At 40.5% G+C, this 539,088-nt stretch overlaps 2 protein-coding genes across 2 annotated transcripts; one reads left to right on the top strand and one right to left on the bottom strand.

Annotated features, from left to right (window-relative positions):
- Positions 1-129,625: 129,625 nt before the first annotated feature.
- On the top strand, positions 129,626-156,005 carry LOC124595226 (golgin subfamily A member 3-like; the record flags this gene model as incomplete). The annotated part of the gene is given in 9 exon segments (XM_047133885.1): positions 129,626-129,649; positions 131,884-131,976; positions 132,061-132,091; positions 132,171-132,328; positions 133,652-133,793; positions 133,877-137,514; positions 145,449-145,727; positions 154,520-154,762; positions 154,840-156,005. Coding segments are annotated over 9 exon segments (4,905 nt in total), but the record flags the coding sequence as incomplete, so codon positions are not given.
- A 69,299-nt stretch (positions 156,006-225,304) lies between these two features.
- LOC124615378 (eIF-2-alpha kinase activator GCN1) lies at positions 225,305-508,666 on the bottom strand. The gene is made up of 41 exons (XM_047143206.1): positions 508,511-508,666; positions 508,331-508,433; positions 471,990-472,185; positions 465,355-465,697; positions 458,778-459,030; positions 447,116-447,294; positions 434,419-434,518; positions 434,229-434,326; positions 418,114-418,269; positions 401,773-401,938; positions 401,273-401,680; positions 379,010-379,134; positions 378,745-378,923; positions 376,936-377,155; positions 370,033-370,231; positions 355,010-355,411; positions 352,529-352,695; positions 346,346-346,458; positions 346,062-346,266; positions 335,240-335,473; positions 334,812-335,006; positions 334,478-334,724; positions 331,920-332,156; positions 321,124-321,303; positions 307,159-307,448; positions 292,608-292,803; positions 292,391-292,530; positions 292,166-292,314; positions 282,106-282,217; positions 281,659-281,874; positions 280,298-280,624; positions 279,031-279,276; positions 271,525-271,794; positions 269,523-269,636; positions 269,205-269,435; positions 268,917-269,110; positions 258,541-258,752; positions 257,462-257,610; positions 256,079-256,183; positions 248,563-248,784; positions 225,305-225,627 (listed from the first exon to the last, which is right to left on the bottom strand). The coding sequence occupies exons 1-41, from the start codon at positions 508,523-508,525 to the stop codon at positions 225,499-225,501; spliced, it is 8,022 nt and encodes a 2,673-aa protein (XP_046999162.1). The 5' UTR covers positions 508,526-508,666; the 3' UTR covers positions 225,305-225,498.
- Between the last annotated feature and the right edge of the window lie 30,422 nt (positions 508,667-539,088).

Genomic DNA, 539,088 nt, shown 5'->3' with positions numbered 1-539,088 from the left:
TTATAAGAAGCAGTCAGCGACCCCAGAGCAAATGCTACTCTCAGACAGTGAAGCATGCATAGGTCAGCAAGTGGCCTCCTGTCACCCACATGCGTCACTGCCGTGTCCAGCAGGCAGATGGTGGTCAGCACTCCAGTAGTATAGTACCTCACCAGCCTGTGAAGGGTATTGGTGTGGGGAGGACATACCAAATATTCGTACATGAGCTCCTGTACCACTTTCGACATTCATAGTGATAAACTCCTTGAACGCTATAGTTAAACCAAAACTATTTATTGCACAGAAACTTATTCTTGATCACAAATGAATAAGAGCATATACATTTTTCATCTCCTTTGCTCTTAGTGTTCTGGCTAATGTCTTTAACTTCCAAACATAGACCATTTTGGCTGAAAAATTAGCCGCAGTAACCACTTGCTAACTGCCTGCACTTGTCTCCAGATGAAGCCAAAGACCCCCAGAAAGACAAAGATACCTTACATTCTCCCCACTCAATCCTTTTTTGAATTTGGAAAATACAAAGTAGAAAAATGCACTTCAGGTCACGAAAACTGAAATCACACAAACTAACATGATATTACTGATATAACCTGCAATTATGCACTATTATTATAATATTATTGGCAATCGCATATATGCATGCATCAAATAGATCCAATCTATGAGCAAAATTCAGTGTCCCGTCATTTAAGCATAGCAGTGTCGAATAACAAGATTAACCACTACACAAGGCGACCTGACATGAAACTTCAGTCCAATAATTCAATTCTACAAATATTCAGTTCATTGTATTGAAAGTATTAAAGTACTATATTTTTGCAGTTGCATCATATTGAATCTGAGTCACCATTAGGTTTTCATTTTCACATGCTCTACATTCTAATTGTCTGCTGAAAAAAATAGAAGTGATATCAACAAAACATGAAATTAAATGCACACACACACACAGAAGCACTCTGATATGTTGGTGTGATGATATATATCTCGTGGGCTGTTGTGGCAAGGCAGGTTGCAGATTTCATATCCTTGTTACAGCATGTGTGGTTTTGTTCACAAACATCAGCAGCTGGCTTAGTGTAAACAGTCAGAGGCCAGTGTTCTCTACCTAGCCAGGTGTAGTCACGGTGCCTGGATGATTCCAGCTGTGTGACTGGGGGTGAGACCTCAGGTATATGCACAGAGTCAAGCCCAGATGCCTCCACATTGCTGCTGTGTGGGATGAACAGAGTCATCCTGCACCTGTGCAGTGTTGGTGTTTGGACTGGGCTCAGCTCTCTGTTTTGTAGAAGGGAAGCTTTACCTGGTGCAGACTGTTACTTGTCATTGCCACCACTGTTGCCATTCGCTCTTGTCATGTTGAATACATGAAGTAAAATCAAATTGTGCCTAAGCATCTGCTAGAAGTTTAACCACTTAACCTACACTTTGACATAAACCCTAAATTTCTCTTGTCGGTCCCTATTCACCCGATTTCCTTCACAAGCAATACCTTTTGTATTAACTTTGCTGCTTGATTCAGTCCAAAAGGGTGGTATGGAATTTCTTTCTGTAACTTTGGATATGTTGCTCTCATTTCCATCCTGTGCTATTTCATTTGCTTCTCTGGGATAGTATTTCGTGATATTTTTGTCATGCTCCTTCCCACTTCCTTGAAGCGATTAATATGTCATTGTCACATACTGTGATTATGCTAAGCAATTTGTCCTCTAAAACATTCTCCAGTGTCCGGATAATAGTAGCCACAGGTTTATTCAGTTGGAAAGGTTGCATCCTACATTGGTAGCACCAACCACAATAGAGGATTGCAGAGTGCCAAGATTCTTCATGCCGTTGGATTTGATGATAACCCATCATTAGGTCTAGATTGCTAAATATTGTAGTCTCATTAAATTTGTGCACAGAGTCTCTCTAGATTTTCTAGGTGGTCCTAATCTGGTTCAAAAATATGATTTGCTTTCCTTGTGTCTAACATGATTCATACTTCCTCGTTCCGTTTTTCCACTACAGACAATTGACTATTATAATGGCTAGTAGACCTTTGTATCACAACCAGTTTAAGTTTCCTCTGTATTTCTTTGTGCACTGCATATTTCTTGATTCATGACATGGGTTGAAATGTTTCCAGGTTTGAAGGGAACATACCAGTACTTGACTTGGTATCTGTCACTGAAACAAAGACTCCTGTTACTTCTGATTTTATAGTTTCTCCATTAAAGATGTTGCCTGAGGTCCATCTTCTTGCATAGTTGGGCAATTTTTGATGTGGTAACTATGAAATTATGTATGCAAAACTGGGAATTTAACTTCAAAACATTTATTGGAAAATTTTTGCATCATGTAACAGTCTTGACACCACAAAATCTGTTACATCCCTGAGACGCACAGCTACCACCGTGCTGGTTTTATCATTTTACAATAATGAATGTTGAACATACACTCTGTTTTTTAATACATTTCATAAATTGCAATAGAGTTTTTACAATTCTGAATAGCTGATTTGTTTTTGTATGAACTTTAATGTGTGATAGTAATTTAACAGAAATATATCCCCTAAGTCACAAAAATATGTGGTTTTATTTATCTAAACAATGGTTTGTATAAAAATCTTAATTACTTAAATATGTAAAAACAAACAATGGGAACTCCAGATTCTTAATTGTGCATGGCTGAAACTTAGCATGTCATCATAATGGTAAATAGTAATCGATCTTTTCCTATATTGTCAATATGTAAAAAAAAGTATTTTATAGGATGGTTATTAAGGTAGTGTCATTGGCTGAGAGCCTCCCTTGTTCATAATTGTGTCTGATGTACTACCATGAATGAATAAAAATTTGTCAAGACTCCATTGTGAGCCTAAAAGGACATAAATTCTGCATTGCAACAATAAGCATTAGAAACAGTTCTGCCCATGCAGGCAGCCAGTGATGTGACATGACTACTGTGTGTGTGTGTGGCAGTGTCCTGCAGCCAGTTTATACTGATATGCAGTTTGTCAGCTTTCCAAGATACCACCAGATCACACTCGTACTCGCCCGAGGCAGCTGCTTCAAGTCTGTGACCCTTACATTACACTGCCCAAGGAAGATGAGCTACCAAATGTTGCTCAGGATGACCACTTGGGCGCCATGAATCTGTTTCGCCCGTTGTGGCATCAGAAGGCATTGCAACTCTTATTCTTTTGCAGACACTGTGACGACTGGTACTGATGAGCAGGCTTTTAAAATCACAACTTGCTATGTGACACATGCTGTAGACACAAGACAAATTAATAAAAGTAAGAACAACGCAGTACTGACTGTTAAGTATGGATTAACATTACTTGAAGATTCACAACACTTAATCTTATTTGCTGCTTGAATGAAATTAACTCACTGTTAGTAGCCAATACATTTTCTTGGATATCCGTAATTAAATCATTATTCTTGGGAAAACAGGGACCTGTTTGCATATATAATTATATACAATTTGTTAAAGTTAACTGGTAATATTCTATTAATGGGAGCTTTCGAGCTGCAGAAAAGTAGTTGGCAATACATAAGGTATATCAAACAGATCACATGATAAATCTCAGTGGCTGGCATTTAAAATTAAGCCACTGTTGTTTAATTTGAGTGTTAAATGTTGATCTGGTGTACCAGAAGTTGTAGGTGTAAATGTGACATCAAGAGTTGAATTGACGGTGTAAATTATACCTTCAGAACATCTTTTAAGAAATGGCTGATACAGTTTCATTAAATTCCTAAGGCAATCATTGCTTGGAGAATTATTCATAAACAGTTCTTTCTCACAGCTGTATACTTTTCTATCTAAAAATACTGCTGATTCTGGGCAAATTAACTTATGTCTTCATATAAGCAGATCATGCTCATTCAGAGATAAAAAATGCCTTCAGTCCTTTTCAGTCAGTAAATAATCCTTTGACTGATAAATGACATGCCACATAACAGGGTAAGTGTAAGTCTTATACATTTCAAAATTATGTTTTGATGTAGCAATGAGTATAGAAACAATAATGGGTAATTCATCTTCAATCATTAAAGAGTGTGTTGTAGTTAACTTGTAGCAAGCATACAAATTATAAGAATTAACAGGGTAAATCATAGTAGAATTTGAATATAACTTGCTTTCAATTGACAGTAGCAATCAATAAGAATTTGTCTGGATGCAATAGTATACTGCTTAAGCGATCATTTGAACTATGTTCTAGAACTGTTGACTGAGCGTGGTGGCACAGTGGTTAGCACACTGTACACGCATTTGGGAAGACGGCAGTTCAAACCCTCATCCAGTCATCCTGATTTAGATTTTCTGTGATTTCCCTAAATTGCTTGAGGCAAATGCCGGGATGGTTCCTTTGAAAGGGCACGGCCGACTTCCTTCCCCATACTTCCCTAATCTGATGGGACCGATGACCTCAGTGTTTTGTCCATTCCCCCAAATCAATCAACCAACCAACCAACCTAGAACTGATTGTAGAATGAAGGCTTTCACGGCAGGCATTGACATCAACTAAGATCTTCCATTCTAGCGTTCAATAGACTGTCAGTAAATTTTAAAAGCAGAGTGTTTAAATATAAACGAGCACCCAATGCATTTAATTTTTCAGACAACTCACAAATCATTGCATTCATCTCACCATGAATTATGTTGGAATTTGTAATAAATTGCTTCACAATTTGTTCAATAAAAACATATTGCATATTCCTTAATAAAATTATTTCATTAGAGATGTTAATTGAATTCATAGTAGACTATTGTTCATTGGCTAGAATTTTGTCTTTAACATACAATAGATCTCTGGTGGTTAAATCACCAAATACAGTAAGAAGGAAACTTCCTCCAAAATCAAACCAGGCACATTTGCACCTAATCGAGTTTTTGTGTGGCAAGAGGTTTAAGAAACAGTTACTCTCTTTTTTATAATTAGCAAATATGGACTCTCCCTGCATTTTAGAGCTAATCCAGTTGTTATAACAAGAAGTTTCCATTGCCAAAACTGTGTTATTATCTTGCAGTAGTTTACTTTAAAATTAAATCTTTTACAAAAACTTTAGCCACAGTCTCACCACTCTGATCAGGTACTGGTATCTTCAGACAATATCTGGAGAAATGATCTAATATGGTCAATATGTATTTATACCCATTTTTGGTCTTAGGCAAAGATTCAATGACATCAAGTCCTACCCTTTTAAATGTTTCACTGGTCTCTGTCAGTTCTTGTAATGGTGCTTTAGTTTTTCCCATATTATTCCATCTGTTACAGGAAACACATTGTGAAAAAACTCAAACACATCAGCTTTATGGCTTGGGCACAAGTATATTTCAGCTATTTTATTTATTTACTTTTTGCTTTTTTTACCAGAATGTCCATATAAAAAAGATTAGCATCATTCTCTCATGCTTTCTGGAATAACTAGGCAGTGTCCTTTACTAGTGATTTTGTGCAGTAGTCCATAGATTTCAACAAAATGTTGATTGATTTCCCATATTTTTGCACTAAGGATCCACCTCTTGATTTGGTTTTAACTCTTCCTCACAACTTATTGTACCACAAACGTGTTTCTTTTGGCCCATCGAGTCAGCATGTATATGTAGTTTGACAGAGCGACAAACAACTTTAAACTGAAACTTTCTCAGTCTTCAAGCCCACCTTGTTAGTCTGGAACTTGGGTCCTGTAAGCTCAATAGCCATTCAAGCATGGCACTGTCTGTAATCACTGTGAATTCTCTATCTGTCAAAAAGATCTGTTATGTGTTATACCAAAAACCAAAGCACAAAGCTCCTGTTCTGCTGTAGTATAATCACATTCTGCTCTGTTTAACTGTCTGGAAGCGAATGATATTTCGTGTTCATGGCCATGAATTTCTTGAGGCAAAATAAGACCGACAGCAAAATTTGAAGCATGTATTGAAAGAATGAATGGTTTGCTGAAATGTAATTTTAAGTTCTTCCACTGCCTTTGTGCACTGTGTTGACCAATTGAATGTAGTTCCCTTTTTCACTAGGTGTTGCTGGACATCCTGTATTTGCATAACCAGCTATGAACCCCTTTTAGAAATTTACTAGTCCCAAAAATGATTATAATTCATTTAAATTCTGTGGTTCAGGGAAGTTCTTGACAGCTTCAATTAATTTTTGATTTGGACGGACACCCTCACTATTTATAGCATGTCCAAGGCAGCTCACTTAACTTCATACAAGGTGACATTTATCCTTTGGCAAATACAGATTTGCACTTCTTATACACCAGAAAACAGCTTGAAGTCACTCAGTATGCTGCTTCATATTTTCACGAAAATTATTATGTTGTCGAGGGATGCAAGAGCTTGTGTCAGTGTGAATCCTCATAAAACTGAATCCATCAGGCACTTAAAGGTGCTGGTGCATTGCAAGGGGCATGGATGTGTGTGATGTCCTTAGGTTAGTTGGTTTAAGTAGTTCAAAAGTTCTAGGGGACTGATGACCTTAGAAGTTAAGTCCCATAGTGCTCAGAGCCATTTGAACCATTTTGCATTGTGAGGTCCAGATAGCATCCAAAAAAAATATATGCCCCTGTTGAAACTTCCTGGCAGATTAAAACTGTGTGCCCGACCGAGACTCGAACTCGGGACCTTTGCCTTTCGCGGGCAAGTGCTCTACCAACTGAGCTACCGAAGCACGACTCACGCCCAGTACTCACAGCTTTACTTCTGCCAGTACCTCGTCTCCTACCTTCCAAACTTTACAGAAGCTCTCGCAGGAGAGCTTCTGTAAAGTTTGGAAGGTAGGAGACGAGGTACTGGCAGAAGTAAAGCTGTGAGTACTGGGCGCGAGTCGTGCTTCGGTAGCTCAGTTGGTAGAGCACTTGCCCGCGAAAGGCAAAGGTCCCGAGTTCGAGTCTCGGTCGGGCACACAGTTTTAATCTGCCAGGAAGTTTCATATCAGCGCACACTCCGCTGCAGAGTGAAAATCTCATTCTATGCCCCTGTTGTTATAATAAATTATGTTTTTGCTCAACCAATCTGGATCCATTGTCAGCTAATGATATTCGACATCCGCCAAAGTAATCAATGGTTTCTACCAGGTCTGGTAAAGGATAAATGGCTGGTGTGGTTACTGCATTCAGAACTCAGTAGTGTATGCAGAAATGGAACTATTGTTCTCCAGAAACAAATTTCTTTTTAACAATCACAACTGGTGAACACCATGTTGTTTAACCATTTCTTCTGCCAGTTCTCCTTGATTGAGTGGTATTTTGTAAGGCTTCTGATTGATCTATGGTGCATTTCCAGAATGTATATTATGCTGAACCAAATGAGTGACAAGTAAATTTTGAACGTTATCAGAAAAGATCCGCTTACTCCAAAAATACAGGCGCTAAAATCTTCTGCTCTTCAGCTGTCAAATGTTTTATCTTCTGCTACATCTTCTTTATTTCATTATTAATTTTGACTCCTGCTTGCAATTTTTTGGTATCACTACAAAAATTTCGGATTTTTTTTATTTTTTTATTTTTATTTATTTATTTATTTTTTTTTTTTTTTAATGCAGCATTTGAAACTTCATTTGGAATCTGTATGACATCACTTTTACTTATGCTCAACACTTCAGCAACTGTCATTTGACATATTCATTACTCATGTTCATTTGGGACTCTAGCTACATTCTTTCTCACCTTTGTACCCACACCTACACTTCTGCCAACATAACAATGCATTTTGTCAAGTAACTCACATTTATCCGACCGTTTGGTCACTAACAGAGCTCCTTCTTTGCATCAGGGTGAGTTGCCTTTGACATAGACTCTTTTTCCTGCTCCCTGGGGAATTTGCTAAAAATGATCAATCTTTAAATTGACTCTGAGGGTTTGTACTGATGCACCACTCACAATGATCAATCCAATGCTATCAGTGTTGCTGCTCCTTTGAGAATGATACCCAAGACTGTAGTTTCTACAGCCTAGCCTGAGCCTTCTATCTGTGACAAATATCTCTGCCCTTTTAGGGGACAAGAAATCAAATCCAAGGACAGCATCATAGTGCATTTCATTGTTTGAAACTATCTGCACCCTAACTGCATATTTTTCTTGGCCTGGACATAATTCTACATCAACCTCTCCATAGTAACATAACTTCTCCAGTTTAGATGGAGGGCAAGGGAGAGAGTAGGGGGGGGGGGGGGGAGGGGAGAGAGCAGAGGGGGTTTTGGCAGAAAAGGAGAGAAGTAGAAAGACTGGGTACGTTGGTGGAATAGAGGGCTGTGTAGTACTAGAATGGGAATAGGGAAGGGGCTAGATGAGTGAGGACAATGACTAATGAAGGTTGAGATGAGGAGGGTTACAGGAACATAGGATGTACTACAGGGCAAGTTCCCACCTGCGCAATTCAGAAAAGCTGGTGTTGGTGGGAGTGATTCATATGGCACAGGCTGTGAAGCAGTAACTGAAATGAAGAACGCCGTGTTGGACAGCGTGCTCAGCAATGGGGTGATCCAGTTGTTTCTTGGCCACAGTTAGTCACTGACCATAAAGGTAGCCAGACAGTTTGTTGGTTGTCATGCCCACATCATATTGGTTGCATCTTAGCTTGTAGACCACATGACTGGTTTCCCAGGTCGTCCTGCCTTTGATGAGATAGGCGATGTTTGTGACCAGACTGGAGTAGGTGGTGGTGGGAGGCTGTATAGGACAGGTCTTTCATCTAGGTATATTACAGGGATATGAGCCATGAGGTAAGGGGTTGGGAGCAGGGGCTGTGTAGGGATGGGTGTGTATATTGTGTAGATTTGATGGATGTTGGAATACCACTATCCTTAGAGGGCAGGACATTTCCCATTTCAGGGCACGACGAGAGGTAGTCGAAATCCTGGCAGAGAATGTAATTCAGTTGCTTCAGTCCTGGGTAATACTGAGTTATGAGGGGAATGCTCCCCTATGGCTGTACGGTGAGACTTTGGGAGGTAGTGGGTGACTGGAAAGGTAAGTCATGGAAGAGTTGTTTTTGTACAAGGTTGGGACTTCTGGTATGGAACGAGGGGCAGCTGTCAAACTGGATGTATTGCTGGTGGTTAGTAGGTTTGATATGGACAGAGATACAGATGTAGCTATCCTTGAGGTAGTGGTCAACATCTAGGAAGTTTGCTTGTTGGGTCCTCCCAACCTTGTACAAGAACAAATCTCCCATGCCTTATTTTTCAAGTCACTCACCACCTCCCAAAGACTCACTGTCTGTCCACGGAGGAGCATTCTCCTTGTAACTCGGAATCATCCAGGACTGGAGCAACTGAATTCCATTCTCTGCCAGGGCTCTGACTGTCTCTTATTGTGCCCTGAAATAAGAAATGTCCTGCCCACTATCCTTCCCACCTCTCCCACAGTGGTATTCCAATGTCCACCAAATCTACACAATATACTCATCCATCCCTACACAACCCCTACTCCCAACCCATTATGTCATGGCTCACATCCCTGTAATAGACCTAGATACAAGACATGTCCCATTCATCGTCCCCTACCACCTGCTCCAGTCTGGTCACAAACATCACCTATCCCATCAAAGGTAGTGATGTGATCTAAAAGATAAGCTGCAACTACTGTGCTGCATTATATGTGGGTATGACAACCCAGCTTGTATGTTTGAGCATTAATGTTTTGAATTCTGTTGACAAACTGCTCAATAGATTCTTCCCATCACATCTGCAGACAATGGAGTTGATCTCTCAAAAATGTGATAGTATTTTTGCCTTTGATTCTCTAAACAACTGTCACTTTGAATTCATCGTAACCTTCTGATTTCCTACAAGTGGGCTCCATGCTGAGGAAATCTTGTGTGGCTCCATGAATTCTTAATTTGGCAACTGCCAATCTATCTGAATCAGTCCATGGACTCGATAAGGCAGCTCATTCAACTTTATGGAAGAATACTTTCATGTCTTCTTTGGGTTTACTGCAAAATTCTGGTACTGAAGGCAATAATGAAAAATTCCTTATGGGGCCAGCACTGCAAGAGCTATCATTTGACATGTCATGGGGAAGGTTGCACTCGCTTAAGACTGTTTTTAACTGCTGAATCTCTTTTTGCAAATCATTTATAATGGTTTGGAGATTGGCCATGTTACTCATTCTGCCGTATCGTTTTATGTATGCCAACAAAATCACTCCATTGTAGCAAAAGTTTTACAATCCATCACTGCCTTTCATACTTTAGCAAAATTTGAGTAGACTAACCTGAATTACAGCATTGGGTGTCCCCATATTGTTAGATTATGTCCAGGCTGCTGCTGCTGCTGCTGATGATGATGATGGTGATACTGCTGGTGCTACTAATTCACCACGGAGATGTGGCAGAGACTCAGAAATTCTCAGAAGCTCCTACTTTCGCAGTACCTCCGCAAGACTGTAGGATTTCCATAATTAGTCCCCATGCTGACACTACTTCTATAATGTGGTTACAAGATTTGTCTCCTTGACTGAGAACCTCCCTTGCTATTTGTCAGGTTTATTGCAAGCATATATGTGAACTAAGAGTTATTAAATCAAGACCTTAAGCTGTCGACAGGCGTTGGTATGCATCAATGGGGACAGTTGAAAATATGTGCCCCGACTGGGACTCGAACCCGGGATCTCCTGCTTACATGGCAGACTCTCTATCCATCTGAGCCACCGAGGGCACAGAAGACAGTGCGACTGCAGGGATTTATCCCCTGCATGCTCCCTGTGAGACCCACATTCTCAACTTACTGTCCACACACTACATTTGTAGTGCCCCTGCCCATTACCGTACACTCGTTACTCATGGCTGACAATCTTACTGAGACCCATAAGAGTTAGGGCAATGCATGTGCATCCACACAGAAAAAGGAGGTCAGTGGCCGGTTAGCCTTATTTATATGAAGATGGTATCTGTTCTTTCGGACATGTCCGAAAGAACAGATACCATCTTCATATACGACTTATTAACCATCACCACATTATTTCTATAGGGACATTTATAATAACGTGCTCAGTGCTCATGAACCTGTCATAACTGTTTCTGACATCCTACCATGAATAAATATGGATTTGTCAAGACTCCATTGTGAGCCAAAAAGGACACATCAAAACCATGTGCTTTGGAAACAGTTCTGTATGTCCAGGAAGCCAGCGACATGACAAGACTATTGCGTGGCGACACTCTGCAGCCAGTGTTTGCTTATACGGCAGTTACTCAGCGTTTCAAGATAGTACCAGCTCACACTCGTGCTCTCATGAGGCAGCTGTGTCCATGCCTGTAATCCTCTTAATCTATTCCTGAAATTTTTACATTTGTTATGTAATACATTTCGAATACCAGTACAAAAATAATAAATATAGCAGTAACTTTGTTTGATTACCTCACATGGCAAGAACAAAGATCTTTACTTATTTGTTCTAGTTCATTGAAAATATGTAATAGGTTTACTAATTACATCCTAATCTGCCTGCTTTATGTGAATAACGTTATTACAAAGTGTAGGAAACTGAGTTCACTTCACATATGCAGGGAGTTATATGAGTATTGGAATCCCTGAAATACCTGGGATCAATCTTTTCATCAAGTACTGTCCCATTCTGATACATTATATACTCCCTTCCCAGAGCAGCGCATGTTTAAATTATGAGTGAGAGTCTGCCAGGGCATGCATGTACCATGATAGGAAGTGTATTATACAAAGTAATTATTGTGTCTGTATGAGTTTGTGAGATAGTCGTGACTGTGTGAAAGTGCCTGTGTCTGTTTTGTATTTTAGAAGAAAGGCTTTTGGTTTAAAAGCTCAAACGTATAGCAGTCTTTTTGTTGTTCCTGTCTGTGACTCGTCGTCTCCTCTACATGGTGACTAGCAATCTACCCTTTTCATATATTGTCCTCATTCCAGTCTATGTTTTTTAGTGTTTGCTCATAAAGTTACTCATAACACTTGAAAATTACGCATTCTACTTCATAGTCACTTCTCATTTTATGAAGAACCATTCTTCACAATATATGAATTGGAATGAACACTCCCTCTTTGGCATTTTGAGTTCACTTGAAACAATCAAACACTTTAATAGAAAATTAATTGTGATACGACTCAGACAGAGAAACAGAGAACCATACTGCTGTAAAGCTTAAACTGAACTGCGATAAGGGCAAAAATGGAAACTCAACATCGTTAGTGCCCAATAATACTCCTTAAGGGACTCGATCAACTGCAATAGGAAAAGCTTTCATATTTAACCTATCAGCTGGAGTTAAAATATAGATCACCCAAGAATTTGGAGAAAAGTAGAAAGTATGAGAATATTTCTCTGAAATTTGAAACCCTGCAACAAATTGAAAACAGGACTGTTCTGAAAAACTGGGAAAGCTTGCAACCATAGCCTGTCATCTGTTACAGTACAGAGAATTCATTTGTCTGCATTCAGTCGCTCAAATCTAAGCATTTTCAGAATCTCCCCAAATTCTTCATTCCAACAGCATGGTGATCAATTTCTATAAAGACTATTCTTCAATTTGCAAACAATATTTGTGTCCTCCAAAATAAAACTGTTTCAGTTGTGACATGTACACTACTGCTTTCAAATTCCCATTAGGAATCAAGTCGTAACATCAAACTGTCTGATTTCCATATCATGTGAAGCTGCTAATTCTCTGATAATTCTTGACCTAAAAACGAGCAGATTACATCTCTTCAGATTCCTCTTGAATATCTTCTGCAGCATGGTTCCCCAGACAAAATTCAGCACATATACAGGATGTAAATTTTAAGTTGACAAACCAGAATAACTCGAAAAATAAGCTTCAGAGGAAAAAAGTGTGTAGAATCCAAAGTTGATTATTTCGGCTGGTGCTAAAATTAGCCCACCACCCCAGCCCCCTGTGAGTGGGGTGGGAGGCAACTTTAAAATTTCAAATGGGAACCTCCATTTTTTATTGCAGAATCAGATACTATATAACAAAAACTATATAAATTTTGTCTTAAACATTTGTTTTGATTCTTGGTAGTTGGTGCTGTAATTCAAGAAACTTCATATTCTCATTTTTGCGTGGAAAATGGTTACGGATAAATAAAAAATACTTATTTACTTCGTAAATTTTGATTCGCTAAAACTAAAACTCTCTCTATTTTTTTAAATATAGTGTGTAGTGTGGACTGAAGAGATCATCCCTGATGACTTATTCTTCTAGGATGGGATGTAAGGATAAAAGGAAAACACTTTATTTATTACACATTCAGTTAGGCTTGGGCACGCAATGGGTCCTTTAGCCTGCTGTCTTTGGTGATGTCTATCTCCTGTAGGCTTGGGCACGCAATGGGTCCTTTAGCCTGCTGTCTTTGGTGATGTCTATCTCCTGTGGAGGGTGAAATGTGTCAAGGCTGTTATGTGTGAATGCTTCCTCGTGTTATGACAGATTGCCTAAGGGGGGTGAAACGTTATTGACTTCGGTACTCAATACTTGTGCCATCTTGCAGGGTTTACCGTTCCTACCGATTGTAATTGTCGAACTTCGTCCCTAAGGGCAGCGATCTTGTTAAAAACTCGTAGAGCCTTGTCATGGACCTTCTCTTGTATAGTGGTCTTGTGGAGTGTGGTGCGGATGTCAACGTTTCTTGTCCACCATGGAGCTCCTGTGATCCATCGATAGCAAATGTTTTGCAGCATTGGAGTTTGTTGTATTAGGAGATGCACGTAGTTCCCCACGAGGTGGAGCCATACAAAATTGTGGGTTCCACTGTTGCCTTATACAATTGGAGTTTATACTTAGAGTTGAGATCCTTACTTTTCAGGAACGGAATCAATGACCTGACCATCTTCTGGGCTGCCATCTTCTTGTCGTCGATATGCTGCATAAAGAGTAATTTTTTGTCAAGGTAGACACCGAGATACTTCACTCCCGGCGACCATGGGATAAATTGGTCAGCTATTTGGAGTCTGTCGTTCAGAACTGGTTTCCTCCGTGTGAACAGAACGGCTGCAGTCTTCGTCGGGTTGATCGTTATCTTATTTTGCAGTGTCCAGCGTTCCATTACAGCAAGTTGCCGTTGCATCCTAGCAATTAGCTGATCAAAGTGTCTTCCAGTTGTCAGAAAGGCCATATCGTCCGCGTAAAAACTCGCTGTAACAAGGGGGACTGTTGGGATGTCATTTATGTATAAGTTGAAAAGTAGAGGCGAAATGACAGAGCCCTGCGGAATTCCTGAGGAGATCAGTTTCATTTCGGAGTTTTTATCATCGACTCGGACATACAGTTTCCTGTCCTGCAGAAAGCTGTTTATGAGTCTAATGTAACAATCCGCAATAGGGGTAGTGCGATGCAGTTTGACGATAAGGTTGGGCCGCCACACCTTATCATAAGCTTTTTCGATGTCAAGGAAGACACCAATCGTGAAGTGCTGCTTGTTGTATCCTTCTTGTATCCATTCAGTGATCCGTAGAAGTTGAAGTTCGGCAGATAACTTGTCCTTGAAACCGAATTGTTCGGGTCATATAACATCATACGCTGTAAGCGTGTCATGGAGCCTCTGCAACAGCACTCTCTCAAGCACCTTGCCAAGGGTCGGCAAGAGGGTAATTGGCCAGTAACTGTTGGGTTCTGCTGGGTCTTTACCTGGCTTGGGTACTGGAACTACTCGAGCCGTCTTCCATGCCATAGGAAAATAATCCCTGCAGAAGACAGCTGTTGAGAATTTGGGTAAGGAGCACAGTTGGCTTCCTGGACAACTGTTTCAAATCGGTGTTGCTTATGGAGTCGTTGCCCGGCGCATTATTCCGAGTCTTCCGGATAATTTTACGGATCTCTGCTAGTGTGGTGAGTTGTGGGCGGCTCTGCACAGGCGCATTACGAAAAGCAGTCCATTCTGCTGTAATGACGCCTTCCTGTTCTTGCAGGTGGACGTCGTTCACGGGGGTCGCTGGTGTAGACATCTGTTCTTGGTTAAGTCGTAGCATACAGCTCTGCCTGGGCGAGTTCGTCATAGAGGAGACCATCTGGTCCTCTGATGGCTCGTTTAGGTGGTCACTGGTGTCGTATGTTCTTGACTACCTGCCATTCGTTCTTGGTTCGAAGTAAGAATTCATCCATCTTATCTTCCCAGACCTGCTGTCGCCACTCAGCCACTCTCCTGTGCAGTTCTCGTGTTAAGACGTGTGTTTCTCGTCGATCAATCGGGTTTCTATAGTGGAGCCAACGTCGCCTGCTCCTGTTTCTCTGTGTCTTCAGTTCTTGGAGTAGAGGCGGGAACTCGTCGAAAGCTACTACAGAGTAGACCGTGTAAGTAGTTGCCCTCCGTTTGGCTACCTTTATCTTCTGCGTCAAAGTTTGTACCGCGATGTCGATGGCTTCCGGTGTTGAAACGTCCTGTGTGGGGCAGATATTGTTGCCAAGATAGGTCCGAAATTGACCCCAGTTCAGAGTTTGTGAGGTTGGGGGCGGAAGGTTGGCTGTTGCGTTTTCCACTATGCTGATAACAGGTCGGTGGTCAGACGAAAGATCGTCGACGGTGCGGAGCTGGAGGTTCGTCTCAATATTTTTGATGACAGCAATATCTAGGACGTCTGCTTCTTGCCGATCGACGTAAGGAATCCGTGTGGGCTCTCGTGGGCCATGGACTGTGATGCCCAGTTCTTCTTCCATGGCAATCAAAGTTCGTCCACGAGGGTTCGTACGCTGGGAATTCCACACGACGTACTTGCTGTTATGGTCACCTCCTAGGAAGATTTTGTCAAAATTGGTAAAGATACTCCGTAGGTCGTCTAGCACCAGGTTTTTACCAGGGCTGCTGTACGCCGCAATGAAAGTGATGTTGCCTGCCGCCGATCGAACCGTTACTGCTGTTGCCTCCAGATGTTGGAGGTGTGGTAGCATTTCATGATGGTGCCGCAGTTCCCTTTTAAGCAGAACTGCGGTCCCTCCACCTCGTTGGCCTTGTCTGTCCGTTCTATAGACGTACATGTTACGAAATCTGAGCTCAGTTGTTGGACGAAGGTGCGTCTCTGATACACGTGCGATGTCGATTTTGTGACGTTGTAAAAATTCAGTGAATTCTGTTTTCTTGTGTTTCATTCGCTTGGCATTCCAAATACAGATTTTCAGGTTTCTCGTGGCCCCAGGGCGATCCATCTTAAGGTGTTCCAAAGGTCTTCAATACACTTTCGATTAAAGAAAGTATCCCCACTAGTTGTTGCTGCACGGCGGTGAGAAGTTTCGCGACATCAGAGAGCGCTGGAGCTATAGATTCCATCAAATGAGCTGGTGAGACGTAGGTTTCCGGTTCCGGTCGGCGTGGTGATGCTGCGTGGGCGTATGAATAATGCTGGCGGTGCTGTCGAGGTGGAAGTGCTTCAGGAGGAGGCTGTGTTACTGGCTGCCGTGTCACCGCCGGCTGTTCTTGTGGCGTTTGCTGACGGTGGGGCGGAGGGTGTGGCGTCAGGTTGGAGTTCCGTATTACATGAGTCCTCCGTTGAGAGGGCTGCGGAGAAAGACCGTTGTCTGTATTTCCTGAGAAGTTCGTGGTACTTCTGGCAGCCACGCCATGTAGCAGGATGGTCCTTTTCACAGTTAGCACATTTCAGCGGAGCCCCTCGGGGATGAGTACACGCTGAAGATCGGTGTTGCCCTCCACATCGAACGCCGCGAGCAGGCAAGCTGCAATAATTAGCTGTATGTTCGAAGCGCTGGCAGTGGCGACATTGAACAGGTCCTTCTTGTCTGTTGTAGGTTTCAATAACGACTTTAGTATATAGAAGGTATTTGATGTCGTAAATCTTGTAGTTTTCCTTTTGGGCTGGCAATGTGACACAGTAAGCATCTTGAGGTCATAATTCCTTCATGTTGTCGTCTCGATTTTTAAACTGGTGGACGTTGATGACAGGGAAACCCTTCTCTATCAGTGCGTCTTTCAGATCTTCCTCCGTAACTTCAGCAGGTAGAAGTTTGACAACCACTTTGAGGTCCTTGTCCTTCGCGGCCTGATGTGTAAAAAAGTGGATGTCATTCGACACAAAGAAATTGATGGCCCGCCGTTGATCTTCATAGGAGTCAAAGTGATATTTGATCCCGTCTCGTTGGTAGATGGCCTTAAGACTGCCGTCAGTATTCGCTTTCAGCGCCTTGTTGAGTTCCATGTAGTTCTTGGTATGATAAATAGTAACGGGCGGGACTTTGCGTAGTAAGTTCCGGCCAGAGGCATCTGTCCCCTCTTTATCTGCTACGAGATTGACATCACTCGTCTGGGCCATACGTTCTGGAGCATCTGTAGTATCTTGCGTCGCAATAGCCGCATAACGGTTGGAAGTTTTCAGTTCTTCTGGACGTTGTCGCTTCCGAGAGTTGTTCTGCTTAGGAGAAGCGTTGAGTCGTTTTCTTTGGCGAACTAGTGTAAAAGCGCCCTCTCCGTCGGTGGGCTGCATGGTCCAAACTTTTCAGAGGAGACTCCCTCCATTTCGTCGTATTGCACGTCTTAGTTCCCATTGTTGCCGGTTGTTCTGTGTTAGCTGATGCCTCTCGTCATAGGTGTTCGACGTACGTTGTCCTCCGCTCTGCATTCGCGTATCGCTCGTCGTGGTCCTGTACTCATTATCTTGCCTGTCAGAATCCGTTGTCGTTGCAGGGGTCGTCGCCGTGGTATCCGTCCTGTTGGGAGCGGCCGACGGGGCAGGGCCCACCGACGGGCGCGACCGAGCCGGCTGGCTCGGACGCGCGCGTTCCGTTGTCCGCACTCATCGGCATCGGGCGCTCAACTGAACTCTCTCTATAGGGTGGAGTTTGAGAGAGAGTGAGGAATCAGAGTTTTACAAATGTTTTCCGCAATTTCGGATAAGTTTTGTTTCTTTCGTAGTCATGAAGCCACACAAGTTTTATTTATCAAACAAATCATGTAACTAGCTAACTAACCAACCAAACATCCTACTTACTAACGAGTGAACTCATTAACTAAAACACTAACTGACTCACGAACCTCATTTTTTATTAGATTCGGAATAATCACTCTTCTTCATGGAGGTACCTCCATGCTCTTGTTTGTCGAGAAGTCTCTCAACTGCGGTGCTTGCGTAATTTGAGTCTTTTGGTCTCAGCTGGAAAAAAGGAAGAAAACGACAATCATAAATTTATTGGCTTCAAGCACATTGTTCAGAACTTTATTTTATTTCGGAATATCGCGGCTGCTACGTCTTCTACATTTTTAGAATTAAGTACGATAATCGATATCCCACAGAACTGATCAATATTCGATGCTCTTATCCAGCCCTTGCTGATGAGCGGCGTAATGTTTCGGAGTGCCGCCGATAGGTAGAGCAGGGATGAGAAATTCGCCCTTTCTAGTAATAAAACTGGGCTTTAGAAATTATAAGTACTAATGTAATAAACGCACTGTATCTTTTACCCATCTGAGCAGTCAGACAGCAATACATCGTTTATAACGATTGTCTTTCGGGCGACTTATGTTTTATTATCTTGTGTGACTGCGTTCGAGGCTTTTGCTCGCTACCAGTCGCGTTTGACACGGAGTTAGTATTTCTAGGCGGAATTATGCCGAGCGGGCAGCTTATCGCTCATAGAAATTCTAACCCTGCCTTTCTCGACGCCCCTTATCTTTCCTCTCCTGAGATTAATAGGTGGCATATGTCATTATGAATTATCTTTCTGTGGAAGAAAAAATTGAGATGGTGTACATTTATGGAGAAAGTGGGAGAACTTTAGACGATGCAGTTGCGCTATATGCTCAGCGTTTTTGTGGCTAACAAGGGGAGGCCGCCAATTATGAAATTCAGATTCCATTCATACTGCACATAATAAAAGCTCTTGGTCAGAGGTGTAATGTGGCAAAGCACCAAGATGCACTTCTCAGCTGTTGTCGAGAAAATCAACAGTTAAAAGAAACCGTTGCGATGAAATACTCTCTACGATTAATAATTTTCTACAGCGTTGTGGTGCAGCGGTAAGCGCTCGGGTTCGTAATCCGATGGTCGCCGGTTCGAATCTCGCGCCATGCGAATTTTTTTTTTTTAGTATTTGCTTTTTGTAATTCATATATATATATATATGTTGAAAGTCGTTTGTCGCGGAAAAACTGGCGACTTCGAACATCATTATGTTTTCCGCAAACAAAGTTGTATTTCACAAATATTATTAATTGTCTTCATAATGTTAACCACGTATAGTTAATGGAAGACTTAGAAACGATATTCCGAAACGAATACGTATAGCGTAAGTCAAACGTTCGAATTAGAATAGAAACGCCACGAACACAAATTTGCTGTGCCAGGTATAAAATATAAACTCCGTTACTCGCTCGTTACACTTGAAGGACAGATGTTGAATGGGCCGAAACGAGCCGCCGCATAACAGCGTAGTTGCCTGCTAACTTCGAAAGAAGGTAGATGCGGTCCCTAGCGCAACTTATAAAATCGTCGAAAATCAGTGCGGACGGGAGAGCCTTGGTACACCCTGTTAAACAAACGGAAAATGGAAAACCCGAGCGCTTACCGCTGCGCCAGGACGCTCTGGAAAATCATTAATCGTAGAGAGTATTTCACCACAACGGTTTCTTTTAAGGGGATACGGAATCACCTATCCCCGCAATGTTAATATATGCCTACTATAGGGAACATTTTCTCACAAACTACTGGAGACAGAGAGGTAAAAATTTTACTGTATGTGCATTCATATGTTACAACAATACTGAAACAACAGTTTATTGTCAAAGTATTTTCTTACAGAGATATTGTACATTTATTTTTAAGTAAATTTTTTCCATCGCTTTTTACTAGACTATCACCCCTAAGTCTTTTGTAAATCAAGTAATTAAAAAATCGTTGTTTCAGTATGTAATAGGGACCTATGTCACTACGTCATAAAAATTTCAGACTTCTAGGTTGACCAGTACCTGAGATAATGTTCCTAGATGAAGTAAAAAGTAAACTTACGGGAAACGGAGAAAGAAGATTAAAACATTCCTGATCCGTAGCTAATACCCCCTTCACAGTCTTCATAATCATCTTCAAGTCTTCTTTTGGCACCCCTCTGCACCTGTCTTGCTTTTTTCACTAATGTCTTGATTATATTATCAGCATGCCTTAGTCTGTGCTGATCTAAAAAGAACATAGCACGTACCGTACGGGAACCAACACACATACCCAACTTTTGAAGGACCTGGCATTTAGTTATATTTCCAAGATTGAAGGTTGCCACAGCATCATACACACCAAAATGTAGTGTATTAATTCCGACAAACACTGTTTTTGGGAGACGATGCCATATCACACTATTCAAGCACTCATTGGGGTTCTGCGTTTTTCCGTGAAGACATTTCATCAGAAGACTTCTGTCAGCCAGATCTCTGAAAATGGGCTTTATTTCTGCCATGATGGCTGATGGTAGACTGTGGTGGTGAATGTATTTCTCTCCTGTTGTTAGTCCCCTATTGTATTTACACCAGCTGTTTTCACCTTTGGGGCACAAACCATGTTGTGGATGCTCATCCGTGGATGCGGTGTGGAAATATAAAGCCCATATAGCTCTCCTCATTTCTTCAAGATTGCCTGTATTTTGCCTGATTGCAAGGCCATAGCAGTTCTGAATGTGGTCTATTATGGAATCAGTCAATCTTCCTCTGCCATCCAAGGTTTTCCCATCATCTAGTTTTTTCCCTTTCATAACTGATTTTAACCTTCTCAGCCTGGCACCCATTCTCTTCTGCACATGTCCTATACATTCAAGTTTGCTTATATTTACACTGTTCCCATATGGTTTGCTTTCCAAAACTTCTTTGAATGCTTTAGAGTCACCATCTCCCAGATATTTGACATAGCGAACATTATACCACTGTGAAGAGCGATGAAAAATTTTCTTCACCCCAGCAACCTCCATGCCACCACTACTACCATAATAATTAGCAATACAGTCATCACTGTGTTCATTTTTCAGCCTGCCTGTGCACCTACAGTATTTAGACATTATTGCAACATCAATAACCTTGCCAGTATCAACACTAGTTGCTGTTACAACACCATTGTTGGAGGTGTGGCCCCTTTTCTGCCACGTGCCATCAAACGCCACTGTGAGGTCACGACTGCCGTCATTTTCTTCCACTGCTTCTTCCACAGCAACCTGCATTGACTTCTGTGCTACATCTTCAACTGTAGATCCTAGTACATAATTGTAAGCTTCAAACTTTGAAGGTGCACTTGGAAGATTTAGAACACCACATAGCATATCACCAGCTGCTTTGCCCTTACCAATTGCTCGCAATCCATAAACTAACCTAATATTTACACTATAAAGTTCAGTTTTCTTGTATCCATTATTTACAGTTACTGAAACCGAACTTGGAAACTTACAGCTGTATTTACAAACACTGCATATTAAATTAAACTGGGAAGCCAGGCCAACATGGGATTCTACTTTCAGAGAAACGTTTCCATGACATTTTTTGCAGCACAAACTGTTTTCAAGAGCTTCACACAATATATTCGTATCAATGAGTTCAAAAACTTCATTCCCTCTATCAAGTAAATTATATTTCTCTTCCAAATCTCTTAGTTTTTTATGAGAAGCACTGTTTTCATTTGGTGTAAGTTCGTTCGGCAAATCAGTAATAAGTGGATTCACATTTTCCAACAGTGATGATGATGAACTGCTTTGCTTTGCTAATGAATCATTATTTCTTTTCTTTTGCCAGTTCACACGCTTTTTAAATACTTTTGCTTTAGCTCTAGGCATTTTCACTGCGAAAAATGAAGCACTAAATACGAAATAACTCAACAACAACTACTTTCTTATATCACACTGTTTACAAAACAGTAGAGGTGGCAAAAAATAACGTAACTGATAGAAATAACCGGTTACTGAGAAGTAACGGTTACTGCGATAACCGTTCCTCTGATTCTGGCAGTTATTTCAATAACTGTTTAGTGTCAACAATGCCTCGCGCCATCTGTTGACCGAAGATCGTACTGCGCATTTGGAAGGCGTTCTATAGACCATGGGAATAACTGTGAGACTGCGCGCCATCTGTTGATAAGAACTGTGTACTATTTCGTGGGCCTTCGTTACTTTTAGAATAAACAATTAAATAAAGTTAATGTCCGAGCCGTGGCTGATAGGAGCTGCAGTACAGGCATTAACAAGTACGGTCGTTCCCTTAAGCCACCGCCTTACGTGTTAATTTAGCTTGGACGGGTAGTACAAGGAAAGTTACTAAGGAATTCGAGCGACTATGGAAATAACTGTCAGAGCCGGTATTCTCCTCTGGCAGTTATCGTTATTGGCTCGTAGTTCTAGTTCTCTGGTAGTTATCGGGCTACCACCACAGATAACCTGGAAGCTGGTAACGGAATAACTGTGTGTCTAGACGTTCCTGACTCGGTGACTCCAGTTAAAGGTCGTAGTTCCAGGTGATATTTCCAGAGAGGATAGTAACTGGAGCGAACAAATATTTTCGTACTGCTACGGAAATAGCCGCTGGCCATCGCGAATGACAAATAACATGTCAGAAAGTATAACATAATACAGTGGAATATAATAATTATTATCCTCATCATTTGTCAGGAGATTGTCAAAATACGTGAATATATCATAGTAACTGCTAATATTTACAGAATTGGTACACTGACAGAATAAAACACAGTTACGTACTTTTAATAAATTTATCGTACACAGAATACCCGATCTTGACTGTTGCAACCAAGTGCTGTCAAAACTGAAATATAGCAGAATTTTTACCTGAGCTGGTCTATCAGTCTCTGTTACGATATTCATCTACAGAGTAGAAGGAGGGGTCACTGGAAGCGTCTGATTCCACCCGTCTGCTTCGACGTAAAGGTGTTGTGGTGTGTGAATGTCATTACGGCACGGTGTTTATGAGTTGGTTTTTGTGTGTGTGTGGGGGGGGGGGGGGGGGGGGGCTGTCGATCTAGGTTGCAGTGCCGGAATTTGCTGGTGGTAATCAATTTTTTTTTTTTCTAGCTGTGATGTTTTGTGTATTTATGAAGTATTGAATGTGATTTAATTTATGTAGGGATGATTGATTTGTGGACTTTTGGGATTGTGGTTTTATTTTTCGCAGTTGTAGGTGTTGGTTTTTTGGCATCAGTAGCTGTGGTGGACCTATATAGGTCACCGGATAATGACCGATTCCCATTTTCATAATTGTGTGTGTTGATGTTTTAGTATCGTCGTCTGAGGTTGACCTATGTAGGTCAAGGGAAATGTCTGATTCCAATTTTCGTACTTTTAGTTATGGGTATTGGTGTTTTGGTATGGTCACCTATAGTTGACCTATATTGTTCAAAGGAAGTGTCCGATTCCTGCAGATTTTTGTTGGTGTAGCAGAATGCTGTATTTTTTTTCTTTTTGTTCTTCATTTTGTGTTTTGGGATCATGGTGTGTTTTTTTTACTAGCTTGTCCTCACCCTAAAACCCCCAACTTCCCGCAGTTGTCCCATTGGTTTGATTGTATTTTTGGTGGGAAATGTTATTGTATTATTTATATGTATCTTCGTGTTTGTTGCCATGTGTATGTAGTGACGTCATAGACACACTTAAAATAGACATTTCCGGCATATTGATGATGGGTGGAATCAGACACTTATGTATCAAATAGTCATTCAAACACACTGTAAACCGTGCCTTATCTGAAACCAAGTTTTTAATGGTTGCTGACTTGCTGGCAGCTTATTGAAAATGCATGTTCCTGAATATTAGACCCCTTTTGGACCAAGGTAACTAATTTTAGGTCTTTATGTAGATTGCTGTTCCCATTTCTAGTACTGATATTATGTATTGGTTGGAAATACTCGTAACAAATTTCATTAAGGAATAAATATACTAGGAAGCAGTGGTTAGAATACAAAGTTCCTTGAACAGGTTCCTACATGATGTTCTTGAATTGATACCACAAACGATTTTTATTACACGCTTTTACATGCGAAAAACTTTTGCTACGTTTGATGACTTACCACAGAATATGTTCCCTTATGAAATAATAGAATGAAAAAATGTGGTATGCCCTTCCCAACTGAATTTATTATCGAGTTGTAATCCCAGAAATGTAACACTGTCAACCTTTTCGATCTGCATGTCTTCATATGTTATAAACATGCTGTCGCTGGAGAAATCGAGCAGTTTGCAAATCTGACATAAAACTTGGATTAGCGTACTCACACTTTCCCCAATAGGACTAGCTTTTACAGCACAGGAGTAAACGAATCTGTCACATTACGTATATTTTGTTGTATTACAAGGCTGTACACTTTATTCTATTATGTGAGCAGCACAAGAAATTAAGCTTCGAATTTAACCTACAGTACTCAGTTTACATATTACTTAAAAACGCACGTTGTTAACATTTTACTTAAACAGTGCTTTGGCGAAGTTCCGCGTACTTTCTGTCGCAGCTGCGAAGATAATATTTCTAATAGCGACCGATAACCTACAAACATATAATCTGAAACACTAATAATCGTTCTAACATCAACTAAAATGTACCCGGAGTTAATAAGCTGAGGTTATGACACGATTCATACGACATTCCTGCTATTTCACACTACTCGCAGTTATACTGATAACTAAACTGATGGATTCCCACTACGTCGTTATTTAACTGTCGGAGTTATCGGTATTCGCTAGCGAAAAATAACTTGGCAGTTATTAATAACCGTTAACGATAACGGTTATCAAAGAATAACTGGAACTGTGATAACGGTTACTCCAGAATAACCGTTTGGCCCACCTCTACAAAACAGTCCCGCCACAAAGTCAAAGAGTAACTTGAGGAAACCAGAGAGAAACATTTTCGGGCAACTAGTGTATAAATAGTCGCTGGAAACCGGGATATTTGAATTCATGTCACTTTAAAGGTACTGCCAAAAAGTTCATGGTCAGCCACGAGAGACGTGTATAACTAAAGCGCAATACCCGATCTCACAAATATATAAAAATAAAATAGTTATAATTGTAGTAGAGCTATGTATGATACGTCATTTTAAAGAGGAAACATGGCAGAATATAATACGCCAATAAAAAAAAAATTCGATTTTTTAACCCAAAATCCGATTCCGTATCCCCTTAACTGTCGATTTTCTCGATAACGGCTGAGAAGTGCATCTTGGTGCTTTGCCATATTACTCCTCTGGCCATGAGCTTTTATTATGCGCAGTATGAATCGAATCTGAATTTCACAATTGGCGGCCTCCCCTTGTAAGTACAATCACGGTCCTCTTTTGTTCGAGTTATTAAACAAATTACTACGGAAGGTAGGGTGAACCAGAAAAAAAGAATCCGTGCAGCTACTGTTTGTGGAGAAAACAATCAAGTGGCAGTCATAGTTTCTGTGGCTCATAATCCACATGCGAGCACAAGAGAAATGTCAAGGCAATCAGGAATTTCACACGTGAGTGTTTGGAAAATCCCGAAGCTCGATAAATTTCATCCATACCATGCATCGGGAACTACATGGCGATGACTTCCAAAACCGTCTAACGTTTTGTCACTGGGAAGTTCAGCAGATGCAAATAAACCAAAACTTCTTTGCCAGAGTACTTTTCTCTGAGGAGGCAACATTCACAAACCATGGTGAAGTTAATCGCCATAACATGCATTATCGTAGTGAACAGAACTCTCGCTGGATTCGAGAAGTCAACCATCAGCGACCTTGGTCAGTTAATATTTGGTGTGGTATAACTGGCGATAAACTGATGGGTCCATATTTTATTGGCGGTAATTTGAATGGCAACAAATATAGAAACCTACTTGAAAATGAACTGCCAGATCTACTTGAAGACCTGAGCATCGAACTTCGACAAAACATGTGGTTTGAACATGGTGGTTGTCCAGAGCATTATTCGTTAGTAGCGCGCGATGTACTAGATGGTCGCTGGATCGGCAGGTCCTGTGAATTGGCCAGCTAGATTGCCTGACCTTACCTTACCTCGCCATATTTGTTCTTATGGGGTTATCTAAAAGAAATCATTTATCAGGAAACGCCTATCACTCGCGAAATATGATGCAGAGAATAAGAGATGCCTGCGCTGCAATTACACCAGACATGTTATCAAGATGTGTGCAGGGATTTACAGCATGAGTCAATAATGCATTGATGTATATGGCCATTTGGCTGCAATTTCATTAAATAAAAAAATAATACATGCATCGAAGTTGGAGGTCATCACCTTGAACATTTGGTTTCATGGACAACAAGCAGGCCGAAAGTGAGAGGCGAGGGGCCTCACTGGAAACAATCACACTGAAATTCATTTACTTGCAAGTATTTGCAAATAATCAACAATAAAACGTAACCAATCGTGCCTTTTATGGACCACCAAATCTTAAACGAGAATATGTTCACCTTTAGTTAGCGTGTGGGTTACTGTGTGGCCTCATGACCACGAAACAAACAAAACTTATCCGAATCTGTGGAAAAATTAATATTTGGTTCAACATTTGTAAAACTCTAATTCCTCTCTCTTAATCCCCAACCTATGGGGAAAGAGGAAGACTTTTAGTTTTAGCGAATCAAAATTTATGAAGTAAATAAGTATGTTTTATTTATTCGTAACCATTTTCCATGAAAAATTAAAACATGGATTTTCTTGAATTACAGTGCCAACTACCAAGAATCAAAACAAATGTTTAAGACAAAATTTATATAGTTTTTGTTATGTAGAATCTGATTCTGCAATAAAAAATGGAGGTTCCCATTTGAAATTTTAAAGTTGCCTCCCGCCCCACCCCCTGGGGGTGCGCTAATTTTAGCACCAGCCGAAATAAACAACTTTGGATTCTACACATTTTTTCGTGTGAACCTTATTTTTCGAGTTATTCTGGATTGTCAACTTAAAATTGGGGGTTTTTAATTTCCTTCTAATCAAAAATGTATAGGCAATAATTGGAATTCTATCTATTATAGATAACTGTGGTCAATTTTATTGATTTCATATCCTTTTTTGATCTAAATTGATGTGGAACATATACATATGCTGCTGATCCCAACTTTCTCACGTGTTTTAAAGATGGAGATTTTCCAAACCATTTTTCATACACTGTAACACTATTGTTTACTTTACATGGTCGTTGTTTTGAGAAATGTGCTGAGTAATTTACTGGCTCAGCCCACAATTTGTGAGATAAGAATGTACTCGGTTACATATTGTGTCCATATTCAACAATGGGCCTGTTTTCTGGCTCAATTCTGCCTTTCTGCTATGGTTTATAGGGAGCTGTTTATGTATATATTGCTGCATTTTTATTGAAATAATCTTTAAATTTTTTATTTATGATTTCAGTCCCAGTGTCACTTCTCAGAACTCTGATTTTGTTTCCAGTTTGTCTTTCAATGAGCCTCTGGAAACCCAAAGCGATAGGGAAAGTACCTTGTTTACTTTTAAGAAAGTACACAAAACTATATGAAGTGCAGTCCTCCTTGAAAACTATGAACAAATGTGCACCTCCAAGACATGCTTTTCAAATCCATCCACTCAAATCTGCATGAATAAATTCGACAGGAGCTTTTGATTTTGATTCCAAATATGAATTAAACAATTTTACCTTCATTTTGCCATACTGACAGGATTTACAAAGAAGATATTAATGTTTTCTCATTTTTAAACTAGGAATTAAATTCAAATAATCTGTATTCGTCACACTTTCAAAATCAATGTTCCAAATCTCTCGTGGCAGACCATTCTGTAATTCAAGAACACAGGGTTCATCTGTTGCACATCTGGACATCTAAATGACATTTGATAATGGTACATGTCCATCTTCATTCTAGCTGAAGTCACACCTAAATTGCAAACTTTCATTCTCTTGCTGTCAAAAATACATTTCATTTCCCTTTTTGTCATTCCCCAAACCAAAAATAAGTTTTTTTAGCTTTCGAATATATAATGCGTTTCCAAAGTGCAAGGTTCCCATTTTACCTTAATGATCATACTTTTATGAATCCAATGTCTTCTGTGTTAACATCCAAGTTGCCTCTAATTTGATCATAGGAGTCAGCAGATTGAAATGGCTTAAAAGAGTTAAACCAACGTTCACTTGATGTTATGTGTTGGAGCAGTGCTATCAGCTAACCAAATATTTTCGAAACCTGGAACAGAAGCATTCACTTGTTTTGCACTCAAAGTCTGGTGCTCAGAACTATAATTCATATTGTTGAATTCTGCTGAAAGTTTTCTGTTCACAGATTTCAGATATCTCCTTTTGTGATCGTAATATCATTCAACATATTTTCTACTGACACTGTTAGATGTTTTGTTATTCTTTGAATTGAAATTACTTGTTTTCTCCACATTAATTGCTGCAAATGCTGTTGATTTTTTCATCACGTGCTTAAGGTTTATGCCTGTTTTTCAATAAACTTGAAGACAAATTATCGAACATCTATTGTCTTCAACACACAAATACAATGTAGTCAGAAAAGTTCAAAATTTAAATCCCAGACTAGCCCAACTTTTAGCCATTTTGTCAATATCTGTAACAGGTGTACATGTATCAGATAATACTTATAACAAAGACCCAACTTGACTGAGGAATTTTGTGATTGTGCCTGTTGATGACGTACTATAATCAAAAACCTTTTGCTTCAGTGTCATTTTATCAACTTCAGATCATCGTTTGTGAACAGCATTTAGTCTGGCTCATATTTCACCTGCACACATGTTGTCATGTTATCATACGAGCACATTGTAGCTGATCATTTCATTGAAGCAGGTATAATGAGCATTGCTTTCACATTTAAGTTGTCCCATACAGTTTGATTGTCACCAACTTCATTTGGTTTGCCCCTCCTCCTCCCTACCCCCACCCATTTGCATGATATCAAGAATTTTTTCAGCATGAATTTGCAACTGATATTCCTACAACTGGAAATTCTTACAGTCAAATTTATCCATATTCATGTAAATTTGACCATAAATCAGCCTTATTTTGCATTTAAGGGCTCAATTACATTTGAAACAATATCATTATAACGTATACTATGTTTCATTAATCCTTATCTTCTAGGAGCTCCAGATATTTTTGAACTAGGAAGTTCTCTTGTAGCACTAGTACATGTTCGACCAGAATGATGCTTCTTATTCAGTTACACTATGTTATGATCAGTTAAGGCTGTTATTCCTTAATTTCTTTTAATTATAATTCTAATAGTTTTAACATTTTTTAATAAAATGCCATTCTGAGGTTATCAATCTTATCCTATTTATCAAATCATCTTTTGGATTTTAGTAGTTGTCATATGTTTATTAACATAATTCGAGAAGGATCAATTGAAGAACCTTACATTATAACAGGAGAAATTCTAACAACCTTTTTTATGTACCTATTTCCTAATTAATGTTCATGTTGCAAATGTGTGAGATAAATTAATTAAGGAGAAATATTAAAATTAGCCAATTATCTTAGGAAAAGCATACATTTGGGAAACATAAAACTAGTTTAACATTCCAAACAACATTTTAAACTTAAAAAAAAGAACACCCAAGAAACTTAATTAAAAACACCTTTAAAGCAACAAAGCAGATAAAAAATTAAAGATAGAGATAAAAATGTCTTACTTGCTATATACAGCAACTCAATAGAAGTAAACTTAGGTGAAGTTCCTTTAACTGGCATAAAACCAAAAGAGAAAACAGGAAGCTTCATTAAAAGGCATGAAAGAATAATCACCATGTAAAAAATCGAAGCTTAAAGTACAAACACCTATAAAAATAGTTCAGATATACTCTGCCAAAAAAAAGTAAAACCACCTGCATCATATTTAATATTATAGCCTGAGTCTAATTCAGTTTCTCGTTCTTTTCAACAAAATCAAAAGGCATGTGATTAGATCTGGCTAAACATGGATCAAAGCACACTAAAGCTTAGGGGAATGAATAGCAATAGATCAACAATATAATTGATAATTTGGAAAATCAAATATGTTAAAACCACCTATTAAAATTATTGAATACACTAAAGTCACAGATAATCTAATTTAATATGAAACAGTTCAAGCAACAGAATGTAAAGAACCTAATGAACAACAATATAAATTTGACGACAAACCACCATTATTACTGTATAAACTTATTCTAATACAAAATAAAAAAGTAAGAAAACCTAAGAAAAAACCCACAAGTCAAAGAAGGAAAAATTTCCCAAGGTACTAAAGAAATTTTCAAATTCAAAACAGTGGGAAATTAATAAGGCAAACAATTTGTTGTGGTAGGAATAGTTCCCCCCTCACAAACGAATTAACTTCATCACTAAAACGTTTTGTAATACCATCAAACTCTACCTTATTAGGACCTTTTCAAATGTGAATGTAACCTAAGACCTTTCACTCTAACAGTTTTAAAAAAGTTTCATTAGTTAAAGCAAAGCCATTGGCCTTGCCGCAGTGGTAACATCAGTTCCCGTCAGATCACTGAAGTTAAGTGCTGTTGGGCTGGGATAGCACTTGAACAGGTGACCATCTGGTCTGTCGAGTGCTGCTGGCAAGTGGGGTGCACTCAGCCCTTGTGAGGCAAACTGAGGAGCTACTTGAATGAGAAGTAGTGGCTCCAGTCTCGTAAACTGACATACGGCTGGGAGAGCAATGTGCTTACCATATGCCCCGCTATATCAGCACCCAGTGACGCCTGTGGGGTGAGGATGACACGACGGCCAGTCGGAAACATTGGGCCTTCCAAGGCCTGTTCAGACGGTGTTTAGTTTTTTAAATTTTTAGTTTAAACAAAAATATCTGCAAGAAGAAACGTCAAAATAATCATAAATAAATCATCTACATAAAAAATTATCTATTTAATACATTAATCTGTAAAGGTAATATTTAATCAGCTTTAATGAAAAATATAAAAAGTATTTTACCCACCTTGACCTTTTATAGTAACGTGATAGGAGCAAACCTGACTCACACCAGTCTGAAGTCAGATGATGTAAGTATTTAAGCATCCAACAGACCTAAGTATTGGGCTCCAGCACCAAGAATTTTTCTTAATCCAACACTGAGACTGGAATCTTCTTAGTCAATATGAAATGTTGAAAACAATCACACTGTTATCACTAAGGTAATTTAATCTGATGATGATAAATTATGGTTTACAATAAACATTAATTACTGATTATTAATTAAGAGTTCAGTTATTCATCCCCAAAAAAGTAATTTCAATTAATATAAAAATACTAAAAAATACTATAAAAAACTACATAAAAAGAAACTGTCAACCTACATAGGCTCTTCCAGCCATAAACGAACATTTAAGCCTGTTGACTTATAGTCAAACTCTAAAATTTTCCAAGGAGCAGTTGATTTCTCATCAAGTAATTCATTACAGTCCCTAATTAATAGAGTACTGATTATGCTACTAAAACATCTTCAAAATGCCATGGCATCTTAGAACTTCATCATTTGGATCGCAAAGTATCATCAAGTGGGCATGTTTTTCATAAACAGGCAGAAAAGTAATTTTTGTAACCCATTACAATGAATTATCAATAACTACCATTAAAATAAAACGAAACACTAATTATAGTCCTGCATATTTTTCTGGCAGTAATTGGACATTAAAAATTGGCAATCTGCCAACACTGTAATCACATGCACATTAACTACCTCTGTCAGCATATAGGAGTAAAGTTGTGCATTTGGTGCAGTGGATAACACTTTGGGTTAGCATACAGGACGTCAAGGGTTTGATTCTGGCTCAAGGTGTATTTGTTTTTATTTGCCAATTTTATTCTGCCATATAACACTATTGTATGAAACATTTATTATCCCACATGTATCTGATATTTACATAGCTGTGTGTCTTGTGATGGTGAAAATAACGAAAATATGGTCAGACAAGTCGGAAACAGACATTTGAAACAAGTGGCCTGTCATAGGACAGAATAACTATGAAAACAATATCAATTTTGAGGTTCTAAAGATGATAGCACAGTTATATAACTCAAAATCTGTTATTCATTTATACTACATGCAGCATGTTTGGTCAGATGTAACACTTCGACAAATAGTGACAATAATAATTTCTGTATTAATGACCAAATGATGTTTACAAAACAGTACATTGTCCTCAGAGCAGATGCTCAAAGCAACGCCCTCTGCATGTCTAAACATTGTGTGATTCTCTGGATCATACAGCTCTGAACTCCTTGCAACATGGCTGCATCCACAGATACAAGTGTAGCATGAGCGCGCACTGTCATTTCTTCTGCATGCGTCAGCAGAGTAGAATACACATAATTAAGGTCACCTGAAAATGGAGGCCATACAACTGTATCTCCCTGTCCGAACCATTGCCCTGGAAATATTATGTCCAAATACCATCACAAATTAATTCCAAAATGTGGAGATGCACGATTATGTTGGAGTCACAGCCTCTGCTGCATGAAGTGGAACATCTTCCATTGCACCAGGCAAATATTTTGAGAGGAATGCATGTTACCTTTGTGCAGTCAACCGGTCAGGCAACAAGCAGGGACCCAAACTCCTGCCTCCCAATATTCTAGCCAGACACTGATACCAAAGCAAAATTGATATCCATGATCTAGGGTGATGTGAGGACTAATGTCACACCAATGTTGGGCATCATGCATATTGAAGACCCCTTCACAAGTGAACACTACTTCATCTGACCATATTACAGTGTTAATAAAATCATTGTTTGCTTCCTTTTATTATTGGAACCATTAACAGAATTGGATCTGCAGATGGCAGTGCGCAAGATGTAAGTGTTGCATGAAAAAATAATGATAGGAGTGAAGCCTATGCTCATGAAGCACATCAATGTTTGTGCTTTGTGAGGCCTGCAGCTGCCTTGCTACGCTATGCATACTTCTCTGGGGTTCTTGATATGTGACGTCCAGAATAGCTTCCTCAGTAGCAGGAGTACGGTGAGTCCATTGATGATCTCTGTCATGCAGTGGTGGAAGGAGAGAACCTGTCTCCCAAAGGTGAAGCTCCAGATGCCGAAATACATGTTTACCTGCATGACATCAACAAGGATATCTAGCAGTATATTCACAAACAAAATATCACCCCAATTATCACATGCATCAAGAACTAGAAGCATATCTACATATTCATTGTTTGTGCATGCAATATAGCTGCCACACTGTTTTAGCATAGAATGGTGTCTGTCGTGTGCATTACTCCGCTAGCAACTAGCCCCTGTCTGGTGAACAGTGCATATTACATTAACATGCCATTAGTCACAGAGGGCCATTTCACCTAATGCACATCACCACCATCTTTTGTTCTGCATGATGCATCCCCACACTGATAACTGTGAAATGTTCATTTACAAATTACACTGTTTCCCTAATGGTAATAGACATGGTGTTTCCAGATTTCCATTGATAATAATAGTAATAATAGTAACATATGGAGATACTTACTAAACAGCATGTGTTTATCAGATCCCATGTTGAAAGGCACATCTAGTGGTGCCACAGTGGTAATATGCACAAATGGTAACTGAATTTGGAAATTATTTGCAGAGCGCTTTGCCAGACCTACTGGTGATGTAAGGCCATCATAAAATGTAAAGAACCTAAAAGTGACAAGAATAATAGCTTGAATTACTGGGGACTATTGGGAGAGGATACACAGCAACCAGATTTGGAATCGAGTAAACACAGGGGTGCAAAACATTTCACATACATGATACGCAAAAGACTTCTTTGTAAACTGACCAATCAAAATGATTGTACTTACATTTCAGTTCATGATACATATATACAGATGTTCTAACGTTCTGACAACTGAAAATGTGAGTGTGGGTCTGGGTTATATCAGGTTATTCCCCTAAACCACCTTCCATCTCTTTACGAGGTGACTTACTTGGAATTCGCAGGAACTCTTCTTTTCATCAACTAATGATGTATTTGACCCTCATACACAGTAAAAAACTCACTTTCCATATGAATATGTAACTTCCTGCAAATATCTCATACAGTCAGATGTTAAAAACAAATTGAGATACAGTCGAAAGAAAGTTGGCTCGGATACCATGAGCTTTCTTAACATTAATCATAAATTGAGTCTTGCCTCTAACAAGGTTGCGTCAAAAGTCTACAAGAGTATTTTTTCAAATGTTCTTGTTTTAATAACAGTAGTCATGACACAATAAGCGCAGAGCAGCATATAAACTCCATGGTTCTTTCTTACACACACACTAAAACGCCTGTGGATTGCCTGACAGGTACTTGTTGGTGCCATCAGACCCACGAATCAACTTTCTTCCCATGATTGATTTCAAACCTGCCACACACAAACATGTGACGTGCAGTAGGTAGGATTCTACTATCCCACACTCATATCCAGATTATCGTGTGTTCAAGACGGTAGAAGGCTGAGTGGTTCTAGAATTTACGAAGAAATTCTCGAATCACTACAATATGCTTTCACTGATCAAATATTAAATGCTCTCAATAACTGAACATCACCCAGTGGGACTTTTTGTGATCTATCAAAAGCATTTGACAGTGTGAATTGTGAAATTCTTCCAGATAAGCTTAAATATTGTGCTATGTGTGGGACAGTGCACAAATGGTTTAATTCATATTTAATTGGAAGATTGCAGAAGGTTGAAATTAACAGCACAGATAGTCTACAAAAATCATCAGAGACCTCTAACTGGAAAGGTAGGACAGCATCCCACAGGGTTCAGTCTTGGGACCCATATTGTTCTAAATATATATTAATGTCTTGCCACTCTATATTCATGAAGATGCAAAGCTAATTCTCTTTGCTGATAATACAAGTATAGTAATCACATCCAACATACAAGAATTCGCTGAAAAAACGTAAATAAAGTCTTTCAGAAAATTATTAAGTGGTTATCTGCAAATGGACTCTCACCACATTTTGAGGAAATACAATATATATAAGCAAATGGGATAACACCATTGATAAACATGGCCTTTCAACAGAAGGCTGTTACTACGGTAGAATATTCAAAATTTATGGGAGTGTGCATTAATGAGAAATTGATTTGGAATAATCACTTTGATGATCTGCTGAAATGATTAGGTTGAGCTACTTACGTTATTGGATTTATTGCAAATTTTGGTTAGAAAAATACCAGTAAATTAGTGTACTATGCCTATTTTCATTCACTGCTTTCGTATTGCATCATATTTCGGGGTAATTCATCATTGAGGGAAAAAGTATTCATTGCACAAAAGTGTGTAATCACAATAATACCTGCAGCCCACACAAGATTACGTTGCAGACATTTATTTAAGGGACTCAGGATATTCACAGTACCTTTGCAATACATATATTAACTTATGGACTTTGTTATCAATAACCCATCCCAGTTCACAATTAATAGCAAAGTGCATAGCTACAACACTAGAAGAAAGAATGATGTTCACTATTTTGGGTTAAATCTGACTTTCGCACAGAAAGGGGTGAATTGTTCTGCCACAAACGTCTTTGATCTTCTACCAAATAGCATTAGAAGTCTGGCAGAGAGCCAAGCAGCATTTAAAAACAAATTAAAAGAATTTCTGCAAAAAAATTATGTCATGTAAAGAAAAATATATGTTAATCTGACATTACCCACATCATTACGAAATGCCATATTCATGACCAATGGAACAAGCTTTAATGTAATGCAATACAAAATATGTAATTCCTGTACTGTTTTATATCATTATGTCTTCATTTTCGATAAAAAGCAGGTAGCTACACCTTTTTACAAGTATGGTAATTAAAATATTCAGTTAATATTAAGTAATGGCTCTGAGCACTATGGGACTTAACTTCTGAGGTCATCAGTCCCCTAGAACTTAGAACTACTTAAACCTAACTATCCTAAGGACACCACACCCACCCATGCCCGAGGCAGGATTCGAACCTGTGACCGCAGCGGTCGCGCGTTTCCAGACTGTAGCACCTAGAACTGCTCGGCCACTCCGGCCGGCAATATTAAGTAATAACATATATTAACATGCATAACTAAATGGAATAAATTAAATTAATTACATTGAAAAAATAAGAAAGAACTGTTGACATACAAAAATTAAGTCATTTCATAAAAAAATTTGGAAAAACAAACTTTGTAAAAAAGTTTTAATTTATTTATTAATTAACAAAACATAATTGAGTGATTAAAGCATTACTTCACAGGGTAAATAAAGCAAATAACGATACTTCAGCTAATATTACATAGTACAGAATTAAATTACCTTCATTTGTATTAAAAACTACCTTGTAATATAAAAATGTAAGCTAATGTGTTCACATCCCATTCATAAAAACATCCATTCTCTCCTTTTAATGACCAGCAACTCCACACATTTCTCCTTCTACCAACATTAATAATACAAATGCTCCCCATTTTCAATTTGAATAGGATTAGGTATCAAATTAGTATCATTGTCCACTTTTTAGCAAATAATTTAAACATTTTAATAAATAAAGTATCAGTTAATTATTTTATTGTTCAAGGAATTATTTTCAACTTTATTGATTTATTCAGATGAAATAGCCAGCAGGATGTGAAAGAGAATTTATTTCATACATAATAATATTCTATGTAAACAGCTATTTTCATTCTTGTCTTCCAGAAGTTTATATATAGTGCACCAGTCTGCCATATGGTACGAGACTCTTGAAATTAATGATAATTATCATTAGCTGTGTCCTCCTGAAGGATTATTTTGTAATCGTTGTGCTGACCTACTTACGTTACCTCTCCAGATAATTTAATAGCTTGTATTTGTTCTTCCTTGTGTAATGACAATGCAACAAATCTTTCCAACAATTGAGGTAATAGATCCAACACTTGATAATTCATTTAATTATTTATACATATATATACACACACACATCAGGATAATCAGAATGTCCTGATCACATACCCGCTAATCCTAGAAGATGTTATCGAAACAAAGTTGGATTAACTCCACTAAATACGATAGAAAATTGAATTTTTAATCATGTATTACTTATAGTTACTCCTGTAAATAAATGGTATCATTGAATAACAATTATCATATTGAAACTAGTGCGCCTACAGATAATAGATGAGGGCAATTTCAATAACATAGCAAGTGTCATGGAGGTCAATATTAAATGATGAATTTCGAAATATATTCCCCTAATCCATCAGTTTTGAATATGAAACTAGATCCAAGTACTCATAATAAAGGAGAATTAAACATGAAGAAAGTCGTTTATACAATGTTACTAATCATCTACATAATGTAACTCTTGTTGGTAAAGCAATAACCATTGTTGCTTATCTAAAACATACGATGTTACATCTACATCTAATATAAATACATTGTGTGGACACAAATTAATCCTACTACTCCGATTTATAATCAGATAATACGTAATGTTCGAAATTATTCAGTTTTCCTCTTCCTAGATAAACAATATGTGAGAAAATGCAAATCCAAATTAAATTAAATTTTTTACTTGTGGGTGACGAATAGCCAGAATTGGTGTTTGTATAGAAGGCCTCACAGATTATTCTTTTAACGGTAATTTTGCAGGTAAGTAAATCATTTAATTTGATTCTTTATTATAATGGTAATAGAGGTAATGTGGAAATTAATCCTACTCTTGAGATTAAGTGATTGATACAGAAAACATTTCTTGACCTTTGAGATTTAATTATTATTGATGATGAACTTTCTGTTTGATATGTAACAAACAGAGAAAATCCAATTCATACAAAATAACATAATGTAATGATTGTTAACACTACAATAATTAGTAAAAAAAACAATATTATTTTCTATAAGTGATTAGATAACAATTCATTTTTGTAAACATCTGAGATAAAGAGATTATCTGCCTGAAAATGGTAGTGTAAAAAAATTTCGAATTAACTTGCTGAATAAGTTTGATTCATGATGAATAAATGTCGTTGCTTCAGTAATAAAAGTATAATTAATCATAGTAGTCAGTAAATACTGAAGGGCAACAATAAAACATGTCCTCTACCTATTACTCATCTTACAGTGTATCAAAATATCGAATTAATAATATGCCAAATGTTATTGTAGTGATGTTTGGTTTATACCTCCTAAAGCTCCAGAAACAATTCTTAGACTAGTAATAGTAAAGATAAATGTTCTTAACTGAATACAGTATGATAGGACAATTATTGGAGCAATGTTATTAATGATAGGCAATTAACTCATCTTCATACTGCTATATTTGGGAAACCAAACTAATAATAATAATTATTATTATAATTATAATCTAAAATCTCTTCCTCATTGTAATGAATGGTTTATCTGAGTCAATAAAAGCGAAAAAATAATACTGTTAATTTTATTGCTTGAACAATAAAATGTTAAATAGACGAGTTATTTATGATTATGTTTCTATTGTTTGTTTATAGGGAAACAAATCAGAGAAAGCTGTGATCCTGTCCTGCTCAAACTCCAATTCAGGAATTGATGAAATGGACACTATAACTCCCATCGCTAATGTTGGTATGGAGAGAAGTTTTGTGGAGTTGTATGTCATTGAAATGGAGATGTTTGATATCTAATTATATGTGGTAGCAACGCATTAGTTTAATTTGCGATTTATTTCATTAAATTTACTGTATTTCTTTTAATTGAAAGTATTAGTATAAGTTTTTAAAGCTAATATTAATTGGTTATTTTAATTTACATATTTATCAGTGGTTGTAGGTCCCCATTTACTTACAGAACTTGTAATTCCTATGTAATGTATTATGTACCTATAAGAAAAAAATTAAATATTTTATATTATGTATAATTGATACTATGAATTCAGATATTAACTTAATATTATTGTATAAAAATAATTTATTATATTAATTATAATAACATAATCAATATTTTAAATAGATGATTTTGTTAATATGTATATGTGTTATTCCTTAAAATACATTTAATTATCTATTATTCCAATCTCTGTATTCCGCTACGGTTTTTACCCTCTAGAACTCCGTCAGTTATCGTGGAACTTATTCCCTGATATCTTAACACGTAGCCGGCCGCGGTGGTCTCGCGATTCTAGGTGCAAAGTCCGGAACAGCGCGACTGCTACGGTCGCAGGTTCGAATCCTGCCTCGGGCATGGATGTGTGTGATGTCCTTAGGTTAGTTAGGTTTAAGTAGTTCTAAGTTCTAGGGGACTGATGACCACAGTAGTTGAGTCCCATAGTGCTCAGAGCCATTTGAACCATTTATTACGTCTAGTATTAAAATAGCAATTATATGAATGAAACAAGTTGTATTATTTGATCTTCCATTATGGATAATATAAAAAAAGTTAAGTGACAAAAGACAATAATATAATACATTTATCAGGCTAGTAGTTCCATATTTATCTTTATGAAATACAGAAGTTTGTTGTGGACATGAAGTGACTATATTTTTTTCCTTGTTTCTTTTTTCCCTTCCCCATCATTAAAATATTTATTCATCTGTAAACTAATTATGTTTGACTATGAATATTTTATATTATATTTCTAAACTTTAATCCTTGCTTTGTTACTCATGTATAAACCTACAGTTCTGCTTTGTTGTAATTTGATTTAATTATCATGTATGTTTTGAAATGGCAATTGATTTAGTGCCAAAACAATTTGTGCTACCAGCCATGGTCATACGAAAATTACAAGGGAACATTATTAATCAAATCTATTATTTCTAACTTTAGAATTTAATTATATATTTATAAGTTGAAATCAAATTTTTTATTCACTCTTTTTTATATTAAATTTTATTTACTTTATTTATCCCTGTTCTACAGTACTGGTCGTACTTACCAGGTTACTATTAGCTAAGTTCTTTAAACCTATAGTATCTCATCCTATTCGAAGAAACTTACCCCATGATTGATAATAGACGATGGAATGACTGACTTTACTTTATTTCTTCATACATCTTCATTATCGGAAACACCTTTTTAGAGTTTTAATTTTTTTATTTCAAAGATACAATATTTCACATCTGTGTGCAGCTTATAATGACAAAATGCAGAGTTTCTACAAAAGGGCAGTGAAATATGATGGTTTCAAAATTTTAAAAATAAAGTTGAATGCAGACTTCACTGGAATACAGCTTCAATCAGATGCTGTGAATGTGTACCATATGTACATGCTGGTGTGGACCCACAACCTGATGTAATTATGTTTTGCAGAAAATCACAGGGTGAAAGAAACTCAGAGCTACACAGGTAACTGTTTTTTTCTATAAACAAAATGTGATGCAGTGACCATGATGATAAAGAAATTCAAAGATATATGTGTTATAATGTCAGAGAGTGAACACATGTAATTGTGTCTAACAAGCTGACATTATGAATATTAAAATCAGGGAATCAGTAACTACAACACAACAGCAACAAGCACAATTTTGTCAATAATACTTAACAAGAAATACAGTTAGAAATTATTATACATGTTGAGGCAATGTAATTCATGATCTACAAAGCCCCTGAATGCATTCACCCAGTATTTGAGAGTACCAAGCGATTTGCAACAAATATTACATGTAATTTCAAACCTTTACAAAAGTTTTTCTCACTGATACTCTCCAGAAAATGATCAAAGAAAAAAAGTTTATTAATTTTTCCATTTTACTGTTCAAGCAAAAGCCTGTCCATCTGGCATTATCGTTAAATTTACTATTTGTTTACTACTAACTATATTCATAACGCTTTTTGCACACAATATTTGCTCATATTGCAAACTATACCTGCAAAATTATATTACTCTATGAAATATACGAAGATACAAATTTTGTGACTTGTGAAAAACTAGCTTTTATGCAGAACTGAATACAAATTAACCAGACTTTAGGCTCACTCATTCACTCATGAAATCCTTCAGTGAATTTAAAGAGACACTAAGTTTAATTTCAAACCTCTTCTGAAATTTTTCTCTCTCATATGCTTAACATCCAATACCTAATAGATTAACCCATTTTTAAAGTAGTTAGATGTTTGAAGCTGATTTATAACTAGTGATTCTAGGGTAAATGAAAAAGTAATCCTCCTCTAGATGGAGCTGCAGCATCAGCATAGGATATTCATTATTTTTGCGCTTTTCGAAGTCGATATTGTTGCAGTGATGTGTCTCTATGTACTTGCGGTTCATGAGAGTAGCGTGTGGAACATGTGAACTCCGTGACATGATTTGTTTTGTTATCTTTGAGCGGTATAGAAGAATATAGAATATTTCATTGAATTGTTTACTATTGGACAAGAAGTAACTTCTGTATGTTAGAGAATTAGTGCAATTATTTATGTGGATAAATTGTGAGGTCACATAAATTGAGGCCCTATCTAACAATTTTCATGTCTTTCTGCGAACATGTGGTCGCAAGTAGCTAAAGATGCATGCAGAAAATGAATATTGATGGTAAATCGTTCCACGACGTTACTGATGAAATTAACAAACTGCCGAATGACAAAGGATTTGGTGCTTGCATTTCCGGTATATTTGGGCATGAAGCATATACGGGACAAAACACAGTGGATACTTTGGCCCAGGCATAGGAAGATATCAGACTTAAAGAATCTGCAAGATCGGATAAATCCTCTCATGTGTAATGAAGATTTTTGTAGCAGAGCCATGATCACAGTTAAAAGCAACACGATATCTGCCCGCCAGTTTCAGCGGATCCCTTGTCGCGACTGCAATTAAGAGCACCTCCATTTACACTTTCCTAATCACAAAAGTGATATGTAGTAATGAAGAACGTATTGTGAAAGCCGAAAGTGGCCAATGGCCATGAACAGTTCATCTTTGTGTTAGACAGTTTGGACGAAAATATAACAACATTATTGTTGGGCAATATTGTGCATCCGCCACCAGACAGAGCTTACAATAAGCTGAAACAGGAGGTGATGCCTTGCTGCACAAAGTCCATTGACCTCACAATCAGACAGGTACTATATCAGGAGGAATACAGTGACAACACTCCATTAGAATTCTGGCGATATCCGCGCAACTTAGTAACAAGCTCTACAGTGGCTGAAAATAATACTTTTTCTGTACTTGTGGGTAATAAGAGTCACATGACCTCTCTGATGTGCTTTGTGCTGTTATCTTTGCCACAATATGGAGGTCTCCACGCTATAGCACGGGCCAGTGATCTCAATACAATATGAAACTCAATGGTACAGTCACAATACTTTTTGGTGTAGAAGTCATTACCGTTTGACAACTGGAGCGACGCTACGGCTCCAAACGGTGAGAAGGTACACAATCACATGCGTTGTAAACAAAATGTTATTTTTAATTATTTTGTATTTAATTAACAAAATAGCTGTTATTTTTGGTTTCTGTAAGTTAGAAAATTTGCAAGAAAAATGAATTATCGTAAAATACATATAAAAACAGCCAAACTACAGTGGTTGAATGACATAAGTTATAAATTATTCAAATATATTCTAGTGACAGATTCCACTCCTTAGCTTTGAGCATTGACGTCATACTTGTGGGAAAGACGCATGGAGGTAAGAATAAGGGGAGATGGTGCTACGTATCCCAGCCGTACTACGTTTTGAAGCCATGGGGGCGTGGCTCGCTGCCATGACACTCTGACCAAAACATTGCCAGTGTGCTATAGCGCTGCGTGTATTACAGTCGCTAATTGCACCATATACGCATGTAACGTCATCAGATTGGTTGTTTCAAAGATTTTGTTTAAAATAAAATCTCGTAAAGGCGAAATTCCGCGTTTCTTCTGATTAAAAATAGTTTTTAATGTAATATTACAAATAGCTAGCCTTCAATGTAAACGATACAATTTTGTTAATTCAGTAATAAACGTGTATCACAAATTAAATAATAGAAACTGAAGGAAATACGGAAGCGTCCGATCTAACCCGTCGGCTTTGACCCATGACGTCACAAATATAGCGGAAACGACAATTCCAATATGGCGGATATAGAAACGTTGCATACGTATCACAAAGACGAAAACACATAGAAAAACAACACACACAAAGGTTTCACAAGAACAATCTGCTAACATTGATAGCAAACAAAGATAATAATAAACAAGTGGTACTCAAGGCCAGGCAGGGGGGGGGGGGGCTGCGCCCCCCACTGACCCCCCCCCCCCCCCGCCAAAAAAAAAACTCCCAACCTAACCTCGTATTCAGGGCTACGCTACAGATCAATGTGTAGGTCAATCAAAAGATAAAAAAAAGAAACAAATAAAAAAAAAGAAAAAACAATATTGATTCATTAGACATAACGAGTAGCGACAAAACTCCGCGCCGTAATGACGTCACACACCACAACACCCTTACGTCACGGGTCAAAGCCGACGTGTGAGATCGGATGTTTCTGTTGACCCAAACTGAAAACTAAGTTAGCTATACCCTCCCTCCAAAGCCCCATAAATACATCTTGTTTGTAATACGTACTGGGACATTTCAGTTACGTTACACTACTGGGAAACACTGTTCATTACCACCAATATTTACTGAAATACGGTACATAGAATGGCAAATCTACACAGTGTCCTGTTTAGGCCTATACTTTACGCCAGTTAATGTAGTGTTAGCTTTTAATTTGGTACATGATGAAGACAAAGTGAGTTACTCAACACTTCGATTATCGACGATACGTACATATTATACTGTAACGTGAACTTGAAAACTAAGAATTTAATTCTTTGAATTAACATACCTTTTGCAAATGTTTTGGGTGTGTAGGGAAAACTGATGGTACAGCATTTTCTCGGAGCCTTACTGTTGAAAGGGAAGTTTGGTCTATGTCCTCTTCTCGGAAATGCTCAGAACATACAGTGCTCTATTTAGAAGCATGCCAATTATTCCCCCTCAGGGCATTCTCCCACAGAGCTTTCCGACTTTCATTTTTAGGAATCTAAAATCATACAGGAGAAAAGCACGCTATAGTACAAGTACCGATGTAGCACACGTTCATTCACAATGAAGTTGTAAAATCACACTTAACGAGACGACTTACACATGAAATGTTAATCCCTTCGATTTCGCATCACAATCAGAACGATTTGTACATCCGAACACCACACAAGTCACCATAATAGCGCAAAATCCTTCCAAAAGCGAGCGACAAGCCTGTGCACACAAGCTTACAGCAGCAATGTTTTGGTCGGATTGAGATGGCTACCCTCCGCTTCACATAGCTTCACAGCTGTGACGTCACGGCATCTCCCTCTATTCTTACATCCATGGAAAGACGCTACATAAAGGCTATCTATGAATGGAAGGGATAATACTCATAAAGAAACAAATGTTGTTTATGATAAAATTACACTAACTTTTAATGCAATTATTTACTTGCACACAATTTATATCCAGATTCATTGAAGGTAACGAAAATAAATAAGAACAAGAATGACACAACAATTTGATATCTTATTAGAATTACTACTGTAATTTGTGAGAGTACAGGAGCACAGGGAACTATTAAACTGCATTCAGTACATGGTGAAGCCGCACAATTATACAGTTGTGTTAATTTTAATATTAATTACATATTCGAATGGGAGAAGTGCAGCGATGTTAGGGGTTTTGGGTGGAGTGAAACTGAATTACAAAGGAGTAAAGAAAAATAAAGTGAATGATAACACATACAAAACAGTAACACGAAATATGGAAAAACCAACACACTAAATTCTTTAAAAAAGCAAGAACTCAAGCAACAAAAATGAATACAAAGTAATGAATATTGGAGCTGATAACTAGACTTAACCTATATTGGTGAATTTCAGTTACAGATTCCAGCTCTTTCGTGACTCATATATGAGTGGTTTATGTGGGAGTTGTATGCACTGCAATCTATTAGAATATCTGCATTTGTAATTACTCTCTAAATAACTGTGGTGAAAAGGTAACTTTCACTGACCCTTATAGGAGATGAATTCTAGTTACCAATACAATATTAGTAACTGTTTTGCAGTGGTTCAGAGAGCAATTACAAGTGGAGAAATCGTACTACATCTTACACATCTGCTGAGAAAACGATTCAGTAAATGAACCATCGAATCGATGGAATTGGTAATTAGAACTGACGTATATAGGAGGTCAGATCTAGTTACCCATGCCAATCTTAATAACTTCTTCATAGTAGTTCATGGACCAATTAGTACTGCCGAAATTCTGCCACATTTCAGTGCACGAACCTGCCGAAAAACGTCCTACATTATGAAGGATAGAATGGTTGGAATTAGTAACTAGAATTCACCTACATAGGAGGAGAGTTCTAGTTACCAATTCAATCTATTCAATCATAGAAAGGTTAGAATCAGTAACTAGAAGTGACTTGTACAGGAGATAAGTTTTCAATTCCAAATATTCAACTATAGAATGATTGGAATTCATAATTTTCTACATCTACATCTATACCTACATTTAAGTGATTACTCTGCTGTTCATAGTAAAGTGACTGGCAGAGGGTTCAACGAATCACTTCCAAACTGTCTCTCAACCATTCCACTCTCGAATGTCATGTGGGAAAAACGAGTACTTAAATTTTTCTGTATGAGCCCTGATTTCTCTTATTTTATCGTGATGATCATTTCTCCCTATGTGGGTGGGTGCCAACAGTATATTTTGCCCAATCGGAGGAGATGGTTGGTGATTTAGATTTCATGAGAAGATACCATCGCAGCGAAAAACACCTTTGTTTTAATTGGTGTGACTTGAGCAACTTTCCGTTCTTTACGAACAGATCTTTCTGTGAGCGAGCGGTTGTATATAATTCCTAAAGATGAAGCTATTGTATCAGCATACTCTGAAAGGAACCTGACTTTTATACAATCTGGACTGGAGGCCTTTCCTATATTTAGTGATTTAAGCTTCTTTGCTACACTAAGGATATATACTTCTATGTTTCTCATCATGGTAGCTTTTCTTGATTGGAATTTAGGAACGTTTACTTCGTCATCTTTGGTGAACGAGTTTCGGAAAACCACGTTTAATAACTCTGCTTTAGTGGCATTGTCATCAGTGACTACACCGTGGTTATTGTGCAGTGATGGGGTTGATTTCGTCTTGCCACAGGCGTGCTTTATGTATGACCAGAATATCTTTGAGCTTTCTGCCAGATTCTGAGACAAGAGTTTCGTTGTAGAAATTATCACAAGCATCTCACATTGAAGTACACACTATCTTTCGAACTTCTGCAAAACTCTGCCAATCTTCAGGATTTTGTGTTCTTTTAAATTTGGCATGCATTTTTCGTTGCTTCTGCAACAGCAATCTGACCCATTTTGAATACCATGGGGGGTCAGTACCATCACTTATTAATTAATGTGATATATATCTCTCAATTGCCGTCGATACTACCTCTTTGAAATCATTGTATATCTTTTCTACACTTACATGGTCAGATAGGAAGAAGTGAAGACCGTCTCTTAAAACGGCGTTAAGAGCATTTTTATCAGCTTCTTTAAATAGACAGACTTTGCATTTCTTTTCGATGATTATGGGTGTTACGGTATTCAGCCTAGCAGCAACTGCCTTGTGGTCGCTTATCCCTGTATCCATCACGATACTCCCTATTTGTCCAGGATTATTTGTTGCTAAGAGGTCAAGTATGCTTTCGCAGCGACTTACGCTTCGAGAGGGCTCATGAACTAATTGTTCAAAATAATTTTCTCAGGAAGCATTCAGTACAATTTTGGATGACGTTTTACGCCCGCTGCCAACTTTAAACGTATACTTTTTCCAGCATATCGAAGATAGATTGAAGTCACCACTGACTATAATTGTATAAGTGGAGCTCCTATTTGACATGAGACTCAAGTTGTAACCTCCCCACAAAAATTAATAAATAATAATATGAATAATGAATGTGATTCTAATTTAGTGTAACCTCCCTACAGAAATTCATTCACATTTAATCTCCACACAAAATTTGTTTCCCATTTAATGTACCCACAAAATTCTTTTCTCATTTAATATAAGCTCGAAACAGAAAAATTCCTAAACCTCGTAATAAAAAAAAAAATTCAGTAACCTGGTAAATTTTGGACGACAGCAGTGCTGCGTCATGGCCCTGTAAGATCATTCTGAATAAAAAGCAAAAATTCTTACCTCAATAAAGTCGCCGACGATCTGCTCTTACAATAGCTTTTTCCGGCACAGCTCTGTGCAGTGCTGGCCCATACATTTGTCATTTATGAAAGGAAGCAACAGATTTTTTTCTTTTGCAACAATCGGAATGATCATGGATTGGAGAAATTAGTAAATTCTTTAAATTGAAATGAATGCTTGTTAGAAATTACTTTATATGACAAAGATTATTATTAGGACATTTTTTTAAAAAAATTTACATGGGAGTTCACATAACATTACTAGATATGCGCGATGCTGCTTTTACCTTATACTATAACGCTCAGGCTCCGCCATCGCTGCACCACGACCGGCCCAGCCAACACGTTACATCAGACTGCCCACTAGCAACAACTTACTGCTACACAGTTCCTACTGCATACAACACTGCTGTTTGGTCTCAGATTCTCTTATAGCTTACATATCGCAGGCAGCACATACCTCTTACATAACCCTCCACTGGGGGGGCAAAAATTTGGCAGTGATGGTGAGTCAATTGGACTTGCCATGAGCAACAAATTTTTCTAAAATCTACTTAATTAACTAAGTTGACAGTCACAGAGTATATACATATACATACATACATATATATATATATATATATATATATATATATATATATATATATATACAAGTGCAGAACATGAAATGAAATAGAGTGCACATAAACTGAGTACAGAACATACCAAGAAATGGCACTGTAGAAGTCTTTAGGATTTTTACATAACATATCATGGAGTGAAATAAAGTGCACACGCACTGTAGAAGTCTTTAGCATTTTTACAAGATCTAGGAAAGGAATGGGAAGGATTGCATCATGGTTGTAGCACAGTAGGTTGCACGTAGCTGCACTGAAAGTCCATATCTTTCTACATAAGCACAATACCAAGTGAGACAATCTGAAATTCTCTTCCCTGAAATATTAATCAGTGTAGCCAAGACACTGAATTGTCGTATTAATATTCAATGTTATCATTTTGGTAGTACATTAGGTACACCAAACAGTGGGACCATAATAACATCTCCATATTTCAAGGTGGTGGACAGCATGATGTGTCAACATTACACTCTTTCACCAACGTAGAATTAGTGCAGAAACCAAATATAGAGCTCCATGATCACACGGATGGACAGGACAAACGGATATTGCAGTAATTTCTGGTAATTAGGTCAGAAGGTGAAGGATATTAAGTCTTATGCTAGTCATCATTGAGAATTACACTAGTCTATCAACCGATTTGAGTAATTGGTGGCACTCATTGCCTAGTTACTAAACATTTTTGTACTATGTAGGAAGTATTACAGAATAATGTTCATAAATTATCTGAATATAGTAGTTATTGGCACTCATTGGCCAGTTACAGACCATCAGAAGTCATCATTCAAAACAGGAGCTAATGAGTGTAGCATCAAGCTACTGGTATTCATATATAATAGCATGTAAGTGACATAATACAAATTTAAAATATAAGAAACAGTGGCATTCATTGGCCAGTTACTAAACATATAGCAAGTATTGAATATTACAAGACATTTTTCATCATCCAAGTGACAAACGACATATTCAAAATAATTATTGGCACTCATTGGCCAGTTACAAAGTATTCTTATATTTTTATAAAACATTATTCAGAAGTCATCATTCAAAATGAGAGTTAATTATTGGCATAGCATTTATAGAGTATAACAAAAATATTATTTACAGAAATTATTGGCATAGTATTTATGCATTATTACAAAACATCATTCAGTGTTACTCAGAACTTATCATTCAAGTGACATAGGACATACTTAAAATGCAACACACTATAAGTATTACTCAAGGTCTGTGGTTAGAAAACATCATTCAGTGTTACTCAGAACTCATCATTCAAGTGACATAGGACATATTTAAAATGTAACACACTGTAACTATTACTCAAGATCTGTGGTTAGAAAACATCATTCAGTATTACTCAGAACTCTCTTAAGCTGGTAGCATTATTTGGGACTGGTAATACATTTTTCTTTGTGCTAGCAGTGCATTTCGTTGGGATCGATAATTAATTGCTGGGGCATGAAAATATTTGCTTTTGACTTATTGCTGCAAATAACGATTAGTAACGTCATTCGTCATGAGTCAGCTGTAGCAAGGTTATGAAACAAGTGGAGTATATGTGATCACATTCATCAATGATAGACACAACTGGGTGAAAAAATGCAATTACTGGAACAGGTTTCATAACAAAGTGTTTACAGCATATTAATAGCATGAAAAGCTTCATCTGGAAAAAAATACAAAATGGATTATTAAGAAGAAACGCATATTATGCTGAAAAGTAGTGAACTTCGAATTAACAGGTAATGAAATGTGTACTCAACATGTATGTACTCTAGCTGTCCTTTCCAAAACATTCAGTCATTATACCATGCGACATAAGACATACTGTCAAAACGAACTGCAACAAATACTTAAGTAACTACATAGCATTTCTTAACTAATAATAAATATATAAACTTCATCATTATTCTCATCTGCAAAGAAAAACTTCATTATTCATATTACCATAACTTCATTACTATCATCACCTGCAAAGAAAAACTTCATTATTCATATTAGCATATTCTTCATATAACTATTCATCACCATTCATTATCATCTGCAAAAAAGACACTTCATTATTCATTATTCATATTACCATTTACTTCATACAACTATTCATACTATAGAGTTTCTTATTTCTAGCATATTTCATCACTAAAAACTAAGATGTGTAGTTCTGTCTGACAGCCTGCACCAATCGCCTCGTATTGTGAAGGAAAAATTAGTTAAGACCGCTATCATACGATGTGTATAGTATATTCTTGTTAGTGTTTGCTAATTCTGATCCATTTACTCTTCATGACGAGGTATTGCATCTTCTTTCGTTCATTCCAAAGGTGAAATTCCCATTTCATAGTAATCCACTGTGGTTTGTTTAATTTATTTCTTTTACGCGTTATTGCTTTCTGAAAATGATGAATAGGCATTAATATCTTGCATTTAAATCATATACCCATTAAATAAAAACTCGTTTCTAGTGATATAACTAAGCATACAGCATAGCATGACAGAAAACGTATTATGTCAAAAACATAGACAGTGTTGAGGTGCAAAAATGCACACAGAGTATCATAATGTAGTAGCAAAAAAAAAAAGTAAAATAGTCACGATGTTGAGATATCATAAAGCAAAATGTCAAAGTCAACTGGTGTTTGTTACATCTTAAACATTTCATAGTGCATACAAACAAACAGGAAAACAATCATACATACATGAAAAATGGAAAATGTGCACGGTTGATATATAACAACAAGAAATGATTTTCTTTGTGTTCAGCTTGTATCTTATGTAGTTGATAGAGGCGAGAGTTGAAGACTTCAATGGAGAAGGAATTTGATAAAATTAATATGTCAGTAGATAGAATTGCATAATTGGTCATAAAATACGTAAGTTTATCTGGAAAAAAACGTGCACGGTCTGATGTGTAACGACAAGAAAGGCGACCTGCTAACCTTACCTTGTCGGGCACTTGCCAAGAAAAAATATGATAATCGTCAGTAAGTAGTCACATAAATACACTCCTGGAAATTGAAATAAGAACACCGTGAATTCATTGTCCCAGGAAGGGGAAACTTTATTGACACATTCCTGATGTCAGATACATCACATGATCACACTGACAGAACCACAGGCACATAGACACAGGCAACAGAGCATGCACAATGTCGGCACTAGTACAGTGTATATCCACCTTTCGCAGCAATGCAGGCTGCTGTTCTCCCATGGAGACGATCATAGAGATGCTGGATGTAGTCCTGTGGAACGGCTTGCCATGCCATTTCCACCTGGCGCCTCAGTTGGACCAGCGTTCATGCTGGACGTGCAGACCGCGTGAGACGACGCTTCATCCAGTCCCAAACATGCTCAATGGGGGACAGATCCGGAGATCTTGCTGGCCAGGGTAGTTGACTTACACCTTCTAGAGCACGTTGGGTGGCACGGGATACATGCGGACGTGCATTGTCCTGTTGGAACAGCAAGTTCCCTTGCCGGTCTAGGAATGGTAGAACGATGGGTTCGATGACGGTTTGGATGTACCGTGCACTATTCAGTGTCCCCTCGACGATCACCAGTGGTGTACGGCCAGTGTAGGAGATCGCTCCCCACACCATGATGCCGGGTGTTGGCCCTGTGTGCCTCGGTCGTATGCAGTCCTGATTGTGGCGCTCACCTGCACGGCGCCAAACACGCATACGACCATCATTGGCACCAAGGCAGAAGCGACTCTCATCGCTGAAGACGACACGTCTCCATTCGTCCCTCCATTCACGCCTGTCGCGACACCACTGGAGGCGGGCTGCACGATGTTGGGGCGTGAGCGGAAGACGGCCTAACGGTGTGCGGGACCGTAGCCCGGCTTCATGGAGACGGTTGCGAATGGTCCTCGCCGATACCCCAGGAGCAACAGTGTCCCTAATTTGCTGGGAAGTGGCGGTGCGGTCCCCTACGGCACTGCGTAGGATCCTACGGTCTTGGCGTGCATCCGTGCGTCGCTGCGGTCCGGTCCTAGGTCGACGGGCATGTGCACCTTCCGCCGACCACTGGCGACAACATCGATGTACTGTGGAGACCTCACGCCCCACGTGTTGAGCAATTCGGCGGTACGCCCACCCGGCCTCCCGCATGGCACTATACGCCCTCGCTCAAAGTCCGTCAACTGCACATACGGTTCACGTCCACGCTGTCGCGGCATGCTACCAGTGTTAAAGACTGCGATGGAGCTCCGTATGCCACGGCAAACTGGCTGACACTGACGGCGGCGGTGCACAAATGCTGCGCAGCTAGCGCCATTCGACGGCCAACACCGCGGTTCCTGGTGTGTCCGCTGTGCCGTGCGTGTGACCATTGCTTGTACAGCCCTCTCGAAGTGTCCGGAGCAAGTATGGTGGGTCTGACACACCGGTGTCAATGTGTTCTTTTTTCCATTTCCAGGAGTGTATAATTGCTTAAGTGGTCATAAAATGTCTAAGTTTATCTGGAAAAATGTGCCCGGTCTGATGTGTAACGACAAGAAAAGCGACTTGCTAACCTTACCTAGCCGGGCAGTTGCAAAGAAAAATTATGATAATCATCAGTAAGTAGTCACATAAATATAACTGCATCATTGGTCATATAAAAATCAGGAAATGGCATTATAGTGTGATAAATCATAAAGTATGTTCATTCAATAAACGGTTTAATATTGGAGACATGATGATTGCCTTTGCTCTTTCTGGTTCTCAAAGTTTCGACGTGTACTACATTGGGGTGAGGAATGCTGCGAATTCCATATAGACCTGCATATAGAAGCTTAAATTTACTACATCTATTCTTTTCTCTGTTGGATAGATAGTGTGTACGCACTAAAATCTTCTGTCCAATGTGAAAGTCACGGCGTGTACAAATCTGTTTTTGCTGTCTTCTCCGGCGCTCTGCGGCACGTTTGATGTTGTTCAGCGCAATGTCAATCATTTCATGGTGTCGTAGTCGACGAGATGTAGGAAAGGATACTAATTCCTTAATTTTGTTAGGTGGTTCAACATTTTTCAGTATAACAGTCGGAGATAGCAAAGTAGATTCATTTGGTATGGAATTAATTACATCCTGGAATGAGAGTATGTGTGTGTCCCAATCAATATGTTTTTTATGGCAGTATATTCTACACAGTAAACCAATTTCTTTCATTAGACGTTCACAAGGGTTCGAGGAAGCGTGATACTTGGATATATAGATCGGAGAAATGTTTCTTGCTCGTAACATATGTGTCCATATAGCAGATCGAAACTATGATCCATTGTCGGAAATTACTTTCAATACATGTCCTACATGAAATAGAAAATGTTTTATAAATGCTTTCGAAACAGATTTAGCAGTAGCTGTGCGTAACGGAGTGAAGGTAACAAATTTCGAAGTGAGTTCAACTGCGACAAAGATGTAGCAAAAACCTCTATTAGTTCTGGGAATCGGACCAAAAATGTCTACAGCGGCCAAGTGTCTCAATTTAACAGGTGCAATGGGATGTAATGGAGGAATATGTGAAGTCGTGTCTGACTTAGCTTTCTGGCAGATTTTACATGACGCTAAAACTCGTCGAATACGTTTCTCCATGTTGGCAAAATAACAGTGCTGTCTCAGTATAAGAAAACATTTTCTGGCTCCGTAACGTGCGTAACTTAAATGAGTATACCAAATTAATTTGTTAACAAGCACGTCAGGAACGCATAGTAACCAGTTGTTGCTGTCAGGGTGAGAGCGGCGAAACAGAATATTATTGCGTACAGTGTAATGGTTTCTAATGGTAACATTATTCCTATTTTGCCAAAGGCGTTTAATTTCTTTCCACACGTTGTCTTTACTCTGTTCTTGTGCTATGTCTCGTAATGACGACGAAATGAAATTTTCAAATGCAACTTGTTGAATATACATGACGCTGAAATTTGCTTGGCAGAAATTGGTTGCGATGTCCTGCTTATTGTTGCTGAGAGAACGCGATAGTGCATCTGCAACAAAATTTTGTGTACCGGGAATGTGAACAATTGTAAAATTAAATTCCTGTAAATAAAGTTTCCATCTGCTTAACCTGTCGTGTGTAAATTTTGCTGAAAGTAAAAACTGTATCGCTCTATGATCTGTGTAAACGGTCGTATGTCTTCCATAAAGAAAATGCCGAAATCTCGTAAATGCCCATACAACACATAATGTTTCAAGTTCTGTGACAGAATAATTGCGTTCAGCAGGCGACAGAATGCGACTCGCAAAGGCGATGTTTTTAATTACTGTAGTACCATCTTCTTCAATTTCCTGAAAAATATGTACGCCTAAAGCGGTGTTAGAACTGTCGGCGGCAATGGAAAAATTTCTAGTAAGATCTGGATGTGATAAAAGTGGTGCATTCAACAAAGCTTGTTTCAGATTGATAAATTCAGAATGTGCTTGGCTATCCCAGGACCAAATAGTGTTTTCACCCGTCAATTGACATAATCTAGGGGTGTCTAAAGCAGAGTAACGAATAAATCTACGATAAAAGTTAATTAAACCCAAAAAGCTGCGTAGTTGTTTCTTCGTCGTAGGTACAGTAATGCCACGTAAAGCTTGAAGTTTTCCCGGATCAGGCGCAATGCCTTCTGCTGAAATTACATGTCCAAGAAATTTTATAGAAGTTTTGCCAAAGTGCGATTTACTGAGATTAACTGTGAGTCCTTGTGCACGAAAAGTTCGTAACACTTGTTCAAGAATCAGATTGTGTTCAGACCAGTTAGCTTCTGCAATAAGAATGTCGTCTACATACGTTGTGATTCTGTCTTTAAGTTCTGTCGGGAGTATAGTATTCCAACCGCGAATAAATGCTGCTGAAGAAATAGTTAAACCGAACGGTAATTTACAAAAATTGATAACAGTCACCAAAACAGAGAAAAGCTGTGTACTTTCTGCAGTCCGGATGAAGCTGAATTTGCCAAAATCCCGATTTTAAATCTAACGTGGAATAAACAGCAGTACCATGAAATTTTTGTAGAAGTTCTTCTAGTGTTTGAGGGCGACCTGTTTCATTAATAATAATGTCATTGATGTGGCGCGAATCAAGTACGAGACGAAGTGAACCATCCTTTTTCTTAAGGGGATACAGAATCGGATTTTGGGTTAAAAAATCGAATTTTTTTTTATTGGCGTATTATATTCTGCCATGTTTCCTCTTTAAAATGACGTATCATACATAGCTCTACTACAATTATAACTATTTTATTTTTATATATTTGTGAGATCGGGTATTGCGCTTTAGTTATACACGTCTCTCGTGGCTGACCATGAACTTTTTGGCAGTACCTTTAAAGTGACATGAATTCAAACATCCCGGTTTCCAGCGACTATTTATACACTAGTTGCCCGAAAATGTTTCTCTCTGGTTTCCTCAAGTTACTCTTTGACTTTGTGGCGGGACTGTTTTGTAAACAGTGTGATATAAGAAAGTAGTTGTTGTTGAGTTATTTCGTATTTAGTGCTTCATTTTTCGCAGTGAAAATGCCTAGAGCTAAAGCAAAAGTATTTAAAAAGCGTGTGAACTGGCAAAAGAAAAGAAATAATGATTCATTAGCAAAGCAAAGCAGTTCATCATCATCACTGTTGGAAAATGTGAATCCACTTATTACTGATTTGCCGAACGAACTTACACCAAATGAAAACAGTGCTTCTCATAAAAAACTAAGAGATTTGGAAGAGAAATATAATTTACTTGATAGAGGGAAAGAATTTTTTGAACTCATTGATACGAATATATTGTGTGAAGCTCTTGAAAACAGTTTGTGCTGCAAAAAATGTCATGGAAACGTTTCTCTGAAAGTAGAATCCCATGTTGGCCTGGCTTCCCAGTTTAATTTAATATGCAGTGTTTGTAAATACAGCTGTAAGTTTCCAAGTTCGGTTTCAGTAACTGTAAATAATGGATACAAGAAAACTGAACTTTGTAGTGTAAATATTAGGTTAGTTTATGGATTGCGAGCAATTGGTAAGGGCAAAGCAGCTGGTGATATGCTATGTGGTGTTCTAAATCTTCCAAGTGCACCTTCAAAGTTTGAAGCTTACAATTATGTACTAGGATCTGCAGTTGAAGATGTAGCACAGAAGTCAATGCAGGTTGCTGTGGAAGAAGCAGTGGAAGAAAATGACGGCAGTCGTGACCTCACAGTGGCGTTTGATGGCACGTGGCAGAAAAGGGGCCACACCTCCAACAATGGTGTTGTAACAGCAACTAGTGTTGATACTGGCAAGGTTATTGATGTTGCAATAATGTCTAAATACTGTAGGTGCACAGGCAGGCTGAAAAATGAACACAGTGATGACTGTATTGCTAATTATTATGGTAGTAGTGGTGGCATGGAGGTTGCTGGGGTGAAGAAAATTTTTCATCGCTCTTCACAGTGGTATAATGTTCGCTATGTCAAATATCTGGGAGATGGTGACTCTAAAGCATTCAAAGAAGTTTTGGAAAGCAAACCATATGGGAACAGTGTAAATATAAGCAAACTTGAATGTATAGGACATGTGCAGAAGAGAATGGGTGCCAGGCTGAGAAGGTTAAAATCAGTTATGAAAGGGAAAAAACTAGATGATGGGAAAACCTTGGATGGCAGAGGAAGATTGACTGATTCCATAATAGACCACATTCAGAACTGCTATGGCCTTGCAATCAGGCAAAATACAGGCAATCTTGAAGAAATGAGGAGAGCTATATGGGCTTTATATTTCCACACCGCATCCACGGATGAGCATCCACAACATGGTTTGTGCCCCAAAGGTGAAAACAGCTGGTGTAAATACAATAGGGGACTAACAACAGGAGAGAAATACATTCACCACCACAGTCTACCATCAGCCATCATGGCAGAAATAAAGCCCATTTTCAGAGATCTGGCTGACAGAAGTCTTCTGATGAAATGTCTTCACGGAAAAACGCAGAACCCCAACGAGTGCTTGAATAGTGTGATATGGCATCGTCTCCCAAAAACAGTGTTTGTCGGAATTAATACACTACATTTTGGTGTGTATGATGCTGTGGCAACCTTCAATCTTGGAAATATAACTAAATGCCAGGTCCTTCAAAAGTTGGGTATGTGTGTTGGTTCCCGTACGGTACGTGCTATGTTCTTTTTAGATCAGCACAGACTAAGGCATGCTGATAATATAATCAAGACATTAGTGAAAAAAGCAAGACAGGTGCAGAGGGGTGCCAAAAGAAGACTTGAAGATGATTATGAAGACTGTGAAGGGGGTATTAGCTACGGATCAGGAATGTTTTAATCTTCTTTCTCCGTTTCCCGTAAGTTTACTTTTTACTTCATCTAGGAACATTATCTCAGGTACTGGTCAACCTAGAAGTCTGAAATTTTTATGACGTAGTGACATAGGTCCCTATTACATACTGAAACAACGATTTTTTAATTACTTGATTTACAAAAGACTTAGGGGTGATAGTCTAGTAAAAAGCGATGGAAAAAATTTACTTAAAAATAAATGTACAATATCTCTGTAAGAAAATACTTTGACAATAAACTGTTGTTTCAGTATTGTTGTAACATATGAATGCACATACAGTAAAATTTTTACCTCTCTGTCTCCAGTAGTTTGTGAGAAAATGTTCCCTATAGTAGGCATATATTAACATTGCGGGGATAGGTGATTCCGTATCCCCTTAACAATATGGAGCGGGTTTATGTACGGACTAACTGCCGGTTCAATAATTCCTTGGTCAAACATAGCTTGCAATTCTTTCTTAACTTGTTCTCTGTGAATATACGGAATGGGATAATGTTTGGCTTTAAACTTTAACTTGAAATTCATACATAAAACCGGACATAGTACCAGGGACGTTGTCAAAAACTGGAGCTTGCTGTAAGACAATTTTGCGTAATTGCGTGCGTTCGTCGTCTGTATTTGCACTGCTCTGTTTAACTTTATCAGAAATCATTTGTATAACGTCATAGTCGGCTTCGTCTGGAGTATTATAGTTGTGTACGTACGTATCTGTGAACAATGTGGAATGACAGTCTATGTTACGTGATGCGGAAATGACCTCTGTACGATTGTTTGTTCTTATGCAGATAAAGAGTGCTGAAATTCTAAAGCCAGTTGTACATTTTCATCCTTTAACATTAAATAGGAGTTTTGAAAGTCAATAATTGCGTCGTGTTGTACCAGAAAATTCGTACCTAAAATAACGTCTGTTGTCAATAACGGAACAATCAAAAAATTTGAATGTATGACCTGCAATACAAAATGATAAATGCGTCTGTAATTTTACATCTACTCCTTTACCAGATACTGCTCCTTTTACTTTGGTTTTGCCTAATGGTAACGTAGGATAGGTATTCTCTTTGTTACATTCGTTGAAAGTTTCCTCATTTATAACTGACATAGGTGATCCAGAATCGATTACTGCTGAAAATTTGTATGATCCAATCTTTACTTCAATGACTTGGTGTGAAATGGTTTTTTGAATAACTGATCTTTCCTGCAAAAGAATGTCTCGGATGTCGTCAAAAGTAATAACATTTTCGTGAACAAGATTCTGCGTGTCAAAAGTATTGCTTGCGTTGCTGGAAGATGCAACCTGTACTGTATCTAGTCAAATTCTTTCTGACGTGCTGTTATTTTCGGAAGGATGCTGTGGCATCTCGACTATTTGTACTGTTCTGTTATTTCTTCCTGACGCATTAGGTTCGGCATGATACCGACTGTCTGGTTCATTCATGATAATCTGTTGTTGCGGATGATTTTGCTGCTGGTAAGACCGACTGTTATTAAACGTACGCTGAAAATTGTGCTCATTACTTTTACGTCTGTCATGATAGTCATTCTATACGGTGCATTGCGATATGAGTTGAAATGGCGTGTTTTCTGTACGTAGTTATTTCTTTGTTGCTGTGCGTTACTATTTGGCGGAGCCGACGCTATACGTGCAGGCGGCGAAACATTAAAGGTTGGTTGACCTTGTATATTACATTGTTGGTTAGGTATGCTAACCGGCTGGCTTTGATGGTGTTACCAAAATGTGGTTCCTGTTGCTAATAATTTTGACGATACTGATAATTAAAATTTTGTCTGTTATTAAAGTTCTGGTGGTTGTCGTTCCTGAAGCGTCTATTAGCTTTGCTACTGAAGTAGCGTGGCTGATCGTAACTGCTGTATCCTTGTTGACCTTGGTTATTATGTGAAAAAATTTTGTTTATGAAGGAATAATCTGATTGCTGAACTTCCAAAAGCTGTAACAGATCTCTGAATGCCGAAATATTTTCTTTCTGCTGACCCGTTAAAAGTGATACTCTTAATGATCGTGGTAATTTAGAAATACATAATTGAATAAGTGCAGATTCACTGTATGGTTCACTTAAGTACTGGTTTTGTTGGACCATGTGTTCAAAAAATTGCGTGACAGTGGAAAAATTTGAGTTCTCATAATTCGGTAAACTAATTAGCTGATCCTTGATTCCGCGCTGTGTCATCTTCGACCAATACGCTGACAGAAAAGCATTCTAAAATTCTTCTACCGAGTAGCATCGGTCTCATACGAGTTGCCGGTTCGCCTTCCAAAAAACTGCAAATAAATTCAAGTTTGTGTGTTACGGGCCAAGTCGGTGGAAAAGCAAAGCTAAATTGCTTTATCAAATCCAAGGGGTGAATCTGTGTTCTGTCATTTTTAAATACTTCAAATTTTCTCACGGATAGAATGTGCTTGTAATCAAAATTATCGTCTCTGTATGTCTGAACAGGTTCAGTATTCTATGAGAATCTATTTGTCTGTGACTGTTCAGAATCTAACTCACATACTCTGTGTAAATTACCTAAATTATACTGGCTGTGTGAGTCTGACAAATGTTCGGAAAGTGGCGTATGCTGTGATGTGTTAAAGGCTGAAATATTTTTCATCTCTGTCACTTCTTGCTGTAAAGTTGACAATTTTCTACGTAATGTATTATTGGACGAACCTATCTCACCGATCGTCTGCTGTAAATTTTGGAATTCGGGTGTTTGATTAAACGAAACTGGTGACGTATCGTATGATTTGGTGTCATTATTACTTTCGATAACATCAATACGACTGGCCAATTCATCATATTTTTCAGTCAGTACTTTTACCTGATCATCGTTTTTAGTATCGCAAGCGTTAATTTGTTTTTGTATTTTACGTGTGGTTTCGTTCAATTTTTTAACGTCTGCTTTGATGGCATCAGGATCCTGTATTAGTTGTAATTGTTCAAGTCTGTCGGTCACTGTCTGAAAGTCTACTGTTTGTGTGTCTGTTTTTGTTTTAAGATCAGATATTTCATCATGTAATTCGGTGTTCAACTGTTTGATAGTATTAATTTCGTCTGATACTGTAGCAATATTGTTGTCTACGTATGTTTTTGCTTTCGTAAACAATTTACACTTATCTTCCTGTCTCTGTGCAGTAATTGTTTCCATGACTTGTCGCTTTACTTTATTCTGTTCCTGTATAAATTTACGGTAACGCGTTTCACTGTTTTGTGGGTGGTGATTAAAACGTTCGTCAATTTGGCTGTTCTGTTGGTCAAATTTCGCGTCTACTTTTGCATCCAGTGTGCGCGAAAGTTCTGCTGACATTAATTTAAACTCGTCGCGTAACTGTGTTGCGTTTTCAGAGCATTGTTTAGCGACTGCACCAATTTCGTCTCTAAGTAATTTAGTTGTGGCTGCATGTGTATTACTTAATTCTTGAGTCACAGATCTAATTTCTTCACTACTGCTCCTAGCACAAACCTTAATTTCCTCACGTAATTGTTCTTTAGTATCATGACATTGCGCGGCAACGGCTGTAATCTGTTCAGTAAGTTGTTTGTTCTGTTCATTAAGTTGTTTGAAATTGTTATCTTGCTTATCATTCGACTGTTTGGAATTGTTGTCTAGTTTTTCATTAAGTTGTAGCAATAATGCCATAACTTGATCCATGCCAATATTACCTACTCTATTCTCTGTGCTGTTTGAAGGCGTACCTGCAATTGTCACGTCTTGTGTAATCATTTGGCATGGAGGTAAGATTCTTACCTCCATGTCATTTGGTCATTCTGTGATTCTCGAAAAGGTTTGCCAATCGGGTGTGCACTGTGGGTCACTACCTCGGAATCAAATAAATCTGACTAATTTGACTACATTGTTCATCATCGTGAGAAAAATTTATCTGCTCACAATTCAAATTTTGCAAACTGGGTGTGTCAAACCGGGCAGCGTTCATTGTTTCGGAACGTGCCACGTCATCAATTGTTGCATTTACTCTGGACATAATTGCATTTGTTCGCTCATCATTAGGATCAAAATCAATACTAGTGATCGGTAGGCACTGACTATCTGTAATTAGAGGACTATCACTATTACACTGTGTGTCGCAATTATTATCGGTCAAATTATTTGAGTCGGCTATTTCACTCATTGCACATCACGATGTACTGTTAAGAGTTTTTCATGGCATTTTCCACAAATCAAAATTAAGCACAAATAAAACAAAGACAAAGTGAATGGAACAAACACATTTACAACAAAGAGCAATAAATTGCTGATTATCTGTGAAAGAAAGAGTGACAAATTAGTAAATGCATTGCGCCAGATGCAAACTACATTTAAGTAAATAGGAGCAGATATATGACAACTTCTCAGAGATTCACAAAGAAATACAATCCTGGCCGGTTGTCGCCTAGTGTAACCTCCCCACAAAAATTAATAAATAATAATATGAATAATGAATGTGATTCTAATTTAGTGTAACCTCCCTACAGAAATTCATTTAATCTCCACACAAAATTTGTTTCCCATTTAATGTACCCACAAAATTCTTTTCTCATTTAATGTAAGCTCGAAACAGAAAAATTCCTAAACCTCGTAATAAAAAAAAAAAATTCAGTAACCTGGTAAATTTTGGACGACAGCAGTGCTGCGTCATGGCCCTGTAAGATCATTCTGAATAAAAAGCAAAAATTCTTACCTCAATAAAGTCGCCAAGTATCTGCTCTTACAATAGCTTTTTCCGGCACAGCTCTGTGCAGTGCTGGCCCATACATTTCTCATTTATGAAAGGAAGCAACTGATTTTTTTCTTTTGCAACAATCGGAATGATCATGGATTGGAGAAATTAGTAAATTCTTTAAATTGAAATGAATGCTTGTTAGAAATTACTTTATATGACAAAGATTATTATTAGGACATTTTTTTAAAAAGATTTACATGGGAGTTCACATAACATTACTAGATATGCGCGAGGCTGCTTTTACCTTATACTATAACGCTCAGGCTCCGCCATCGCTGCACCACGACCGGCCCAGCCAACACGATACACCAGACTGCTCGCTAGCAACAACTTACTGCTACACAGTTCCTACTGCATACAACACTGCTGTTTGGTCTCAGATTCTCTTATAGCTTACATATCGCAGGCAGCGCATACCTCTTACAAAGTGATCTTTGAACTGTTCAGCAACTATATCTTCTGAGTCGGGGGTCCGTAAAACGAAACAATTTGTAGTTATGTCGGATTGTCAAGAATAACCTCTACCCATACTATTTTGTAGGAACTACAGGCATCTACTTCAATTTCACTGCGAGTTAAATTACTTCTGACAAAGACAAGTACTTCACCACCAACTGTATTTAATCCGTCCTTTCAGAACACTGTTAGGTCATTTGAAAAAATTTCGGGTGAACTTATTTCCGGATTTAGCCATCTTTCTGTACCTATAACTATTTAAGCATCAGTGCTTTCTATTTGGGAGCTCTGGTTCTTTCCCAACACAGCTATGACAATTTACAAATACAATACCGATTGTTGCTATAACTACCTTATTGGGTTTTACTTGTGCCCTTTTAGATGGACGCCCTCTCTGTGGTTTCCTGAGACCCTCTAACATAAAAAACCGCCCAGTCCCTTCCACACAGCCTCCGTTACCTGTGTAGCCGTTTCCTGTGTGTAGTTATCTTGTGGTCTATTAAGCGGAACCAGGAAACTCACCACCCGATGGCGCAAGTAAGGAATCTGCAGCCTACACTAAGTCACAGAACCGCCTGAGCCCCCCAGTATGCACACTGAGTGCTTCCTTCCCCTCCTTGGGTGCCATGTTCCTATGGGCCCCCATTACACGCGTAACAGTGGAGCTCTCAACTAGCAGCGAACCCACCTTCTGTGAATGCCCAGACCTTGCGGGCCAAGATGTTTCTTCTGGTACACTGTGGACGACTGCGTCCAGCTTAGAGACTTCGTCCGCTACAGATATCGCCCGAAATCGGTTCGTCAAACGAACTGGGGAGGCCCTACGATGGGACACTTGGAAAGTGTTTTTCTGCCTGCCAAACTTTGGAATGATCTCCCACTCGACCATGGGTGAGGGATTAACCTCAGTGCAGGCAGTATCCGGGGCGGCCACAGCAGTGGACCGATTCGAAGATGTGTGGGACATGCTAGACATCCATCACATCCCCGCATCCAACCTCCACACAGTGATGCCCCTTAGCAGCAGCCTCAAGCTGTGTGGTGGAAGCCAGCACTGCCTGGAGATGTGAGCCAAGGGTCACTAACTCAACTGCATCTGCACACAGCAATCACAGTTTCTATCTATTACTGATGACACTCCTGTTTGTAGCTCATAAAAATATGTAGCAAATGAACAATATATTCAGCTTATTAGCAGCAGGAACTCGATATGCTCTGCCACTAACGATCTAACCGACACTGATTTGTTGTAACCAAAACAAACGAAAGTCTGTAAGATATGTGGGTCGATAACAACGGCGGTACTGTACACTACACTGTTATTAAAATAAAAGGTTATGCCCAGTAATGACTCAAATGCTCAAGAAATTAGAAAAAGAATCTAGTAACTACACATATAACTAAAAATAAGTCCCTCCTCCTTGAAGCTCGTAAAAATATGTAACAAACGATCGGTGTACTCGCGTTATTAGCAACAGGAACTCGAGGTACTCTGTCACTAATGGTCTAACCGACATTTTCAAAGTTTTTGCACTAAATCTGAGAACTAGCTTTTTGTGTGATTTTCAGATTTCTTATTGATCTCTGAACTAATGCAAAAAGGTCTATTCTTTGTCATAGAGTCTACTGAGTAATACCAAATGTAGAAACTCATAACAGTTAGTGCGCCAATTTGCTACCAAAAAGTCTAAATGAAAAACGATGCAACGATTGGAATCGTAACTAGAATCAAGCTGTATAGTTTAATTTTAGCTACCAACGCTAATATTTGTAAGTTTTTCACAATAGTTTGGAGAGCAATTACAAATTCAGTCTTCCTATTACCTTTTAGTGGGCACACCTGCTAAAATCGATGTACATAATGAACCATGAAATGTTTGGAACCGGTAACTACAACTGACCTGCATATCTAAAATCTAATTGTCAGTTCCAATCTTTTCCATGCTATGTTATAAATTTATAAAGGTCAGTTCTAGTTACTGATTTCACAAATTATTATTTCTCACCATCTTTACAGAAAGTACATGCAGTGGTATGTTGTACGATTTCTATTTCACTGTTACTTTCTGCAGTACTGCAATAAATATTTTTTTTATTTGTTGCAGAAGTACGGAGAGGAAGGAACCAATGGAAATTCTGAAAGAAACCAGTGAGAACACACTTTGTAAAAACGCAGGACATGCATACCTTAGAATCGACAAAAGAATTCACATACATAGGGAAAATCTACTGATCCATTTCAAAGAACATCACTTCCCAAAGTAGTAAACATAATATTTCAAAAAAGTAATATCTTTAAAAACCCAAAATGAAAACACAAAGACTACAAACCTTGGAAGTGGTTACCAGACTACACATGACTCACACCAGATAAAATAGCTGGAAAATTACAAACTATAGAATTTGTGCCTCAGAAATGACAATAAAATCGGCAGAAGTATAGCAAAATCATGGAAATTAAAAAAAAGAAAATCAGCCACATATAAAGAAACTTACCACATGAACTTCCACAGGTGTGAAGTTGAAGGATGAGAAGAAGAACAGGGTAAGGACATAACAAGCAATAAGAACGTTAGGAGGTCAAACTATAATAAAATATGGAAAAACCAGAAAAATTTATCAAAAAATTAATAAGAGACACTAAATGCCAAACATGAAAGAGGTACCACCCAAATCAGTTCTTCCCCACCACCCCCTCTCACTCGGCAAAAATTTTAAAATAAAAGACGCAAACCAGTGACAGAAACCCACACACACAAGGCAAAACAACCAACCCCTCGCCCCACCATAGCACCTAAAAAAAATTAAAATGACAGAAAAACCTCCTCCCAAGGAAATAAAAAAATGCCAAATCCACAGGCCACTGTAACAGAAAAAATAGCAGAAAATAAGAGAAAAATGTGAAACCCTCCAACACCTAACTAACAAAACAAGGCTTGTACATTTCACAGGCTATTCTCATAAATGCTATAAATACACAATTACCTTTAGAAATACTCTTCCTCCAACATTATTCATCCCAAAGGCCTTTCAACACTGAAATCCCTCTATTTTACAGCCTAACAAAGAGCTTTGCAGGTCCCCAATTCCCTCAATAGTATCTCTAGATGCCCATGTCTCACAATCTTTAAATTGAATGTTATCATTTACATCCAAACGATGATAACCCTTGTGATACAATCCATTGTATTAAGCAGACCTATATGACATTATTACTGAACCTCCTTCGACACATTCTTCAATAAGAGATATTAACACTTTTTTCGTGTGATTTTGATTGACCCTAGATACAACATCAGCACATTCCCTGCAGAAACTGCTACTCCAAAAACCGGAAGCTCAACAACCTCATGTCCCCTTTCATCTTACCTCTTATCAAAATATGATTCTTCTACTTCAAATATAACCCCTCCCCCCCCCCCCCTCCATGAAAACCAATCGACTACAGTACCACACACAACCCCTGTTTCGTGCAAGACAGATATAGAAGAATGTTCATAGCAAAAATAGTATGTTAACATGACTATTACTTCTAAATTCAGTCTCAGTCTTTCGAACCAGGATCCTCTGGGAATAGACCTCCAAATATTACTTCTTCTACACTACCATGTATATTCATCGGATGTTCTTGAAGCTGGAACTTTTGTCACCACGATGTAACTTCCGCATATACTGCACTTGCAAAATTCTCCAATAATTCCTCCCGAACAGACCGAGAAGGCCCAACGGTACCGACCGGCCGCCACGTCATCCTCAGGCCATAGGCGTCACTGGATGCGGGTATAGAAGGGCATGTGGCCAGCACAGGCTCTCCTGGCCTGATCTCAATTTCCGAGACCGGAGCCACTACTTCTCAATCTAGGAGCTCCTCATTTTGCTTCACAAGGGTTAAGTGCACCCCACTTGCCAACAGCGCTCGGCAGACCGGATGGTCATCCATCGAAGTGCTAGTCCAACCCGACAGCGCTTAACTTCGGTGATATGACAGTAACAGGTGTTACACTGCGGCAAGGCTGTGTTGGCTCTCCAATAACACCTAATGATTATAAAAGTTTTGTAGTAGATTTACGATTAATCATTCCGTCAAGGACCATTTTCATTGTAAAGATAACTATCCAATCCACACTGAAAAGCAAAATGATATACATCAATATATGGAATTTGTGCATAATGAAGAAATTCAGAGAAACAATATTGATTGCAGTCTGTGACATAAAGAAAATAACATCACATGCTAAATCATTGCTCAAAACCGACCATTGGAATCGGACATTAAAACTGATCCAATTATTCATGAAGAAATACTTTCGAATACGTGTACTGTACTTGACACATGAAAAGTTTTTGTGGAGTATAATGATTAACGCTTTCTTGCGCTGCACTCGTCTTCCTAGTACACGAATATTTTTGTAAATGTAAATACTTTTGCTTCAAATGCGAAAGTGTTGAAGATTGCCATTTGTGGCTCAGATTTAGCAGCAATTGTCGAATTGGTTTCTTTTGTGTTGGGTAACGGTTTTATTGCTTTTGACGATTTATTATCATGTCCCTGAGATTTTCCCTTAAGCTACAAGTGTGTTGGCTTATTTGGTACATTAAATAATGTAGGTATTACATTCCACATAGGTTCCCTACGTTCCAGATTCACTGATTTGACTGAAAGGGCAACGAACAAAACTCCGATTTCTTGGGTAGATATACGTCTTTCTGCAAAATGACCGGTCTTCTAGTGTTTACTAGCAATTTTTGTTATTAAAGGAAAGGACATTATTAACTAAATATCTGTATAGTAAAAGAGAATCGTAAATAAGTTGTCCCATAACGTATCTTTTCGTACTAGCTAGGGTCCTTAGGAATCTAAAGAATGACAAACGTGATGTCACTTCTTAGAGCAGCACATACACTCCCTATTGTAGAAGCTATTTTACAGGTCAACATAAACATTAGATTTTGCACTCATCCGATCAGACGACATTATGTTCAGAATTGTCGCTTGCTGGTCGCTTGGGATACTTGGAACTATTATGTTAGACTGTGCTATAGCGTTTAAGTTTGCTTTTATCTAACATCATTGTATATCATACTTTCGCAAATTAAAGTAACTTCTGTGCTTTCCTGAACTACATGTGATTATTTATGCGGATAAATTACGAGGCTGTAATATCATGCACTGATTTCCGTTTTTTGAGGAAACTTCAGTAGTAATTATCAGAATATTTCTGATCTCAGCCCTACTGTTTTCGACATGAATGTTTTCCTCGTCCTCTGCTCATCTTCTTTGACAGCTAATATTAGATGCGCCTCTTCTTCTTCTTCTTCAGACATCAGCATTCGTTCGACTAGTTGGAGAGGACAACGTCACACTGCCGCCGTAGACTTCGCTCTGCTGTGGCCAGTCGACAGAAAACAATTCTCTGCCGCTAATGGCCACCATGGCTAAACTCGCTCTCCGAGAAATCAGATCAGTGTGAATTGTGCTTTACAATATATGATCGGGCAAAGATATGAAACTCACTTTGGCCAATCGTGAGTTTAGTGACTGCACATCTACATCTACGTCTACAGACATACTCCGTAAGCCACATTACGGTGCATGGCGGACGATACCCTGTATCGCTACAACCACTACTATAGTTCGAACCACGAACGATAGTGATCGAGTTTAGGCTTATTTTGCGCATCTGCGTCACGGATTCTCCCATAACCAGTGAACGTTCAGTAGTGTTCTCAGCGGTCTGCTGTGAATCTCGTAACCAATGCGAGTATCAAACGTGATCGTAGCGAGTTACTTAGTCAATTTTTATTCTATTTGTTGCGAGTTGTCATGGCTGATGGTGGTGATAAGCGACAAATTCTGCACAAGCAAGCAAGAGACGTAATTTGCAGTATATACACTTTCTGCAAGTGCAGAGTACGTGTTTGCGGTTACCGCAACCGTTGGTTGGGGCAGGCAACAATGCAACCGCATCCATGTTTCAAGCGAAAATAACCGCCATCGTTCGTGGATCGGACTATAGTCGTTTCGCCTCCAGTTCCACTCACAGATAGAACGATGCAAAAACGACTATCTGTATGGCTCCATATGAGCCCTAATTGGCCGCGCCGAGTGGCCATGCAGTCGAGGTGCCACGTCACGGAGTGCGAGGCCCCTCCCGCAGGAGGTTCGAGTCCTCCCTCAAGCATAGGTGTGTGTGTTGTCCTTAGCATAAGTTAGTTTAAGTCGTGTATAAGTCTAGGGACTGATGACCTTAGCAGTTTGGTCCCTTAGGAATTCACATACATTTGAAAATTTGAGCCCTAATTTCTCATATCATATTTTTGTTTGCTTTTCTTACCCATCCACATTAACTTATATTTTTCTACATGTAGAACCAGCTGCCATTCATCACATCAAGTAGAAATTTTGTCCAAGTTTTCTTATATCATCCTACAGTCCCTCATCTTCGATTTCATCCTGTACCCTACAATGTCATCTGTAAATAACCGCATATTGCCACTAACACTGTCCGCCAGGTCGCTAGCTCATTCCCAGTACAGATAACTATTTGTACAGGCCACAGGACCACATAATAACTTTGCCGTAATTTCGCATTCTTCTCGTTAATGTTTCTTTTAGTGTCCCTGGTATTTGATAAACAATATAAGAGGATGTCCATTATGTGAGCTCAAAATGGAGGCAGTGGGGGTCCAGCAAAATCTCACTAGATTTCATACGAGGAGGGGAGGTAATGAAATCTCGCATCAGCTTTTCATTACAGACAATATACATTATTATAACAGATAACATTTTGTTTCATTAAATTAATCCTGAGCATATACAGTACGAAAGTGCACACCAATCTTTATGGCCTCCACGACTGAACTGGAAGCTTTACACCTGCCGTTGCCTGGAATTCCACAATTTGGAACAAGTGCCGCGAAGTGTCATATTTCTTTTGAGAGTTCCCTGCCGTGCCGATCACAATCACAGTGCATCATATGACCAATGTATTGTGTTCACCTTGAATTTATATGAAAACTTTTACAAGGCGTATGTTAAGTGGCTTGCAGACAGTTCTAAGCAAACATGCAAAGGAACGATTTTGCCTTTCGTTTGTAAGTCAATGTTCCATTGACATTTAACGTTTATTCTACTTGACCGTGATATTACTGCACTTGGCCTCCCTTGGCTATTATCAGAAACATGTGGCAATGTTACAGCAAACAAGTACAATGGTGATTAAGAAAAATGTATCGAACCTTGAATGCTTTCAGGGCAGTTCTGTGTATGCTGCCAAGTGGTTCAGCAAGTCCTCATAAAAAATCATCCCATAAACTCACGATGAGGCAACCAGAACGTCCTCACTCGCAGATCAATAACATTGTGGTCGACTAATAATACATAAACAAAAGATCAACTTTTTTGGGATCCATCAAAATGGTTACTATTATTTCTATGGAGTCTTTTTGTCCACCTGTCCCTGTCTGTCCATCAGAATACTGCTCAGGGTTGGAATACTTAAAATAAAGTGTTTTAATCATATTTTAAAGACACTGTTTAATACACTTTCCAAAGAAAACATGTTTTTATAAAGTGTTTTAGTCAATGTATAAAACAAATATAATTATGGCAAAGCTAATGGACGATTTATTACATGGTTCTAACATCTGTGTATGTAATGTTACCCTATTAAACCCCCTTTTAACTACTTTAATGTTATACTTTTGCCTTAGGAGACATTTGATGTATCACTCTTCATGTCATAGTGTGTATAACATTGTTGTAGTACATTCAATATGGCGGATTTTATAACCTAAATTTCTCATCCATAAAAAACTAAAATGAAGCTAAACACATCATATCCGGTATCAAACGAAAGGTGTGATAATAAGCACATTTCTAATACGCACATCATATATGGGAATACGTTTAATTCTTTCAAATAAAATTGTAACTATTAAGCTGTGGTGTGTCCCATGATCACATGAAAACTACTGAACCTACTGAGATGACATCTTTTAACTTCTTCATAACGGATTGTGCATCAATTTAAACTATATTTAATGATGGTATGATCACAGGAAATTATATAAATATGAATATAAAATAAAAGAGTTTGTGAACAGTGCCCTCTTGTGCAATAAACTGTGTAAACTACATCATTGTATCTTTTACCAAACTGTAGATCTTAATAAAATCTACAAAAAAGTTAGTGAAATGACATTTTTCTCTTTTACAGTTCACCAACAATCACCATTTTCGGGTTTTGCAGTCACTGCGCCGAGTGGCTTCAGAAGTCAAATAAAAATGGCGCTTTTGGGTCAACATGTGCTCTCAGAGACTTTTATGTAGATCTTCTTAATATCTACAATGTGGTGCTACATAATTCGATGTAGCTCATATGGGTTTGACAGTATATTGCAAACGTGTACACCCTGCACATGAAGCTGCCACACTAATTCATGCTGTAGTATGACACTGTTTTAAATAAATGTTTGAAGCATAAAAAAGTTTTAAACACACTTTCTTGCACAGATATGTATTAATATCACTTTATTTAATTTCTGTATAAATCAAGTTTTATTATCTATATATTTTCATTTTATTTTAATTATGTAAGAAGTGGGACCTTGAAAGGTCATTCTATGTGAAAGACCCACCTGCTGCACCACCCTTAATATACACTGAGGTGACAAAAGTAATTTACAGCGATATGCACTATATACATGGTGATAATATCGTATACACAAGGTATTAAAGGGCAGTGCATTGGCAGAGCTGTCATTTGTACTCAGCTTATTGTGGGCAAACGATCAAGACCAGCGATATCTGCATAGAGTCGTCAGTCCGAACAGACAAGCAACAATGCGTGAAATAGCCGCAGGAATCTATGTTGGACATATGACAAATGTGTCCTATAGGACTGTGTGGCGAAATGCGGCGTTAATGGGCTATGGCAGCAGACGACTGACATGAAAGCCTTTGTTAACAGTACAAAATCACCTGGAACGCCTCTTTTGGGCTTGTGCCCATATCGGTTGAACCCTAGATGACTGGAAAACCGTGACCTGGCAAGATGAGTCTCGATTTTAGTTGGTAAGAACTGATTGTATGGTTTGAGTGTGGCGCAGAGCCCATGAAGTCATGGACCCAAGTTGTCAACAAGGGACTGTGTAAGTTAGTGGTGTTCCATGATGGTGTGGGCTGTGTTTACATGGAATGGACTGGATACTCTGATCCAATTGAACCGATCAGTGACTGAAAATGGTTATGTTCAGCTACTTGGAGACCACTTGCAACCATTCATAGACTTCTTGTTCACAAACAACAATGAAGTTTTTATGGATTACAATGCACCAGATCACCATGCCACAACTGCTCCCAGTTCGTTTTAAGAACATTCTGGACAGATTGAGTGAATAATTTGGCAACTCAGTTTGCTTGACATGATTTCCATAGAACATTTATGGGACATAATTAAGAGGTCAGTTTGGGCATGATATCTTGCGCTGGAAACACTTTTGCAATTACGGACAGCTATAGAGGCAGCATGGTTCAATATTTCTCCAGGGGTCTTCAAGCAACTTGCTGAGAAATCCTTTAACAACTGCTCCAGCCTTTCTCATACACACAGATAATGAAATGAAGAGCATTCTTCGTGCATGTCAGCTCTGCTTTTTCATGCATTTCTACATTAATGCTTAATACAGAGTGACCGGTTAGGGTACAAATCTAAAATTTTATGATCAGAGATAAATCTGTGTCTTCAATTTCCATTTTTAAATAAAATTTTAATTTTTCGGATTCAACAAACAGAAAATACAATTTATTCAAATTAGTGAGGACAGAAATGAAATTGGCACCTCTTCAACTACTTCTGAACCCACAATTTATTGTAAGAGACACTCAAATACAAGTTTTCTCAACTTTGTATGAAAATTGATCACAATGTTGCAAAAATTAATTAATTGCTGCTGGCACCAAAAACAAATCAGTGTGAAAAACGCTGAAAATTAAACAAATGCAGACTTTTTTTTAAAAAAAGGGGGAATTTCATAAATCTAACTGCAAGAATTTTGCTCTCAGTATCCAGGAATAGCTAAATCAATGACACTACGATCTGCCCCTGGATGTCCACATGCGGAGGAGCAGCAATCAGATCTCCTTAAGACCATCGTAGATTTGCTGTGTTGGTGCTTCTGCTGAAAAATGCTGATGGTGTGAAGTTGTTCACACCTGCCATATCCTATCTGAAACCATATGTGAAGCTCCTAGACCTTGGATTCACTATATCTAGAATTGGCACATTTGTTTTCTTGCTCCACAGGAAAAGTAACACCTCCAAGCAGAAGAGGTACATTGTGATCATTCTCAGTTAGCTCAGCCATCCACAAGATGATCAACACATTGGATCATTTTTATGTGTCTCAACATTTGTCGTGACTGTCACCTCAGTTCTCAGTCCAGATAAAGATATTTATTTGTCTTAGGATGACAAAAAGTGTATTTCCATGGGATTAACAACATCAAACAAAGAGGCACCATTCCTCTTTTTTTTTTTTTTTAATGTGAACATGACACAAATTTCAACCTACTGCTCACCTACCATCTGTCGGTGTAGAAAAGAGATGTGAATGGCAAACGAGTAAGCTTTTATAACCGCAATGTTTATTTCATTTAATCAGAAATGGAGGAAACTAAATTATGCTCTATTTCCACAACTGATTTTTAAAAAATGTAAAGAAAAATGTGCAAGAAATTGGAAGACAGATCAAAATTGTCTAGACAGTGGATGCATATATGAAGGCAGCTTTTGCAGATAAATTTATTTCACAAGTTGCAGGGGAAACCCAACGACTGGTGAAGATATTTAGGATGGATGTGGAAAGCATAATTATCCTTTGACGCTCATAACTCCTTGTTTAACACCGAAAAATACTTGTATGAGGATAGCAATTTCTCCACATGAGCAGCAGATAGTGACGTTAAGATTCATGGCAATAGGAAGGAACAACAAGGCTCTAGAATTTTCGGCAGTGATTTAGAAATACACATTGCGTGTAATCATACATATTTATGCTGTCCTGAGGAATGATTTCTTGAAATTAAATAAAGTACAATATCAGCACCTCAATTCTGACAAGTTACATATTTGGATGTGTTTGAAACAAAGTATATTCTAAGAAATTATATGCATGGCCAATGAGCTATAGTTTAGTTTCTTTCTAAGTCGGGATTTTCAATTCCCTAGTGAAAGCTTCTTAAAAACCTGTTAAAGGCTTTTGCATCAGAATACAAACTCCATTCTGAATGTGTAGACAGGGTTTCAGTGTTTATCACGAAATTTTTACTTCTAGTATTGTGCTAGTGTATTCTACAGTTCACCTCTAAATCACTCTTGTTCTGAACCACAAACATTAGGAAGTAAAACAAATGATAATATCCCTATGCTCCTGGAGGCACTGCATTAACATCTTTCATTATCATCTTACCACGTTATTCTGACCATACTCACCTTTAGAACAGGTAGGATCTACTTTTTTTACTACACTGTCTCATAAGATTGTGTTATAGGACAGTGTTTTGTGAAAGTATGCTAGCAATCCTCTGGCACAAGATCGAATAGATGTTGTTACTTTGCTTTGCACTTTGCAGTAAACAGTCTCCAATGGTTTTCCATTTGCTAAAGGATCAACAATTGGTAATTTCTCTCTTACAGAATTATAAGCAGCTGCCTTCCTATCTCTATAGCTTTATTCTCTGTTGTTAATTAATCTGCCATTTTAAAACTCACAATGCTCACACGGACAAGAAACATCTATGGAGCGAGCATTCAGATGCGCAGAATGAGAAATCTGTTCGCAACATTTCCTGTAGCTCAAGTCACATGGTTTCGTGATGTTACTGCTTTGCTGCTGTGAAACTTTGTATACTCATTTTACAGACATCTTAACCATTCTATACCAGGAACTGAAGTTGGCTTAAAGAGGTGAAGATCAATGGTATTGTGCATCTCCACCACTGTATCATATCTCATATTCCAGGTTATTTACGTTTCTTCAGTAACAAGGTAAGAAGTGACAGCAAACTATTTTTTACATTTTCTACTGCACATATTCTTATTTATGGATCTCTGTCCTAATTACTTACATTACAATGCATTGTACATGGTAGTGAATTGTCACAAGAAGACAATGCCTTTGAAACTATGAAATTATTACAGAAAATATGGTAAGCAATTTGCACCACCTTCTTGTTCGTTATTATTTTCAGTTTTTCTTAATTACCCTTCTGCTTTTTATGGACAAGTAAAATCTCTATACCAATTTTTTGCCATCTCATCAGAATAGTAAAAACATACACTACACAAATAAAATAAAATAATAGATCAGCGCTTGAACTTGGCAGTAAGAAATTAGTGACAGCCAACAACATTATTTTGGTTTTCTATTACACTGCTTCATATTATCAAATCTGTTCTAATTAATTACATTACAATGACACTGTATAGGAAACTGTCTCATGCAGAAATATTTAGATACACTCACAGGCTTGAGAACTTGCATAAATGGGAGGAAATCAGACTGTCACGTATAAATTTTATCTGCATGTGAATATAGCACCAGTAAATATACACCGACTGGCATTTTCCTCAAACACACTTACAAATTGATCTAGCACTTGTCTCATAGCCGGCCGGCGTGGCTGTGTGGTTCTAGGGGCCACAGTTCGGAAGCGAGTGACCACTATAGTCGCAGGTTCGAATCCTGCCTCAGGCATGGATGTGTGTGATGTCCTTAGGTTAGTTAGGTTTAATTAGCTCTAAGCCCTAGGAAACTGATGACCTCAGAAGTTAAGTCGCATAGTGCTCAGAGCCATTTGAACCATTTTGAACTTGTCTCATAAACACACGACCATACAACTGCAGAAATTATCTCTACAATACAAGACTTTATATTACTCTGTTTCGATATTTTTCTACGTATAAAATGCCTTGTATCAATATGACATTTACAAATATACATTTTATTTTATCCACATTGGTTTCATTTCATATTTGTAAGGGAACTGACAATTCGGTGATGAGTGCCCATAAACCCAAAGCCAACACACACACACATACACTTATACAAGTGTTAAATACACCTATAAAAAGTAACTGGGCAACCTTTTATAAACTGTAAAATTGGATAAGAATTTTTGACTTTAACCCTCTCCAGTTCCTAGATTTCTTTTATTAGCTGGAACTTTCTGCACTTCACTTACAGGTGCCATTTAGTTGATCAGGTTGATGTTCTCCAAAAAAAATTTTGGAATCATTTTATACCAAAAAAGTTCATTTTTCCGTCTGTTTCAAGTTTTACCATGGTAGGGTGTTGCTTGAAACAGAAAGTATTTTGGTAACAAATTTTACCTTAAAAGCATTTTAGAACACATGAGACACAAGGATAGTTATCAAATGTCAGAGAAAGATTATTGTATGTTTTAATAGCACATCATAACAATAATAAATAACATCTAGAGGAAATATTCGATGGAAATTAAAATGAAATCACATTGTCAACTTTCACAATAAGTTCATTTCAAATGACAAACTAATAATTCATACGACGTGCCCCTAAGAGAACTAAGTCATGAAATTAGTACAAATAAATTAGATCCATTATATAAAATATTAAAATAAGTGAGACGACGGAGATAAGTGAAAAATAAGGGTATAGAAAATGAAATCATATTTTCCAGTACATAGCTATTATAAGCTCGAAAACTAAATTATTTAGTTATGTTCGAAAGACCACACTGTCCCAGAAGTTCATTGCAGTTCAACTGGGAAGCAGTATTTTCCCTTTCTTACAAACAATGGTTTCACCTCACACTCAGTATCGTCAACATTCACCATACTTACATCATCTTCAATCGGAAATAAAAATACGTTAAATGCTTTTGTAGACTTCCTCATAAATTTAAGTGTATATGCAATCCCATAAATGTTTAAAACTTGTACAATGAAGTTTTTAATTCCTACTTTCTTTGTTTGTTCATCATCTTCAAGTTATCCCACATTGAACAAGCTATTAAAAAGAATGTTGTATAAAATCAGCATATACTGATAATAAAATATTATTGAAATCATTTGTTTCACCATGAACCAGTTGACCTTCGATTTACTCACTTGCAAATCAAACTTTAGCCGTATGAAAGAAGTTCCCAGAGTGTTCTTTTAATAGAATCGCATTCCTTGTATTCAATAATGATTCACATTCATTGTATTCAACAATTTTTCAAGTTACCCCATTTTACAGTACTTCTATTTACATTCATAGCAACGACTATACTGCACCAAAGCCGTTACTAAAACTCAAACGCCCAGAAGTGTATATAAAACAATGTGAATATATGTAATATTCAAGTTTCACTATTACCATTTTAACAGTGTCAAGATGGCGATGGTAGGATTTTGTGGTGATAGGATGCTCCAAAATCAGTTGAAATTAAATGGGTCCTATTGCACAAAGTGTGAAAAACCTACAGTCAGAGGAATTTGGTGCATTAAGTACAACTTTTGGTTACACAAGAAGTGTGCAAACGCGTGTCTGAAATTTATAAATAATGATGTTCACTGGACATGCCACGACTGTGTAAGTGGCGAAAATACGTGATTAACATCAACATAAAGTTCTAAAAAAGAAATTATTTGTATTCTTCAAAGTGACATTGATGTCCTGACAGCAGAACTGACGTTTTTAAATAGGAAAATATTGCATTGAAACGCGAAAAACGTTGTGTGCACGAAAAAACTCCAGTATTAGATGGACCTACATCGGCAAATACGCGGAATGATATAACTGACATACCATGAAAAAATTCGGGCGCCATTACGAAAGAAAAAGGAACTGAAGATACCGAAGGACCAAATTAATATAAGTGGACCAGCGTAACGTACAAAATAGACAAAAAGAAGCGTTATAGTAAGAAAGTGAGTTCTTTATTATAGGTGACTCACTGTTGAAAAACATAGTGGTTCCAAACTCTGAATCGACGTTCGACCAGGAATCAGGAGGCATCAGTTGCATACATATCTAAACAACATATTAAACTCAAGAGAGAGTGCAGCAGATAAGCGTAACAGAAATCCAAAAGGTGTTTTTATTCAGGTGGGAACAAATTCGCTTCAAAACAGCAATGAAGAAGAAATTGTAAACCACACAAGGGAACTTACCTGAATGGCCAGAAGCCCCTACACGAATACCAGAATAATAGTCAGTGGAATTGTGTACAGGAGATCAGTGAGTGACAGCTATGTGCAGAGAAGAAACGCCAATATTAAAGAACAGTGCAATAAACTAGGAGTCGTCTTCATTGATCCCAAACATTTCTAAGTGCAAGTGTCTTGCCAAGGGTGGTCTACATCTGAATCGGCTGGGCTCAATAATATTCAGTAAGTTGTTCATAGATACTTGCCACATCATAAAAAATAAGGGAAAATGATAAGTAATGATGAGGGTGAAGAAACCTGTGTAGCATTAAAAAATTTGCTAAAGCCTATAAGCAATAGTGAAAGTAGATACGTCATAAAACCTCCAAAAGCGACGAATTGGAACTCACTCTGCCAGAATGTGCAAATATTAGAGTTGTTTGTTTAACTGAGCACTGGTTTACTGAGGACACAATTAAAATTTTAAACAAAATATGGAATTTGAGATTAGAAAGTAGCTTTTGCAGAAGAAACCAGTCATGTGGAGGCTCATATATACTTCTACATAGTGATGCAAATTATGAGACCAGAAATTGTTTTGGAGATATAGTGGACTCACAAGCAAATGTTATAATAATCTCAATATCCAAAATTCCAGGGACATCAACAACAGATCTATTCTCATCTAAGCTTCTAATTATGCTAGAAGATCTTTGCATAGAAAAAGTACAACAGCTGCTGATTTTAATATTGATATCACATATCACAAGATTCACTGTGTTAGTAAAGAAATATGGTTTGAATGGGATTTCTTTGAATCTACCTAGTCCATGCAATAATGAAAAGAGAAATAAAGTTAAGTGGTTTAGCCAGGGTATAAAAATTTGCACTGAAAAGGCAATTGCATAGAGAACTAAAATATAATAAATATATTGATGTCATTGAATATGTTAGACTCTATAAAACCATATTTAAAAGTGTTGTCAAGGCCATACAACAACTGACAAATTACAGGCTAATTTTAAATCATAAAAATAAGACAAAGGCTGTGCGGTCAGTCATTAAATCTGAGTTAGGTGTTAAAGCCCATAAACAAGAGATATCAAAAATTGACATCAAACTCAAATACGAGAGTACTTTAATGAATTCTTTATAAATGTAGCAAAGTCTGAGGTAGGTGCAACAGGTTATCACAACAGAGTAAATCCCTTTGGCCTAAGTGAAAGCTCTGTAAAATTTATAAAATTCTTAAAAGTTTCGGTGGAGGATGTAGAAAATGCTGTTCTAACATTAAGACACAAACAATATGCAGGTTGGGATGGAATACCCACCAAAGTTGTTAAAGCAGTCCACAATAAAATTGCAAACCCACTAGCTCAAATAATAAATCAATGTTTTGAAGAGGGCTGTTTCCCAGAGGCACTGAAATATACTGAAGTCAATCCACTCTTCAAGAAGAGATCAAGAGACATCATGGGAAATTATTGTACTATCACAGTACTCCCAGTATATCTAAAATATTTGAAAAACTTGCTGTTCCCCGAATCCAAAACTTCATTGCAAAATATTCTGTTATTCTAAAGAATCAGTTTGGTATTCATCAGGGGAAGAACAGCGTAGACGCAGTGAACAGTTTCATTGAAAAAAGTAAGTACATCATTAGACAAGAGAAACAAGGTGGCAAGAATTTTCTGCGACCTCTCAAAGGGATTTGATTCTGTTAAGATGCATTGCTTATTTACAAACTTGAAAAGTATGACATTAACGGCAGTGACCTACAATGGCTTAAATCCTACTTATCAAACAGAAAGCAAAGAGTTAGCCTCTCTTTAAATGGTGCATGTTATTTTTCTGACTGGAAAAAAATTTCTCAGAGTGCTCCGCAAGGCTCCATATTAAGCCCAGCCCTATTTCTCTTCAATGTTTATGACTTATCCCTAAATATCACCTGCCCATCACTTCTGTCCACAGATGATACTTCTGTCTTAACTGAAGATCAGGTTCAGAAATAATTCCCAAATCTGTGGTCAGTACCCTCAGCACTTTAGAAAATTGGTTTCAGCTAAGTGGGTTAAATCTAAACATATCTCAGACTCACGTGATGCAATTCATGTCGAAACAGTCAGATTAAAATTGCTCATAACAAGAAAGATATACAAGAAGTTGACTCAGTCAAATTCTTAGATTTAAAAGTAGATAAAAATTTGAGCTGGCAGGCACACATTGATTACTTAGCAAACAAAGTGAGCATCTTTGTCAAGTTCAATTAACATGGGCACATGAAAAGGTGAAGCTTCTTTGAATCCGTTATTAGGTTTGGTACTATTATTGGGGTAACTGGACAAACATAATGCAGATACTAAAAATACAGAAAAAATCATTCTAAATATGTGCACTGCAAACCATAAAGAACCATGTCATCCATTGTTTGGAAAATTTAAAATATTAACTCTGACATCCCTACACATATATGAGAGAATCATATTTTCGTACGCCATATGTGAATTATTTGGGGGAAACCATTTTGTTCATTCACATGATACTAGAAACAAAGAAAATTTTATGCTCCCCACAGGACTGAAAATATGTGTTAAATTAAAAGGGAAGAAGTTAGTGCAGGTGAATTTAGGTCCACTTAAAAGAAAGCTATATGAGGCACTGACATGAAATGTTATTACTCAGTGGATGAATTCATCCAAGACAAACTGGAAATTTGAGCTGGATACAGTGTGTTAAATATTCCAAGAAATATCCTTACGTTGTTGTTATTCATTTTAGTTCTATTATTTATTAGCGTAAAATACATTATAACTGTGTTATAAATTTTTGACATGTGTCCTGTTAGCAAACCAAATGGTTTGGAAATCTACATTATGAGATGAATAAAACACAATTCACAATTCACCGCAAATTGTAGAAAAGGAGCATCGTCCTAAAAATCAAGTGGCTAGATGGATTTGATGTTCATAACATAGTTACTTCATAGATTTACATACCTTGTGGCCCACTTTTCTCAACTTGCCTGCGCAAACGTGATTTGAACCAACTGATTTGAGCAATTTCGCTGCAACCTCCATCTCCAACTTTCGGGTTTGCGCACATCTCATTTCTGCACAATACCAAACACCCAGCACCGTCCAATAATGTGCCAGATCACATCTGTTGTTAAACCCCATAGCGTACCTTTTCGCCGTAGGTACAATTTTAAGAAAGCAGAATGGTCAACCTTTCAAAATCTCATGGAATATTCTGTAAACAACCTACCACCTGAACCAAGATTCTATGACAATTTCGTGAAGGCTGTGCAGTGGTGTTCCAAGCAATCGATCCCTAGAGGATGCAGAAGCAATTATGTTGAAGGCCTTACGTCATAATTAGAGGATCAGTTGCAGCAATACCTGACACTGTTTGACGCAAACCCTCTATCCGCAGAAACTATCACTGCGGGCGAGCAGCTAACCGAGTCACTAGCTAAAACCAGGAGAGAGAAGTGGCTGAGGACAATAGAGGAATTGGACATGAAAAGGAGCAGTCAGAAAGCCTGGACACTCCTTAAACGTCTCAACAATGACCCAACTTTCTCTCCAGGACATGCTCCCGTCACACCCGACCAAATAGCCCACCAGCTTCTCAAGAATGGGAAACCTGACACCAAAATCAGGAAGTCGGAGACCAAAATAGACAGGATTGAACACCAAGAAAATTCAACTCTGGCCACCCCTCTCACAATGGCAGATCTGGACAAAGCCATAGCGAAATGCAAGCTAAGGAAGGCCCCGGGCCTGGACGGGATTTTTGTTGAACAGATTAAACACTTTGGTCCCAACGTTAAACAATGGCTACTGAAACTGTTTAACAATTGCATGGAAACAGGTCAGATTCCCACAATCTGGAGGAAGGCTAAAGTTATTGCCATTTTAAAACCAGGCAAAAACGCTGATGACCCCAGAAATTTCCGACCCGTATCACTTCTCTGCCATATCTTTAAAATCTTTGAAAGAATACTCCAGGATCTCCTCTACAGTGCTATAGAACCCTACCTAATCCCCCAGCAAGCAGGTTTCCGCCCAGGGAAAAGCACTACATCTCAGGTAATTAACCTCATGCAGCTGATTGAAGACAGCTATGAGAACCGGAAAATAACCGGTGTCGCCTTTATAGACTTGACAGCCGCATATGACACCATCAACTTACATCTGCTAATGAAGAAGCTGTATGCCATTACCAGGAACTTTAAATTCACATCCACAGTTAGAAGTCTGTTAGAGAACCGTAGGTTCTCTGTGGAATTCCAAGGGATGCATAGCAGGTGGCGGGCCCAGAAAAATGGTCTCCCTCAGGGCAGCGTACTGGCACCCTTACTTTTTAACGTATACACCAACGATCAACCACTGCCAGCTGGCACGGAAAACTATATCTACGCCGATGACCGTGCTATGGCCGTACAGGGTGACTTCTTTGAGGATGTTGAGACAAAGCTCACGGATGTGCTAGACATGCTCTGTCAGTACTACGCCGACAATCAACTCAAGCCGAACCCTAGCAAAACACAAGTTTGCGCCTTCCATCTCCGCAACAAGCAGGCACCCCGTAAGCTGCGTGTCTTCTGGAAGGACACACTCCTCGAACACTGCGTTAACCCCAAATACCTAGGAGTAACCCTAGACAGGGCTCTGACGTATAAACAGCACTGTATTAACACCAAAATGAAGGTGAGCGGCAGAAATAATATTCTTCGGAAAATAACGAACTCCTCCTAGGGCGCAAAGCCAGAGGTAGTGAGGACCACAGCACTAGCAGTTTGCTTCCCAGCAGGCGAATATGCAAGCAGTGTCTGGTACAACTCTACCCACGCTAAACAGGTCGACATTGCTCTGAACGAGATCTGCAGGCTCGTCACTGGATGTCTGAAACCGACGCCAACAGACAAGCTCTACCATCTTGCCGGGATTGCACCTCCTGCAGTGCGAAGAGAAGCGGCAGCCTATAGTGAAAGAGCGAGGGCTGAGATGGCAGAGAGCCACCCCCTCCACAAAACTCAGCCAGCCACCAAACGCTTGAAATCTAGACGCAGTTTTCTCAGAGCAACCGAAGATTTTAGCGACCAACCTGGATCTAGGGTGGAGAGATGGAAGCGGTCGGGAGAAGGGCGCTGGATGGAACCAAAGGAAGAATTGGTACCAGGTTACGATGAGGATTGGGTGGTCTGGAGATCACTAAACAGGCTGCGCACCAACACTGCACGGTCAAGAGATAACCTTCAGAAGTGGGGATATTCTACTACATCTAATCTCTGCGACTGTGGAGAGGTGCAGACGACCCAGCACATGTATAACTGCCCTGAATGTCCTTCACACTGCACTTTAGAGGATCTGATGTTGGCAACCCCAAATGCTGTCGATGTAGTCCGCTTATGGGCCAAATGCCTATAACATTTTGTTTCTGTGCACACATATCTGTATATATATTTTATATATATTTTCATATGCCTGTAATTAATTTTTTTCTGTCTGCTATTCATTTTTTGTATTCCTGTATCCATGGTGCTTCTGACACGAATAAAAAACAAATTTCTGCACATATCTCCCATTCACGTTCAAATCTTTTCCTTCGATTGGAGTAAACTTCATCTCTCCTATCGATTGTCGTATCGATAGGCAGTAGCAACAAATACACGGTGCTGAGTTGTCATCATATGGCTGTGGCTGTCAACAATTGCCATGGTTTGAACAATGTATGTGAAAGATGCATCCTGTAAAATAATTAACTTACCTTCACCGAAAAAAGTTTGAAATTGATACATTTTGATTGGTTTCGGCATACTAATCCAAATGTTCATTTTTCCGGTGCTTATTTACTACCACGAATGGAAAGTCCAAGAATGGACAGTACACATATGGGAACAGAAATAGTGCACTTACAGAGAACAGTAATTTTTATTAGTAACTTAAAATTAGGTTCATGTTGGCGTTACAAGGAAGATAACGTAATCGGACTGCTGTCATGGGCAGTGTACTTCCCCGAATGGGCATATTGTTCCTGGCACTCTAAATTGATCGTAACTGAGTGAGGCCGAACAGACACCTTCACAATGTCCTGTTTCACGCTCATAAGTTAATCCGGTAGTTCGAATACTTGCTTCACCCAGTTAGTTACACATGAGCTTCCAATAGCTGCGTATGCTGTTGACTTGTGTTCCTCTTACACATGAGCTCCTAGCTGATTACGTAAATAATAGGTTGTTGTAGGTTGTAAGTAGTCTTATGATGTGCAATGTAGAACTTTGATTGAGCAAACTGCAGTATTATTGTGAACAATTTGAGGTTCTACTAATGCCGACCAATTTTTGCTGAAGATTAAAAGGAATGTTTTAGTTTTGACGATGCCATAACACACAAATTGTGGGGCTGTGAACCTGTCTGTTTTTGTAATGACAACAGGTTTATGACTACCATGATACAACGGGAGGATAAAATAAGCCTTGTATTGAGTTTGCATAAAAAATAAGCCGTCTCGACCTATCAAGCCCCTCATTAGTATTATGGTGAATAGAGTGTAATGCATTTTTTTCTTTCTGGGAATAATATGGATGCAGGTCAGTTGGTCAGTTAAGATAATAATTCCAGAATATTGTATATAAAAATATTACAGCAAACATTCATATGTGGAGACAGATGGGATACTTAAAAGCAGCACAAAAATTTTGTTTTGAAGGTGTGCGTGTTAGATTTCTGTCACAGGAATACTGTTACTGAAATAGTGATCATAGACAAAATGTAGTAGTTTATAGTGAATAACTCCAAACACAGACAAGAAATTAAATACATTTCCATTAAAATCATTAATATTTGGGAAGCAGCATAAATATTGTCACTTGCAGCAGGTGGAAATATGAAACAAAATGAATATTTGACAACCCTTATTATCACAGGAACATTAACTGTGATACCACTCTTACTTTCTCATGATGATTTTGTTTATTTATTATTATTTGTTTTATGTAAAAGAATGCCTTAGCTGGAAGTATTATGTGAAATCTTAGACTTTCTACATATGCTGCAGTTATATGTGAGAGAGGCTCATTCAATGAAAAATATAGTAGTATCCAATGCACCATGAAAAAATGCTTATCTGTTGTGAATACTGACCACTGTCTCTCAATGTGCAGAAATATTAAGATCTGCAGTCATGAAACATACAAATGTAGAAGCGTTTGGCTGTATAGTTAATCTAGCTAAAAGAATTCAGCTTGTCACCCTGTGAAATCTTATCACTATATGCAATGCAACAGCATCTTCAGAATGGGGACTAATCACTAAACCGTACCACAGGGATCAGCATTGGGCCTACTCTTGTTCTTGCTTTATGTAAATAAGCTGCCATTGTACATCAAAGAAACAGAAAGAATTCAGCTTGCTAATGATTCAGGCTTAATAATCACAACCAACTGAGGAACCCAGCACTGTAAATTAAAATTTTCTTTAAAATTCATAACTGGTATTCTGCAAACAGACTGTCATTGAACTTAACATAAAACAAAATACTGTATATACAATTCTGTGCTACACCTAACCTGACCACACTGTTAAAAATTATGCATGGCAGAAAAATGAATGAATGAAGAAAATGAATGTTCTAAATTCTTAGGTGTTTACAAAGAGAGAAGATCAGATTTTAATGTGGCCATTACAGCTGGTGCACAGGTTCTAATTGAGGAAGGAAATTGGTGATGCCATTTTTAAAGGAATCATCCCAGTATTTGCTTTTTGACATCAAAAGTTCTAAAAGTTGGCTTACTTTCTCTGTTTTAATTCGCTCATACCATTGTATTCTGGCGCAACTCTTCATTTAGGAAGAAAATTTTCGTTGCTCACAAGTGAGCAATAATGACAATATGCAGTGTATAAAAGGACCTCTTTTAGACTGCTGTTTAAAATGTAGAAACCATTAGCTGCACACTTTACCTAACACAAAACTGCAAAGAGTCGCGCCAAAAGAACCAATGAGTGTGCTCAACAAAACAGCGTCTTCAAAAAGGGGAGTGGCAGTTTTTACTATTAAATGATCTAACAAACACTTCAGCTGCAATCCAAATGTGTCTATTCAGTAGGTTACAGTATGTTATCACTGGAAAATGGTTACACAGCCTAAATATGCACAACAGCTAATAGTGCAAAATAAATTTATAGTTTGACACAACCAGTCCACATTATGGTAATCTAGAAAATTGGCAATGTACCCTATCACAACTAAATGTTACTGGAAGAGCTCTGTAAATAGTTAAGTATATGGACAATAGCCTCATGCTACATGTACTAACGGTCAACCCCAATTTAATCACTACCTAATGTTTGACATGATTCCTGATGCAATTCTTGTCAACATTGAATGAAAAAGTTGGAAATTCTATTCCAGACAGTGTAAACTCTACATCGGAAAATCAACAGTATTAGGGAGAGGATCGGTTGGTACTCACTGTAAACATGACTCGCTGGGTTGCAGACAGACACTGTGAAAAGATTTGTTTTCATTATGGCTGTCTGCAACTCAATAGGACATCTTTGCAGTGAGTAGCAATCTGTCCTTTACCTAATATTGTTTTCCTCTCATGCACTTTGATAACTGATGTGTGTGTCTCTTGGCAGAATTGTATCTGCATAAATACTACTATGAAGTACAGTGCAGAGGGTATTGGCACGGGTTTTGTCCAGCTCCAATTGTGTAATGAGCAGGATGTCTAAAGTGCCTCTGTGCTTGCTGTAGTTAGTCGTCCATAGAGGAGCAATACATAAGGGGAATAAGAATGCATCAATAAATACTGGCTCTCGAAACTTTGTAAGAGCCTTTGTGGGATAATTTGTATCTGCCCTCAGCAGTCTGCCAGTTTGTCTTTAAACATTTCTATGACATTCCTATGAGCCAAACAAACAAATGACCATTCATGTCACCCTTACTTTATACATTCAATGTCCCCCATGTGCCCAATTTGGTATTAAAAAAATGCAACTACAAAAGAATTATCCAAATGGGACAGAAATCAGTAGATGTGGTATACATCTACAGACAAACAAATAAATACAATTCCAGAAAAAATATGTGATTTATTCAAGAGAAAAAGCTTCAAAAATTCAGCAAGTCAGTAATATGTTGGTCCACCGCTGGCCCTTATGCAAGCAGTTATTCAGCTTGGCATTGATTGATAGAGTTGTTGAATGACCTGAGGGATAGTGTGCCAAGTTATGTCCAACTGGTGTGTTAGATCATCAAAATCCTGAGCTGGTTGGAGGGTCCTGCACATAATTCTCCAAAGGTTCTCAATTGGGGAGAGAACTGGCGACCTTGCTGCCCAAAGAAGGATTTAGCAAGCATGAAGACAAACAATAGAAATTCTCGTGATGTGCAATAGGGCTTTATCTTGCTGAAATGTAAGCCCAGGATGTCTTGCCATGAAGGGCAATACAACAGGGCATAGAATATCTTCAGTGTACTGCCATGCTTTAAGGGTGCCGTAATGACAACCAAAGGGGTCCTGCTGTGAAATGAAATGGCGCACCAGATAATCACTCCTGGTTGTTGGGTAATATGGCAGGTGACAGTCAGTTTGGTATCCCACCACTGTCCAGGGCATCTCCAGACACTTCTTCACTGGTCACTGGGGCTCAGTTCAAAGTGGGGCTAATCACTGATGGCAGTTGTACTCCCGTCAATGAAAGTCCAGGCCTCAGAGACCAATGAAGACATGTCTGAAGAGGCTCTGGAGAGTGCTGGGATACCAACTTGACTGTCAGCCACCATAGGGTTCAGCAATCCGGAGTGACGGCCTAGGATGCCATTTCATTTCATAGCAGAACCCCTTTGGTTACCATCCACAACACATCAATGAAGCCCAGCTGAATAACTGCTTGCATAAGGGCCAGGGGTGGACCAACGTGTTATTCACTTGTTCAGTTTGTGAAGCTCTTTCTCTTGAATAAATCATCGATTTTTTCTGAAATTGTAATCAATTGTTTTTCTGCACATGTTCATTATATTTACTGATTTCTGTCCCACTTGGATAATTCCTTCGTGGTGAGGGTTCCATGAAAATGTTTGAAATCAATAGATATTTAAATTAGTTAGACAGTCACAGCTGACAAATTTAACTTGTCTTGTTTTAATCAGCGGTAATTATATTTGCAGTATCTGCCTTAAGTTGTGTTAATTTCAGTGGTAGCTACACCCGAATGCCAACTGTAACAGTTCCCAGCTTTCAAAATTAGAAATATTTTCTTAAGGTGTCCGTAAAAAATGCGCAGAAATTATATGCAGAGAGAAGAATAAATGACAGAATGAGGTAAAGAGATATATAGTTCATGGAAGAAGAGCTGAAAGAAAGAACACAGTTTTGAGATTATGTTAGAAATGAGATAGGAATATTTTTTCCATAAAAGACGTCATCGTTAGGGCTGTGGCTGTTGATAAATACAAATAAAAGTTTTCTGCATGAGTCGTTTATTTTGCCGCTACGCATTTCAGTGGTTCATAGCTTCATCTTCAGGTGGGGAAATGTTTAGTTTTTTAGTGAACAGGACAGACACCTTTCCACAGCAGCAGACCAAGGGCAATGTAGGTTATATTGCATCTTTTGCTGATGACAAAAAATGTGAGGAGATCTTCAAGGATGTAGAACACGTCATAACATAAGAATACATAGTACATATTTACAAAAAGAGGTATGTGCTACTATTCCACCCACAGATCCTAAGGGAAATGGTCCTCATGGATCTCCAATAAGTCAAAACATTTCAAACATATTTTCATTTAGGAGATAATAATAAACCTGACATCTCATAGAAATCAGGTTTTCTGCCGGATATCAGCATCTTCCAAACACGGTATTTCGACGTCATTACTTGACGTCTTCATCAGGTGTTCCCAGTCTCAGGGCATTGCAAATAAAGATTTCTTTAAGTGCTTTATCGGCTCTCTAATATACTTCTTCCAACTGAATTTAGTATCAAATTTCAATTCCAAGAATCTAACACTGTCAGCTCCTCTGTCTGCATGTTATATACATATACTGGGAGGAAACCTCTTACAAGTCCTGAACTGCATCTTCTTCCACTTCTTCTTTGTCTTTTTCCTCTTCCTCCTCCTCCTATTACTACTACTATAGCTTTCTCATTCGAATGGGGTCCACTTTTTGGGTCTTATTTGACAGTGAGATGATTGGCTGAGCTGATGACTGATCTAGGTGGTGCCTCTGTGAGCATCCACACCAACAAAGTATCCAGTCTTGCATATTCTCAGTGACTAAAGCCGCTCCGGCTAGTTGTCAAATCATTGTATTGTTGGTATGGTTGAGAAGAGGAAAACCTAATGATCCTCTCAGTATATCCACATTTCCATGACATGTACCAAGTGCTCAGCACTTCTGAGTGCAGGCCAACACTCAGTACCATATAATGCAATAGCTCTTATCTTTGTGCATTGTAAAGGGTGTCCCAAAAAGAATGGCCATATTTTAACTTGTAATAATATTGAGACAAATGTCACTAGGTAACTGAAACAGCACTAGATGTAATCGGCATGGTCTTAAGTTTCAGAAAAAAATCTGCTAGTTGTCACTATGAGTGCAGTTCCTTCAATGCCAACATGCCTCAATGTTGGATAGGGCCTACATGGCCACGAGACCAGGCTTTACACTCTTGGCCTCCTAGGGCCCCTGACTTAACACCATGTGATTTCTTCCTGTGGGATATGTTAAACAATGTTTTTATGTTCCTCCCTTACCTTGTGACATTGATAAACTAAAAACCAGAATATCAGCTGCTGTATCTTCAGTGACAGGAGACACCTTACGCTCAGTTTGGGGTGAATTCGGCTATCAGCTAGATGTCGTCCATGCAGCCATTGGAGGAAATATTGAACATTTATGATGGATTTTTATAAACTTCTGTCTTTTCTGAGTAATTTAGTATGCAATTTGTTGGCATTAAGCCCTTCTTCTTAATAAACAATTCTATTTAAAATCGGGTCAGTCTTTTTGGGACACCCGGTATATTTGATTTTAGGAGGACGAGCATCTTCTTTTCCCAGGGAACACTTGTGACATCTCCAAATTGCATCCAGGTTAGTTTGATTCTTGTTTGTACATCCTCATTCACATAGCCATCACTTAGTACTCAAGAACCTAGATATCAGAATGCACCCACCTTGTTAAGAGAAGCTTCATTAATTTGTGTAGGTCTCTGAGATGGACTTGTTTGTAGGTACTGAATTCTGAACTGCATATAGTGTGTCTTTTCAAAGTTTATTGAAAAGTATTAGCTAGGAATCATTTATCAATGGGCAGGAAAAATTTCATTAGTTGATCTTCCTAAAACTATACTTTATTTGCTATTTAATGAAATATTTGTATCATCTGCAAAGAAAACAAACTTTGTGGCTAATAAAGCTACTGGTTAAAGGTAATTAATACTAACAATAATGTTGGGGACCCTAAAATGGTATCTTCTGGGACACCAGATGTGATTAGATCCCAGCTAGATGATGACTGATAGCTTAATACAACACACTTTCCTATTGAAATCCTTTTTTCTGTCAAAGAGATATATTTTGAACCATTCTGCAACATTTCTTTTTACACCACAGTATTCTAATTTAGTTAAATGCCTCTGATAGATCATATAGTATACCAGCAGTTCATAATTTATTGTCTAACCAATTAAGTACATTATCTCTGAAATATTAATAGCCTTCTCAATATCAGAACTCTTTAGAAATCCAAACTGTGACTTTGAAAGTATATTACACTACTGGCCATTAAAATTGCTACACCATGAAGATGACATGCTATAGATGCAAAATTTAACCGACAGGAAGAAGATGCTGTGATATGCAAATGATTAGATTTTCAGAGCATTCACACAAGGTTGGCACTGGTGGCGACACCTACAACGTGCTGACATGAGGAAAGTTTCCCACCGATTTCTCACACAAACAGCAGTTGACCTGCGTTGCCCGGTGAAACGTTGTTTTGATGCCTCGTGTAATGAGGAGAAATGTGTACCATCGTGTTTCCGACTTTGATAAAGGTCAAATTGTAGCCTATCGCGATTGTGTTTTATCGTATCGCGACATTGCTGCTCGTGTTGGTCGAGATCCAATGACTATTAGCAGAACATGGAATCGTTGGGTTCAGGAGGGTAATATGGAACACCATGCTGGATCCCAACAGCCTCGTATCACTAGCGGTCGAGATGACAGGCATCTTTTCCGCACTGCTGTAACGGATCGTGCAGCCACGTCTCAATCCCTGAGTCAACAGATGGGGACGTTTGCAAGACAACAACAATCTGCACGAACTGTTCGACAACGTTTGCAGCAGCATGGGCTATTGGCTTGGAGACCATGGCTGCAGTTACTCTTGATGCTGCGATGGTGTACTCAATGACGAACCTGGGTGCACGAATGGCAAAATGTCATTTTTTTGGATGAATCCAGGTTCTGTTTACAGCATCATGATGGTCGCATCCGTGTTTGGCGACATCGCGGTGAACGCAAATTGGAAGCTTGTATTCGTCATCGCCATACTGGCGTATCACCCAGTGTGATGGTATGGGGTGCCATTGGTTACACGTCTCGGTTATCTCTTGTTCGCATTGATGGCACCTTGAACAGTGGATGTTACATTTCTGATGTGTTATGACCCGTGGCTCTACCCTTCATTCGATCCCTGCGAAACCCTACATTTCACCAGGATAATGCATGACCGCATGTTGCAGGTCCTATACAGGCCTTTCTGGATACAGAAAATGTTCGACTGCTGCCCTGGTCAGCACATTCTCCAGATCTCTCACCAACTGAAAACATCTGGTCAATGGTGGCCGAGCAACTGGCTTATCACAATACGCCAGTCACTACTCTTGATGAATTGTGGTATCGTGTTGAAGCTGCATGGGCAGCTGTACCTCTACATGCCATCCAAGCTCTGTTTGACTCAATGTCCAGGCATATCAAGGCCGTTATTATGGCCAGAGGTGGTTGTTCTGGGTACTGATTTCTCAGGATCTATACACCCAAATTGCGTGAAAATGTAATCACATGTCGGTTCTAGTGTAATACCGGGTGATCAAAAAGTCAGTATAAATTTGAAAACTGAATAAATCACGGAATAATGTAGATAGAGAGGTACAAATTGACACACATGCTTGGAATGACGTGGGGTTTTATTAGAACCAAAAAAATTAAAAAATTCAAAAAATGTCCGACAGACGGCGCTTCATCTGATCAGAATAGCAATAATTAGCATAACAAAGTAAGACAAAGCAAAGATGATGTTCTTTACAGGAAATGCCCAATATGTCCACCATCATTCCTCAACAATAGCTATAGTCGAGGAATAATGTTGTTAACAGCACTGTAAAGCATGTCCGGAGTTATGATGAGGCATTGGCGTCGGATGTTGTCTTTCAGCATCCCTAGAGATGTCGGTCGATCACGATACACTTGCGGCTTCAGGTAACCCCAAAGCCAATAACCGCACGGACTGAGGTCTGGGGACCTGGGAGGCCAAGCATGACGAAAGTGGCGGCTGAGCACACGATCATCACCAAATGATGTGCGCAAGAGATCTTTCACACATCTAGCAATATGGGGTGGAGCGCCATCCTGCATAAACATCGTACGTTCCAGCAGGTGTTTATCAGCCAGGCTGGGGATGATGCGATTCTATAACATATTGGCGTACCTCTCACCCATTACGGTAGCAGTTACAAAACCAGAATAACGCATTTCCTCGAAGAAAAAAGGCGCGATAACGGTAGATGTGGTAAATCCAACCCATTCCATGACCTCATTGTGCAATGGAGTTTCCACAACAGTTCTAGGATTTTTGGTAGCCCAAATTCTGCAGTTGTGGGCGTTGACAGACCCTCGGAGCGTGAAATGTGCTTCGTCGATCCACAACATGTTACTCAACCAATCGTCTTCTTCCGCCATCTTTTGAAACGGCCACACTGCAAATGCTCTCCGCTTCACTAAATCGCCAGGTAATGGTTTATGATGCCGATGGATTTTGTACGGATAGCATCGGAGGGTGAGCCTCAGTGCCAACCAAACAGTAGTGCATGGAATGCTGGTGCAATGTGCGACTGCACGAGCACTATCTTCCCCGTGCATAGATTAACCCGCTACAGTCTCCGTTTCTTCCTGAACTGCCTCAGCAGCATTATGCCTTGTGCTCAGTCGGCCACTATGGGGTCTATCGTCTAAACAACGCGTGGCTTCGAACTTCGAAATCATTCTCGCCACAGGTGCATTTGTCAATGGACCTTTACCCATTTGAATCCCCTTCCTGTGGCGATAGGATTGTAATGCTGAACTAGCTCATTCCCCATTCTGATATCAAAACTTCACTAAAAGCGCCTTTTCAGGTAACGTCAACACCCTGCGACTGCTGGTGGATCTGATTCTCTCTCTCATTAAAGCTTCTTTTATACATGATTGTCATGCACAGTCACTGATGTTTTGCTGTCCAGCACCATCTGTCGGACATTTTGTGAATTTTTTTTTGTTCTAATAAAACCCCATGTCATTCCAAGCATGTGCGCCAATTTTTTCCTCTCTATCTACATTATTCTGTGGTTTATTAAGTTTTCAAATTTATGCTAACTTTTTGAACACCCGGTATATTTGTCCAATGAATACTCATTCATCATCTACATTTCTTCTTGGTGTAGCAATTTTAATGACCAGTAGTGTATTTTTGTTAGACTGTTAAGATGCCATTGTGTATTATCTTTTCTGAAACTTTTGAGAGTGCTGAATGAAGTAAAATTAGATGGAAGTTTTTTGGGATTTGTTTACCTCCATTTGTACATAGAAACTTAACTTCATCATACTCCAGCCTATCAGGAACTGTTGCAGTGACAAATGGCAGGTTAGACAAATAACCTAATATATGTCCAAACTGACAAGATCTCTACTTAATTAATTTTTTAACAATAATGGAATTCCCTGGATGAACAAATACATAAAGTAAGGGAAAGGCAGCCAGTCACCTTTAACAGACATGCGTGGAGTAGAGAAACATGTAAAAGGAAACTGCATTCAAACTACCTTTGAAGCTCTAGCTCTTTTTCTAGCAAAAGTAGACATATTCAGACAGACAATCACACAGACATAAAAAACATCACTCCCATGGGCAAGAAGAGATTTATTGTAGATAATTATTTATTGAAAGCAGTTGCCTGAGCTGATGGAGGTGGGGAGGGAGAAAGGGAGGATGCAAAGAGGGCGTAGCATTAAAGAGGCAGGGCTTTGGACAGATAACTCTGCAGTCATGCAGCAAGATGAAAAAACTATGAAAGATAGAGCAAAAGAGCTGTAGGAACAGTGAAAACGGGAGGGGGTGGGGGGGGGGGGGGGGGGGAGGGGAGAGGAAGGGGCAAAAATCCGCTTCAACTGATCACTCTCAACACATCGAGCCAAATTCCTAGATGTCAATCTCCATTCTTTAGATTGCTCCATAAATACATCTGTCCATATCAATTGCACCACTCAAAGTGGTTCAAATAGCTTTGAGCACTATGGGACTTAACATCTGAGGTCATCAGTCCCCTAGAACTTAAAACTACTTAAACCTAACTAACCTAAGGACATCATACACATCCATGCCCGAGGCAGGATTCGAACCTGCGACCGTAGCAGTCACGTGGTTCGGGACTGAAGTCCCTAGAACCGCTTGACCGCCACGGCCAGCTGCACCACTCGCCAACAGTATCTCCACTCTGCGAGCTGTCACTAGTTCCAAGTCGAAAGGTCTCTTCCTTACAGTCTTGCCACCCATGGATGCCACATCTGCTGTGGTAAACAGGAATTACCAAAATATACCGACAACCTTACTAGAGCCTTTACTGACAGACAGTATCCTATACACTTCATCCATAAACAAATCTCATATACCATCTGCTCCTCTGACACCAATAAACCTATTAACCAGCCACCGACCAGCACTCCTCTGATCACGCAATATCACTCTAGCCTTAAAAAGCTCAACCATATCCTCCAACAGGGGATTTGACTACCCTTCCCAGTGCAAAATACATGATAGAGGGCTCTTTGTACTACATATTAATATTTGTGCCCATTCAATTTGTGTATGGAGGGCAGGAAGAATGGCTGCTGAAATGCCCCTATGCACTTATTAATTCACCTAATTACAGTTATGCAGTTCTTACAGGAACTGTATGTAGGAGACTACAGTAGTTCCTATATCCCTCCCTTACTACTGGCTCTTGCATTTTGTATGCAAGCTTTTGTAAGGTGTTTGACATCTTTCTTCAAGTGTCTGGAAATTCAGGTTTTTCAGGATTTCAGTGACACTCTCCCGTCGGTCAAACAAACCTGTTGTAGTGGTCCAGCTCTGCATACTACTTTAGAGCTGTAATTCACAGTTTAGAGAGTTACTTCTTGAGTCGTGTTTTGAACTACATTTCCAAATTAAACTCAACTCAATACCTCCATTCTGGAATCTCACTCCATTACTTGAGCTTCAGTTGTAGACAAATCAAAAATATCTTTTTGTTGTATTGAGGATTTCAATAACAAACTGTATAAATAACATTCATTGCTTATTTATTAACATCAACATGAACCTTACATGAGCTCTGCTTGATACAGGAAGTCATACAAAAATCTAACTGAAGATCCAGCGTATTAAAATTCATTTTAAAAAAGATCATTGTATATCTTCATATTCAAAATCGTTTTTTCTTTGCATATCCAACAAAACTGGCTGGCAGTCCACACCTGTTGTCCAGAGTTAGCAGGTGAGTGCCACCAAATCCTCACTGCTGCCCAGTGATTCAGAAGAAAGTCTGAAACTCCCACAAAATAATGGAATCTGTATTAGTAATAACATATCACGCGTCTGGAGATGGAACACATGTCAACTTACTTTTTTTTATTTAGCAATGAGATCATTACTTGATATATTATTCAGAAGATAAGACTGGTGGTCATTTTGTATAATACTAAAAATTATGAGAAGTCATATATTCCATATGGATGTGGTTCCACGTATCGATCAAAGGATACGCTGACATCAGTGTGGAAAGTGATACTCTCTGTAATTATTTGTTTATGTATACCTATTTTCAGTGTAACAACTCGTCAAACATTAGAGGCAATAACCATTGAAATGCACATCGCACATAAACAGGATTGAGAACTTTGGTAGCTGAACGGCTACATTGTGTCGGCAGAATATGCTGTGCTGGAATTGCAGCTCCACTGGGGTGAGGAGTTGTGTTGGGTGGAGTGACAAAGAGAGATGGGGAGTGAAGCAGAAGAGGGAGGTTTGGAGGAGGGTGACTGGCTTTGGTTTCGATCAAAAAGTGTAAAATAAAACTCAAGTGAACACAAAAGTCTGTTATCTTCTTCCCTCAAAGTATCAGCCTCAATGGACTTATAACTAGTAATAATATACTCTTAAATATCATCTCCTCAGTAAGTAATTACTATTGCTCCTCCTGTATATTTTTTCGTTATTCAATGGATTCATATGTCCATATAGAAACTTCTTCAAATCATGGCCACTATACAAGCCTTGTTCTCTGCCACAAGTAAAACAGCTGCCTTTGGATGAGGCATGGGTTTGGTGAAGAATAGTCCTTCATACAAGGAAGCTTTTTCTTAGTTTGCTTATCTGATGACCATAAACCAACACCATATCACCCACACTGCATGTGGCCAGTATGCCCTGTTCCATTGTTTTTTTTCCTAATTTTCACTACTTTCTTGAATTCACTGTAAGTATTTTTCCTGGTCCCTCTCCCAACATAGTTTCCATTTTTGGCCAAGTCAGCCATCAACCTGCCAACACATTTCTATAAAGTTTACACAGCAGTTGATAGGATATGTAAAAATGTCCTTAATTAAATATATTACCTCTGTGGAGAACCACCGTGGAAAAATATTTTGCAATTCATTATACTGGTGTACCATGCTTGCTTTAATTTTCTGACAGATATTGCACATGTACGGGTAAGTGTCATTATGTGTGATACTTATGTTCCGTAGAATTGTCACACATACCAAATTTGTGTAAATCGAGAGTCATTTTATACTTAAAATATGACATTAGGTTATAATTTACTCACATATTAAGTTTAAAACAGCAGAGTTTCGTAATGTTTTTACCAAAAATAAGCATTACCATCTTTCTGAAATGCATTTTAATGCAAAATGTATACACTTAAAGGTTTAACTCTAAAACACACGATGATACACTGAAATCTTTATCATTAAGTCTGCATCCTAAATAGTGTATGGATCATCTAAATCAGAAGAATTTAATGATGCTACGGTCAGTTTAGGTTCTGTGATGTATTTCTTTACATTAAAATCCTTTGTAGCTGAAGTGTTCTCACTAGGCACTTTACATTCATTCGAAGGGCCACACTATATTGCAAAGAAATATTTAATTGGTAGCTGTGTAATTTCATTTGGCATTTGACTGTACAACTCTTTATAACATTTAAGAGAATGTTCAACATCTCTCTTCACTATTGCACTCTTTGTACTTCTTCAGGATCATGTTCCCCAAAAAATTCTCGTTGCAGCATTGATCATTCTGGAAGACTCAGCCATTTCTTTGTTGTCAGCTTTCCAACAGGCTGAACTTCCTCAATGTATGTTTTAGCTTTATTACTAATCTCACTGAAAACTATCTAATCTTCACTGCTCAGATCGTCTGAATGAGACTTCAGGAGGGCACACACATTCTCTTCACCAATGTCACCCAATCTGGCGTACCACATCCACAGTTTCTTTTGCTGCAGCAGTGATATCAGTGATTACTTCATCTTTTAGCATTGGCACAGCTTCGGAACACAGTTTCCTCCATATAACATTCATATATTTTGGAGTGACATCAATCCAGACATCTCTAATAACATCAACTGCCGTCTTGATAGTAAACTGTTGCCAGAAAATCTTGATGGTAAGTTCGTCACTGGATCACATTCTTCTATGAGTTTGGAGAAAATTGTATGCATATAGTATTTCTTGAATGTAGAAATAACTCCCTGGTCCATTGGTTGCAGGATAGATGTAGTGTTTGGTGGCAGAAACAGAACTTAATGTTTTTATTTGAATCAATAATGGAAAGTGGATGGTTAGGAACATTATCAAGGTAATGTTGGCTGTGGTGCTCAGTCCAGTGGCTTAGCATATTTCTATTCTTTCCATCACCTCCAAGGGAGATTTGATCGCTCTAGTCACACTTAAGTTAACTGAAGATTGAGCAGTTTTTCGAGTTGATTCACTTTGTCACAGATAGTTCTCACAGTGGATTCAGTAAGTACCAGAGCATGCTGAAAGTCTAGCAGTCCAAACCTTCCAGCTTTGTTTCGGCTGAATATAACCTTCGCACATGCTACTTTCCTTCAACAGGCACACATTCTTTTCTTTTAACTGACATTTTAAATCAGACCCTGTCAAGTGCAACTTCACAGCTCTACTGACCTGAACTTTCGATTCACATCTCAACAAACATGACAGAGGATATGCATTGATATGTGCTGATGCATTACTGCTTCTACATACTGTTAACTAGTAGCAGTGCTGGACTTAAAACTAAAATCACATAAATCTGAAAACATGGAAAATGAATCTGCATGTAATGAGTCTACCTATACAAAGTTCTTTTGACAAGATAACTCATTTTCTTGAAATAATAGTATTTACTTATACACTGGAGCACCAAAGAAACTGGCATAGGCATGCGTATTCAAATACAGAGGTATGTAAATAGGCTGAATGGCTGTGGTCGGCAATGCCTATATAAGACAACAAATGTCTGGCACAGTTATTAGATTGGTTACTGCTGCTACAGTGGCAGGTTACCAAGATTTAAGTAAGTTTAAACATAGTGCCATAGTCGGATCACGAGCGGTGGGACACAGCATCTCTGAGGTATCGATGAAGTGGGAATTTTTCGATACAATCATTTCACGAGTGTACTGTGAGTATCAGGAATCTGGTAAAACATCAAATCTCTAACGTTGCCGATGCCGGGAAAAGATCCTGCAAGAATGGGACCAACAACAACTGAAGAGACTTCCAACGTGACATAAGTGTAACGCTTCTGCAAATCACTGCAGATTTCAATGCTGGGCCATTAGCAAGTGGCAGCATGCAAACCATTCAATGAAACATCATTAATAGGAGCCTTTTTGAGCCAAAGGCCCACTCATGTACCCTTGATGACTGCACGGCATAAGGCTTTCCAAATTGTATCAAGTCGATGGACTTGTGCAGATATGGAGACAATCTCATAAATCCATGGACCCTGCATGACAGCAGGGAACTGTTCAAACTGATGGAGGCTCTGTATTGGTGTGGGGTATGTGCCGTTGGAATGATATGGGACCCCTGATACGCCTAGATACGACTCTGACAGGTGGCCCATATGTAAGCATCCTGTCTCATCACCTGCATCCATTCATGTCCAGTGTGCATTTAGATGGACTTGGGCAATTCCAGCAGGACAATGTAATACCCCACATGTCGAGAATTGCTAGAGTGGCTCCAGGAACACTTTTCTGAGTTTAAGCACTTCTGTTGGCCACCAAACTCCCCAGACATGAACATTATTGAGCATATCTGGGATACCTTGTAACCTGCTGTTCAGAAGAGATCTCCCCCCCCCCCCCACCCCCCCCACCCCACACACACACACACATACTGTTGTGGGTTTATAGAGAGCCCTACAGTGTTCATGGTGTCAGTTACCTCCAGCACTACTTTAGACGTTACTCATGTCCATGCCATGTCTTGTTGTGGCACTTCAGCATGCTTATGGGGCCCTATGCGATAATAGATAGGTGTACCAGTTTCTTTGGCTCTTCAGTGTATGTGTGTATGTAACAAGTGCTGCTGCTGCTATAAGGTTTCTTAAACAGAACATTGTCATACGATTTCAAACTAGAGGTGTCAATGTTTGTACAAGACTTATCATGGAGTTGTGTAATTATTCAGTGGAAATATTTATCTCCATTTAATGTTTGACAATATTTTTGAAAAACAGGCAAATCTTCTTAAAGTACTTGTCTGTAAAGTAAACACCAAAACACTCTCTTGCTGGAACATCTGAAGTCATTTGCATACTCAGATGTAATTGAGATAACTTAGCTGACACTAATTTCTCATATCTTTTAATATAGCTTATAAGGAAGTAAAACTGCTGTAATTACAGGTAGCATCTAAAAACTCTCAAATGTAACAATTTACTATGCATTAAAAATGTCAGAGCTTTGTGATCAGAACTATACTTCACTCCCAGCTAGTGGATATATAAATTTCTTAAAACTCCAAACAACACATACAGCTTATTTTTCAGCAATACCAAGGGATGTGTCACAGTGTTTAGCACACTGAATTTACATTTGGAAGAACAATGGTTCAAATCACCACCCAACCATCCAGATTTAGGTTTTGCAAGATTTCCCAAATTATTTTAAGGCAAGTGCCAGGATGGCTCCTTTGAAAGCGCACAGTCAGTTTCCTTTTCCATAGTTTCTTAATATGAGCTTGTGCTCCTTCTATAATGGCCTTGCTATCCACAAGACTTTAAACCCTAACCTTGGTCCCATTTTTCAGTATTACCATAATTCTGTTCATGTTGAGTTAGTGATCTACTGGCGAATACAGATGGGCAATGACCATCCAACACTTGTCCTTGAATAAATTTAAAAACTGTGCACCGTAATCCATAATCTGATGCATCTGTATACCTCTAGAGAGGATACTCAAAATTTGGATGAAGTAATAATAGTGCATTACACAAGCAATTTCGAATTCTCTTATGCTCATCTCTGTGGACACTTGTTCACTTCCAGTCCCATTTAGCTTCAGTTAAATCCCACAACTCAGGAGCATCCATAGTTTGACCTTTTACAAGCTCTTGGTGAAAGTTTATAATATCTAAGCTTTCAGTTGAGTCTTTATTTTGTGGCTCTGAGTTTTTACTTATCAATAATACCACACCTATTGATAACATTACCTAAAAATGTTATCTTCCAGCACCCAAATTGTGATTTGCATAATTTGCTAGTTACTCTTCCACTTCTCAACCACTGGAATTGTCTCTCCATAGTTTCACAGAGATGTTTCCTTGTAGAACTAAGGATAACATATATGCCAAGATCTTGTGCCATAACACCTTACCAATTAATTGGTTTAAGGCTCTAATAAAAACCAAACTGTCACATTGAGACTCTGCTGTGATTGTGTTCATGGACCTCTTTAGTATTCTAAAGTAAAATTCCATTCCTTCAAAGAGGAAAGCAGTATACTGCCTGGATTCATTAGCCAGTGGTACTTGCTAGCACCCTGCTATTAGCCTCATAGTAATAATGTACTGAACTCCTTTACCTTTACTTAAACGTTGTTCAGTGGTGGGTGGTTTATCCCCTTCTTCTTCTGATGTACAGGGTGTTCCAAGAGAATGGTTAATATTCATGGATATTACAGGCATGGTAATTTGAGGCAAAAAGCTTCATATGGACATATGCTGTATTCCGAATGGTTTCCAAGATAGAACACATTTAACGTACATATTACACTCCTGGAAATGGAAAAAAGAACACATTGACACCGGTGTGTCAGACCCACCATACTTGCTCCGGACACTGCGAGAGGGCTGTACAAGCAATGATCACACGCACGGCACAGCGGACACACCAGGAACCGCGGTGTTGGCCGTCGAATGGCGCTAGCTGCGCAGCATTTGTGCACCGCCGCCGTCAGTGTCAGCCAGTTTGCCGTGGCATACGGAGCTCCATCGCAGTCTTTAACACTGGTAGCATGCCGCGACAGCGTGGACGTGAACCGTATGTGCAGTTGACGGACTTTGAGCGAGGGCGTATAGTGGGCATGCGGGAGGCCGGGTGGACGTACCGCCGAATTGCTCAACACGTGGGGTGTGAGGTCTCCACAGTACATCAATGTTGTCGCCAGTGGTCGGCGGAAGGTGCACGTGCCCGTCGACCTGGGACCGGACCGCAGCGATGCACGGATGCACGCCAAGACTGTAGGATCCTACGCAGTGCCGTAGGGGACCGCACCACCACTTCCCAGCAAATTAGGGACACTGTTGCTTCTGGGGTATCGGCGAGGACCATTCGCAACCATCTCCATGAAGCTGGGCTACGGTCCCGCACACCGTTAGGCCATCTTCCGCTCACGCCCCAACATCGTGCAGCCCGCCTCCAGTGGTGTCGCGACAGGCGTGAATGGAGGGACGAATGGAGACGTGTCGTCTTCAGCGATGAGAGTCGCTTCTGCCTTGGTGCCAATGATGGTCGTATGCGTGTTTGGCGCTGTGCAGGTGAGCGCCACAATCAGGACTGCATACAACCGAGGCACACAGGGCCAACACCCGGCATCATGGTGTGGGGAGCGATCTCCTACACTGGCCGTACACCACTGGTGATCGTCGAGGGGACACTGAATAGTGCACGGTACATCCAAACCGTCATCGAACCCATCGTTCTACCATTCCTAGACCGACAAGGGAACTTGCTGTTCCAACAGGACAATGCACGTCCGCATGTATCCCATGCCACCCAACGTGCTCTAGAAGGTGTAAGTCAACTACCCTGGCCAGCAAGATCTCCGGATCTGTCCCCCATTGAGCATGTTTGGGACTGGATGAAGCGTCGTCTCACGCGGTCTGCACGTCCAGCACAAACGCTGGTCCAACTGAGGCGCCAGGTGGAAATGGCATGGCAAGCCGTTCCACAGGACTACATCCAGCATCTCTACGATCGTCTCCATGGGAGAATAGCAGCCTGCATTGCTGCGAAAGGTGGATATACACTGTACTAGTGCCGACATTGTGCATGCTCTGTTGCCTGTGTCTATGTGCCTGTGGTTCTGTCAGTGTGATCATGTGATGTATCTGACCCCAGGAATGTGTCAATAAAGTTTCCCCTTCCTGGGACAATGAATTCACGGTGTTCTTATTTCAATTTCCAGGAGTGTATTTATTTTCTGTTTTATTCAATACATTGCCAGATTTACACATGTATAACAATTAGTAAACATTACAACATGTGTTTTACAAAATATCAGTCTTTCTAACACCTTTAAGCATTATTGTAGATGTCACAGCTCTTGGACAGTTCACACTAAATGTTCGATTATCCGACCTTCAGCTTCACTGCATTTGAACATTCTTGAGAGAACGAGATGTGTTGCCTGTCTGAATGCTTCTTCAGGCCTGGTAATGAGGGCATCAGCATCCATGATGTGATCAAACAATTCATCTCACATATTCCCCCTTCATTCCTACAGCTCAGATTTCATTCAACAGCATAAACAAAAATCTAGTGGTATAAGGTTTGATGATCTCTTTGACCAGTTAATTGTACTACTACAATCAGTACAGCAATTAAGGTAAGTGCAGTTGAGCCCCAAAACAAATGTACATTAATCATGTTCCATCTCAAAAAACCATTCAGAATAGGGCAGATGTACATAAGATGTTTTTTGCTTCAAATGAGTGTTCTGCCATATCCCTGAATATTGACCATTCTGTCTGGGATGCCCTGTATAAGATGAGAGATGTAGCATGTAGGACTACTCTTATCATGCCATCAACATTCTTCACAGCCACTATAGGGTTTTGCCCAGTAGTGGGATAGGAAATGGTTTCACATTGAATGGAGTGTGATCCTCAACCTTTAATGTACACACAAAGTCCGTTATAACTCCAGGACTTGATATGAAGATAACATCGTATCTTTTCAGATGACCAAGAAGTTCTGAATGTTCTTGGTTATTCAATAAAGTTTTATCATTGATTACTTTAGAGAAGCTGTCCCCAGCTGTAAATTTTCTCTTATCATACTGTTTCTTTTTTCGTTTTTAGTCTATACCATTTGCTATTATAAATAAGTCAGCCACTACACTTGTTTTAATATCCTTTAAACTAGAATAAGATAAGAATCTTCACTTACTTAATTCTGTACATTCTCCTCTACACATAAAACCAAAAGTCTCTCTGCTAAAGTCAATGATGGCATTATGAGCTGTCATTCAGTCCATGTTCAAAATTAAAGGTGATTGTTTATAGTTCAGGAGAAGCATAGGTTTCTCGAATTTTATTCCTTCCTGTTTAAAATCAACTAACTTTTCCTCTGTTATTACTTGCTTTTCCAGCAGTCTCAGTGTTTTCATATGTTTTGACACCAGGTACTGGTAAAGTAAGGAAATTTACTTACATTTACTTCATCCTCAAAATAGCTGTTATTTGTAATACTTACATCACTACCAGAATCACATACAGTATTGATACTTTTCAGTCTTATTTGCCCAGAAACTGGTTTAAATAGTTGGGTGTTTTCTACAGTTTTTGTCCATCTTGGAATCAAACCAACCATATCTCTCATTCTTTGATATATTTAATTTAACTAGTGCAACATCCACAACCAAATACATGATTTATAAATAGTTTCATCTTCATTTGATACAGTAACAGAATACTTCCTTCTTCATCAACTGCATCACCTCACACTACAAACCCCTATTCAAGATAAGGTTAGGCTACTTATAGCATGCACAGAGGCATTTAAACAATAATTAATTCTTCCCACACTCCACAGACAAATGGAATGGGAAGAAGCCCTAATAAATGATACAATGGAAAGTACCCTCTGCCATTCAAATTATAGTGGTTTCCTGAGTGTAGATGAAGATGTAAATAGAGCCGTGCTGCCAAGTCACTGATGATGTACATTGTATCAAGAATAATGTCCATCATCTAATCTTCTAATACTGAAATTCATCCCACTCTTTATCACTTTCTATTGTTATTTTCTGTGTCAAGACGCAGGCTGTTTTCCTAACAACAGCTCTGTGGCAGACATTGGTGCAATAGTCACTGAGATCAGAGGAAACATTTTTTCTCTCATTTGCCACACTCGTTGTTTACAAACTCAATGAATATATTAGCCTCATTCAAAAATAAATGAGCCACAGGCCGTAAAATAAAAAACACTGAAGGGACCGGAATGCCATATGATGACAAAGAGAGCACATGCACCATTCACTAACTCTCTAATGCTGAAAACAGAGAAATGGAGCTTTCACAAGGAGAGCAGATGGGTGCAGTGTGTTTCCTTGTGCCAGAAGAAGTGTGGGGAAATGAAATTCATCAAAGAATGCCACAAATGTACAGAGAGTAATGGATGCCCATTGAAATTCTGATATTCAGTTCGACCTTTGGGCCAGTGGATGCCACCATAACTTACCGCTGTTCAATAATGGAGGGCATCCACCAGTTGGACAGTGGTATCGGTAGTGCAGTGTGGCATTCCAGATTGTGCATCATTGGCCAATGACATTTGTCCATCTTTGAATCGCTTGTGCCGCACCTTTACCCAAAGAACATGCACTGATCTTTGTACACCTCTGCCATACTTTGCTGTATTTCCATTCCCCACACTCGTTCCACTCTCAGGAAATGCACTATACCCTTTTGGTCTTCTTTTGAAGCCCCCATTTCTCTGTTTTTGCACGACAGTGTAGTGGATGGTCGACATGTGCGCATTCTCATTCTGTCATCATATGAGTGTGTGCCCATGTCCCTCTAGTGGCAAGTTCAGGGCCTCATTACACTTATAGGAACTACACCTTCTGCCATAGGCAATGGCGTTACAATCCCTTCAGCAGTTTTAATTCTTTTTGAATGACTCTAATACTTTTACAGCAAATCACTTACCTGCATTTTCATAGTTTTTGTATGTGTACCACCAAAGCGAACACATAAACTCAGATATTGTGAATTGTGATGTATTTGTCTCTTAATGTACATAATCTAAATCATTTGATTCTGGTACAGGAGACATGTCAAACTGTGGTAAAATTTCACCATAAACAAAGAACAGCTGATGTTAACAACAGCATCATAATTATAATAATACAATTTTGTTACATATACATACAATAAAATATAACACATACCACCACTAACCCCTTTCATCCTTTTTAAGCAGTTGGTAGAATTTTAAGGTATTGTGCATCATGATTCAGCTTTATCATCTCATGTTTAGTACACTTATTCAAATTACAATTTTAATGCTTTGTCTAATGTTCTCATCTTTCTTTATTAGAAGTAAGTAACATATTGCATCTAAAGTAGTCACATTCCAGCAGCAAATAATTGTTACTGACAAAAGTGTCAAATACAAATAATTATTACTAAAAATGTGTAGTTGAAGATTCAGTTGTATTATAGAGTACTTTTGTGTCTGTAATAAACTTTCGACACAATACCACAAATGTAACTGACCATAGTGCCACTGTTCTTGAGATATATTCACATCCAGGAGAATTGTGGATCATATCCGCATGTAATAAGCATGATTTAATGTCTCTATAGTTTGCCTAAAACAGTTGAGGCCTTCCTAGGACCATGTATTTCTGTGAATAATACTGCTTACTAATTTGGCTCTTATCAGATAACAAGCTTTTTTATTCACATTACTCTACAAATTTTCCTTTCATTTATGCAGTTGGTACATAACTATATACTCTACTACAAAGTGCAATTATTTGGTAGTAAATTCCAGTGGGCTGTGTATTCTACAAATATTGTCAGTTTTGCTACATGGCCCTGACATCTGTGCTGTATCTTAAGGCTTCTTACATTGCCTTACATGTTACATTCCATTGATAATGTTCTATGAATTTCACAGTGAATTATCTGTGGGATTTGGAAAAAATCATGGATGTACATTTAACTTAACAGTGAAATGATATTAAATTACTGTATTACAGTGCAAATTATATAGTAATTACATAAAACATTGAATATAAGAATTTTTGTGGCGATACTCTTCCATTGATTAGAAAGAGTTGCTCAATAAGAAAATTCACTAAAGTATCTGCATGACATGTAATATGCTCTGGTAGGTCGTTGAATAGATGCATACTCATGTCTTTGTAGAGGTTGCTTTTGGTCCTATATTCATGCTTTTCATTATTTTTTGTGAGAAGAGAAGTACTGGTAATGAGGAAATACATTAATGAATGTGTGTAGTGTAAAGTAGTTGTCAAAATACCTAGTTTTTTTCGAAGAGGTCCCTTCAGGATGTTCTTGAATTAACACAAAATATTTCTTATAATGCACTTTCTGTTCTAAAAATACTATCCTTGTAATTTGAATATCTCCAGAAAATTATCCTGTAACTCATTAGTGGATGGAAATATGCAGAATAAACTAGTTTTTTTGCTAAAATAGACATCCTTTCAGGAAAGTGCATGGACTTTCAAGTTTTGTTATGCGTGGTTCGGAAGACTTTATTGTAGAATGATTTATATTAAGCATACTACATTCAAGACTTACCTAGTTTCACAATTATAGTATAATTGGATAGATAACAAGAAATCTTCTCACCAGGTAGAGGCAGGAGAAAACAAATTTAAAGATTATGGAAATGTGCAAGCTTTCAGAACCCATGGCTCCTTCTTCTGGAGAAAGGATGAAGGGAAAGGAAGAGGGATGAAAGAAAATGACTATTAAAACAAAGTTTAGGAAATGGGGAGAGTTACAGAAAAGTTGCCAAATACCCTGAGTCAGGGGAGATTTACCGATTGGGATCAGAAGGAAAGACTAATTGTCGGAGAATGCACCTGATGAGATTGGAAAACCTGAGAGCTTAAAGGTGGAACATTGGGTAAGCAAGACAGAGATTACTAGGGGAAAAAAACCATTGTGTAAGATTTAGTAGGAGCATAAAGCTAAGTGCATTATGTGTGGTAGATAGGTGGGTGGGAGGGGGAATGAATACACAGGTCAGAAAATAGAATATATAGAAAACTAAAAGACAGTGAAGAAAAGGAATATTATTGAAAAGAAATGCTGAAACCAAAGAAATTAACATAAATGTAGGCCGGGTAGATGGCAGAACCAAGCACATGTTCACATGTTGTAACTCTAGTTTCCACCTGCAGAATTCTGAGAAACTAATGCCAGGAGGAGAATCCAGAAGGCACATATGGTGAAACAGGCACCGAGGTCATCACATCTGTCATGTTTCAGAGCATACTCTGCAACAGAATATTGTGTGTTACCAGTACACACCCTCTGTCTATGCCCACTCATCCTAATTGATTACTTGGTTGTAATCGTACGAATGTAGAAGGGTTGAGCAATGTTTACATATCAGCTGGTACCCAATGTGTTGTTTCACAAATGGTTTTCCAATTCACTTTAATGTGACTGTTGCCTATTTTTGACATCAATGTGCAGTAAGCACTCACAGACAGTAGATGGTAGCACTAGCATTGGAGGACATATAAAGTATGTCAGGGGATGCTGAAAATGGTGCAGTCATTGTCATAATATGGAAACAGAGTAGTTTATCTACTGTACAAAAGGGCATGATCATTAGCTTATGGGACAAGGATGGAAGCATTTCTGATATGGCTACATCTGGAAACTTTTCGCATGCCACCGTGGTTAAAGTATACTGTGAACTGCGATATGTGTACAGGTGAACAGGTATGCAGGTGTTGAGCCCAGATGAAACAAGGGGCTACCAACAGTGTTTAGCAAATGTTGCTGTGTATGGATGCCCACAGCAGGCACCTGGTTCATACACCCATACTGACTGCTGTTGATAAACAACATTGCATGCTAATACCGCAACTAGATATACTCAGGTGACCTTTCCAGATGAATCACATTTTATGCATCATCAGACAGGTGGACATTAGCGTGTATGACATGAAACATCTAAAAGCAAGCACCCTGCAACAGGCTGGAGGAGAGAGCTTTATGGTCTGGGGAATGCTTTTGTGGAATTCTCTGGTAGATCTCATCATTGAGGAACGCGCAGTGGATCAACATGAGTATGCATCTATCCTCAGGGACCATGTCCACCTCTTCATAAGGTTTATATATAAAAACAAAGATGAGGTGACTTACCAAACGAAAGCGCTGGCAGGTCTATAGACACACAAACAAACACAAACATACACACAAAATTCAAGCTTTCGCAACAAACTGTTGCCTCATCAGGAAAGAGGGAAGGAGAGGGGAAGACGAAAGGAAGTGGGTTTTAAGGGAGAGGGTAAGGAGTCATTCCAAACCCGGGAGCGGAAAGACTTACCTTAGGGGGAAAAAAGGACAGGTATACACTCACACACACGCACATATCCATCCACACTTACAGACACAAGCAGACATATTTGGTCTTTAAATATGTCTGCTTGTGTCTGTATGTGTGGATGGATATGTGCGTGTGTGCGAGTGTATACCTGTCCTTTTTTCCCCCTAAGGTAAGTCTTTCCGCTCTCGGGATTGGAATGACTCCTTACCCTCTCCCTTAAAACCCACTTCCTTTCGTCTTTCCCTCTCCTTCCCTCTTTCCTGATGAGGCAACAGTTTGTTGCGAAAGCTTGAATTTTGTGTGTATGTTTGTGTGTCTATCGACCTGCCAGCGCTTTCGTTCGGTAAGTCACCTCATCTTTGTTTTTATATATAATTTTTCCCACGTGGAATGTTTCCTTCTATTATATTGTCTTCATAAGGTTTGTTTTTCTTTGGCATGATGGCATCTACTAGCAGAAAAATAAAACATGCACACAACTCTCAGTCTGCATGTGTGGCTCAAATAACATCAGGATGAGTTTACCATACTCCCATAACCACCAAATTCTCCAAATTTAAACCCATGATTGGACTGTTTGTGCCACGGATCATCAGCCGAGAAACCTAGCACAGCTGGCCATGGCACTGGAGTCGGCATGGCCCCACATCCTTATCAGTACCTTCCAGAACCTCACGGACTCTCTTCCTGCATGTCTTGCAGCAATATGTTCTGCAGAGGTGGTTATCCAAGGTTTTGACAGGTGATCATGTTATCGGCCGGACAGTGTATATGTTTTGCCACTTACAGAGCTGGTACAGGTGGTGGTAGGAGCATGCGTGGGGTAACTCTTAGCGTGGTATGGTCACACAGGTAGCAGCCATAGGGTAGGTAAATGGATGCAGAAGGACCATAGGGTCTGATTGGGATATTGCAGAGATTGGGGTGGGAGTGGGAGGAGGAGCAAAAAGCTATTCTAGGTGTGGTGGGCAGAATGTCAGACAGAATGGACCTCATTTCAGGGCATGAATCTAGGCAGTCGTAACATCAGTGAAATAGCTGATAAATTCTTTCAAGAACAGGATAGTGCTGAGTGACAAGAGATGTACTACTATTGTTTTTGGAGGAATTAGCAATATTAGGATTGGATATGATGGCTGGAGAAATATGCTTTTGAACTAGGCTGGTGGGATAATTATATCCAGTGAAGACTGAGGTGGAATGTTGGTGTATTGCTGAAAGGAATATGCATCCAAAAAAATATGTTTACCTCAAACGCCAAGCCTGTATGAGAAGGAACATATGACATGGGAAGGATGGCTACTGTCAAAATGTAAGCACTGTTGTTTGTTAGTAGATTTAATCTGAACAGAAGTGTGCAGCTGTACTTCGGTAAGAATAAGGTCAACATCAAGGAAAGTGGGATGGGATTCGGAATAGGAATGTGAAATTTACTTGGGATACCAGGGTTTGGAATAGGACTTGTCTATCCTGTATAATGTCTCTAGCTTTCCACTCTCGTTTACTCTTGTATGAGTTTTTCAGTAATCTCTGTCTTGCTTATTACCCTATTGTTATAACTAGGGATGACACAATAAATATATTACCGTTCTACAGTATACTGACATGACACTGAGACAAATAATTCTGCTATGAAGCGCCAAGTTGCTGATGAATGCTTTATGGAAAATTATATACACTGATTGTGGTTATACCAATGTCCAGGAAGTACAAGTGAAATGCAGAATTCTGGCAGAAATCACAAGTCTGTTGACATACTAAGCCTAGTGAACATTGAAGTAAAAGTTGAAGTATAGCATTCGGATTCTAAGTCCAGAGTGCAGCCAAATCAACATCGAACAGCAGGTCCACTGCAGCATAGCACTCCTGAGTTGTGGAGTAGAAACACAGAACGATGAGAACTGGCTTCTAAAAATCAGTAGCGACGTTAAATAAGGCTCCATAGTTATGTAGCCGGTGGCTGGGGTTGTGTATTCTGGGCAGCCAATCACTGAGTGTTACAGGTGGCCAATTGCTATAGTTTGAAGTGCATGTGCTCAAAGGTGGCATGTGATGTTAGTAGCAGACCGCGCATGGAGAAGTGTGGCCAATGATGCACTTCTCAGTCGCGCATAATGGAGCGTGCCACTGCTCAGTGCGGAGCTTTAATAATGGTGGATGCAACACCCCCCCCCCCCCCCCCCCCTAGAGATACAGGGATGCATATCCTCTGAATGAATGCTACATCCATGGGGCCTCCTCAAAGTCCTCGGTGATGTTAGTGACTTGGGGCACAGGAACATAAGGACGAAAATGCCCCGGCCAGGGGTGAAAGTTGCCCTTGACAATGGAGCAGGAGGAGCCAGCAGCATGTCTTCATCTTCATCCAGAATTTCTGGTGGTTGGTGACTAGGTGACATCTCATAGTCCAGGAAATGTAGCCTCTGGGGCTGGGTGACGTTTGGGGTAAGTTGCTCTTGTGGGGGGGTGTTGTTGGTCCTCTGGCTGTGGGCAAAAGGTGCGTATAAGTCTGACATTACACAGGCTGGGTGGGTTTGGGTAGGATGGGAACTAGGTGACTGGTAACGGTGTTGCGGGGAGGAAAGCAGAAAATTTTTTTGGGAAACTAGATGGGGTGAAGTGGGCAAAACCTCCTGGTCTGGAAGCTGTACCTGGGAAACCTTCTGGCCCCAGTGCTGGACCACTGTTCCAGGAATGCAGGCTGGTTGCCAGCCAACTCCTTTTATCAACACCAAGGTCCCGGGGTAGAACTTGGAAGCGGGTTGATGCTGAGTGCGGCATTGGCAGAAGCAGGGTCAAGAGGGTCTGGGACTGCCGTCCGATGGGCGTGGACCTGTACCTATTAAAAAACACCTTGGTGATGCATCAGTGGAGTGATCCTGGAGGTATTCCTTCATCTGATTTTGAATGTGCAGATCATCCTCTTGGCTTCTCCAGTAGATTGTGAATGGAAGGCGGTGGGGGGGGGGGAGGGGGGGGGGGAATTGGAATGTGGTGAATGCTGTGCTGGGCACAGAAACTACAGAATTCCTTGCTATGGAATTGTGGACCGTTGTCAGTTACGAGACTGCAGACCTTCAATCGCAATTTTTTTTTTTTTCTAAGGCTGTGATGGTGATTGTATTTGATGTGACATTGCATTGGACAATGTATTGAAATTGGGAGTATGCGTCAACCACTATCAAGAACATGGCATTAAACACTGTCCTGGTGAAATCAATGTTTACCCGCTCAGAGGTGAGCACTTGGTGGCCAATAAGCTAATGAATGTCATGGGGCTGCCTGCTGGTGTTGGCAGGATGGACATGTTTGGGTGAGTCGTTCAATCTCCTGGTTCATTCCCAGCCAGTAACTGGACCTGTGAGCCAGGAGTTTAGTTCAGGATACCCCCCCCCCCCCCCCCCCCCCCCCAACGACATTGGTGCAATAGTTGCAGGATGTGCTGACGTAAAGAATAACCAATGACTACTTGGGGGTGTCTCTCATCAGAAACAAGCAGAATTATTTCACTGATCAACATGAGCTGATGGCAGGCATTAAAGAGCTGATGAAATGCCGTGGAATCGTTGGGTGGTTGTTGTTCAGGTCATCCATGAAGTATGTGACTCCAGGCTTGTTGGAATATCTCATCACTATCAGTAGTGTCTGTGACCCAGGAGCTGGTAATGGGGAAAGAATCTACAGCAGCTTCTGCTTTTTCATCAATCTGAAAACACAGGATTTCTCCTTTGCCGAACTCTGGATTAGGTCCCCATGGAAGGCAGGAGAGGACATCAGCATTGGCATGCTCAGTGATATTGTGGGAGTGGATCTCATATTGACAGCATGCCAAAAATAAAGCCGAGCACTGGAGCTGGGCCTGCCTGGAATCTTCGCTGCTGGATTGAATAAGGAGATCAGCGGCGAAACTTTGTGCCATAAACAAAAACGTGGAATTTCTTTAATGTGAAGATGATCACCAGTGCATCTTTTTCTATTTGGGAGTACTTGCGTTGGGTGTCAGTCAATGTTTTTGTTGCATAGGCCACAGAGTGCTCAGAGCCCTCTGCCTCTCGGTGTGCCAGGACCGTTCTGACGCCTGTATCAGATGCATCCATTGCAATAACTATCTGATTTTTGGATCAAAACGTGTGAGGCATGGTGCCATCAACAACTGGGATTTCAACATGTGGAAGGCACGCTCGCAAGCTAGTGTCCACTGGGAAGGAACCCCTTTTTTGCATATCTGGGACAAGATAGCAGTGTCTGTTGATGCTGTGGGTAAGAATTTTTATTAATACGATATCTTCCCCAGAGAGGAACGAAAAAAAAGTTGCTCAAGCATTGTTGGTCTGGGAAGTTTGATTATGGCTTTGACATGTTTATCCAGAGGACCAATGCTCGAGCTGGAAATGATGTAGCCGAGGTACTCAATCTCAGGCTGGAAAAAACAACATTTTTCTTTTCTGTGTTTTAGGCCAGCCTCCCTTAAGACACTAAATAAAGATTTCATATTGCAAAGGTGTTCCTCCATGGCTATCCCTGTTACAATGACGTCATCTAAATAGTTAATGCATCGGTCCAATTTGAGTATTAATTGTTCCAAAAACCATTGAAGAATGGCGGGGACACTTGCTATACCAAACATTAGGCATTTCAGACGATAAAACCCATTCAGCACGTTAAGTTTAAGAACCTGTTGAGATTCAGCATCAAGGGGAAGTTTGAGGTATGCATCCACTAGGTCTATTTTAGAAAAGAAGTTTCCACCTTTTAATTTTGACAGTAATTCTTCTGGCTTTGGAATAGGATATGTCTCAATCTCTAATTGATGGCTGACAGTTACTTTAAAATCACCCCACAGGTGAATCTTCCGCAATGGCTTTCGCTCTATGATTAATGGGATAGCCCATTGACTAGAAGGAATAGGTTCTAGAACTCCACCTGTAGTTTGGTGATCCAATTCTTCCTTTAGTTGGTCTCTTAGAGCTAACAGAACAGTGCGGGCTTGAAATTACCGAGACCGTGCATTATGTTTCAGCGCAATGTACACCTAAAACTCCTTTGTGATGCCTAGTTCCAGGGTGAACGGATCCTCGTAATCCTGGGAGAGTGTCTCTGGGTTCAAGTACAGAACATTTTTGGATACCAAATTCACAGAATCGTCTATTGAAAATCCAAATTTCTGAAAAGAGTCAAGTACAAACAAGTTCTCAGCAGAATCACTGTTAAAACGACTAAGAAGTTAACGTGGTGGGTGACATTATGATATGTCGTTAGCAGTTCAATCTGCCCATGTACTGGGATGGTATGTTTATTATACACCATTAGACATTTCTTTGTTCATTGCAAGGCAGGAGTTCCAAGTTTCATGTATGTACTGTAATTCAGAATATTCAAGGTTGCGCCGGTGTCTGCTTGTAATTGAACTGGTTTCTCTGCAATTTGCACTTATACGAAAAGCTTATTGGAGGTCACATGATGGTCTATAGTGGCTACCAGATTAACATCCATCTGTTGGTCAGGAGGCTGCCTTGCCTGACAGGGCTTATGATATACAGAAGCTAAATTGCTGTTATTAGAACAGTTTTGGAAATATGCCTATCTATCAGGACAGTCATCACGTTAATGTTGTTTAAAACAATTCAGACATGATGGTAATCGTTTTGGTATCCAAGACTGGTTTGATTACCTCGAGCAAGGTGGAGGATGTTGTTGGTTAATGGTATGGTGTCCCACCTGTACAGGTGCTATGTCCAAATCGCGACTAGTATGGCCATTGGCTGCTGGCTTCAATCCTCGACTGCAGTTTCTTGGCTGCTGCTCAGGTCACTTGAAAGCTTTGTGGTAAGTCCAAAACTTAGTCCAATGACATGTCGTCAAGTTGAAATGCCTCGTGCTGGAAATCCCTGTCTGGAATGGAAACATAATAACATTTTCTCCCTAAACCTTACAACTCTGTGGCCCGTTCTCTATGAGTCTGTTTTTTCTGTGTCTTGCATTGTTGAAATGCTACCTGGGAGGAAATAACATGGGTATGCTGCTGGTAATGAACGAATATTTGAAAAGGTGAGCTCTGAGGACTTACATAAGGGGGCGAATTTGCACAGTAGCCAGCAAATCTCAGGTTTCGACCATGACAAAAACAAAGATTTCATGAGGCTGGCATAAGTTACCTTGAATGTGTGGAAATGCTACAGTAATATTGATTTGTAGGCTTTCCAATCCTCTAAAGCCTCATCGACACTTGTTGTGTTACTTGTGTCTGTGGTAAGCTTTGAAAAAGTGGTTGGAGGGTGTTAGTAGCAGCTTCTGGTTCTTGTCCTGCTGATGAATAAGTTGCTTGACTTCCAATGTAGATGGTTGCTGGCTCGTTGCCATTTTATTGTGTTATAACTAGGAATAACACAATAAATATGTCACCATTCTACAGTTTATTGACATGAAACTGAGACAAATAATTCTTTTACCAAGTGCCAAGTTGAAGATGATCAATTTATGGAAAATTATGTAATACTAAGTGTTACAGGTGGCCAATCGACACACACACTCACACACACACACACACACACACACACACACACACACACACACACACACACAGAAGTATGGCCAATGATGAGTTTCTCGGCCACACGTAATAGAGCGTGCTGCACCTATGTTCCCCCTTTAAGCTCTCAGGTTTTCAATTCTCATCTGATGCAGCCCCCAACAATCAGTCCTTCCTTCTCATGCCATTCGGTAAGTCTCCCTGACCCAGGGTACTTGGCAGCTTTTCTATTACTCTCCCCATTTCCTAAACTTCACTAGTCATATTTTCTTTCATCCCTCTTCCTTTCAACATTTTTGTATGTGTATTCTCTTGTCACCACATGATCTGTAGATTTTTTTATCAGTCCAATTATATTACATTTTCAAAAACTGATTATTTTTGTTTGTTTTGCAATTAGGAATTTCTATAGATTTCATCATTATTTCAAATATTTTTCAGGACATTATTTACTTATATGTTTAAAATATGTCTTTAACTCTTGCATTTTGACATTATTTCCATCCTCATTATAGTCCAGTATTTTATGTGCACGGTGATCCATTCTTTATAGCTTTTCAGACTTCTGTATATCTCTCTTATTTTTATTAATTCTTTACTAACCATCTGTCTGTCCCAGATTTTATTTCAGTTTGATTGCAGTGTCTTTGTAAAACCAGATGTTGATCACAGTTTTACGTTTCAAATTTGTTCTGTGCTACACATGCCACTCCTTTGTAGACAGCCATCTCAGCAGCACTGCCTTTTAGTGTATAATACTATTCAATGTCCATTGAACTACAAGATAGTGTGCTCTTTTAGTGCAGTTTATTAACATAAGCATGGTCTCTGTCTAATAAACATTTAATATTGTGTAATGCACTTTAATAGAGCATCATGGCATCATACTACTGGTGTTGTACATACCTAAGTACTGTGTGTGTGTGTGTGTGTGTGTGTGTGTGTGTAATATGCTGATGTTTCATAAAATGCTCAATACCACATTTTATAGAAATTAAGTTATTCAGAACAATAAAATTTCAAGTAAAGAAAGAAATATAAATATTAGTTGTAAGTGATCATTTTAAATAAAAACAGATGGGTGACGGGGTCAAATATATCATAAAGAAATTGTTGTCCACAACTGAGTTAAATCTGCTTTTGCTACCATGAAATTTCTAAATGAAACCAACAATCATGGGTATACCTTGGCCCTTATTTTAGATGCATGTTGCAACAGAAGATTAAGTCTCATCAGTTGTGCTGTTTGTCACTGCATGCTCACTCTAACTTCAGTTACTGATTGAAATTATTCTGGTGTATTCTTGCGTGCTGAGATATTACTCAAGTGTGAATTATTGATAACAGTGCATCTCACAATCTTCAGGTGACTTTTGATGAACGATCAACTGCTTGAGGAAGATGTCATTTTATCACTTAATCAATATTCCCATCTCCTGGTGGTGACCTCTATGGTGCAGAGTGTGGCTGTGCTCTAATAACTCAGTTGTCACTGCAACATCACGTAGTTTGTAAACCCTTGCTGAGCCCTCAGTATTCAAAGTGCAACATTCTTTTCCTACATACTGTCACACTGAAACCATAATCCAGCCCAAATCTGAAGGCAGGGTAAGAAGTACTTTTTAAAAATTTGTTGGCTTTCAGGACATTCTCGTACAGCAGTTTCAAAATAGTGAAATGTGAATTATGATGATACAAACATGAGGACAACACAACACCCAGCCCTGAGCAGAGAAAATGTCCCGTCCAGCTGGGAATCGAACTCGGGTCCCTTCAGTTAGCAATCCACTATGCTGACCTCACAGCTATTGAGGCAGACATCAATAAAGTACAGTACTTAAAACTGAAAGCTTGTTTATTATTGATACAAATGTACAGCCAGAACAGGATGCCACTCGTGGATGGAGAACGCATCTATTTATACAAACATAAAATATTTAATGATGATGATATTTATAAAAATGTCTAATATTTCGAAATATATAATCATTAGATGTTTCAAGTACCTTTGAGAAATTATAAGTACTAAATAAAAAATAATTGCTGGTAGTAGGATTCAACTGGCAACTTGCACACCAGGCAGTGATGTCAACCACTGCACTACACTGCATGCACCACAGCTCATGTCATTGCTCACTCTCCAGAAGAAACAGCAACCTGCTGTTTCAGAAGTACACGTTTTTTTACATTATAAATATGAGGGTGAATCAGTTTAAGTTAGTGTACAATACTCAGTAGTCACGTTTATTAGTGTCATTTAGACTCGATACATTGAAGGTAGCAGTTTTTATACATTTTATGGTAAACTAGTGTTACACTACAATATCTGAGTAAATCAGTGTTATAATACAACTTTGGTTTAGTTAGCAGAAAGCTAAAACTCACCTCGCCTCCTGCTTAAATTCCTTAGCTTGTTGTGGGCTTTAGTGATCGTGTATTGTAAGCCCATCGGTTCCTATAAAGTAGAGTTTGTATTTGTGCTTTACATTCTGAACTCTTATTGTTAGCTAAAGGTTTTGTTTTGTACCTGCATCTGCCAATGTACAATATTCAGTATTTATGTTTATTAGTGTCATTTAGACTCAATACATTGAAGGTAGCAGTTTTTATGGTTTTATTAGGTCATTTTCAAGTGTACATAAACACTTTTTTACATTATTTGAGTAAATACAAGGGATAATCACTAGGTGTAGCTTACCTTAGGTTACTGTTTAATTCTTTAATAATATTCACTAGATAGCCCCTAGCAGTTTACTGTAGGTCACTGTTTTTTTTCTTTAGTATTCACTAGATAACTCTTAGCAGGAAAATAAGCACCAGATCTAGCTTCTACCATACATTTTCATTGTTTTTCATTGTAAGTGTCGTTTCTGCCAACTAGAGTGTAGCTGTTAACCTTGTGTGGCAGTAGGTTTCCTTAAGTTTCTTATAGTAAATCACATATTAGCTTCATGGATAGGGACTGTATCTGTTGTGTGCAGATGCAAGAGGAGTTGGCCACAGTCCAAACACAGCTGGAAGCTTTGTTGGCCACAGTCAACAGGCTCCAGAGTGCCACCTCGAGGTGTGGTGGGGATGGGGTGCCTGGGGAAGCCTCTGCTGTACTAGATGTGCAGGGGGGATGTCACAGCTCTCTGTCACTGAGCTGACCTCAGGTGCATCTGAGCCAGCCAGCCTACTTTCACCTCAGTGTGGGTGGCAGACTGTGTCGAGGTCTCGAGCTTCAAGGCGGAGGCTGCATGGGGGATGCAGGCTCCTGCCACATCCCATGCACTTTGCTAATAGGTTCAGTGTGCTAGCTGATGCTGGGTGGGAGGCTGAGCCAGATCAGAATGCACCTTCTGCCAGGATAGTGGCTGCTCCTTCAGTAAGATCCAGACAGGCATGTGGGGATAGGCATTTGTTAGTTATTGGGAACTCCAATGTTAGGCGGGTCATGGAGCCCCTCAGGAACATAGCAGCTAGGGTGAGGAAGAAGTCCAACATTCACTCGGAGTGTTTACGTGGGGGCTTTGTCCAGGGTGTGGAAGAGGCTCTTCCAGTGGCTGTTGAACATGTGGGGTGCAGCCAGCTGCAGATTGTAGCACAGGTCAGCACCAATGATGCCAGTCGTTGGGATTCCGAGGAAATCCTTGGGTCCTTTCAATGGCTGGCGAAATTGGCGAAGGCGGCCTCCATCTCTTGAGGAGTGGAAGCCAAGCTGACAATTTGCAGCATTATACCCAGGGTGGACCGGGGTCATCTGGTTTAGAGTCGAGTGGAGAATCTAAACCAGAGGATACTTCAACTCTGTGACGAAAATGGTTGTAGATTCCTCAACCTGTGCTGTGGGGTGGAACGTTGTAGGATGCCCCTCAATAGATCAGGTGTGCACTACACACAGGAAGCAGCTACATGGGTAGCACAGTACTTATGACATGCACATGGGGGTTTTTTAGATTAGGTCCCCACGGGAAACAAACTGTTGGCCTGAAAAATTACCACTTCATGACACTGATGTGGGTGTGCCAACTGTAAAAATTGTTAGTTCATCTAAACAGGTCATTCCTAAGGATTTAAATATGCTAAATATCATGTTAGTAAATTGTTGAAGTGTTTGTAGCAAGATCCCCGAGTTACTCTCTGAAATAAACAGTAGTAATGCCAATACTGTATTAGGTACCGAAAGCTGGTTGAAACCAGACATAAATAGGAGTGAAATTTTGAACTTGGCTTGGACAATGTTAGGAAGGATAGGACTGATGCTGTGGGAGGTGGTGTGCTCATTGCAGTTAAAAGCTGTTGAAACACAGTTGAGATCAATACTGGGTCGGACTGTGAAATAGTCTGGATAAAGCTGTCAATCAGACAAGGAGCGACCATTGTATGGAAGATGTTTTTATACACAACCAGCATTCGCATCAAATGTCGCAGAACATTTCAAGAAAAGTCATGAGTGCGTAGGAAATAAATATCCAAATTATCCATTAGTCATAGGTGTAGACTTTAATCTGGCATCCACTGACTGGAAAAATTACACGTTTATCACTGGGGGCAGAAGCAAAGATTCATGTGAAGTTATTCTAGGAGTGCTCTCAAAATACAACCTTGAGGATTTGGTTAGAAAACCAGCTCATGATGGGAACATATTAGATATCTTGGCGACAAACGGACCTGATCTTTTTGAGGAAGTTAACCTAGAAGAAGGTATTAGTGACCATAATGCCATTGTGGCTTCTATGTCAGTGGGAGTTGCAAAAAAACCAAAGAAACAGCGTAGAGTTTTCTTGTTTGGGAAATCAAAAAAAAGTGTCATTAATGAATATCTTCATAGTCAGCTCCAAGCATTCACTGTGAGACAGAAAGATATTGAGCATTTTTGGTCGAAATTTAAAGGTATTGTCCACCACGTGCTAGAGAAATATGTGCCTAGCAAAAATAAAGGGGAGGGGAAGGATCCACCTTGGTTCAACAAACATTTTAGGAAGTTGCTGAGAAAGCAAAGAATTTTGCACAATCATTTTAAACGTAGTCACTGCCCTGCTGAGAAACAGAAATTATGCAAAATGAAAGTAGCTGTCAAAAAGTCAATGAGAGATTCTTTTAACGAATTTGAAAGCAATATTTTACGTGCAGATTCTAAAAATAACCCCAAAAAATTTTGGTTGTGCATAAAATTGTTGAATGCTACAAATAATTCAATACTTTCTATTGCTGACAGTTAGATGCCAGGAAGGCATCTGGCCCAGATGGTATCCCTGTAAGATTTTATGTTGACTATGCTACAAATGTAGCACCATTCTTATCCATCATCAGTCAGAGATCATTGGAACAACAGAAAGTTCCATGGAACTGGAAGAAGGCCCTAGTCATAGCAATCTATAAAAAGTGTAGAAAATCAGATGCACTTAATTACTGGCCAATTTCGCTGAACATCTATTTGTTGTAGAATCATGGAACATATTTTGTGTTCAGACATAATGACCTTTCTAGACTCTGAGACGTTCATCTGCTGAAACCAGCATGGTTTGACTCAGTTTCGCACTGTTGCTTGCTCCAAAAAGTGCACACTTACAGTCTATCCGATGATGTGTGGTTAGATAGAAAATTTTCTAACTGACAGAGAGCAGTATGTCGTCCTGAATGGGGAGACTTCAACAGAAGCAAGTGTAGCATCAGGTATGCCCCAGGGCAGTATAATAGGTCCACTGCTTTTTACAATTTACAGAAACGATCTGGTTTATGGTATTGACAGTGGCATTAGACTGTTTGCTGATGATGCTGTAGTCTACAGGAAAGTAGTATCACAAGAAAATTGACAACAAACTTGTGAGGATTTGCAGAAAATAAATGTGTGGCATAATGACTGGCAGTTATTTCTCAATATTAGTAAATGTAACCTACTGCGTATAACAAAGCGAAAATCCCCATTAATGTACAAGTACAAAATAAATGCCCAGTCTTTGGAAGCTGTAACATCCATCAAGTATCTGGGTGTGACTATTCAAAATGATCTCAAATGGAACAATCAGATTGCACAAATAACAGGTAAGGTGAACTCTAGATTCCAGTTTCTAGGTAGAATCCTGAAGCGATGCAGTCCTTTAACAAAGGAAATTGCTTACAATACTTTAGTTCGTCCAGTCTTAGAGTATTGTTTGTGTGTATGGGACCCTTAACAGTTGGGGTCTGATTCAAGAGATTGAGAAGGTCCAAAGAACAGCGACAAGATTTGTGACTGGTACATTTAGCCATCATGAGAGCATAAAAAATCTCATAGAAAGTTTGAAGTGGGACACACTTGCAGATAGACAACACACTAAACGGAAGAGGCTGCTCACTAAATTCCAAAATCTGATCTTTGCTAAGGATGTAGAGGATATATTATTACCACCAGCTTTCAGATTGCTCAATGATCACCATTCAAAGATAAGGGAAATTAGAGCTCATACTGAGGTGTTCAGACAGTCGTTTTTCCCTTGCGCGATCCGTGAGTGGAACAGAGGGGGGAAATACAACTTTGGCGTGAATAGTGCCCTCTGCCACACACCGCTTGGTGTCTAGCAGAGTATATATGTAAATGTAGATGTTCTAATTGGAGCTGAATACATCACCTCAATCCAGATGTTGTCAGTTGTCCTCTGTATGGTGTCATTGGAAGATCCTCATTTTCTGGTCATGTTGCTACATTCTCTTCACTATGATGAGCAAAGGTAGCCTCTCAAGTGGAAACTTTGTGATCATTGAGTGAATCTTCAGTTACCTTGAACCTTCCATCACTGATCTCCAACTCTTGACTGCAGTAGGGCTTCATTTAGAGGACATGCTGATGTCTGTTCCTTTGTCTTCTTGATGAAGTGTCATAATCCTTGACTTTGTATGTGATCTCTGACAAGCAGTGAAGGATACAATATGGTCCAAATTAGCACTTTACTAACTTTTCTGACAGTTCCCCTTCCTGCACAGACCAGAAGTCCGTACCAAGCCTCTCCCCAGGTCATATATCACTGTCTGATGTTTGGCGTTAAATTACTCCTCTAGGAATCCATGATATATAGACAAGCCAGCTAACTTGTTTGTCTAGTCTTGGTGATGAGATGTTTCATGTAGTCATTCCAAGTATCGCCTAGTTCATAGAGGAACATCATGGGGCAGGAAAAATGTTGTGAAGCCTCTAGTGTCTTACTTCACTGTGTTGTATGTGAATGTCATGACCGGCAGTTCTGAATCCCAATCTCTCTGTTCAACATCAACATATAACCAAGAGCATTTCTGCCAACATCTTATTAAAGCATTCTGTGAAGTTATTCATCTTTTAGATGGTAGGCAGTTGTCACTCTGTGGGTGAGGTTGCAGTGTGAAATTATCTCTAATACTAATATTGACAGGAAAACTTTGCTGTGGACAGATATCATCACATAGGGTGCTGTGTATTTCGAAGTGATGTCTTCTACAAGGGACTTTGTAATTTTTGTTGCTTCTACAGTCAGAAAAGCTGTAGTGAGAGTTTAGTGGGTGTGGTAGTCAGTGCAGAATATTGTCCTTGAATTCACATTTATTGACTTTGAGAACATCCCAAAGAGGTCAGTTCCAGTACAGTGGTGCTGCTGCAAGTGGGATCAGCATCAGAGGTGATTTTGACATGTGCTTCACTTGTTAGTATTCCTTGCAGTTGCTCACATTGAGTATAATGAATTGCTAGAGAAATGGCCAGTGATACCTATGTCTAAGTCTCCACAAATCCCTGTGATCAGAATTTGGTACATTGTGGAAATACTTCAGAGATCACTGGATGCTGATGAGCTGGGATGATGAGCAGCCATTTCCACCCATCAGATCATAGTTCCTCTCCTACAATATTCCTTGTATTAATTGGAATTCTCCTCTGGTTGGTTCCTCATTCTTCAAGGTTTCTGTTTTTCAGCAATGTAGGATGTTCCCTTTGTTCAGCAGCAATGCATTTAATGCGGCAGTGATGGAGATTTGTCCACACTGCTGTGCTCTGCTAAAGGATTCCTTGAAAGACAGTTGGTGTCCTTGTTTTTGTGTTGATTTTTGTGTACCATTGTGAAGTTGTGCTCCTGAAGCCTCACTGCTTATCTCACCAATCAATCCAACGGATCTTTCAGGCTAGTCATCCAGCATAGAGAGTAGTGATCCACCACAGGACTGAATAGTTTGTCAAATAAATGTGGCCAGAATTTGTTAATTTGTTGATGACCCAAACAACTGCAAGACACTATTTCTCAGTTGTAGAGTAGATCTTCTCAGGTTCAGAGAGTACTCTGGAACTATAAGCTATCACCTTTCCAGCACCTTCCTGAATTTTTACTATAACTGTCTGTATCACAAAACCAGTAGCATCGGTTTGATGTTCTTTCTCAGCATTTTCGTCAACTGGAGAAGATGTAGCATCTCCTTAAGGACAAGGAAAGATCTTTCTTGCTCCTCATTCCAGGAAAACTTGACATCTCCCTGGAGAACTTCTTCCAAGAGACGTACATAGGCACAGAAGTCCTTCATGAATTTCTGGTAGTATGAGCACTTTCTGAGAAAACTTCTTACATTATGAATGTGCCAAGAAGTCAGAAAATCTGTGACTGTTCTTATTTTCTTCAAGGTTCAGTGACATCAACTTGCAACATCTTTTCCACTTCCTTTGTATTATCCATTGTTCAGATGGTGACACTCCATATGAATGTTGGATAATTGGTGGATGGCTCCCAGTGTAGATACGGTGTTTTATCATAGACCACTCGGTCGGTCTTTTCTTCACTCTGGATTTGAAAATGTCCAAATAGTCGATGAAGAATGGCTATCTCTTGCTGGTGTAGTTTGTTGGTCTGGCCAGATACTCATAGCATTTCGATAGTAGCTTCCTCCCATGCATTGTTGGAAGTGGTAGCAGAGCATAATTCTTTGTCAATGAAACAAATTCGCCTTTGCCAAAGATTTGCCCTTCCCACACTGGTTCAGCTGTCCCTACACACATACCTTTATGGATGAGTTGTGGCTGCTTGTAACTGTTAGTGAGTGAAAGTTCTCCATGGTCACTAACAATGCTTATGATCATCACTGGCATATAGATTTCCTTTGTGAGCCCAAATAGCTTTTTGCAGTCAACAAAAGCTCATAGTTTAACTGAGCATTTCAATTGATGATGGCAGGATAACCAGGTCTTCAATGGCAAACAACAGTCAAGAGCAATCTTTGTTATGTGTACTTGTTGGAATGACTTTGGCACTCTGGTTCTCTGATCTTTCACAGTCTATGACTGCTTGTTATGCCTGTAAGAAGTCCCATCTGAGAATAACATCATGACTACATTCTTTACACAAAAAAGGCTGTGTTCTATAATTGATAGTTATTCTTGCAGTACATGTTCCTAACTGCTGGATGTATTGCTCATTTGTGACCTTCAGACAGTCTTCTTTAGATGGTGATGACAAGCATTCAACATTAAAGAAAAAGAAGCCAATGAGTCTACTAGCACCTGGACTGCTTGGTGATCGAAAATGATATCAATGAGATTTTCTGTCATCTTGCTGACTGTCATCCATATATGATTTTCCTCTCATGAGGCCTCACCTTTTATGTGGCTAACTCACTTAGTTTCCCTGAATTCAGTGGCTAGGCGAGTGGTTGGTACCTCTGTATGGTGATGGGGAGTAGCTACAGTGTGTGACCCATCCAAGGTACAGTTGTAATCTTCAGCCCACACATCAAGTAATAACTGCCTGCAGTTGACTAGTGTGAATAGAAGTGTTGTGATAGTAGATGTATTGCAGCATAATAATTGTCAAAAACTCACCTTGTTTCTGTGCAATAGTGCACAATGCGTCCAGGGTACCTACAGTGAAAATAGATCAGCATGTTGTCCTCCACCCTCCAACTTCTGCTGTTCTGCAGGGCGTTTTACTTAGGGGAGGAGTTGGTTGTATCTGTGTTGGTGAGGTGTTGGATTGTCAATCTCTCCTATGTCGTAGTGGATCTCTCCTGTGTGTGAGAGAGGCAAAGTAGTAGAGGTCTTCCACAACTGCCATGGGGACCACATTCGGTAGACAATCATCTCTCTTTTGTCCGAGTGTTTTTGTCTGTTGCATTCCCTCAGTGCACAGGCACTACTTGATGAATTCTTATGTTGTTGTGATATCCTGTACCAGAAGAGTACATGTCTTCTATGACTCCATTTGTCAAATATGAGATTTAGGCAGCTTCTGTCATTCAGATTCGTAATGTGGTGAAGGGGAAAAACATGCTGTATGTATGACTGTGTCATTACACCATGGCATTGGGGCCTGTTCTTCAGTTGTCCTGCTAGGTGACTTTCCTGTTGATTGTCACAAAATGCCATCTCACCTATTGTATTTAGCAATCCTTTCAATCATTTTGTAGGGTACTGATTAGTAGTGTCTCCAGGAAATACTGAAGGACGCCTGATGTGCAGCTGACTTTTTGCTGTTTTGGAACCCATCGATGTCGTAAATATACAGATATTAGGTATGATATACTGCTTGTATTATGGTTCTTGTCTGTGTAGGCAATGGCTTTTATGTTGCCTAATTGGAGCCTTGGTAATATAGATGTATTGAAGTACCCAGCACCTCCACCAAACAATATCATGTTTAAACAACAAACAAGTCCAAATCCAAAGGAAGAGTCATCATTGAAGCATAACACTTAGAACTGAAAACACATTTATTACTGACACCAGTGTACAGCCAGAATAGAACTGACCTCCTGGACAAAGAGTGCAGCTATTTATTCAAACATCAAATATTCCAGAATGTAAGTTTTTGTATCAACATTGAATATTCCAGCTATACAAACAGTACAAACATAAGATATTTTTAAAATCTTCCAGAAATTAAAAATACTAAAAAGCAAATAATTTTGCTGATCAGATGTGAACTGGCAACCCACAGCACACCAGGCAGCAATGCTAGCCACTACACTTCACTGCTTGCACCACAGCTCACAACAATATTTCCAAAATGAAAACCACTATCTTTGTTCAGAAGGTTCCTGTTTAGTTGGGTTGGCACTACTTGTCAAAGTACACTACCTGTATCTCAGAAAGAAAAGGACTGTCTTAGTGTCTTTATTTTTCAAAAATTCAAATGGTTCAAATGGCTCTGAGCACTATGGGACTTAACATCTTAGGTCATCAGTCCCCTAGAACTTAGAACTACTTAAACTTAACTAACCTAAGGACATCACACACATCCATGCCCGAGGCAGGATTCGAACCTGCGACTGTAGCGGTCACGCAGTTCCAGACTGAAGCGCCTAGAACTGCTCGGCCACACCGGCCGGCCTTTATTTTTCCCATAATCCGTGATGCAGCAAGTTTCTAAGTAGTACTTCCTAATGCTAACTCCTCACTGGCTGTCTTGGTAGGTTGCCACAAAGATTTTTGCGATTTTTACATTTGTAACACCCCTCCTCAATCTTGTGTGCTCCCTTTCCAAAATATGGTTTGTTGTGCTGGCTGGTGTTTTGATAGATCCCTAGCTTTTTGAGGCTTAGATCGTCTTTCTCAGATTCTTGTAATGCTGAGATCTTTCTAGATGATAGGAAACATTCTTGATGTTATGTTATTCTAGTATTATGCAGATCCTCCACACAATGTACGTGTACAAGATGTATGTACTTGCATTGAGGGTCTCCAACTCATTCTGTTATATGTGCACTGGCTCCTGTGAAATGGTATGGTGGGTTGAAGTTAGTTTAGGCGACATGGAAACCATTCTAAACTTCCCTTCCATATGGAAGTATTATCTACTTAGCAGCAGTTGAAAAGCAGATGAAAGAGTTGAAAACAAGTAAGTCACCAGGTTCAGATGGAATCCCATTTCAATTTTACAGAGAGTGCTCTTTGGCATTGGCCCCTTATTTTCCATGTTAGCTTGCAACTACAGTGAATCTCTTGCACAGAGGCAAGTTCCAAGTGACTGATTAAATGTGCTCTAGTCTCTTGTATATAAGAAGGGAAAAAGAACTGACCCACAGAATTCCAGATGAATGTCTTTAACATTGATTTGCTGCAGAGTTCTTGAACATATTCTAAGTTAGAATATAATAAATTTTCTTGAGATGTAAAGACTTCCATTCACAAATCAACATGCAAAACTCAACTTGTCCCTTTCTCCTACAACATCTTGTGAACCATGGATGAAGGGCAATAATCAGATTCCATATTCCTAGATTTCTGGAAAGTGTAGGATACTGTGGTACCAAGCATACAGAAAGGTTCTCAGGTATGGGAGTGGCTCAAAGACATTTTGAGTAATATAACTCAATGCATTGTCCTAGAGGGTGAGTGTTCACAGCAGACAAAGGTATCAGCAGGAGTACCTCCAAGGAAGTATAAAAATCTGACAGAAAGGAGGTGCACCAATCTGTGACTGTTTGCTAATGACAGTGTAATGTACGGGAAAGTGTCATTATTGTGTGGTTTTAGGTGGATACAGGGTGACTTGGAGTAGGAAAAACAGTTCTGTTATGTTTGAATACAATATCAGTTGTGTGCTGCTTAATGTATTCACAGTAAATAAATATCTACGTGTAACATTGCAAAGTGACATGAAATGAAACAAACATGTAAGTTTGATTATAGGGAAGGCGGATGGTCAGCTTTGGGTTTCTGGGAGAATTCTGGGAAGTGTGGATCATCTGTAAAGGAGACCACATACAGAACACTTATGTGACCCATTCTTAAGTATTGCTAGAGTGTTTGGGATCCCCTCCAGGTCAGATAGAAGGAAGGTGATGAAGCATGATACTATATTTGTTAAAGGTGGGTTTGATCAATGTATGAGCATTACAGAAATCGTACACAAACTCATATGGGAATCTACAGATGAAACACTATTGAGAAAGTTTAGAGAACAACTTTGCAACAGATCATAGAATAATCTTACTGCTGCCAACAAGTATCTTGCATAAGGACTACAAAGAATAGATACGAGAAATCAGGTCTGGTATGGAAACGTATAGACAGTCATTTTTCCCTCACTCCATTTGCCAGTGGAACAGGAAAGGGAATGACCAACAGTAGCATGAGGTACCCTCCACCAAGCACTGTAATGTGTCTTGAGGAGTATGTATATAGATGTAGACTACAATGTAATACACCGAGAAACATCTACTCAGTACACCTGACACGATACAAAGTTGTGAGTTTTGTTAAGTCTCATAACTTCTGTTCATATTTGTCACTGATTTTGTAATTATGTACAAGCTTATAATTGCTGTAAAACTTAAAAGTGTGTTGTTTTGATTTTTCAGCGCATCTATTTTATGTAAAATTACTGTTTAGAAAATTCCAGAAAAATAACAGGATATATGATAATGTAATGATAAAAGCTAACTGTACTAAAATATTCAACTTCTGTAAAAGAACACATAAAAATGTTAGAAATTAAAATAATAATGTAATTAAAAACTAATTGTCAGTTATTTGCAATTAATTGTTAACAATCTGAATTATGCAAAACTGCACATAGGAATTCAACTTTTGTGAACTCTTAATTTTCCTTTGTAAGTTAATTACTGCCAAGGTTTAAATAATGGATTTATACATCTGTATTTTTATAACTTTATTTATTGTATGGTGGCTGTGTCCCAAATTAGTCTAGTTAGCTCACCTTTTGGTAAGTTAGTTGCAGTTTTACTTTTAAGTCAATACAAAATCATGTGTAATTTTTTTGTGAAAGTTTTTGTCAAGAATTACTTAAGCTCATTAGATTGAAGTTGTGATTACAATTTTGACACCCATCTTTTCAATCAGAATACTACTGTTTCCCAGATCTAAAAAATCCAGGAAATTGAAAGCTGCAGGTAGTAGATACTGACACATTGTCAACAATGCTATGACATGTACATAATTTATGTCATGCTTTGTCATTAATAAAAGCAGTAGACAGATAAAAAATGGTATTTTTTCTAATTCACAGTAAGAGAATGTGGCTCTGGTGAGTAGAGACACCACACTGAAGCTCACCATTACGTTACCTTTTCCTAGGCGTTCTCCTTCACTGCAGAAAGTAGCATGAGTTTCCAAAATCATGTTGGCATTTATCAAAGAGTGGGCTTAACAATGCTGTAAAATGTTTCGATAGCTCTGTGTCACTTACAGTGGATGACTGTGATATGGCCTTCTTGTGTCTTTTTGGCAGGCTGTATAATTGCAGAAACTAATGTGCATAGTCATACCTTGTTGTGAATTTCTCTTGCAAGAAGCTGTGTGGAAGTTTCATTTGTTTCCTTTTAATGTGACTCATTGGAGCCCCTTCATTTTTCTGTGTGTTGAGTTGTTGAGTAACTCATAGAATTTCCACTTGTAATGTGTGAGTGGGAACAGGTCTTTAGTGAGCTTACAGAATGACTACTTCTAGGCCCTCCCACAATTGTTTAATGCTGCTGCTCATTTGATATTGAAACATTTTTGTCTCCAGTATTGTGCCCCAGGTGAACATGAATATATTAATGAAAACGAACAGCAGCACTAATACAATAGCTCTAGAAAATAATAGGGGCAACATTAGATGTGAATATCTGCCCAGATAGTAGTGCGTGTTCAAGTGCCGCTTCTGAGATGCACTGAGGTGCACTGGGCCTGGATTGAATCTCCTTGGCTGAATAATGAGAAGGGTTGGTGTGCCAGCCAGCCTGGATGCGGTCTTTTGTCAGTTTCCCACATCCCACTAGCTGAATACTGAGCTGGTACCCAAGTTTCATCACAGCTACATGATTCAAAAACATTTAAAAAACTTCCACTCACTCTTACACAAATAACACTATACAGAGGCACAATAAAAAGGAGTCCTTTTAGTGAATCTTGTTTACTTTAGGACTGCATGAGCTACAATAAGAGGTTACCAGAAACAGTTTTTGCATCACATGCTGTTTTGTTTGCTCTCTCAAATTCTGACATATTGTTGTCAATGCATATCTTTTCCTCTGCCCCCCCCTCCCCCCCCCCCCCCCCCCCCCCCAGCATCATCACACTTTGTTGTCACTGTTAAAAAGCTTGTCTTCAGGAAGTGTGTGACAGAAGATCTACACATCTTGAAGTACTTGTCACAGAAGCTCTTTCTCCAATACATAAATAGGTCTGCCATGTACTGAAAAATAATGTCCCCTATTTCATGCAGAATTCTGTATATCCTTATTAAAGTCCCTTAAATATTCATAGATTGCTGTCTTCTGCCTGTTTTCCTACACCTCAAAACAGAGAAGCTGCTTATTCTGAATACTAGGTTGTTCCAAACAGAAGACTACTCAGAATAGAAAGGAGAAGATTCTCACCTATTAGCCACAAATTGCCAACAGACTTTACAATTTCCAATATTACGTGCCCTGTACATGATGCCATGTTCATCACCATAAACATCTACTGAATTAGTGAATACTTCCTGTCCAGTAATCTGAATCATCTCATGAAGGAAAAAATGGCACTTTTATTGCAGTCAGGAATGGACTGACCGAAAGGCACAGCTGGTCAGCAACTGTATCATGTAATATGACAAAATGGTTTACTGTAAATGCTCATATTATGATTTGAGTTACTTTTATAAAATAAATGTTTACATTGATTTCCCCTATACCCCTGTATGTGTACTTACAAAAACAGGTTGCATGTTACACTGAGAAATAAATGTCATTTTAAGCGAAGTAGACATCCACTAGAAAGCATTAGTTTTCCACATGTAAAATATAGTATTTCTTGATTAATATATACACTGGCGCATGGAGAGCTGCATCAAACCAGTCTCAGGACTGAAGACCACAACAACAACAACATATACACTGGTATAGGAAACTAAAGGATGAAAGTAACTTTTGCATGTGTGGCACTGCCAAGTAACATAGCTTACTGAAACTTGGACCTTACATAGAAAGAATTGCTACAGTATAGTACAGAAGATAGCTGAAAGTAATGCACAATGAGACCAACAGAAATGACAGTTTTGTTCAAAGACAATAATTATGCAGAATTCACTGTGTTTTATGATGGTCCTTTGGACATTAGAAAAGGTAGAATAAGGGGCGTGATCATCATGGATGGCAGTGCCTGCTCTGCTGGCCACAAGGTAATTATAGAAGGGTTTTCCATTCTATAATCAGCACTGCTGAAAACTACTGGATGGCCATTGGTACATGTGGATTTGCTGCAATACATCTCCTCAACGCATCCCACATATCCTGGAACGGCTTTAAGTTGGGGGAATTGGCAGACCAGTCCATTCGGCAAATATCTTCCCATTCCAAGAGCTCCTCCATATTCACTGTTCGATGCAGTCGCACACTGTCATTTATAAAAATGAAGTCGGGGCCAAATGCACCCCTGAAAAGATGCACATGTGGAAGGAGAACTGTGTCCCAATAACACTGACTGTGGTGTGTATTGTAATCAAAGATTTAGAGGTCAGTAACCCCCATGACATTATGCCTCCCCACACCATAACACCTGGACCACATCACACGATGAGAGGTGGGGACATGTAATGCACACAGGAACATCATCATGATTGTTTTGGTGGTCTGTGTGCTATGATGCAGGGAGGCACAATGTAGCATGGGTGTACTGACCCCAAAATCTTTGAACATAGTAAACTCACTGGTCAACTTTATTGCGACACTGTACTCCTGTACCATGTGCATCTTTTCAGGGGTGTGTTTTGTCCTGAATTCACTTTTATGAATGACACTACTTGACCGCATTGAACAGCACAGTTGGAGGAGCTGTTGGAATGAGACGATATTCAGCAAATGAAATGGTTTGCAAATTCCCCTGATTTAAATCCCATTGAGCACATCACCACATAACGATTTATTATAAATGCATAGACCCAACCTGTCCACTGCATGTGATTAATATAGTGGTATTCACACTTGTCACATTAAATTTATGCAATAATCTTTGTATAAACCTGTTACCCACTAAGAAAAATTAGAAAATTGTACAAAGGCACAGGCAAGCTGCACACAGCCAGAAAGTACTTTTCTTCCAGTTTTTAGAAGGGGAAAAGATACCAACTATGATTTTGGTATGAATATTTTGTTTATGCATTTAATTTTGTGCTTATGTAATTTTCCTTGAATAACATTTATCCAATCATTTGTAATTTCAGATTGTGTGCTCAAAAATCATGAATCTGCAATGTACACTGAATAATGGAGAAACATGATGTATACATTGATGCCAATGGAATTCAACATAATGTTATTATTGCCCCCATAGCAGAGTGGAACAGTGGGTCAAGAGTGGCCTTTGATGTTGTTGTCAATGCTGATACAGAATTTAAGGTAACATTACTAGATTACAACACACAAAATTACATGCAGCATTCTGAACATAAATTTAATCTATCAAAGAGAATACACATTGAGACATACCATGTTAAAATTTTAATAATATTACAGCCCATGCAATGGTTCAAATTCCATATGTGATCTGTAGCAGAAAGTACAATTACAACATTGCTGCTGTACTGGACGGGTATCATCACTTTGTGTTTTGTCCTTGATGTAGTTTTCGTCAAATTGACTCATAAACATGTAAGTTTAAATACCTAACAGTGGAAAGTCCAGGTTAGAACATCAACAATATTATGAAAATGACAGATTTCTACCCTTCATAAAGCTCACACGTTGAGTTGCAGACAGGCATAATGAAAAGACCGTTGTATATTAGCATTTGGCCAATGCCTTCTTCAGAAAACAGACTCTGGCTGGAGTGACCAGAGGTAGTGATCATATGTGTGTGTGTGTGAGATGTATTTGCTTGTGTGAATGTATATGCACTTCTCTCCTGCAACAAAGGCTTTTGCCGAAAGCTAATATGGTTCAGTCTTTTCATCGTGCCTGTCTGCAACTCAGTCTCTGATTTTTACAGTGAGTAGCAATCTGTTCTTTTCATAATTACAAATGCCCTTGTTTAGGCACATAAACAGGAAGGCTAATTTAATCCTATGTGGTACATAATATATACAGGTTAGTTTTCGGTTATAATAAATCAATCCAATTTTAAAAGCAATAGTAATGTTTGTTGGATACACAGTAATTTAGTCCATGTTTCACAGATTTGTATAATCAAGTGAAAGTCCTGAAGGCCATGAGAACAGTTATTAATTGCAGGGAACACAAACAGTGAAGTCAAACAATATTACGTAGTTGTGTTGCAGCGTTGGATAAATGCTGTGGTTTATATAGAAGCATCAAGGAATTTTTCTTAGTAATGTACCATACTTCTTATGAAGCAAACAAGTTAAAAGTGTTATATTAATGATTTTATGTTAGACCCATTTGTTGCAATTGAGTAAGGGAAATATTTATTTTACCAAAGACATCAAGCTAAAAGCAGAAAAAAATCCCAGAGAGAGAGGGAGGGGGGACGGGGAAATCAGCTCCCATGTATGAGTACTAAATCACTGCCCAATAGATAATATAGTCTGTTATAAATGTTTGGGAAACATTCTGCACTTGCATCCAGTTAGCAGAAGCTGACATTGTACACATGAACAGCCTTGTAGAATGCTGCTCCAAAATGGGTGCACAATGATCTACCATGAAACTCTGCAGAGATCCAATCTCCACAAGATACTTCTTCATTAGTGACACTGCATTGTTACACTAATCACTACAGATGTGTGCTTAAAAAATTTAAACCTTATTTTTATTTTAAGCAGAGGCAGTTGCTTTAATAAGCCATTTTTGTTTTAGACTGAATGTAATGAAGCATCTGCAGCTTCAGAGTTGTCATTTGGCACATATTATGCAGAACATGTGGAGGGTATTAGATGTCATGTGAATGAGCACTCAGTTACAGACACATCAGCTGTGAAATGTTCAGAAGAAGAGAAAGGTAACTGACATGGGCAAGTGTTACAATGCTTTGAACTTCAGTAATTCTATTCATGGTTGAAACAGTTTGTGTTTCTGTTTCAGCGACTATTACAACACATCCTCATGATATCATCAAACACACTGTCATTCCAGAAGTTCATGCCTCTGCTGTAAAAAAGATACCCAAAATGGATAAAAATAATCTCAAGGATATGAAATCAATTCAGCACTCTGAATTTTTGCAAGATACTGACACATGCAATGTACGCTCTGTTGAAAAAGATGCACTTTTGACACAAATACATTCGTATGTCAGAAAGAAGGTCGAAGCTGCTGATAAGGATCGTTCTTATAATTCACCTAAAAGTTTTTCATTTTCTGGGTTCAATGAAAACTGTGCCCAGATTCCTGAGCAGTCTCACTATAATTCAAGGGTGAATTGTGGTGTTCAAAATACAGAGAGCAGTGGCAGTATTGCCATGCCACTGCATAATTGTGAACTAAAAAATACTTCAAATATTGGGGTCATGCATAATATTGAAACAAACTCCAATCGTGATGGTAGTGGTGACAATCTTATTGCATGGGAACCAGCTAAAAGGTGCTTTGATAATATATCACTTTCATCATCTCATTTTGATGCTGACTCAAATTGTTCTGATCTAGTAGACACTGTGTCCAGTGTGTCAGATGTAAGTGGCTATGAAGAAGAAATATTTCGCATTAAGCGCTTGCTACTTCAGGACCCTTCAGTACTGCCATTAAAAAAGCAGAATTCAAGAAAGAACTCTAGGGACCATGGAATGAGACTAAACAAGTGTGAATTATTTGTCCCTTCAGAGAGTACAAACAAAGATCCACATAACAGGAATGTATGTGATATTTATCCAAGTAAAGAAAGAAGTGATGTCCTAAAAAAATCGGAAAGTGAATTAGTCATAAAATGGCAAGAAAAGTGCCAAGAGGCACTTAGACAGAAAGCACATGTTGAAGGGCGGCTTGAAAGTCTTCTTAAGGAAATTGAAATATTACGTAAAGAAAAGCAGGATGCTAGTAATAAAGTAAAGCTTTTAGAGAGTGAGGCAAAATCAAGCAGAGCATCAGAACTTACATCCCTCTTCAGAGAGTCTGAAAATTTGTACCTTGAAAATAATCAACTTCAGAAGCTTCTGAGAGAGAAAAACAAAGAGAACTTAGAGTTAAAATCTATTGTAGATTTGTCTGTTGCTGAGAAAAATAAGCTCAAGGACGAAATGAAAAGCATGGAATCTATTAATGAAAAACTGCGTATCGAGTTGCAGGAGCTTCAAGTGGAACTGGAGTCTAAGATTGGATCAGTTACTGGTTTAAAATCAAAGATCACAGATTTGCACATGGAATGTCAGTCACTTCTTCAAGGAAAGCTGAAAGCTGAAAACAGTGTTACAACTCTGAAAAATGATTTGATTTCTTCCCAGAAATTAACTGCTTGGTACCGTGATCAGCTGCACCTTAGCCAGGCTGCAAGAACGAAAGTACAACAGGACCTAATGGCATCTCAAACAAACTTGATGTCTTACTCACAAGCTGTTGAAAAGTTAAGAGCAGAAAAATCCCAGCTGCAAAATTTGGTAGATGATTTGGAGCAGAAGATGGTTAGGGAAAAACAGAACCTGGTCCGGAAACTTGAAGTTATCCAAGCAGAAATGTTCAGTCGAGAAGCAGTCCTTTTGAGTCAGGTTCACCCTGATGGTAATAGTGAAGGAATTGCTTCAAAAGACCCTAAAAGTCTTGAGACTACATCACTTCTAGAAAATCCTGCAGATAAAGTATCTGAACTAGAACAGCAGGTAGATGAGCTCAGGAAAGACATTATACATCGAGACAACAGGATTACGCAGTTAGAAGAGGAAAATGCTGGTCTTTTAATTAAAGCAAATGAGTTACAAATAATCATAAATGAAAAAAATGCGTGTCAACAAAACATAGAAAACAAATATGGCCATCTTGAAATGTCAAACCAACATCTTAAGGATGCTTTAAAAACAACAGAACAACAGTTAATGGATATTAAAAATGAAAAAATTGCCTTAGAGGTCACTCTTTCTGCAGCCTTGAGGGAGAAAGCCGAAATAGATTCATCAATCAAACAACTGCGTGAGGACATTTCATGTATTCAGCACAGTTACACTGCAATGAAAACAAAATTGCTCGAAAAAGAGAATGAAATAATTGACATGAAAGAAAAACTTGAAGAGAGTAAGAGAATTTATACAATGAAAGAACATGTACAAGGTGAACAGACAAACAGTTTAAACTGTAAACAAAATAGCACCACTGAATTTAATAATGTGGAGCAGGAGCTTCATGATTTGAAGAATGAAAACCTCAAACTTAAAGATCACGTTTTTGAGTTGCAGAATTCTTTATCAATAGCTCAGTCTAATGACTCTAAGTTACAAGAACTTCTTAAGTCACGCGAAGAAGAACTGCATACCCTTTCTGCTCACCTTGAAACAATCAGGGAAGAGGTAGACTCTAGGAATAAAGGCATGTTGGAGCTAAAGGAAAGACTACAGGCAGTTGAGGAAACAAATTTTAATATGAAAAAAGAACTGGAAGACAGAAAAAATCAGAATTGTTCACTGTTGAAAGAAGTAGATTTATCTAGATTCCATCTCCTACAGACAGTTTTGATACTAGAGCATATAAATCACAGAGCACATGAAAGAAAGGAAGAGATTAACAGCAAATTTGAAAACATAATTAAATATGTTGAGGGACTTAACTGTGAGCCAGAAATATCTCCTGTTCAAATAACATCAACTCTTACTGATTGGCTGGAGTCAGGACTGCAGATGTTTCTTGAAAAGTGTAATAATTGTGAGCCTGAAGCCTCACATATTGATAATAAGTGTCAAGAGAAAGAATGTAATGAGGAAAACTTCTTAGCTACCTGGGTATTTAAACTGGTAAAAGTGACTGCAGTTCTTAAATTCTTATCAGACTACAGACAAAATTTACTATTAGAAGCAGAAAAATTAATGCCATTGAGGAATTGTGTGGAAGAAGAAATTGGAGAACTAAATATAAATGTTTTTCAGAATTCATTGTGCAGTGCAAAGGAGTTTAAGGTGGTAGGTAAGCCACAAAGTGATGTGCTTAGTACAACAAAAAATAAAAATGTATGCAACTTTTGCAAACAATATGACAGAGAGTGTGTTCAGTATAGGAAAGAGATTGAAACTTTAAGAAGTCAGAAGACAAAACTGGAATCTGAACTTCATGAAAAATACAGGCGTTATGAATTAAACACAAGAATTTTACTGAAGAAAGTGAAAGAACATTTAAGATGTCGCAAAGCAGCGGAGAGACAACTTCAGCTTTTTCAAATGCAGATAGGCATACACAAAGATGAATTATGCAAAGATGAATCTGATGCTGCTACACTTCAGGCAAAAATTAAAAAGCTAGAAATTGAGTTAGAGAGCAGCTACAAACAGTTAGAGCAACAGAAAAATTTAGCAGAAAAATATCAGAATAATTTGTTGGAACTCGAAAGATATAAAGGTAAACTGGAGCAGCAGCAGAGTATGATACAACAAACAATAAATGTCAGTGACATTGAAATTCCTACGGTAATTGGCCAGCTTGATGAAAAAGCTAAGGAAATGAAATATCAACAAGCACTTGCTCGATCACAGGAGGCTGAACAACAAGCTGATCATTATCTGAAAACAATTGAAGAATTAAAAAGAGAGGTAAGTTAATATTTTATTTAATGTTAATGAAAATGAGGCCTATCAGTAAATACATTACTGTTGATTAAAATTGCTGCACCAGGAATAATATCAAATAACAAAATTTTACTTTTTGTGTATACAGAGTATAGTAAGAAACATATATGATTAAATTTGTAAATGATATATAAAAACAAAGATGAGGTGACTTACCGAACAAAAGCGCTGGCAGGTCGATAGATACACAAACAAACACAAACATACACACAAAATTCAAGCTTTCGCAACAAACTGTTGCCTCATCAGGAAAGAGGGAAGGAGAGGGGAAGACGAAAGGAAGTGGGTTTTAAGGGAGAGGGTAAGGAGTCATTCCAATCCCGGGAGCGGAAAGACTTACCTTAGGGGGAAAAAAGGACAGGTATACACTAGCACACACGCACATATCCATCCACACATACAGACTGGTGTCTGTATGTGTGGATGGATATGTGCGTGTGTGCTAGTGTATACCTGTCCTTTTTTCCCCCTAAGGTAAGTCTTTCTGCTCCCGGGATTGGAATGACTCCTTACCCTCTCCCTTAAAACCCACTTCCTTTCGTCTTCCCCTCTCCTTCCCTCTTTCCTGATGAGGCAACAGTTTGTTGCGAAAGCTTGAATTTTGTGTGTATGTTTGTGTTTGTTTGTGTATCTATCGACCTGCCAGCGCTTTTGTTCGGTAAGTCACCTCATCTTTGTTTTTATATATAATTTTTCCCACGTGGAATGTTTCCTTCCATTATATTGATATCATAAATTTGTAAATGGTTTGAGATGTACAGGGTGCAAAATGTAGTTAGCTAATTACATGTTCCATAGATCATTTGACCAATTTTTTATCAAAAGATGTGGAACAAATCATTTTACAGGACACGTATACACCTCCCACCCATGTTTCTTTAAAGAATCAAACTCCCATGTATAAAACAGCTTCTTTGAAAGTCCATATTTTTGGATTTAATCCCACCCTTCACCAGCAATTTCTTGCACTTACCCAGCTCATCTATGATGTGTACATCTTGTCTGCCAATTTCCTCTCCACCAGACTTCTCTCCTTTTATAAAATCCTACAGTTATCTGCTCCTCACGTTTTGTTGGATAGTATCATCTGCCAAGCCAATTATAAAGTGCAACAACAGTCCAGACTTCACTTCAAAAAGCCATCTTACCTTCAACAGTGATGTTCCAATCCATGACCCATAGCAGCTCTTTAAACAGCCACATTATCAACCTCAACACTTCTTCTACAAACTGAGGTTCACCATCCTGCTTAACATCCCTGAGCATTCACCACTGCCTCCCAGAGCAATAAAAATTCACGATCACAATCACAAGCACCAGCCTCAACAGTACAGTATTCTCAATCTTTCGTCTAATACCCTTTCTCATGAATAATCCTTTTTATCAAATGGTCTCACTTTCAGCCCTAAACCTGCACTTAATCATGGCTCTTTGTTTAAGGACTTACTGTCCTTCATACATAATGTCAACTGGAAATATCACTTTGCAACCCAATCTATAAAGCTTTTCAACAGCAAACCAAACACTGAATGTTGTCTTGAACAGTTCTGACTAAGATCCCAACTTGATCTGCCACCACTACCTCAAAATCACCACTTACGAGCATTCCAAGAATTCCTACGATCCAATGTTGCTTCATCATCCTTTCTCAGATCCCTGCAGCATGACCCTAACCTGTCCTCTGGAGACCAAGGCACTTCATTCCCTGAAGCCTCTATCATGCTCTAAAAGCTGATAACTCCATCATTAATTTCCCAGTGGACAAGAGAATTACCACTCTGGTGCCGGATCAACATGAGTATGTGAATGAAGGTCGGTACCAGCTTTCTGACACTTTTGCATACAGAATCTGCCATGAAGATACAAAGTGACCTAGCGTTCATACTGAAAACCTGAGGCCTCTCAGAAGGACTAATACCCCAATGCATAAAATTTCTTTCTCCACCCAAACCATGCACTCTCACCTGTTACCTTCTTCTGCAGACTATAGTCCAAAGACACACCTCTTAAATTAAAGATATGAATCATTTCCTAGCTCATCCGAAATCTGTTCCTGTCCCACTTCCACCACACTTTGCTTGTCACCATTAATGCTACCTTCCCCTACACCAACATTCCCCTGTACATGGAATGTCTGCTACAGAACAATACCTCAACCAGTGCCCATCTGATTCTGAACTTATGATGTACATCCTACTCATGTTAATCAACTTTACACTTCCCAACAACTAATTTACCTTTGAGGGGGAGACATAATAACAAATAAGGAGTATGACCATGGGAACTAAGATGACTCCTTGCTATGCCAATCTTTTCATGGAGGGGGCTATCCTGGGATACATAAGCCATCAACCCCTTGTTTGGTTTAGATACATTGGTGACATTTTTGCCACATGGACTCATGGTGAAATTGGCTTGTTGAAATTTTTGGAGTATATAAATACATTCTTCCAATTAAATTTCACATTATTCTTTTCCAATGTCATGCCACTTTCCTTGATGTTGGTCTCACCCTCATTGAGGGTCATATACACACTTCTATTCATATTAAATCTGCAAACAAACAAACAACAGTACTTACATTTTGACAGTTGCATCTTTCCATTTCAAATTTTTTCTCCCTTATATCCATGGTATTCAAGGCAAATGTATTTGTCCAGATGCAGACTTTTTACAGCAATGTACCAACAGCCTCACCACAGCTTTCACTGTATGTAATTGTCCCAGCCATCCTAGTTCAACACCAGATTCTCTGGGCCATCACGTCCTACTTAGGAATACAACTCTTGTCACAACATAAGCCTAAAATATCTCTCCATTAACCCCCTCCAATCTCTGAAGTATCCTGTCAGACCCTACACTCCTTCTGCCCACATTTCTGTTCTCTAATGGCTCCTACCTATAGTGACTAGAGTCAGACAAATCCAGCAATTATTTCAGAACCAGCAGTTGCTGGCCGGCCGAGAGAGTCAACAGTGAATTGCCAGAGAACAATGGGTAGACAACACAAGAGAATGGCAGACAACGGAGATGGCATGGCAAAATAAGTCCAAGGGGCAAAGCAAGATCAAAAACTAAGATATAGAAAATTGAGAACCAAGGCAACAGTGTGTAACAAGATATCTGTGGCAATGCAGAGAAATCACAACTAACAGGTGGAATGACTGTGCTGCTTCCTTCGAAAGGTGGGCGCGAGCCCTGGTAGGCCAGCTGGATAGACATGGCATACGGTGGTATTTACATCAGTAATTTAATGCAAACAATTGCAGCAGTGCCACTAAGCAGCCATCATCAATGTCCATACCATCTGGTGGGTCTCCAAATGCGCAAGATTGGGATACCAGCCTTTCAGTGTAACTACCACTGCTGTAAGACTTTTCAGATGTACTCACCCTCCTACCACCACCTACACCAGCCCTGTAACTGGCAGAACTTATGTTGTCAAAGGGAGAGCCACCTGTGTACTTGTTGTTATGTAAACACTGATTGTCCTTCTTCATTGGTATGACTACCATCAAGTTGTCAGTAAGAGTGAATTGGCAAAGATCATCAATAAATACAGTAGTTTTATACACATCAACATTTGTGCCCAGATCATTAATATACTGGCAATACACAGTATTTTGTTGCAGTGCATGTTCTATAACAAGACGTTTGTGACATTGAGCCTGTTGTACCGCACATGCCATCAGTTTCTCAGAATTTCACAGGTGGGAACTGACTTCAGAACATGTGCTTGGTTCTCACCACCCACTGGTCCTAAATTTATGTTAATTTCTATGGTCTCAACATTTCTTTTCAATAACTATTCCTTTTCTCCTCTTCTTTTATTTTTTATTGTTTATTTTCTGATCTATCCATTCCCCCATACCCATCTGTCATGCATAATGCACTTAGCTTTCTGCTCCTATTGACCCTTTCACAATGTTTTTTTCGGTAATCTCTATCTTGCTTATCACCCTATCTTCCACCTTTTAAGTTGTCATGTTTTCAAATCTCATCTTGCACGGGTACCAACAGTCAGTATTTTCTTCTCATCCATTCCAGTAAGTCTCTCCTAACCCACAGTTCTGGGTGACTTTTCCATGACTCTTCCCATTTTCTAAACATCACCAGTCCTTTTCCTTGATCTCTCTTTCTAGATTCCTCTTCCTTTTCCTTCAACCCTTCTGCTGGAAGAAGGAGCCAGTGGCTCTGAAAGCTTATTCTTTTCTACATCTTTTATGTTTTCTCCTGCTGTCGTATGGTAAGTAGAATTTTTATCTATCCATGTTATATTTTCAAACATTAATTATTTTCATTGATAAACTGGCATACTCAATATGTTCAATGCACTTCAAGTTATCTTGCAGCCAAAATCCAAGGTATTTTTTTACAGGATTATTTTGAATTTGACCATCCTTAAGTAAAATGCAATGTTTTGTTGCATATGAAAAATAACTGTGGCAGATTTACTGCTATTTATAAATAACTGGCTGTGGTCTGCCCAACTGCTGATGTGCTTCATGGCACAAATTACAGATTGTTTTAGTTCCTCAGTGTTCTCACCTTTTAGTATAACTGTTGTGTCATCAATAAATACAATAGTTTTGTACACATCAACATTTGTGCCCAGATCATTAATACAGAGTAAGAAGGGACTTATAACACACAATGTTTGATTGTGCCTACATTTGACAGTACTTCTGTGACTGTTTTCCACTTTTGACTACATCACATTAGTCAAATGACTTGTTTAATTTGTTTACAATTCTCCAGGAGTGATTCAATCCACAGGTTTAAAAGACCTTATATGCCACAGTGGTCAATCTTAGTAACCTGGTTTTCATGATTAATCATGGCAAATGCTTCTGACAAATTTAAAAATATCCCAGTTATTAATAATTTCTTATGTGATAGATTTAATGTATTATTAAGACATCCACATATTGCTGTCTGTACGTACAGTCTTGCCCTTCTGAGTCCATGCTGATTTTCCATTGAAACATCATTGCGAATAAGGCATTTAGACATAGTCAGTAGTATTTAAATAAATTTTCCACAAAATTGCTGGAAATGATTTATTTCAAAGCAATCTTGATGTGTGAATCATAGTAACTGCAATAGATGATGATTAATTTTCACCAGTATACTGATACTTGCTTGCTCAAAAGTAGATCTGCCAGGAAAAATTTTTCTTCTAATATTGACTAAATCAGTCCTCAGTAATTTCACTTACCATGAAAATTTATACACACAGTAACAATGAAAAATGTTCAAATCATGAGATTCAGGAATAACATTAAAATGTTTGAAATTATCTATATCATGAATGACTTGAAGTCAGTGATACAATTGCAAAAAGTCAGAGTTCAAAATGAGCCCTATACAAGCCTGAACTCAGAGCATTATGGGTCTCAGCTCAATTGAGATGCTAGCTGCCAGTCAGCTTTTTTTTCTCCAATCAGTGAAACATTGATTGAGAAAAATAGTTATCTGTATCTTCTAATATCACATCTAGCAACCTAACATATCTTAGCTAGTGTGTGGTAATTTTTTATTTAAAGTGACTTCTTATAGTGAATCTGAAAGAAAACTCATTATTCTCTTTTAATTTTAAATCCCAAAATATTTCTGAAAATGTGATTATTTCATGTGTGAGGCAGCATGAGTGAATCAATTCAAATTCACTGTGCCTTTACAAGGCTCCAATTTTGTACAGCCTCATTAAATTACCTGCTCTAACTGTATTAAGAAATGAAGTTTGTGCGTGTAATACTTTGGTACTTACAGTAATTGGATAGCTTTTTGTTACATAATTCTCTCTTACTATTTCTTTATTTATCTGTACTCTTTTTGACCATACAAAGTTGCTATTGTATAGCCATCTGTGTGACAGCTTGCGTACACTGTTTGTTTTGTTGAAAGAGGGTCATTTAAAGCTTAAATCGTGCACACATTTGTAGGAATATGAAATGGAATGATCACATAGGCTTAGCCATAGGTTAGTTGGCAGAATGCTGAGTAAATGCAGTAAGTCTATAAAGAAGACCACTTACAAATCACTTGTGAATCCCATAATAAAATACTGCTCAAGTGTATGGGGCCCATACCAAATATGGTCAATAGTGGATATTTAGCATATATAAAGAAGTGCAGCACAGATTTGTTTAGTTCTAGTTCTTGAGAGAGCATCATAGAAATGTTGAAAAACCTGAATTGCCAGACTCTTGAAGATAGACTTAAATTATTCCATAAAAGCGTACTTGGAAAATTTCAAGAACCAGTATTAAGTGATGACCTGTAGGAACCACGAAGAAAAAAATAGACAAATTCCAGCACACACAGATTATTTAATCAGTCATTCTCTCTGTGCCCCATTTAAGACTGGAATGGGAACAAATCCTAAGAAGTGTCAGCATGCAGAGTACCCTCTGGCATGTACTTCACAGTGGTTTGCAGACTATGTATGTGGATGTAGATGTTTGATGTCTCTCATTGCTATTGAGGATAACTTGAGGACTGTGCAGTATTTAGGCAAGATACTACACTTATTGTCAAGCCTTACAGTCAACAATTTGGTGATGGATTTGTCTTTAAAAACGATAATACATGAACTGAAGATAAATAACATCAAGACAGTAAAAATGACCATGAACAAGAAAGTAACAAGTTAGAACTTATTTTTTAAAGTGATGAAATTAGACTCAGTTCCCCATTTCAGATACCTTGGAAGCACAATTTTGAAGACACCATTACTAACCATGAAATAGCAGGTCACAGAAAGCATAATGATGAAGAATATATGAGCACACTGTACCCTCCTTGTGTGCATTTTCCTTCAAGAGACAGGAATACACTGAATGCAATGGAGGATGATATCTACTGACATCAGCCCAATTGAGCATGCTTGGGACCAGTTGAAACTAGAAGTGTGTTTTATAGACATACTCCTCAGACACTGGATGACTTCAGAAGAGCCTCCATCAAAGATTGGTCCAGAATTGATCAACATCTGAACCAACCTGTTGACAGCACACCAAAGGGGATCCAAGCATGTTACATTGCCCAGTGTCAAGAAACAGCATTGAACATTACCAGCAGCCAATTTTGGGTTTATAGTTGAACAAAGATGTGCATTTTTGAACATACTGCCTTTACTCTTTCTATTGTTTTGTTTTATTTCACAGTGAAGTAATTTTTTCAGTTTCATAAGGTTTATGCTTTCATTCCCTGCTTCCCTTGACTTTAAGCCAACATGTGTTTGCAGGTTTTCAGGTGGTGCAAACATTTTTTGGACAGTTTATTAAGATTTTAGCTATACAAGTAAAGATTATTAAATACAGATTGTCTTTGATAATTATGAGAATATTTAAAAATTTTTGTTCAGACTGTATTTCTATTGAAAGTAGACCTAGCAACAAATTTTCAGATTTGGAGCTATTGTTTATGATGCCCTCGAAAACACCAGTAAATTGTTAATTAATGACAATGTAAAAAATAAAAAACTTATTAAATTTTGGATTGCTGATATTTATACCATTTTCTATCAAATGATATGTTAATGCAAGAAAAATTTCTTGAAGAGTGGTGACAGTATTGTGCTTCTACATGCATAGCTATCTCTCCTGGTATTCAGGTGTACACAGCTTGGTAAACTTCCTAGCAGCATGTGGGATGATCCTGTAAACTTGCTAGTCACATAACACAGACGTTAGAGCTTGACTGCGACATTTTGCTGTGTGGAATATAGTCTTCCACAAAACAGATTATTTGTATTTAATGTTGTCATGATGTATATGCAGTGTTCATTTACATGAGATCTGATATGCACCCTCATTTTGATTTGTTCTAAAACATCTGAAATTTCTGAACTAGTACTGAAAGTATTATCATCAGGAATAATTGATTTGTTTCAGATATTTCTCCAGAAAACTGAAAATTCACAGCTGAGGAAAGAGCTGAAGAACTTGGATGTGGATTTAACCAATGCCCATTCCAAATTAGAAAGAAAGTCATCAGAACTAATGCATGTAGAATCCCTATATGATGAATTAACTAACAGCAATTCTTGCCTGCAAGAACAACTGCACGCTGAACAGAAGAGAATTGAGAATTATCAAGAGGAACTGGCTAAAGTGAAAATGGAATTGGAAGAGGCCAGAGCAAAAGATCCAATTTTGGAAGACCAGATAAAGGTATCAAATATTTCATAGATTTATTTTATTTATTTATTTATTCATTCATCCGTGGAACAATATATATTGTATGGATGTCATCAGTTTATAATACATGAGCACACATTTACATTTATAATGAAACAGATTTCTCATATTTTGTGTAGTTTTTATAACTAGTCATACACACATTTATAATTACATCATATTTTGGTGATAATGTCATATGCTGCTAATAATCTACATCTATGTTAAATATTCTTTTACGGTATAACAACTTTTACTTACTGAGAAAGTTTTAAGCTTTTGTCTGAATGTGAGGGGCTCATTTATTTCTTTAATTTCCTGTGGTAATTTGTTATACAGTTTTCTCCCACTACAAAATATACTTTTTTGCGTCTTTGCCTTGTTCTTTCTATCTAGATGGAGGTGGTGACAAGATCTTGTTTCATGGTCATGTATTAGGCTGTTTGTGTTATACATGTTGAGATTTTTTTAATGAACATTACGTTCTGAAAGATATACTCACAAGAAACAGTTAGAATGCCTAGCTTTCTAAATAATTCTAGACAGTGAGCCCTGTTGTTGCTGTTTGTTACTATCCTTATGGCTCTTTTTTGTACTTTGAACACAGTTTGTATGTTACTGGCACTTGTTCCCCAAAACATGATCCCATAGCTGAGGACTGAGTGTAGATATCCGTAATATGTTATTTTAAGACAGTTATTATTGCATACCGGTGCAAGGATTCTAAGAGCATAGCATGCTGTGGATAATTTCTTTGCCAAAATGTTGACATGGTTTGTCCATTTCAGTTGGCTGTCTACATTCATCCCTAAGAATGTTGTACTTGTTACACATTCTAATTCATTATTATTAACTTTTATTCTAGTGGCATTGTGTTTTTTGTTCAATTGGACGTTAATATAGTTAGTTTTCTTTACATTTAGGGTTACTTTATTTTCTAATGACCAGTTGTGGACATCATTGAGAGCCTCGTTTGCTCTTTCTGACAGTTGTGTTTGGATTTTCACCTGTTATTACTATGTTGCTGTCATCAGCAAAAAGTATTTTTTCTTCATGTCTGATACTTTGTGGGAAGTCGTTAATGTATATAAGAAACAATATTGGGCCTAATACACTTCCCTGTGGGACGCCTATATTCACATGTTCTGGGTCAGACAGGTGTTTTACAAGGGAATTGTTTGAAACTTGTGATATCTCAACTTGTTGAACTCTGTTTTCCAAGTACGATTTGAACCACTTCTTTGTCACACCTCTTATTCCTATTTGCCCTAATTTATGAAGTAAGATTTTGTGGTCAACTGTATCAAAGGCCTTTGACAAGTCTAAAAAGATACCACTTACATTTTCACCTTTGTCCAGTGCTCCTAAAATTACTTTAGTGAACTGTGCTATAGCAGATTGTGTGCCTTTTCTGGGCCTAAAACCAAATTGGTCACTGGGAAGAAGGTTATATTTATTCAGGTAATTTAGCAGTCTCTTTTTGACTAGTATTTCTATTATTTTAGGAATGATAGACAGAATAGAAATCGGCCTGTAGTTCTCCACATTTTCCACTTTTCCACATCTCCGTTTTTAAGGATAGGTATAACTTTTGCTTGTTTTAGGTACTCCGGAAAGTATCCAGATTCGAAAGATTCATTAATTGTGTCTGTTAATGGGCCCTTTATGGAGTCTATACATTCTTTAATTATTCAGACTGGGATTTCATCAAGTCCTACTGAAGTTTTATTTTTAAGATGCATCTTACACACTTGCCTAGTGCTTATAATGTGATCCCCTTAAATTTGTGATTAGACACCAGTGTTTCTCTATGAAATCTCATGACTCACATATAGGCTAATGACAGTCTAGTATCTTGTAAGTTCCCAGTCAAGTCAGTAAATGGAAGGGCCTATACTGAAATAAATAATCTATGATTTTGTAAATCTGATTTTCTGAAGCTGCCCATGGTAAGAAGGTGTATAGACTGTTACATAGTATGTTATTCAGAATGTGACAGTTTGCCTTCTTTATTTCTTCATTTGTTGTCCTCAGTTTCGATGTACTGTGTTGTGATACTGGCTGAAAAATGGGGTGTGGAAGTGCAACACTGACTACTTTAAATAATGTAGCCGACAGGTGCACAGTTGCGTTTCACAGTAGTTTACTTTCACTGTTCACAATACCCCAATAATACACAGTTATATATGGCCAGTGCACTATTGTTTTAACTTTCAATAAGGCCCATTAATAGTCTGCAGGCAAACCTCCACATACTGCTACAATAGTTTACTGTTGAACATCTGTGATCAGTAAAAACCTAACCACAAAGTTCACAGTTCTTGAAGAATAGAAAGGTACATATGGAGCAGACTCTGTCATTGTTTTAACACATGGCCTAATTGTGTTACACTTATTTCACGAATGCATTGTTGTTGATCTAACCAATACAGGTTCCTTGTCTGAAACTCAGCTGTGGACTGTCTCGGGACCATATTCGCACAATAATAGGTACTGAAACTACTCATTGTTCAATGTTAAAGTTACATAAATTACTATTAAAACACCACTCATTAAATTAAATGAATACATTGAAAAATTGGTTCTGTTTAACAGTTTCCTCTAGTACAAGGGTTTAGCCGAATTATTTGTTTAAATCATGAAATTAACATATATAGTGATGCGAACAGTACTTTTGACAACACTGTTAATTAATTTGGAATTAATTAAGAGCTGGCTTTGCTAACATGTTTTCAAATAGACCCAAATAGATACTGTACTTTAAGATTACTATTAGTTGTTCCTCCAAATGCTTATACTTAGTACAGAATTTTTATTTGTTTATAATTCAACAATAGAAGTTAAGTTATGAAACAATTACTGATTTCACCCTATAACAAAAGTATTATCTAGTAAAAGTCAAAATAAATTAGAAAATCAAATACATACATAAAACTAAGCACAAAATTAGATCTGGTGTTCTGTTCTTTAAAACTGAGGGCCAACCTTTATCTTTCATGAAAATGCAGATTATATTCACGTATGTTTATCATAATTAGTTCAAAAATGAAAAATAATAATAATAATAATTTTAAGGAGCCAGATGGCAAAACGAGGGGAAGTAAAAATATCCCCGCTTGCTTTGTCACAGGGAGATGACATCAGATATCTTAGAACTTGCTATAAGCAACGCATGAGATTAAGACAATGAAAGAAAGTTTGTTACTAAAGTGCCAGTTTAAGGAGGTGATATGCTAGGTTAACAGAGAGGTGTGATTTGCAGCAAGGAGAGTGAGAGATATAATTAAAGAACAATCCAAATGAATGGAAAAAATGGGAGGTCAATGTTGGTAGCAAATTAATAGGTTGCAAAAATGGTGGAAAGAAGAAATGGAGATTGAATGATGAGAATAAGTTAAGGAGATATAAGAGAACTGTTTGAGTATTCTTCTGTATATCAACATGCAAGTCACCAAAGTGGCATGAACTAAAAAGACTTACACCAGGCAGTTGGTCTCCCCATAGGTGGGGCTCCTGGCTTAGTCACATGCATTATTATCATCATCTTCTGTATCATCTGATAAACAATATTGGAATTTCCCATGCCGCAGTACTTAATGTCATGTCAAAGTGGTGTTTCAAATAAATGATAGTTGTCTGGTCTGGTGATCAAGGGTAAAATACGTGTCTGGAAGTAAATAATGGTGTATGCCCATATACATTACTTTGTTTAGTTTAGTCACTGGTATGTCAGTAAATGGTATGAACTACATCTTTCACTGTGTCACATGATCTAACACTGTGTTGTAAAAGTATGAGAGCTAGGGGTTAGAATCTCAGTAGAGGATACGTTTTAAATGGTTATCAGTTGTGGATTGTTCTTAGAAGTCATGGCTGTTTTTCAAGGAAGCACTACGAGACATCATGCTAATAGCTGAGCATAGGCATTTTATGTGTTGTAGCACTTAAAGTCTATTAAGTGTCCAAACCATTGGTATAGAAGTCTATTGTGAAAATATTAGCAGGAGTGAAGCATCAAAAGGGGGGACAACAGAAGTAAATCTTAAACTTAAAATTTGGCAAAACACTACTCTTGTTATGTAGGCCCTAGAATCTGGCAAAACAGATGGATTGTTTAGTGTTCCTGGATTATGATGAGCTCCTTTCAGCTGGGGCAAGATAATAAACATATTTTAGGCTTTATGAGAATGCTGTGACATCTATGTTTACGGTAGGTTAAATGAGTTAAGAGAAACTCAACATCTTCAGGCGCAGTAGGCTAATCAATCTTCTTTATGATATGCTGTGCATTTCAGAGCTGTAATTCAACTGTCAATAACTGGATGATTTTTGTCTGGTGAGGACACAATCTATTATGTCAACAAATAGGGCAGAGATTCAAGGAAATATAAAGCTGGCAAACTCATCATATGCACAAAATTCTATTAGAGTCCATTGCATGTTCTATGAACATATCTACATTCATACTTTGCAAGCTGCTGTGGATAAATGGCAGAGTACTTACCACTGTGCCATGTATTTGAGTTTCCTCTGTTCAAATTGTGTATGGAGCACAGGAAGAATGATTCATTAAATGCCCTTGGCAATTTGCTTAATCTTGTCTTTGTGGTCTGTACAGGAGAAATATGTACGAGGCTCACTTAATAGTGGCTTTCAAAACTTTGCAAGTAGACTTTTATGGGATATTTTGCACCTATCTTCAGGTGTTAGCCAGTTCAGGTCACTTCACAATTTCCATGGCAATGTCATGTCATTCAAATAGAGCTTTCATGATTCATGTTTTCACTCTTTTTATGTGTTCATTATTGCCTGTTAGACCTTTCTGACTCAGGTCCCTCACACTTGAGCAATATTCTTGGATAGACATATTGCCTGCTGGCTTCTGTCTCAGGATCTTTGGATGACATTTGTTTAACCATTTTGCAGCTGTTTTGTCAGCACAAATGGCTGGCATTGTCTAAGGTTCACCATCTATTGCTGGTGGTGAACTGGAATCGAGTCAGCAGCCAGAGATTGTTTGTACCTCTTGCACCAGTATCTGAGGGCTTTTCATTGGTTCTTCCCTTGCTACCTGCAATGGTCATTCACTGCAACAAGGAAACCCAAGGAAGAAGAAAGCTTTGAGATAAGCGGGTCATGGATTCCTGAATGGCTTTGTGCATAGCAAGGGAAGAACCAAAGTGGTAATGACCAGGAAAAGCCTACAGATGTTGACGTGACAGGTACATATAATCTCTGGCTGTAGGCTCAACTCCAGTCTGCCAGCAGTAGTGGACAGTGAACCGTTGATAATGCCAGCTACTCATGTTAGTGAAATGTCAGGAAAATAATTTAAAAAAAGTTTGCAGTAGATCCCGAGACAGATGCCAATAGGCAATATGTCAACAAGTGACCTCAAAAGCCTCAATAATTTTGCATTCTAGGGTAGGTCAAGTGAGTGTTTTGTAAGTAATCTTCATTGTAGACTGCCTGCATTTTCTCAGTATCTTTACAATGGCCCCTAGTCTCCCAACTGATTTAGCTACAAAAGTGTCTACAAGCTCATTCTACTTCATATCCTCACAAATTGCTATAGCCAAGTATTTTTATGAGTTGATTGATTCCAGTTAAAACTCACTGATGCTGTAGTATAGTATACTGTTCTTTCGCATTGTGTGAGATGTACAATTTTACATTCCTGAACATTTATAGCAAGTTGCCAATTTTTCCACAAATCTGAAATCGTATCAAGATCTGCATGAATATTTGTGCAGCTTTTTTTTTCAGGCAGTGCTTTATTATACAGGATGTTACGCAACAATACTGACAGACCTCAAGGGGTTGTAGAGCATGTCATGAGAAAAAAAATTGAATGTGGGAATCCATGTCAAGCAACACCATCCAACGATGCTACAAAGCTTTGAGGTTATAAGTGCTGGTGCCTGCTGCTGGGCCACCCCTTTGGCAGTAAATGTGACTGTGTACACTGATGGACCATAGGCAGAACATCTCACAGTGTTGTTTGTTGTTCAGTGATTGCTGTTGATTGCCATAATCGACAGTGGAGAGGATGGACGTAGCTGCTGCATAAACTGGCCTTGTTTCTTGAGAATGTGATGCTCTGTTGCCTCAGTGGGATGATGGTTTCAGACACAGATCTGCAGTTTATTTTGCTCCTGGATCCCCTAAAATCTACAGTGTTTTTAGACACACAGGAGAAAAATAAACTGCAGATGGAAACCCATTGGAAACCCATGTCCAAATCCATCATCCACCAAGGCAGTGGAGCACCACATTCATAGGTGACAAGGCCTGTCTATGCAGGAGCTAGCTTCATCTTCTCAGCTGGTGATTGTGGCAATCAGTCATGTTCACTGAAAAACAAACAACATTGTGAGAGATTCTGCCTATGGTCTGTCAGTGTACAAAGTCATGTTTGCTGCCAGAGGGGTGGCTAGGAGATAGGCACCAATGCCTATTGCTTTGATACTCTGTAGCATGATCTTTCCAGTGGTGCAAAAATTTGTTGGTGCAACACCCCTGGATTTTCCTTTCTAAAAGAACATTTGAAAACAGAGTTAAGCATTTCTGCTTTTTTTTTGCTACCCTTAATTTCAAATTCTGTCATACATTAGTGTCTAGACATTAACTTTAGAACCACCAACAGCTTTTAAATATGACCAGAATTTCACTGGTTTGTGAGAAAACCTATATTCTGCTCATTATTTGTTGAAGGCTTCATGCATTGCCTTCTTGACAGCCAAACTTTTTTGATTCAGCACCTCCATTATCTATAGCCCTATGCTTTGTTTTGGACGAGTTGTGCTGTAGTCTCTGTTTATTTAGCAGTTTCTTTACAGTGACTGTTCACCATGGAGAGTCCCTCCTATCATGAACTGTTCCACTAAGTACAAATCTGTCAAGTGCATGGTCAACTGTTCTTCTAATTCTGGGCCACAGTTCTTCTACAGGCATCTTTCCAGAGCAAAATGTTTTGAGTTCCTTATTGAGATATGACACTACTGTCCATCTTAAGTCTGTCTAGAAATTTCAGGACAAAAATGAAAAATTCACTACAGATACACTGCTTCTTGTTTGCAGTTGACTTTATGAATGACAGTTTGGAATAATGCATCCCTATTTCAAATGCATTTATATGTATTACATGAATTTTATAATTAAATTTTCCTTGAGACATTTAAGTCTCATCTTTATCTACAATAGTGATGGAAGCCAAAGAAATTAATTAAAATTTGTGCCATGGCTGGGGCTTGAATCCAGGTCCCAAAGCTTACTAGGTAGGAATGCTAGCCATTACACCACTGCATCACTATAGCTAACATTACTCCATGGACTACCCAATTGCAGTGCCCTCCCCAGCACAAACTTCATTTCATATCTTCAGCTTATTTTCCCCTTCTTAAATCATCCCTATTGCTGAGGCTCTCCAGCATTGGACTAGCATTGGATATAATGGGCAAATCCTATACCTCAGATGTAGCTGATTTATAGATCTTATAATTAAATTTTCATCAAGACATTTGACTCTCATCTTTATCTATGGTAATGATGGAAGCTATTCCAATGTTGGAGAACCTCAGCAATAGTGATGATCTAAGAAGGGGAAAATAAGCTGAAGATGTGAATTGAAGTTTGTTTTGGGGTGGGCATTGGACTTACCTAGTCCATGTTGCAATGTTAACTATAGTGATGCAGTGGTGTATGGCTAGCATTCCTGTCAAGTAAGAATGCGGACCTGGGTTCAAGCTCCACCCATAGCACATATTTTAATTCATTTCTTCGGCTTCCATCATTCTCGTACATGAATTTTGTCTGTATGTTTTATATTATTTTAACCACCAGTATTTTGTCATAAGTATCTCATTGCAGTCACTGTTACTTCTGTCATAGTCACAATGTGCGTTAATAACTTGTGTGTCCTGAATTTCTTTTTAACTGTTTCATGCAGGTAGTACATTTTGTTGTTGTGTTTTATGCTTAATATGTACATTCACCACTGTTGTTGACAGCCTTATATCATTGTGTGAATGTACGTATATTATAAGATTCCTGAGCCTCAATCAACATATCAGATATACAATACAAATAATATTTGATGATATTATCATTTAGTTTATAGATAATTTAAAATTGCTCATGAAATATTCTAACAATAGTTGGTGATACATTTGAAGAGTGTTTCTTGAGTGATACATTTGAAGAGTGTTTCTTGACTGAAGCACAGATTTAATTCCTTCTTCAGTTTTATTTAAATCAAGATCCTTTTGATTACAAGAGCAATGTGTCACTACTATGCTACCTTTCTCATCATATCACATCACTGACCAGATGCAAGCCTAATTCAAGGGCAACACAAATGAAGAGGAGTTAACAGTGATTCACACTAGCTGGACTGGGGAATAATAATAATAATAATAATAATAATAAAGAAGATGAGAATCTTTTGTAACATGTTCGATAATAAAGCTAAATAAGAAGAAAGAGAGAGAGAGAGAGAGAGAGAGAGAGAGGAAGCAAAAGAAAAAAAGCATAAATATATCAAGAGCTGACTGAAGACTAATAAACTCACAAATGTTAGATACAAGTGTTAGTTCAGATGTGGGCCAACAGAATGTAAAATTTTCAAGGGAATCTGCTTCACTCTCAACTATGGCCTTTTTCCAGTAAATGTTATGGGGAGCGGAAATTTTATCATTCTAGGTGTGCGTATTCCATGAAGTGTATCTTTGTTATTTTGAATGTTATGTATATACATTTGTTATTTATATATTTTTTATGAATTTCAGACTTTGAGTTATCATCTGCATCAAAGAACACAAGAAATTTCTGATTTGAAAGAAAGAGCAGCTATTGACAAGGAAAACTGGGAAGCACTTGAGAATGGATTTACAAGAAAAATTGAGGTTCTTTATAATGAGTTATCTGAACTAAGAAAAGAAACAGATATGATACATCGAGATAAGTTACGCCTGCAGACTCACTCATCAGAACTAAAGCTAGCATTGCAGTCAGTCATAAAACAAAATGAAGTAAGTAAGGTTGGATTGTAAGTAAAGGCTGCACTACATTGCACAATTTATTACCTTGAGTTTTGTTTGTTTTCTAGGTTCTGAAAAAGGAGTTTATTTCTTTTCATAGTAAGGCAAAAGACAAGATCCACACCGTGATACCGAGTATCTCACCACCTCCAGCAATTCATAATGAGGCACAAATTCAAGATCTTTTATATCAGAGCTCAATATTACAGGAAAACAAGCCCCTAAATAACTTGCAATGTTGTCTTGAATCACTAAAGCAAGAAATGACAATGTTGCAGGAGCAACTGGCTGCCAGAACATCACAAGATACCAATCAAAATATCACAGCATTGCAGTCAGAACAAACTAGTGTGAAAACTGTTTGAATTATTTTGCAGCTTTCATACTCTAAATTGTTGAACTGCACTGTGCTTTATACCAGTTATGAAATATTTGCTGTGAGTTTCCCATTTAATGGGAATATGTGAACAGTAGATATATTTGTGTCACCATGACAGATAGTGTCAATAACATCAAATACATTAATAAAATATGGGACTGTGATAGGATGGTCTCAGATTTTAGCTATTCATAAAGGCAGTGGCTGTCAAAACTATGGTAGGCTAAGATATTCAGTATTATTTGATAAAACCGTAATTGTAATAATCAAAAAATAAGAAAGATGGGAATAATCAGCAATATTCAAAGTGTTAATTTAAGTATTATTCCTCAGTATTGCAGGAGTAATATTTTATGTATTAATTTAAGTATTATTCCTCAGTATTGTAGGAACAGTTTGGATCATGAAATAGGTTCAAGGGATTCTCAATTAAGACAAGTTTCTATATAACAATTATTCATGAAGTTATCGAATACTATGCAGTGCAAAAAATACAGAATGCAGAAAAAATATTATTAGAGTTTGCAGAATGCTTTCAAAGCAAATCTGGGAAACAGGTGGTATAGAGCAGAAAATGGAACGTGTATAGCTGGAGCTGTCTTACAGAAAAATCAGAATAATTTTAAGCAGAAATAAATATTAAATATGGTTTTTGATTTAAGCATTTAAATTCAAAACCTTGCAGATCAGGATAAGTCTAAACCAAGTTCTGTTTATTGTAATAATTTGACCCTAGTAGATTGGTCAGTCTATGAAAGAAACCATACATTTGGACATAGTCCAGAGGAGTAACAGTGCACTGGTTATACAACTGGGCACCTATGACATTCTAGATCACAATAACATTTTGTTAATGACTAGCTTTAAATGTAGAAGTCATCTTTAGAAAATGAGCACCATCTGGCTACTGCAGGAGGCTCACTGGATGCTCATGTGGCAACCAGATCATGAATCGCATGATCATGCTGCCATGTGAGCATCCAAGGAGTCACCAACAGCAGCCAGATGGTGATCATTTTCTGAAGATGACTTCTACATAAAGTCAAAACTGATACTTAATAAAATATTATTGTGATCTAGACTTGTTTTAACCCAGTATGAAAGAAACCATCAACAAATGGTGACTGTTTCTCTGGTCTACTCATCAGCATAGCTGGCAAGTAACGTGGAAGTCCTGGATTCAACTCCCAATGACCATCTCAGATTTTTCTGTGGTGGGGAGGTCTGGAACAAGGTACTCTAAACATCTTGAGACTGAATGAGAAGCAGTTGGAATACATAAGTTGCAAAACTGACAAGTAGGCCACTGAAGTGATGTCAAATTGAAGGCACATGGCAGGCTTAGATCCACACATCAGTTATTTATTTCATCAATAAAAGATTCCACATATTTTATATTTGATCAACAGGAAAGTGTATAATACCTGTTGAGTAAGATAATAAAATATTTTGAGAAAATTGGGGGGTGGGTGGGGTGGCGGGTTGGGGGGGGGGGGTCATTCAATGACAAATATAGCACGGAATTGTGAATAATAAGTTACAGAAGATATATAAAGTTTACTATCTTTAAAAAAAATATCAGATTCTGAATGTTAGGATTAATAGGAATGTTACAATGAATATATTAAGATTTCATCATAGAAAGTTGAGTACAAATGGACACAAGAATGAAATGTTTCCTCTTGGTTTTGCACAAGGAAGTTTTCGACCTTTACTTATTGTTACATAGGAAAGACATGGGAAATGGAAATATTGATTGTCTATGGATTGTACATGCATGCTATTATTTTCTCCTGATCCAAAATCTATATAAATATATTTGCAGTCTGCTATAGGTGGAGTATGCTTGAACTGCACACTGAGGAGCAGAGTGTAGTAAAACTGATTGTCTATATGTCTCTGTATATACCCAAATCTCTCTTCCTTGTTTTAACCATCCTGATGTGAAATATGTGTTTAAGGCAATAGAATTATTTTATAGTCTGTCCTATAAATGATTCCTTAGACATCTTCAGTGAAATAATGCAATGTCTAACACCTTAGATTTGTATTGAGGGAGGTGGATTTAACTCCTCATCTGGCCATCCTAATTTAAGTTTTCTATGGCTTCCAGAGGTCACTTCAGATGCTGGATTCTTCATTGAGGTCATGACCACTTTCATTCCCCATCCATGTCCAGCCCAAGCTACTGCTCTATTGTAGCAACACTGGTTCAGTGAGTTATTAAGCTCTAACTTTCTCTCCGTCATTCTATAAACTTGACCAGAAATGTTTACGATAAAAATGAAGTCATTGCATCATCTCCATTTTTGACTGAACCAGCTGACTACAACTCTAGCAGCAAATCTCTGAATTACTCTGATGTCTTTCTTTCATCTGACCTAGTGAGGATCCTAAACACTTGACCAGATCTCAAGAATATGCCACACATGTAATTTGTCCATGATCAGCCTTCCTGTTGTATCTTTTTGCTAGTATTTTCAGAATAAATCCATTCTAATTATTTGCCTTCTCTGCAACATATTTTATATACTCATTCCATTTCATACCACTGAGCAGTGTAATGCCTAAGTAGTTAATAGGCAGAATCCAGTACAAGATTATTATACTGCACACAAAAGCTTCTTGATTTGTTCTCTTACTCACATGCATAAGTTTGCATACCTCCGTAGTTGTGGCACACTATCATTCATTACACAGATGGGAAATTTTGTCCACATTTTTCTGAAATTCCTTAAGATTGCTCAGTGATGACACTCTCACTCAAATAAAATTTTCAAGCTACATGACAATATTGTTATTTAGTTATTTATTGATGTGTTTAGACCAACATTACAGCCACTATTGCCAAATGCCTTCATTAGGGTTCTGTGTTGGCTTACAGAATACCTTAATGTCACAGTCACATACCCATAAAAGTTTCGTCGAAGATGACAATGGCCATACAGGTCTATGCTCACATGTGGTAAGCTCTCCTGGGTGCAACTTTGTGTGGTATAATTCTGGTTCCTGAAGAATATTTATTTGGGGGAGTAGTTACTCCAGTTGTGATAAAGCTTTCATACACTCAGGCTGAACTCAGAATAGATTACAAATTAATTTTTGTTGTAATTTTCTTAGATATATTACATTTCTACTACCTGTGTGCCTCATGTGATTATATGACTGGGTTTTAGCTCAGAGATATATGATATTCCTTCGAGGATTGGTTGTAATATAGGTCACCATGTAGGACTAGACTAACATTATTGTGTCCATTGTTCATTTATACTGCCTGCATTCTGGCAGAGATCTTTAGTTGTAGTAGAGAAGGAATTCAGGAATGAATCTATTTTTGTTGATGATTTAGCAGGAAGCTCAGCATTTTCTGTCAGTTTTTCTTAACTGTAAAAATGAGAGTGTATTACCGCTGCAGGATGGAGGTTCTCTCTGACTAAGAGCAGACAGAAAGTTTAAGTGTTTCTATTACAATCCATATGATCTGAAGCTATAAGCCACATTGGGCAATAGCACTCTGCCCCCAGTATGCACCAGCTAGGGCCAGAAGTTCTCTGTGCTGTGCTGATAAGCCTCATGTTATTCTGCCAGAAGTTATTCCTTGTTCTGAGTTTGGCAGCTGTTCCTGACAAGTGTTGTAATAGTAATATTAGTAGTAGTAGTAGTTGCTGTTGCTGTTGCTGTTGTTGTTGTTGTTGTTCGTGGTGGTGGTAGTTTATTCATCTGAGGATCTCTGTTCAAGGATATTAGACATGGATATTTACTGTTGAAGGATGATGTAATTCATATACACAGGCATTTAGATACTTACAGGAATAGTTGGACAAGGACGGGACATGTAGTCAGCTGTGGGCTTTGCTGGAAGTAATGTGGGAAAACCTAAATCAGGATGTCCAGATGGTCGTTGGAGCCACCATCGTCCAAAATGCAAGACCAATCTGTTTAAACCAGTGCAGTGGCAATCAATCTATCCCTGGTGTACAATATTATTGTGCGAAGAAGTTGTTTAATAATGTAAAAAGCCAGTGCAACACTGTTAATTCATTTCTGAATACGAATCATTGCACTTGGGTATGAGCTGACATCAGTGCCATGCAGTGATGTTTGGTTTCCATTTTGTGTACCACAACTTCCCATTTGCTTATGTAAAAAAATTCAAGCAACATCTCTCCATGATGAGTGAGGTGTTGAGTTCAGAAAAAGGGTAAGATGTTAGTATTGACCATTGCAGAGCTTTGTAATAACGCTTATGGAAAAGGAAACAAAAACATTATAGTGTGATGCGAAGTGACAAATATGTTTGTTCTATCTGGTACAGTCCTCAGATAATTTAAACTTTCATTCTATGTTAGCATCTTATCTTCAGAATAGATCCAAATTTCCTTATTCGCCATTTTCTTATTGAGATTGACGATTTGACTGCCACGACACTGGCAGTGGTCATGCCTGACACTGTGTGCGCACTGGCAGTGACAGCAAAACTTCACATCTGATGATGTGGCCTGGCCTGGCAGTGAAACATCTATCACTATGCATGTGACAGTCAGCATCTTAAATGATTTTACTTCTGCCTTGATTGCTACCTCAGGTAATGCAAGTACTTGATGAGAAGATGCAGATCTTTGGTCAGGATAGGTGTCATAACTTCTAGGCTGTTACGGCTTTTAGACTATGCCTAGTCAGCAGTGGATATAAATTTCCTTTAAATAATCCCAGGCATGTCTGCTATGTGTCGAACAGGAGAGGAAGCAGTATAGATCATTGTGGAAGACTATTATTGAGTTTCAGTTGTGAACATGTCATGTTGCTGCAAATTGCTGCTCCATTTTAGCTGGTATTTTACCACACTGGAAAATGCCTGTACAGAATGTCATTAGTCACTTTTTCCCATATTTTCCATTTGTCTCAGGAACCTAGAAGGATTGTCAACAAAACCAGATGCTTTCCCAGCTCTCTCTCTTTTCAGGGCTATCGCCACTTCTTCACTGCCAAATGATCTGGAATATTTCATCTTGGATTTTTATCTTTATCTACTGGCACAGTAACATGTGGTATTTGCAGGTATGCTTTTGCAGTCCTGGTACACACTGAAATTCATGTACCACACTATCATAACACACTAGTAGAGAAGCCAAAACAGAATGGTGCAACACATTGATTACTGTATGGAAATTCGTTATTGGCAGCAACAGACATGTTGCAGCTAGTGAGGCCAGACGTGACAGATGAAGAAGTCACCTGGATATAACTGTCACAGATGCAACATTTTGCCTACCGGTAAAGATGTCAAGTAGATTGGCCTGATACAGCTGTGACATTCTGCCTGCCGTTGAAACTGAATTACCTTGTGATACTTCACTTTATCAATGGGTTGTGCCTTCTCCCTCTCCACCCTTCTCTACCTCTCCCCCTCCACCCCTCTCCCCTTCCCTACCTCACCCCCTCCCTTCCTCTCCCCCCTCCGCCCTTCTCCCCCGCCCCCTTCTCATATAATTCTCCATCTCATTCATTCGTTCATTACCAAGCACTATTTTATTTGGTAAATTGGATAAAACTTCGCATGTTGTGGACATAAGACAGAATAAGAAAGAAAGAACTGTGATTTTTGGATTGCATCAGTGGTAAACATTCTGTAAAGTTCTCGTAATAACAGTCCTCTGCACATGTCATCAATCAGAGCAGTTACACTTCTGTTGAAAAGCACCTTCAGCACAACAGAGAAAGTCTGTGGAAGATGATCAGTAAGGCATAATGGGTTTTAAAAGGGTTCAGACAATATAAATGCTAAGTCTAAACATCTGTCAGATCATTGTACACTTATGATTCATTCAGCACATTTAGAAGTAAAGTATGGTCTCAGTGTGCTGAATGCTTAGTGGAACACTTGTTGAGACAAATATGTATGACACAAATGGATTCAAATTAAGACATTAGCCTCTCACAGGCTGGTATTTGGCAGGAGAGCTTCTAGAGTGCACATTATGACTGCTGTTACCTCTCCCCTGCTGTCAAAAATGTGGCACAGGCTCTTGTACAGTACTGTGAAGTTTACATCTCTAAGAGAAAATACAGTATGCCTATGTTAATGGTCAGGAAACCTCTCAAACCTTCAACCTGCAATAGAATGCTCACTGCAGTGAACATTTGTGATTGTGTAGAAATGATTTGCTAGATTATTTTTATTGTTTCTGAAATAATGTTTCTCATGTGGCTAATGAGGAAATGTAAAACAGTTCAAAGAAAGAGATAGAAAAGGCATTGTGCAATTAGTCTTCATCAGTGACACAGCACATTATATTGTGTACACATGTTTTAATGTTAAATATTATGTACCTGAAAAAAGAAATGTGTATGTCATTTCATTTATTTCAAATTGTTTATGTTATGCCTGAAATTTTATGAAATATTGCGTGTATTATTATGATAATTTTTTTATTTTATTGTCTGCCTTTTGTATTGTTCTTCAGGTGACAAGAAAATACACAGTATTTTTTTATGACTCTGGCTATGACTGCTTAATGAAGTGTTCTTGCAACTACAGTAAAACAATTGTTTTATTCCAATGTTTCACAAAAAAATTGTGTTCACATAATCCATATTTTGATATACATATGGTACTGCAGAAGAGAGCCTGCCTCATGTGCTAATCCTAGGAGCTAATGCCTGTAAAACTATTTAGTTATAGAGTCCAAACACTTGCGTTCAATCACAGGATACAAAGCGGAAAAAATTCCTCAGCTAAAAGTTTTAAAGATTATATAGCATTACAAAGACCTTGTAGAACTACTAGTACAACTCAAAACATTGGTTTTATTTTGCAAAACTTAGTCAACTGACAAAATGTATTTTTATGTGCTGTCCGAGAGGAAAGTGAGATGATTCCAAAATTAATATGTCGTATATTTGTTATATGAAAGCAGTACTTTCGCTTTTTTGGGACATGAAGTGGTTGACTATAAAAGTTCAAAGAATGACTTGGTTTACAACGGTAGTACATACAAGTACCACAGGTTACATAACATACACGTCTGCAGAAAAAATTAGTAGTATTGCACACCTAATGAAGAGCATAATTCTGAAGAAGCTGTGCGTACATAATGCAAGAATCTAGTAGTTAATCAGAATTGTGATAAGGCATTCAGGTTGGAAATGTGAAAGTCAGTCTGGCACCCCTATTATGCTCTGATAAGGATAAGATGAGCTATGAAAAGATGTGTGTCACCAGTCATTGAAAAAGAGAAGAGTTCTTTCATTTAAAATGTATATTGCATCCTTTTGTATGACAGAATACCTCTGAATGAGTTCTGTGATATAAAAGAATCATTCCTCTGTACAAAATTTGTTGCCATTTACAAATTTTGAATGTAAATTAATGCATTGAAAGTCATGTAATCATGCATTATATATATTCTGTTGTTTTAAATACAACTGTTTAGCAGTATGTAAGGTTGTTGCAAGTTCTGGTGCTATATTATGAATTAACATCAATGTTGATATTGAATTGTATTTAAAATAAAGCTTATTATTTTTTTATACTGATGATTTATAACTAAGTGAATTTATCATGCTAAAGTTAAGTCCCATAAATCTCAGAACTTAGTTGCATGCAATTAATATCAGCATTTACATATACACTCTGCAAACCACAGTGAAATGCATGGCATAGAGTACTTTCCATTGTCCTGGTTATTAGCATTTTTTCCCCATTCCACTCATATAAGGAGAGCAGAAAAAATGATTGTTGAAGTGTCTCCATGCTGTAATTTTTTCTAAGTTTGTTCTTATGATTCGTATGAGAGTGATGTGTAGGGGTTTGTAGTATGTTCGGAGAGTCATCATTTAAAGCCACCTCTTGAAACTTTGAAAGAAGATTTTCTCATGATAGTTTATGTCTATCTTAGAGTGTCTGCCAGTTCCATTTCTTCAGCATCTCTGGGACAATCTGCCATTGGTCAAACCTGTGATCATTTGTGCTGTTCAATATCCTCTGTTTGGTATGGGTCCCACATACTCGATTGATAGTTTAGAACGGTCACACAAGTGGTTTGTAAGCAATCTCCTTTGTAAATTGATTGCATATTCCCAGTGTTCTACCAATAAACATAACAGTCTGTAACTCAATGTGTCATCTGCCTTACCTTATATTGTTTATATTCCAACTTGGAGTTTGCAAGTGTCACATCCAGGTACTGTAGAAGCTGATCGATTCTAACTGTGACTCATTGATTTTATAGTCATAGTACACTATGTTTTTTCGTTTTGTGGAGTTTACAGTCTTACATTTCTGAACATTTAAAGCAAGTTTCCAGTCTTTGCACCACTTTGAAATCTTGTCAAGATATGACTAAATATTTATGCAACTTGTTCAAGACAGTGCTTCATTATAGATAACTGCATCATCTGCGAAAGGCCTGAGGCTACTTCTATGTCCACCAAGTCATTAACATATAACACGAATAGCAAGTGTCCCAACACACTTCCCTGGAGCACAATCTCACAATCACCAAACACATATTTAACTGTGGCCTAATGAAAGCAATATCTGATACAGTTGCTACAGAAAAATGATGGGATTGGAAGTGCAAAATGTGTGTGCACACCAGAGAATGTTGCAAGAGTGGAAGCAGGCTTCTACCAAAGCCCCAGTCTTTCTGCATTCAAGCATGCATTTCAGCTTGACATATCAGATCACAGTGTGCAGCTAATACTGCAAAAGTTACTTCAATACCACCAACACAAAATTCAGATAGTGCAAAAACTGAATGCAGACTCTCGCACAGACTACACTTGTGTCAGGAATTGTTGGAACTCATGAATGACAACTCAGGCCTGTGTGACAATTTGAAGTTGAGCAATGAGGCCAATTTTTATGAGCCAGACTTTGTTAACAAGCTAAACTTTAGATACTGGTCGTGTGAAAATCCTGAAATGCTTCATGAAATGTCACTTCACCATCAGAAAGTGGTAGTGTGGAGCAGTGTATCATCATTTGGAATCATAGGGCCTTATTTTTTTTTTTTTTTTTTTTTTTTTGCCATACCTTGCAGGACTCAATTAATGTGTTACAGAACTACTTTTCTGGGCATCTCATCTTCAAGAATGGGGATATTACCTGGCCTTCTGGATCCCATGATCTTTCAGCATGTGATTTATTCCTTTGGAACAATTTTAAATCACATATCTTCCAGTGTTACCCACCACACACCATCTAGGAATTGAAAGGAAGGATCAAATTCGGGAAAAAGTTAATCGAAATTCCAGTACCAGTACTGAAAGATGTGATGTCCAACTTCCATAAAAGATTTGAACTGTGTGTGATGGAAAGTGGTGGGACCTGTGTGATGTCATTTTCAAGCTATGGACATTTTAAATGGCAAGCACTGTAAATTTATATCATATTACTTCTATATAGCTGAGAATAAATTTGTATCACTAGTGGTGGTTTCAAAATCACCTATTTCATTCCTGCACCTGTAATTATAAAAAATTGACCTCTACAAAAAAGTGATAGATTAACATTTCTTGGGGTGTAAGTTTACTAACTAGAGTTTTAACACTACAATAGAAGCATTGAGATAGAGAACACAATAAAATTTAAGACCAATATCCCCACCTGTTCTGTACACAATACAAATAAGGGTCTCATTCATTTAAATGTATAATATCAAGGCTCATGAACTAAACTATTATAGCCATGGTACAATCAGTTGATCTTCAAATGAATAGAGTTAGTTACAATAAATAATGGAAACCTTGAAATGAGATTGTCGACATGATCTATTGTCCACTTCACCTTCACAACATTGCTGATAGACCCTGTGTCATCCTTAAATAACCTTCCCCTTTCCTCATAAATGGGTTGGTGAAATAATATTATAACTTTTATACAAACACTTTCTCAAGTCCATTTTCTAACTTACCTGTAATGAGCTGACATTGTCTTTTATTTTCCTCTTGTGTTATCCCATCTCTGGAAATCTTCTTACCAGGACTATACCACTGATCATCATGGTTTTTCATTGCGTTGATGTACCATTATGTTGAACATTTCAAATTTCCAATGAAGGCTAAATGGTGGTGCCTACATTGTTGATGCATTTGTCACAACAGTCTCAAATGTACTGGGGTATTCTGGAGCAAATGTATTCAAAATCATGGCAGTACACTTAGTTCAAGGAAAGTCTTTGTTTAATAAACACAATAATGGCAGAAAAACTAATCTCGGTTGTCATGTTCTTGTCAATCACAGAAGATACTACCCAAGTTTTCTGCTTGGATAATACCCATTTAGAAGTGAACACAGTCCACTAGCTAGTTTGCTTTGAGTTATGCAACTGTGCAGACTTGCCTCAATAAGTGGTATTTCATTACTCATACAAGTGTTTTAGTGATACTATGTCTAAATTATTGTTTCTGCCCTGTCACCATACTACCATGTTTGATAGAGTCATGGCGGAGGCAAGAACAATAAGCCAGAGTTTCAAATCTCTGCAAACTCATCTATACCATCGCAACAGTCATTGAAAGGGACTCTTTGGAACACTCTAGTAATATATTTAGATGTAACTCTTAGTTAAACAATGAGATAACTGTCTAGGTCACACTTACTTTCTACTTGATCCACATCAACTGCAAATGGCAGACCACAATCATCATATTCAGGGAAAAAATCATACAGAATCTCCTTTTAAATTTGTACTGAATATAAAGTGTTTGGAAATATTTCTTGTGTCGATTACTTAATTTTTCTCGAGTATTATGATGGCAGTCTGCCAAAACACATAATTTATAGTTGATGTGGGTATATATTACATCTGATCTTGGCAGTACTTTCAGTGTATAAGTGCACCGTGATCACTGATTTCTTTCAAGATTCTGTGACTGTCATAATGAAACTCTCCAGGGTTTCAGCCAACTGGAATACAGATGGTTCTGTCATGACTGACCTAACCCAGGAAGACCTTTGCTGAAAACAACAAAGTACAGCATAAAATTAAGGAACTTTGAGGTAATCAGAACTTCATTCAGTAACCATGACATGATGGTGATCAGTGCCCCTAGTCCCACAGCAAGAACCCATCATGTAGAAACATTTCAAAAGCACATACACAGACTTACATTCTCAGAGCTAATTAAAATTTGCATGGAATGAAAACATAAGAGCTAACGAAACTTCACCTTATGGTTGTGGGGAAACCGCTTTATTGCACAAACTCACCATTCATAGATCCCAATGCTAAGGTGCTACAAAGACAGAAGAAGAGGGATGGGGAAAAATATTACTTGAAAAGAAATTCATGAAGATATTATTGATATTGTCAGTGTCTCTAATACATACATAAATTAAAGTCCCCCGCTGTGGTTGCTGTCTGTTTGCTTGCAATAATTTCAGGAACTGCTGTAGGAATTTTGGTACTGTTTTCACTATACTGATTTACAAGAGATGTTTACGTATGTAATTGATAAATATTTTGCAGAAATTGGCTAAACTGTGATGAATGAAAGTCCTGCACCACTGTAAAAATTATGACATTGTCATCTAGCGATGAGTAGCAGAACTCCTTGGAATCGTCTGATAGACGTAAGGCCACTCGACTGCAATATCAGGCCAGCTCAAGCTACTGAAGACTTCGTAAGCAACCTGCAGTGTAGGATTTATCACATATTAAGCTGATAAGAAAAGATTTTTTCTCATATAGTGTTATTGTTTTAAGGGATATGAATGTAGCAGGAAAAGATCACACAGAAAGTTTAGCTTGTGCCAGTCTGATACTGGAGTCACATGGCTGGAATGTTGTTCTCTGTATTCTATTACTTAAGAAGTTTTCAAGCCATTCATATACTAAAGCAGTTATGAGTGTTCCAATTTCTTTCCCATTCTGATTACCACTCCCCCCAGCCAAATCCCAGCAGTCATACCAGATGTAAAATATCCACAACAGTTCCAGGCAATGCAGCCATCATAACCTGCATTCACCCACACTGTAAGTGATGACAGAAACATGCCTTTGGAAGAGCATTGGGCTAAAATTACGAATCAACTGAAGGCGCAGACATCAATGGAGTGCCAGAGTGCAGTGGCCCTTTAACAAAATTACTGCTATGCCAGGCAAGTGTTCTAGCTGTAGATACTTAGTGCTACCCCTGTGAGCCCAGGATGAGCTTCTAGTTTGCAATATCAAAGGATGGAATTCAAATAGAACTGAAAGCACCCACAAGTTCCAAGATTTTAGTGTATTGCAGGGCAGATGTTTGGTTGCCTATATCTCTGCATATAAGTTCCATAGTCAATGGGCCACGTGAAACTTGACAAAATTATATTTCACATACAAACTGCAGTGCACGTAGTTGGCGTCAGTGCCACAGGTAATGAGTGCAATGGGCAGGGGCACTATGAATGTAGTGTGTGGACATTAAGTTGGGAATGTGGATCTCACGGGGAGCGTGCAAGGGATAAGTCACTGCAGTCGCGCTATCCTCTGTGCCCTCAGTGGCTCAGATGGATAGAGCATCTGCCATGTAAGCAGGAGATCCTGGGTTTGAGTCCCGGTCGGGGCACACATTTCAAACTGTCCCCATTGATGTATATCAACACATGTTGGCAGCGTAAGGTCTTGATTTAATTATCATTTCATTCTACAGTGCTGCATGGTCACCGATGGTAGCTGTTCTTTTGGACATGTCCGAAAGAAGAGGTACCATCTTCATATATATTGAAGGCTAACCGGCCATTGACCTTCTTCTTCTGTGCGGATGCACACGTATTTCCCGAACTCTTACAGGACTTGGTAAGATTGTCTGCCGCGAGTAATGAGTGTAATGGGCAGGGGCACTACAAATGTAGTGTGTGGGAATTAAGCTGGCAATGTGGGTCTCACGGGGAGCATGCAAGGGATAAGTCCCTGCAGTCGCACTATCCTCTGTGCCCTCAGTGGCTCAGACAGATAGAGCGTCTGCCATGTAAGCAAAAGATCCCAAGTTCGAGTCCCAGTCGGGGCACACATTTTCTACTGCCCCTGTTGATGTACACTCCTGGAAATGGAAAAAAGAACACATTGACACCGGTGTGTCAGACCCACCATACTTGCTCCGGACACTGCGAGAGGGCTGTACAAGCAATGATCACACGCACGGCACAGCGGACACACCAGGAACCGCGGTGTTGGCCGTCGAATGGCGCTAGCTGCGCAGCATTTGTGCACCGCCGCCGTCAGTGTCAGCCAGTTTGCCGTGGCATACGGAGCTCCATCGCAGTCTTTAACACTGGTAGCATGCCGCGACAGCGTGGACGTGAACCGTATGTGCAGTTGACGGACTTTGAGCGAGGGCGTATAGTGGGCATGCGGGAGGCCGGGTGGATGTACCGCCGAATTGCTCAACACGTGGGGCGTGAGGTCTCCACAGTACATCGATGTTGTCGCCAGTGGTCGGCGGAAGGTGCACGTGCCCGTCGACCTGGGACCGGACCGCAGCGACGCACGGATGCACGCCAAGACCGTAGGATCCTACGCAGTGCCGTAGGGGACCGCACCGCCACTTCCCAGCAAATTAGGGACACTGTTGCTCCTGGGGTATTGGCGAGGACCATCTCCATGAAGCTGGGCTACGGTCCCGCACACCGTTAGGCCGTCTTCCGCTCACGCCCCAACATCGTGCAGCCCGCCTCCAGTGGTGTCGCGACAGGCGTGAATGGAGGGACGAATGGAGACGTGTCGTCTTCAGCGATGAGAGTCGCTTCTGCCTTGGTGCCAATGATGGTCGTATGCGTGTTTGGCGCCGTGCAGGTGAGCGCCACAATCGGGACTGCATACGACCGAGGCACACAGGGCCAACACCCGGCATCATGGTGTGGGGAGCGATCTCCTACACTGGCCGTACACCACTGGTGATTGTCGAGGGGACACTGAATAGTGCACGGTACATCCAAACCGTCATCGAACCCATCGTTCTACCATTCCTAGACCGGCAAGGGAACTTGCTGTTCCAACAGGACAATGCACGTCCGCATGTATCCCGTGCCACCCAACGTGCTCTAGAAGGTGTAAGTCAACTACCCTGGCCAGCAAGATCTCCAGATCTGTCCCCCATTGAGCATGTTTGGGACTGGATGAAGCGTCGTCTCACGCGGTCTGCACGTCCAGCACGAACGCTGGTCCAACTGAGGTGCCAGGTGGAAATGGCATGGCAAGCCGTTCCACAGGACTACATCCAGCATCTCTACGATCGTCTCCATGGGAGAATAGCAGCCTGCATTGCTGCGAAAGGTGGATATACACTGTACTAGTGCCGACATTGTGCATGCTCTGTTGCCTGTGTCTATGTGCCTGTGGTTCTGTCAGTGTGATCATGTGATGTATCTGACCCCAGGAATGTGTCAATAAAGTTTCCCCTTCCTGGGACAATGAATTCACGGTGTTCTTATTTCAATTTCCAGGAGTGTATATCAATGCCTGTTGGCAACGTGGGGTCTTGATTTAATTATCATTTCATTGGTAGATATGATTACTGTCCTTTCATTCAGTGTACTTACTGCCCAGTGTCATAACAAATCATTATCTGGACTGGAGATCTTTCAGCAAGCAACGCGAGAGTCAAACAGTTTGTTATAAATCTAAATGTCACCACCCAGTCCATTCTTGTAGTGTTCTTTATGTTCAGTGAGGCAATTGCAAAGGCAAGGGTTGTAACATAGACAAATAATCTACGCACTATCATGGAAGGAGAATGGATTAGGAGTTGAGTATTGTTCACAAAATCTCATTGCAAGAAGGTACATGTACATGGAATCTCATCTTGCGTGCCTCAGCGATACAGATAGCCGTACCGTAGGTACAACCACAACGGAGGGGTATCTGTTGAGAGGCCAGACAAACGTGTGGTTCCTGAAGAGGGGCAGCAGCCTTTTCAGTAGTTGCAAGGGCAACAGTCTGGATGATTGACTGATCTGGCCTTGTAACAATAACCAAAACGGCCTTGCTGTGCTGGTACTGCGAACGGCTGAAAGCAAGGGGAAACTACGGCCGTAATTTTTCCCGAGGGCATGCAGCTTTACTGTATGATTAAATGATGATGGCATCCTCTTGGGTAAAATATTCCGGAGGTAAAATAGTCCCCCATTCGGATCTCCGGGCGGGGACTACTCAAGAGGATGTCGTTATCAGGAGAAAGAAAACTGGCGTTCTACGGATCGGAGCGTGGAATGTCAGATCCCTTAATCGGGCAGGTAGGTTAGAAAATTTAAAAAGGGAAATGGATAGGTTAAAGTTAGATATAATGGGAATTAGTGAAGTTCGGTGGCAGGAGGAACAAGACTTCTGGTCAGGTAACTACAGGGTTATAAACACAAAGTCAAATAGGGGTAATGCAGGAGTAGGTTTAATAATGAATAGGAAAATAGGAATGCGGGTAAGCTACTACAAACAGCATAGTGAACGCATTATTGTGGCCAAGATAGATACGAAGCCCACACCTACTACAGTAGTACAAGTTTATATGCCAACTAGCTCTGCAGATGACGAAGAAATTGAAGAAATGTATGATGAAATAAAAGAAATTATTCAGATAGTGAAGGGAGACGAAAATTTAATAATCATGGGTGACTGGAATTCGAGTGTAGGAAAAGGGAGAGAAGGAAACGTAGTAGGTGAATATGGATTGGGGCTAAGAAATGAAAGAGGAAGCCGCCTGATAGAATTTTGCACAGAGCACAACTTAATCTTAGCTAAAACTTGGTTTAAGAATCATGATAGAAGGTTGTATACATGGAAGAACCCTGGAGATACTAAAAGGTATCAGATAGATTATATAATGGTAAGACAGAGATTTAGGAACCAGGTTTTAAATTGTAAGACATTTCCAGGGGCAGATGTGGACTCTGACCACAATCTGTTGGTTATGACCTGTAGATTAAAACTGAAGAAACTGCAAAAAGGTGGGAATTTAAGGAGATGGGACCTGGATAAACTGAAAGAACCAGAGGTTGTACAGAGTTTCAGGGAGAGCATAAGGGAACAATTGAAAGGAATGGGGGAAAGAAATACAGTAGAAGAAGAATGGGTAGCTCTGAGGGATGAAGTAGTGAAGGCAGCAGACAATCAAGTAGGTAAAAAGAAGAGGGTTAGTAGAAATCCTTGGGTAACAGAAGAAATATTGAATTTAATTGATGAAAGGAGAAAATATAAAAATGCAGTAAATGAAGCAGGTAAAAAGGAATACAAACGTCTCAAAAATGAGATCGACAGGAAGTGCAAAATGGCTAAGCAGGGATGGCTAGAGGACAAATGTAAGGATGTAGAGGCTTATCTCACTAGGGGTAAGATAGATACTGCCTACAGGAAAATTAAAGAGACCTTTGGAGATAAGAGAACCACAAGTATGAACATCAAGAGCTCAGATGGAAACCCAGTTCTAAGCAAAGAAGGGAAAGCAGAAAGGTGGAAGGAGTATATAGAGGGTCTATACAAGGGCGATGCACTCGAGGACAATATTATGGAAATGGAAGAGGATGTAGATGAAGATGAAATGGGAGATACGATACTGCGTGAAGAGTTTGACAGAGCACTGAAGGACCTGAGTCGAAACAAGGCCCCCGGAGTAGACAAAATTCCATTGGAACTACTGATGGTCTTGGGAGAGCCAGTCCTGACAAAACTCTACCATCTGGTGAGCAAGATGTACGAAACAGGCGAAATACCCTCAGACTTCAAGAAGAATATAATAATTCCAATCCCAAAGAAAGCAGGTGTTGACAGATGTGAAAATTACCGAACCATCAGTTTAATAAGCCACAGCTGCAAAGTACTAACACGAATTCTTTACAGACGAATGGAAAAACTAGTAAAAGCCAACCTCGGGGAAGATCAGTTTGGATTCCGTAGAAATACTGGAACACGTGAGGCAATACTGACCTTACGACTTATCTTAGAAGAAAGATTAAGGAAAGGCAAACCTACGTTTCTAGCATTTGTAGACTTAGAGAAAGCTTTTGACAATGTTGACTGGAATACTCTCTTTCAAATTCTAAAGGTGGCAGGGGTAAAATACAGGGAGCGAAAGGCTATTTACAACTTGTACAGAAACCAGATGGCAGTTATAAGAGTTGAGGGACATGAAAGGGAAGCAGTGGTTGGGAAGGGAGTAAGACAGGGTTGTAGCCTCTCCCCGATGTTATTCAATCTCTATATTGAGCAAGCAGTAAAGGAAACAAAAGAAAAATTCGGAGTAGGTATTAAAATCCATGGAGAAGAAATAAAAACTTTGAGGTTCGCCGATGACATTGTAATTCTGTCAGAGACAGCAAAGGACTTGGAAGAGCAGTTGAACGGAATGGATGGTGTCTTGAAGGGAGGATATAAGATGAACATCAGCAAAAGCAAAACGAGGATAATGGAATGTAGTCGAGTTAAGTCGGGTAATGCTGAGGGTATTAGATTAGGAAATGAGACACTTAAAGTAGTAAAGGAGTTTTGCTATTTGGGGAGCAAAATAAATGATGATGGACGAAGTAGAGAGGATATAAAATGTAGACTGGCAATGGCAAGGAAAGTGTTTCTGAAGAAGAGAAATTTGTTAACATCGAGTATAGATTTAAGTGTCAGGAAGTTATTTCTGAAAGTATTTGTATGGAGTGTAGCCATGTATGGAAGTGAAACATGGACGGTAAATAGTTTGGACAAGAAGAGAATAGAAGCTTTTGAAATGTGGTGCTACAGAAGAATGCTGAAGATTAGATGGGTAGATCACATAACTAATGATGAAGTATTGAATAGGATTGGGGAGAAGAGAAGTTTGTGGCACAACTTGACCAGAAGAAGGGATCGGTTGATAGGACATGTTCTGAGGCATCAAGGGATCACCAATTTAGTATTGGAGGGCAGCGTGGAGGGTAAAAATCATAGGGGGAGACCAAGAGATGAATACACTAAGCAGATTCAGAAGGATGTAGGTTGCAGTAGGTACTGGGAGATGAAGAGGCTTGCACAGGATAGAGTAGCATGGAGAGCTGCATCAAACCAGTCTCAGGACTGAAGACCACAACAACAACAACAACAACATTTACATACAACTCATGAGCCACTGTATAGTGCATGGTAGAGGGTTTCACTATTAATAATTTCCTTTCCTGTTCCAGTCACAAACAGATGATGATGATGATGAGGATGATGATGTTTGGTTTGTGAGACACTCAACTGCACGGTCATCAGTGCCTGTACAAAGTCCATGTTTTACACAGTCCATTTTCTTTGCACAGTCCAATCTAGTCACTCTCACAAATGATGATCAAATGATGAGGACAACACAAACACCTAGTCCCTGGGCAGAGAAAAATCCTTAACCCAGCCGGGAATCGAACCCGGGACCTCATGATCCAGAGACAGCAATGCTAGCCTCGAGCTGCGGACTCACAGAGTGAGGGAAAAATGACTATCTATAAGCCGCCACATGAGCCCTAATTTCTGTCATCATATCTTCATGATCTGTACACAAAATGTATTTTTGCGGCAGTAGAATCGTTCAGCAGTTGAGCTCAAATGTTGGTTCCCTAAATTTCCTCAATAGTGCCTCACAAAAAGAATCTTGTCTTCCCTCCAGGGATTTCCATTTGAGTTCACAATACATTTCCGTAATACTTTTGTGCTGTTCAAATATACAAGTCAAGATCTAGCAGCATGCCTCTGAATTGCTTTTATGTCTCCCCTTAATCTAACTTGATGGAGATCCCAAACCTTGAGCAGTATTCAAGACTGGGTCACACAATTGTTTCGTATGCCATCTCTCTTATAGATAATCTGTAATTTCCCAAATTCTCCCAATAAAACAAAGTCAGCCATTTGCCTTTCCTACTGTTGACCTGACAACCTCATTCCATTTCATATCGTTTTGCAAAGCTACGCATAGATATACGTAATTGATTTGACTGTGTGATGTGGCACACTACTAATGCTGTATTCCAACATTACAGAACTGTTCTTTCTACTCATCTGCATTAACTTATCTTTTTTAACATTTAGAGTAATCTGTCCTTCATCACACCAACTGGAAATTCTGTCTAAGTCATCCTACTGTTGACCTGACAACCTCATTCCATTTCATATCGTTTTGCAAAGCTACGCATAGATATACGTAATTGATTTGACTGTGTGATGTGGCACACTACTAATGCTGTATTCCAACATTACAGAACTGTTCTTTCTACTCATCTGCATTAACTTATCTTTTTTAACATTTAGAGTAATCTGTCCTTCATCACACCAACTGGAAATTCTGTCTAAGTCATCCTGTATCCTTTTACACTCACTCAATGATCACACCTTTCCGTACACCACAACATAATGAACAAACTGCCATAATTGGCTTATTACCCCTGTCTCCATCTAGAGAATAAGAACAATCCTGTCACACTCTCCTCGCACTCCTGGCAATACCCTTGTTTCTGTTGAACACTCTTAGCCATTCATATACTAAGGCACTTTTGAGTGATCCACATTTCTTTCCCACTCGGATCATTGCTACCAGATGTAAAAATCCGCAACAGTTCCTCAAAATGCAGGCATCATAGCCTGTATTCACGAACACTGCAAGTGATGACAGAGGCTTATCTTTGGGAGAGCTGTAGGTTAGAGTTACGAATCAGCAGAAGGAGCAGAGATCAGCAGAGCGTCAGATAATCCCACAGCAACACAATTATTCTGAGACCTATTTTGAAGACTTATTTTGACAATCTCAGTTTTCATTATCTGTGATAATGACTTAACAGACACTGTGACCAATACTCTCACTCAGAATACATCTTTAGACTTGACTGACACCATAAGCATCTTTTTCTTTGCACAAATACATTAATTTTCCCTGGGCAAGCCACGTCCAAATATCACAACGTTCAAATGAGAAAGAATTCTCTGTATTTTTAGCTCTATGAAGAGGATTTAAACACACAGTCAGTGAGATTCGACAGAGGAAGTCCTACTCCCATTTGATGCTACCATTTATTCATCGACCTTGATGCTTCAGAAATGTGGTTCAAGCCTAAGTCCTAAATTAGATGCACCAGGTACAACTTATTCCAAAATGCTAGAATGAGGGGAAGACAGCACTGTCCTATTGATCCATGAAACTACAGCACACCAGTAATTAATAGTACTGCTTATGGTGTTCCCAACAATCTGGCTCATAGCTACATGCATAAAACTGCCAGGAGACTCATTTACAATTGTATTACTTAAGTGTCCACCAAGATCAGATATATCAAACAACTTCCGGCAGTATGAGCATTGAGATCTAACACAGATTAGAAGTGTCATTAATACTGCATGATTATCATAAAACCCCCTTCATTTTCTAAATCCATTTTTGATGCAGGATTGTTGAGTTACAACCAAAATTACAGTCATATTTTAGCAACACTCTTCAGAGTTTACCTGGTGCAGGTACTGGGAAATTGTCCTGTGAGACATGGAATAACTGGGCTATTTTGCCTGCTTCAGTATAAATACAATGATGTGTGAGACTTCCATCATGAGAGAGATTTTATGGCCTACATTTCATTAAGTTTATGCAGCAAGTATTTTAATGCTTCTGGTGGTAAATGTATGAGAACTGTTTAGCAAATGTTGTCCTGCACGCAGTTAGGATATTTGCTGCATTGCCAGTTCAAGTTCCTCCCTAGTAATGGGGATGCATATAAAGTGATTCATCACTGTGAAATGTTGTAGTTTAATGCATGGTGGGGTAAATAGGTCCAGAGAATGTTCTAGAAGGCTTGTCACTGTTTCTCAGATGGGGCATTTTTCCTGTTTTTAAGCTCAAAAATTTGCAGTGTATGTTTATCATGTTAGCACAGTGGTTGAGAGAGACTTACCCAACCAAGTAAATCTTTTGAATTCTTTCTTGGTTTGCTTGACCCTGGTATTAATATTTTTGTGTTTCAGGTTTTATTATGTGCATAGGCTGCCATCTGAACTGAGTTAAGATTGCTCTCTCAAAGGTAATAGCTTTAGAGTATTTCAAGTTCCTCCATGTTTTGGCTGCTTAATACATGTATGGTGATAACTGAATAAATAGCAGAAGCCTCTGTAGGAAACTTTTGATTCTTACACCACAGTGCTGGTACATCTACATACTGAAGGTATTTGTGGTTAGTAACAATGAAGTGTGCCTGTTCATGTAATCTAAAAGTAATTCCTTGTCATGTTAATAATATGAGTAAATTAGCATTAGCCATAACTCATTATACAGAAGTAGCCTGCAGTGTCTACTTCTGTCTGTTAATGATTGACCTGTGATGTGTGAATGAATGATGAATTCATCCAGCTCAACTGACTCACCTATGTCACCTTTCGTATCTCAGCTATGTAAGGCATTGTACAAATTCCTAAATTAATACATAAGCTTTGGACTGTTAGAATCCCAGATACTCTCATCACAGGTATCTAAAGGTTGCTTTATAGACAATGGGGAGAAATTTGCTTGAGAAGTGAGGTCAACTGGCCCAGGCAGATTACCAAAAGGTCTCCCTCATGAGTAGCCCTCAGTCCAATACTACATACCCTATATGCAGCTGACTTTGAAATATTCATGTACTGGTGTATACTCAAGTGTTTACATCAGCTTCTTCTGTGAAAGACGTTGGGAAACCATATGATATCAGTAATGTTCGCTGCATGATTCCTGGGATTCATTGCCATTTAGGATTACTTATTATGCCTATATCAGGCATCTGCTTGCAAGGCTAGAGCAAGTGATAAATATTCCCTATGCAGTAGCCTACACTTGGTGTGGTGCATATCTTGGCCAATGCTCAACATATATTTATTACTGGTGTGATGTTGGTGCAATATTTAATCGCTGTGTCAAAAAGTAACCATTCTGCAAATTATGCACAGTACCACTGTGTCAGGAAGTGTATTTCTCTGCTCTTGGAAGCAGTGAAATCAATTGATATATAAAACCTTCTTTTGACAAATTATCATTCCTTAACACACTGACTGCTGTGTGGCTACTGTTGTTGTCATTGTTGTCTTCATCTTCAGTCCAAGGACTGGTTTGATGCAGCTCTTCACACTGTCCCATTCTGTGTAACTTTCTTCATCTCTGCAGGACTACTGCAACCTACAACCAATAGATTATTCCATAATATCTTAGGATTTTGAATTTTACTTTTTGTTAGACTATTACCATAACACATTAGAAGCACTACTTTGTTCATAATCACAAGTATTAAATAGTCTCCATTTGTCACCAAAATTTATTGTCGCCTCCTTATTTTCACTCAGATAGTTACAAAGTAAAAAGAATTACATTGCTAGCACCACCCCATTTATGTAACAGAGGAAAATGAACCTAGTAGGGCTCATCCATAGTCCCTGCCATAAAACTGAAAGGTAGGTTGGGAGTTCAAATAAAATCCATCCTTCAGCATCAGGTCAAGTGCCCTACTTCTTCGACCACCACCTCTTTGATACTATCAGTGTCAGACAAAAATCATTATATACAGTCAGTAGGTCTCCTAACTAATTCCCCTAAACATTATAGTGTTGTGCAAGTCAACATTTTCTTTCTGATGTAATATCTGTTTGTCAATGAGTATTCAACTTCTGATTGAGCACAGTCTTTTAGACTGCACAGTTATTGCCTTGAAACTAATGCTTGCTTTCATTGGCTTGAAATTTAAAATCTGAAATAAAAACATAGTTGTCATTTCTGTCAGCTGATCTCTCTTGACTATACACAATACAAATATGCTGCCTTTTAATATGAATCATCATTTCTGATAGTCATTGCACATCTTACTGTCATTTCAACAGAGCTGGCAAAAATGCAAACCAATGTAACCTTTCACACATTAATGCATGGCTGCAACTCAATTATGTTACATAAATCAAGTGAAGATAGATCACCTTGTAAGCATGAGGGTACTGCAAGCTCTTTATCATGAATGGTCAGTGGTACACATGGAGAACCTTTTTAGTTTCTGTGGTGATCTTTCTCAATCGTTTTTTATTTTGACTAAAACCAAATCATTCATTTTAAATGTTCCAACTTTTGCCTTTTTGTAACATTGTTTCTTTCGATCTGCAGTTCTTTTTTCATTCTACATGAAGCTTCATGTTCAATTTGTGCCATTGTTAAAGTTTGCAGTAACACAAGATCCAATCCTCCTCAGTGACGTTAAAGGGATTTCAAATGGAGCAAATCCCATTGACTCGTGCCACAAATTATTTACGATTTCTGAAAAGGTTCCTAAGTAATTAGCCTGGGTTTAAATACACTTAAGATACTAGATTCCTCGCAGCCAGTTCAGTTCCTTCATCAACCTTTCACTTAGGTTAAAAAAATGGTTCAAATGGCTCTGAGCACTATGGGACTCAACTGCTGAGGTCATAAGTCCCCTAGAACTTAGAACTACTTAAACCTAACTAACTTAAGGACAACATACACATCCATCACTTAGGTTACCTTGAGGAAAAAACAGTGAAATGTGAACATGTTTAACCTGCCTGATTCAAGCAGAGCGGTATATTTTCTGGCCATGAAATGCAGTCCGTTGTCTAACAAAAGTGCTGATGGTAAGCCCACATGCACAAAATAATCCTTCTGTAGGTTATCTACTAGTACTGATGCTGTATCCCTCCTAAGTGCACACAGTCTCATGCATTTAGAGTGGGTGATCAATGTCCAGTACAACAAAAGTATAAGCACAACCACTATGGGAAACAAGTAAGGGACCAGAGAGATCTACACCAATAAGCTATCTTGGTTCCGCAGCCAGGCACTTTGCATATCCCCTTGAATAGGTATTGATACAGCTCTTATCCTCTGACACTGGTCACAGGCAGTTACTCATTTCTATAATCGTTGTCGAAAGTCACTAAATGTCACTGTTTCCTGTATTTTGATGAGATGTTTCCACAGCCCATAATGCCTGTAACTCTGGTGCACATAATTAATAAGGGCGTTGGCTTGCTGATCAGAAAGACACAACTTTCATTCTCCTACATCAGCCTTCCTTCTCCTAAATAACTCACTCTTATGCAGTTTATAATAGATTTTCACTGTTGGATTTTTTTTTTTTTTTTTTTTTTTTTAATGCAGGATCCGTTCAACCATTCGAATATATTCATCCATATTCTGCTCTCCTGATAATTCCCTACGAATTTTGCATATCTCTGCTTCCACCTTGAAACCCTTTAAGTGGAACATATTTATTCCCTCCTGTTGCTTTCCTGAAAATCACCTTCATCACAAGTAATTGTGATAAGGCATTTGCAATTACAGTGATCTTTACCTTCGCATGCCTCATTTTAATATTAAATCATTGCAAACATATCTCACACCTAGCTAAGCAGGATGCCTCAAGTCTCATCTCTTCAAGAAACCAAGGGCTATGGGCTTAGTTATGATGATAGTGTGACAACCTATCAAATACACCTCACTTTAGTGAAAACCATACGCTTGCTCAGAAACACAGTAATTGTGTTCTGCAGGAGATAGTGTTCTGCTTTAAAGGTCACAGGGCATAGAAGTTCTGTCCCATTCCATTCACTGTTTCTAGCAGGAAAATATGTACCCCGAAACCCACTCGACTTGAGTCTGTCCACACACACTAAAAGGCAGAGAGAAATCTGGATGCCACAATATTCGGCTATGATTAACTCAGGTTTCAATTCCCAAAAGGCCATTCACACTTCATAAGCCATTTCAAGGAACCTACTTTTTCAATAATTTGTTTAAATTTGAATCATTAAAAGCCTGTGTTGAAATGAAGTGATGGTAGAGGTCAAACATGGCTTTTAACTGCTTTTGAGATTTTGGGCTCAGAAATTCTTCGACTGTCCTTAACTTTCCCACTTTAGGAATAATTCCACTAATAACATGCTCTAGGAAGCAAATCTCCTTTCCTCAAAAAGTCAGCTTTTTCCAGGTTCAGTTGCATGCTACCTGCATGTATGGCTGTTATCACCTTCTCTAGCAGATGACAGTCTTCCTTCCAAACAGCACATTATCAATACAAATGGTTATTTGGCTCATTCATTCTGGACCCAACACCTGCTGCGTCACATGGTATTCTTAAATGACATACATTTCCTGGATTCCATCACTTTTAGTGTAGAAGATAACCGAGGAAAACAGTCACATTTTGTTTTTGTTCTCTCTCTCTCTCTCTCTCTCTCTCTCTCTCTCTCTCTCTCTCTCTGTCTGTCTCTCTCTCTCTCTCGCACGCTTTTCTTTCCATCCCATTTTGAAACAACAACCGGCAAATTTATCTAACCACTAGAAGTCTTTTCAATAATGTCCTATTTCAAGATGCAGGCAGTCTCTTTCTAATTGCTTCCTTCTCAGAATGAAGGATCAGGTGCGATTTCACTGCAAAATTCTGGTGAGATGTATTGGATAATTTGTACTCGAGGACAGTCAGAAAACACACTACTGTGATGCAACAATATGTTCAAAGGGTCTAGCTTCTGTTCAAGAGATACATGTCCCAATTAATTAATCCTACTTCTTAATTCCTCCTATGCTGAAAGCTCTTCAACCCTACTACAATTGTCTGATGCCCCAACATCCCTTTGAACAGCTTCAGCGCACAGGCCCTGTAGACCCATAGCATTCAAAATTTAAACCTCTTTGTTATTCTCAAATGGTGATATAAAGTTTTTTTCCTCGACTGACCTCATCTCTGTTTGCTTTATAGCTGAGATTTATTCTATTTTAATTGACTATTCTCTGACCAGTGCACAGAACAAGGCCACTCTGAGTACTCCTTACTCACACAGTTATCAAGTGCCTCGTAGGGCCTTCCTTTGGCATTCACCATCTTGGTCTTCCCTTGGCATTCGGTTAAATGCTTAATTCACTCTAAAAACCTGAAAAATTTGTCATAACTATTCCTTGGTGCAAATATCAAAGCACATCGCCTGACAAACATAATTTTTTGTTCAAGGCTCATTATAGAATCTTTAATATCCATTAACTTGCCTAAATAGTTTAGTTTGGACCACAAATATTTGCAGAAACTTTTCATAGAGCCTTGCTGCAGCTGATACACTTTCCCACTCCAGAAGTCTACCAATAATTCCTGCTGTATTCCTTGAGACCAATACTCTCGCACATTAGAACAAATTTCCAAGACTTCCTATACCTATCTGGTAGCTTCTCCCAGCACATGACCAATAATAAAAGCAGTTTGTTTCCTTTGACTCCACAATTCAGGTAACGTATTGTGAAATTCTTTTATAAATGCTTTTGGGTGAGTCAAACATCATGTTTTGAATCTAGTGCCTTACATTTAATGAAAATATTCTCTGCTGAAATGACAGGTGCCTGCTGTGCAATCCTTTTTGAAATGTGAATACTTGTGCAGTATCTTTAGCAAAGTTACTAATTTTTGTCCACTTCTTTGTTAAATTGGAGCTACCTATTCTGAAATGATTTGCAAGCCTATCACTTAGTGACCAACAAGTGGTCCACAGTTACCTGGCTAGTAATTTTCTCATTCCAATCATGCAAAAGCACATTGTGCAAATTTTTAATAGAACTAGCAACAAATAAATCATAATTAGTTTGGTGAGTTTGTTATGGCTGAAGAAAAAAGTGGTAGTTATTACTGAACGACTCCAGTTTTTTTCACACTTTCTTTTTTAAAGATTGTACTCACAGTGTACACTGTCTCTACAGTATGTTAGTACTTTCAGAAGACTGGTTGAAATCCAAAGCAACAACCTTGTCAGACATCAGACTATCCAACGGCTCTTTATGTTCAGGTCATTGTGCTTATTTTATACACTCTGTTATTTCTGTAATCCACTGCAAATGGGAGGAGGATATTCGTGTTTAACATCCCGTCGACAACGAGGTCATTAGAGACAGAGCACAAGCTCGGATTAGGGAAGGATGGGGAAGGAAGTCGGCCTTGCCCTTTCAAAGGAACCATCCCGGCATTTGCCTGGAGTGATCTAGGGAAATCACGGAAAACCTAAATCAGGATGGCCGGACGCGGGATTGAACCATCGTCCTCCCGAATGCGAGTCCAGTGTGCTAACTACTGCACCACCTCGCTCGGTCCACTGCAAATCTTCAGTTTTGAAAATAGTTACTAATTTGTAAGACTATTCTTTGTGAGGACAAGGGGGTCATCTAATTTTTCTTCAAAAGATTTAGCCACATACCCGATTCTGACATATTCTTTTTTGGTATAATCTTCCTGCATTGACAGTGTTGAGAGTGATTCATCTTGTGTGTCTGCATCTTCTGAAAATGGCAACTCCAGCTCTACTTGACTACCCACTACTGCTAGCTGCTGTGACTGAACTACTTTGCCAACAAGTTTTAGCAGGAAGAGAAAACTTAGTTTTGATGCCTTGCACTGACATGTAGAATGATGCTGGACTGACTCTGTGACACTGCTTTGAGCAATATGGTAGAGCTTTAGAACACCTCAGCTGTTGCAAAGGCCTATAAATGTTTATCCATTATACTACATAGTAAAAATCTCTGGAGACCAGTGACTAAGGAATGTGAGAATGAGAACCCCTCCAAGCCTAGCATGCTTTCTGTGCAAGCACTTCCATTCGGACAGGAAACACTAGCTTCTCGAGACACATCTGGCTGCCTGTGTACTGACTCACCAGACTCCCTTCACAGTCACCTATGCTACACTTCTCAATAGCTAAATTGCTCACTATCATTTATCTCGCCACACTACAACCATTCTCCAGTTCAGTGGTAATAGTGAGTTGATTTACTCACTCATATGATGTGTCCATTCTGACAATAAATATCATATCCAAGTGACATAGAAACATTTATTCACTACAAGCACAAAACATGAAAATAATAAAACCAATATTTCTCAGCTGATACATCAATATATCAAACTGCACCACAGTTTGCTTCACTCTTTGAGTACTCTGTATGAGTGAGGCGTGTCACCCCGCCTTTTTACGGTGCCCAATTCGTGTGCTAATTGCCCCTCCACCTCCCTAAATGTTACGTTGACATTGCATACCACTGTTGACTTAAGAGCTGGAGTACTGGAATATCTGCCTCCCATCATTTACAAAAAGTGCAAGTTTGCAATTCACTCTTTCCATCACACAGATAAAGTAAGGAAAACACTTGCTTTCATCAGAAAAAGTTTTTTATAACTGGTTCCATCAGGATAAATTTCTCTTTTGACTGAAAACACCATTTACTTTGAAGTGTGATGGCTTCTTAAAACAATACAAAGAAAAGAGCACTTCTCCAGTTACAACTATGTCTGACAGAAAAACAAAGAGCGCCAAATTCTAGTCCTGTTACGTGTGCCTTATGTATTATTTTTTGACTCATGAAATATCACCAAATATTACAACACTTTAGAAAGCTATGTCATTCATCGTACCTGGCAGCCTTCGCTAATACAGTCACGTAGACACCACCACAATGCACTATTCTGCCAGAAACTTATCTGTGGGGTGAGGAAAGCTGCATAGCTATGTAGCCATCTTTGACACCAGCTGCTGTCATAACATTAGCTGCTAGAATTCTTCACTGATTCTGAACCTGCTCTTGGCATAATATAGTATGATGGAGCACAGAAGTATCTGGTACCTTCCTGGAACTCTTGCAGTGCTTAACTCCATAGTAACAATATTAGAAAAAGATGGATTGCTACTCTCTGTAAAAATGGCATATTGAGTTGTCATGATGAAAAGACTGTTACATATAAGCTTGCAGCCAAAGCCTTCTTCAGAAAAGAGAAATGAATACACATTCACATAAGCAAGAACACCTCACACACGACCGCTGCCTCTGGTCTGCCCAGAGGTTGTGGACATGTGTTTCGAGATGTACTTGCTGCCTCTGGTCTGCCCGGAGGTTGTGGTCATGTGTTTCAAGATGTGCTTGCTTGTGTGTGTGCGTGTGTGTGTGTGTGTGTGTGTGTGTGTGGTTTTCTCTCTTCTGAAGATGGTTTCAGCTGGAAGCTTATATATAACAGTCTTTTCATCGTACCTATCCGCTACTCACCATGTCACCTTTATGATGAGTAATCTTTTCATCATGCCTGTCTGCAACTCAATGTGTCATCCTTATGGTGGGTAGCAATCTGTCCTTTACTGATAATGTTGATATTCCAACCTGGATTTTGATTTTAGTTCCTTAATGCCTACCTCAGCTACAGCATGGTTTTTATAGAGCTGTCAGACAAACTTTTGTTGTGAGCCCTATCACAATGCTCTCTTCACAAAACCCTAAGGTGCCCCTACTTATAGCCTCTATTTAGAGAGGAACAACTCCTATTTCGACTATACCTTAAAAATAAATTTAAAAAAAGATAACTACCTAGGGAGCTTAATAAACTTAATTCATGCACTTTGCTGTAGCTGCTTCTTTCCAGCTCTAAAAAAAGTGCTTGTGAGATATAAAAAAACATTGAACTATTTTCTGTCTTTCCCCATGCTTGAGTCAATGGATGGTCCCATTACTGCAGGAAAGGAGTGTCCATGCTGGGGATCTGCATTGTTACCTGAAGATTCTGAAAGAATATTACCTTGCCACTGTCTCTGGAAGCTTTGTGACACAGAACCTGATAACCAAAGTCCTTACCATTTACCCCTGTCTGGAGAGAATGTGCCATACAGTTTGCCATGTTGGCACTCAATCCTTTTGTGCATACGCACTCCTCTGGTGCATAATTTGAGCCTCTGTTTGCTCATGAAATCAATTACATACAAACAAAGTATTCAATGAAGGTGTTCTACCACACACAGTTTTTTAATTAAGCACTCAATAATTACTGTCAATGTGGAATGAAGCATGGACTCCTCCTCAGTGCTACGCTAGAGATACCATCTTCTTGTCAGGTTATACCACAAATTTCTTTTTTCCCCAATTTAATTCAGAACCTCATTAGTTATTTGATCTACTTACCTAATCTTCAGAATTCTTCCATAGCACAACATTTTTATTGCCTTGTTGTACAACTTGTGAAAATATTGGTAGGAAGAAACTCAATGCCACAGAGACTGGCAATTCAATAAGTCACAATTTACACTACCCAAAAGATTTTGCTTTACAGAGTGAACATGCAATAGACTGCTGCTGATTAAGGGTTTAAAGAGATTAAACATTTAAGGTCACCAGTCTCATACTCACCCCCAAAGATGGAATGTGTGTGCTCCATCTGCTGTGTCTAGAGTAAATTCTATGTGTAAGTGTGAAAAAGTTTTCTGAAGGTTTGTGTAATATGTACAAGGCTGAGGCAGAATATGGGTACCAGCCTGGTAATCACCTTGTGGGATGGGAAAACCATCTAAAAACCACATCCAGGCTGGCTGGTACACTGGTCCTTGTCATCAGTCCACCAGCAGATTTGAATGAGAGCCGGCATGCCTCCCCATTCTGAAAGCAAGTGCTTTAACATACATGGTTGTCCGGGCACCCAACTTCCATCACAGAATGTACTTCCATCACAGCAACTTTGACAGTGACAGCTACATTATACAGGGTGATTCAAAAAGAATACTACAACTTTAAAAATGTGTATTTAATGAAAGAAACATAATATAACCTTCTGTTATACATCATTACAAAGAGTATTTTCACTCAAAAACAAGTTCAGAGATGTTCAATATGGCTCTCTCCAGACACACGAGCAATATCAACCCGATACTCCAACTCGTTCCACACTCTCTGTAGCATATCAGCTGTAACAGTTTGGATAGCTGCTGTTATTTCTCGTTTCAAATCATCAATGGTGGCTGGGAGAGGTGGCCGAAACACCACATCCTTAACATACCCCCATAAGAAAAAATCGCAGGGGGTAAGATCAGGGCTTCTTGGAGGCCAGTGATGAAGTGCTCTGTCACGGGCTGCCTCGGGTAGTTTGGTTTTCAGCCTAGTCAACAGCGCCTCAAGCGAACAAATGTACAACTAAATGAAACTTTATAGCTTCCTTAATTCGCCGACAGATAGTGCTTAGTTCTGCCTTTTGTCGTTGCAGAGTTTTAAATTCCCAAAGTTGTGGTATTCTTTTTGAATCACCCTGTATTTTTCAGAGATGCAAAAAAATTTTTGTGCAACTTATGTTCAACAGGTGATTCAAACCATATATTCTTTTTGTAAGCGAGTTACATTGCTACCTCCAAGTAATTTTGCAAACTTCACTATTCAAGCTGAAACCTTGATCTCCTACTAGTATTACACCACTATCCTAACATAAAATGAAAGAGCTTACAGAATCATCATGGACTTTTAAAAAGATTGTTGCACTTGGTATAATCAGAACAAGAGGTGCTGTGCAATCATCTTCACAGCCTTGACTTGATGAATCACTGACTGCACTTGTGTTGGTATGTTACATGACTATTTCAGTTTTGAGTTGCCATAAACACAAAATGGTTCCTCAGTCTTGGACAAATTGATTCCTTTAGTGGACTAAATCTGATGACAGTGATGAAAAGTAATGAGTACCAGTTCACACCAAAGTGCGACAGTGCAGTCGCCAGTAGATAAATTGCATCAACAATCTCTCTTCTTGCCTTACTCACAAAGAGTAATTGTAAATGGTGTAAAATGAGGCCATGTTCATTTTACAGGCTTTTCTCTTTCTTTTGGTGTTGACTATTTACTAGTCATGTGGATATCATACATTAATAATCCTTAATTTCATTTGTGTCTTGGTATTGTCTCCCCATCAAGGAGAATATTCGAGTTCTTTCTTTTAGGAAATCTGCCTGGTAACCTTTCTGATCTCACAGTGTATAAGCATGAATTTAGCTTCATGCACACAATAAGGCAATGTTTGGAGAGCTGCTCAGCAGCAGGCAAGATATGTGACAGTTGCAACATATTACTTGCAAGCCAGCAGACACACTTGTTCGGAGGAGCAATCATATGATATTGGTTATAATGGGAGCAGTAGTTTCACTATCATTTGAGTCTGACCCATAGGGATACTGTATCAGGGGGTGAGATCTTAACTGTTAGCAAGGTGAGAGCTGCTGTTTGATAGAATTTCTGTGAACATTTAAGGTATCATGGGCTGAGATGCTTGAATGTAAAGAAGAAATGCTGTTGTCCCAGATGCATGCTCACTGTGTGACAGAATAATCTTAAGAAGGCTGCTGGGGAATTCAAAATGCTTGTTCCATGAACATGTCAGTGAGTGTTTGGCTTACTTAAGAGTTAGAGCTTTTTCAGTGATATCATCTCTTCTCCCAGTAACATAAATGGGACACAATAATTCAAATATTCCTTTCAGGAGGCAGTACATACTGGAGAAGTTTTATTAGAGGAGAATGTGGATGACAGAGGGATCCCATGTTTGATTCAGAAGTGAATCATGATGCACTTCTGGTGTAATTGGCTTTATGGCCTAAAATTTAAACAATTTAGAGATTTGCCACCTGCCTGGGTGCAGGAGAAAAGTTGAAGGTAGTGATCCAATGTGACTGATAAAGATATTTTTCCAGTATGAAAACCTTACAAGTACATTCCCATACACAGGAGTGATGTTCTAATAAAGGTTTTTTCTCTGATTCTTCAGTCAAATGTTGCAACTTCATGCTTATACACAAGTTTGGCGAGCAGAGTCTTGTTTTAGAACATGGCATCATTAACTAACTAGAAGTAGTGTTGATGGAAGATGTAGGTGTGGAAAGGTATAATTAAAGTATATAAGCTATGTTTGTTTCCATGGAAAATGGGATCATTTTGGATTTGGTGTGTCTCCTGACCTATGTAGCTTCTTTTACTCTGTTTTCTCTTTGTAGAGATTTCTGAGGAAGCTGCAAGGAACCAATTGGAGGTGGTGTGTTGACTGTTAGTGATGCGAGTTTCCCAGTGTAGGGGAATGGATTTTTGATTCTTTCTGGATGCAGTTATTGCTGCAGAGAATGTATAATCAGTGTATGACTGGTGACTGTTTTAAACTTGTCTCCCAGGTAAACATGAACCCGACACCCTTTATTAAGGCTGTTTTATGAGTTAGTTGAGTTGAGGATTAATCTGCTGTCTGGTGGCACTTCTGTGCACATTTAAGGCCTCATGGGCTGAGGTGCTTGAACATAAAAAAAAAATGCTGTTGTCCCAGATGCTTGCTCACTATATGACAGAATAATGTCAAGTAGGCTGTCGTCTACTGATCAGTGGTGTATGAGTAATACAAAGCATAATGGGGACAGACTTTTGCACATTGCTAGGAACATATGGAGTCTGGCCACAGCTGAGTGCAATACTTCAGGCTATGTTACAATAAGAAGGAGAGAGGAACATTTCACAATACATTGATTTCTTTTTAAAAACAGAAATTTGCCACACAGAAGTAATAAACTGTGCTGCATGGTCAAATGTGCCAAGAATAAGGAACTGCATTTTTTGTCAAGTGTAACTTTTTCACCTACAACAGTGACAATATTGAAATATCAGGGTTTTTGCAGAGCAAATTTTTGTTTGGTTGCACTGATGCATATAAACACCATGCAAAAAATTACTAGAATCAAAACTACTGTTATCTGAAGATATACTGAGGTTTAGTTAATTACTACAGAACAATGCAGTAATTTGTCCACTGTTATGTTAGCATCATCTCATAACAACACAGTAAATCTATGAATGGACTAATTTTTGTTTATGATATATGAGTCTGTTGATATCTACTGTTGGTGGTTCAGGTTTCAAGGGCTAATATAATTACTGATTTTTTTTTTTTTTTAAGGAAAAAAAAGAAAGGAAGGAAGGAAAACAAGCATGATTAAGAGTCTTCTTGGCTTAAACGGATTTGGTTGTCCAAAAGAAGGGTCCTGATGTGTAGTCACTGTACAATATTTTTACTCTGTGGTAAAAGGCTCTGGCACATCTATATTTACATACATATTCCAAAAGCCACCACTGGTGCATTGTGGAAGATATCTTGTACGTCCCTCATTACCAGACATTAAGAGAATGTGTGTGTTTCAAGCAGCATTTCTAAATAGACGAAAACAAAGATGATGATACTGTATCCATTCTTCAAGTATTTTTCCATCATCATTTCAACAGCAAAGTTTGGATCTGTTATTGTTCTTTTACCTCTAAACCCATACTTTTCATCCTCAAGCTGCGGTTCAATGATGGTTCTCATATGACATTCAATAATTTTCTCCGTGAGGGACAGGAGAGTGCTTCCTTTAAAGTTGCCACATTTCCACCTGCTTCTTATTTTCAAGATGTGTACAGTTATGCCTTGTGTCTACTAGGACTTCCCTTTCTTTCCAAATGGTGTTCCTTAGCTTGTAAAGCTTGTGGAGTCTATTAATTTCAGCAACTTTGATCATGACTGCGCTTACTTCATCTACACCTGGTTATTTGTCTTTGTTCAGGCTCTTCAAGATATTTTCAATTTCAGACCAAGTCTGTGGAATGTCCACTTCTCTCGTTTTCAATGTTTCTGACTTTCCTGGTTCATTATCTGTTAGATAAATTCCAACATACAGCTGTGCAAAATACTGCTTCATCTCTTTTTGTACGTCCTCATACCTCCATGCAATGTTTCCATCTTTCTTCTCCAGAGCTTTTATTGGAACAGATGTATTCCTTTTATTTTCCATGTTTCAGTACAGCAGATTTTTGTTGTTTTTTAGTCTTCTTCCTGGTTCTCAAGGAACTCTGTCCAACATTTTCCTTTTTCTGACTTAACGGACTCTCTTTGGTCTCACTTTTAGGTTACCACATTTTATCTCATTCTCTAAGCCTGGCCAAGTCAGTTTCTGCATCCTTCTTGTTCTCCTTGTCCTTTCCTTTTCCTGCTGTGTTCCATTCTTGTATGGCACACTAAATGGAATCATTCTGCCAAGGTGGTCTTCTTCTCTTTCACTGCTGAACTAGTTTTTCCCATGTGTGCCTTGTGGTACCAACAACCACCTTGAATTTTGTCAATTCCTCTTCTCAAGTTCCTGATTTTCTCTAAAAAATGCTCATAAAAGAAAAGGAAACTGAAGAATTAATAAAACTCGACTAAAATAGTGAGAGAGTGTGTGAATAAATAGCATGTTAAAGGAAAATTTCTCAATTTAAAGTCTTTGGATTTATCACTTAATTTTTTCAGTTCTGCTGAAAGCCTATTGAAAACTAAACCTGCTGAATAATGCTTAAGGAAGTTTCCATGTGGAATATACCTTTCTGCTTTCTGTTCACTGAATGAATGTTGTAATATCTTCTGAACAAGTCAAGATTGTCAACAACAAATCCCATACTATGTGTAAAAGGATGGCATAGTTAGAATTCTGAGAAACCTGGACAATGACAGATGTGAGGTTTGTGACTTGGCACTGCAGATCTGCATAACGCCATTTTCTAGTTAATAATATTCTTGATAAGTGCACAGAGCTGTCTCAAATTATAGCACCATATGAGATAATAGAGCATCTTCAGTGACTGTTTGACCCCCTTGGGACAGTAGGAGGAGATTAGTGTTCAATGTCCCTTCGATGACGTGCTCATTAGGGACGGAACACAAGCTCAGATTAGGGAAGGATTGGGAAGGAAATTGGCCATGCCCTTTCAAAGGAACCATCCCAGCACTTGCTTGGAACAATGTAGGGAAATCATGAAAAAACTAAATCAGGATGGCCGGAGACGAGTTTGAACCATCGTCGTCCTGAATGTGAATCCAGTGTGCTAACCACCGTGCCACATCAATCAGTTTGGGACAGTAAAATTTTGCTTTTACAAGTGCCCTGTCAGAAACTGTATGTGCTGAATTTTGTTGCAGTTAAGCATTAATCTGTTCTCTGACAGCCATGGCAAAGAGAATTTTTTAGAGCCATCTGCCATGTTTAGTGGCAGATCATTAATATACATATCAAGAAAAGAAATGGATCCAGAACAGAAACTTGTGGTACCCCCAACCCCAGCCCAATTCACCACTCTTCCCTGTTTATTGACACTTGAAGGCAACCTTCTGCTTCTTAATTTTCAGATATGAAGTAAACTGTTGTTGATCTTTTTCTCTAATGCCAAATGTCTCAACTTTTGTAAAAGTTGTGCGTAATCCACACAATTCTAATGTTTTTGTTAACCAAATAGGATACCTACTCACATCAATCTATTGTTTAGCAATGCTATTGCCTCTCTCACAAAATAATAAATTGCATTTTCTCTCCTTGCATAGAAATCAGATAACACTTCAATGGCAGCCTTAGTATTTTTTACTGTGTAAATGATATACCGAGACACAAATAATATCATTGTTGAGATATGAGGTACGTCCACAATGTAAGTTCCATTTGGTTATATAAAACAAACATGTACAGATACAAAAAAAATATTTATTGTAAAAAAGTCTACAACTGTTAAACTACTTTTCTACGTAGCTTCCGAAATTTTGTAGGCACTTGTCATAGCGTGGCACAAGTTTCTGTATGCCTTCTTCATAGAAGGTTTCTGCCTGTGTATTCAACCATGTGGTAACATGTTCTTTCAGCTCGTCATCATCGTTGAAGTGCTGACCACCAAGGACAGATTGTAGTTGTAAGAAGAGGTGAAAGTCGCTAGGAGCGAGGCCCGGGCTGTACGGAGGATGATCAAATGTGTCCCAGTGAAATTCCTATTAGAGTTGTTTGGTCACATTCGCCATGTGAAGTCGGGCATTATCATGGGGAGGGGGTGGGGGGGTGGGGGACACCTTTTGATAGTAATCCTCAGTGCTTGTTCTGTATTGTGCAGTGCAATTTCTTAATAGCCTTGCAGTAACCATGTGCATTGATTGTTTGGCCTCATGGTAAGAAATCAATCAGCAAAATGATTTTCTGTCCCAAAAAATGGCGCACATGACTTTTCAAGGTGTCATGATTTGCTTAGGTTTTACCTTCGTTGGGGATGAAGTGTGCCTCCATTCCATTGATTGCCGTTTTGTTTCAGGGGTGTCATACGATACCCAAGTTTCATACCCCGTGAATATCTGAGAAAAAAAAACAAAAAAACATTGCGTTCTTCATTGCACAGTGTCAAAAACTGAAGTGAATTGCCCATCTGTTGTTGTTTGTGTTGTTCAGTAAGAATTTTGGGTACCCAATGTGAGCAAAGTTTTCGATATTTCAGTTTTTCAGTAACAATTTCATGAATTAGTGATCGTGAGATTTGCGGAACTTCCATAGCAAGGGCACTAAGTGTAAACTTATGGCTGTGCTTAATCTTCTCTTCAGTTGTGTGAACCAGTTCATCAGTAGCCACAGATGGGCATCCAATTTGTTCTTCATCGTGCACTTCATCACGTCCTTCATTGAACAGTATGACCCATTTTCTAACCACTGAATCACTCATAGCGCTTTGTCCATAAACCTCGCAGATTTGCTGATGAATTTCCTTTGGTTTAACTTTCTTTGCATTTAGAAAACGAATCACACATCTGATTTCACATGCGCTGGCATTTTCAATTATGGCTGACATTGTAAAGAAGTGCTACAAAGCATTGTCTTCTCCTTGACTCAGAGTAACTGCCGCACATGCTCAGAACTGAGATCGTAGTGCTACCACGGGTAGAAATATAAAGGGAACTTACTTTGTGGACTATCCTCGTATATTAGCAAATCATCTTCATTGCTCTGCAAAACTTGAGGACGGGCTAGCTGAAGTAATATAACTTATGGAACTACTTGGTGGAAATGAATGAAAGTATGGGAGCATGTTGCCAGAAGTATCCCAGTCATGGACGGAAAGTTGGATGTCACACGGCATGAGATCAGCATGACTGTAGTGCCAAATGGGGCTGGCCCTGCAGCCTGCAACAAGGGGCAGTTGAAGGAATGGAAAAAAAGATTTTGTGTGTGTGTGTGCGGGCGTGTGCGTGTGCATGTGCATGTGTGTGTGTGTGTGTGTGTGTGTGTGTGTGAAGCTGCAAACAGCGTGGTGATGTTCATTTCAGTACAGCCCAGAAACAACATTTAGATGATTTACCATGGGTAAGAATCATTGGAAAATGGAAGGAGGACAAAGTGTAGTCCATGTGTTTGGTATTACCCACAGCATTGTTTCATGTGCATGGGGAACTTTCTGAACCACAGGCACTGTTGCCTGAATGGGATGAGCAGGTTGACCACAGTCAACTACAGCAGTAGATGACCACTATATTGTGCAATAGGCAAGAAGGGGCTCACATCAAACAGTGGATGTAATTAGATCCACATTTAACAGGACTACAAGGCACACAATCTCATGCTCCACTGTGGCAACTGCATGGGGATGGTCTCTTTGCTCAACGACCAGTAAACTGTCTTCCGGTGACACCTATCGATGGCACTGTTGGTGACAGTGTGAAGAGCATAGGGACTGCATCAATGAGGAGTGGGGTCGAGTGCTCTTCTCCGATGAGAGCAGATTGTCTGAGTAATGATTTTGGATGTACCCTCATATAGTGAGAAGTGGCAACATGTAATGCACCCAGGAACATTATCAAACATGATTGTTTCAGTGTCCATGTTTTATGGTATGGGAAGGCACAATGTTGCATAGGTATATTGATCTTCAAATGTGTGGGCTGTGTTGGTGATACATACTGCATCATGTCCATATGCACCAACAACCGAGCAGCAGTTGTCACCTATGCTGGTAGAGAGAAATGCCCTACCACAAGGACTCCCTACTAACCTTGTGACCAGCACGGGAGCATGTCACAGAGCATGCACTACTGTTCATGGTGACCACACACCCTATTAAGAACCACATCCCACCTTTTGTAACATCCAAGAAAACATTGTGAATCACAATGACTTCAGTGTAATTATTGTCTTCAGATAAGGTGTCATTTCTGTTTGTTTCATTGTTATTTATTTCAGTTACCTTCTGTACAATACTGTAACAGTTCTTTCTGTGTACTGTCCAAGTTTCATAGAGCTACATTACTTGAGACCAACATCATTCAAAAGTTACTTTCGCTCTTCAGTTTTGCGGACCAGTGAACTTAAGCTCCAATGCTCCTAAAATTTTGATGAAATAAGTTTACTGCACCTTCTGATCTGCATTCTCATTTATTGATCTAACTTCCAGCATTAAAGCAAACTCCCTCAAGCAGGGATGCCTTCTTACTTCACCCTAAAAATGGTCTCTCCCACCAACACTTTATCACTGGGACTTGGCCTTGAGTGAGACTAGATCTACCTACTTCACCATCACTCATAAGATTAACCAAGAATCCTTTCCCAATCTTACATAGGTGTAGGCTGTGTCTAATGAAACCCAGTCTGTGGGTACTTTCAGCTGGCACCACCAAAATGTGCATTTTGTTATCAATCATCAGTGCACTCTCAAGTCCCATATTAACTCTCCTCACAGCAGTTTCATGATGGTGTTTCATCATACTGCTGGAACAGTGTACAAAATAAATATTAGTGGTCTGAGTTTGAGTAGCAATTCTGACCAAGTCACCTGCCTTTATCATACACCCAGTCCCTACCACAACCATTCCCAGCCTCCCCCACTATCACTGCTTGATCCACTTCAGTAGAGTCCTTACAAAAAGCCCCTTATGTCTTTTGTCATCTTACCGAAGCCAGCAATTGGTTTGAAAATCCTTATGACTTGGTACTCCTTACCCTATGTCCCTAGCAACCATGGGCCTACAACACACCCATGACTGCTACCTAGCAGCTGAATCCTCCTCTTCTTGGTTTCTGTCTAACTTAGGCTTCTCAACAACATTGGGTGTCTGCTCCATCTTACCTAGTCCTACAACTGCTGCAAGCTCAACTGCATGTGACTGACAGCTGCCTAAACCTATTTTCAACATTCAAAATAATACTATTGGGATGCGTTCTCTCCATAATGCTCTTACTGCCAATTGCAAGTTCCCATTTCTCCACTCTCTCCAGTTGTCTAGCTTCGTCAACTATACCTGAAATGCCCATATTCTCAACTTCTGCTCAATTATCAATCTATTCACACTACATGTCCTGTAGCTACAGGAGAGGGCCACACTAACCAACAACAATTTGCTCATTTCTCACTCATGGTTAAAGTGTACAATATATTTAAGCAAAGACAGTGACATAAAAAGAAACTTCCTGGCAGATTAAAATTTTATGTAATACTGGGACTCAGACCTGGGACTTTTGCCTTTCATAGGCAAATATTCTAACTGAGGTATCCAAGCACAATTCAAGACTTACCCTCGGAGCATTTCTTCTATCGGTACCTCTCTCCTTGCTTTGAAACTTCACAGAAACTCTGCTGGATACATAATTGCAGAGTAAAAATCTATTCTGGAAACAATCCCCTAGGCTTTGGCTAAGGCATTTCTCCGCAATATCCTTTCTTCCATGAGTGTTGGTGCCGCAAGGTATGCAGAACTTCTGTGAAATTTAGGAAGTAAGAGAGAGATACTGATGAAAGTGAAGCAAGAGGATGGGTGGTGAGTCACGCTGTAATAGCTCAGTTGATAGAAAATTTGCCTGCAGAAGGTAAAGGATCCAGATATGAGTCCTGATCTGGCAGGCACACAGTTTTAATCTGCCAGGAAGCTTCAAATAATTGCCAACTCCATTCAGAGGGAACATTAATTCTAGTACAAGTGACCTAACTATCTCATCTTACCAAAAGCACAAAAGCTTTATAGTAGCTACAGAATGAGAAATGTTAACTATGCGAGCACTAGCTATTCTAGCTATCTACAAAAATTTACACTATGTGATCAAAAGTATCCAGACACCCCCAAAAACATACGTTTTTCATATTAGGTGCATTGTGCTACCACCTACTGCCAGGTATTCCATATCAGCGACCTCAGTAGTCATTAAACATCATGAGAGAGCAGAAGGGGCACTCCGCGCATCTCACGGACTTCAAATGTGGTCAGGTGATTGGGTGTCACTTGTGTCATACATCTGTACGTGAAATTTACACACTCCTAAACATCCCTAGGTCCACTGTTTCCGATGTGATAGTGAAGTGGAAACATGAAGAGACACATACAGCACAAAAGTGTACAGGCTGACTTCGTCTGTTGACTGACAGATACCGCCAACAGTTGAAGAGGGTCGTAATGTGTCATAGGCAGACATCTATCCAGACCATCACACAGGAATTTCAAACTGCATCAGGATCCACTACAAGTACTACGACTGGTGAGAAGTGAGAAAACATGGATTTCATGGTCAAGCAGCTGCTCATAACCCACACATCACGCCAGTAAGTGCTAAACGACGCCTCGCTTGGGGTAAGGAACGTAATCATTAGACGACTGAACAGCGGAAAATTGTTGTGTGGAGTGACAAATCATGGTACACAATGTGGTGATCTGATGGCAGGGTGTGAGTATGGCGAATGCCCAGTGAACGTCATCTGCCAGTATGTGTAGTGCCAGCAGTAAAATTCGGAGGTGGTGTTATGGTGTGGTCGTGTTTTTCATGGAGGGAGCTTGCACCTCTTGTTGTTTTGCATGGCACTATCACAGCACAGGCCTACATTGATGTTTTAACCACTTTCTTGCTTCCCACTGTTGAAGATCAATTCAGGGATGGCGACTGCATCTTTCAACAAGATCGAGCACCTGTTCAAAGTGCACGGCCTGTGGCAGAGTGGTTACACAACAATAACATCCCTGTAATGGACTGGCCTGCACAGAGTTGTGACCTGAATCCTACAGAACACCTTTGGGATGTTTTGGAATGCCGACTTCGTGCCATGTCTCACCAACTGACATCAATACCTCTCCTCTGTGCAGCACTCCATAAAGAATGGGTTGCCATTCCCCAAGAAACTTTCCAGCAACTGACTAAATGTATGCCTGGGAGAGTGAAAGCTGGCATCAAGACTAAGGATGGGTCAACACCATATTGTATTCCAGCATTATCGATGGAGGGCGCCACAAACTTGTAAGTCATTTTCAGCCAGGTGTCCGGATACTTTTGATCACATAGTGTATGTACAGGGTATATCACATAAGGGGTTTCTCCATGTTCCTTACAAAATAATGAATGAAAGAAGTATTTGTTTAGATAGACAAATGTAAGAAATATAACTCTTTCTGCAGAGTTATGAACAGAGTTAGTTTAGTTATTTTACAGAGAGCTGCAACAATGAGTTATAATTTTTAAAATTTTAAATTTTTTCTCTGTCAGGTGGCGGATGTATTTAAACAAATTGTGACTGAATCAATTTCTGTCAGTTTCAGTCAAGCAGCTAAAAATGTTCAAAGTTTTGTAACAAAATGAAATACCTGCAGTCATCCTCCCTATGTTATTTATTATATAGCAACCAGTTTTGATTACTCAATACGCCATGTTCAGGCCTTAACTGATGCTAAGGGGTGAACTCCAATTGTATATACGATCCCTTCAGTGACCAACATCTGTGAACTGACTTCCACAGACTACTGTAACAGTAATGTTGTGTCTGCACCCATCAACTATGAACTACACCCAAAGATGGTGTACTGACTCACTGAAACTGGATGCTACACAATAAATAACATTGAACAGACAGCTGCAGATGTTTCATTTTATTACATTAGTGAACAGCTGAAGCACCCAAACCTTCAGTCAGAAATATGGACATTAAAAGTTTTAGACATGGATGACACATGCTGTATGTAACTGGTTGTGTTCAGATGGATGCTCTGGTGGCAGAATGTTCATTTATATGAGGTGTCCAAATGAGTGCCCTTTTTGCTCAATGCACCTTCAGTATGACCTGCAGAGGTGGTGTAACATTGCTGATGTCATAGAATGACAAGCTTCTTCAACAAATTTTTTCAAGTCATGTTCGGTAAGCTCATAGCATGTATCTTTACACTGATGTATAGAAGGTGGGTCAGGAATCACAAATTAGTTTCAGTTTGCCACTGATATTGACAGGAATAAACATGGCATACACATCCATCGAGTACATTGATGTGTTGCTGATGCTTGGTGAGTAACTACACGACACCAATGAAGTGCACCGAGATGGGCACTCAGGAAAAAGGGCATGTGTTTGAACACTTCACTTAAATGACCATTACACTATCAGAATATCCATCAGAACACAACCAATTATGTACAGCCAGATGCATCCACCTCCAAAATAAAAATGAACTTTTCACTGCGCAGTGGAGAGTGTCTTGGTATGAAACTTCATGGCAGATTAAAAGTGAGTGCCAGAACAGAACTTAACCAGGGATATTTGCCTTTCGCAGACAAGGTCTCAACCAACTAAGCAACCCAAGCATGACTCACAACCCATCCTCACAGCTTTACACAGAGGTGACAAAAGTCATGTGATAGCAATATGCACATATACACATGGAAATAGCATCATGTATGTGAGGTATAAAAGGGCAGTGCGTTGGAGGAGCTGTCATTTGGACTCACGAGATTCATGTGAAAAGGTCTGTGACATGATTTTAGGCGCATGACAGGAATTAACAGACTTTGAACATGGAATGGTAGTTGGAGCTAGATGCGTGGGACAGTCCATTATGGAAATCATTAGGGAATTCAATATTTGAGGATCCACAGAGGATGTGCCAAGAATACCAAATTTCAGGCATTGTCTCTCACCATGGACAACACAGTGGCCAAAGGCCTTCACTTAACAATCAAGAGCAGCAGTATTTGCGTAGAGTTGTCAGTGCTAACAGACAGGCAACATTGTGTCAAATAACCGCAGAAATCAATGTAAGCTGTATGACGAATGTATCTATCAGGGCTGGGGCAGCAAACAACTGACGCGAGTGCCTTTGCTAACAGCATGACATCAACTGCAGTACCTCTCCTGTGCTTGTGACCATATCGGTTGGACCAAAGATGATTGGAAAAGCATGGCCCAGTCAGATTAGTCCCGACTTCAGTTGGTAATAGTTGAGGGTAGGGTTCGAGTGTGGCGGAGACCCCATGAAGCCATGTAACCAAGTTGTCACAAAGCACTGTGCACACAGGTGGCAGCTCCATAATGGTATGGGCTGTGTTTGTATGTAATAGTCTTGGTCCTCTGGTTCAATTTAACCAATCATTGACTGCAAATGGTTATGATCAGCTACTTGGAGACCATTTGCAGCCATTCAGGGACTTCATAGTCCCAAACAATGTGGGAATTTTTATAGATGTTAATGCCCCATGTCACCGGGCCAAAATTTCTCGCGGCTGGTTTGAAGAACATTCTGGGCAATTACAGCATATGATTTGGCCAACCATCAAACATTTATAGGGCATAATTAAAAGGACAATTCGTGCACAAAGTCCTGCACTGACAATACTTTTGCAGTTATGGATGGCTATAGAGGAAGCATGGCTCAATATTTCTGCAGGGGATTTCCAACAACTTGTCGAGTCCATGCCACGTCGAGCTGCTGCACTATGCTGGGCAACAGGAGATCAGACACAGTGTCCCATGACTTTTGCCACCTCAGTATACTTCCACCAGAACCTCATCTCCTGTCTTTCAAACTTCACAGAAGGTCTCCTATATAACTTGAAATACCAGTACTTCTGGATGAAAGAATACTGTGGAATCATGGCTTACCCACAGCATGTTTCCAGAATGCGATTTTCACTCTGCAGATGAGTGTGTGTTCATATGAAATTTTCTGGCAGATTAAAAGTGGTGCATCAAACAGGGCCTTGAACCTGAGACCTCTGCCTTTTGCAGACAAGTGCTCTACCAACTGAATTATCCAAGCACAACTCCCAAGCCATCTGCTACATTCCAAACTTCATTAAGTTCTCCTGCATAACAGGTAGAGCTAGGAGTCCTGGAAGAAAGGATATTGCAAGGACATGACTTAGCCGCAACCTGGGGGATTGTTTCTACAATGCTTTTCGCTATTAAGTGGATCGTGCACTGATATAAAACTTCTTGTTAGATTAAGGATGGCTCATTAGTGGCACTGGCGTAGCTCTGGTGGTAGAGCACTTGCCCGGGAAAGGCAAAGGTGCCAAGTTTGAGTACCGATCCAGCATACAGTTTGACTCTATAGGAAGTTTCATATTACATTACATTTTTATTAGTTCTTTGGATCATTTGTTGTACAAGGTCAAATACGAGAGTATGCCACCTTAGGCACTGTATAACACTTGAAAAACTTGATAATGACACTTTGAAGCCGAAATCATGATTGTGTAAGTGTAAATGTAATACTGCAAATAAACAACAGTCTAATGGCAGTACTGATTTAAAGAAATACACTCCTGGAAATTGAAATAAGAACACCGTGAATTCATTGTCCCAGGAAGGGGAAACTTTATTGACACATTCCTGGGGTCAGATACATCACATGATCACACTGACAGAACCACAGGCACATAGACACAGGCAACAGAGCATGCACAATGTCGGCACTAGTACAGTGTATATCCACCTTTCGCAGCAATGCAGGCTGCTATTCTCCCATGGAGACGATCGTAGAGATGCTGGATGTAGTCCTGTGGAACGGCTTGCCATGCCATTTCCACCTGGCGCCTCAGTTGGACCAGCGTTCGTGCTGGACGTGCAGACCGCGTGAGACGACGCTTCATCCAGTCCCAAACATGCTCAATGGGGGACAGATCCGGAGATCTTGCTGGCCAGGGTAGTTGACTTACACCTTCTAGAGCACGTTGGGTGGCACAGGATACATGCGGACGTGCATTGTCCTGTTGGAACTGCAAGTTCCCTTGCCGGTCTAGGAATGGTAGAACGATGGGTTCGATGACGGTTTGGATGTACCGTGCACTATTCAGTGTCCCCTCGACGATCACCAGTGGTGTACGGCCAGTGTAGGAGATCGCTCCCCACACCATGATGCCGGGTGTTGGCCCTGTGTGCCTCGGTCGTATGCAGTCCTGATTGTGGCGCTCACCTGCACGGCGCCAAACACGCATACGACCATCATTGGCACCAAGGCAGAAGCGACTCTCAACGCTGAAGACGACACGTCTCCATTCGTCCCTCCATTCACGCCTGTCGCGACACCACTGGAGGCGGGCTGCACGATGTTGGGGCGTGAGCGGAAGACGGCCTAACGGTGTGCGGGACCGTAGCCCAGCTTCATGGAGACGGTTGCGAATGGTCCTCGCCGATACCCCAGGAGCAACAGTGTCCCTAATTTGCTGGGAAGTGGCGGTGCGATCCCCTACGGCACTGTGTAGGATCCTACGGTCTTGGCGTGCATCCGTGCGTCGCTGCGGTCCGGTCCCAGGTCGACGGGCACGTGCACCTTCCGCCGACCACTGGCGACTACATCGATGTACTGTGGAGACCTCACACCCCACGTGTTGAGCAATTCGGCGGTACGTCCACCCGGCCTCCCGCATGCCCACTATACGCCCTCACTCAAAGTCCGTCAACTGCACATACGGTTCACGTCCACGCTGTCGCGGCATGCTACCAGTGTTAAAGACTGCGATGGAGCTCCGTATGCCACGACAAACTGGCTGACACTGACGGCGGCAGTGCACAAATGCTGCGCAGCTAGCGCCATTCGACGGCCAACACCGCGGTTCCTGGTGTGTCCGCTGTGCCGTGCGTGTGATCATTGCTTGTACAGCCCTCTCGCAGTGTCCGGAGCAAGTATGGTGGGTCTGACACACCGGTGTCAATGTGTTCTTTTTTCCATTTCCAGGAGTGTATATTATGACTGTGGCCCCGCATTATGAAAAAATTATTAAATATGATATTGGACAAGTCATTGTGATTTACAATACATGTTTTAAATCATACAAGAATATTTACAGCTTCCATACATTATATTTAACTGAGGTAATTCCATGTTTTTTAGTCAATAAATTTTTATGTTTCAAGATATTCATCTATACCATAATAACATTTTTGCAATAAAATTTTGAAGTGTCTTACTGTTTTAATGTCGTGCTTTCTCCTTGTGTTATATAGGTGGATACTCTGGTTAGTTGACACAAGATTGTTGCTATTTTCTAAGATTTTCCTTAAAAATATGATTACTTGTAAAATGTACAGACATGGTAGTGGAAGGATATGTAGTTTCTTGAATAAGGGCTTCTTGATGCAGCATTTTCTATGGCTCTTACAATTCTCTTTTGGCATATAAAACAACTTTTGCAAGCAGATGCGTTTCCCCAAAAGATTATGCCGTATGGCAGTAAGGATTCTGCCTGGGTGAAGTTTATATCTTTTAGTGTCTCTTTCTATGTGCAATCAGAAAGAATTTTGATACTATAGCAAATGGTATTTAATTTATTTGTAATGTATTTTGTATGTTGGACCCATCTTAGATCTTCTTAGATCCATATCCCAAGAAATTTTGTAGGACTTACATTTTCGAGGGTTCTAGTAAACAACTCTATGTCTGGTGCTGGTGGACATTTATTTTGCACTGTGTGTATATGCATTGTAACTGTTTTTTCTGTGTTTATTACTAAGTTGTTTCCAGAAAACCAGTCTCTAATGTGGCTGGAAAAAATTTTAATCTCATGTAGTAATTCTTCTTTGGTCCTTCCTTATATTATCACATTTGTGTCATCCACAAATTTTATTTAATTATGGCATGGGCTAGTCGGTTCCAAGTCATTTACAAATAGTAGAAACAGAACTGGTCCTAGAATGGAGCCTTGTGGTACACCATACTTGATGCTCTTCTTTTCTGAGCAGTAGGACTTCATCTTGTTCCCTTCTTGCATAGTAAGCTCAACTAATTGCTCTGTTTTGGAGATATGATTTTATCCATTTATAGGCCAGGCCCCTAATACCTACAGATTCAAGTTTCTGAAGCAAGATGATGTGATTGATGACACTGAATGCTTTAGAGAGGTCTAGAAATATGGCTGAGATATGTTCTTTAGTGTCTATTGCATTTAAGGCTTCATTTAGGAATGCAAAGATAGCTGTCTCAGTAGAATTAGATTTTCGGAATCCATGTTGAGTATTTGAGAAATAATTATTTTTTTCTATGAAACTGATTAGTCTTTTATAATAGATTTTTTCAAATATTTTGGAAAAGCCAGATAATAGTGAGATTGGCCTGTAGTTTGATACTTCTGTTTTTACCTCTTTCTTGAACAGTGGTTTTACTTTCACTATCTTCAATTTTTCTGGGAATACCCCTTCTGATAGAGACCAGTTACAGATGCTGACAAGTGGACTGGCTATGAGGGGAGCACATTTCTTCAAGATAGACTCAGTGATATTGCCAGTACCAACAGAGAATTTAGGCTTCAGTTCTTTGATTATATTAAGTATTTCCTTTTCATTGGTGGGGTATAGAAAAATAGATTTGTTATCTATAGTACATCTGGATTGATTTATAGGAGTACACTGTAAATTTTGATTTATAAGGTGTTCAGCTATCTGTGTAAATTAGGAATTAAATTTATTTGCAATTTTTGTAGGTTCAGTTATCACAGTTGAGTTCTTCATTAGGCAGTTAATGTTATGGAAGTCTATCTGTTCTGCTGCAGTTTCCTTCCTGACAATATTCCAAATGGCTTTCATCTTATTGGTGGAATTTTTTTATGTATGTGTCATTTGCCATTATTTTTGCTTGTTTTTGGAATATCTTTTTATAGGTTTTGTAATGAGAGTCAAATTCTGGATGATGTGAGTTGTTTGGACAATCTATGCAGTAATCTTTTTTTGTTTGAAGATACTAGAATCCCAGGAGTAATCCATTTATTTTTTGTTTTCCTTGTGTATGTTTTCCTCTGGGTTGGAGGGAAGCATAGTTCAAAATAGTAGGAAAAATTGTTAATAAAGTTATTATATTTTCCATCTGTGTGTTCGCAGTTATAAATCTCTTCCCAGCTTTCTTTGCTCAAGTAATGGAGAAAATGATTTACATTTTCATTACTGTAGTTTCTACTGGTGGTTGTTAAGCAGTGTTTAAGCTGTAGCTCAGTTTCCATACTCAGGGAGAGTTTTTGAGCTGTGTGATCCCCAAAGCCTGCGTTTAGTGTTTCTACACTTACAAAAATTCGATCAATCATGGTATGAGTTTCTTTTTCTATGGTGTATTTCATCTTAAGAGTTTGCAAAAGATTCAGTAATTCATTCTTTTCTTTGGTGTCCTTTGCAAAGTTAATATTAAAATCACACACATAGACTAACTCTTCCGTTTCTTTGTGTTAGTCTGTTAAGCGAATATTCCAAGCTTTTTAGGAGAGTATTTATGTCACCAGTTGGAGCTCTGTATAAACAAATAACAGCTAGTTTAATGTCTACTATCTCAACTCCTTGATAGCTCTACATCTTTATCCTTCATTATTTCAACAGGAAATTTTATATTTACAAAGTTTATATTATTTCTTATGAATATACAACTGTCACCATGTTTAAGACTTTTTCTACAGAAATAACCACCTAGTAGTTAGGTAGGGACACAATATGTAACTTGTCCTCATCAAGCCAATGTTCTGTGAGATACAATAATGAGGTACTTTTTAATTCATTTTCGAATAGGATTTGGATTTCACTTGTTTTACTAGTTAGTGATTGCACATTTCGGTGAAAAAGAATGAAGTTCATATTTTTGTGTTTTAACTGTGAGTGTTTAATTTGTGTCCCCACAGAAAATCCTGGCTGTGAGGTGGAGGTCTGGATTTCATCTGATACATCATTTCTGGTATTTTTTGAATTTTCTTTCCAGGGAGATGTTTTACAATGGGAATCTAACATTTCTCTGGAAAATATTTGCATGCACACACTACAGCGGAGTGAAAAATTCATTCTGGATTTTATTGTTTGCCTGAAGATACTTGTCTACAGTCCTGGTCACACTGAAATTACAACACCACAGTACCTTACTGTTGTACACCACTAGTGGAGAGAAAAAAAAAAAGAGGCACAGATAACTGATAAAGTGGTGTGTACTGCAATAATTTCTCTCTGCAAAAGAGGAAACGTTGCAATTGTGTCATGCCAACAATATGGCTAAAGGAGACGATTGGATCAGCGTGATACACCTGCAATATTTCCAACGCCAATGAAAATAATTGCTGTATGATATACCATTTCAGTGAAGGGTTGTGCCACATTGCTTTGGCTCTTTGTGTGGCATGCTACGATGTTAATGTACAGACATTTCACTATGTACCAGGACTGTAGACATGAACCTGCAAATGAACAATAAATTAATTATGTCACTTGTTCCCAATGCAATACTAAAAACTTTATGACTGTCCTTCATACAAAATCCTTTATTGTTATGAGGAACCCCATGTGAAACTGAAAGTGATAGAGTACTTACATACATTTTATTCCAAAAATGCCTATCTTGGAAGCTATCTAGTGCATAAGATATGAAGCTCTGTGCCTACTAATATAAGTACCAGCAAATTTTGATACACAGATCACAAATTACACATGTAACAATTTCTCATGTATGATACAAATTGAAGATTTTTTAAAGCACATAATATGCAATCACAACTTAAATTTACCTGAAAATTGTAATGGATTACACATTTGTAATTTTGTATGTCAACAATAACTGGAATACAGGTTTAACTGCAGACATGAGCAAATTTATGATTATGCAAGTGCTTTTTACTACAAAACCAACCACAGAGAAATGATATCAAAGAGTCTGTTCTCCAACCTTGTTATCTGCATCCTGTAGCCATTCTTAGGCTGCTGCACAAACTCCCAAATGGGGGAGTATCTCTGGTACTGAAAACCAATTTAAAAAATCTGAAAACAAGGAAGTCATCAAGTGTGGATGGAATTCTAATTAGTTTTACACTGAGTACTCTACGACACTGGTCTCCTCCTTAGTTTGCATTTATTGGGAATCTCCTGTCCAGCACAAAATCCCAAGTGACTGGAAAAAAGCACAGGTGTCTCCCTTATAACAGAAGGCTTACGAATGGACCAACAAAATTACAGGTCAATATCCTTAACTTTGGTTTGTCATAAAATTCTTGAGCATATGGTTAAGTATGAATATAACAAATTTCCTTGAGAGAGAAAAAGCTTCTGTCTGCAAACCAGCATGGATTAGAAAGTGTCACTTGTGCAAACCACAAAAGAAGAGCAACAGGCAGAGTCTATATACCAAGATTTCTACCAAGTGTTTGACACAATGCCCTACCGCAGAATGTTAACAAAGTCCTTAGCATACAGAGTAGGTTCATACATATGCGTGTGGCTCAAATACTTTTTAAGTAATAGAACTCATTGTATTGTATGTTATGTTAACTGGGAGCCTAGAAACGACGGAGAGGCTCTGTCCCTGCCGCAGCCACAGTGGTCCGCAACCCCTCCCCCGCCCCATACCGAACACAGGGTTATTGTGCGGTTCAGCTCCTGGTGGAGGAACATCAAACTATTTATTGACACAGGAGCACAGACTTCATTAATGTGGTGTTGCATAGCTAAACTGGATAAATTGAAACTGCTACTATTAAAAGTATGAGTGTTAAATGGAGGAAAATTACTTAACTATGGAGAAGTTGACGTAGAATTAATTCTTGGCCAAGGCCAAGCTGAAGGTGAAAATACAGATAAAGATAAATACATAACAAGGGTGCAGGTAGTCTCAAATAACGAAACGCATTATGATGGTGTACTTGGATTTGATTTCTTGTCCACTAATGAGGCATAGATATTTGTCGCAGAAAGAAAGATCAGACTAGGCTGTAGCAACAACAACCTAGGAAATTGTTCTTCTGATCATATTCAACGAAGCAGGAATACTGACATTGTGGGGATGGACCGCCCAAACGATGCATCAGTTCAAACCGTCCGAGTTGATGTTCAAATTGATCAGCCTCAGCAAATTCCCAACAGAGCAGGAAAGACAATCTACATTGAAGTTAAGTCTCCCTGATGCAAGGAAGGAACTGTGTTATTAATTGAACGATCCGAGAAAGGTGAACTACTGGATACAATGCATTGTTATGTTGCTAGAAGTGTAGGTGTCACTACAATGGTGAGACAGAATGTCGCAAAAGTCCCGGTTACAATAACAAATATGAGCAATTAGGATGTTGTTTTGGCACGAGGAACGAAAGTTGCTGAAGTGACAAGCGTAAGTAAAAGTAACACAATACAGATAAGGTAACTAACGCTGCAGTTATAAACACAGATTGTGTAACAGTACTGCAAAATTGCAGTGAGGAGGCGAAGTTAATAATGAACTGTAGCACAAGATTTGGAAGAAGGTAAAGAAGAAATCAATTTCTGGAGAACAACAGTTCCGTTTTTGTGTTGATTACCGATCTTTGAATGCTGTGACCACACCCGACATTTACCCCTTACCAAATTTAGTGAAAACCTCGGATTACTTGGGCAGATGCCGAATTTTTTCATTAACTGATTTAACAAGTGGTTATCACCACTTAACAGTGCATCCAGGTGATCAAGCAAAAACTTCATTTGTAGCTGCAACAGGAGTATACAAGTATCTTCGTATGCCATTTGGACTTTGTAATGTTCCAGATACATTTCAACACCTAATGGATTCAGTTTTATGAGGAGTCACCCCAACACAAGCACTTGTTTACCTTGATGATGTAATAATTTTTGGTGAAAACACAAAGCAGCATACTGAGAGACTACAGACTGTTTTTGAGCATATAAATGCAAACCTGTCTTTATCAATAGATAAATGTCATTTTGCACAAAGTAAGGTTAACTACCTTGGTCATATTATAACCAGTGAAGGTGTTTGACCTGATCCAAAATTAATTCAAGATGTAAAGAATTTTTCTGAACCACATAATTTGAAAGAACTACAATCATTCTTGGGATTGTCAAATTTCTACAGACGATTTATAGCCAGTTATGTGAATATAGCACATCCAATGACACAGCTACTGAAGAAAGGAACCACATTTAATTAGCCAACAGAATGCAAAAAGGCAATAGAAGAACTTAAAACTGCTCTAACCACAGCCCCAGTGTTAGCCTATCTGGATTTCAGTAAATCCTTTCTTCAGCAAGCAACACAACATGACTGCCAGGCAGCAGTGCCAAAATATCGAGTTGGAGATCTTGGGTATCTGAGCAACATGGTGTTAAAGAAGAGTCCAGTCGAAAAGTTTAAAAAGTTTTGGAAAGGACCATATCCAATCTTGGAGGTGTTGTCGCCAGTCACTCTTAAGCTCCAACTGCCCTTCTGATTGATTGTCATTCATGTCAGTTGTGTAAATCCATTTCTGGGTAGATTTCCTGTAGCATCACAAGACGAAGAGGACTGACCGAGGGGCAGACCTGCTGTTCTCAAACCCAGGAGAGGAAGAATCGCGAGGTCGAAGTCCAGACTTTGAGGCCAAGGCATCACCATGTTCCGAGCGATCCTGTTCCAGACACCCCTACAATCTGTGTAAATGTGTGTTAGTGTGTGAGAGTGCAATGTGTGTGTTTATTTCAGCCATGTGCTTATGTCAATTTGTTGTGAAAATTTAATATTGAAGCTATTACACGAGTGCACAAGTGAAACTAAACCTTTTATTCCACAGATTACCACAAGAAACTCATTTATTTTATATTCATTATTAACTCTAGTATTTAGAACTAATTAACCATGTTAATTTTTATTGTAATGTTTGCTACGATAGCGTATTCTACCAATGCTGTAGTAATAGTACCACAGAGTACAGGTGTTTTGTTTGAACCATGATCAGATATGATTGTTTCAACAAGTAACGCAAAACTTGTACTCAAATACAATCTGAGCGAAATCCAGCAACAGTTCAATTCTGTAAAGAAGCAAACTGATCTAATTCTAATCTGGTTTGTTAAGGGTAATGATACAATTTTGGAAATGGGTACATCTTGGTATAATAACGGGATAACAGCCAAAATGCAGGTAGAGTCTACATTTGTTAATTATGAACAAGAGATTTACTGTTTTTTAAAGCTAAAACTTCAATTAGGTGTAAACGTGTCTGGTTTGATTTTGGAGGGAGTATCCTTCGTACTGTAGTTGGTACTTTAACTAGTTGAGACCTTCCGGAAGTTCAAGGCAAAATATTAGCTCTTGAACAACGGTCCATTACAAATTAAACTAACCTCTCTAATGAAATTATCATATTAAAGAATATGCAAAGAACCATTACTAACCACACAGTTTTCATTGAACAGATTGTAAAGCAATTTACTCACATTTCTACATAATTAGTAATCCAAGAACTATTCCAAGGATTAAATGCTGTGAGTGCACATTTAGATTTAAACACTCTTTTGTTAAGGATTACTGATAGTTTATCAAATGCTAGAATTGAAGCCCTTAACTTAAGAACAACCTTAGAAAGTAGTTCAAATGATTGATTGAGCAGTATACTACTACATCCGGAACAATTTTTACAGATCCTACTATCAATTGAACAAAAGCTAGATGCAACATATACTATGATTTACCCTGTTAACTCTTACAATTTATATGCTTACTACAAGTTATCCACCATTCACTCTTTAACGACTGAAGATGAACTAACTGTTATTGTTTCTATACCCATTGCAAGATCAAAGCATAGTTTTGAAATGTGTAAGATTTATACTTACCCCGTGAAATGGAGACAGGCACTTATTCATGTAAAGTATGTACTAAATGATTATCTTCTGATCAGCTAGGATCGAAGATATTTCGTGTCCCTAAATGAAAACGATTTGCATATGTGTAAACATAGTCATAAGTTAATTTGCCCTGAATCGGCAGTATTCTTAGATAGTAGAGTGTACAGCTATGAGAAAGAATTGTTTATGAATCGTCCCCCAAGAGATGATTGCCCTAGAATTTTAACAAATCTTTATCATCCATTTCTTAAATGATGTTCTGGAGGTATAATTTTCTCATTTTACTGCACCCTTGATGTCACATTTAAATGTAAAAATTATGATACACCTGAGCTACCCTTTACACTCAAATTGAATAATAGTGGATTAATCTTGAATGTCACACATTGTGATTTATCATGTGAACCATTTGATATGCCTAGTGTATTGCCAACTACATTTCATGCAACTGGACATTTGCCATTAATGAGAATGTTATCTGTTTATTACAATGATTCATACATATTAACATATCTAAAGCATTCCTTATCAAGTTTTTCTGAAGACAATGATTTAATTAAGGACATCCATGAAAATGTAATTTCTTCCAATAATGAGTTAAACTTCATTGAAGCAGCAAATAGAATTAAGTCCTTCGATTCATGCAGTAATGTTAATGCATACTCGATTGTCAGTATCATGTTTTTATTGCTTTTATTAAGTTGTCTTTTATCAACAGCATTTGTCATGCATGAAATTGTCATCCTGAAGGCTCACTTCTCTGCACCGAACGTTACTGTGTCTGCAAATGATATACATGTTGCAATGCCTTCTGACGCCACAAATGGCGAAATAGATTCATAACACCCAGGAGGTCGTTTTGAGCGCCACCTATGGTTGCTCTTTTTCCCTGGGGAGAGTGCTGTAAGGGTCTACGGGTTTGTATGTAGCCGTACAGTACATAACACGCACTCGCCAGCTGACTTATCTTGGAATGCTGACAATTTACTTGGTCAGTAGACGTGCGTACGGCTGCAGTGTGCCACAGGAGAGCAAGCGACTGGCTGCCGTCGGCAACACACCGTATAACTAGCATGGCCTCAGGTGCAAATATGTCTCTTTTCTTAGCACAACATCGAGCCTTTCGATACGACCGTAATTAGCCAGTGTTAGGATGTCAGACACAGTGACGATGGGTGCGCATAGCATGCGTGTTTATAATCGGTCTTTTGTTAATAAACTGTTTTAACTTACTTCTCGGTGTTTGTGTATTTCTGTACCTCAAGGATCCACTGCTTACAAATCCTGACAAATATATAAGAATATACAGCCTACAGTTGCTGGTTAACTTTATTGTTTACCTAGGTTTCAACGTTAGTAATAACGTCTTCTTCAGAACCTGCAAAAAGTTAATATTATAATGTGCTAGTAAATTATATTAGATATGGTCATCCTACAGGATGCATCCTACAGGATGCATAACCATAAGGTTTTGTCACTTGTTTAATAGAAGTGACAAAACCTTATGGTTATGCATCAAGTTTTATAAAGTTGACTTAGGACATGGCTTGTTTTAGGGAAACATTTAAATAATATTTTATGTAAGTACTACACGTTGCATCCTGTAGCATGACCATATCTACTATAATTTACTAGCACATTATAATATTAACATTTTGCAGGTTCTGAAGAAGACATTATTACTAACGTTGAAACCTAGGTAAACGATAAAGTTAACCTGCAACTGTAGGCTGTATATTCTTATATAAACAATATCAGTTACTGTCGCTGCACAAAAATGTTAAAAACCTGACAAATATTTCTTGTAATTATCATCCGGGGGCAACAACACAAACAACCTCCTTATAATGTCATAATTTTTTAATTAAAAAGTCCTTGGTTGCAATTTATTCTTTTATTAACAGTGCATTTCGCCTTCATAGTGTATCTTCAGATTATCTACATCTACATTTATACTCCGCAAGCCACCCAACGGTGTGTGGCAGAGGGCACTTTACGTGCCACTGTCATTACCTCCCTTTTCTGTTGCAGTCGCGTATGGTTCGTGGGAAGAATGACTGGATGAAAGCCTCCATGCGCGCTTGAATCTCTCTAATTTTACATTTGTGATCTCCTCAGGAGGTATAAGTATGAGGAAGCAGTATATTCGATACTTCATCCAGAAACGCACCCTCTCGAAACCTGGCGAGCAAGCTACACCGCGATGCAGAGCGCCTCTCTTGCAGAGTCTGCCACTTGAGTTTGCTAAACATCTCCGTAACGCTATCATGGTTACCCTGTGACGAAACGCGCCGCTCTTCTTTGGCTCTTCTCTATCTCCTCCGTCAATCCGATCTGGTACGGATCCTACAATGATGAGCAATACTCAAGTATAGGTCGAACGAGTGTTTTGTAAGCCACCTCCTTTGTTGATGGACTACATTTTCTAAGGACTCTCCCAATGAATCTTAACCTGGTACCCGCCTTACAAACAATTAATTTTATGTGATCATTCCGCTTCAAATCGTTCCGCACGCATACTCCCAGATATTTTACAGAAGTAACTGCTACCAGTGTTTGTTCCGCTATCATATAATCATACAATAAAGGATCCTTCTTTCTATGTATTCGCAATACATTACATTTGTCTATGTTAAGGGTCAGTTGCCACTCCCTGCACCAAGTGCCTATCCGCTGCAGATCTTCCTGCATTTCGCTACAATTTTCTAATGCTGCAACTTCTCTGTATACTACAGCATCATCCGCGAAAAGCTGCATGGAACTTCCGACACTATCTACTAGGTCATTTATATATATTGTAAAAAGCAATGGTCCCATAACACTCCCCTGTGGCACGCCAGAGGTTACTTTAACGTCTGTAGGCGTCTCTCCATTGATAACAACATGCTGTGTTCTGTTTGCTAAAAACTCTTCAATCCAGCTACACAGCTGGTCTGATATTCCGTAGGCTCTTACTTTGTTTATCAGGCGACAATGCGGAACTGTATCGAATGCCTTCCGGAAGTCAAAGAAAATAGCATATACATGGGAGCCTGTATCTAATATTTTCTGGGTCTCATGAACAAATAAGGTGAGTCGGGTCTCTCACGATCGCTGTTTCCGAAATCCATGGTGATTCCTACAGAGTAGATGCTGGGTTTTCAAAAACGACATGATACGCGAGCAAAACACATGTTCTAAAATTCTACAATAGATCGACATCAGAGATATATGTCTATCGTTTTGCACATCTGCTCGACGACCCTTCTTGAAGACTGAGACTACCTGTGCTCTTTTCCAATCATTTGGAACCTTCCGTTCCTCTAGAGACATGCGGTACACGGCTGTTAGAAGGGGGGGCAAGTTCTTTCACGTACTCTGTGTAGAATCGAATTGGTATCCCGTCAGGTCCAGTGGACTTTCCTCTGTTGAGTGATTCCAGTTGCTTTTCTATTTCTTGGACACTTATTTCGATGTCTATTTGGATAATAAAATAAGCAAAATTTAGAGAACAGTCCTGGCTTGGAGAATTCTAAAGGTGAATAAGATATTGTTACTGACCATTAAATTCCCCTTTAACAACATTTTAAAAATCATAGAATGGCTCTGTGCAAACTGAAGTAGCATCAAATCAGATGACCCCTCAGATATGTGTTTCTTTAACAACATTTAAAAAACTACAAACTGGCTCTCTGGTAGACTGATGCATGTGTTGAATCAGATAATCCCGCAAAGACCTAATCAAAAACAACTAATATAATATTGTGTAACCACAGGATGGAATGCTAAATAAATAATCAAACTGGATGGGACATACCTTAATAAAGTTGTACCAATAAGTCAGAATGATGCAATGGTAGGACAGCACTCACAAAGAAATGTACTCATTTAAACATAATACACAGAGATGGCACCATAACATCACAGCAGGAAGGTCAAGAGGGGAAACAGGTGAGCAGTGGATTGAGGCTTGCATACAATATCTGCAGAGGACACACATAGTTAGCACTCATATCAGTTATGTGACAGTCACTATCGTAAATGCTCACAAAAAAGATCTAAAAATGATCAATTCACTATACTGAAATTAAGCAGTCACAGTTAAACAGAACATAGTCACTCATAAAGCAACCTTTAAATTATTCCATGTAGATAAAATAGTAACATCAGCCTAACTAAATAAAATTGTAAGATAACCACAAAAGATGGGTGTCATCCCAATAACTGGGGACAAAACAACTTCTTAAAATAGTAAATCCTGACTCAACTTTAAAAATACAATGTCTAACAAGTAATTGTGATGGGATGAATTAATAAAACCAAACTGAAACCCATTCGAAGAGCATAAGCAAACTTGTGTAAAAATTTTAAGAAACTGACATCACTGAATCATAAAAGTCTTGGTTCCTACTATGGAGCTGATTGTACACCAATTGTTTGTCGATCGTTCACATATGTTGAAGGATTTCCCACTTTTGCAATAGATCCAGCTTTTTACCTTTCAAAGCACAATCAAGTGTGGGTGCTGCTTCCTTTTCTGGTAGACAAATGCTCGCTAAGTCACATTCTAATCATTCTCTCAGTTTGACTAATATAGAATTTATGGCAGCCATTGCACTGCAATTTGTAAACCCCAGAGAAAGCATACCAATCTTTAGCAGGCCATTCATTATGCATGTAAGAATTGTGAACTTTATTAGGTGATGAAAAAGTTGCATGGACATTAAGATTTTTGAACAACTTAGCTAACTGATACAATAATTTCCCCACGATTGGGAACTTTATAACCTCTGTGGTAGTAACAAAAGATTTGATTGCCTTTTGTTCCTGTTCCCAATAATTTTCTTTTATGTAGTCAATCTACCATTCGTGTATTATAACTATAGCGGATGAGCCACTTTTAGATCCTTTTTGTAAGCATCAAATATGCTGACTGTCACATAATTGCTTTGAGTACCAATCATGTGTGTGCTCTGGAGATGATATATGCAAGCCTCAATCCAACACACGCCTGTGTGCTTGCTTGACGATCCTGCCGTGAAGTTATGGTGACCTCTCTGTGTATTATGTTCAAATATGGACACTTCTCTGTGTGTGTGGTCCTACCATTGCACTGTTCTGACCTAATGGTGCAACTTCATTAAGGTATCTCTCGTCTAATTTGTTTATTTATTTATAATTCTATCCTGTGGTTACACAATATTATATAAACTGCTTTTTCTAGGTCTCTGCGGGTTCAGCTGATTTGATGCGTGCTTCAGTCTAGTTCAGACCTGTTTTATGGTTCTTAATATGGTGCAAAAGGAGAACTTTACGGTTAGTAGCAATTTCTTATTCACATTTACAATTGTGCAAGTTAGGACCATGCCCAAAATTTTGATTATTTTGTCATTCCTATAGATAATCTGAAGATGCCCCATGGAAGCAAAACTTGGTGTTAAAAGAATAATTTACAACCAAGAATGCTCTTCTTTAAAATATTTTACATAAGGTTGCTATACCATATGGCATAAGGGAGTAGAAAGTATTTTACAAAGTCAAAAAGTTCAAATACAGCAGTAGATGTATGCTGCTTGTCACAGTCATTACGGTTAAATCCATCGCACAGACTCACATATGGACGAAATAGTCATGAGCATCCCTGGCATAGAGAAACAGAGAGTTGAAAACAAAGAAGTCACAAGATCTAGGAGGAATCCCACTTGTGTTTTACAAAAAGTACCGCACGGGACTGGCCCTTTACTTAGCTTGCATTTATCATAAATCTCTCACCCTGTGCAAGGTCCCAAGTGACTCAAAAAAGTATAGGCAATGCCTGTATATATGAAGGGTAAAAGAATGGACCTGCAAAATTACAGTAACATTGGTTTGCTGCAGAATTCTTGAACATATTCTCAGTTTGAATACAGTAAAGTTACTCAAAATGAAATAGCTTCTGTCCACAAATCAGAATGGTTTTTACAAAGCATTGCTCATTCAAAACTCAGTTTGCTCTTTTCTCACACGACATGCTGCGAACTGTGGATGAAGTGCAGCAGGCAGATTCCGTATTTTTACATTTCTGAAAAGCATTTGAGACTATGTTCCATTGTAGACTATTAACAAAGGTAGGAGTGTGTGGAATAGTTTCCCAGATATGTGAGTGACTCGAAGTAATAGAACTCAGTATGTTGCCCTCAATGCCAAGTGCTTTTCAGAGACAAGGCTATCAACAGGAGTGCCCCAGGAGAGGGTGGTAGGACTGCTATTATTTTCTATATACATAAATGATCCAGCACAAAGGGTGGGCAGCTGTCTGTGGCTGTTTGCTGATGATTCTGTGGTGTACAGGAAGGTGTCATTGTTGAATGATTGTAGGTGGACACAAGATGACAAAATTTCTAGTTGGTGTGATGAATGGTAGCCTCTGAATGCAGCAAAAATTTAAGTTAATGCAGACGAGTAGGAAAAACAAATCAATAATGTTTGAATATAGCATTAGTAGTGTGCTGCTTGATAGTCACATTGATTAAATATCTAGGTGTAATGTTGTTAAGTGATTTGAAATGGAACGAGCATGTAAGGATTGTAGTAGAGCAGGCGAATGGTTGCCTTTAATTTATTGGGACAATTTTTGGAAAGTGTGGTTCATGTGTAAAGAAGATCACATACATGTCACACTTGTGCGACCTATTCTTGAGAAATGCTCGAGTGTTCGGGGATTTGTAACCGGTAGGTTTAAACAACACACAAATATTATGGAGATGCTTTGGGCTCACAAATGGGACTCCCTGAAGTGTAGGCAATGTTCTTTTAGAGGAGCACTATTGAGAAGATTTACAGAATCAGCAGTTGAAGCTGACAGCAGAACAATTGTACTGCTGTCAACAGACATTTCGCGTAAGGGCCACGAAGATAATTTTCGAGAAATTAGGGCTCATAAAGAGGCATATAGATACTTATTTTCCCTCTGCTTTATATGAGAGTGGAACATAAAAGAATATGAATGGCAGTGGTACAAGGTATTTTGAACCATATGGTGGCTGGTGCAGTATCTATATATATGTACCTTGGTCCCTAACTGATTAACAAAACTCAAATTCCTGTCACTGAGGGTACTTGAGTATCTTCTCATAGACTTTTTAAGAAGTGAAGTAATCTGGTTTTCAAAAGCAGACGTGTCACTGCTCCCGCAAATTCTTTAATTAAGCATTTGTCTTCAGTTCATGGTTAGCTTACACAACACTTGGTGACATTCACCAGGTAGTTGACATTTGGAGCAGTTAAGTCTTTGTTCAGTATTTCATTAGCAGATACTAAAATTAATATTAACATTAGGCACCAGGCTATATTCTGCCACTGATGGGGCACTGTTTAAGCTTGCAGGTTATTTCTAACAATTGTTGTTGTTGTTGTTGTGGTCTTCAGTCCTGAGACTGGTTTGATGCAGCTCTCCATGCTGCTCTATCCTGTGCAAGCTTCTTCATCTCCCAGTACCTACTGCAACCTACATCCTTCTGAATCTGCTTAGTGTATTCATCTCTTGGTGTCCCTCTACGATTTTTACCCTCCACACTGCCCTCCAATGCTAAATTGGTGATCCCTTGATGCCTCAGAACGATGTCCTACCAACCGATCCCTTCTTCTAGTCAAGTTGTGCCACAAACTTCTCTTTTCCCCAATCCTATTCGATACCTACTCATTAGTTATGTGATCAACCCATCTGGCTACACTCCATACAAATACTTTCAGAAATGACTTCCTGACACTTAAATCTATACTCAATGTTAACAAATTTCTCTTCTTCAGAAACGCTTTCCTTGCCATTGCCAGTCTACATTTTATATCCTCTCTACTTTGACCGTCATCAGTTATTTTGCTACCCAAATAGCAAAACTCCTTTACTACTTTAAGTGTCTCATTTCCTAATCTAATTCCCTCAGCATCACCCGACTTAATTCGACTGCATTCCATCATCCTTGTTTTGCTTTTGTTAATGTCCATCTTATATCCTCCTTTCAAGACACTGTCCATTCCGTTCAACTGCTCTTCCAAGTCCTTTGCTGTCTCTGAGGTTCGCCGATGACATTGTAATTCTGTCAAAGTTTTTATTTCTTCTCCATGGATTTTAACACCTACTCTGAATTTTTCTTTTGTTTCCTTTACTGCTTGCTCAATATACTGATTGAATAACATCGGGGAGAGGCTACAACCCTGTTTCACTCCCTTCCCAACCACTGCCTCCCTTTCATGCCCATCGACTCTTATAACTGCCATCTGGTTTCTGCACAAATTGTAAATAGCCTTTCGCACCCTGTATTTTACCCCTGCCACCTTCAGAATTTGAAAGAGAGTATTCCAGTCAACATTGTCAAAAGCTTTCTCCAAGTCTACAAATGATAGAAATGTAGGTTTGCCTTTCCTTAATCTTTCTTCTAAGATAAGTCGTAAGGCCAGTATTGCCTCACGTGTTCCAACATTTCTACGGAATCCAAACTGATCTTCCCCGAGGTCAGCTTCTACCAGTTTTTCCATTCGTCTGTAAAGAATTCGCGTTAGTATTTTGCAGCTGTGACTTATTAAACTGATAGCTCGGTAATTTTCACATCTGTCAACACCTGCTTTCTTTGGGATTGGAATTATTATATTCTTCTTGAAGTCTGAGGGTATTTCGCCTGTCTCATACATCTTGCTCACCAGATGGTAGAGTTTTGTCAGGACTGGCTCTCCCAAGGTCGTCAGTAGTTCTAATGGAATGTTGTCTACTCCCGGGGCCTTGTTTCGACTCAGGTCTTTCAGTGCTCTGTCAAACTCTTCACGCAGTATCGTATCTCCCATTTCATCTTCATCTACATCCTCTTCAATTTCCATAATATTGTCCTCAAGTACATCGCCCTTGTATAGACCCTCTGTATAAACCCTCTATATACTCCCTTCCACCTTTCTGCTTTCCCTTCTTTGCTTAGAACTGGGTTTCCATCTGAGCTCTTGATACTCATACAAGTGGCTCTCTTTTCTCCAAAGTTCTCTTTAATTTTCCTGTAGGCAGTATCTATCTTACCCCTGGTGAGATAAGCCTCTACATCCTTACATTTGTCCTCTAGCCATGAGCCATTTTGCACTTCCTGTCGATCTCATTTTTGAGCCATTTGTATTCCTTTTTGCCTGCTTCATTTACCGCATCCTTATATTTTCTCCTTTCATCAATTAAATTCAATATTTCTTCTGTTACCCAAGGATTTCTACTAGCCCTCGTCTTTCTACCTATTTGATCCTCTGCTGCCTTCACTACTTCATCCCTCAGAGCTTGATAATTCCATAAAAAGTTTCATACCAAGTTGTTGAGTACTAAATTGGAAACAAAACATACGAACTGTGGGGCCCTGCATAGAAATCACATGCTTATCTTAACTAGGTAAACAATCTTATCTTAATTTATGGTGTAGGTTACCAGCACTGCATCTAAACACTTTACCCATTATGCTAGTTACAGAAATGGGAATAAGACCTCTGTCAGGTACTAGTCTTTCAGCTCAGCATTCAAGCCTCATCTCTCTGATGGTTGAATAGCACCTGCTATACGTAGAAATGGGAGATGTTACATAGCCACTCAAGAGACAGGTTGGTTATAGAATCATATTCCCTAATCAGGGTGCATACACAGACAAGAAAAAAAATCCTGGATATTCTGGTTAAAAATTCACTTTTTCCTGGGTGAAAATACAATATACTGCTCATGAAAGTACACTTTTTCTGTATTAAGTGACAATACACTTTCCATTAGAGCTATAAAACTCATAAATCCTTTAAATGGTGAAGATTTTATACCATAGCATAGAACTTTGATGTGTGGCAACATTTACACTGTATATTTTTGTATAATGAAAGTATAAACACCAGAATTCCACCAAGTACACCACAGCACCTTCCGGAGCACTGAAATCAAGATTGCGATGCGCTTTTGTCAGGCAATCATAGCTCATGTCACATGATCTTGCGAGCCAATGACAGCAGATATTCAGAGCATAGGGTATGTGGTGTAGACAACCAACTGCAACATCACTGTTAAGTAGCATGAACACAGAAATAGGAAAAGTTAATGGTTTAAATTAATATACATACAGCACAGCTACAAGGAAAGCTAAGCTTTCACATATAATGTTTGTTAATGCTGGTCTCCAAAAATGGCCTTTTTTTTCTTTCTTTTATGAGGATGTGGTTAGGCAGGATTCTAATAGCACAAATTATAGCAGCTGAATATTTCTCACAAGCACTATTATAAATTTCACTGCTGGCTGAATGTATGTTTCATTGAACATTTTGACTTTTCCATATAAAAGCCAATTATGAATGAAATTGCTCAAGAACTCACTTCACACTTTTTTTAAAGATAATGTAGCTTTTTGTCACTTGTAATGCATAATATATGAAAGAACTAAAATAAATATGAAAAACTAACTTGAAACTGGTCTTTTTTAGCGTTGTTACTCTTTAAGATGTATCACCACAAACGTGCCTGTACTATTTTAAATAATGGTATAAATGGCTGCCCTTCTGGCCCATAATTTTTCTAACTGGCTGGTCCTCAGTGTTAAATTTCGAGTGAGAGTTAACACTCTGTGATTTAAGAAATTCATCTTCCCTAAAAGGAAATTTACTTTGAAAGTAATGCTTCTTAAACCACCACTCTCAATGTTTTCCTGCAACATGTTAGAACTTTAAACAATTGTGATGCCAAGCTCATCAAAATAAGACCCATGAGGAAGATGCATTGAAAACAGTTTGTTGTTATGAAGTTTTACACATTTTGCTGTTGGCAGATGCTTGTGTTGCACTGTGTTTTGTTGTTGTAAATGGTGCAATTTCTTTGCAACTAAAGTTTTATTTTGGTGTTATTTTCTTGTTTATGTTTTATTGCTGCAGTATTATTCTGCAGTAGTCAGCTAAAGTAAAATTCTTTGTTAGAGTATCAGTCAGTTCTTACCAGTCAAAATCACAAAAATTTAACTGAGAACTAAAGTGATGAAAAATTTCTGGAAATCTAAAAAATTACTGGGTTTTTCCCAGATTTCCTGGTTGTCCCAGGGCACACACACACTGCTGATGTTAGTATCACTGAAACTTGGCATCATCACAGGAAAAACTGGCAGCTCTTATTTAACATTCATCAATTTTTGGGTGTGATGGTGAATAATTCAACTTAATTCACTTGATACACTTTTGTGAACACACATAAAAGTTCTGTATAATTATTAGGCAATATCCAAGTTTTGCAGTTTTTTTAATTTACTTTTTTGACACTAGGAAGGTCATTTCAAGCTTCAGTTACAACTGCTCTTTTCTTTCATAGCATCTACTGTCTGCCTTTATCATCAGAGCAATTAGACAATGTTCGCAGCAGAAACCTCTTTTTAGTTCCGTGGCACGGTGCTTGTCTTCTTATATGAAGACTGATGTAATAGCCAATTAAAATACTGTTAACTATTGTTGAAACCTTCTTGGGTTATCAGACAAGTTGTGGTGTCACATTAGGGCAATGTTACAACAAGTTTCCTACTCATCATCTTTTGCGAAAAAAACAACATTCCTTTTAAGGAGATGGTGATTGACATATTGTAGGGCATTATCTTTTTTTTTTTATTCAATCACAACCGGTTTCAGCTTTCAAAGGCCATATTCAGATGCTAAGGGCAGCACCTGATGAACAACTGTTTATGCACTGTCAATCTCAAGATGGCTTTGGGGGGGGAGGGGGGAATCCGCCTTACTGCCCAGTATCTTCAGGAGAAAGGTTGGGTTCATGTCCAATATGTTCTTTTGTAGCCGCTGGATTATGCACTCCTCTGTTGAGAGTCCAATTGTTGGACCAACTGCATGCCTCCAGAAGAGATGTTGCAGCTGGTGGTACCTCCCTCCCCTTCTCTCGGCAGTGAGTGTAGACCATGTGTTGCATATCCATTTCATCCACTACCTATGCTGTTTCCACATTACAGGGCTTTAGGTCAAATATCATGTGGAGCTCGGGCTTTAGGTCAAATATCATGTGGAGCTCAGTTGGAAACCAAAGTCCCAGTTGACAAGATTGTAATGAACACTTATTTCCATTGCTTCTTTAATGAACAAATCCCAGAACTCTTTTTGCGAGGCACACCACCTACGTCTGTTCAAAAACAAACTTGTGCTTCGTTGACATTGTGCTGTGCTATTGCAGATTTGTCAGTTTGGCTGAGGTGACTGCTGCTCACATGCTCCAAAAAGTGATTCAAAATACATCACCGTGTCTGGCCAATGTATCATATGCAACACTCACAATTATGCTTTAGCTGGTTGTATATAAGGACATGAAAAAAAAATTCCAAGAATTTTCCCTGATTTCCCAGTTAAAAATGCTCTACTTTTTCCGATGTGAAAATACCCTTCTTCGAAGATGAAATATACACTTATTTCACGATAAGGGGCACTACACTTGGAGCTGTAAAAATATCAATCTGTGAATGCTACAGGTTTTATATACCAGTGTGGAACTTCAGATAACGAAAAAACTTTCCAAAAGAGTTTTGAAAGATCTGTGATGTGCAGCAACATTTATGCTGCGTATTTTCACATTACGATACACTGCATATTTTTTTATTTGTATTGTGAAAGTATAGATTCAAAACAGCATGTTAGTTTCCAATGAATTGAAATCAAGATTGAAATGTGCTTTTGTAAGCCAGTCATAGCTCATGACGTGTGATCTTGCCAGGCAATGGCAGCAGATATTCAGAGCATGGGACAGGTGATGTAGTCTGCCAATAGCAACATCGCTGTTAAGTATAGTGGACAGACAACTAGGAAAAGTAATTTAAATTAATGTACATAGTGTAACTACAAGAAAAGCTAAGCTTTCACATATAATATTGCTCTTCTTTGTGTGTGTTACACTTTAAGATACATCACACAAATGTGCAAGTAAACTTTTAAATAATGACTTTAATTTGTGGTCTTCTGGACTCGAAATTCTTCTAAGTGGTTAGTCCTCAATGTGTTAAGTTTTAAATGAGAGCCAAACGCTCTGTGATTTAAGAAATTCATTGCACATTTGCACACATAACATAATTCATCTTGCTTAAAAGGAAATTTACTTTGAAACTAATGCCTTTCAAAGCACCATTTGCAATATTTTCTTGCGACCTGTTAAAAATAGCTTCATTTCAACAGTTGCCAGAGAGTGCCAGAAAACAGGCATTACTGCACGTGAGCAGCTACAATGACTTAGGAAGCCCATATGTTCGTACATATACAGTAGTAAGAGATCTTACGTGACGTCATAAAAAAAAAATAGGATACTCCAAGAGCATCAGAATTTTGTACACCCCACAAAAATGCATAATTCGGCTTAAAGTGCACATTCATGTGTCCATATTCACAATGAAGTAGGCCCCAACCTGATATTAAGATTTCAGTGCAGTTTTCGAGATGCAAATTTCTTTGAGTACTAGTACTGTATTATCCCATGTACGGTTCTTTATTATGGCATAATGCTATCTTTGATAGAAGACAAAAATGTGCACTTGAAATTCAATGAACAGTTGAAACTAGCCAATTGTGTGGATGAAACACATCTTTTCTAATAAACTGACTGACTCTGGCAAAAAGATTAATAAAAGCAACATTTATTTAGCAAACCAGCAAAAATAATCATTGTACTGCAAGGCAATTGACTGCCAAAAATATGGAAATAAAATCAAATCAGAAATCTGAAACTAATAACGTATGTTAGCCTTCTGTAATTATGTGAATGTACTTCAATTCACTTAATAGCTCCCAACCACAGAAATCCGCTTTGTTTTCATTTGATGTGAGAAGTGTAAACGAAGAGTAAACAGCATAAACCAGAAAAATTTTCTGGGTAGTGTCTGGCCGCTTGTTGCTACTGCTGATACAGCTAACAGCCACACTTCAAGTAACCTGAAGCGAGAGAAGGTATTGCCCGTATGCAATTCAATTGTGCATGCATGTGAGCCCGTGGGCAACTGCTCATACAAACTTAATATAAAGAGCTGTGACGTCACGCTCATTGGCAGCAGTTTATTGTTATGAGACATTCCATAGTCTTTATCGTAAAGCCTTTGACAAATTTTGCTATTTATCAGTTTTCACCAGTCAAAACGACAAAAATTTAACTGAAGGCTAAAACAATAAAAAATTCCCGGAATTCTAAAAAATTCCCAGGTTTTCACCTGTCTTCTACTGGATGAAAAAATTCCTGCATTTTCCCCAGATTTCTCGTATGTCCCAGAGCATATACACCCTGTGTAGACACTAGGTAACTGCAAACACTAACTGATCTTTCACTGACCCTAGCATATTCTTGATGGTAACCGTGGAGCGGAAAATGGTTTTTATGTCATGGTTCACCATTATCCTGACAATCTTGGCTGTGGGTGGCCCTGCACCAAGCACTTGTTCCTTCTTCTGGATTGTTTTATTTCTTCTCCCTGCTCAGCTGTAAAGCACATCTACATCTACACAGAATTCCACAAGCCACTGTACACCGTGAGACGGCGGGTACCCTATACCACCAATAGTCATTTCCTTTTCTGTTCCACTCGCAAATAGAGTGAGGGAAAAATGACTGCCTATATGCCCCCATATGAGCCCTGATTTCTTATATCTTATCTTTGTGGTCCTTATGTGCAATGCATGTTGACAATAGTAGAATCATTCAGCAGTCAGCTTCAACTGCCGGTTCTATAAACTTTCTTAACAGTGTTTTTTGAAAAGAACTTCACCTTACCTCAAAGGGTTCCCACTTGAGTTCCTTGAGCATCTCCAAAATACTTACATATTGTTTGAACCTATGAGTATCAGTAACAAATCTAGAAGCCTACCTCTGAATATTTTCGATTCCACCTTCAATCCGACCTGGTACAGATCCCAACACTCGAGTAGAATTCAAGAATAGGTTGCACCAGTGTCCTATATGCCATCTTCTTTACAGACGAACCACACTTTCCTAAAATTCTTCCAATAAACTGAAGTCAACCATTCACCTTCCCTACCACACCCTCACATGCTTGTTCCATTTCATAACAGTTTGCAATTTCGCTCTCAGATATTTAAAAGATGTGACTATCAAGCAGTACACTACTAATGCTGCATCTGAATGTTACAGATTTGTTTTTCCTACTCGTTTGCATTACTTACATTACCCCACATTTAGAACATGTTGCCAATCATCACATCAACTAGAAATTTTGTCTAAGTCATCTTGTATCTTGCTACAGTCACTCAACTTCAACACCTAACCGTACAACACAGCATCATCAGCAAACAATCACAGATTGCTGCCCACCCCATCCCGCCAAATCATTTACGTATATAGAGAACAGCAGCAGTCATATCATACTTCCCTGTGGCACTCCTGATGACACCCTTGTCTCCAATGAACACTTGCCATTGAGGACAGCGTACTGGGTTCTATAATTTAAGAAGTCTTCGAGTCACTCGCAGAATTTATTCCACATGTTCATACCCTTGTTAACACCCTGCAATGCAATGCCGCTCTAATGCTTTCCAGAAACATAGAAATATGTAATCTGAGATTAAAACCTTTTCAAATTTATATAGTTATTTAACAGTAGTTATGGGATCTAAACTGAAACTTCTGCACAGGTCTTCAACTTTACAGATGTCTTCAAAATACTTACCATCAATGGAACTTAAATTTTTCCCCCACGTTTAGCTGCACTAGAAACATGTGTGGTTAAGTCCTTAATGGTGTAATACTCAAAAAGACACAAAGGAAAAATTATTACATCTCTAGATACGTTAAGAGTCATCTCTCTTTCATACAGATATTTATGTCACAAATTACATAAATCACTTCACAACATGTACAATCCACTGTCTGCCAGTGATGACACAATGTAATACACATAAAAAACACCTTAGTGCCACAATTAATTTGCAGAGTGACAACTAAATGTTTCAGCACATATCTTCGAGAATGCACACACAATCATGTTATTAAAGTATCATCTAAATCTTCTTCCTTCCCTTCAGGCTGATTGGCAACCTTGCGCAGTACTTTGCTGATGACATCACTGAGTGACTCACGGGCACCAACATCCAGAAGATTCAGGCAACGCTGAAAGTTAAGTGTTGCAATAAAGATTCAATTTAATTTCTTTATGAAAATATATCATACTATGAAGAAGAAAATCATAAAGTGTTTTGACAATAATTACAAAGATACTGGTGTTATCTTTAGCTATACAAAGGCCATTACAGACTTCCTTTGATTTTCCAAATGTGTATTCAATAAGGAAGTTCTCCATTTCAGATGGCCCTTTCTCCATAAAAGCATAAAAATGGAACAGAGTACAGGCAGTGAGTAACTTAACTAGTTGATATTCTGAAAAATGTATATTTAAAGTTTCACCTCATTACAAAAGCATAATTATACAATACACTATAGCCAATGTAATGGAGCACAGTATACACAATTCCATGAAAAACCATAAAAAATACTATACAGCATTCATCATAGGAATAAACCTGATGTTAACATTATATCATGTATCATCCTGTGTTTGCTGGAATATCATTGGATTTCATTTCACATGGAGCAGTCAGCCAAGCTGTTGTAAGTACAGTCAAGTATGATAATAAGGATACATTTTATGCTGATCATTATGTGCACATCAAAACAGGGATAATGTGGGATAACAGGTTTACTAGCAAATTTAACTTTGACAGCAGTGGCCACCCAGCTGATCCAACTAACCTGCAGTGACGTGAAGAGTTCCGATTAATTTGTAAAAAGAGAGGAGTAGAGAAACAATATAGCTTTTGATGTCATTAATTTTTAAATGGAATGAAATAATATACGGCAAAACTTTGGCAACATACTTCGTAGGGGATCAGACGGGAAACATAACACGCTCTCATTCTTAGCTAATTTAGTACTGTAGACAAAAACAAGAGTGATAAAAAATCGTCAGAATTAGATGGCAAACTCACCCATACACACCCACACAAACACAACACACACACACACACACACACACACCTGTAGTCTCCGGCAACTGAGGCCACACTGTGAGCAGCAGCACCAGTGCACAATGGGAATGGTGACTGGGTGGGGGTAGGGAGGAGGCTGGGGCGGGGAGAGGGAGAGATAGTAGGGTAGGTGTGCTGGACAGTGACATGCTGTTGGGGAGCACGGAGGGATGAGGTGGAAAGAGGGTAGCGCAAACAGTTAGACAGAGGGAGTGGAGAGGTGGGGAGGGGATAGTGGAAAAGGAGAGAAGTAAAAAGGCTGGGTGCCATGGAGGAATGAGGGCTGTGTAGTGCTGGAATGGGAACAGAGAAGGCACTGGATGGGGGTGGACAATGTCTAACAAAGGTTGAAGCCTCCTCCTCACCCACACCCAGTCGCCACTCCCATCATGCACCAGTGAAGGTGCTCACAGTGTGGCCTCAGTTGGCCGAGAGTGCAGTCGTGTGTGTGAGTTGGGTTTGCACGAGTGTGTATGTCTGTGTTTGCCGTCTAATTCTGACAATGGCCTTAGAGGCCAAAAGCTATTATTTGAGACAGTGTTTTCGTTGTGCCTATTTGCGACTCAGCATCTCCGCTATATGGTGAGTAGCAACTTTCCTTTTCACAATATTGTCACCGTATAGTTAAATATTTGAGCCACAGAAGCTGCTGTCCATTAGCCTATAAACTCCTTCCATATCTGAATCTGAGGAATACTTTTCACTAGTGGTACTGTCACCTGCAGAATGTATGAAGCCATCCAAGCATCACATTTTCTCCTGTTATTTTATGACGTGCTGTTCTGCACCGGCAGTGTATAGGTTGTTGAAGAAAACAAATGCCCAGACTTTTTCTGGGTTTCCCTCTTAAAAATACACTTCTCACCAGGTGAAAATACATTATCTCCACGTTAACTGCAAGTATATTTCCCTTGGAGCTGTAAAACTGATTAATCCTTTGAATAGTAAAGATTTTATGCACAAGCACAGAATTTCTTGGCACCATAGAAAATGAAACCCAGAAAAAAACATGTTCGGGAAAATCTTTGACGCGCAAGAACGTGGGCGCAGCATAATTTTGAGTTATGAAAATATAACTATGAATTCCACTAAACATACCATGTTAGTTTCTGAAGCACTGAAACTAAGATTGTGATGTGCTTTTGTCAGCCAAGCATAGCTCATATCATCTTATCTCACCATAAAATGACAGCAGGTGAAAGCACATATTCAGAACATAGGACACTTGGTGTAGTCAGCCCATACTGTTAAATAGCGCAAACACACAAATAGGAAAAGTTCATGATTTACATTAATATACATATAATATATAATCTGTCTGTAAACTCAAGAGCGAGCAGCGCTTTTGGTGGGGGAAGTGGTCTATCCCGGAAGAACCCCACCACTGGCCTACAGGGCCACCCAAAATCAGTTGCCCGTTACCTGTCTAGTGGTGTATTTTTTGTTTGTGGTTTTAGGGCGCAAAACTTCTATGGTCATTAGCGCCCAGCCCGTGACGTAGAAAACAGGAAAAAAACGAAATTTAAAATCAGCAGCAATGGGAACAAAGTCATAAAATTTGAGAAACTAAAGGCAGAAGGAATGCTTAAAAATCCACTATAGAAAGGGGTTGGTTGTCCCCCAAAAAAAAGGCTTCAAATGACTGACGTCATTTCACTGTCACTAATAAACTGTAGAACGCGGTCAGCTGAGCGCGTGTCATGTGCTAAAATCGACGATAGATCAGGCGATAGCTGTAGACGGGAGCGTAACGGATTAAAATAGGGGCATTCAATTAAAAGGTGTCTGACCGTCCACGGCTGAGAGCAGTGGGGACAGAGTGGGGGAGGATCACCGCTTAAAAGATGTCGATGACTAAAAAGACAGTGCCCTATCCGGAGTCTAGCTAAAATTACCTCCTCCCGACGACACGTTCGGGAGGAAGAGGTCCATGCGCAAGGAAGGGCTTTCACTTCCCGCAATTTATTATGGGGAAGTGTTGACCAATGCGCATGCCATAAATGAGCAACTTGGCGACATAAACCGCTCCGTAGATCGGTAAACAGAAGAGACTGAATAGCTGGCCGAGGAAGAGAGACTGCAGCCTTGGCCGCTATATCGGCCACCTCATTTCCACAGATACCAGCGTGTCCCGGGAGCCAGAGGAACGCCACTGAGACGCCCCCCAGGTGGAGCAAGCGCAGACAGTCCTGAATGCGGTGGACCAGAGGGTGCACAGGGTAAAGAGCTTGGAGACTTAGGAGAGAGCTGAGAGAATCTGAGCAGATTACGTACTGTATCCGCTGATGGCGGCGGATGTAGTGGACAGCCTGGAGAACAGCGTAAAGCTCCGCAGTATAAACCGAACACTGGTCGGGAAGCCGAAAGTGATTTGGGGTGTCGCCAACAATATAGGCACTCCCTACACCTAACGATGTTTTCGAGCCATCGGTGTAAATAAATGTGGCTTCCGTCATTTGTGCACATAGAGCAGCAAATGCCCGACGGTAAACAAGTGTAGGGGTACCATCCTTGGGAAATTGACATAGGTCTCTGAGCAAGTCGATCCGGGGACGGAGCCAAGGCGGTGCTGTACCCCAAGTTGTCAAGAAGGTTTTAGGAAAGCGGAAGGAAAGAGAATGGAGCAGTTGACGGAAGCGGACTCCCGGGGGTAGTAGGGAGGAGGAGCGGCCTGCATACCCGACATCAAGGGAGGCGTCGAAAAAAAGGTCATGGGCTGGATTAGCAGGCATGGAAGACAGATGGCTAGCATAACGACTCAGAAGGACTGCCCGCCGATTGGATAGCGGAGGTTCAGCAGTCTCAGCATAAAGGCTTTCCACAGGGCTGGTGTAAAAAGCTCCAGACACTAAACATAATACACGGTGGTGGATAGAGTCGAGACGCCGAAGAATAGACGGCCGAGCAGAGGAGTAGACTATGCTTCCATAATCCAATTTCGAGCGCACTAAGGCGCGATAGAGGCGGAGAAGGACCACTCGGTCCGCTCCCCAAGAGGTGCCATTCAGGACACGGAGGGTGTTAAGGGAATGCAGACAGCGAGCCGAAAGATAGGAAACGTGGGAGGACCAGCACAGTTTTCTGTCAAACATAAGACCCAAGAATTTAGCGGCGTCGGAAAACGGAAGGTTGACAGGACCTAGATGTAAGGAGGGCGGAAGAAACTCCTTACGTCGCCAAAAATTAACACAAACGGTCTTACTGGGTGAGAAACGGAAGCCGGTTTCGATGCTCCACGAGTGGAGGCGATCGAGACATCCTTGAAGATGTCTTTCAAGAAGGCTGGTCCGTTGAGAGCTGTAGTAGATCGCAAAATCGTCCACAAAGAGGGAGCCCGAGACATCAGGAAGGAGACAATCCATAATTGGATTTATGGCGATGGCAAACAGTACAACACTCAGCACGGAGCCCTGGGGTACCCCGTTTTCTTGGGAGAAAGTACGGGATAGAGTAGTGTTCACCCGCACCCTAAATGTGCGCTCTGCCATAAATTCGCGAAGAAAAAGGGGTAGCCGGCCTCGAAAGCCCCAAGAGAACAGTGTGCGGAGGATGCCTGTCCTCCAACAGGTATCGTATGCTCTCTCCAGATCAAAAAATATTGCTACCGTTTGGCGTTTCCGGAGGAAATTGTTCATGATATAAGTGGAGAGAGCAACAAGATGGTCAACGGCCGACGATGTTGTCGGAATCCGCATTGGGCTGGTGTTAAAAGACTGCGGGATTCCAGCCACCAAGCTAAACGGTAATTCACCATACGCTCCAAAACCTTACAGACACTACTCGTGAGAGAAATGGGGCGATAGCTAGAGGGGAGATGTTTGTCCTTTCCAGGTTTCGGAACGGGAACGACAATAGCTTCCCGCCATCGCCTGGGAAAGGTACTGTCGGTCCAAATTCGATTATAAGGGCGAAGGAGGTAGCGCAGGCTATGGGTTGATAAATGCAGCAACATTTCGACATGGATACCATTCGGTCCTGGGGCGGAGAAGCGAGAAGAAGAGAGTGCATGTTGGAGTTCGCGCATGGAGAAAACAGTATTGTAGCTTTCGCGATTTTGAGAGGAGAAAGCAAGATGTCGCACTTCCGCTGCACGTTTCTTCGGGAGAAACGCTGGCGGGTAATTTGAAGAGCTCGAAATCTCAGCAAAGTGCTGACCCAATGAGTTAGATATTGCGACGGGGTCCACTAAGGTATCATGCGCGACAGTGAGCCCAGAGACCGGGGAGAAACTAGGCGCGCCTGAGAACCGTCGAAGCCGACTCCAAACTTCCGAGGAGGGAGTGAAGGTGTTAAATGAGCTAATAAAGAATTGCCAGCTTGCCTTCTTGCTATCGCGGATGACGCGACGGCATCGCGCACGGAGCTGCTTATATCGGATACAGTTGGCCAAAGTTGGATGGTGACGGAAAATGCGAAGAGCACGTCGCCGCTCACGTATTGCGTCCCGGCATGCCTCGTTCCACCAAGGAACTGGGGGGCGCCGGGGCAATTCGGAGGTGCGTGGTATTGAACGTTCCGCAGCTGTGAGAATAACGTCGGTAAAATGTGTGACCTCATCGTCGACGCTGGGAAAGCGACGGTCATCGAATGTCGCTAGAGACGAAAAAAGTGTCCAATCGGCTTGGGCAAACTTCCAGCGTCGCGAGCGCGTATATGGCAGTTGAGACTGCAGTCGAAGAACACATGGAAAGTGGTCACTCGAGTGTGTATCATCAAGGGCGAACCATTCGAAGCGCCGAGCTAGGGGAACAGTACCGACCGCAAGGTCCAAATGAGATAAATTTGCCGTGGAGGCAGACAAAAATGTGGGGACCCCAGTGTTGAGGCAGACTAAATCCGCTTGGTGGAAGACGTCTAGCAATAGTGAGCCACGTGGACAAGGATGTGGAGATCCCCAAAGCGGGTGGTGGGCATTGAAGTCCCCAACCAGCAAATAGGGGGGTGGAAGCTGATCAAGAAGATGAAGGAGATCAGCTCGTGCCATTGGTGTAGACGATGGAATGTATACCGTACATAGAGAGAACGTGTATCCAGAAAGGGAAAGACGGACGGCGACAGCTTGGAAGGAACTGTTTAAGGGGATTGGGTGATAATGGAGAGTAGCATGGAGCAGAATCATGAGTCCTCCATGGGCTGGAGTGCCTTCAACAGATGGGAGGTCATATCGGATGGACTGAAAATGAGGGAGAACAAAGCGGTCATGGGGACGCAGCTTTGTTTCCTGAAGACAGAAGATGACCGGCGAGTAGGATCGTAAGAGGATCGACAATTCATCCCGATTGGCGCGAATGCCGCGGATATTCCAGTGGATAATGGACATAGGGTGAACAGAAAATGGAGAAACGTGACCAAGGGTGCTGTCAACTCAACGACTGCTCAGAGCTTGCGACCGACAGCATGGAATGGCATTCAGTCGAAGGCAGAAGATCCTGATCCATAGGTTGGTCAGGAGCAGCTCCTGCCACCAACGATCGGCCAGTTGACCGGCCACCAGCAGTGCGCCTCGGCGACACAGAAGATGGCCGAGGGCGATTTCCGCCAGGTGGTGCTGTAGTTGGGACACGCCTTGGCGGAGAAGGAGAGGAACTGTGTTTCTTCGTAGCCTTCTTGGAGGTATGATGTTTAGATGAAGGAGGAACCGATGGTGGTGAAGTTGCGGTATGTAAAAACTCTTCACGAGAATGCTCTTTTTTCGAAGACTTGGCGTCTGAGTTCTGGGCTCGAGATTTAGCAGAACCCGACGAGGGGTGAGCCATAGAGTGGGCAGGCGAAAGTGGTGAGGTTGAACGGGCGATCTTTGCGCTGGCCGATCTGACGACCGTGGTACTAAATGTGAGGTCGCAAGTCTGCGTGGCCGCCTCCTTTGTTGGCCGAGGAGAAGCAAGGACAGTGCTGTATTTTCCTTTCTGAGGCACAGTGGGCTGTCGACTGGCGAGTAACTTTCGAGCAGCAAAGGTCGACACCTTTTCCTTCACTCTTATTTCCTGGATGAGCTTTTCATCCTTAAAAACGGGGCAATCTCGAGAGGAAGCAGCGTGGTCACCCATACAGTTGATGCAGTGAGGGGATGGAGGTGGACAAGCACCCTCATGGGCATCCTTGCCACACGTAACACATTTGGCCGGATTGGAACAGGACTGGCTGGTGTGATTGAACCGCTGACATCGATAGCAACGCGTAGGGTTTGGGACATAAGGGCGAACGGAAATTATCTCATAGCCTGCTTTGATTTTTAATGGGAGTTGAACTTTGTCAAATGTCAAGAAGACAGTGCGGGTTGGAATGATGTTCGAGTCAACCCTTTTCATAACCCGATGAACAGCGGTGACGCCCTGGTCAGACAGGTAGTGCTGAATTTCTTCGTCAGACAATCCATCGAGGGAGCGTGTATAAACGACTCCACGCGAGGAATTTAAGGTACGGTGCGGTTCCACCCGGACAGGGAAGGTGTGGAGCAGAGAAGTACGCAGCAATTTTTGAGCCTGGAGGGCACTGTGTGTTTCTAACAACAGGGTGCCATTCCGTAATCTGGAACAAGACTTTACAGGACCCGCAATTGCGTCGACACCTTTCTGAATAATGAAAGGGTTGACCGTGGAAAAGTCGTGACCTTCGTCAGACCGAGAAACAACAAGGAACTGTGGCAACGATGGAAGAACCGTCTGTGGCTGAGACTCAGTGAACTTACGTTTGTGAGCAGACATAGTGGAAGGTGAGGAAACCATTGCGGAAGAATCCCCCATGATTACCGGCGTCTCCGATGGCGCGCTCCTCCCTTGTGGGGGCCCTCACCGAGGGCACACCCGCCTTAGGTGATTGTTCACACCTCAGGTCACACCTCCCGACAAACGGACGGAGGGACCAATCGGCATTTTCGGAAGGTATCAGCTCGGGTAATCACCCCTCCCTAGGCCTGGCCGTTACCAGGGGGTACGTACGTGTCCTACCTGTCTACCCGGGGCGGGGAATTACGCGTTACCCCGTCACCGGCTACGCATGGAAGTGCGTGGGTCGGCCTTCAGACACGCACAGGGAGGAAAAAAGAGAAAGGGAAAGGAAAGAAAAGGGGGTCTCAAACGCCGCAGCGGAGAAAAGGGCAAGGAGAAGAGGGAAGGAAAAGAGAAGGACAGAGGAAGGACGAGGACTTGCAAGTGTAAAAGCAAGGAATTTGGAACAGTTTCGAGCGTCCGTCTCCGGACGTAGGCACAAACCATACTCCCAGAGGGGGAGAAAGGGAAGGAAAGAGACAGAGGTGAGGGGGGGGGGGGGGGGGCGAAGATGGGGGACGGGGAGGGATGCGGAAAGGGAAGGGAAGGTATGCAGCCCGGAAAGGAAGGAGGGCCACATTAGCTCGGGGTCCCGTGCTCGCTACGCACGTGTCCACAAAAGAGTTGTGGACCCCCTGGGGGAGTCTAGTGGTGTAGTTCGGCTTGCAGTGATATACGTCATTTCTGTTTGTGGGATCTTAGTTGCCAGTGTCAGTCAGTTGACTTTATGTACTCACTGATGTACTTCAGTATCCGGAAGTGATGGATAATCACCCTGCATTGCAAGAAAATGTGCAGAATACGAAGAAGAGGAGATATTTGTGGAGTAATGAGCGTTTGATCGTCTCTAACGTTATTACAGCGTGTGTTAAGGAGGCGACACAAAAAGAACTGTTGGCTAATATTACCAGTCCCAATCAAAGGGCTGCAGTTTATGCAAACGTCAGCCTCACTACAATAGGACGCTTAAGGAAGGAACGCAAAAACAAGCCGCACGGTTTACAGGAATCGACGAGAAGGAAAAGAAATAACTTAGGGAGGAAACCCGTCTTATAGACAGTTTCACAAAATCGGTCATTCGACAAACACTGGAGGACTTTTACATAAACCAAAAGATAGTGCCCACATTACGAAAATTACTTACTGACGTGAAACAAAAAATACACTTTCCTTGGCAGAAAGATGTTTTACACAAGACACTGCATGAAATAGGATTTACCTGGAAAAGATTTGTAAGAAAACAAAGATTCTGGTAGAAAGAACAGATATAATTGACTGGCGATGTAAGTTCTTGATCCAAGTGAGGAAATTAGGGGAGCTAGGCAGAAAATTCTTTAATATCGATGAAACTTGGGTGGACAACAACATTACTTACAGAAAATGTTGGCAGGGCCCTGGCATTGATGGCATTATGGACAATGTTAGCGAAAGCAGTAGGATTATAGTGGTCAATATCGGATCAAAAGATGGGTTCTTACCCAAGGCACAGTTGATTTATAAAGTGGGATGTGCAACAGGAGACTACCATGGGCAAATGAACTCCAAAAATTTTTCTAATTGGATATCGAATAAAGTAATTCCAAATCTGCCACCGAACTGTGTTATTGTTATGCACAACGCTTCATATCACAACAAGGAGCACAAAATAAGCTCCAACTAGGTCCTCAAATAAAATCGAAATGATTTAATGGTTATTAAAAAATAAGGTGGAAGCTGATTTAACAATGAGAAAAACAAAATTATTTGATTTAATTAAACAACACAAGCCGGAAGACAAAGTACTTGAAATTAATAAAATACTTGAAGCTCATGGACACACTGTGCTGCGACTTCCACCATACAACTGTGACTTAAATCCAACTGAAATGGCATGGGCAAAGCTCACGAATTTCATTAGAGGAAGAAATATTCTTGGAGATATTTGTGTGACAAAGTTGATGCAGTTGGTGAAAGAAGGTATGTAGCCATTTTCTGAGCTTCCATTTTTTATTCCGAACTAAATTTTGCAGTAACCGAAAGAAAGCGTATGAAAACACTTGTCCCAATTGTTAAAGGTTTTGAAACGATAACTCTAGATGGCTGGAGTGCATACTGCCTCCATGTGGAGAACTTGAAAGAGAGTACTGGGTTAAGGATGGGGTTATTGAAGACATAATGGATGCCATAGTTATTAATTTAGAAAGTGACGAAGACAAGGACAACGACAATGGCGTTAATGACAGTGACAATGTTGATGATGACCTCTAAAATACGATGTATGTAAACAGGCAATATGAATATAATAGAGGGAAACATTCCATGTGGGAAAAATATATCTAAAAACAAATATGATGTGACTTACCAAACAAAAGTGCTGGCAGGTCGATAGACACACAAACAAACACAAACATACACACAAAATTCAAGCTTTCACAACCAACGGTTACTTCATCAGGAAAGAGGGAAGGAGAGGGAAAGACGAAAGGATGTGGGTTTTAAGGGAGAGGGTAAGGAGTCATTCCAATCCCATGAGCGGAAAGACTTACCTTAGGGGGGAAAAAGGACAGCTATACACTCGCACACACACACACATATCCATCCGCACATACACAGACACAAGCAGACATTTGCCTAGAACCTTAGGCCCCCTACAAAACCTTTCACCTGACTCCATCAACCTCCTGACCCCACCGACACCCCGCACCCCCACCTTCTACCTTCTTCCTAAAATTCACAAACCCAATCATCTCGGCCACCCCATTGTAGCTGGTTACCAAGCCCCCACAGAACGTATCTCTGGCTACGTAGATCAACACCTTCAACCCATTACATGCAGTCTCCCATCCTTCATCAAAGACACCAACCACTTTCTTGAATGCCTGGAATCCTTACCCAATCCGTTACCCCTAGAAACCATCCTTGTAACCATTGATGCCACTTCCCTATACACAAATATTCCGCATGTCCAGGGCCTCGCTGCGTTGGGGCACTTCCTTTCACGCCAATCGCCTGCCACCCTACCTAAAACCTCTTTCCTTATTACCTTAGCCAGCTTCATCCTGACCCACAACTTCTTCACTTTCCAAGGCCAGACATACCAACAACTAAATGGAACAGCCTTGGGTACCAGGATGGCCCCTCGTACGCCAACCTATTTATGGGCCACTTAGAGGAAGCCTTCTTGGTTACCCAAGCCTGACAACCCAAAGTTTGGTACAGATTTATTGATGACATCTTAATGATCTGGACTCACAGTGAAGAAGAACTCTAGAATTTCCTCTCCAACCTCAACTCTTCTGGTTCCATCAGATTCACCTGATCCTACTCCAAATCCCATGCCACTTTCCTTGATGTTGACCTCCACCTGTCCAATGGCCAGCTTCACAAGTCCGTCCACATCAAACCCACCAACAAAAAACAGTACCTCCATTATGACAGCTGCCACCCATTCCACATCAAACGGCCCCTTCCCTACAGCCTAGGTCTTCGTGGCAAACGAATCTGCTCCAGTCCGGAAGCCCTGAACCATTACACCAACAACCTGAAAACAGCTTTCGCATCCCGCAACTTCCCTCCCGACCCGGTACAGAAGCAAATAACCAGAGCCACTTCCTCATCCCCTCAAACCAAGAACGTCCCACAGAACCACCCCAGAAGTGCCCCACTTATGACAGGATACTTTCCGGGACTGGATCAGACTCTGAATGTGGCTCTCCAGCAGGGGTACGACTTCCTCAAATCCTGCCCTGAAATGAGATCCATCCTTCATGAAATCCTCCCCACTCCACTAAGAGTGTCTTTCCGCCGTCCTCCTAACCTTCGTAACCTCTTAGTTCATCCCTATGAAATTCCCAAACCACCTTCCCTACCCTCTGCCTCCTACCCTTGTAACTGCCCCCGGTGTAAAACCTATCCTATGCACCCTCCCACCACCACCTACTCCACTCCTGTAACCCGGAAGGTGTACATGATCAAAGGCAGAGCCACATGTGAAAGCACCCACGTGATTTACCAACTGACCTGCCTACACTGTGAAGCTTTCTATGTGGGAATGACCAGCAACAAACTGTCCATTCGCATGAATGGACACAGGCAGACAGTGTTTGTTGATATGCCTTGGTGCATGGCCAGCACATCTCGGCACAGTGTTACACCGTCCGGGTTATCTGGATACTTCCCACTAACACCAACATGTCAGAACTCCGGAGATGGGAACTTGCCCTTCAGTATATCCTATCTTCTCGTTACCCGCCAGGCCTCAACCTCTGCTAATTTCAAGTTGTCGCCGCTCATACCTCACCTGTCATTCAGCAACATCTTTGCCTATGTACTTCCGCCTCGACCGACATCTCAGCCCAAACTCTTTGCCTTTACAAATGTCTGCTTGTGTCTGTTTATGTGCGGATGGATATGTGTGTGTATGCGAGTATATACCTGTCCTTTTTTCCCCCCAAGGTAAGTCTTTCCGCTCCTGGGATTGGAATGACTCCTTACCCTCTCCCTTAAAACCCACATCCTTTCGTCTTTCCCTCTCCTTCCCTCTTTCCTGATGAAGCAACCGTTGGTTGCGAAAGCCAGAATTTTGTGTGTATGTTTGTGTTTCTATCAACCTGCCAGATCTTTCGTTTGGTAAGTCACATCATCTTTGTTTTTAGATATATTTTTCCCATGTGGAATGTTTCCCTCTACTATATAAGGAAGGGTATACACTAGCACACACACACATATCCATCCGCACATACACAGACACAAGCAGACATTTGCTTGTGTCTGTGTATGTGCAGATGGATATGTGTGTGTGTGTGTGTGTGTGTGTGCGCTAGTGTATACCTGTCCTTTTTTCCCCCTAAGGTAAGTCTATCCACTCCCGGGATTGGAATGACTCCTTACCCTCTCCCTTAAAACCCACATCCTTTCATCTTTCCCTCTTTCCCGATGAAGCAACCATTGGTTGCGAAAGCTTAAATTTTGTGTGTATGTTTGTGTGTATGTTTGTGTGTCTATCGACCTGCCAGCGCTTTTGTTCGGTAAGTCACCTCATCTTTGTTTTTATATATAATTTTTCCCACGTGGAAAGTTTCCTTACACACACACACACACACACACACACACACACACACACACACTCCTGGAAATTGAAATAAGAACACCGTGAATTCAATGTCCCAAGAAGGGGAAACTTTATTGACACATTCCTGGGGTCAGATACATCACATGATCACACTGACAGAACCACAGGCACATAGACACAGGCAACAGAGCATGCACAATGTCAGCACTAGTACAGTGTATATCCACCTTTCGCAGCAATGCAGGCTGCTATTCTCCCATGGAGATGATCGTAGAGATGCTGGATGTAGTCCTGTGGAACGGCTTGCCATGCCATTTCCACCTGGCGCCTCAGTTGGACCAGCGTTCGTGCTGGACGTGCAGACCGCGTGAGACGACGCTTCATCCAGTCCCAAACATGCTCAATGGGGGACAGATCCGGAGATCTTGCTGGCCAGGGTAGTTGACTTACACCTTCTAGAGCACGTTGGGTGGCACGGGATACATGCGGACGTGCATTGTCCTGTTGGAACAGCAAGTTCCCTTGCCGGTCTAGGAATGGTAGAACGATGGGTTCGATGACGGTTTGGATGTACCGTGCACTATTCAGTGTCCCCTCGACGATCACCAGTGGTGTACGGCCAGTGTAGGAGATCGCTCCCCACACCATGATGCCGGGTGTTGGCCCTGTGTGCCTCGGTCGTATGCAGTCCTGATTGTGGCGCTCACCTGCACGGCGCCAAACACGCATACGACCATCATTGGCACCAAGGCAGAAGCGACTCTCATCGCTGAAGACGACACGTCTCCATTCATCCCTCCATTCACGCCTGTCGCGACACCAGTGGAGGCGGGCTGCACGATGTTGGGGCGTGAGCGGAAGACGGCCTAACGGAGTGCGGGAACGTAGCCCAGCTTCATGGAGACGGTTGCGAATGGTCCTCGCCGATACCCCAGGAGCAACAGTGTCCCTAATTTGCTGGAAAGTGGCGGTGCGGTCCCCTACGGCACTGCGTAGGATCCTACGGTCTTGGCGTGCATCCGTGCGTCGCTGCGGTCCGGTCCCAGGTCGACGGGCACGAGCAACTTCCGCCGACCACTGGCGACAACGTCGATGTACTGTGGAGACCTCACGCCCCACGTGTTAAGCAATTCGGCGGAACGTCCACCCGGCCTCCCGCATGCCCACTATACGCCCTCGCTCAAAGTCCGTCAACTGCACATACGGTTCACGTCCACGCTGTCGTGGCATGCTACCAGTGTTAAAGACTGCGATGGAGCTCCGTATGCCACGGCAAACTGGCTGACACTGACGGCGGCGGTGCACAAATGCTGCGCAGCTAGCGCCATTCGACGGCCAACACCGCGGTTCCTGGTGTGTCCGCTGTGCCGTGCATGTAATCATTGCTTGTACAGCCCTCTCGCAGTGTCCGGAGCAAGTATGGTGGGTCTGACACACCGGTGTCAATGTGTTCTTTTTTCCATTTCCAGGAGTGTATATAAATGAAAGTGCTGGCAGGTCGACAGACACACAAACAAACACAAACATACACACAAAATTCAACAAACTGTTGCCTCATCAGGAAAGAGGGAAGGAGAGGGAAAGACGAAAGGATGTGGGTTTTAAGGGAGAGGGTAAGGAGTCATTCCAATCCCGGGAGCGGAAAGACTTACCTTAGGGGGAAAAAAGGACAGGTATAAACTCGCACACACACACGTATCCATCCACACATACAGACACAAGCAGACATATTTAAAGACAAAGAGTTTGGGCAGAGATGTCAGTCGAGGTGGAAGTGTAGAGGCAAAGAAGTTGTTGAAAGACAGGTGAGGTATGAGTGGCGGCAACTTGAAATTAGCGGAGATTGAGGCCTGGCGGATAACGAGAAGAGAGGATATACTGAAGGGCAAGTTCCCATCTCCGGAGTTCGGATAGGTTGGTGTTGGTGTTGGTGGGAAGTATCCAGATAACCCGGACGGTGTAACACTGTGCCAAGATGTGCTGGCTGTGCACCAAGGCATGTTTAGCCACAGGGTGATCCTCATTACCAACAAACACTGTCTGCCTGTGTCCATTCATGCGAATGGACAGTTTGTTGCTGGTCATTCCCACATAGAATGCATCACAGTGTAGGCAGGCCAGTTGGTAAATCACGTGGGTGCTTTCACACGTAGCTCTGCCTTTGATCGTGTACACCTTCCGGGTTACAGGACTGGAGTAGGTGGTGGTGGGAGGGTGCATGGGACAGGTTTTGCACCGGGGGCAGTTACAAGGATAGGAGCCAGAGGGTAGGGAAGGTGGTTTGGGGATTTCATAGGGATGAACTAGCAGATTACGAAGGTTAGGTGGACGGCGGAAAGACACTCTTGGCGGAGTGGGGAGGATTTCATGAAGGATGGATCTCATTTCAGGGCAGGATTTGAGGAAGTCGTATCCCTGCTGGAGAGCCACATTCAGAGTCTCATCCAGTCCCGGAAAGTATCCTGTCACAAGTGGGGCACTTTTGTGGTTCTTCTGTGGGGGATTCTGGGTTTGAGGGGATGAGGAAGTGGCTCTGGTTATTTGCTTCTGTACCAGGTCGGGAGGGTAGTTGCGGGATGCGAAAACTGTTGTCAGGTTGTTGGTTTAATAATTCAGGGATTCCGGACTGGAGCAGATTCATTTGTCACGAAGACCCAGGCTGTAGGGAAGGGATCGTTTGATGTGGAATGGGTGGCAGCTGTCATAATGGAGGTACTGTTGCTTGTTGGTGGGTTTGATGTGGACGGACGTGTGAAGTTGGCCATTGGACAGGTGGAGGTCAACGTCAAGGAAAGTGGCATGGGATTTGGAGTAGGACCAGGTGAATCTGATGGAACCAAAGGAGTTGAGGTTGGAGAGGAAATTCTAGAGTTCTTCTTCACTGTGAGTCCAGATCATGAAGATGTCATCAATAAATCTGTACCAAACTTTGGGTTGGCAGACCTGGGTAACCAAGAAGGCTTCCTCTAAGCGACCCATGAATAGGTTGGCGTACGAGGGGGCCATCCTGGTACCCATGGCTGTTCCCTTTAATTGTTGGTATGTCTGGCCTTCAAAAGTGAAGAAGTTGTGGGTCAGGATGAAGCTGGCTAAGGTAATGAGGAAGAGGTTTTAGGTAGGGTGGCAGGTGATCGGCGTGAAAGGAAATGCTCCATCGCAGCGAGGCCCTGGACGTGCGGAATATTTGTGTATAAGGAAGTGGCATCAATGGTCACAAGGATGGTTTCCGCGTCCTTTAACGTGTTTTCGCGGCAACACAACCACCTAACCTTTATGCACATCGTTGTCTACCAACCCGAGTCCAACATAGCCCAGCTGTAACCAACACCTTTTCGCCTTTTTTCATTCCAGATCTCCACTTCTTTCCAGTTCACCTTTATCTCTCCCCATATATTTTTATTTTCATTTTCATTTCACCTCATGTTACATTCTCCACCTTCTAATACCATGTCACCCTCACAACACCCCCACAACGACCCCATTAAGTTTTATTTACATTCCCTCCGCAAACATGCCTTCGCCCTAGCCAGATTACGCTCCCATATTCTATTTTCTCAGGCTTGTCTGACATTTGGCATTACCCCCAAAGGCCTCACACTTAAAGTTCCCATCTCTGGCCGCAACCCTTCCTTCCATCAGTCCCTATACCAGTTCCAAACTGAACAATCCATTGCCCTCACCCACCTAATCCTTCACCTACACATCAACTCAGCCAATGAACACACCCGTCAACTCCTATCCTTAATAAAAGTCCTTAATCTTTCCTCTCCCACATCCACACCGGCTGTTCAGAGCATCCTCCTACAGGCCAACCGTAAATTAGAACAGCATGCCACCCTCCACCTCAAAAAACTATCCAATCTCCTGGTTTCCCACCTCCAGAAAGGCAACTCACTCACCCTTCACAACCTTTCCAGCAAACCTCAACCTCCTCTCATTGCACACAAACCCAGTCTCTCCCACCTACTCAATCTCCCACTTCCAGCTCCACTCCCTACAAAACCTCAAAATTCCGATCAACACAATCTGGAACCACAACACCCTAATTCAGTAGTTAACCTTTCCTCCAAACCTCTCTCCCAATCCGAAATCGGCCGTGCCCTTTCAAAGGAACCATCCCGGCATTTGTCTGAAACGATTTAGGGAAATCACCAAGAGTGTCTTTCTGCCGTTCACCTAACCTTCGTAACCTCTTAGTTCATCCCTATGAAATGCCCAAACAACCTTCCCTACCCTCTGGCTCCTACCCTTGTAACCGCCCCCGGTGTAAAACCTGTCCCATGCACCCTCCCACCACCATCTACTCCAGTCCTGTAACCTGGAAGGTGTACACGATCAAAGGCAGAGCCACGTGTGAAAGCACCCACGTGATTTACCAACTGACCTGCCTACACTGTGAAGCTTTCTACGTGGGAATGACCAGAAACAAACTGTCCATTCGCATGAATGGACACAGGCAGACAGTGTTTGTTGGTAATGAGGATCACCCTGTGGCTAAAACCTGCCTTGGTGCACGGCCAGCACATCTTGGCACAGTGTTACACCGTCCGGGTTATCTGGATACTTCCCACTAACACCAACCTGTCAGAACTCCGGAGATGGGAACTTGCCCTTCAGTATATCCTCTCTTCTCGTTACCCGCCAGGCCTCAATCTCCGCTAATTTCAAGTTGCCGCCACTCATACCTCACCTGTCTTTCAACAACTTCTTTGCCTCTACACTTCCACCTCGACTGACATCTCTGCCCAAACTCTTTGTCTTTAAATATGTCTGCTTGTGTCTGTATGTGTGGATGGATACGTGTGTGTGTGCGAGTGTATACCTGTCCTTTTTTCCCCCCTAAGGTAAGTCTTTCCGCTTCCGGGATTGGAATGACTCCTTACCCTCTCCCTTAAAACCCACATCCTTTCATCTTTCCTGATGAGGCAACCATATATATATATATATATATATATATATAAAAAAATCAAAGATGAGGTGACTTACCGAACGAAAGTGCTGGCAGGTCGATAGACACACAAACAAACACAAACATACACACAAAATTCAAGCTTTCGCAACAAACTGTTGCCTCATCAGGAAAGAGGGAAGGAGAGGGGAAGACGAAAGGAAGTGGGTTTTAAGGGAGAGGGTAAGGAGTCATTCCAAAGCTTGAATTTTGTGTGTATGTTTGTGTTTGTTTGTGTGTCTATCGACCTGCCAGCGCTTTCGTTCGGTAAGTCACCTCATCTTTGATTTTATATATAATTTTTCCCACGTGGAATGTTTCCTTCTATTTTCCACGTGGGAAAAATATGAGTATGTCTGCTTGTGTGTGTGTGTGTGTGTGTGTGTGTGTGTGTGTGTGTGTGTGTGTGTGTGCGTGTGTGTGTGCGTGGGCGCGCACGCGCGCCCGAATGCATACCCGTCCTTTTTTCCCCCCTAAGGCGAGTCTTTCCGTTCCCGGGATTGAAATGACTCCTTACCCTCTCCCTTAAAACCCACATCCTTTCGTCTTTCCCTCTCCTTCCCTCTTTCCTGACGAAGCAACCGTTGGTTGCGAAAGCTTGAATTTTGTGTGTATGTTTGTGTGTCTATCGACCTGCCAGCGCTTTCTTTAAACGAAAGCACTGGCAGGTCGATAGACACACAAACATACACACAAATCGATCTGCCAGCGCTTTTGTTTGGTAAGTCACATCATCTTTGTTTTTAGATATATTTTTCCCACGTGGAATGTTTCCCTCTATTGGTAGAAATGTACTACATGGCAGTGAAAGTGTTAAACAGTTTTCCAAGATAAATACAGTCAAATGTGGTCCAAAGCAGTAAATGCCTTTATCACTAGTTGTACACAATCAGGAATAACATGAGAACTTCATGGTAAAATCAGTTAAATTTTCACTAGTAGAACATGATTCAATCACGTAAATCCTTTGATGCTTAGAGAACAGCAGCATTTGAATGTATTCTGTCACTAAAACTCTATCTTGGTTACTATTCACATGATTCTAAGACATATTGCTTAAAACATGTGTGCAATAGCTATTCTAAACACTGCTGAAATTTCTTTCGTAACATGTTTACCGATTCTGGACTTCTATGTAAAAAGCTTGACATACGAGGTGGCTTCACATATTAATTTTTATTTTTTATTAATCTACAACAATGTTACCCTATTCAAAATATTCTCCAGTACATGCTATACACTTATGCCAGTGCTTTTTCCAATTCTCAAAACACTTCAGGAACTGTTTCCTCGGGATAGTTCATAGGTCTCTTAACTGTGAGTTTTTAATCTCATCCATTCTTGTAAAACTGCTGTCCTTTAAGGCCTGCTTTGAAATGTTTATACCACTTGTATGCTCTTGGTTTACTCATAAGAGACTCACCGAAAGCAATATTTAACATTCCTAAAAATTTGATACACTTTATTCCATTCTTGTAACAAAATTTAGTACAGATTCTCTAATCTATTTTTATACAAAACAAATAGTAGCTGATGCCACCAAAACACATATAACCTTTTTGACAGCTGACAACGGGGTAAATATCCAATATGCAAAACATTGCACAGATACGTTTCAGACATGTTTACGAAGACAGTGACAAAAAAAATACAACACACAAAGTTATAAATTTCTGGTTACTTTTTAAACACTCTTAATGTTGCAAGAATTGTTAAGTTTCAATGCAGCCTTTCAAAGAAAACTTCTAACTTTTAGTAGAAACAGAAAGTAAGAACAAGCCTTAAACTCTACAGATTGATTGCACTATATCTGGTTCGTCTTACGAATAGAGGAACATACATTCATGTGAGTAGGCATTCGGTTCTATGTTTGTAGTAGAACCCTCACTTCCGTTCTTAAGTTAATATTATTTACTCTATAATGTTTTGTTTCGAAGAAGCTATCGTCTTTTGTTTTCCTTACACTCTTAACGCATTTATCTAAAAATAAACGCAGCCGGAACGTATCTGTATACGGCGTCGCCACAGATTTAAAGCGCGCACCACGGTAGGGACGGTACTACGTTGTGAAACAGCCTGTAGAAGCACCCTGTGACGTAGCAGGGTAGGCAGAGTGGGAACTCACTTGCTCGCTCTTCAGTTTACCGACAGACTATAGCTACAAGAAAAGCTAACCTTCCACAATGTTTGTCTTTTTTGCATGTGTTACCCTTTAAGTTATGTCAAACGCAAATGTGCTGTTAAAATTTTAAATGATATAAATGTCTGGTCTTCTGGCCCCAAAATGTCTCCTCTGAGCATCTGGTCCTCAAAGTGTTTTCAATGAGAGTCAAATGCTCTGTGATTGAAGAAATTCATCACACATTCTCACAGTTAACATAATTCATCTTTGATAAAAGGAAATCTACTTTGAAAGTAATGCTTCTCAAACCACAATTCACAAAATTTTCCTGTGACCCGTTAGAAATAGATTCATTTGAGCAGTTGCTAGGGAGCACCAGAAGACAAGCTTCATTGCGCACGCACAGTTATGAGGGCGTAGCAAGCCCGCACTTGGTGTTTGCTCTGCTCACACACTTTTCATTGCCTTTCCGTTTGGAGGGGTATATGGAGTTATTGTACTTAGGGCAGATAATAAGGAATGCAAAATTAGAAAGCAGTCCTTGGAACAACATTCATTTCAAAACTAGACTCTACAACTTAAAGTACCCTAATATTTGGCTATGTGGTGACTTCAACATAGATTTTTTTTATTTGTACTCCGAAATACTGTTATTTACCATTTCCAACCAAGTTTAAATCTACACAGCTTGGGGGAAGGGGGTAGGGACTAAGTAAGAAGAAATACAAATTTCTTGCAAAACTAAAAAGAATTAGTTGTTTGTATACTCTACAACTAAGAACAACAATAAAATTTCTATGACTTTTTCAAACTGTGTAAAAATTAATAAGGTTACTTGTGAAACCAAGAAGCTTTACAATTGGGAGTTAATATTCTGCTTCAGGAGTAAATATAAAGCCTTTTGAGGAGTTACAATGATAAAACACGGTGTGATGCGTCTCTAATTTACCAAAGGATGACATTCTTGAAATTTAAGACGTAAACCACACAAATTAAGAAATAATTTCAGGCCTAGAGGAAGAACGAGACAAGTATCAAAACATGTCTTGCAATCAGAAAAGATTCTGTTTCACAGGAGGCAGATATATAAAATTCAGTTAAAGCTTTTCAGTGTGGTTTTCGGGATGCCAATTTTCTTGGAATACCGCTACTGTATTATCTCATGTTCCAACCTTTATTATGGCATAATGCCATATGTGCCAGAACATGAAAATGTATGCTTGAAATTCAGCGAACAGTTGAAACTAGCTAACAGTGTGGAATGAAACACTTTGTTTCAAATAAATTGACTACCTGTGTGGAAAAGATTAATAAAAGCCAAATTTCCTTAGCAAACTGACAAAATAAATTCATTGTTTTGCAAAGTTATTAATGCTTGATCTTCAAAAACTTGGAAATAAAATAAAAGGAGAAAACTGAAACTAACAACATATTTTAGTCTTCCATAATTATGTTAATGTATTTTAATTCATTTGATAGCTCCCAACCACACAAATCCGTTTTGTTTTCATCTGACGAGAGAGAATAGCAAAACCACGAAACATGAAAGCAGGTCACATGGAGACTACTACTCATTACAATTATGATCACTCTGTGCATGCACGAATCTGGCACCTTGGGAACACCAAAAATTTTTTAGAGCAGCTACATGCAAGCATATGAACACACTGGCATCTGCTCCAACAAACCTAATCTAAACAGTTGTGACGCCCCACTCATCGAAAGCAGTTCATTGCTACAAAGTATTGCACAGTCTTCGTCCTAAAGCCACTAACACATTTTGGTTTCGGTGGACGCTTGTGTGCACGCTGTTTTGTTGTTGTAAACGGTGCGTTGTAACTTAAAGTTTTATGCTAGTGTTTTTCTCTCATTTATGTTTTATTGCTGCAGAAATATTCTGTACAAAAATTTAATTTTAAACTAAAACAATGAAAAATCCCCAGAATTCTAAAAAGTTCCCAGGTTTTAACGGTTTTCTCCAGGCTGAAAAAATTCCCAGGTTTTCCCTAGATTTCCCAAGATGTATACACCCTTTGCATCCCAACAATGTGTGGGAGTGACTTGTGACAATGCTTGGTTCCAGTACGTCTGGTAGCTTAAATGCCTTTTTATTTCTTGTGACAAATCCCTTAACTTGACACCAGATCAATTCTATTGGTTTCAGATTACACTGGCACAGTAGCAACCACAGTATTTGTACAGCATGCTCGACGCTGTGAAAGTTATTGTTTTCCATTGTTTTTACTATGCTCATCACTTTGGCTAGTGTGAGACCGTATCTGTGGCTTATAACAGTGGACACAGTCTAAATAAAAAGTACCTGATTTATAATTTTCGTTCCAAAACTTTATTTGTAATGTTTGCTCCATTTAAATAATCTTTATTAACAATCTTTAATAAAACTTCAACAATTATGAATTTATATGTGGAATGAAAACTGGAATTTTATGCTAGATATAATTATACATGAGAAGATGTGCATTGTTCATAAAAATGGTGATTAGATATTTGTTAATTAGCATATATTTGACGAATTTTATATTTAAATGATGTGGGTTTTTAACTGAACGATGGTGTGCATGTTTTTGTGTTTTAACGAAAACACCTTGAGTTTGGAAAACAAAGTTTCTGGGAAAACGTCAAAGATGATAAAACTTGTGAAAAACATTAACAAAAACCTGCTTCTCATCATTTTTCAGTGCTCCACTATGGAGCAGGAAGCAGTATCAGCCATTTTCAAAGTAAGTACTAATGACACAACAATCAAAGCACAACTAGTCTTTACAGAGACTACAACTGTAAACGATTTTTGAAATAAAACTTCACAGCTGCAGTATGAGTACGAAATACATTGGTGGTTTTTAATACATTAGAATGACTTAAAGTTTCATTTATAGTAAGAAAGTAATAAGATACCTAATACATAAGCAGAAAATACTTCCTACAGTGGACCACCACCTCATTGCGTTTGTGTCTGTTTGCATCATGTTTATTCATATGATGAATGGGAATATTGTTCAAATTACGCTAAATATTCTTTAAGAGACTATATCGAAAGAAGTCTAATATGCAAAGAGAGAAAGAAGATAACAACAATCCCAATAAAGTATCTACTATGTAACGTATTGACAAACCTGTTGCATCTCATCCCCATGCCTCAGTCGAAGAACAGAAACTAGGGCAAATTCACTATTGGCTTTCACGTAACTGTTTTTCTCCTTGGTTCCATTGACTAACATAGGTATAATGAGCTTCAGGAACTCTGGCGCCATTTGTTGCGGAGGAACATTCTTAGCTAGTGATGAACAGACCTTGGCAAGAAGTTGTTTAACTTCATTGCTGCTATGATTCATTGTCTGAAAAATTGATACATGTGAATTAATTGTAAATCAATACATTTTTATATCATGCCAGTATCACATACAGGAAGCACAGAATTAATAGTGTTCTTTACACATTAAATGAGAAGAAACAAAACAGCTAAAATATGACAAGCAGATTATACATGGAAGGTCAGAATGAATTGTGACTTTGAAAACAATAGGAATCTTGCTGTGACGTTTAGAGATGGTAGGGGATACTGTTGGCCATGTTTTACACCTATTAACATCTGGTGCAGTGGAACAGTGCCAGTGGGTTGTGGGGTGTTGCATGTAGTGATTTTGTGTGTGTGTGTGTGTGTGTGTGTGTGTGTGTGTGTGTGTGTGTGAACGCGCGCGTGCACGCGCATAGTTAAGTAATTTTTCAGTGACTGGATTGGTAGGAATCGAGCTTGCAATCTTTGGTTGTCAGAATTACCACACAGTAAACTTTATGAGAGTTTGTCTCACAAACGACGGATCAGTACTTTTGTTTTAAAATCCAAATGCCATCTCACACAGCGAAGAGCTCTGGAACAGATTTGGGGCACCTTGTGTACACTTCTGGCGCCAATTCTTCCAGGTTTTAACAGCAGCTGCATAAGAACTCGTGTGGTGACAGGTAATGAAATGTAGGATGAGTATGGCTGAAAGAGTTATTGGGGCATCCCACTGGAGGCCACAAATAAGAAATACCACAGCATCTGGCAGTTACCCACTGCAAATAATTTGAGATAATGCATCCAGTTTTATCACATGTTAGGCAGCTAAGAAGATGAAAATAGTTTAAGATCATTATCGTCCTTCTTCAGGCCTTTTACATTCTCAGCTTCGTCTAGCCTTTCAGCTTACTAAGTTTTAGTACACAAGCAAGGTTTTTATACCTACGTAACTACTCTGCAGTTTTCACACTTAGGTAGTTGGCAGAGGGTTCACAACACCACATTCAGAAATTTTATTGATGCTTCCAATCATGAGTAACATGCGAAAAAAATGAACACCCACATCTTTCCATATGAGCTCGGGCCATTTCTCTCTATGTAGGTGGCTGTCAGAAAAATATTTTTGAATTCTGAGGAGAACCGTAAGGGAGGTGCCGTACACAGCAAATGTCTATCTGTTGGTAATTTCTCATTCAGATTCAGAAGCCCTTCATGTATGCTCACTGTGGAATGTGCTGTCATTTTGCCTCTTTTGTTGGTTACAATCCACACACTCACAAATCTCTGTACTGCACACAAACTATTTTCATTGAGTTAGAAACTGCTACAATAGTATGTGACAAGACTTACTGATTTGCAGTACTGTTATCCTGAGTACGTTAGGCAGAATGTGTTAAACAGAAATATTTTTAGTTGGGTGGTGCTAAAAGAGCAGTTTCAGATATCATTCACTACTGGTGGGTTTCCTGAAGACAGGCTACTGGTGGGTTTCCTGAAGACAGTGCAGAGAACTGCAGCTTGATATTCTATACACTACCGTGTCAGTTATGTATATATGTCCTGTTTATACCAACCATGAAAGCATCTGTTTGTGGCATTAAACAGCTCTTTTTACGATATTTTACAAATGTTACTCTGTGCAATACATATAAATACCCACATCAAAAATTCTCAATTTTCATATAATTTTCGAAGCAAATTTTAATCTGAGTTGCACTATAGGGGGCTTTCTAAACTAATCCATTGGCAGTTTCCTTAGAATGATTGTTTAACTTTTTACTGATAACCTATTTGTGGCATTAACAATATCCCTGAGTGTACCTGTAATGTAGTGGACAAAATGGTGGCTCTTATTTTTCAAATTTGTTTTTTACTTTGTGCTACCTGCTACTTATGTACCACTGCATAGAAAAATGAGCCATGTGCAATTTTGGATTCACAGAAAAAGGGGAAGCCGTGTAAAAGAAACCCGATTACTTGTTGTCTCAGAAAATGTTACACTGACATACCTGATTAACCATTTGCTTTCAACTTAATTATTACATTTGTTGTGTAAACTTCAATAAGTCAAAATATAACACTTTTGGTGACATTAGTATTTCGCTTCAAAGTAGCAGACAAGCAACTGAGAGAAGTACATTGTAGTGTCAAGGAACTAGTATATTTTATGAACAGTCTTATTGTTTATTCTTTTTTTTAGTTTTGTTGTTAGTGAGTGTTGAACAAACTAGCTTACTTGGGTTACCTAGTGTCTGTGTTATTCAGAGCTTAGCATAATTGGAGGAAAGCATCCACCAAAGTGGTGACCCCCTTGTGATTCTTCAGAAATGAAGATATTCTTTTCATGGGACTGACAGACACAATGTCACAAGCAACTGTGATGGAAGTCAAAATGGAACAACTTGCAGCCTTAAGTATGTTGCAACATGCAGACATCGACTTCACTCATCAAGAACCAATTTCAATGAATGATCTTGTGTGAGCAAGCTTCCATCATTCTGGTCCAACTGCCCAATGACCTGGTTTACGCACACTGAGTGTGTTTTTTCAACAGCACAGCGTACTTACAAACGACAGTAAGTACATCATCATGGAGGCATTTTTAGAAGGTGCTGTGATGGAGGAAATAGAAGATTGTTACATCACATTAAAGGAGGCACTTATGCAATGATATACCTTGTCGCCAAATCTCAGACTACAGGGGGCTTGTAGCGATTAACTGATGGGTAACAGATCCTAGTCTAAAGTGATGCAGCCTTACATGCATTGAGAGGACCAGATTTGTTACCAGAACAGTCACTGCGCATGCTATTTCTGCACAAGTTGCCTGTAGGCATTCGTGCAGCAATAGCCACATATCAAGGTTTGTCACTGCGGGAGCTAGCAGAGATGGCAAATGCCATATCGAATAGTCTGGCAGAAGTTTCCGTATGCACCACCTCTGGAAAAAAGAGTAATAATGATCACAGAAAAGGCGCAGAAGCAGTACAAGCTGTCAATGGGTCATGCGGACCCCATATAGAGGCACCAACACAAGAAGAAAGGGTAGAACAGTTGGAGGAACAAACAGCACCCATGAATCTAACATTTTCGACACAGCAGTGCGAGGTATGATGCCTAGATGAGTATACTATTGAGAAGAGGACGGGGTGCAAGAAATATGATCAATGCACAGCCGAGACAGATATGGATCAGTGGTACTGCTGTCACAGGCTTTTCGGCAAAATCACACACTGCTGTATTACACCCTGTGGTGGAAATGCCATGGATGGATGTTAAAGGAGCTGACATCTGCCACTAGCAACTTGTGCATCCTCAAGAAAGGTGCAAAGAAAGTTGGTGGACGTGATGCTTATAGCAAGGCAAAAGTCACAGGGCTTATTTGTATGCGAACACATCTTCGGCAAGAGTTTTTTGGTGGATTGTGGTTCATCCCTGGCTCACAGATAAGCATCTATCTGAAATAGCTAAATGTTACAACTAGCTGCCAATGGAACACAGACTTACATCAGCAAACAAGTTGGCTGTTGTAACCTATGGGGAGCAGAGACATTTATTAGACTGCATCTTTCATTTGAACCTGTGTCTCGCCAATGCCACCAACCCCATACTTTTGTCACATTTTCACTTATTGCCAGATGAAGAAATACCCACTTAACAGGGTAAAAACCAGTAATCACACCACAGGATACGATGTAGGACAGACTGAAGGCTTTACAATCATCAGGAATGGGTATTACAGCGTATAAGGATGAGCCCTTTGGTTGGATAATACAAGAGCATCCATCACTTATCCACAAATTCACTACCAAGGGGAGATGCGGACACACTGCAAACCACCACATCTGCACAATGCTGGGCCAGCCTGTTGCAGCTTGTCCCAAGGAGACTTCCACCTAACAAGTTCGATGTGGTGCAGGCTGGGTTTGAAGAGATCCTGCAACAGGTATTGTAGACAGATCAGACAGTCTTTGGGTGTCTCCCCTTACACATGGTGCGAAATAAAGATGGAGCATAGCGATTATGCGGAGACTACAGAGTGCTCAATGCTCAGACAATACCCAACCAAAACCAGATGCCAAATGTAACAGAATTTAACAGTGCTATCGCTCAAGCTCCATTGTTTAGCACTATTGACTGTGCAAAGGCCTATTTGCAAATTCCAGTAGCGGCTGGTAATACACCAAAAACCATGGTAACAACACCCTTTTGAGTTTTTCAGTACAGATTTATACCCTTCATGTTGAGAAATGCTGCACAGATGTGGCAGCATTTTATACAGAAGGTACTGCAGGGCCTGTCATTTCTATGCTGTTACACGGAAAATATTCTCATATTTTCACTATCAGCTGTCTGAAGAGCATGTGTCTCATTTGTGGCAGCTTTTTCAGTGTATAATAAAGGTGCCCCGCATGGTGATACAAGCATTTGGTGCGACATCATGAGGAGTATAGTAACCTTACATTTTTGCAGAATGTAGATGGATGGTCTTCCAAGCACTTCATAATCTGGCACATCCAGGCATACGTACTACAGTAAAATAATTGGCAAGCAAACTGATTTGAACTGGAGCACAGGACTGCAAAACTTAGCACATTCATGCCTCAAGTGCCAACACAGCACAGATAGCCAGCATACTTTTATACCAATTATGCAGTGGTGTAACTGCATGGTATGATTTTCCCACATACATTTGTACATTGTGGGATTGTTGTCATATTCAGATGGCCATTGTTTTTGGATGACAGACATAGATCAGTTCATGAGATGGGCAAAAGCTACTCTCCTACCAGACATATCAGGAGACACAGTGACGAAGGCATTAGTGAGTGCATTGTTTTCGACATTTGGTATTCCTCACTCAATTACACAGATTGCGGACAATAGTTCGAATCACAGCTTTTTGTGGATATCCTACAGTTATGCAGTTGTAACCATTCATTCACCACCAGCTGTCACCATCACCCTGAGAATAATGGGATGGTGGAAAGGCTGCTTATACACCAAAGGCTGCACTGATGTATTCTTCATCTACATGGATGGAGGCATTACCGCTAGTGTTGTTGGGACTGCACACAGCAATCCAGGATGGTCTACAATGTTCGCCAGTTCAAATGGTTCTGTGAGGAAGTTGAGGGCACCAGGGGAGCTCATAAGCCTGACAAAGAGTTCAGACACCTGCCTCAAAGACAACTGGGTTCTCATGCACATTCTGTAGACTGGTTAAAGCTAGCATATCCAGAAGTGGAGGAACTGGCTCAACATCGCTTTCATCAATTCTACACCAACACACATTGAGAGGGCATCACGGTGACTCCAAAAGACATTGCCACTCACAATTATCAAGCCAGAACTTCTGCAGCCCGTTGTTACGGGGGCTGGACATCAAGTCAAGCACCAGTAACTCAACATTCCGCTAGCACCAGGATTTTGAAAGGGGTCCAGGAGGGCAGAGGGGATCTTAATTTTCATGTCCATGTGAAGGATCTGTCTTAATGAACTTGTCGCTCCACACAAATCAGACCAAAAAATTGTTGTTTTATTATAAACAAATTGTTTGATCCCATTATTGATGACTTCTGGCACTTTATCAATTCCTACTTCAACCCTTTTGCTATTTTCAACTGATGTTTCTGCCTCAAGATTCAATGTGATGACCATCAGAAGACAAAGAACAAAGAATGCAAATGCAACAAATTCTGGAGAGTGGTGCTGTAAATGCTTGCAAAGGAGTATAACACCTATGTGGTGCTTTGCTCTTTTTTACTTGTGGTGAAGGAATTTTTTTTTTCCAAAAGTGTTATCAGTCTATGTTTCTGGAAGTTCCCCAAACTCAGGTCACTCTGGTTCAACCTTGCTTGAAATTGGCGTCACCAATTTGGCAAGTTACTCTGAGAAAAAATCATCAGAAAGATCTGAATGATAACAAATTAAACAACTGAAACTTGAGTAAAATTATCAGCAGATTTCTTTTTTTCCATTTTTAAATGTATTTGTGTTATAAATTGATAAATAAATGAGTTACTGAATTGTTGAATTTCATTTCTGCTCTGCTCTAGCCTCTTCCCAGCTGCCTCTGCTTTTTGCTCTTTCTCAAGTAACTGATGACTGACTGCATGCATGATCCCTGACATTCTTTCAGCCACTGCTTGATCAAAAACTGTTGATCTTCTTTATTGGTAATGATGTTAGCATTTGCTATGTCTACATGTCATGAAGATTTTGAACAAGATTGTTTCTTCTCAGTTCGATGATCTTCCGACATGTTATTACGGTGGCCAACACTGTTGATAAAAGCTTCTAATTTCAATGTGAAGTTTCTGAGCACATGTTGCTCTTTTCCCCAATAGATCCTTTCTGTGCACTTAGTGGGGTGACTTGCAGTTAATTTACACATCTGCAAATGTAAAAGAAATGCTTAAATGTTTGTTTGGATTATGACAATTTGCTTCTAGTTTTTTCATGGGAGTAGAACCAGAGTAAATATATTTTCTCCCATAAATGAAGAGTCCTTGCTACAACTGATATTTTCCTTTCAAAATGAAACACTGCTAGGTTGGACAAGATCGTGAATGGCTCAGTTTGCTCTGCCCTCTTTCTAGCTGCCTTGTGGTCACTGAACTGTCACTTCATCCCCTTGCTCCCTAGAGCTCACAAAATACACATCCGACATCTTTGCAATGTGTGCCACTTTTCTATAGATTTCCACTTCCTTCTCCTTTCTCAAAGTGGTAATTGACTTTTTTCTGCACATCATCTACACAAAATGCTAGTACAAAGGATACTGTAAAACACTATTGCCAACATTCACCATGGAATTTAGTATTTAAAATATGCCATTTATTTTGCTGTCTCAGTTACACTATTTTTATGACCACTTTTGATTAAAGTTGATCATATTCAGATCTTTCATAGTTGCTCAAAAAACCCATCCTGTTCATATGGAAGCAAACATATGAACAATGTCGAAATTCTTAGTTGTATTTCTACATGGACATTATGTGTTGCTTATGTAACTACAATAATCTAAAGATGATCCACTTTGATTGAAGCTAGTTACATCAAGAAAAATACATGTGCAACTGGGATGCCAAAATAAATGATAAATTTTAAGACTATTTAAATGATTGTATAGCTGCAATAAACCAACTGTTCCTCAAAATCGCGCTTCATTTCCTCTGAAAACCATGATTTTTTTATCTATATTATTTTCCCTAGACACACGCAGCCAAGTTTCAGTACAGTCTACTACTAAACCAAAATAGAAAATGCTTCAAATAACTATTAATGGCATTACAAATACACTCTAATACCCAATTCCAGAAACAGTTAGTTACAAGTGTACTTACCCTTACAAATGGTACAAGAAGTTGTTGTGGAAGCTGTTGTCCTGTTGCCATCAAATGCTGGAAGAGATAGCCACAGCCACGGACACCATTCATTGCAATGGGAACCTGTTTTATTTAAGGGGAATAAATGAGAAATGTGTCTTGATTCAGGTAAGGAAAGTACAGCTGCCATCAACTTGGAGATTGGTTTGAAGCCCAAAGTGCTTTGCTAGACATGATAATTCAATATTATTCACATACATTCAGTATTATCAAAAATCCAAACACTGACCTATGATCAAACTTCAACATTTTGATTTTCAATATTTATTTCTGTTCTAGTTAACAAAGAAAGAGGGAGGGTGGGAGGGTGGGGGAGAATATGACTATAGGGAGGGAAGGGGGGGGGGGGGGGGGGGGGAGATAGAGAATATGACTATCACAGGTGTAACAGGATATAAATTCCATTACAATGTTTAAAAATTTGCTAATTATGTGCATGATTGGTCTTTTATAATGCTTGGTTGATGGTTGATACACAAATTACATATGGAAGAAGGTACTGTTTTTGTATATATACTTTTCTTTTCTCAAGCTGGAGGTGGTGTGTAAAAATCTCATAATTTGACTGACGTAAATGTATGACAAATGGAGAAATGTATTTGATATATGCCTGCATTTAACATTTTATCTTGTTTTGCTAGAATACTATTTATAAGTTCTGTACTCACTAGATCTGAAATCTGAAATGAAACAGTAACATTATATTATTGGAAAAAATGGCTGATTTTACAATGCTCTGCTGTAAAATGAAGATATATTTAGGACTGATGTGAGCAGGTAATAATTTCTTAACTACACTGGTATCAATGTTCCCTACTAGGAACTCTTGGAAGCTACAATTTTAAGCACACTGCTCACCCTTAAAACTGCAACACCAAGGACAGCAAACAATGAAATTTTACTTACAATACTGCAAATTTCTTGATGAAGCAACATGTAAAATTAGGGAAAGGAACCATTCACCTATAGTAGATTGATACGTGGTGCACAAAATCACATAACACAAAACAGCATTCACACTAGCTTTCAAGCTAGCATGCTCCACGTGTCAATATGCAACAGGTGAGTGCTTGCCTTCCCTCATTTTATGAAATTTTACTTCCTGTGCATATACAGTATGGTAAGAAGAATGCACGATTAAATTTGCAAGGAACAGGTGTGAAATTTAATACACAGAGCTACTACTGTCAGCAGCAACAATAGCTCTAACCTGGCTGCTCATGACATTGAACTGGGCTTAGACGACAGAAACAGCTACGATTTCTGCTGGCTTTAACGATGGTTACCGATTAAAAAAAAAAAGTGATAACATAACTACAGAAAGAAACTACATAAACTTACTCTATCTGCCATTAGATAACCCAACAATACCCTGCATATCTTTTCCTTATAGTCATCAGTATAAACAACAGGAGCTGCTTCCTTAAGAGCAACAGAAAGGGCTGCACTTCTTCCGTGACGAAGTGTCCAGTCCATAGGAACATCATCATCTGCAAACAGTGAAGAAAGTGAGTGCACATATATCATACAGCTATTTTTTACATAAATAAAATTCAATCCACTCAAATGGTTTTAAGATATTTCTGTGTGGAAGCTAGCCCCAAAGTACAAATCATTGCACTGGGAAAAATCAAGTCATCAAAACACTAACATTATTATTACACATAGCCATTTTAAACTATGAAAATGATTTTATACAGTTTCATTTGTGATACTTCAGCCCAATCATTTGAATTGATGAAACACTCGAATTTTCAAATGCTTGGTAATGGGCATACATTAAGATTTGTGAATAATATGTTCTTTGTCCAAAACTTAATCACAAAATGAGAAGAAGAAGGTGTTAAAGAAAATTAGAAGATGTAGCAACTGGGAAAACATGCATGACAGGAGTAAAACACAACAGAGATTTAATATGTGAACAAGGGAGCAAGATGGAAACAGAACCGATTCAAAATACAAATGTTTTACAACATTCTCTGGGATTGAACATGCAGGTTAGTGACGAAAAAGGCAAGACGTATGGTGTAAGATGGAGAGTTATATCAGAGAAAGTATGAGTGAAATAGCACACTTGAGTCGTCCTCCAGAGCACACGGATATAAACAAATATAATGTCTTGGCGCTCTGGTGTCACAATTTACAAAAAAAGATTTAAGAAAAGTGTTTGTAATTTTAATATACCCAACATTTTTCAGAAAATCACCCAGTACAAAACATATTCAACAAGCAGGGGTGATATATTTCTATTTTGTAAAACAAATAATTAGGTAAGTCAGTACTGTTCAAGAAGGAAAAGGCAAGAAGTTCTGTATTGCTATATTCATTACAAGTGCAATTGCAATAGTGCCAAAATTGAGATATTTATTAAAAAATCACACAGATATGTGCATAAACCATAGAAAAGATGTGATACTTACACAACAAATGGTCTGTAAGGGTAGCATGGAGCTGTTCAGGTGACAACCAGCGGCAAAGAGCTCCTAAACAGCCAGCAACAGCAGCTCGTGTCACATCCTCAGAGTGTCCCAACATGCCTGTCAGGGTCACATAAACAGCTTTCCGAAGAGGTTCTGTCATTTTATCTCCTGCTGGAGTAATGACACCTCGTAGAGCTTGTAGCATTGTTTCTCTAAAAGCAAAGGAAACAATGTGTATCATAAACAGCTATATTTAAAATGTCTTTCAACAGAAAGAGAAATGAAACAGAGATGCCTTTTTAGCATATATTTCAGTAAATTGCAACAGTGATATAAAGTTCTAAAAACAACAGTGGGAGGTGCATGGGGCGAGGGGGCAGGAGAACTTCTGCTGGCCACATCTGAGGTGGGTGAGGTAGGGGGAGCAGGTTGGGGCAGGGGGGTGGGGGGGGGGGGGTGTGGGGGAGGGTGTGGGGGGGGGGTGTAGGATGGCACACACGTCCTTTAAAGGCACTGGGATGACCAGGGAATTTTGTGTATCAGCAACAGTTAGGAATAAAAGAAAAAGAAGAAGACAGGATTTAAGAACATGATATGGGTCACATATCCAGCAAAGAATGGTAAATACACTCCTGGAAATTGAAATAAGAACACTGTGAATTCATTGTCCCAGGAAGGGGAAACTTTATTGACACATTCCTGGGGTCAGATACATCACATGATCACACTGACAGAGCCACAGGCACATAGACACAGCAACAGAGCATGCACAATGTCGGCACTAGTACAGTGTATATCCACCTTTCGCAGCAATGCAGGCTGCTATTCTCCCATGGAGACGATCGTAGAGATGCTGGATGTAGTCCTGTGGAACGGCTTGCCATGCCATTTCCACCTGGCGCCTCAGTTGGACCAGCGTTCGTGCTGGACGTGCAGACCGCGTGAGACGACGCTTCATCCAGTCCCAAACATGCTCAATGGGGGACAGATCCGGAGATCTTGCTGGCCAGGGTAGTTGACTTACACCTTCTAGAGCACGTTGGGTGGCACGGGATACATGCGGACGTGCATTGTCCTGTTGGAATAGCAAGTTCCCTTGCCGGTCTAGGAATGGTAGAACGATGGGTTCGATGACGGTTTGGATGTACCGTGCACTATTCAGTGTCCCCTCGACGATCACCAGTGGTGTACGGCCAGTGTAGGAGATCGCTCCCCACACCATGATGCCGGGTGTTGGCCCTGTGTGCCTCGGTCGTATGCAGTCCTGATTGTGGCGCTCACCTGCACGGCGCCAAACACGCATACGACCATCATTGGCACCAAGGCAGAAGCGACTCTCATCGCTGAAGACGACACGTCTCCATTCGTCCCTCCATTCACGCCTCTCGCGACACCACTGGAGGCGGGCTGCACGATGTTGAGGCGTGAGCGGAAGACGGCCTAACGGTGTGCGGGACCGTAGCCCAGCTTCATGGAGACTGTTGCGAATGGTCCTCGCCGATACCCCAGGAGCAACAGTGTCCCTAATTTGCTGGGAAGTGGCGGTGCGGTCCCCTACGGCACTGCGTAGGATCCTACGGTCTTGGCGTGCATCCGTGCGTCGCTGCGGTCCGGTCCCAGGTCGACGGGCACGTGCACCTTCCGCCGACCACTGGCGACAACATCGATGTACTGTGGAGACCTTACGCCCCACGTGTTGAGCAATTCGGCGGTACGTCCACCCGGCCTCCCGCATGCCCACGATACGCCCTCGCTCAAAGTCCGTCAACTGCACATACGGTTCACGTCCACGCTGTCGCGGCATGCTACCAGTGTTAAAGACTGCGATGGAGCTTCGTATGCCACGGCAAACTGGGTGACACTGACGGCGGCGGTGCACAAATGCTGCGCAGCTAGCGCCATTCGACGGCCAACACCGCGGTTCCTGGTGTGTCCGCTGTGCCGTGCGTGTGATCATTGCTTGTACAGCCCTCTCGCAGTGTCCGGAGCAAGTTTCGTGGGTCTGACACACCGGTGTCAATGTGTTCTTTTTTCCATTTCCAGGAGTGTATGATACAGGCATCAATCATATGCTGGCTGTTTATAAATTAGTGCCCTTAAATGTAGGGGTATGTTCCTGACAATGAAACATTACAAAAGATCCATGTGAAAATGGGCCTGAAAATCCTTCATTAGCACTATTAGAGTTGCCAAAAGTTCTGGAAATCAGATAATTTCATACGTGTCAGGAAAATATCAGGGAAGTTTGGAGGGGGGAAAAAAACTGAAAAAAATCTTGTTTTTGTCTCATGAGATGGTTTGTTTACTGAGAAGTCATGCAATATTGCTGGCTCGGTGGAGCTGAGTATGTGTGCTGCTTCCATACTCCCCCATTCTTACTTCTTCTCCCCTTTCTACTACTCCCCCCAGCTTGTAGTCAGTGCTGCAACCACTCCTTGCCACTAGCCTAGCAGCTGCTGACAAGAGCCAGGGAGGCATGAGGAGTACTTTGTTTGGATTTGATTCTAAGAGACTGTTGACGAAGCAGCTGGAGACAGTGGTCATGTGTGCAAGAAATGTGTGTTGAGTGATTATGTGAATGTGTGAGTGCTCTCGTTTTCTGAGAAAGGCTATGGCCAAAATTGTAGTTGTGAGAGTGCGATTGTCTTTTCTGGGCACCTGCCTGTGGTTCAGCAATCATCTTCATGATGAGTTTCTGCCTATCCTCATTACTACTGATTCTCAGAGTATTCGTGCAAGTTATCTGTTGTGTGGATTTATAATCGCTGTCTCATTTCATCAACATGGTGTCTGTGACACATGAATAGCTGGTTACGCAAACTGACTTGCATGACAGGCCAAAACCGCAGGCCATTTCTGTGGGTATCTCATAATGGATCGGGCCTGCCAATCTGAAGCTCCTCGTTTCCCACTAATGTGCAGGTCCTGCCCATCGGGTCTAGTTTCACCAATCTGCCCGCAGGCTGGGTCTGTTAGTGTGTGGCATAATGCTGCAGATTTGTGTGGTTTATCTGTGGAGCCAAGACTGTGATGCTCCTTCCCAGGCCAGAGGACACGGGTGATGGATTTCAGGAATTGCGACTGTCTCGCCAGAAGTACATTGTACAATGCAGCATTTTATAGTCATTTTATTTATTCTAGCACATTTCTGACACTTTGAAAGTAGTTTATACATTAAAAAGTATGGATCATACGAAGAAGAAAATTGTGGCAGTTTGTAAGCAATGTACTCATGTATTTCTTGAAAGAAAAATCACAATATCTGTAAAATAATAGACATAACACAGTGGGTAATAACAGAAAGTAACAAACATAGTAAAACCAACATTTTATTGGCGGTCACCTGTTGAGAAAGTATTCTAAATCTGTCTTGCGACTCCAAGGAAATGCGTATTTTTGTCATCGAATGTGTTTTGTTTTCTTCTTTTTCTTTTTCTTCTGCTGCTGCATATCCACTAATGGATGTTTGCGATCACATTTGCCCAGTCTTCTCTATCTCTTCAAGCATGGATCAAGTCACCACTGTTTCTGTCCACTGTGTGATGTTGTGGAGGCATGACATTTTTCTCCTGCCAATTCCTCTTCTGCCTTCAATGTTCCCCTTGATTATCAGTTTAAAAAGGTGATACCTTCCATTTCATATCACATGGGCTAAGTAAGCTGTTTTCTTACGTTTGATTGTGGTTAGCAGTTTGCAGGCTCTCTTTACTATTGTCAAGATATCTTCATTTGTTTTCCTTGCTGCCCATTGGATTTTAAGTATTTTCGATATAACCACATTTCAAATGCTTCCAACTTGTTCAAGGTGTTCACTTTCGACGTCAAATTTTCCACGCCATGCAAAAGCACTGACCATACATAGCTCTTCATAAATCTAACTCTTGAGGTTAAGATCAGTCAGTGCTAGTGAGCACTTTGTTCAATTTCATGAATGCACTGCGAGCCTTCCCTATTCTGCATCTTATTTCCATGTCCGATGACCAATTTTTGCACAACCACGTCTCCAAGTAGTTAAATGTATTCACCCTGTCTATGGGTTGATCATTGTGCATTAATTCTGAATTTTGATGTTTCCTTTTATTGAAGTAAAATACCATCAGTGGTCTTAAAGAAACATATATACCATTTGGCTTGCTTTCTTCATCTAAAAACAGTTCAACACAAAAAGTGTTGACATTGTTACTCAAGACTTTTGCTCACACACTTAGAAATACAGAAGTCCTTAATTTTTTTTGTCAATTTATGTCTTGACTTGCCCTTGAGATCTCAAAATTTGTCAGGGAAAAATGCTAAAACTTGTCTGGAAATCAGAGAAATAGCAGAGAATTTCATTTGGGGTAACTTGTGGCAAACCTCATTATGAAATGAATTCCCTGTGGTGACCCCTAATTATGTAACAGGTATCAGATGTGTATTTTTACTTACATTCTTCTTTACAGATGTTTTGTGATTTTGCTTTTAGTTTGTTCACCTTTAGTTACATTTTGTGTAAGCTAGATTAATATTTTTTGACCAATTGTCTTTCGTTCACTTGTATTATTTTCAGAATAACAACTATCACATTGAAAAAATGTATCGTATTTACTCGAATCTGAGCTGCACTCGAATCTAAGCCGCACCTGAAAAATGAGACTCGAAATCAAGGAAAAAAAAAAATTTCCCTCATCTAAGCCGCACCTGAAATTTGAGACTCGAAATTCAAGGGGAGAGAAAAGTTTTAGGCTGCACCTCCAAATCGAAACAAAGTTGGTTCATTTTAATATGAGACACAATTTAGGTCGAATGAATGACGATACAGCTACAGTAGTTTGGTTCGAGTCGTAAGCTTAGCAGTTAAGCTTTACCAAGTAGCCATTGCTATGCGTCAGGCGCTCCGTCGGTGTTTATACGGGTACCCTTCCTTTTTCATGTGCTTCATCTGGTTTGAATCGATTGCTTATTTTTCTTTGATCTGATAAGTGCCGTTCACTTTGTTATAGGTGTTTACGTCACTCTAAGCTGAAAATGCATTACTGTACTGTGTCATGCATTGTTTGTCGCATTCTGATTTCTTCTCATTAGCGAAACAGTGACAAGAGACTGCTATTTGTTGTTACTTACACTGCTGCTTTCTTTCATAATGATCAACAAGAACCAAATAATAGACTGCGTATGATAGAAGATGTTCTGAACGAGAATTTAGCGAAAATTTTTCTCTGTTTGAAAATCTTTGCAGATGCCTCTTTAGTACATTACATTCTGCACAGAGATTTAAAAATCTAGTCAGTTGCCGTGCTTCATTTCTTACTGTATCACTATTAGGTATATGAATAATATGAATATAAACCTGACATGATACGTATATTCTTCCAGGTTGGTTTTTGTCTCTCTCTAGTTTCGTAGTTTATTAGGCAGACAGGATTTAAATGAGTTAGCAGCAAACACTAAAGAATACATGGCAAAATGTTTATATTCGTATTATTCTTGTGGTGAAGAGAATACTGCATGTGATTCACAATTCATAAAAGTTCCTATTAGCAACCATCTCTTCTCACAGGTAGGAAAAAATTCAGAATATAGAGTTGGCCATATTGACAAAAACCCCAAACAGTCTTGGCAGTCGGATTTTCATAGTACATTGAAATGCTGCTACATTCGAAGATGAACAATACGGAATTTGTATTTACTTCGTTGGATAATGTATGAAGACGCAGTGGTCGAAACTCGGGGCCGAGGAAAAAGCTTGTTTTCCATCTTTTTTTTTAAATTTATTTACTGACGCAGCGGGTTTTGGCGCCAGTATTTATCTTTGTGTCTGCACAGTATGTCTGTGTAGCGCTACATATATTCGACGGCAGAAGTTGTGGCGGCACCTACCAACATTTTTCAGAACTTCGCTTACTTTGCACCGATTCTAAGCCGCAGGCGGTTTTTTGGATTACAAAAACCGGAAAAAAAGTGCGGCTTAGATTCGAGTAAATACGGTACCCAGTGAGTGAAATAACATACGTCTAGTGTATGAGGATACTGCAACAGGATGTCAACTTTAGGCAGAAAGGTATGGAGGTAGTGCCTTGTGTAAAAGCATTTAAAAGACTCCACCAACATTTGTGAGAGACAGGTGCCTTTGAGATGAGAGTTTTAGATGTCGGGAGACCAAGAGAAGCACAGAACTGTGTGCATGAAGAACAAGTTCTTCATACTGTGAGGGAGTTTCCATAACAGAAAAAATTTATTGTAAATCCTTTAATCAGACTTGTCACCTACTAATGACTCAACTGCAGAGTGCCCTAAAGATAAAAATCATCATCATCTATAGGAGATAGCATACATTTTTGCTTATTAATGATCTACAAAACTCCACAAAAATCTTGATATTTTAACAATTATGAGGAGAAAAATTCCAAAATAAAAATGTCTCCTGTGGTAACTAAGCCTATGTCAAAACGAAAGATAGGGTTGCAGACAGATGAAAGGATAGTTAGTTTGCTACAGTGCTTCGCTATACATGGTATGCCCCTAGAATTGACTTGCCCAGCCACTTTTGGGGTGGGGACTATCTACAGTTTAATATGGACTCCCTATTAGGATTGTTGATATTTTTATAAATATCGGGAATCCAATATATTGATATTATCATTGGCCCTCAATATACCAAAAGAAAGTATCAGTATATAGTTAGAAAAAATATCAGCATACCAGCCTATAAAAATATCATCTGCACAGTATGCGCTACCAGTTTTAGAGCTGTATACTTAAATAAGTGTACATCAACAAGCTAGCAGCCTGCTTATCCCCCTTAGAGCAAGAATTGGAAAGAAAATGATAACTGCGTGTAAGGGGACACAATAACAGGTGTCCGATGGGTCTGTCGTTCATTTTTGTCACATATCCGATTTGTGCAGTACACTTCTTGCTGACCTTCCTTCCTCCACCCCCCCCCCCCACCCCCCCCCCCCCCCCACCCCCCAATGCCAGTGACCTAGCAATTGTGGTGTCAAAATTGCCTGGTGAATATAAACGCTTCAGTTTCTGTTGGTAGTGCAAAGTGTCAATTATGTAAGCATTTCCCCTCGACATGTCTCCGCCCACCACAAAGACCAATCTCCGTCATTTAGATTTTTGTTTATCATTTTCAGCAATTATTTTTAAAGAGTGCTGACATGAAGAAATAGCACCCTAGTTGCTTAAAAATTGTTTTTTTAACACGACTGGTATTCCACATATATTTGCTTCACACAGTTAAAGAGAGAGACTGGGACATGATGGGAAAGCTCAAAATGTAGTAAGACTTCTTCACATAGTGAAAATAAAATTATGTTCTGCAATAATTAAAAAAAAATTTCAAACGTTTACTGAAATCTGCTAATAATAATAATAATAATAATAATAATAATATCAATACTTTATCAACATACCTACTCTCAACTGTGGTGCAACTTGGAGTTTTTCACATTCATGAATTATTATCATAGGTGAAGGAAGTTATAAACAATCAAAAAATATTCCTGGACCGACTAGAGGTTTCAACCCTGCATGTTCGAATCTGCTGTAGAACACTTGCCTTCATAACTGCTGAGCCATATGACTCTATTATAAGCTACCCAACAACTGCAGAATATATTTGTTCACAGAATGAAGTAAATGTGAATAGGCACACTTTGTCTTTAATACAATCCAAGGTGTCAAAATTCAGAGCAATTTCATTCCAATTTTCAGTTCTGTTTTTGATCCACTTACTGTTGACAAAACAATATTAGGTTTCTGACATTTGGCTGTTACTGTCAGTTGTTACTGCAGGCACTTAACTTACAACTTTAGTGTAGTTTGTCAGGGTGCACAACAAATTTTCCTTCCAAAAAATTATTTGTATGTCTTCTTTTATCTTTGCTATTTCTGTTAACTATTAAGCCACTGACGGTAAAACAGAAGAGAGTGTGGATGTGGGTTGGGTTTGGGTTAAGTATGAGCTGTTGTTTTTGAGAGCCAAATGCACACTGTATTACAACTATTGAGTTTCTCAATGGTTATCTAAACAACTACATTTAACAAATATTGTTTAGAAATCTCAAACAAACTAAACATGCTTAAAAGTAATCTTTCTTATCTCTGTTTGGTATTACTGTTGACTGGAAAACAAAGCACAAAGGTCTGGACTGATTTTCTGTAAGACAAAAATTATGAGTTAATGGTAGAAGCATTTAACGTTGAACCTTCTGAGATTCACAAGACTTTTAATTTGGGACCTTTTGAGGATAAATTTTGTTAAACTAATGCCCTGTGAACTCAGCAGTGCTTTCTGGAATGAGTATTAGCACCTGGATCAGGAAGAACCTGAAGGTTACACGGAATCTGAAGAACTTCAGACAAATAAAAGCAATTTAAATAGCTACCCACCTACAAGAATGCCTAGGGATGAAGAGTTGGAAACGTTTTAATTTTAGGAAATGAGAAGAAACTGTTACCCACATCCACACTCTCTTCTGTTTTACCGTCAGTGGCCCAATAGTTAACAGAAATAGCAAAGATAAAAGAAGACATACAAATAATATATGGAAGGAAAATTTGTTGTGCACCCTGACAAACTACACTAAAGTTGTAAGTTAAGTGCCTGCAGTAACAACTGACAGTAACAGCCAAATGTCAGAAACCTAATATTGTTTTGTCAACAGTAAGTGGATCAAAAACAGAACTGAAAATTGGAATGAAATTGCTCTGAATTTTGAGATCTTGGATTGTATTAAAGACAAAGTGTGCCTATTCACATTTACTTCATTCTGTGAACAAATATATTCTGCAGTTGTTGGGTAGCTTATAATATAGTCATATGGCTCAGCAGCTATATAGGCAAGTGTTCTACAGCAGATTCGAACATGCAGGGTTGAAACCTCTAGTCAGTCCAGGAATATTTTTTGAGTGATTATAACTTCCTTCACCTTCTTCACTTCAAGTAACAGTTTCAAGAAACTTCTGCAAGAAGGAAGTCAGTACCAAGACTAAGTTATCTGTGCACCGTTCAATCTTTCGACCAACTTTGTTGTATGGGAGCGAAAGCTGGGGGATTCAGGTTACCTTATCAATAAGGTTGAGGTTACGGATATGAGAGTAGCTAGGATGATTGCGGGTGAGGAAATCAAGGAAAAACTGGGAATGAACACTATAGATGTAGCAGTCAGGGCGAACAGGCTTAGATGGTGGTGGCATGTTACATGCATGGGAGAAGCAAGGTTACCCAAGAGACTTATGGGTTCAGCAGTAGAGGGTAGGAGGAGACGGGGCAGACCAAGGAGAAGGTACCTGGATTCGGTTAAGAATGATTTTGAAGTAATAGGCTTAACATCAGAAGAGGCATCAATGTTAGTACAGAATAGGGGATCATGGAGGAATTTTATAAGGGGGACTATGCTCCAGACTGAATGCTGAAAGGCATAATCAGTCTTAAATGATGATGATGATGATGATGATGATGATGAGAAGAAACACTACTTAGTTTGATTCTAGAGTGTGTGTAATTCACAAAATATTAGGTGGGAGAAATATTTCTCTCAACTCTGTGAAGATCCTCTTCCAACAGTATGTAGTATGGGTAATATACTAACAGCATAATCATAAAAGATTTTCATATTTAAAAAGTTACATTATGATAGTATATCACTAAGTACAGTTATTTTAATGTTAGTACAAGTCTGTAATTCAGTGAAAGTTGAAACTGGAGTGATGTGCATATAACAAGGTAAAGGAGGAAGAGAGGGTTATGTAGCAGGAGAAATAGAGTACACAGTATGAAGAATCTGACAGTAGACTCATCTAATCCCCCCCTCCGTCTACTGCAAGCACTTCACAATATGCACTAGACATTTAGCGTATTTCATATTTTGTAGTGGCTCTCTGCCTATCACAGTGTTAATTATGGAGAGCAGTATGGAAACATGTCTGGTGTTATATAAGGAATACTATTACTCTCAATCATTTATGTACACATTTTTAAAGAGACATGGTCAATATTTGTGGAAGTGGCAAGGTGGACAAAACAATTGCAACACCGCTAAATGGTGATTAGTAACTTTCTATTTCACAATACTGTTACATTCCATCCTGGATTTTCCATTGTCTAATTACAACAATAAATGTGAATTAACTACTAAGAATCAATGTGGGCAGTTATATCTTAAATTTTCAAATCTGGAAGTAAAAGCTTATGAACAAATTGAAAACAAATTCACCTGTTTCTCTTTATTAAACAGAGAATGCAGATCTACGCAAAAATAAATAGAGCAACACTTTCAAGGAATGTGATGAATTAAAACTGGTCAAAAATGTTTTAACGCATGGATCATCTGGTCCTGTCTCGGATTCAACAAAACTAAACCTTCAAGGAAATAAGTCTAAATTCATACCTTATTGCAGGATCATCTGATGACCGAACACCAGCATGAAGTTCTGTAAACAATGGATCTGCTCTAGTATGGATAACAATTAGATGACTTAAGGCATTCGCGGCTTTTATCCTAACTTGGCGATTAGAATCATTCAGAGCCTTCAGGAAAGTTGTTTGCAGCTGTGGCAGAAACTGCTTCAACATCACTCCAACCTACAGTTTAACATGAAATTAAGTAGATCTGTTAGAAAATCACTTTCAGTACACTGCTTTGCAAATAAATCTTTACATAGGCAGCTTCACTCACCTTCGCAAGCAACAATGCTAATGTTTCTAGCACAGCTGCTTTGACATTCCAGTTGAAACGATCTCCAAGTATTCTAATTAATGGACCTGTAATGTGAACAACAGATGGTTGCAAAGCTTCAGCACTGGTCAGGCGAATAACTTCCCCGAGACCTTGTGCTGCTTGCTCCTTCACTTCTGGTAAACCATTGAGAATTGCTTCACGGAAAATCGGAAGTATGGGTGTGATACCCTATAAGAACAATAAAAATTAATGGTGAGTTTTCACCAAATTATTCTCTGTTTTCATACAAATAACTGTTTATGTTGTAGTACCAACCTTTGGAAGACAAAATCCAGGCAGCAGTTCTTGACCCTTTAAGTCACTTACAGCAAATCTTACAGCTTGCCTTATATCTCCCACATGGGCTGTTTGCTGTGTTGGATCCAAGGTCTATGAAACAAACTTTCATTTTTTAGAACAATATAAAAATATTAATCCTAATTTTTTGTATATCCATAACAGCATTTATCGATTTACACAAAAGTATTGCAATAAGTACTAATTATTACCAATACAACTCTTCATCTATTTTTATTATTTCTTTTGAAGCAAGTCAAGCTGCGATCTGAAAATATGTCAGCCATCTGGAAAAACAATGTACCCCCCATGAGGTAGTAACATCTAAATTACATCTTTATTCAATTAAGTTGAAGTAATGAGATGTAATCATTTCATAGTTTCGTATACACTACTGGCCATTAAAATTGCTACACCAAGAAGAAATGCAGATGATGAACAGGTATTCATTGGATGAATATATTATACTAGAACTGACATGTGATTACATTTTCACGCAATCTGGGTGCATAGATCCTGAGAAATCAGTACCCAGAACAACCACCTCTGGCCATAATAACGGCATTGGTACGCCTGGGCATTGAGTGAAACAGAGCTTGGATGGCGTGTGCAGGTACAGCCGCCCATGCAGCTTCAACACGATACCGCAGTTCATCAAGAGTAGTGACTGGCGTATTGTGACAAGCCAGTTGCTCGGCCACCATTGACCAGACGTTTTCAAGTGGTGAGATATCTGGAGAATGTGCTGGCCAGGGCAGTAGTCGAACATTTTATGTATCCAGAAAGGCCCATACAGGACCTACAACATGCGATCATGCATGATCCTACTGAAATGTAGGGTTTCGCAGGGATCGAATGAAGGGTAGAGCCACAGGTTGTAATACATCTGAAATGTAACGTCCACTGTTCAAAGTGCTGTCAATGCGAACAAGAGGTGACCGAGACGTGTAACCAATAGCACCCCATACCATCACGCTGGGTGATACGCCAGTATGGTGATGACGAATACATGCTTCCAATGTGCGTTCACAGCGATTTCGCCAAACACAGATGAGACCATCATGATGCTGTAAACAGAACCTAGATTCATCCAAAAAAATTACATTTTGCCATTCATGCACCCAGGTTCGTCATTGAGTATACCATCACAGGTGCTCCTGTCTGTGATGCAGCATCAAGGGTAACCGCAGCCATGGTCTCTGAGCTGATAGTCCATGTTGCTGCAAATGTCGTCGAACTGTTCGCGCAGATGGTTGTTGTCTTGCAAACATCCCCATCTGTTGACTCAGGGATCGAGATGTGGCTGCACGATCCGTTACAGTCATGCAGATAAGATGCCTGTCATCTCGACTGCTAGTGATACGGGGCCGCTGAGATCCAGCATGGCATTCCATATTACCCTCCCGAACCCACCGATTCCATATTCTGCTAACAGTCGTTGGATCTTGACCAACGCGAGCAGCAATGTCACGATACGATAAACCGTAATCGCGATAGGCTACAATCCGATCTTTATCCAAGTCAGAAACATGATGGTACGCATTTCTCCTCCTTACACGAGGCATCACAACAACGTTTCACCAGGCCATGCCGCTCAACTGCTGTTTGTGTATGAGAAATCGGTTGGAAACTTTCCTCATTCAGTACGTTGTAGGTCTCGCCACCGGCACCAACCTTGCGTGAATGATCTGAAAAGCTAATCATTTGCATATCACAGCATCTTCTTCCTGTCGGTTAAATTTCGTGTCTGTAGCACATCATCTTCGTGGTGTAGCAATTTCAATGGCCAGTAGTGTAGATCTACAAAAATAATAATGTACTGCTTTCCAATATTTTCAATATAAGGCAAAAGTAAAAACCCAGTGGATGGGTAATAATTTCAACTGTTACAATGTAGGGGGAAGCAGAGGAAGGAAAACAATTACCTATGCGAAATCAAAAAATACTACACGTTAAAACTCATGAGTCCAGTCTTTCTTACCTTTGTAACAGCATTCAGAGCTTCCCATGCCATCTGAAGAACTTCTTTATTGGAATCAGTGAAAAGATGAATAAGGCCACGTAGCAACTGTGGAACATACTGGGAATAATCAGCATGCGTGTGCCTACAAAACGCACACAGTAGTGTCACGGATGAACGGCGTACTTCAACTTTATCTGATCGAGTTGATTCCATCAACTGATCCATTATTGTACGGATACCTACTTCATCAGTTACTGAAAGGACCACGGCCTGACAGTATTCCAATTCCTGAAATATAATTTCATTGGTAGTAGGTTTATAGTCATGTTAAAACTTTGGAAATAACTATTTTAAAATACTAAATAATGGAAAATCCAGGATGGAATGCAACAATATTAGGAAACGGAAAGTTACCACTTAGCATATAGTGGAATGCTGAGTTGTAGATAAGCTCAACAACAAGACTTTGACAAATAAGAAGTTTTTGGCCAGTGAGGCATTTGTCAAAACTAGATCACACACACACACACACACACACACACACACACACACACACACACACGTGCGCAACTTACAGACACATGACTGCAGTCTCTGGCAACTGAACCCACATTGGTTGTCATCTATTTTTAACGAAGGCCTCACTGGCCGAAAGCTTCTTATTTGTGACAGGCTTCTTGCTGTGCCTATCTTCGACTAAGCTTCTCCGCTATATGATGAGTGGCAACTTTCCTTTTCATATAACTTCAATATACTCTTACAGGAAAAAGTGAATCTTACAGCATTTGTTTTAAGCACTTGACATCTTAGACTTCAGTGTGTGTATTGAAAAAAACTTGAGATGAGTGCAGTTAAAATGATAAAAAATGTAGGAGTTTCAAATAAGCTAGCTGGCATGAAAAATGCAATACTTGGATCCCTTAAAAATTTTACTTTAATTCTTTACTTTAAAATCTAGACACATTTATGACACTAATCTAATATTTTATGATTAGATGTTATGATATGGCCCCATCTAAGTGTCTAACAATGAAAAAAAGGCAATTATACACAAATTAAGCAGAGTGTGCAACATGAATAGATTCACACTTCAAGGAAATTTTGAGGAAGCTCTTGAAGGTAATGCACTTTTGTTTTGGTTTTCTATGCTTCACAATTCATTTCACAGATCTTTCTTTGAACCTTCAAAGGTGTGTATTACCTCTTCTTGCACTCATCATGCCATCCAACCTTTCAGGCATGCTCTTGATTAATGCTGAAATGTCCTCTTAAGGAATCATCTCCCAGTTATTTCACGAGTGCCTACTGTTGATTCTGTAGGGTATCAGAACAGTGCTGATGGCTCTTTGCCCCAGCTGGTCCCATACATGTTCAAAAGAATTGAAATCAAGGATTTGAGCAGGCTAAGCCATAGCACACATCTCCATTTCATCCAAGAAATCTTGCACAATACTTGTAACAGGTGGGAATACATCATCATGCATTAGTGTAAAACCACCAAATGCACAACATGCTCCAAAAGGATTTTCTCCACATGTGCTGCAGGGCTCCCATGTTCCACAATGAAAAAACCATCCTTGCAGCCATTCTGATTCCTGCCTACACAACCAGAGAACCATCCTGAAAGGGCATACTGGTTGAGAATGTACAAGGGGAATGCCTTCCTCCAGGCCTTCTCCCGACTCTCTCTCTACCGTCAGCAAATCACAAGCCAAATCACGGCTCTCAGTGAACAACAATAGCTCCCATTGTTGTACTCTCCAGCTGTAATTTTCCCTTGTGAAAATCAAATAATGGAAAATCCAGGATGGAATATAACAATATTAGAGAAGGAATGTTGCTATTCACCATATAGCAGACATGTTGAGTCGCACATAGGCACAACAGAAAGGTTCTCATAATTATAATTATAGCTTTCGGCCATTAAGGCCTTTTTTGTCAACACACACACACACACACACACACACACACACACACACACACACGACTGCCGTCTCAGGTAACTGAAACCACACTGCGAGCAGCAGCACCAGTGCATGATGGGAGAGGCGAGTGGTGGGGATAAGGAGGAGGCTGGGATGAGGAGAGGGAGAGAGAGTATGGTGGGAATGGCGGACAGTGAAGTGCTGCAGTTTAGACGGAGGGCAGGGAAGAGGTGGGGAGGGAGGGGGAGGGCAGGAGGGGGGGAAGTAGTGGAAAAGGAGAGAAATAAAAACACTGTGTGTGGTGATGAAATGACGCCTGTGTAGTGCTGGAATTGGAACAGGGACGGGGCTGGATGGCTGAGGACAGTGACTAATGACGATTGAGGCCAGGAGGGTTGCGAAAAATGGAAATTTGTTGTAAGGACTATGGGACCAAATTGCTGAGGTCATCAGTCCCTAGGCTTACACACTACTTAATCTAACTTAAACTAACTTATGCTAAGGACAACACACACACACACACACACACACACACACACACACACACACACACGCCCGAGGGATGACTCTGAACTCCGACAGGGGCAGCCGCGTAAACAACGACAAGACGCCTCAGACCACATTAGGAATGTTAGTGTACAGTGAGGTGGCATCAATAGTGACAAGCAGGGCACCGTATGGTAAAGGGACAGGAACAATGGAGAGTCATTGTTGTAAATGGTTGCAGTCATTGTTGTAAATGGTTGCTATCTTTTATATAAGACGATAATGCCCATGGCATTACTGCTATTGAACTCTACCTTTCTCAATGCCCTATGGATTCCAAACCAACAACCTTCTTCCAAGTCACCATGACCAACTATATCCTCACCCACAATTACTTCTCCTTTGAAGGCATTACCTACAAACAAACACGGGGTACGGCTATAGGCACACGCATGGCACCATCCTATCCCAACCTATTCATGGGTCATCTAGAGGAATCCTTCCTAAAAACTCAGAATCCTAAACCCCTCATGTGGTTCAGATACATTGATGACACCTTTGCTATTTGGATTGAAGGTGAAGACACCCTATCCACATTCCTCCAGAACCTCAACAAATTCTCCCCCATTTGCTTCACCTGGTCGTACTCAACCCAACAAGCCACCTTCCTAGACGTTGACCTCAATCTCAAAGATGGCTACATTAGTACCTCCGTCTATATCAAACCTACTAACCACCAACAATACCTCCACTTCGATAGCTGTCACCCATTCCATACCAAGAAGTCCCATCTGTAGAGTCTAGCCACCAGCGGTCGTCACATCTACAGTGATGAGCAGTCCCTCTTGGAATATAACGAGGATCTCACTGAAACCTCACTGAGCATTCCAACCTTGTACAAAAACAAACCTCCCATGCCTTATCTTTCCAGTCTCCCACCAACTCCTAAAGTCCCACCATCCGGTCACAGAGGAGCATTCCCCTTGTAACTCAGTGCCACCCAGAACTGGAGCAACTGAATTAAATTCTCTGCCAGAGTTTCGATTACCTCTCATTGTGCCCTGAAATGAGACTTGTCCTGCCTACTATCCTAACCACCCCTCCTACAATGGTATTCTGCCATCCACCGAACCTACACAATATACAGGGTTATTACAAATGATTGAAGCGATTTCACAGCTCTACAATAACTTTATTCTTTGAGATATTTTCACAATGTTTTGCACACACATACAAAAACTCAAAAAGTTTTTTTAGGCATTCACAAATGTTCGATATGTGCCCCTTTAGTGATTCGGCAGACATCAAGCCGATAATCAAGTTCCTCCCACACTCGGCGCAGCATGTCCCCATCAATGAGTTCGAAAGCATCGTTGATGCGAGCTCGCAGTTCTGGCACGTTTCATGGTAGAGGAGGTTTAAACACTGAATCTTTCACATAACCCCACAGAAAGAAATTGCATGGGGTTAAGTCGGGAGAGCATAGAGGCCATGACATGAATTGCTGATCATGATCTCCACCATGACCGATCCATCGGTTTTCCAATCTCCTGTTTAAGAAATGCCGAACATCATGATGGAAATGAAGTGCGGTGGAGCACCATCCTGTTGAAAGATGAAGTCGGCGCTGTCGGTCTCCAGTTGTGGCACGAGCCAATTTTCCAGCATGTCCACGGGCTACGCGTGAAACTTGCACGCATGCGTTCAACCGTTTCTTCGCTCACTGCAGGCCGACCCGTTGATTTCCCCATACAGAGGCATCCAGAAGCTTTAAACTCCGCATACCATCGCCGAATGGAGTTAGCAGTTGGTGGATCTTTGTTGAACTTCGTCCTGAAGTGTCGTTGCACTGTTATGACTGACTGATGTGAGTGCATTTCAAGCACGACATATGCTTTCTCGGCTCCTGTCGCCATTTTGTCTCACTGCGCTCTCGAGCGCTCTGGCGGCAGAAACCCGAAGTGTGGCTTCAGCCGAACAAAACTTTATGAGTTTTTCTACGTATCTGTAGTGTGTCGTGACCATATGTCAATGAATGGAGCTACAGTGAATTTATGAAATCGCTTCAATCATTTGTAATAGCCCTGTACTTGTCCATCCTTACACAACCCCTGCTCCCAATCCCTTACCTCTAGGCTTCTACCCCTCTAACAGACCTATTTGCAAGACCTGTCCCATGCATCCTCCTACCACCACCTACTCCAGTGCTGTCACTACCCTCCTGGCCTCAACCTTTGTTAGTCACTGTGCTCAACCATCCAGCCCCTTCCCTGTTCCCATGTTTCCATTCCAGCACTACACAGCCACTATTTCACCACCACACCCAATCTTTATTTCTCTCCTTTTCCGCTACTTCTCCCCCCCCCCCCTCTCCTCCCTTTCTCTAAACTGCAGCACTTCACTGTCTGCCACCCCCATCATACTACCCTTTCCCCTCCCCACCCCAGCCTCCTCCTTACCCCCACAGTTTCAGTGGTGGCCTGAGACTGCAGTCGTGTGTGAGAGTTTTGTGTGTGTGTGTGTGTGTGTGTGTGTGTGTGTGTGTGTGTGTGTGTGTGTGTTTTCTTGACAAAGGCCTTATAATTGTGAGAATCTTTTTGTTGCGCCTATCTGCAACTCAGCATTTTCCCTTGTGAAATGTAGTTGAGTTTTGTGATGTTTTGTGGTCAGTTCTGGACCTGTAGCAGGTTTTCTGAATTGAAGATGATCTCCTTTCAGTCTACCCCAAATGGTTCTCTCATTAACAGAACCCGTTGAATTTCGTGAATTTGATTTCATGCTTCAATGGTGGTGGTGTGATGGTTGCAAAAAACTCGAGGTCATAAGAAGTGGTCATTTGTTGCCAATTTGCTATTCTCAGGATTGATCCTGATTTCCATGCATAGCCTCCACTTCCGCTGTACCTTCATACAGTTGTGGAAATCGAGTAAGGCATGGCACTCTCAACTACCTCTGTCCAAAATAAAAGCTTTTGCTGTACCTCAGGGCTTAATGGCACATTATTACAGAAAGCTGGTTATGATAATCACAAAGACCCTACAAACATGGACAGCTGAAAGGGGAACAAATGTACGGTACAACAATCAGTGCTACAAGAATGGGGGAAACATTATCGCCTCACATCCAGTGATGTGATTTTCAGGTTGTGTGGGAAAAACAAATATAATCTAGGGTGCCTCTATCTACACATGTCCTTCATAGTGTTTTTCTGTTAGTATGTGAAGGCTACTCTCAGGAGCTACTGTAGCAATTTTGATACACTTTTCACTCAAAGGCAGACTGACTCATGAGAAAGGTTTGTATACATAATTTCTGAGCACTACACCAAACAAGTTGTCTGACCATAGACACTTAATGACACCTGTGCACAGGCAGGGAAGTCACTAGTTAAGAGAGTAAAATGCTAGAGCAGACATGTATGGCAGGCTAAACTAGAACAGGATGATATAACAACTCTGCAGCAAACTAAAATGCACAACCTAAAAAGTATGTTGAATTAATGTAAAAATTGAGTATGTACCACATTTAGACTGTCCACAACTAAAATGGAAGACACATCTCCAAAATATGCTGCTACCATCATGTCAAACTGGAACAATTTGTGATACCATATGTGAATGTAAAGAATGTGACTAATTTTAACAACAGGCACTATGTTGAAATCATGCTCTGTTGAGTAGTATTCTTTTAAGGAATTAACTGTTTAACAATGAAGAGGTGAATGATTGAAATGGGAAGAAAATTTTGTCCTTTGCACAAAGATTGTCTCAAAAATACATAAGCCTAAACAGAAAAATAAACTTAATTACGTTACTTGATGCCTAGGAATACCAGCAATGAGCAGAGAGACAGAGAGAGAGAGAGAGAGAGAGAGAGAGAGAGACAGAGAGAGAGAGAGAGAGAGTATTTGTGTGAACCACAAAAAAATTAAATATTGGATGCTTAGATGGGGATCTGAACTCTGCTCTTTGCGAGTGGACACTGAACACCTCAACCACTGCTCAGTTTCATCAGTGTCTTTAGAAGGATGGTTTCCTATGTTAATTGGACACAAGATAAAACCTAAGTGGCTACATTATTTTGGAAGCCCTACACTAATGAGCACTGTAAGATATTTCTATTAAGTCTGCACTTTTATAGGTAGAATAATTACGGTAAGGGAAAGTAATAAGGTATTGGTTTCTGAAAATCACTAATTCAGATTCTGAACAAGTGAATTTCCATTACAAAGGAATGGTAAGCTATTTGCCTTTTCATGGTATTACATAATTTGACTGAATGTAAAACAGGCAGGTATGATCCATATTTTAAAGATTGTGTTATTTTAATAATGCTAACAGGTGATATGTAACAAATACATATTTTGGTTTCTCGGGAATTTCACTGTCGAATTTAATTGGTAGCTGTTTCACTAAAAGCAAAAGGTCGATAAGAGAATAGAAGAAAATTGCTTTCAATGCAAAGGGACAAGTAACAATACCAAATATATAGTCCTTTATGATGAAATATTAGAAACCTTTGACCATATACACAAATGGAAACAGATTTTAAGAATTTTTTCTTTAAAAGTAAACCAGTCTTTTCTTTTGTAAGCATGTTGTTATAAGAGAAGAGAAATTACATTGGAGAAGTGCTTGCAAAACTGCAATGATTCACAAGCAACTTGAGCTGCAAAATTATGGAAGTTATCAGTTTCTTGTCATTTAGTCTGAATCTTCAGTTGGAAAAAAAATAAATAAATAAATAAATAAATAAAAACATAAAAGCATCGATATGGCCCCCTCCCCTTTCCTCCTCCCACCAAAACAATGTTTCTGAGCTTTGTGTGTATAAGTTCTCTTTTCAGTTCATTTAGCATTCTTACAATCATACAGGATTAGACTACCATCAGCAGTCTATCCACTTCATTTATTAAACTGACCTTTCTTAATCAGTTTATAACAATGTTAAGTAATGCCTTTGCCAGGAATCTGTCATGGCAGCACTTCTTCACCATTTGTTAATAACAATTTTTATAAAGTTATCCTAGATCTTTGACTCTTACAAAAATAATTAGTGTTTACATACTTTGACACACAAATCATATTTACCATTATTTTACAAATGCACTAACCTGAGCTTCCTGTGGTGTACCCTGAGCAGCAGAAAGAGCAGAGAGCAGTGCTGGAAGAATTTTGTTCAGGTACTTTGTAAGAGCTTCACCAGCAACAGAAGCCAATATCGACAAAGCCTTGGTATTCACCCGAGGTGGCGCTATCAGCTGGGGAACCAGATAAGGTAGCACAACTCTTGATTTAATTGCCATAACCTGACGTAATCCATCTAAAGTAGATTCAGCGATCTTTGGATCAGGGCTATTCTGTAGAAAATAAAGAAAAAAACAGCAGTCAAAATCACTGTAGATTAATCTGCTGGAAGGTGGATGACACTGATAAGCACAAAACAAAATAGGTATACCCATGAAATTTCTCATTGGTAACAGATACACCTACCTTTACATACAGCACAAAATTTTGCACATGGCATTTATTTACAAAGCTTGTCAGCTGTAACAAAGAAACACTGATCAACAAACTACAACAGATTTATAATTAAACCACATATCAACTACATAATGAAAAATCTGGCTGGGCATTTAACAGGACATCTCCAATTTCACATACATAGTCTCTCAGTGAATATTTTAAAGTTGAGGGACCTATCTATACCTACGCAATGTTTAAGGTGTTTGTAGCTACAGTTCTGACAATAACACATTTTACAGTATTTACCAATTCACATATCAAACAAAACCTACTTTTGTTACATTGAAGGAGCTAATTTGTACCCCCTCTCTCTCTCTTCATCCTTACTCACCATGCCTTAAATGTTGTTGCTTTCTACTATCCAATACTTCACCCATAACACTTTAAATCATCATATTATACAACAGACTCCTCAGTCTATGACCTACTTGGAATTGAAATGTGTCTACTTAAAATGAGTTGTCAGCTGTTTCCATCATTTAAATTTATGGTGATACTTAACAAATTTATTTGGTTCAAGAGTTTTTTTACATAAAAAATGACAACCACTGTAAAGGAAAGACACCCCACATTAACTTCTCAAATGTCTTTTGTATACCTCATGGACTTGAAAGAATTGGATGGTTAGAATATTTTGTTTTTCTTCTAAATCTGAGACCACAATAAACCCAGTCATTTCTCTGTATCTCAAATGTAAATATCTTTCAATAACAATGAACACAACCACAAAAACAGCTACAATAAGTCGCACATCTGACTGAGTTATTGCTAAATGGTAAACACAATGATATCAAATACTGAAAAGCTATGAAAATACCAAGAATTCAAAAGAATATGCCTCAACAGGAAACTCACCAATTGATTCAACATTGCAGGCAGAATGTCATCCAATGCTCGAACTCCAACAGTTGAATGAAGACTGTCAAATGTTTTTGCAGCTGCCTGCCTTACTTCAGGTAGAGGATCACAAAGAGCCTTACGGACAGTAGGAACAAGACTATTCACAAATGTCAGAACCATGTCTCTACTGGTAGAGGCCATTATTTCAGAAAGACCAATGCACACTCCTTGTCGCTGGTCTGGTTGATCCGACTCGAGGCCTTTTTCTAAAATTGGTATTATTTCCGGAAGTACACGCTCTCCAAGCTTCCGTACCAAATCTCCCAGAGTTCTCGCAGCAACCTGTAAATAGCAGGGATGTCAGTGAAAGCGATTTTTTGAAATAACAAAAGAGTCTTTTTAGATAGCACACACATTAAGGACAGAGGACACACTTCAGTTGTATTATTACTTTTACACTGGTTTTTGAAGTCATTTACAATGTGTGAACGAAGTGTTAAAACAATGAAAAACAATAGAGAAGACTATATTAGTACCTCTACAAATTTTTTACTAATTCCTTGTTATATATAAAAACAAAGATGAGGTGACTTACCGAACAAAAGCGCTGGCAGGTCGATAGATACACAAACAAACACAAACATACACACAAAATTCAAGCTTTCGCAACAAACTGTTGCCTCATCAGGAAAGAGGGAAGGAGAGGGGAAGACGAAAGGAAGTGGGTTTTAAGGGAGAGGGTAAGGAGTCATTCCAATCCCGGGAGCGGAAAGACTTACCTTAGGGGGAAAAAAGGACAGGTATACACTAGCACACACGCACATATCCATCCACACATACAGACACAAGCAGACATATTTAAATATGTCTGCTTGTGTCTGTATGTGTGGATGGATATGTGCGTGTGTGCTAGTGTATACCTGTCCTTTTTTCCCTCTAAGGTAAGTCTTTCCGCTCCCGGGATTGGAATGACTCCTTACCCTCTCCCTTAAAACCCACTTCCTTTCGTCTTCCCCTCTCCTTCCCTCTTTCCTGATGAGGCAACAGTTTGTTGCGAAAGCTTGAATTTTGTGTGTATGTTTGTGTTTGTTTGTGTATCTATCGACCTGCCAGCGCTTTTGTTCGGTAAGTCACCTCATCTTTGTTTTTATATATAATTTTTCCCACGTGGAATGTTTCCTTCCATTATATTACTAATTCCTTGATTTGATACATTTCATGGCAGTTACATAAGTAGATACAATTCCAATAAAACCATTATTTACTTCAAATATCAAATTTGTAACTCGTGCTATCGAGTGGCAATAAAAGTCTTGTATCAACATAACAGAAGCAGTGACATCTGCTTTGAAAAATTAAAAACAGCAGGAAAATACCTGTCTCTTATCGTAGCTTGTACTTGCAAGACATCCAAGCAGCAAGCTGAAAAGGGTTGGCAATATTTCTCGTAGCGTACGGGGTGTGTTTGTCACCACAACTTTCCACACATGCAAGGCAGCTTGTCTTACCATAAGAGCTACATCTGACCTTCCCATGTAAAGGCCAGCCAAAACACGATTACGTCGACCACCACCAAGAGCTTCAATAATTGCCTGATGAAACAGAAAACAGCAGTAAAAAAACTAGTTTTACAAATACATAATTACAAATAACCAAGCCATTTAAAGAGCTTATATATTTCCAGTACTTAATTAAAATACTCACGATGACCAATATATTTAGAGACAATGTAAGTATTACAGATAGCATTCATTATTTGTGGGTCAACCACAGGTATAACTCAGCATTGCTATGAACTGAAAATTAGCTGCATAACAACTTACTTGGTGTGACTGTTCTGTACCAAAATTGTCATCTTCATCTGCAGTTTCTGTACTCATTTTTCCAGAGACTCCTGATATTCTATAAAGCAGGTCCCCCAACAGCTGCACAGAGCTGAAAAATAATTTGCTGTTCAGTTAAAACCAAACAATGGAAACTCCAGGTAGGTATACCAACAATGTAAGAAAAGACAGATTGCTATTTAACATAAAGACAATATTCTAAGTTGCATACAGGCACAATTACAGGACACACACACACACACACACACACACACACACACACACACACACACACACACACACAACCATGGCCTTCAGTGGAAATAGAGAAACAGACACCATTCATACACGCAAGCAAGCACACCTCCGCAGATATGACCGGCAACTCTGGCAACTCGGGCCAGAATGCAACTATCATGTGGGATGGAAGCAGCAATCTGGAGGGAGTGGGGAAGGGAAGGAATAAAAGTGTCCAGGGGGCGGGGGGGGGGGGGGGGGGGGGGGGGACTCTGTATGGCAGAGAGAGCGCAGGGAATAGGATGCCAACAGGTGCAGTGTTAGGAGGTTGGGGCAGGGAGGTGCAGAAAAAGGAGAGGAGCAGGGAAAGATGGGCTAGTGCATTGGCACAGAGTGGCTAACACAGAGGGTGGGAGATGAGATTCTGGAGGAGGTGATAGGACAGAGAGGATGGAAACTGATGGGTGGAGGGTGTGGGAACAGTATGTTACCGTCGGTTGAGGCTGAGATAATTACAGGAGCAGAGAATGTGTTGTAAGGATAACTCCCATCTACACAGGTCAGAAAAGCTGGTGGTGGAGGAGAGGATCCACATAGCTTGGGTAGTGAAGCAGCCACTGAAATCAGGCATGTTATGTTCAGCTGCATGTTGGGCCACAGAGTGGTCCACTTCACTCTTGGTCACAGTTTGGCAGTGGCCGTTCATCCTGCTCGACAGCTGGTGGTAGTCACACCAATATAAAAGTTGAGCAATGATTGCGGCTGAGCTGATAAATGATATGGCTGCTTTCAAAGTGGACCAGTCCCTGACAGGATAGGATAAACCTGCCACAGGACTGGAATGGGAAGTGGTGGGTGGGTAGATTGGGCAGGACCAGCACCTGGATCTTCTACAGGGATATGTTCCTTGTCGAAATGGACTGGGATTGGGAGTGGCATAGGGATGGACTAGGATGTTGTTGAGGATGGGTGGGCAACAGAACAACGCTTTAGGAGGGGTTGGAAGGATCTCAGGTAGGTTGTCCCTCATTTCAGGCATGATGATAGGATATCAAGGCCCTGGCGAAAGATGGGGTTCAGTCCAGGGTGGTAGTGAGTGATGAAGGGGGGCACTCCTTTGTGGCTGGTTCTTGGGGGTGGTGGGAGGATTGGAGCTGTGAGGGGAAATGGCATGGGAGGTCTGATTGCAGACTATGTCTGGGAGATAGTGCACGTCTGTGAAGGCCTTGGTGAGACCCTCAGCATACTGGGCAAAGGCATTCCTGTCACTGCAGATACACCACCCTGGGTGGCCAGGCTGTGTTGATGTCGAAGGGATGTCAGCTGTCAAAATACACTTACTGGTGGTGGTTGGTGGGTTTAATGTGGACAGAGGTACAAATGGACCAATCAGAGGAGGAGGAGGTCAATGTCTAGGAAGGTGGGTTGAGGAGGATGAGAGAGAAGATGTTGAAGTTGTGAAGGAATGAAGGTAGGGTGTCTTGGCCCTGAGTCCAGATCATGAAAATATCATCAGTGGGCCTGAATCAGGCTATGGGTTTGGGATTGTGGGAGGCTAGGAAGGTCTCCTCTGTATGGCTGTTAAACAGTTTGGCATAGAAGGGTGCCATGCAGGGTGTCCATGGCAGTGCTACTGATTTGTTTGTGTATCTTCCTTTAAAGGAAAAGTAGTTGTGGGTAGGGTAAAGTTAGTGAGGTGTATGAGGAATGAGGTAGTGGGTTTGGAGTCTGGGGGACAATGGGAGAGGTAGTGTTAAATGGCAGTAAGACGTTGGGCCTGAGGGATGTTGACGAGTACAGATCCAGGAGGTAAAGGGGTGGGGATGGCGGAGAGTCAGTGAAGGAAGTTTACTGCTTAGTTAGATGATTATAATTGCAGGTTCACACACTTAACATCACAGATTGATGGAGCTCTCATGAAATGACAAATTCATTAAACCAAATTGATAATAAGGTAGTCACTTAAAATCAACTCTCATGTACAGGCTTACATTTATCCCTTCATGCACAAAACAAAGCCACTTTTACATGAGCAACTTTCTTTTCCCAATCTGTTATTCATGACAAGTGAATCTACTGTAGCTACCGACACACTATTCTTTTACAGGTTTTCACCCATTGTGAGTGGCCGATTTCGTTCACGTGTCAGGAACGATACTGCAAGTGCTGTGAGAGTTTTCTGAAGGGCAGACTGGCATCCAAATGGGTAATGTGAGGCTACGAGAGACATCTTTCTTACAAAAAGTATGACCAAAGCAAAATTCGTAGTGGATGTTCTTGACAAAGTGAAATTCTTCACACTGATCAGAACTGGAAGAATAGGAAAACTGTCATCCAAAATTTCCTGACATCAACATTTATTTGCTTGAAAAAATACACACATACAAACGCCTCAAACAATTTTTAGGAGGTAGGAAATACTACCTTTTTACTTTATATCCTGTGAACTCTTATCTTTTTAAGTGCCAAATAACACTGAAAATTACTTCTCTCATTCAATAGATCTGACGTTTTCATTTCTGAATCTGTTTTCATTAAAAAAATTATTTGAATTCTGATTTATACTGAGTACATGCTAATTTTTTGTCGAGATATTGTAAAACCAAAGTACCTTTTCACTTTCAGAATTCAGTAGGAAAAACAAGTCCTCATTCAACCTTTGCAATGTGCGATAAAAAAGAAGCAAACAATAACATGATTACTAAGACAAGACAGCAGTAAATTTATAGAAGTAGATGGTGAAAATACGTTAACTTCTGAGATTAGGAGAAAATGCTCAAGTCCTCTACTACTGAGCATGTACAGTCTACAGTGTACTAGGACACAAGAACTCTATTCTTGGCTCAGTAATTATATATCTCATCGAAGACACTGTCCAACGGTTTGCGGTAGGTTTTCACACATGCATGCAATGTGCAAACCCCCCCCTCCCCCCCCCCCCCCCCCCCCCCCCATAAATAAACAGTCTATTTTGATCACAAAGTTTTTGTTAAAATGGGCTTAAAACTAAGACTATGTCCATGCTCTTTACCATTAAAATACAGCTACATAAACAAGAGTCTACAACAGTTAGGGTACTGTAGATGACTATTCACTCCCATAAAAAAATGAATGAGCCAGCCACCCTGAGAACACATTAAAATTTCCTGCTTAGTAATTTAAATAGGTCATAAAACACAGAATTTTAAATTAAGCTTACATTTGCCTCATTGTTACCTACGAGACAGAGAACATCACTTGGTGGACTGGTTGCTGTCTTTTTCCCTGATACAATACACTTGCAGGTAGTGTGTGGAGTACTGAAACCTGAACACAACAAACAATGGACAATGGTCTACTCGCTGGAGGGGGAATCCTGTGTGACTAGACAGTGAGCTGTGTTATAATTACTCTTCTGATCTCAGTGGCTACGATGAGACACATTATAACTAGATTGTTGAAATGAGTGTCCGGTTTGTTATTGCCTGATTCGAATAACTGTTTCTCCCATACAGGCATAATCTTGAAGATCAACAGGACAATGTCCCAAAATGTGTTCCATGCACACATCCTTAACTGCTCCATCCATAGTCCCATTTCTCTTAATTCCATTGTGATGTGTCTTGCCCAGTGGAAGCACATCATAGAACAAGATATTAACGAGTAAATAAATGAAAGCTGCTTCCTGAAGTAAATTATTTACAAATGAAAATTTGGTTGGTATTTTGAGTTTCAACAAAGAAAGCAACTAATGATTAAGCGATCAAAAGCCAAAATGAGTAAAAAAATGTTCAAGCCCAGGTTCACTTGGAATGTTCTGCACTTAGTAACATAATTAGCAGAAAGGCTTGGCCAGATAGAATGATACATGGATGCGTGGCCTGTGGCCTTGAGCTGCAATGGCCAGGCCATGTTGGTGAAATGCTCGTTACTGCATGGTGTCAGTCACAGAATATGGATTGACATGCCAGCCATCAGCTTGCCAGAGATGAGGTGTTACGAAATACAGATTCCCCACTGGCCAGTGGCTGTGTGCTCCTGCTGGCACAATTGACTGCTGTGTGGTGATAGGTAACACTGTCAAGCTGCACTTCACCTACAAGCTGCTGATGATGATGAGCGTGTGGCGTCATTGGCCGGGAGGCCCCTCGCGGGGCAGGTCCGGCCGCCATAGCGCAGGTCTTATTACATTCGGCGCTACATTGGGCGACCTGCACGCCGGATGGGGATGAAATGATGATGGACACAACACAACACCCAGTCCCTGAGCGGAGAAAATCTCCGACCCAGCCGGGAATCGAACCCAGGCCCAGAGGACGGCAATCCGTCACGCTGACCACTCAGCTACTGGGGCGGACTACAAGCTGCTAATGAGGTTTCAGTCACTTCCAGAGTATGACAGCTGTGACGCAGTCACTATGGCCAGCTGCTCTGCCTTGCTGCTGTGCACCCCAACCATCTGGTCCAACCTGAGCCATACCGCCAGGCCATGTTCTGTCTGTCCAGACCTTCAGTTGGCATAAGGCCAAAGTCTGAAGAACTGAAGTCACTGCCCTAAGCTCGATAGAGATTAGAAGTTAAACAATGCACAGTGACTGTCCGATATTGGTTACTAGAGAGTGCTCCAATGGACGGGCTGCGGATGCAACTGTATTGTCGCTCAGAGACCTAACAGGAATGACTAGTTGGATAACTAAGACGGAACTGGTGCTCGGGGGTTAAACACTGGCCTACATACTGTCACAGTGCGGATTATGGCGTTAGTTGCTGGCGGGTACTTGATATGACGTAGGAAAATAGTGCACATCATTGCAGTGATATGATTGTGGAAGCACGCTCTGCTGGTAGCAGACACACTGCCTCTTATAGTGGCTGCCACAGGTGCCATGGACTACAGATCGGCGTGCTGTTCTTGTCCAGAACATCTACCAACATGTAAGATGGGCATGGACCATTGTTTGGTTTGCAGGTGCTTGTGTCTGGTGTGGCAGACGATGCCTCATGTGCAGCCACTCATGGAATGTGAGTGTGTTGAAGGTTCGGAAGGTCTGGTAGTTGCTGCCTTGTAGGAGGGAGACAGCATTTTGGACCCTGGTATCCAACAGGATGACATCTGCTTCCTGTTTCTCTGCAGGCAGAGAAGAGTATCCCTGAGTGTCTTTACTTGATTGTCAAATAGGTATAATTTCTGTATAGTCTGAAGGGTACTTAGGGAGCATCAGTATCCAGAGAGTTGAATGGTTTGCATGCTGACACTTGTTGATGGCCCAGCACTGAAATCTGCAGCAATTTGCAGAAGGGTTGCACATCTGTCGTGTTGAACAATTCTCTTCAGTCACTGTTGGGCCCGTTGCTGCAGGATCTTTTTCTGGTCACAGTGATGTCGCAGATTTGATGCTTTACTGCATTCCTGATATCCACGGTACACTCGTGAACTGGTTGTACAAGAAAATCTCCACTTTATCGCTACCTCGGAGATGCTGTGTCCGATCGCTTGTGTGCCGACTATAACACCAAATTCAAACTCACTTGAATGTTGATAACCTGCCACTGTAGCAGCAATAACAGACCTAACAACTCCGCCGGACATTTGTTGTCTTATATAAGTGTTGCTGTCCACAGTGCCATATTCTGACTGTTTACATATCTCTGTATTTGAATATGCATGCTATACCAGTTTATTTGGCACTTCAGTGTAAATTACCTTAATTAATTTTAATAATCTATAAAGTTGAGGCACTGTATATTACTCTTTACCATATAGGTTGCACCTGGTGATGTGGCTTTGGCCCATGAAACTGGTTGTGTATCAATAAAACAGCAATCTTACCAGCTGTCAGCAGAATTCTTCTTATCATCATCCCTTCCAACAGCTGCAGATGCCCAGAATATAAAAATACTTTTTATCATAGTGTGTTCAATTCTGTTCTATCAACGTACAGTACAGACCATAATAAATGCACCCCTTACAGATATAATTCATATTTTGACCACTTTGATCATGTCAGACTAAAGCAGCACATCACTGACCGTCTTACATGATCAAAAAGGAATAGGATCACTGTGACCTTGCCATTGCAGCCCAAACTCTACTTCAGTGTGATTCCTAACATCAAGCACAATGAGTGGCAACATCCCATACTGTTGGAACCACATAAGCTGACAAATTCTCAGCAGCACATCTTCTAGGATTGTTCAAATCAAACAATGGAAAATCTAGGACGGAATAATGACAATAATACGAAAAGGATGAACTGCTACTCACCATACTGTGGAGATGCTGAGTAGCAGAGAGGCACAACAACAACAACAACAACAACAAAACACACACACACACACACACACACACACACACACACACACACACACACACACATTCTCATTCTCTCTCTCTCTCTCTCTCTCTCTCTCTCTCTCTCTCTCTCTCTCTCTCATGCAAACATAACACACACATATACGATCACGGTTTCTGGCTGCCTGGGGCAGAGCGCATGATGGAAGAAGCAGCAGCAGGAGGAGGAGATTAGCATTTAACGACCTGTTGACAAAGTGTGCTAAATGCAAGTCCAGCGTGCTAAGCACTGCAGCACCTTGCTTGGTATGGGAGAAGCAATCTAGGGGTTGGTGGTAAGGAGGAGGCTGGGGGGGGGCGGGGGGGGGAGGGGGAGGATAGCAGGGTAGGAGTGGGGGATGGTAAAATGCTGCTTATGAGAGCATATAGGGTCGAGGTGGAGAGAGAGTAGGGCAACTATGTGCAGTTGGGAGGTTGGATTGTGGGTGAAGGAGGTGGGACAGCAGCAAAGGAGAGAAATAAAAAAATTATGGATTTGTTGATGGAACAGAGAGCTGTGTAATGCTGGAATGGGAACAGGGAGGGGGCCAGATGGATGAGGACAGTGACTAACGAGGGATGAGGCCAGGAGGGTTACGGGAACATAGGATGTACTGCAGAGAGAGTTCCCAGCTGCGCAATTCAGAAAATCTGGTGTTGGTGGGAAGGATCCATATGGCACAGGCTGTGAAGCAGTCATTGAAATGAAGGATATCACGTTTGGCACCGTGTTCTGCAACGGGTGGTCCACTTGTTTCTTGGCCACACTTTGTCCGTGGTCATTCATGTGGACAGATAGCTTGTTGGCTGTCATGCCCACATAGAATGCAGCACATTGGTTGCAGCTTAGCTCATAAATCAGATGACTGGTTTCACAGGTAGACCTGCTTTTGATGGGATAGGTGATGTTAGTGACCGCACTGGAATAGGTGGTGGTGGTGGTGGTGGTGGTGGTGGTGGTGGTGGGAGGATGTATGGGACAGGTCTTACACCTAGGTCTATTCAGGGACATGAGCTATGAGGCAAGGGGGTTGGGAGTAGGGGTGACGTAGGGATGGACGAGGATACTGCGTAGGGTCGGCGGGTGGCAGAATACCAAGGTGGGAACAGTGGGAAGGTTGTGTGTAGGACATTCCTCATTTCAGGGCACAATGAGAGGTTGTCAAAACCCAGGCGGATAATGTGCTTCACTTGCTTAAGTCCAGGGTGGTACTGAGTCATGAGGGGAATGCTCCTCTGTTGCCAGATTCCACTCTTAACTCAGTACCACCCGGGACCGGAGCAACTGATTACAATCTCTGCCAGGGTTTTGACCACCTTTCGTCGTGCCCTGAAATGAGAAATGTCCTGCCCACTATCCTTCCCACCCCTCCCACAGTGTTATTCTGCCATCCACTGAACCTGCACAATATACTTGTCCATCCTTATAAAACCCCTGCTCCCAACCTTTTACCTCATAGCTCATACCCCTGTAATTGACCTAAGTGCAAGACCTGTCCCGTATATCATCCCACCACCGCCTACTCCAGTCTGGTCACTATCACCACTTATCCCATAAAAGGCAGGGCTACCTATGAAACCATTCATGTGATTTACAAGCTAAGCTGCAACCACTGTGCTGAATTGTACTTGGGCATGACAACCAACAAGCTTTCTGTCCATATGAATGGCCACCGACAAACTGTGGCCAAGAAACAAGTTGCTGAACATGTTGTCAAACATGATATCCTTCATTTCAATGTCTGCTTCACAGCCTGTGCCATATGGGCCCTTCCCCTGTCCTCAGCCATCCAGCCCCTTCCCTGTTCCCATCATTTCAGTGCTACACAGCCGTCATTTTACCATCACACTCAGTCTTTTTACTTCTCCCTTTTTCCACTACCCCCCCCCCCCCCCCCCCCCACCTCTCCCCTGCACTCCGTCTAACCTGCAGCACTTCACTATCTCTCCCCCTCCCTGTCGCAGCCTCCTCCTTACCACTTACACCCACCCAGTTGCTACTCCCATTATGCACTGGTGCTGCTGCTCACAGTGTGGTTCCAGTTACCTGAGACTGCAGTCGTGTGTGTGAGTTACGTTCATGTGTGTGAGTGTGTGTGTCTACGTCTATTGTTGACAAAGGCCTTAATGACCAAAAGCTTTATTTGTGACAGTCTTTTTGTTGTGCCTATCTGCGACTCAGCATCTCGCTATAAGGTGAGTAGCAACTATCCTATTCATAATATTTTTATACAGTGTCTTTCACTATTTATAACAGTCTGCAAACATTGCAGTAACTTTTCATTATGTTTACTGTAGAAACTGCGCAGTTTTGAAGTGAAGAAGTCATAGAGTCATGTTCGGAGCACATTTTCATACAGAAAGGAAGGTCACTGAAGGCTGTTTGATAGAGAGCAGAAAAGTGAAAATCTGAGGGTGCAATATCAGATGAATATGGTGAGTTCGGAATGACTTCCTGACGCAAATCTTACATTGTATTTTCTGTCAGTCTACAAAAATGCAGGCTGGCATTATTGTGGAGCAGCATCAGTTCATGCACCTTCCTGTTCAAATGTCAGAAGTGATGGTTACAATTCAAGGAAGCTATTAGTAGTACATCATACCATACCTGTTCCACCAGATGCATGCATGTTTTTGTACAGGAGGTTGCTGCTTTGTCTGGGCTCAACCATTCATTTCTTTTCCTTATGTTAGCATAAAGACACCACTTCTCATCACCAGAAATGATACAGGACAGGAATGGTGACAGTTCATCACATCTGCCAGGTATTTCTGTACACTGATTTGGATCACGTGGATTAATCTGTTTAAATGATCTTCATCAAACCCCTGAAGGTCTTCCTGAATGTGGAGAGTCACTAACGTCAAAATAATCCTCATTAAAATGAGAAAATAATTTTCTTGCCATAATCCATCCAGTGACAATATCCCCAATCAAGGCACAAATGTTTCTGGGGGCCTCCGCTATTGTCACTCCTTTACTGAACTTAAAGAGAAGAATGTGTTGGAAATGTTGCAATTTATCCACTTGGCACTCCACTCACTAACTCCAAATAATATGTAACCTCAAATAGTAACAATGAACTACAAATAAAAAAATGACAACCAATACATAAACCCATAGCAACTGGAATACCAACTGCAAAACAAAAATGCTATGAACTTATGCACCAACTTTATAACTGGAAACTTCTTACAAATCTGGATGCTAAGCACTAAGGGCATGGAAGACAATTTGATGTACTTTCAAGGTGTAATACAGATACTGCTTTATTGTCAGCATATAAATACATCCTGATTGTAGAATGAGTCCGTGAAACCCCAATCACTAGATGGAACAGGATTATTCAAAAGGACCAGATTGTGGGTGGAAAGCAAATACTGAGTCAATGACTCATACCACTAAGAACCTATACTACATGTAACAAAAAAATTGAACACTTAACTTTAATTTTCCATTCTTCATTGATAACACTGCATAATAGGAACTATCTCAGTAGGTGAAAAACAAACCTGTAACGAATTCTCCAGTTGTCATCAAACAACCCTTTTTCAAGTTCTGGCAACAGTAGCATTATGGCTGTGTCAGCATACAGATTAACAATTCTTTGCCCTGCCTTTAATGCTGTGTCTCTGACATATTCATTTTCATCTGCCAGAGCCTGAAACAATGTGTGTTCAGTAAAAATGATAAATAGAATAATGACAGCAGCAAGGAGTAATTTAACGGCAACTTACCTTAAGAATAGGATTAATTATTTGCCCTATGTATGGAGTAAATTCATTAGTGAAGACTACAGGCATATAAATAAACATCATTATGTAACCATCTTTCACATGTGGAGCGATATCAGTTCTTTCAGCTGTGCTTATTATTTCTGTAACAGAGTAATAATAATGTAAATAATTCGTAAATGTATACAGGTTGATTTGACAGTGGCTTTATCTGACATACCAGGCATTAATTTATGAAGTTTCTCAACTCCCAGACCACCAACAACTTCACTAAGGCCCTGAGCTGCACCAGAGCGGTCCACTGAACTTGATTCTGATGTTAATGTCTGCATAAGCCATGGGAGCAGATCTTCAAAGCTTGATTCTCCCATACCTCGTACCATGGCACCAAGAGCTCTTGCTGATACACTACGAACCTAAATACAAAAAGAATTAAGCTTGTAATGTATTAGGATACAATTCACCTTCATAATGAAGCAAAAAAATTATAATTATGTGAAATGGTCTGAGTGTGCTTCAAAACAATCTGTGTGATGGACCAGGAAGCAGTTTATGAAGTTCTGATATAAATCAGGTGTCCCTCTAACACTAAGTCCTACATTGATATTAAGAATGTGCTTTCTTTTTAGCACTAAAATTGGGGGAATACCATAGTTAAAACACACAATATACTCAAGAATAAATCCAGTTGGTGGCTAAGTGATATTTGGACTCTTCTCAGAGAGGCAGTCCACTTAAGACACCCTGTTACAATCACAAAGAGACAAAGACAGCCAGCCAGTGCTTTTCATCAAGAGGCACAGCTCCCAGTATTACCAATAAAAAACACTAGTAATTGATAATACTCCTACTTTTGAGGACAATACAGTCTCTCTTCAAGGAGTATCGTGGACTGAAGGTAAAGGAGAATTAGTATATAAGATCTTGTGAACAATGAGGCAATTAGAGACAGAGTATAAACTCAGATCTATGAAAGTTGTGGAAGAAAATTAGCTGTAGCCATTTCAAATGAACCTACCTGACATTTGCCTTAAGCAATTTAAAAAAACTATGGAAATATGGACAGCTGAAAGCACTGCCCTCCTGAATGTGAGTCTAGTGTCTTATAAAGTCTATCACCTACCCTGGCAACAGAGGAACTGATGGAAGAGGGTTTGAAAAGAGGTAGAAGGTGATGGGGGCAGATAACACTTACTTTAAGTTGACAGAGAACTATTTATTATTATGAAGAAGAAGAGAGGCAAAGATAAAGGAAATAATATTGGAGACAGAGTGAGGTATAAGATGGTTCATTAGTAAGTGCAGTGCAACTTTTGAGAATGATCATAGATCATGAGAGGTAAAGATGAATTAAAGAGGAAGATTAATGGACGATGGAAAGAATAAAGCAATTAAGAAATAGGTAATATAAGAAATGAGGGAAGTGAGGTGGGGCAAGACAGAAAGAAGGAAAAATACTATGTCCTTTACGGAGGAAGGGAGGCTTTGCATGATAGGTTGGAGGTACTGGTCCATCAGAACTGCGATAAGTTTTGTTGCAATGATGATTGCTGCAACAGTGGGACCTAACAGGGCAGCGTGACTTAATTTGGATGTGGGAATGAAAGTCAGGGCTTTCAGTGGGTATCTAGAGCAGAGTGGGATATGGATAAGATGTTTCACTAATTGAGTCAAATCCAGGGTATGGAAGGTGTTGGTCTGAGGTCAAGGGTGCATTACATAACCCAGGTGGTTAGCAGTGCAGCTGACTGGGAGTTGAGTACATACCAGTTTGCAATTGTGACTCCAACTGGGCAGGATCAATGTAACTGTGGAGCGCTGTAATATATACAAGCATATGTAATAAAGTGAGAGTTTGGATCTATCAAAAATGCCTGAGGAGTTGACAGTTATGAGAACTTCCAAGAAAATATAAATATTTGCCAAAAGAAATGTCCCGTGGGATGGTGGTGGTGTATTTGTAGCTGTAGAAAAGGATCTTAAATTAAGACAAATCGAATCTGCATGAAAAATGGTGTGGGTACGTGCACTAATCACAAATGGAATAAAAGTTGCATTTAGACCCTTCTATCGGCCAGCAACCTCAGCTGCAGAAGTAACTGATAACTTAGAGGGTAAACACCATTCCCTGTTAATTATGTATCCAAGCTGTGATGTACAGTGCCATTAGAATTTAAGTTTCTGTTTCAAAGTGATGTAAATAAAGAATCACCACTCAGATTGACATCATATTTAAACAGAATATTATTGAAGAAAGGTGAAAAAAAAATTAATGAAAATTTTACCAGTAGACAGAATTGTAAGTGCAGAATATGCAAAACAAAAGAAGTGGAGTACACAGTTGTTTTTCAGTTTGTGGCTGAGACACACAGCATGATTGTCTTAATGCAGAATTGTGTGCTGCTGGTAAAACTCTTTTACAAGAACAGTGATTGTGAACCAGTAGCTCTGTAGGAGTTCCAAACACTCATGGGTACAAAAAAGCAATGGTCCCATATCTGCCAAAGGCATGGAGAAAATGATTACAAAATTAAATACAACAGGTTCTCTTGAAGTGCAATGTGACAAAGGAAGAAAAGCAGCTGATCCAATGTCTGTCAAAGATGCAGCCACAGCGCTTCAGGAGGAGTCAAGTGGTGATGTGCAAACATGCAGTGCACGGGGAATTGCCCCAACTTTAGATATGTCTGTGAGCACAGAGCATAAAATTCAACTACATACCGTGCATTGCTATCCATACAAAACTATCCATTTTCTGGAGTTGCTTCCTGATGACCTGCCAGTAAGACAAACATTTGCTCTATGACTTCTTTCTCGCATGGAAGTAGACAATAAATGGCCATGAAACATTCTGTGGACAAACGAAGTCCATTTCCATCTCGAATGACATGCCAATGTACAGAATTGGTAAATAAGGTCAAGCTCCCATTCTGCAAATGTAGCTGTGTGGTGTGGGTCGATGGTATTATTTATCATAGGGCCATATTTTCTCGAAGAGATGGTCCGGCACGTCGTGTTACCTTTACCATCATTGGTAACCTTATGAGAGTCTTTGGCATACCAATGTCAATCCAATCCTTCAACAGTGTGGATGTGAGCGTAAAATCATTTTTATGCAAGTTGGTACTCCTTCGCTCATGGCACAACCAGTGAAGCAGCTGCTCCAGAGGCATTTTGGAAATGCTGGAGTTATCAGCTGTCATTTCCCTACAGCCTGCTGTCCAGATCACCTGATCTTAATCTGTGTGGCTTTTGGCTTTGGGGTTATCTGAAAGATGCTGTGTTAATGCTCCGACTACAAATGTTGCTGAATTACACTGTGCAACACATTCTGAACGTGACCATTGAGGCACTTCGATCTGTTGTGGAACATGCCATTTCTCAATTTGAACTTGTGGCAGAAAACAGTGGGCAGCATACTGAATCTGTTTTGTACCAGTCTCACAACATTTAAAAAACAATTTCATTGCTGCTCCTTTTATGGTTTTTTGCCTCAGGACAAATAAAAACCTATTCTTCCCATCATGCACACTGCACAGTACTGTCGGTTTAATGTACAACTGGCACTATAGCCACCATATTGTGATTCCTCTGTTATTTGTAGCTGAATCCATTTATGTTATGAAACTTAAAGGCATTATTTGATGGGAAAACGTTCTTGAAGATTCTTTTGTTTCCATAATATTACCTCCTTTTTCAACACTATTCTCTCCAAATTTGATGTCACTCTGTGCAGTGGTTCTTTTTTAAAAGCATTCTGAAACTGGAACTTTAATTATAATCAACCTGTGATAATTGGAAGAGACTTAAATCACTCCACAAATTATCAGAGAAAATTACAATTTGACAAGTAGTGGATGAGACAAACTTTCTTGCTAAACATTTACAAAAACTTTTGCTGAAAATTAACTACGACATGTCGATGGCACCCTACTCCTAATGGAAATACACCATGCTTGTGGGAAAGAAATAGATCAAATCTCTTATACTATTTCCACACAGGGATTGTGATCAGTAATTGTGATGCATTTTACGGCAACAATAACGAAAACAATACAGAGGGCTAGAAAAGTACACAGAGAAGTTTCAATGTTCAATAAAGTGGGTAAGAAGGAGGTAACCTACTTCTCCAACATGATTTAGACACATTTGATACAGACAGTGAACATGTATAGTAACTGTGGGTCAAGCTCAAGCAAATAGTCAAACAAAGAATAAATGCACAGACAGAAAGATGTTATCTGACATATGTTTGTCTGCCACGAGGCAATGCATGAAACTTTCAGTAACTACTATGGCATATCATTATCACCTAATTTGTTAGATAAATAATTACTACTACTACTACTACTACTAATAATAATAATAATAATAATAATAATAATAATAACAATAATAATAATAATAAACCCCGTGGAGGCCCGGGAAAAGAATCGGCCTCCGGTATGTTCTGCCAGTCGTAAAAGGCGACGAAAAGAACAAACCACTAATAGGGCTAACCCCCCCTTTTAGTGTGATTAGTTGGTTCAGGACAGAACTAAAGAAGCCTCGGACAAGCGCCGTCATGGTCGGGGACGACGCTTGAACCCTATGCCCGCCCACAATGGTAACGACACTGCTAGCCAACTGGAAAATGATTTAAATCCATATAGAGGTGTTTTGCAGGATATGCTTCCTGCAACCACCCTAGAAGGAAAACAAAGACAGAGGATGAGATGGTCAGATGAAGTTAATCGACACCTCATGTTCTGTTATTACCAAGCAACAAACCTAGGAACCAACACAACTGGATACAGATCACAAGTATACACAACATTTATTACCAGATACCCAGAATTAAAATTTTTAACAGAACAACGATTAGCTGATCAGATCCGTGTAATAATAAAAAATAACAGGATACCCCAGTCAGAATTAGAAAACATCAAACATCAAGTACAACAAATACTGGAACAAAATTATGTGCAATCAGAAGAAGAAGAAAATACAGAAATGGACTCAAACATCCCAGAGCAAACAAACAAAGAACAACATGCACCAATTAAACAATCAGAGGAAAACGAAATCTTAAGACAGCCACCAGAACAAGCACAAATAGAACACGAAGTGACACAGATGTTAGATATAGAAGAAAAATTTCAGCTAACATATATAGAATACAAAGACACAAATACAGACATTAGACAATTCTTGTGTAGACCACCAAATAACCCACAAGTCGAAACAACAATAAAAACTATCAACACAGTCATACACAACAAAATAAATGAAAATACAACTATGGAAGAGTTACAACTACTGGTTTATATAGGAGGACTCACTACACTAAATATACACACTAGGCAGAGATCAGAACCAACCAACACACAGAAGAAACCCACAAAACCAGCATGGCAACACAGGCTACAGATCAAAATAGAAAAACTGAGAAAAGACATCGGACAGCTAACACAATTTATAAGAAATGAAATCTCGGAAAAAAAACGGAAAAGGTTAGGTAAAATCTCACAACAAGAAGCGACAGAGCAATTAGACGAAAAGAAGCAGAAATTACAAGCGTTGGCCAAACGACTCAGAAGATACAAAAAAAGTGAAAATAGAAGGAAACAAAACCAAACATTCAACACAAACCAAAAGAAATTTTACCAGACAATAGATAACACACACATTAAAATAAACAATCCACCAAACATAACAGACATGGAACACTTCTGGAGCAACATATGGTCAAACCCGGTACAACATAACAGGCATGCACGATGGATACAAGCAGAAACAGACACATACAAGATGATACCACAAATGCCTGAAGTGATAATTTTGCAACATGAAGTCACCCAAGCAATTAATTCTACTCACAATTGGAAAGCCCCTGGAAATGACAAAATAGCAAATTTCTGGTTAAAGAAGTTCACCTCAACACATTGACATCTAACTAAATTATTTAACAGTTACATTGCAGACCCATACACATTCCCTGATACACTTACGCATGGAATAACATATCTGAAACCTAAAGATCAAGCAGACACAGCGAACCCAGCTAAATATCGCCCCATAACATGCCTACCAACAATATACAAAATATTAACTTCAGTCATTAAACAGAAATTAATGACACATACAACACAGAACAAAATTATAAATGAAGAACAAAAAGGCTGTTGCAAAGGAGCACGAGGATGTAAAGAGCAACTGATAATAGATGCAGAGGTGACATATCAAGCTAAAACTAAACAAAGGTCGCTACACTACGCATACATTGATTACCAAAAAGCTTTTGATAGTGTACCCCACTCATGGTTACTACAAATACTGGAAATATACAAAGTAGATCCTAAATTGATACAGTTCCTAAACATAGTAATGAAAAATTGGAAAACCACACTTAATATCCAAACAAATTCAAATAATATCACATCACAGCCAATACAGATTAAGCGTGGAATATACCAAGGAGACTCATTAAGTCCTTTCTGGTTCTGCCTTGCTCTGAACCCACTATCCAACATGCTAAATAATACAAATTATGGATACAATATTACTGGAACATACCCACACAAAATCACACATTTGCTATACATGGATGATCTAAAACTACTGGCAGCAACAAATCAACAACTCAACCAATTACTAAAGATAACAGAAGGATTCAGCAATGATATAAGTATGGCTTTTGGAACAGACAAATGTAAGAAAAATAGCATAGTCAAGGGAAAACATACTAAACAAGAAGATTACATATTGGATAACCACAGCGACTGCATAGAAGCGATGGAAAAAACGGATGCCTATAAATATCTAGGATACAGACAAAAAATAGGAATAGATAATACAAATATCAAAGAAGAACTAAAAGAAAAATATAGACAAAGAATAACAAAAATACTGAAAACAGAATTGACAGCAAGAAACAAGACAAAAGCTATAAATACCTATGCCATACCAATATTGACCTACTCATTTGGAGTAGTGAAATGGAGTAACACAGACCTAGAAGCACTCAATACACTTACACGATCACAGTGCCACAAATATAGAATACATCACATACATTCAGCAACAGAAAGATTCACATTAAGCAGAAAGGAAGGAGGAAGGGGATTTATCGACATAAAAAACCTACATTATGGACAGGTAGACAATTTAAGAAAATTCTTTCTAGAACGAGCAGAAACTAGCAAAATACATAAGGCAATCACTCATATAAATACATCGGCTACACCACTGCAATTTCATAACCACTTCTACAACCCTTTAGATCACATAACATCGACAGACATGAAGAAAGTAAATTGGAAAATGAAAACACTACATGGCAAGCACCCGTATCATCTAACACAGCCACACATCGATCAAGACGCATCCAACACATGGCTAAGAAAAGGCAATATATACAGTGAGACAGAAGGATTCATGATTGCAATACAGGATCAAACAATAAACACCAGGTATTACAGCAAGCATATTATTAAAGATCCCAATACCACAACGGATAAATGCAGACTTTGTAAACAACAAATAGAATCAGTAGATCACATCACAAGCGGATGTACAATACTAGCAAATACAGAATACCCCAGAAGACATGACAATGTAGCAAAAATAATACATCAACAGCTTGCCTTACAACATAAACTTATAAAACAACATGTTCCCACATACAAGTATGCACCACAAAATGTACTGGAGAATGATGAATACAAATTATACTGGAACAGAACCATTATAACAGATAAAACAACACCACATAACAAACCTGACATCATACTCACCAATAAAAAGAAAAAATTAACACAACTAATCGAAATATCCATACCCAATACAACAAATGTACAAAAGAAAACAGGAGAAAAAACTGAAAAATACATCCAACTGGCCGAGGAAGTCAAGGACATGTGGCATCAGGATAAAGTTGACATTATACGGACATTTGGCTAAAGTTGACATTATACGGACATTTGGCATCAGGATAAAGTTGACATTATACCAATTACACTATCAACTACAGGTGTCATACCACACAATACCCACCAGTACATCAATGCAATACAGCTACATCCAAACTTATATATACAACTACAGAAATCCGTAATTATTGATACATGTTCAATTACCCGAAAGTTCCTAAATGCAATATAACATATACCGTACAGTTAAAAGGAAGTGACGCTTGATCAAGGTCCGCATCACTTTCCATTTTTGACCAGACATAACGTCTGAGAAAAGAAAGAAATAATAATAATAATACTCTACTCACCACGTAGCAGCAAGAAAAAACAAATATAAAGGTTAAAGAAGTGTGTAAGCTTTTGGAGCCAGTGGCACCTCCTTCTGGCAGGAGGGCTGAAGGGGAATGAAGAGGGATGAAAGGAAAGGACTGGTTAGGTTTAGGAAATGGGAAATGTTTGGAAAAGGTGCCCAGAACCCCAGGACAGGGGTGGCTTGCCAGACAGGATAAGGTAAGGCTGATTGTTGGGTACTGCACTGGATGAGATTTGAAAACCTCAGAACTTAAAGGTGGAAGATAGGGTAATAAGCAAGACCGAGATTACTGGCAAAACATCGTGCAAGAGTTAGTACAAGTGGAAAGCTAAGTGCATTATATGCGGTAGAGGTTACAGGAAAGCAAAATAGACAAGTCGGAAAACAACAGGTATAGGAAACTAAAAGGGAATGAAGAAAGGAATACTTGCTGATGCTGAGAATATTAAACAAAATAATCAATGTAAATGATGAGCAGGTGGATGGCGAGAACCGAGAACAAGTTGTAACGGCAGTTACCATCTGCGGCGTTCTGGGAAACTGGTGCCTGAGAGAAAAATCGATATGGCACATGTGGCGTAACAGGCACTGAGGTCATGACTGTCATGTCGCGGAGCATTTCTATTCATGGAGATACCATACTCAATTTTCTACGGAACCACAAAATCACTTGAGAATGGCCTAGAAGGATGAAACTAGTTCTGCACAAATAAAAAGTAATACAGCAAAAGTGGAAAATTCCACCTTTTTTGAATACTGCATGAATTATTCTGTAGTTATATTTGCTATTAGATGACAAAAGCATACGAGGGCTATTCAGAAAGTAGGGAACTTTCCGTCTGACACTGCTAGGCGCGCACTGACCGCGTATATTTTTGGTATGTGCGTGCTCGGCAGCTCAGTCGGCATTCATCCGTGATAGCAGGAATGTCTCTGCGCATCTGGTTCTTTTGATATTCGAATTTGAAATGTGCGCTGTAATTGAAAATCCCGCCAATTGTCAGGTGCGGTCTATGATATGATTTTTGTTGGCAAAAAACCTAAATACCTATAGAAATTTATCGTAAACTGTGTGAAGTGTATGGAAACAACGTTATGAGTGAATGTTCCATCTGGAATGGTGCATTCAGTTTAAAAATGGCTGAACCAATGTTCATGATGAAGAGAAGAGTGGACGCCCAAGCATTGTGACTGTCGATCTTGTCACTAAAGTTGATGAAACAATTAGTGAAAACCGTCGCTTCACAACAACGGACCTTGCTCTTTCTTTTCCATAAGTTTCACGGACTTTGTTGTTTGAAATTGTCACTCAAAAGGTAGCCTACCACAAATTTTGTGCACTATGGGTCCCAAAATGCTTACAGATCACCACAAAGAACAGCAAATGGGGGCAACATTGACATTTCTGGAGACCTGCCACAAACATGGCGATTCATTATGGGATCGAATCATAACCAGTGACAAGACTTGGGTGAAGCATGTCAATTGTGAGACAAAATTACTGTCCATGGAGTGGGGGCACCCAAGGTACTCCCAAAAACCAAGAAAATGTTTGCAAACCATGTCAACAAGGAATTTGGTGGCGACAGTGTTTTGGGTAGGCAAGGGGTGAGTTTCTTATTGATTTCCTCGAACGTGCAGCAACCGTAAATTCTGCCCAGTACTGTCAAACTTTGCACAGCCTTAGAAGAGCAGTTCAATACAAAGCCGACGTCCAAAATTTTGTTTTTGCGTGACAACGCCTGACCTCATATGGCAAACTGCACAAAAGAACTTCATAATTCATTCAAATGGGAAATTTTTCCTCATCTGCCCTACAGCCACGATCTTGTACCAAGCGACTTCCACTTGTTTCCCAAGATGAAGAATTGGCTTACAACACGAGGCTTTGATGACAACGTGGAACTCCAGGCCGATGAGAGTCACTGGCTGAAGCCTCAGGCGGCAGAATTTTACGATGAAGGTCTTTCAAAGGTTTTTCACCGCTATGATAAGTGCCTCAATGTGTTACGTTCCCTACTTTCTGAATAGCCCTCATATATCACTGGTTCACACTTGATTCAAATGTTTCTTTGAACAGGAACTGTCCAACAAGACTCACCAATTGGTGCTTGTGTTCAGCACATCTCATGCTACCATATGGGGAGTGATATATGAACATCCCTGCCATCTGCATAAATTCCAGGCAAACTAGTAGAGGACTACACACAAGTACAACTTGTGGTACGTTATTTTATAGTATCGCATACTCCAGCTATAATTCCCAAATTTGGTCTATAAACTGCCAAAGTCCACTCTGCAATCAAGTTTGAGGCCAAGATTTTGAACTGCTTTGTAAAGTATACATTCTAATTGGGTTTCCTGACAATATGTTAAGTGCTGAAATGTTCTCTAACTTGGATGCTTCACAGCATCCTTACTATGAATTTCTGGACATAGGTTCCATTCTGTAAAACTGATTGAGTTTACTGTCCTAATGAACACACAAAGTATTCTGCAAGTGTAGTCCAGGTGTTCATCTTATACTGCTAATGAGTTCCATAACTAATTAAGACTGCAAACAAAATTCAAAGAAGCTTTGAAGATCCGAACTCATACTTACAAGGCCCCACACAACTACGCGTTTCTCTCTTCAAAAATTTCCAGTTTGCCATTCCACGAAGTCAGCATTGTTAGTGTTTTTACATCCACTCTGTATATAGGAATGACCACTGCCGTAATAGACAATTACATGAATGGATATAAATTGCCCATGTTGGTGTGACATCCAGTATGCAACTGCTAAGAATATCCACAACATGATACAAGAAACCCGAGTTGCTGCTATAAAAGACAGACTAGAATCACCATACCAAGCCCAACTTGCCCCACTCTATGCAGAATAGAACTTATTTTCTCTCATCCAACCATCTCCTTTGACTTAACACCTCCCCACCATCCCTTTACTTTCTGGTGGCTAGTAGCATAATTATTCAGTCACTTATTTTGCTTTGTCTCTATTTTCTCTCTCTCTCTCTCTCTCTCTCTCCCCCCCCCCCCCCCCCCCCCCCTTTCTTTCCATTCCTGAATTCCACTATTCTCTCCGCTTTGCATTTTCTCATCCTTTTCCAATCCACTTGTACTTCTCATTCTATCCCTTATATCATCTATGAACTGAAGGTGGTACATTACGTTGAAATATATTAGCTCTGATCCCTCACTCTCTTTCTCCTCATCAATGCTTTCCTTCTTCCTCATACTACCCACTTGACCCAAATTGATCCCTGTAGTCTTCCTTATAATGGGGCTTGTTGTATTTAGAGTTCTAATCTTCCGGTAATGTTCATGTACTACCACATACACATTATAACATAAAGCTAGCCTCAAGCTTATGCTTGTTAGTTTGATATTACAGTACAGATGTAATAACATTAATTTGGTAATTCACAGTTACAGTGGAGTTTCCACAGTGAAAAAACTTTTACTATCCATAGAAATTAAAGATGAAGAGTTAAGAAACACGACTGAATATATGAATTACAGTATATACAGAATATCTAGGTTCTGTCATATGTTTGGAACATTAGTACTTCCCTGGATGATTTCCTCCTGATCACATGGTGTTTACTCTAACATACATGGGCTGGATAGAAAGTAGTGGCAGCACTGTTTTAATTCACATCAGGCTTTATTGACAGACATTCACTATATTACATGTCCTCAATTTAATAGCCCCACATCTCAATTACCTTCCTCCACACAGCTGGAAGGCATCGTACACCATTCAGCACTTCCAGCTCTGTCTATGTCTTGCAAGGACCACCCTATGGCGAAGATATCTTCTCTTAAGTCATAGTATGAGTGACAAAGTGGTTCCTTCATTTTGGAAAACAGGTCATACAGGTCATAATCACATGAACTCATATTAGGTGAATACGGTGGATATTACAGTGTCTCCCACCCTCACCTACACAGGAGCTCCCACACAGGGCGAAGATTTGCCATATGGTATCTAGCGTTGTCAAGAAGTAGCGTTGTCAAGAAGGAACTTGGGATGCAGCACCGGAAGGTGCCATTGCTTACTTTCTCAGTGCAGGACGAAGGTGGTGTCACAAGAAATTGCATTGGTAGGCTGCAATGAACACCTGTCCCAGCAGTACAACGTGATGCAGGATTAACCCAAGAATATCATAAGCCACAATAACAATTACTTTTGTACCAGCTGTTTCACGGCTGCTTCTGTGGGTGAGGAGAAACAGGGCGTTTCCATTCACTGGATTGTTGCTTTAATTGTTATTTATATGAGCGATCCCAGGTTTCATCCTTAGTGATGATCCTTCCAAGAAAGTCATCACTCTCTCTGCGGTAGCAGTTGAGCAATAGTGTATTTGATTGTTTTATGGAAATAGTCTTAAATGGTTAACTACGTAACTTTATACTTATAACATGCTTTTTTCCTTCTTGAATTTCAGTATTCTTTTGCATAAAAGGAAATGAAATTCAAATAATTTGAATGCCTGCTAAAACATTCCATTCGAGTCATGTGATGCCTGTGATGTCACTGGCCAAGCTCGCTGAACCTACTGTCACAAAGTTAATTCACAGTGATGTCTTGTTTCAGAAAATTGATTACAAATGGTGTGTAGTACCACACTGTACAAATACATCCATAAAAACGCTTGAAAAATTGTTTTTGAGTGTTTCAGATAATGAGAAGGTGCAAAAAATTGGTCGCGTTGTACAGGTAAAATGCCACCACGTCAATGGCCAAGTTCCCTTACTTAATTAACAATGTCTTGCCTTCTGAAGTTTACCATTAATTTATGTCTGAGATACGCTTTCCCACTGTTACAAAGAAGGACAGCATCAGACAACGAAATTAAACTCTTCCTAAAAATTATTGCTGCATCCACTTCATTGCACATCATTGGTAGCTCAGTTGGAAGAGCAGTGCTTTATATCTGGTGATATCTTCATTACTAGCAATGCATTCCAAAAACGGTAGTTGTTTGTAAGCAAAGTAGGTGCATTTATCTTCAGCTGCCCACTTCTCACACTACAATTGATGTGGAGCTGTATACAATACAACATACCACTGAAACAACTGCTACAATGCGTTCTTGCTAATGCTGTTTTCATATTTCGTGTAAAACTTTCAAAAATTTATGACCCTTGCACAATTTGAACCAGTGTTACCCTTATCCGTAATTACAAGTGCTACCCACTGCGCCACAGTGTGAGCGCTTTTGGTGCTGTATCTTGTGAGTATCTTGTAGTGGAAATCAAAATTAAGATGTAAGGATAACTTTATTATGCTTTGTGTCTTATTTCATGACTGATAGTCATCAATCTAGATATCACATATGGACCCATTTGCAAAAGTTCCACAATTACTTAGTTAGTTTTGAGCAAGACTAATGATGTTGCAGAGAGCAGGAAAAAGAATATCTGTCCTTGCACATATCGCCACCCTAAATGAGTCGAGCATAAAACTTCCCATTTTCACAAGGTTTCCACTATCAGTGTTCACAAATTTCCTTGCTGTAAATGTGTTTTCCATCACTAAATAGCTAAACTATTTGAAGAAAAAGTACGGAAAAACCTAATAACTTTGGCTAACATTCCTGCAACACACGTGTAGCTTCGTCTTACTCCTAGTCTGTGACATCACCAGAGCTTCAGCCAATAACAGACTGTTTTCGATCATGTGACTAAAACTTTATATTTAATGATTTTTAAGCTTTAATTACATAAAAATAAGAGAGATCTTGTGAGACTATTGACTGTAAATATGATTTGAATGTTATAGTCACTCCGAACAACAACAATCTGAGTTTAAGTGTGTAACGACGTCACTGTTGTACCTTGGTCATTGCATGTGGTACCAAATGCACTGCACTTTTGTGGAACCCATGAACATTGTGCAAAATATGGAGCACTTTGTGGCACATGACTATCTCTGTGGTTAACTCAGGTGCAGCAGGGATTCAACGAGCTCAACTGTCATGACGTTTGTGGGGGGGGGGGGGGGGGGGGGGGCGTACAGAACGAGGCCAATGTTAAATTACATTCCTGCCGTCCTGAAACACTCTCACCCATTCTGCCACCATACAATATGGCAATCCTGCATCACCAAAAGCCAAAAGCCTCATGCAGTCACTGAAACCATTGTTGTGCAAATTGACCATGTGCCACTTCAATCTTGATCTACGCACATTGCTCAGTTTTCCTAAAACTGTTTGGGCACTTGAACTGGCCTCTTGCAATTCCAGACAATAGACACTGAAAGTGCCTCCCACACAACCATCACCACTAACTCTACTACTTCAACTGACCTCGTACAATCAGATACAGACAGTATACATGTCATTTCATGCACGTCCTTCATTTTACAGCATTGGTGCTTCTACTTTTTATCCAATCCTCATATTTCTCTGTGATGTATGTACCATTAAAAAAGAGCAATGAAAATTTATTTATGTATAATCACAGTAACACATACAAAGTGTATATACAAATTTACGCACCTCTGGTACGGGATCCAGTAATGATGTTTTCAGTCCTGGGATGATAGTTGGGAGATATGGTGTTAAATCTTTCTGATCTGTCAAGGAATACATATTTCCTATTATCTGAGCAGCCATTTTACGTGTCTCCGTAGATCTGTCCATAAATGCTCTTTGCACAACTGGCATAATGAGTGCCAACGACGGAGCATCAATGAAGTGAACAAACTGCGTGTCAAGAAGAGTCTGTAAGCATGTGGCGGTCTTATTTGATGGATCCTGTAGAGCCTCCAGTAAAACTGGGACAATTGCTTAAAAAGAAAGAAACCATCATGTAAATACAAAAGACTAAATATATAACTTAGCACAGGAAACGAAAAAAGCAACAAAAGATTAAGGTATGTTCATCTCGCAATTATGTGATGTATAAGTGGAAACTGACTTACAATCTTTGGAAGACAGTGTTGTCCTTGAAAAGTACAAGATTAAACAAAATAAAGCAATAATCTAACAACAAGACTTCAAGATATAGTATTATTGTTATACAGAGCAGTAAAAAAGTTCAAACACAACAAAAGAGAGATGTTATAGACATGTTTCACTGACATTGCATAAAAGGATGTGATACCCATACATTTCAGAGCACCAGCAGCTATGATGAATTTGTGTTGTACATATTACCACTAATAACTCACATTAAATAGCTGAATCTGAAGTCTCCGAATCCATTACTATAGTTAATAACAATTTAATTCACACGTTGAAAGGAAACAATACACATGAAATTTAATCAAAGCAAGTGTCAATTTAGGGGTGAAGTCCTATGTTTTGTATGGGCTGTGGAGGACATAAATGAGACAAGAGTTCATAACTGGAGGTAAATAATTAAACATTTTGTTAATAAATACAGTTTTTAATCTTACAAGTTAGGCTGTTTTTACAGCAGGCGGTGATCCAGGAGAAGTGATTCTGCACAGCTGGGTGAGATCAAGCCATCTCCAAAATTGGGCAGGGAGAATGTTACTTTCTCAATTTTGGACTGTAAAAACATTTTAACAACTATCAGACTAAACCACATCCATTTCTAGAGTCAAGAAAAAACATCTCTATTATAACAAGGAGGTCATTAGATATGGAGCACAAGGTCAGATTGCAGAAAGACGTTGAAGGCAATAGTGATGCCTTAAAGACAGTTGCCGTAAGTAATTTAGTGATATTACAGAAACCATACATCTGGATGGCTGGACAGAGAATGAACCCAGTCCTCCATAGTCTCTCTCTAAATGTCTTACCACGGAGCAATAATTCTCAAAAAATTCTGAAGAAAAATTTAGTTAAATAATATGATTATTTTTAAATTACATGTTGTACTACAATCTCTTATATTTACCACACATTGCAGCCCAACTTGAATGAGATTTGTGTTTACTGGTGTGAATAAGAGAAACCAAATGGATGGGAGGGAGGCCGACAGCTGAGAGGGAGAGGCAGCAAGAAAATTGGGATTGGAATTTGATACCAGTGAGCTCCAACCTGACAAAGGGGAGCAACTTGTGGGTGTAAAGGAAAGTGAAAGTCTTTTCAAAAAATTCTGGAACTTTGTCCACAAAATTTTTCAATGATTACCTTTTACTTATTGTGCAAGGTCTACAAAATACACTCCTTCACAATTGATACACCGGTCCCAACAATGTTTCCACTTCTGGAAGAAGTCTTGGTACGCCTCTTGCTGGATTGCACAAAGCAGCATCTGCAAATTTTCTTTTATCTAGTCTATCATTGTCCATCTTTGCCCTTTCGGAAATTAAAAGTCCACAGCGGCCAGGTCTGGAGAATACGGAGGATGGGGCAGCACAGTGATTTCGTTTTTTGTGCATTAGTCACGACCCAACAGGGGTGAAAGTGCAGGGGCATTTTCATTATGCGAGTGCCACGAATTGGCTCACCACATTTCAGGCTGTTTCCTTCTTACATGTTCTCGCAGGCATTCCAATACGTCTGGATAGTACCATCGATTAAGTTTGTCCCTGTGGCATGAATTCATGATGAACTAATCCTTCAAAGTCAAAGAAAACTGTCAGCATGGCTTTGACATTTGTCCTGACCTGATGAGTTGTTTTTGGTCTTGGAGAACCATTCCAAATTCATTGTGAAGACTGATCCTTGGTTTCAAAATCATAAATGCAGACCTACATCTCATCACCAGTTATGATTCTCTTAAGGAACATCTCATTCTCATCTGTGTGATCCAAAAGTTCTTCAGAGACTGCAAGTTGGGGGTCTTTCTGGTCTTGACTCATGAGCTGTGGGGCAAACTTGGCAGCTACCGAATGCATTCCAAGATGCTGTGTCAGAACTTCATGATCTGATCCAACTGAAACGTTACATTCTTCTGCATTATCTCAAACATTCAGGCTTCGACTGGCACGCACAATTCCATTGACGTTCTCGACATGAGCATCGTCTGTATACATTGAAGACAGTCCTGTACAAAAGCCATCTTTAACTTCTGTCCAACCATTTTTAAACAGCATGAACCATTTGTTACATCGAGCACAGCTTGAGCCTCATCATCACAGGTTTCCTGCATCATCTGATGTGTGTCTGAAGGTTTTTTTGAGTTTCACACAAAATTTAATGCAGATGTGTTGCCCTGCCATATCGAAATTTGCAAACTGTGTGACAACATTCTGCTCAATACAGCACTGAACAATAACTAACAACAAGCAACAATGAAACTTCCGACAGTTACACATTACCCACAGGTATGTGCAGGTATGACAACCGCATTTCCCTCCAAAACACCATTGGCACAAAATTACGAATGTTCCGGAATTCTTTGAACAGAACTCGAATATGTAACCTTTGTACACCAATGTTATGAAAAGTCAAACAATGGAAAATCCAGGATGGAATGTAACAATACGAGAGAAGGAAAGTTGCTAACAATCATAGCTTTCGGCCATTAAGACCTTTGTCAGCAGTAGACACACATACTCACCCAAGCGCGTCTGTAGTCTCAGACGTGTGTGCTATGCTAGTTGCGCTTGCGTGAGTGTGTGTGTGTGTGTGTGTGTGTGTGTGTGTGTGTGTGTGTGTGTGTGTGTGTGTGTGTGTACTGCTGACAAAGGCCTTAATGGCCGAAAACAATGATTGTGTGAATCTTTTTATTGTGCCTATCGCGATATTATGAAAAGGAGAGCTGTGACTCACCATACAGTTGAGATGCTGAGTTGCATATAGACACAACAGAAAGAATATCAGACAAAGCTTTAGGCCAAACAGGCCTTCGTCCGAACACACACACACACACACACACACACACACACACACACACACACACACAAATCCATGATCACAGTCTCTGCCTTGCCAGCCAGAGACTATGGCCGTGTGTGTGTGTGTGTGTGTGTGTGTGTGTGTGTGTGTGTGTGTGTGTGTGTGTGTGTGTGCGCGCGCTGATGAAGGCCTGTTTGGCCGAAAGCTTTGTCTGACAATCCTTTTGTTGTGTCTACCTGCGACCCTCCATCTCAACTATATAGTGAGCAGCAACTATCCTTTTCATAATATTCTTTATTCTACCCAGAATTTTCCTTTGTTTTATCTTTGGACACTCGTTCTTGGTTCATCCGATTGACATGTTTGTTCTTTCAAAGCTGCAGTGTGAAACAGAAGACAAGGTTTATATATATCCTTTGTTCTACTACATTCCAAATGATTTTGATTTTAATAGAACATTCTATAAGATGGATGATAATAATCTGTCAGTTTTCCGGCACAAAATTAAATATTTCTCTTAATAATGCAATGTCCAGAAATGTGTTGTTTTGAGCTAATACAGGGAAGAAAGAAACTGTATTTTATAATAAATGTGTTGGAAGGAAGTCACTGAAAAATAAGTATGAAATTTAGAGTACGATCTTACCACTGGAACTTCACACAAGTGTGCTACAAACAGTTTTCTCTCCAAGAAATAATAATATTTCATTATAATGAAAACTGCAAATATATTTATAAATATTATTTAAATTTGTAGCTACCACAACATATTCTAATTCTGATTGAAAATGTGAGTGGAAATCAGAAATCTGAATGCTGAAATTTCAACTTTCAGTGTCATTTCTGTAATTAAGAAGCCTACCTTTCATGAAAACAAACAATGTTATGTACTTTAACACCCAAATCAAAGTAAACAAATGTAACTGAAGATACTCTGTGACTTATAATAAAAAAACTAACATTGGTAGTTTGTTGTTTCCATGGTAAAAATAACAGCTTAAACAAAAATGATGAGTACTGGTTTTTGTATAGAAAAAGACGCATTTACAGATACTGTATTACTGAAAAGAAATTTTTATGTTAATGTCATCTATGACATTAGAAAATTAGGAACAGTTATTCTGATAAACCTGTACATAAACTTTCTGCTCAGCATCGGAATACTTCGCACAGTTTCAATGGAGGTTGTGACGAAGTAAGCTTGGATATTTTTACTTCCAGTCTTGTTTAGCCATCTGCCTCCTTAAAAATTCATTTTTTCACTTCTGCCTAATTACCATTAACATAAGCGAGTACAATCTGCATTTTCATAATAGTGAAAGGTTGGCCCTCAGTTTTAAAGAATATAACACCAGATCTAATATTGTGCTTAGTTTTATGTACATAATTGATTTTCTAATCTATTTTGACTATTCTTAGTTAGTGTCTTTTGTTATAGGGTGAAATCAGTGATTGTATCATAACTTAAATTCTATTGTTGACTTATAAACAAATATAAATTCTTTAGTAATTATAAACATTTGGAGGAACAACTAACAGTACTCTTAAGGGATCTATTTGGCTCTATTTGAACACATGTTAGCAAAGCCAGCCCTTCATTAATTCCAAAGTAATTAACAGTTTTGTGAAAAGTATTGATTGCATAACTATATATGCTGATTTCATAATTTAAACAAATAATTTGGCTTAAACCTTGTAGTAGAAGAAACTATTAAAAAGAACCAATTTTTTGATGTATTCAGTTAATTTAATGAGTTCAGTTTTAATTGAAATTTCTGTAAATTTAACTTCGAACAATGTGTAGTTTCAGTATCTATTACTGTGAGGATAAATAAGGGCCCAATTTTTGGTCCCGAAACAGACAGTACATGGCCAAGTTTCAGACGAGGAACCTGTATTGCTTAAATCAACAACAAGGCATCAGTGAATAAGTGTAACACAATTAGGTCAGGTGTTAAAACAATGACAGTGTCTGCTCCATTCGTACCTTTCTATTCTTCAAGTACTGTGAGCTTTGTGGTTAGGTTTTTACTGCTTGTAGATGTTAAATTGTAAACTATTGTAGCAGTATGTGGAGATCTGTCTGCAAAATATTAATGAGGCTTATCGAAAGTTAAACAACAGTGCACTGGCCATATAACTATGTATTACTGGGGGGTTGTGAACAGTGAAACTAAAGTACTGTGAAACACAACTGTGCACCTGTTGGCTACATTATTTATAGTAGTCAGTGTCAGATATACAAACTCCACTTTTAAGCCAGCGTAGCAATGAAATACATCAACACCGAAGACAATCAAGGAAGAAGTAAAGAAGGCGAACCGTCACAGCGAGTCTGCTTTCTAAATACAATGTAATGACATGTCACAGTATGTATAATTTCCTTGAATGTTTATAGCCTCCATAATAAAGAACAGCAGTGCATCCAATATGCAACCCAACTTATATCTCTTAATATTGGCTCAACGTTACACATGGATATCCTCATGTGTGCTCTGATCCAGCCTATTCCACCATAAACAATTGTTAGTTTCCTCTAATTTCATCTGCAATATTTGTGCAACATATGGTACCACAGGACAAATTGCACTTGTAGTTGTATATTTACTGTTTAACAAGAAGTCATGTTTATACTATATTTCATCCCACAGAGTATTTTATGTGTATTTGCAATATTACCAGCATTATGTTATATTTAAATCAAACCTCCTTTAAAATAACAATGAAACTGGATTGCCATATTTGGAGATGGGGCTCAATCACATCTCCTGCCCCAGACGCAGTGCTGGTTCTAAGCAGCCCTGTCTGCCAGTACTTTAACTTCCTTCAAACATCAAATGCCTTTAATTGTTTAACCTGTCATTATTTCTGGAGTCTCATTTTTTTCATTTTTATTTGTGTTTATGATTCATCTCTTGAACTATATAAACATTTAATGAATTCTTGGAATGCTTGTAAGGCAAAACAAGTTACTATAACTGATGTAGACCTAGTGTTGGACTCTTGGTTGTCGTACAGCTTCCGACACTGTCACTGCAGCTACCACATTGATCTTAACCATCCAGACTGTGCAGTCTCGCAGAATAAGTTTGTATCTTCATAGCATTGCTTTATAGTGCAGTATCTTGTCAGCTTCTGAAGCACAGAAGAAACAGATTATGTGGATGCCATAAATATATGAACATGATAAGAAGTCCATCGGGCAAGTTACAGATTACCATAAAATTACTAACTGGCAACTAATTCACTGCTGACAATTTATTGAACTCAGGACCCATCAGGAAGTAAAGAGTTCTCAGGTTGTGAGCCATCTTCATGTATCCTTTCAAATAATACTAAGTTCACACACACACACACACACACACACACACACACACACACACACACACACACACACACACACACACACACACCTACTGTCTCCAGCCACAGTCGCTTGAGTGTGGTAGGGCCAAAGTGACCAGAGGCTGTGGCTGTGTGTGTGTGTGTGTGTGTGTGTGTGTGTGTGTGTGTGTTTCTTTTTCTTTTTCTTTTTCTTTTTATTTTCCAGAGAAGGACTTTCTTGTCTGAAAGCTTGCATGCTCAGCGGTCTCTTCACTACGCCCATCTGCGACTCAATGTCTCTATGTGATTAAAAAAGTTGCAATTTAGCCTTTATTTGTCCTTTTCCAGTTGCAGATGTTTTTAATTCCCACTAGCCTTCTTCATCTATTTACAATTTGTACAGAAACCAGATGGCAGTTATAACAGTCGAGGGGCTTGAAAGGGAAGCAGTGGTTGGGAAGGGGGTGAGACAGGGTTGTAGCCTCTCCCCAATGTTTTCAATCTGTATATTGAGCAAGCAGTAAAGGAAACAAAAGAAAAATTCAGAATAGGTGTTAAAATCCATGGATAAGAAATAAAAACTTTGAGGTTCGCCGATGACATTGTCATTCTGTCAGAGACAGCAAAGGACTTGGAAGAGCAGTTGAATGGAATGGACAGTGTCTTGAAAGGAGGATATAAGATGAACATTAACAAAAGCAAAACAAGGATAATGGAATGTAGTCGAATTAAGTCGGGCGATGCTGAGGGAATTAGATTACCGTATTTACTCGACTCTAAGCCGCACTTTTTTTCCGGTTTTTTTTAGTCCAAAAAACCGCCTGCGGCTTAGAATCGAGTGCAAAGTAAGCGGAAGTTCTGAAAAACGTTGGTAGGTGCCGCCACAACTAACTTTTGTTGTCGAATATATGTAGCGCTACGCAGGCATGCTTTGCAGGCACAAAGACAAATACTGGCACCAAAACCTCTGCGTCAGTAAATAAATTAAAAAAAGGTGGAAGACTAGCTTTTTTTTCTCCGCCCCGAGTTTCGACCACTGCATTTTCATACATTATCCAACGAAGTAAATACAAATTCCGTATTGTTCCTCTTCGAATGTAGCAGCATTTCAATGTACTACGAAAATCCGACTGGCAAGACTGTTTGGGATATTTGTCAATATGGCCAACTCTGCTTTCTGAAATTTTTCCTAACTGTGAGAAGAAATGGTTGCTAATGGGAACTTTTATGAATTGTGAATCACATGCAGTATTCTCTTCACCATAAGAATAATACGAATATAAACATTTTGCCATGTATTCTTTCGTGTTTGCTGCTATCTCATTTAAATCCTGTCCGCTTAATAAACTACGAAACTAGAGTGAGACAGCAGCAGACGCGGAAGAATATACATACCATGTCATGTTTATATTCGTATTATTCTTATGCCTAATAGGGATACAGCCAGAAATGAAGCACGGCAATTGACTAGATTTTTAAATCTAAGATGACTCTAATTTCTGTGCACAATGTAATGTACTAAAGAGGCGTCTGCAAAGATTTTCAAACGGAAAAATTTTTCGCTAAATTCTCGTTCAGAACATGTTCTATCATACGCAGTCTATTATTTGATTCTTGTTGATCATTATCAAAGAAAGCAGCAGTGTAAGTAGCAACGAATAGCAGTCTCATGCCATTGTTTCGCTAATGAGACGATTCCTCTCTTTGTTTCTTTTTAATTGTAAGCGGCGGTAGCGTGCACAAAAGCAAGCCATGCCGCGAGCGGCGACAGGCCATAAACCCTCATTTTCAGAATGCGACAAACAATGCATGACACAGTACAGTAATGCATTTTCAGCTTTGAGTGACGTAAACACCTATAACAAAGAGAACTGCACTTGTCAGATCAAAGAAAAATAAGCTATCAATTCAAACCAGACGAAGCACGTGAAAAAGGAAGGGTACCCGTACAAATACGGACGGAGCGCCTGACACATAGCAATGGCTACCTGGTAAAGCTTAACTGCTAAGCTTACGACTCAAACCAAACTACTACAGCTGTATCGTCATTCATTCAACCTAAATTGTGTCTCATATTACAATGGACCAAGTTTGTTTCGATTTGGAAGTGCGGCCTAAAACTTTTCTCTCCCCTTGAATTTCGAGTCTCAGATTTCAGGTGCGGCTTAGATTCGGAAAAATTTTTTTCCTCGATTTCGAGTCTCATTTTTCAGGTGCGGCTTAGATTCGAGTGCGGCTTAAATACGGTAGGAAATGAGACACTTAAAGTAGTAAAGGAGTTTTGCTATTTGGGGAGTAAAATAACTGATGATGGTCGAAGTAGAGAAGATATAAAATGTAGACTGGCAATGGCAAGGAAAGCGTTTCTGAAGAAGAGAAATTTGTTAACATCGAGTATAGATTTAAGTGTCAGGAAGTCGTTTCTGAAAGTATTTGTATGGAGTGTAGCCATGTATGGAAGTCAAACATGGACGATAAATAGTTTGGACAGGAAGAGAATAGAAGCTTTCGAAATGTGGTGCTACAGAAGAATGCTGAAGATTAGATGGGTAGATCACATAACTAATGAGGAAGTATTGAATAGAATTGGGGAGAAGAGGAGTCTGTGACACAACTTGACTATAAGAAGGGACCGGTTGGTACGACATGTTCTGAGACATCAAGGGATCACAAATTTAGCATTGGAGGGCAGCGTGGAGGGTAAAAATCATAGAGGGAGACCAAGAGATGACTACACTAAGCAGATTCAGAAGGATGTGGGTTGCAGTAGGTACTGGGAGATGAAGAAACTTGCACAGGATAGGGTAGCATGGAGAGTTGCATCAAACCAGTCACAGGACTGAAAACAACAACAACAACAACAACAACAACAAGTCTTCTTTTTTTCTTCGTGATGCGACACTTGCAAATCTGTCATTCACGACCAAGCAAATGATTATCTCTCAAACCAATATTCCTCACCTTGCGATATGGGCAAAAAATCCTCAGATAGTTCCATGTGGTTTGCTGATGCTGTTTTTTTCTTTCAATGTATATATTTTTACAAAAAGAAAAAAGAAAAGAGACTTTCTTAAAGTTGCTCAGGTATTCTTGACAAAATGACTACAGTGGCTTAAGATTAGTCAATATTTGATAAAAATAAATAGGTGACATGCGACTATCTTAGTTTCAAAGTGCAAGTACACCCTCTGCCGTCATGTGTGAACTGCTGGCTCATATTCGAAATATTAAATATACTGAATGTCATCAGCTTTGCTGGTCGAAGGGTGGATACATACTGCAGTGCATAACAAATGGTCTGATATGCCGCCTTAGCGTACAATGTGAACATCGTCTTATACCAAACACAATGTAAGCACACTGTCAATATTCCTCTTTGTTTTGTTTACCTTTATGAATATGCACTAGGATCACTTACATACTGGTGGCCATTCTTTTTGCAGTTTTCAGGAGGCAGTTGTTTATGTAGTAAATGACAGTAGTACTGAACAGTATGCAGGTATGTGATAGGAACATAGTACGTCTGCCCTATAGTTTCGATCATTGTTGTTAATCCGGGTTGACCACGCATTCAGAAATGGTTCTATGATTCAAAGAAGGTATCATTTGTAATTAAATGAATCCCTTAACCGAGAAAGTGCATGTTTTCGTAACAGTGACCATACGTTACTTAATGCTCACGTTATTACTGTACCTTAGAATGTGCTTTTCATAGTGAAGGTTATTGTATTGTACAGGATGAACCAGAACTTCACCGACAAAATTTCAGGAATAGTTCAAGAATACTTTCTGGGTACTTAGGTATAAGGGACCAATGGTCTTTGGCTGTTCATTATAGAGTTACTGCATTTAGATCAGTTTCTTGCACCAATTAGCTTTGTATCTGTGTTATATTGAAAATAGTGCACAACATTGCAATTGTTGACAGTATGCAATGTGTGTCTTGCTTCCATTAACACACTGTATCTGCTGCTAACAACAGTAACGCACTTTTTTAACTCATCCTTAAGTCTGCATTCAGTACTGCATGGTACGACCAAGGGTTTTGTTTTCTGACAGTTTTAGTTCTGTGTTAGCAGTACTACGCACAGGTTTACTGATGAAGAGTTGGCCGATACGCGCCTCATGTACGGGTTCACTGAATGCAATGGACAAGTTGCACAATGATGCTACACTGAGCTGTTCCCAAACTGATGGCAAACACATCACAGCACTTTTACAATAGTGTGTTGTTGCATTACTCTGTGTTTTGTGTTGTACATTTTGGTGATTGCTTATTACAGGCTTTTTCACTCCTGTGAAGATATTTTCACAAAAACAAGAGCAATCGTGGTAACAAACAGAATAAATCATAATTATATTATTACTCTGTGATAAGCTGCTGAGGTGAAGGGTCCCTTATACCAGAATACTCAGAAGGTATCCTGAAAAATGTCTGGAAGTTTATATCAGTGGAGCTCCAATTTGCCCAGTACATTGTTTTAAAAACCAATAGTTAGTTCTGTGAAATATTATAAAAGAGCAGTTGGATGTATTAGTGCTCATTTTTGGAGTATAGCTCAGTGGGTTTGAATTAGATCAAGGATTAATTGTTTTTTAGATGTACTCTCTCCACATTAGCACTCAGTGCCAAATGCAGGTGCTGAAATGATATACAAGCGAACTGTGAGCTGGAAACATCATGAAGTGAGTGAAAACTTCTCTGGGTTGTGTTTGTGAGACCCATATCTGTAGAAGTGCTTAGGCCCTGCACAGCATGTCATATAATGGCAACATTGGGGTTTCGAAACATGGAAAAAGACTAAGTGGATACTGAAACGCTTTATTACATTATTGCTGCTTACAACTTGCACACATCTAAAGCAACTAAGAATACACCAGTTGCAACGAAACAACAAAGCTCAACAGACAGCACCAGCATTACATGCATGTTGTCATAATGAAGAATTGTAATAAAAAGTATTGTGGTGACATCAGGTTTTTCTGACATTGAACATTAATGAAAGCAGGCCAGTTGTATGAATGCTGAATGAATACATATAATTAACTTAATTGATCAGGTTCAGATAATGTTAATTGGTCATGGAAGGAGTCACTACAATAATTCATAGAAAACAGATAAGAAAGAAATGTTGTACATAGACTTTTCAGTGTTATGTTTTAAGACCAAAACTCTTACAACTACATTTTCTCCCCCAAATCAATTGAAGGGAAGAGTGAGAATCTTGAGGACTAGGAGAAACTGGCGACTTTTGTTGCCACTGAGATACACGGTCATTGATGAACATACAGTAAAATTTTTATTTCTTTTGCCAGATCAGAAAAGACAAAAGTACATATTCTCAAGTCTAAATTTCTTATTGGCTCTGTATACAGAGACTTAAGTTCGTTAGTTGCTCTATACAGCACACCTACACAGTGGAGAGATGAATTATTATTATTATTATTAAAAATTTTATAGCTGCTGTAATTCTATTTCTTCATGATTTCTGCCCGCACGCGCACACCAACCCACCAACCCACACACACACACACACACACACACACACACACACACACACACACACACACACACACACTTTTTATATCCCATGAAATGAAGAAATGAATCATCATAATATTGAATACAAGGAGCAACCAATAACGACTGCTTTATTTGGCATGCAATACTACCATATTTACTCGAATCTAAGCCGCACTTTTTTTCCGGGTTTTGTAATCCAAAAAACCGCCTGCAGCTTAGAATCGAGTGCAAAGTAAGCGGAAGTTCTGAAAAATGTTGGTAGGTGCCGCCACAACTAACTTCTGCTGTTGAATATATGTAGCGCTACACAGGCATGCTTTGCAGGCACAAAGATAAATACTGGCACCAAAACCTCTGAGTCAGTAAATAAATTAAAAAAAAAAAGTGGAAGACGAGCTTTTTTTCTCCGTCCCGAGTTTCGACCACTCCATTTTCATACATTATCCAACAAAGTAAATACAAATTCCGTATTGTTCATCTTCGAAAGTAGCAGCATTTCAATGTACTACGAAAATCCGACTGGCAAGACTGTTTGGGGTGTTACTCAATATGGCCAACTCTACATTCTGAATTTTTTCCTACCTGTGAGAAGACATGGTTGGTAATAGGAACTTTTATGAATTGTGAATCACATGCAGTATTCTCTTCACCATAAGAATAATACGAATATAAACATTTTGCCATGTATTCTTTCATGTGTGTTGCTATCTCATTTAAATCCTGTCTGCCTAATAAACTACGAAACTAGAGTGAGACAACAGCAAACGCGGAAGAACATACATATCATGTCATGTTTATATTTGTATTATTCTTATGCCTAATAGTGATACAGTCAGAAATGAAGCACGGCAATTGACTAGATTTTTAAATCTAAGATGACTAATTTCTGTGCAGAATGTAACATACTAATGAGGCGTCTGCAAAGATTTTCAAACGGAGAAAATTTTTCACTAAACTCTCGTTCAGAACATCTTCTATCATACGCAGTCTATTATTTGGGGCTTGTTGATTATTATCAAAGAAAGCATCAGTGCAAGTAACAACAAATAGCAGTCTCTTGCCATTGTTTCGCTAATGAGACGATACCTCTCTTTTTTTTATTGTAAGCAGCGGTAGCGCTCACAAAAACAAGCCATGCCGCGAGCGGCGACAGGTCGTAAACACTCATTATCAGAGTGCAACAAACAATGCATGACACAGTACAGTAATGCATTTTCAGCTTAGAGTGACTCAAACACCTATAACAAAGAGAACGACACTTATCAGATCAAAGAAAAATAAGCAATCAATTCAAACCAGACGAAGCACGTGAAAAAGGAAGGGTACCCGTATAAATACGGACGGAGCGCCTGAGCATAGCAATGGCTACCTGGTAAAGCTTAACTGCTAAGCTTACGACTCGAACCAAACTACTGTAGCTGTATCGTCATTCATTCGACCTAAATTGTGTCTCATATTACAGTGGACCAACTTTGTTTCGATTTGGAGGTGCGGCCTAAAACTTTTCTCTCCCCTTGAATTTCGAGCCTCAAATTTCAGGTGCAGCTTAGATTCGGGGAATTTTTTTTTCCTTGATTTCGAGTCTCATTTTTCAGGTGTGGCTTAGATTTGAGCGCGGCTTAGATTCGAGTAAATACGGTAATATCCAGAGAAGGAAAGTTCCACTACTCATTGAACATAGGTGGTGAGAGATTACTATCACGGACAATTAAACTTCAAACTATTTTATTAGTTACACAGTTCTGTCCTCTAATCATTTAGTGTGTATGATTCTCATGTGTGATTTTATTGATTATAGTTAAAAGTTAATTCTTTCTTGAAAAGTGAGTATACAAAAATAATTTAAGTTTGTAACTTACTCTGGATTTCTGGATTACGGATGACTGAACCAATAAGTTTCAGTGCCTGAGCTCCTGCTTTTTGCACTTTTACATGGGAATCACTCAATACTTCTATCAGTTTTGGGACAATGCTGGGCAGACAAGATGAAAGTTGTTTTGGTGCACAATAGGCCATAGCACCCAAGAGTTCAACAGAGCCTGAAACAAACAAATTTACTTAACATGTAAAGTCGTTTTGGTGCACAATAGGCTATAGCACCCCAGAGTTCAACAGAGCCTGTTTCTAACAAATTTACTTAACACGTAATTTTTTTTTTCCATCAACTATTGAGTGCACTTGCACACGTACATCGCCTCCTCTCTCTCCCCCCTCCACCCCTCCCTCCACAGAGATAGTACTCTGAGAGCCAAAATTAAGAATATTTATCTACGCAGAGTCAGCTGACCTTTGCCCACATTATTTTTAAAAAAAATCCCAAACAATTTCTTCCATGAATAAAGTACCTACTAGTTTTTCTCCCTTAATTTAAATCCATTGTAAATAAGATAACACCACCAGTGGCTCAATTGACAGAAATTATCATGTGAAACACAGCTGTTATGCCACAGTGTATCTTTGCTATTATCATAAGCATATATGAGGAAATCACTTTAATAAAGAGCAAAATCATTTTCCAATAACATTACTTTTTTAAGTTTCTGGTGTAACTGTTGACAGTAATCATACGAATATTCCAACACTGCATTACTGAAACAAAAAGTATCTTAATGGCAAAGTGGGTTTATTGTCTTTTTTCAGTCTTTGGGCAAAATGCATTGTGCCTTTAAGTGCAACAGGAACACACAATGTGTGTATGTGTGTGTGTGTGTGTGTGTGTGTGTGTGTGTGTGTGTGTGTGTGTGTGTGTGCACGTGAACACAAACACAAAACACAGAGAAATGCGGTAGACAGCTCGTGCATCATTTGCTAAACCGGCTGATAAATCAGATGGCAAACCTAAGCTGAAACGTAAATTGTTAAAAAAAGGGGCATTCCAGCAGGAAGTGGCAGACAGTTAAAATTTGGGCACAATGCATACAAAGTGGTGGGGCAGCGCCACTGAGTAAATGACAATGGCTGAAAAGGCAGTGTCCAATACGAAGCCGAGTTAAAATAATCTCCTCCCGGAGGAAGGGACAAGAGGAGGTCATCCAAGGTGCCGGGAGAGGCTTAATAAGCTGAAGCTTATTCCCATGAAGGGAGGACCATTGACAATGCCAAAGGGACACCACCTCCTGACAGATGCCAACGCAGAGATCACTGGAGGGAATAGAGGTACTCGCGGGTTGAGATACAAGGACTGCAGCCTTGGCAGCAGCATCAGCAGCCTCAAATCCTAGCAGACTGACATGACCAGGGACCCACAGAAACATGATTGGCTCCACCAAGAGTGAGCAAGTGACAGTTTTCCTGGACCCAATGCACTAAGGGATGAGCAGTGTACAGCACACAAAGACTTTGGAGTGCGCTGAGTGAGTCTGAGCAGAGGACACAATTGGGAAGGCTGTGTCACCGGAAGTACTCCGTGGCCTGATACAAGGTGAAAAGCTCGGCGGTAAATACCGAGGAGTGTGCCAGAAGCCAATATTGAATGACACGGGTGCCAATGAAAAAGCACACCCGACCCCATGGTCAGTCCCAGAGCCATCAGTGTATACAAAGGTACTATCACAAAGTTCCATGCAAAGGTCATGAAACTGAAGGCGATAGACTGAAGCTGGAGTAGAGCCCTTATGAAGCGAATGAAGGCCAAGGTCAACATGGGCCGCTTCACGAAGCCAAGGTGGTGAAGGGTACACACCCACTGCGAAAGTTGCAGGTAGTGAGAAGTGAGGCCACCATAGAAAGTCGTGAAAGCAGACTCCAGGAGGAAACAGAGAAGAGGGACGAGCCCCGTACTGACAATATAAGGAATCATCAAAGGAGGCAGCATAGGAGGGGTGGCCACACATGGCAGACAAACGGCATGTGTACCTGCTGAGGAGAAAGTTTCAGTGGTAGGACAGTGGTAGTTCAGCAGCTTCAGCATACAGACACTCAACCGGGCTAGTGAAAAGGCGCCAGTGGCCAAACGGATGCCACAATGGTGGATAGTGCTGAGATGGCATACGAGGGATGAGCATGCAGATGCATAAACAAAGCACCCATAGTCGAGTTTCAAATGGACAAGGGACCAGTACAAATGGAGGAGGGTGGTTTGATCGGCACCCTAAGAAGTACCATTGAGGACACGTAGGACATGGAGGGACTTCGTACAGTGGGCTGCCAGGTAAGAGACATGGGAGGACCAAGAAAGTTTCCTATTGAGCATGAGCCCCAGGATTATGTAGAGATGGTGGGAGAAACCATTTGCACTGCCAGAAATTCATACAGACGGTTTTGTCAGTGGAAAGGCGAAAGCCACTGGCAATGCTCCAGGAGTGAAGACGATCAAGACAGTGCTGAAGACGCCGCTCAGTGAGATAGGTCTGTGGAGAACTGCAATAGACTGCAAAATCATCAACAAAAAGGGAGCCGGAGACGCCCAGCAGGAGACAGGCCATTATAGGGTTAACGGTGATAGCAAAGAGGATGACACTCAGGACGGAACCCTGAGGCACACCATTTTCCTGAATAAAGGTGTCCGACAATTCAGAACCCACATGCCCTTTGAAATCTCGGTCTTGTAAAGATGCCTGAAGAAAATAGGGCAGGCGCCCATGAAAGCCCCAAGTGTAAAGAGTACGGAGGACACCAGTTCTCCAGCAGGTGTCGTAGGCCCTCTCCAAATCGAAAAACATGGACACAGTCTGGGATTTCTGCAGAAAACCATTCATGACATGGGTGGACAAAGTAACGAGGTGGTCAACTGCAGAATGCCGCACTCGAAATCCACACTGTGCATTCGCGAGTAAATGGCACAACTCGAGCCACCACATCAGATGGGCCTGAGTCATATGTTCCATCCCCTTGCAAACACAGCTGGTATGAGAGATGGGGCAGTAGCTAGAAAGGTTTTTGTCCTTACTGGGCTTACATATGGGTATGACGGTGGCTTCACGCCAGAGTCCTGGAAAAATGCCCTCAGCCCAGATGCGGTTGTATGTGTTAAGCAGAAAGTGCTTGCCTGTTAGAGAGAGGTGCTGCAACATCTGAATGCGAATAGCGTCTGGCCCTGGGGCGGAGTACTGGGGTGAACTGAGAGCATGATCTAGCTCCCTCATAGTGGAGGCAGCAATGTGGCACTCATGATTCGGAGAAGAGAATGTTATCGCTCGAGCTGCCTCCACTCATTTCCGATGGATGAAGGCACAGTGATAGTAGGAAGAGCTCGAAACTTCCGCAAAATGGTGGCCCAAGGTGTTGGAGATAGCAACAGGATCCACAATGACATCGGCACCTACTGCCAGGCCGGAAATGGGGGAATGGATCTTGGTTCCAGAGAGCCATCGGAGGTTGGCCCATACGAAAGAGCAAGGTGTGGAACTGTTAAAAGAACTAGCGAATGAAATTCAACTAGTTCTTTTGCTATCCCGAAGAACTCTACTACACTTTGCATGCATCTATTTATAATGAAAGCAGTTTTCCAGCGTAAGGTGGCGGTTAAAAATGCGGAGATCACATCTCCGTGCTCGAATTGTGTTGTGGCACGACTCAGTCCACCAAGGGACTGGGACACGATGTGGTAAAGAAGAAGTGCAGGGGATGGAACATTCTGCAGAAGTAAGGATAATGTTGGTGAGATAGTCCACCTGGTCATCCATCACAACTGAGGAAATCTTGCTCTGCGAAGGTTACCACGGAGGAGTAAAGCTGCCAGTCAGCCTTAGTAAGCCCCCATTTGGGCATGCATGTGGATGGGGTAGGAGTCAGCGGACAGAGAGCACACGGGAAATGATCGTTCGAGTAGGCGTCAGAAAGAACGGACCACTCAAGACGATGGGTAAGCTGGGTGGTGCAACAGGATAGGTCCAAATGGGAATAGGTGTGCGAGGAGTCAGAAAGGAAAGTGGGTGCTCCAAGGTTAAGGCAGAAGAGGTTGGTTGAGTTTGTTAAGAAGGTCAGCCAAGAGGGCACCTCTCTGACAGGTCTTGGGAGAATCCCAAAGGGGATGATGCGCATTAAAGTCATCGAGCAGCAAAAATGGGGGAAGTAGCTGCCCAATAAGGTGAAGGAAGTCTGCCCTGGTGACATCAAAGGACGGAGGTACATGAATGATACAGAGGGAGAAAGTCAGGTGGGGAAGGAAAAGGTAAACAGCAACAGCTTTAAGACGGGTAGTCAGAGAGATAAGTTGACTATGAAGGTCATCCTGTATGAACACCATAACACCCCCATGAGATGGGATGCCGACCTTAGGGGGAAGGTCAAAACAACTGTTAGTTAATGTGAAAGCTCAAAGTGGTCTTGAGGGCACAATTTTGTTTCCTGAAGGTAGAGTACAAGGGGATGTTGCAATGCTTGAAACGGCCATAAATCCTCTTTGTGGGACCGAAGGCCGAGAATGTTCCATTGGAGGACAGTCACGAGGAGGAAGAGATGTAGGGGTGTCAACTCTGTGGCTGCAGAGGGACAGCCATTGGAGAGTCGCTACTACAGAACACACAAGCAAGAGGCTCCTGCTCCATGGGGTCCACAGAAGCAAGGCGTGCTTGTGTGGTCAGTCTGTGGAGTCCAATGCTGAAAAACGGTTGGTGGTGCGCACTTGAGAGACAGAGGCTGGCGGGGCTAAGTGACCATGTAGCAACACTGCTGAGAAGGATCTTCGAGCTGGTGAAGGAAAAGACTGTCTTCAGCAGACTTTTTCGAGCCCTTGTCGTTAGAGGAAGACTTGGGTGTTGTTTGGCTAGAGAGACGGAGCAAGTCTTCTCGGGAGTACTACTATTGTCCGTTCCTGCCTGCTGGTTATGTAGTGGGTAGCTTCGCCCCTTTAGGTGAAAGTTTGATGGTTTGTTGCACAATGTGACGGGGGGCAGTGGTGCTACCTTGACACTGGGCGACTTCACAACCTCAGAGCCAAATTTGAGGTCACATGTCTGTGTGACCATGTCCTTCATGGAGCAGCTTGTGTAAATTACACCAAGGGAAGAATTCGAAGTTCTATGTGCCTCAACACGAACAGGGTAGCCATGGAGAAGCGAGGCAGCAAGTAGTTGTGCTTGAGAATCAGAAGCCGTCTCCAAAAGCAAAGGGCCATTCCAGAAATGAGAACAGTATTTCACAGGGCCAGCGATGGCATCAACACCTTTCTGAATAATAAACGGATTGACCATGGCGAAGGACTAACCGTCTTCAGTATGGGATACCACACAGAACTGTGGTGCAGTGGGAAGGATCTCCGAATCAGTAGCCTCATTACATTTACGTTTCATTGACATTGATGGAGAGAATGATTGACTCATCACAAGGAAATCCCCCATGATTGTCAGAGTCTCCAATGGCGTGCTCCTTCCAACTGAGGGCCCCCTTCACAAGGGGGGCACACCCTCCTTAGGTGATTGTTCACACCTCAGGTCACACCTCCCTAACATCTGACAGAGAGACCAATGGGCAATTTGGGAAATAAAGAAAGGAAAAGGGGGCCAAAAAGAAAGTTGACACTGTTCACAGCAGGTCAGTGACAGAATGCAGAACATTCCCAATAATACCCCAGACATGTTACCCAAGGGAGGGGAAAAAGAATAGCAAGAGGATAGACACACAGCACAGAAGAGAAAAAGTGCTGCATAGGCTGGGGTCCTGTGGTAGCCAAGCACGAACTTGCCAAAGAGTGGTGAGCCCCCTGGTGTGTGTGTGTGTGTGTGTGTGTGTGTGTGTGTGTGTGTGTGTGTGTGTGTGGCAAGCTCCTTATGGAGGACAATCTTACTTTTTATAACCAAAGGACACACATGGATCACACAGCTCTTCAAACAAAGTGAAGTACAGTGGAAGATTTTGTTAAACTGTGTTATGAAAAAATATAAAATAAACACCAGACAAACTGACTGCACACAGCTTTACAGCAACAGTGCAACCTGCATACCTGCATTTGATACAAGATAAAATTATAATAAACTAAGCTTTTCTGAAAATTATGCATTTATAGTGCAAGCTGCTATTCAAGGATATCATTGGGACAACTGCCAAGCAACTCTCCAACCATTTGTGATTTACTATAGAGATCCATCAGGTGGTGTGTCTGCTATGAACTTGTGTGTTTTCAGTGACTGCTTAATTCATTATGCCACTGCAGTTCATGCTCACATCCACACTCTCGTGGCATATGTTAAAAACAAGCTGCCTCACTTAAATTTGCAAAACACTTCAGTGATGGGGCAGTCAGCCAGTACAAAATTTGTAAAAATCTCAAAAACTTATGCATGCATTACCATGATTTTCAGAATCATGCAAAATGGAATTTTTTTGCAGTAAGTCATGGTAAAAATGTATGCAACGGTATCGGTGCTACCATTAAGTACATGGCAGCACAAGCTAGTCTGTAGCACCCTACAGAATGCCATGTTCCAACACTTCTTCAATTATTTACCTGGGTACAGAACAATATCTCCTGCATACAGTCATTTTGTGTTTCAAAGATGAGGTGAAATCTGCTGAAGAGTTGCTAAATTGCAGACTGGAACACATTAAAACTACTGCAGGCACATTGAGCCAACATCACTTTTCTCCGGTGGACTCTGACAATGCACAGATGAGCAGACTGTCTGATTATCATTATAGGTTCATTCACAACATGTGTCTTCATAGTATGTCTGGCACTGTATTCAGAAGCAAAAGTGTTGCTATTTATGATTACAAATGGTACTTAGGATGTGTCGCAGACTACAGTGAAGCGGAAAGTGAGGTATTAGTGGACTTCATGGCATCAGGGGGACACGCAAGATCATTTCACAGGCCACACTTGAGAGACGTGTTGGATTCCTTTTGAACATATTCTTATGATGGTTACAGTGCCTACTACTGTGTCAGAAAGAGAGTACATATTGCCACTCAAAGAACAGACTGTCTAGTTACAGGATGGGAAAATATTTGCTCTAGTCACTAGCGACTGGTTTTTGTCATTAAACATTAATGACAGTTTGTGTTAATCTACCTATACGTTGTTGCTTAGTGATTATAGTGATTACACCGGGCAGAAGAGTTTATGACCTTTTTTTTTTTTTTTTTTTCTTTCAAAACTGTGTTCTGCAACAGTGGTCACGTCTTAAATATATCTCTGTCAGCTTTCATTGTACACAAGTGTCGTGCAATAACACATTAAAATTTTGAGACACATTACATTGGGGCAGAAAAGATTTCAGCTCGTGGCCATGCTCAGGTACGAGTGCCACAGCACTCAGCACTCATTTCTCCCATTGCCATGCCATGCTCTCTTGGCTTGAAGAGGGGGAAGAGGGGAAAACTTTGAATGCACCACATTTAAATGGCATTGCAGTCACACTGCATACGGGTTGTTTATGTATTTCACATTTCTCAGCAACACTGGTCCTGCACAAAACAGTTTTTCAATATTATTTTATTATTTTTGATTTGCTGAAGACATAATATAATTTTCATCTGTCACAAACTACCGGCATTCAGACAGACGCACACAGTTCACAGATTTTCACACTCAAGTGGCCACGTAATAATGGTGATTTATTTAGTTTCATAATAAGAAAACATCTCTCACACAAATATATTGATTGAAATATTGTAGCACCTTTGCAACCTCATTATGGAGACGTGAACACACTAACTGAAGAACACAATGTAGAAGTCCTGGACAGTTTTAATGCAAACAGATTTATCAGTAAAATGGAAACTATCATGCAGGTCAATCTGTTACATCTGCATATGCACAGGGCGCTTTCAACTGAAACACCAAACGATCTCTCAGATAGGTCGAAAATAGATGTAAGATTGATAGTGTCCTCAAAACACTTTAGAGACTATCCTTGTAATTCTTTCAAGGCCACAATGAATTCTTCAAATCTCGTGTTTTCCTTAACAGTACTGAGTTTAGGGACTGGACCGTGTTTGTCAGTATGTGTCCATTCCTTAATGCTATCTTCTTTTTAACTGTATCCCCATAAAATCAGAAGGAAGCAGTTGTTAATCTGGGAATGTCTTACTGTGTTCAGTGTGCAGTCAAGTCCATTTAGAATGTGAGGTCCGCAATCCATTCCAGATTTTCTACTTGTCATTCCTCCACTTTTTTTTCCTTTATAAATACAACAATTGTGAGTTTTGAACTGAAAAATCATTCTGAGCACATCTCTTGACTTAACCAGCATACTTTGCAGTAATATATAAAGTCTCCACACTCTTCGTTCAGTTACACTGAAAACTGATGGAATTAGCAGTGGAATAATGCACGTGACCTCATAAATTTTACTGTTTATACCAACAATTTCTCCACGTGCAGCATTTTTGCTAATTTAGTACAAAGTGCTTCTTGATGTACTGAACAATGAATCTTATCCGTCGAAGATCGTAATTTTTTGCTTTTTCATTATCAACTTCTTTAAATTCTTTTTCCATGGTATTGCAATATTGTTTCACACTAAATTTATAGCACCCATCATTGACATGACAGCGTAATAGATGTTGATAAGTCTCATCTATATTCATTTTTAAACACTTGTGATGACAAACCGCTATACTGTCTCCTTTTGTGCAAATATATGCTGATTCCTGTGAACATCTTTCATACTACGGAAAAATAGTGAACAGTAAAACCCCGCTGTTACCACAATTCTGAATTGAAGAGCCAAATGAAAAATAACACATCACATAACTAAATGAAATGTCGCACTATACAGGGCCCTTCCCAAAAGTTACGAGTAGAGCTTAGACAGGCCAGGCCATGGCCTGCACGCATGAAGTTTGGCACGCTGTGAATGAGACTGTATTACATTGTTGTCTACTTATGCAGTGTATGAAATATGGCTTGGATATCACTTGTCCCTTTTGTGCCGCCACACTTTGAAAACCCACATTTTCCTAGTGATTTTTCATTTTTTATTTGTTTATTTATTTTTTTTATTTTCCTGTGATTGTGACTCAGTATGTGTGAATGATGTGTCGATTGTGTGTTTAGTACACATCAGGCAGACTATAAAAACATTATTCCTTTGCTGAATGAAATATATCTGGCTTGGCGGTCACTTGCAATATGACTCTCTCATATGTATCTCTTAACATGTTACAATTTTTTTAATCACGTTTTTGACATTTTTTAATTTTCCCTGTGAAACACGTTATTGGTGTTTTGACACATTGAGTGTGTTCCCTAAGTGGATATCACTAGGTAGTAAAAGTTTCACTGGACTGTGAAGAATAATTTCTGAGTTATCAAGTCCTGAACTTGCCTCTGAAGATTGACTGCCAAGTACGCATTGCATTTTCTGGGTCACACCACCTTCTTTCGCAAGCTGTAATTCTGGAAATAATTCTAAGGGAACCTTATGCTTTGTATATGAGTGTTCCACACATGGTAACATTGCCGTGCTAAAATTCAGCCAAATCTTAGATTATGAGCTGAAGCCCTCGGTTGAACTGACATAGAATGACTCAACAGAACTAACCCCATATGACATTATGGAATGAAAGTAAGTGAAGTATGACACACACACACAGACACACACACACACACACACACACACACACACACACACACACACAAGTGAAGTATAACACACACACACACATATATCCATCCGCACATACACAGACACAAGCAGACATTTTTAAAGGCAAAGAGTATCTTGTGTCTGTGTATGTGCGGATGGATATGTGTGTGTGTGCGCGAGTGTATACCCCTTCTTCCCCCCTAAGGTAAGTCTTTCCGCTCCCGGGATTGGAATGACTCCTTACCCTCTTCCTTAAAACCCAGATCCTTTCGTCTTTCCCTCTCCTTCCCTCTTTCCTGATGAGGCAACAGTTTGTTGCGAAAGCTTGAATTTCATGTATATGTTTGTGTTGGTTGTGTGTCTACAAAAAACTAATAATAAAAAAAATTGCATGGCGCGAGATTCGAACCGGCGACCTTCGAATTACGAACCCGAGCGCTTACCGCTGCGCCACGGCGCTGTAGAAAATTGTTATTCGTAGGGAGTATTTCACCGCAACGGTTTCTTTTAACTGTCGATTTTCTCGACAACGGCTGAGAAGTGCATCTTGGTGCTTTGCCACATTACACCTCTGGCCACGAGCTTTTATTATGCGCAGTATGAATCGAATCTGAATTTCACAATTGGCGGCCTCCCCTTGTTAGTATGGACCAAAGCACAGATTACACGAACAAGTGGTCGTTCATTGAGGAAAACTGAAGCTATATATGACAATACTCTTGTTTTGCAAAAGGCTCAGAAATACCCCTGCACTTCATAGTTTTGTGATTTCACAACTGTTCACTTTTTTTATATATATAAATGACTTGCAATGACAGAAACATTATACAATTATTTTTGAATATCAATTACTTTTCAGAAAATAATAAACTCAACGAAAGGTATAACAAATAAATATACATAAAACCCTCAGGAAGGAAACTAAAAGGAATTATACTCCAAGATATTCCTACATGACATATCTTTACTGGATTTCATCACTCACGCTGCAGAACTGAGGGAAACAGTCTTGTACATGGAAAACAAATAGTATCTCATTATTTATTATTTACAATATGCTACATCTCTAAAAATATGTTCATAAATTTTCATTGATAATAATGTTTGATGTATAATGTATTAAAAAAATTTCAAAAGATGAAACTGTATCCAGTAGTAAATCACGAAAAAGACCACCAACACACCTGTCTTTGTTCTCCAAGAATCTTCCTCCAATGCTGCTAGGAGAGATGGAAGCACTAATTTCACACCATGAGCTGACAGTTTACTCATTACAACTCTAGCTGTGTCATCAGTCGCATCACGTACATATTGACTCCCATCGCCAAAACACAGCAAAAGATGGGGCAAGACATGAACAATGTATGGCTCAAATAAGCGCCCAAGCATCTGGCACAGCATTTCAAAAGCAAACAGAGCACCTGAAAGTAACAGATAGATTTAATCTCTACATTCCTTTAAAAAAAAAAACAACTACTCTTCAAAGAGTTTTGTCATGTGAGAGTCTCTACTTTCAAAAATATACAATGGTCCTCTGGTAAAAAAGGTGTAAATACATTTCTGTCCGTGCCATTTTAAAGCAAATTTCCATTGAAAGTGGTAATAAAAACAGATAGTAAGCAAGCAAACAGAAATATACCCATATGGCAAGAGAACAGAAAATATAGATATTCTGACAGGTATCTCATAATTCGCACTTTTAAATTCATATAACTTTCTGTGTTGTTACACTAAAAGATTCTTTATTCATTAAATTACCTTATTCTTTGGTTATCCTCCCTTGCATACCTTTAAACTGAGCTACTGTCACACTACTATGAAATCACAGATATATAAGTTTCTATCAATTCTGTAAAATGACTAATAAATTAAAAAAATCAACAAAGAAAGGAGATTTAGGCTTCCTTGTATAGGGGAAGGGTAAGGAAAGAAGTCAGCTGTGCCCTTCCTTATCCTTCCCCTATCCACGGAAGGCTTATTGGCGGGGCTTTTTTTGAAGGTATCTCTGCAGCATTCATCTTAACCAATTGTAGTGAAATCATAGAAAACCTAAATCAGGATAATCAGTTGGGGATTTGAAGCCCACACCTCCTCTTTGTGAGTCCAGTATGCTAAGTGCTGTACCACCTGTTGTGTTACTAAATTCAGTTTCACAGGGCACATGTACAGTGAAGTAAGCAAATGACAAAGTCAAGATACTAACCACTTCTCACTTTGCTGGTTACTTTGGTTATTTTAAGCAACAACAGAGTAACATTATTTCTTTTAAAATTATTGTAAGTTAATGCAATGTTCCTCCCAGTCATATAAAAAATACATTTGGGAGGTAGTACGAGAGTTACCAATGAAGTTCTGAGAGTATTGTTGCCTACTGCAACGTTTCTTTTTTTTTTTTTAAGAAGAAGAAGACGAAGAAGAAGAAGAAGTAGTCCTCAACAGCATTCTTTGTGATTCAGCCGTGCAAATGCCAACATTACTGGCTTATTGCTATTATTATAAGGGCTTACTATTGTTGTTCTATAGTGAAATTAAAATTAGTTGTGAGTTTTGATGTTTAACATACAGAATGAGGAAACATGCATCAGTAAAGTTTTATCAGGTTTGGTGTTTTACTATGTGAAAGACAAACAGGAACATTTTTGTGATGAGTGATGCAAATAAAAGAGTTTCAGCTCTCAACTGAGACAATTCTAAATCATTTGTAACATTGGAACATGGAATTATCACTTTGATCCAAAGAATAAGTGTGAATCAACAGAGTGAGATATTTTAATGAAAAATAATCAATAAAAGAACCAAAAATACATGGTGGTAAACGAAAAATACATGGTGGTAGTTTTTCGTTTCATGGGAGGATCAAAGGACTGTGAATACTTGGAGTACAGAAAATTATGATCAGGGTTTCTGATATACTGCTAGAAAGTTGATTACAACGGGAATGTTGATCACCTCACTACAGCATGACAGAACATTTCTACAATTCTTGGAATTGATAGAGATCATATTTATTGCACAGTCTTCCTATGGTCCAAAATTAGCTTTGTACGAGGTTTTTCTTTACCGAGCAGTAAAAAGGCACAAATATGGATTTCTATGCCACACGAGGCTGTTTAAGTCAATTGTAACGATCTGGCAAAACATGTGGATGACTACTTACTAGCCATTTATATACACTCTCATATTTCTTAATGTCTTTGTTCCTACATGTAGAATATTCAGTCATCATGCATCATGAACGGAGACTGGAAGTACAAATCAATTTCAATTTTTCAACACAATGAGTCATCTTACTTATGAATAATCTGTTAAGTTAGGTGAGTACTAGCAATGATATGTTAACATCTTTTCTCAGTTCAAGATTCAATCCAGGATTTCTGCATTTAAGTGCTGTGCTCTACCTACCAAAGTATAAAAAGAATTTTTGCAGACTCCCTCAATACTTATCTGATGCTACATCTTTACAAATGAATACTGCTCTTTTTCTCCAAACCACAAACACTAGAACAGTGGGATATAAGATACAACACACAGGACCTGACCACAAACAAGGTGTCATTCCTAGCATCAAATTTCATTTGAATGCCACTAACAAATATATTTCCAAGATAAAAATACATTAAAAACAAAATATAGATTTTGTAATACTTATGAGTACTGAAAACAGTTAACTCATTCATTACATACAAAACATCTGTCTATTCATTTTAAAGACTATTAAAATTTGATGAACAATATCACTTACCTTCTCTGTGGCGGAAATTCTTTTTATTTTGAATTGCTGTTGTAAGAGTGTTCATAATATCCAGCTGCTTCAGTGCAAGGATACCCATTCCCTTCACTAAGCCAGCCAAGCCGTATGCTGCACCTTTCCTTTCACCATAATTTTCTGATTCTAAAAGCTGATGGAGTAATTTTTGAACCAATAATGGTGCATCATCTTTTACAGCAGGGACTAATGGGGGGAGACAATTGGCAACTGCTTCTTGTACCTACAGCCAAAGAGAATAAAGATCACTCATATTCATACTTAAAAATATCAAATACCATTCTGACATAAAACTAACATGAGAACTGACCTGCTGTGATGGGGTGGACAAAGCATCAATAAGTTTCCCAACAATAGGTTTAACTTTCCTATCATCCTTCTCCAAATGTCGTGCTAAGGAACCCATCAAAATCACAACTGACTGGCGTACAGCATCAAAACTGCCAGAATCTGGAGCCTTATCCAAAAAGTCTTCAAAAACTGGCAGAAGACTGTTTACAGTTTCCTGAAAATATAGAGTTCAGCTATTATTACAAATTTAGTTACCAGTATTGATGTTTAGCTTATTTTATCTTCTTGAGTTGCACCATATGTAATAATATTGATATTTTAGTGAAAATAAGTTTTATCTATTGCAGACTAATTGAAATTGAGAACTCTAGAAAAATAACTTGGTGCTAGATACTCAATAAAGAATTGCTTATATTTATTTGTATTTGTTCAATAGCACCGACTCACTTTTCCATGCAAGTCCACTGCTGCCAAAGCTGCAGCAAGCATATTCTTGCGCACTTCTGGGCTTCTGTCACCCAAACCCGTTGACACAAAGAATGTAATAAGACTTGAAACTGATGTAGGTTTCAACAGGGGAGCAATTTGTGCCAGCGCTAAAGCCACTCCACTTCTTGGTTCCCAAGTGTCAACAGGCTGCTCAATGACTCGACCAAAACTATCCAATTTTGGAGGGAGAATCTTGAAAAAACAATAATTTCTGAGTGTTACATTCAGTAATATGAAACATGAAATATGTGACTAGTTTAGCCTAGAAATAGGTGCATTCACAGGCATGGGGAAACAGAATCTTATGCTGCTTAATTTCATCATAAGACCCATTACCAATACAATCACAGTTTCAAGGGAAATGCAGGTATCTGAAAGTAAACTAAAACATACAGTAATTAAAAAGCACTTTAACCCTTTCACTGCTATACATGAGTTTTTTTCCATTCCATGCCAAGGCTGCTTTTGTTACGGCTGGACTGCTCACCAAATGATGGTGACTGCTGAGAGATGGCATTCCGACTGATATACTTATCACCTGATTTTTCGAAAACTATTAGGTGAAAAAACTTTATTTTTGCGAATCTTCCAGTCTGAGATCTGCACTCTATAAAGAAATGAATTTCCTTTTGTTTGCGACATAGCTACCGTGCTGTGTCAAATAAGTAAAACATTGCATGAAATTTTAAAGATTTTATAGAGATAAAAATGCACTGCATGAACTTTGCGTGTGGTTGATTTATACATTACAGTGAATGAAATGTACACAAGATATCAAAATTATAGTTAAAACTGAGAGCAGAATGATATATAATTTTTTTTGTCAAGTTACTGGGTTTTATATCTAAAGATTAATGGTGCGTGACGCGTCCATTCATGTACTTCCGTATTATGAATCAAGTGGTCATAACAATCGTCATATCTCATAAATGATTCAAGACATCAAAATGAGGTTTTCTGGAAATAATAGCACACCACGTATGTTGTATGATAAATAGCTGAAATTTTTTTATTCACCAAGACAGGGAAATAATTCATCCACAGCAGTAAGAGGTAGGGAACTGGGGACACATTCATTTGTCCATAGCAGTGTAGGAAAATCCAAGTGACGCATATACACGTTCACAACACCTGGGGAACAGCATACATGTGTATATATGTCCACAGCAGCAAAAAGCTTAATTTAACAAGACATGAATATACTGTGGTAGATCATTTCTTGCAGTAATATATTGGCATTAATTGTAAAGGAGAAGCAGCATATGATAAAAGAATGGTAACACTTTACAGAAAACAATCACCTCAGTGACACACTACTAGCAGCAATACTGCGTGGCAAATTCTTTACTACTTTACAAAATTGTTGAGCTTTCACAACCCTTGTGGCTGTATTGCTGTTGGCTTTCGTCTTAGGGTCCAATACAAAAACTAACAGACAATACATTTTTAAGGCTTCATTTGATACCACACTAAAAGGGTCACAGGTAATTCAAACATCAGAGTGTTTCTTGCATGACGCAAGTCAAAAACTTTTCTGAACACTTGGATGTACATGACACAATGGAAGCAACACCAAATGAAGGATTGCAGTTAGGAGAAGTGGGATTAGAATCAATGCAAATACCTGTTCTTGAGGTAAAAGCCATTCCATATGTAGTAACAGCATTAAATGCAACATTTAAGTGGTTGTGTCTGTAACTACTCAGACACGATCAAGGAATTGCAGGGTACCTGCCAATGGTGAAAGAGTGGGTATCTAACCTTGTCTCACATGTAAAACAAAGTAGGCAACTTTTACTTAAAGTTTCAGTGGTCTAGAATTGTAGCAAACTGATACATGTTTATGAATACAATGTTCACTTCTCTAATTGCACTGTGATTAAACTGCATAGAAAACTGTGTATCACACATCCCCTGAAATGACAGCAGTTATCATTTTTTTTATAATTTTCAGAAAGGAGAGCAGAGCTAGGATTAGGTCTGACAATGCCTATGAGGATCAAGCTAAAGCCTCAACATCTACAGTCAGAAGCAATGACTGACAGCGCATGGCAAAAAAGCCACTGTCAGGCAAGTTCTGAGTAACCGATTGAAGAGTATGTGACTGTGTGGTTAAATTAAAATTGTTCAGGATATACTGCCACATCATGACACAAAATATGTAGTTCCAATGGCCTACAGCAGCATGTAGACTGCTTTTCCTGGGGGAGGGGGGGTATTTCAATATACAGGAAAATTCAAAATGAATATCATTATCACTAGGTGTTTATGCAGGCAAAGGGAAAAAATTCCAGATTTCCCTGTTAAATGCACACTTCTTCCTGGGTGAAATACACTATACCCCGGGCTAAAGTGTTTTAATGTGTTAAGTGACAAATACTTTCCATCAGAGCTGTAAAACCTATCAACCCCCTGAATGGTGAAGGTTTTATACACCAGCATAGAACTTATCAGCATTTTAGGAAATGAAAACCAGCAAAAAACAGAGTGTTTTGCAAAGACCTTTGATGCTCAGCAACAGGTACACAGCATATTTTCCTATAATGAAAGTATAAATACAAATTCCTCCAAATACAGCACAGCAGCTTCCAAAGCACTGAAATCAAGATTGTGTTGGTGATGCACTTATGTCAGCCAATCATAGCTCACGTCATGGGATCTTGGCAGCCAATGACAGCAGATATTCAGAGAGGACATGGGATGTAGTCAGCTAATAGCAACACCACTGTTAAATAGTGCAAACACACACATATAAAAAATTAATGGTTTAAATTAATATAAACACAGTATAATTACACGAAAACCTAAGCTTTCACACACAATATGGGTCATCAAAATTTTCTTTCTGTTTCCTTCCGGAGGTGCGGTTAGGTAGGATCCTAAGAGCACAGCTTAAAATGCAGTAACTGTATATATCTGACAAGAACAGATTTTACTTCTGTGCACCGATCATTTCGGTGGTTACCCGGATGAATGCATGTTCATCGAGTGCTTCAACTTCATAGAAAAGCCAATTATGTGTGAAACTGCTCAAGAACACACCTGCACTACTTTTACAGATAATTATACTTTTTGCTGTAGTTATTGCATACTTCGTAATCTATGAAAGAACTAAAAAAATTATGGCATTCCACGCCCCACATCCTGTCTAGCACACAACCACGATATAGGCTGCTAATGGCTACAGAAGATGGGACTGGAGGTATCCAATGGTGAGCACAGCACAAAGTTATGGAGCACAGATGAACTGTTTAGTCAAAGATTAACTCACAATAGTGCTGAAGTACTAGTGGTCTTGATACACAGCAGAGCAATGGTAATGACACACAAAGTAAACATTGCACAAAACAACAGTCGTGAAAGTTGCCATTTTATCAGAAAGGAACCCATGGAATTTTGCAGAGTGGGGAAGAAGTGGCAGATGAACTATTAGCATTTCTGCAAGGTGAGTCAATGGAATGTGTGACGTTGGATACGCTTGACTGTGCAGACAATGCACATGATTAGTACAATGATGATGTGCTTAACATGTGAAAGTGATATTGAAACGAGTGTCAAGCTACATTGTTCATCATCGTTGTCAGGCAGTAAACCACCAATCCGGTTTCCAATTGGTTGGTTAGTTGGTTTGTTGGGAGTGAAAGGGATTAAACAGCAAGGTCATCTGTCCCTTCATCCATTAAGTGGCAAACCAGGAGTGGTTGTCATAGGAGGAGGCAAAAGGCAAATCCTGGAATGCCCAAATGCAAATTAAAAAAGCCCACAAAACCAGAAAAAAGACAGCACAGACAAGTCATTAAAAGATCAGTCAAGACAATGCATTAAAACCAAGAAATGAAAAAGAATAAAAAGGTGTGAAGGATAGAGGCCAGGCTGGGCCATCCAGCAAGGGCCGCCAAGGTTCCTGGGGTGGGGGTGGGGAGGGTGGGGGGGAGCAGGGGAGGGGGAGGGGAGGGAGTGAGAGCAAGAGAGGTGTGCCTCACCAACACCTTAAGCAGTTGGTGAGTCCAAAACACCCTACCCTACAGGGATGAAAAGGAACCACCACCATGGGCAAAATATAACGCCAGGGCAGTCGCGTTGCCATCATCTGTTAGCACCAGAGGTAGCGTGTCAGGAGGAAGATTAAGATGTCACCTCAAAGCAGCCAAATTAGGGCAGTCGATGAGTAACTGGGCTACCATCAGGTGGGCTCCGCATCGACAGTGAGGGGGATCCTCACGCTGAAGAATCCGGCCGTGGGTCAGCCGAGTGTTGTCCATGCAGAGTTAACAGAGGATGATGCATTCCTTGTGAGAAGCATGCAGGGAAAACTGCCACGTAGTTGTGGTCTCCTTAATTGTCCTCAGTTTGGGGAGATCAGACAGACCATTCTGAGTTCCAGGCTTTCAGCAATCGACAGCATATAAATGATCAAAGGTCCAGTTATGGACCCCCATTTCCAGAATCAGCAGTCTGGTGGCCAGCTTGGCCAACTATTCAGCTCATTTATTTCCAGAAATCCCAACATGACTGGGGGTCCAAACGAAAATGACTTGTCATCCAGCTTGATGGAAGTCAGAGACAAGATCGTGGATAGCTATACCCACTGAGTGAGGAGAAGGCACTGGTCTATAATCTGAAGGCTGCTAAGGGAGTCATTACAGATTAGGATACTGTTTCCAGTGAAAGAATGAGCATGGCTTTAATGGCCATCAATTCAGCGGTAAAGACACTGTAGCTGTCTGACAAAGTAGAGTTCACTGCACCATGCATGTGTGCGTGCAAAGCTCGTTTGTCCATCGACTGTTGAGACGTCAGCGAATACCAGTTCTGAATCCGAATACTTTTTAAGGATGGCCAGAACAGGTGATGAAAAATCTTGAGGTCAGTGGAATCTTTTGGACCAAAGGATACTTAAGAGACAAAACCGAGGTTGGGGCAATCACAGTCAGCATTATGGAGAAACCATCTGGGCAGACATCCAGGGGAGCAATGCTGAGAGAGGGGCAGGGAGATCGGGAAGTGGTGACTACCACACAGGTCATTGTGGACTCCCCAGTGGATAGATGGTAGAAGACCAGAGCTGAAAAAGGAAATATCAGTGGGGGGGGGGGGGGGGAAAGTTTCGTGTGCCACACTGAAGTATGTGGGAGCACCAAAGTTCAAGAGGCAAAGGTCAAGCTGTGCCAATAAAGTTTCAATATCTTTACTATGGCCATTGATCATCGTTCCACCCCACAAATGGTTATGGGAGTTGAAGTCGCCCAAGACTAGGAAAGGAGATGGGAGCTGACTGAGTAATGCAGACAGTACAGCCTAGGATACGACATCATCGGGAGGGAGAGAAACATTACAGATGGTAAAATCCTGATTTGCTCTTATCTGAACAGCCACAGCCTCCAAATGTGTATCAAGGGGGCACAGGGTAGAGAAAAATTGTGTCACGAAATTTTAACCCTGGATAGCTGATGCCAGTAGCAACCAAAATTACTAATGTTAAGTAGATTGACAATGCACAATTTTTACACTACAGAAACTTGGTGCCATGTGCTCCCATTGGCTGCAGGATTGCTCTGTTGCTGGATGCTCTGGGCAACGCATGACTGCAAATGCTTTGCCTGCTGGGGATTGCTATGTATGCAAGATGGCTCGCACGCTCGGCGATAGCATGCCAGCCTTCCAGTCTGGGGGCGAATCCGCCGGCGTCCCGATACATCAATTGTAGTTTCATGATAAGAAGTACCAGGAACAAGGACATCGTTTACTTAAAGCAGTTGCTTGAACTGGCAACCCTCTGACATGACACAAGCTTGGTAATGTCGAATGGTGATCTGCCGAATTGTTTCTAGAATTCCTGGCATTGCCCTGATGTAATATGCGGCATGTTAAATGCGATCCATTAATTCCTCTTCATTTCTAGGTGGTTTTGCATCTGGGTGGGTGAACTAGGACCTTGAAGAAACCCCACAGGAAAAAGTCTGATGGTGTGAGTTCTGGTGATCCTATGAGCACCTCTGCCAATTACCCATCCGTTGAGTTCACTTAAATATCCGTGCACAGCAGGACTGTTATGTGAGGATGCCCCATCCTGCTGCAACTACATGCGTAGCCGTATGTCCAGGTGAACGTCTTCCAGCAGGCCGGGTAGAGTTTCTTGCAAAAAGTGAAGGTAATTTGCTCTAATAAGTCGATGAGGGACCCTCATGCCACATCCAACTGCTCGAGTACTTATTGTAGGTGCTTCCTCAAAGCGCTCTAGAACTGTCTCTTCAAATCCAGCATTTCATCATGTTTGAGGTCTTCCAGCATCACCATGATATCCCTCTAACAAGCCTGTTTCGCCAAGTCACCGGTGAATTGCTAGAAGCAGTTGCGGGTATGGGTGGCATCTTGCATTACAGCAGGGGGCAGTGCATTACAGCAGGGGACAGTGCATTACAGCAGGGGAGTAACATCCACTGTGGTTCCATAAGATCATCATGCTGAGGGTGCCCTGGTTAGGTGTGTAGGTGCCAGGATTAAAAGTCATGCCCCAGGATCACTGTCTGTCACTGGTGGGGTGGATCACCATTATCTAACACCAGTTTGGAGTGACTGCGTGGGGTAATCTGGTGCCTCAGTGGTCACCGCAGTTGCCTTCAATAAGAATTTCTTCTTCTTCTTCTTCACTTTCACAACTTCTGGCAGTCGATATTCTTGTGAGGATTATCTGCAGTGCATGTAGGAAGAGAAGAAGATCAGGCAGCACTAAGACCCAGAATCTGTGGTTCCTTCAGCCATGGGTTGGTATCATGTGTCTCGTCTGTGAATTTCAAGGAAGGTGGTTCACCAGGAGGGAGCCCTGTCACTGACAGACACTGAAAGAAGGGAGCTGCTTCTTGTCAGGTGGAGAGATTGGTTTCTGAAGATGGTGCCACAGGAAACACAGTTTTGGGCAACTGTTGGTTATGGAACAGAGTTGAGTGACATGGGAGAGCAGGCATCTGACAGATTGTCACTGTGTAATTATCCAGAAGCCACTGTCGTCTAACCCTTAGTGGTGGGACACCAGCTTCCACCAGGAGACTGTCAATAGGGTTCATACAGAAGGCCCCCATTGCCAATTGCATGCCAGTGTGATGAACAGGATGCAGCAAGCTCAGTGCAGACGATGCTGCTGACCCATAGACAACATGTCCATAGTCTAAGCAGGATAAAAATCAGCACTTTGTAAAATTTCAGAAGAGCCATGTGGTCCATGTCCCACAAGGACTTACTAAGAAAATGGAGAGTTTTAGCTTCTTCATGTACGTTGCCTCGAGCCGGCGGCAATGGGGCATTCAAGTTAGTTTGTTGTCAAGTAAAACCAAAGAATTGAAAAGTTTCAATGACTCCAAGTAACTGGTCACCAAAATAAATTTCTGGATGTAGGTGCACAATCTAGAGTTGGCAAAAATGCACAACTCGCGATTTTGCAGGAGAAAATTGACAGCCGTGATTCAGACTGCCCTGTCGTGTACTCTCGAGGTACCCTCTGAGGTTGGTGCTTAGTGGTGCACCCTGATGCGGAGGCATAGTACAGGCAAAGATCATCCACTTACAGTGATGCAGAGACCGTAGCCCACTGCATTTATGATACCATTGATGGCAATAGAGAACAGTGTTATGCTCAGAACTGATCACTGGGCCATTCCAGATTCCTGTATATAGTTGTTGGTGAAAGTCAAACCTATCTGTACCCAAAAAAGTCTGAGAGATAGGAAATTGTGGGTAAAAATGGATAAACTGCCCCAGAAACCCCACTCACGCAGTGCAGATAGTATGTGATGTTGCCAGGTGCTATCGAATGCCTTCTGTAGGTCAAAGACCACAGGAACCAGATGTTAGCGATGCGCAAAAGCATTGTGCACAGCACATTCCAGATAAACCAGATGATCTGTGGTGGACTGGAAAGCCCAAAAGCCTCTTTGAAATCATGATATATGCCCTCCAGCTTCAAGGCACCATACATTCTTATAGCTTACACAGCCATTTGTCAGAGAAACTGGTATCTTGTAACACTTTGTCGATATCCATTGCATGACTGGCTGCATTTTATTTTTTGTGTGCAGCCAGTGGCTGCTGGTCCTTGTCTTGAGACGTGGCTCCTTGACAGGTGTCCTCATCCCTGACGATACCAGAGGATGAGTAGGCATGTCTGATTGCTCCAATAGTGTGGGAACCGTCGGTGCTACATGGGTACAGCGCGTGGCAGCTGACAGTCCCTCCCCCAACTGTGGGGCACACACTGGAATACAACCAAGGCCAGGAGATGTCATGCGAGACTTTGCCATCGTGTGAGGTATGGACTGTGACACAACAGTCGCAAAACTTGATACCATGTCAGACAGATGAAGTCTTTCAAACATTTTCTTTGCATTTTGATAAGACAGGCAGTAACACATTTTATACTCTTGAGGTTCCTCTCCCTCTTAAATGAGAAAAGTGCAGTTCCAGATATGTGACACATTGAGGATGTTGATCACAACGGCTGCCGTCATGGGAAGCCCGTCCACATGTCTGACAGACAGCATCATTAAAACAGCGGCAGGACATGTGTCCAAACCTTTGGCAACTAAAACATCTCATCAGAGGAGGAATTTAAGACCTGACATCACACCTATAAACCATGACCTTAACGTTTCCAGGTACAATATTGGCATCAAAGGCCAGGATAAAAGCTCCAGTGTCTACTCTATTATCTTTGGGTCCCTTATGGATGCAGCAAACAAAATTAACTCCATGCCGCACCAGAAGAGTACACAGCTCTTCATCACTTCGTAGCATTAGGTCCCAATGGATGATAATGCACCAAATTCTACTGAGCTTGTTATGAGGAGAAATGGTGATAAGTATATCTCCTAGCTTTACACAGGCCTCAGGCACCTGTGATTGGTTGGTGTGCAATGTTTAGATCAGCAGAGATCCATTTCTCAGCTCTTCCATTGCTGCAACCTTCCCAAACCGATCTTCAATATTTTTAGTGAAAAACAGTGGGTTTATTGTAGCGAAAGATCTGCCGTCAGTTTGGGAACAAACCAAGAACTTGGCAAACTGTACATTTCTCCTTATCTGGCTCTCTTCTTAAGGCATGGTCAAACACGGAAATGCCATAGGACTGTAAACCTCTCTACTAAAAATCACTGTTTCTGACTGTTGAGACGGCCGTGTTGGCAAGGCCACCATTAAACTGCATCACTTTCATTGCGGAATCAGCAGTGATGTCCCTCCAATTGGAAGTTCTCCCTATGTGTGCCACCTTGCCAAGGCAAAGGCCACCACACACAGTCTGAATAGTGGAACCCTGAAGCTGATGGATACCAACTGCTCGATTGACATGGGGAGGTTACAGTTCAGGTATCAGCAGCGTGAGCATTCTCAGGTGGCTACCACCGAGAGTGTACATGACAATCCCACCACGATGGACTGGCTGCAGAGGTAGATCCAGATACATTTGATTAGTAGGTGCAACAATAACAGTGCACAGTTAATGCACCACAGTAAGACATCCTTCCCCAAATGGCCCACACTTCGGTAAAATTCGGAAAATGGATGTCAAACCTAAAATGGGTACCAGAATTTCAAAAGCCAAAAAATGTGAGGAAAAAAGTATTAAAAATGGTGAAAACCTTCAGAAGTTCAAAGTATAGTCAAAATACCAAGGAAAAACATGACCAAATAAAAAGGCTCCTATTAGTTGCCTCTCACAACAGGCAAGAAAAGGCTGCAGATCTATTCTAGCCCCCGACACTGCAGGGGTGGTCTGGAGTCCTGGTCCTACTTGTCAGCAGATGTAGAAGTTTGCATACAATAGTATGGCTGTAGGTTGCTGTTATGGAGAACATGCTTGACAGGGTAGATGGGCATGGAGAGCTGCAACAAACCAGTCTTTGGACTGAAGATCACAACAGCAACACATTGAAGTACTGACATGCTGCTATGCACACCACCTTATGATACACAGCAACAGCACCAGAGAGTGCAACCATCCAGGCAGTCTTCATACCAGGCACCTCAAACTTCTGAGGAGTCACAGATTAGAAGGCACTCAAAAACAGCAACCTGTTTATGCTTCCACCAAGAGACCTTGAAATAGTCTGTTCCATTCACCTCCAATTATGTCAGCTATCACAGACGATGGTGATACATGGAACTACTTTGCTTTTCTGCAAAATAGAGCACAGATGGATATAATTCTACCAGTCACAAATAGACACAAAGTGCATACACACTGTCAGTTCCAGTTCCACAGTTGCAGTTCATCAGTTCGTCCAGCACAGTTCCAGTCTACCAACATTGTCTGCCAACGCGGATCAATAGTTGCTGTCATTATAGCCAGCCACTATAATAATCGACAGGCAGTAAATGTTGGGTGTCAAGTGATGCAGTCTTATAAACAGTTAGATACAGCAGTCCAAACTCAAAATTCTACAGATTAGGTTGTTCATTTTTTGGGTGTTCAATTAGTATGCCTGTGAGCATACATGCATCTACTGTGCTAGCCAGCTACCTTATAAAGCCATAATTATTCTGTAGAACAGAGCTCACCTTCTGTGCCTTCTTTTAATGAATACAACACACACATTCAGATTAACATTTAAGTTAACAGGGCACACAGTATTTACATTACTAAAACAGCATCTAAGGTGCCTGAAGCATATTTTTGATTTCAAATTGGAAGATATAAAATATTGTCAAAGTTAAAAATATGTACAAATGCCACACACAGAACTGTTTTCAAAACTTTAAAATGCGTAATTTTTAAGTAAATACCACTCACTGCTAGTTTCTCATGGTAGATGGCGAGAAGTTTTTCCAAAACAGGTTCTACAAGCCCCATTTCCTCCCTTAGTAGGGCGGCAAGAGCTTCTGCAGCTGCCCGTTGAATTTCTTCCACTGGATGAATTATGTCTGTCAATAACTCTTCATAAAGGGCTGTAGGGAATCTCATTTGTGATATATCCCAAAGTTTGTCCGCCAAAGCTCTAGAAACCAGTATTGCTTCATCTTTACCACCACATATAAAAAGTACTGCCAATAGTATTTGCATAAATAAATACTCACCTGTTTTCAGGACACACATCAAAACGTGCTACCCATATTCGTTTTATTAATCTTAAGGCTTGATCATAATCCTCTTTAAAAGAAGGCAATGCCTGAACCATTGCAGCTAGTGCCTGGAAAAATAAAATTTGTAAGATAATAATAATAATAATAGAATTTCAAGAACTATAGGATAAAACACAAAGAAAACATAATGTCTTACATAGAACACCGTAAAAAGGTGAAATAAAAACAAGTGAGAGATAACCCGTAACTGTTTATGCGTAAAGCTACTTTGCTTAACACATAGTCACGGAACACATAGTCACGGAACAGCATTCATGCTAAGAACAATCAAGAGCTTTCCATATCCTTTTTAATCAAAATGAAGGCATACACACACTGTCTCTTTCTATTCAATTTGACATTTATACTGAATGCTACCAAAAACACACAGAAGGTATGTGGGTTTGTGTGTTTCATTCACTGTCACACCACAACACCACCTTTAGCTGTGACATAATGTAGTCCATTTAGTTCTGTGGTTTAAAGCAGCACTATATGTTTATTATTCTTTCACTTTCTATCTTTTGCAAATGATTAAGTATTTACGCGCACAAATTATATCTCTGCTGTTGAGTCAGTTTCACTTATCAACCACAAAAGACGGTGGTCACTATCCTGCTACAGTAGTTTAGTAGAGGAGAAACAAATGTAGGAGTGTCCTCATTTCACAACTGATTGAAGACATAAATTAAAATTTTTGTCATATCTGTGTTGCCTACATCACTGAGAAGTCATTCATCATTCAATTTTGTGTATGCTACAGCATAAAGAAGCAGCCAGCAGGAATGATGTGGTGAGGTATTACTGTATTTACCTGAGCGTAAGCTAACACTGAGAATATAAAAAACCCTATTTGTTTAATGAGGCGCCTTTGAAAGTTTTATTTGCGACGTACTCTGACTAATCAAAACTACTAACTGTTCTATTGATATGAAGTATAAGCCTAAAAACCTTAACATTATGCTTACTCTAGACTTATGACATTTATTAACTGTCTACACTTTGATAATACAAGGAGAAATAAAAAGAAACTGTTTAATTTTTATTGTCACGTCCTCTTTTTGCTTACTATCTAAGCCAGTTATCTGTAGTATCACCATCTCTAACCACCACTACTGGTATCACCACCTGGGATGATACTTTCACCTAACCAATGAAAGACAGGAAGAGAGAGAATGTTTTTCTATATATGAGCAGGAACGAAATTTATGATCTCAGTTGTCACAAATATTCCACCATTTCTTCCGAGTATGTTGAGAATTATGAAGTGGTTATGATGGGACCCAAGAACACAGCTTTTTATTCCAAATAAACAGGGGATTTTATATCTAAACTGACATGAGAATGTGATGATATTCCTCTGTCTCTTACTTTCAAACATGTCATCTGCCTGCTGCTCAATCATTGGCTGCATATATTCAGCATCTGACACACCTCCTTTCATTCCCTTCATACCTCCAAGCGAGTGTTGACAATACTGCTGTGTGAAACAAGTACACAACTGGCCCCTATCTAGACTTTTACTATCTCCTGCAGAAATGTACAAGGGCAAGTCAAATGAAAACTTTAAATATTTTTTTAAATATTATTTATTGTGCAGAAGTGGTACAAAGCTGTATCACTTTTCAACATAATCTCCCCCATGCCCAATGCAGCAAGTGGTCCAGCACTTACAAAGTGCATAAATTCCTTTAGAAAAAAATTCTTTTGGTAGTCCGTGCAACCACTCATGCACCGCATAGCGTACCTCTTCATCAGAATGGAACTTCTTTCCTCCCATCGCGTCTCTGAGTGGTCCAAACACATGGAAATCACTTTGAGTGGTCCAAACATATGGAAATCACTTGGAACAAGGTCTGGTGAGTATGATGGATGAGGAAGACACTCAAAATGCAGGTCTGCGATTGTTGCAACTGTTGTACGGGCAGTGTGGGGCCTTGCATTGTCATGTTGCAAAACGACACCTGCTGAGAGCAATCCAAGTCGCTTTGATTTGATTTGCAGGCTGCAGATGAGTTTTTAGGAGATCTGGGTATGATGCATTGGTGACAGTGGTTCCTCTAGGCATGTAATGCTCCAAAATGGCGCCTTTTCCGTCCCAAAAGAGAGTCCGCATGACCTTCCCTGCAGATGGTTCTGATCAAAACTTCTTTGGTTTTGGTGATGAGGAATGGCGCCATTCCTTGCTTGCTCTCTTCATTTACGGTTGGTGGAAGTGAACCCAGGTTCCGTCCCCAGTAATGATTCTTGTAAGGAAGCCATCACCTTCTCATTCAAAGTGCCAAAGAAGTTCTTCACAAGCATCAACACGTCATTCTCTAATTTCAGGAGTCAGCTGCCGTGGCACTCATCTTGTAGACACTTTGTGAAACTGGAGCACATCGTGCACAGTGTGGTGTGCTGACCCATGACTAATCTGTAAACATGCTGCAATGTCATTCAGTGTCACTCGGCGGTTTTCCTTCAACATGGCTTCAACTGCTGCAATGTTCTGTGGTGTCACAACTCGTTGTGCCTGACCTGGAAGAGGAGCATCATTTGTGAACTTCCTATTCCATTCGTAGACTTGCTGCTGTGACAAACATGCATCACCGTACTGAACCTTCATTCATCAATGAATTTCAATAGGTTTCATACCTTCACTACGCAAAACCGAATAACAGAACGCTGTTCTTCCCTGGTGCAAGTCGCAAGTGGGGTGGCCATTTTTATAGTGATACTGTGATGGTATGTGTGCATCTGCACTATGCTCCCACCTACAGGCCATTCTGCACCCTGCTTGTAGCACGCTTACCACCTTACACGATAATGCCGCAAAGTTTCAATTTGTTATTACAAATTTAAGGTTTTCATTTGACTCACCCTCATATATTGTTGAGTATCTGTCCAATTTTAAGGTCAATTCTATTTCAACTACAAACGGATTAAGGAAAACTGCAGTTTGAACACGATGTATGTTCATAAAATGCCACAACAGACGATATACATTTCAATGGCTGGCAGCATGATGAAACTAGCTGCTAACTCACAATTCCCCTCCCCATTATCTTTGTTGTCTCAACCACATTGGTGTTACTGTCCCCTCTCCACATTCTTCAAAATAAAACTGCACAGGACTTCAGTTGACAAAGCTTCTTCTGTAAATGTAAGATGACACTATCATACAATACAAAATGGTTCACCTCAGCATCAATAGCCTAATCTGCAAATTTAAGATGATCCCGCAGTTTTCAAATGGCAAATTTGGGTAAAAACCTCGCCTTATCATCAGGTAAATGGGTATATGTGTGTGCTTTGTTGGAGGATGGGGAGCAAAGCGCATGGCTTCTTGTAGTAGATGAGAATTTTAGTGTGCTGTTTGACCTAAAAAATCCACCTGTGCTCTGCTTGTTGCCTGAGTGTAGGTGTGTTTTGTAGCTTCTTGTGTGTTACTGCATGTGATGTCCTGGCAATAAAGAAACTATGCTGAAGTTCCTGGGGGAAAACAAAGACAGACTAATTTATGCTCATTTAAAATTGTCATTTTAATAATAACTGAAGTTACAATTTCATAACCCGCAAACCAAGAAATGTCATCTAATTAAATGCGGACGCTGGTTATATTACCAGCATTGAACAAAATACAACAGAAAACTATGGTGATAAATACAATGGCTTTGGCTTACTGTTAGTGCTAGCACCCAGATATTGGCAGCAGCTGGCTTCTTGGCATTTCAATGACTGGTTACAGCAGTATGCACAGTCTTGCAGGTGACACCAATAATGTAGGCTAACATGCTTGACAGTGTTACTCTTATCTACATTTACATCCATACTCTGCAAGCCATGTCATGGTGTATTGCAGAGGGTACTTTGTGTACAAGTACCACTTCCTCCTTTTCCTGTTTCAAGCGCATACAGTTTGTGGGAAGAACAATTGCTGGTAACCTCCATGTGGGCTTGAATCTCTCTAATTCTATCTTGATTGCCTTTTCATGAGATATTCTTAGGAGGAAGCAGTACACTTGTTCACTCTTCTAAAAACATACACTCTTGAAACTTCAAGAGTAGACCATAACATGATTAGAACACCTCTTTTGAAGTGTCTGTCCCAGGAGTTGGCTGAACATCTCCATGATGCTTTCATGCTTACTAACTGAACGCGTAATGAAACATGCCGCTCTTCTTTCGATCTTCTCTATTTCTTCTATCAATCCTATCTGGTACAGGTCCCAGGCAGATGAACCAAATTCCAGTAGAACCAAATTCCAGTATTGGTTGAACACGTATTTTGTAAGCCACTTCCATTGTTGACGGACAACATCTGACTTACTCATGATTAATTGAGTGTGGTTGTTCCACTTTAAATCACTCCATGTGCATAATCCCAGATATTTTATGGAAATAACTGCTTGTAGTGATTGTTATGCAAGCATGCAATCTTACAATATAGGGTCCTTCTGTCTGTGTATTAAGAACACATTACAATGGTTTATGTTGAGGCTCAATTGTCACTCCCTGCACCAAGTATCAACCTGCTACATGTCTTCCTGCATTTTGCTACAATTTTATAGCATTGTGACTTTTCTGTATACAACAGTATCTACTGCAAAAAGCCTCATGGAACTTTCAACATTAACTATTAGCTCATTTATATATATTGTGAAAAGTAACAGTCCAACAACACTCCCTTGGGGGTGCTCGAAGTTACTTTTACAGCTGAAGACTTATCTCCATTCAGAATCACATGCTGTGTTCTATTTGTTAGAAACTCCTAATGGTTGAAGTAACATATTACTTCAACTCCCACATCACTGGAACATCTGAACACAATATACGCATACAAATATTCATTGAATGTATTCTGTCAATTTGATTCACATTCTTTCCTTTCCTACTGCCTGCACACACCCACAAGAAAAGAAGCACCATGTGGATATAGATTTCAGATACACCCTCAACAGGGCACATTCTGGCTGTCAACTCCATCTGCTGTCACCACTCCAGACTGTGGACTATACATGAGACTGCGGAAGAAGAATCAGGTAGTGTATCTCTAGACAGCATTCTAGATCCTTTGCAGGGAAATAACCCAATACAATGAGCCATGTATTGCCACAAAAGATAGTTCCAACACCACCTGCTATATGTGACAGGTTACAGTGTATTTCATTGTTTCAATTTTCCAGTTGATGGGAAGGTGTAAGCTAACTGATGGGAAAATTTGAAGTGGCTTACTAGGTGTGGGTCAGTTTTTAAATCCATCAGTTTACTGTTCTTGTATTTTATCTTTGCTCTTGTACAGAGCAGGTAACAAGTGCCTCATTCGAAAAGGTTTGCAAGGACTAAAGGGAGTAAACATCTGACTTATATGGTGTTGATAGAAAAAGAAATGAAACCCACATTTTTTGTTCTTTACTGGGTGCCAGTCACATTTTAAACTAATGTGCAAAGTTAACAAGTTCCCTCATGTCTCATGAGGTTAGATGTGTTTCACATATCAATATGAATTGTTACAAACCACAAATCAGTCAACAATATTATGAGAAGGAAAGTTGCTACTCACAATAGAACAGAGATGCTGAGTTGCAGATAGGCACAACAAAAAGAGTTTCACACTTAAAGCTTTCGACCAATGGCCTTTGTCAAAACACACACACACACACACACACACACACACACACACACACGACTGCAGTCTCTTAAATGATACTATGGTTGCAGCTGTATAATGTTTTTGCAAAGGTTGATAAAAGCTGCAGAAAATATATTATTTGCAGTAAAATGTAGTCCAGTCCATGGTGGTGCAGTGGTATAGTAATCTTGAATTATAATTAATATTAAAAAACAGCCTAGGCTGCATAACCTAGGACTATTTTTAAATTTTATTTGCATAACTTTCTCATCACTTCAATAATGAAAGCTCAGACACAAAGAAAATTTGTGCATACTATACATCAATTTACAAAATGAGGAATTCAGTTGCACACATAGGACCTGCTGTTAAAATTTATGAGACTGCCTTAATGTTCAAACCTGGTAAAGCAAAATAAGTAATTACAATACAGGAAAGTACATGTCACTTTGCCAAGCAAAGATCTGACCTCGTTGCATTAAGTAGCAACACGCTTATAGATATATAACAACAGTGATTATTACCCTTAATGCAGCATCACGAACAACTTCTGAAGGGTTTTGTAATGCAGAAAGCAGACTATCAATTTCTTCGCTGCTCGCGCGAGCACAACCATCTCGAGCAGATCCAGAAGTTGCAACATCAAGCAATGCTGCTCCAGCTTGCTGCTGAACTCTTCCACTTGTACGACCTGCAATTTTCCAAAAGCATGTTAAATAAATATTCTGAATACGACAGTGTCCTGCTTTCAAATAAATCAGTACATGTGTTGCACAAACTGACAGTTTCAATGATATATTTACACTAAACATTTTTCTTCAGAGTATGAAATAAACTGACATACACTCCTGGAAATTGAAATAAGAACACCGTGAATTCATTGTCCCAGGAAGGGGAAACTTTATTGACACATTCCTGGGGTCAGATACATCACATGATCACACTGACAGAACCACAGGCACATAGACACAGGCAACAGAGCATGCACAATGTCGGCACTAGTACAGTGTATATCAACCTTTCGCAGCAATGCAGGCTGCTATTTTCCCATGGAGACGATCGTAGAGATGCTGGATGTAGTCCTGTGGAACGGCTTGCCATGCCATTTCCACCTGGCGCCTCAGTTGGACCAGCGTTCGTGCTGGACGTGCAGACCGCGTGAGACAACGCTTCATCCAGTCCCTAACATGCTCAATGGGGGACAAATCCGGAGATCTTGCTGGCCAGGGTAGTTGACTTACACCTTCTAGAGCACGTTGGGTGGCACGGGATACATGCGGACGTGCATTGTCCTGTTGGAACAGCAAGTTCCCTTGCCGGTCTAGGAATGGTAGAACGATGGGTTCGATGACGGTTTGGATGTACCATGCACTATTCAGTGTCCCCTCGACGATCACCAGTGGTGTACGGCCAGTGTAGGAGATCGCTCCCCACACCATGATGCCGGGTGTTGGCCCTGTGTGCCTCGGTCGTATGCAGTCCTGATTGTGGCGCTCACCTGCACGGCGCCAAACACGCATACGACCATCATTGGCACCAAGGCAGAAGCAACTCTCATCGCTGAAGACGACACGTCTCCATTCGTCCCTCCATTCACGCCTGTCGCGACACCACTGGAGCCGGGCTGCACGATGCTGGGGCGTAAGCGGAAGACGGCCTAACGGTGTGCGGGACCGTAGCCCAGCTTCATGGAGACGGTTGCGAATGGTCCTCGCCGATACCCCAGGAGCAACAGTGTCCCTAATTTGCTGGGAAGTGGCGGTGCGGTCCCCTGCGGCACTGCGTAGGATCCTACGGTCTTGGCGTGCATCCGTGCGTCGCTGCGGTCCGGTCCCAGGTCGACGGGCACGTGCACCTTCCGCCGACCACTGGCGACAACATCGATGTACTGTGGAGACCTCACGCCCCACATGTTGAGCAATTCGGCGGTACGTCCACCCGGCCTCCCGCATGCCCACTATACGCCCTCGCTCAAAGTCCGTCAACTGCACATACGGTTCACGTCCACGCTGTCGCGGCATGCTACCAGTGTTAAAGACTGCGATGGAGCCCCGTATGCCACGGCAAACTGGCTGACACTGACGGCGGCGGTGCACAAATGCTGCGCAGCTAGCGCCATTCGACGGCCAACACCGCGGTTCCTGGTGTGTCCGCTGTGCCGTGCGTGTGATCATTGCTTGTACAGCCCTCTCGCAGTGTCCGGAGCAAGTATGGTGGGTCTGACACACCGGTGTCAATGTGTCCTTTTTTCCATTTCCAGGAGTGTATTTGCTACACATCACACGGGAAAAAGAAGTTATCACAATAGCACACACATGAAGCTCCCATCCATTGAATTGTGTTTTTGTTACACATTATGAAATAATGTTTCTTAGGTGTGAATTTGATCTGTGGACTACTTTTGTGTATATAACTTTTAAAAGTAGTATGTTGTGCAGGTTTTGTTTAGAGGGATAAACTGAAGCACCACGCTGTAGCGAAATTCTTTGTGATTGTCAGTGGAAATTCATAAAAAGTCAGCGAAAGTTTGCAAGGTATCTGTTCCTTCATTTTCAACTTACGGAATGGGCAGATGAATTCAAATACATGTGTGCTTTTCTTGAACATCACTCACATGAATGACATTACAATAACACTGAGAAAATGTACACTATGGTACCGGTCAGTTAAGTGATTAAACATAGAGGGAATAGCTAATACCAAAGGCCTGTCAGAAGAAAACAGCTCATACATATCACACGAAGATTACACTCTGAAAAACCTAAGAAAGATTCTCCCATATTTATCAAAAAGTAGATGCAAAAATTAATTTCTTAGCAATATTCTGTGTGTTGACTCGTTTCTGTGGATAAGATCTGGTTCTGACGTTAATCCTATTTGCCCGTGAGCATAAATTTGACTAAAACGAGAAAAGTTACTGTATTAATGCATATGACTGTCAGGCTAAACTTTGACACAAGGGTAAGAAAAGTGTACTAGGAAACTTAGTAGTTACGATTACTTACTTATCATGTCTATTAACAGTTCAAACATTTGTTTTCGAGGAAGCAGCCGTGGATGATACAGATCACTGTCGCCAATAACTGTCCTTGCAGTACGTTGTCCCCTCATTTGTGCGTGCTCCGAGATTATTTGCAATGTTGACAAAATAACGCCTTCATCAAGTTTAATAGTTGATGACAAAAGTGCAGATCGTAGAAGTGGGAAACAGTAACAGAATGATGGTGCAGGTAAGAGTACTTTTGGTGGGTCACTGCCTGTTATCTTCCTTTTGGGATTTACTGTTAACCTGTGAAGGATTGAGATAGTGCGAGTGACGGCAGCAAGTAGTGCTTCCTCTTCCCAAGCTGGATCTAAATCACATTGTGGTGACTGCAGACGTAAAACAACATGACCCACCAACTGTCCTGCAACAAGAAACAATAAGAACAGCAATGAAAGTAAAGTAACTTTAACTAAAAATGTACATACTTATTTGTAAGAAATTGTAGTAGTAACAGTAGTAGTGCTCCACCACCACCAATACTACTACTACTTCTTACTACTACTACTAGTAATAATAATAATAATAATGTAATAATTATCCTTAATAGAATAAACTGCACTTCCAATTACTCTTTGTCATCCATCAACAAATAAAGATAGATGCCACTGTGTTTAAAAGTGTGGTTTTTCTTCTTCTTCTTCTTCTTCTTCTTACAATGCCTCCATTTATTGGAACCATGATTCTGAATTAGTCTCACAAAAGTGTTGAGACACATGAGTTTTGTTGCATAACATACATGACACTATACTAGTTAGTAGTGATGTTGCTTTTTCCATATTCATTTTCCCAATGTATCCTCTCCTCTGAGGATGCAGTATCCAATTAAAGCCAAATATATATAAAAATAAAAATAAAAAAAATATATATCACTTGATTCATACATCATGCTCCATAAATCCCAGCTATTTCTGAGCAGTACCTAATTATTCACAGCGATAATTATGAAAATTATTCTACATTAAGCAGCTATTTTGGAAAAAATAGCCTTTGCTGTTCCTCTTACACTACCTAACTGCTGCTTTTATCAAACACTTCAAACTAAGTACTTATGTAACTTTAAACAGAATAATATCAGGTATCTACATACTGATACTGTTAAAGCCTGTTAAAAGTGAACATGATTGTTAGTCAAAATTTACATCCCAGAGCCCAAACATTCTGAAGTGGGATGAAGAGCTGTTACAAGCTTTTGCATCACAATAGAAATCATCATCTGACTATAGACAGGGATGCAAAAGTCTATATTAATTTTAGTTCTGTTATTGTAGTTGTGGATTTCACACTTCACTTTGATTTTGCTGTATTATTAGCCAAAAATATATTAATGGAAGATATGTATTATCAGTTAACTGTAAGAATCCCTTGGTCCCTGAAAATGCTGCAGCAAGTTATCACAGTTATCAACTTTGCATAAGAAATTTATTGCACACTTCTGTAGAATAAATACTGTTCGGCCCCTGATGATTATACCACAAAAAGAGTATTGAATTTAAGTATCCTAGCACACTCACAGTAGCTCAATGCAGCAAGAGCATTTTTTAAGTGCAAAGCATGCAGAATTGAGCTTTCTACTTTTCACATGCTCATGTCACTTTAGTTTATTATCTATCTGGGTGCCCAGATAGATGATATCTCTTTTTGGTACCTTTAGGTCACTTGCTTGTTGGGAACTGCATAACACGACTCTCTGTAACATTAAGAGTTAAGCTGCTTGCTGTGAACCAGTTGTAAGCTCTTTATCTATATACTAGTTTCATAAGTAAACATCATATATTTTAAGAGCCCTACAAAGTCTCTGGTAATCGCTTATTGTTACTTCAGCCACTGCTGCTTTTGATCTCGAGGAATGGAGTGGGCAAATTATTGAACCCTATTGGTATCCATATTTAACATTTCCTCACTTTGAATTTTAGTTTTACTCCTGTGATATCATCCATTAATGTGACCCTTTGTTGAGATGATTTGCTCATGCAAAGTGAATGCCTTTAACATCACAGCATTTTCATTTTCTTGATGGAATTTTGTGAAAAACACAATGGAAGGCCTCAGTGAGTTCACAGAAAATGTCAATTGGGCAATTCTTTGCCTTTAGATCTACCAGAACTAAGTTCTTGCGACCATACAGTTCTTTTTCTGTTAACAAATCGTTGTGGAAACCTAACTCAGCAGCTGTTATAAGATTAATGACAATAGTGATTCAATATTATTTTAAAACTCCATCTCAAAAGTTTTGATAACCTGGGAAGGAGAAGAATGAGTCTATAATTAGAGGTCACTTGCTTCTCACAACATTTATAAAAATGTGTTAGTTACTGCTTTTCAGTGATCTAATTAGTTTTGTGAACTCTCTAACAACTAAGTTAGATAACTTTTAGAAATTAAGCTCTAACGTATTCCATAATAATTTACTGTCACTAATGTTGAACATGATTTGTCCAATCTCATCACTAATCATCACTACACCTAGTTTCTGTATCACAAGTCCAAAGTGGATTCTCATGTAAGCCCTGTAAACTACTTTCTTCGGCCCAAAAATGGCTACACGTTGAAACCCACAACTAACATTTCACTCAACAGCTAAATAGGGACCAATTGATGTCTAATTAATTGAAAAGCTGAACAATAACATTCAGCTACTAGTTAGGACAAGTGAGATACAATGACGAAAGTCATAGTAACGACAGAAATCAGACAGTGAGAGGTAAGTGAAATGAGATCTGATACAGCTGGAAACAAGTGCTTCGCCAAATAACGGACCAGGAAGAAAATGTGTTTCAAAAAATTCCCACCCCCCTGCCTGCGAAATTTCTCCCCTGGAATACCCCTCCCCTTTTCTTTGCTGTAGTTAACTTAGTATTAAAGATCCCTGACAGTTGCTGTGCAGCAGTGGGCTGTGCACAACAACTTTGTGCACCTCTCTCAACCAGTCAAATAGCGCAATTTTGTAGATGTCCCTACGACTGTGCCTCAACACTGTCACAGCTATGTAGATGACTACCGTTTTCACCTGAAGCCATTAACACTTCACAGTTGAAGGCTGGCAACAAAGCTGCTTGCTTTCCGAGATCCATTCTGTGGATTTGACTACGATAGCCTCTTCTCCTTTCCCATTCTACTGCTGGACCAACAGCTAGCTTCAAAGGACCTAATCTAAATTAACCTGCTTGGAAGCTTAACATCCACACAGTAAACACTAAAAATGTATGTGCATGAGCCAGTCATAGTGTTACAAAAGTCTAGTAAACGTGAAGTCCTCGCAACTGTGAAACATCTCTTTTACTGAACAAGTGCCCAATGCTGTTAAGGTAAGCATTTTACAGATCAAGATTACTTTTTCTCTTGTTTTGGTCCATACTACTACCACCTCTCAAAATATGGAAAGGAAGGAGCTTGCAGAAGAAGAGATTTATTTCACTATATTAAAGATGAAGAAATGCTCATAGCTCATAAGGTGTGCAGTTTAGAAGCATGTTTACTAGATTTTTTTGATTCAAATGCTCATTCCTGTCATATTCCTGAATAATCATCATTCATCCTAGGACAGTTTGTATTGAATCACAAATAGAATTCAGAAATATTTAATTCATCGAACGCTAGTCATCTGCGACACAATGATTAGATGCACTCTTATAAACAGTATATCAATCCTGAAGTGGTATCCTGTTCTCTGCACCAGATCGTAAAAAGAACCTGCTGTTAATGAGCCCAATATTTAAAAAATAAAAGTGAAGACAATATTACTACAACTTATTTTACATAACTCCTATGATACGTATTCCAATTTGAGGACTTTCTTCAACTTTCTACACAGTCTGAAGCAGTTAAAAACATACAATCTGAAAATCAGCCTAAGAAGGAACGTCATACTGTTCCAAACACAGGTATATGACCTTGTAAACATTATGTGCTTTCCCTATATTCGTTACTGAGAATGCTGAAAATATACTTTAAAACGACCATAACTAATTCCTATTGCGCCACAGTCAATTCCTTTTCCAATTCTTGTGGAAGAGAATAGACAGTCATTGTGATTCATATGAAAAAGGAAGTGAAACTGAGAATCAATGCTATTTGCACTCAGGAAGTGAGTCAATCATGACGATTTTACCTCAGAGTCAAAAGATAATTGGATTTGTCAGGTACACAGCTATGGTATGATTTTCATTTGTTAGCACCTGTTCCAGTACCAACATGTTTTCTGGGCATATGACCTCGAATTTTGGATTGTCATAATATGCCAATGTTCTGTAATTTAATTTTTTCCTGGACAATTATTAGTGAGTACTCCAGTTGAAAAGTTTTACAGATTTGTCATTTAATGTAGATACATTTCCAGAAGAGGGGCAGCCAATCTCAAAATGAAGAAATAAATTTTTTAATACACGCAACAGTGAAGTAAATGGCACTACAGATACACACTACACAATGATTTCCATTCCATTCTTCACCAAAAAAAAGTACTTCCATATATTTAAAGAAATGCAGGGATTCTTGCACTTTTGCAACAATCAAACATATGCTCCAATAAAAAATATGATTATTTTGTACTATAAAGAAGTGCAAACTTCGAAGGTGTTAAATATGACAGAATGGCACTTTGAAACGAATCTTCCTGGCAGATTAAAACTGTGTGCCGGACCGAGACTCGAACTCGGGACCTTTGCCTTTCATGGGCAAGTGCTCTACCGACTGAGCTACCCAAGCACGACTCACGGCCCGTACTCACAGCTTTAAATCCGCCAGTCTCTCGTCTCCTTCCTTCCAAACTTCGAATTCTAGAATGGCACTTCGTTGAATAAATATTTACACATTCAAAAATCTGTTTAGTGTATATTCTTTGGAACCTGCGACATATTTACTGATAGATGTATCTTTTCTGTCTGATTGTTGGAACTGCTGTTCTTACTGCTGTGGTCTTCAGTGTGAAGACAGGTTTGCTGCAGTCCTTCATACTGGTCTGTCCTGAGCAAGCTTCTTTATTTCTGCATAACTACCGCAGTCTACATGCATTTGAACCTTTTACCACAGTCAAGCCTTGGTCTCCCTCTAAATTTTTTTCCTCCCACACTTTTCCCTGTAAACTGACAATTCCTCAAAGTGTCATGACACATCATATCTTTTTGTCAAGTTAAGTCACAAATTTCTTTAGTCCCCACTCTGTCCTATTAACAAAAATTTGAAAAATCAACATCGACATTCCATCTGGAAAGAATGAGCGTGACATTTACGGATACATGTTCTACGGCTTCTTTCATTTAGTTGTTTGAGAATGATGCGAAAGTTAAACAGGAACATACAACATGTGACAAGGTACCTGTAGTACTAAGTGATTAATCCAGGGTTCACAACTAAGTTCCAGTTGCAGGTCGCCAATCTAATGATTTCCAGATGTAACAAAAATTTTATTTTCAATATTTCATATAGTTAGTTATTGATCAAATTTAAAATCCTGTCACAAACCACTCATTAAGAGGTATAATCTTACGTTACATGTTTTGAAACAGTAAGTCAAGTATTATAATTAGCAGTTATGTACATGCAGAGACATGTTGCATGTCATCTACCAAACCAACAAATGATAACCACCACCAGAAAAGTTTTATTTAATGAATGGGTTAATACAAATGCTGTTTGTAAGTTTGTTTTCTTTATGTGCAAGTATTCTGGAGTGGATGAACACAGTGTATCGGCAAGCAAGGACGACACAGCAATTGTCATGGTACCTGCTGTTCAGGCGTTTATTCTGCATGCAAGGAATTGCCTTGGAGACAAAGTGTGTGCCATGGAAGAAGAATGACCTTGACAATCACAATGATGAAATGGGAACAAGAGAGAAACTTACTTGTCAAGTTCAATTCAACTTTGTTATCTGGGACTGCCACTTTTCAACTCTGTGTCCTAACTGAGTATTTGTGATGTTTCAAGTAGTGAGAATTTATTATGAAAGATCATTGTGAAAGAAGAGTGGAATATATGCCACATTACTTCTCGGAAGTGTTGTATTTATTTGACGAATATAGATATTGGACTGTACTCTTGATTTCCAGCGACAACTGCAGTTCTATGAAAAAGTCTGACAGGAGAATTTTGTGAGTGAGGAGAAATAACCAGGTGAGCAAATCAACAACATGGAATTGTAACTCCCAAGCAATACCACGGAACACCTCAATGTCCTGAGGCAGCATAACTCATGGCACACAAATACCCACATTATATTCATCCAGTAATTGACAATGAGAGCACTTGTGAGTTCCAACATACTTAACACACAACTTCAAGCTTTCGCAAAAATACTTATCACTGACAACTTGCACAACATGATGAAAGGAAAAAAGTTATCACTTACTACATTTTCAATGTTCATACAATCAGCCCTAAACATCACACATGACGTTTCAATTTATTATTTCTTTACTATGAACTCTACTCAACACATTTTGCGGAAATATCCACATATACCCATGAATATTTCTGCAAAATTATTTCATTGTGTGACACACAGGTTAACAAGTATGGCAGTGAGTGCGGCCTGAGCTCCCAGTTGGTGCACATCGACAGTGCAGAAAGATACGTATATAGCTTCTTTTCTGTGTTTACTTCGTAGATTCTTACTTAAATTGCGTGTGAGTTTTGTATAGGGGGTGTAATTTCGAGTTTTAGTTACTGTAATCGTAAATTCAGGCAGATTGTAGCGCAGTCGTTAGACATTTGTACAGGTTAGTTCATACATTCTTTGCACGTTTCCCTTACGTTATCTAGGTGCAAACTCGAGTTTCAGTAACTGTTGTTCAACATCGATTAGAATGGACAGGGACTGTGATTGCTGTGTTCGGATGACAGCTGAGTTGGCACCCCTTCGCTCACAGCTGCAGACAGCGCTGACTTCGGTCGTGCAGCTTGAGGCTGTTGCCAATGGGCACCACTGTGGGGAGCCAGACTTTGGTATCACGGGGATGTCAACCTCGTCCCATCTGTCCCCAGATCGGTCTGCCGCTGTGGTTGCCCCAGTTGCTGGTCGCAGTGGGGCTGAGCCCTCGCCTGTGGTTGATTGGGAGGTCGTTCCAAGGCGTGGCAGGCAGCGAAAGACGTCCCCGGAGGCTGATCAGAAAGCCTCCCCGGTGCGTCTGACAAACAGGTTTCAGGTACTGTCTGTGGCTGAGCCAGATGCAGCTGCCTGCCCTGTTTCAGAGGATGATTATCAGCCTTCAAGGTCTGGGCAATCGCAGAGGTTGGGCTTATTGGTAGCTGGGAGCTCCAATGTTAGGTGCGTAATGAGGCCCCTTAGGGATATGGCAGCTAAGGAGGGGAAGAAATCCAGTGTGCACTCCATGTGCATTCCGGGTGGAGTCATTCCTGATGTGGAAAGGGTCCTTCCGGATGCCATAAAGAGCACAGGGTGCAGCCAGCTGCAGGTGGTGGCACATGTCAGCACTAATGACGTGTGTCGCTTTGGATCTAAGGAAATTCTCTCTGGATTCCAGCGGCTATCTGATTTGGTGAAGGCTGCCGGTCTTGCTTATGAGATGAAGGCAGAGCTCACCATCTGCAGCATCGTTGACAGAACCGACTGCGGACCTTTGGTGCAGAGCCGGGTGGAGGGTCTGAATCAGAGGCTCAGACGGTTTTGCGAGCGTGTTGGCTGCAGATTCCTTGACTTTCGCCATAGGGTGGTGGGGTTTCGGGTTCCGCTGAACAGGTCAGGAGTTCACTACACTCAGCTGGCGGCTACACAGGTAGCGGAGGCTGTGTGGCGTGGACCAGGCGTTTTTTTTAGGTTAGAAGGCCTCGGGAAAGTAGGGGGTGGGCTGCAATCTCAAAGGGTGCATGGCAAATACAGGACGTGCTTGGATCAAGGAACAGTCGGAATTGTAGTTGTAAATTGTTGTAGTTGTAAATTGTTGTAGTTGTGCTGGGAAAGTCCCTGAGCTTCAAGTGCTAATAGAAAGCACAGAAGCTGAAATCGTTATAGGTACAGAAAGTTGGCTAAAACCTGAAATAAGTTCTGCAGAAATTTTTACGAAGTCTCAGACGGTGTTCAGGAAAGATAGATTAGGCAGAATTGGTGGTGGAGTGCTTGTGTCTGTCAGTAGCGGTTTATCTTGTAGTGAAGTCGAAGTAGATACTCCGTGCGAATTGGTATGGGTGGAGGTTATACTTAACAGCCAAACTAAGTTAATAATTGGCTCCTGCTACCGACCCCCAGACTCCGATGACATAGTTGCTGAACAGTTCAGAGAAAATTTGAGTCTCATAACAAATAAATACCCCACTTATACGGTTATAGTTGGTGGGGACTTCAACCTTCCCGCAATATGTTGGCAAAAATACTTCTTCAAAAACGGCAGAAAACATCTTCCGAGATTGTCCTAAATGCTTTCTACGAAAATTATTTCGAGCAGTTAGTCCACGAACCCATGCGAATTGTAAATGGTTACAAAAACACATTTGACCTCTTAGCCACAAACAATCGAGAGCTAATAGTGAGCATCATGACTGATACAGGGATTAGTAATCACAAGGTCGTTGTAGCTAGGCTCAATACAGTTTCTTCCAAATCCACCAGAAACAAACGCAAAATAATTTTATTTAAAAAAGCGGATAAAGTGTCACTAGAAGCCTTCCTAAGAGACAATCTCCATTCCTTCTGAACTGACTATGCAAATGTAGCCGAGATGTGGCTCAAATTCAAAGATATAGTAGCAACAGCAATTGAGAGATTCATACCTCATAAATTGGTAAGAGATAGAACTGATCCCCCATGGTACACAAAACAGGTCCGAACACTGTTGCAGAGGCAAAGGAAAAAGCATGCGAAGTTCAGAAGAATGCGAAATCCCGAAGATTGGCTAAAATTTACAGACGCGCGAAATTTGGCACGGACTTCAATGCGAGATGCCTTTAATAGGTTCCACAACGAAACATTGTCTCGAAATTTGGTAGAAAATCCAAAGAAATTCTGGTTGTATGTAAAGTACACAAGCAGCAAGACGCAGTCAATACCCTCGCTGCGCAGTGCCAATGGTACTGTTACCAACGACTGTGCCGCTAAAGCGGAGTTATTGAACACAGTTTTCCGAAATTCCTACACCAGGGAAGATGAATGGAATATCCCAGAATTTGAAACACGAACAGCTGCTAGCATGAGTTTCTCAGAAGTAGATACCTTAGGGGTTGCGAAGTAACTCAAATCGCTTGATACGGGCAAGTCTTCAGGGCCAGATTGTATACCGATTAGGTTGCTTTCAGATTACACTGATACAATAGCTTCCTACTTAGGAATCATAAACAACCGCTCGCTCACCGATAGATCTGTACCTACAGATTGGAAAATTGTGCAGGTCGCACCAGTGTTTAAGAAGGGTAGTAGGAGTAATCCATTGAACTACAGATCTATATCATTGACGTCTGTTTGCAGTAGGGTTTTGGAGCATATACTGTATTCAAACATTATGAATCACCTCGAAGGGACGTAATCAGCATGGTTTCAGAAAACATCGTTCTTGTGCAATGCAGCTAGCTCTTTATTCGCACGAAGTAATGGCCGCTATCGACAGGGGATCTCAAGTTGATTCCGTATTTCTAGATTTCCGGAAAGCTTTTGACACCGTTCCTCCTAAGCGACTTCTAATCAAGCTGCGGGCCTATGGGGTATCGTCTCAGTTGTGCGACTGGATTCGTGATTTCCTGTCAGGAAGGTCGCAGTTCGTAGTAACAGACGGCAAATCATCGAGTAAAACTGAAGTGATATCAGGTGTTCCCCAGGGAAGCGTCCTGGGAGCTCTGCTGTTCCTGATCTGTGTAAATGACCTGGGTGACAATCTGAGCAGTTCTCTTAGGTTGTTTGCAGATGATGCTGTAATTTACCGTCTAGTAAGGTCATCCGAAGACCAGTATCAGTTGCAAAGTGATTTAGAAAAGATTGCTGTATGGTGTGGCAATTCAACAAAGTACCTGGGTGTTAAAATTACGAACAACTTCAGTTGGAAAGACCACATAGATAATATTGTGGGGAAGGTGAGCCAAAGGTTGCATTTCATTGGCAAGACACTTAGAAGATGCAACAAGTCCACTAAAGAGACAGCTTACACTACACTCGTTCGTCCTCTGTTAGAATATTGCTGCGCGGTGTGGGATCCTTACCAGGTGGGATTGACGGAGGACATCAAAAGGATGCAAAAAAGGGCAGCTCATTTTGTATTATCACGTAATAGGGGAGAGAGTGTGGCAGATATGATACGTGAGTTGGGATGGAAGTCATTAAAGCAAAGACGTTTCTCGTCGCGGCGAGATCTATTTAAAAAATTTCAGTCACCAACTTTCTCTTCCGAATGCGAAAATATTTTGTTGAGAACAGCCTACATAGGTAGGAATGATCATCAAAATGAAATAAGAGAAATCAGAGCTCGAACAGAAAGGTTTAGGTGCTCGTTTTTCCCGCGCGCTGTTCGAGAGTGGAATGGTAGAGAGACAGTATGATTGTGGTTCGATGAACCCTCTGCCAAGCACTTAAATGTGAATTGCAGAGTAATCATGTAGATGTAGATGTACACATAAAACAATGAGATGCATGAAAAGTAGCTTTCGCTTAAAACAGAGCAGAAACTACCCAGATTATATTAATCCAGTGTTCGATAATGAAAGCACATACTGACTTCCAACAAACTTTAAAAATAATTTGATATCTTTTTTCTTTTAACTTTCTCTCTTTTACATGCTTCATGTCAAATAATTAACACATTAACTCATTTATAAAATAATCAAAGTTCAAAGCTGTTTTACACTTGTAAGTTTGATTTTTAAAAAACACAAAACAATGGATGGAAATATAGACAATGTTCTAACATGAATGATACCTGTACAGTGGGAATTTTTCAACAATGTGTTACTCAAGTGGTGTCCTACACTATCAGTGCATCATCCTAATGATCATTTCTTGGGGAATAAGACAAATTTTTCCTGTATTGAACTTCTTAGGGCTGGCAAAGCCCTCAGCCAATGTTTAAACAACTCAGCCTTAAGATGCCTCCATAGAAAACATCACAAGGTGTAAGGTCCGCTAATCATTGTTGCCAGGGGATGTCACCACCCAAAGAAATTAATTATTCTGAAAATACTTGTCTCAGGAGAGAAATCTGAGCTGTGTGAGCAGTGGCTCCATCCAGATGAAATCGTACCTGGTCAATCTGCAGCATACTGAGTCATGGTGCAAAACACATGTAGATCGTGTTATTTTATCATTGAGAGTTTAATGTAACAATAGCACCAACCTCTTCAAAAAAGTAATGAACAATTACCCCAACCATTCCTGCCACACACCATACAGTAACACAGTCATTATATAGTGGATTTTCATTAAGTTCACAAGGGTTCTGCCCATTCCAATACTGGATATTTCGATGGTCAGTGCATCCCAATAAATAAAAATGTGCTACATTGCTGCAAAATACCACAGCATCTTCGATAATATTTTCAAGGATGTTTGCTCACGGCCTCACATGATTGTCATAATCATGCTCAAACAATTCCTGAACAATGACCATCTTTTGCAGATGAAGTCTTAAGTCCTGTTGTAAAATTTGACACACCCACCAGCCAGATAACTGAAAAGTTCTAGGTTGTTTTACAAAAGATCTGACTGCTGAAATTTAATGCCTTACTGCATTCATGCTTTCTGGAGTTCGAAAACTAAGTGGCCTTCTTTCTCTTTTTAGGTTTTCATACCCCAATTGGTAAAAACAGAACTCTTATAAGACTGCTCTGATATTTTGATACTTGCAAACTCACTCATTAAAACTTATAGGGCACATTTCATTGACCTAGAATCGTGAAATTTAGCACGACAAGACTACAGTACAAGTACAGCAAAAAAATTCAAAAATTGTTAATCTGTAATTACATTACATGAAAAAAACATTTTTTTATCCACATATCTGTCTGTCAAGACACTTTTCCCTCACGAATAGGTAGGCACATCAAGTTCAAATTTACATCATAAAAAAATTCTATGGTCCCCTGGCAGTACAAAATATTTAAGATCCTACATCAGTGCAATTAAAAGACACAGTCATTTATGTCACATATTTTCATACTCACAAACTCACTTATCAAAACCTATAGGGTACCTCTTGTTGGCCTAGAACTATCAATTTTGGCAAGAAAAGTTTCCACAGAACCAGTAAAGTGAAAAGATAAGAAAATTATTAAATTGTAATTATATCACATAAAAAATACTTCTTTGCCACTAGAGTGTACTATGCATTCATCATCCATCAAAAGCATAGTAGAAAAATATTACTGCATGCAAACATAAAAAGGAAGTTGTAGCCATGCCAGGGGACATCACCACCCAAAGAGATCAAGGGATAAGATAGACAATTTTAGACATATTTCTATACCATGAGTATTTGCTTAAGTTATTGAAGAGGCTGTATATGAAAGGATAATCAATCATTTTTCATTCTGTTTCACATAATTTGCTATCAAATGTACAGTTGATTTCAGAAGTGGTTTAACAACTGAAAATTCTATATTCCCTTTCTTCTGTGAGGGACAGAATGGATTAAACAAAAAGGTTTCGAACACTAGGCATCTTTTTTTGATTTATCTCAGGCATTTGATTCTGCTGATCGCAAAATATTGCTGCAGAAGCTGGACCATTATGGGATGCAGGGAGTAGCATAATGGACAGCAAAAGCTCATGCCCCACAGTGCTAAGAATGGCTATGATGTGGGTCTGAGTGGGGCACGGTTAAATGGATGGTGCCCCAGGGATCAGTGTTGGAGTCACTCATGTTCCTTATTTATATACATGGCATGCACTCTACAGGTGATTCTAAAGTATTTCTGTTTGCATATGACACTTGTTTTGTAGTAAAGGATGTTGTGTGCAATGATGGCACTGTTTTAAATAGTGCACCTTAAGACAAAGATCACTGCTTGTCAAAATTAAATTAATGCTAAATCACAGTAGGTTTTTACAATTTTAAAGACAATTCAACAAAACTTGACTTTTAATTTCACAGAATGGGCATTTGATTAGTGAAACAGAACAGTTCCAATTTCTAGGTGTTCAGATAGATAGTAAACTGTCACGGAAAGTCCATGTTCAGGATCTTGTTCAAAGGCTTAATGCTACCATTTTTACTATTCAAACGGTATCTGAAGTAAGTGATAGTTTGACGTGAAAAGTAGCCTACTTTACTTACTTTCATTCGCTCATGACATATGGGGTAACTCTTCCCATTCTCAAAGGACACCTTTGGCTCAGAAGCGGGTGGTTCGGACAATAAGTGTTGTGTGTTCACGAACTTCTTGTTGACCCTTGTCCATTAGTCTGGGTATTCTGACATTGGCCTCTCAATATATACATTCTTTACTGTCATTTCTTGTTAACAACATCAGCTTATTCCCAAGAAGTAGCAGCTATCTCTTAGTTAATACTAGGCAGAAATCCAATCTGCATTTGGATCACACTTCCTTGACACTCCTGCAGAAAGGCACGCAGCATACTGCTGCATCCATTTTCAATAAGCTATCACAAGAATTCAAAAATCTTAGCAGTAATCCATGCGTGTTCAAATTGAAACTGTAGAGTTTCCTCTTGGGTCAGTCCTCCTATTCTGTCAAGGAGTTCCTTGAAAATTTAGGCTGATTCCTGTGTTATATTGTTGATTGTGTTTACATAAACTTATGGCTTGTCTTTTTTGGGTTCATAATTATTTTATTTTATCTTTTATTACTTTTATGTTGTAATTTCATGTACTGACACGTCCCATAACCTTGGAGGCTTGTTCCTCAATTTGGTCCAACAGAATTAAACGTGTAAAATAACAAAGTAAAATAAAAACAAATCTTCTCTCTCTACATGTTCAAACTGAAGCCCTGCTCCCTTGTTCTTGTATATTGGAGCTAATCTCAGGAACTACCGTAGAGATTTTCATACAGTCTTTCAATTCCTGTGACCAATACCTTACCAGTATCTACATCAATAACAGGAAAAAAATCATTGAGATTCCCGATTCCCAGAATGGAGGAAATATCTATACACATAATTAGGTTTGTACGGAACCCTGAGTTCACAAGTCCTACTCACACTTGGTCAATTTTTCTTTTCTTTTTAACCAGGTCATGTTTTGCTCTAAAGTTTGATACCCACAAACCAATGGATTTCCAATCTGGAACTGCCCCATAAAGGGAGGGTATCTGGAAGAGTCTCCAGAAAGCATGCTGGACGTGTGGAATATCCGTCTTTTCTCACTTTGTTGACATGGCTGAAATTTGTTACAGGTAACAATTTGCACTAAGTGAATGTTAATTCTGTGTATTCGATGTCTTATTCAGTCCTTGTTTTGATATTGTTATGTCAGCCTATCAATGACAGTGCATGTAAACAAAACTTCCCACTCCATAAATATCATTCACGCTAATACAGTTTATATTTTGATCCATCTGTTTCTTTATTTAAAGTTTAAATCAGGGAGGAAGTTTTGACACAGCTTGTACTTAGTATAATTATTGCCACTTAACTAGATACAGTTCTGAATCGAGAGGGCAAAATGCTCCATATTATGCCCCATTTCAGTTGTTTCTCTTTCAGTTGTGGAAAACTAAGATATGGTTAATTTGACACATATATATAAAAATGACTGTCAACTATGAAGTAGTAGTTTAAGTTGACACAGAACACGATTGTGCTAAGTAAACGCCTATAATATTTGTATGAATGTTCGTTCCCTCTGTATTTCATAACTCTGGCACAAACATTTTGGAAAAATAAGAACATTTAAACCTCATTTTGGACACTTTTAAGATGTAAACATCTTGAAATAGGGAGAGGGGGAGAGGGAGAGAGAGAGAGAGAGAGAGAGAGAGAGGGAGAGAGAGAGAGAGAGAGAGTACAAGAAATTAACTTTATTCGACAAATGCAAGTAGTATTTAAATTACCAAAAGACCATCTACCATCTCTTGTTTCCTTTTACTCACCAAGATGATTCAAGTCACCAGAAAAGACACATTTCCTGATATCTAGGAACAGTTTGGTAAGATACGGTGCTGCTAATGGCGATGGAAAATTTCTCAATATCATAGGGATAAGATCTCGGAAATACAGGCTCAGTTCAGTTTGGTTTCCTTCCATTGTAGCTCTTATCATGGAAACCACACGGATTAGATTACTGTTCAGCTATAAAAAAAATATGTATGTCAAATGGAGACATGTTGAAAAGAATGTTTAACATGTGAACAAAGAAAAAACACAAATTTTGTCAGTTTGTTGAGTTATTCTGAAAAACTAAATAGGAACTATAAAACAAATGATATTTTGGCTAACTTCTGAAAAGGAGGAACTGGAGAGTCAGTAAGATAATGGTATCACATACAGCCATGAAAAACGCCAAACATGAGAGAATAATTTAGCTTAATTACATTTATAATGTTAATAAAATTAAAATTTGATCATATTAAAACTGACACATTCCGAAGCAACAAGCTGCCTTCTCCAGATACATACCATCACAAGAACCACAACACCCCAACAAATTAATCACAAAGAAGTATTGCAACCACTCCCACCACAAAAAAAGACATGCTGAAAACCACTGAAGGATGATCTGAAACCCGTTGTATCAATGTATATCAGCTCATAAAGTGAAGGGCTCTAATATTTAATGACCAGGCCTAGCACAGAAGTAGCAGTTCCATTTCTTCCAAAACATCCAATGTTTTTGCCTTTACTTAGGGTACATAGGATCTTGGGATTCATCAGCTCCTACAACTGGATGCCCTGTTGTATAAATGTGCATAGTGACTACCAATTTATTGGAGTCATTCAAGAAAAAGGGCCTTTACGGATGAGCAGGAAAACAAGCTGCTGGAATCTGTGACAAATGCTATTGATTTAAGACATTGCAGAGTTCAACATGGCATGTGGTCACTACAGAGACAGTGGCCAACAAGTGGACTGCCCAGGGAAGTAAATACAGACATCCTGTCTGTAAATTATACCATCTTTTCTACAAACTCATTTATGCTTTTAGGTATTCACTGAGATGTTCTGACTCTTATGATGGTGTGTATCTGAAGGCTGAAGCTTGATATTTTTAATGTCATCACATTGATTAACATTACAATGTGGTTCAGCTGAATTATTCCCTTAAATTGTGAAATTATAATCACGAGTTCACTGTCACAGACGAGTTCACAGTCACTGAGCTATTGATATAGTTAAAAACTCCAAAAAAACTACCGAAAAATTACTATTTCATATTTTCCAAGCCAAATTTCTAAATCTTCTATAGCACAATTTAAATAACCTTGTTCCTAACAATGTAACACAACACACACACACACACACACACACACACACACACACACACACACACACAGCTAGTACAAGACCACACAAGCAGTTCACTGCAGATTATGTTTAGTGATTGGGTAAGTGATGAAAGTACTGCTCAGTATTGGCTGCAAAGCATACATCATAATCAAATGAATTAAAATAAATAACACTTGCAAAAAACTGCACAGCAAATGCAGGTGGAAGGAGGACAGGTTGTGAGGAGGCAGGTGAAAGAGGGAGAGTGTGCGAGAGGCAGGTTGTAATGGTACTTTGACTACCGCGCCTCCGCCAATACAAAGATATTATTTACGATCGTGCATGGGGAAGAGCACTGCGCCAACGACCGATTTTTATACATAATTTTGTCCTTTTTTTTTACTTTTGTGTAGGTGTTTGTTTTTAACAACTAACTGATTACACTCTCTCTCTCTCTCTCTCTCTCTCTCGTCTTCATACGAAAGACGTGAATTTTTCAGTGCTGTGTTGAATGTGCTTTTGGGTGGAAATTAAAATTATATTACAAAGCGAGGTTATTTCAATAGTGATTTGAGGTGGTTATCGCCAAATTTGTAAATTGATCATGACAGTGACAACTTGAAGAAGTTTTCAACAGACGGAGAAAAGTGAAAGACGGGTCGTCCTATATGAGAAACTAAGACAGCCATGAAGACTATATTGTAATTAGTACTGCGTTTCTAACAAGATTATAAGGTAAATTTCAATTAGTTTCTGATGCTATTTCCGTACAGTCGCTTTTTGTAGTGTTGCTGACCCGGTCTGCCATGCACGGTCAAATTACAGCACGATCTCAATCATTAATACGAAGTCTGCCTTATCCATAACTAATTCCATAAAAATTCAAAACCCAATCAGATTTTCCATTTTATATTTTTTCACGGCAGAACCCCGAGGAAAGGAGACACTACAAGGTGAAAGAGGGAGAGTGTGCGAGAGGCAGGTGTGAGGTGGGACAGGGTGTGAGGTGGGACAGGGTGTGAGGTGGGACAGGGTGTGAGGTGGGACAGGGTGTGAGGTGGGACAGGGTGTGAGGTGGGACAGGGTGTGAGGTGGGACAGGGTGTGAGGTGGGACAGGGTGTGAGGAGGCAGGTGGAAGAGGTACAGGGTGAGAGGAAGCCGTTGGAAGAGTGACAGGTTGTGTGGAGACAGCTGGAACAGGGATGGGTGTGAAGAGGCAGGTGGAATAGGGAGGGGGTGTCAGGATACAGGTGTAAGAGGAGCAGGTTGTGAGGAGGCAGGTGACAGAGGGACAGGTTGTGAGGAGGCAGGTGGAAGAGGGACAGGTTGTGAGGAGGCAGGTGGAAGAGGGACAGGTTGTGAGGAGGCAGGTGGAAGAGGGACAGGTTGTGAGGAGGCAGGTGGAAGAGGGACAGGTTGTGAGGAGGCAGGTGGAAGAGGGACAGGTTGTGAGGAGGCAGGTGGAAGAGGGACAGGCTGTGAGGAGGCAGGTGGAAGAGGGACAGGCTGTGAGGAGGCAGGTGAAAGAGGGACAGGTTGTGAGGAGGCAGGTGGAAGAGGGACAGGTTGTGAGGAGGCAGGTGGAAGAGGGACAGGTTGTGAGGAGGCAGGTGGAAGAGGGACAGGTTGTGAGGAGGCAGGTGGAAGAGGGATGAAGAGATAAATTCTTCCTGATTATTTTGATGGAACAATAGCTAACATCTACAATAATGGATTTGATTGCCTTGGAATAGTTAAGAAAGGGGTGTCCAAACTGTGCACCGTGGCTCCCAGGGAAGTCGATCTCATAGTAGGGGCATTGTAGTGGTTTCATAAAAATATTTTGATATATTTGCTTTTTGAGTAAAGGAACAACGTGTGCACTAGTAAAGATATCTAATGAGCTGACAGGTAAGTGCTGTTACTACGGCAGCATGGTAGGTGTCAGTCAAGTTGTACAATTCAAACTTTCTTCTTTCCCTTTCAGTAACAATCCATCTTAAGATAAATTTTCACAAAATTCAAGCTTTCGCAACAAACTGTTGCCTCGTCAGGAAAGAGGGAAGGAGAGGGGAAGACGAAAGGAAGTGGGTTTTAAGGGAGAGGGTAAGGAGTCATTCCAATCCCGGGAGCAGAAAGACTTACCTTAGGGGGAAAAAAGGACAGGTATACACTCGCACACACGCACATATCCATCCACACATACAGACACAAGCTTGTCTGTATGTGTGGATGGATATGTGCGTGTGTGCGAGTGTATACCTGTCCTTTTTTCCCCCTAAGGTAAGTCTTTCCGCTCCCGGGATTGGAATGACTCCTTACCCTCTCCCTTAAAACCCACTTCCTTTCGTCTTCCCCTCTCCTTCCCTCTTTCCTGATGAGGCAACAGTTTGTTGCGAAAGCTTGAATTTTGTGTGTATGTTTGTGTTTGTTTGTGTGTCTATCGACCTGCCAGCGCTTCTGTTCGGTAAGTCACCTCATCTTTGTTTTTTATATATAATTTTTCCCATTGGAATGTTTCCTTCCATTATATTAAGATAAATTTTGTTGAATGCAGATCATTTTAACTGTTGTTTGTCTTTTGTGATTTGTATTTCTTTGTCAGCATGGACACATTTTTATATATAACTACAAAAATGTTGATTCAGATGTATCATGTAGTTCTAAAGACATGAATAGTCCAAAATACTACATGAATTTTGGTTTGGGCAGAGGCGGAAGTACAGAGGCAAAGATGATGTTGAATGACAGGTGAGGTATGAGCGGCAGCAACTTGAAATTAGCGGAGGTTGAGGCCTGGTGGGTAACTCTTTGCCTTTACACATGTCTGCTTGTGTCTGTGTCTGTGTGTGTGTGTGTGTGTGTGTGTGTGTGTGTGTGTGTGTCCTTTTGTCTTTCCCTCTCGTTCCCTCTTTCCTGATGAAGCAACCGTGGGTTGCGAAAGCTTGAATTTTGTGTGTGTGTTTGTGTTTGTTTGTGTATCTATCAACATACCAATGCTTTCGCTTGGTAAGTTACATCATCTTTGTTTTTAGATAAATATTGATTTATTATTAAGTGGCAAAACAAAAGGTGTCCCATGCATCTGTTGTTTGATTTTGTCACATATTGGATTTGGCCAGAACACTTTATACTGTTTTTTTCATTTCTGCAAACGCCAGAACCTAGCAGTTGTAGTGTCAAAATTGCTTGGTGAAGTTAAACGTTGCAGTTTCTGTTAGTAGTGTCGAGTGCCAATTACATCAGCATTTCCCCTAACACATCTCCGCCCACTGCAAAGACCAACCATTCTTGTCATTTTGATTTTTGTTCACGATTTTCAGCAACTGTTATTTGAAGAATGCAGATGTGAAGAAATAGCACACTAGTTGCGTTAAAAACTGTTTTTTAATGCAACTGGTGTGCTATTTATTCACATTGAAAATCTTATTATTCAATTCACACTGCCACCCCTCAGTGCAATCGGATTTGTTTGTGCTACCTATATTTGCTTGACACAGTCAAAGACAAAGATTGGACATTATGAAAGTTCAAAAAGTAGTATGACTCCCTCACAGTAAAAGTAAAATTATCTTGTTCTGCAATTTCAAAAATAAATAAATAAATAAAATAGTTTCAAATATTTATCAAAAGTTACAAAATATATGTACATAAATAAAAATATTGGCACTCGATATCACCATTTCGATGTCGATATATTAGGGCAAAAATATCGGCGGTATATATCAATATTTTTTGGAAGAAAATATCAATATTTTATCAGCAGCCTCCTTTATACAGCAACACTTTTCATTCCACCTAAGTGCAGCTTTCTGCCTGTGATGAGTTGAGGTTGTGGAAGGCATTCCTTGTTCTAGTTTTGTACAAGTATTCTGAGAAAATGAGATCCTGTATTTCATCAGAGACAACTGCCTGCTATGTCCAGTCAACTTCCAGTGTATTTTCTGTCACTGACCTGCTTCACTGTCTGTTCCTGCTCAACAGCAATCAAACTGGAAATTTATCATTATAGTGATTCTCTTCAAGAATTTATGAAAAACTATAACCATTGTGCGCAATTTCACTTCTCCTGTGTTTTAGCTGACTGATTTCATCTCTGCAGAATTTATTTGTGATGTAAGTATTCAAAGCATCTGAAAACACTTCATATCAGTTGAAATGTTCAAGTAATAAATACCTGAGAAGCTTGTAGGTCTTTATAGGTCTCAGTGAGCAATCACACAGTGGTTGATGCAACTCACGGAGTACAATGTAGATTTGTTGGTAGCTCAATACTAAATGGAATGCATTATGGATTAACCTGAAACCACTTACTGGAACTTATTACCCACCACACTATCCTTACCTGAGAAAAACACACATCACTACACTCTGATAGAAGATTTAAAAAGGGATTGCCTCAGAGGGTTTTTGAGGGTCCATATCAGAACTGTATGTCATATATCCTTAATTTGCACTTAAATAAGCACCTAAGTTTTGTCACAACACTACAAATTCTCAACCAGCTCACAGGCAGAATGCAGCCGGATATTAATCATGAGGTAGCTGCCAATGTGGAGACAACAAATAAGGCTAATCAAGAAGACCCTCTATTATATGGGTACTTCCAGCAGCCCCATGGTTGAGGTCCAGAAGAAGTTTTATCAGGATAACTTCAGTGTTGCAAACAGCAGCAGTTACAGCAAGGAAACAACTATGGATTTCTTGACTTAATAACTCAACCTAGTCATCAAACCCACTCACGTGGGTATGAACAGAACTGGATCATGTGGAGGTCACTCTACAACCTTCAATCTGGGGATGGAAGACCCACGAGTAACTTCCAGAAATTACACTTCCCTCTGGATACCACCAATTGTGATTGCAGAGAACAACACACCACTGGAACACATACTGGCCTATCATCGATGTCCTGCACTTCACACAGAAGATATTCTGCTCGTGACTCCGAGCACAATAGATATTGCAAAATTTTGGGCAACAGTAGTGTAACTTAATAATTCTTTATCTTGTTTGTTTCTAGTGGTAATTACCACATATTTGCTTCGGACTGAATTAAAAGATGATGACCAAAAGCAAACAATATGTCTCAATCTGAAACATAGGTGATTAGTTAATTGTCTACTAATGGGCATTATATGTAGTATACACAGCAGTGAAAGAGCACAAGGAAATTTACAAAAATCGATTCCTGAGGGTGAAGAGTGCAGTCAGAACACAGGAATAGACAGACACTGAGAGGTGGGGAAAAAAATTAAAAGTATGTCACACCAAACTAACAGAATGCTGAAGATAACTGAAATGATAATTATGATCATTAGAGTTGTGCCTTTTAATAATACTCTGAATGACACTGTATGCCAATAGTAGCATCATGAGTATATTAAAATGTTTATGAAAAACTTTTATACCATCATTTATACATGGGTGATGATTTATTTAAAAAAAAGAAGAAGAAAATGATGACTTGAGATTGTGTTTCATATTCATGTTACCAGCAATGCAAAATTGCTAGTGATCTTAACTTAGAAGGAAGCTAACAATTGGGATTAACTATCACTAAAACTCGTGTAAATTGTCATGTACATACTTCAGTCAGTCTTGCCCTTATAGCACTTTCTTTTTCCAACTGAAGTCTTAAAATTTCCTTCTGTTTTGGAGTTAGTTCTGGTTCTTTCAGTTTTCCTTCTCTCCTTTTCTTTTCCTCTAGTTCACGTCGCAACTGCAGCTCTTCTAACTGTTCCTTATATGAATAAGCCTTGCTTTCTCTCTTCATATTCTTTATATTTAGATCGTCATCTGCATCTTTTCTGCAACAGTATAACAAATCACACATAGCTGATAAATTCAATTCTTCCATTTTTGATGGAGAATGTCATTCTAATCACACAAAACTTCCAACAGAGAGACAAAAGTTTCAAGGACATTTCATTTCAGGTACTCTGGAGCCTTGACGTGCAGAAAATGGTTAGTGGTGCACATTAAGTCTCTATAATTGAACATAAGGTATTACAGCTGAACTTCGATCAATAAAGATATAGACACTGCTTTGTGTGTCACACCAATGAATGAATGAATGAGTGAATGAATGGATTCAGACTGGAAGTAACCACTTCTCTAATGCAATTAACTCCTACATTTTCAATTAGTCCCTCTTTAATTGACCAATAATATCTTTCTGCTTTCTATCCTGTGTGCCACAAATGTTCTCGCCATATTTCTACTTTGCTTATATATAATGTCTTATGAGTTTTAGGTCCCTAGTAAATGACTTATATCATAAGAAGGGACACAATTACTTTCTACAAGAACTTTAAGGCTGGTTCATCTTTTTTTACTTCACACAAGATTAATAAGTATACAAAACAACTACTGTGAGAATATTTCATTTGATATGTGGAGAGAATCTCACCAATGAGGCAATATTTTAGCGTAAAAAGGGTTCAAGCCATCTATAATGAGAAAAGAAATGCTGCTTCCATTTTACTAAATAAATCTTGTCACAACCCAACCAACAGCCACAGGACAAATACTGCCACAAGACAGTAGTGCTGTCCCCCTCCTTGGTAACTGATCATCATTAATACTATCACACCCACCCATAACTAAGAATCAAGCTTTTATCATTTGTTACAATATTCACAAAAAAAATTTAGCAAATAGCTCAAGAATACACAATACCACATAAAGATTTCTTTATTTGCGTAATTTTTTGTTATGCTATACATGGTACCCCTGGAGGAATGGACAACATTCAGGGATATAACAGAAATTGTCATTCAAAGCAAAAAAAGTCTAGTAAACGGACCCCAAAATGCACACTGTAAGAGGTATGAGCACTTCATCTTCAATACTGTGACACAAATATGTTCTAATGAAAGCTGTTTGCTTTCCATATTTTGGGAGGAGGTAATGTGGACCAAACAAGAAAACACTGTCTACTGACCATGGGCTCTAAAACATGTATGTTAAGAACTACGAATACTTGTTTAGTAGAAGAGATGTGTTTCAAAGCTCATAGCAATAAGATACACACTTTAGAGCCAATGTTTATTAGACATTTGTTTCGTATTTTGGTGCACACTGCCACTTCTCAAAATATGGGAAGCAAAGAGCTTGCAGTAGAAGAGATTTGTTTCACAGTATCTAAGATGATGACATGCTCATACATAGTTCATAAGGTATGCTTTTAGAGCCCATGTATACCAGGCTTTTTGGTTTGAAAGATTGATCCTATCATATCTGTGAATAATGACCATTCCTCCTGGGACAGAATGTATATTAGCATTATTACTTAAAATGTTCTGTTATTATAAGTCAATTTAATGATACGTTTTGATTGTGGGGCCTTATGAAAAAATAAATAAATAAATACACAGAAATCGTAATCTGCACTTACCCAGCAATAACACTTTTATCATAGAGCTCTCCTTCTGGTGTCAGATACGTGAAATATTCATCTTTTGTTACATGCAAGATGTCAGATGAATTGAGATATTCACTAGAAAATTCTATTACAGAAGGTACCATTTCTGCTGGACTCAACCTTGTTACTGTTCTTAGACAATTTTCAAGACTCTGTAAAAATAATAAACATAATAAAAAAACAGAGACAAACTGTGAACAAATTTAACACTTGACACCCAATATAGAACCATACTCACAGGAGATGCAGTATAATCTTGTATCAATAACCTTCTTAATTTATTTTTGTTAAGTAATATAAACTCCTTTGGATCCTGTTTCAAATATTTCAATATCTTCAACCATAGCTCTGGTGAATGTGGAACTGTAAAGAACACACACTTTTCAGTTTTATTTGAACAGGGAATGCAGGTACACTGGAAGGTGGACAATTAAAAACAGTTTTTCTCAATTTGAGAGGCTGCATTACACAAACCTATGTGGCAGCCTTTACAGTACTTAGCATGAATACCTACAAGCAACAGAAGCTACAGCCTAGCAACCTGTCTATTGATGGGTGACAAGTAACATGAAACAAGATATGAAATTGCTGAGTAATAAAATCTACTTGAGACAGACATTTCAAATAGATATACTGACAAGTCACATTTGCAACATACTATTCACCACCTTGATACACAAAAATGATCTCTATGCACACCCTGAACTGCTGGCATTCTACATCTTGTTTGTATCAAGTGGTCACTGCAACAAAATCAATAACCAATCTTTGGCAGACTATAATGTGCAGTGACTGAAAACATCAAATTAGTTCATGTTCATACCGGGAGTTTCAGGCATAATTCATTAATCCCAAATACCGTTACAATGTTATGTAAACTAGCACTGCTTAAAATTTCTTTTCCAAAGTTTTAGCATAGGTATATTGGGTTAGCATTTTGTTAATCATAAGTGTAAAGTACGTGAAGATGTAATTTCACTGAAAATACAAGTCACAAAAATATTTAGACTTAATTTTTATGCTGTTCATAATTACAACTATCCTTTTAAGTCACTAGCATATTTTGTTAGTTAGCCATTTGCAATTATTTATTTGCTTGTATTATCCTGTTTATATGTTGAAATATGTTTAGCATTTTTAAAGCAAAATTATCTCCAAATTAAAACTACTGACTGACAAGACAAACAGACTGACAGACTACAGACAGGTGGCAGCAAACACAACTTTAAGTCATCGGTGACTAAATAACAAATTCACCTATAACATCACTCAAGGAAGCTAGAAAAACAAATTGAAATGGAAATCAACAATTTATGTTTCATCGCAGATCTTTTTCACTCTGTACTGTCACCTTTTATCACTAAAGTTCTGAGTTAACATTCTTATTGAATTGTTGAAAATCCTGTTTCCTCCCAGTCTTTCTTCTGAAGCTCCATACTATTTTACAAAAGTACTAAATAAGTAAGTGTCAGTTCAATTAATGACCGATAAAAAAAAATTCTATAGTAGCATTGTCATCAATGAAAATAGTTGACCAGTGTCATATGCAAAAAAAGTGAAATAGTGAAGTTTCAGTTTATCAAAAAAACTGTAAATATTCTGTTGATGAAAAATTAGGGGGTGAAACATATGATGGTAGATCCTGACTGACAAAATACAGGAGGCACTGAACAGAGGTCAAGTGCAGGGTATGATAAAAAGACCTCCTGTATCTGATAGATCACTGTGTGACTTGAGATGGGGATACTGATGTGCACGTAGGATCTCATTTCATCCAGCATAGTGCAGCACCTCGATGTGGCATGAACTCAACTTGTCACTGAAGGAGCCCCTGCAGAAATACCGAGCCATGCTGCTTCTACAGCTGTCCATAATTGTGAAAGTGTTGCCAGTGCTGGATTTTGTACACAAACTGACCTCTTGATTATGTCCTATAAATGTTCAATGGGATTCATGTCAGGTGATCTTTAGGCCAAATCATTCGCTCACTGCACATAACCATTCCCAGTCACTGATGAGTTTAGTTGGACCAGAGGACCCAGCCCATTCCATGTCAACACAGACCACACAATTATGGAGCCACCACCAGCTTGCACAGTGCCTTGCTGACAACTTGGGTCCATGGCTTCGTGGGGTCTACACCACACTTGAACCCTACCATCAGCATTTACCAACTGAAATCGGGACCCATCTGATAATACTACAGTTCTCCATCTCCAGTTTTGTGTGTGTGTGTGTGTGTGTGTGTGTGTGTGTGTGTGTGTGTGTAGCTTACTGGTGCTTGATGATGAGGTTATCAGTACCCATACACACACTAAAAGAAAAATGTGGATAAAATTACGAAAACGTTATCATGCAGTGAGACATCCTGCATAATAACACTCATGCACTCACTCACTCACTCACTCACTCACACACTATCTCACATGCCATAGACAGTAGAGGAAGAGCAAAGGATGTTATACCTGGGATTAAAACAGAAACAAAACAACAGAGGAGTTAAAAGAAAGGCACAGGGAAATTTGACTGGCTGACCACCACTTACAAAAATATGGGTGAGCCAGTCACCCTGTTAACATGTTAAAAACATCTCCCTAAAATTTTCAGGAACTTGCTGGACAAATCACAAAACTTTTTAGCTCCCACAACATTTACTTGAACATTACTTAAAACAGAGGGCAGATCTGTCAGCAAATCACCCACTGCCCTCTGGTCAGAAAATAAAACACAATCTAATAAAATGTGGTGTACAGTGATCTGCATGTCACAAGCATCACACACTGGATGGTCCTCCTGTGGAGCAAGATGCCGTGTGTCATATGGCTGTGGCCTACCTGAAGACAAGCAAGGGAGGACCTTGTCCCACTGATGTGGCTGGAAGGAGGTACACCACAGCTGCATTGTGGGCTGTATTAGACAGAGCTTACTGTCTGTTACTTTCAGCCACTCATCCTCTCATCAATGCAAGACTCTATACCTCAACAGTGAGGCAATAGCATGCAGGGGGAAGGAACACCAAACTAACTGAGCATCGCACATGCCTCCTTTGCGGCTACATTTTCATCCTTTGCTGCTACATTTTCATTCTCCACAAGAACCATGTACTCTGGCACCCAGCAAAAAATATCTCCTTCCCCAACCATTGTAGTTGGAGGCAGGCATCCTGGATATTCTGGACTACTTTGTTTCTTGCGTGCAAGCATTGTAGAGAATGAAGTGTTTTCAGAGAATCTGAACAAACAAGGAATTTAGTACTCAAATCACATCTCATCTGGCCCAGTGCCTGCAAGTTCACATATAATTCAAGTTCACATATAATTCCACATCGAAGACAGTAAAGTCTTGAGGCAGTCAGACCTTGTAGACATGATGGGGGGAAACAACAGAGCAACCAACAAAGTCCCCCTGTTTCAACCCGTTCATAATAACAGGTGTAAAGATGGGGTGCTGAGTTGAAATGTCCTTAAGTAATGTATTAAAAACATATGTGGGAGTGCAATCTCTCCTGTACTGTACTAAATCTGAAATTACACTGGGCCTCTACAGTAACCAGTGTGGCAGACAGTTAAAACCCTGGATTTGGCATTTTACTCACTCCACATCAAGTGACTCCAGCACATGCCGTACCGCAGATCCCAAATAGCCTCATTGCTCATGGACAAAAGACACCCCAGAGGTGGATGAGGAACCTGCAGAAAGAAAACTGAAAACCCATCTTCGCAGGCCACTCATCTAATCTCTATACTTTTTAGTTTCCACTGGCAAGTCATTGTTGCAACACTGGAGAAGGAACAGAAAACAGCAAAATCGTCCACAGATAAGAAGTACTGTACAGGAACTGTTTATGGCTACACCAAGAGGGTAATACATAAAACACTGCCTGGAGGGACACAACTCTCCTGCTCAAAATGATCTGAAACCATGTCACCAAGACAGGGACTAAAAAACAGCTTGATACAGGAAAGATCACATGAAAATGGGAAGATGGTCTCGAATGCCCACTGATGAAAGAGTGTTGTATGCCTTACTTATATCAACGAAAATACCAAGACCATGATATTTACACAGAAAAGCCTGCTGAACAGCCGCCTCTAGCAGGATCACATTGTTGACAGTGGACCGAAATCTCCAGAGGAGGAGGAGGAGGAGGAGGAGGAGAAGGAGGAGAAGGAGATTAGTGGTTAACATCCTGTCAACAATGAGGTCATTAGAGATGGAGCACAAGCTCAGATTAGGGAAGGATGGAGAAGAAAAGTGGCTGTGTCCTTTTGAAGGAACCATCCCAGCATTTGCCTTAAGCGATTTAAAGAAATCACAGAGAACCTAAATAAAGATGGCTGGATGCTGGTTTGAACCACTGTCCTCTTGAATGTGAGTCCAGTGTGCTAACCACTGTGCTGCCCCACTCAATACGAAATCTCCAAAATCCACTCTGAGAGTGGCTAAGGTGTTACCTGGTCTCTAACAGCCAGACCATACAACTGTTAACCATTCACTCAACAGTCTTCCCAACACAGCTCATTAAGACAATACTCCTGTAACTACTGGGACATGTGCGGTCCTTTCCTGGTTTCATAAGGAGAGGGATCAAAACTATCTCTCTCCAATAATTGAGAAAGTGACCCATCTGCCTTATAAAATTAAAACATTCATTCAAGGAAGATTTTTTTTGACACTGAGGACAAATGCCCCCCCATGAACCATGGACCTTGCCGTTGGTGGGGAGGCTTGCGTGCCTCAGCGATACAGATAGCCGTACCGTAGGTGCAACCACAACGGAGGGGTATCTGTTGAGAGGCCAGACAAACGTGTGGTTCCTGAAGAGGGGCAGCAGCCTTTTCAGTAGTTGCAAGGGCAACAGTCTGGATGATTGACTGATCTGGCCTTGTAACAATAACCAAAACGGCCTTGCTGTGCTGGTACTGCGAACAGCTGAAAGCAAGGGGAAACTACAGCCGTAATTTTTCCCGAGGGCATGCAGCTTTACTGTATGATTACATGATGATGGCGTCCTCTTGGGTAAAATATTCCGGAGGTAAAATAGTCCCCCATTCGGATCTCCGGGCGGGGACTACTCAAGAGGATGTCGTTAGCAGGAGAAAGAAAACTGGCGTTCTACGGATCGGAGCGTGGAATGCCAGATCCCTTAATCGGGCAGGTAGGTTAGAAAATTTAAAAAGGGAAATGGATAGGTTGAAGTTAGATATAGTGGGAATTAGTGAAGTTCGGTGGCAGGAGGAACAAGACTTCTGGTCAGGTGACTACAGGGTTATAAGCACAAAATCAAATAGGGGTAATGCAGGAGTAGGTTTAATAATGAATAGGAAAATAGGAATGCGGGTAAGCTACTACAAACAGCATAGTGAACGCATTATTGTGGCCAAGATAGATACGAAGCCCACACCTACTACAGTAGTACAAGTTTATATGCCAACTAGCTCTGCAGATGACGAAGAAATTGAAGAAATGTATGATGAAATTATCCAGATTGTGAAGGGAGACGAAAATTTAATAGTCATGGGTGACTGGAATTCGAGTGTAGGAAAAGGGAGAGAAGGAAACATAGTAGGTGAATATGGATTGGGGGACAGAAATGAAAGAGGAAGCCGCCTGGTAGAATTTTGCACAGAGCACAACATAAACATAACTAACACTTGGTTTAAGAATCATGAAAGAAGGTTGTATACCTGGAAGAACCCTGGAGATACTAAAAGGTATCAGATAGATTATATAATGGTAAGACAGAGATTTAGGAACCAGGTTTTAAATTATAAGACATTTCCAGGGGCAGATGTGGACTCTGACCACAATCTATTGGTTATGACCTGTAGATTAAAACTGAAGAAACTGCAAAAAGGTGGGAATTTAAGGAGATGGGACCTGGATAAACTGAAAGAACCAGAGGTTGTACAGAGATTCAGGGAGAGCATAAGGGAGCAATTGACAGGAACGGGGGAAATAAATACAGTAGAAGAAGAATGGGTAGCTTTGAGGGATGAAGTAGTGAAGGCAGCAGAGGATCAAGTAGGTAAAAAGACGAGGGCTAGTAGAAATCCTTGGGTAACAGAAGAAATATTGAATTTAATTGATGAAAGGAGAAAATATAAAAATGCAGTAAGTGAAACAGGCAAAAAGGAATACAAACGTCTCAAAAATGAGATCGACAGGAAGCGCAAAATGGCTAAGCAGGTATGGCTAGAGGACAAATGTAAGGATGTAGAGGCCTATCTCACTAGGGGTAAGATAGATACCGCCTACAGGAAAATTAAAGAGACCTTTGGAGATAAGAGAACGACTTGTATGAATATCAAGAGCTCAGATGGAAACCCAGTTCTAAAGGAAAGCAGAAAGGTGGAAGGAGTATATAGAGGGTCTATACAAGGGCGATGTACTTGAGGACAATATTATGGAAATGGAAGAGGATGTAGATGAAGATGAAATGGGAGATACGATACTGCGTGAAGAGTTTGACAGAGCACTGAAAGACCTGAGTCAAAACAAGGCCCCCGGAGTAGACAATATTCCATTGGAACTACTGACGGGCGTGGGAGAGCCAGTCCTGACAAAACTCTACCATCTGGTGAGCAAGATGTACGAAACAGGCGAAATACCCTCAGACTTCAAGAAGAATATAATAATTCCAATCCCAAAGAAAGCAGGTGTTGACAGATGTGAAAATTACCGAACCATCAGTTTAATAAGCCACAGCTGCAAAATACTAACACGAATTCTTTACAGACGAATGGAAAAACTAGTAGAAGCCAACCTCGGGGAAGATCAGTTTGGATTCCGTAGAAACACTGGAACACGTGAGGCAATACTGACCTTACGACTTATCTTAGAAGAAAGATTAAGGAAAGGCAAACCTACGTTTCTAGCATTTGTAGACTTAGAGAAAGCTTTTGACAATGTTGACTGGAATACTCTCTTTCAAATTCTAAAGGTGGCAGGGGTAAAATACAGGGAGCGAAAGGCTATTTACAATTTGTACAGAAACCAGATGGCAGTTATAAGAGTCGAGGGACATGAAAGGGAAGCAGTGGTTGGGAAGGAAGTAAGACAGGGTTGTAGCCTCTCCCCGATGTTGTTCAATCTGTATATTGAGCAAGCAGTAAAGGAAACAAAAGAAAAATTCAGAGTAGGTATTAAAATTCATGGAGAAGAAATAACAACTTTGAGGTTCGCCGATGACATTGTAATTCTGTCAGAGACAGCAAAGGACTTGGAAGAGCAGTTGAGTGGAATGGACAGTGTCTTGAAAGGAGGATATAAGATGAACATCAACAAAAGCAAAACAAGGATAATGGAATGTAGTCTAATTAAGTCGGGTGATGCTGAGGGAATTAGATTAGGAAATGAGGCACTTAAAGTAGTAAAGGAGTTTTGCTATTTGGGGAGCAAAATAACTGAGGCTGGCAATGGCAAGGAAAGCGTTTCTGAAGAAGAGAAATTTGTTAACATCCAGTATTGATTTAAGTGTCAGGAAGTCATTTCTGAAAGTATTCGTATGCAGTGTAGCCATGTATGGAAGTGAAACATGGACGATGAATAGTTTGGACAAGAAGAGAATAGAAGCTTTCGAAATGTGGTGCTACAGAAGAATGCTGAAGATTAGATGGGTAGATCACATAACTAATGATGAAGTATTGAATAGGATTGGGGAGAAGAGAAGTTTGTGGCACAACTTGACCAGAAGAAGGGATCGGTTGGTAGGACATGTTCTGAGGCATCAAGGGATCACCAATTTAGTATTGGAGGGCAGCGTGGAGAGTAAAAATCGTAGAGGGAAACCAAGAGATGAATACACTAAGCAGATTCAGAAGGATATAGGTTGCAGTAGGTACTGGGAGATGAAAAAGCTTGCACAGGATAGAGTAGCATGGAGAGCTGCATCAAACCAGTCTCAGGACTGAAGACCACAACAACAACGAGGACAAATGTCTAAGTATGCAGTAATGGATTTGGTCACAACTGGGTGCAGTATCAGGTGTTTCAGACAGTGCCAATTCCATCTCCTACATAGAGAAAGGAGAGCTTTAGGACTCAGAATTGTGGTATCTGAAGTAAAACTTGCCCCTCTCTACAGTCGCACGGTAGCGGCGAAACATTGGATTCTGGTCGGCATTGGCAGCAGTCTATGCAAAATGCTCTTCTATCATCTGAGCGATGTCTCCAGGCTTTGTTTGGAGACACCTGTTTCAGCACGGCAGTAAATAGTAAAAACTGTGTTTACCAGAAATCCTTCTGATGGCTCCCCATTCTTTTGTGGAACAAGTGAAACAGTTGGTGTTAATTATGTGTTGAGCCTTGGCTCTGCAACGGGAAATGGTCACTGGAATAAAGGCCATCCGTTGCTTCCCACAGGGCTAAGTCTGGAAGGGCAGGAGGGAAGAAAGAGAGGTCTATGGCCGAGGATTATCCAGTAGCAGCCGAGAAATGAGTGGGACTGCCGATATTGAGGATGTAGACATCACGAGGTTCTCCAAGACTTGACCCCTACGGCACGTGTATCTCAAGCACCAGAATACATTATGGGCACCGAGTTCCCCCAGAAAGAGAAATGGTCGAGGGTGTTATTCTGTAAAATCCGTTAGAACCTCAGAGCCTATCGCATCATGCGGAGGTGAGTACAGTGAGTAACAGCGATCCTCCGACACACATGAAGTTTAACTTCAACCGCTTGTAAAACAGTCGCTAGGGGGAGAGCAGAGGAGTGGTGCAGATTGTTGACAAACAAAGTGACCCCTCCCTTGGCCCTTCCCCAGACAGGTCCTCCTTGTGACAGTGTGTATAGCCTTGCTGTACATGGGCATCAGGTGCTTTAAAATTGGTTTTTGCTGCAAACACAAGCAGTGTTCGGCAAGATGTGTACCACTGACTTTCAAGATGAGTGACGAGAAATGTCACAGAGAGGGATGTTGATCATCAGACTGATTGCTTCCTACCTCCATTGGCAACTGATTCTTTATATTAGATGTTGTGTGTGTGTGTGTGTGTGTGTGTGGGGGGGGGGGGGGGGGGGGGTTCTGGAGCCACAACCGTGAAGGCGGTGGTGGCAGTGGCAGTGGCAGTGGCAGTGGCAGTGGCAGTGGCAGTGGCAATGGCAGTGGCAGTGGCAGTGCTGGATGGTGGAGCAGTTGGAACCTGTGGAGGAGCAAAGAGCTCCACAATGTTGGCAACCATGGCCTTGTCTGATATTCTGAGAGGAGGTACAGGCTTCGAAGTAACTGCAGCAGCACAAGTGCATTGAAAGCACAGGTACCAGTGCTAACAACAGCAGTCTCCGTTTGTGTAGCAGCATCAGCCTTGTGAATTGGCTGTTTAAGAAAAGGCGCAAAGGAGGTAGCAAACTTCGGGGGCTGTCTGGCCTCACAACAAGAGATACACTTTGTTGTTTTGATCTCTTGTATTTTCCCTTCTTCAAGGGAAACACAGCAGTCCCATCTCTTGACAGGGTGATCCCCAGAGCAGTTTATACACTACTTCTGGGCAGCCTTACCAAGTGGCTTCTCCCTTACAACATACAGTGGTATGCCCAAAGTGCTGGTATGCAAAACAGGGCACAGGGTTGGTAAAATAAAGTCGCATGTTGAGGTGAAGGAAACAGGCCTTAACGTGCTCAGGAAGTTTCGTGCTGCTGAAAGTCAGTATAAACAAGTCTGATTTCACTAGATCGCCATTTGCCATTTTCATTATGTTTCGCACCTCAACAATGCCTTCCTGGGACCACTCAGCTTTCAATTCTTCCTGGGAATGTCACACAGATCCCTGCAAGTTACAACACCTTTGCTGTAGTTCAAGGTGCCGTGCATTTCACTTTCTACTGCATACTCCTCAAGGCACTGAGCTTTTTGGATGTTCTTCACTCAGGTATTTCTACCAAAAGGGCCCCATTTTGTAAGCATCTGACAGATTTCAGAGTTGCAATGATGACCTCTAAACCTTTTTATACAAGGTGTACAGCTTTGCTTCCGCAGTTTGCCGAAAGGTGGCGACAGCGACAAGTAGCGGTCGAAAGAAACAGGTTGCAGACATCAGGCAGTTAGCTTGGACCTCGGTCAACATAGCATCATTCAAACATTAGTTGATTTGTGTCTGCCTCATGAAGTTGTTCTTGATTGAAAATGTCAGTTTACGAGCCTAAGTCTCATCATTTGCAGGAGATGTTACTGTTTTGTTTCAATATGAAGTCAACAGCGGCTGAGTCTCATTGAATGCTCTCAAGTACATACAATAAGGATGCTATTAGTGAAAGAACATGTTGCGAGTGGTTCCAACACTTCAAGAATGGTCATTTTAACATCGTAGACAGGCATAGTGGAAGAGAGAATGTTTTTGAAGATGCAGAATTGGATACATCGCTGAGTGAAGACTTGTGTCAAACCCAAGAAGAATTGGCACAATTAGTGGGAGTGACACAGCAAGCCATTTCAAATTATCTCAAGGCTATGGGCATGATTCAGAAAGAAGGAACTTAGGTCCCGTGTGAGCTAAAACCAAGAGATGTTCACGGCATTTGTGTATTTGTGAACAGTTGCTTCAGTGCCAAAAATGGAAGGGATTTCTGCATCGCATTACATCTGTGGACGAAAAATGGGTTCATTACGATAACCCTAAATGCAAAAAATCATGGGGATATCCCAGCCATGCTTCCACTTCAACGGCCAAACCGAATATTCACGGCTCCAAGATCATGCTCTGTGTTTGGTGGGACCAGCTCGGCACCGTGTACTATGAGGTGTTACAACCAAGTGAAACAATCACAAGTGCTCGCTATCGAATGCAATTAATGCGTTTGAGCAGAGCATTGAAAGACAAACAGCCGCAATACAGCGAGAGGCATGATTAAGTGATTTTGCAGCACGACAATGCTCGGCCCCACATAGCAAAAGAGGTCAAAACATACTTGGAAACATTAAAATGGGAAGTCCTACCCCACCCACCATATTCTCCAGACATTGATCCCTCTGACTGTCACCTGTTTAGATCAATGGCACATGGCCTGGATGACCAACATTCCGATCTCATGAAGAAGTCACAAATTGGATTGATTCGTGGATCACTTCAAAACATGAACAATTTTTTTCGACGCAGGATTTGTACACTGCCCAAAAAATGGGAGAAAGTAGTGACCAGCTGAGGAAAATACTTTGAATGATACATGTGAAACTGATTTGTTTCATTAAAGTCTCAAATGATGGGAAAAAACCGGCGGAAGCAAAGTTGTACACCTGGTATATAGAAAAGTGAAACTTTCTCAAAGCTGTCCTCTTTCCATTTAACTATAAGAAGCACATTCTGGCCTCCAGCATGTGTTCCATAACCAGAAACTGTAAGACTATGTAATCCCCAAGATAGGAGGTCAGGCAACACAAGCCCTCTTGTTTGATTGGTTGCTGGTATCTACCAGTGGCCCACTATTCATGCCAGAAGGAGGAGCAGTGAATTTCGAGGGTGTCATCTCGGTCTCACGAGTAGCTAGGGAAATAAAAGTCCACCTAGAGGAGCCCCACGTACCTAGGTAAGTCTTATACAACTGAGATTAGGGTGTTTCTACAGATGTTGCCTGCTAACGACTTTTTCACATGCATATTATCAGTGTGCAGCACAGAGGTTGTTTATAGAGGTTTCTACCATCCTTGCTATCTGGGTGGTCAAGATACCCTGGCCCTCTGACACACAATGTTCCAATGCTGTGCTGTACATTTGTCACAGATGCATCCCTAGAGCTTGCGGGGACAGAGGACTGGCAGTACTTACCAGTCCCCAACTCAGGAATCCCAGGATCACCAAGCCTGCACCCAGCACACCAGAGCTTAGTCCCTGGTATTCCAGTCATCTAGGATCTAATCGATATGGTCAAAAGCCCAGCAGAGGCACTGCTGGCAATGTCATGCTGTTAGTAATGGCACTTGCATCGTCTGGCTGTTGCTACAACCCATTTATGCCAAATTTCATTGCACTGTCTTTCTGTAGTGGTTATTTCACGCAGTGCTGCTCGTCTCTTAGCACAGACAACTCTACACAAACACTGTGCCTTTCAGTCATTATGTGAAGGCTGTCGGCCACTGCATTGTCCATGGTGAGAGGTAATGCCTGAAATTTTCACTCTTGACACTGTGGGTCTTGGAATACTGAATTCCCTAATAATTTCTGAACTGAAATGTCATATACATCTAGCTCCAACTACCATTCTGTGTTCAAAATCTGCTAGTTCCTGTCATGCTCCCATAATCATGTCAGAAACCTTTTCACATGAATCACCTGAATACAAATGACAGCTCCGTCAATGCAATGTCATTTTACACCTTGTATATGCGATACTACTACCATCTGTTTATGTGCATTTCGCTATCTCATTACTTTTATCAACTCAGTGTATATTTGTAATGGTGGTTCTGTGATTACTACTCAGTGCACATGTCACATTCAGTTCAAACTTTGCTAACATGATTCTGTTCATGATAGAAAAACTAAATGCCTTTTAGTATCAAACTTTAGAGCATTAGGTTCTGCATTGATAAGAAAATCTATTGTCTGATCTTGGACTGTAACAACGCCAATCAATGTGGCATGTGTGAGAGCACCTGTCCAGCAATCTCCAAGTATTCAATACTTAAACATGCAGCTGCCTTGGGATTGTCTGACAGGAGTGTAAGAAGAATCCCTCACACACCTCTTTGCATGCACCCAAATAAAATGATAGTTATCCAAGAATTAAATGAGAGAGATTTTGAAACTTGCAAAGCTGTATGTGAAGAAATTCTTCACAACATTCCCTCTGGTGCTGTTTTGATTTCTTCTGATGAAGCCCACTTCCATTTGTCAAGTAATATAAATAAACAAATTTTCTGCTACTGGGCCGCAGAAAACTCAGGAGCTTCACTTATGGCCATGCCACAGCTGTTGTGTGTCAGTTTGTTGTGCCGTTGCTGAATATGGGATGTGGGCTGCGTATTTTTTTCAAAGAGATGATGTAACAGTAATGGTTAATCAAATCACTACTGTCACATGAGAGAGACCTTCATTTGACCAAAGTTAAAACAGTTTGTTGGGGACCATGAAGAGTGAGAAGTCCAGTTCCAACAAAATGGAGCCATAGCTTACACTTCTCAGCGTTATCTAGAAATTCTGAGACAGTTGCTTCTTCAAAATCATTTCTTTTCACAACAATACATTGGCTGGCCCCCTACATCTCCCAATTTATCGCCTTGTGGCTTTTTTTCTGGGGGGTGGGGGGGGGGGCACTTAAAGGTTCAATACTACAAACATCACCCGACAACTCTGCCAGCACTTTAGCAGGCAATCACCCAGGAAAAGGCTGCCATTCCACTGGAAATAACAAAAAGAACTATGGATAACTTCTGGAAAATGCTTTGTCAGTGTGTCAACAGTGGAGGATGCCATTTAGTGGACGTAATTTTTAGAACAGACTAATATAAAATGACATTTCTGTATCTTTGTTCAATTGTGACTATATTTTGAAATACGGGAGGTCTTTTTGTCAGATGCTGTATATAGCAAGTATGAAAAATATATCAGCTTTCAAATTTCTTTGCTGCAGCTAACAAACAGTCTTACAACTCACATAGATACTGTTGCTCCTGTGACTCACACCTGATTGAGGCAAGCAGCATTCTTGATCAATGACGTGGAATGTGGAATGGGGGCGGGGGGGGAGGGGGGGAGGGATATGAAGAAGATTGGAAAGTATTTGGAAACATTATCTTGGTTTGGAACAAGTAGGTGCACACGGGGGAAGAGTGGGAGACCTAAGTAAAAGGTAGAGTATTTGTGAAGAGTGGAAGAATGGAATGAAGACTGGGGTTTAATGAGATTATTGGTGATGTAACACGTACTCCGATTGTGTAAGGACAGTGAAAGAAATTGGCCATGTCCTTTTCAAAGGAACAAAGTCAGCATTTGCCTTAAATTATTTATGAAAACCAAGGAAGCCTAAATCTGGATAGCTGGGCAAGGGATTTGAACAGCAGGTCTCCCAAATGCCTTAACCACTGTGCTGTCTCAATTGATTGGAAAGTGGATGACTTTATGCAGTACCAAGTGAGAGGTCGAATAGGTTCCAGCCATTAAGCTAGACCAAACTAAGTGACAAAGGAAATGAGACTAGTTTGGAGGTAACAGAGTGGAAATACTTTGCAGGGTGAGTGAGCAGCTGTGCAATACCAAAAAGCTATACTGCACACCACATAACTTGGCGGGTGGCTGGAGACTTTGCACAGCCGGCAGTTAGTAGTGTTGGAGCAGCCAGACTGTGCGATATCTGCACTCCATTCGGCAGTCGGCTACTGGCAGTTGATGATTAACATTACATTTGCATACAAGAAAGATAACAAGCACAGTAACTTGTGCCTTTGTGGAGAAGAACACATCATCAAACTGTGTGCCTTCAAAATATGGGGTCGTACAAAATGTGTAATGTAAATAACAACACATGGTAACAGCAGGAACAGTGACAACAATAACAGAGAGATTTGCATTGTCTGTCATTTCTGTAAATTGGTGCAAGAAGATATGATGAGCAACTGGGAAAAACTGCGGCACATTGATTTGTCTTTCCCATTCAAATTTGGAAAGTATATTCATCTTGTGATGTCTTGCAAAATAAAATCTGAAAGGAAGAAGAAGAGAAACATTGTGAAAAACATATTTAGTGACACACCATGGACCAGCAGTGGCTCTGGATAATCCTCAAAGAATTTTGATAATGCTCATAAAGGTTTTGCAATACTTGTGATTACTGGGAAAAACTGTGACACATTTATGAGTATTTCTCTCTCCTTTCCTAACCTGAATATTATGTTCACATTGTGACGACTTGCAAACTGAAGTCACAATTATTTATTGGAGTTGCAGAGTAAATTTCTGCACATATGAAATTTATACCTGTATTTTTTTAAGCGATTTAAGCAAATGTCTAAGCCATCTACATGTATGGTACTTTTTCGGCATGCAGCTAAAAGAATCTTATTTCACAAAATATAAAAAATGTCTATCTACAGTAAAAATCATTATTTTAAAAAAATAATTTATAATTGTTGTCTATACTTTTCTATTGTACATAGTTATTTCCGTAGACAATATAAAACAAGTTTCCACTAACTGTTTGTTGGGGATAACCTCAGGAAAATCAGAAGCAGAATAATCTGACCAACACAAATTGTTGAAGAAGATATTAGAATATTCCATCACTGACATATCATGTGGAATTAACAAATAATTACCGTTTCAAAAGTTGAAGACAGCAATCTGTCTAGTATACATACAAAATGAATTTCACATATTTTTATGGCTAGGAGTCAAACTTTAAATAGAGGTTATAACAAAACTGGCTAGTTGTTGAAGATCAAAGAAGAACTTCAAACAATGTCCACACCAGAACTCCATAAGGAATAAAAAATTTTTTATCAGCCAAGCAAACCTAGTCTCAAGTTACATAATACAGGCTTAAGTTGTAGGTATATTTTTAAATGCAGAAACACACAGTACTGACACATTTAGCCCATAACATCGTCTTCACCCTCGGTATCTGATTCAAACAAATCACAGTCATGAAGTTTAATTATGAAGGATTCAATCCCCGAGTATTTGTTGATTTCCTTTTTAAAAACTTCTTCCTACAGTGTTTCTGAATGTTTGATGCAGTTTGCCCATGCAGAGATAGTTACATTGTTCACTGCTTCATTTGTTAGTTTTTCAATGTCAGAAAGCTGGAAGTTGCTATTTCTATCTGTGATATGGACAATCACTTGCACCCATATCAGCTCAATAGGATTGTAGTGACAGTGATATGGTGGTCACTTGATTACTCGGTAACTATTCTGTCTTACAAGTACATCTATTTCATAAGTGCAGTATTTAGGCTTGTACGCACTTAAGAGCATGAGTAACTCTGCCCTTGCCTGTGACGCAGTGTGAGGAATTCCATTAAATGACAATCATGAAATAATTTAGTCCTTCCTGGTGTTTGAAGTAGGAATGTTATCCACTTGTACAGATTGCACGCTTGCATTGTCTATGACAGTAACAGAATTCTTCCCCAGATACAGGAGTAGCTGTTGTGCAAACCGCTGCTTGAAGATAACATTAAGTCATTTCAGAGTATTCGTCATCTGAATGCTTTGACTTTGATATTTTAAATATTAATTTACTTTCTAGTATGAAGCCTGTCTCTGCAGAACCAGTGTGAAGCACAATAAGGCATCTACCTGCAGGAACCTTCAGGCCTCCAACATCCTCACTTCCCTTCTAGCACATAGGTCTCAATGGTTCTCATTCATGCATGTTTCATCGAGGTAACAAAAACATGGTTTTTTACTCCTGCATTGATATCAAAAACACAGTTCTTGCGGCTACAATGTCACTTCTCTCTAACAGGAGTTTTCTTCCATCACTGGTCTTTCTGTATTTGAATCTCATTTTCCTTAAAATTCTGAGCATGTCAGATTTTCTGCCATTGCAACTGTCAGCTTCTTTCATGTATGAACAAAGTTTACCTGCTTTAGGATATTTACCTTTACTATACATGTCAAATATTTTCTTGCTGAAATCATCGAGTTTACTCACAAACTTTTTAAATTTCAGCACATACCAGGCAACTTAAAAATAGGTCATCTGTTCTCTTCAGCAGATGTGTTGGCTTGGCTCGTGATGCAGTGAACAATTCTCAACCTGATACCGCACATCTCAGCACTTTGTTCTTGGCAATTAGCAGAATCAGGAGACAATTTGTGATCATACATGGATGCGGTTTCCAGCTCCCATCTAAGGACCTGATACACGCAAAACACTATTCTCTCATCTGTTTGTGTAATTCTGGTCAAGATTTGTTTTTGCTGTTCATAATGATCAGATTTCCATGAAATAACTTTCAACAAAACGTCATGCACAATGCTAAAACCAGTTGTAAACTCAGTCTGCACAGTACAAAAATTTGAACTCAAGCGCATGCTATGGCTAGCTGACTGCTATTGGTTGGCATATCATGTGACATGTCTGTGCTTCTGCGCATACAGATCTCACCCACCAAGTTACGTTGCATGAGTTCTAGTACAGGAGGTGGAGGACGAGGTAAGATACCAAATTGAATGAGTAGGGAATCAAGCACTGAAGCATTACTGTATTTACCCAAGAGCAGAAGATGACTTTAAACATAAGATGATGATCTTTTTCAAGATGCTCCTTGAGAAATTTTTAATATGAACACATTCTGGCTAATCAAAATTGAAAAACTGATATATTATTACTCCACAATTCACAATTAAGTGCCTGGCAGAGGGTTCATCAAATCACCATCAAGCTATTCCCCTACCATTCCACTCTCTAACAGTGTGCAGGGAAAAACACACACTTAAAGCTTACCATGCGCACTCTGATTTCTCTTATTTTATTGCGATGATCATTTCTCCCTACGCAAGTGGATGCCAACGAAATAATTTTGCATTTGGAGTAGAAAGTTGATGATTGAAAGTTCACATGAACATCTCACCACAACAAAAATGCCTTTGTTTTAATGGTTGCCACCCCAATTTGTGTATTAAGCCATGGCACTCTCTCCCCTATTTCGCGATAATACAAAACAAGCTGCCCTTCTTCGAACTTTGACGTCATCCGTCAATCCTATCTGACGTGGATCCCACACCATGCAACAATAGTACAGGGGAGGATGGACAATCATAGTGTAGGCAGTCTCTTTAGTATGTCTTGGATTTTCTAGGTGTTCTGCCAAGAAATTGCACTCTTTGGCTCACATTCTCTATAAAATGATCTATGTGATTGTTCCAAGTTTAGTTATCCATAACTGTAATACCTAAGTATCTACTTGAATTCACAGTCATTAGATTTGTGAAATTTATCATGTAACAAATTCAGTGGATTCCTTTTCATTGTCATGTGGATGACTTCATACTTTTCATTATTTACAGTCAATTGGCACTTTTCGCACCACACAGATATCTAGTCTAAATCATTTTGCAATTGGTTTTGATCACCTGAGACTCTACAAGATGATTAATGACAGCATCATCCGCAAATAATCTACGAGGGTTGCTCAGATTGTCTCCAAAATTATTTATGCAGACCAGGAACAGCAGGGGGCCTATAACACTTTCTTGGGCAATGCTAAATATTACTTCTGTTTTAATTGATGACTCTCCTTCAGTTACTATGTGCTATGACATTTCTGACAGGAAATCACAAATCCAGTCACACAACTGAGACAATATTCCATAGGCACACAATCTGATTACAAATCGTTTGCAAGGAATGGTATCAAGAGCCTTCTGGGAAACTATAAATATGGAATTGACTTGACATCCCCTAATGGTAGCACTCGCTATTTGATGAGAATAAAGAACTAGCTGTGCTTCTTAAGAACGATATTTTTTGAATCCAATCATATAATTTATTTGGTATATATCCCTCAATTGCCATTGATATTATTTCTTTCAATTTAAATCCCTGTCTGGTCTACACTTACATAGTCAGGCTGGAAGGAGTCGAGACTGCCTCCTAGAAGGGCATTGAGCAAATTTTTATCTGCTTTTTTGAATAGATATACATTGCATTTAGTTTTGGGAGATTTGGACATTACGGTACTTAGTTTTGCTATGTTCTCATGGTCAGTAGTCCCTGTATCCATAATGATGCTCCCTATTTGCTCAGGATTATATTTTGCTAAGAGGTCAAGTACGTTTCAGCAATCATTTACGCTTTGAGCAGGGTCCTGAACTAATTGTCCCAATAATTTTATGAAAAAGCATTCAGTATGATTTTGGATAACGTTTTTTGCCTACCACCAGCTTTAAACACATACTTTCACCAACATAAAGTATCTGCCTAAAAATGTTAACATTGTAATGACAGGCAAGAAAAGAGGTAATGAATTTCTAGCACTGAAATTTAAATCATCCTCCTCTTCGCTGTTGTCATGAATATTTGACTATTTTCCCCAAATATATCACAAATTACAAGGATGTACTTAGGTTGGGACCTAACAGCACAGCTCATATTGCTGCAATTGAAACAAGCAATTATTAACTTTATAACCTTGGTTGTTACAAATATTTGGCTTTTTCTTCCGATTTTCGTGGTTCTGGTTGTGGTGGGACTTAACAAAATAGCTGTTTTTTCCAAGTACATAGAGGATTTTCTATCTATCCTGATGTGAGAATGTAACAATACACTAGGCTTTCACTAATCCGGCCATTCCTGGCACAGATGGGTGCTGGATTAGCGGAAGTGCCTCATTATTGTGTGTCTGAAATTTACTTTATTAATTTATTTTTTTATTTATTTTGAAAACATTGGGGTTATAGTGTACTGTACTTTATTAAACCAAAGAATACAATTTTAAAACATAGAGGATTTACTTTATTAAATCCAAAAATACATTAATTTTCAAAGAAAACTTAATCCTTGAGTGTACAATATACCGTACATAATTATACAGTCATGACACTCACTATGAAACTCCCTAATTTTTAACTGTCACAATGATGATACACAACGGTGGTGTGTTTTATCATGCAACTGCTTTACAAGCATTACATCAGTACTGCATGTATCTGGTTGTTGCATAATGTACTCTACGAAGACCTTGGCAGCTTCAGCACCAGCAGTGTGAGAAATCTTCATGCTCTCTCCTCCTGTGTCCTCTTTTTCATCACTTTCATCATTACTTTCTTGCATGCTTTTGATTATTTCTTCATCTGTTAAAGTTTGGTCTGTATCACAGTTTTCCTCATTTAGCCACTTAGTACCATCTTCATCATCAACTTCTTCTCCTCCTCGAAGGTTGTAGAACATGTCAGTGTACAAAGTAATTGATAATTCCGAATTGACTGGCTCATCGCTATCACTCACTATTGGATCCAATGCGGCATCAATGGATGGCCACAATTTTCTCCAGCTCTTCTTCATGGTAGTGCTCTCCACTTTATCCCATGCTTTGGCTGCTTGAAGGAGGGGGGGGGGAAAAAAAAAAAAAAAAAAAAAAAAAAAAAAAAAACACTTCAAATATGTTAATTGCTTTCCGTGCCTTCAGCATAGCCTCGTTAGAGTTGTTTTCACTTTTGTTCAGCAAGGAGACGAGAAGTGAATGTCAATAATGATGTTCAATTGATTCCAAAATTCCCTGGTTGGGTGGGATAAGGAGTGCGTGTATACCATCCAACTTTAGAGAAACATCTGAAGGATGACTGGGAGTATTGTCAATTATAAAGATAGCTTTCAGTGGAAGCTTTCCCTTCTTTAGCTCTTTTCTCACTGCTGGCACAAACATTTCATGTCTGTCCATCCGGACTTTCTTCTGAGTGCAATACTGCACTGGTAGAGTATTTATGTCAGTGTGTTGAAAACAACGTGGACGTTGGGATTTTCCAATCACCATAAGTTTATGACTCCCATTTGCATTACAACACGCCATTAATGTTACGTGCTGTTTCTGTTGCCTGTAACCATGAGCTTCCTTCTCGTTGTTGGCAGCTAATGTATTTGAAGAAAGCATCTAGTAAAAGACTCCTGTTTCATCATCATTATAAAAGTTATACAAGACAGCAGCAGTTAAATCTTCTTCCTCTATTATCTTCTGTATCTTGCTTACAAACTCATCAGCGTCCTTATCGTTAGCTGAACGACTTTCCCCGGTGACTGTCAGCTGCCGAATGTCACGTAGTTTTTTCCAGTTTGATAGCCAACCTTCGTTCACTGCAAACAAGTTACTATCGCCAAGTTGTTTGTTAATTGCAGCTGCATTTTCATTTATAAATGGGACACTGACTGGAATTTGTTTACTGTGTTGTTGTTTGAACCATCCATAAACAGCTACGTCCAGTTCTTCATTGTCACTCTTTCGCATATCCTTCCGTTTTCCCAACTCACTATCCATTTGTGTTGAGTATTGTCGAATAACATCATCTTTCTTTTTGATGTCATAAATACTTGTTCATCCAACATTGAAATCAGCAGCAATGTCATTCTGCGAAGAACCTCAGTTTAACTTATCTAAAATTTCAAGTTTCTGCTTGAGGTCTAGTGTAAAGTGTTTCCTTTTAGAAGACATGAGTCCAAACTGTAAAAAAGCTACAATTTCAAAGACAATAGATAAAGCATTGTTTAACTAAGCATTATTGCACACGATAATTCATCATGCACATGTTTTTGGATGTGCACCGGATTAATGAGAGGCTGTCCACTGCTCTCTCTCATCCATTTTCATTCCCTTCAGTGTGCACTGACAATATTGCTCCACAAAACATACAAGTATGCTGCTGGAACCTATCTGGACTTTTACCATCTCCTGCATAAATGTATACTGTTGTTGAATATTTATCCAATTTTAACATCAGTTCAATTCTGACTACAAATGGATTCAGGCAAACTGCAGTTTAAATTTAGTAGATATTCATATAAAGACAATGTACATGGTATAGATTACCATGGTTGGCAGCAGGACAAAATTTGCTGCCCACTCACCACTCTCCTTCCCACATTTGTCCTAGTTCTCAGCCAAGCTGGTGTCAGTGCTTCCCCCTCCAGCAATTCTGAATTCTTCAAAAGAGATAGTGCTACTTCAGCATGATCCAAACTGCTCGAGCAGTTTTCTTCACATCTTGAGAAATCTTGGGTTTCATTCAATCTTTATATGGCTCTGCAATCTAGTAACTTTTGTTGGTACTATTTCTACGATGTTTCTTAGCGTTTTAATATATTATGGATTTTAATTAATACAAGTAACTGAGAAGTGCAGACTGCAACTCCTGCTGGGCATATGTCACATTTAACAGTAACAAATAAATAAGGAAAAAAAACTGCAATCACAATTCCGTCCAATTTTGAGTTTTTGCCTGTCCTGTCTAGTTATGTCTGCTGGTACTATCTTCATGATAGGTCTAGCCACTGTAATTTATTCTCAAGATAGTAATTATTGTCAGTTTAAAATTATTTATTTTGTTTATTAGGGATTTTAATTCTTGATTAACTATCTTTCTTGTTTCATTTAAATGTTATTATCTAGTTTTCAAGCTCATTACAAGATGGTAATGTTTTTACCCATTTTTCTAAAATGTGAATAGGGATTAAAATGTTCATTTACAACGCATTTAGTAAATCAACTGGCCTATGCCATAGTAATGCAGAGGCAATCCATCCAAGTCTGCATACAAATGGGTTCACATGTTCCATTATCAACTTTCAGAGTTAGATCAAAAAAGGAATCTTTTCTTTGAGGTATACACTGAAAACAACACCACCTGAAAACTATCATTGCTATTATACAAGTGCAGTACGCAAGCGCAAAAAAATGAATATCAAGGGCATTTTTTCAGATATGGAGGATGGGTGCAGAATAACTTTTTCCTCTGTCTAATCATTGCTTAATTCCTCCACAGAGCTAAAGAATTTATCGGCATTCTCCAACATCAAAACAGATGAACATTTACTTTCAAGGCTTTAAACTAGAATAAATCGAGCTTTTACTTACACACTGATCGATGATGACAGCATATAAGACATTCAAATGCTAAAAGCTGTGCGTCTTCTGGTACCAAATTTGCTCCGGCACAGAATGTAGTTATACAGTTTACTAAAACTTTTGGAGACATGTCCATCCCAGATGTATCACTCCCCTCAATTTCTTTAACTGCTTCCCTCTGAATTCGTGGTGAGTCAAGGAACTTGGTAAATTCTCTCAAAAGTGATACAGCAAGCTGTGTTCCTCCCAAAACAGAAACAAGTTTTTTCACAGAAGCATGGCAATGCTGACGCACTTTGGATGCAGGTGAAGTCATACAAAATATAATGGCTTTATGCAATGGATTTGCTTTGCCATTTAATTTATGAGGGTGGTCAAGTAACAGTCTTTCACATAACTGCATAACATGGCACAAAGCTGAAAAAGACACAAAACATGCCCAATTAGTTTCTCTATACTAAATTTTTCATAATTATTTTTGAAACCATGCAAACAAAGAGTAAATATACCATCATCTGAAGCAATAGTTAGGAATTTATCAGATACAAAAAGCTGTTTGTCCATATCCAGTACTATATTCCATAAATTTCCTAATTTCTTCTCTAATGCAACATCTGCTGAAGCCATTTTCAGAAGCATACATGTTGCACTCAGAGCTTCTGTCACAACAGGAATCTGCAAATAAAAATAATACTTTTAGGAAAAAGAGTCAGTATGTATGGATTCTGTGAACATTTTTAGAACATTCCAATGAATACCCTTAACTTACATACATAGTCAACAATTCATGAATGCTGACAGATTCTGGAACAGAAAATTTTTAATAAGGTTCCAGGTCTCCACAAAGATAACTGCACAATATTTAGCTTACAATGACATATCTCCAAGATGTAATAATCATTGTTTTATGTTAAACAACAGAAAATATAGATATCTGCCATCCAATATGAAAAACGTGTCTGTAGCAGGTTTTAGTAATGGGCTGTCATGTCTGGAATTTTTTTCCAAGACTTTCTTTTTTTACATTACTGATGAGTTTCATGGAATTCAGTGTTGTACAGACAATGTTTGAAGTTCAGTTCAACATTCTACAGAATATACAATATAAAATGATATTCCCTAACGAATTATATCTTTTCTTTCCCAACAGGACAAGAAGCAATTTTATTCCACCAGTCTGTTTATACTAGAATCATTCAGCATATTTTTGTGATTAACTTGTGATATCTTAAGCGTCAACAAACACTGGGTAACAACCGCTGCCCTAATACACCACAAAGAAGAATTAACAAAACTGGTGGAATATCATCACAGACACCAGTGGCTTCCTTTTCCTGTATTCAGATATTCTGATCTTGACATTAGTACTGAATTACAGTCTCTCAGACACTATAAACTAATTACTCAGAATGTAGAGAGATTCTTTGTTGTGTTTTGCTCAAGATTCACAGTAGTCACTGATGATCTGCTTCTGACAGGTAGACTTCTCAGTTGATATTGCAAAGGATAAGCTAAGAAATCAGGCTTCTCAAAAAAAGAAAATAAATAAATAAAAAATAAAAAAAATTAAAACTGGAATCTCCTGGCTGGAATAATGATGTTATTAGTAATATGGTAGACTGCTACCCACGTAAAGATGACCCGCTGAGTTGCAGACAGACACAACGAAAAGACTGTTATATATGTAGCTATCGGCCACCACTGGCAGCTCTAACTGGAATGCGACTGTCACATGAATAGCAATCAGAAGTGGAGTGGGGAAGGGTTGCGATAACATGGTATGGTGGGCAGGGCATGCAGGGACTAGTGGCTGCCAGGAGCACCATCAGGAGGTGGGGTGGGGGGGGGGGGGGGGGGGGGGACAAAAAAAAGGGGTAGCAGGAAAGGACAGGAGCAGGGAAGGGGAAAAGACAAACAGCTACATTGCTAGAGGGCAGCACACAAAGAGGGTGAGGGAATGTGAAAAGGGAGGACGTGATAAGGCGAGGGGTAGAAACTGTAGAGGTAGTGGGGACAATAGGTTACTGCAGGTTGAGGCCGGGATGATTTTGGAAGTGGAGAATGTGTAGCTCCAATGTTAGGTGCAATACGAGAAGACAATGTGCACTCTATGTGCGTAACAGGTGGAGTCATTCCAGACGTGCCCTGATGAGCACAGAGTGCAGCCAACTGCAGTTAGTGGCTCACATCAGTACACATGATGTGTGTCACTTTGGATCAGAAGAGATCCTCTCTGGTCTTGAGCAGCAAACAGAAGTGGTAAAGGCTGCCAGTCTTGCTTGCGAGATGAAAACGGAGCTCACCATTTGTAGCATAGTCGACAGGACCAATTGCAGCCCAGTAGAGCATCCACTGGAGGGTGTGAATCAGAGGCTCAGATAGTACTGCGACCATGGCTGCAGATAACTCTACTTGCGCCGCCGGATGGTTCGGTTTCGAGTTCCGCTGAATAGGTCAGAACTCCACTACATGCAGGAGGTGGCTACACGGGTAGCAGAGGCTGTGTGACATGGACTGGGTGATTTTTTAGGTAGGAGGGTCTCAGGAAAACACAAAAAGGGCTTCAGTCACAAAGGGTGCAGGCTGAACACAGGAAGAATGTAGATACAGGAACCATCGGTATAACAGCTGTAAACAGTCATAGCTGCGTTGGGAAAGTACTAGAGCTCCAAGCGCTGATCGTTATAGGCACTGAAAGCTGACTAAAGCCGGAGACGAAATTTTTGCAATGAACCTAACGGTGTTTCGAAAGGACAGGCTAAACACAGTTGGCGGTGGCGTGTTTGTTGTTGTTAGGAAGTAGTTTATCTTGTCGCAAAACTGAAGTAGATAGTTCCTGTGAGTTAGTATGGCCAGAGGTCATTCTTGGCAACCAGAATAAAATAATACTTGCATCCTTTTAACGAACCCCCAATTCAGATGATACAATTGCTGAAAGGTTCAAAGGAAACTCAAGTTTGATTTCAAACACGTACCTGACTCCCACAAATATAGTTGGTGGTGACTAATTTACCCTCAATATGTTGTCGAAAATACATATTTAAATCTGAAGGCAAGCATGGACATCACCGAAAAATTGTGCTAAATGCATTCTCAGAAAATTATTTTGAGCAGTTAGTTCATGAGCCCATGAGAATAGTAAATGGTAGTGAAAACACACTTGACCTCTTAGCAACACGAAATTCTGAGCTAATAACAGGCATCAAAACAGATACAAGGACTAGTGAACACAGTGTTGCCACAACGAGACTGAATATTGTAACACCCAAATCTTCCTAAAATAAATGAAAGATATAACTACTCAAAAAAATCAGACAAAAATTCACTTAACCTCTTCCTGAACAGACAACCTCCACTCCTTCCAAATGAACAATATAAGCGTAGACCAAATGTGGCTTGAATTCAAAGATACAGTATCAGCGGCAAGTGAGAGATTTATACTAAATAAATTAAGAAACGACAGAGCTGATCCCCTTTGGTGCACAAAACGGTTCTGAATACTGTTGCAGAAACAACGAAAAAACCGTGCCAAATTTAAAAACATGCAAAATCTCCAAGATTTGCAATCTTTTACAGAAGTGCGGACTTCAATGCGAGAAGCTTATAATAGTTTCCACAAGAAAATTTTGGCTTGAAACCTAGCAGAAAATCCAAAGAAATTCTGGTCATACGTGAAGTATGCTAGCGAAAAGCCACAATTAATGCCCTCCTGCACGATAGCAACGGAAATACTATCAACGTCAGTGCTGCCAAGGCAGAATTACTAAACACAGCCTTCAGAAATTCCTCTATCAAAGAAGACAAAATAAATATTCCAGAATTCAAATGAAGATCAGCTTCAGCTGCCAAGACGAGTAACATAGAAGTAGATATCCTCTGAGTAGTGAAGCAACTTAAATCACATAACAAAAGCAAGTCTTCTAGTCCAGACTGTATACCAGTTATGTTCCTTTCAGAGCATGCTGATACAATAGCTCCTTGCTTAACAATCATATACAACCATTCGCTCGATGAAAGTACCGTACCCAAAGACTGGAGAGTTGCACAGGTCACACCAATGTTCAAGAAAGATAATAGGAGTAATTCACTAAATTACAGGCCCATACCATTAACGTTGATATGCAGCAGGATTCTGGAACATTTATTGTGTTTGAACATAATGAAATACCTTGAAGAGAACGGCATATTGACTCACAGTCAACATGGATTTAGAAAAAATCATTCTTGTGAAATACAACTAGCCCTTTACTCACATGAAACGTTGAGTGCTATTGATAAAGGATTTAATATTGATTCCATATATTTAGATTTTCAGAAGGCACTGTACCACATAAGGGATTGTAGTGAAGTTGCATGCTTATGGGATATCATCTCAGTTATGTGACTGGAGTTGTGATTTCCTGTGAGAGAGAACACAGTTTGTATTAACTGATGGACAGTCATCGAGTAAAACAGAAGTGATTTCTGGCATTTCGTAAGGTAGTATTATAGACCCTTTGCTGTTCCTTATCTACGTAAATGATTTAGCAGACAATCTGAGCAGCTGCCTTAGGATGTCTGCAGATGATGCTGTCGTTTAATGACTAGTTAAGCCATCAGAATATCAAAACAAATTGCAAAACGATTTAGAAAAGATGTCTGTATGATGCAAAAATTGGCAATTGACCCTAAATAATGAACAGCACGAGGTCATCTACACGAGTGCTAAAAGAAATCTGTTAAACTTCGGTTACAGAATAAAACAGTCAACTCTAAAGGCCATAAAGTCAACTAAATACCTAGGAACTACAATTACGAACAACTGAAATTGGGAGGACCACATCGACAATGGTGTGAGGAAGGATAACCAAAGTCTGTGTTTTATTGGCAGGACACTTAGAAAATGTAACAAATCTACTAGAGATACTGCCTACACTATGCTTGTCCGTCCTGTTTTAGAATACTGTGGCGCAATGTGGGATCCTTATCAGATAGGATTTACAGAGTACATTGAGAAAGTTCAAAGAAGGGCCACACTTTTGTATTATCACAAAATAGGGGAGAGAGTTTAAATGGTTCAAATGGCTCTGAGCAGTTTGGGACTTAACATCTGAGGTCATCAGTCCCCTAAAACTTATAACTACTTAAACCTAACTAACCTAAGGACATCACACACATCCATGCCTGAGGCACAATTCGAACCTGCGACCGTAGCGGTCGCACAGTTCCAGACTGAAGTGCCTATAACCGCTCGGCCACCACGGCCGGCCGGGGAGAGAGTATCACTGAAATGATACAGGATTTGGGGTGGACATCATTGAAACAAAGCTGTTTTCCTTGTGGCGGAATCTTCTCACAAAATTCAATCATCAACTTTCTCCTCCAAACGTGAAAATATTTTGTTGACATTGCCCTACCCCAGGGAGAAACAATCATCATAATAAAATAAGGAAAATCAGAGTTCACACAGAAAGATATAGGTGTTCGTTTTTTCCGCGTGCTGCACAAGATTGGAATAATAGAGAATTATTGTGAAGGTGGTTCAATGAACCTTCTACCAGGCACTTTAATGTGATTTGCAGAGTATACATGTAGATGTAGATGTACAGATAACTCCTATCTGCGTAGTTCAGAAAAGCTGGGGGTGGAGCTGAGGATCCAGGTGGCCAGATTGTTAAGCAGCCATTGAAATCAAGCGTGTTACATTCAGCAGCATGTTGTGCCATACGGTAGTCTACTTTGCTTTTCGCCACAGTTTGGCAGCGGCCGTTTCTCTTGCTAGACGCCGACCCTCCTTTTCCACTATGCCCCCCCCCTCCCCCCCTCACACTCCACTTCCTGATTCCTGCACCTGGCAGTCTCTAATCCCCGCATGCCCTGCCAGACAGAGTTGTTCTCTCCCCCACCCATACCTTCCTATCCCTCTCCCCTCCCTGCTCCACTTCAGATAGCTATTCACATTATAGTCACATTCCAGTCAGAGTTGCCAGTTGTGGCAGCCAAGTGTGCATGAGGTGCACTTGCCTGTGAGAATGTGTCTATGTTTTCTCTGCTGAGGAAGGTTTTTGTTGATAGCTACATGTTTAAGGCTTTTTGTTGTGCCTGTCTGCAATTCAATGGGTCATCTTTATAGTGAGTAGCAAATCTGTCCTACTCCTAATATTGCTGCTGTTCAGGTTTCTGATATGTGGTCACATTAATGTAACTGGATGATGTATTACTTCCCTGCACACCCATTTCGGTTATAAGCTGGTTGAAAAATGACCCAGAATCTGAGGATACTTTTCTCTACCTTAGTTTTGTAACTAGTACATCAGTCTGACATTTTTCCTTTCTTGTGCTGGATGAGTGAATGCTGAGTTCCCTATCAATTGAGTCATTGTTAAAACCCCTATAACAAAAAACATAAATTGTCACTCAATGGTTAAAAAATAGCCCTATTTAACAAAGGACTACACAGAGTTCAAAACAGAACTCTAAAGATCTTTCTGATTATTCTTTATGTGCTGTAAATATCCTCTCATGAATGCACAGCATTACCCCCAAAAATGGTATGATCAATGGAATGCTTGTCAGAAACAGGTTGGTGACATTAGCAAAACTTTGTCCCCGCATAAGAGCTGAAATATGATAGCATATGAGTTCTTTAACAATAATATAATTCATTACAGTAGTGTGAAATTAATAGATGTATTGTTTTAAAACAAAATAACAATCATTAACACCAGTATTATGGATCTGTACATTTTGGCAGGTTTATATTAGTGTAACCTGCATTCCAACCAAATTACAAAAAGCTTCTCTAACAACCTAAAGCCCACGAAACCTAGGACGGCACTTCCGCGCATGGAGGCAGAGTGGAAAGGAAGCACGGGGGAATGAGAACTGCACATGCGCGGCAGCTGAGAGTGGGCAAACAAAGTCTACGTTGCCAAAATGCATTGTTGCAGACAACAGTCAGGCTCGTTTGACTACAGTACATTGTATTATACGTTCAAATCTATAAGGGGAATAATAAATATTAAAATCAATTCCAATCAATCACCATGAGAGAAATATTAATTCATGTCCACTGCTCCACAGATTTACTCTGTGTGACATTGGAAGGCGAGAACAGCTGACACAGCTTTGTGAAGACGTGAAGTACAATTTTTTTTCAAAATGACATTGAAAATGCTTGCAATGATTACCATTTATTGCAACTTGAACTGCAGTAAAGTAAAAATTTAATACACAACAAAATTAACTTCACACACAAACCGAAATCATTATATTTGCTTGACAACTGCTTCCATGTGTCTGTGTGTCTGTGTGTGTGTGTGTGTGTGTGTGTGTGTGTGTGTGTGTGTGTGATGGTAGTTAAGTGTAATCACTGCATGTAAAAAAGAATTAGTGGTAAGACTTACGCAAAAGTGGTCAGTAAGTCGTCATATTTTTTGTTGTTAATAGGCATTATGAGTGTAAACTAACACGTTCAATACTGCAGTGAGAGACCACATTTATAATCCATTGAACAAGCAAACAATTAACCATCATATGCGAATAACTCCAGGGAATTTGACCAATAACATCGAAAACCACCAATATCTCGACAAGTAACAGTTACTGTCATTTTAGGGCCTTACCAGTTCATGACTTGAAAATGACAGATTTACAACAGGGTGGGAGAAGCTTAACTTCTCCTTGGGCAATATGTTGAACATTATAGGCTGTGTAATTAAAAGGATACAAATTCCTAATCAAAAGGCTTGGAAGTTTTCATTATTATGTATGCAACTGATATGTTGACAAACACTTTTTAAAACAACAAGTCTTTAAAACTAAGAAATATTATTACTTTCTTCCAAAGTCTATATCGTAATACCATCGTCACTTCTATTTGAGTCTGTTTCCGAACAATCTGATTTTAAATTCACGATGATAGGTTCAAGATTTATATCCATCGTCACTTCCCTTTCAAATTCTTCTCTCTGAAGCTTTTCAGCATGCCACACAGAATATGCCTATGCTACAGGTGGGATGTTGTCTGTTGCCTCATTGTCTATTACCTCATGCACAAGTGATTTACAGAAAAGGCAAAGGGAGAGGAATGAAATTGGGGTGGGGGGAGGGGGGCAGGGGGAGTGTTACAAGAAGGCTGCACGGCAGTACACCACCTGGACAGGGAAGCAGTAGTGGGGACAGAAAAGAGAAAAGGAAAGATAAGGTGAGGGAATGGGAAACAGCTTAGCTAAGATTTAGGCCAGGAAGATTGGGGAAGAGCTCAGGACATCCATGAGGGGCAATTCCCAGCTGTACAGCGTAGAGAAACTTTTGTAGGAAAGCAGCATCCAAACAGCACGCATAGTGAAGTAGCTTTTTATGTCATCTGTGGTACGCATATGTATCCAACTGTCTATTCACATAAACAGCCACCACCAAAATGTGGCAAGCCGCCAATTTGACCATTCAGTTGCAGAAGATGCTGCACACAACACTAATGGCTTCACAGCTGCTTCACTACACATGCCGTTTAGACACACACTTCCAGTCCTAGTTTCTCTGAACCACACAGTTTGGAACTGTCTCTGCAGCATATACTATGCTCTCGCAATCCTCTTGGCCTCAACTTCTGCAAAACCTATTTCCCATTGCTTCCCTTTCTCCCTTCTGCCCCCAACACTCCTTTCCCATACAGATCATGAATTGCTTTCTTCTATCAATCTTCCTCCCCCTCTGCTCCCTTTTCTACCATTATCGCTTTGTCTCTTCCTTCCCCGTATCCCCTTTACCTCTACCCTCATTTCCTTTCCTCCCCTCCCTTTTCCCTGCACACTGTATTTACCACATAAATGTCCTATCCTCTGAACACCTTTCATCTTGCTATGCAACCATTAATTCATCTGTCAAAAGACCAGCCTCACACTATCCCACTACCCCTTCCTCACCTTGCGCATTTTCTCCTACCCTTTCATCGCCTCTATCTAATCAGACAGCTGCCCTCGATAAGCATTAATCAACAGTCCATTTCACTGTCAAGGTGAGCATTTGGGTATCTGTGTGGTTGTGTGTGAATGTGTGTGCTTTTCCTAGAGAAAGAGAGAGAGCTCAAAAGTTAGTGTAAATAATGTATTCTATCAATTTCGTCTTTGCGTACACACATCAGTCAGCTATATGCGAGTGTCTGCCTTTCCTTTATTTTATGTATTTTTTCAGTATAACACATCTGATAGAGCAATATTAACATATATCAAGAAACCAGTATATAAATTTGAAAAAAAAAAGTTAAAGAATGGCCATTAAGATGAACCAGTATTAAGAGCTTGAGATTTTCTTTTTTTTACACAACTAGCAGACCAGACAAAAACTACTTAATTAACAAACTCAATCAAATCTTTTTCAAGTTTTTCAAAGATATTAAAGTGGTATCAGTAAACTACAAACAATGTTTGTGAAATCTATCTCTACTTGTAGTTGGACTAAAATATGTGATGCTCTAACATACCCCTACAAATCTATATTTCCATATTCCTGATTTCCATTGTACTTTCATTTTCTTTTAAAAATTAAAGTAATTAAATTCATATTGTTTGAAAATTAGACATCTTGATAATTCCATAACTATAGTGTACCTCAGTTGCTTTAAAGTATCTCTTACCACTGTCCAAAATATCTGTTATACCGGCAAAAATTTTTGCACTGTTAAGACCTGCAAAATATTATTGCAATTTCTGTGCACATATAGTGGGCTATGGCAGCATTCAGCAAGTGTAATGATCAATTAAGTACAGCTTCTGTACACTTTTAGAAATATGTAAAGCACCTTCCAGTGCTGTATATATTGTTAATAATCCTCACTAGTGCAAGAGGACACATGACATTTTTCTCACATTGTATTCTGACATATACAAGATGGTCAGAAATTCCCATTACAGACTTCTGGGACTTGTAAAAAACAGACGATAGTTTGAACAAGACAGATGACAACAAAGACTGACAAGAGGGTTGCATAAGGAGGTGTGATGCCCAAATGGGCTAATATAACAATGAAAATAATCAATTATTGGCAATATAACGTAAATGGATGGATAAAAAAAATCTACTCACCAAGTGGCAGCAGGGGCAAACACACGCAAAAGAATTTTACTTTTAAAAGCTTTCAGAGCCACTTGCTCCTTCTTCTGGCAGAAGAGTTGAAGGGGAAGGAAGAGGGGTGAAGGAAAAGAAGAAACCCAGTATTCAGAGATTCCAGGAATTTCAACAGGTCAGATTCAGCATGGGTACATACAGCAAAGATATCATCAATGTAACTAAACCAAACCAGTTTTCATTACCCTCAGTGACTTTCACTTTCTGTCTGGCAGTTTTGAAAATTTTGTCTTCTTTCACAACTTTCCCTACCTCCTTATTTTCCAATCTATTTTTCAGCCACTCTTGTGGCTAGAAGTTCTTGTCCCTCATTGCTTCTTGTTAACCACTGTCTGTTCTCAAGATTTTTTTTACTAATTTTTCTGATTTTTCCCTTCTTCCCAAATTTTCTTCCATTTTTCTATCTTTTTCCATCCTCTGCCTCTCGTTTTTGTCATTCCCACCATTTCTAACAATCTAAACCGTCCTCTCTTGCCCTGATGAATCCCACCGCATGTTACACCTGTTCTTTTTGAAAAGATCAGACTATGGAAAATCCAGGATGGAACTTAACAATATAATGAAAAGATAAGTTGCCACTCACCATATGGCAAAGATACTGAGACGCAGAGTGGCACAACAAAAAGACTGTCACAAATAAAGCTTCCAGCCTGTAAGGTCTTCATAAAAAATAAGACGACACACACACGCACACACGCGCGTGCACACACACACCTCACAACTGTTGCTGGGGGTGCACAGGGACGAGTTGGAGAGAGGATAGGACAGCTATGTGCAGTTGGGAGGTTAGACAGAGGGCAGGGCAGAGGTGAGGGAGTGGGGGGTGGATGCGGGTGGAAAAGAAGAGAAGTAAAAAGACTAGGTGTGATGGTGGAATGAGGGCTGTATAGTGCTGGAATGGGAACTGGAAGGCTAGATAGGTGAGGAAAATGACTACCGAAGATTAAGGCCAGGAGGATTACAGGAACATATGATATATTACAGGGAAACTTCCCACCTACGCAATTCAGAAAAGCTGGTGTTGGTGGGAATAACCCATATAGCACAGGCTGTGAAGCAGTAACTGAAATGAAGGATGTCATGTTTGGCAGCGTGCTGACCAACCGGGTGGTCTACTTGTTTCTTGGCCACAGTTTATCAGTGGCCAATCATGCCCACAAAGAATGCAGCACAATGGTTGCAGCTTAGCTTGTAGATCACATGGCTGGTTTCATAGGTAGTCCTGCCTTTGATGGGATAGGTGGTGATTGTGACCAGACTGGAGTAGGTGGTGGTGGGAGGCTATATGGGACAGGGCTTGCATCTAGGTACGCTACAGGAGTATGAACCATGTGGTAAGGGGTTGGGAGCAGGGGTTGTGTATGGATGGACGAGTATATTGTGTAGGTTCAGTGGACGGTGAAGTACCACTGTGGGAGGGGTAGGAAGGATAGTGAGCAGGATATTTCTCATTTCGGGGCACGTCGAGATGTAGGCAAAACCCCAGGGGAGAAAGTAATTCAGTGATACTGAATTACAAGTGGAATGCTCCTCTGTGGCCAGAAAGTGAGACTTTGGGGGGTGCTGGGGGACTGGAAAGATCAGGCACAGGAGATTTGTTTTTGTACATGGCTGGGAGGATAAGTACAGTCTGAGAAGGCTTCAGTGAGACACTCGGTATATTTCGACAGAGACTGCTTGTCACTGCAGATGTGACTACCACGGGTGGCTAGGCTGTATGGAAGGGACTTCTTGGTATGGAACAGGTGGCAACTGTCAAAGTAGAGGTATAGCTGGTGGTCTGTAGGTTTGACGAGGACGGAGATACCGATGTAGCCATCTTTGAGGTGGAGGTCAACATCTAGGAAGGTGGCTCGTTGGGTTAAGTAGGAGGAAGTGAAGCAAATGGGGAAGAAGTTGTTGAGGTTCTGGAGGAATGTGGATAGGGTGTCCTCACCCTCAATCCAGATAGCAAAGATGTCATCGGTGAATATGAATGTGGTGAGGGTTTTAGGATTCTGGGTGTATAGAAAGGATTCCTCTAGATGGCCCATGAATAGGTTGGCACAGGATGGTGCCATGTGGGCACCCATAGATGTATCTCGGATTTGTCTGTAGGTAATGCCGTCAAAGGAGAAACAATTGTGGGTAAGGATATAGTTGGTCATGGAGGTTGTTGGTTTGGAATCTTCCGGGCATTGGGAAAGGTAGTGCTCAATAGCGGTAAGGGCATGGGCATTAGGGAAGTTAGTGTAAAGGGGGATGGCATCAACAGGAGGGCACCATGTGGTAAAGGAACAGGAACTGTGGAGAGTCGGTGGAGGAAATGGTTGGTATCTTTTAAAAGATTTTTTAAAAGGTGTGTGTGTCTGTCTTCAATTTTTGAGGAAGGCCTTACAGGCCGAAAGCTTTATTTGTAAAAGTCTTTTTGTTGTGCCTATCTGCGACTCAGCATCTCCGCTGTATGGTGAATGGCAACTTTTCTTTTCACAATATTGTCACTTTTCGAAAACAAGCTTTTACATTATCAAAGCTAAGGTCTCACATTCTGTTTCTCGAAATTTACTTGTCATTTGGTATTGCTCCCAAAGGTCTAACACTGAAAGTCCCTTTTTCAAGATGTAATCCTACTCTACCCCAGTCTCTTTTACAATTTCAAACACAGCAATCTCTTGCACTTACCTTACTGATCTGTGGCCCATATACCTCATCTCCCGGTTTGCACTCTACCAGACTTCTCTCCTCCTACAAAATTCTGCAGTTATCTGCCCCTCATGTTTCCTTGGATGATATCATCTGCCAAGCCAACTTCAGACTGTAACAACATGCCAGGCTTCACCTCAAAAAACTATCCCACCTTCTCCTAAACTACCTGAACAGTGGTGTACCATTTTTGTCCATCTGCAGCTCTCCAAACAGCCACAAAATCAGCCACCACTCCTCACCTGCAAACCAAGCATGGCCAACCTCCTTAACATCCCACAGCCTTCACCACTGTCTCCCAGACCAGTAATAACTCATAATCACAAGAACCAGTCACAACAGTATACTGTTCTCAACCTCTCATCCAAAGCACTCCCCCCCTCCAAATTACCTGTATCATCGATGGGTCTCACTTTCAGCCCTAAACCTGCATTTAACCATGCTGTTTAGGTGAAGGACCTACTTTCCTGTACACGTAATGTCAACTGGAAATATCACTTTGCAATCCAATCCCAAAATCTCCCCAACAGCAAACCTGACATTGAACCTAGCCTTCAACAGCTCAGACCACGATCCCAACTTTATCCACCACCACTACCTCAGATTCATCCCTTACATGCATTCCAAGAATTCTCACATAAAACACTGCTTCACAACATTTCCTCAGGTCCCTACAACATAACACTAACCTGTCCTCTGCATAACTAACCTGTCCTCTGCATAACTAACCTGTCCTCTGCATAACTAACCTGTCCTCTGCATAACTAACCTGTCCTCTGCATAACTAACCTGTCCTCTGCATAACTAACCTGTCCTCTGCATAACTAACCCTGTGATGCAAACTGACCTGCAGTCCCTGCTAAAAACCTAAGGACCCTCACAAGGACTTACACCTCAATCCACAGAACTTCTTACCCATCCAAACCATGCACCCCAACCTTTTACCTTCTTCTTAAAATCTACAAACCCAATCATCCAGGCTGTCCTACTGTTGCCAGCTTCAAAGCACCCAACAAACGTACATCTGCCTTAGTTGACTAACACCTGCAACCTATAGTACTAAGACTTCCCTCCTACATTAAAGATACCAAACATTCCTTAGATGATCTGAAATCCATGTCCATCCCACTCCCACCACACACATGCTTGTCACCATTGATGCTGTGTCTCCCTCTATACCGACAACCCACACATACATGGTATGCCTGCTGCTGAACATTTCCTCAGTGAATGCCCACCTGATTCCAAACCAATGACATACTTTCTTGCTCATCTTAATCAACTTAATACTTACCAACAATTACTTCACGTTTGAGGAGCAGATACATAAACAGATCAGGGGTACGGCCATGGGAACCAGGATGAGTCCTTCCCATGCCAACCTTTTCATGAGTCGCTTGGAGGGGGCTTTTTTCCTGGCGTCCATAAGCCATCAGGCCCTGGTTTGCTTTAGATACATTGATGATATCTTTGCTGTGTGGACTCATGGTGAGGCTGACCTGTTAAAATTCCTGGAATCTCTAAATACCTTTACCAATTATATTTCACATGGTCCAGTTCCGAACCCCATGGCACTTTACTTGATGTTGATCTCATCCTCACCAAGGGACAACTACACACTTCCGTCCACATCAAACCTACTAATAGACAATAGTACTTGCATGTTGATGGTTTCCATCCTTTCCATGTCAAATATTCCCTCCCACAGAGCCTCTGCATTAGAGGCAGATGTATTTGTTTGGATGCAGACACTGCACAGCAATACACCTCCACTCTCACTTCATTCTTCCCTGGATGTAATTATCCAATAGTCTAGTTCAAAAGCAGATTTCCTGGGCCATCACATCCAATCCTGGTACTGCTCATTCCTCCAGAAAAAAACATCGAAGCACACCACTTGTCACCCAGTATTATCCTGTTCTTGAATGTATTGATAAGCTATTTCAAAAAGGCTATGACTTCCTAAAACCATGCCCTGAAATAAGATCCATTCCGTCTGAGATTTTGCCCACCACACCACTTTTAGTCGCACTCCATATCTCCGCAATATCCTCATCAGATCCTATGCTCCTTCTGCACCCGTCTCCCTACCCCTGCGACCGTCCCCGCCTATGCACCCTCCCACCACCACCTATTCCAGCCCTGTAACTGGCGAAACAGATACCATCAAAGGGGGAGCCACCTATGATATGACATGTCACATACCAGCAATTATGTAAAAACTGTTTGCCCTTTTACATTGTCTTGACTACAGTCCAGTTATCAGTCAGGATGAATGGGCATAGGCAGAGGGTGTATACAGGCAACACACAATATCCTGTTGCAGAGCATGCTGCACAACATGACAGTCATGACATCAGTGTCTGTTTCACCACAAGTGCCATGGGAATTCTTCCCCCAGACACCAGCTTCTAAGAAGACCACAGGTGGGAACTACCACTACAACATGTTCTTGGTTCTTGCCACCCACCTGGCCTTAATTTATGTTAATTCCTTCCATCTCAGCTTTTCTTCGCAGTAACTACTTCTTTCTTCACTCCATTTTAGTTTTCTACATCTCTAATTTTCTGACCTGTATATTTATCACTGTCTCCCCTCCAAACCCTCACATAAAATGCATTTAGCTTTTCCTGTTATTAACTCATGCACACTGTTTTAGTAGTAATCTCTGTCTTGCATATTACCCTGTCTTCCACCTTTAAGCATGCTGGTTTTCAAATCTCGTCCGTTGCAGTCCCCAACAATCAGCCTTTCTTTCTCATCTCGTCCGGTAAGTCTTGCTGACCCAGAGTTCTGTGTGACTTTTCTAAACTGTATCCCTTTCCCTAAACCTCTCTAGTCCTTTTCCTTCACCCTCTCCATTCCCCTTCAACTCTTATGCCAGAAGAAGGAGCCACTGGCTCTGAAAGCTTGTAAAAGTTAAATCCTTTTGTGTGTGTGTGTGTGTGTGTGTGTGTGTGTGTGTGTGTGTGTGTGTGTGTGTTCCCCTGCCACTGCTTGGTGAGTAGATTTTTTATGTATCCATTTACCTTATATTGCCAATAACTGATTATTTTCATTGTTATATCATCATATTGTGAGACAGTTTTACTTTTCAATTCTCTGAACATTTCTTGCATTTCTTTCCTTACATTTCTTTTGGCTTCATTCATTTTCTGTTTGTCAATAAGTTTTTCCACAGTGTTCCAGTACTGTGTTTGGACAATATATTTGTAAATGCCATAATTTCCTCTGGTTGTGTTCCATTTGAATACTACCACTTACAAGGATTCTTGCCATTCCATCCATACCACCATCATGTCAACGAGCGCGCGCGCACCCACACTCCCACCCCCCCCCCCCTCCCACACACACACACACGCACGCACACACACACACACACACACACACACACACACACACACACACACACCATTTACGAAACACAATCTTGTGTGACTAACTGGTCTCCAAAATGGAACTGCAATCAACTACCTCCTAGTTTCTATTTTTGACTCATTTCTCAGGTAATTTTTCCACACATTCATTACAGCATACATCCAATTTGTCCACTATCTTCCCCGAAATATTATTTCATCAACATCTGTGTGATTTAAGTTTGCATTTTGAATCTGGCACAGGAATCACATTCCTGGCTGCTACTGATGTTTGTGTCATGATACTTCATTCAGAGCAATTTGCCTCTCATAGAAATACCTTTAATAAATGAAAAGCACTATACTGCTTATGTTCTACAGGATCTTATAGAACAAAGGCAATACAGTGCTTTCCATTGATTGCAATGTTTTTCTACCAATAACCAATGGAAGAATCAGTTAACATGAAAAACAGCTTTAACATCTTTCAATAATTCTGTTTCTTTATTTTGAAACAGCTAGAAATTTCTTAAATTCTGAAATGGAGAATACTATCAGAAAGCAGATTGGTGTAACACAATAGTGTTTGAAACAAAAGTACTTAACTATTATGCAAAGAGCACAGTGCTAAAAATAACAATATCAGTGCTAATATTTAATGCTCTAAGTAATGAATGTGACCAGATACTGAAACCGAAACAATACCTGAGCGGATTGTGATACAGCTTTCTCAACAGTTTTCAACAGAAATGGTATAAAATCCAGGCCTTGCATTAAAGTATTTCCAGAAAAGCAAGCAGACATGCAGCCAATATAAGCTGTGCGAACAGGAGCAGTGGAAGTCTTCAGTCCAGGTCCTTTCTATAAGAAACCACAAGTAAATACAAAAGAGTATGTTAAAATATTTTCAACTTGGTTCAAACATGAACATATCAATAACAATATCTAGAGCTCTCAACTGGGAGGCATCCACTTTCTTATTTGAAGATCTTGGGCAATTTCCCTTCAACGCTGAGTTCTTGTCAGCACAATCAGTTTCATCATTCCTGGAGTTAAAATCAGATACAGGCCAAATGTAAATTTCACTCAGTACTGTCTGGCAATACTACAATGAATGAATGGTCCAACCTCGACACGGTTGGTCACAGTGTCTACAACAGAAGTGCTTGCTCTAGGGCACACCGTATCAGATGACCTAAGGAAAATGAGACAGCACTGTCGAGGTGGCAATACATTCAGCTGCAGTGAGGGTCAGAGTGCCAGAGCACTCTTCTTATTGTTCCCAGGACATCACAGGCTCAACTATTGCACTCATTTAGCACAAGAGCTTCTTAAAGTCTGACTCACATACTAGCAGCATTTCCGTCATCTCATCGGGAGTTGAAACAGTGATGTAAAAACTACCACTACCGCTGCTACTAATGGACAAGGGACTCTTATATGTCTCCACATATTTATAACCTATGATTTCATACATTACTATGCCACTATCAATGCCTATCTATAGAGGTCTGCGCGGATGCGGATATCCGAGGTATTTGTTACTTGGCAGATAAAATCGCGACAGGCACAGATATCCGCGGGCCATCTGCGGATAATGAGCAAGGCATCTGCCCAGTACGTATGTTGCAATGTTAGTTGAAAACTTCAAGTCTGCTGACATTCTTGGAATCTTGCAGGGCCCGGGTAGAGCGGATGTCTGGTCCTCAGCCCCTGGCTACGACCGACGTAGCTGTACCCAAGAGACCTGCGCCTAATCCGTTTCCGTGACCGTGTCTTTTGTGTGGCCTGTGAAGTGCTCTCTGGGTGGCAAACCTGCCCACTGTCTAACCGACAGGTGCCCATTACAACTTTCCGCTGCCTTCAGTTAGCGCTTTGTAGTGACCGAGTGACAACATGCATCGTAGCAAATATCAGTGAGAGTTCTTTCTTCAAATGAACACCATATCGATGGATACAATTTCGTGTAAGGTGAAAAAAGGTAATTTTACATTAGTGAAGGAAAACAAATTGAAATCGCCAATCTGGAAAAAATTCGGATGCGTATTTGATGGCAACGAAAAGATAAAAGATATAGTGGCTTGTTTTGCATGTAAAAAAGTATATTTCTACACTGGACACAAAAGTGGAACTTCAAATGTGCTAAAACATTCGTGTGAGGCTGGACAAAGTAGAATAACTACTTATTTAAATACCAAGAGAGACGTGAAAGTTCCTGAAGTTCCGCCAAATTTGAAGACAGCCGCGACAGAAAAACTTATCAATCTTGTCGGCAAAGACATTTTACCATTTGAAGCTGCGTGTGGATCTGGGTTTCTCGAGACGGCACAGTACGGTGCAGTGAGTGCTAAGGAACTGCTACCTCATCCAGCCACCATATCCAGAAATTTGAAGGAAACGGCCGATCGTCTGCGTGTGACTGTCTCCACAGAAGTGAACAATATAATCAGAGATATAGGTAGAGCACTAACTGGCGATTTATGGACTGATTCATACCATAAAATAAGCTATATGGAAGTGACTTCACATTATGTTAATTATGAAGAAGTGAAACTTGAGGATCGAGTGTTGTGCACCAGAAATTTTGAGAGTGAGATTAAAAAAACAGGAGAAAACATTAAACTTGAATTAATTAAGATACTACGGTCGTTCGATTTATTTAGTGCTGTGAATAACACCGTGTTCGTTACGGATGGAGGCCCAAATATTGTGGCAGCACTTTGCCAATACAAAAGGCTTACAAAAGGCTCTCGTGCTCAGCAACAATACAAGAGGCTCTCGTGCTCAGCACACATTCTTAATACTGTGCTGGAGCACACGACTCGAGGAGACGCGAATGATGAGAAGAGTGACGTGCAGCGGCTAATAAATTCCTGTCGAGCTATCACAACTTTCTTTAAAAGATCTGGTCTTCAGAATCGCCTTCAGAAGTCATTGAAAGGAGATGTAGACACACGATGGAACAGTAAATTGGATATGTTTGAGTCTATTAATTCACAATGGTTTGAAGATCTGTCAATTTTGTCAGAGAAAAATCAAGATAATTTGATTGATTCTATAGACAAGAGGATGCTGGAAGATATAATAACCTTTCTGACGCCATTTAAAATAGCTTCTTGTGATCTCTAAGCCTCCAAAACCCCTACGCTTTATTTGTGTGTGTTGTGGAAGTTAAAACTTCTCTCCTTTCTTGAAAAAAATGATGGCGACAGCCCATTTCTGATAGATTTAAAGAGTACAGCCAAATCTATTTTAATCAGCAAATGAGACATAACAGTAACCCATAAACTTGCAACGTTTTTGAATCCAAAATATAAAAACCTAAAATTTCTTAGCAGTGCCAAAAAAGATGAAGTTGTAAAGGAAGCGAAAAATTACGTTGCAAGAAATTGCCCACAGTTAAAAGATAAAGAGGAAACAACATCTGGAATTCCTGCAAAAAAACAGAAGTCTGACGCACTTTTTAATGAATTTGAAGATTCCTCAGGTGATGAATCGACGAGAGATCTTGACTTTGCGTCAGATGAAATTCTCAGATATACGAGTGATAAAGTCCAATTTTCGGAAGGCATCGACCTGATAGCTTGGTGGCATGGACGTGAAAACGTCTATCCGCATCTTTCCAAACTCGCATACTTCGTGCACTGCATTGCAGCATCCAGCGCGCCATCTAAGAGAAGCTTCTCTACTGCGGGACAAATAATGCAGGAGCGACACACGTCTTTGAAGCCACAGACGATTGATGACATCATGTTCCTGCAGGGTAATCTTCCAAAGTAAAACGGTACTTGTACAGCTTCTCTTACTTCCCTGTATTTTTTGGGCATCTCTGAATTAGTTACAATTTTTTTCATCTGATTCTTTCTTTTACAGAATTTGAATCAGAAGTAAGCAGAAGATGAAAATATTTAATCTGAAGCATGTGAGTTTTTATTGTAATATTTATAGCAAAGAATTTCCTCGACATATTGTTAGTATTTTTACTATTCCCAACAAGAACATTTAAGTAGCATTAGGTAAAAGAAGGAAATATTTAACAATCAATTTGTTTTGTTGTAATTTCCATATTAAAGAGCTCAATTTTAAGTTTTTACTCGTCACAACAAGAACATTCAACAGCTAACACGTCAATATTACTAAACTAGGTAATGATGATCTCATAAGTGCCTACCTAAATTTTAGCGTGCACTACAGTAACATTTGCAGCCACCGAGCATTGTCGCTCTTTGTGAACAGTGAAACAGCCCGGCCGGGGCAGTGGCACGGCGGGCCTTGTAATTAATTACAAGTGGGACTTCAAACTATGGCTCACGACCACCAACAAGCTGTGACTGCGATAGCCCGTGAAAGATTATTCTGATCACATTGAAAACTTACAAAATATTCAAATCATCCAAAATAATAATGTGTCTCTTAATTTACCAGCCAATTAGTAAAGATAAGGGCTGAAATTCTTAACAAAATTGAACATTTTAACTGTAACTCGGTATTGCTTAACAGGGAACAGTGCCTAACATTTGAAGTTATGGGACAGCAGTTTTTATATAGACATCTTTAAATCGTTTGCAGTTCCATTAAACTCTGAAAAAAATTATTTTTTAACATTGAAAGTATTACCTGCGAAACCTACTGCAAATTTTGTCTTAGTAATTTAGACCAATGTTTTAAAGCGTGAAAAACTTTGTTTAGTTGAAAATGAAACAGACATTTCATTTATCGCTAGGTCTTAATACGATATATCAGCCAAAAGGTGAGGTTCGAGATTTCAATCGTATTTTTAGCTAAAGCTAAATGGACTCCTAATTTCTATAACCACTGATTTTGTTGTCACTCTTCGGAAGACGAGTTATTTCTTCCAGACAACGTCAATTATTGCTGACAGTTTAACTTTTTCACAGGTGTGCCAGCGTTTTGCAGTGTAGGCCTAATCCTGTAAATATTTTCACCTGGAAATGACGAGGACTGAACGCGTAAGCTATAATATAATCATCAGCTGACATGAATGGCTTCAAAATTTGACACATCCAAGCAGTGAGTACAAAAGAACTGTCGGTAAATGATGCAATGTGCTAGTAACAGTTTAAAACCATTGTCATTTTCAGCTGCCTTGGCACAAGAGCAGTGAAATATAATTGTTTCTATACACGTATTTTCATCATTTAATACTATTACATTGAATTTTTTTTTTTTTTAAATAGCGTTTCCAATGTCACGAGATCCAAGCCGCTACTGTGTGTGCTCCGGAGCGCCAATGCTTTCCTGTTTGGAATGGTCTGCTTTAGAGTAGGTATAGAGCATTTCCTGTGATTTAAGAAGTCAAAAGTAGTTAAGTTGTCACAGAAATGGCACCCTAGCAATAACTTTGTCATTACATACCATAATTCTAAGTTCTAGTGTCTATTACTATTAATTACTCATTCAAAACTTAAATATATGCGGATGCTGATAAAAAACTTGCGGATGCGGATTAATTGCTGCGTATTAGGACCTTGCGGATGCGGTGCGGATTGCACTTTTCTTATCCGCGCAGACCTCTACCTATCTATTACTATATTCATTTATTAGCCTTCTTGTCCTTCTAGTTATTAGTAACATACCTATTTCCAAGAGAATCTCAGTTTATGATAGTTTGTGCATTTATGTACTATATATCTTTACCATTAATTACAATTAGGAGGAGACATGAATACTGTATATCTTTTCCAGGGAAGTTGCAAACTTGCTTTTGAATAAATCATTTTATTTTATCAGTGCACATAAGCTATTATTTTCTTAAACAGTTTTTCCTGTTGCTGAGCAACAATCATACAATAAGTTTTAAATGAACACACCATCATTTGACTGTATTGTTCTTTATTCAATTATGACCCAGGTTTTGGCCTTTTATGCCATTTTCATGTAATTAAGTTTATGCCATTGCAGGACATCAAGCTAAAAACTGACCATAAATTAAGAAAAACCAAAAGCAAATTATATGATTTCATCTGTATGCTTTGATGGTTTAGTTTCTTGAGTTTCTATCTGTTAATTTAATATCTAATAGCCACAATCCTCGCATTTTCATTTGCGTCGGAAAGTAAACCGATTTTGTGACGTATTACAAGTTCCTAATCAGGGCGAATTATTTAGTCTCACCTGAGTGTTTTGGTAGTTTGGTTTTTGAATCTCTGCATATTAATTTAATTTATTACATACAGTTCCTGCATTTTTGTCAGGGTTTAAAGTAGAGTTCCACAGCACGTGCCAATAGTCCATTTATCTCGGTAGTTCAGTTTTCCACTGTCCTTAGTATGGATAGGGACTGCGATTTTAGTGTGTGGATACAAGCTGAGTCGGTGACACTTCGCTGTAAGTTCCAGGCTGTGGAGGCTTCGGTTACACGGCTTGAAGTTTCAGTGGATGGGCACCACTGTTGTGGGCCGGTCGTGGAGATCTAACTGACGTCCAGCATGTCTGAGTCCTCCGATCGATCCTCACCAGTGGCCTGCCCAGTTACTGCTCACACTGAGGTGACCACACACCTGTGGTCAAGAGGGAAGTCACCCCGCAGTGTGGAAGGTGGCAAAAGACTTCCCAGGGGGCCGCATGTAAGGCGTCCCTGGTTAGGCTGACAAACAGGTTCCAGGTGCTGTCTGTGGCTGACACTGTACCTCAGCCAGATGCAATTGCCTGTCCTGTTTCAGAGGAAACCTCTCAGCCTGCAAGATCTGGGCTATCACAGAGGGTGAAATTACTGACAGTTGGGGTCTCAAACGTTAGGTGCGTTATAGGGCCCCCTTAGGTACATGGGTGGCAAGAAGGGGAAGAAAGTTAATGTGCATTCCATGGTGGAGTCATTCCAGATGTGGAACGGGTCCTTCCAGATGCCATGAAGAGCACAGAGTGCAGCCAAGTGCAGGTGGTGACTCACTTCAGTACCAATGATGTGTGTCGCTTTGGACTGGAAGAGAGCCTCTCTCGTTTTGAATGGCGAACAAAAGTGGTAAAGGCTGCCAGTCTTGCTTGCAAGATGAAAGCAGAGCTGACCATTTGCAGTATAGTCGACAGGACCAATTGCGGACCTCTAGTACAGAGCTGAATGGAGGGTCTGAATCAGAGGCTCAGACGGTTCTACGACTGTGCAGGCAGCAGATTCCTCGACTTGCGCCATAGGGTGGTTGGGTTTCAGGTTTCCGCTGAACAGCTTACAAGTCCACTACATGCAGGAGGTGACTACACAGGTAGCAGGGGTTCTGTGGCATTGACTGGGCGGTTTTTTAAGTTAGAGGATCTCATGAAAATACAAAAAGGGCTTCAGTCACAAAGGGTGCAGGCAGAACACAGGAAGAATGCAGATACAGAAACCATAGGTATAACAGTTGTAAACAGTCATAGCTGTGTTAGGAAAGTACCAGAGCTCCTAGTGCTAACACAAAGCACTTCTGCTCCAATCGTTATAGAAACTGAAAGCTGGCTAAAGACGGAGTTAAGTTCAGCTGAAATTTTTGCAAAGAACCTAACGGTGTTTTGAAAGGATAGGCTAAACACTGTTGGTGGTGGTGTGTTTGTTTCTGTTAGGAAGTAGTTTATCTTGTCACAAAATTGAAGTAGATAGTTCCTGTGAGTTAGTATGGCCAGAGGTCATTCTTGGTAACCAGAATAAAATAATACTTGGATCCTTTTAACGACCTCCCAATTCAGATGATACAATTGCTGAAAGGTTCAAAGAAAACTCAAGTTTGATTTCAAACACGTATCTGGCTAATACAATTATAGTTGATGCTGACTTTTATTTAGCATCGATATGTTGGTGAAATACATATATAAGTCTAGAGGTAAGCATGAAACAACATCCAAAATTGTGCTAAATGCATTCTCTGAAAATTATTTTGAGCAGTTAGTTCGTGAGCCCACGCGAATAGTAAATGGTAGTGGAAACACACTTGACCTCTTAGCAACAAGTAATCCTGAGCTAATAACAAGCATCAAAACAAATACAGGGATTAGTGAACAAAGGGTTGCCATAGCGAGATTGAATATTGTAACCCCCAAATCTCCAAAAATAAATGAAAACAATCAATTACCAACAAAATTATTTAATTGGATAGATCAAAAATCTGCTCACCAAGTGTCGGAAGAACACACACATAAAAGTCTGTCATGACTGGCAAGTGGCTCTGAAAGCTCGCCAATCACAACAGTCTTTTATGTGCATGTTCTGCCGCTGCTTTATGAGTAGATTTTTTATCTATCCAATTAAACTAAATAAATGAAAGATATACCTACTCAAAAAATAAGATAAAAATTCACTTGATGCCTTCCTCCACTCCTTCCAAATTAACAATGAAAGTGTACACCAGATGTGACGAATTCGAAGATACAGTATCGGCAGAACACCGTTGCAGAAACAACAAAAAAACATGCCAAATTCAAACAGGTGCACAATCTCCAAGACTGGCGATCTTTTACAGAAGCACAGACTTCAATGTGAGATGCTTATAATAGTTTCCACAGCGAAATTTTGTCTCAAAACCTGGCAGAAAATCCAAAGAGATACTGGTTGTATGTGAAGTATGCTAGTGGCAATACACAATGAATACCTTAACTGCGCAATAGCGATGGAGATATTGTCGAAGACAGTGCTGCCAAAGCAGAAGTACTGAACACAGCCTTCTGAAATTCCTTCACCAAAGAACACAAAATAAATATTTCAGAATTCAAATCTAGAACAGCTGCCACATGTGTAACATAAAGTAGACATCCACAGAGTAGTGAAGCAACTTAAATCATTTAACAAAAGCAAGTCTTCTGGTCCACACTGTATACTAATTAGGTTCCTTTCAAGGTTCCTTTCAGAGTATGCTGATGCAATAGCCCCATACTTAACAATCACATACAACCATTCGCTTGATGAAAGATGCATACCCAAAGACTGGAAAGATGCACAGGTCACACGAATATTCAAGAACGGTAGTAGGAAAAATTCGCTAAATTATAGGCCCACATCATTAACATCAACATGCAGCTGGATTCTGGAACATATATTGTGTTCGAACATTATGAATTACCTTGAAGAGAATGGTTTATTGACACACAGTCAACACGGATTTAGAAAACAGTGTTCTTTTTAAACACACCAAGTGGCTTGTAGTGAAACGTGTGTGCTTATGGTATATCGTCCCAGTTATGTGACTGGATTCGTGATTTTCTGTCAGACGGGTCACAGTTTGTAGTAAATGATGGAAAATCACTGAGTAAAACAAAGTGATTTCTGGCATTCCCTAAGGTAGTGTTATGGGCCCTTTGCTGTTCCTTATTCATATAAATGATTTGGGAGACAAATCTGAGCAGTCATCTTAGGTTGTTTGCGGATGATGCTGTCGTTTATCGACTAGTAAAGCCATCAGAAAATCAAAACAAATTGCAAAACGATTTAGAACAGATATCGGTAGATAAAATTAAGAAAAATATATAAACACAGTTATTGAAAATGGCATAAAAGGCTGAAACCTGGGCCATAATTAACTAAACAACACAGTCAAATAGTGGTAGTTCACCTAAAAAAAATTATTTTCTTGAGTATTTCTTTCATCTAGTTGCATATCCCAGACATCCCAAAATTGTGACTGTTTCAAGCATTTGAGTATTGTGATGTAGTTAACCAACACTGTGTCAATGTGTTAACTACAAACATTACACCTATGTTGAGAGTCAAGTCAGCTGTCACTTTTTGCACCAAGTGTTAACCATTCACATGTTTTCCTATATTCTGCAACAACTTCCATGTACGTAACTGTGTCAATTATAAACAGCAACAGAGCTAACAAGGTACAAGTTCTGCATGTACACGTACATCACTATCATCAGCCATTGACACCTACTGCTGGGTAAAGGCTGCCTCTAGACTTTTTCATGTGGTCTGGTCTTCACCAATATTCATCCCCTCTATTCCCGCTTATTTTACAAACTAACTTTTTATATCTTGGAATCTGGTAAAGAATTTCCTTGAGCCCATCTACCACCCATTCACCTTGTCCCCAATCAATTTTTACTACATTCATTCATAATTACATCTTGTGGTGCAACGTATCATTTGGTTCAGTGATGTTTTACTCAATATCTGCCTAACTTATGGTTCACAACAAATGAAAGTATTTCTTTTTATTAGTTAAATAATTTAAGATCATCAATTAATTGGAAGTTTTATTACTGTTTGAGCACATAAGCTGGTATGGATTGATGCCACATGTCTTCACGATCGCACCCAGATGGATCTCCGAAATATCGCACAGTGAAGACGATAATGTCTGGCAGCATACCCGTGAAGAGGATACACAGGACGTGTGTTGTTCGCGCTATGACTGAATGATTTAGTGGGTAGTATAAGCTGCAATATCAGGCTTTTTGTACCCGCAGACTTGACAATTATTCCACACTACAGTGTTCCGGTTTGGAGAAGAGGGGCACGCCGTTCAATAAAGGGAATGCCATGACAATGGAGCTTATGTCACAGAAAACATACCATGCTTAGTTATCTGTCAACTGGTAAAGAACTGTCATTTAGCACTCTCAGCATATTACTTATAATGTTATATCAAACACTGACCATTCATTGTACATGCAGAGTTTCCTTATATACATCAGTTGTAACACAGGGGCAATATAACTGTGCTCAAGAAGTGCTTTCTACTATTTAATAGAAAGTTAAAAGTTTATCTAATCATCCAGATTCTAACAAACAACAACAACAGAGAACAGGCCAACATTAATATGATCTATATGATTAATATAAAGATTTATTAAAGATGCAACAGCATAGAATGGATAATTTCAATTGTCACAACCTGAACACACTCATTTGCTGCCAGTCCAGTCTGTTCTCAGAGATACTTTTTTGTTTTACTTTGTCTCCCAGTAATTCTGATCATGTGTGGATGTAGTACAAACATATAAATAAAAATGTGTGTAAAAGTGAGAGCTAAGTTCTGGGTGCACGAATGTAACGACAAAAACCACATTGGAAGCTTAGTTCCAAATACTCTCATTTGGCTTAATAAAAGCACTCCAGTTCAGTTTTAGTAAAACTTCTGTTTGTTCATTTTGCTGTCCATGCTTCAACTACACTAAATTTAAAATTTCATCAACTGCTTTTTGTCTTGTTGATGTGTAGAATTTTCTTCATAATTCGTTAATTATACATTATTTTAGTCTTACTGCAATTGAATTTCAGACCTTCCTTCAAATCTTACTTTATTAAGTTCTTTTCTTTGTTGTTAACATTTATCTGTACTAGTCAATCAGTGTCACATCTTTAGCAAAAAAATTTCACATGTTTCAGCAACATATTTTCTCTCTTCATTTTCGTAGTTGAAGTGTTTCACAAATTCTCCTATGACTATTGAGAATAGGTTTAGTGTTATGGACTCTCCTACACTGACATCTATTAACTTTGAATTTCTCACAATCCTGTTCAGTCTAACGGTAACAGCAGAACTGGCATACATACAATGATGAGCCAAAACATTGTGACCACCTGCTTAATAGCTGTGTTTGTCTGTTTTTGGAACAAAATCACTGACTCTGCATATCATGAATCCAAGAACTTGTTGATAGGTATGTGGATGGTTTATGGCAATAGATGTCTATGCACAGATCATGTAATTTGCATAAATCATGGGCCACTAATTTGCGTACACGGTGATGGCACCTAATAGTGACCCAGATGGGTTCCATAGGATTTACATCGGGTGAAATTTGCCACTGACACATCAATGTGAATTCATTATAATGCTCCTCAAAACAATGTAGCAAGGTTCTGGCTCCAAGACATGAACAATAATACTGCTGAAAGACGACATCGCCGTCGGGGAAGATGTCAATAACGAAGGGGTGCAGGTGGTCCACAGCTGTCAGTGTGTCTTCGATTACTATCATAGGTCCCATGTAAGTGCAAGAGAATGTCTCCCATAGCATAATACTGCTCTCACCAGCACATGTCTGTGGCACACTGCACATTTCAAGCTGCTGTTCACCTCGATGACAGCTTTAGTGCAGACGACCATCAACCTCGTGTACCAAAAATGAGATTGAGCCAACACGTTTCCACTAATTGACAGACAAATCTCAGTTGTCCCATGACCACTGCAATTGTAACTGAGGATGTCATTGGGTCAACATGTGAACATGTAGGGGGTGGTCTGCTGTGGAGCTCTGTATTCAATAATGTACAATGAACGGTGTGCTCCGCAACACTTGTGTGTGCGCCAGCATTGTGCTCTTTTGGCAGAGATGCCACAGATCACCACCTACCCTATTTTACAGAACAGACAAGCCTCCGAGCCACTCGTTCTGTGAAAAGTCATGGACATCCGACCATTTAGCACTTAGTGGTAGTTTCACTGTCCTCCTGCATCTTTGCACAACAGTAGCACATGAACATTTGGCCAGCTTCACTGTTTTCAAGATAATCAGTCACAAGCTCTGTATAATAATAATGTGTCCTTTGTCAAATCCGCCTATCTCAAGCACTCTCTCTATTTGGAATCCATAGCTTTGCTAGGGTGATCCCCTGCCCATGACTGCTCTGTTTGCATACTCTTGTTACCGCGTCACGTGCCTGCAATGCCACAAGACGGCATTCAACATTGCGGCTGGCAGTGGTCATAATGTTTTGGCTTATCCTTGTACATTTACCTGTATGCCAACGTAGGGTAAACAGATGATTTATTTCTTCACAACACTGGCAAAGATTTTTTTGAAACTGAGTCAGAGCCTTTCGTGAACTTATGGATTTTAGATTAAATGTTAATTCAAACTCATCACTTCACTGTTATATGGCAACTTGTTACTTATCTTATTAAAATCTAGCTTAACCCCCCCCCCCCCCTCCCCACCTATTGGGTTTGTGATAATTTTAGTGAATATTTCGCCCATTCAGAGAAGAGGCTGAAAGTTCTGTGATCTTTTATGTTAAGGGATAGTATAACAGTGTCAAAGACTGTAACACAACATTAATCAGGTATCCACTGACAAAAAGTGTCTGGATCATATGAATCAACAAACTAAGCAGTTCTGCTAAATTTGAGCTTGTAAAATTCATGTTAATACCCTCACTCCCCTCCCTCCAAACCTCCCTTTGCAATAAATAATGGAAAAAACCAAAACTTTTACGAAAAACTACTTGCCTTACAAATTTCAGAAGGCATTTTTAAGTATGTATACATTTTCGTGCCAATTTCAGAGGCAGATAACATGGTAGCAACTATGTTATGGACATAGTATGCATATGTCTAAGGAAATCTTGAAAGAAATTCAACAAGTAGATGAAAAGAACCTTACTGAAGGAATGAATACCATAAAGAGAACTGCAGAGAATACCAGTTTTCATTTTGATTGGAAATTTACAGATTTTTGGAATATCCCATTAAATAACTTTAATATCACAAAAGAAAGCAGAAATGTCCAAAGAGACTTATTAGAAATTTATGGTTTATAACCAAGACACAATCAAATGGGACACTGGCTGTGGTGTACATGTATCGGGTGTCCCTTAAGTCTTTTCCTGATTACAAACATTCATAAGGCATTTGACACACAGATAAATACTTTTCATCTTGAATTGGATGGGACACGTTTAAGTTTTTGTGTACATACATACTTACTGCTGCTTTGACAACATCATTATGAGAAGGATAGATTGATACCCATTGAGTCACAAATGGGGGGGGGGGGGTAGGGGGTGAGGGGCAGGGTCAGGGGGGGGGGGGGGGCGGGGGAACCGGACTGCTAAAAAAAAAAGAGAACATTCAGCCAAAAGGCATTCTTCTAAAGTAGAAACACACACACACACACACACACACACAACTACTGCGTCTGGCCGCTGTACTACAAGCAACTGCACATGATAGGAGAAGCAATCTGGATGATAGGGTTCAACAGGTGGCTGGGGCGGCGAGTGGGAATGATGGCAGGGTAGGGGTAGGGGACAGCAAAGTGCCGCTTGTAAGAGCATACAGGAATGTAGTGTGGACAGGTTAGGGCAACTAGGTGCTCTCTGCAGGGGTTCCTTTTTTTTTTTTGGGGGGGGGGGGGGGGGGGGGAGAATTAAAAGGAGAGATGAAAAGGCTGGGAATAAAAGCTAATAGTTTCATTGGTGCAATAGGAAGCTCTGTAACATTATAGTGCAAACAGGGAAGGGTATAGGTGGGTGAAGGACAGGGATTAACAAAGGTTGAGGCCAGGGCATTGTGAAAACCTAGCATATAGTGCACGAAGAGGACCCACCTGCATGAATCAGAAAAGGTGGTTTTGGTAGGAGCGATCCAGATGGTGCAGGCAGTGAAGCAGTCACTGAAGTGAAGAATGTTATGTTGGTCTGTGTACCCACCGACTGGGTGGGCCAGCTAACTCTTGGCCGTAGTTTACCTATATGTAAGACCTGTCCCATACATCCTCCCACCACCACTTACTTCAGTCCTGTCACAAGCATTACCTATCCCATCAAAGGCAGGGCTGCCTGTGAAAGCACACTTGTGATCTGCAAGCTAAGCTGCAGCCTCTGTACTGCATTCTGCGTGGGTATGACAACCAACTACATGTCTGTCTACTTGAATGGCCACCGACAAACTGTGGCCAAGAGACTGATGGCCCAACCGGTTGCTTAGCACACTGACCAACACACCCGGCCGGAGTGGCCGTGCAGTTCTAGGCGCTACAGTCTGGAGCTGAGCAACCGACACGGTCGCAGGTTCGAATCCTGCCCCGGGAATGGGTGTGTGTGATGTCCTTAGATTAGTTAGGTTTAACAAGTTCTAAGTTCTAAGCAACTGATGACCTCAGAAGTTAAGTCGCATAGAGCTCAGAGCCATTTGAACCATTTTTTGACCAACACAACATTCTTCACCTCAATGACTGCTTCACAGTGTGTGCTATCGATTCCTCCTACCAACACTGATTTTTACGAACTGTGCAGGTGGGCACTCTACCTGCACTATATCCTACATTTTCACAACCCCTCTGTCTTCAACCTCTGTTAGTCCCTGTCCTTCAGCCACCTACCCCTTTCTCTGCCCCCATTCCAACATTACACAGCATTCTATTCCACCAATACTCCACTGGTCTTTATTCCCTTTCTTTATAGCTCTCCTTTTCCACTTTTCTGTTCTCACTCCCTACCCCCCTGCTCCCCAAGCTCCCAACTGCACCTAGCTGCCCTGCCCTGTCCCCACCACATCCCTGTGTGTTCCCAAAAGCAGCACTTTACCATTCCTTACTCATACCCTGCCATCCCTCTACCTCCCTGCCCCAGCCTCCTCCTTACCCCCATCACTCAGATTGCTTCTCCCATTATACGCAGATGCTCACAGTCCAGCATCGGTGGTCAGTGACAGTGCTCATGTGTGTGTTTGTTGCACTTGTGCTTTCTTTTATGTGTGTGTGTGTGTGTGTGTGTGTGTGTGTGTGTGTGTGTGTGTGTGTGTGTGTGTGTGTTTTATCAACTTGCTCACTTGTTGGCAGTCTTTTTATTGTACCTGTCTGTGACTTGACATCTCCACTGAGTAGCAATCTATACTTTTCAAAAGATTGTCATTATTCCATCCTGGATTTTCCATTGTTTTGTTTTGCATTACTTTGTTTCCCACACAGTCCAGTGACATAAAATAGTGAAATCAGACACCATTTGCAAACAACATGTACGCAAATCAGGAGGAAGTCCAATGTGTACTCTGGTATCATGAGAGACAGTCACCAATAACAATCCGGAGAAAATTCCAGAAGGCATACCATTAACTGCCACCAGATAGTAAAAGCATCAAAAAGTGGTATGTGAAGTTTAAGGAAGCGGGGAGTGTATGTGATCTCTAAAGAACATGAAAGCCTTGATCTTTAGTGCAGACAATTCAGATAACGAAAGACATCTTCATAGCATGTCACAGGAATTCAGTCCCCCGATCTTCACATGAATTGTGGATTCCAAAGACATTGGTGAATGCCATCCAATGTAAACAACTTCTTTTCCACACATACAAAGGCTAGATCATGCAGTCCTTGCAACTCATGGTTTACAGTGCCCATTATGTCTTTACTGCTGGCATGCTGGCTAAGATTGAGGAAGATGATGACTATCTGAAGCGTGTCCTTTTCTCAGACGAGGCCAAAATTCAAGTGGACTGTTTTTGGTGACTGTTTCTTGTTACCAGAGAGCACATTGGGCTTTCCACTGGCTTGATACATGTTGCTTGTAATTGGTGGCAGGTTCTGCTGTTGTCACAAACAAAGTGACAGTAAGTACGTATGCACACAAAAACTTTAATATGTCATATGCAATTCAAGATAAAAAGTATTTATCTGTGTGTCATATTTTATGCCTTATGAATGTTTGTAATCACAGAAAGATGTCTGGGTCACCCAATTAAAATATGCCTAGATGTGACAGCTGGGTTCTGCATGCGTCAATGTAAAGACAAAACTAAATGTTCCTGGAAGGATGTAATATTTTAAAACGAGATGTTTCACTGATAACTACATATGACACTTAGTGGTTCTATGGTATTTCTTGGCATTACACATTTCTTAAATAGAAAGGAATGTAGTACAAAGTAACCATTCTATATCAACGGAACAGAAAATTTTGCTTTTTTTCCACTTTTAGAAACTTTCTGGAATTTCTCTAATGACAACGAGAGAAATACAAGGAGACAAGATGATGAAGACACACAAGCCATTATCCAATGAATTTTATTGCACACATTACAAAGTAACACTAAAAAAAGTACGGTACTCTAAAAGTACTGAAGTATGCAATGTGAATTAAAAATAAATTATTTAAAATAATTACTCACCTTCAACCAATCTATAACTTTCTGAGGCACTTCATTACTGAACTTTGAGCACCAAAGGGAAAACATATCCAATGCATGAATTAATGTTTTCTCATGGACTGAAAAAAAAAAAGTGAATCATACAGAATTTTCAAAAATCACACAATGATGTTTAATACATAAATAAAATACAATACAGTAATATGCAAACCTTCTACATCCAAAACTTTTATAAAATGATCTGCTGCTTGTGACGCTAAAAGGTGGACACTGCTTCCTGTAACTGCATTGTAACTAAGGTTGCCAGCACCCTGAAAGAAATAATGTACATATTTCTATAAACAGTCATGATTAGAAACAAAATTTTAAAAACTCATTATTACTAGCAAGATAGCTAGTCTAAGATGAAAAGAGCATGGAGGCCATTTGTTAGAACAATGACAGGTAAAGATGAAAGGGGAGGCATATGAAAAAGTAGCTTGTCAAAGATGGTACATTCATGAGCACTATGCCAGCTTCCAGCTCAATCCCAGAGATGACACAACAACACACTGGGAAGTAAAGCTGGATTGAGAGGAAAAGAAATGAAAAGCAGAATAAAGTGATGTGATTAAGAACAGAGGGGAATACTTGGAAGAAACCAACCCAGACATATGTGAGTAGAGCTCGTACACTGAGGGTTCCTTATAAACTTAATTCTGTATATGGATAGTTCACCTACAGGTTTTGATGAGTGAGTTTGCAAATATCAAAATACACTCCTGGAAATTGAAATAAGAACACCGTGAATTCATTGTCCCAGGAAGGGGAAACTTTATTGACACACTCCTGGGGTCAGATACATCACATGATCACACTGACAGAACCACAGGCACATAGACACAGGCAACAGAGCATGCACAATGTCGGCACTAGTACAGTGTATATCCACCTTTCGCAGCAATGCAGGCTGCTATTCTCCCATGGAGACGATCGTAGAGATGCTGGATGTAGTCCTGTGGAACGGCTTGCCATGCCATTTCCACCTGGCGCCTCAGTTGGACCAGCGTTCGTGCTGGACGTGCAGACCGCGTGAGACTACGCTTCATCCAGTCCCAAACATGCTCAATGGGGGACAGATCCGGGGATCTTGCTGGCCAGGGTAGTTGACTTACACCTTCTAGAGCACGTTGGGTGGCACGGGATACATGCGGACGTGCATTGTCCTGTTGGAACAGCAAGTTCCCTTGCCGGTCTAGGAATGGTAGAACGATGGGTGCGATGACGGTTTGGATGTACCGTGCACTATTCACTGTCCCCTCGACGATCACCAGTGGTGTACGGCCAGTGTAGGAGATCGCTCCCCACACCATGATGCCGGGTGTTGGCCCTGTGTGCCTCGGTCGTATGCAGTCCTGATTGTGGCGCTCACCTGCACGGCGCCAAACACGCATACGACCATCATTGGCACCAAGGCAGAAGCGACTCTCATCGCTGAAGACGACACGTCTCCATTCGTCCCCCCATTCACGCCTGTCGCGACACCACTGGAGGCGGGCTGCACGATGTTGGGGCGTGAGCGGAAGACGGCCTAACGGTGTGCGGGACCGTAGCCCAGCTTCATGGAGACGGTTGCGAATGGTCCTCGCCGATACCCCAGGAGCAACAGTGTGTCTAACTTGCTGCGAAGTGGCGGTGCGGTCCCCTACGGCACTGCGTAGGATCCTACGGTCTTGGCGAGCGTCGCTGCGGTCCGGTCCCCGGTTGACGGGCACGTGCACCTTCCGCCGACCACTGGCGACAACATCGATGTACTGTGGAGACCTCACGCCCCACGTGTTGAGCAATTCGGCGGTACGTCCACCCGGCCTCCCGCATGCCCACTATACGCCCTCGCTCAAAGTCCGTCAACTGCACATACGGTTCACGTCCACGCTGTCGCGGCATGCTACCAGTGTTAAAGACTGCGATGGAGCTCCGTATGCCACGGCAAACTGGCTGACACTGACGGCGGCTGTGTACAAATGCTGCACAGCTAGCGCCATTTGACGGCCAACACCGCGGTTCCTGGTGTGTCCGCTGTGCCGTGCGTGTGATCATTGCTTGTACAGCCCTCTCGCAGTGTCCGGAGCAAGTATGGTGGGTCTGACACACTGGTGTCAATGTGTTCTTTTTTCCATTTCCAGGAGTGTATGTGACATAAACGGCCGGCCAAATGTCCCTATTTTTTTATTACATTGACTTAGACAACTAATTTTTTTCAACAACATACATTACAACTTGATACCTCTACCCATTCCTGAGAAAAAGGATCCTTAACAGACAGGCAGAAAGACTGGCAACAAAGTGATCCTATAAAAGTTCCATTTTTAAAACCGTAAAAGGTAAAAAAAGAAAGAGTAAACAAAAAATACAAAATATCAACTGTAAAAAGAGACTAGCTCCAGGTTTTGTGTGTGTGTGTGTGTGTGTGTGTGTGTGTGTGTGTGTGTGTGTGTGTGTGGAGGGAGGGGGGGGGGGGGGGGGGTTGCGAGCATGTTCTCCTCTCCAGAGCTCAGGAAAACTAGTGATGAGTGAGAAGCTCCAAATGGCCCATGTTATGTGGGAGGCACTGGAGTCCTACTGTAGAGTACCAGTGAACAGACTGTGGCCATGGGCTGCATGCGGTCCAACCCTCACCATTTGTTCCCGTGATTTATTTTTTACTCATCTTTCATTCCTTCACAGAAAGCGGAGGGCAGAACTTAGTTTTTTTGAGCTACACCAGGCTAGCTGGCGTTGCAAGGGGGGGATTCCAATTTGAAATAATTGCTTGTCACATGGCACACTATTTTTCAACCTGCACACTTGAGGAACAATTCAGTCACAGCAACAGGAGTTGCAAATGGGCCTGCAGGTAATGACATTGTTAGCTGTCACTGGTTTGTATATTCAACAATACATTAGTGAGCTTTATCAGTCTACTCATTAGTGCACTGAACTTTTCATGGCGAAGGTAAGCAACAATTTTTGGTATTTCTATGAACCTGTAAGCATTTACTTCACCATTATCAGTCAATAACAATATCAGAAAATGTTTTTTCCTCTCTTCATAGGCATTGTTGCATAGATTCACCATCCCCTCTTTAAGAAGGTCTAACGCCTAGAATACATAAAGCAAGGCAAAGTAGAAAGCGCTAATTACAAGACGAGATGTGGCCATTTCAGGAAAGCTCTATATAATTATTATTTTCTATTTTTGTAACTGCTCAATAATATCATTTGCCCTATTTGCAAAAGTATTGTAGCCATCCCAAATGAATACAACTTAAGGAGACACTACAAAAGTCTGCATTTTCAGAATTTCCAGAACATAAGAAGCAAATTTCTTCCTTGATGGTCATAAAACTTGTTAAAAGACTCAGGAGCTGTAACAGAAATAAGTTTTGAATCATCTCATCTTACCGCAAAAACTTGGAAGCCATTTACAGATGGAAATTTTGTCAGGAATTGTTTCAATAGGCGCTAAAAAGGTCGGCCTGGACTCAGTTAAACGTTCTGTGAAAATGCAGTTAAATCTTATTACTCGCACATGAGAATTACTACAATGTTGGCAAATATAAAATACACACACACACACACACACACACACACGCACACACACACACACACACACACAACTGGGTCACACAACTGCAGTCTCAGACAACTGAAACCACACTGCAAGCAGCAGCACTAGTGCATGATGGGAGTGGCGACTGGGTGGCGTTAAGGAGGATGCTGGGGTGGGGTGGGGGAGGGATAATATGGTGCAAGTGGCGGACAGTGAAGTGCTGCCGTTTAGACGGAGGGCAGGGGAGAGATCGGGAACGGAGAGGGTGGAGGGATGTAGCAGAAAGGAGAGAGATAAAAAGAAATAAAAAGACTGGATGTGGTGGTGAAATGGCGGCTGTGTAGCACTGGAATGATGGGAACAGGGTGGGGGCTGGATGAGTGAGGACAGTGAATAATGAAGGCTGAGGCCTGGAGAGTTATGGGAACATAGGATGTATTGCAGGGAAAGTTCCCAGCTGTGCAATTCAGAAAAGCTGATGTTGGTGGGAAGGATCCATATGGCACAGGCTGTGAAGCAATCATTGAAATGAAGGATATCATGTTTGGTAGCGTGTTCAGCAACAGGGTGGTCCACTTGTTTTTTGTCCACAGTTTGTCGGTGGCCATTCATGCAGACAGACAGCTCGTTGGTTGCAAGCCTACATAGAATGCAGCACAGTGGTAACCCTGCCTTTGATGGGATAGGTGATGTTTGTGACCAGACTGGAGTAGGTGGTTGGGGTTGGGGTGGTGGTGGTGGTGGTGGTGGTGGTGGTGGTGGTGGTGGTGGTGGGAGGATGTATGGGACAGGTCTTGCATCTAAGTCTATTAAAGGGGTATGAGCCATGAAGTAAGGGATTGGGAGCAGGGGTTGTGTAGGTTCAGTGGAAAGTACCACAGTGAGTGGGGTAGGATGGATAGTGGGCACGACATTCCTTATTTCAGGGCATGTCAAGAGGTAGCCAAAACCCCAGGGGAGAATGTAATTCAGTTGCTCCAGTCTTGGGTGGTACTGAGTTACGAAGGGAATGTTCCTCTGTGGCCGGACTGGGACTTGGGGAGGGGGCGGAGGGGGGGGGGATGGAAAGATAAGGCACGGCAGATATGTTTTTGTACAAGGTTGGGAGGATAATTACGGTCAGTGAAGGCTTCAGTGAGACCCTTGGCATATTCTGAGGAGGACTGCTTGTCACTGCAGATGTGACAACCAGGCGCGGCTAGGCTGTATGGAAGGGACTTCTTGGTATGGAATGGGTGGCAGCTGTCGAAGTGGAGGTACTGGTGGTGGTTAGTAGGTTTGACATGGACGAAGGTACTGATGTAGCTATCTCTGAGGTCGAGGTCAACATCTATGAAGGTATGCTAAACTGACTGAGAAGAAGAGAACAGACACAAAACAACTGCCCACTTCGGGGATAACCAGTATCCAGTCACCAAACAAGCTCTATACCAGGCTGCTCCAACTGGACACTCATAGATACAGGTCGGCAAACTGTGCCAGGGTGTATACACGGACAAGGAAAAACAAATTCCCAGATTTTTCCTGGATATCCCAGTTAAAAATACACTTTCTCCTGGGTGAGTTAAGTGACATTATACTTTCCCTCGGAACTGTAAAACGTATCAAACCTTTGAATGGTTATGGTTTTATACACCAGCGTAGAATTTCCCGGCACTTTAAAGAACGAAACTCGAGGGAAAAACACGTTTTGGAAAGATCTTTGATGTGCAGCAACACGTGCGCTGCATATTTGCGTATTACAAAATTATAAATTTGAATTCCACCAAACACTGCATGTTACTTTCTGAAGCATTGATATCGAGATTGGGATGTGCTTTTGTAAGCCAGTAATAGCTCATGTCACGTGATCTCACCAGCTGATGACAGCAGATATTCAGAACATAGGACACTATAAACAGCAAAAGTTAATGGTTTAAATTTAAATACATAATGGTGCTCAAGAAAACCAAAGCTTTCACATATAACATTGGTCTCTAAGGTTAACAGGCTGCAAGAGAAGCTAAGCTTTCACATATGATGTTGGCCTTTCATGCATGCATTACACAAGATACGTATATAGCACAAATGGGCCAGTAAAATGTTTAATAACGACATAAATGTCTGATCTTCTGGGGTCGAAATTCTTCTCAATGGCTCGTCATCAAAGAGTTGATTTTTTAAATGAGGGTCAAATGCCTTGTGATTAAGAAATTCATCATACATTCTTGCATATAGTTCACCTTGCGCAAAAGGAAATTTACTTGAAAGTAATGTTTTACAATCTGCCATTCCAAATATTATCCCGCAATCTGTTATCAATAGGTTCATTTCAGCAGTTGCCAGAGAGCGCCAGATAACAGGCGTCACCGCACTTGCGCAGCTATGATAACATAGGAAGGCTGTATGTTCGTACACGAAAAACATTAAAAGATCTTACATTATCTCATAAAAGAAACAAGATATCAGAGGATACTCCAAGAGCGTTGCAGTTTCTTGAACCATACTAAAATGCATAATTCTGCTTAAAGTGCACACCTGTATGTACAGATCCCAATGAAGTAGGCCTCGACCTGATTTTAAGCTTTTCACTGTGGTTTTCAGGATGTAAATTCTCTTGGAGTACCAGTACCATATTATCTCATGTTTGGTTCTTTATAATGGCGTAATGCCATATGTGCTAGACAATGAAAACGTGCACTTTAAATGCAGCAAACAGTTGAAACTAACCAATAGTGTGGAATTAAACACTTCGTTTTAAATAAATTGACTGCCGAAGTGGAAAAAATAAACAAATTTCTTTAGAAAACTGACAAAAATAACTTCATTGTTCTGCAAGGTGATTAATGCTTGACTGTCAAAAAGGTGGAAATAAAATAAAATCTGAAACTAATAACATATTTTAGCCTTTCGTAACCGTGTGATCATCATCATCATTTAAGACTGATTATGCCTTTCAGCATTCAGTCTGGAGCATAGCCCCCTTATAAAATTCCTCCATGATCCCCTATTCAGTGCTAACATTGGTGCCTCTTCTGATGTTAAGCCTATTACTTCAAAATCATTCTTAACCGAATCCAGGTACCTTCTCCTTGGTCTACCCCGACTCCTCCTACCCTCCACTGCTGAACCCATGAGTCTCTTGGGTAACCTTGCTTCTCCCATGCGTGTAACATTCCCCCACCATCTAAGCCTGTTCGACCTGACTGCTACATCTATAGAGTTCATTCCCAGTTTTTCTTTGATTTCCTCATTGTGGACACCCTCCTGCCATTGTTCCCATCTACTAGTACCTGCAATCATCCTAGCTACTTTCATATCCGTAACCTCAACCTTGTTGATAAGGTAACCTGAATCCACCCAGCTTTCGCTCCCATACAACAAAGTTGGTCGAAAGATTGAACGGTGCACAGATAACTTATTCTTGGTACTGACTTCCTTCTTGCAGAAGAGAGTAGATCGTAGCTGAGCGCTCACTGCATTAGCTTTGCTACACCTCGCTTCCATTTCTTTCGCTATGCTGCCATCCTGTAAGAATGTGCATCCTAAGTACTTGAAGCTGTCCACCTGTTCAAACTTTGTTCCTTCTATTTGGCACTCAATCCATTTATATTTCTTTCCCACTGACATTACTTTCGTTTTGGAGATGCTAATCTTCATACCATAGTCCTTACATTTCTGATCTAGCTCCGAAATATTACTTTGCAAACTTTTAATCGAATCTGCCATCACAACTAAGTCATCCACATATGCAAGACTGCTTATTTTGTGTTCACATATCTTAATCTCACCCAGCCAGTCTATTGTTTTCAACATATGATCCATAAATAATATGAACAACAGTGGAGACAGGTTGCAGCCTTGTCTTACCCCTGAAACTACTCTGAACCATGAACTCAATTTACCGTCAACTCTAACTGTTGCCTGACTATCCATGTAAAGACCTTTAATTGCTTGCAAAAGTTTGCCTCCTATTCCATAATTTCGTAGAACAGACAATAACTTCCTCCTAGGAACAGGTCATATGCCTTTTCTAGATCTATAAAGCATAGATACAATTCCCTGTTCCACTCATAACACTTCTCCATTATTTGCCGTAAGCTAAAGATCTGGTCCTGACAACCTCTAAGAGGCCTAATCCCACACTGATTTTCATCCAATTGGTCCTCAACTAATACTCGCACTTTCCTTTCAACAATACCTGAGAAGATTTTACCCACAACGCTGATTAAAGAGACAACTCTGTAGTTGTTACAATCTTTTCTGTTTCCATGTTTAAAGATTGGTGTGATTACTGCTTTTGTCCAGTCTGATGGAACCTGTCCTGACTCCCACGCCATTTCAATTATCCTGTGTAGCCATTTAAGACATGACATTCCACTGTATTTGATGAGTTCCGACTTAATTTCATCCACCCCAGCTGCTTTATTGCACTGCAATCTATTGACCATTTTCTCCACTTCCTTAAATGTGATTCTATTTCCATCATCATTCCTATCCCATTCTATCTCGAAATCTGAAACATTACTGATCATATTTTTACCTACATTGAGCAACTCTTCAAAATATTCCCTCCATCTGCCCAAGGCATCCACAGGATTCACCAGCAGTTTTCCTGACCTGTCCAAAATACTTGTCATTTCCTTCTTACCCCCCTTTCGAAGACTGCTGATTACACTCCAGAATGGTTTTCCAGCAGCTTGACCCATAGTCTCCAACCTGTTTCCAAAGTCTTCCCAAGAGTTCTTCTTGGATGCTGCAATTATCTGTTTGGCTTTGTTTCTTTATTCAACATAACTTTCTCTGTCTACCTGAGTTCTTGTATGTAGCCATTTTTGATACGCCTTCTTTTTCCTTTTACAGGCTGCCTTGACTGTGTCATTCCACCAAGCTGTTTGCTTCATCCTACTTTTACACACTACTGTTCCAAGACATTCTTTAGCCACTTCTAGTACTGTGTCCCTGTACCTTGTCCATTCCTTTTCCAATGACTGTAATTGACTACATTCAACTAACTGGTACCTTTCTGAGATCGCTGTTATGTACTTGTGCCTGATTTCCTTATCCTGAAGTTTCTCCACTCTTATCCTCCTACATATGGGCCTGACCTCCTGCACTTTCGGCCTCACAATCCCAATTTCACTGCAGATTAAATAATGATCAGTGTCATCAAAGAATCCCCTGAATACACGTGTCCCCCTAACAGCCTTCCTGAATTCATGATCTGTTATTATATAGTCAATGACAGATCTGGTTCCCCTGCCTTCCCCAGTATACCGCTGAATGTTCTTATGTTCAAAAAAGGAGTTTGTGATTACTAAGCCCATACTGGCACAGAAATCCAAGAGTTGCTTCCCGTTCCTGTTGGCCTCCATATCCTCTCCAAATTTACCCATAACCTTTTCATACCCTTCTGTTCGATTTCCAATCCTGGCGTTAAAATCACCCATGAGCAGAACACTGCCCTTGCCCTTTACTCTAACAACTACATCACTGAGTGCCTCATAAAAACTACCCATCTTATCTTGATCTGTCCCTTCACAATGCGAATATACTGACACAATCCTAATTTTCTTGCTAGACACTGTCAAATCTATCTAAATCAGTCGTTCGTTTACATTCCTTATTGCAACTACGCTGGGTTCCATTTCTTTCCTGATGTGAAGCCCTACACCTCATTGTGCTATTCCTGCTTTGACTCCCGACAGGTAGACCTTGTATTCTCCCACTTCCTCTTCTTTCTCACCCCTTACCCGAATGTCACTAACAGCTAAAACGTCCAGCCCCATTTTACTTGCAGCCTCTGCCAGCTCTACCTTCTTCCCAGAGTAGCCCCCATTGATATTAATAGCTCCCCATCTCATTACCATTTGTTTGCCAAGTCGTATCTTAGGAGTCCCTGGTTTGTCAGTTAGAGGTGGGACTCCGTCACCTCCAAAGGTCCGAGGCATTTTGCTCTGATTATTGCCAGCATCATATTTAAAGGACCAGGGAAGCAGGTTGCTAGCCTTACTTGCCCCGAGTCCCATTGGGTTTTACCCCTAACGGCTGAGGGACTAACCGGTGGATTTGGTAGTCTTTGCCATATGAGCACAACGGTGACCACAACTCAGAATATGCGAATGTATTTTAATTCAATTGATAGCTCCCGGCCACAGACATCCATTTTGTTTTCATTTGACATGAGAGCTGTACACGAAGAGGTAACAGCAACATCACTAATTGTCAACATGAGTCACGTAGAGACTACCCACTTCCCCACTATAAGTCAGACTGCTCTGCGCATCAGCCCCGGACCTACAACATTTCCAAACCGGAGCGATACTAGATAGTGGCGTTCCCCTCCCTCGAGTGTTTGAGATAGGACATCTAAAATTTACAAAAATCAACTTTTCAAATATATGTTCATTTTGTAGCGCACATCTTCCTGAAGAGTCTGATACATAAAACATATTGTTAGAGGAAATATAAGCCATGTTATTTGGTCTTAAGTGCGCCAAAGTGCAGTGCCATGCTTCTTCACACGCCATTCTTCTACTGCATGTCACTGTATTTTGCTCTGTGGAGCTCATATTCAGGACAGTGGAAATTAAAATGTCCTGTGGTGCCTCTCTGCTCCCGGTCAGCCAGTTTGACATCCTGCCCCCTTAAAAAAATTCGCAATTAATACTGGGTAGGATAATTTGTAACTGGGAGAACAAGAACTCTTCAGAAAATCAGCACTATTTATTGCCTATTAGCTAATAACTTGCTGTTTTGTGAGAGATAAAATTAAATATAGGGTACATAAAACCAGTAAAGATAAGAGACAAGCAAGACAGTAGACATTTCTTCAATCCTTAGGTCCCAGCATTTTTTTCTCTCTAATCTTGCTACAGCTTTACATGGTGTGCTTTCCTTTCTACGAAAGAATCTTTTACCTAATCAAAGTTCGTCAAACGTTTTGCTACATGAAAAATCGAAATGTCGTTGTCTACTACTGAAAAGGCTGTTAATACAAATAGTACCCAAGACTGGTGTGATTTCTCGATCTGATCACGTCTATTTTGTCACTGTCTGCTAGATAAAACAAAATAGGTCTTCCTAATATTGCAGCAGTTGTAACACACACCAAATAAAAAAGACTTTTGGCACAAAAGGTCATTTTTGTAACACTACGGAACATAACTCACAGTACCAATATCAAATGCCTACAAGCAAAAAGCTTTAAGTTAGAAAGGAGTTTCACATTTCGTTCATATGCTCCAGTTTCTCAAGCATGAGATTGAAAAGAAGTAGTATGAAATTTTTATATAAATTTGGAATTGTTATATTCCTCCATAATTTGTGTGATGTCCCCATTTCTTCTCCTTCCTCGTTCTAACAAAGAATCTTGTCATCACTAATTCTGTAACTATTCCTGCCATTGTCAAAACTTATTCTCCAGTTAACTTCACTAACCCTGCCAGAATCACCTGTATAGTTTTCCCGTGATTATTCTCTGGTTAGGCATTATTACATGTTTGTACTACGTGTTTTCCGTGCTATTCTCAGAATGGAACATAACTGGCTGCTAGCCGGGGACTGTACAACTGATGCTTACTAGTGTAGCGATCTGGCCAAAAATTTTCTGTTGAAATTTTATTTTCTTGGATACACCCAGAAGATAATCATAATCTTTCTTACCTGTTATTCCTGTTAGTCGTTTATTTCCACTGTGATAGTCTGAATCTGTGGATTTTGTTAGTAATTATAACAATGCTGATCATTCGCAAACCCAGTCAACCACATAGACAAACATTCTTTATTCTGCAGCAATAAACTGCACTTTATTCTTTCAACATTGGCATTCATCCGTTCAGCTTTATTCCGCTCATCTTGTATAGCCCCATCCCCTTCTGTCAACAGGAAAGTTTATTTATAGATGCGACGAGGATTCCCCTGACAGAGACATCAAGTACACTATGCACGCATTCAAAAATCAACTTAGATTCATTCAGAAATCAGTTTAGAATGCGTTCAAAAATGTTCAAAAACCAACAGGGATGTGTTTAAAATCATATGAATAATTGATAGACCAATGTGCGCCAGATGCTACGCGCTCTGTGAAATAAGGCTTTTTCTTCAAGACTATGGCCCCCAAGGTCCGGGCCCGCTGCTCATTCATGAATCTGGCAGCTTGAGCATACCAGTAAAATTTTTCTGGGTAGCATCTCGCTGCTTGCTACTACTTCTGTGGCCAGAAGTGGGAGAAGGTACTACTCAAACGTGAGTCAACAGCACATACGCAGGATCCCGCTCATAACTGCTAAAATGAATCTACTGTAAACAGTTGTGACATCACACTCATGGAGGCAATTTGTTGTTATGAAGCATTGCATAGTCTTGCTAAATCCTTTGACACATTTTGCTGTTGGCAGAAGCTTGTATGAGCACTGTGTTTTGTTGTTGTATATGGTACATTTCCTTTGCAATTTAACTTCTATTTTGGTTTTTTTCTCTCGTTCATGTTTTATTTCTGCAGTATTATTCTGCAGCAGCAGGATACAGTAATATCCTTTGTTTAAGTATCAGTTCTCACCAGTCAAAATTACAAAAATTGAACTGAAAACTAAAACAATGAAAAATTCCCGGTTTTCTCCCAGATAAAAAAACTCCCGGGTTTTTCCCGGATCTCCCAGTTGTATACACCCTTTATGCTAACGCATGGGTTGCCAGGCAGCCAGGCTATAGCGTAAGCAAACGTACTGCCCTGGTTGAACACACGTATGCAGGGGTGGCCACACAGCTCACACATGCACAGAACACATGCAATAGGGCCACATGCTAAGTAGTTACCCCACCTGTGCTTGCTCCAAAGTGAGCTGAGGGATCCCTATGGGGCAGTTCTGGAATAGCCTGCTCTACATCACTACCCCATGAAGCAAAGGGCCTGCTACACCACACAGACCACTTGGGTCCTCCAATTCTGCAGTAGCTTTCCTGAACTCTGAGGTTAGGAACTTGCTCTCCAAAACGTTCTCAAAACCCACCACCATCTTCCTGGACTAAACACACACACACACACACACACACACACACACACACACACACACACACACACACACAAAATCCTCCCCCAACACACCCAATTAGCAGCAACTTTCAGTTCAGTGATATTTTTTCCATTAATAATAGTTCATTACTTACTCTTTTTTTTCTTTTTCATATTTATGTTTCCTTCATTTCAAAAGCTTGACACTGAGCTCTTTATGCCAAAATGTGGATTTTTCAAAGATATTAACTTTGAGAGCAACAAAAACTGCTAAGTAAATAAGAACTAATTTATATCCAGGTAATCCATAACTTACTGGCTAATGAATCCAATATTTTCATTTACCTGTAACACACTCATCTTGTGTGTTGCAACTGTAAGTTTTCCTTCTGAACCATGGAAAACATTAAACAGATGTTGTAACAGGTCTTCCAATGCTCCAGGGTCACTACACTGCAGGGCCAAATTGCGGCAGGCTGCTGCTGCTTCATCACGAGCCAAATCATCTTTTGAATGTAGATTTGCTACACAGATGTGTAAAATAAAAATTCTTGGTTAAAATTGTTTTACTTAATCTTCTGTCATACATGTTGTGTTCAAAAGTAAAACACAATCATAATTACTGCTACTATTACTACTACTGCTACTATTACTACTACTGCTACTATTACTACTACTGCTACTATTACTATAGATGTGTGCAGCTAGTAAGGTGGGTAGTGAGGGTGATGCACAGTAGCAAGGGATAATGCACCTGGTGAGCCCCTCGAACAATAGTGTCATTCAATCACTTCTGTCCATTTCACGCATTGCTGTGTGCTTTAAACATGTGGTGGTGATTTCTTCTCTAGCGTACATGCGTGGACGATTATATTGTTTGCAGAGTGTTTGTTATGGCTGACAGATGAGAAAAGTAACAAGTGCTACACAAGCAAGCAAGAGCTACAGTGTTCCGAGTGTACAACTTGTTCAGAAGAGAAGCTGAAGCAGATGACTCACCACCACATGGCTGCCGCCCCAATGTTGCCTGCAGCTAGGCGAGAACAATGTGTGCAGTGTGGGACTGCAAACTGTGCAGCACATCTCTAGTAAGCGAACACTTCTATGAAATCCAGCGGGTTGGCATCTTTTAAATTGCCAGGGAGGCAGCAGAATCAAAAAAGGAAGTCAGCAATCTGGACAATTTCTCAAAGAACATTTTACATTGGACAATATACGATATGTATTCGAGAGGCAAATACCACGACTGGAAACAATTTAGTTTCCCAGATGAAAAAGAAATTGAATTTTAATGGCAGTTGATGGACAATGCTACAAATATTAAAGGAGATGGGCTTTCGATATTGTAAGGTGAAGATGGGAGAAAATTCCTTATGAAGATGAGTGATATTGTAGCTGCAAGGGCTGTATTATTAAGAAGAATGCAGGAGATTGAAGACATTGGGACGTCTCGCATTTATTATATGGATGAAACGTAAGTGAACCAACACCATGAAAGGTCAATGTGCTGGAAAATGAGCTACGGCTTTGGTAGTCTTCAAGTGCCTGTAGGTAAAGACAATCTACTTACTATTGTACATGCAGGGTCAGTGGACACAGAGTTTATTCCTGAAAGTAAACTAATATTTCAGACTTCAAAGTCAAAGAGCTCTGAGGATTACCATAGCAAGACAATATACAATGTATTCAAACAATGGTTTACAAAATAATTGTTACTATATCCCCACCCGAATTCAATTATTGTGATGGACAATGCCAGTGTCCACTCAGTGCAACTCAACAAAGTTCCTACTACCCATACCAGGCAGTCAGATGTTATCGCTTGGTTATCGAGAAATGACATCCCTCATGATCCATCATGAACCAGAGCGGAATTCGTACTGCTTGTCGACACAAATAAGCCAGCTTACTGTCCCTAGGAGATTGACGAGATCGCTAAACAACATGGGCAACAAGTAATTAGATTACCACTGTAGCACTGCCATTAAAATCCCATCGAAATGATATGGGCGCAGTTGAAAGCTGACATCACACAAAAGAACAGTGCATTTAAAATTGCAAATGTTGAGTGTCTTACGCATGCAGAAATCGAGAACACCACGATTTTTCCGTGGGCGGACTGTGTAATGCATGCAGAAAAATTACAGGCTGAGGACTACCAACAAGAAATTAGTAGGGACTGTATTACGGAGCTTTTAGTAATAAACATCCACGAGGCAGATTTGTCGCAGTCCAACAGCAAAGTAGATGGCGTCGATTTATTGGCTTGCAGCTGTAAGTACTAAATCCATCATTGGCTTGTCTGTGTGGCAGTTGGATTTGTGCCTGCATTACATGTTATTAGTAGTTGTGAATCCATCTTTGAAATTATGATTATGCAGTTTTATATTCTACTGGTGTAGAAGCAAATAGTGATCACCAGTACCTATTGTATGCACATGGAACTAATGTCTCACATTTCAAAAAATGTCAGTCTATCTTGATCTGACAAACTGGGCAAGTACAAGATTATTCACACAAGAAGTTCATTAGATTGACCTGAATATATAAAGCACAAGTTTATGATCAACAGTTAGAATCATTTTGAAACAGATTACATTAATGTCACTGCTGAGTAAGACATAGTACAACATTTATATTTTCACTCGGACATATTCAGCCTTATTACACACTGACCAAAGGGGCTTTCCTTGCTTAGTTTCACGTATGTTCTCGAGCATCAAGTTTCTATTCAAATTTATTCTCTTTACCACCGTTTTCGCTTGATTTTCACTTCCACAGTTAAAATCATTTCAGTGTATGTCCGTTTCCTTGCTGTCTGTGGTCACTCTGAAATAGTGGCTGACTATTGCATATTCTACATAACTAATAGTATCCTGTCCGCCCCAATAGCTGAATGGTCAGCGTGACAGACTGCCATCCTAAGGGCCCCGGGTTCGATTCCCGGCTGGGTTGGGGATTTTCTCCGCTCAGGGACTGGATGATATGTTGTCTTCATCATCATTTCATCCCCATCTGGTGCGCACGTCGCCCAATGTGGCATTGAATGTAATAAGACCTGCACCAGATCAGCTGGACCTGCCCCGTAAGGGGGCTCCCGGCCAATGATGCCAAACGCTCATTTCCAATAGTATACTGTTCATTTAATAAGACCCGCGCCAAAGCAGCTGGACCTGCCCCGTAAGGGGCCTCCCGCCCAATGACGCCAAACGCTCATTTCCAATAGTATACTGTTCATTTAAGTGGCTATGACGTTGTTTGCTACATACATTAATCTGTGCAGTGTGTTCATGGCAACATAAATGAAAAATTGCAGGCTACCTTGGCAAACATTTCTAACTGGTCTCAGCTGCAAGTTGAACAGAGTGCTTCTTCACTTAGGAAGCGTCACCACTGTCATCGTTTCGCCACAATAAGAAGAATCGTATATAAGGACAAAAAAATGCATTACTTCTGCAGTTGTATAGGCTGTATCAAATCAGTAGATCATAAAGAGATTGGAATCCACAAAATCAGCGATGCAAACTACTCAAAAAGTATGACTGAAATGTGAAATTAAATTATAAGTAGAATATTCTCTACTAGGTGCATAACATATCTGTTGGAATGGTGAAACTCTTACGAATAATATTACTAGGTGCACGACCACAAAACAGCCCACTTAGCTGACACCTGACAGTGCAATGCTGACTGCACTGAAAAGCCGAACTGGCAACGTTGCAAGCATTCTCCTCCTCTCTCTGTACCAAATGCTTCACCCAGCCACTGCCTTATCTGCACCCTATTATACTAAAGGGAGTGGTGATGGTGGTGGTGGTGGTGGTGGTGGTGGTGGTGGTGGTCTTGTTGGGCAGTTGCTATGTGCTTAAACTGAAGGTAAAGAGTTTAAGTTGTTTACGTAAATAAAAAGCTATATATTAATTTCTAACTATTAGTTTTTATCTCAAACTGCTCAATTTAGAATCCTCTACTATATGAATAATTTTGATCCTGAAGGTTTGTAACACCACCACCACCACCACCACCACCACGACCACGACTACTAATGATAACACAACAACAATGCTTCCACAGTTTTCAGTGGATTACTGAATCCAAACATTGAAGGTCCATGATATTTTAGCACACAACTGTTCCCCCATAATCAGGTGATGCACTTCCATCAGCACTAGCTGATAATGGCGGAAAGGTGGTTTGCTGAAATACTGTGGATCTTCGACAGTTGGATCCGACAGTAAACCAGAGAACCTTGGAAGCAGCTTATATGTTGGGAAAGCCTCAGATCAAATAATAATAGCAATAATAATAATAATAATGGTAGTAATATCACAAAAGTAAATTAAAGAAGAGCTAGGAAGTTAAGACTGAATGATTACCGCAGAATGTGACAGCAAAAAGGTGTTCCCCTATAAAGCACTCTCTAGTCGAGAATGTCCAAAAACGAAGAAGGTGGAGAAAAAAATAACTTGAGAAGAAAGAAAGAAAGAAATTTTACGGAAGATTTTAGTACCTGCAAAAGGAAAGTATGGTTCATGGGTGGTCCGTGAAAATGAAGGTTGCTACAAGCAATGGAAAGTTGATAATTGAGGAACAACAATATTATGGAAAGGATAGACTGCTACTGACAATACAGAGGAGACACTGAGTTGCATACAGCCACAATGAAAAGGAGGCTATATACACTCCTGGAAATGGAAAAAAGAACACATTGACACTGGTGTGTCAGACCCACCATACTTACTCCGGACACTGCGAGAGGGCTGTACAAGCAATGATCACACGCACGGCACAGCGGACACACCAGGAACCGCGGTGTTGGCCGTCGAATGGCGCTAGCTGCGCAGCATTTGTGCACCGCCGCCGTCAGTGTCAGCCAGTTTGCCGTGACATACGGACCTCCATCGCAGTCTTTAACACTGGTAGCATGCCGCGACAGCGTGGACGTGAACCGTATGTGCAGTTGACGGACTTTGAGCGAGGGCGTATAGTGGGCATGCGGGAGGCCGGGTGGACGTACCGCCGAATTGCTCAACACGTGGGGCGTGAGGTCTCCACAGTACATCGATGTTGTCGCCAGTGGTCGGCGGAAGGTGCACGTGCCCGTCGACCTGGGACCGGACCGCAGCGACGCACGGATGCACGCCAAGACCGTAGGATCCTACGCAGTGCCGTAGGGGACCGCACCGCCACTTCCCAGCAAGTTAGACACACTGTTGCTCCTGGGGTATCGGCGAGGACCATTCGCAACCGTCTCCATGAAGCTGGGCTACGGTCCCGCACACCGTTAGGCCGTCTTCCGCTCACGCCCCAACATCGTGCAGCCCGCCTCCAGTGGTGTCGCGACAGGCGTGAATGGAGGGACGGATGGAGACGTGTCGTCTTCAGCGATGAGTCGCTTCTGCCTTGGTGCCAATGATGGTCGTATGCGTGTTTGGCGCCGTGCAGGTGAGCGCCACAATCAGGACTGCATACGACCGAGGCACACAGGGCCAACACCCGACATCATGGTGTGGGGAGCGATCTCCTACACTGGCCGTACACCACTGGTGATCGTCGAGGGGACACTGAATAGTGCACGGTACATCCAAACCGTCATCGAACCCATCGTTCTACCATTCCTAGACCGGCAAGGGAACTTGCTGTTCCAACAGGACAATGCACATCCGCATGTATCCCGTGCCACCCAACGTGCTCTAGAAGGTGTAAGTCAACTACCCTGGCCAGCAAGATCTCCGGATCTGTCCCCCATTGAGCATGTTTGGGACTGGATGAAGCGTCGTCTCACGCGGTCTGCACGTCCAGCACGAACGCTGGTCCAACTGAGGTGCCAGGTGGAAATGGCATGGCAAGCCGTTCCACAGGACTACATCCAGCATCTCTACGATCGTCTCCATGGGAGAATAGCAGCCTGCATTGCTGCGAAAGGTGGATATACACTGTACTAGTGCCGACATTGTGCATGCTCTGTTGCCTGTGTCTATGTGCCGGTGGTTCTGTCAGTGTGATCATGTGATGTATCTGACCCCAGGAATGTGTCAATAAAGTTTCCCCTTCCTGGGACAATGAATTCACGGTGTTCTTATTTCAATTTCCAGGAGTGTATTTAAGTTGGGCTGAGTCTGACCACAGCGGCCAGAGATTTTGTGTGTGTGTGTGTGTGTGTGTGTGTGTGTGTGTGTGCGCGCGCGTGTGTGTGCGCGTGTGTGTGTTTTGCTACCTCATACGGTCTTTTTGCCTAAAGCTTAAATGTACAGCAGTCTTTTTGTTGTGCCTGTCTGCAAGTCTCTGCCACCTTTACCAGGTGTACCGGTATGAAATGAGCGTTAAGATACAAATGTGTCGATATGGAACATTTGTCACGAACGAGCCTTAATTTTTTTTTTTGTCTGGTTGGTAAGACATCTGACAAAGACATTTAGTATACATCAAGTCATGGAACAAACAACATAATATGTTTTCATTGTGTTAACAATGTCAAATTTGTACCAGAAAGTCATGATTTGTGGAAAGCATTAATTTTGAAAAAGGTGCTGTAGAGTCGCATCGAATGTTTGTCGAGGCATATGGTGATCATGCTCTATCAGAAGCAACATGCAAATGATGGTTTCAACGGTTCAGAAATAATGATTTTGATGTAAGAAATTAAGTACGTGGAAGACCACCAAAAAAGTTCGAAGACGCCGAATTGCAAGCAATATTGGATGAAGATGATACTTTGAGTCAGAAGCAAATGGCAGCAATGCTAAATGTTGCACAACAAACAATTTCTGACCATTTGAAAGCGATGGGAAAGATCCAGAAGTGTGGAAAATGGGTACCACATGAATTGAATGAAAGACAGATGGAAAACTGAAAAACCATTTGTCAAATTTTGCTTCAAAGACATGAAAGAAAATCAATTTTGCATCGAACTGTTACTGGAAATGAAAAATGGATTTATTTTAAGAATCCTAAACGGGTAAAATCATTGGTTAATCCGGGACAACCATCAACATCGACAGCAAAACCAGATCGATTCGGCAAGAAGACAATGCTCTGTGTTTGGTGGGATCAGAAAGGAGTGGTGTATCATGAGCTTCTAAAACCAGGTGAAACTGTGAATACTAATCACTACAGACAGGAAATTATCAATTTGAACTATGCACTGATCGAAAAAAGACCAGAATGGCCCAGAAGACACGGCAAAGTAATTTTTTTTACACGACAATGCACCTGCACACAAAGCAAAACTGATTCAGGATACAATCAAAACACTCGGCTGGGAGCTGCTACCCCACCCACCGTATTCACCAGACTTCACCGACTACCATTTGTTTTCATCAATGGGACACACATTGGCTGAGGAACATTTTGATTCCTACGAAGAAGTCGAAAATTGGGTGTCTGATTGGTTTGCTTCAAAATACGAACATTTCTATTGGCATGGTGTCCACAAATTGCCAGAAAGGTGGTCACAATAAATAGAAAGAAATGGTCAGCACTTTGAATAAAATGTTTTTACTTTTCAATTCAAAATTAGTGTTTCATTTTCACAAAAAAACACTCATCTCATACTGGTACACCTGGTATATGGTGAGTAGCAATCTACCCTTTTCACAATATTGCCAACTTCTACAAACAGGCATATACACAATACATCACAGCAGACAGGAACTATATTGGTACAGTACACGTATAAGTGGGAATATATTAATGAAGTAAATTTTGAACTGCATCACCAAACTAAAAGCAACCACAAAATGAGACACAGATGAATTTAATTCTTCTGATGCGATTCAGAAGCACATCATATTGCAACATTTTGACATCTACTGCAAGCACCACTGCCAAGGTGACTAAATTTCTTAAATACACTGTAAGTGCACAAATTATCATTGATAAACACACATTTGCCTGCCATGGCTGATCGCAGTTAAATGTAGCTACAGGTAGGGGGAATGGGGCCTACTGAATGTCATATCCTGTACATGGCAGGACAATTCTGAACTAGTAGATGACAGCATTTAATACTGCTGTAGTCATCCTACTGCTTGTTTACTAGCACTATAGCCCAGTTAAAATTACTTGACACTTGACGTCTGTCACTTGCCCCTAGAGTGCTGCCACATCAGCTGCCAGCTACCACTCCATTATAGGTGACATACAACACAGTGCAACACTTCACAAATGCTGTTAATGTGTAACACTGAGCAATGTTGGAAGTAGCCGCCACAAGGTATGTCAGAAATGTGAACTGCTCTGTCGACAGCCAATTTTGAGCAACGTTGGAAGTAGCCGCCACAAGGTATGTCAGAAATGTGAGCTGCTCTGTCGACAGCCAATTTTAAGTGACCAATGACTGAACTGCAGTGGACAACATGTTTCATAGTCCTGAATTTAGTTAGACTAATGTCCTAACCTAACCACAACCTCATGATATGCGATGAATCCAAGAAAACGGCAGTCAACAATCTGCGGCAGACGTAAAATCATGTTTGTTTTAGCCACAGAGATTAAAGCTAACCTCTTCAAGCATCCTAAGACAGAAAAATTTCAGTTATGTATATGTGATGCTGAATCATGTTTTGTGCGGAAGTGTCCAGTACCATTTGGTTAGTGTGGTGTATGAAACATGTCCTTTTTTGGAAGTGAACTGACAAACTGTTGTGCCAGTTTGGCAACAGAGAATGGTTCGAGTGTCACGTTGAACACTCTGATTAGAGGAAACCAGTTCCAACATGTGAAGTGTCAACTATCAAGTAATTTTAATTGGGCTATACTAGACTTGTCCCATGTACAGGGCTGTCTGTTATTGCCAGAAACCACAAAGGTGCAAGTCTGCTACCAATACGCATGTTGTTACACCACTTGATTTACGCTTGTGTATCATTTACAGTCTTTTAAGTTCTCAGCAGACTCAGAATTATTCTGTTGCTCCAGCTGACTGTATCACTAGGGACTTATCTACAACCCACCTAATACTACTTTGTAGACTATACCATAGTCGCTGGTTGGCTCATAAGCTCCTTAGTTGATTGTGACATTTGTTGAGCCCAGAAGGTCTATAACTTGTAGCCACTGTAGCTGACTGCTTTGATGCACATTCACTACGATATTTTATCTGTTCATTAAATCATGCCATTAACAGACACATAATCACATTCTAACCAACTCCCAGTCTACTCTGGGGTAACAATGCTTGGTTTATTGTGTATACCCATATTCATTTGCTTGAAATGTCCATGTGTGTTCCAGTCCTTGTTTCATCCTTATTGTGTCACTAATCTGATGTATCCTCGTGACTACCATATCAATGACAGACTACTACTTGGTCAAATAGTGGTAAAACTGAGAATGTCGATAGTGGTACATATGTGCAGACTGTGTGAAGACTTTGTGGCTTTCAGTGTCTTCTGCTGTCATGCAGACTTAATTACCCAGGAATGATAGTACACATCATGCTCTACTTCCACTGTAAATTGAATTTTTGTGTGTGTGCTGTTGAAGTGTTAGTGAAACTTATGGAAATGTATCTCACCAACAGGCCATGTAATAAAATCATTGTTTATATACCAAAACCTGTACTTGGGGGATTTGGATCACAGAAGTGTGATGACTTCGAAGACTTCTATGGAAATAACCACTGCATCATGTCACTATCTGTGTCCTTATCAGGTTCCACAGTTTGCCTGGTGAATATTTTGCAGAAGATATGGATGAAAAACAATACCATTAACAATTAGTTTTGGAAACTCAATTACCCGCGGAATTTGGACCCTCTATAAATTTTCTAACGAATGGGAGCTTTGAATAAGCTGCTTAGATGTGTCAAAATTTACTCTAGACTCTTTGGGTGAAGCTGGTGTCATTCCAAGTGTCCTGGTCACTAGAGTCACCCACAGTTCCTTAAAGATTGGGTCACGTAACAGATAATTTATCTTCTGTTCATAAATCCCAGTGTCCAATGCTGTAGTGGAAATATCTTTCTCACTGGCACAAAAACAATATCTCCGTTCCTCCTGATTTTGAAAATTGTTCTGAATTCTTCACAAATGATGTTTTACTTTGCAGGATTGGCAAGCTGTAGAACTCCTAGTGTTTCTCACATGGTTTTTCTGCTTTAATTGAAGGCGGCAGGTGGTCAGACACTTTCACACTGTTTCAATTATTTATTCTCTGCTCCTGCTCCTGAGAGCTAGTGTAAGACTTATTACTCCTGTTAATACATTCGAAGTAACTTCAATTCACACTATGATCTTTCAATACAGTACTCCCACATCTCTTTTATTTCCAATCTTTGAGAAGCCTGAATCTTTCACTGCACACAGTTGCGCCCTGTTGATGGCATTATCTGCTACCGATGCTTTAATAACAATCCCAAAAGTTACTGGTCCATATGACAATGTTAGTCTACGCAAATATAACATGTCCATATCTTTTCAATGGTGTTGTACTGGTAGTGATATGGAGAGGGGGTCAATGCCTTATTGTACATTTTTGCTGCTATGCAGTCCAGCTCATTATGGTATTGGAACTGTTTTGGGATTTGAGTTTGTCCACTCTTTGGTTTCATATAATAGCCCAAAGCCATTGTATAATTTCTTTCTTTTATAGTATTCCACTCAGGAATTTTCTCCCTTTCTAAATGATAACTGACATTATCCATGACACTAACACAACATGCCTCTAGATCACAGAATTCTAAACCAGTCGCACAAACAACACTTTTCTGAAAATCACCTAAGTCAGTAATATGTTTTACTTAAACTGCTTTCTTTTCTTGGAGACAAAACTTCCTTTTTTTTAATGGTTTCAATTTCCCTAACTTTTGTACACAGTCACTGGACATTTCAAAGCAGAACATAATTCACCTTTGTTTACAATCACTTCCTTTCATCTGCCCCTGTATATATTGAAACTCACCATAGTAGCTCAGAAACCCAAAAACAACATAGAATAATAACAATAATAATAATAATAATAATAATAATAGTAGTAGTAGAGCAGTAGTAGTAGTAGTAGTAGTAGTAGTAATGGATAAGACAAATCAAAGTTCTCTAAGTGAATGAATAATGCTTGCAAAGGAGAAATGACACTGCAACAACAGTGAATGTTTATAACGCTGGGCAAAAGGAATAGTTTTCCATTGTCAACTACAAATGAAGAGAGCATTAGGGATGGGAGAATGGACAATCCTTTCCAAACTATCACACATGCTACTCCCTCATACAATGCCAAATTATGTGATGTCGATAAATTTTGGGGACTACAACTGTCACACCTCGTTACATAGACACAATGAAAGGTTCACTCTGGTTTGATTATTTTGCTTCATTCTTTACACACTGTGTAAATTTTAGTAAGAATTTCATTTGAATTTTATCAAGACATGTTTATATCAACATTTTTTTATGCTGGGATAATTCACTGTTGGTAGCATAGTAAACTGGATGCTGGGGCAACATTTTCCTCTTCCTTCCACTCTATTCAGAGTTGCATACAAAGTGTACACACAAAGCATCATGTGTATTCAATTGTGACTGGAGTTTCATTTTATTATATAAACCCTGTTCATTAAAAAGAAATTAACCACAAAGCAATGGCTTCAATATTATGTGGCCACATTCAGTGAACTTCAACTTTTTACAACTTCCCTCTGCCCTGATCCTTGGTCTAGAGTGAGAATATGCTTACTTCACTTTATCACAGTCTGCTACATAGGGTCTACTGCATAGAAAGTCTGTCGTGGTTAGTTTAGGTAACACTGAAGAGACTCAATACCAGGTGGCATATACTACAAATGTTTTTTTTATAATCAAAATTCTCCCACTGAGTTCCAAACTTGTTTGTGGTAGTATGGCTCTTCTTGGCATGTCACATAGCTTGGTTTGTCATGTAACTACAATCATTTTATTTAGACAGACAACATTCCGTACAAAACAGAGATCTTACATTACATAAATCTGATGTGTTTCAATACAAAGTAATATAAACTACTAATAAGTAATAATGTTCAAAAATGTTATACCTGCTAGGTTTTTTCCAATGTCTTTTGCATACTGACTCAGGTCAATGGAAAGACCCACCAAAACGTATCCAATACATTCTAAAATTACTTCTGGATTTCTCAGCATTGCTTTCTGCATAGCAGGAAGCAAAGTTTGTTTAAACTCTTCATGAGTAACATGTCTGAGTAACGGTCGTGATTCCTCAATCAGAAATAGTGATGGTTTTGTTTTGCAGCTAATAGCTACTTTAATAAAAATGTCTAACAAGTGTGCCTGCAACATAAGTTGACGATACAGTAAAGTCAATTTACACTTATTCCAAAGTTATGTGCGTAATCCATTACAATTATGATATGCTACTGTAATGCCACATGGATATAAACCACAAAGCAGGGAATCATTAAAGAAACTCAATGTTTTGTCAGCTGCAAGAAGGTTAGAACTGTGCCTTACTTGTTTGAAGAATGTGTTAATGAAAAATAGAGAGTAACAACAACATCCACTTTTCATTTTACATTACGACTAATTTTATTTTAACTGAGCAGATATGGTCTTTCAAGCCAAGCTATGTTTACAATGTAAGTTAGGCATTTAATCTGTATTCTCTATTCTTAAGTATGAAACCATCCCTAATTACATAAAACAACTTCACAGAACAGGTCACCAATGACACTGTGAAATGGTTAGGCAATAAGTTACCAGGTTGGTTGGTTGGTTTAAAAGAGGGAGGGAAAGGGACCAAACTGCGAGATGATCGGTCCCTTGTTCCCGGTGAAATAATTACACAAGGGAAAGAAGTAAGAAAAGGAGATGTACAACACAATAACGGCAGAAAGGAAGAACCAGAAGAATGACGAAGGACAACCAACACTACCACAGACAAAACAGGAAAAGAAAACCCGAGAGAGAAGCAAGAAACAGGTAGAAGGGGTAAAAACAAGAGAGCCACAAGAGAGAGTGGAGAACACAAAGGGACAAAGGACATGGGCGAAAACTTACATAGAATGATAAAACCTACTGTCACATATAATACGTAAAACTAAATTAGCCAATGAGGTATTGTCAGCTAAAATTAATGCCAACGAGTCTAGTAACTGAAGAGTCTGTCGCAGGGCAGCCAAAGGAGGACAGCTCACCAAGATATGGGTCACTGTCAGCCGGGCGCCGCACCGACATTGAGGTGGGTCATCATGGCACAGGAGGTAGCCGTGTGTCACCCAAGTGTGGCCAATGTGGAGCCGACAGATTACCACAGAGTCCCTGCGAGAGGCCCGCGTGGAGGTCTTCCACACATTCATAGTCTCCTTAATGGCACGCAGTTTGTTGTGCGTGCTGAGGTTATGCCATTTCGGCTTCCAAAGCAGCAAAACCTTGCAGCGTAGTACTGAACGCAGGTCAGTTGCAGAGAAGCCAATCTCCACAAGCGGTTTCCACGTAGCCTAATTGGCCAGCCTGTCTGCAAGTTCGTTGCCTGGCATTTCGACATGACCTGGAGTCCAGACAAACACCACTGAATGACTGGACCATTCCAGGGCATAGATGGACTCCTGGATGGTCGCTACCAAAGGATGATGAGGGTAGCACTGGTCGATAGCTTGTAAGCTGCTCAAAGAGTCAGTACACAGAAGAAACAACTCCCCACGGCATGAACGGATGTGCTCAAGAGCACGATATATAGCCACCAGCTCGGCAGTGAAAACACTGCAGTGATCGGGCAAGGAATGCCGTTCAATATGTCCTGCATGGACATACGCAAAGCTGATGTGATCATCAGCCATTGAACCGTCAGTGTAAACCACTTCGTGGCCTCGGTCCATGTCAAGAATCGAGAGGAAGTGGCAGCGGAGAGCCACGGGGTTAAATGAGTCCTTAGGCCATGTGAAAGGTCCAGGTGAAGGCACGACCTAGGTGTACGCCATGGAGGTGCTTGTGAATGTACCTCAAGTGTAGGTGGTAAAGGTAAGGACTCCAGTTCAGAAAGAAGGGATCAGAGACGAACTGCAATTGGAAGCCCTGACCTGGGCTGCCGATGCAGGAGATGAACTGCCATGGGTGCGAAAAGGAGACAGTGATTCAGATGTGCAGGAGTACTGCAAATGTGTGCAACGTAACTGGCCAGCAGTTGTTCATGCATAACCTGCAATGGAGGGACTCCGGCCTCCACAAGGATGCTGGTCACCGGACACGTCCTAAAAGCTCCTGTCACTAGGCTAACACCACAGCGGTGCACTGAGTCAAATAAAGGCACTGCTGAGGGCACCGCCGAACCATAAACCAGACTCCCATAGCCAAGGCCGGATTGAACAAGGGCTCTGTAGAGCTGCAGCACCATAGAGCAATCTGCAACCCAGTTGGTGTTGCTCAGGCAGCAGAGGGCACTGAGGTGCTGCCAGCATTTCCGCTTAAGCTGACAAAGGTGAGGAAGCCAAGCCAATCGGGCATTGAAAACCAGTCTTAAGAATCGATATGTCTCCACTACAGTGAGTGGATTGTCATTAAGGTAAAGTTCTGGTTCCGGATGAACGGTATGACGCCAACAAAAGTTCGTAACACACGACTTCGCGACCGAAAATTGGAAGCTGTGGGCTAGAGCCCATGCTTGTGCCTTGTGGATGGCTTCCTGTAGGTGCTGCTCAGCAACACCAGTACACGCAGACCAGTATGAGCTACAGAAGTTGCCTGCACACAGAGAAGGTGAGACAGACGGGCCTACAGCTGCTGCTAGACCATTAACGACCACTAAAAATAGAGATACACTCAATACAGAGCCCTAGGGGATCCCATTCTTCTGGATATGGGAAGAACTATGGGAGGCACCAACTTGGACACGGAACATACGAAGCAACACGAAATTTTGGATACAAATCAGGAGCAGGCCTCGGAGAACCCACTCGTATAATGTGGCAAGGATATGATGTCGCCACGTCGCGTCATACACTTTTCCTAAATCAAAAAAGACGGCAACCAGGTGTTGGCGTGTGGAAAAGGTTATTCGGACGGCACACTCGAGGGACACAAGATTATCAGTGGTAGGGCGACCCTGGCGGATGCCACCTTGACATGGAGCCAGTACACCACACGACTCCTGGACCTAACCCTACAGTCGACATACCATACCTTCCAGCAGCTTACAAAGAACATTGGTGAGGCTGATGGGCTGATAGCTATCCACATCAATTGGATTTTTACCGGGTTTGAGTACCGGAATATCGGTGCTCTCCCGCCACTGCAATGGTAAGACGCCATCGCACCAGATCCGGTTGAAGATGACGAGGCGATGTCGTTTGTAGTCAGATGAGAAATTTTCAATAATCTGACTGTGGATCTGATTTGGCACAATGTGCAAGAGCATTGAGCAGCTCCCACTCCGTAAATGGGGTGTTATAGGATTCACTGTGGTGTGCAGTGAACAAGACGACTTTCCCTTCCAGCTACCGTTTAAGAGTGCGAAAAGCTGTGGCTTAATTCTCCAACCCACAGGCTTGAGCATAGTGGTCAGTAAAGTGCTCGGCAATTGCGTTTGCGTCGGTAGATAACATGCTATTTATGTTAACACCAGGAACACCTGTTGGGGTCTGGTACCCAAAAACACGTTTGATCTTTGCCCAGGCTTGGGAAGGTGATGTATGGCACCCAATGTTCGAGACATCTCTCTCCTATCACTCCTGCTTCTGTCATTTGATAAGTTGGCAAACCCAGGCATGGAGCCTTTTAAAGGTTATGAGGTGCTCCAGGGAAAGGTGCGGCTTATGTCGCTGTAGAGCTCATCGATGCTCCTTAATTGCTTCAGCAACTCTCGGCGACCGCCAAGGGAGTGTCTTTCACTGGGGGGCAACCTACAGAGCAAGGGATTATGTTTTCTGCCACAGAAATGACAGTGGTAGTCACCTGCTCAACCATGACGTCGATGTTCCCATGTGGGGGAGATTCAACGGTGACAGCTTTCCCAGTCCGCCTTGTTTAAGGCCCATATGGGCAGGCGTCCATGGGCCTGTCATCGGGGCAGTAAAAGGTCATCATGTGCTCCCCAGTGGATAGATGGGAGAAGTCCTGGGCTGCAAATTGATAAATCAATGACCGAGTAACTACCATGAGCCACAATGAAATGTTTGGCGGCCCCAGTATTTAAGATGCAGAGGTCAAACTGAGACAGTGAAGTTTCGACATCTCTGCATCGGCCAGTAAGCACGGTGCCTCTCCCCAAGGGGTAACAGGTGTTAAAATCTCCCGAAAGTAGGAAAGGTTTGGGGAGTTTATCAATAAGTGCAGTTAATACATTCAGGGATACTGCACCATGTAGAGGAAGATATACATTGCAGACAGTTATTTCCTGTGTCGTCCTTGTACTGAGAGCCACAGCTTCAAGAGGGGTTTGAAAGGGCACAGTTTCACTACAGACTGAGTTTAGGACATAAACGCAAACACCAAATGACACTAGATTATAGTCACTATGGTTCCTGTAGTATCCCTTATAGCCGTGGAGGGCAGGGGTCTGCATTGCCAGGAACCAGGTTTCCTGGAGGGCAATGCACAAAGCTAGTGTAAAGCTTAACACTTACTATAGCTCAGTTAGGTGATGGAAAAAACCGCCTCATTTTCACTGGAGGATGATGTCATCTTAAGGCTGGGAAGGCACAGAACATTCAACGAGGTAGTTACACCTCAGGGTCACCTACTGCCACCAACGTTTTGCCTGAGCAATCTATATCCTTTGTGTCTGAGGGTCCAGCGTGATCTAGGTCCTCAATGGACATCAAAATCTCCACCTCATACGCAGACGCAGAGCTCGTAGGCAGCAGAGATGAGGGTGTTACCGCAATTCCCTTGGTCTTGGGGACCTTCTTTTTGGATTTTTCTCGCTCCTCCTTGGGTTTCCTTGGCTGGGAGGACTTCACTGATTCAGTCTCCGGGACTGAGGATGAGTGTAAGGTGCTATAACGAGCTGCTTTTAGGCTCTTCAGCCACCGGAGTATGTCATCTTTCCCACTAGCAGAAACCTGGGAAGGGAGTGACCCAAGAGACCCCCTCCTAGCGAGAGGAGACAAGGAGCACTAGAGGACTTACACTTCTACGGCTCAGAAGTGGGGACTGATACCCCCAATGGTTTGGGGAGTGTTGTTCCCAAAGTAGGTGGTGCAGGAGCAACAGGGAGGAAAGTGCCCCAACCATCAAGGTGGCAGGTGTAGTCTCCTGGTTCTGAGAGGCAACAGGAATGCGAGGAGCTGATGGGGTGACAACTGTACTCGTAGTTGCAGCGTACGAGGTGGTCATAGCCAAAGGATGTAGGCACTCAAATTTCCTCTTAGCCTCAGTGTAGGTCGGTCGGTCCAGGGTCTTGTAGTCCATGATTTTTCTCTCTTTCCGTAAAATCCTGCAGTCTTGCGAGCAAGGTGAATGATGCTCTCTGCAGTTGACACAGATGGGGCGCAGGGCACATGGAGTATTGGGATGTGATTGATAGGCATCCGCAATCTCGACATGTGATGCTGGAAGTACAGCAGGAAGACATATGGCCAAACTTCCAGCACGGCTTGACGTCACAGTGGTAGACCATCACCTTGACCTTCTCGTGCAATGTATCACCATCGAAAGCCAAGATGAAGGCACCGGTGGCAACCTGATTATCCCTCGAACCACGAAGGATGCGCGAGATGAAATGAACATTTCGCCACTCTAAATTGGCGCGCACCTCGTTGTCAGACTGCAGAAGCAGGTCCCTGTGGAATATAATACCCTGGGGCATATTTAAGCTCTTATGAAGAGTGATGGTAACAGAAACATCCCCCAACTTGCCACAAGTGAGTAATGCCTGTGACTGGGCAGAGGATGCTGCTTTCATCAAGACTGACCCAGAGCGCATTTTGGACAAGCTCTCTGTCTCCCCTAACTTGTCCTCCAAATGCTCCACAAAAAACTGAGGCTTCATGGACATGAAAGATTCCCCATCAACTCTCTTACAAATGAGGTACCGGGGTGAATAAGCTTCACTGCCGTCCTTAGCCTGGCGTTCCTCCCACGGTGTGGCCAGCGAGCCCAACACCCTAGGGAGATGGGCATCTACTCCATGACATATGTGGGGAGTTAACAGCGCAGGCATCAGCAGAGTGATCCCTGTGTTGCCAGGGGGCCACAACCAACAGGGTACATGGCAGCCCCACCATAACGGACTGACTACCGTGCAGGATATGAGGTGCAAAGAAGTCCATGGTCATCGTAGGGGCAGAAAGCGACACGACATGGTGCATGGTGGAAAACACACCCAGGAAGGTGTCCTCGCACAAGAGATGGAGAATGAGCGGGACTGCAATGTGACGACGAGACAGTGGGCTAAAGATCCAATGCATGATGGACACAATGCAACATGTAAGGGGCTCTTCCCCAATCGGCTCACTCTTTGGGAAAATTTAGAAAGGTCATACCCGACAGGGGACCATCACATAAAGACCAAAATGTGCGAGACTCCTTTTAGTCATCTCTTACAACAGGCAGGAATGCCTCAGGTCAGTTCTAACCCCCGGACCCACAGGGGGTAAGTTACCAGGAACAAAAATATAATGTAACATATGGATTATAATTTAGACAGAATAGCAATCTTACCTTAAATTTATTAAATAAATCTGTTTTCTTTATACATGTCAAGTACTGTATAAGGCATGATCCAAGAACTAGGACATGAGCTCCAGGATCCAGATTTGTAATTGCATTTACATACAGTTCTTCGCATTCCTTAACAGATTTCCAAGTTGTTGAAAGGAGGTGATACGCCTTATGACTCTTCTTAGGACGCCTTGCAGCTACAACTATATTTAGAAGCATTGCTTGTACTTCAATCAGGCGTCTAAACTCTGCTTTTGTATTATCTGAAGAGTTCTTAAATCCATGCTGCACCAATAAACAAGACCATCCCAAAGCGAATAAACCTGTCTGGGATGTACTGGCACTGTAAACCAAGAAATATCAAGCTTTCTATCACAGAGATAAAACAAACCGAAAGCAATATCAAAATTAACAACATTATGAGAAGGTCACCTCAGCAGGAAGTCACATTTCTTAAAAATCATGCAAAAATGGAATCTATAAACAAATAACAACCCACCTTTAATATGCATACAGTGGTATTAAATAGTAAGATAATGAAACAACAATACTAGGAGAAGTATAGATTGCTAAGTACAGTAAAGATGACCCTTTGAGTTGGATAGGCACAATGAAAAGACTGTTACAAATCATAGCTTTCAACCAAAGCCTTCTTCAGCAAAAAAAAAAAACACACACACACACACACACACACACACACACACACGAAAAGCAAGCACACCTCACGCACACGACTGCTACCACCGGCAACTGGAAGGCATTCCAGTCGGAGCTGTGTATGTCTTGATTGTGCCTGTCATTGGGTCATCTTTACAATGAACAGTAATCTGCCCTTTTCCTAATATCGTTGATATTCCAACCTGCAGTTTCCATTGTTGATATGAAACAAGATCGTACAAGAAGAATAACACTGTACAAACAAGCTCAGATACACATTGTCCAGTATATATGAGACCCTAAGTAATGGGGTAATTCTTTTCCAACATACGTATTTACGAGAATTTATGAAGACCACATAAGTGCAGATCTGACAAACAGTGATGAAGAAATACAAAGAAGTAGAATAAGCAGCAAGTAACTACAAAGCATTCATCAGGCTATGGTACAAATGCATTGTAACTGCCAATAACCTACGGAATCCAGAACAGAGAGAAGCCTGCAAGCTCACAATTATATTTTTAGCCATCGCTGACAAATAACATGTTTGCTTAGAGAAGCAAAAATTAAATAGTAGCAACTACTCAGAAAATAAATTTTATTAACCAGACAGACATTGTCAGTTACACAGTTCTCTTGACAAAAGGAGACTGGACAGATCCCAATTTTACATCAGTGCACAACCTAAAATGAATGAATTCCTTCACAGTATTTCTCACAGCTGATTTAATGTTGAATTGTCTCTGCATCAGGCGAGGCACATGATCATGAAAATATTTATCATTAGGAGCAATATAACAAGTATGAAGGATGTGTAAAAGTTGAAAGCTTGAGCAGTGACGCTTACATTGCCTTGTCACTTGAAGCTCTGTGTTATGCAGTGCCAAAATTCTCATATCACTGGTCACTCTAGGTCATCCATTTCTTAATTTTCAATGCATTTAATCACACAGCACTTGGTACTACTTTGCCAATCACTGTTTCCCTTACTGTGAAGAATTTAATACAAAGCAACATCAGCAGTGCACTGTCACACAATATCTTCCACAGAAGAAAAGTCTGTGTCTGTCAACGCATGGTATTGAATGCCACAATGTAAAGTATATTATTTCTAATGAGTATCATCATAATTAGAAGTAAAAATTGACAAATATAAAGTTACAAGCAGCTATGGGAGAAGACATGTATCCCTCCCAACTTACATTTCCTACATTATCACACAGGCTGCACAACTGCACTGGCACTTTCGATGAAGTGTGACAAAGGCCACTGTTACGCCATTACACATTTTTGTCTACAATCAAACCTGAGTTTCTATGCACCATTTATTCGAACCTTTCACATTAAATGGCTTGAAGAATGTATAAACAATTAGGGGTACCCAGCTGCACATTTCTGTGCCTCAGTCTGGTTAGATGTAAAAGGAAGAAATGAGAAAGCACACTTTCTAATATGTACGAGGATTGGATATACGTCTTAATCTCCTTCTCTCCCTGTCTCTGTACATCCCCCCCCCCCCCCCCCTGTCAATCTCCTCCTCCTCCCACCCTCTCTGTCCATGTTCTCCTCCCCCTTCTCTGTCCATCTCTTCCCTCCCACTCTCTCTGTCCATCTCCACCCCTCCATTTCTCCCCCTTTGGCCTTCAGTCTTTTTTCAATTGTTATTGACAACTCAGATTCTGTAATAGTAAGCTAATCATAAGCCAATGAGGCAGAAATATACAACTTTCCTGTTTTCTGTGAATACTGTATGCGAGGAAGAAAACAAAACAGCACATTACTGTGAATACAATTTATGTTTAAAATACATATACTGAGAAAAAATATATGTGGGAGAAACAATCTGTCAGAATATTTAAATGACCTGCTGTCATAGATAGAATTGACAAAGGAAATGAAACCATACTTTTTACAGCAGATCATTTTCTTACTTGCTGTTTATTTTAACAGAAAATCTGAACACTGTTGTTTAAAAAATATATAGTGTATGTCCCTGTGAACATTCAAAATTTGTATTAAATCATTTCCTTTATATATTTCATATTTATTTATATATTATAGTGTGGATCACTTAATACTTTCACTGCAAACGTTTCGGACATGGAAGGCACTATAGATGTGCGGTTTTCACATAACTGAATTGTAAACAAGGGCATGTATTCGTAGCCAGTACACTGATTTTGAGATGTTTATGAAAGTGCAGTTATTTAAAACAGTTGCAGATTTTTAAAAGAGACACTGCCTATTAGCAGTAAAATCCTAAAAGTAGGGTAAAATGAGAATATCAGTGGCGTTCGTTGCAGGAAGCCAGTGCTAGTAGTTTACGAGTTGTCATATTATGAATGTTGTAAACACCAACAGCTCTATGTTCCATCCTATTGCTTAGATGTTAGGTAACAACATAATGTTTGTTTACATTGTGTTGCGTGTACACTGCAATGGTCCTGTCAGTTATTGAGCGATTGTGTACACATTAGGATATGCTTGGAAGATGGTATTTTGCAATACAGAAAAAGTGGACATGCTCATGGTTACGGTGAATGTAGGAAGAATTCCATTTGTTTGTGTACGATGTACATTGAAAGATATCCCAGTAGACAACAGACATCGTGACAATTATTGTGAACCTCTTCAAACAACTGCATGTAAGTAGTAGCGTAACATCTAAAATACGCAACAGAACAAAACGTGTGACTAGAGACGATGATGAAATTAATGTTCCGGCTGCTGTAGCAGTAGATCTATAAAATAGTTCCTGTACAATTACACCAGAAAGTGGTATGAGTCAGCCAATGTATTATGCCTTCTCCAGCATCACAAGTTCCATCCCTATTACAGCTCTCAACATCAAGTGCTGCATGGAACTGATGTTGCAAATTGTGTGAACTTCTGTACACGGGCATTAAGACATGATACTCTGGACATTTCATGTATCTTGTTTATGGATGAAGCAAAATTTACTAATCATGGTCAAATAAATCTCAGTAACATGCACTACTGGTCTGTTGACAATTTCCATTGGTTTCATCAGCTGGAATATTACTGTCCATAGAGTTTAAGCATGTGGTGTGTAATAGTGCACCAGTCACCTCATAGGCACATTGTTTGTGGACAGAACACAAATCATGGCCAAGCATCTTCAAGGATTATTTCCAAATCAATGGATTGGACAAAGAGGACCTGTACCTTGGTCAGCCCATGCCCCACATCTGAAGTCATTGGATTCTTTTTTATGGTGGAAGCTGAAAGACACTGTCTACACGAACACATCAATGACACAAGATGATATGAAATGTATTACTGCTGCTTGTGCCGCAACTTCTGCTGAAATGCTAGAACATGTCCAGCAATCATTGTATGGCAGACTGCAAGCTTGTATGTGTTAACGCTGATGGTGGTCGACATTCTGAACACAGGCTTTGAGAGTACACTTGTTTTTTGCATGTCAGATCCCACAGAGATATTGTATTCATCTTTGTTTGCCTTTCATTTGTCCTCGGCTCTGTCCCATTTAACAACATGACACCCCTGGAGGCATATTACAATCTATGTAGGGCTGCACATACCCATGTCTAATTAGCATTCGTTTGTGCCACCACACTGAACAGACAATTTTCAGTGTTCACAATGTTCAAACTATGATATCCCACAAAATACTTGTCCTACACTCTTGCAAGAGACACCACTGACATTCTCTGATTAGATTAGATTAATTATTAATTCCATAGACCCATAAAAGAGGGAATCATCCTGGGTGTGGAACATGTCAGATAAACGCATTACAAAAATGTAACTAGAAAAACTTGAGTTTAATTAATTTTAATGATCCTCAGTCAATAAACAGTAAAATTATGTACATGAATTAAATTTAAACGTCTAATATTTACAGGTTTAATACTTACATCTGCTTTTATTAAATCCATCATTCAGACATTGGCTAGTTTCTTGGCTATTACAACTAAGTATTGCCAAAAATTAAAGTAAATTATTCATTTCAGTGATACTCAGTTAAGAACAGTCAGATTATGTACAAGATTTAAAATTAAACTTCCACTATTTACAGACTTAAGACTTGCATCTGCTTTCCATACATCCATCACTCACACAGTAGGTAGTTACTTGGCTGTTACAACCAAGTATTGTCAAAAATTAAAGTATAATAAATTTTCATTAAAATGGTCTACTGCACTTTTTGAAAAACTCATGGATTGAATAGAAGAAGTTGGCCACCAAAAATACTTTTAAATTATGTTTAAATTGTGCCTTGTCTGAAACTAAACTCTTAATGGTTGCTGGTCACTTAGTGAAAATATTCATTGCTGAATACTGGACCCTTTCTGGGCAAGAGGAAGTGATTTTAAATCTTTATGTATATTGTTCTTATTCCTAATATTGATACTGTGTACTAAGCAGTTAGTTGGAAAAAGAGATGTATTATTTACAACAAACTTCATTAAGGAATAAATATACCGAGAAGCTGTGGTTAATATGCCCGATTCTTTGAATAGGTTTCGACATGATGTTCTTAGATTTACATTACTCATTACTCTTATTGTTCACTTTTATTCTCTAAAAATTTTTTCTCTGTTTGTGGAGTTACCCCAAAATATGATACCATATGACAAAATGGAGTGAAAATAAGCAAAATATGCCAGTTTTTTTTATATTTATATCTCCTATGTCTGACATCATGTCTCTACTGTTATTGTGGTACTGCCAACAGGCATTGTTCCATTGAAATGTTTGCACCTTTTGCAAATAAAAACACATTCGAAACTGATAACACTATGTATGGGTTGCAAATTTGGGATGCTGTCAACAATTCCAATTTGTGAATTACACACACAATAGTGTCTTCCATTACCGAAATATTTGTGGTGCAAGTTTTAAGTGATTCATACTGTATATTAAAAGAATAGGTATGTAAAAGCATGTGTATTCACATGCAGCATCATGTCAAGATTTAAAAGTAATTGGCAGTGAACTTTAGACATTTAATAATTTAGACAAACATGAGAATTTTGCTAACAACTTACCCCCTTTATATACCTACTTCCCAAGTTCTGTGAGCACAAACATACACAAGCGTATTTTTTATATACGAAGATAAACTGAAAAGTTAATATTTTTGGCATTTCTTTCATGTAGTATGTCAAAATAATGGAATGTTATGAATAATCTACATTCATCTGTAGAAAGATATCAAATCTATCCTTTCTTTAACAGCAAGAGACAAAATACTAAATGACATCTTAAACTACTTCTCTTATGAAATAATAAACCAATAATGGTGTGCATCCGTGTGTTCCATTGAGTTCTTGTTTCCATTTTATGCACAACATTTTGAAGACCAACCCAGCCATCTTTTACAGATGCTGCAAGTTTTGCTGTTATGCTTATTAACTGCTTGAACTCCAACCTGAATGTGACTGCTGTTAGAATTGCACTGCTATTTATCACTGAGTTTGATTTCCAACACCCACTATGCCCTTTGATGAGATCAACAACAGTTCACAGATGGTTGGAGTCTTGGCAGAGTGTACACATAACAGCAAAACTTCGAGCACCTGACAAACATTGCCAAGTCGGTTGTCGAAAGATTGTGCATTAAATGGAAACAACAACTCAGCACAACATCCATAAGCACACCATCAATGAAGTATGCTGAGAAAACATGATATATCAAATAACATGATGTGTAGAATTCAATTCTGCGAATTTTCCTTAAACATTCTTTAATACAAAATGGGGAATTTGCTTCATATTCATGTACACAATTTGTAATGATGGAAAGTATAAATACGACAGTCCACTGTACTAAGGTGAACTCTTTTTTACTAGACAATTGCACAGTTACATAAATCATTACAGAAAACATAAATTGTATTACTGAGGTAGCGAGGTGCCATTATATAGCAGTAAGACTGCCTTACTCAGCTAATCTTAAAATTATGATGATGAAACAAAAATTAACTTACGTTGGTGAGAGAGTTTTATAAAAGTTGGCTACATCACTGAGGGTTGCAGTCAAATGCTTTACAGTCCAGTCTGTATGCTTTACGGTTAGTTCTGCAATTAACTGTTTGACATACGCTTGTGATGTGCTGTCCCTGTATCTGGGTAAAGTTAACTGTAGAACTTTGCAAATGCCTCGTACAATATTTTCCGTAATACCTGTAAAAGTTCATATAGTATGTGAATATCACTAAAGAACACTAAAATACTTAATGCGAATGTGCTGTAAGCAAGAAAACAGTTTCTCATCTTAAAATTTAGTACTGCATAATACAGTAATAAAGCATTCTGCAAGAGTAACCACAAGAAAATATTAACAAAAATAATTCAATATTCATTCTCAGCTGGCAGTACCTTTAGAATTATAGTCAATTAATGAATCTATAAATAATAAATTCTTTCTTTATAACTCTACAGACTGTAGATAGGGAAGATCCTGCCATCATGAACATGTTGTAGATGATAGAGAGATAATTTTCTATCAGTCCTTTATCCTCAGAACTGAAATAACCAATCTTTAAGCCAAAGAAAGGCTTGTACCAGATACCATTTGTCCTTCCTTCCCCTTCTTTCAAAGACTAGTGGAATATCTTCCTTTGGCAGAAAACTGTTCATACACACACAAAGTCAGTCAGTTAATAAGATGCTCAGTAAACAGTGTCAGCCTTTCTACTCCTAGTTTCGGCAAAGGAGCACCAATTATTTAAGTTAGCTAGCCTGAGCAGTTTTCAAGATGAAGTTTCTGCATTGAGATGTTACTACTGGTGTTATGCTGGGTTCGATATTGATGCCACTACTGTTATAAATATAACTGACCTTTCATCTTACAACTGTCAAGCAGAAATAGTTCCCTTTGCTCAATGAGGGCAAAAAATTAATACAAGAGGCGGTCAATAAGACATGCAACACGTTTTCCTGGAAAAAAAATCGGTTTTATTCAGGATTCCAATACACCCATTCTTTTGGTAACAAAACTCTAGTTTTCCACATAATCTTCGTTCAATGCAATGGCTTTATGCCACCTTACTGGGAGGGCCTGTATGACTACTTGGCATTACTCTACAGGTCAACATCAGAGCCAGCATCTTGCTGCATCAATAACCTCCAAATCATCAATGTACTGCTTCCCATGGAGTGCATCCTTATTGGGCTAAACAGAAGGAAATCTGAAGGTGCAGGATCAGCTCTATAGGATGGATGAGGAAGAACAGTCAAATGAAGTTTTGTGAGCTCCTCTGGCATGTGTAGACTTGTATGAGGCCTTGCACTGTCATAGAAAAGGAGAAGTCTGTTTGCATTTTTTGTGGCGATAAACTTGCTAAAGTCATTTCTTCGATTTCCTGAGGGTAGCACAATACACTTACAAGTCAATTGTTGCACCATGAGAGAGGACATCAAACACAATAACCACTCCAGAGTCCCAAAAGACCATCGTCATGACTTTACCGGCTGAAGCTGTGGCTCCAAACTTTTTCTCCAGAGGAGAGATCATGTGGCACCACTTCATGTGCTGCCATTTTATTTCTGGTTCAAAGTGATGAACCTATATTTCACCACTTGTGACAACATCCAACAAAAAACTGTCATGACCAGCCTCATAGTGTGCAAGCAATGGTGCAAGATGGTCCTTGATTGCTCTTTATGGTCTTCTGTTAGGAGGCAAGGAACCCAGCGGGCACACACCTCTGAGTACCCCCTGAGGTGGACGAATGTGTCAGCAGTACCAACAGAGACATCCAATTGTGCAGCAAGGTGTTTGACTGTGATACATCAGTCAACTCTAATGAGAGTGTCAACATGTTACAACATTACAGAAGTCACATCTGTGTGTGGCCGTCTGGAACGCAGAAGATCGGACACGTTTGCATGACCTTGTTGCGATGACGACAGATGTCTCACTCAACAGCTCACTATGCTTTTGTTCACGTCCAGGTCTCTGTAGACATTCTGCAAGTGCCTATGAATATCTCCAATGCTCAATGACAGCTCTCGGCTTGGAACACGCCTTCGTTACAGATGTGTTGAAGGCTGCGTAGAGATTTCCCCCTATTGGAACTTCATGAAACTATAGGGGCTGAAGCAGAAATGTTCCACAATATGTCACAACAAATTCCTTATTTTTTCAACTGAAACTGGCCAAGAAAAAAATATGTCCCATTACTTCTTGAATGCCCCTCGTATTTGACGAGACACAATCTCTCAATTATACAAACCCAAATCTACCACGTGAGAATAGTTCACCGTAACACTGTCTAAGACGATAGTCCCTGGATGTAAAAAGCAATATGAAATAATCTGAATAACTGTGGCTAGTATTTAGGGAACTAGAACGAATGTGAAGTGGACATCTAACAAATCCAAGTCCCATTATGAAAGAGGTGATGACTGAGGTGATTATGCAACTGTCTTCTTCCCTCACCTTTCCCCGAGTCTCTATGGGAGCAACACTGTTATATGGGTTTTACCAGTGTTAGTACCAGCTGGTGACTGGGTGCCCTTGTCAACACCATTATCCTCCCCATGGATGGAATTTGTGAACCCCATCTGTTTATTTCTAAAGTAAAACATATGCTCAAGTATGAGAAAGTTTTCTATATGATTGCGTAGCATGTATCTGAGGCAGGGCTTTGGTACCAGCCCAGTATTTACCTAGTTGGATATGGGGAAACCACATACCACCCTGTTGTCACAATAGAGCCCACAGTTACATTATTGGTACCTGTGACAAGACCGGACTTTTACTGATTTTTTGGACAATAATGAACTTCTTAATATTGTTATGGTTATTTAAGGATTGTTGAGCATCTGTTCTTTCATACAAGTGGTATTAGCTGTGACAACCTGCCTGTCCACTACTGCAAACAACTGGCAATTAAATTTGAATATATTTTCTACAGCCTGAATCTCACTAACCCACAGATTTAAAATAAATACCAAGACATATTTTATCATTCAGGTTCAAAAACTGTAAACAGTTTCTTCATAAACCAACAACGGCATGTCACTTATTTAATTGTATCTCAGGGAGATATGCTATATTTTCAGCACTGCATAAAAGTAAAGCACTAATGAGAACATTTTAAAAATTTTTACACATTATCCTGTTATACCTATTGCTGTTGTAATTTTGAATTTTTTGCAGGGTACTAAGAGAGAAAATTGTATCCCCCAAATTGTCCCTTCCAAAGATGAAGAAAACTGAGAAAGATTCATCATGTCATACAAAAGGTAAAAAGGTCTGTTTCTGTGTAAATGGCATGACAACTTGGTGTGGAAACAATAATATTGTTACAAAGATGTCTTCAGTGGTCAAGGAAACACATTAAATTTCTTCCTTCAATCCTCTATCCTGACAATACGACAAGCACATGTGTAGAACTAGTCCAATGGATCAAAATGTGAAACAAATTAAACATGAGTGCAAATTACACATTTAAAGCAAAAGTAACTAGTTCAGCTGTCACTGTACACACGGCCTTGATACTCTGCCACAAAAATGGAAAACTCTACAACTTAAATTTCTGATAAAGTGCCTAGGTATAGTTGCGGAGGTATGTGATGCCATTGAAAGGATTTGGACAAACCCCACATGCCAACACTCAAATATCATAGCAGACGACTTCCAGTATGATGAAATGAACCTCCTGATAGTGAAAATACTGAAACTCAAAAGAAGACGATGTGTTGGAATAAACTAAGATGTCAGCACGTACCCAGAGCAAGAAATGTAATGTGGAACTGTGTGTGGAATGTTTTGCAACTTATCATACCAAAAAGTATTAGTTACTTTTGCTTTAAATGTGTAATTTGCACTCATGTTTAATTTGTTTCCTTCAGCATCAAAATAAGTAACCTTTTCATAACATTGGTGTTTTGCTCTCAACAGAGGTTAGCATTACATATACAGGGGTGAGACAAAAATATAGAGGAAGGAAAAAAACACATTATCAAGCCTAATGGAAATGCCATGTGACTACAGCCTCCTGTTGGGTAGACCATTTGCCTGGTGCAAGTCTTTAGAGTTGACACCACTGTGGCGACTTGTGTGTCAATGGAGATGAAATAATGATAAGGTCAACACAACACCCAGTCCCTGAGCAGAGAAAATCTTCTAGCCAGCCGGGAATCAAACCCGTGCCGTTAGGTATGACATTCTGTCGCACTGACCACTCAGCTACCAGGATCATGCCTAATACAATGTAGGAAACCTCCAGGCATTCAAAACAGTTTCCAGTTGCCTCAGACTGGATAAATACAGATCCTGTTTGATTTTCAAGGGAATCTTACATCATTCTTCCTGCAAATTAGTGGCCAAGTTCAAGTTTTTCATCACAATCGTCTTCAACGACCATCTGTCACTATCACTCAACACACACTTTGCCCACATTGTGACTTAGCTGATGATGTTTTTGCACTTTCCCTGTATGCGGTATACATTTGATAAGGTGCCTCTTGAAACACCAAACGCTTTGGCTACCTTGGTCATGGAAGCACCTGATATCAAGCACCTACAATTTACCTGCTTTCTAATTCACTTAGCTCCAAAAGAACACTGTTCTGAACATGACTAACACTTGCAACATATTGAGGACAGTGCACAAATGCCATTTGTGAACAATTACACCACCACAACCAGCAGATATGGCTATTATCTGAATTATGTTCCAGCATGCATTTCTCACAGTGTTTCTACATTTTTGTCCAACATCTGTATGGTGTGGTATACTATATTAAAACTGTACAGGTAAAAACTTCTTTTTCACTTTAATTCTTCTTTTTAAATGTAACAAAGAAGAGGTAAAAGTAATAAACATGAAAAAATTAACAAAAACGTAATACAGGCATTAATGAGTCAACCCGCAAAGCGGATTCCATAGGGGGCAATCTCGCCTCTCCAAACCCTGGAAGCAAAATGTTACACACTTGGGTATCCAGGCAGGTCAATTATATGACCGTATTATATGTTTATTTCAAATCAGGGCTGTTGATGGCAATGACTGGATGTACAGCAGAAGAAATAAAAAGAGCGGAAAAATTGAATAAAGTGCTTTTGGTAACTTAAACGGAATTTTCAAAACTAGTGTTCCAATGTGCCTGAAAAGGAGAGATTTATGAGTGGCGCATATTAATGGTCTTTTAACGTGGAATCTATCAAACACCGCACTTTGTTCAGCAAGCAATGGAGAAATGCATGTGGAGGTGACTGAGGCAGATACGAAAACAAATAATGGATATGGAAACACACTGGAGTAGAAGATCATAATGAAAATTAAGTGGAGGTTCATAGAACATGTAGCCAAACTTAAAGATGTAGATTGTCCACGAAATGTGGTAGATAAGTGATGTTAAGAAAAACACTAAAGATATATGTACTCACAAAACGGAAATTTACGTGCACAGAAAGTCTAATGGGGGCCTTTCTAGCAGTGGATGTGAAATGGATGATGATTAGTTAACAGGGCATGTTTAAGGCCCAAGTGACAAAAGCCACCACATGGGAGCCAAGCTGTGAGGGGTAGCAGAGGTGTCACAACTGTAAGATTTCCATGGAGGATGTATCACAGCTACTAGCCCAAGCGCAAGATTGGTCAACTGTGTATTTCACAATTAGTAGCAAAAACTTACGTGAGTGAGAGTGTATGGAGGAAAGAAGGGAGGGGGGGGGGGGGGGGAGGTCAAATAAGTCACTTGTACAGAAGTATGTTCTCAAACTATCCCTAATAGTTATGGTGAATGATGGTCACTGAATGGTGAAGGTGACAGCCATAGCATACTGACAAGAACCATACCAGCATTCACGTGTAAGTCAATATGGCTTATTCAATTTAATGTGACCACCTCCAAAGCCAAATACTTAGCATCACTGCCTTTGATACGGAAGGATGTGTGTTTAATTTCCAGTAATTCTTTTTTTTTTTCTTTTTCTTTCTTTTCCCCCTGAGTAGGGAGGTCTGGAATGAGACCTACTCTATCTCGTGAGGCCAAATGAGGAGCTGCTTGAATAATGAAGCAGTGGCACAATCAGGATTCATCTAGGCAATGACAGTTGGAGGAACTGGCAGCAAGCTGATATACTGGCAATAACAACAGGAGGGATTGGCAACATGCTGAGCACATCTCATGATCATACAGTGCTCCTTGTGCTGCCTTACAGGCAGAGTCAGCCAGTCAGAACAGGCCTCAGCCCTAATACTCGAGTGGTGTTCAACTTTATTTCAGTAAGATTAGTTCGGGGCTGAAGGGTCAGCAAGGTCATCAGTCCCTAGGTCCAAGGACAGTTCATATGGAACTAGCGGAGCCCACCAGGAACGTGTTCTGATTATTAAAGTACGTAGGAGCAGTAAAATCAAGGCACTGAAGGCACTACCGATGCCACAGATGATAAATAATTTATGGAGAAGTATATAGATCAGGCTGTTAAAAATGTCAGAGCAGAGGGGTCTCCTATGACTCACACATGTTGAGAGAAAGCCCACCTGCATCTGTTTCACAGCAACTTGATTGAAAGAGAGGACAGTAACAAAGCAAAGAAACCCTTCAACTCAGAAGGTTCAGAAGAGTACAAGTAAGAGGTTAAAAATGTATGAGGATAAGTCAATTATTATCTGCAATTTACTTATATTTTTGTTTATTTTGGTAGTACTGTCATTTTACATTGTTTATTTGTCGTTATATCTTTGCAATTTTCAAGCTGCTAAGTTAGTCTTGTTATCGCTGCCATGCTGTTAATCATGGCTGCTCCACTGTCTATTTGCACAAAAAAAGAACAATCTTCACTGATCCGTTTTTTGTGGTCAGAAGGTGTATCAGGGGACGAAATTCATCGAAGACTTTCAGTACAGAATGGGAACAGTGTTTTGCCACAACAGTGTCTACGAATGGATTGAAAAATTTCAAAATGGTCGCACAAGTATTACACATGATGGAGCCAGACGACCGTTTACTGCCACAAATGAAGAAACCATTGAGCATTCACATGAAATGATTCTCTTAGACAGACGATTAACTATTGATGAAGTGGCACATCATCTGCAAATTAGTCACGGTTCTGCCTACGCAATCATCTACTACAGATGTCGGTTTCATAAAGTTCGTGCAAGATGGGTCCCAAAACGACTCACGCAGTTGCATAAACAAACACTCTTAGACATCTGCAAAAAACATTTGGATCGCTATGGTAACGAATGGGACAACTTCTTAGACAGGATCATTACTGGTGACAAAACACAGATCCCATCATTACAAACCAGATAGTAAATGACAGAGTAAGGAATGGAAACATCCAAATTCGCCGTGCAAGAAGTAGTTCAAGACCCAACTGTCCGCAGGAAAACTGATTCTTATGGTTTTTTGGGATGCACAGGGCCCAGTACTGGAACATTATGGGGAAAGGGGCACAACAATAAACAGTGTATGTTACAGTGAGACACTTACTGCCAGGCTAAAGCCTGCAATTCGAATCAAACACCAAAGATTGCTGTCAAAAGGTGTTGTGTTGTTGCACGACAATGCCCATCCGCATACTGCTGCTGCCCACACTGCTTAAACACTCCAGAAACTCAAATTTGAAGTACTGGATCAACCTCCACATAGTCTCAATCTTGCCCCTTCTGACTATCACTTGTTTGATCCAATCAAACAGGCATTAAGGGGCCACTGATTTGCCTCGGACGAAGCAGTGAAAGAAACAGTGCATTCGTGGCTTGCAGCTCAACTGAGAACCTTCTTTTATGAGGGCATCAGGAAGCTTGTACAACGATGGACCAAGTGCGTTGAAACACAAGGATACTACGTCGAAAAATGATGTCCTTGTAAGTTTCTTATTTGATTACAATAAAATTTTATAACTACTTTGTGGATAGTTAATTGATTACCCTCGTAATTAACATCAGCTGGACTGTCAATAATAAAAACAAGATAAGAGAAATTGATAGGGCAGCAGGTGGGTGCCCCTTGGGTCCTGCATCCAATGGGAGACACCCCATCCCACCCCACCCCCTAATACATTATAGACAAGGCACTGAGCACCCACTATCGAACCCAAAACCCAAGAATTAGGCTGTAGTCATATAAGAGATGCATAAAATCTAAAAGCAATTAAAACAAGAGTAAAAGAGGTATGAAAGAGGCAATTGGCAAAGGAGATAGCATTGAGGTTTCCCCAGAGACAGCATGCAACAGGAGATGCCCAAAACACAACCACTCTGCCCCCACACTGAAGGTAGTTTAAAATCACATATCTAGAATAAAAACCACTTTTACAGAGAAAATGAAGAATTAGTTCAACTTTCTCTGAACCATCTGCCAATATTAAGAGACAAAGAATTCAAAAGACAATGTTTAGCATGGAGGGCCAAGAAGGGAAGGGTATTCCATCAGGAAGCGAGGTATGGTACTAACTACAAGGCTCTGCAACCACAATGTGGAGGTGGCTTGGTGCATAAATAAAACTAGTCAAACACTGTGGCCGATGCAGAGGCAGCATAGGACGGAGTCTTCATTCTGGGAGGAATGGAAGGAGGAGCCCAATGTAGCAGTAGTCTCCTTGATAGTGTGTAGGTTATTAGATGGGGCAGGAGCACACTATATGTTGTTCCATCTCTGAGTGAGCAGAGGTCTTATTTACACCCACAAATCTGCACTTGGGATTGTCAATGTGAATGTGAGGTGAGTCATCACTTCTCTAGTCAAACAGGTCATTACCTAGAATATCCACACAATGTGGACCCAGGGAAAGACAACTGAGCAGACAGTACAACATCACAGGGTGACATGAGTAACAGTAATCAATAGCCTGGAGACTGTTCATTGAATCACTGCAAATTAAAAAACATGATCTAGAAAGGCATGCTTAATAAAATATAGGGCTATGTTAATCACAATAAGCTCCATCATAAAACCACTATATGTTGTTGGCAATGAATGTTATTTCTAATCAGCATGAGACGTAAAAGCACACCCCATCCTAGCAATCGTTTTAAAGCCGGCAATGTAAATGGTAATGGAATCCTGATACTCTTGGAGAACTGAAATGAAAATATGCAAACAAGTCCTGGAGCTGGCAAACCTTATGATTATGGAATAGATTGGTCCTAATTTATGGCCTCAGCATCAACCATGGAGGGAGAGGGCGGGGAAAAACACAAGGAGTACATTCTAAGGAGGTTAGGTGAAGGTCTCACCAGAAGGCTGCAAGGCCCATTCCAATGTAAATCCACCTGAGAGTGAGTGTCAGGTGGTTGATGACCTTTGTATGCAAAAAAGTGGTAAGTTGGATGATGAGGAAATTGTTGGACAGTGCAACAGCTGGCATGTTGGTTCAGAAGACAGAAGATTCTCACATTGTCAAGAAGACTGTCTATGGGATCAGTCCAAGAGGTGTCAGTAGCCAGTCAAATGCCACGATCATGGACTGGGCCTACCAAATCCCAAGCTGAAGGTGCCACCTGGCAAACATAGTTCAGTCAAGATAAGACCAGGGCCCAGTAAATGTGGAGAAGAGTGGTATGTTCCATACCCTAACATGTGAACAAGGAAACAAAGTGTCAAGCTCCTGCACTCTCATCTAGTCTTTTACTTGACAAATATGGGACAGCCAAATCAGCTTTTTATCAATGAGGCAGCCCAAAAAATGGGATTGTCTACAACATCCAAGTGCTGGTTAGTTAATCTCCCATCCTACATTCAAGACAGTGGCCACTTCCTTCACCGCCTTTCCAGAGATCCTGCCCCGTTACCACCAGACTCCTTGTTGGTCACTGCAGATGCGACATCCTTACTCACCAACAACCACCACATCCGTGGCCTTGCAACTATGAAACACTGCTTTGCCAATGTCCTCCTGATGCTAAATCCAACATCTCTTTCCTAGTTCTCCTAGCCCACCACATCCATACCGACAATTATTTTACTTTTAAAGGTCAAATCCATAAACAAATCCATGGTACTCACACAGTACCACCCAACACCAACTTATTTATGGGCCATCTGGAGGAAACCTTCCTTACCAATCAACACCTAAAACCCCTTTTCTGGTTCAGATTCCCTGATGGCATTTGCATGATCTGGACTCATGGCAGAGACAACCTTTGCTCCTCCCTTCATAAACTTAACACCTCCATTCAAACACAATACCTGGTCCTCCTCAATTCAATGAGCCACCATCCTAGATGTTAATATCCACCTCTCCGTAAATACTTCTGTTCACGTCAAGCACACCATACACCAACAGTAACTCCACTCTGACAGCTGTCACCAGTTCCTTGTCAAAAAGTCTCTTCCATACAGCCCACCCATGGACACTGCACCTGCCGTTTAAAACAGGAGTTGACGAAATATACCAATAACCTTACCACAGCCTTACCTGCAATCCTGTCACAGGCATCTCCTACTCAACAAAAGGCAGGGCTACATTTGAAAGTAGCAATGTTATTCATCAGCTATGCTACAATTAGTATGCAGCATTATATGTGAGTGCAACAAGTAACCAACAGTCCACCACACGAATGGCCACTAGTAAACTGTGGCAAACCGCGAACTTGTCCATCCAGTTGCCAAACAAGCTATGCATGCCACAGTAATGACTTCAAAAGCTACTTCATTTCATGTGCCATTTGGACACTCCCTTCCAAGACTAGTTTCTCTGAACTACAGAGAATTCTGTCTTTAACATATCCTGCACTCTCGCAATCCCCTTGGCCTAAGTCTCCACTAACTTGTTTCTCACTGCCTCACCTTACCTTCTTCCTTCTCTCTTCTGTCCACACCACTCCCCCAATCCAGATCGGTTCCTCCCCTCTCCCACCAGCCTCCCTCCGTCTATCTCTTTTATGCTCCACCTTGTGAGCTCCTTTTGTATTGTTATGCAGCTGCTGAGTCATCTTGCAAAAACTTGGCTCACACTACCCTGCCACCCACTCCTTGCCTCATGCATCCTTCCCTAACCCCTTCCCACTTCCATCTACCAAGGCAACAGTTTGCAACAATCGATATTGAATAATCAGTCTTGTAATCAGTCTTGCCGCTACCGTGTGTGTGTGTGTGTGTGTGTGTGTGTGTGTACTCTTACTAGAAAAAGAGCAAGATCTCAAAATTAGTGTTAACAGTTCTGTGCGCCATAGTTCAGTCCTCTATAGGCCGCAGCAGCTGCTCAAGTAATCCTGATTTAGGTTTTCCATGATTTCCCTTAAACGCTTCAGGAAAATGCTGGGATGGTTCCTTTGAAAGGGGACGGCCCCCATCCTTCCCTACTCCAATGGGATTGATGACCTCACTGTCCGGTCCCCTCCGCCAAATAACCAACCTGCCAATCAACTGGGTGAGTCCCAAGCAGCAACAGGGAAGCAAACAATTTGTGAAATACTATGAGTTCCTAACCAGGAGCGAATTATATAGTTTCATATGTCTGCTCTGGTACTTTAATTTCTGAGTGTTAATTTAATATCTAATAGCGACAATTCTCACATTTTTGTTTGTGTTGGAAAGTAAACAGATTTTGTGATATAATATGAGTTCCTTAACAGGTGCATATTATATAGTTTCACCTGCATGCTTTGGTAGTTCAGTTCTTGAATCCCTACATGTTACTCTAATTTATTAGACACACTTCTTGTGTTTTTGTCAATGTCTACAGTAAAGTTCCGTAGCACGTATCAATAGTCCCTCGTTTGTTTGTGTCTTCTCCACGGTCTTTGCTATTGATAGGGACTGTGACTGCCATGTGTGGATGCAAGCCAAGTTTTTGACATTTTGCACTCAGCTCCCGGCTATGATGGCTTTGGTTACACAGCTTGATGCTGCGCTGGACAGTTGTCACTGTTATGGGCCAGCTGGGAGGACCCAATAGGCATGCAAGCAAAACCCATGAGTCCACTGATTGGTCCACACCGGTGGCCTGTCCAGTTACTGCTCGCACTGTGGTTGACTCCTCATCCGTGTTCGAGTGGCGAGTGGGAGGTCGCTGCGGGGCATGGCAGGCTGCGAATGACTTCTCAGAGGGCTGAAAGTAAGGCCTCCCTGGTTAGTCTGACAAATAGGTGCCAGATGCTGTCTGTGGCTGACACTATCCCTCAGCCAGATGCAGCTGCTTGACCTGTTTCAAGGGGAACCTCCAGCCTGCATGCTCCAGGCAGTCACTGAGGGTGGGATCACTGGTAGTTGGGAGCTCCAATGTCAGCTGCATTATGGGGACCCTCGGTGATATGGCTGCCAAGGAGGGGAAGAAACTCAATGTGTACTCTGCACGTCCGGTGGATTCATTCCAGAAGTGGAACAGGTCCTTCCAGACGCCATGAAGAGCACAGGGTACAGCCAACTGCGGGTGGTGGCTCATGTCGGTACCAATTATGCTTTGGACCGAAAGAAATTCTCTCTTGTTTCGAGCAGCTATCAGAAATAGTAAAGGCTGCAAGTCTTACTTGTGAGATGAAAGCAGAGCTCACCATTTGCGACACAGTTGACAGGACCAATTGTGGACCTCTGGTACAGAGCCAAGTGGAGGGTCTGAATCAGAGGCTAAGACAGTTCTGCAACAATACAGGCTGCAGATTCCTCAACTTGCATCATAGGGTGGTGGGGTGTTTGGGTTTTGCTACATAAGTGAGCAGCCCAGCCCATTACACACAGGAGGTGACTACATGGGGTAGCAGGAGCTGTGTGGCGTGGACTGGTTAGTTTTTTAGGTTAGAGGATATGAGGGAAGGACTTCAGTTTCAAAAGGTGCAGGTCGAACACAGGAAGAATGTACATCTAGCAACCATCAGTATAACATTTGTAAATTGTCGTATCTGTGTTGGGAGAGTACCAGTGCTCCGAGTCTTAAGAGAAAGCACTGATGCTCAAATTGTTACAGGCACTGAAAGCTGGCTAAAGCCAAAGATAAGATCAGGCTAAATTTGAGAGAAGACCTAATAGTGTTCAGAAAGGATAGGCTAAATCCAGTTAGCAGTGTCATGTTTGTTATAGTAAGAAGTTGTTTATCTTGTAGCGAAACTGAAGTAGATAGTTCCAGTGAGTTGGTATGTGTGGGGGTCATTCTTGGCAACTGGAATAAAATAATAATTGAATCCTTATACATACCTCCCAACTCAGATCATACAATTGCTGAAAGATTCAAAGAAAATTAGAGTCTAATTTCAAAGACGTACCCAACTCATAAACTTATAGTTGACGGTGACTTCAATTTACTCTTGAAATGTTGGCAAAAATACACATTTAAATCCTGAGGTACATATAAAACATCATTCAAAATTGTGCTGAATGCATTCTCTGAAAATTATTTCAAGCAATTAGTTCATGAACCGACTCAAATAGTAAATGGTTGTGAAAACACACTTGATCTTTTAGCAACGATTAATCCTGAGCTAATAACTAGCATCAAAATGGATAAAGGGATTAGTGAACACAGGGTGTCATAGTGGAACTGAACACTGTAACCCCAAAATCCTTCAAAAATAAACAAAAATTATACCTACTCAAAAAGCAGACAAAAATTCGCTTGAATCCTCCATGACAGACTCTCCATTCCTTTCAAATTAACAATTTAATTGTAGACCACGTGTGGCTTGAATTCAAAGCAATAGTATTCACAGCAACTGAGAACTTTATGCCAAAACTGATCCCCCTTGGTACACAGATCAGAACACTACTGCAGGGGGAAAAAAGAAAAAAGGGGACCAAATTTAAATGAGCAGGAAAGGAAATGAATAGTACTGGTACAGTGTACCCTCTGCCACACAACATATGGTGACATGCTGAGTATGCATGTAGAAGTAGATATAAACTATTTTTATCTACTGGGTACAAATGCTGGATCACTAACACAAAGCATTTATGATTTCGCAACTCACTCCTGTATACAAATGTATGATTCTTCCACTGCCAATTCATTGTAAAATCTAGCATGTAGTATGCTTTCATAGGTTAATATCTACTCTGACAATAAATTTGTTTCTGCTTCTCTGAAGTGACAGGCTCCAACAATTCTAGACACTTATAAAAACATCCAACTGAGTTAGATGGCAAAGTGGTTAAGGCACTAACTCCATATTTGGGAGGACCAACTTTAAGTTTTCCATCATTTCCCTTACATGGCACCAGGATGGTTCCCTCGAATGGGTATGGTCAGTATCTTCCCCATTCTCATCCAATGCAGGCTTGTGCAGCACCTAATGACCTCAGCAATGACAGGATGTTAAACTCTAATCATCCTACTTTCCTTTTGTAAGATCACAAATTTCCACTATTTCTGAGTCTGTTAGATAAGTAAGTGAGCATAACATCAACAAAACAACAGTCCCACACCAAAGTTCCAACTGGGAATAATGAAATTTTATCCCTCCTTTTTCTCCTATCATAACAGAATCTTAATTTCTCCAATATTAATCACCACACTTACACCAAAGTTACTGCAAATACTATCCCATCTTGTGTTTCACATGTTATAAGTAGGTCTAAGGTTTTATACAACGGAGGCAGGGAATAAGGAGAACAGGGTACTACACTTATTCCTCTTACCCAAAAGTCTGAGCTCCTGTGTCCAACTGAAACTGAAGCATGTAATATGATACTCTTACCTCTAGGGAATCCTGCTGTGTCCCGTGCCAGATAGAAGCAAACACATGTAAATAATGGAACCTCTTTAAGAAAATTTCAACACAGATAAGAAGGATCACCTTGTGCACTCAGTGTTTAATGCTTCTGAGGACCTCATTCACTGTGATGAAGAAGCATTTCCACAGCCACCACCCCCAGCAACTGGCAGAGCTAGTTGAGAGGATCAGTACTGTTCATAGACTTTCACGATGCTCACAATCAGCAATGTTGGCCCCAGAACTGATTGCAGTCCCACAGTTCTGCATAAGGTGAAAGACTTCAAAGGTTTTGTACCACACTAGGTTGTGACTTTCTGAACTTGCACCACAGGGTTGAGAACTTTAGCATCCCTCTGAGTAACTCAGGAGTTCAAAGCTAAAGCTCTGTCTAGCAGGCCCACCGAGCCACTCAGTACGCCCATCGAGCCACTCAGTAACAGTCTGCCACCGCATTACCTTCTGCCAATGGTGTCATTAGAAGCAGTATGGAGAGGCATGGGGTCAGCACAACACTCTCATCTTCCCAGGCCTTGGAGCTACTAATTCTCTCTCAAGTAGCTCCTCAACTGGCATCACAAGGCTGAGTACACCCGATTCAAGTCCTCTCACCAAGAAAAAGCCCCTGGCAGTACCGTGAATCAAACCCGGGTTCTTCAAATAGCAAGTACAAACTGACCTCTCGGCAACGGAGGCAGACATGACTCAGGAGTGCACTAAATATAAGGAGCTGCTGTCCAGGTAGCTGACTGTGTTCAGGTCCATCCAACACAGAAGATGATAACTCTTCGAGACCCCAATGATTTACAGCAAGATCCAAATAAATGCTTCCAACAGATGAGAATATTATAGTCACACCGATCAACGGCCAAAAAATTCTGAACGAAGTGCTCTTGTGGAAAATCAGTCAGCCTGTATACTGAACGGATAGGCTCCTAGTGAGGAAGGAAATAGTGTATCTACCTTGTTAGAGGGAGAGAAAAAAATTCACTGTGGTAGAAGCTGCAAGAGAGAGAGTTTGAGCAAGACTGTATCAAGGATGAGTACAAACTTCTAATTGCATCCTTCTATTGACCACCAGACTCCAGCACAAATGTAACGGAAAACTTTAGAGAAAACCTCAGTTAATTAATACACCTGCAGAAATTCCTCAATCACACTTCCTGCAATGGAGGAGACTAATCAGTTAATAACTAACTGGGATGTTTTGTAAGTAGCGGGAATGATAAGACATGCTGTGAAAAAATACTAAAAGCTTTCTTTGAAAGCAACAAACATACCTAACTTCTTTCGAATGTCAGCACTGAAATTGGAATTGGTGACATGGAACAGCTGTAGCAACAATGACTGCCACAGTGTGAGGGGAACTAAAATGAATAGAGATATTTACATTTTCAATAAAATAGATAAAAAGGCTGGAGGATATGGATTTTGCAGACGACATAGTTTTATTAGCTCCAAGGCTGACTGATATGCAAGCTAAATTAAACTTGCTGAAAGAAGAAGCAGAGACTGCTGGCCTCAAGATAAATACAGGCAAAACAAAGGAAATGAGAGTAAATTCAGGGAACATGGAGGTGCCACTGTTAATAGGTGAGCAGCGGGTGGAGACTGTCAACTCATTCCTGTACCTGGGTAGTATAGTGGCGGAAGATGGTGGAGCTGGAGATGACGTGAAAAACCACATTAAAAAGGCAAATGCTGCCTTCATACAATTGTATCCAATATGGAAAAATAGAAATATCATGTACAAAATCTGTATTTTTAAAACAAATGTGAAGGCTGTCCTTCTGTACACCAGTGAAAGCTGGAAAATGAATAAAAAGATAACATCCCAGTTACAAAGATTCATAAATAGATGTCTTCGACGCATCATGAATATCTGGTGGCCAGGAAAAATACGTAATGAGGACCTCTGGCGAGTAACAAACCAGATACCTATAGAAGACCAGATACGAGAGAGAAAGTGGGGCTGGATGGGGCACACCTTGAGAAAACCAGATGGAGCCATCGAGAAAAAAAGCATTTGAATGGAATCCCCAGGGAACAAGGAAGAGAGGAAGACCAAGGGGCACATGAAAGAGGACAGTGGAAGGGGAAGCAAAGAGAGTTGGCAACACCTGGGCAGAATTGAGGCAAATCGTCAAAGACAGAGACAGATGGCGAGTTCTCCTGGATGCCCTATGTCCCCATAGGGGCCAAAGGAATTAAGTCAAGTAAGTCACCATATTGCTACTACAAATAAAAAGGAAAATGTGGTTGACTGCCCACGCAATGTTCACTAAAACGGCAAACACAAATGAGAACATCAGTGGTTAAAAAAGGGCATTCCCTCAGGAAACAGCCGATCGTCAAAGGTTGAGCACAATGAGTACAAAGTGGTGGGGGAGCATCACTTAACAAATGGCGATGGCTAAAAAGACAGTGCCTGATATACAACCTAGCTACAACGTTCTTCTCATAGCAAGAGGGCCGAGAGGAGGTAATCCAAGCTGCTGGGAGAGATTTAATGTCCCCAAGTTTGGTTGGTTACTTGGCTGGTTGGCTGGTTTAAGTAGGGGAGGGGGGGCGCCAAGGGACCACACTGTGAGGTCATCAGTCCCTTGTTCCCATTAAAATAATCACACAAGGGAAAGAAGAAAAAAAGGAGACATACAGCACAATAACAGGAGAATGGAAGAACCGGCCTATGTGTACACCATGGAGGTGTACATGAATGGGCCTCAAGTATTGGTGGTAAAAGCGAGGACTCCAGTTCGGATAGAAGGGATCAGACACGAACTGCAACTGGACGCCTTGACATGAACCGCCGATGCGGGAGATTAACCGCCATGGGTGGGAAAAGGAGACAGTGATTCGGATGTGCAGGAGTACGACAAACGTTGGTTGGTTGGTTTGGAGGGATTAAAGGGACCAGACTGCTACGGTCATCGGTCCCTTGTTCCAAATACAAAGAACACCCACAGAGAATAAAAAAGAGGAACAGAAGAGATCACAGACGATACAGAACAAGAGAAACTGAGACAAGGACAAGACAAAACGAACTAAAACCACACAGAGTGTGACGGTGGTTTGCCGACCATAGAAATAAATAAGGAAAAGCCAACCACTTAGAAACACATTAAAAAATCAGTGTAAAATCATAGGCCAAAGGCCAGAATCAACACAAAACGATAAAATAAAACAGAAACACTCAGAGTAAATGATAAAATCCCCCTGCCCGAATAAAACGTAAAACTAAGTCAGCCATAGTGTAGTCGTCTGTTAAAAGGGCAGGGAGCGTGGCAGGCAGCGCAAATGTCTGCCTGACCACAGCTAAAAGGGGGCAGGCCAGCAAAATGTGGGCCACTGTCAAAGCTGCCCCACAGCGACATAGAGGAGGGTCCTCCCGGCGCAGTAAATAACTGTGTGTCAGCCGGGAGTGGCCAATGCGGAGCCGGCAAAGAACTACTGAGTCCCTGCGAGTGGCTCGCAGGGATGACCGCCACACAGCCGTCGTCTCCTTGACAGCACGGAGTTTATTGGACATTGTCAGTGCGCGCCATTCATCGTCCCATAGCGCCAAGATTTTGCGGCGGAAGACTGCCCGCAAATCAGTCTCTGGGAGGCCAAGGTCCAGAGATGGCTTGCTGGTGGCCTCTTTCGCCAGGCGGTCAACATGTTCGTTACCCGGGATACCGACATGACCGGGGCTCCACACAAAGACCACAGAGCGGCCGCAACAGGCAAGAGTATGCAGAGACTCGTGGATAGCCATCACCAGACGAGAACGAGGGAAACACTGGTCGAGAGCTCGTAAACCGCTCAGGGAATCGCTACAGATAACGAAGGACTCACCTGAGCAGGAGCGGATATACTCTAGGGCACGAAAGATGGCGACCAATTCAGCAGTGTAAACGCTGCAGCCATCCTGCAAGGAACGTTGTTCGGAACGGTCCCCTAGAGTGAGCGCATACCCGACACGACCAGCAACCATCGAACCGTCAGTGTAGACAATACCAGAGCCCTGATATGTGGCCAGGATAGAATAAAAGCGGCGGCGGAAGGCCTCTGGAGGGACTGAGTCCTTCGGGCCCTGTGCCAGGTCCAGCCGAAGGCAAGGGCGACGAACACACCATGGGAGTGTATGAAAAGTAGCCCGGAAAGTAGGTGGAACAGTGAAAACCTGAAGCCCAGAGAGAAGCTCTTTGACGCGGACCGCTATTGTACAACCAGACCGGGGCCGACGATCTGGCAGATGGACGACCGATCGCGGGAACAGGAGACGATAATTTGGATGCCCGGGCGAGCTTAGAACATGGGCAGCATAAGCGGCCAGCAAACGTTGGCGTCGGAACCGCAGGGGAGGTACACCTGCCTCCACTAGTACGCTGTCCACAGGGCTGGTGCGGAAAGCACCAGTGGCAAGGCGTATCCCGCTGTGGAGAATTGGGTCCAGCACCTGTAACGCAGATGGGGATGCTGAGCCATAAGCCAGGCTCCCATAATCCAGACGGGACTGGATTAACGCCTGGTAGAGCCGCAACAGGGTAAAGCGGTCGGCGCCCCAGCGGGTGTGGCTCAAGCATCTCAGAGCGTTTAGATGCCGCCAACACGTCTGTTTAAGCTGCCGGATATGAGGCAGCCAAGTCAACCGGGCATCGAAAACCACCCCCAAAAACCTGTGGGTCTCCACCACAGCAAGGAGTTCGTCGGCAAGATAAAGCCGCGGCTCAGGATGGACTGTTCGGCGCCGGCAGAAATGCATAACGCGGGTCTTGGCTGCCGAAAACTGAAACCCATGGGCTACAGCCCAAGACTGCGCCTTTCGGATAGCGCCCTGTAGCTGACGTTCAACAGCTGCAATGCCAGTAGAGCTGTAATAAAGGCAGAAGTCGTCAGCATACAGGGAAGCAGAGACAGAATTACCCACGGCCGCAGCAAGCCCGTTAATGGCTATTAAAAACAGACAGACACTTAAAACAGAGCCCTGTGGCACACCGTTCTCCTGGACGTGGGAGGAACTATACGAGGCCGCGACTTGCACGCGGAAGGTACGACACAACAGAAAATTGCGGATAAAAATCGGCAGAGGACCCCGAAGACCCCATCCATGAAGCGTAGAAAGAATGTGATGACGCCATGTCGTATCGTACGCCTTCCGCATGTCGAAAAAGACAGCGACCAGGTGCTGACGGCGGGCAAAAGCAGTACGGATGGCCGACTCCAGACTCACCAGATTGTCGGTGGCGGAGCGGCCTTTACGGAACCCACCCTGAGACGGAGCCAGAAGGCCCCGAGACTCTAGTACCCAATGCAAGCGCCGGCTCACCATCCGTTCAAGCAACTTACAAAGAACGTTGGTGAGGCTAATGGGACGGTAGCTGTCCACCTCCAGAGGGGTCTTCCCAGGTTTCAAAACGGGGATGACAACGCCTTCCCGCCATTGCGACGGAAACTCCCCCTCGACCCAAAGACAGTTGTAAAGATCGAGAAGGCGCTGCTGCCAGTCCACTGAAAGGTGTTTCAGCATCTGACAGTGGATGCCATCTGGCCCAGGAGCGCTATCAGGGCAAGCAGCTAGGGCACTGCGAAATTCCCACTCACTGAATGGAGCATTGTAAGATTCCGGGTGGTTGGTGCGAAACGAAAGGCTCCGACGTTCCAGCCGCTCTTTAATGGAGCAGAAGGCCTGGGGGTAATTCGCAGAAGCGGAACTCAGAGCAAAATGCTCTGCTAAGCGATTTGCAATGACGTCGGAGTCGGTACAAACGGCTCCATTCAGTGAGAGCGCAGGGACGCTGGCAGGGGTCCGATAGCCGTAGACGCGTCGAATCTTGGCCCAGACCTGCGAGGGAGTGACATGGAGGCCAATGGTGGACACATACCGCTCCCAGCACACCTTCTTGCCTTGGCGGATAAGGAGGCGGGCCCGCGCACGCAGCCGTTTGAAGGCGATAAGGTGGGCTAAGGAGGGATGTCGCTTGTGACGCTGGAGCGCCCGCCGGCGATCTTTAATCGCTTCAGCGATCTCAGGCGACCACCAAGGCACAGCCTTCCGCCGAGCGGACCAGGAAGAACGGGGAATGGCAGATTCGGCGGCAGTAATGATGCCGGTGGTGACAGATTGAACCACCGCATCAATGTCATCAGTAGAGAGAGGCTCAAAAGCGGCAGTGGAGGAGAACAAATCCCAGTCAGCCTTATTCATAGCCCATCTGCTAGGGCGCCCAGAAGAGTGACGCTGTGGTAGTGACAAAAAGAGCGGAAAGTGGTCACTACCACACAGGTCGTCATGCACACTCCATTGGACAGACGGTAAGAGGCTATGGCTACAGATGGAAAGGTCAATGGCGGAGTAGGTGCCATGCGCCACACTGAAGTGTGTGAAGGCGCCATCATTTAACAACGAGAGATCGAGCTGCGACAACAAATGTTCAACGATGGCGCCTCGACCTGTGGCCACTGACCCACCCCACAGAGGGTTATGGGCGTTGAAGTCGCCCAATAGCAAGAAAGGTGGCGGCAATTGGGCGACCAGTGCAGCCAGGACATGCTGCGAGACATCACCATCCGGTGGAATGTAAAGACTGCAGACGGTAACAGCCTGTGGCATCCATACGCGTACAGCGACAGCCTCTAAAGGCGTCTGGAGAGGGACAGACTCGCTGTGCAGAGTGTGAAGGACATATATGCAGACGCCACCAGACACCCTTTCATAAGCTGCTCGGTTCTTGTAATAACCCCGATAGCCACAGAGGGCGGGGGTTCGCATCGCTGGAAACCAAGTTTCCTGGAGAGCAATGCAGAAGAAAGGGCGAAGGCTGAGAAGTTGGCGGAGCTCAGCTAAATGGTGGAAAAAACCGCCGCAGTTCCACTGGAGGATGGTATTGTCCATGGCTGAGAAAGGCGTGAAAGGACTGGGAAGGCAATTTACGCCGCTTGTTCACTCACTGCCACCGATTCAGTACCCGTACGAGAGGCATCCATGGCGTCTGAGGGACCAGCGAGATCAAGGTCCTCAGCGGACGCTAGAATCTCGACTTCATCCTCAGACGCAGAGCGCGAAAGGTGCGGTGGGGTTGGTGCCACCGCAAGTTCTTTGGCCTTAGAGGTCTTTCTCTTGGACTTCTCTCGCTGAACCTTGGGTTTCACCGGCTGGGAAGGCTTCACCGATTCAGTCTCCGGGACAGAGGAGGATCGTGAAGCCCTACGCCCGGCCGCTGGTGAGGACTTATGCCACTGGTGGCAGTCATCCTTCCCGCTGGTGGAACCCTGGGAAGGGAGGGTCCCAAGGGAACTCTTACGGGCGAGAGTAGCCGAAGAAGTGAGACGCTTCTCCGGCTGAGAAGCGGGGACGGACGTCCCCGACGGGTGGGAGGAGGTTGCTCCTGAGGTAGGTGGTGCAGGAGCAACCGGTTGGGTAGAGCCCCCCACGGGCAAGGGGGCAGGAGGAGTCTTACTGCTTATCGAGCTGGCTGGAAGTCTCGAAACTGGTGGAGCTAGCACAGTTGTTGTAGCAGCTGCATAAGTAGATGTCATTCTCACAGGATGGAGTCTATCATATTTCCGTTTGGCCTCAGTATAGGTCAGCCGGTCCAGGGTCTTATATTCCATGATTTTGCGCTCTTTCTGAAAGACTTTGCAGTCAGGCGAGCAAGGTGAATGGTGCTCCCCGCAGTTGACGCAGATGGGAGGCGGGGCACATGGAGTATCGGGATGAGATGGGCATCCGCAATAGCGACATGTGAGGCTGGAAGTGCAGCGGGAAGACATATGGCCGAACTTCCAGCACTTGAAGCACCGCATCGGGGGAGGGATATAGGGCTTGACGTCACATCGGTAGACCATCACCTTGACCTTTTCCGGTAACGTATCACCCTCGAAGGCCAAGATGAAGGCACCGGTAGCAACCTGATTGTCCCTCGGACCCCGATGAACGCGCCGGACGAAATGAACACCTCTACGTTCTAAGTTGGCGCGCAGCTCGTCATCAGACTGCAAAAGGAGATCCCTATGGAAAATAACACCCTGGACCATATTTAAACTCTTATGTGGTGTAATAGAAACGTTAACATCCCCCAACTTGTCACAAGCAAGTAACCTGCGGGACTGGGCGGAGGATGCCGTTTGTATCAGTACTGACCCAGAGCGCATTTTAGACAAGCCCTCCACCTCCCCAAACTTGTCCTCTAAATGCTCGACGAAGAACTGAGGCTTTGTGGAGAGAAAAGACTCCCCATCAGCTCTCGTGCAAACTAAGAATCGGGGCGAATAACTGTTACCTCCATCCTGAGACTTACGCTCTTCCCACGGCGTGGCCAGGGAGGGGAACGTTTTCGGATCGTACTTCTGAGCATTAAATTGAGCCCGAGAACGCTTAGAGACTGCTGGCGGCTGGCCGCCAGCGAGAGATGATGTACCACGCTTCATTGCGGGTCATCCGCCCTGATGCCACCTACTCCGACCAAGGGCCCTCCCCACGGGCGCCACCCAGCCACAGCAATAGCCACCTGGCAGGATGGCCATTGCCGGGAGTCCTGATGCCCCAGGGAGATGGGCATCTACTCCTTGGCATACGTGGGGAGTGAACGGCGCAGGCATCAGTAGAGCGATCCCTGTGTTGTCAGGGGGCTACAACCAAGAGGGTACATGGCGACCCCACCACAACGGACTGGCTACCGTGCTGGATCTTAGGTGCAAAAATGGCCAAGGTCGTCGTCACAGTTAAAAGAAACACTGCAGAGTGCAGCGTGGTAATCGCCCAAGAGATCGAAAACGAGCGCGACACCATGGCAACGACGAGAAAGACGGCTATAGGTCTAATTGCACGAAGGATACAGTGCACCATGTAAGGTGCCCTTCCCCAATTGGCTCGCTCTTCGGAATAATTTAGATAGATGGAGGTCAAACCCGAGAGGGGACCATCACGTAAGGCCGAAACGTTTGAGACTCCTTTTAGTCGCCTCTTACGACAGGCAGGAATACCGCGGGCCTATTCTAACCCCCGAACCCGCAGGGGGTACGACAAACGTGTGCAACGTAACTGGCCAGTAGTTGTGCACACCTAACCTGCAATGGAGGGACTCCGGCCTCCACCAGGACACTGATCACTGGACTCGTTCTGAAAGCTCCTGTCGCTTGGAGAATGCCACAGTGGTGCACTGGGTCAAGTAAATGCAACACTGAGGGCGCCGCTGAACCATAAACCAGAGTCCCATAGCCAAGGCGAGATTGAACAAGGGCTCTGTAGAGCTGCAGCAGCATAGAGCGATCTGCACCCCAGTTGGTGTTGCTCAGGCAGTGGAGGGCATAGAGGTGCCACCAGCAATTCCACTTAAGCTGACAACTTGAGGAAGCCAAGTCAATCAGGTGTTGAAAACCAGTCCTAAGAATCGATATGTCTCCACTACGGTAAGTGGATTATCATTAAGGTAAAGTTCTGGTTCCGGATGAACGGTACGTCGCCTACAGAAGTGCTTCCCCAACACATGACTTTGCTGCCAGAAAATGGAAACTGTGACTGCACCTTGTGGATGGCTCCCTGTAGGTGCCGCTCAGCAACATCAGTATTGGTGGAGCAGTATGAAATGCGGAAGTCATCTGCATACAGAGAAGGTGAGACGGACGGCCCTACAGCTGCTGCTAGACCATTAATGGCCACTAAAAATAGAGATACACTCAATACAGAGCCCTGCGGGACTCCAATATCCTGGATATGGGAATAACTATGGGAGGCATCAACTTGGACATGGAAAGTATGAAGCAAAAGGAAAATTTTGGATAAAAATTAGGAGTGGTCCTCGGAGACCCCACTCGTATAATGTGGCAAGGATATGATGTCACCAGGTCGTGTGATGCGCTTTTCATAAATCAAAAAAGATGGCAACCAGGTGTTGGCATCTGGAAAAGGCAGTTTGGATGGCAGACTCGAGGGACAGAAGATCATCAGTGGTAGAGTGACCCAGGAGGAAGCCGCCTTGACATGGAGCCAGTACACCGTGTGACTCCAGGACCCAAACCAACCGCTGACACACCATATGTTCCAGCAGCTTACAAAGAACATTGGTGAGGCTGATGGGCCGATAGCTATCCACATCAAGCAGGTTTTTAATGGGCTTGAGCACCGGAATGATGGTGCTCTCCCGCCATTGTGATGTAAAGACGCCATCGCATAATATCCAGTTTAAGATGATGAGGAGATATCGCTTGTAGTCAGATGAGAGATGTTTAATCATCTGACTGTGGATCCAATCTAGCCTAGTATCAGTGTCAGGGGAATGTGTAAGGGCACTGAGGAGTTCCCACTCTGTAAATTGGGTGTTATAGGATTCACTGTGGTGTGTAGCGGACTTTCCCTCTCGGCCGCTGTTTGAGAGTGAGAAAGGCTGATGAACACACAGAGCTGTTTAAATGCTATGAGGCGCTACAGGGAAGGGTGCTGCTTATGTCACTGTAGAGATTGCCAATGCTCCTTAATTGCTTCAGCAACTTCCAGCTACCTCCAAGGGACTGCCTTTCGCCAGTGGCACCCTAAAGAGCGAGGGATCACATTTCTGCCACAGAAAGGATTGTTGTAGTCACCTGCTCAACCATCACATTGATGTTCCCGTGTGGGGGAGATTTAATGGAGATAGCAGAGATAAAAGTTTCCCAGTCCGCCTTCTTTAAAGCCCACCTGGGCAGGCATCCATGGGCCTGATACCGGGGCATGACAGGAAGATGGCGAAGTGGTCACTACCACACAGGTCATCATATGTTCTCCAGTGGATAGATGGGAAAAGTCCTGGGCTGCAAATTGATAAATCAATGGCCGAGTAACTATCATGAGCCACAATGAAATGTTTGGCAGCCCCAGTATTTAAGAGGCAGAGGTCGGACTAAGACAGTAAAGTTTCGACAACTCTGCCTCGGCCAGTAAGCATGGTGCCACCCCGCAAGCGGATTATGGGTGTTAAAATCTCCCGTAAGTAGGAAAGGTTTAGGGAGTTGTTCAACCAGTGCAGCTAATACATTCAGGGATTCTGCACCATCTGAAGGAAGATATACATCGCAGACAGTTATTTGCTGTGTCGTCCTTATTGTGACAGCCACAGCTTCAAGATGGTTTGGAAGGGGCACAGTTTCACTACAGACTACCGAGTTTAGGACATAAACACAAACTCCACCCGACACTCGATTATAGTTGCATCAGTTCCTGTAATATCCCTTATAGCTGCAGAGAGCAGGGGTCCGCACTGCCGGGAACCAGGTTTCCTGGAGGGCAATGCAGAAATCAGGTGTCAAGTTTGACAGCTGCCATAGCTCAGCCAGGCAGTGGGAAAAACCACCGCAGTTCCGCTGGAACATTCTATAGGGAAGTTTACGTCTCAGGGTCACATGCTGCCACTGACTTATTGCCTGAGCAGTCTATATCCATTGTGTTTCAGTGTGCGGCGAGATCTAGGTCCTCAGTGGACACCAGAATCTCCACCTCATCCGCAGATGCAGAGCTTGTAGGTAGTGGTGGCGTGGGTGCCACCGCAACTCGCTTGGTCTTGGGAATCTTCTTTTTGGTTTTCTCTTGCTTCTCCTTGGGTTTCCCTGGCTGGGAGAACTTCACTGATTCAGTCTCCGGGACTGAGGATGAGTGCGAAGACCTACAACCAGCTGCTTTTGGGCTCTTCAGCCACTGGCGGGTGTCATCTTTACCACTAGCAGAAACCTGGGAAGGGAGTGACCCAAGGGACCCCTTTGTAGTGAAAGGAGCTGAAGAAGTCTTACGCTTCTCCAGCACAGAAGTGTGGGGACTGATATCCCCAATGGTTGGGGGGGGGGGGGGGGGGGGGGTTTGCTCCTGAAGTAGGTGGCACAGGAGCAACAGTGAGGGAAGTGTCCCCCTCCATCATGGGGGCAGATGTACCCTACCGGCTCTGAGAGGTGACTGGGGTTGGCAGAGCTGATGGGGCTAGAACTGTTGTAACGGCGGCAAAAGACGATGTCATATGTACAAGATGTAGCTGTTCAAATTTCCTCTTAGCCTCAGTGTAGGTCGGTCAGTCCAGAATCCTGCAGTCAGGCGAGCAAGGCACATGGTGGTTTTCGCAATTGACATAGATGGGAGGTGAGGCACATGGATTATTGGGATGTGATGGTCGTCTGCAATCCCGACATGTCTCGCTGGAACTACAGTGGGAAGACATATGGCTGAACTTCCAGCATTTAATGCACCACATTGGGGAGGGATATAGGGCTTTACATCACAGCGGTAGACCACCACCTTGACCTTCTCGGGTGCTGTATCACCCCCGAAGGCCAAGATGAAGGCACCAGTGGCAACCTGATTATCCCTCTGACCCCGGCAGAGACGCCGGTCGAAATATACACCTCGCCGCACTAAACTGGCGCACTGCTCATCGTCAGACTGGAAAAGATGATCCCTGTGAAAGATGATATCCTGGACCATATTTAAGTTCTTAGAGGGTGTGACAGTTACAGAAACATCCCCCAGGTTGTCGCAAGTGAGTAACGTCCGTGACTGGGCAGAGGATGCTGTTTTGATCGAGACTGACACAGATCTCACTTTGGACAAGCCCTCCACCTCCCCAAACTTGTTCTCTAAATGCTCCACAAAAAACTGAGGCTTCATTGTCAAAGATTCCCCATCAGCTCTCGAACATACAAGGTACTCGGGTGAATAAGAGCCACTGCCATCCTTAGCCTGACGTTCCTCCCATGGTGTAGCCAGGGAGGGGAACAATTTGGGGTCGTACTTCTGTGCCTTGAATTGAGCCCACGACACTTGGAGACTGTTGGTGTTTGACCACCAGCAAGAGATGATGTACTACGCTTCATTGCATGTCATCCACCCTGATGCCACCCATTCCGACCATGGGCCCTCCCGACTGGTGCCACCCAGCCACAGCAAAGGCCACCTGGCAGGATGGGCATTGCCAGGAGTCCCAAAGCCCCATGGTGATGGGTATCTACTCCTTGGCATACATGGGGAGTTAACGGATCAGGCACCAGCAGAGCTATCCCTGTGTGGTCAGGGGGCTACAACCAACAGGGTACATGGTGGCCCCACCACAATGGACTGGCTACCGTGCTGGATATGAGATGCAACCAAGCAAACAAGTCCATTATCATCATCAGCGTAGAAAAGGATACTACACAGTTGATGGAAAAATACATGCCCAGGAGGGTGACCTCGCCCAACAGTTGGAGAATGAGCAGAAGTGCAGATCCACGTTGACGAAGGATGCAATAGGTCTCGGCGCATGATGGACATGATGCACCATGTAAGGCACCCTTCCACAATTGGCTCGCTCTTCGGGAAAATTTTGAAAAATTGAGGTCAAACCCTACAGGGCACCATCACAAAGGCCAAAATGTGAGAGACTCCTTTTAGTCACCTCTTATGACAGGCAGGAATACCTCAGGCCTATTCTAACCCCCGGACCTGCAGGGGGTAACACGAAGCTTGTTCCAATCACGGGAGGACCGACAGACAGCAACAAAGTGATCAGAGGGAATGTAAGAACTAGCGGGCTGCGGTACAAGGACTGCAGCCTTGGCAGCAGCTGTCAGACCGATGTGACCAGAAACCCACATAAACATCACAGTGGCTGTATCGAGAGTGAGCAAGTGACAGCTTTCCCGGACCTGTTGCACTAAGGGATAGACGGTGTACAACACACAGAGGCTTTGAAGGGCACTGATAGTTGGAGCAGAGGACACAATTGAAAAGCCTGTGCCACTGGATGTACTGCGTGGCCTGATGCAGAGCAAAGAGCTCTGCTGTAAATACTGAGAAGTGTTCCAGAAGCCAATACTGAAAAACGTTGGTGCCAATGACAAAGGCGCACCCAACACCACGGTCAGTCAGAGAGCCATCAGTGTACACAAAGCTAATACCGTGAAAGCCATAAAACTGTAGGTGACAGAGCAAGGCTGGAGTAGTGTCCTCAGGAAGCAAATGAAGGCCAGGGTGAACACGAGCCGCCGCACGAAGCCAGGGTGGTGAAGGGTTTACACTCACTGGGAAAGTTGCAGGTAGTGTGAAGTTGAGCTGCATGAGGAGGAGCCGAAAGAAAATGCCAGAAAGTAACAGAGAATAGGAACACCACCATACTGGCAATCAAAGGAGTCATAAAAGGAGGTGGCATAGGATGGGTGGCTACGCTTGGCAGCCAAATGGCATGCATATCTGCTGAGGGGGAAGTCACAGTGGTAGGGCCACTGTAGTTTGGCAGTTTCTGAGTACAGACGCTCAACCAGGCTAGTGCAAAAGGTGCCAATGGCCAAACAGATGCCACAATGGTGGATAGTATTGAGGTGGCGTAAAAGGGTAGTACGTGCAGATGCATAAAAGAAACACCCATAGTCTAGTTTCGAACAGACAAGGGACCGATACAGATGGAGGAGGGTGGTTTGGTCTGCTCCCCAGGAAATTCCACAAAGGACTGAAACAACACTGAGGGACTGTATACAGAGGGCGGCCAGGTAAGACATGTGGGAGGACCAAGGAAGTTTCCTGTTGAGCCTGAGTCCCAGAAACTTCGTAGATTCAACGAATGTAAGAGTAATAGGCCCACGATGTAAAGGTGGTGGAAGAAACCAATTGCGCCACCTGTAATTCAAACAAATGGTTTATCAGTGGAAAAACAAAATCAACTGTCTATGCTCCATAAGTAAAGATGATCGAGACATCATTGAAGATGTCACTCAGTAAGACAGGTCCCTGGCGAACTGCAATAGATGGCAAAAAAGGGTGCTGGAGATGTCCAGTGGAAGACAGGCCATAATAGGGTTAATGGCAATAGCAAACAGGCAACGCTCAGGACAGAACCCTGTGGCACACCATTTTCCTGGATTAAGGTGTCCAGCAAGACAGAACCCACACATACCTTGAAAAATCAACCTTATAAAAATTCCTGAAGGAAACGGGGCAGGTTGCCACAGAAGTGCCACGTGTAGAGAGTACAGAGGACACCAGTCCTCCAGCAGGTGTTGTAGGCTTTCTCCAAATCGAAAAACAGGGACACAGTCTGGGATTTTTGCAGAAAACCATTCATGACATGGGAGGACAAAATGACAAGATAGTCAACTGCAGAATGGCACACTCAAGACCCACACTGTGCAGTGGCTAGTAAATTGCGAGACTCATGCTACCACACCAACCAGGCATGAATCATAGGTTCCCTCACCTTGCAAACACAGCTGGTGACAGAAATGGGAAAGTACCGCAAAGGAAGGTGTTTGTCCTTACCGGACTTAGGTATGGGTATGACAGTGGCTTCACATCAGTGCCTGGGAAACATGCCCAGATGCGGTTGTACGTATGAATCAGAAAGTGCTTGCCCACAAGAGAAAGGTGCTGCAACATCTGAGTGCGAACATCGTCTGGCCCTGGGGCAGAGGATCAGGATGAAGGGAGAACTTGATCTCGCTCCCTCACGGTAAAGGCGGCATTGTAGCACTCACAATTCTGACAAGATAAAGGTATCGCCTGAGTCTCTTCTACTCGTTTCCAATGGAGGAGAGGGGGTTGATAATGGGAGGAGCTCAAAATCTCCTCAAAATGGTGGCCCAAGGTGTTGGAGATAGCAACAGGGTCCACGATGACATTGTTTGTTACTGTCAGGCCGGAAATTAGAGAATGGATCTTGGTTCCAGAGAGCCATCAGAGGTTGATCCACACAATGGAAGAGGAAGTGGAACTGTTAGAACAACTAGTGAATGAAATCTAGCCAGGTTTTTTGCTATCCCGAAGAATGTGATGACACTGTGTACATGACCGTGTATAATAAATGCAGTTGACCATTGCAGGATGACTAATAAAAGTGCGGAGAGCACGTCTCCACACACTAATTGCATTGTGGCACACCTCAGGCCACCAAGGGACCAGGACATGGTGTGGTATAGAGGAAGTGTGAGGAATGGAATGTTCTGCGGCAGTAAGGATAACATTTGTAAGATATTCTACCTGGTCATCAGAACTAGGGAAATAATTTTCATCAAAGATTGCCAGGGAGGAGTAAATCCTCCAGTCAGCCTTAGTAAGCTGCCATTTGGGTGGGCAGATAGGTGGGATAAGAGTCAGCATACAGATAGCACATGGGAAATGGTCACTGAAGTATGTGTCAGAGAGAATAGACCACTCGAAACAATTGGCAAGCTGGGCAGTGCAGAAGGATAGGTCCAATCAGGAACGGGTGTGCATGGAGTCTGTAAGGGGCGTGGGTGCTCCTGTGTTAAGGTAGAAGAGGTTAAGTTGATTGAAAAGGCCAGCCAAGAGGGCACTACTTGGACAGGTTCTGGGAGAACCCCAAAGGGGACAGTGCACATTACAGTCACCAAGCAGCAGAAAGGTTGTGAGGTAGCTGCCCAATAAGCTTAAGGAAGTCTGCCATGGTGACATCAAAAGACTGAGGGATACAAAGGGCACAAAGGAAGAAGGTCAAGTGAGGAAGGAAAAGGTGAACTGCAACAGCTTGAAGGTGGGTAGTCAGAGAGATGGGGGTTGACTATTATCATCATCCCGTGTGAGCAGCATGACTCCCGCATGAGATGGAATGATGTCCTTGGCGGAGAGAGGGGGGGGGGGGGGGGGAGGTCAAAATGGACCGGGAAGAAATGTGAGAGCTCAAAGTAGTTGTGAGGACACAATTTTGTTTCCTGAAGGCAGGGAACAAGTGGAGACCGGAATTCTAACAGCAGCTGTAAATCCTCCTTGTTGGAGCGAAGATCACAAACATTCCACTAGAGGAGAGTCAGGATGAGGAAGAAAAGAAGAATGTCACCTCAGTGGCTGCCTAATGCCAGCCTTTGAATACTCGCTGCTACAGGGCACACAGGCTGGAGAAACCTGCTCCATGACGTCTTCAGAAGCATCAGCATTCTCCTTCTGTCGGCCTGCGGAGTCCAGGTCAAAAAAACGGTTGGTGGCGAGCACCGGAGACACGGAAGTCAGCTGAGCAAGGGTGTCATGTGGTGATACCATTGAAGAGGACCGCTGAGTTGGTGAAGGAGAAGACTGTTTGCCTTTGTTTGACTTCTTGGAGCCTTTCCGGTTGGTGGAGGAAGACTCAGATGTTGGTCGGCTGGAGGGACATAGGAACTATTCTACCCCATCAGAGGAGAGCCACTTATGAAAGTGGTCATGTCATATACCAGTTCTGCACTAACTTCTCTACAGCACTTTATGTGGACATGACCATCAGTCATCCGCCAACCGAAACAAATAACCACCGCCAAACTGTGGCCGAAAGCAAACTTTACCACCGAATGGCACTACCTGCTTGAGTTCAGTGGCTTATTCACAACTTGCAGTGCTCGCAAAATGTAGTCAACCAGGACAATGTAGCATACAGGTGTGTGTGGCGTGTGTAAATTATTTAACATTTAAAGACTATATAATACGAACAGAAATCTTCTCACTATGAATTACATAATACTATTGTATAATGCTACTGTAAGCTAGTTATATCTGGTGTTTTCAGAATTGCTACAGCTATGGGTGTGTCACAGTCAGATCAAAGCTACTGGAGACACACACATATCTCAGCTTATAAAAGTTAATTGATGTAACAACACTCTGTAAGCATTTTATAACTGACTGCAATCTCATTAAGCATGGTTCTGACCTAGCTGATTTTACCTTGCTGGTTTATTCACTTTTTTATTGAGAGTGTTTCTCATAAGCACAAGCTCCCAGCTATACAGACACTACAGCGTTTTTGATATACTAGCAACTATTTTACCAAGACTGACCTGAAGGCGGTTGCTTAGCCAACTGTAACTAGTTAGCACATTTTAGTGTCTTAAGATCTTATAGTGTATGCGATCTAGACAATTATAAATGTATGGGGTTGGTTTCTTTTCTTTCTTTTAAAATAAATAAATAAAAAAAGAAAGAGACAGAACAGTTTTATTTACCAAAGTTGGCTCTTGTCAGGGATGACTCATCTTCTATTGATACCTCTCCACACTGTTCTTCCACAAGAAGTGGTAATTTATTTTATAATGGATATACCTTACAGTGACAAATGTATGTGGCATGGGAGGGGTGGCGGGGGGGGGGGGGGGGGGGTGGCAAGGAGAGGAGGGGGAGGTGGTGTTTTGAAGTATGGTTGTGCAAGGTACTTGTAGAGATTGGACTTGAACTACCACGTTGATGACACTACCAACAGCAGCAACCAGTTAAGCAACACATGCTGTAGAATGCTTTTTGTAGTGTGTTGCTCAGTTTTCTTTTCTTATTATGAAATGAGTGGAGACCTGCCAGAATCACCACACTTGTTAAAGTCCTCCTCCTGGAACAGGGAGGTTGTGCACCAGCCCTGAATCGAACACATCGGCTGGATTAACTATGAGGGTCAGTGTGTTGGTCGGCTGGATGTAGTTTTCAGGCTGTTTTCCACATATCATTACGGGAATATAAGGCTCTACCCAAGTTCCACCTCAGTTACACAATTCACAAACAGTTTAAAAAATTTTGCTCACTTTCATGCGAATAGCACTACATGCAGGCAGTTGTGGTACACATATTGCGCCTGGTGGGGGGATTACAATTTAACATCCAGTTGGCATCGAGGTCATTTGAGGACAAGCACAAGCTCGTATTGTTTCAAAGATGAGGAAGGAAAGGAGCTGTGACCTTTCAAAAGAAGCATCCTGGCATTTGCCTGGAGCAATATCCAGGAAGGGGTTTGAACAGCTGTCCCTGGAACATGAACTCTGTGTGCTGCCACTGCACCACCTCACTGAGAGAGAGAGAGAGAGAGAGAGAGAGAGAGAGAGAGAGAGAGAGAGAGAGGGGGCAACAGAAAGGGCATCTGGTCACCTCAAATTAACTTTTACAAATCCATAAATAACCATCCCAACCCTGTGTCAATGTATGACAAAGGAACAAGAAAAATAAGATTTTTGAAATGAGTGAAGAGACTAATAATAGTAACTGATAAGCAGTGTGAGTACTGCCGTCAAAACACCAGAAGGAATTAGCAAGCCTTATGAGCATTGTGTCAGGTCTGCTGTCGCATTAGCACAGAGCAGAGAGACAGGCCGACAAGCAGGAGGGAGTAGGGCTTGTTCCTCTATCTCCTCTGCCCTTGATCATACAAGTTCTTGGGGCTGTTGTTGTTCCCCCCCCCCCCCTCATGGCCAACTGCCACATCATGTAGTACCTACATAGCACTTGCAAGAGTTCCAACATGGAAAAATAATTCACACAGACAGATTCCAACCAAAATCAAGTATATAAATCCATTTCAATTTCAAATTTCATCTGCCCACAATATTCTACCTACCTACTCCCCTCATATGTAACAGATCCATTATTTCTTTTCTTTTTTTTTTACACACTGTTAATATGTTAGCTATCTTCATCCTCACTGTTCATTAGTGCACATGAGCCAAACTTTCTGCTCAAGTGCAGATGCCCATTACAAACTCTGACAGAATTACACTTCTCTGATAATATGCGATAAGATAGTCTACATCTCATTCGTCCAGTACACTTGTGGTTATTAAACCGGCAACTCTTCTTTTGGTAGAATGGGTTCCTGGGTACGACCACGCCACATCACAAATCCCATGTCAGGTTCGTTCACTTGTGGGTGTTTCTGGCAGCCTCACCCACCAGTATTCGGTGGCAATAGATGGTCACTGTCCAGCTGCGAACTCATATTTACATAAGGGAGGAGTAGTTCTTCCCACCATTCTCCGTAGCTCTCAGTGTTCATTAGACCACAAGAGCAAACTTTTCACTCTAGTGCAGCAGTTTATTCCTAACTCTGATAGAATCACATTGTAGGTGGTCCATGCCTTGGAAATGCAAGCAATCTGTGAATTATCTTACAATTTCCTCAAAAGTACTAGCAATTCTATTCATACACGTTAATTCATTTCAAGCAGTTATCACACAATGTAAAACATCCACTCGTCATCTGGTTATAGAAAAACATTCGATATGAGTTGTCGGCTTTAACCAGTGACATGGGAAACACTAAACAAGCACAGTAAACAATATGGCAACTACTGTGTTAGTGGACATTTTCATCAAACGGGCTATGCTACAGATCAGTCTGTGACAGCAATCTTTAACATTATGTCACTGGCCAAAGCCAAACACTTCTATCTAGCATTTATCTAGCATTCCTCTTGACACTGTTGTCCAACCAACAGATCCTTCAGCCCCACTCAACAGTACTAGATCATTCTCATTATTCTTTTCATCCTAAATGTCACTAGGCATTTTACTACACACGAAACAAGAGCAACCAGCAAACAAACTTATTTGATGGTCTCGAGTTCACATGTTACAAATATACCTGCCAGATAAAATGCGACACCACAATACACTAGGCAACAAAGCCACAAACAAAAAGGTATGAATGACATGAACTATTGTCTGCATCATCCAGTAAGAAAACATCATCATCAAAATAAACAGAATTCATGTTGGGTCACAGAACAAATTATCAAAGCTAAGAGTAGACATGTTAAAATATGTTATAACTGTGACTGGATTAAACAATAAAAAGAGAAGTTATTACATTATTTCAAAAGGTGTATCTCTTTCTTTCTGTAGCCTAGATCCAAGAGTCATTCATCAAACAGCCTATTATATTAATCATCAAAACTACCACTCATGAATGGCAAGGAAGGAATTTCTGAAAATGGTAATTTTATCATAAAGTAATACAAATTTAAGTGTTAGGATGTATTTTCTGAAAGTATTGGGCTGGAGGATAGCCTTACATAGAAGTGAACTGTGACTGATAAGCAGTATAACAAGAACGAATAGGTAAAAAAAAAAGAAAAACACTGAAGATTAGAGTGCAGATAGAGTAATTAACGACGTAGTAGTGAAGCGATCTGGAAAAGAAAAACAGATTTATGGCACAACTTAACTAAAGGAAGAGCTCATTTGATGCACACATCCCGCGGCATCAATGAATAATCCATTTCGTTATGGAGAAAAGTGTAGGGCGATAAAATGTTAGGAGACAAGGCCTCACAATATGGAAACGCTTAAACTAAAAGCGGTGAAGAAATACATTAGGAAATAGTTCACATTTATTTCACATAGGCCTACAAAATTATAAGATTCTGAATAACCCAATACAAGGTTGCAACTGAAACGATTATTGGTAAACAATGACATGCAATACTTTTGGGAAAATGCCATATTCCTTCACTATTATAAAATAATGACAGCATAAATTCTTAATATAATAGGCCTACTGTTTGCTGAGGCGAGCTATCAGTAATTTTCCTATTACAAACAACCGGGCAGATCGTGCCTCAACTCCAAGTACAGATTGAATACAAATGAACATTCCAGAAAAATCTGATTTTAATAGAAGATAGTACTTTAAAACAATCCTCTCTCAAATCACTATCTAGCGGGGAAAAAAAAAAAAAAAAAACACCTTAAGCATTGTGCTAAGCAATATCTGAGTTACACCAGGAATGGACCGATTCGCGGTGCACAAGTAGAATAAAATCCACATTTAATTTCTTCTTTATATGTCTGTAAATTAACAGTTCTAGCACAAATAACTTTGTTCAGCGTTGACCAGTTGTTCTGGTTGATTACGAAGGCAAGTTTCCAAATAAACTTATACACACAATCATATGGCTCAAAGCGGAACTTTCTCTCAGTTTTTCCACAACATACGTTGATTAAATGAAGTTTATATCAACACAGTCTATCAGTCAATGTCATATCTGCAAAAACGAAGACATACCTTCGTTTGACAAGACGTCAACTACATCGTCAATGGTTGTTTTCCGTTCTTTCCGGCTTGCTGTTTGTATTCGAATGTGTAGATCTTTCAACGCTTTTGCCAACTGCAAGAGAAATGTGGAACTTGAGACATACCGCTCTTGTTTACAATACAACACAAATCCACGTGACAACACTATACCTCTGTATCAGCCATTTTACTATAAACTGAATGCTTTGTTTTAATCACAAGATGATTTACAAATCGTATCTAAAGGTAAGAACGCCTTTTCTGTCATAGAAGCGAACTTTAATTTGAAAACACTCGCACACGAAACACGACGGAGAAATCACTGTACCAGAGATGTAACGGTATGTTACATTCAATATCTTTGAAACATGTATTCGGGAAAGATGTCTGTCTTCACATCATCAAAGATCACATGATCGAGACCATGCAGTTAACCGCTGGGCATGGACGTCCGCGAAAATTTATGCTCTGGGAGAGGGGAATGGGGGGGGGGGGGGGGGGGGAGGACAAGACTCTGATGTTAATGAGTTGATTAGTTCCAACCTCAATGAATAAAGAGAATTTTATTGTCGTTCAACTGTTACAGCAATACACAACGTCAAATTACAATTGTATGTAAACATACAGTACTGTAGCAAGAGCACACATTAAGAGATTATTTTATAAAAGATAAAACAGTGATAAGTTAATATAAGTTTTCAATGAAGTGTACTATTTAAGGTAAAAACAAATTTGAACAAAATGTCTTAGATTAACAACAAAAATTGCGGTACGCTCTCCAACCAATTACCAGTATGCTGTCACATTTTCACACTCATAAAATTCATTAATAGACTAAAAAAGGATTAATGGTTAACCAACTGCACAATCTGTGCTCAAATAAGTCGAGTGGAGCTTCTACCATTCCTTGTTCGTTGAACATTGCAATACTGACAACTTCATAGCTGTTCAGTCATTTAGGTAATCTACAGTAAGGTATGTTAATATACATATGATTACTAGTGCCATGAGAGTGTTCACTTTTCTACAAAGAATAATTTATCAGAATACCAGCTTTGACAGGATTGTCTAAGCTGGTATTCATTCCTTCAGGTCATTAGTTCAAATCCAGATTGACACTTGCGATGGGCTGTCGATAATCATGGTTTGAAGGTTATCAAAATGTGAAGTGACAGTGAAAAAAGTGGTACCATTAGTGTAGAGTGTGGAAAGAGAATTTATGTAAAATGGCAAATTCTTTATCATTAGAATAAATAACAAAGGTCCCAAAACCAAACCCTACGTCACGCCACGAGAACTAACTTTTGTAGGTTGCTCAAAAGAGAAGTGATGGTTATCCACTCACTTCTAAAGGTGTATGAGAATTCTATAATGAATAAAAACTCTGCAATTCAGATTCGATTGAGTGAAGTGCTCTGTCTTGCTCTTCCTGCCCCCCCCCCCTCACCCCCTGCACCCTCCCTACTCTACACAAGCTAGGGTCGTAAGAAGTGGGAGATGGTCTACTAAATTGATGCAGTCCTCTATTATGAGAACTACAGATCGTGAATGTTTGAGCTTTGGTTACTACAAGGTTTGCTATGTTTGTTAAACTTTTTTTTTTTTGAGACTTCCAAGGAGCTTTGGTCTCTTTATAAAGGTGTTTTTTTTTTACTGCTATGTGGCTATAAAAACAAAGTTTAAATATAACAGAAGAGAGTGAAGTCAGAAAGGATACTATAGAAATTAACTTGTTAGTAATGAGTAGTGTATTATCTACAGTAAATGTGTATTACTATTAATTCAATGAACTTTTTCAAATGCCAGGCAACTGCTGAGTCCAAGAATGTTCAAGGCATTATCGTTCCAATGGCGATGAAAGTTAGATCATGATGCTCCACTTCCCAACCAATACAGACAAGCATGTGAATGCTTCAAGAAAACTCCAAGAGAAGACAGGTTCCATCCAAGAGGATTGTGGTCTTTGATAAGAATTTTGGAGGAGAATGTGTAATGAACTGTGACACAATTCAGTATATGCTAGGAAATGAGCAGATATGTTCACAAGCTCGAGCTACTACACAGTGCAATACAAGAATTACCATCAATCTACCTCATTATTTAAGTGAATCATCTAAATGTGACACTAGGAAAGATCCCAATGAAAGAAGACTGCAGTGACAGGAAGAAAAACACAGTGAGGCTTGACCAAGTAGCCTGGGCCATCAACAACGAACACCAAGTGTAAACAGAAAGAGAAAAACTGAGAAAATGGACAAGTGATGATGGCACTACAGGTACACAAAGTCTAATGAGTAATCCAGAGAGAAAAAACTGGAGACATAGTGAAAGCAGAGACCAAGAACCAAGAGCGGATTTTGATGCAAGAGCAAAGGGAATATACCACTGAGTTCATTGTCACTGTGCGGTGGAACTTATAGTGCAGCCACGAGTTCTGACTGGCTTACCGAATGATGAGTAGCACTGCAACTGACTACACTAGCGCTTGAGATGTGACAGCTCTGTATAACCACCAAGGTCTGATTCCACGCTCCCTGGTGGGGTTTCAAAGATGCCCATCTGGGATACAAGGTCCTTCCCCGTGAAATCATCATGTATGGTCGCCTAGTTAGAAGAACTGGGGACATCCAGCAGTATGCAGAGACATGGCAATGTAAAGGTTGTTGGCTGTGGTGGCAGAGGTAGTGTGGAGAGCTCTGTGGTCCCTAAACACACCACTGCATTTGTATGGTGAAACAACGTGAGTAGTGCTTGTCTGCTCATCACTCGCTTTGTACACTCTTCTGGAAGCATGTATCCTGTATTAACCTTGCTCAATATCATCCATCTTCACTCAGTATTATGCAGCACTCACTCACTGAGTGTGGGGTAACAGGTGCGTGGTCTTGCCACATGGTCAAGGAAATGTGTAGAGCTTCATCACAATGTAGCAGCGCTAATGAACTCGGTAAAAGGTCCAATGCAATTAGAATTAAAATTTCTTTTTGGCTTTCAATTTCCCACGTTTTCTACTGTGAACGTGTATGCTGCATACCCAAGATTCACCAAATATTACCACTGTGAGTAAATATGACGATGTACAAAAAACGTAGAGTGATAATCGAATATTCCGTGTTTCTGAAGGTAATAGATTTATCTGTGGAACTCTAAATATGCTTGAATGAAAGCTGCTGAAATAATGCTTACATTAAATCTGCAGCTTAAATCACACTGACACTGGGACATATTTTGTGCAGAACAAATGGAAAAGATTTAAATAACGAATAATGTAGAGTACCACCTTATTTTCTTTGTTTACATGTTCTATAGAATTCTATAACTAGTTTAAATGGTTCAAATGGCTCTGAGCACTGTGGGACTTAACATCTGAGGTCATCAATCCCTTAGACTTAGAACTAGTTAAACCTAACTGACCTGAGGACATCACACACATCCATGCCCGAGGCAGGACCGTAGTGGTCGCGCGGTTCCAGACTGAAGGGCCTAGAACTGCTCGGCCACATCGGCCGGCTCTATAACTAGTGTTTGTTTCCTTGGCATTTTCTGTTTGATAAATAATGTACTAATGGCTTGTACAGATATCTGCGTCAGTGGCTCTGTTGATTAAGTTCCAGACTACAAAACTGAACGTTTGGGATTTGACCCCGCATTGGACCTACGATTTTCTCTGTTACTTACCACTTCTTTCATCTCTGACAATGAGAAAAATTCCAAGTCAAGTTGTACTGTGTTTCACGATACATGTTGAAATGTACATCTACATCTACATCTACATTGATACTCCGCAAGCCACCCAACGGTGTGTGGCGGAGGGCACTTTACGTGCCACTGTCATTACCTCCCTTTCCTGTTCCAGTCGCGTATGGTTCGCGGGAAGAACGACTGTCTGAAAGCCTCCGTGCGCGCTCTAATCTCTCTAATTTTACATTCGTGATCTCCTCGGGAAGTATAAGTAGGGGGAAGCAATATATTCGATACCTCATCCAGAAACGCACCCTCTCGAAACCTGCCGAGCAAGCTACACCGCGATGCAGAGCGCCTCTCTTGCAGAGTCTGCCACTTGAGTTTATTAAACATCTCCGTAACGCTATCACGGTTACCAAATAACCCAGTGACGAAACGCGCCGCTCTTCTTTGGATCTTCTCTATCTCCTCCGTCAACCCGACCTGGTACGGATCCCACACTGATGAGCAATACTCAAGTATAGGTCGAACGAGTGTTTTGTAAGCCACCTCCTTTGTTGACGGACTACATTTTCTAAGCACTCTCCCAATGAATCTCAACCTGGTACCCGCCTTACCACAATTAGTTTTATATGATCATTCCACTTAAAATCGTTCCGTACGCATACTCCCAGATATTTTACAGAAGTAACTGCTACCAGTGTTTGTTCCGCTATCATATAATCATACAATAAAGGATCCTCTCTAACTGCCTGCAGAAGTCGGTTCAGAAGAGGGAGGAAGTCAAGGGCTCACAACAATGCATTGTAAAGCACTGCAGTGTTCAAACGAACTTTGGACTGAACACAACTTTCTTTGCATTACAGCATAACAAATACTACATAAGAATACTTATAAGCCAACAATCTTAGCAGTTACACTATTGATATAGCCCAATTCAATGGGCTTCTCACCTGCAAGTACTTCCACGACCTCTCCTCCTGATAACACTTGTAAGAACTATGTGTAAATACCCAAACATGAGAAGCAGCCAACAAAAATACTTATTCTGCAACACCCTTCTTAGATTGCTAACACTGTCGAACGTGGGTATCTCCTTGAGATAACTACACAGCTTTGTTCGTCTTTGTAATGCTACAAAATGAGTGGACCAAGCAAGAACATAGAGGTTGCTAACGACTAACATCAGCAGACTTTAAAGTCTCCTAAAACATTTATGAAATGCTCCTGAACGTCTGAAGTCATTCAAAAATGTTTTAGAATTAACTTAGAGTAAACTTAACGCTACAAGATGGAACAGTCTGTCTATGTGATTGTATCAATAAAGTTACATAGAGCTTTTAGACTGAACAATTCTGGAAGGGATATTGTTTTATATTGAATTTCAGTACATAAAAGAGTCATAATATTGTGGGATATGGCAACTTTTTAATCGAAAAATTTTTAAGAGGTAATTGGAAGACTTTTTCGCCTTTCTACACCAACTGCAGTTATTGTGGCATTGTCTTACTCATGATTCAAAAACCAATAGTTCATCTGCACTGTTGTTCACGACCAAGGGAGGCGTACAACAAACTACAGACCTATAAAAGACAAAGAAATGTCACAGAAATTGGGTCACCGTTTCAATGATGTTATATTGTAAACAGATAATTTTATTTTGAACTTGATTTGGAAGGCGAAGCTAAAGTGGAATCACAATAGGCTACTTGCAAAAAAAAAAAAAGACAAAACTACTGAGTAATTGACAATCTCTCAGTTTCTGGAGAAGACGATTGTGATGAGAAGGTCTTCTATCATTATTCTGAAATAAAGGAGATATAAAGCATCAAAAATCAACCAAAACAGCCTTGTGCTGGTACTGCAAACACCTAAAAGCAAGGGGAAATTACAGCCATAATTTTTCTTGAGGGCATAAAGTTCTACTGTATGATTAAATATGATGGCGTCCGCTTGGACAAAATATTCCCGAGGAAAATTTTAAGCCATTGGGGCCTATTGGCAGGGATTACTCAGGAGTCCATCTTCAAAAGGGAAACAAGGCTGGCATTCTGCAGATCAGAGAATTGAATGTTAGATCCCTTCATCAGGCAGATTCGAAAATTTAAAAAAGGAAATGGATAGGTTGATGTTAGATATAATGGTAATGAGTGAAGTCTGGTGGCAGGAGGAACTGGACTTCTGGTCAAGTGAATACAGAAGTGAATACAAGTGAATACAGAATATAAATGCAAAGTCAGACTGGGGTAATGCAGATTTGGCCTTAAAAGTGAAAAACAAAATAGGAATGAAGGAAAGCTACTACAAACAGTATAGTGAGTGCACTATTGCAGACGAGAGAGACATGAACCTCAAGCCCATCGCAGTAGGAGAACATTATATGCCAACTAGCTCCTCAGATTATGAAGAGATTGAAGAAATGTATGATATCATAATAGAAATTATTCACATAGTTATGGTAAATGAAAATTTAACTATGGTGGTGAACTGGAATTCGATACTAGGAAAAGAAAGAGAAGGAAGAATAGTAGTCGATATGGATTGGGGGAAAGAAATGAAAGAGGAAGTAGAATTTTGCACAGAGCGTAATTTAAATATAGCTAACACTTGGTTTAAGAATCTTGAAAGAAGGTTGAATACCTAGAAGAGACCTGGAGATACCAAAAGATTTCAGATTGATTATGTAATGGTTAGACAGAGATATTGAAAAATATTTTAAATTGTAATACATTTCCAGCAGCAGATAAGGACTCCGCAGTGAATTAGTTATGAACTGAAGATTAAAAGTGAAGAAACTGCAAAAAGATAGGAAATCAAGGAGACTGGACCTAGATAAATTAAAAGAACTAAAAGTAACTGAGAGCTTCAGAGAGACCATTAGGCAATAGTTGACTGGAACAGGAAAAATAAATACAGTAGAAGATGAATGGGTACCCTTAAGAGATGAAAGAGTGAAGACAGAAGAGGATCAAATAGGTAAAAAGTCGAGGCCTAGTAGAAATCCAGGGATAACACAGGAGATATTGAATTTAATTGATGAAAGGAGAAAATATAGAGATTCAACAAATAAAGCATGTGGCATGAAATATAGACCTCTAAAAAATGATATTGATGGCAAGTGCAAAATGGATAAGCATGAATCGTTGGAGGGCAACTGTAAGGGTTTAGAAGCGTTTTCCACTAGGGGAATGATAGATACCACCTACAGGAAAATTAAAGAGGTCTTTGGAAATCATAAATTTGTGGTAAGTTCCTATGGGGCCAAACTGCTGAGGTCATCGGTCACTAGGCTTACACACTACTTAGTCTAGTGTAAGATAACTAAGCGCAACACACGTGCCCAAGCCTGAAGGAGAACTTGAACCTCCAACAGGAGGAGCCGCATGAACCATGGCAAGGCACCTAAGACTCCATAGTTCCCCGCACAGCAGAGGTCTTTGGAGAAAAGAGAAGCAGCTGTAGGAATATCAAGAGTTCAGATTGAAAACCAGTCCTAAGTAAAGATTGGAGAGCTGAAAGTTGGAAGGAATATATAGAAGGTCAATACAAAGGAGATGAACTTGAAGGCAATATCATAGAAATGGAAGAGGACGCAGCTGAAGATGAAATGGGAGATATGATACACAGAGAAGAATTTGATAGAGCACTGAAAGAACCAAATCGATATTCTGTCAGAACGACTGATAGCCTTGGTAAAGCAGCCATGACGAAACTCTTATATCTGGTGTGCATGAAGTATGAGACAGGCGACATACACTCAGGCTTCAAGAAGAATGTACTAATTACTATTACAAAGAAAGCAGTTTCTGACAGCTGCAAAAATTACTGAACTATTAGTTTAATAAGTCATGGCTGCAAAACATTAACACAGATTATTTACAGAACAACGGAAAAACTATTAGAAACCATTCTTGGGGAAGAGCAGTTTAGGTTCTGGAGAAGTGTGGTAACACGTGACACAATACTGAATGTATGACTTGTTGTAGAAGATAGGTTGAGGAAAGACAAATTTACTTTTATAGCACTTGCTGACTTAGAGAAATCTTTTGATAATGTTGACTAGAACACACTCTTTAAAATTCTGAAAGTAGTAGAGGTAAAATAGAGGGAGAAAAAGTTAATTTACAACTTGCACAGGCAACAGGTGACAATTATATGAGTCAAGGGATATAAAAAAGAAAGCAATGGTTGAGAATAGAGTGAGACCGATTGTAGCCTATCCCCAACGTTATTCAGTCCGAACATTGAGCAAGCAGTAGAGGAAACCAAAGAAAAATTTAGAGTAGACATTAAAGTTCAGGGTGAAGAAATAAAAAACTTTGAGGTTTGTCGATGAATTTGTAATTCTGACAGAGACAGGACAAAGGACTTGGGAGGAGAAGCTGAATTGAATGGACTTGCGTTGAAAGAAGGGTATAAGATGAACATCAACAATAGCAAAACACAGTGAGGAGAAACAAGTGCTGTATCAATGTAAGAGGTACAGAGGTGAGTGAATGTGCCAGGGCTCACTCCAGTTTACTACTGCCAACACCATATCATCAAGACGCACCTGTGCTTAACATGGAAAGGATTGCACCAAAATCTAATAGTGCAATTAAAAATTAAAATAACTTTTCCAAATTCATGCTTCAGTATATTAATGTTAACAGCATAAGAGCTCAAAACGATCAAATGTATAGGTTACAAAAGATATACAACCGTAAGAAAAAATGAGTGGCGCTTAATAATGAGCCTACAAAGCTATAAACCGGCCAGATAAGCAAATGTAGGTCACAATTAAAAGTTAGAAGTCTCAACTTGATCAGAGCAATATTGTGGTTAAAATCGACGTTTTTATGAAGAGCTGAAGGTGCTAAGCGTTAGAATCAGAAATATGACATTAATTTTGACGATATAGTATATGAAGGCAGCGATCTGATGTTATATTTATGTTGAAATGAAAGATGGCAATTCGTATGTAGCCTCAGTTTCATATTAAAACATTAACTATGTGACAACAATAAGCAACCTCTATTAATTTTCTAGTTATTTCCTAAAAACCAAATTTGAATTAAAAAGTCCTTATTCATGTTAGATTAAACATCATTTGTATTTGTAACAGAAAGTTATAATTACAACAGTCAACTAGAATGTTGTAATAACACTGCTGCACCAAGTTTATTGTTATTTACCAATAATTATGAATACAAGGAATCTTACAGAAGCAGGTCAGAGATCATGTTCTGTTGTTGGTTCCATTACAAAGGTTCTAGCCAGCAGGGTTTAAATGCAGTCAAGCTAAAACTTTTTCTGAAACTACAGCAAACTTACTCCATTTCCACAAAAATTAAGAAGACTGTAAATTGTTAAACGACAGAGGTATTAATTAATATGTGTTTCAGAAAGAGGCCTTTTAGATGCTGCTGCCTGTGCCTAGGGCTGTTGATAGCAGATGTTCCGTTTGGTGGTCCACTGTGCCCATCTATATATACAGTCAGAGACTCATTTGAAAGAGACACTTCACACTGAGATACCAATCTGTCCATGTCAGTCAGACGTCTGAATGTGCTGTACCTCTGATGATGTCAGAGCTATAATCGCACCACACAGAAATAAGGGTAGTAGTAAAGAACTAAAGGATGAAATGACCTCAACAGCAAATGTGTTAAATTATAAGATTGATTTAACCACCATGATCAGCAAGTCAAAGTAGGGAAACCTCTACCTAAAATGCATAGAATTTTCAAAACCGAAATTGGTTAAGTCTGCAGATATTTCAAAGATGCAGATGATCTTATGGAAGAACTGTTGTCAGAAAGAATAGGCAGTGAATCCAAGCTTTCCTCTAACTGCTTTGAGAAAGTAACTAATAAAGTAAACGCTTGTCACAAGGATATTAAGAAACTGAAATCTGATTGTGTGAAATTATGTGAGGATATTGATAAAAACTGTCTGATATAGTGGAGGCAGTAGAACTACAACTATAAGAACTCAATATTAGTATTATTAACATAGAAAGGAGAGTAACCTCTGGTAGCTCTTTGAATACTACTGTACAGCAGGATGCTTCAGCTGACGCCACTTTCATCACATGACGTCAGTTTCTACATTTAGACTCAGGCAAACAAATTCATCTGCTTGAGGATGTTTTAGCAAAGGCATGGTCAGATAGTGAGAAAATTTCTTTTATTAGAAGTTATCTGGCAGGACATGCTTTGTAATGGTCAGCTGACGTAATGACTAAGTGCAAATCACTTTTCGAATTTAAAGCTGTTTCTAAATGAGTACTGGTCACACAATGTCTTGAGAGAATTTTGGAGTGATAAAAAGTTCACTCCAGGTCGTAAATCAATAAAAGAGCTTCCAGAATGAGATTTTCACTCTGCAGCGGAGTGTGCACTGATATGAAACTTCCTGGCAGATTAAAACTGTGTGCCCGACCGAGACTCGAACTCGGGACCTTTGCCTTTCGCGGGCAAGTGCTCTACCAACTGAGCTACCGAAGCACGACTCACGTCCGGTACTTACAGCTTTACTTCTGCCAGTACCTCGTCTCCTACCTTCCAAACTTTACAGAAGCACGCAGGAGAGCTTCTGTAAAGTTTGGAAGGTAGGAGACGAGGTACTGGCAGAAGTAAAGCTGTGAGTACCGGACGTGAGTCGTGCTTCGGTAGCTCAGTTGGTAGAGCACTTTCCCGCGAAAGGCAAAGGTCCCGAGTTCGAGTCTCGGTCGGGCACACAGTTTTAATCTGCCAGGAAGTTTCAGTAAAAGAGCTCTCTAGAAAGTGGATTTGTTGGTGTCGCTGAAGTACTTCTTTCTCTTCTGCTGCTTCGTGCAGATAGCGGTGTGGGAACTGCGGGGGTACGTGGTAGACTCGTCGTAATATCTTGTTCTGCAGCGTCTAGAGTGGCTGTATGTACGTTCTCGCTGCACCACCCCACACTTCACAGGCGTAGTCAAACAGTGGTTTCAGGTACAATCGGTATATCAGCAGGCCGTTTTCGACTGATAGGGCAGAGTGTTCATTGATAATGGGGTAGAGTGCCCCCCATGTGCTGGTTTATCTTCTGCCAGACTTCTTCAATGTGTTGTCTCCGGGTGAGTTTCCTGTCCATCAGGACTCCTAAGTAGCACGCAGTCTCTTGCCACTGGAGTTCCTTGTCGTAGATGCGGAGTCGGCGTTGAGGCATCGTGCGTTTCCATGTGAAGATTACGGCTTTTGTTGTTGCTGGGTTAAAGCTGATGCACCACTTTGCTGCCCAGTCTTGTAGTGCATTGCAGGCACTTTGTAGGCGTGGCACAAGTACTTCTTTCCAGCGGCTGCAGGTAAAGATCATTGTGTCGTCTGCATAAATGGCACGTTCGACTCGTGAAATTGCAGGCAGGTCGGAGGTATAGATGGTATATAACACAGGTCCAAGGACGGATCCCTGTGGTACACCTGCCTTGATTTGTTTTGCAGCAGAGGTTGGGTCTTCAACTCTAACAGCGAAGGTAAGATCTAGGTAGGAGGCAATGAGCTTCACGTACTTGGCTGAGAAGCAGAATCGGTGAAGCTTCCAGATGAGGCCTGAGTGCCAGACACTGTCAAAAGCTTTAGTAACATCGAGCAGCACAACTCCGCAGTATTCTCGATGATTGAATGCAGTGGTGATGTACTGCACTGCCCTGAGTATCTGTTGGGTGGTTGAGTGTCCACTTTTAAAACCAAACTGTTCCGGCAGCTGAATCTCCTCTTGTGCGATGATTCGTTGCAGCTGGCTGAGAAGTAGTCGCACGAAGAGCTTACTAATGTGTGGCAGCAGGCTAATTGGACGATAGCTGGAGGGTTGCTTGCGTTTCTTCCCAGGTTTGGGCACTGCAACTACAATGGAGTGCTTCCAAGGGAATGTAGCTGTTCGATGTATCCAGTTAAAGATGGCCGTCAGGTGAACGATGGCTGACCTTGGTAGTTGCTTTATGATGCGTCTAGGGATAGCATCCACTCCAGGGGCTTTGTTGGCTGGTAACTGCTTAATTTCTTCTTGCACTTCTTCTGGTGTAATGGGTGGAATTGGGTCATCCTCTTCGTCTGCAGCCTGTAGAAGGGTGGCGACGTCCCTCTCAATGGTTTCCACCCTCCGCTGGTCTACACGGTCTTGGAGTGGCTGGAAGTTTGCAGCGAAGGTGTTAGCCAACATGTCAGCTTTCTCCAGTGGTCTTCAGAGGTGAGCGGTGGAATTCGCGATCTTCTATTAGTGAGGAAGCGGACCGATTGCCATCCAAGCGGGTCAGAGGTGAAGGATCGTAATTTATCGGCCCATAGACGGTTCTTCTGCTCAGTGACACCTGCCCGTATGTCGCGTCGTAGCTGGTTGATTCTCCGCTTGCGGGCAGCGTCCCTGGTGATTCTTCATTCACGGCAGAGCCTGTTGCGGGTACGGATAGCGGCGAGAATGTGTGGCGGAAGGTCCGGCGTCCGTAAAGTGGTGGGTGTGGATGGGGGTGTTGTAGCATGAAGTGCTTCAGTGATATTCTCGGTGAAGCGGTCTACGGAGGCTTTGGTGACATTCTTTGCTGCGTCTATGACAGTGACCAAGAAGTCAACGTGAGCCCGGAACCTCTACCAGTTTGTCCTCTTCAGGTTAAGACGTCCGGGGTAGTAGTCCGGGGTGATGTTCAGCCGAAAGAGGACCGGAAGGTGATCAGAATTTAGTTCATGTTGCACTTCTGCATCAATGAATTGTGGGATACCCTTGGTGACGGCGATGTCTATGATGTCTGGTCGGCCGTTGGATGGATAACATGTGGGTTCCTCGCGTCCACAAGCAAAGGCATGAACGTCTTCCATAGCCTGTAGGAGACGTCGTCCGCTCTCATTGGTGGCGAGAGAATTCCACACAGCATGCTTGATCTCCAGCTACAAACAGTTTGCCGGGGTGTTGCAGCAGCATGCGGGCGTCATCCAGTTCCAACACTCTCCGTGGGCTGTGGTACACTGCAACGAAGGTAATAGGTCCAGTCTGGGTTTCAACTAGAATTGCAGTTGCTTCTGTGTAGCGTGTGATTGGCAGTTGAGCTTCGAAGTGACGGATGGAGTTTCGGATGCATATGGCTGTTCCCCCTCCATGTGTTGGCCTGTCTGTCCTGTAGCAGCGGTAATTTGGTATATTACTGCGGACGCTGGGCTTCAGAAAAGTTTCATTGCCCTTGCAAATATCTACATTTCGGTCGATGAGAAACTGCTGCAGCTCTCGTAGATCGTGCGTGACATTGTTGGCATTGTAAACTACAATGCGGAGTTCTTCCAGATGTGGAATTCTTGCCATGTTGGGGTACTGTAGAAACTTCTGTTACTGCCTGGACGGCTCTGCTGACCGCCGATTCGACGGTGGTGGCGATGATTCCTGGAAGTTGTGAGAGTTGTCTTGTGACTTCTGCCAAGGATGATGTAACTTGCTTCAGAAGTTGTACGATGGCTGAGAAGTCCTGTTGTGGTGCGTGTTGAGGAGGTGGAGGCGTCTGTTGTTGTGGTTTCAGTGGTAAGGCTCGCTGACTCACTGCAGGTGGTGGTGTAGGAGGCTGAGATCCTCGTCTCACTGTGTCAGCGACACTGAGTTCCGCTCGAATTCTGGCTGCTCGTCGGTCCATCAGTGTCGGCCATGCTTTTTCTTCGGTGGTCGGTGGGGCTCGTGGCTGTCGGTGGTGATGTCGAGCACTGGTAGCGGTGTTCTTGTGAAGAGGAGGGAGGCCTCGTTGCCGCCTGCTCTCCTGCTTGTGTTTGATGCATGACCGGAAATTTGCCGGATGCGATCCGCCACAAAGTCCACCATAGGCCGTGTGTGGGAAACTATGTACCATTTATGAGGAAACTGGCTCTCACCAGGCGGAAATAGTAACACAGCCAGTAACAAAAAGACAGACCACAGTTAATCAGCACACGCAAACCGATAACAGGGATGATGAAATATATAGGAACAGACATTAACAGTAATGTGCTGAACCATTCTAATTATCTAGTGGACAACATTCTGGACACAGAAAAATGGGACAAGAAGAAGAATGAAAATGCTACAGATAATAGGGAAGAACAAATTAACTGGTTTAAATCAGATGAGAATGAAGATCTACAACTATATGTACGTAGATACTTCCCAAGCTACCGTCGGTGCGCGGCGGAGGGTACCCTGTACCACAAATAGTCATTTCCTTTCCCGTTACACTCGGAAATAGAGTGAGGTAAAAACGACTCTCTATATGCCTCCATAATTGCCCTAATTTCTCGTATTTATCTTCGTGGTCCTTACGCGCAATGTATGTTGGCGGCAGCAGACTCGTTCAGAAGTCAGCTTCAAATGCCGGTTCTCTAAATTTTCTCAACAGAGTTTCTCGAAAAGAATGTCGCCTTCCATCCAGGGATTCCCATTTGAGTTCCTGAAGCTTCTCCGTAACACTTATGTGTTTTTCGAACCAACGGGTAACAAATCTAGCAGCGCACCTCTGAATTGCTTCGATTTCTTCCTTAAACCTGACCTGGTATGGATCCCAATACTAGAACAGTACTCAGCTATAGGTCACACCAGTGCCCTATATGCGGTCTCCTTCGCAGGTGAACCAGACTTTTCTAAAATTCTCCCAATAAACCGAAGTCGACCATTCGCCTTCCCTACCACAATTTTCACATGCTCATACCAGATTAATTAAAGGCTTATGTCTTCGACAATAGTGTCAATCTGAAGGCTGCAGTTTCAGTGGAGTGAATTTTGCAAGGTTTTGAGGAAGAGGATTGTTAGATGAAGGGGGTAGCCATAATAATAATATCAAGCAACCTATTAGCTGTAATAACTTTCCATAAACTGTGAAAGCAGACAACAGTATTAGAGACATCAATGTTGCACAGAGACGCAGTAGCTCAGAGGTAGAGAGTAATATACCTGATGTGTAGGAAACGAAAGTAGAAGAAGCTGGCAAGTTCTTTGATTTAAAATTGGCGGACATGTTGGAAAAGGCAGCTGCAGGTGTAGAGGTTGATGACCCCATGAATCTAAGCGTAAATGTACTTGCAACTGAACGAAATTACTTCAGCTGGAAACAGAATGAAAAAGACTTATTAGAAGGCTTTCATGAGGAACCAGTTCAGACTAGCAAACCTCACCCTATTATAAAAACTAACATCTCAGGAATAACAGTGCATTGCCTTCTTGATAGTGGCAGAGAACAAGTTCTTTGTCCCAAGCATTCTTCGATCTCTTCCCAATAAGAATGAGTTAACTGCCATGAAAGTAATTAGTTTCAGAGTAATAGGTGCTACTGGAAAAGTTTCTAGACTAGCACAGCATGAAGCTTTGATACCAATTGGTATACGTAACGTAATAATAGATCATCCATGTTTAGCCATGTTTGGGTGTTAAGGAAAAATTGAATTTGATTAGTGTTAACTTTACCAGATTCTCGAGTGATCACAGAGCTTTTCGTTGGAAATTATGTGGGCAATTATGATGAAGCCAGGTAACTGCCTATTAGAGTAATAACTGAATTCAAGAATAATCTGCAGGATCCTAATGCAGAAGAGAACCATGTCCCAGAAGAAATAGATCAAGGACCATTCAGGATAATAGGTAAGCCTCATGCAAATGCATACCGACTGGATTACTTGAAAAGTAAGAGAGAACTAGGTCTACAAAACGTTATAGATCTGAAATCTTTCAAAATGTACAGTAATTAGATTTTGTAGGAAGTCTGCCACTCTTTGGCAGACACAAAGTTTTGTATGCTCTGCAATTCCATCTGGATGAAACTTTATTTCCCTTTCAAGTCTCATTCTCTTCTTGTATTCTATCTGTAGAGAATAAGGAACATATGCCTTCATGTTGTACGTTTGATATTAGTTTGTAATATCTTCCTAGTAAGTTAGAATGATTCCCAGAAATGACAATACTCAGTTGATGACTTATAAGAGAATATGAAAGATAGTTTGCAATAGTAAATTCTAAATATTAAAATAACAATGGATAACTTATGAGCACCAATCACAGAAAAAAGTAAACAAATTATAAATAAGATCCACAAGAAGGATTAGTGACAAGAAAGAAAAGTAATTGAAGCTGAAAATTCCTAAAGTCTGAAAGAACAAACTCTGCATAAATTAATAATTTTCCTGTTTGAAGCAAGATTCCTGTAGGTAAGAGACAGTGATAATATGGTGCCAACAGAGGCAAGACAAAGCATTTTGATATTAATTAAAGAAATTGTGTGAAGCTAATGTGAGGATCACACCAAAAAATGTGTAAACAATAAGGTCAGTGGGCTCACAAAACTAAAAGGGAGAAAGAAGTGTCGAAATATGTAGGAAAACGAAATACACGGATAAATGAAAATATGAAGAAGCAGGAGAAATGAGGTCAGTAGGCTGACATGCAAGGTACAATGGAGGAAAACTGGTGTGCAGTCCTCTCATATCTTGCAAAAAAGTACTGAGAAAAGCATAATCTTGCTTAAGGCAGATGGTCAATTAACAGATAAATATTGACACATACTGACATCAATACAGACAAAAGAATGTGTTAAGAAATGCAGACTGTAAGCTACTGGTAGGTTATAATGATAGCAGCTTTTTAATTATGTGTGTAACAAAGCAAAGAAGCTGCTGTCAAACAAATAACTTCTTCAGTATACTAATCTGTATGATAACTGAGGTGTATGAAGATAGAGCTTACAAAGATTACTCAGTTTTCTATATAAAGCAACGTCCAAGGTAGTGAAGTAAATTGCAAACTAGCCCAAAATGTGACTATTTTAAAAACTCATGCTGACATTCAGAGCACAATAGCTATGGTTAAAAAACTGCAACGTTCATGATTCAAGCTTCATAATGAGCTATCTAGTAAAAATTAACTAGAGTAATGAAATGAAATGTCGTGTGGCTAGGGCCTCCTGTCGGGTAGGCCGTTCGCTTGGTGCAGGTCTTTCGATTTGACGCCACTTCGGCGACCTGCGCGTCGATGGGGATGAAATGATGATGATTAGGACAACACAACACCCAGTCCCTGAGCGGAGAAAATCTCCAACCCAGCTGGGAATCGAACCCGGGCCCTTAGGATTGACATTCTGTCACGCTGACCACTCAGCTACCGGGAGCGGACAACTAGAGTAATGTAATGATTATATGAAGTGGCGTATTGCCAATAATCTTTTAGAAAGCAGTAATAGTTTTCCACATAATAAATATGTAAAAGAATAATTCTTTCTGATAACTTTTCAATTGTATACTAAAATTATTGTAAAGAAAACATAGCGCAGAATGTGTTTTGTCCTACCTTAGTTATAAGTTGAGAACAAATGCATAGGCTATGTTATATTCTGTTTCTCAGGGATCTGGAGCCTTCATGAAAGGCAGCCATAAGCTGTATGGAGGAAGAAGTGATTTGTAAAAGTCTTCAATATCATGTTTTTATATAAATAAATTTTTCACAAAGATAAATAGGAGCTGATGAGGTGAAACAAGTGCTGTATCATCGTAAGAGGTACAGCGGCAAGTGAATGTGTGGGTGCTTATCCCAGTTCACGACTACTATCACCACATCATCATAATGTACCTCTCTGCTTAATGTACAAAGGATTGTATTACAATCTAAGAGCGAAATTAAAAATTAAAATAATTTTTCCAAATTTGTAAGCTTCAATATATTAATGTTAATATTGTATGGTCTCAAAATGATTAAATGAATACGTAACACAAAATATACAATCTTAAGAAACATGAGTGGCACTGAATAAAAAGACTACAAAGCTTAAAAATCGATCACAATATGCATATGTAAGTCACAATTAAAAATTACAAGTCTCAACTCCATCAGAGGCAATATTTTGATCAAAATCAGCATTTTTACGAAAAATTAAAGGCGGTCAATATTAGAATCACAAAAATGAAGTTTTGTATGTAGCCTCAGATTCATACTAAAACAGTAACAATGTGACACTAATAAGCTACGTCTATTAGTTTTCAAGTTATTTGCTAGAAACCAAATTTGGATTGAAAATGTCCTTATTAATGATAGATTAAGTATCATTTGTATTTGTAACAGAAAGTTCTAATTACAGCAGTCGATTAGAATAATGTAATAATACAGCTGCACCAAGTTTCAAGACTATATTGTAAATAACTATGAATACAAGAAATCTTAAAGAAGCAGTTCGGAGATCATGTTCTACTGTTGTTTCCATTCTCAAAATTCTAGCCAGCCTGGTTAAATGCAGTCGAGCTAAAACTTTTTCAATAGCTACAGCAAACGTATTCTATTTATACAATAATTAAGAAGATCGTAAATTGTTAAACGATAGAGCAATCAATTAATATGTGTCTGAGAAAGGACCATTTAGATGCTGCTACCTGTGCCTAGGGCAGTTGACAGCAGATGTTCCTTTGGCAGTCCGCTGTGCCCGCATATAAATACAGCCAGAGAGGCAGTTGGAAGACATACTTTGCACTGTGATATCAATCTGTTCGTGTCAGTCAAACCCCTGCATGCACTGAGCCTCGGATGATGTTGGAGATGGCAGCTACCAAAGGCGTTTTGGTAAAAGTTGGAAGTGAACTCATGAGGACTGTACACCATTCTGGATTGCTTAGACTTCCACAGAAGTAACTGTTTGTGTGCCACCCACAAAAACCATGTGGCAAATGGGGAGATTATTTTTCTACTTTTAAGGCGAGAAATTAACTTTTGGTGATTAGAAGCCAGGGCAGTAGACAATTTTACTTGGAACTTACCAAAGAGGTTGCTGCCCAACTGTTAATAGTGCTATTTCCAAAAGGTATGTTATTACTGTTATTAGGGATATTATTATATTTAGTGCATGTCAATTTTTACAGAATATATCGATCAGTTAAGACTCAAAACTATTATTTATAGTCATAATTCCTGATCCTGCTGAATAAATAGCTAGTAGGAACATTTCCTTTCAGTGAGCACAAAGAGTAATGTGGACTTGTAGACTGGAAATTATGCTCAGCATGTTCTCCATCGCTTTCTGGCTGACTACAAAAATAATTTTCAGGCTTTAGTAAACGGCGAAGTTAGGTGTAAGGCACTCACCGGCAATTTAAGTGCCTTTTCATAAGGGAATTGAATTAGAAAATGAGATATTAAAAGCAGAAGATGAATTTTGCTATTTCGGTAGCAAGACAACTGAAGATGGCCGAAGTAGATATGATATAAAATGTAGCTGGCAGTGGCAAGAAAAGTGTTTCTGAAGAAGTTAAATGTGTTAACATCTTTTATAGACTTACATGTTAGGAAGTCTTTTCTGAAGGTATTTGTCTGTAGTATAATCATGTATTGGAAGTAAAACATGGATAATAAACATTTTAAATGAGAAGAGAATATAAGGTTTTGAAATGTGGTGCTACAGTACAATGCTGAAGATTAGGTGTGTAGATCATGTAACTAATGAGGAGGTACTGAATGGAACTGGGGAGAAAAGAAATTTGCGGCACAACCTGACTAGAACAAGTGATTGGTTGATAGTACACATTCTGAGACATCAAGGGTTATCAGTTTGGTATTGGAGGGAAGTGTAGAGACTAAAAATCGTAAAGTGAGACCAAGAGTTGAATACAGAAAGTAGATTCAGAACAATGGAGTTTTCAGTAGTTATGTGGAGAGGAAGAGCCTTAAGCCCGGTCCACACGCAATGATCTGTCCGCGCAGACATCGGCGCAGATGTCTGTACATGCAAAAGATCGCTGCAAATGTGGTGTGTTCACACGACACAAACCCCAATCTACTAATCGTCCGCCATCTGTCGGTGTAGAAGAGAAATATTAGTGGCAAGCGACTACGCTCCCCGTAAACGTCAAAAATTTAATTCAGTTATTTTGAAATATAGAAATGTAGGAAGTTCTGTTGTGGTCTGTGTTCGCAACTTGTGTTGCAAAAAACATTCAGACCAACCGCAGGAAACAGAGAAAGCGGTCAAAATGATGTAGACAGTGGCTGCTAAAGCAAAAGCAGTTTTCTCATGTAAATTTACTGCGAGATTTGCAGGGCGAAGCTTAAGAAAGCCAAGCAGATCAAAATACCATAACGTTGGCTGGTATACTTGATCTACTCCTACACCAGATCTTCTAGATTTCTGAACTTTGGATAACTCTTTTCGTTAAACAGTTCGCAACGAATTTTTTTTTTTTTATTACTGTTTCTCTGTTTGCCGAGACGCCAACTGCCTGCAATTTTTCAATTAGAGCATTGTATGGTGTTGTCTTTTTGTCTCGGTCACTATATTCTTTACTTTTAATCTTCCACAAACATGGGTGGTTTCTATATATTTCAATTAATTCACTAACAAACTCTCGAGAACACTGACGAGTATCAGCCATTTTAATGCCCTGTGCGCACAAATACAAACACTAGACTGAGCAAACAGCTGTTTCGCGACAGATTTGCGGCGATCTCCTGTCCACACGCTCCAACGTGTCTGCGCAGATGTGGTTTGAACCCACAGATTTGAGAGGTTTCGCTCAAACCTCCAACTCCAACTTCCACGTTTGCACACACCTCAGGTTGGTGCAAATCTTCTGTCCACACGCAACGATCTGTCTGCGCAGATGTGATGTGCGCAGACATTTGCGCAGACGGATCGTTTCGTGTGGACGGGCCTTTACACAGGATAAAGTAGCATGGAGAGCTGCAAAAAACCAGCCCTTGGGCTGAAAACCACTGCAACAAAAACAATGCAACAATATCCTTTGTACATGTGTAGGAAGTATTTTCTTCAGTGTGTCAGAGTAGCAAATCTTCACAAATGCGATAAATTTCTGTGAGATATTTGAAAAATGGGTTGCTTGAAAACTAATTTAAGAGCAACAAAAACTTATTTAATAAATGACAGAGAATTGGAGCAGTAAATACCATTGGATTTCGTATTTATCTGTTATTCGGAACTTTTTTATTTACACATAGCGAATAAATGTTTTTATTCGTGTTAATGAATAATATTTCTAATAAATATTTTTATTTGTTATTCACAAATAATTTTTAATCTGTATTTGTCATTCGTCATTTGAATAAACGTAGCTCAATTCAGGTTGTAAGCAAAGTGCATCGTGCATATTGGCAGCCTATCTGCAAGTGAGTGCAAGTGTGTAACATCTGTGCGGCTGTGAATAAGTGCGTAACATCTGCTGAGTTGTGGGCAAACGTTTACTTGCTTGTGTTGCTAGAAGAAGCAACATTGGGAGCCTTTGGCAACTTCTGTGGACGTTCATGAAGTGTATTCGCGCTCTCCCTCATGCACCATAGTTGTGTACAGACCATATGAATGGGTCCTGCACTTGCAAGGCTCTAGTTCACAGGGCTCCAGGACCAGTAGATGGAGGAGAGTTCACAGTTTTCTTCCATGGGGGAGTCCCATCAGGCTATGGTCTTGAATGACAGTGGTCCTGTATGTGCTAAGAAAATTCGTGAGTACTGCTGTTGTGGTTCTGGTTCCCTCCACTTTCAACATTTGTTGCATACAGTCCACACCATATGTTTTGCTTTGCCATTGGAGGATGGATGAAATGGTGGACTAAAATGATGTTTTATGCCATTTGATGCGCAAAATTGTTTGAAAGCCATTGGCGTGAACTGTATATCATTATCCGATATTGTAGTTGAGGGAACCATTCAATGGCTAGAATCAGGACCAACACATTTATTGTGGATGCTGTTGTAGTAGATGCCATTCTTACAACATATAGGTATTTATGTAGGTGTCCACAACTATTAGCCACGTAAAACCAGAAATGAGCCTGGAAAACCCAAATGAATATCGTCCCAAGGACAACAAAGGGTGGGCTGTAGGGTGAAAGATTGGGCTGGTGGTGCCCAATGCTGGATGCAAGCTGAACAGCTGCAAGTCATAGCTTACACATCCTTGCTTAAACCTGGCCAGTAAGCATACCGCTTTGCTACAGTTTTCATCCGTGATATTACCGAGTGCCCATGGTGGAGTAATTGTAAAATCCGAGTTTGCAGGTGGCCAGGACGATGACGGTGTGTATCTGCCTCAGAATCTATTAGCAGATATGATTAATGACTAACAGATGGTAGTATATACTGCACCAGACCTGGAACACTTGATTTCTGTTCTTGAAAATATATGTGGGGCGCCCATGGAACATGTAGTGCATGACTTGTTCTAAGGTCTGAAACTTTCCTGGCAGATTAAAATTGTGTCCCGGTTTCATATCAGCGCACACTCCGCTGCAGAGTGAAAATCTCATTCTGGAAACATCCCCTAGGCTGTGGCTAAGCCATGTCTCCGCAATATCCTTTCTTTCAGAAGTACTAGTCCTGCAAGGTTTCCAGGAGAGCTTCTGTAAAGTTTGGAAGGTAGGAGACGAGGTACTGGCGGAACTAAAGCTGTGAGGACGGGGCGTGAGTCGTGCTTGGGTAGCTCATTTGGTAGAGCACTTGCCCACGAAAGGCAAAGGTCCCGAGTTCGAGTCTCGGTCCGGCACAGTTTTAATCTGCCAGGAAAGTTTCATATCAGCGGACACTCCGCTGCAGAGTGAAAATCTCATTCTTGTTCTAAGGTCATTGCAGCATATAGCGGAAATTATTTGTGTAGCTTTTATGGACAATCCTTCCAATATCTGTCTCCATTATGCATCCATTTGGAAACATGAGATTTCCTGCTGGTCAAAGGCTGGGTCTTGTGCAGAGGGAAGGTGAGATAGAGCATAGGCGTTTGCGAGTAGCAAAAAATGGTTCAAATGGCTCTGAGCACTATGGGACTCAACTGCTGTGGTCATCAGTCCCCTAGAACTTAGAACTACTTAAACCTAACTAACCCAAGGACATCACACACACCCATGCCCAAGGCAGGATTCGAACCTGCGACCGTAGCAGCAGCGCGGCTCCGGACTGGAGCGCCTAGAACCGCACGGCCAGCGCGGCCGGCTGCGAGTTGCACTGTTGGCTTGTGCTTAATGGCACAAGTACACAAGGTGAGGAAAAGTGCCCAATGTTGGAGCCGTTTCACTGTCATTTCTGAGCATATGCTTTTAACCATGCGAAGGCGCGATCGTAAGGAGCTGTCCACCAGTACAGAATGCCTTTCTTTCGCAAATAGCATAACGGACGCATATAAGGGCAGCCTGTGGGAGAATATTTGAATAATATATCATCTTTCCCAAAAAATCTTGTAGTGCCCGTAAGTTTCAGAGGCGTGGTTGAGAGTCAATAGCTGAGACCCTGCGATCAGTAGGCTGCATCCCTTCTTTGTACAGGAAGTGTGCGCTTGGAAAAACTGGCATTTGTTTAACTAGCGCTTTAGCTGTGCATCATACAATATTGTGAGTAGTGCGCAAAGGTTTTACAGGTGTTCCTGATGCATAGCATGACTCTCATTTTAGTTAGTGCAGGCAGGATTGGGCATAGTTCACCATTCCAGGTATCTCTGGAAGATTACAAGAGCAGATGAGATCCGAAATGGCAAACGCTTGTTTTTCTATAAGCCGGAGACAGTCTTGATAACTATGATGTTTTGTAATTGTATATTTGCGTCACAGATCGATCTTAGAAAAAATAATCTCCCCCAACAAACTTTGTGAGGAAGTCTTCTGGACGTAGCACAGGCCAGTTTCCCAACTGTCCCTGGGCACTGACTGTAGATTTAAAATCGCTACTTAGCTGGATATAGCCATTCTACTTCATGACTACTACCAGGGGCGTGGCCCAAGCTCTTGTTTAACTGGTTCTATCACCTAAGCCTCGTGCAGTCGGTCGAGTTTCTGCTTAACAGCTGTCTATAAAGAGGCTAGAATGTGTCACACTCGGCAGAAACGGAGCACAGCGTTTAGTCGCAAGGAGATATGTTCATGGGAATCTGTGGCACACCCCAAGCCAGGTTTCTGCTTAACGGCTGTCTATAAAGAGACTAGAATGTGTCACACCGGGCAGAAACGGAGCACCGCGTTAGTTGCGAGGAGATGTGAGCATGGGAATCTGTGGCACACCCCAAGCCAGTTTCAGATATATGTGCAAATGCAGTGCAAATGTCGTCAAGTTCCTGGAAGAGAACTGTGTCAGAGACGACCTGCACTTCGTCATTATTCGAGAATCCAAAAAATAAGAAGGCACTCATACCGAAAATGTTCCTAGCTGAGCGACTTTCAACAACAAACAGCGTTATGAGCCATGTGACCTCCTAGTAGGCTGTCGCAATTGTGAAGTGAACATGGAGGGGAATGTAGCTGTCACCATGTGATAACAATGTATGAGAGGGCGAGACTAATTCTGAGGAATCTGAACGAGCCTAAATTTTTAGGTTTATCAAGGAAACGGCAGCTCCTGTGTGCACCTGGTAGCGGGTGACTTAGGGTCGCAATTTTGAGGTTTATACATAACTTGTTAGCACAAGGGTCGCCTTTGGGAAGTATTGCCTGAAGTTCACGTACCATTCCTTGACGCATGCAGGGAACTAGATCTGAGTGCTCTGACATTTTACAGCAGACCGAGCGGCGGTGTGCATCATTTCCGTGATGGTTGCGGTGTGCCTAGTGATGTGGACACTTCGTATGCGTGTGTGCTGTGAAATTCTCTGTAAATTACGGCAGGGGTATGAATGGCTGTTCAGATGACATAGATTAATCTGATATTGATTGAACAGCACCTTAGTAGTTGTTTATGGATATTTCGTGTCCCTGGGGTGCGATTTGGCGTCTGGACCGTTGCTACTTACGCTCACATCATAAGGAACTCATTTGCTGACTGCGCGATTTCAAAAGAGTGCACGTTTGTCAAAATACCTCCAAATGATGGATTATCTAGATTGAGGGGTGGACAGTGTACGTTCAGATCAGGAGCCAAATGTACAACCACCTATTTACTTAAAGAGTCAGAAAATGAGGTTTAGTGTGCTAGGTGCATACAAGTGGAATCGTGTCAGTGACTTAATCTATTTAAATCAGTTACCTAGAAGCGCTGCAATTGGCCGGATTGTTTGTCATACTGATGAAATTCTAGCCGCAATGCGTTAACATGGATCAGTAAGAATGATAATTTGTAGGTTACGTGCACTCATCCTCGAATATGAGAACGACTGGATTCTTATGTAAGATAAACGTCTCTGGAGAAGCTCATGACAAAAACAGCAACTGTTGGAAACTGTCACCAATGACTTGAAAGAAGATGAAATGCTGTAAAAGCGTGTCCCAGTCCTCTTTAGCATCATTAATGGCGAAAACGCGAGTGGGCATCTCTCCACCTGTGTTGAGTGGGTACCCTGAGTCTGTAGCTGAGCCTTCACAAGCAGAATTTGTTGGTGGAGCAACTCATTTTGCTGCTGCTGTTGTTGCTGCTGTTCTTGAAACCGCTGATAGAACCGCAACTGCAATTGCTGCTGAAGTAGACGCTGCTACAGTTGTTCTTCCAGGAGTAAGCTTTGCATCTATGATACTTCGTCAACCTTTCACCTAGTAGTCAATTCTTGTGACCAGGGTTCGACTGAATGACCGAATGCAAGGAACAACACAAAAGAAACCTGATGAGGTTGGACCAACTGGCCTGGGCCAAAAATAGAGAATTGTTGAGTGTAAACATAAAGACAAACAAAGAAGAAACGGACAAGTAGAAACGCTACTATAGATACACTATGCCAAATGAATAATTCAGAGAGAGCAAACGAAAGACATAGCAAAAAAGAAGATCAAGAACCAACAGTACATTACAACAAGGTGGTGTCCAGTGCCGCTGCAGAGCGGAACTTAGAGGGTAGTCAAGAGCTCTAACCAGCCTATGGTATGGTGACTGGCGCCAGGGCTAGCTATGCTACCATTTTGAACATAACAACTCGTTGCAGCTCCATGCTCACAGCTATAGAACATTCTGCAGTGGCATCTACCCACTGAAACACTCCCTGAGAGTTCTGAGCATGATTGCATCAGAAAACTAAAAGACTGTGTTGCATATCTTGAGCAAAATTTTATTAAAAACAATGGAAACAGCACTTATGTCAATTTCTTGTGTGAACAAATTATGTTATGCAGTATGAAAAAGGAAAGTTACTCTGGCAATATGCTGCACTCTTTACTAATGTCTGAACAGTCCAGTGCAGGATATGTTCTTCATTCAAACTGTCTTCCATATCTGTTACATCTATAGCTAATATAAAAACTTACTGCTTTCTTATACATTTCAGCAAAAAATAATCCAAGTAGCTGTCATTTTCATGAAACTGTAGCAACCACATTCGCTGAAGAGGAAAGAATATGTACACTCCTGGAAATGGAAAAAAGAACACATTGACACCGGTGTGTCAGACCCACCATACTTGCTCCGGACACTGCGAGAGGGCTGTACAAGCAATGATCACACGCACGGCACAGCGGACACACCAGGAACCGCGGTGTTGGCCGTCGAATGGCGCTAGCTGCGCAGCATTTGTGCACCGCCGCCGTCAGTGTCAGCCAGTTTGCCGTGGCATACGGAGCTCCATCGCAGTCTTTAACACTGGTAGCATGCCGCGACAGCGTGGACGTGAACCGTATGTGCAGTTGACGGACTTTGAGCGAGGGCGTATAGTGGGCATGCGGGAGGCCGGGTGGACGTACCGCCGAATTGCTCAACACGTGGGGCGTGAGGTCTCCACAGTACATCGATGTTGTCGCCAGTGGTCGGCGGAAGGTGCACGTGCCCGTCGACCTGGGACCGGACCGCAGCGACGCACGGATGAGCGCCAAGACCGTAGGATCCTACGCAGTGCCGTAGGGGACCGCACCGCCACTTCCCAGCAAATTGGGGACACTGTTGTTCCTGGGGTATCGGCGAGGACCATTCGCAACCGTCTCCATGAAGCTGGGCTACGGTCCCGCACACCGTTAGGCCGTCTTCCGCTCACGCCCCAACATCGTGCAGCCCACCTCCAGTGGTGTCGCGACAGGCGAGAATGGAGGGACGAATGGAGACGTGTCGTCTTCAGCGATGAGAGTCGCTTCTGCCTTGGTGCCAATGATGGTCGTATGCGTGTTTGGCGCCGTGCAGGTGAGTGCCATAATCAGGACTGCATACGACGGAGGCACACAGGGCCAACACCCGGCATCATGGTGTGAGGAGCGATCTCCTACACTGGCCGTACACCACTGGTGATCGTCGAGGGGACACTGAATAGTGCACGGTACATCCAAACCGTCATCGAACCCATCGTTCTACCATTCTTAGACCGGCAAGGGAACTTGCTGTTCCAACAGGACAATGCACGTCCGCATGTATCCCGTGCCACCCAATGTGCTCTAGAAGGTGTAAGTCAACTACTCTGGCCAGCAAGATCTCCGGATCTGTCCCCCATTGAGCATGTTTGGGACTGGATGAAGCGTCGTCTCACGTGGTCTGCACGTCCAGCACGAACGCTGGTCCAACTGAGGCGCCAGGTGGAAATGGCATGGCAAGCCGTTCCACAGGACTACATCCAGCATCTCTACGATCGTCTCCATGGGAGAATAGCAGCCTGCATTGCTGCGAAAGGTGCATATACACTGTACTAGTGCCGACATTGTGCATGCTCTGTTGCCTGTGTCTATGTGCCTGTGGGTCTGTCAGTGTGATCATGTGATGTATCTGACCCCAGGAATGTGTCAATAAAGTTTCCCCTTCCTGGGACAATGAATTCACGGTGTTCTTATTTCAATTTCCAGGAGTGTATTTTACATTGGGATGAGACATATATTAACCCAAAATTTCAGTTCAAGAGAGGTGTTATAAAACATGTTGTTGAGAGTTCATTAAGAACTGAACATATAACAGCTCTAGCTTTTCTAGTGGCTCCCACATTAGGCAGCATGAAAGAAGTTTTTTATTGCATGTAGCGAAAATATTGTGTGGGCAGCAATTATATGAAAGAAACACTAGCATTTGTAACATTACTAACTAGTAGTGCCACAATAGAAATTATAATATGCAATTTTGTATCTTGCTTCTTTAAAACATGGAAAATGAAGTGTACCATAGATTCGAAGAAAGCACTAGTTGGGTGCTACTAAAATAAAGAATAATACTGATCCACCATCTTCATTATCACATCATCAATGGAGATTGTAATCACTTCTCTGCAGTCCATGTATCTCGGTTTTAAATGTGTGAAATACAATGGTGGAATTCTAAATAAATACAAGAACTCAGCACTTTTGATTGTGATTAAAATTTAATGAAAGACTAAGTACATTTCCAAAAAATAGTGTGAACTTAAATTGTACTCTCTCAAATGAGTTGTCTACATGCACTTCCATGAACTGGTGAATGACAGTCAACTGGTTTGGTGGATGCAGCTGCTGATTTATTAATATATTTTTAAGATTCAAAACTAGACCACTCATTGTTGAATTACAATTTTAATAAACTCATAATTAGTTAAATTAATTCAAAATCAAATAAGTTGCACCATGGTGCCAAATAAAGCACAAATCCTTATAGACAATTCAAGAGAATAAGAAGGTTGAAACATGAAATTGATAGCAGTAGATTTTTGGGAAAAATTTAAGTGTATATCGAAAGGATAGGCAAATGGGAAATGAAGGTGGTGTATTTGTTGCAGTAGACAAGAAATTCAAACCCCCTGTGGTAGAAATTGAAACTGCATTTGCGATCGTTTGGGCAAGATTCAGCATCAGGGGTGGACATAAAAGGATAATTCTGTCACCCACCAGACTCGTTTCCTGATGTAACCAAAAACTTTAGAGAAAAGCTTTGTTCACTCATACATAAGTTCACGAATTATACTGTAATAATTAGTTGTGAGTTTAACCATTGAATGCCTTCTGTGATAACTAACTAGAAGAGATAGTTAGAAACCCCACCATTTATGGAAATTTATTGGACCTAATGGCAACAAATAGACCGCAGCTCTTTGAGAATGTCGACATTGAAGTATCAGTGACCATAACGCATTTGTGGCAACAATGATTACCAAAGTACAAAGGACAACGAAAACAAGCAGATAGATATGTATGTCTAGTAAACTAGATAAAAAATCAGTAGCATCATATCTCAATGAGGAAATAGAAACTTTTGGCACCAGGCAGAAGCATGCAGAGGATCTCCGGCTCAAGTTTAAAAGAATAATTGACCATGCAGTGGATAAATATGCACCCAGCTGAACACTTCATAATGGGAGCGAACCTCTATGGTATACAGTCATTATAAAGAAACAGAGATTACTACATAATAGGTGCAAAACAAAGTGTAGGGCTATAGATAGAGAGAGTGAAACGCATTTGGCTGTCTAGAGAGCAACACGTGAGGCCTTCAGTGGCTTCCATAGCAGAATATTGTCAAGTGATCTTTTACAGAACCCAAATAAATTCATGTTATTTACATAAAGGCTGATAGTGACACCAAAGTTAGTGTCCAGGCCCTGGTGAATGAGACAAGAACTGAAATCGAGGGTAGAAAGGCAAAAGCTGAAAAAATTAACTCCATTTTCAAACGTCCCTTTGTAAAGGGAGAAGCAGGAGAATTGCCTTGATTTAATCCTAGAACCACAGAAAAGATCCATGAAATATTTATTACTGTCAAGTGTCAGTGGTGTTGAGAAACAGCTGAAATTGTTGAAATTGAACAAAGCTCCAGGGCCTGATGGAATCTCTGTCAGATTCTTGACTAATTTTGCGCCTATGTTAACCTCTCTTCTAACAATGACATATCGTAAATTTCTCAAAGAAAAAACTATGCCCAGTTCTTGGAAAATAGCAAAGGTCACACCAGTCTACAACAAGGATAGTAGAAGTGATACACAAAACAACCGTCCAATATCCTCAACATCGATTTGTTGTAGAATCTTAGAACATATTCTGAGCTCAAACATAATGAGTTACCTTGAACAGAATGACCGCCTCAATGTCAACTAATATGGACTTTGAACACTGATCATGTGAATCCCAACTCACACTTTTCTCTCCTGACATGCTGAACGCTTTGGATCAAGGCAAGTAGGCAGATGCAGTATTTATTGATTTCCAAAAATCATTTGAGTCAGTACCACATTTACACATATTGTCAAAAGTATGATCACCACATGAGGTATCATGTGAAATATGTGACCGATCAGAGGACTTTTCAGTAAGGAGGATGCAACATGTTACCTTGGATGGAGAGTCATTAACATGGATTTTACAATCAGGCTTTTTGCAGATGAACTTATTTATAATGTAGTACTATCTGAAAGCTGCAAAAATATTCAATCAGAGCTTGATAAGATTTCAAATTGGTACAGAGATTGCTAACTTACTTTAAATGTTCATTAATGTAAAATTTTGCACTTCACAAAACAAAATAAACTTTGTATCCTATGACTATAATATCAGTGAGTCACTGTTTAACTGGCCAGCTCTTACAGATACCTGAGTGTAACTCTTTGTAGGGATATGAAATGGAATGATCACATACGTTCAGTCATGGGTAAATCATGTGGTAGATACTGGTTTATTGGTAGAATACTGGGGAAGCTCAATCCATCTACAAAGGAAAATGCTTACTAATCACTTGTATGACTGACTCTAGAACATAGCTCAAGTCTGTGAGACCTGCAACAGATAGCCCTCACAGGGGACATTTAATGTATACACAGAAGGGCAGCATGAATGATCATGCATTTGTTTAATCTGTAGGAGAGTGTCACAGAGCTACTGAAGGAACTGAACTTTTGAAGATGGACTTAAACTATCCTGAGAAAGTCTATTATCAAAGTCTCAAGAATAGGCTTTAAATGATTACTCTAGGAATATATTACAACCCCCTAAGTATAGCACACACAGGAATTGTGAAGATAAGACTACAATAATTATTGCAAATTCAGAGGCATTCAAATAATAATTCTTCGTATGCTCCACACCTGCTGGAACAGGAAGAAACCCTAATAACTGGTACAATAGGATGTACCCACTGCCATGCACCTCATGGTGGCTTGCAGATTATAGATGTAGAAATTAGTATTTTAGTTTGAAATTTACAATATGAATATTGTGAACAAACTGAAGTTAGTAATTCTTAAATTAACACTTAATTACTTCTTCAAATTATTTACTATCAATTCCAGCATAACACAAGCTTGCATATTTTCATGTGGT

This window comes from Schistocerca americana, chromosome 1, assembly GCF_021461395.2.
Source record: "Schistocerca americana isolate TAMUIC-IGC-003095 chromosome 1, iqSchAmer2.1, whole genome shotgun sequence".
Classification (NCBI taxonomy): Eukaryota; Metazoa; Arthropoda; class Insecta; order Orthoptera; family Acrididae; genus Schistocerca; species Schistocerca americana.
The sequence above is the reverse complement of the archived record's forward strand: the minus strand, read 5'-3'. Positions and strand labels throughout refer to the sequence as shown.

What these genes read in the sequence shown, in the direction of transcription:
- LOC124615378 (XM_047143206.1), bottom strand. An exon ending in TGACGTCTTGTCAAACGAAG is followed by an intron (nt 472,186 to 508,330) that starts GTATGTCTTCGT and finishes GAACTTTTACAG; the next exon opens with GTATTACGGAAAATATTGTA. An exon ending in CAGTGGACTTGCATGGAAAA is followed by an intron (nt 335,007 to 335,239) that starts GTGAGTCGGTGC and finishes CTATATTTTCAG; the next exon opens with GAAACTGTAAACAGTCTTCT.